General features: G+C 38.8%; 9 protein-coding genes, 4 long non-coding RNA genes and 1 other non-coding gene across 27 annotated transcripts; 5 read left to right on the top strand and 9 right to left on the bottom strand.

The window, feature by feature from the left end:
• Window positions 1–5,344: 5,344 nt before the first annotated feature.
• RAX2 (retina and anterior neural fold homeobox 2) lies at window positions 5,345–14,149 on the bottom strand. The gene is made up of 3 exons (XM_051971954.1): window positions 13,131–14,149; window positions 10,727–10,956; window positions 5,345–8,021 (listed from the first exon to the last, which is right to left on the bottom strand). The coding sequence occupies exons 2-3, from the start codon at window positions 10,946–10,948 to the stop codon at window positions 7,617–7,619; spliced, it is 627 nt and encodes a 208-aa protein (XP_051827914.1). The 5' UTR covers window positions 10,949–10,956; window positions 13,131–14,149; the 3' UTR covers window positions 5,345–7,616.
• A 1,710-nt stretch (window positions 14,150–15,859) lies between these two features.
• MATK (megakaryocyte-associated tyrosine kinase) lies at window positions 15,860–26,557 on the bottom strand. Of its 3 annotated transcripts, none has more exons than XM_051971953.1 (13): window positions 26,410–26,557; window positions 24,297–24,346; window positions 23,800–23,913; window positions 23,508–23,623; window positions 23,018–23,237; window positions 22,195–22,288; window positions 20,465–20,530; window positions 19,907–20,006; window positions 19,440–19,524; window positions 18,848–18,921; window positions 18,241–18,436; window positions 16,884–16,970; window positions 15,860–16,578 (listed from the first exon to the last, which is right to left on the bottom strand). In XM_051971953.1, the coding sequence occupies exons 2-13, from the start codon at window positions 24,303–24,305 to the stop codon at window positions 16,348–16,350; spliced, it is 1,392 nt and encodes a 463-aa protein (XP_051827913.1). In that variant the 5' UTR covers window positions 24,306–24,346; window positions 26,410–26,557; the 3' UTR covers window positions 15,860–16,347. The 3 variants fall into 3 exon arrangements, 2 of the variants coding, with proteins under 2 accessions (XP_051827913.1, XP_051827912.1); XR_007949571.1 differs by having other exon boundaries at window positions 16,480–16,578; window positions 16,884–17,040; window positions 26,410–26,452; XM_051971952.1 differs by lacking the exons at window positions 24,297–24,346; window positions 26,410–26,557 and having other exon boundaries at window positions 23,508–23,646; window positions 23,800–23,878.
• Window positions 26,558–88,941: 62,384 nt separating this feature from the next.
• On the bottom strand, window positions 88,942–204,601 carry ZFR2 (zinc finger RNA binding protein 2). 6 transcript variants are annotated; one of them, XM_051971947.1, is made up of 20 exons: window positions 203,882–204,599; window positions 165,233–165,467; window positions 160,573–160,687; window positions 157,443–157,658; window positions 156,993–157,342; window positions 154,069–154,251; window positions 152,578–152,809; window positions 150,887–151,047; window positions 148,163–148,282; window positions 144,361–144,480; window positions 138,765–138,910; window positions 136,750–136,888; window positions 135,671–135,858; window positions 134,325–134,496; window positions 113,497–113,638; window positions 98,221–98,309; window positions 96,933–97,028; window positions 94,980–95,091; window positions 92,668–92,765; window positions 88,942–90,731 (listed from the first exon to the last, which is right to left on the bottom strand). In XM_051971947.1, the coding sequence occupies exons 1-20, from the start codon at window positions 203,932–203,934 to the stop codon at window positions 90,552–90,554; spliced, it is 3,147 nt and encodes a 1,048-aa protein (XP_051827907.1). In that variant the 5' UTR covers window positions 203,935–204,599; the 3' UTR covers window positions 88,942–90,551. The 6 variants fall into 6 exon arrangements, with proteins under 6 accessions (XP_051827907.1, XP_051827906.1, XP_051827910.1 ...); XM_051971946.1 differs by having other exon boundaries at window positions 135,671–135,861; window positions 203,882–204,597; XM_051971950.1 differs by lacking the exon at window positions 157,443–157,658 and having other exon boundaries at window positions 135,671–135,861; window positions 203,882–204,601.
• Window positions 204,602–205,842: 1,241 nt separating this feature from the next.
• LOC127544960 (uncharacterized) lies at window positions 205,843–329,640 on the bottom strand. Of its 2 annotated transcripts, XR_007949569.1 has the most exons (5): window positions 329,531–329,640; window positions 310,003–310,116; window positions 288,123–288,340; window positions 271,033–271,151; window positions 205,843–205,976 (listed from the first exon to the last, which is right to left on the bottom strand). It is a non-coding gene; the product is annotated as an uncharacterized LOC127544960 (long non-coding RNA). The 2 variants fall into 2 exon arrangements; XR_007949568.1 differs by lacking the exons at window positions 205,843–205,976; window positions 271,033–271,151 and adding an exon at window positions 281,332–281,429 and having other exon boundaries at window positions 281,463–288,340.
• Window positions 229,168–274,481, top strand: ATCAY (ATCAY kinesin light chain interacting caytaxin). Of its 2 annotated transcripts, XM_051971942.1 has the most exons (13): window positions 229,168–229,266; window positions 233,676–233,794; window positions 243,894–243,952; window positions 248,540–248,761; window positions 252,892–253,077; window positions 256,509–256,611; window positions 258,920–259,051; window positions 260,463–260,549; window positions 261,616–261,714; window positions 263,706–263,741; window positions 268,696–268,728; window positions 271,117–271,149; window positions 273,462–274,481. In XM_051971942.1, exons 2-13 carry the CDS (start codon window positions 233,718–233,720, stop codon window positions 273,469–273,471), a joined length of 1,077 nt encoding a protein of 358 aa, XP_051827902.1. In that variant the 5' UTR covers window positions 229,168–229,266; window positions 233,676–233,717; the 3' UTR covers window positions 273,472–274,481. The 2 variants fall into 2 exon arrangements, with proteins under 2 accessions (XP_051827902.1, XP_051827903.1); XM_051971943.1 differs by lacking the exons at window positions 229,168–229,266; window positions 233,676–233,794 and adding an exon at window positions 240,180–240,341.
• On the top strand, window positions 275,653–283,400 carry LOC127544961 (uncharacterized). The gene is made up of 2 exons (XR_007949570.1): window positions 275,653–281,338; window positions 281,404–283,400. It is a non-coding gene; the product is annotated as an uncharacterized LOC127544961 (long non-coding RNA).
• NMRK2 (nicotinamide riboside kinase 2) lies at window positions 297,458–310,012 on the top strand. Its single transcript, XM_051971944.1, has 7 exons — window positions 297,458–297,812; window positions 300,731–300,821; window positions 302,398–302,446; window positions 302,608–302,779; window positions 306,673–306,744; window positions 308,215–308,321; window positions 309,586–310,012. Exons 1-7 carry the CDS (start codon window positions 297,787–297,789, stop codon window positions 309,669–309,671), a joined length of 603 nt encoding a protein of 200 aa, XP_051827904.1. The 5' UTR covers window positions 297,458–297,786; the 3' UTR covers window positions 309,672–310,012.
• Window positions 329,641–335,005: 5,365 nt separating the features above from the next.
• On the bottom strand, window positions 335,006–346,314 carry DAPK3 (death associated protein kinase 3). Of its 2 annotated transcripts, none has more exons than XM_051971941.1 (9): window positions 346,210–346,314; window positions 345,503–345,661; window positions 343,186–343,546; window positions 342,391–342,520; window positions 341,954–342,002; window positions 340,910–340,936; window positions 340,448–340,600; window positions 339,564–339,609; window positions 335,006–339,071 (listed from the first exon to the last, which is right to left on the bottom strand). In XM_051971941.1, exons 2-9 carry the CDS (start codon window positions 345,562–345,564, stop codon window positions 338,535–338,537), a joined length of 1,365 nt encoding a protein of 454 aa, XP_051827901.1. In that variant the 5' UTR covers window positions 345,565–345,661; window positions 346,210–346,314; the 3' UTR covers window positions 335,006–338,534. The 2 variants fall into 2 exon arrangements, with proteins under 2 accessions (XP_051827901.1, XP_051827900.1); XM_051971940.1 differs by having other exon boundaries at window positions 346,133–346,245.
• A 2,215-nt stretch (window positions 346,315–348,529) lies between these two features.
• EEF2 (eukaryotic translation elongation factor 2) lies at window positions 348,530–357,490 on the bottom strand. Its single transcript, XM_051971939.1, has 15 exons — window positions 357,360–357,490; window positions 356,270–356,484; window positions 355,272–355,453; window positions 354,934–355,145; window positions 353,746–353,924; window positions 353,459–353,564; window positions 352,956–353,069; window positions 352,722–352,860; window positions 352,163–352,358; window positions 351,184–351,442; window positions 350,892–350,999; window positions 350,295–350,648; window positions 349,941–350,123; window positions 349,695–349,827; window positions 348,530–349,317 (listed from the first exon to the last, which is right to left on the bottom strand). The coding sequence occupies exons 1-15, from the start codon at window positions 357,360–357,362 to the stop codon at window positions 349,124–349,126; spliced, it is 2,577 nt and encodes an 858-aa protein (XP_051827899.1). The 5' UTR covers window positions 357,363–357,490; the 3' UTR covers window positions 348,530–349,123.
• LOC127546112 (small nucleolar RNA SNORD37) lies at window positions 353,337–353,402 on the bottom strand. The gene has a single exon (XR_007949973.1). It is a non-coding gene; the product is annotated as a small nucleolar RNA SNORD37 (small nucleolar RNA).
• A 67,353-nt stretch (window positions 357,491–424,843) lies between the features above and the next one.
• PIAS4 (protein inhibitor of activated STAT 4) lies at window positions 424,844–473,394 on the top strand. The gene is made up of 11 exons (XM_051971938.1): window positions 424,844–424,948; window positions 429,624–430,047; window positions 444,934–445,018; window positions 448,270–448,311; window positions 448,672–448,762; window positions 449,000–449,128; window positions 449,211–449,316; window positions 457,207–457,280; window positions 458,028–458,188; window positions 471,426–471,556; window positions 472,663–473,394. Exons 1-11 carry the CDS (start codon window positions 424,922–424,924, stop codon window positions 472,875–472,877), a joined length of 1,485 nt encoding a protein of 494 aa, XP_051827898.1. The 5' UTR covers window positions 424,844–424,921; the 3' UTR covers window positions 472,878–473,394.
• A 230-nt stretch (window positions 473,395–473,624) lies between these two features.
• On the bottom strand, window positions 473,625–478,295 carry LOC127544954 (uncharacterized). Its single transcript, XR_007949567.1, has 2 exons — window positions 474,518–478,295; window positions 473,625–473,885 (listed from the first exon to the last, which is right to left on the bottom strand). It is a non-coding gene; the product is annotated as an uncharacterized LOC127544954 (long non-coding RNA).
• A 3,834-nt stretch (window positions 478,296–482,129) lies between these two features.
• Window positions 482,130–511,892, bottom strand: ZBTB7A (zinc finger and BTB domain containing 7A). 3 transcript variants are annotated; one of them, XM_051971937.1, is made up of 3 exons: window positions 511,796–511,892; window positions 491,823–493,066; window positions 482,130–487,774 (listed from the first exon to the last, which is right to left on the bottom strand). In XM_051971937.1, the coding sequence occupies exons 2-3, from the start codon at window positions 493,049–493,051 to the stop codon at window positions 487,333–487,335; spliced, it is 1,671 nt and encodes a 556-aa protein (XP_051827897.1). In that variant the 5' UTR covers window positions 493,052–493,066; window positions 511,796–511,892; the 3' UTR covers window positions 482,130–487,332. The 3 variants fall into 3 exon arrangements, with proteins under 3 accessions (XP_051827897.1, XP_051827895.1, XP_051827896.1); XM_051971935.1 differs by lacking the exon at window positions 511,796–511,892 and adding an exon at window positions 511,205–511,550; XM_051971936.1 differs by lacking the exon at window positions 511,796–511,892 and adding an exon at window positions 509,758–509,869.
• Window positions 507,921–510,953, top strand: LOC127544952 (uncharacterized). 2 transcript variants are annotated; one of them, XR_007949566.1, is made up of 2 exons: window positions 507,921–509,335; window positions 510,856–510,953. It is a non-coding gene; the product is annotated as an uncharacterized LOC127544952 (long non-coding RNA). The 2 variants fall into 2 exon arrangements; XR_007949565.1 differs by lacking the exon at window positions 507,921–509,335 and adding an exon at window positions 510,092–510,275.
• Window positions 511,893–525,313: the final 13,421 nt, after the last annotated feature.

The raw sequence follows: 525,313 nt of genomic DNA, 5'->3' as shown, positions 1-525,313 counted from the left end.
CAGGTTCATGGGCTTTGTCTCTAAGGAAAGTCCCTGAGATGGGTCATTTGGAAGAGAGAAACTAGCTCCTTTGAGCCTTGTTGTCCCTTCAAGGAAGTAAGTACAAGCTTGTCCCTTTTCCTGCCCAAATCTTACCAATACAACTTTTTCAGCTGGGACCAAGTTCTTGCCTTTGTGTCCCTAGCACTCAGTCAATCAATTAGCATTTATTTATCATGTGCTTACTGTCTAGTAGACACAGTGATAAGTGCTGAGGATTTTTTTTTTTTAAGTAAAAATATAGTTCCTGCTCTCAAAGAACTCACATTCAAATGGGGGAGACCACATGCTGCTAGCTATGTAATACAGAATATATAGGATATAAAATTGCATATACTCAGGTAATCTTGGAAGATACCATTGGAGGGGAGAAAAGACTTCTTATGGAGGGCAAGATTTGAGCGGAGTCTTGAAGATCATCAAAATGAAAAAACCTTAGCACAGTGCCTGGCTCATAATAAGCACTTATTAAATGCTTCTTGACAGACTGCGTATCATTAGAGAAGTTGAATTATCAACCCCTCCCAACCTTTGCCTATTTTCTAGACCCCTCACCCCACCCCATTAATCAAACAAGTACGAGGCCAGTCCTCATCTCATCTCTGATGACTATCATGATTTCTGAAAGGTATCGTTTTCAAACTTAGGAAAGATTCAAAACTATTAGGCAGATAGCTTTTCTTCCCTCCCTCCTTTGGATTTCTCTGTAAAAGGCGAGTAATATCTTAAGTTTCATTAAGTGAAGCATTGTGTCCAACTCACAGGAGATGATAATCATACTGTATGGATCAGACCCCATCTGGAGTAGTCATGTGTTCAAATCTGGACACCATATTTTAGGAAGGATAATGATAAAACAGTTTTGATCAGAATGGTAAGAGAACTCATGACCATACCAAATGAGAGCCGGTTGAAGATACTGGGGATTACTTAGTCTAATTGGAGGAAAATTTGGAGAGACATAATCACTGTCTTCAAGTATTTGAAGGACTTGAATTTAGAATTATTTCTGTTTTGCTTTGCTTCAAAGAGCAGAGACAGAAACCATTGGTGAAAATTGCAAAGAAGTAGATAAAGACTTTTTAAGGAAAAACTTCATGATAATTACAAGCATCAAAAAAAGTGAGCTGACCTGTGACATGTAGTAGCAAATTTTCCCCATTGATGGAACATTTCAAGCAGGCGCTTTATGCCTCGTTAAGTTTTGTGGAAGAAAATTGGACTGTACTCTGAAATTTAGGCACAGGCTTGCCAGAAACAATTTTATTAATTTATTCTTGTTATAATGTAAGTATTTTTTCTGCTTAGTTATTCAGTCCTATCCAACTTCCTGACCTCATAGACCATAGCTTATCTTGTAGCCCAAATACCACAGTTCTATATTGCTACTGGAAAATCCATAGCTTTGACTATATGGACTCTTATGGGCAAGCTGATTATGTCTCTGCTTTTTAGTATGCTGCCCAGATCTGCCATAGCTTTCCTTCCAAGGAGCAGGTGTCTTTTAATTTTATGGCTGTTATTTCTCTCTGAAGTGATCTTTGAGCTCAAAAATATAAAATCTGCCACTGTTTCCGTTTCTTCTCCCTTGCCAGGAACTAATAGGACCAGTTGCCAAGATCTTAGGATTTTTTTATATTAGCTTCAAGCCAGCTTTTTTCCTCTGCATATTTTAGATTGTTGATATTTCTTCTGGCAACCTTAATTCTGGTTTTTTGATTCATCCACCCTGACATTTTTTTTTTTCATAAAAGTTAAATAAATAAGGTGACAATATATATCCTTGTTGGATTCTTTTCCAATCTTAAACCAGTAGGGTGTTTCATGTTTGTTTCTAATTGTTGCCTCTTGGCCCAAATATAGGTTGCTTAGAGACATGATAATCTGGTATTCCCATCTCTTTGAGGACTTGCCACATTTTGTTAGGATCCTTACAGTCAAAGGATTTGGTGTAGTGACACAGAAGTAGGTGTTTTTGTGGAACTCTCTTGCTTTCTCCAGTCATTGAATACTGACAATTTGGTTTCTCATTCCTCTGCCTCTTTGAAAGCCAGCCTTCTCTTCTGGTAATCCTCACTTCACATGTTGCTGAAAACTTAAATGTAACTTTGCTGGTGAAATAAGTACAATTGTTTAATAATTTGAACAATCTTTAAATTTAGAACATAAGCTGATTTTTTCCTATCCAATGGCCACTGTTGAGTTTTCCAGATTTGTTGGCATATTGAGTGAAGTACTTGACAACATCATTTTTAGCTGGGATTCCATCGCCTTCACTAACCTTATTCTTAGCAGTCTTTCTTAAGGTTTACTTGATTTCATTCTCTAGGATGTCTGGATTCAGATCAGACTAGATGTTATCCTGAACATTAGTGATGTTAAGACCTTTCTTGTACAGTTCTTTTGTATGTTCTTGTCACTTCTTAACTTTTCCTGATTCTGTTAAATCTCTATCATATTTGTCTTTTATCATGCCTATTTTTACAAAAATGTCCCCTTGAAATCTCAGTTTGCTTGAAGAGATCTCTTACTTTTCCCATTCTATTGTTTTCTTCTGTTTCTTTGCATTGCATTTAAATCTTTCTCATCTCTTGCTTTTCTCCGGAATTCTGCATTCAATTGAGTACATCTTTCCCTTTCTCCTTTGCCTTTTGCTTCTTTCCTCAACTACTTGTAAAGCTTCATCAAACAGCCATTTTTCTTGTTCTTTTTCTTTCAGATGTTTCATGTTGCTGCTTCATGCACAGTACTGTGAACCCCTCTCCATAATTCTTTAGACACTCTACCAGATCTAATTCCTTATATCTTTTCATCACTCATATTCAGAAGAGATGATAATTAAGTCACATATTATATTTTACATTATATATATATAGTCTGATATTTCCCCTATTTTTTTCAATTTAAGTATGAATTTTGTAACAAGTTCATGATTTAAACCATAGCCAGTTCCAAGTTTTGTTTTAACTGGCCATACAGATTTTCTTCATGTTTGGCTGCTAAGTATATAATCAATCTGATCTCAATATTGACTATCTGGTGGTATTCATGTGTAGCATCACCTTTTAGGTTATTGAAAAAGAACATCTGCTATGATTAGTGATTTATCTTTTTTTGTTGTTTGTTTTTGCTGGGGCAATTGGTGTTAAGTGACTTGCCCAGAGTCACACTGCTAGAAAGTGTTAAGTGTCTGAGACCAGATTTGAATTCAGGGCAAGTGCACTATCCACTGCACCAACTAGCTGCCCCACCAGTGATTCATCTTGCAAAACTCTATTAGTCTCTGCCTTCCTTCATTTTGTACTCCAAGCTCAAACTTGCCTGTTATTCCAATTATCTTTTGATTTCCTACTTTAAAATTCTAATCCCCTATGATGAATGTGACATCTCCTTGTGGTGATGTTTCTAGAAGATGTAGGTCTTCATAAAACTGATCAATTTTGGCCTCTTTGGTATCAGTAAGTGAAGTATAAATTTGTAATCCTGTGATATTGAGTAGTTTCCTTTGGATTCAAGTAGATATTCTATCATTTTGGAGATTATTTTCAAAAACTGCTTTTTTTCACCCTTTTCTTGACCATGAGGACGAGTTCATTTCTTCTACGGGATTCCTGCCCACAGTGGAATATATAGTGATCACCTGAATGAAATTTACCCATTCCCATCTATTTAAGTTCATTGACATCCAAGATACTGATGTTTAATCTTTCCATCTTTTATCTGACCACATCCAGCTAGCTTTAGTTCACTTACTTTCTAAGTCCCTGAGTAGGATTGATCTTTACAGCATCAGACTTTCCTTTTATCACTACATGTATCCAAAGCTGAGCTTTCTTTTGGCTTTGGCTCAGCCACTTCATTCTTTCTGGAGCTATTTGTAGTTGTTCTCCACTCTTGCCCAGTAACAAATTGGACACTTTCCAAATTGAGGGGCTCATTTCCCAATGTCATCTGTTTTATCATTTTAATATTGCCTGTGGGATTTTCTTGGCAAAGATAGTGGAGTAGTTTGCCATTTCTTTTGCTTAGAAAAATGTCCAGATTGCCATGTATCTCCCATGTCCACTGATAACACAAATAATTTTAAAGTCCCAATTTATAAGACTTTTCATTTTTATTTTTTTAATTTTAAAATTTTTAACAAAAATCAGTTTCTTTCAAGTTTGCCCTTGAAAAAATGGAAAGTAAAACCCTTTTAATAAATATGCAGAATCAGGCAAAACATAATCCTGTATTGCCCATGTTTATAAAATAAATGTCTCAATCTTCACCTTAAACCAGACTCCTTGATCAGGAGGTAGGCAGCATGTTTCCTCATGGATCCTTTGGAATCCTGGTTGGTTATTGCATTAATCAGAGATCTTAAATCTTTTAAAGTTGTTTATCTTCATAATGTACAAATTTTTGTCCTGCTGTTCACTTCATACTATATCATTTCATACAAATCTTGAAGTTCTCTGAAACTATTCTTCTATTCATCATTTCTTATGACCCTAAAGTATTTCATTACATTCACATACAATAATTCATTCCCCAATTGATGGGTACCTCTAAGTTTACAATTCTTTGCCACCACAAAAAGAACTGATATATATATATATATATATTTTTCCCCCCCATACATATAGGTCCTTTTCCTCTTTCTTTGAGGCGTTTATGGTTGACTTTCCCAGGAGCCCTCTTTGGCTTTATTGCCTATCAATAGGGGCCAGACTGATTTATACTCCAGTGCCCATTTACCACTGGTTAGTTTTTGCAGAGAGACAGCATACTCTCTCCTACTAATCTCAATCTCAAAACTTAGCATACTTCCTGCATAGGATTGGTCCTACCAAATACATATCCAAATTTGGTGCTACAGCTGGATGAGCCTGCATGGCAGCTACCTCTGGGTTGTGATTTCAAAAGTTATCTCTTGTTACTCTAAGGATTTATGGTGCATTAGCTGAGAAAACCCAGTGTGGACTCTGACTCCCTAATTACTGTGACTTGATCTTCCAACCTTTTAAAAACTCCCAGGTAGGGATTCTCATTATACCCCATGAATCACCTAATTAAGAGTGAAGGGAGCTGAAGCTGAATGGTGATTTTGAATGCCTTGTGACCATTCAAAGAGATTCCTCTGCAACATTCAGCTGCCCATCCTTGGGCTCCAAACTGTCTCTCCAAAGGTGTAAGTTTGCCTTACACCTCATTAAAACGACTCCTTGACATCCATCCAAAGCCTTGCACGCGAATCAATCCACCCTTATACGAGAATCAGATCATCCTTACAGTTAACACGAGGGGATCTAGAACCACAGAGTTGCCTTAATGTATATTCCTTTAATTAGTAAATGTATGGATTTAAAGTGTATCAGTCATAATTGAGCAAGGTTACAAAATTTATGTAATTGTTTGCTTTTGATAATACTATTAGACTTCTTTAGCCAGTCGATTAGCAAGCATTTCTTAAGCACTTTTTGTGTGCCAGGCACTGTGCTGATAGCTGGGAATAGTAAGAAAGCTAAAAGGCAATTACTACTCTCGTGGAATTTATGGTTCTTAATTGTATCAGTCAAGAAAGCTCTTTTCCCTTGTCTTGTCACTGCCCTATTTACTTCAGGAAAGGCTCCTTTCTGAACTGTTGCACCAAGCATGACTGTAAATTGAGTGGTTGAGGATCAAAATATAAAAGGTTTTCATCACTGTTAACCTCTTCCTTGAACTCCAACTCTGTCCAGAGAGGGAAGGGTAGGATCCCTGCTGTTTCCAACAGTGGATGAATACAAAGACTGGAGGACACACTCACTTCTCAGGAAAGAATCTAGGATCCGCAACAGCCAAGGGTAGTGTCCTGATGACAAGCAATGTGGTAACATAAAGCAAGCCAATTTCTTTCCACCTCATTGACTTCATTGTCCCCAGCATCATCCCAGAAGAGGATGGCAAAAGCTTTTCTCCTAATTAGTCACTAAGTATGTAATTGGGGCCACCTCAGATCCTTCAGCTTGGACAGCTGGTATGGCAGCAGGAGTGATGAGGTCTGGACTGGAAGCCAGGAGACCTAGATTCTATTTATATTAATAATGTAGCATGCTAAAGTTTGGGTTACTTTGTTTGAACCTAACAGCATCACTTTTTGGTGGATCCTACAAGTGTTACTATCTTGCCCATTTTCTAGCGGAGGAGTAATAATCAGATTAAATGTATCGCCCATAATCCCATGGTTAGAATAGGAAGTGGGATTCCAATTCCAATCTCTGCTGACCAAATCCAGCACACATTCCTTTGTACCATGCTCTCTCTTGACTTTTGTTCCTAATTGATACACATTTAGGCAAATCACCAATTCCCTTTCAGCTCCCATTCTCCAAGTGGTGGCTATGTGGCACCAAGTACTTTATGCTGCCCCAACATTTTGCCAGTTACCCAACTTCTCCATTTCTTCTTTTTGTCACCAGTCTAGGAAGCCTGATCCTCCCATGCACCTTTAAGACTTTTGAAATGGGAAGTTCAAAATGGAAGGGGTCTATTTGGGGGGGGGGGTGATGGGGAGGGAATAAATCTGCCTCCTCCTCCTTTAATACCTGAACATGTTCCCAGAAGTGAAACAGTACCTAGCCAAGAGTCAGAAGACCTGAGCCTTGGCGCTGTCCCTAATTTAATGTGTCTGTTCCCTACTTGATTCTGTTTTCCCAACTGTAAATCAATGAAGACAGTCGGGGGATTGGACTTTGAAATCCTTCTAGCTTTGACTGTGTTGCAAAGTTGTGTGATGTAATGGGAACAGTACTAGAGTTTGAATAAGGACCCTACCCCACCCCCCAGTTCTCTGCTAGTTGAAGATCTGACCAGTTCTTGCATTCTAGGCCTTTTCCCCAAGGTTGCCCCAGAATCAGTCCCCTACAGAGAGCCATGGTGTTACTCTGACATACATACCCGACTTAATTGGGAAGGCAGCATGAACACAGAGCGCCCCCATTCTCTACACATTCAGATAGAAGAGATGGAGAGGAACCAACGAATGGTTATTTCCAGCACTCCCTCTAATGCATCCCCCATGAACCAGGGAGAATCTGCTGAAGGTGACTCTCAATCATCTCTGGCCAATTGCTAGATTTTCAGTGTGTATATATGTACTTCGTTAATGGACAAACCCTAAAAATAAGGGCTTGATTTATTATTTTGTTGACTATCTAGCCATAGGAAAATAATGGAGAAAATGTAAATGATTAAGGTCAAATTTAAAAGGATTCAATGCATATTTTTTTCTTTTTTCTTTAGAGAGCTTGGTTATTAAACATTTATCAGCACAGCCCATGGGATAAATCCTTCTTCTTAGATTCTGGCCTTACTACTTTTTAGCTGTGTCACTTTTACCAATTTGCATGAGTTTTTTGGTTTTCAGTTGATTCATCTTTGACATGACCAAAGCTCTTCTCAACAGTTGTACGCAGGGCCTGGCCCCTGTTGGACATCCCTGATGGTCTCCAAAGTAGGTTGGGGCAGGAGGGGAGAGCACAGCAGAAGGATCTTGCAAGAGCCCATCTGTCCTTGGTGAAATATAAGGCAAGGAAGGACAGCAGGGACTGTCCTTAGAGAGGCTGCCAGGTCCTATCAAGGGTCTGGACATGCTCCTTGGCCCGAAAACAAAGAGACACAATGCTGGAGCTTCGAGCGTGGGCATCCCCAGCTTCTGCCAGAGGGCCAAAGGCCTCCCCAAAAGGAGGGGGTCCCGAGGATGCATGGAGGAAGGCATGAGCCGCATAGGGGGGCTGTAGACCAGGCCTTGGCCCCAGGAAACCTGGGAGGGCATGCATGGCTGGAGGGCCTGAGGTCAGCCAAGGGTCCAGGGGGAGTGAGGCAGTTGGAGGAGGCCGAGCAAAGGCCAGCATGGGGGCCTCTGGAAGCTTGGTGGTTGCTGCTGCTACTGCTGCCGCGGAGCTGGCCTCCAGCTTCTCCTGACGTCGCCATTTGGCCCGACGATTCTGGAACCAGACCTAGCAGGATGGTAGGGACAGAAGAGAGGAGTCTTGACCCCAGAAGTCTTTATAGCTGTTTTTTAGCATCCCAATGGGGCTCTATGGCCCATCCCGTATTGTCTAGCCTCAGACCAGGAAAGGAAGCTCCCTTCTCCCTCGCTCACTTTTTCCAAGGTTTTCCCTGCCAAGATAATTCTGCTTAGCATCTAACTCCCTGAAGAAGGTAATCACAATAGTCTTTCTGGAGGAGCAGAACAGATCATGTTACTTTCATTTGGGGCTCTAAACTCTTGATTCTGAATCAAATCAGCTCAACTGAGAAACCCCACAGCTTCCTAGAACCTATGAGCTTCTCCTTTCCTCTTAGAGGGCTTGGAATGGAACATGGGACAAGGAATATCTACAAGAGCCCAAATTTCTTCTCTGTTGTTCCTAACATCAATTATCCCAACATCCAATAACAAGCTCCATCACTGACTCAAACTTGAAGAAATTCTTTGGCTTTTCTGGGCCTCAGTTTCTCCACTTCACCAGCTGTCTTCTCACCTTAAACAAACTCCCACTCTGAGGCCCACTCTCCTGGTTGGTAATTTCCCAATTCACTGTTTCTTGAGGGACCTCAGCTACCCGCATTTCAATTCTGGCTTGATGCATTCTCCATATTTCTCTGACTTATTATCAATTTGCCTTATCCATACTCCAATCGCTATTTCCCAGCACCCCTGTAGATGTTATCTTTCTTTCCTTAAAATAGAAACTCTGAAAGTAAAGCCTTTTGTTTGCTTATATTTATACCTCTAACATTTATCACAGTACCTGGCACTTAGTAAATGTTCAATAAATGTTCTATCTGTTCAGCTAGCTATCTATATCTCTATATAATGAGAGGATTTGTCTAGATTGGATGAATTCCCAAAGGGTCCAGGAGAGATTTCAGGGGTTCCATGAACTTGACTAGGAGAAAATTACATTTTTATTTTCACTAATATCTAAATGAAATTTAACATTTCCTTCAATTATTTAAAAAACATGATTCTGAAAAGGGAGTCCTTGAGGATAGGGACTACCAATTTTTCCTCTTTTTATCCACATACAAGGCCAAGAAACACTAAGATATTATCTAAGTCCTTCCCGAATCATTTTATGTTTGAAGATGCTTTTCCATTTATGACATTCTATGATTCTTCTTCACAATGTCCCTGACTTCTATCATTTTCTTTTTATCCTCACCACTGTCCAGTCCCCATCTGATCTTTCCTATATCAACCTCTTCCTCAGCAGCCTCCATTTTCTCTTCCTCTAGTCATTCCTGCACAGGTAAGCAATCATCTTCCAAAAACTCAACTCTGGTCACAACTTCCCTGAGTTCATTCATAATCTACAAGATAGCTCCATACTTTGGCCCCAGTTTAGTTTCCTCTCTCCCTGTTCCTCTCATCTTTCAGGTCTTCCAGACTCATTCCCATCCAAGAGTTTTTGCTCTGTCTTAGGATCTTCCCCTTGCCTTTTCCATCCCACTACCACTTGCTTCGCAGTTTCTTTTTATATGTTGCCTAATATCTATCAAGCACTGTGGGTACAAAGAAAGGCCAAAAAAAAAAAGTCTTTGCCTTTAAGAAGTTCAGTCTAATGGGAGAAACAAGATGAAAGCAATTATGTGCAGAAAAAAAAGATATGGAATATGGGATAAATTAGAGGGAATCCATAGCAGAAAGGCACCCACTTTAAGGAGGATCAGGAAAGGCTTCTTATAGAAGGTGAGATTTTAGTTGAGAATGCAGGGAAGTCAGGAGTGAGAGCTTTCTAGGCATGGGAGACAGTTTGTGAAAATGCCTAAAGTTTGGAGATGGAGTGTATTGTTTGACAAACAACAAGCTAGGAGGCCAGTGTCATCATATTGAAAAGGTGAAAGGGAGGAAGAATGGAGTGTAAGACTGGAAAAAGAAACTGGAGCCAGATTGTAAAGGATTTAAATGATGAAGAAACAATTTTATATTGGATCTTGTAAGTGATGGGGAACCACTACAGTTTATTAACTAAGGAGAGTGATGTGGTACTGTACTTTAGCAAGATTATTTTGACAGCTGAGTAGAGGATGAACTGGAGTGGGGAGAGACTTGAGACAAGGAGACCAATCAGAAAGCTATCGCAATAGTTTGATTGAAAAATAAAGAGAGCCTGCCCTAATGTGGTAGGCAGTGTCAGAACAAAAAAAAAGAGGAAGCATGTAAGGGCTATTATTAAGGGAAAATCAGCAAGACTTGGCAAAATATGATAAAATCGATAAAATAGAAGAGAAACAAGAAAGAGCGAGGAGCCCAAATTGAGTTATCTTCCTCCATTAGATTGCCAGTTTCTTGAGATCAAGGGTTATTTTTATTTTTGCTAGTATTTGTATACCCATGGCTTGGCACATAATAAGCACTTAATATATACTTGTTGCCTTGCCGACCCACCTATACAGGGACACTTTCCCTGACCCCAACTCCATTGACATCTCTATTTGAATTCCAAGTCCCAATTTGTCTTTGCTTTTATTCTCTCCCGACCTGAACTCTGCCTTTTCCACAAGTCTAAATCTTCTTTCACCTAGATTGGAAGCTCCCTGAAATCAAGGTTCAGGTTCTCTCTCTTCTATTCCCCCTCCCCCTTCCTGAAGACAATTAAGGCTAAGCTACTCAAATGAATAGAACAGATGGGAGGGCCATTGCTTTCAGTCTCACCTGCACCCGAACTTCAGGAAGGTTGACCTGTGTGGCCAGCTCCTCTCGGCTGTAGACATCAGGATAGTGGGAGCGCTCAAAGGCCCTCTCCAGCTGATGCAGCTGGAAGGTTGTAAAGGTTGTTCGGTTCCGCCTGTGCTTCTTCTTGGGGGCATCTTCTGCTTCCCCGGACCCCGGGGCCCTTCCCTCAGCTGGCTCACCCTCACACTTGCTCAGAAACATTGCCCCACCTGAACAAGCAGTGGGAGAATAGATTAGGTGAGGAAGAGGCGGAGGAGAGATGGGCACCTGCCACCTAACCCTGCACACCCCTAGCGGGTCGAGGGAAGCTTTTAGAGAAAATAGATGAGGAATCTGGAGGTCAGCATGATGAATCCGCAGTCTGTATGGGATTCAGATATTGAAACAAAGAAATTCTGCCTAGACTGAGAGCTTAGAAGACCATTAAGCTGTACAGCCCATCTGTCCCCCTGCCCAGAACATAGTCGCAGCTCATCTCTGAACCACCAAGTCATTATCTTCCAGACTCAGCACAAAGGCCACCCCCTCCATGAAGCTCCTCTAGATCATCGCACTTACTAGTAGCCTCTTTTTCCAACAAGTTATTTTATATTTGCTTATGTATATGTATGTCATATCCCCTGGAAGAATGTAAGCAAGCCAGGTGGTGCAGGAGACAGAGCTCTGGACCTGAAGTCAACCTCAGAGACATAATCCTGGGCAAATCACTTAACCTCAGTTTCTTTCATTGTTAAATGCGAATCATAATAGCACCTATCTGCCAGGGTTGTAGATTAATAATGTTTGTTTCTTTCCTTGAGGTCCTCCTAGGACATAGGAGGCTTTTAATAAATATGTATTGAATCCTGTGACTTTAGTTCTATGGTCTTCAGTTTACCCTTAGATTCCAGCAAGATACAGATAGAAACTACTACTCATTCACAGTATAACCCAGAACAAGTCACTTAATCTGAGGCTTTATTTCCCCATTTGTAAAATAAGATAGCTAGACTAGGTGGTCTCTAATGAGAAGCTATAGTTCAATGAATGTTTCCAAGGGACTGGTCTATCCCCTCCCCCACCTCCAGCTAATCATTGAAGCCCCTTAATAGCTCTTTTCTCTCTGAAGCCAGCTCTTGGCTAAGCTGTTGATCCCACAGACCAGAGATCTTCTGGGGATATTGAGACTGGATTAGGGGCAACGGCACCGCCTGGAAACCTTGCTCAGGCATTTAAATAAAGCATACACACTCCACTCTTAGGAAAGCTCGGTCAATTGCTGGGCAGCTGAAAATTGTAAGTTCTTTTTTTCCTCTGCAGATATTCCCCTATGAACTAAGTTCTGCATTCTGGGTCTGAGTTAATACCTTGGATGTCAGAATTAGGATTCAAAACAATACTAATAGTCTAGAATGATGGGTCTAACTAATCTAATAGGATTAAATTTAAGCATAATAATAAAAACCAGCTGAGTTAAAAAAAAAATTAAGGGCCCAATTACAAGGTATGGCCTGAGGTGGAAAAAGCCCTAGAGTTTATGGTATATTCCCAGCTTCAATATGGCAGCCCCCCAAAAGTGAATTTGATCCTAGGCTACATTAGTAAAGGTGCAGTGTTTATAAAGAAAGAGACAACACTGTATTCCGTATCCCACTGTATTAGCCCCAATGGACAACATCTGTATCATTGCTTGGATCTACAGCCACATCTGGAGGACACTGACAAACCAGAACATTTCTAAAGGAAGGCAGCTAGAAAGCATGAGAGACAAATGGACCAGGGAATGTCTAGAAGAGATAATTTAAGGGATATATGCTAATTTCTTTCAATTATGTGGGAAAGGAATTCAGTTTGTTCTTTATGGCCAGAGAGGGCAGAAATAGGGGCAAAGGAAAGAAGCCATGCGATGGGGGTGTAGGGGAAGCAGAATTTGGTTTACTAAAAGAAAATCGCTCCTATAAATCAGGGCTATTCAGAAGCAGAATGAGAAGCCATCCCGCCCAAGTCCCTAATATCCAGGCTTTTCAATTGTAGACTGGATGATAACTTTTGTAAGAGTGGAGTGTTGGATTAGATGCCTTCTAAAACCCTCTGTTCCTGTGATTCTAAAAACAGCCGGCCTGTTCCCACTTCCCAGCACCAGAACTCAGGTGTTCTGGATCCTAGACATTTTTTTTTTTGCACCAAATCTTTCTTTCCATCTCCATTTTGCTTTCTAATTTTTTGTTTCTCACTCTGCTTCAATCTATCCTCCTTGTCTGTCATGTCTGTCTTTCAGGGTTGGGAATCCTGACTCCATCAGGTTTGATTCAAAGAATCTCCTTGTCACTACTTCCTGCCAGCCAACTTGATTCTCCCCATCTCTATCCCATCTCAGCCACCCCCTTAGCCATATGGCACTCACCAGCAACAGGGGGCTTCTCCGGTCAAGTCTTCCTCCCTGGGACACCCACCTGCCTCTGCAGATCTTTACAGACCCCTGTCATAAGCCCTTACAGACTAGAAAGCAATGGGAGGAGAGTTGGAAGAGAGATTAGAGCCAGCGATTAATTGGGAGGACTTCCCCTTTAAGGATGACAGACAGGCTTGATGTCTCCTGGATCTAAGAGGTGGTAGGGGGTGAGGGGAGTGGTTAACAGGGTAGAATGGACAATGTCAAAGTCCTGGTAGATAGGCAGCTTACAGAGTGGTAAGACAGGTGGGAGACTAGACAAAAGGGGCTAGCTTCCTTTGCTGGACCTCCAGACCCTCCCTGAGGGACTAATGGATGGAAAATCATTAGGGAGCATATCAGAATCACAGTATCTCAAAGTTGGAAGGGGCTTGAATTAGTCTAATTAGTACGAGGCTGGGAATCCCTTCTATAAGATCAAAGCCAAATGTTCCTGTACCTCGGGACTCCAAGAACCCAACTCAGATCACAGCAGATAATGGTCTTCAAAACTTGCTAAGCTGACACATTTCATCCTTCTGAAGCCATCGTGCTGGCTCTCTCCGAATGTAGCCAAGATGGTCAAGTGTGATCCATCATTACCTTTCCTTCTTGAAATGACTCACCAGAGTTTGTGCTTGGCTTTTTTAGTCTCAGAGTAGCTTCCATAGGTTATCCATAGCATGAAGGGAAGTTAGGGAAGGCAAGATGCACCTTATTTGAAGCAGTCACATTTTTATAGAGAGGAAACAGACCAATGAGATGTGCTCACCTGGTGAGTTAATAGCAAAGCCAAGAGGCAGATTCAAAGATTCTAAGACCCCCACTTTAAGAGGTTTCCCTCATTTTCTCCCACTGAGACCATGGATCCCTCATCAATTTCCCCAAAATTTGAGGAGGGAAAAAGGAATGGAGATAGACTTTGAAAAGTCTTGGACTTGGAGTCTGGGATCCAGACATTTGGGAGTTAACCTCCTACAGTACAAGGCCAAAGAGAAACCTAGGTCTTCCTTTCTCCATTATATGTGGGCTCCCCAAAATCAAATCCAGATGCCTACAGGCCACTTTTATTTTTATTTCCCCAGTGTCCAACACATGCCTGACAGCCAGCTGATGCTTGGTAAAGCACTTGTTGATTAAAGAATAAAAATATTTTAACAGGATTTGAAAGTTTGTAAAAGATTTCCCTAACAACCCTGTGATGTGGATGGTGATGGGTGGCAGTGTTACCTCCCCACTGGACATATGAGGAAGCTGACGCCCAGAAAGAGCTGTAGGTCCCACAGCTAGTAGGTGTCAGGGTCCCAGTCTGACCATCAGGTTGTTTCCTAAAGAAGAAACATTGGAGCTATGTAGCAAGCACCGGACTGGGGGTCTAGGTCTAACCTCGTGAGAACTCATTCACTTCACAAGCTTAGGCAGTTCCACTTCCTCCCTTGACCTCAGTTTCCTTCTTTATAAAAGCAGAGCTAGATGATTTCGAAAGTCTCCCTTCCTCGCATTATCCTACGTCTGCAATAGCCCTTATCAGTATGTCCAGGCTGACATAGTTGTGGAGACTAGAGCAGGCTGGGAGAGGGAGGGGGGAGCCCCCCTTTATAATTACCTTCCTTGCAAGGCTCCTAATTGCTTCATCACTTTAAAACATTAACAAGCTTCATCTTTACAAGTCTCCCAATTACACTAATTGGCCACAAATTAGTTAAGAGGGCAGACGGGTAGTATCAGGGAGGGTTAGGGTATTCTGTAGCTTTAGCCTGGGCCTGAGCCTCTTATGCCCTAGAGGTTGATGCTCCCAGACAGCTGTGTCAGCTTAGAGGCCCTGAGGAGGGCAAGAAAAAGAGGAGCTCGCAGATTATTGGGCTCCTGAAGGACAGGGGACAGGTGACCCTTAGGCTGATGCTCTGAGCGGCAATGCTACCATCCAAGGTGGGATGTGGTGCTGTAGTGACCCCTCATCACCCCCAGTCTTGACCCCAACCCTCTGAGATTTCTTTAGAAGGGGCTGCAAGATTTTCAAGGGAAAAATAAGGGTCTGGTTTATGTCTTTCCAAGTGAAGAGGATGGAGAAGGGCCTCCTTTGAAAGATTTGGCAATGATATGAGACCTATCAAAGATATTCTACAGAAGAGGCAGCAGGTTTGTTCTACTGGGCCCCCAAGGCAGAACTAGGGTGGGGGGTGTTCATAGGGATAGATTTCAACTTTAAAGAAAAGATATTCTTAGAGTTGTTGCTACTCCAAAAAGAATGGGTGGTCTCAGGAGATATTATTTTTCCCCTCAGCCTTCAAGCTGTTGGAGATGTTTCTTGCTCAGATGGCCTCTGAGAGTTTGTTTTCTGGAGCTTCTCTGCATTTCACTTACATTCAAATTCTATTCCACCCACTGGCATCCAGGATCCTTCATCAAATTGGGCATGTGATCCCAGATCAGATCACCAGAAGGGGAATGGATCTCCATGATAGGATCCTGAGAGATCTTTCACTGAGAAGATCACCAGGGGTTCAGGACCATGGTAAGCTATGATTCAAGGTGGATTTTAAGGAAGATTTTAGGGAGGGGATGGACTTTGTACATTACCAAATAGGAGAGTTGGGCCCAAAGCAAAGGGATCCAGTATCAAACTGTCACAGGTGTAATGCAGTAAGGATTTCTGCTGGTGAAGCTAATAAGGGCAGGGCACAAAGAGACACAGAAGCCCATTCTCAGAATAATAAAGCCTCCATGTCCTTTTATCTCTGTCTCCCAAATTTGCCAGACTCCGTTAGACTTCTTGATATCTACAGGCCAACTGGGGGCATCTCCATATCAACATCCCCTGACTATTCCCCAAGAAGGTATTGAGAGCACACCAGTGACTGTAGCCCAAGGAAACCAAGGCCAGATTGCACCACAGATTTGGTGGGGAGTGGGGACAAGTGAGGAAAGTGCGGGGTGGGGTGGGGTGTGTATAGACTGTAGTGCAGCTCTACATTCCCCACCCCATGCACTCTCCCACCCAGATCCAGTCCCCGTTTTGGTGGCTCTCTCAGTCCAGGAATTACCCGGGTAGGAGAAGAGATAAGAGAAAACATTTTGACCTTCTCCAGTCTCTTTCCAATCCCCAAAGGGGTTGGGCTGGGCAAGGTTCCAGGGAGTCTTTTAGCCAGAGAGTCTGATTTGCAGCCCTGGGGACACAAGGATGAGAGGGTCAAGGTTCTTGGAGGCTTTGGGGTCCAGCTGAGCTTCCCTCAGGGACAGGCTCTGTTGCTGTGCTTCTCAGCTCCTTGGTCAGCTTCTCCAAGAGTTTCCGGAAGGTGGGACGGCGTGTAGGCTCTGCTTCCCAGCAGCTGCCCATGAGGGCATAGACACTGGCAGGACAGCCCTCTGGGGGCTGCATTCGGTAACCCTGTTCCACAGCTTCAGACACCTCCTTCAGAGACTGCATTGGGCACAACAAGGAGAAATCATGGAAGGCAACTTGGACTCATCCTTAGCACTTTGGCTCCTGCCCACCCTCATCATGGGCTTTCTAATTATAGTATCTCCCCCGTTCCCATCCCCACTAATCCCATCCCTGGGTGACACACTCACACTCACACACACACTCTCTCTCTTTCACTGAGGTGAGTTTAGGATTCCCCAATCTAAATCTGTCCCTACCCCACCATTGTGAACTTGAAGCTTTACTCTTTCCCCCTATCTTGGCCCAAACACATTTTAGGGCATACCTCACACCATGCTTACCATCTTGGGGTATGGAGCCCGGCCATAGGAGAACACTTCCCACAGAAGGATTCCAAAACTCCAGACGTCTGACTTACTGGAGAATTTCTGCAGGTCCGGATTGGAAGTGGAGGACCGGTGAGGTGAGGGGAACACTATGGGATCCCTTGACCCTAGACTATATACCATCAGGGATGGTCAAGGCCGAGGTGAGAGGCCTTGAAGGGGTAGGGTATGAAGGGGAAGGAATGTCTCCTGCATGCTGCCCTCCTTTCTATCTGTTGGGATTCTCCCTGATGTCTCAATTCAAGTCCCAAGTTCTCCAATACTGATCCTCTTCCATCTAAAAAATTTCCCTCCTCTTGTCTGCTGCCACCCTGACTACCAAAGTTCTATCCAGAATGAAAAAAATAAATAAATCCAGGATTACTTGGTGTTTCTCTGAGTGTCCTGTATCCCTGGTGGGGAGCTCCCTGAGTACAGAAACAGTGTGTTTCCTCCATAGCAAAGAACATATGAGGTCAGATAGAATCAGTGCTCACCAAATACTTAGAACACAGAATGTCAAAGCTGGGAGGGCCTTAGAACTTGGAATGTCAGAGCTGGAAGGGCCTTAGAACACAGAATGTCAGAGCTGGAAAGGTATTTTTTAGTCTTCTATTTCAGCAGATAAAATTTTCTCATTAAGAAAGTAAGGGTCTAAGAGTCACAAGTCTAAAGTCTAAGAGTCACACAGCACATCAGAGGAGCACTGATGGGATGCTAGATTGCTATTGAGGACCATGGCATTCAGGACTAAGGGGCTGATTTGCTATCCTCTGCCCTGGTCAGTCTAAATCTGGACTGCAGTGTTCAGTTCTGGGTACCATGGCTTAGGAAGGCTGTTGACAAGCTTGAGATGTCCAGGGGAGGGCAACCAAGAGAAGACATTTAAATCCATGCTCGATGGCCAGAGAAAACCAGGGTTGGAGGGGTAAAGAATGGAAGTTATCTTCAAGTATTTGAAGGGCTCTCACATGGAAGTAGAATTATTAGGCTGTTCTGTTTGGCTCCAAAGAACAGGATTAGGAGCAAGGAATGCAAGTTACAAAGAGGCAATTTAGGCTGAATGTCAGGAAAAAACAAAAACTAAAAAATCGTCTCCAAATATTGTTCCTAAAGTGGAATGGGCTGTCTCTGGAGGGAGTGTACTATATCAGAAAGGGGATGTAGGGAGCTTCAAGCAAAGGCCAGGTTACTACTTGTCAGTATGTGTGAGTTCTCTGGGGTATACTAGATAGCAGCAACATCCCTTCCAACTCTAAAATTCTAAGACTTTCAGACTGGGGGAGGTCACCTTATTTTCACCCCCAGCCCCATTACCCCCGCCCTTTCTCACCCCATGTTTCAAGGCCTCAGGTGCAGTCCACTTGACAGGAAGCCGGCTGGTATCCAGGCCCCGTCGTTCAGCCTTAGCCAGACCGAAGTCACTGACTTTGGCCACGTGATCCTCAGAGATAAGGATGTTGCGAGCAGCCAGATCTCGGTGTACAAGTTTCTTACCCTCCAAGTAGTCCATGCCCTCAGCTACGTGCCTAATACAAGAAGTTAAGGAGAGGGAAAAGGAGATTGGGACATTAAGAGCAGGTTTTATATCATGGTCTCCCATGCCCTGTCTCTTCTTGCCAAGCACAAGACACAAACACACACAGGATCGGACTATTAGAACTGGAAGGACCCAAGATTCTATTTAGTCTAACTGGCTCCTTTTACAAATAGGTAAATCACACAGCAAGGACTGGACCAGAACCCAATTAAATCAAGGCCCAGTGACAATAGTAATAAGAGAGCAGGGATTGGATCAGAATCCAGGTAAACCAAGGTCCAGGTGACAAAGCCCAGCACTCTGTATAACATGCCTCTCCTGGGGCCGACAGCCTTGCCCTGCAGCATCCTGGAGGATCAGAAGCAAATGTAAAGGTTCCCGCTCCCTTCCCTTCACTTACAAGGAGAATTGCAGCAACTGTGCTTTGTGGACCAGGGCACGGCCTCGGGTCCGAAGAAAATTCACCAGATTACCCTATTGAAGGAAGATCAAGCAAAGGGTGTTTCTGCAGGCTCTTCTGTTTCCTTCCCCGATCCTTTCCACTTCTTTCCCCAAACCCTGAGCCTCCCCATTCCCTTTCCTCTTCCCTCAGTCCTTCCCTGAACATCTTGGACTTTCTCTCCCTCAGTCTTCACCCCTTTCCTCAAGTCCTTCTTATTCCTCCCCATTTCCTTTTCTCAACCTCTTCTACTCCCTTTCCCTAAATTCTTTTCACCTCCCCCCTCATATCCCTCTCCCCTTTCTTCTCCCCCCCATCCATCATCCTCCTCCTCATTCCGCCTGCTTCCCCGCTCCAGATTCCACCATCCCCTTTTGGCCTGGTCCTGGGGATCTGAGCAGTGGGGGAAGACTGGCTCTAGAGTGGGCCAATGAGAGAGGAGCCCAATGGGGTAGCAATGGAGAAGCTGGAAGAGAGAAGAGGAGGTGGCACGTGCCCACTGGGGAGAGTGACACCCCAGCTGAGGGATGGGAAGGGCAGGGCTCCAGCTGACCTTGCTCATGTATTCCATGACAATGTAGAGCCCTTGATGAAGAATGACCCCCAGCAGCCGCACCAAGTTCTTGTGCTGTATCTTCCTGGGGGTGGATTAGAAGGGGGAAGGGAGTTGCATACATATTGAGGGGAGGGAGAGACAGCACAGCCATCCTGGGTCCAACTCTCTCCTTTTACAAATGAGGAAACTGAGTTGAACCAACTTGCCCAAGCTCACTCAGTGAATGATGGGGGGGAAGGGGGAGAGAAGGGGAAGGTGCTAGAACTCCCAGGTCTGGACTCCACAGGGTGCCTTCCACCCGGAGCATTCTAACACCTGAGTACCCACACCTGGGAACCTCCAGCCCTCTAAATGCTGGCTCCACACCTGGGAGCCCCCTCCTTCCCCAAGCCCTAGGGATGGTGTGGGGGAACGAAAAAGCGGGACTTCTTTCCATGCTTTCCTAGTCAGATGCCGAGCCTTACGTCATGACGGCAGTCTCATCCAGGAAGGACTGCGCTGTGACGTCACACTTGATGTTCTTCACCGCCACCTTCTGGCCCAGGTACTCCCCCTGCAACACAGCTGGGACAAGGTGTGGGCCTGAGAGGTAGCCCGACTTGACCCCAGATGGGGACTAAGCCTGGCGAAACCCACTGCCATTTCTCCCTCCCACATCCTGTGTCTTTCAGATTGCAGCCTTCACTTTCTCTCCTAGGCTCAGCCTTTCTGAATCTCCTTCTCGTGTCTCTGTCAGGAGGCACCGTCTCTGGAGGTAGGGTATTGTGGGGATGAGGGGCAGGGGTTACTCCTGGGAAAGAAGCTGAGTAAGTCTACTTTCCAATTCACCTCTCTCCAACACACACACACACACACACACACACACACACACACACACACAGATTCTCTTTCAGTCTTTGTCTATCTCTCACTCTCTCTCTCTTTGTCTCTCTGTGTGTGTCATTGTCTCTCTGTCTCTTTATTTCTTCTCTATGTGTGTGTGTGTTTCTAGCTCTCTCTGTCTCTCTCTCCTTCCCACTTACCTCCAAACTCCCCCTCCCCAATCTGGCTGCCGAGGGTCAGCTGCTGCAGGTTCAGTAACCAACCAGCTGTAGGGAAAGAGTCCAATGAGGAAGCTCGAGGAATCCAGGCGCCTGAAGCAGCCTGCCCAGTTCCAGATACCTCATCCACCCAACAAGGACCCGTCTCTTCTCCTGTCCCGTCCATACATCCAGCCAGGCTGAACACAGGAGATGGGAACAGAAAAAGGACTAGTCCCCTGAGGTCAATGCACTTGAACTCCACGGATAAATAACTCCCTCTAACAATGCCTATTAGCAACTGCTCTGCAGTTTAAAAAGCCACTTTTTAAAGAGTGGTCGTGACTTGCCCAAGGTCACCCAGCCTTTTAAGTCAGTACTGAGGGAGATGCAAACAGATGCAAAAGAAACCACTTAGCCTGTTTTAAAGAGCTATATTCACTCTAGCTACAAGTACAACAGGTTGTCTACCCATATGGATACATTATTACTATAAAAATAGTAATTACAAAATTACAAAGCCCACTTGTATCCACTCTCATTTGATTCTCACAAGAGCCCTCTGGGGGTGTAGTGGTTACTTCAGTTTGGAGTCTGGGCTTTTGGTTTTATTTGTTAAACCTAATCTGAGGAATCCATCAAGTTGGGGATTTCTTAGGGTGGAAACTCCCTCCACTAGTTCGGATAGTCAATTCATCTATGTTACACAGCCTTAAAGAATTGCCTGGTACTAGTTCCAATGGTCTTGTGAGAGAGAGCCATCTGCACCCAGAGAGAGGACTAGGGGAACTGAGTGTGGATCATGACACAGAATTTTCATTCTTTGTTGTTTGCTTGAATTTTGTTTTCTTTCTATTCCCGCCGCCCCCCCCCCCCTTTTGATCTGATTTTTCTTGTGCAGCATGATTATGGAAATATGTATAGAAGTATTGCAAATCTTTAACATATATTGGATTACTTGCTGTCTAAGGGAAAGGAGGGAGAAAAAATTAAAACACAAGGTTTTGCAAGGGTGAATGTTGAAAACTATGTATATATGTTGAAAATAAAAAACTTTAAAAAAAAAAAAAGAATTGTCTGGGAGCACTGAAAGGTTAAGCCAGTTGCTCACATTCATACTTATTGTGAATCAGAGGGACAACTAAATCTCTGGTCTGCTGAACATTCTAAGCACTGCATGATAATATTCTTGGTGCAGGCATTGTTTCACCCATTTTCCAGATGGGGAAATAAAGACCCAGAGAAGGGAAAGTATTTGCCTTAGCACAGTGTCTGCCACTTAGCAAGTAATAAATATTTGTTGACTTGACTTATTCAGGGTCACAGTAAGTCAGAGGCAGAGCCAAGACTGAAACCCAATCTTCTTAGAGACATGTAGGTACTACAGAGAATGAAGTGCTGGACCTGGAGTCAGGATGACCTAATTAGATCCAGCCTCAGATTCTTACTGTGATCTTGGACAAGTCACTTAGCTTATGTATGCCTATTTCCCCAACGGCAAAATGGAGATAATAGTATCTAACTCCCAGTGTTGTTGTGAGTATCAAATGAGATGTTTGTAACCTGCTTAGCACAGTGTCTGGTACATAGTATGCATTTAATAAATTCTTGTTCCTCCTCCCTTCCCTCCCTGCTCAATAAGAGCTTTTATATAAGGTTTCTATCCTGTAGAGAGTTGGGGAAAAAAGAGACTTCTAGATCCTTCTTTCCCTGGATTATCCCATAGCCCCCACCTTTGGCCAGCTCCTCCTCAGCTGACTTGGTTCCATGTTTCCTCTTGGGTTTCACTAGCTTTGTACAGATGGCCCCCTTGTCCTTCATGTAATGCTGAAGATGGATGGACAGATAGACAGATGGCAGCTTAAGCTGAAACATGCTCAAGGGGTAGAGGCTATTGAGCCTCCTAGGAAAAGAAGTTTGGAGTCCCTCTTCTGGGTCTATGGGAGTAGCTATCTGACTAATTGGGAGGACTCCTAGTTCTAGCTCCCTCCTAGGTGACCACTGGCCCTTAGGAAACTGAAGAGAGGTTGGGGGAGCCAGGGGGCCTTGGTTCCCATGGACACTAGTTGCTGACGGCTGGATTGGTTTCCCCGGTAACCAAAGCTGGGCTGAGATCCCAGTTAGAATCTTGAGAGATGGAGGGGAGAGAGAGAAAGAGAGAAATTGAGAGGGGGGATTGAAGGTGGAAAAGAAGGAAGAAGGGGGAGGAAAAAAGGAAGGGAGAGAGGGACAAAGATCAAAAATAGGGAAGTAAGAATATGCTGGAGGGTTGGAATTCTCTGAAAAATTCTCTCAGGATTGGTGAGGATACAAATCTAGTTTCTATAAAGGTTTTTAGGGAGTTGAGAGATTCCTAGGGAGGTTGAGGATTTAGAGTCTCATGTCTAGGGTCTTGGGGAAACTCACAGGAGTGTGTACCCATCAAAAGAGGTTCCTGGGGAGATCAATTTTTCCAAGAGACCAAATGGAGGAATGGGAGAGACCCCTAGAAGTAATAGAGGGGACTGAGGGACGGTGGGATCACTAAAGGTGATGAATAGGATGAGACTGTCAGACCTCAATCATGTCAATAAGGTTGTAGAAGGAGACACTCTCATCAATGGTCAGTCGTCCACCATGGTGCAGCACTCGGTAGTGGACCACCTCCTGGCCATGACTGACACACAGCACATAGTCGCCTGGATGCCGAACAGACTCCCGGACCAAGAAGAGCCCATCTTCTGCTGGCTGCAGCAAAGCTACTGCCTCCTGCCCCGAGATCTTACCATGGAACCACCTGTGGGTGAATTGGGGTAGGGCCTAGAACTGGAAGAGGAAGTCCTGGGGGAATGGGATAAAGGGAAGGGAGAATAGGGGACTTTGGTGCTGGGTACCTTGGGCAAAGAATGCCAAGGCATTCAAGAACTACGGGACATTGGGTAACATGAATCTTGTTACTGTGACAATTTGATGTCAAGGACATGGTGGATACTAGGAAAATAGAAACTGTGGACAATGAAACCTTGGGGCAGTGAGAGTTGTGAGCACGAAGGACTCTGAGACTCACGGCATGAGACTGAGCTTGGGGTCAGTGGGGATGGCCTCTCGCTCCCGAACGGCTCCAGCTGCCAACAGCCCCTCCTGGCCACTGTCATGGTGCTTAGCCCGGTACCAGCTCTTGCTCTGCCGAGGGGATGAGGCCAGAGCTGGTGATGGAGGGAGGGAATAGGAAGCTGTGCCCAGTCTTTTCCCTGAGATATACACTGGATCCTTGCTCATGGACCACAGACCTTCACCTCCCCAGAAGCATCCCCCAGAATCTGGGTCTCTTCCATCCCCATCTGAGGCCCCACCCCTACCTCACAGGCCTCCAGGATGGTGACAACCTCGCCTTTGCGGAAGGCCAGTTCCCCTGGCTTGGGCTTCATGTGTTCACACTTGGTGATGCACTGAGTGCCTGGTGTCCAGCGTCTCTATAGCCAGAGACAGAGCCAATGGGACTCAAAGACAAAGGCCCACAAGGGGCAGAAAGAGATAGAGAGAGAGAGGAAAATAAAGGCAGGGAAGGTAGATATGGAGAAAGAGAGGCAGGTGTCCTGGGCATAGGGGGAGGGCAGCCAGCTGGTGGCAGACACCCACAGTTGGACTGTATAGGAGAGGATATCTCTAAACCATCCCCAGCTTCACCATCCTCCCTCCTCCCCCAAAAGCACCAGGGGAAAGTCAGGTAAGTCAGTGGAAGCCAATGAGGGAACATAAGTCAACCTCAACCAAGGGGCACCCACAAGAGGGCCTGGGAGGCAGAGAAGAGCGCTAAAGTTGGAAGTTCCTGGCCACAGGCTGAAGCCAGGCTTACCGTTGGCATCTTGGCTGAGACGAGGAGGATCCAGGGATAACTGGGTTTACCTGGGACAAGAGGGATGTGTGGGCAACTGGTGAGCAAGGCTTACATTCCCCAGAGCAGTTCCCCAGGATATAGCAAGAAGAGAGCCTGGTAAAAGGTCCTAGAAGTCCAGTCACCCAATTCCTTCTTGCATAGATATTAGTGATTCATAGAGTTTGTGTACATACTTACACATACATGTGTTTATATACATACACACATACACACATATATAAAATGTGTGTGCTGTTTAATAGAAGAGGAAATTGCACCCCAATACCAACAAACCTCGGTTATATTCCCAAGTCTGCCATCTATTTACTGTGTGACCTTGAACAAGATATTTTGCTTCTCTGGAACTCAGTCTTTACAATCAGAGGGTTGGACTAGATGTTCCCAAAGGACCTTCCAGATCTGACATTCTATGTTCTAAGAGCTTTTCCCAGCTTTAACATTCCAGGATTCTATTTTTCCCTCCTCCTGGCCTAGTTCAGCCCCTAGGACATTCCCCCTAGGAAAAGGGAACTGGAATCAAGATGAGTGGGTGATTCCAGCACCATTTGACTGAGGCATGGGGAGAGGAAAGGGAGTCAGAGGTTTAGTTTCTACTCAGTTCTTCCCCTTTCTCTTACAAGGTATATGGTGGGATGGGGGAGGGGGGGAAGAGGGGGAAAAGGCACAGTGAGAGGGTGGAAGGAATGACTCAAAGTCATTTCTAAGTATTTGAAGCCACATAGAAGATATTGGCCAGCAGCTCAGGGCTCTCCCTTTGATCTCTATTGCTGGAGGGCCTGAGGTTTTTAGCCTTAGCTCCTGTGGTGCACCTGAAGGTCCATATCTGTTCTCTGAGCCTTCATTCCCCAGTCCACATCTCCTTTTCATCTTCAGGACTTTTTAGGATCTATGATTTTGATGGCAGCCCTGGCTAGAAGGCCAATTGCTCCCCTGAAGGGTGCTGGTTCACTTCTTGGCAGAGGACATTTGAGGGTACCTCAGCTTCAGTTGGGAGCACAGGCTCAAAGGATCTCAGAACAGATCTCAGAAGAGGAAACTGGCACCCTGGAAGGTTAAGGTATGGTTCAGAGGGACTAGACTCCTTTGGGGCTCTCCATGGTTCCCTAGCTTTAGCCAGAGGTGCCTAACCAACCCCATATTTTCCAACCCACTCTGTTCCCAGTGACGGCTAAAAGGAGCAGCATCAGGGAAGCTTTTGGGTAGGGGGAGCCCTCTGTGTCCTAAAATTCTAAGGTTTAGAAGGCTGGCATGGCTTTCAACTTATTTGTTGGGGGAAGATTATTCCCACTCCCACCCCCACCCCAGGCTATACACACAGAGAGATCTTCGGGTTCAAGCACCTTTCTGCCAAAATCAAATACACACGCTACTTAGCCAACAAGAAAGCTAGACACACAGCACATATGTTCGCAGAAGGCCCACACTCCACCCCATACACTTGAGAACACTGGTAAACAGCCCTCCTGTCCATGTATGCCCAACATACGCCCTGCATATGTCTATTACACACCCAATAGAACTCATCAATAACTACCCCTCCCCCTTCCGTTCACACACGGCTCCGATGGCCAGGGCTCACACCAAGCAACAGACCCACCAAGATGCCCCCACGGGTACAGCACAGGGGAACATAACCCCACACACCATTTATTGTACGGACTGGCCCACACACGAAATGTCATGCTCAGAGCCTGAGGCCAGTCTCACACATCAGCTCACACACGCACACCCTGGCAGTCACACACGGCGACTGTCACAGACTTGGAGCCACACACAGCGATTGTCGTACTCGAACAGCACAATCTGTGCCGTCCTCGCCACCCCCGCGCTCGAGCGCAGGCTCAGCTGCCTCCAGACCCCAACATGCAGCCCGGAGCTCACCTTCCCCCTTCGCCCAGACAGCGGTCGCCAGGGATTGGAATGGGGACGGGGGATGAGGATGGCTCTGGGAGCAGACCCCAGGCCCCCTGGCAGGCACGCTTTCCCATTGTGGGAGGACGAGGAGAGGATGAGGGTCAGTCCCGGACCCCGCGCGCACCCCCTCCCCAGCACAGCATCCCGCCCGACTCACCTGCCCAGCCTGGGCCGCCGGAGCTCCGGACCGCACGGGACGGCACCGGGTGGGATGGGAGGGGGGGACGACACGGACAGCGCCAGGCTGGGCAGCTGGGGCTCCGCTCCCGGCTCCTCTCCTGCCTAGCCCCTTGCCTTCCCCGGGACTAGTGGGGGGCCCCAGCCGTGGGCATCGCGCTCCGTGGTGGCCGCAGGCGCACAACTTGTGGCAAGTTCCTCTGTTTCCTCATTTTCTCCCCCCACCTCCCGCCACCCCTCCCAGGGTGGAAAGGGGCGGTGGCGCTGCAGCCTAGAGGAGGCCCTCTCCGGTCCTAGCGCCGGATGCCTACACTGCGGTTCCCGTCACCAGCGCGGTCCACTCAACTCTGCGGGGGGAGGAGCGACTAGATAAAAAGAGTCTCCTTATCCCAATGCTCTTCCTATTTGGCGTCCAAAGAGACTTTCTGAGAGAATTAGTCCAAGTCTCTTCCCCGCCACTAAAAAATATTGAAATGGGGTTTGAATGAGGTGACCTTCACGTAGTTCTAACCTTCCTCGTATTGGGGTTTTTTTTTTTTTTTTTGGTTGTATTGTTTTTTTACAAACAAGGAAACTGAGACCCAGAGATTATATTCAACTCCCGCTAGCAAGAGGCACGCAAGACTATTAGTGCTGGACGATCTATGTTCTAAACTCCCAGCTTTTGAATTCTATATCTAAGTGGATGAGCTGGCTAAATTAGTGTAATTTTACATGCCTTTCCCTCGGGCCTTAAAGCCCAGGAAGCAAAACAAATGCATCTATTCAGACTTGAGACTTAAAGATGTTAGTACCCTCGAACCCCAATCTCCCAGAAGTCGGTGGAGGAAGGCTATAAGTCAATCAGGATCCAGCTAGATTTATTCAAAAATAGCAACAGAAATGTGGAACAGACGCATGATTACAACAGATTTCTACAAGAAATTTTAAAACAACCAAATAAGAGTGAGTAAACAAAAAAAATTTTTTTTGTTTTTTAGACGAAACAAAAAAGTGCTATGCAAAAGAGTGAAAGTTGTACTAATCATCAAATGTTTATTAAGAAGTGGAAGGAAGGAAGAAAAAGAGGAAAGGGGGAATGAAGGAGGGAAATGAAAGGAAGGAGGAATAAAAGGAGGGGAAGGACCTGATTTCAAGGAGTTTACATTCTAATGGGAGAGACAACATATATATTTTTTCCTTGAAAGGGTTTGTTTGGTTGGTTTTTTTTTTTTTTTGTTGTTGTTGTTGTTGTTGTTGTTGTTGTTGTTTTTAAGAAGCAATTGGGGTTAAGTGATTTACCCAGGATCACACAGCTAGGAAATAGTAAGTGTCTGTCTCAGGTCCTCCTGATTTTAGGGCCAGCACTCTATTCACTGCATCACCTAGCTGCCCCAAGAGTTTTTGTTTTGTTTTGTTTTTTAATTAAAGCTTTTGATTTTCAAAACATATGTATGGATAATTTTTCAAGATCGACCCCTGCAAAACCTTGTGTTCCAATTTTCTCTTCCCTTACCCCACCCCTTCCCCTAGAAGGCAAGTAATCTAACATATGTTAAACATGGTAAAAGTATATGGACAACATATATTTAAGTAGGTATGTTAACTATGTACAAGATAAGATGCACAGAGCAGGTAGATAGTAATTTAAAAAGTAATGGTAGCTGAGCTCAAGGTATTGGGGAGCTAGAGATTCTAAGACACAGAGGTCAGGAGGAAGAGCATTCCAGACCTGGGAGTAGCCAGTACAAAAACAGAGATGGGAGGTAGAGAGCCATTATGGCTGAAGAAGGGAATGCACAAGTAATATAGAAGAATCAAAAGGAAATGGAGGAGGCAAGGTTGAAAAGAATATATCATGTCACAGAGGAATTGATATTGGATCTTAGAGGTAACAGGAGATCACTGGAGGTGAGTAGTGTAGTATGGTCAGACCTGCACCTTAGGAAAATCCCTTAGTCCAAAGCTGAGAGAATAGGGAGTAGAGGGGAGAGAGCTGAGGCAGGAAGACCAATCTGGAGGCTTTGGTTCTGGATGCACTTTAATTAAAGTGTTCCCTTTGTTAAAGCCGGCTGGAAATTTTTTTAGTCTGTCACCACCCCCTGCAAAGGAAAATCCCAAAGCAAGCCTCCAAGTTAAGATCTGACCTTTCCTAAGTCCAGGCAGATCTAAGTAGGTGTCTAGAGTTAGGTATGTACATAGGGAGCAAGATAAGTCTTTTTCACCCAACCAACCTTAGTTCCCATATTTATTATCCACTTTTATCCACAATTATCCTGATTGCTTTGGCCAACAAAAACTATTTCCAGACAAACATTCCTAAATTCCTTTGTACCATTATTGTGGATGATGCCTCTGGAGATGAGATCATTGGCTAATAATTCCTTCTGATACTGTCTCAGAGCATATTTCTGATCTTGTTCTCAGCAGTGTCAGGAAACTCTGAAGTGGATTGTATTTGTCACTCCTTGACCACAACCCACATAGCGTGTACAAATTTTAAAATTGGATTTCTTGCTCAGAAGTCTTTTCTATTCTCATGGTACGAGAAAATTGCCCTCCCCAATGTCTCTTTTAGAATTCAATCTTCAGCTAGGCCCACAAAGGCAAGTCTGAGAGACTTTCTTGCTTCTGGGCCTGCTTCTTTCAAACACTGTGTAAAGGAGTTTTCCTTCCTGGATTGAGTTAAACTGAAGCTGTTTGTTCTGAAATCCATATTAGGTCTGACTTCTCTCTAACACACAAAAAAACTAACATAGGCTACCTAATAATAAGAATAATGACTACCATTTGCATAGGATTTCAAGATTTATAAAGTGCTTTACAAATATTATCTCATTTTATTACCCTTGCAACCATCCTAAGGTAGAGACTATTATTATTCCCATTTTACAGTTGAGGAAACTGAGATTGTGACTTGCCTAAGATCACACAGGGAGTAAATGTCTGAAGTCAAATTTAAACTCATTTCTTCCTGATTTCAGATTTAACACTCTATCCACTGGACCACTTAGCTAGTTAGAGAGTTGAAAGTCCCACAGTTGAAATGGAGATAAGCCTGATCCTGTGGTCTTCTTGTCATTTCTATTTTTCTGATCAACCATAATGAGCCATCCTTGACAGACAGACATTGATAGTTGCATCCATTGCATTTCTTCATGTACTAATCTTCTGATTACTGGGAGCAGTCTAATATAGTCCCTGGGCTCTACAGACATTGTTTCTTGATGATTGGACTCTGGACCTACAATTTTAACAAGGCATTGAAGGTCTTTTTTCCCTTCTGTTGGAGGGTATCAAGAACTTCTTGTAGCTGCTTTATCATTTCTCATTGCTGCCAAACTCATGTTCTACCCTCTGTAACCTTTCCAGTCTTACAAAGGTGGGGTGTTGCATCTCTAAGAAATGCAGTAAATTAAAGACAATATGCCCTGGGGCTTTAGTTTCTTTGTTTTTTCTGAACTAGTTCCCTGCCACTCCTGTATCAAATCCATGCAAAATCTGATGATGAAAAATACCATAACTTTCTATATTGAGCACCTGGTACTATTTGTCTGATAGCTGGCTTCTTTAGAGTTGCCCTTGCCTTTGTTGAGATGGGATCATTGCTGTGGAGGGTATAGGTTCATTGCCATATGGAGAAGATTATCCCCTGTCTCAGTAAAGAAAATAAAAAGCAAGCAAACAATAACAAAAAAGGGAAATACTATGTTGTTATTCACGTTTAGTACTCACAATCATTTTTCTGGCTGCAGATGGCTCTTTCTATCATAGGTCTATTGGAACTGGCCTGAATGACCTTATTGTTGAAAACAGCGACAGCCATCAGAATTGATCATTGCTTAATGTTGTTGTTGCTGTGTACAATGCTCTACTCACTTCATTTAAGTCTCTCCAGGCCTTTCTGAAATCATCTTGTTGATTGTTTCTTATAGAACAATAACAATATTCCATATCATTCATATATTATAACTTATCTAGCCATTCTCCACTCAGTTTTCAGCTCCTTGCCACCTCAAAAAGGGCTGCTGCAAACATTTTTGCACATGGGGTTACTTTTTCCTTAAAAAAAAAAAATTATGGAAGCTTTTATTACCAAAATATATACAAGGATAATTTTTCACCAGTGATCCTTCCAAAATCTTGTGTACCAATTTCTCCCACTTCCTCTTATCCTCTCCCCTAAATGGCAAGTAATACAATATATGTTAACATGGTAAAAAATATATGTAAATCCAATATAGGCATACATATTTATACAATGATCTTGCTGCACAAGAAAAATCAGATCAAATATTTTCCCCTTTTAAATGATCTCTTTGGGATACAGGCTATCTTTGGGATAGAGACACTGCTGGATTAAAGGGTATCAAAGTTTGATAGCCCTTTGGGTATAGTTCCACATTGTTCTCCAGATCACTTCACAACTACACCAACAATGTATCAGTGTCCTAGTTTTCCCACATCCTCTCCAACATTTATTATTATATTTTCCTGTCATCTTAGCCAGTCTGAGAGGTGTATAGTAGTACCTCAGAGTTGTCTTCATTTGCATTTCTCTGATCAATTGTAATTTAGAGCATTTTTTCATATGACTAGAAATGGTTTTAATTTCGTTATCTGAAAATTGTCTGTTCATATCCTTTGACCATTTATCAATTGGAGAATGGCTTGTATTCTTATAAATTTGAGTCAATTCTCTAAATATTTTAGAAATGAGGTCTTTATCAAAAGCCTTGGATGTAAACCTCCCCCACATACACAGTTTCTTGCTTCCTTTCTAATTTTATTTATATTGGTTTTGTTGGTTTAAAAACTTTTAAATTTAATATAATCAAAATTATCCATTTTGTATTTCATAATGTACTTTAGTTCTTTCTTGGCCATTAGATTCCTTCTTTCTCCATAGATCTGAGAGACAGAGTATCCTTTGTTCTCTTAATTTGTTTATAGTACCACTCTTTATGTCTAAATCATGAACCAATTTCCACCATATCTTGGTATAGGGTGTTAGGTGTTAGTCAATGCCTAGTTTCTGCCATATTATTTTCCATTTTTCCCCATCAATTTTTATCAAACAGTACGTTCTTATCCCAGAAGTTGGGGTTTTTAGGTTTATCAAACACTTGATCATTATAGTCATTAGCTATTGTATCTTGTGTACCTAACCAATTCTACTGATCAACTACTCTATTTCTTAGCCAATACCAAATGGTCTTGATGACCACGCTTTACAATATACTTTTAGGTTTGATACAGTTAGGCTACCATCATTTGCATTTTTTTCATAAATTCCCTTGAAATTTTTGACCTTTTGTACTGTCATGAAGACTTTTTAAAATTAGTCCCTAAGTTTTGGTCACTACAGTCATGCTTACTAATGCCATTCATAGTTACTCTCCTCACCAGTTGTGTCTTAGAGATTGTCTTCATGGCAAGTCCTAAGGTAAGGACTGTCCCATGAAAATATCATAGTTTTTCATATTGAGATCTTTCTCACTGTACTAGTGACAAAGTAATTTAACTAGTCCGCAATGGTAAAGCTTATTATTAGCTTATTTCTTGGTATCCTTTTTATCTAGTATTCCCAAAGCCTCAAGACAGGCATCTTTAGCTTGTCTGAAATCCTATAAAAATTATCCTGAATGATTTCCCTCCCTTAAATGTGACCTAATTTTTACTCCACAAAAGAGTTCCTACAGATCACTGGGTCTGATGTGAATTTTTTAAATTAATTTTTATCTTTTCAGTGGACAAGCATTTTTCCTTCCTTCTTCCCTCATTGGGAAAAAAAGAAAAATAAATCCTTAATAAGAAATATGTTTGGCCAAACAAAATAAATTCCTATGTGACCCAATATGTTTTGAATATTAGTGAATCTCAATCTGCTGAAGCCCCTATCCCAAATGGAGCTAGGATTCTCCATAATCATTTTACCCCTATTCATGTGAATTTAGCAGACTATATTGAGAAGATCCTTTGAAATACTAATTGGATTAGTATTAACTAATACTATCAACCAATATCAATTCAATATCAAGCAAAGCATTAAAGTAAATACTCTGTCTACTCAAGTGATCTGGATCTCCTCCAGTCAGTAATGCCAAATGGGCATCCTAGAAATATATTCTTTGGGAAGAGTCATGTTTTAGCTATAGAAACTTTCTTTTGTTTATTTGCATGGGATGGGAAAGTTTTAGCTATATAGCATTTTTAACTTATTTTTAAACTGTGCATTCATCTCAATTTCAGAAAATTGCTCTTTTTGTTTCTTTCTGTGTGTCTCTTCCTCTCTGTGTCTCTCTATATCTCTGTGTCTCATCCCTATGTATCGCTCTCTGTCTATGCATCTCTCTCTCTCTCTCTCTCTCTCTCTCTCTCTCTCTCTCTCTCTCTCTGTGTGTGTGTGTGTGTGTGTGTGTGTGTATGTATCTGTTTCTTTGGATCTTTTTGTCTCTGTTTATGTGTCTCTGTCTCTCTCCCCCCGCCTCTGTCTCTGTCTCCTCTGACCTTCACCCCCCAGTTTATTCTTGAAAGTTGGCAAGTAGGTGACTGCCCTCATTTTGTCTCAATGATATACAAAAGAAACTGAGGAGTACAGAAAGTAAATGTCTTTGCCAAGGTCAAGTAGCTAATAAATGGCAGACTCAGTTTTAAACTAAAGTTCTCTGACTCCAAGTCACATCCCTTCCACTGAACTATGACCCTCTTACAAAGAAAGCAATAAAGGGAGATAAGAATTTGAGTCATTAATTCTTCTACCAAAACCTTCCTGTAATGACTGTATGGAAGTTGACCCTAGGCCCTTGAAGGCTATGTGCTGGCTTAGCTTATGGATCTGTAAAGGTTTGCTTATAGAGTCCAGGACTGACTATGTTGTGTTTTTTTTTATTTTGTTTTGTTTTTGTTTTTATTCCTAATTGATGAATAAACATTTCACCATAAGAATAACCACCAAGAAGATACTTTGGAGGTTATTTTGCTTTCACATCCACTGGTAGTGAAACAGAAAATAATATAAAAATGCCCTTAAACCTACAATATGCTTTTATGCTTCCTCAGAAGTAATGGTGGAAAGGCTAAGGGGAGCTACAAGTCACAAAACTCTTAGATGATCCCAAACCACTCATTTAAACAACCAGCAAATTGATGTATGAATCACTTCTGAACATGTAATACTTTCCCAAGAAAGAGAAACTCTCTAAGGGCGTTGTCCATCTTTTCTATTTTTGGATACACAGGGCCTAGAACAAGGTTTTGCACAAGTAGGCATTTAGAAAAATCTAATGAGGGAAACAACAACATATAACCATGTAGAAACAAGTTATATGGAGATGAATTGGAACTAATCAATAGAGGAAAGGCACTAAAATTATGAAGGATTCCCAGAGAAGGTGGGATGTTGAAGGAATCCAAAAAAGCCAGGCTTGAAATGAACCAAACCACATCTATATTGACATTCTGGCTATGAAATAAATAATAAAACACAAATGGAAAGATAGCTTTCAAGTTCTTCATAGGATTCTGGAATTAGCAGAATTGATATCATTGTATGCATCCATGACTATGATAATGGAGACAGTTTCAGAGGAGCCTGAGAAAATTTATGTGAACTGATGTGCAATAACATGAGCAAAACCAGGAGGCAAATTTTTAAAACAATAAGTCAAAAAGACTTAAGAATTCTGATTAATGATGAACCACAATTCCAGAGGACTCATGATGAAACATTCTGCTCATCACCTGACAGATGACAGGCTCAAGATTGAGACAGACTTATTTTGCTAGACATGGCTGATATGGGAATTTGTTGTGCTTGACTATGCATATTTGTTACAAAGGTTTTGGTTTTTTTTCCTTTTTTTTCTTTTTTTGCTGAGGTGATTGGGATTAAGTGACTTGCCCAGGCTCACACACTTGGGAAATATTAAGTGTCTAAGGCCAAATTTGAATTCAGGTCCTCCTGATTTCAAGGCTGATGCTCTATCCACTGCACCCCCAGCTGCCCCTTTTTTCTTTCTTTTTTAATGCCAGGGAAGGGAAAGAGAAAATACATATTTTATTCATTGAAAAATAAAAATACAATCAATACCATGTAACAAGTCTGCATTTATGTGAGTCATCTGCCTGGATTTCATTCCCTCTTCATTGCCATCTCTCTTGAATATTTATCTTCTTCCAAGTTTCAGCTAATGTGGGTGACCCCTTTTTCAGGATGTCTTTTTTCATTCCTCCAGTTATTGACACTTTCTCCTTCCTACTGGGACTCTTCTTCCTTTCTACCACTTCATTTAGTGACCTCATCATTTCTCTCTCTCTCTCTCTCTCTTTTTTTTTTTTTTTGAGGCAATTGGGGTTAAGTGACTTGCCCAGACTCACACAGCTAGGGATTGTTAAGTGTCTAGACCAGATTTGAACCCAGGTCCTCCTGACTTCAGGGCTGGTGCTCTATCCACTGCACCATCTAGCTGCCCTGTACCATGTAACTTCTCAAAATGAAATCTCTCCAACCTTGAATTTAAGGCCCCTGTATTCTTCCTCCAACCTACCTTTTGAGCTTTATTTCACATTCCTCCCTTTCACACACTCAACTTTTGGCCAGCTTAGACTACTAGCTGCTTGCTTAATTTCTTCTGTCTCACAAGTCTGCATTTATGTTTGTCATCTGCCTGGATTTAATTCCCTCCTCATTGCCATCCCTCTTGAAAATTTACCTTGTTCCAAGTTTCAGCTAATGTGAGTGACCCCTTTTCCAGGATGTCTCCTTTCATCTCTCCAGTTGTTGGCATTTTCTCCTTCTTCAAATTATCTCGTATTTACTTATCTCTGAATCTATTATCAGCTCTCATTAGAACATAGAAGCAACAAGTTGGACCACTGGATAGAGGATGAGATTTGGATCCAGGAAAACCTGAATTCAAATCTGGTTTCAGAAATTTATCAACTGTATGGATTCAGGATAATAACAGAAAAAAATCATCTACCTCCTAGATTGTGAAATAAAATTTGTAAAAATGTTTTACAAATTCTAAGCTATTATTAAGATGATGATGGTGGTGTTGATAATAAAAGTACCCTGAGTCTCTTTTATCCCCACTGTCTAAATTTATGTCTTGTGCAAAATAGCTGCTTAGTTGACTGGATCATTTTGTTTTGCAGGGCTCCTGAGCTGGGAACAAAACATTTTTAAGATTTCTTCAATTTATGTACCAAGAAATGAGCAGAATTCACCCCAAAAAGTGCAAGTGACTGAAAAACCAATTAAGACCCCTGAGAATAGATAGATTACTATTACTAGTGAGGAGAGGGGGAGTCTGCTACTATAAAACATCATCTATATTGTTGGATGCTGACACTATATCAGACAATTTTGCTCAATTTTTATTTTTTCACCATGAAAATATTGAAATGTGTTCCAAAATCTATAGCAGCAGAGGATTAAGAGAAATAGGAGAAAATTGACAAAATCTTCCCAAGTCAATTTATTTCTTTATACTTATGTCTTTATATATACAATTTATACATCAATGTAAAGGTGACCATAAATTTGGTTGAACCATGGTAGTAAATACAGAGCAGGTTCAGGAAATAAAAGCGAATAGAAGCTTCTAGGGTATTCAGAAACCACGTGACTATGAACATGGTTGATTGCCATTCTTCATTCTTGAAGAGGACGGAAATGACATCACTATGTTAGAATCAAAGTTACAATGTGTCCAGCTGGAGCCGATCAAACCAATATGAGTTGGGAATGCTCTGCCACAGGTCAGGCACAAATAGTCCATATAAACATCTGGGAGTGGATTCTCTAACTGCACATCATGTGTTTTTCCTGAACTATTTCAATCCCGGTTTGCTCATAGAGCACAGCATTGCCATGCATGCCAGTATCTCCCATGTCATGCCATCAATTTTCTAACGTTCTTAAGAGAGACCTTGACAATTGTTAAATTGGTTTTTCTGCCTGCCACATGAGCATTTGCCCTGTGTGAGTTCTCCATAAAATTGTCTTTTTGGCAAGCATACATTTGGCATTCAAAAAAGGTGGCCAGCCCAAGTTGTCCTCTCTGCAGTAGAATCTAAATGCTTGGTAGTTTAGTTCTAGAAAGGCAGTCACTCCTTCTGTTACAAAAAAGCAATCAAGCTTGTTTACCACAAATGCTATTTTCTTCAAGCATGTTTGAAGATCCTGGATGTTGAAAAAACCAAATGACTTAAAAAAAATGAAACTGATTAAATTTTAATAGACAAGAAGTTCTTTTATACGTAGTCTTCCCCTATTGGAATGTAAGCTTTTTGAAGACAAGGACTGTCTTTTTGTTTGTATTTGCATTTTAAGTACTGAATAAAGTGCCTGGCACAAAATAAGTACTTTAAAAATATTTGTTGCCTAACTCTGAGGAAGTGAATGATGCTATTTATAGCAGTCACTTCAGATTGAGTTGTGTGTGTTCAATCATTTTGTTGACAGAAGCAAAATAAATACTAAGTAAGAAGTGAGACATTGAATATAATTATAATACCTACAACCCATTGTATTTCAACAAGCTATAGGTGCTGAAAAAAAAAAGAAATAGAAGAAAATAGTTATTGATTTTATTATAATTTCTTAGAGAAGTTTAAGACAATACAACATGGTTGTCATGATGAAAAAAGTCCAGAAGCTTCCTAGCTAGCAAAGAAAAAAAAAAAAAAAACAGAGAAATCCAGTAGCCAAGAGCAACACAGTTTTTAAATACCAGTTCACTGACAAAACATTGTTAAAGAGGAAGAGTATAGAGAATGAATTTTTGAAGTGTTACTTCAGAAAAAAGTTAAAACCAGCTAAAAGGAACTGAACCTGTAGAAAACTGGAGGTGAAACTCAGATAAACCAGATTATTCCAAGAACACTTGCAGATGAAATTGAAACAGAAGTGGGGTGGGGGACAACAAACATAAAACAGAACAAATGTATGAGTATCTTTAAAGCAAATACTTTCCATTTAGAGAAAAAAGAAAGAGAAATTCTTTCAACCTTTCTAAATCAATATATGCCTTTCTGCTTAGTGACATCAATGCAAAGGTGAGTGTGAATTTGATTGAACTACAGTGGTAAATATAGTTCAAGTTCAAGAAATAAAAGAGGATATTCTAGGGTATTCAACAATTTATTTTAGTAAATTAAGATTAAGAAGAGTAAGGCTCAATTCATGGCCCTGTTAAGCACTTGCTATGTGCTAAAAACTGTGCTAGGGGCCAAGAATATAAATACAAGCAAAAAACAAAACCCCTTTCTGTTATGGGTCAGAACTCCGAACTTGAAACAAGGATTCTTACAAGGTGTTAACTAAATGAAATTGATAAGACAATGATTATCTGGTTTAGCATGGTGATTAATAGTTCTCTAAGTTCAGTATCATTGATTTAATCTTACAACAAATAATGGTTTCCTAGTGATAGAATGATTAGTTTATACTCAGTGTAGAGCATATAAACTGGGACAAACAGCCAGAGACAGACTCAGAAGGGGACTAGAACAGACTGGGGGAAGACAGTGACTGGAGGCTGGAGCACAAACTCTCGGACTGAGACATCCTTCAAGACAGAGACCGTCTTGGTGGTCCTCCTGCCTCTCCCACAGAAACTAAGACACATTCGGGAGGATCTCAAGAAAGCTAGCCAAGCCTTAGGCAAGGAGACAAGACTTTGAAGGAGATAATAAAGAATATCCCTGGCTATTCTTGTGGTGATTACTCTGCTGAAATGAAGGCTGGTCCAAAGACCTCCAGAAAACCAACCAGAACATTACACCTTTCCTCTAAGAATTTAAGGGGAAGTGGAAGAGACGGAGCTTAAGGCTGTGCTGAAGCCAACTCTATGAGCTTGTAAGAGTGGATGGTTAAATTTTCAATGAGAGTACTCAAAAATTGGCTATTTGCAAATGATGGCTTGATTTACTATTCTTTAGATTGTTTAGATTTAACATAGTGTTAATAGTGTTGATTAAAGCTTGAAATACATAGGAATCTATATAGACATAGATGTAGATAGTTGTTAAACATTTACCTCTTTGTTGTTGTATAAACATTATATGAGCGTAGCAACAGGGCAAGAAGGCTCAAGGAATGAAGTCATCACCAGACTGGAGGTTTAGTAATGGTAGGGTAACAACAACAATAACAACAATAATAACAACTGGATTTGTATAGAACTTTAGGATTAGTCAAGTGCTATACATCTATTATCTCATTTGAATTTCACATTATTTCTGGATAGCTTAAAAGGAGAAAGGTACCCACATGAGAGGACTGGGGCAAAGTTCAGAGAGTCAAAGCTCTGCATATGTTTTCCTGAAAATGAAACACTGCCAGCCAAGGTCCCTTTTCCCAAAAGGAGAATTTAGGAAGAACTCACCAGTGACAGGATTTTCAGAGGTGAAGGGACATTTCAGGATCAGAAGATTCCAGGTATTTGGGAAAATTCCTTCAAAATCTCATCTATCAAAGTTCCATGTGTCAGGGGCAGAATATAAGGTTATGATTGGGAGGAAGAGGTAGGGATACAGGAGGATAGCTGGAGTATGTCTGTGGTGATGTATAGCATTATAGTATGAACATGATGTCTAGGAAATGATGCTGTTCAGTAACATCCAAAATATGAAATCAAGTTGAAAAAATAGGTTGAAGTCAAATTTTATAGAACTTTCAACAACACATTTTAACTTATAGTTGAAAGGAAACCTCCCAAATATTTGGGGATAGGAAATGGCATAGATTTATGCATGAGAAAGATTATTTTGGCAGTTATGTGAAGGATGAATTCAGGGGGAAGGGTAGAAAGAGAGAGGAAGCTATTGCAAGTCTAGCTGAACTAGGAGAGTAAATATATGAAGATTAAAAGTGTAGGAAGGGATCTGGTTATGAAGGTTTATAAAAAACTGAAGAGAGGATTTTGTATTTGATCCTGGAGATGAGGGGGAGTAACTAGAGTCGATTGAATGAATGGGAAGAGTTTAGAAAGATGAGGATAGGTAACATTGTCAGATCAGACTCTTCTAGGAAGATCAATATTACAGTTGAATGGAGGATGGACTGGATTGGAGAGAATCCTATGGCAGAAAGCAACCAATAGACTATTATTATTATATTACCCCAGACATGAGATGATAAAGGACTTTTCCAGGGTAGTGATATGCCAAAAGAAAGGGAAATAAACCAGAGATGTTAGGAGGATAGAATCAATATAACTTGACCATTGATTGGGTATGGGGAGTCAAAAAGACATTTAGATAGTAAATCCAGGTGGGACAGTTTAGGAGGATGGTGGTACTCTCAACAATAATAGGAAATTGGTTAGAGGGCAGGGCATGGGGTGAGGGGGAGAACAAAGTTCAATTTTGCAGATGTTAAGTTTGATATTTTTATGGAAAATCTAGTTTAAGATGTCAAATAGGCATTTGAAGATGCAAGACTGTGTAAGGAGAGAGAGTAGAGATGGACAAATATAAGAATCATCTGCTGAATACTATTTTTCACTTTATTTTTTTCCATATTTTTTTTTCCCTTTTGGTCTGTTTCTTCTTTTACAACATGACTAAAATGGAAATATGTTTTACATGATTGCACATATGTAACCTATATAAAATTGCTTGCTGTCTAAGGAAGGGGGAGGTGATGGAAGGAAGAAGAATATTTGGAAAGTCAAAAAGAACTTTAAATGAATGTTAAAAATTGTCTTTATATGTAATTGGAAATAAATACGATTAGAAATAAAATAAATTCAATAAGAAAAAGGAATCATCTGCTGAGATGATAACTGAATCCATGGGAACTGATGGTATAACCAAGTGAAACAGTATAGACTATATTTTTAAGAGGAAGAAGGGAAACCAGTCTAATTCTAAGCCTTAAATCAGTCCGTTTTGTCTCTCATAATTTCTTTCAATTACTTTGCTAATTAAAAAAAAAGCTTCCTCACTGTAGTTGAATCAAATATATTATTCTTCTTTCTTCTAATTAAACAAATGATTTAAAAATATTTAGATCTGACCCAATTTGAGTTTTTTTGGTGATAGAATATTATAAGGTATGGGCCCAAACCCAGTTTTTACTATAGATCATCCAATCTTTCCTATTCATCAAAAACTGATTCTATTCCCCCATGTTTTTGATATTTAACTTACAAAAACTAACTTTTCATATAGTTTGGGCTCTATTTCTGGGTTCTCTATTCTGTTACATTGATATATTTTGGTTTGGGCTCTTCTTTGTTTGTTTGTTTCTTAGTGCCAAATCAGTTTTAAATTATTAATTACATTTGATTAAGTATAATTATTAATTACACATCAAAAATGGCAGAGCTAAGTTACCTTTTCTTAGTTTCCTCTTTTTTTCTAATTCTTGATATTCCTGCTTGTGTACTTTTTATATGGTATTTTGTTATGATATTATTTAATTCTATGAAAAAGAATATTAATATTTTAATTGACTTTATGTTAAATCTGTAAACTTATCTGAGAAAACATTTTAAATGTATTTACTCAACCTTTTCTGAGAAAGGGATATCATAAGGATCAAATGACATCAAATGGGAAGCACTTCACTAATCTTAAAGTATTTGTTTACAAATGTGAGTCATTATTATTGTTGCAGTTATTGCTGTTTAGCTCTTCCCTGACTTTTCACTATCATTTCAAAGTTGTCTTTGCATGGTATTTTGAGTGTCTTGATAAGTTCACATCCAGGTATTTGATGGAATTTGTCATTACTGTAAAGAGTATTTTTCTGTCTATTTTTATTTATTATCATTAGAGATCTACAGAAATGCAGGTGGTAGTGTGGGGGGAGGAATAGAGACATTGTATCTGTGTAATTTTCTGCTATTTGTATCTGCTTATATTTGGTAACTAAGTGGCACAGTCAATAAATCACCAGGCCTGAAATTAAGAAGTTCTGAATTAAAATCTAGCCTCAGACAACTATTAGCTATGACTCCAGGAGCAAATAACTTCATTTCTATATGCTCCAATTTTCTTATCTGTAAAATGGGAAGAATAATGGCACCTACTTCAAAGGGTTGTTGTAAAAATCAAATGAGATAATAATTATAAAGTACTTAGAACATTCCTTGACACATATAAGTGCTATATAAATCTTAGCTACTAGCTATTATTAGTTCCCAAAAGTCATTTATGGGCAACTAAGTGGTGTAATGAATAGAGCACTGGACCTGAAGTCAGGAGAGCTGAGTTCAAATTTGACCTCAGACACTAACTGTGTGACCCTAGACAAGTCATTTAGCCTCAGTTTCTTCATCTGTAAAATGGACTATAGCAGAAAATGGTAAATCACTCTAGTATCTCTGCCAAGAAAATCCCAAATGGAGTCACAGTCAGACACAACTGAAAAATGACTTAATAACAAAAGTCAATTTTAAATTGTCATTATTTATTGTTGTTGTGACAGTCTTGAATTTTCTAGGTACATAACCTATTTATCTATAAATACTTATTTTAATTCATTCACTGGCAAAGCTTATGTCTTTAAATTCTTTTGCTTGCATCATTGCTATTGCTCATATTTTGAAAAATACATTGAGTGGGAATAGTAAAAATGAGCAATTCTATTTTGCAGCTTTTTTCATGGGAATGCTTCTAGTGTTTATATGTGATTTTTTATAATTATATGTAATATTTTAAACTCATGGTTTTGAACATATATTTTTATATATTTGTGATAAAATATCTTTTTGGTCCTATGTTAATTTTTTAAAAATATAAATAAATGTGATATTTTATAAAATATTTTCTCTATATCTAAATATATGCTTAAGTTCTTATAATTTTTCTCATTAATATAATTACATTGAATTTTTTCTGATATTGTCTTTCAGTTAGAAATCCTCCTTGGTCATGCTAAATTATTTTTAAGCCTACTACTTTATTCTACTGCAAATATTTCATCAAAATATTTATATCAATACTAATTAATAGCATTGATGTACTATACTTTTCTTTCTCAGCTTTGTCTTTCTTTGATTCAGATATCAAAACCATATTTTTTATTTTTTTATTTTATTTATTTATTTTTTTTGATTGATTAATTGTTTTTTTTTAATTTTTTATTTAATAATTACATTAAATTGACACTCGTTTCTGTTCCGATTTTTTTTCCCCTCCCTCCCTCCACCCCCTCCCCTAGATGGCAAGCAGTCCTTTATATGTTGGATATGTTGCAGTATATCCTAGATACAATATATGTTTGCAGAACCGAACAGTTCTCTTGTTGCATAGGGAGAATTGGATTCAGAAGGTATAAATAATCCGGGAAGAAAAACAAAAATGCAGATAGTTTACAGTCGTTTCCCAGTGTTCTTTCTTTGGGTGTAGCTGCTTTTGTCGGTCATTTATCAATTGAAACTCAGGTCTCTTTGTCAAAGAAATCCACTTCCATCAAAATATGTCCTCATACAATATCGTTGTTGAAGTGTATAATGATCTCCTGGTTCTGCTCATTTCACTTAGCATCAGTTCATGTAAGTCTCGCCAGGCCTCTCTGTATTCATCCTGCTGGTCATTTCTTACAGAACAATAATATTCCATAACATTCATATACCACAATTTACCCAGCCATTCTCCAATTGATGGGCATCCATTCATTTTCCAGTTTCTAGCCACTACAAACAGGGCTGCTACAAACATTTTGGCACATACAGGTCCCTTTCCCTTCTTTAGTATTTCTTTGGGATATAAGCCCAATAGAAACACTGCTGGATCAAAGGGTATGCACAATTTGATAATTTTTTGGGCATAATTCCAGATTGCTCTCCAGAATGGTTGGATTCGTTCACAACTCCACCAACAATGCATTAGTGTCCCAGCAAAACCATATTTTTTAAAAAGGAATTTGATAGCCTACCCTCTTTCTCATGTTTTTCAACTGTCTATGTAGTGTAGGAGTTAATTATTATTTGAAATTTGGTAGAATTCACTTGCGAATTCATCTATGTCTGGTATTTTTTTTCATTAATTAAATTTTGTTTTATTTTCAGGTCTACCTTCTGTTTTTCACTCTTATCTGCCTTCCTCCAATTCAGAATGCAAAAAACCCAAAACTCATTACAAACATATAGAACCAAGCAATACAAAACAAATTTCAGAATTGGCCATCCCCCTTTCTCCCAGTCAACCTATATTTTGAATCCTGGGATTCCTTTGTAGAACACCAATTATGGGTTGGGCTGGCCTGACAGTGCCCTAGTAGTTTATATGCAATAATGGACCCTAATGAGACAATTATGTTCATTCAGCTATGGGTTTATGTGGTTTTTTAAAAGAGATTTACTTAATTACAACAGGGGAAGAATATTCAACAAAGTTATGCATTCAGGATTTTCCAACCTGACACAAATAAGCAAAATTCCTTTGTCCATTAGCACCTGGTATTCCTTATAACTTTTTGGTCCTCAAGTGACTAGGAGGGGATGTTCATGGTCTAAGCCTCTTGTACCTTGAGCCAATCAAGTCTTGAGGGCGATTTCAATATTTTTTCAAGGAAAAAATTAACCTAATTTTTATGGGGAAGAGTATTTGGATATATCATAATCCTTTGCATTAAGTTCCTTAAGGTTTTCCAGAGGACTTTCCACCAACAAACAATGTAACAACTCCTTGAAGGAGTGACTAAATATGAAAATATCCTGGAATGATTGATCCATGGGATGAACAATGCCAAATCTTTGCAGTTCACAGTGGACATCTCAATGTTTAAAGGTAAATATAAACAAGAATAGCATCAGGAATATTAGGACTATAGCAAAAATGATGATTTTCCTATAGAAATAAAAATCTTGTCTTGGGTCAGAAAGAATTACACTGTACTATCATTACTTACTCAGTGTTTTTGGCCCACCAACCTGGACTTTCTCCTTCCTAGGATCCCTATGGGGTATAGGGGTGTGTTGGAGATACCAAATCATTGCGCTCCATGAAAGTCCTTTGAAGGATTACTCCTTTTCTGTAGGGGCTTGGTAGATTCTCATTTTTTCCTTGTTTCCAGAAGGCAAGCCAGCTCCCAACCATGCTACTTCTTGGTCCTCCAAGCCTGCCTTAATGGGGGGGAGAGGGGAATTATATAATAATTATTGAGTGTTGAATTGTCAATAATGGGATATTCAGTGGGAATGGTAATCAATTCTAGATTACATTAAGTAACTAACTAAAATGGATCTGCCTCTATATAGCCTATTGTAATATTAACTCTGGACAAAGAGCTGCTATTGCTACTTGGGCCCACATGTCAGCTCACTGCTTGGTGTTAGTTCATGGTGAGCCCATGTCTCGGCTCACTGCCTCATCTTGAGATATTGGGTCCTGTTTCCTTGCACCACTCTCATTTCTCTTTCCAATTTTTCCTCTAGCATTCTTATCTCTTTAAATCTTCCAGGGATTTTTGTTGGGCTTGGGACAAATTAAAATTTTTCTTTGAGGTAGTTATTGGTATGTTATCTTCTTGTTTTTTTCCTGCCATTATAGTAGACCAATTAGGATACTGAAATTCTGGTCTGCAGCACTTTGCTCAGCAGTAGCACTGCCCCCAGCACTCCTGCTAACACAGACAATCTAGACCCCCAGCAATTCTCTGCATGATGGAGCAGAATGAGATCTATTATGGAGAGTAGAAGCAAGTTCCAGTAGTGGCAGTGCAATAGTGCTCAGACCTTTGACAATATTGTCACAGCATGAGGCAAAAAAGCCCAGACTCCAGTAGAATCATTGTCTTGCCTCAGCACAAAGAGTAGAAGTACCTTCTAACAGAATTAGCAGGAATCAGAGAAAAAGGAGTTTAATAAATGTTAACTGATTGATTAGAAGTGAAAGAAAGAAAGGGATAAAGACAGAGAAACAAAATTTCCAGCTGAGAGGATTGGGGTGGGGGAGAAGAACCATAAGAAATATGGGGGAGGGGAGTGCTGTGGTGAATGAGATAGTGATCATGGAGAAATGAAAAACTGATTTGCAGACATAAGAGTCCAACTGAGATTATGTAACATAAATTTGTAGTAGACCCAGAATGATTGTGTGATAGCAGCAGCGTGTGAAAAGGCTGAAGGTGGTAGGAATAATCCAAGGCTGAGGTTTGGCAGGGCAAAAATGGTGATAAAATGAGAAGAAAAGGGACTTGAGAGAAGACAGTGTAGAGCACAACTAGGTTGGGAAAGGAGGATTATAGCCTGTGTAGAGGTGATGGCTGAAGAGGGGGTGAGAGAACTGAGGGATCAGAAGTCATATTGGGGATGAAGAACAGGATTTTGGGTTATGAGGCAGAGGAAAGGAAAGGATGACAAAAGATTATGATAAAAGATAATAAAGTAATTTAGAATACTTGAGGATACCAAAAGAGGCAAAACTTAGTCCTTACTGAGCAGGCAATACAAAGAATACAATGAAAGAAAGATAGGTAGATTTTGTTTTGTTTTGTTTTTTATTAAAGCTTTTTACTTACAAAACATATGCACGGGTAATTTTTCAACACTGACTCTTGCAAAACCTTCTGTTCAAAAATTTCCCCTCCTTTCCCTCACCCCCCTCCCCTAGATGGCAGGTAGTCCAATACATGTTAAATATGTCAAAATATATATTAAATCCAATATATGTATACATATTTATACAGTTATCTTGCTGCACAAAAAAATCAGATCAAGAAATAAGGAAAAAAAAACTGAGAAAGAAAACAAAATGCAAGCAAACAACAACAGAGAGAGTAAGAATGTTATGTTATGGTCCACACTCAATTACCACAGGTCTCTTTCTAGGTGTAGATGGTTTTCTTCATCACTGAACAAGTGGAATTGTTTTGAATTATCTCATTGTTGAAGAGAGCCATGTCCATCAGAATTGATCATCATATCGTCTTGTTGTTGAAGTGTATAATGATCTCCTGGTTCTTCTCATTTCACTTAACATCAGTTCATGTAAGTTTCTCCACATGTCTCTGAAATCATCTTGCTGGTTGTTTATTACAGAACAATAATATTCCATAACATTCATATACCATAATTTGTTTAGCCATTCTCCAATTAATGAGCATTTCTCAGTTTCCAGTTTCTAGCCACTACAAAAAGGACTGCCACAAACATTTTTGCACATGTGGGTCCCTTTCCCTGCTTAAAGATTTCTTTGAGATATAAGCCCAGTAGAAACACTGCTGGATCGAAGGGTATGCACAGTTTGATAACTTTTTGAGCATAGTTCTAAATTGCTCTCCAGGATGGTTGGACCCATTCACAGTTCCACCAAGAATGTAACAGTGTCCCAGTTATTGGTAGATAGATTTTGACTGAGGTTTTAGGGAGATTTGGTAAAGATGATGGGAACAAGAATATATACAGTAGGTATTAGGGTATCAGATTTGTACAACAATAGGCAAGGGTATAGAATCATCAGAATAGGGAGGCTAAAATAGGGTAGATGTATGCTAATTATTGAGGAATAAATTTCAGACAGGTTATTATTGCCTTAGGGATCAGGCAGCTGGTAATGAAGTGGGGTAGGCTGGAGGATGGCCAATATTATCATGATATAAAGGCTTCAGGTTGGGACTGGAATCAATGAATCACCATCAGGATGGCATCGTTCTAGGGCTTAGACAGTGATTTGTAAGTAAAAAGTTGGAAAGAAGTAAGAAGGTACTACTTGCCCAGAAACCAATGAGAGTTTGTAGGAGGCTGAATCTGAAAGGTTATGAGATGGCTGGTTCATGTGAGGACCAACTTTTCAGGTTGAACCAGAGTGGAGTCCCCAATCAGGATAGGATGCAAAGCAAGGTGGATTCCTGGAATTTTAGGATTGTATAACATCTGTGATGAAGGAGTCATTTCAGTTTTGTTTGTTGATTTATTTGGGAATTGGTTGGATTTTTGTTTGGCATTTCAGTGGTCAATCATAATTTGGCTATGTGGACTTTGTCTTGATTCTTTGGTTCAAGCTATTAAGGAAGCACATGAAAAGACAACACTTAATTTCCCCTAGGAATCTAGAGATGTTTCTGGGTTTGAGGATATCAACAAATATGTTAGTTGCACCACATCTAATTTGCTGAAGACAGGCAAACAATTTTATCAGTTGAAATTTTCACTTTAAGCTTTCTCTTCTAACTTCCTCCTCATTTTGTGTAATTTAGGCGAATTACACTTATGTAATTTTTTTCTCCTTTACCCCGTTTGTCTCAAAACTGATCCTTCTCACAATAGGTAAAGATTACAAGACACATCAGTCAATGACTATAATAATCTGTTTTGATAAACCCAAAGACTCCAGCTTCTGGGATAAGAACTTATTATTTGACAAAAATTGCAAAATAGTATGACAGGAACTAGGCCTTGATCAACACTTAACACCTTATACCAAGTTAAGGTAGAAATGGGCTCATGATTTAGAAATAAAGAGTGATACTATAAGCAAATTAGGAAAACAAAGGATAGTCTATCTCTCAGATCAGTGGAAAAAGAAGGAAAAGAAGAACTTGAGTACATTATGAAATGCAAAATGGATAATTTTGATTATATTAAATTAAAAAGTTTTTGAAGACAAGATTAGAAGGGAAACAGAAAATTGGGAAAAAAATCTTACATCCAAGGGTCCTGATAAAGGCCTCATTTCTAAAATATATAGAGAAGAGGAAATAGAATATATAGACTCAAATTTATAAGAATACAAGCCATTCAGGGCAGCTAGGTGGCACAGTTGATGGAGTACCAACCCTGAAGTCAGGAGGACCTGAGTTCAAATCTGGCCTCAGACACTTAACACTTCCTAACTGTGTGACCTTGGGCAAGTCGTTTAATCCCAATTGCTTCAGACAAAAAAAAAAAAAAAATCCATTCTCCAATTGATAAATGTTCAAAGGACATAAACAGGCAATTTTCAGATGAAGAAATTAAAACCATTTCTAGTCATATAAAAAACACTCTAAATCACTATTGATCAAAGAAATGCAAATAAAGACAACTCTGAGGTACTACAACATACCTCTCAGATTGGCTAAGATGACAAGAAAATATAATGATAAATATTGGAGAAGATGTGGGAAAACTAGGACACTAATACATTGTTGGTAGAGTTGTGAACTGATCTGGAGAGCAATGTGGACCTATACCCAAAAGGAATAGCCCAAAGGGCTATCAAACTGTGCATACCCTTTGATCCAGCAGTGTCTTGACTGGACCTGTATCCCAAAGAGATCATAAAAAAGGGAAAAGGATCTACAAGTGCAAAAAATGTTTGTAGCAACCCTTTCTGTAATGGCAAGGAATTGGAAATTGAGTGGATGCCTATTAGTTGGGAAATGCTGCATAAGTTATGGTTTATGAATGCTATGGAATATTATTGCTCTATAAGAAACGATCAGCAGGATGATTTCAGAGAGTCCTGGAAAGACTTACATGAACTGATGCTGAGTGAAGTGAGTAGAACCAAGAAAACATTGTACACAGCAACAGCAAGATTATACTATGACCAGTTCTGGTGAAAACAGTCCAGAGCTTACATGCACAGCAGCAGCAACAGTGGTTATTTTAGCAGTAGCAACTTTGGGAGCTCTCAACTCAGAGATAATAAGGGAGTCAGACAACTGGCCAGAAAAAGATTACAGAGACTAGCACTGGGTAAAGCTTCTCTGATTGACATCTCTATCATCCATACATGGTTCTGGGTCACAGTTCCAGGACAGAGAAAAACAATGAATGTCAGTCACAAGGGAGCAGATTCCCTAGTCACAGTCCCAAGACAAAGAAAGTACTGCAAAGTACTAGGAGTTCTGCTTGGTTAAAAATCAGAGTGCAGACCAGAAGATCAGTAACCATACCCCTTCCAAAATTACACAACCTTGGAAGCACTATAAACATGCAAACCCATAAAATTAACTATGAAAAGACAATAGAGCTTAGGATAGTGCTTCCCTGCCCACAAGTGAGTAGGCCTAATTTTAACATAAAGTTAAAGGTCAATAAATAGTATGGAAAATGAAAAAACAACAAAGATTTTAACCATTAAAAGCTACTCTGCTAGCAGGGAAGTTCAAGATATTTATTCATAAGAAAACAACAATTTGGAAACAATTTACCAAAAAACCTCAAAGAAAAATGTTAATTGGACCTAACCCCAGCAAGAATTCCTAGAAGAGTCAAATAAAAAGATAAGAGTGCTAGAAGAAATATTAGGGAAAGAAATGAGAGTGATGTAAGAAAATTATGAAAAGAGAATTAGCAGCTTGGTAAAAGAGGCACACACACACACACACACACACACACACACAAATACTGAAGAAATTAACATTTTAAAAAACAGAATTGGACAAATGGAAGCTAATGATTCCATGAGTCATTAACAAACAACAAAACAAAGTAAAAGAATGAAAAAAAAAAAGAAGATATGAAATATTTCATTGTAAAAAACAAATAACCTGGAAAATGGGTTAAGGAGGGAAATTTTAAGAATTATTGGACTACCTGAAAGCCGCAATCAAGCCACATCATATTTCAAGAAATAATCCAGAAAAATTGACCCAATATCTTAAATTTAGATGGTACAATAGAAATTGAAAAACTGATCACTTTCTTTCCTTTTTTTTTTTATTAAAACTTTTTATTTACAAAACATATGCATGGTCAACATTGACCCAAAACCTACTGTTCCAAATTATACCCTTCTTCCCACCTCCCCTAGATGGCAGGTAGTCCAATATAGGTTAAATATGTTAAAATATATGTTAATTCCAAAATATGTGTGTGTGTGTATATATATATATATATATATATACACACACACAGTTATGTTACTGAACAAGAAAAATCAGGTCAAAAAAGAAAAAAAATGAGAAAGAAAACAAAATACAAGAAAATAACAATAGAAAGAGTGAGAAAGCTATGTTGTATTCACACTCAATGTCACACTCAGTTCCCCAAACTGAGATGTAGATAGCTCTCTTCATCACCGAACAAGTGGAATTGTTTTGAATCATCTCATCGTTGAAGAGAGCCACATCCATCAGGATTGATAGACATATAATATTGTTGTTGCCATGTATATTGATCAGGTTCTTCTCATTTCACTTAGCATCAGTTCATTTAAGTCTCTCCAGACTTCTTCGGTCATTTTTACAGAACAATAATATTCCATAACATTTCTATACCATAACTTATTCAGCCATTCTCCAATTGATGGGCATCCATTCAGTTTCTAGTTTCTTGCCACTACAAAAATGCCACAAACATTTTTGTACTTGTGGGTCCCTTTCCCTCCTTTAAGATATAAGCCCAGGAGAAACACTGCTGGGTCAAAGGGTATGCACAAACTAATCACTTTCTGAAAGACATCCCAAAATGAAAATTCCTGGGAATATTATAGTCAAATTCCAGAGCTCCCAGGTCAAAAAGAAAATACTTTAAGCATCCAGAAACAATTAAAATATCTGAGAGCCACACTGAGGCTTACACAAGATTTAGCAGCCTTCACATTAAAGGAGTGAAGACTTGGTATATGATGTTCCAGAAGGCAGAGAGGCTAGGATAATGACCCAGTAAAAATGAGTTAAATCTTTCAAAAGGAGAAATGGAAATTTGATCAAATATTTTTAAAGGTCCCTTATGAAAATATCAGAACCAAATTAAAAATTTGACATTCAAACAGAAAACTCAAGAAATATAAAAAGGTAAACTTGAAAGAGTAATTATAAAAATATCCATAAAATTAAATTATCTAAATTTCTATATGAAAAGATGATACCTGTAATTTTGTAAAAACATTATCATTACTAGGGCAATTAAAAGGAGTTTACATACACAGAGAACATGGATATGAATCAATTATGTTGAAAAGATCTTTTTAAAAAGAGGCAAGAAAAAAGGATGGATGCACTGAGGAAAGGAGGAAGGGAGAAATAGAATGGGGAAAATTTCTCACATAAAAAAGGTGTGCAAGGAAGAAATTTTATAGAGAAGGAGAAAATAGGGGAGTGGCAGGCAATGCTTGAACCTTGTTCTCATTGGAACTGGATCATAGAGGAAATATATACACACACTCAGGAATAGATAGAAATGTAACATACCCAATAAGGAAATGGGAGAGAAAGGAGATAAGAGAAAGAAGTGGGGATGATTAAAGGGACAATAGTTAGGTTAAGGAAGGCAGTGGTTAAAAGCAAAATAAACTTTTGAAGAGGGACAGGACAAAAAGAGAATGAGAAGAAGAAACAGAAGAAAATGAGATGGAGGGGAACACACAGTTACTAATCATAACTATGAATATGAATGGGTTGAACTCACCCATAGAATAAAAGAGAATAAGGGAATATGAACCAGAGTTCAACAATATGTTGTTTACAAGAGACAATTGAAACAGAAAGACATACACTATGGTAAAATAGAGAATCTAATCTGTTTCAGCTGAACTAAAAAAAAAAAAAAAAAAAAATTAGGGTAGCAAGCATCTCAGACAAAGCAAAAGTAAAAATAGACTTAATTAGAAGTAGGTTAATCAAGGAAACTACATTTTGCTAAAAGATGCCATAGACAATAAAGTAATATTGTGATTTTTACAGCAAGTTTCTCTGATAAAGATCTTGTTTTCAAATATATATTATTTAAAATGAATCAAACATAAAAAATAAGAGCCATTTCTCAACTGATTAATGATCAAAAGATATAAACAGGCAGTTTTCAGAAGAAGAAATCAAAGCTGTCTATAGTCATATGAAAAAAAAAACTGTTTTCAATCATTACTGATTAGAGAAAGGCACATTAAAATTACTCATATCTATCAAAGATAACAAATGCTAGATGGGATGAGGGAAAAATAGGCACACTAATGAACTCTTAGTGGATTAGTAAATTAGTCCAATCATTCTGGAGAACAATTGTAATTAGGCTCAAAGTATTATAAAAATTGGGAACTCTCTTTGACCTAGTATTACCTACTAGGTCTGTATCCCAAAGAGATCAAAGAAAAAGGAAGAAAACCTACATGTACAAAAATATTATAGCAGTTCTTTTTACGGTGACAGAATTAGAAATCAAGAGACTGATCTTCAGCTGGAAATAATTAAACAAGTTATGGCATATGATTGTCATGAAATACTAGGAAATGATGACAGGATGCTTTAATAAACAGCATAGTAATACCTAGGTGAAAAGATGTAAAATGAAGTGAGGACAAAAAGTTCATTTTATTTAGTAGTAACAATGATGTAATTATGGTCAACAGTGGAAGACTTGGTTACTCAGATCAAATGTAATAATCCAAAACAATTCCAAAGGCCTCATAATGAAAAAAAAAAAAAATGCTACCCACCTTTAGAGGGAGAACCCGTAAACTCAGTGCAAATTGAAATATAATTTTTTCACTTTATTTTTCTTACTTTTAAAACTATGTGGTATTTCAGATGTATAATTAATATATTGCTTGCCTTCTCAGGTGGTAGGGAAGGGAGAGAGGGAGAGAATTTGAATCTCAAATTTTTTTTTATTATAGCTTTTTATTTACAAGTTATATGCATGGGTAATTATACAGCATTGACAATTGCCAAACCTTTTATTCCAATTTTTCCCATCCTCCCCCCCCTCCCACCTCCCTCAGATGGCAGGTTGACCAATACATGTTAAATATGTTAAAGTATAAATTAAATACAATATAAGTATACATGTCCAAACAGTTATTTTGCTGTACAAAAAGAATCAGACTTTGAAATAGTGTACAATTAGCCTGTGAAGGAAATCAAAAATGCAGGCAGACAAAAATAGAGGGATTGGGAATTCTATGTAGTGGTTCATACTCATCTCCCAGAGTTTTTTTGCTAGGTGTAGCTGGTTCAGTTCATTACTGCTCTATTGGAACTGATTTGGTTCACCTCATTGCTGAAGATGGCCACGTCCATCAGAATTGATCATCATATAGTATTGTTGTTGAAGTATGTAATGATCTGATCCACGCAACATCATTTCACGCAACATCATTTCACGCAACATCAGTTCATGTAAGTCTCTCCAGGCCTTTCTGAAATCATCCTGTTGGTCATTTCTTACAGAACAATAATATTCCACAATATTCATATACCACAATTTATTCAGCCATTCTCCAATTGATGGATATCCATTCAGTTTCCAGTTTCTGGCCACTACAAAGAGGGCTGTCGCAAACATTCTTGCACATACAGGTCTCTTTCCCTTCTTTAAAATCTCTTTGGGACATAAGCCCAATAGTAACATTGCTGGATCAAAGGGTATGCATAGTTTGATAGCTTTTTGAGCATAGTTCCAAATTGCTCTCCACAATGGCTGGATGTATGCACACCAATAATGTATCAGTATCCCAGTTTTTCTACATCCCCACCAACATTGCACATTATTTTACCCTGTCATTCTAGCCAATCTGACAGGTGTGTCAACTTCAAGAAAAGAAAACAAGAATTATTGGGCTACCTGAAAGCTACCATTAGAAAAAAAAAAAAAAAGAAGAAAGAAAGAAAGAAAAAAGGGAAAGTAGAAATAGAAAAAAACTCACCAATTGCCCCTGAAAGAAATCTCAGAATGAAAACCTACAGGAATTTCATAGCCACATTTCAAAATCCCCAGGTTAAGGAAAAAATGAGAAGAAATATATAAGAATAAAAAAAAAATAAGGAAAAAAATTCAAATACTACAGAACCACAATTAGAATTGCACAAATCCTGGCAGCTGCTATACTAAAAGATCACAGGTCTTGAAATACTATATGTGGACGAGCGAAAGAACTGGATTATAGCCAAAAATAACTTACCCAGAAAAGTTGAGTGTAATCCTGAATGGGGAAAAAAAAAGGATATACAGTGAATTGACATACTTTTAGGACTTTATTGAAAAAAAAAAAGATCAAAATTTAATAGAAAATTTGACATACAAGATCCAGAAAAAATATAAAGTAAACATCAAAGACTAATTTCAAGGGATTCAATCAAGACAAATTTTAAACTTTTCATACCTAGAAATGTAAACCATATGCTTAAGATTGTCATTTGTAATTGGGTAGTTTGAAAGAAAGATTGGGGAAGAGTTGAATATGTTTTGTGTTTCTAAAAAGCAAAACTGTAGGAAAAGATAAAAAGAGAAATTATCTCACACAAATGAGGTACGAAAGGAAAAACTGATTCAGAGGAATGGTGGCAAAGTGCAGAGTGGGTAGTGCTGGAACCCTATTCTTATCAGATCTGGGTTAAAGAAGGAAATATATATGTATATGTATATGTGTGTGTGTGTGTGTGTGTGTGTGTGTGTGTGTGTGTAGTTATAGTTATAAAAAAGTCTTCTAAATTTGTAAAGAAATAAGACAGTGAGGGAACAGGATAAAGTGGGAGTATAGAAGAATGTGTAAATTAAGATTTAGGAGAGTGAGAGAAGAAGAAAAAAGAGGAATTCTTAGAGGAATGGGTAGAACAAAGGGAAAAAAGGTAATGGGAGAGGATAAGGAAGAAATTCTTCAAAAGGGTGTGGAATAGGGAAGTAGTGATTAGAAATAAACTAGATATGGAATAGGGTGAAAAGAAAGGCTGGTAAAGACAATAGTGAAGAAAGATAGGATGGAGCAAAACATAATCATAACTTTGAATATGAATGGGATGGATTAACCCATAAACCAAAAATCTATAGCAGAATGGATTAAAAATTAGAATCCTACAATATTCTGCTTTCGAGAAACACATTTTAAAATGAGCGATACACACGGAGTTAAAATAAAGGGCTAGAGTAGGATGTATTATGCCTCAGCCAATGTAGAAAAAAGTTGGGAGTAGCAATCATGATATCAGACAAAGTCAAAGCTAAAATAGATTCAATTAAAAGAGATAAACATGTAAACTACATTATGATAAAAGGTACCATAGAGAATGAAGCAATCTCAGTACTAAACTCATATGCACCAAGTAAAATAGCATCTAAATTTTAAAAAGAAATGTTAAATGGATTACAGGTAGAAATAGATAGAAGCACCATAAAAGTGGGGAATTTTGAGCTCTCCCTGAAAGATTTGTGTGAAGTGATACAGAATCAAGAGAACTATTTATACTGTAAAACCAACATTGTAAAAATGAACAATTTTGAAAGATTTAAGGACTTGGATCACAGCAATGATCACTTGTGATTATAGAAAACAAATTCTACCCACTTCCTGACAGAAAAAATGAAAAATGTGTCATACATCCTTAGACATGATAAATATAGTAATTAATTTTGCTTGACTATGTTTTCTTGTTACAAAAGTTTTGTCTTTCTTATTCTTTTTCCAGAGGGAGGGCAGAAGGATTGGAAAAAAGAAAAGAATCCTTGCTAACCAGAAAAAATTAATTTTATTTTATTTTAAATTTACACTTGCTGATTATTCATTATGTTGGGGTTTTTTTTTAAACTAGCATATATTTATCATTTTAATATTTTTTCTAATTTGTAATTATATTGATATCTGTCCTGATATTTATTTCTTATTACTTTCTATTGTCTACTCCTTTTTTACTTTGTTCCTTTTATTCCTCTTTCTTTTCCCCACTTGTCCCAAACAGGTTACTGTTAAGTATGGATATTTTTATGTTTATATATACACATATACAGTCACACACAATCAATACAAATATATATATATACATACATACATACATATATACTCACAATCTCTTGTTTCCTAGACCTATTAATTTTTCTTCTTTACTTCTACCTACTAGTTTGCCTTCCTATTACTTAATCTCCATCCACACAAGAATCATTTCTATATCCTTTCCCTCCTCACACCTTTTCCCTCCCTTTTTATTCATTTTCCATTAATCTATATATTTATATATCCCACTCCCATATATCCTTTTTATGCCCTACCTTATCCTATTCCTCTCATTTCTTTACAGATTTTGAAAGGTATTATGTCTTTCTAAGGACATAATATAATAATACATGTGTATTATTATTCCTTCTTGAATCTATTCTCAAACTGAGTAGGATTTCAGAACTATCAAATCTTCTTCCCCATCTAATTCCTCTGTGTTGATTCTTGCTCTCACACTTAATTTATATAAGTATAATTATCATTTTTATCTTTTTCTACATGGTTTTGTTTTTTACAATTACACCATATCACCTCCATTTTTCTTTTGGACTACCCAATTACTAATGACAATCTTAGATATATAGTTTACATTTCCACATATAAAACATAAATTGTTCGTCCTTATTGAGTCCCCTAAAATTAGTCCTTGATGTTGGCTCTTATAGGTCAAATTTTCTATTAAGCTTAGATTTGTTTACAACAAAATCCTGAAAATCTTACAATTCATTTTTTTTTCTATTCAGCATTATACTTAATTTGCTGGATATAATATTTCCAAATGCAATTCTAGTTCTTTTGATTGTTAATATATAGCATCCTAGGGCAAGATAAACCCTGGTCTTCTCTATTCCCATAGTAACTTTCTATGGTTGGATTTTTCTCTTTTGCCTGCTTTTTTTTTTGGTTTTCTTTTCTTTTTTTTTTTTAATAAGTACTTGTGAATATAATCACCTCTAGTTCTGAAGGGAGAGAGTACCTCTGGTTTCAAGTTTCCTTCAGTTCTCCCCTCTGTCATGGAACCCAAAACTGAGAATTCCCTCTTCCTGTAAATTCCCAAAACCAACATTCCTCCTGCACCCTATGTGTGCTGGTTTCTTTTTGACCAGGGCAATATCTTAATAGCATAGCTGGGTCTGGCATTCATTATGAGCAAGAGGAACCTCTGCTGATCAGTAGAGATTCCTTCCTGGACTCAGACCCACAACTCCTCACACTGTCCAAGAGGTGAAAGGTCCTGTGCTTCAGGCTGAGACTACCTCCAAACCCAGCTAGTTCCAGGGACCTCCTATTTGCTGCTTCAGTGGAGTTACCTTGAAGATGTTTGCACTTCACACTAGCCAAACCTCCATCCTGTGGTCTTTCTTCAGATCTTCTCTGGTTGTCCCAGGAGGACCTCTGTTCTGCCCCAACTCTTATTTGTTTTTCACCAGTTTTTGTTTACCCTGAGGATGCTCCATCTCTAAATTAGTGTATGAGGGGAAAAAATATAACTTGAACTCCTCACTTAAAAAATTCTTTTCTCTATATTTAACCAGATTTATGTTTAAGAAAAAATCTTGATATTGAATCATGATACTTAAGAGCTATCCCTGGAAGAAAAAGTCATTCCTAATCTCACTCCCCACCTTCCAACCGTTTTTGACCCAAAAGAAAACTTTGAGTCTCTTTTTGATTTGCTTCTATTCCCTAAATATTGGCATTTGCTGACATGGCACAATGTTGGTCCAACATTTCTGTGAATTTTCACTTGTAACATTCTAGTAATATACATGTTTCTGTCACTCAAGTACTATCTGCAACATACTAGACCAGAACTTAGGATATGCAGACAAAAATGACTTGCCTTGAGCTGAGGAAAATGAGCACTACTTCTAATTGAGTAAATGACACTGAGCAGTATTTGAGATATCATTTCTGCTCATCTAATGAAACCCCATTCCACTTTACCCACATCAACCCCAGGTAATTCATATAGAATCCCTCTGCATATACAAATGTCATGAGAAAGGCCAAAGATCTCTGCTAAATTAATTTCACTACTTTTGTCCTTTCCCTGTTTTATGTCAAAGTAGATTATTTAATGAGAGATTACTATTTTTAAGGATCTAGCTTTGTTTGGTTTGGCTGAGGGCATAATTATAGTTATGGAATAGACAGACATAAAGGGGCAAAATGGATTTTTTTTTCCTGAGGCAACTGGGGTTAAGTGATTTGCCCAGGGTTACACAACTAGGAAGTTTTTAAGTTATCTGAGACCAAATTTGAATTCAGGTACTCCTGACTTCAGGGCTGGTGCTCTATCCACTGTGCCACCTAGCTGTGTGAATGTGATTAATTTCTACAGAAGTTCCAGGCAAGTTAGGAAAAAAATGTGTATTTTTGTTTCCTCCATTAAGTTCTCTCTATGTCTTTATAATGCTCTCTACTCTAAAATTTCTTTATTTGACAATTTTGTTCTCATATTGTGATAGATGAGCTGTTAAAATTGTCTATTGTTTCTAAGTTTGAAATTATTTTTGTGGTAAGACTGATATTTCATTTATTAATTTTACTGATTGATTATTAAAGACATATATTTAAAATTGATATCCTTGATTTGCATAAACCTCTATGGATCCTTGTTTATCTTTTAGTTTTTTTGTTTGAAATCAATTTTGTTTCATTTTGTTAATGTTAAAGAATTCCTAATATTCTGGGGGTTTTCTGAAGCCTAGAACATCTGTGAAATCTCTGGGGATCATCAGGATTTTGGTTTTGGAGAAGGCATGACACTACCACTCCATATAGCTCCTCTTCCATTCCTTATTCTGATAATAGACTTCAGCTTTCCTCTTTATTTCTGCTTGCTCTTTCTGTCTCATATTCTAATCTATTTCCAAATTAACACAAGCTAAACTTAAATCCCTTTTTGCAGATTTTCCAGAGCTTCTGACATATTGGACCTACCTCACTGAACAGAATCAATCTTGTAACTTGTATTATATATATATATATATCTTGTATGTTAATACAAAGTACTAAATTATCTGCCTCCATAATACGAGCAAATAAATTGAGAGGAAAGAAAAGAATTTGAATGACTGATGAACTTCAAAAGAAAGTTATCTCTTAGATAAGGAAAAGGAAAGGAAATAATCAGGTGGAACCCAATTCCATCAATAAATTAACAAGTATTTAGTAAGTACTATGTGCTAGGTACTGTGCTATTCAATGGGGACACAAATGCAACAGATTAAATAATTTCTATTCATAAGAAACTTACATTCTAATAAGAAGACAGACAAATACACATAGGTAATGCATGTATACTCTGGTGGTTCTTATATTAACTCCCAGTCACTTTGATAAACTGAGACCGCAGATAGAAAATCAGAGAACATCAAATATCTGGCAGCAAAGGGGAGACTGAAGAGCCTCTAAAAAGGACTAACTTGATGTCAGGATGGGTGAAGAGAGAGAGAAGAAATCGACCTTTTCTTTTCTCCTTCTCCATCCCTTTGCTGGAGGAGGACCTTCCAAGTTTCAAAGAGAATTTTGGATCACTCATTTTCCTAACCTATCCGCATCATCTTTGGATAGTAGTAGTTATCACATACAAACAGGAGAGTATGACACCAACTTTTGGGACCATGTTTTGTACCAAATATTTTTACTGTGTGACCTTAGTAAATATATCTTTCAAGAAGCTAATTAAGACTGGCTTGTTAAGCAATAGACAATAGGCAATCATGTTAAAAAAAAAAAAACACATATTAGTGGGGACTCACAAATTATCATGATAAAAAAAAAAAAATTTCTCACAACCCTCCAAGACAAGTCCAGAACCCTGGGGTGACCCAGTAGAAGCCATACTCTGGGGACCCACAGTCATAAGTGAGAATAAATGGGAGTTGGGAGAGTAGCCTAAAAGCATGTGCTGCATACATAATATAAAACACCAATTTAAGAAAATTAGTTCAACAATATAAAAAGCACCAATATAAAAGAATTAGTTCAACAATATAAAGAGTAGTTCAACACAAGGTAGTTTGAGAGGAATGGCACTTGGAGTTGGGGAGAATCAGAAAAGGCTTTATGTAGAAGGTGGTGATAGAGCTACTTTTTAAAGGAAAGAGTCTAGTAGGCAAAGGTAAGGAGAGATGTTATTATATTAAAAGACATAGAAGAGAAATAAATCAGAAGGAAAAAATAAATTAACTTCAGAAACAAAATTAAATCTAAACAGAATATATCAAATTGGATTAAAAAGATGTCAAAGGAAATTAAGGAGGATTTGCTTTGGGTAAAAAAAAAAAATCTGATATTTGTCATGAGAGATTCATTCACCATCTACAGAAAAGAAATAATGCAGTTATTCAACAATATAGGGAAAGTAATGAAAAATTTGACTGAAAGCTTAGAATCAATAGGAAATAAAATTCTCATGCTGGTCTCTAAAATAGCAGGGGCTATACAACATGCATCAAGGAAGATTAAAGGTCATTTCAACTGGAAAAAAAGTTCAAAAATTTTTTGAGTAATGATAATAGAACTCCAGAGCTAAAGAGATAATTAAAATCATTAGATTGCATGAAAAAAATTAAAAGTGGTAGTCTAAACACCATTTTTCAGAAAATCACTCAAACAGGAAATAAGATTAAAAGACAAGATAATATTGCAATGACATTCACTATGGAACAATCATTCAGGTTAGCCTTGAACATGATTTTCTTTGATTGTATTGAAAGAGGGCCTAAATCACTAAAACCCTTAGAATTTGTATTTCTTCCTAGGGAGGGAAGAGTCAATTCTGGTTTTTTATGTGTATGGGGGAAATTTGGAACTGAAAGCTTTCTGACTTACTTTACCATCTTTTCAGAATCCTCTCCAGAATATATACATTTTGAATATGGCCAACATTGGGTTTGATTTTGCTTAACAGTACATATTTGTTACAGATTACCTAGGTTGGTACTCCTGGGCCAAATTAGAGACTCCACTCCCTAAATTTAGATTCAATATGAATGAACACAAAAGTTAACAACCTGGACACCTTTCTCATGGAAAAATGGTCTGCGTTGAGGGTGAGAGATTCATATGGTGTGAGTGAAGGACTCTTCTTCATTCTCAAATTCAACTCTTCCTTTCTATCCCTTCGTTTTATTTAACCTGCAGTCTCATAAACCCACTGATGGGTGTAATTCTAATGTAGCTGTGAAATTCCCTGACAAAATTTTTTATTTTAAAATCATCTCAATTTCTCTTTCCCTTTGTATCTTTCCATAAAATACGTCTGAATATCAAATACGTACAACAAGGAATTTTTAAAGAAAAAATAAAGAGGATAAAGAGGGAGAAATCAGCAAAACTAATCACTGTATTAAAAAAAAAAAGTCTGAAGTATATGCAATGTAGCACATCTGTGGACCTCCTACATCTATAAAGGAATGGAAATGGGGAGAAGTGTCTTTTCATATTTCTTCTTTGGGGCCATATTTCCTGTTTTAATTTCACAACAATTACTTTTAGTTTTTTTTTAATAGTGATTATTCATTCCATGTGATGACCACACATTTAAAATCAGCCGGAGTCAGGAATTCAGGTTAAGGGAAAAATCTTCAATCTTTATTGAAGTGAAGAGGTGAAGAAAGCAATATGGGCAGCTGCAACAGGAAGCCAGCTAGCAGAGGGGGATTGGAGGTGAAGGGCGGTCGCAATAGCAGTGCGAGCAGCTGTGTCAAGATGCCAGCCAGCAGTCTCTCCTTCTACTTCCCTCTCCACTCCCTTGCCTCCACCCACCAAAAACGTTATTTCCTATACAACACATCAGGACTTGCACAAAGAGTGGGCGGGGACCATTCTTTCTCCAAGCATATATATTAATAGAGTATAGTCCAATTACTAGTTAGCCTCACATGCTTGGGACCTCAGTGCATCAACTCAAGCCTCAGCCCATTACATCTCCCACTTTCTTTTGTTTTAGAACACAGGTGGTCATGCCATCCCTGACTCCTCAGGGAGATCAGAGCCCCCAAGGAGAGGTGATCACACCCTCCCTGACTTCTCAGGAAAGGAGGTGAAAGCACTGAAAAGGAGGTGATCACGACCCCCCCCCCCCGACTTCTCAGGAAGGGAGATGAAAAGCACCAAAGGGAAGTGGAGGTTGCTAGCGGGTTTCTGGGCTGAAGGGTCTTATTATGCACAAACCCATCAGCATGGGAGGTATTACACAAACACATAGCAATAATGCAGAGGCTATTAGTGATGACTCTCCCCACAGTCAGTGCAGGCTCGATGTGGTGTAACAAACATGAATTGTACACACAAGTAACGGTATAACAAACAATATAAATCAACATGGTGTTGTAAAAGATTGCCAGAAGTCCTAGAAGGAGAGTATGTAAACAGCAGTCACATTTATGCCTTCTTCAGCAGCCAAGAGATAGTACAAACCCAATCTATTGTTCATTGCTTCACATATCAGGGAATCCAATGATCCCTTCAAAAACTTGCAAAAATCTTTTTATGTGTTAGGGAATCCAATGATTCCAGCAAATTTTGAAGTCCTGTGAGAGTCTTATAATTTCTCAGAAAATGCAATGATTCCTAAGGGCTTTTAAGTCTTATGTCTCAAAAAATCCAATGATTCCTGAGAGTTTTCAAGTCCTACAACAATCTTATGTCACAGAGAATCCAATGATTCCTGAGGGTTTTCAAGTCCTACAACAATCTTATCATGTCTCAGAGAATCCAATGATTCCTGAGGGTTTTGAAGTCCAACAATTTTCTATGTCCATGAGTCAAACGCCATAACTGCCACGCTCTTTCAATGGTGAGCACAATCAGCAACAGAACCACCCAACATTTCTTGGGTCTTCTCCTTCGTTTCAAGGTCTGCTCTGTCTCTCTGTGATGGACAAGGCGAATACGGCTTGTTGGCAGCTATCTGATTCCTTCTCCACCTGTAGAGATACAAGCAAACCCTCTCCCCCAAGCAGTTAGCCTATCTGGTCCCTTCCATTCACCACTTTCTGGGTCTCTCCACATCACCTGGAGATTATCTAAAGATAGTGGAGCTGCTCGCACTGGACACTGCCCTTCCCATGGATTATAAAACCTGTCTGCCGGAGCCAGTGCATCTTTGTCAAAAATCAAGAAGTTAATAGTATAAAGGGTTAGATTTAGTAGTTCTCTAGGGTTACCTGTGGCTCCCCCATTCTTTTGTTTTTGGAGCAGCATCTTAATGTCTCTGTTTCTCCTCTCTACTATTGCCTGTCCTTGAGGATTAAAGGATATGCAGTGGTGTGTAAAATCTTATACTGTGCACAAAAGTGTGCAAAATGTTTGGAGGTATATGCAGGACCATTGTCTGTTTTTATTGCTTGTGGCACACCCATAATGGCAAATGCTGTCTCTTTTGCTGCTGGTATTGCAAAAGTGAATCCTGAAAAGGTATCTACCACAACGTGGATAAAAGACAGACGACCAAAAGATTTATAATGGGTCACATCCATTTGCCAGATTTCATTGGGTCTCAAACCATGAGGGTTCTTCCCTGGAAGCAGTGTAGGAGCATGGAAAGGAAGGCAAGCCATACAGGCTTTTACTGTGCTTCTAGCTTCCTCTTTTGTCATCCCAAATTGTAAGTGCAAAGCTCAAGCAGCCTGATGGTATTTAGAATGGGATTCCTGGGCCTCCTGAAATAAAGGCATACTGGCTAATATAGTTAAAAGGCTATTTGCCTTTGAATTCCCATCAAAAATAGGACCTGGAAGTCCACTATGTGAGTGGACATGCAAGATATAAATCTTACCTGGATGGTTTCTCACTTGCTCCTGAAGTTTCTTAAAGAGCTGATATATATTAGAAGCTGCAAATTTTATTTGGGCTGTGGCAATTCTTTGTACCACACCTACTGAATAGGCTGAATCAGATATTATATTTATGTCTCCTGGGTAATAAGTGAGAGCTAACATGATCGCATATAATTCGTTCTGCTGAGTGGACTGAAAAGGAGTTCTGACTACTCTCTTTATAGTTAAGTTATGAGAGTATACAGCACAAATATTGTGTTTGGATGCATCTGTAAAGATAGTTGGTCCTTGAAGAGGAACTTTAGAAACTTTTTCTTCAAGAATCCATTGCCCATTATGTAAAAGTCTGGTTATCTTTAATGGAGACACATGTGTAAAACTTGGAGCCATGGCTAATAAAATTTGCCACTCTAGGATGGTCTCACAGCACACATTAATTTGTGTATTGGTGTAAAAGATGTATATCTTATCAGATCTTGTCCCAGATAATTGTACTGCTCACTTAATGGCCTTTAATAAAATTCTAGCCACAAGCACTGGGTAAGGAGTAAGGCTTTGTTCTGGTTGTGCCGGGAGGTTCACCCACTCTATCACACTGTCTCCTTGATGAAGGACTGCTGTGGGTGCCTCTTGTGTGGCAAAAACTGATATTTCCAAGGGTTTTTGAGTGACTCTTTCAACCACATTGGATAAAGCCAGTTCAACTTTTCTCAAAGCCTCTTGAGCTTCTTTTGTAAGCTGGCGTGGTGAATTTAAAGCACTGTCTCCTCTTAAAATGTCATATAATGGTTGTAACTGATAGGTAGTCAAGCCTAACACTGGTGGCATCCATTGAATATCTCCTATCAATTTCTGAAAATCATTTAAGGTGTTTAGCTTCTCTGTTCTTAAGGACAGTTTTTGTACTGTAAGCACCTTAGGGTATACTTCGTATCCTAAATATTGAAAAGGAGCATGTCTTTGAATTTTCTCTTCAGCTATGTACAATTTGTAGTATCTTAGTGTTTCTATGGTCTTTTGTAGACATGCTTCCAGCATTTGTTCCTCAGGTGCACATCCCAATATATCATCCATATAATGTAATAGCATAACTTTTGGAAATGTTTTTCTTACTGGAACAAGAGCAGCAGCAACATACATTTGACATATAGTGGGGCTGTTTTTCATTCCCTGTGGCAAAACTGTCCATTCATATCTTTTATAAGGCTCAGCTAAGTTAACGCTGGGCACTGAAAAGGCAAATCTTTTCATATCCTCCTTGTGCAGAGGAATAGAATAGAAACAATCCTTAATATCTATGACCCAAAGAGGTATTCTTTAGGCAATTGAGTAGGAGATGGAAGTCTAGGCTGAAGAGTTCCCATAGTTTCCATCTGTTCATTCACTTTTCTTAAATCAGTGAGCATCCTCCATTTTCCAGATTTCATTTTTACAACGAACACTGGGAATTCCAAGGACTTAGAGAAGGTTGTTAGTGCCCTTGTTCAAGCTGCTCCTGTACTCTATCTAATAAGGCCTGAATTTTATTGCTACCTAAGGGCCACTGTTCTATCCACACTGGTGTATCAGTTTTCCATTGATAGGAACAGGTGAAAGTGTTGGCAGGACTTCAACAGCAGCCCTGCTTAAAAAAACTGAAGTACTCATTTTTAACCCTAATTGCTATAAAACGACTCTTCCCCACAGATTGATGGGGATTTTTTCAACTATAAAAGGAGTAAAAACTCCTGTTTTGCCTTCAAAAGTCCATCTCATAGGGGCAGCACTAACTTCAACTGCTATTGATCCTCCTACGCTAGACATGTAGGTGTCTGCTTTAATCTTTGGCCAGTGACTGGGCCAATTGGCACCTCTAATGACTGTACAATCTGCACCTGTGTCTACCAATCCTTCCAATGGTAGACCATTTATATAGATCATGAGCATAGGTCGATCAGCTGTTACAGCTGCTATCCAGTATATTCCTGGATTTTGTGGTCTGGAGTCAGAATCTGAGTGACTATCACCAGGTTGCTTATTAGGATTCTATATGAGTAAACCTGATGCTACTACTTCTCCTGGATGATAAGTCACACATTGTATACCTGTATTAGTGACTGGGATATTAATTACACATTCCCCAGTTTCCCACATCCCACAACAGTGGATAGACACTGTTTTGTATGTACAAAAAGGAGGCAAAATGGTCAAGCTTACTGTGCCTGGAGGCAAGGGATCCATAGGCTGGAGAGGAACAGATTTACCTCTCCAAGGGGTATCTCAGTTGTCCCAGCTGCATACAGCTCTATTCTCCCCAATTGTAATTCCTTTCTCCCATTGCTTCCTGGCTAGTTGATTGCATAATCCCCTTCTCCTGTCATATGGCTTTCTGGCTGATTGGTCATGTCTGGGTACTGGACTTCTAGGCACTCTCTGGGTACATCATTGGCTGCCATCATGCCCCAGATGTTTTTTTGTCTTGGGCCCCTCATCCAGTTTCCCTGAATCTGTCTACATTCTGAGGCCCAATGGAAGCCTCTGTTGCATTTTAGACATGGGGTATTGGGTCTTGTTCTCCCACCCTGTTTTCTCATTCTGTCTCTATACCAACACTGAGCTTTCAGATGCCCTACTTTACTACACTGAAAGCTTCTACTAGTCTCTCTGGAAGTCCCTTGCCAGGAGGAACTCTGTCTTCCCATGTTTGGATTTTGGGAAGTCTGCATCATAGCCTGTCTATAAAAGGCATTTGTGCCCACTGTGGCACAGCATCTTATGAGCTCCTCTAAAGGATCATCCTTGTGCAGTCCTAGTATAATTCTTCTGCAAACCTCATTAGCATTTTCCTTAGCAAGTTGCCTTATCAAAACGTCTGTTACTGCATTTCCCCCATTAGTTCTTGTGATAGCTGTCTGCAAACGTCCCACAAAGTCAGCAAAGAATTCATTTGTCCCTTGTGTAATTTTTGTGATGCCCCACCCTTGTCATTTTATTGTGGAGAGAAGCCCATGCTTTGATAGCATTAGCATCAATTTGCTCATATGCTGCTATAGAATAATTAATCTGTACTGCGACATCTGCATAGGAACCTACACCTGTTAGTAGGTCACAGGTGATTGCAGCATGAACTCCACTTTGACTATTTTGTTGGGCTTGTATCCTACAGAGCTCACTATATTCAGAAAGCCACAAGTAGTTTTGTCCAGCTTCTAGGCATATCCTTGCTATAGATTTCCAGTCATTAGGGTCAAGATTTCAAAAGCCAAATTCTGTAATAACATCTTAACATAAGCTGATGTAGCCCCATAAAGAGTGCAAGCCTTTTTCAGGTCTTTGAGAATTTCTATATCAAAAGGAGCGTATCTTCTACTTTCTTGACTGAAGAATTAAACTGTTGAATTACAGGAAAAATGTGGTGTCGAAATTCCAATACATTTCTCCCTTCCTCTCTGGCCTTAATTAGTCCCTTTTGCAATCTAGTCATAGGAGCAGCTGTATGCTGGTGGGGAGGTGCTGGTGCTGTCACTCCTCCCTCCCCCCACTACCCACCCCCCTCTATCCCCGAGGGTGGAGTTGATGGAGGAGAGTTAATTACCTACTCCTTATCGGGGCTGAAACTGCCTCAGATTCACCACTTGAGCCTCACTTAAGTCTCCATGCCCTGTGGGGATATGGTCATTAATCTGTTCTTTGTCTTCCTCCTTTATCTCAGGCTTCCCCATTTGGCTATTCCTAGAGTTTTTTCCTTTTCTTCTAGAACTTATATGGTTTCTTAAGGCCAACTGTATTATATTGTATAAATAGAATGCCTCCATGGAGATTGAATGAGGACCATTTTCACTGTAATATGCAGAGAGCTGTTGACCAATGAATGCCCAATTATCTGGAGAGATTTGCTCTTTCTCTAAGAACCAAGGGGAGATGCATTTTAATGTACCTAGAAGTCTAGCTGTCTGTTCCCAAGTTATAAGTAGCCCTTGATCTTCTATCAGCTTAAGCATGCTTTCTATAGCGCCACTCCTGGGTGGGGGTGGGGGTGGAGGGGTTGGGGTGGGGGATGGAGAATGTTTAGCTAGGATCTATCCCATTTCAGCCAAAAAAGGTTACTAGTTTAGTCTTTAAGAAATAGACCTGCTTATCTATTACAATACTCACCTAAGTTCCTGGTCACTGGAGACTTCTTCAGTGAAAGTAGGGTCCTTGGTTCCCACACTTGGGTGCCAAATGTGATGACTGCGTATTTAAAATCAGCCAGAGTCAGGAATTCAGGTTAAGGGAAAAATCTTCAATCTTATATTGAAGTGAAGAGGTGAAGAAAGCAATATGGGTAGCTGCAATAGGTAGCCAGCTAGCAGAGGCTGATTGGAGGTTAAGGGAGGTCGCAATAGCAATGCAAGCAGCTGTGTCAAGACACCAGCTAGCAGTCTCTCCTTCCACTTCCCTCTCCACTTCCTTGCCTCCACCCACCAAAAAACGTCATTTCCCATACAACACATCAGGACTTGCTCAAAGAGTGGGTGGGGGTCATTCTTTCTCCAAGCATATATATTAATAGAGTATGGTCCAATTACTATTTAGCCTCACGTGCTTGGAACCTCAGTGCATCAACTCAAGCCTCAGCCCATTACAATTCCATTTATGTTATTGTAGTCATTATGGGCAGTCTTCTTAACTCTGTTTTCTTCATTCTAAATTCCAACATAATAGTATTGTTGGTTGGTTGGTTGGTTGGTACTTGAAGAGGTCCAAAATGACATCACCATATTAGAGTCAGTATTATTATATATTAATTATCATATGTATTATTAATATTATATCACAGTATGTTCAATTATGACTGATAAGATCAGAACAAGTTTGGAATTCTCTGCCACAGGTTGGGCACAAATAGTCTATGTCAACATTTGAGATGGATGAGGGCATGCCATACTGGACAGTTCTGTGCCAGTGTCTCCCATGTCAAACAATCAATTGATTAAAGTTCTTAAGAGAGACCTTAAGATGGTCCTTGTATCACTTTTTCTGACCACCTTGTGAGTGCTGGCCTTGTGTGAGTTCTCCATAAATACTCTTTTTAGCAAGAATATATTTGGCATTCAAACAATGTGACCAGCTGAACAAGAGCTGTGCTTTCTGCAGTAGAATTTGAGCACATGGTAGTTTAGTTCAAGAAAGGATCTCAGGTTCTGGTATCTTATCCTTCCAGGTGATCTTCAGAATCTTCCTAAGACAGTTCAAATGCAAATGATTTCATTTCCTGGCATGGTACTGGTAGACTGTCCAGGTTTCACAGGCATACAACAATGAGGTCTGTACAACAATGAGCCGTCTGCACAATGGATATGTAGATTTTCAGTTTTGAAGTCAATCTAATTCCTCTTCCATCCCACCTTTTTTAACTTTTTAACTTATCACCAACTTTTTGGTTAAAAATTTTGCTAGATCAACTGTCTTATTTAACTATCAAGGTGGAAAGGAAAATCATGATCTCTTGGGACTCCATCATAAGGGTTGTCTTTTCCCCAAATTTTCTGGAAGTTCTGTTTTAATTCTTTTGCCAGTGGTAAAATTAGGTTTGATCCTGTGGGCCAGACTCAAAATGGGTTTTCTAAGTTGATCTATGTCCCACAGGAATCCATTCTAATTTAGGTTTGACTCCACTTAGTTATAGGGTTCCAAATTTCCACCTCCATCAATGAATCAGTTGGTAAGTATTTATTGAGTGCATATTATATAACAGGTTCTATACTAAGAATACAAGGGTGGAAAATGAAATGATGCCTGGTCTCTCAAGGCATTTACATTTAATCAAGGAAGTTGTGCAAATATAAGTATAGGTAGAGTAAAATAAATATAAAATAATTGAGGAAGAGGGATACTAGCAGCTGGGGGAAGAGATCAGGAAAGATTCCATGAAATTGATTTTCTCATCCTAAGTCTTGAAGAAAGTGAAGTATTCTGTTAAAGTGGGGACAAGGAGGGAGTATATTATTGGAATGAGGAATGACCAGCAGATGGAGTACCACATGTGAGGAAGTCAAATTGGTGGAACTTTGAAATGAAGGAAGAGGAATAACAAAGCTGGAAAAATAGATTATGGCCAAAACTTTCAAAGGAAGTGGTTTGTTTTTTTTATCCTCAGAAATAAGAAGGAGCCCTTGGAATTTATTGTGTTGTGGCAGCTGGAGGTCTAACTCAGATCTGAAGAATAGATCTCTTCATGTGAGAGGATGATGAGGAGGAGACTGAAGGCAGTTGCTGTTCTCTGATCTCTCTGGAAGTCCCTTGCCAGGAGGGACTCTATCTTCCCATGTTTGGATTTTGGGAAATCTGCATCATAGCCTGGCTATAAAAGGCATTTGTGTCCACTGTGGCACAGTGTCTTATGAGCTCCTCTAAAGAAGCCTCACAGGCTTGGGACATAAGTAAAGGTTGCTTTGCAACTCCTTCAAGTGTTGTGATTCACAGCTGTGGAGGCTCTTGGAGAATTGACCTGCCCCTTCACTTAGGTATGGTCTTTAACAATTCCCCATTTTTTGTTTTATGAGACTGTGATTATTTCCCCCCACACAGCATGGTCAGTAACTTTATGCATTGACTGTTATATAAGTCCACATGCTAAGGTATCTTGAGTCCACATATTAGGAATTTCAAACAGCACTATAGCAGGTGTTGAAGATTGTGAGGTGTCATGGAGGCAAACTTTCAAATGGAGAAAAGGGCTATAGTTAGAACAAGCTTTTTTCATAAGTCTCTCATCAGTCTCTTGGCTCAGCCCATTGATGTGTTGGCCCACTTAATTACCCCGACTAAAAAAATCTTCCTGAGTCTCTTCTCCCTTTCCTTCCCCATGGGTTACCAAAGGAACTCTGGGAGGATCCTACCCACTAACACCTCTCAAGCACTGCTGCTTCTTTATTTCTTGTGTTTCTTATGCCTCACTTTGGGCGCCATATATTGTATTACGGGAGCTACCTTCCAGTAGCTGCTGGAAGTCTACCTCAGACTTGTAGAATGGATCTCTTCATGTGAGAGGATGATGACGATGATACAAAAAGACTGAGACACCTCTCATCAGTCTCCTGGCTCAACCCATTGATGTGTTGGACCATTTAATTACGACTAAAAAAGTCTTAGTGGGTCTCTTCTCCCTTTCCTTCCCCATGGATTACTGAAGGAACTCTGGGAGTATCCTACTCATGAACAACTCTCAAATGCTGCTGCTTCTTTATTTATTATGTTTCTTTTGTTCCTCGTTAGGGCACCATATGTGGTGATATGGGAGCCACTTGCCAGTGGCTGCTGAAGATCTCACCCAGACCTGTAGAATAGATCTCTTTATATGAAGGGATGATGATGATACAAGGAGACTAAGAGGCAGTTGCATTCTCTGGCCTCTCTCCTCTTCCCTTTTGCCTCCAATTTATTTCATTCTCAATCCACAAGGAACATCTGCTTTAGTAAAGCTGCTTTGTAACTCCTTCAGGTGTTATGATTCACAGCTGTGGAGGAGAATTTACCTGCCCCTTCACTCAATAAGCTTATGAGCTTACATAGAGTGCTTGACTGATGCAAACTCCATATGGGTTTTGGAGCATGCATAGACATTTTGTAAGTGATTTTCTGTTCTTCTAATTACATGGCAAAGAGGAGCTTTTTTCATTGGCAATGAATCTAAAACTGGGGCACTAGCTTCCAAAGGCACTAATTGAAGATGATCCATTGTAGTTCCTCTTTCAATTTCTTAATCACCACTCAGTCTATCATTATTTTAAATCATTCTTGGAATAGTTACATTAGTTGTAATGCTACAAGCAGTTAGGTGGCACAATAGAGAGTTAGAAAGATCTGAGGCTCAGATACTTATCAGTTGGCTTAATCTGGGCAAGTCACTTAATCTGCTTCTGTTTTCTTTATCTGTAAAATGAGGATAATAATAACATCTTTCTCAGGGTGTTTGTGAGGACAAAATGAAATATTTGCAAATTACTTTATGAACCTTAAAGTACTAACACAAATACTAGTTATTATTATTGTAATATCATTAATATCATTAGTATTATTATTATGGGGGGGGAACTGAGATATACTATTTCCTCCTATTTCAGCATCTTGATTCTCCCTATAATCACTTTAATAAGTTGCTGTAGTTTATTTGCTAATATTTCAAATTATTGATCAATGTTCATTAAATGTATAGGTCCAAAGCAGAGTGTCATGAACTCCTCTGACATTCTACTAATGCTTATGGACTGTTTATCAAAATAATACCTAAAATATTTCTAATTAAAGGAATGCTAAGTTTTAGACAGATTTTAATAAAAAGAGATATAATGTATTTTCTTGTCCACATTCATGTACTTCTTGAAAGTTATGTACCTTTGGCATATAATTTTCTTTTTTTGCTCAGTCTCTTTATTATTTAGACATCAAAACCATATTTACAGCATAAAGAAAATTTGGAAGCATCTATTATTTTTCTATTTGCACAAATAATAAAATAATTTTGTAATTAATTTTCTTTGAATGTTTAATAGAATTCACTTGTAAATTCATTTGATCTTAATTATTGCCCTTTGGAAGTTAATTTATGGCTTTTTCAATTTGATTTTCTGACATTGAGTCATTTAAATAATCTATCTCTTTTGTTAAACTGAATGTTTTGTATTTTTATAAGTATTCATTCATGCCATCTAAGTTATTAGTTTTATTGACATACAAATAATTTTTTTTCCTTCCAATGTTGTGAATTATTTTTCAGTCTTATGTGAACAGTTTAATTTTCATCTTATTTTTTAAATCAGATTAGCTTTTTATCTAGTTTGTGCGCCCTAAAAAAAGCACCCTAGTTTTATTTACTAATTCAATTTTTTTGCTTTCAGTTTTGTAAATCTATTCATTGATTTTCAGAATTTCTATTTTGATATTTTGTTGAGTAGAAGAGGTTGATTTCTCATTTTTTCTAATTTTTATGCCCAATTTATTGATTTTTTTCTTTCTTGTCGATGAAGCCATTAAAGACATATATTTTCCCCTAAGCTCTGCTTTATCTTTATTCCCCAAATTTTGGCATGCTTTCATTGTTACCTTTATTGAAATATTATATTGTTTTTATGATCTTTTCTTTGACCCACCAATTCTTTAGAACTGTTAGTCTTCAAGTAATTTTTAATTCTTTCTTCAAAAACACTTTATGAATCATAATTTCTATAACATCATGATCAAGAAGATATTTTGTATTTATGCTTTTCTACATTAGGCAGAGTTATGCTCTAATATGTGATCAATTTTTGTAAAGGTTATGGCATCTGCGAAGCAAATGAACTTTTGTTTGTTTCCACTCAGAAATTGCTGGAGAGTGATCACATTTAATTTTTCTGAAGTTTGATTCAGATCTTTAGTTTCTTTTTTGTTTATATTTTTGTTAGGCTTAATCTAGATATGAAAGGATTAGTCTTACAATCTCTTTCTTCCACCAATTTGATTAACTTTTCCTTTCCTCTTAAATTCCCTCCCTCGACCTTCTCACATTTATTGTCCCCACCTAATTTTTCTTAAGTTCAATTAAATCCATCCATATGTGTGAATATGTCCAACTTTCCTTATTCAGATGAAAGTGAGATTCATAGGACACATAATACTCTTATCCCTTTCTACAAGTATGAATAGCTTTATCTCATGCACCTCTAATATGTGAGATAATGCACTCCTTTCCTTTCCTCACTAGCATAGTCCCATATCTCTACCATTTCCATCTTTTTAAACATCAAAACAGAGCAAAACAGAGCAAAAAAAAAGGGCCTATTCCTGGGCCCTTTGTCTTATTTAATTTTATGGCAAATTTTATTAATGAAGACATTGGAGTTCTGGGGAAACCCTCATTTCTTCTCTCCTTATTACGTTATAAGCAACTTATTCCCACAAAACCCCTTCCAACTAATCAAATATATGCATCTTTGTATTTCTCTTGAATCTTGTGTTTTCATTTCAAAGTGTCTACTTAGTTTTGGACTTGTGTGGGTCAGAAACCATTTAATAAAAAAGACTGGAGAGATCTCTAGAAGCAAAGCAAAGTTTATTATACCATCTAGCAAGAATTGGGCATAGCACCCATCGAGCAGACAATGGAAGGGAGGAAGCACCATAGGGGTCAGAGTCAGCGCTTTTAATCCCTAATGCAAATTCCCCCTCCCACCACTGACCCCCATCCTCATTGGCTGAGGATCTTACATTCTAAACACGGGAACTACCCAGGAAATTGAAGTTGACCAATAAGTACATAGTTGCCCATATTTGACTGAAATAGGAAGGATAACAAGAAGGGGACTTAAGTATGTCCTTAGGAGGATAGCAGGGAGGAGACTTTAAATATGCCCTTAGGGGGATAGCAGGGAGGAGACTTTAAGTTGCCCTTGACTTAATGCTTAAAGTCCTTCAGGCCTACTCAAATTCGATTTTCATCAAGAATGCTAGAAAAACTTCTATTTCATTAAATATCTTCTTGTTCCCTTGTAGGATTATGCTCACTTTTGCTGAATGGCTATTTTTGGTTGAAAACTTTTATCTTTTGCTTTAGGGGATAATGTATTACAAGTTTTCCTGTTCTTTAAAATGGCAGCTGCTAAATTATTTTGTGATACTGACCAGTTCCTTGGTATTTGAATGCTTTCTTTTTAGTTTTCAGCATTTTTTTCATTTATCAAAAGTTGTGTGAATAAGATGTGTCTAAGAGATTTCACTGCGAGGTTTATTTCAGGAGGTATTCCGTCTCCTGGTTTCTTTATGTTTTTATTTTAACTCTTATCTTAAGAGATCTGAGAAGTATTCATTTTTTATTTCTTTATGAAAGCCTTTTTGTCATGATTTTCAGATAGTATGACAATTCTTAAATTATCTCACATTTGAATTACTTCCTAGGTCTTTTTTTATATATTATGGGATGTTTGTTTGGGTTTTTTCAATTGTCTGATTGTAATATTTGTTGTCTAATTGAGTCAGTTTCCATTTGGCCCATTCTAATTTTCAAATCTTTAAATTCTCAAATATGAATTTCAGTGTTCCAATCCTCTTTGCCATTATTTTTTTTCTCTGACCATTCCATTTTCTATGACTTGTTTTGTTACTTTTCATAGTCTCTTGTAATCCTAATGGGCCAGATTTTTTTTCCCCCCCTCTGGAAATCCTCTTTAGACTTGTGGAATTATTTTCTGCTGGGTTTTTCCCTTGAGTGTCTCCCAGCTCAACTCATTTGTACATTATGTTCAGAATTCTCCTATATTTACTCATATTTCTAGCCTTAGTTTTTTATTTGGAAGCTTGTGCTTAGATTAAACTCTGCTCCAATAATCGTGATGATGTGACAATGGGAGTGGCCAAAACTAGATCCCACCCATTTCAGAAATTTTTCTGGCCTTTCTTGGGCTATGTTTCAATCCTAGGCTGTCTCAACATGCTTGGTTTTCACTGGCTGATACAGGAATAGAGTATGGCCTATCTAGATGCTTCTCTGGATCTTTCTCCTGCTGCAGTCAGGGTTCCTGGACTTCTCTATCCCAGGTGTTGCTTAAAGACCATCTTCTCTTAAATTTCCAGGGCTACTTTATGTGAAAATTGGCCTGTTTCATAACTGGCCTTCCACCTATCCTAGCCATCTCCATTCAGGGCTTCTTCAACATTCTAGCAGTCTTTTTGTACAGTGTTAGACTAGATAGAAGGGTTTATAAGTAATTCTCTATAGTTTTATCATTGTTCATTTTGGCACATTTTTAGAAGTTTTACTGAAGTGTTTGCAGGGAAATAAATAACCATCTTTCCATATCCTCCCTCTAGAAATGAATGAAGAGGAAATTCGAACCAAGGGAAAGCTTTGTGGAGGAAGTAGCACCTGAATTGGACATTAAATAAAGATTAAGATTTTGTTAGACATAGATGAAAAGTAGATGCATGGTCATGGAGGAGAACCTATGCAAATGCACAGAGGAAGGAGAGGGCACTTTTCAGAGAACAGCTAATCATATGTTTAATTTTTAAGTAAGTTTTTACTGCTATTTTGCTGTTTTTTACATTGCCATAATATCCCATGAATCACTTCCCTTTCCCCTACTCCAGAGACATTTCATTATGATGAGTAGTATTTTTTAAAGAGGGAAAAAAAGTGTCAGCACAATTGATTGGCCCATTGGAAAAAGACCAAAAACATGCGAGATCCATAACATCTGTGGACAGTCCACCTCCACAAAGATGTAAATTGGAGATGTCCTATCATTATTTCAAGTCTTACTTTATCTTTATAAATTTTTTACAGCTGCTTTTGATTTTTTGATGTGTCATCATATCCTTTCCATTAATATTGTTGTAGTTATTGGATATATTATTTTCTGAATGAATGAAGTAAGCAGTTATACATCAATTCATAGAGATCATTCCATGCTTGTGTGTATTTATCACACATTATTTCTCACAGCACAGTAATATTTCATTATATTCATGTATCACAAAATACATTCCCTAGCCATTCCCTAATCGATGGATACCTGCTTTGTTTCCAATTTTTAGCTATCACAAAAACTGTTGCTATAAATATTAGAGAACATATGAGGTCTTATCAATGATTTCCTTTAGGTATAAGTCCAGTCATGGAGCCTCTAGTTCAAAAGGTATGAATTTTTTAGTCATTTTATTTGCATAATTCCAAATTACTTTCCAAAATGGTTGTGCCTCTTCACAGCTTTATCACAATGTGTTAGTGTGCCTGCATTTCCATAATTCCTCCAATTGACTGTTGCCAATTTTTTTTTTGTCATTTTTGCTCAGTTTCAGCATATGCAGCGAAACCTCAGGATGGTTTTGATTTGTATTTTTCCATTTACTAGTGATATCAAGCATTTTTCCCACATGTGGCTGTGAATACTTGGCAGTTCTTTTAAAAAGTGTTTCCTCATATCCTTTGACCATTTATCTATTGGGGAGTGGTTTATTTGTTGTTGTTCAGTCATTTTCAATCATCTCCAACTCTTAATGAGATTATAACACTAAAGTGGCTTGCCATTTCTTTCTCTGGCTCATTTTACAGATGAGGAAAATGAGGTAAACAGGTTATATGACTAGCCCATTTAGTGTCTGAGAATAGGTTTGAAATCAGGAAAATGAATCTTGATGATTCTAGGTCTTGTCCTCTACATACTGTACCACCTAGCTGTCTTGTATGGCTATGATTCTTACATATATTGATTAGTTGTGTATATATATTGGATATCAAAATCTTTTTTATTTTTTATTATAGCTTCTTATATACAAAACATATGCATGGATAAATTTTCAACAATGACCCTTGCAAAAACTTCTGTTTCAACTTTTCCTCTCCTTCCCCCCACCCCCTCCCCTAAATGGCAGGTAATCCCATACATGTTAAATATGTTAAAGTATATGTTAAATACAATATATGTATACATATTTATACAGTTATCTTGTTGCACAGGAAAGATCAGATTTAGAAAGAAGGTAAAAATAATCTGAGAAGAAAATAACAAAAACAAAAATTAAAGCAAACAGTAACAGAAAGAGTGGAAATATTATGTTGTAGACCATACTAATTTCCCAATGTTCTTTCTCTGGGTGTAGCTGGTTCTGTTTCAAATTTTTTTTTTAATTCTAAAACATTTTTACTGAAAGTTTCCAAATCCTATCTCCTTTTCCCTCTGCCTCCCTTCCTCCCCGAGATGATAAGCAATCAGATATTGGTTATACATATGCAATTATGAAAAACATTTCCATATTTGTTAATTTGTACAAGAAGAGTCAAATAAAATTTAAAAATTAAAGTAAAAGTAAGAATGCTTCAGTCTGTATTCAAATAATATCAGTTCTTTTTTAGGAGACAGTATGCTTTATCATTAGTCCTTTGGAATTGTCTTAGATCATTGTATTGCTAAGAATAGCTAAGTTATTCACAATTCTTCAGTGAATAATATTGCTGTTACTGTATACAACATTCTCCTGGTTCTATTCATTTCATAGTTCCTATCCACTTCACTGCATAGTTCCTGGAAGTCTTTCCAGGTTTTGTTTTGTTTTGTTTTGTTTTGTTTTGTTTTTACATCATCCTACTTGTCATTTCTTGTAGCACAATAATATTACATTACAATCATACACCACAGATTGTTTAGCCATTCCCTAATTGATGGGCATTCTTTCAATTTCAGAGCTGTTATAAGTTTTTTTGTACAAATAAATCCTTTCCTTTCCCTCCCTTTTTTGGGCTGTCTTTGGAATATAGATCTACCAGTGTTACCAAACTTTTCATGGATAAATCTGATGCAAAGATTGTTTTCTCTATGCAACCACTTTTTTTCTTATCCTAGATGTATTAATGTTGTCTTTACAGAAGCTTTCCAGTTTCAAGTAATCAAAATCATCTATTTTATTTTTTGTAATTGCTTCCATCTCTTGTTTAAGAATATACATCCTATCACAACTGTGGAAGGTAATCTGTTTCTCTTCTAATTTTGTAAATAATAAGATCTTTAATTTTAAAGTTATGTATCCATTTAAGAGGAAATGAGATAACCTAATAAATAGCACGCAGGCTCTGAAGTCAGAAGGACTTGAATTCAAATCTGACCTCACTAGACACTTACTAGCTGTGTGACACTTTGCTTCTGTTTCTTATTTGAGCAAGAAGAAATGGCAAACTACTCCAGTATCTTTATTAAGAAAATCCCAAATAGGAGTCATGAAAAGGTATATACAAATGAAACAGCTCAACAAAAACAACAATCTATTTAGAATGCATCGTAAAATGTGGTATAAGGGACAGTTTAAGCCTAATTTCTACAAGACTGCTTTTCCAGCAGTTTTTATCAGATAGGGAGTTTTTCTCTAGGTAATAACAAACTTTATCAAATACTGGGTTACTGAGTTCTATTGTTTTTGACTCACTTGTCTAGTTTGTTCCATTTATATATCTCTCTATTTTTTAACCAATATCAAATGGTTTTGATAACTGTCACTTTAGCTCTAGAAGTGCAATTCCTTTTTTATCCTTATTTTTTTCATTACTTCCCTTAATATTCTAGAGCCTTTATTTCTTCAACTTAATTTCATTATTATTTTTGCAAGTTCTATTAAATATCACATTAGTAATATGATTGGTATTATTTTAAAAGTGTAAACTATTTTGGAAGAATTATCATTTATGTTATATTGGCATGACCTAGCTATGAACACTAAATATTCCTCCAACTATTTAGGTCACTTATTTCTTCAAGGAACACTTTGTAACTGAATCTTTACAAGTCCTTTTGTGTGCTTCAGGAGGTTTATTTCCTCAAGAAGTTGATGCATTTGTAGGCAAATAGATGACACAATGGATAGAGGGCTGAGCCTGGAGTCAGAAACACCTGAATTCAAAACCAGCCTCAGATATTTATTAGTTGTGTGATCCTATGCAAGTCACTTGACTTTTATTTACCTCAATGTCATCTGTAAAATGGGGATAACAATATTATCTACTTCCTATGGTGGTTGTGAAAATTAAATGAGAGAATAATTGTAAAGCATTTGACAGAATGCCTGGCATATGGCAAGTGCTATAGAAATTATTATTGCATAGTTATTTGTAATGGGACTTCTCTTTATATTATTGCTTCTTGTGTTTTAGTATTTTTACATAGAAATACTGGTGGGGTTTTTTAAAAAGAATTTATATTGTACTTACAACTTTGCTGAAGCTATTGTCTTAATTAGTATTTTTGCTAATTCTCTACAGTTTTGAAAGTAAACCATCATATCATGAGCAGATGGGGATAATTTTATAGTCTCTTTACCTATTTTTATTCATATAATTCATTTCCCTTGTCTTATTGCTGTTGCTAGCATTTTCAGAAGTATATCAAATAATAATAGGTAGAGTGGTCACCCTTGCTTCATTCCTCTATTGGAAAAGATTTTAATTTATTTCTATTGCATAAGATGTTTACTTTTTTGTTTCGGTTCAAGTTTTTTATGATTTTTTAAAAGGTCTGTCTCTGCCAATAATTTGTAGAATTTTAGCATAAAAAGTGTTGTACTTTATCAAAGTCGTTTTCTGCATCAATTAAGATAATAATGTGATTTTGGATATTTCAGTATTTAATATGATTAATTATATTGATTGGTTTTCATGTTGAATCATCCTTGCAAGCATCTATGGTATAAATCCCACTTGATCATGATGAATGACTTCTTGGATAAATTATCATCTATTTGATGGGATTTTGTTTGTAATTTTGAGTAAGCAAGGTTCACTAATGATATTGGCCAAAATTTTCTTTCTATGTTTTATCTTTTCCTGATTTGTGTATTAGGAATATATTTGTCTCAAAAAAAAAAAAAAAAGGAATATATTTGTCTCAGAAGAGGATTATGGTAGTATGCTTTCTCAATTTTTAAGAATAATTTGTGAAATATGGATACTATCTTCTAAATTTTGGCAAAATTCTCCTGTGAATCATTCAGCTTCAGGAGTTTTTTCTTTGATAATTCCTTTTCAGCTTAATCTATATCCTACTCTAAGATTGAATTATTTAAGATCTCTATCTGGTTTTCTGATGCTTTGGATATTCTATATTTTTGAAGGTAGTTCTCTATTTCAGTTTTGTTACCATGTAGTTGAACATAATATATTCTGATTATTCTATTTCTTCTAATTTTGCTGCGACTTCTTGCTCATCTGCTGTTTTATTGATTTGATTTTTCTCTTTTCTTCTCTTTTCTGTCAGATTGCCAATATTATTAGACTTTCCAAAGAACCAGCTTTTAATTTTAGCATTTCTAATTTTTGTTTCCAACTTATTTATTTCCCTCTAATTTTAATATCTCTTATTTTGTGCTTCTTTTATTTCCTAATTTATTTCCTAATTTTTAAAAACTCAATTCACCGATTTTTTTCCCCTATAATGTGTAGTTGTAAGGATAATTTCCTGTTATGGGCCAGAACTCTGAACTTGAAACAAAGGATTCTGACAAGATACTAAATGAGTAGAATTGATAGAGACAATAGTTATCTAATTTAGCATGGTTCAGTATGATTGGTTTATTCCTACAAGGAGATGTTATGGGCCAGAACTTGAAATGAGATACTAAGTAGAATTGAGGAGACAATGGTTAAATCTAGTTTACCATTGATTTAATCCTACAATAAATAATGGTTTCCTAGTGATACAATGATTGGTGTATACTCAGTTTTGGGGCATATAAGCTAGAAGCCTCAGCCAGAGAGATTCAGAGACAAGCAGACAGAAGGCTGGAGGCTGGAGGCTGGAGCACAAGCCCTTGGACTCAGACAGATTCATTCCATCTCACACCACCTTGGCAGCAGACTCTCCTCCTTCACTTCCCTACTAAAACCAAGACTCCAGAAGGCCTCCAGAAAACTAACCAGGCCCCAAGCAAAGCAGATAGGAGTTTGAAAGATAATAAAAGATTTGGACTTTAACACCTGGCTATACTTGTGGTAACTCTGAACTGAAACTAAGGCTGCTTCCAGGGACCCCAAGAAAACCTCAACAAAGAACATTATATTTTAGAGAGAATATTACAATTTCCCCTCTGAGGACTGCTTTAATTGCATCTCATCATTATTATTTTCTTGTAAATAGTTGTAATTTCTGTGATTATTTTAAATTTAATTGTTAAGATTCTATTCAGATCTGTATCTTTTGTTTGTGGTCCCTGGACCAATTTCCATTTTTTATTGCATTAAAAGGATGCATTAACTATTTTAACCTTTTTGCATTTGTTTGCAATATCTTTGTCCTATTTCATAGTCAATTTTTGTAAAAGGTTTTTGTGGTCTTAAAATATATATTCTTTTGTAATACCATTTAAAAGACGCTACAAATTTAACTAGTTTCTCCAGCAATTTCTTCATTTATTTATTCTCTTTCTTCTCTTTCTGTTAGACTTTTTTTTCCCTTTGTTGAGGCAATTGGGGCTAAATGACTTACCCAGGGTCACACAGCTAGGAAGTGTTAAGTGTCTGAGGTCAGATTTGAACTCAGGTCCTCCTGACTTCAGGGCTGGTACTCTATCTATTGTGCCACTTAGCTGCCCCTATTAGGTTTATAAAAAACTGAGAGAGGATTATTGAAATTTCTTGTCACTATGTTATCTTCTTAAAGTTCTGATATTTTGTTTAGTAATTTGGATACTAATGCATTTGGAGCATATAAATTTATTTTCTTTACAAAATTGAAGTGAGATTATTTTTAAAATTATTTTTCAACTAATTTATCTTATTAGATTTTGATTTTCATTTTTTTCTTCCTCTTTTTAGCTTATTTATTTTTAATACACATTGTTTTACGAATTATGTTGGGAGACAAAAATCAGAGCAAATGGGAAATACTTAAAAAAGCAGAAAAAAGAAGTGAACATAGCATGTGTTGATTTATACCCAGTCTCCTTAGTTCTTTCTTTAGTTGCAGATGGCATTTTGCATCCAAAGACTACTGGGATTCCTTTAGATCATTAAACTACTAAGAAGAACCAAGCCTTTCATAGTTGATCATCACACATTCTTGCTGTTAATATGTACAATGTATTCCTTGTTCTGCTTGTTTTACTTAGCATCAGTTCATGTAAATCTTTCCAGACCTTTCTATAATCAGCTTGTTCATCATTTTTTATAGAACAATAATATTTCATTACCTTCATGTTTCACAACTTGTTCAGCCATTCCCCAGTTGATGGGCATCCACTCCTTTTCCAATTCTTTGTTACCACAAAAAGAGCTGCTACAAACATTTTGCACACATGGGTCCTTTTCTCTCCTTTATGATTTCCATGAGGTACAGACCCAGTAGTAACACTGCTAGGCTAAAGGGTATGGACTTAGCTCCAGATTGTTCTCCAGAATGATTGAATCATTTGACAACTCCACCAACAATGCATTATTTGTCCCAATTTTCCCACATCCCCTCAAATATTTATCATTCTTTCCTCTCATCTTCGCCAATCTGAGAGATGTGAGATGATACCTTAGAGTTGTTTTCATTTGCATTTTTCTAATCAATAGTGATTTAGAGTATTGTTAGCTATAAATGGCTTTAATTTAATTATCTGAAAATTGTTCATATCCTTTGACTATCAGTTGAGGAATGAAGTGCATTCTTTTTTAGGAATGAGACTTTTATCAGAAATACTGGCTGTAAAGATTTTTTCCAGCTTTGTATTTCTCTTTTAATCTTGTTTCTGTTGGTTTTGTGCAAAAACTTTTTAATTTAATGTAATCATAGTTGTCCATTTTGCTTTTCATAATGTTCTTTAGTTCTTCTTTGGTCATAAATTCCTACCTTCTCCTAAGATCTGATAGGTAAATTATCCCTTGTTCTCTTAATTTGTTTATGGTATCATCCCTTATGCCCAAATTGTATATCCATTTTGACCTTATTTTGATATGGGGTATGAGATGTAGGTCTATGCTGATTTTCTGATATATTATTTTCCAGTTTTCCCAGCAATTTTTGTTAAATAGTGAGTTCTTATCCCAGAAGATGGAGTTTGGAGGTTTATTAAATACTAGATTACTATAGGCCTTGGTTTTTTTTGTCATGTGTATTTAATCTATTCCACTGATTTACCACTGTATTTCTACCAAATAGTTTTTGATTACTGCTACTTTGTAATATAGTTTTAGATTTGGTACTGCTAAGCCACCATCTTTTTTTTTTTTTTTTTCCCAATTAATTCCCTTGATATTTTTGACCTTTTGTTCTTCAGGTGAATTTTGGTATTATTTTTTCTAGTTTTATAAAGTAACGTTTTGGCAGTTTGATTGGCATAGCATTGACTAAGTAGACCAACTGAGACAGAATTGTCATTTTTATTCTATTAACTTAGCCTAGCCATGAACAATTTATATTTTCCCAATTGCTTAGATCTGATTTTATTTGTGTGAGAAATGCTTTGTAATTGTGTTCAAATAGTTCTTGGATTTATCTTGGCAGGTAGATCCAGAGTATTTTATTTTGTCTATGGTAATTTTAAATGGAATTTCTCTATCTCTTGCTGATGAGCTTTGTCAGTAATATATAGAAATGCTGATGATTTGTGTGGGTTTATTTTATATCCTACAACTTTGCTGAAGGTGTGAATTGTTTCCAATAAATTTTTGGATTCTCCAAGTATATCATCATATCATCTGCAAAAAATGATAGTTTTATTTCTTCATTGCCTATTCTAATTCCTTTCCTTTCTTTTTCTTTTCTTATTGCTAAAGCCAACATTTCTAGTACAATGTTGAATAATAGTGGTGATAATGGGCATCTTTGTTTCACCCCCAGTCTTTTTTTTTTTTTTAAGATTGATTTAGGTTTATTTTAGATTTAATATTAGATTACATTTAGAGTATCAACAACCAAGTTTGAGTTAATGGATTATCTAAAAACTATGATTCTTAGCTGCCTCTGCTCTCTTTTCTAACATGGTGCCATTGTCACTGCAGAAGTAGAAGGAGTGAAAATCATTTTGTATTATTCTTTATTTCATGGTCAAAGAACTTATCATCAAATTTACCCCCAGTCTTATTGGGAATGTGTCCAGCTTCTCTCAATTATAAATAATGCTTACTGTGGGTTTTTTAATAGATACTGCTTAATTTTTTAAGGAAAGCTCCCTTTACCCCTGTGCTCTCTAGTGTTTTTAATAGGAATGAATGCTGTATTTTTGTCAAAAATCGTTTTCTGCATCTATTGAGATTATCAAATAATTTCTTTTAGCTTTGCTATTTTATAAGATCTCATTTTAATTCCTTTCTCTTTAGAGTTTTTTCTATTAATTCTTCTCTCTTGCTTTAATACAATTATACATTTCTTTCCCCTGTTTTCCTCTCAGTCCTGTAGATTCACCCTTCTTCTTTCAACTAATCCTATTCATTAGTTTTTTACATTTCATTTTTTGTGCCCCTTCCCAAAAGATTTCTCAATCTCTTTATCTTTTACCTCTTATTCTCTGATTTATGACTTCTAAAATTATCTGTTCTCTATTTTTTCTTCTGTATTTTTCATGCAAAGTTCACAATGCAATTATTCTAGTGAAACCCCTGTAGGTGCATTTACTGACTTGTAAGACAATGCTTGTAAGAAATCCCCTATGGATTTCCCTTATTTGTTGTGCCTTATTTTCAAAACAATGCCAAATATTGTAGGTGTCACAGAGGACACCCTTTCTTGGAAGAGTTTCTCCTATGATCTTATATGGATCACATAACCTCTCTTACTGACTTTTCTATATTTATTTGGAAATTTCCAGATATCTATGCCTTCCCACTAGGTGCCTCCAAGGGTTTCAATCATCCCTTTACCCCTCACTCCATTTAAGATCCTCATTTCCCTTCAAAGACCATCTCTCTTCATCCAAAGAAGTATTTATCAGAATACTTCCAAAGTAACACCTCTTTCCTTTCCCTCTTTTCCATCTTTCTTCCCTCCACCTCACTCACTGCCCTGTCATCTCTTCTCGAGACCACAAAGATCACTTTCCCTTATTTTTAACTCTTGATTTAACCTTAGTACATGATATTCTCCTCTGTCCTTTGCTCTCATCCCCCTTTTCACCTACCTTCCCATGTTATAATGTAGTCCCACAAAAGCATCACTCATCTGTAGGCAGGATGTCACCAGATTATCTATAATGGCCCCTATTCCTTTCTGCGCTGTTACCTCTACCAAATTTCCACTTTTACCCTGTCTGCTTGTATACATTTAGAAAAATAGTGATTTTTTTTGTTGTCTGTTTGCTGCTATTACTGTCTACATTTATTCACTCCTCCTGCATTTCTGATATTTGGGATGTTCAAGAAACAAATAATCTCTTATATTCTGATTTTCTTTCTAAAATTATTTTAAATTCTTCTCTATTATTGAATGTCCACCTTCTGTCCCATGTAGTTCAGCTCAGATTTTCAGGATAGGTCACCCTAGGCTGTGTCCTGAGTTCTGTTGCTTTTTAGAACATATTATTTCATTCCTCCTTTTTCTAGTGGGTACTGAACAGTTGTATTATTCAAATGTTCTTTCCTTTATATTTGAAGTATGTTCTCCTGATAGCTTGCAGAACTTGTTTCTGAATTGAAATGTTAAGTTAAACCATTTCCCTTGTCTTGTTCTAATTTTTTTCACAATATGACAAATATGGAAATATGTTTAAAATGATTATTATTATGAATGATTTATTTGAATGATTATGAAATATTATAAAATGATTAAAATGTATAACCTATATTGGATTGTTTGCTCTCTTGGGGAGGAGAGAGAAAAGGAGAAAAAATTTGGAACCCAAAAATCTTTAAAAAATGAATGTTGAAAACTATCTTTACATGTATTTGGAAAAATAAAATAAAATTGAGAAAAATAATATATAATAATAAAAATAAATTTAATCACTATGTGTCTTGGAATTTGTGGTCTTGTGGTTTTGTTTTCTTTTTTTTTCTAGAAGCTGTGAATTTTTTCAATTGGAATTTAATTTTATATTTTCAGAAGTTCCTAACAATTCTTTTCTATCATTTCCTTCATTATGATGTTTTCTCTTCTTATGTCCTGGGACATCTATGATCCTTAGATTGACTCTATGTATCCTGCCTTTGAGAATAGTATCTTTTGTTTATGTAGTGAGCAAATTTTCTTTTAATTTAATTTAATTTAATTTTTTTTTTTTTTTGGTTTCTCCTCAGTTCTTCATCTCTATTATTTGCATTCTCAATCCATTACCTTTTGTTTCTTTGACAAGTCTTGCTATCGCAGAGTCAAGTTTTACTATTTTGTTCATTATTTCTGCTCTCATAATTCTAGTTTTTTCCTTTTAAAACACTCAGTAACAAGATGTTGTGGTTCCATGTTTTCAAATTTCACAGAATTCTCTGTCTCATGAAGTGTTGAATCATTTTCCTTTATTTTGCAATATATATTCAGATGCCTGAATTAATTTACTAGGTCTTGAGGCCATATTTCCTTCTGTTGTTACTGTTTTTCCTGTTTATCTATTCATTGTTATGAGCCAGGATTTGAAACAAGGTGTTTACTCACTGGAATTGATAGAAATAATGCTTAAGTTTACATCTTTGAGAGTTCACACATTAGCTCACACATTAGAGTTCACAAGTCTAGGAGATACACAAAGTTATACCTTCCATAATCCCACTCTCTCAGAGGAGTCAACCTTTGAGTTCACACCTTTAAGAGACCATATATAAGAAGCTCTTAGAGTCAGTGGAGTCAGTCAGTAAAGATTGACAGAGCCAGAATTCAGTTGAGAGATTTAAAACTAGAGATTCAGAGGGAGGTGGAGGCAACAAAAGACAAGCTGAAAGAGTTCTTGGAATGAAGGAGAGAGATAGGCCTCTAAGAAAATTAACCGGGCTATTTTGGAAGAGACAATAAAGGATTGTACTTTAATTCTTGACTGCATTTGAGGTGATTATTACTTTGAACTGAAACTAAGGCTGCCTCCAGAAGCCCCCTGAGAAACCTTCTCTCAGAGAACCATTATATTTTAGAAAAGAAAAAGAACACTACAGTTCATGTTCAAGATCTTTGGGTTTTCTTCTTCCTAAAATCTTAGGTACTTTCAAGTCTTCCCTCCCATCATTAACTTCCTGACTCCTTCCCCTATGATGGTAATTCCCTTAGGGACTGGATCTCAAAGTGTCTCAGACTCCTCTCACGTTGGACAATTTATGGTTCCCAAGCTCCATACTGACAAGTTCCAAGCCAAGTGACTTATGTGGTTGGAACTGACCCCAGCTAGGTATTGTACTCTTGTACTCTTTCTTCATGCTTAGTGGAATGTGGGCCAGCCCCATATATGCATAGTGTCCTATGTTGATGACTTGTCCCACGCTTTATGTTCCTTCTCTGGTCTGTTTTCCCTGATCTCAGCAATTTAACTCTTTATAGAACTGGTGCTTCTGAGTGGCAGTCCTCAGTTGGCTTTTCCTCTTGAAGGACTGTGGCCAAGTTGGTTGTTAAGGCCTGAAAAAACTTTCACAGCTTTCAGCCTGCGTCTTCACAACTTTAAAAAGAGAGATTAGGGACTGGGTTGCAGGAACAGGTTTTGAGGTAAGCCTCAATCATGTTTTTGTGCCTGCTAGGACAGCCTAGCTGCTGGTAGCATGGGAGGCAAGGAAGTATGTAGAGTAAGTTCACAACCACTGTTAGTTTCTGGGTTTGGGATAGTTGCCTTTTTAAAACGTCTTTTTTGAGATTCTGGATGTTCTAGACGATAGAAACAGCTGAAGTTGCTTATTATTGATACATAATTTCTGTTTTGGAGAGCTTGAGAAGTTATGAGAATAAGAGAAAATGTCTAGTCTGCCATCTTGTTGTTCATGTGACTCAGAATTAGAAATTTGTTTTAGCTGGAAACTAGTTATTATGGGCAAGTAATGTGAAATAAAGCAGAATAAGCTTGAACCTGATTGAGGAAGGCAAAAACATTAAATACCAAGTGGCAAAAGAGAAGCCATTTGAGGTTTTTTAGCAGACAAATATCATGGAAAACTATTTATGTTGGTAGTGTTATCACTGATGGAAAGGAGAAATAATAAAATCAGGGAGACCAATTAGGAAAAATGAGGGTCTGAACTTCAGTGGAGGCTTTGTGATTAGTAAAAGAGTCTAACTTGAAAAATTGATAGAATTTGACAATTAAATGTGGAGACAAGAGAAAGAAGAGTAAAAAATGACTCCAAGATTTTTTATTTGGATGTTTTGATTATAGTTCCCTTACTTGAAACAGGGAGATTTGAAGAAGGGATGAATTAGAGAAGAAAATGAGAAATTCAATTTTGCAAAAGAAGAATTTGAGAGATAATAGGTATCCAGGTGGTGATATACAGTAGGTAGTTGTTGATGTGATAAACAAAAGTTCAAAAAAGAGAATAAAGCTGGATATTGCAAATTAGAGAGTCAGTTTCATAGAGGTAATCATTTAACCTTTGGAAGTAGATAAGGTCAACAAGAAAGAGATGTAGAGAGAGAATATGTGATTCAGCACAAATGTTATAATGTATTAATGGTATTACTGAAAAATAATGTTGATCAGAGCAATATTATATAAATCATACTTATAATATGTAGGTATAGAACTTTTTCTTCTATGTAATATCTTCAATTAAAAGACTGGACAACTTATAGAAAAAATGGAAGCATAATTTTCATTTTATTTTTTCCATTTTTAAATTTTCAGGTAGCACTACAAAGACATTCAAATATTAAAGCCATTATTGGCTCTCCTTTTAAGACATTAAAAAATAAAACAATAAATTGTTTCAAGTGACCATAGAGCACATCTGTCAAAATAAAATTTGTTCTTTTTCTTGGTAAGTGCCATAAGGCAACCAATTGAGAAATTCTCTGCAAAGAAAGAGGTTAAACTGATTAGAGTGGGGCTACAGGCCTCCCCAGTTCACTGACCTTGCTACTTCAGTTCCATCTCAATACTAGCACCTGCAGTCTTCTTCCCACTTTCCACCAAGTCAGAAGGACACTTTGTCACATACAAGTATTTAAAGGCCTTCCTGGGTAGCTGCCTAATTAAGTACTGAATTCTCTAGCCTTTCCATTTCAGAGCGGTGTTACCAAGAAAAGCCTAAGCTTCAGAATTGGATGATCTTAAAAATGAGACTGAAGCTTGTACAAAATAAATAAAATGAACAAAATAGAAGAAAAACTCACCTTAAATCAAAATTAAAAATAAGTTGTTCATTATGTAAGTCTCGGCCACCTCTCTCTAGAAGGCACTCATTGGTATATGGAAAATTTCTATGGTTAATGGTTCTCAAGTAAATAACAGGTATTTTTAAAGTGAGTCCTGACTATATATTCTTTCACTCAATCATCAAACCTGTTCATAGAATAACACTGATCTCTTATCTTCACTGCTATTAATGAAACACACTCAGTGCTCTCAAAAGAGAAACCCATAAATTCTCACCTACAAAGTTCAATAACAGAGACCATTATAACTTGTGAAGATGTTAACAAGTTAAGAGGAACAGGTAAGTTGGTTTTTTTCAGTTGTTTTCCTTTTTATGTTGACTTTATTGAATAAAGATCAAGAAATGCCCATGAAGTAAATGTTAATACTTCACTGGCTTTGTTTGCCTTATATGACTCTTGGCTCAAAGCTCTATACCTGTCACAAGTTTGTTTTTGTTTTTTGTTTGTTTTGTTTTTGTCTTTTTCTTTTTTTTTTTTTTTTTGCTCTTTTGGGACAGCAAACTGATCTCCCTGATTCTTCTAAACTACTCTTCCTGCTGTCCAGACCCCAAGATGGGCAAATCTACATTCATTCTAGCTTGAGGATGGAACAGCCAAAGGAAATGATTTTAAGGTTCAAAACCAATATCCGGTATTTCCCTCTAAACATGCTGTAATACATCTTTAAAGCTTTCAAGAAATATAAGAATTAAAAAATATGCCTGTATCTTTCTATCTATTTTTCTGTGGGGAGGGTTTCCTCAGGAATGAGGGAAAAAGTGGAAAGGGACAATGTGAAATGAGGCTATTGACCAAAGGCAATCTTGGAATGATGCAATTTTTAAAATGATTTAAGCACAATTTGAGAAACAAATCTATAATACGTTATTCAAGGGGAAAATACTAAAATTATCAAATGTCATAGACTAAACAGCGATTTATATATACATACACACATTTGTAGAGGAATACATGTGCACACATGTGTATGTACATATAAAATTCAAGTTGTATATGAACATTATCTTAGTTGTAAGTGCTCAGTCATCATCTTTATCCTCCTTCCTCTCTTTCTTCCTTTCACTCTCTCCTTCCACTGTCTCACTGACGTCTCGTCGCCGTTTCTTGCTGCGTGAACCAACTCGGTTTTTGGGTGGTGGCAAAGGGTCCATTCCTAGTACTTTATGGATTTGTCTGAAAGCTAACATCCGTAAAGCATGCTGGGAGAAAAACAAGAAGAAACAAAAATAAATAAATAAATGACTACGAACATGCTTTACAACTGGTTTTCTGACTTTTCAGTTGGCCACTATAATTTTATTTATCTAGCAAAACCTGAAATGACTTGACTCAAGTTGTTACTTATAGATTCAGAGAAGGCTAGGAAGACTCCTAGATTCAAATCTAATCTAGTCCAACCTTCCCTCTCCCTCATGTTTTTATAAATGGGGCCACTGAATTAAAAAGGCTAAGTGTTTTGTCCAAGGTCACCCAGATAACTGCGTTGCGGAGAATGGAATCTGGATGTTCCGACTCCAAGGCCAAGGCACTTTGCTAACTACATCATCAAGTTAAGAAAACACATTTCCCAGTATGGAGGCAAAAAGATAGGAAAGCTGTATCTTCCTTTTTTTTTTTTTTTTTTTTTTTTTTTTTAAACAGGAATAACTCCATTTTAGAAATTGACCTCCATTTTAATTAAAAGTGAGGAATCACATTTTCTTTTGTTTTGTTCTCATGAACTCTCCTCACTTCTATCCTTGTTTCTAATCTGATAAAAACAGACACTCCTATTTCTGGCCAATAATGATAAGCTCTGCATCAATACTGAGATGCAAATTAATCTGTCTGCAAGTCTATTAGTAACAGAAGTACTATTAGAACTAACTGAATCATACTATTAGTTTAAACATTAATAGAATAATACTATCATCCTGAGGAGTACATAGGACTCTTTTAGGCCCTGTTGGAGAGGAGGAGGGTGGCAACTTTTTATAAGTGTCTTCCATGGCCACCTATCTATATTTTCTATGTTCCTTTTAAAAAGATCTACTAGCTTATTTATAAGTAAATTTTTTTCTTTTTGCCACGACACCAACCAGCCACAAGCACTACAAAAGCTGTTCCCCTAAAAACAGTTATGTAGTAGAGATAAAAAATTATGTGACCCATGTATCTGTAATCAAAGCTGTGAGTTCAGGAAGGCAAGGAGCATATCTGGAGTATCTTATTACACATGGCCCTGGGTCCAGCAATAGTACAATGATGTCTTGGCTAAAGCAAAGGCTTTTTTGGTGAGAAAGAACATTTAGGGTACTCTTTTTCATTAAATGGCAAGTGATGCTGATGACTTCCTAGGTAGCTTTTTGAGATCATTAATTCTCTTCCCCAAAACTACATAATAAGGATGAACTAAATCTTTAATTTAGTCTTTAAAACCACAAACGAGAGCCCATGAGAAATTCCTTATCAAGAGAGAAATAGGGACAGATGAAGACATTAAGAAAGGGATTCTTTTTTTTTTTTAAATTATTATCTTTGCCATTCTGAGTACAGGTCACCTGAAAAACACTAGATGGAATCTTTGTGGTTGTGATTGAAAGAAACAATGGCATACTTGTCTGCTGATGACAATAAAATCCCAATAAAAGCTCATACTTGGAGATTTGCAAAATGCTGTGCTAGTACCAACTTTTTAAGATATATAGTTTATTATTACCAACTATTACCACCTCACTATACAGATGAGAAAACAGGTTTAGAAAGGTCACACAACAAATTCAGGATCAGGATTTGAGCTTCTGACTTCTGACCCTAAAACTCCCTTCTATTATACCAAGCTGATTTTTTAAGTGGGAGGAGATAGGGGCAATAGATCTTAATATTTTATTTACTGACCATGTAGCTCTGTAGTAAATCATCCTTCAAACTACTCTCATCCTCCTATATACTAAGTTATCCCTAAGAATTTAACAACAGTCATTAGAAACAAATGACATATGTTTTAAATGATAATCCAATAAAGATTACACGTAAACTGTTTAATCTATTCGAGAAACCAAATTTCAGATACAATCATTTACACTACAAGGTCTGACCCATGGATACGCTGAAAGCCTCTCAAAGAAAACATATTGAAGCATTGCTTCTTCCTACCTGGGCACTAGCTGTAACATCCTCTCGTTCTTGATTTGTCATAACATCCAGCACATCTATCTGGTCTTTCTCACATGGATCTTGAAGTCCTGGTCCATCTGAAAAAGGAAATTGTTGGGAGACATAATGGGGCAAACATCAGTAACAAATTCCTCCAACCCCCATATAAATGGTGTCTGTAAAGGCTCTTTCTGCCAAAGGGTCAAGAAGTATTGACATTGATTTTCCCTAAAATCACTGAGAATTGTTTGATGTTAATCTTTGGGGGTACCTGCTATCATTGTTTACACTGTGAGATATTTTGTTGTTATTGTTTTAAACTGTAGGTATTGGCCTATTATATTAAAGTTTCTAACTCATTCACAGTTGCTTCTAAAAAAAAAAACAATGTTTTACTAGATTTTGAAAAGTTTAACTTATTGCTAAAAAGGAGGACAGACAAAAGTAATTCTTAGAACCTCTCAGAAATTGCATGGGCTTGCTTATTGACTGAATGACTGAGGTACAAAGAACTATTTATTTGTATGTTGAATGGTCCCAGCCTGTAAGACTTTTTGAGTTTTAATGATTGTAGGATTTATAGAATGGCATGGACAAAAATTACATAGAATAGATATGGAGGTACATTAGCTATCTGTGATTAAGGAAACAATACCCACAACAATGATATTATTAATTCACAAAATATTACAAAATTTCAAAGCCATCTTTCTAGCAAATTCAACTAACTGGTTAATAACTAAAGTAAACAAACAAACAAACAAAAAGGATCTGAGAAGCTGATTTGAGGAGCCAAAATATTTGCAGAATATGTAGAATCTATTCAACAAAGCTAACACACTGTACTTCAACAACATCCCTTCAAATCCCTATTCACAATATCAAATAAGAATAAATTCTCTTAATACAATTCTAACAAGATTGGTTGCATGGCTTCCTAGCCAATAGCCACTAAGAATAAGGAATTAGAAGGGTGTATGTGTGTGTGTTTGTGCGTGTTCCTACCTCTGTGTTTTATGCAGTGGGTGGGTGGGAAAGTACTTCTGCCAAAAAGACTCAATGACAGTAGCAACTTCCTTGACAACTGATAATGGCCTAAGAGTGAGTAAACAGAAAAGTTTTTTTTTTTTTTAAAGCAGCCATTAAAAACTCAAAAAGTCCCACAGGATAGAACCATTTAGTACAGAGGTAGTAAATGGCTCTATGTATCTTAATCAATAAATAAGTATCTGATATGTGCAGTACTAGGGACACAAAAATAAAGATGAAGAAAATAAGGTAAAGGAAAGAAACATTTACATAATGCTTACATGAGCCAAACACTGTACTAAGAAGTTTACCAATATTATCTCATTTGATGAAATAGTCTCTGTTGGCTTAAGTAAATCTAAGAATTCTAAGTTTAGGAATAAGAAGAGAGTACATTTCAGGGATGGGACAAATACAAGCAAATGGGAAATGAAATGTCACATTTCATCTGTTCTTCAATAAGATGGCCAACTTGGTCAGGGTTTGTGAAGGGAAGGAATATATGTAATAAGTCTGGAAAGAATAGTTTGGCTAGAAGGGCTTTAAATGCCAAACAGAGGAGTTTGAGTTTTATTCTAGAGGCAATAAGGAACTACTCTAGCTTACTGGGAAGGTAAACTGCGTTGTCAGACTTGGACTTCAGGAAAAAATCACTTTAGCAGCTATGTGGAGATAGAATATGTAGAAGGGAGATACTTAAGACTGGAGATTACTATAATAGTCTAGGGGAGATGTGATGATGGAGTCTTGAACTGGGATTAAGGGCTGATGTGTGGAGAGAAGATGATGCAAGGAAGAGATGTTGTAATGGTAGAATCAAGAAGACTTGGCAAGTAATCTCCAAGATGTAGCCCCTAATGTTGAATTCATAATGTGTAAAGGCATGTAGAGTTAAAACAAATCTAACCTCTTCATTTTACAGAAATTGAGGGTCACAGAGAAATTCCTTGCCCAAGTTCATATACATTAAAGGTAAGTAGCATAGCTGAGATTCAAACTCCGGTCCTCTGACTCCAAATCCAGGGGTCTTCCTAATACACCATTTGCCTCTCGGTTCAATATGGTTTATTTTAAAAGTGGAGGGAAATAAAACTGCATATCCTTAGAAACAATTTTTTTTAATGGAAAGTAACTTTATGCGGGAGGGTTTGCTCCCCCAAAACATCTGAAAAGTAAGACCTTGCTATATTTCTCTATAATCCCTCAATACCCAGCAGATGCTCCTCATCCATACTGGTGGGTCACTGATTGACTATAAGGCTTGAGCCCAACTACACACTGACCTGTTAGGAGTGTTCCTGTGGCTACACATTCCAGCACACGTCTCATGGCATCTCCTGGACGCAGAGGCCCTGATGCACTGCTCAAAGCCTTTTCTACCAGAAGCTCCATTGCCTATAGAGAGAAAGGAAGGGAGAGAAAACAGGAGAGAATATAAAAATGCCAACTATGGTTGATGAGAGGGAGCCTCCATAAACCCCTCCATTAATTGGGGTATTAGACCCTATACTTCTTTGCTTCAATTCACTTTGAATTCTTTCCACACAGAAAAAAATGAACCCAGGGATTTAACAACTCTGTTTACAATGAGATGAAAGTCTGAAAGGGCTTTTTTGTTGGTCCTATTGATAGTGTAAAATGGCCAAGGAATTTCAGCAGTAATACAGGTCTTGTTAGACAGCCACCAATAAAATTATTTCTCAGTGACCACTAATATTCTCCTTTAAGCAGTGGCCAGAAGCAGTCAGAGCTATGACTGTAAGTATCATATAGTCAAACAATCATGACTATGGCCATGAGATCATTCATAGACAATCCTAGTTTCTGAGGTAATCCTCATGAACAGGAAATGAAATTGTGATTTAGGGATAAAAGCACTGCATCCAAGGGGCAGCTAGTTAGTGTAATAAAGAGAGCACCAGCCCTGAAGTCAGAATTTGGCCTCAGTCACTTAACACTTCTTGCCCTGACTGCAAGTCTCCTAACCCCAAATGCCTTAGCAAAAAAAAAAAAAAAAAAAAGGAGGTTCTATCACCCCTGTAATTTCTGACAATTATTTCACCTCTCTGAGCCTCAGTTTCCTCATTTACAAAATGGGCATAATTGATATCTGTGCTATCTCACAGGGTTGTTGTGAAAAGTTACTAGTATTGTCCAACAAATGCAAAGAGCCTTGTAAATGGTAAAGACAGGAAGAAGAGGCAGTAGACCTCTGATTTCTCTAGAGGAAGGAAATGCTCTTTTCCTGGAGAAGAAATTGCTTTTACCAATGCAGGTCAAAACCTCTACCACTTAAAGCTTTAGAGAATTTCTCATTAAAAGATATTAAGAAGTTAAGTGACTTACATGGTCAGTTTGTATAAAAGGCTGGATTTAAATTTCAGGTTTTCCTGGCCTCATAGCCAGCAACTCTTTAAGTCTATTACACCATGCTGCCTCTTGTGTAAGACATTATATAAATCAGAGGTTCTTAATCTCCTATCTGTCCTGGGATCCTTGGATACTCTAGTGAAGCCAATGGACTCTTTTTTCAGAATAATATTTTTAAATACACAAAATATATATGATTACAAAGAAAACTAACTATATTAAAATATAGTTATCAAAAAATAAAAGTTCCAAGTTCAAAGAGCATTTTCCCTCCATCCTAAACTCCAGATAATATTTCCTAATGGAAATGAAAAGTATTATCTTTATTATGAACAGTTTAAACAAACTATTTTTAAGCAAACATGTTCCAAGCTTATTTCAGAACTACCAAGAATCAAAAGGGAATTACTTATTTTCCTATTGAATTCAAAATACCCTAACTCCAACAACAACAACAACAAAAAAAACAATGATTGTTTGGAGCCATCTTTTGCAACTACACTAGGAAACTAACAGAAAATTCCATGAAACATAAAAACAAAATATAAAAAGACATAAAACATAAAAACTAATCAAATTAACTACATCCTAGATTGCAAGAGAAATATACAGAAATACTGAGGCAGACATAAGCACATTTTTAAAAGCCCCCTAGAAGTAAAGAGAGAGCAAAATAACAAGAAAAACCATAAAGAAAATGACAAAGACAAAATAATATTTATTTGAAGTAAAAAGTAAGAAGAAAATTTCTGTTCCAATAGAAATCTAGACTCTTGTGCTGATATTGGAGAGTTCTTGTCAGTAGAATAAATTAACTGTAGAATGACAACAGAATTTAAAATTAATTTCAGTTTTTATTTCCTTACCCAGTTTGGTAGGGCCCCCCATGTTGGCACACGCTGACACAGATCTCGAAGAACCCTGATAACAATCACACATGACTGCAGACCATTAGCTCTGGCCTTTGAGGAAAGAAACAATATTGTTTGCTTATAGAAAACAAACTCACAAAAGAAAACATTTTCTAAATGATCTTAAAAGAAACTTCCCATTTGTTAAACTTTAATGTGAATGAAAAAAGAGCCTCTGAAAAGCAGCCCTAAACATCTGTTAGAACAGAACCTCTGGACCAGATCTGTGATTTCATTGTTATACTAAGCTCTCATCAAGAAAATTTCCTTTCCCATAATATATCAGCCTCTGCTTTGCAACTTATAGTCTTTGTTTCTTAGGACACAGAAAGTGACTATCAAGATGCACAATCCACCACCACCACCACCACCATCATCAGTATCACTCATACTTAGATAGTACTTTAAACTCTGCAAAAGCACTTTTTGGTATTATCTCATTTGATTCTCATGTTAACCCTGAAGGTTGCTATTAGTATTCTCATTTTAAAAATGAAAAGATTGAGGCTGAGAGGTTTAATGTCTTACCCAAAGTTACAGAGGTAGTAAGTGAGGAAGGATGCAAACTCAGGTCTCCCTGACTCCAAGCCAGCACTCCAAACATTACACTAAACTGTGTTACAAGTGGGACTGGAAGCTAAACATGCTCCACCCTCTAGGATCTTCCTGATTCCAAAACTAGCTCTAGGTTCACTTCTTACTATATAATATCTGGCACAAAGCTTAAGGAATACTTATTGATGGACTGATGACATATTATGGATGATCCTTCATTGTGCAAAGCACTCACACATGTATTTCACACAATTCTTACCATCTTCTCTGATAAGGAAACCAAGGCTAAGAGAGATGTACTTAGTAATAGCCCTTCCAAATATATTACCCAGACACTACTTGAAGAATGCGAGGGCCAGGGAATCCATTATTCCTAGTGGGAGTTCATTCTATTTTTAGAGAAAGTGTCCAGCTAATTTTGTTAGAATGACATTAATACAATGAGACAAAATATGCCTTCACATAATTTCATCTTAATAATCCTTGTTTTGAAGCCCAGACAGACAAGTCTAATCACTCTTCCAAATAATTTCAGCATTTGATGAAATATAATATTCTGGAGGGGAACTTATCGGTCCAACAATTCAGCAAGACCTCATCTTCCTCCCTTTTCTCTCTTCTTTCAAGCAGAAATAACAGTTGCAAATTAACCTATTCATTATTCACAACTACTTAGAAAACACTTTACCTGGAACCACTTGGCATGGCGAAGAGCAGCCAATGACTCTAGACATTTTTGTTGACTCAAGACACCTATAGGATCAGGCTGAGACTCTTCTGTTTTTCACAAGAGAAAAACAAAAACGAAAACAAAATCATGTATTAGCAGAGATTGTTTTGGAAGAACAGTGATATTTTCCATCTCTATCACAAACTTACGCTTGACTTCTTTGGCTTAGGCCTCAAGTTAATAATCCATAAAGCATTAAAGTCTTATGGGAATGACTCAAAATGATATGGAAGTAACCTTGTGTTCTTGAAGGCTCTACAGATTGGCACACAGACTTGCAGCATGTCAGAAAGGCTCTAAATAGAGTCAGAAAAAGACTGTATCTGTTTTGCTAGTAATATCTGTCTAGTAAAATTCAAAGAAGCTCGTCACTAATAAGCTAGCAATCAAAGATGAATTCTTTGGCCATGGCAACAAATGAAAACAAAAAAATAAAAACATGAGACTTCATTCTTGTACAGTTTATCTTCTATTTCTGACTCTGGTAAAAAACCAGAGTGACCAAAATTGACCCAAGACCTGTAAACATTTTCTTTGAGAAGAGAGCTGGGAGGATATAGATATGGTAAGCATTAAATATCACAATACATTAAACTGATTACATTTTAACATGTAAGAAATGACTGGTCATGGGTGTGGACATTATTATACAGACTGACCCAAAACTTAAGATTGATGGGGATGACCCCTGAAACTGTGTCCCCTTGCATCTGTAAAAGAAGGGAGATTGGAGTCTCAGGCTCTCCCCTGGGAAAAGCTTACCTTCTTAGACAAGCCTTTCCCAAGTTAAGCAGCTTCATGCAATTGGAGATCTTGGTCAAATCAACCTCCATTGAAACTGAGATCTTTGGGGGGTGGCCCGGATCCTCTTCAAGGGGTTCCCAGATTCTGGGAAAAGCCTTCGATTTTATTCAATTGGAGATTTCTGTCTGACGGTCCTTTATTGATTAGCCCAGACAGCTCCCAGCCCTAGGCCAACATTTTACCCATATAACCAAGAGTCTGTTAACATACCTTTGCCAAATTCCTCATTAGGAATTTTGCTCACTAAGAAAGCCTTCTTTTTAGTGAACAATTAACTTCCCTTTTCTGCCATTCAGACTTTTCATATTTGCAAATTCTTTCACTTTGGACCTGCACAGACGCAGAGGGGATTCCCCATCTCAATTTTCACATGTTTTCATTACCACTAGCACCATATCAAGATCATTGACCTAGAATTAGAAGGAGCCTCAGAGGCTCAATGCACTTATTTTACACATGATAACCTGGTGAAAAATGAAAAAGATCTGAAACAAACAAAATGATCCTGCCCTCTTATGTGGTACTGAGGAGAGGGTGGGAGATAAAAGATACAAAATACAAATAATGAAATGCAAAATATTTTGAGGAGAGAGGGAGACTTAACAGCCAAGGAGATCAAGAAAAATTTCTTATTAAGAATTGATACTCTTCTGAGGAAACTCGGAAGTCTAATAGAAAAGTGTAGGGAGAACATTCTAGGCAAGGGCACAACAACAGTAAAACCTCTCTAACCTAGAAAAGGTTAGTAGGGTTCAGTCTGTGCTAAAAACAAATTTGAGGAAATATAGTCTCACTACACTTAGCTATTTACAGTACAGAATCTTATTAGCATAATAGAATAGCAAAGAATCATTTGTAATATACACTTGCATTTGTAAATGAAGCTACCAGTGGTTTTCCTGTCCATTGGTCTTTACTGTTCTGTTCTTTTTAGTAAAAGTTTCTTGAACTACAAGGTTAATCATTCTAGATACCTCCTTTTTAGGGACAGAGGTGTTAGGAGCAGAAGGGATAGTACAAATGTAAACTTCATCCAAGTACATCCAAACTTAGTAATCCAAATATTCTATTTTTTCTAATATTCTAATTACACAGTGCTACTTTTCTCTTTTCTAATATTTTTTCCCAATCCAAATATCTATATTGTCTAACTAGCTCACAAGAGCTGTTTGCTAGATAAAATGCTGTTTTTTACACTTGGTTTCACAGGAAATAATACCCAATTGTATTAAAAATAATACCAAATCAACAATCCATCAATAGCAAATGACATTTTTGAAACTGTTTACAATTCATAAAGTACTTTACAATAATCATCTCACTTGAGCATAACAAGAACCCTGGAAGGTAAATAGTTCATTGTTGTTAGGGAAAGCTGGTAAAGGGCCAGACCTATGGCTTCACTGAAAGAGGGAACTCTGGGGGAGGAAACTTTCCCAAGGCAAGTGAGTACCATTTATGTAACTTTGCCTTAGAGAGTTGTCTAGCAATGGTGTCTAATTCAAATAGAAACAGATCCCTGCTGTAGCATATTGACTTAGAAAACTACAAATGAACATTATGTTCTATTATATTTGTAATTATTATATTAAACACTTCTTAATTGCATTTTAATATATTTTGGTAATACTTGGGAAGTTTTGGGGGGGCTCAAGTTTGATTCATCTGGAGAATAATGCCAGGGTCACAGAGCTAATATATAACAGAGGCAAGATTTGAATCTAAGTCTTCATATTTTCAAGGCCAGCTTTCTATCTATTACTCATGCAGCTTTTCCATTTTGGCACAGGTAATCATTATTTTTATTTTATAGGTGAGAGGTTCAGAAAATTAAATGACCTGTTTATGATCACAAAGCTATGAAGTTAAAGAGGAAGGATTCAAACCCAGATCTTCATGACTACTGATGGACATTTTCCCATATCATCATTAAGGCACTGAGTGGGTAATCTCTAACTTCTCCTGAGGACTTAAAAATGTATTGATATCTTTTGTCTTTAAATCACATTCATTTACAAATATATCCCTACTTTAGTTTATTCCTAGGAAGCCATCCTTTACAACGAAAAGTTTTTTTAAAGCGTGGGGGAAGCAATTCAGCAAAACTAATAGGCATAGCAAAACAAGTCTGGCAACAATATTCCAAATATGTAGGTCCACACTACTAAAAACAAGGAAAGAGCATTTTCTCATCTCTTTTTAGGGATCAGACTCAGTCATTATAATTACACAGTGCTACTTTTCTCTTTTCATTTACATAGATATAATCACTGTGTATATTTTTTCTTGGTTTTGATCACTTAATTATGCATCAGTTCACCTAAGTCTTCTCATGCTTCTTTATTCTTTATGTTCATCACTTTTTGTAGAGTGGTAAGATTCCACTAAGTTCATATCTAATCACTCCCCAAGGGATAAGCATCTATTTTACTTCCAGTTCTTCAAATATTTTGCTGAAAGAAATTCTAACATCTAAATAGCTGATTAGAATTAGGAAAAAAAGGAAAAGAATTTTGCTGCTAAAAATTTTACCTACTAAAACAAAGAAAAATTTGAAACCAGGCATCAGAGTGGTGTACCCTGTTTTGGATCCAGGATGAAAATAGTGAAGCAGAAAGTGGATAATTTAAGACTATAAATAAATATTAACTTAACTCTTAGTATTGTAAATATAAGACTTTTGTCCAATCAATATATTATTAGAACTAAACCATATAACTATTGATATCCTTACAAAAACGGAAACCAGAAACCAAAAGGAAGTTACAAATAAGTTGGAGAAACCCATAATAAAGTTGACAGAATTGGTCTCATTGTGAACTTAAAGGCAATAATAAAAATCATGTCATGAAATGCTTCTTGCTCAACTTGTTTGAAGTACTCATGATAGGCATAAGAAGATACCATTAGGGACCATTTCTCATCCCAAACAATCTTCAGTTCCCAATGGTTGCCAGAAAACATAGAAGTGCTAATGTTGTGGGGAGCTCTTCCCACAAATCTTTTGGGCAATGCTTCCTTTTTCTTTTTTTTTGTCCTGAGTGAGGGAAAGGGTTAAATTCTGATCCTTCAACCCCATTCCTATGGGAGGAAACCCACAAATGCTGCCATAAGGCAACCTTCAGGGCTACGCTTCTCCCTCTACTTTTTCCAATGGGCTTCCCAATCTCTACCCTTTCACATCTCACACTGAAGGATGAGCAATGCTGCTCATGCTACTTGGACAAGTTTGGAGTCACCAAGTACAATCCCCCGGTAAGATGAAAGACTACAAGACTTCACACTTGTCCTTCCATAATATCCTCCAACTCCTGGGCTTTACTATCTGCCCTAACACTATTCATTCCAGACCTCTTGACCTTGCTTCTAATCCTCTGAACTCTCTTACATGTACTGTCTCTTCCAATTAAAAAAAACTTACAAGCAGGAACCCAACTCACTTTTATATTTGCATCTTCACATTGTATCCCTGATATATAGTAAACACATTCTAAAAGATTTTTCATTTATTAATTTAAGATCACCATGAAGATAATAGTAATTTATCTACTAGCATCTGTCCTAAGAGGATGAAGAGGAAAACTACAAAGAATTGGACAAATCTCTCAAAACTAAATCAAAGTATACTTTGATACTTGATAACTCCATTATAACCTCTTCTGGATCACTGCCTTGTCATGACAGAGAGGCTTGTCTAACTCAATGAAACTACAAACTATGCTGTGCAAAGTTATCCAAGATAGATAAGTTGTAGTGGATAATTCTGACAAAAAGTTATACTAGAGAAGGAAATGACAAAGCACTTCAGTGTCTTTGCCAAGAAAACCTCATGGACAGTATTAAAATGATAAAAGATATAACATCAGAAGATGAGCCCCTTGGGTCAGAAGGTGTCCAACACACTACTAGGGAAGAGTGGGGGACAATTCCAAGTAGCAACTGGTGACAAAAAAAAGTCTGATGCTATAAAGATTAATATTGCATAGGAATCTAGAGTATGAGAACCTAAAATATGAACCAAAGCACCCGGATGTGGTCAAACAAGAGATGGAAAGATTAAACATCAACATGTTGGATGTCAGTAAACTTAAATGGATGAGAATGGGTAAATTTATTTTTTTCCATTTTGTAAGCATTTTATTTAAAGTTTTGAGTTCCAAATCTATCCCTCCTCACTTTTTCAGTTGCTCTCTCCTTGAGATATATTTCCATTGTAATCATTTTTTACAAGAAGACTCAAATTAAGAAGAAATTTTAAAAAGTAAAAAATAGTATGCTGATTCAGTCTGGTTCTCTGTCCAGAGGCTAATAGTATTCTTCATTAGTTCTTTGGTATTATCTTGGGTCATAGTATTGTTGAGAATAGCTAAGTCATTCACAATTCTATTGAATGATATTACTGTTACTGTGTACCGTGTTCTCCTGCTTCTGTTCACTTCATTCTGCATCAGGTCATGTAAGTCTTTCCAGATTTTTCTGAAATTGCCCTGATAGTTACTTATTATAGCATAATAATATTCCACTACAATCATGTTTGTTTAGTCACTCCCCAATTGATGGGCATCCCTTTGATTTCCAATGCTTAGTTACCACAAAAAGAGGCACTATAAATATTTTTGTACAAATAGGCCCTTTTGCCTTTTATTGGATATCTTGGATTATAGACCTAGCAGTGGTATTGCTGGATCAAAGGGTATGCACAGTTTTATAATCTTTTAGGCATAGTTTAAAATTGCTGTCCAGAATGGTTGGATCAGTTCACAACTCTACCAACAGTGGTATTCCAGTTTTCCCACATTCCCCTTCAACATCCTACATTTTCCCTTTTGTGCCATATTAATAATATCACAGAGGGGCTTAAACATGTGCAGTGCAAAGTAATAAGTTCAAGTTATCAATTCTGTAACTCATTGCCCATTTCTGAGCCATAGAGCCAGTGGAGACTGAAATGGGAACTTCTGCTTGGGGGTGGTATTTCATAATGAGGAGTAGTTGTTTTTTTGTTTTGTTTTGTTTTATATATTTTATTTTATTTTATAATAACTTTATATTGACAGAATCCATGCCAGGGTAATTTTTTTTACAACATTATCCCTTGCACTCGCTTCTGTTCTGATTTTTCCCCTCCCTCCCTCCACCCCCTCCCCTAGATGGCAAGCAGTCCTATATATGTTAAATATGTTGCAGTATATCCTAGATACAATATATGTTTGCAGAACTGAACAGTTCTCTTGTTGCACAGGGAGAATTGGATTCAGAAGGTAAAAATAACCCAGGAAGAAAAACAAAAATGCAAATAGTTCACATTCATTTCCCAGTGTTCTTTCTTGGATGTAGCTGCTTCTGTCCATCATTTATCAATTGAAACTGAGTTAGGTCTCTTTGTCAAAGAAATCCACTTCCATCAGAATACATCCTCATACAATATCGTTGTTGAAGTGTATAATGATCTCCTGGTTCTGCTCATTTCACTTAGCATCAGTTCATGTAAGTCTCTCCAAGCCTCTATGTATTCATTCTGCTGGTCATTTCTTACAGAACAATAATATTCCATAACATTCATATCCCACAATTTACCCAGTCATTCTCCAATTGATGGGCATCCATTCAATTTCCAGTTTCTAGCCACTACAAACAGGGCTGCCACAAACATTTTGGCACATACAGGTCCCTTTCCCTTCTTTAGTATTTCTTTGGGGTATAAGCCTAGAAGTAACACTGCTGGATCAAAGGGTATGCACAGTTTGATAATTTTTGGGGCATAATTCCAGATTGCTCTCCAGAATGGTTGGATTCGTTCACAACTCCACCAACAATGCATCAGTGTCCCAGTTTTCCTGCATCCCCTCCAACATTCATCATTATTTTTTCCTGTCATCTTAGCCAATCTGACAGGTGTGTAGTGGTATCTCAGAGTTGTCTTAATTTGCATTTCTCTGATCAATAGTGATTTGGAACACTCTTTCATATGAATGGTAATAGTTTCAATTTCATCATCTGCAAATTGTCTGTTCATATCCTTTGACCATTTATCAATTGGAGAATGGCTTGATTTCTTATAAATTTGAATCAGTTCTCTATATATTTTGGAAATGAGGCCTTTATCAGAACCTTTAACTGTGAAGATGTTTTCCCAGTTTGTTGCTTCCCTTCTAATCTTGTTTACATTAGTTTTGTTTGTAGAAAGGCTTTTTAATTTGATGTAATCAAAATTTTCTATTTTGTGATCAGTAATGGTCTCTAGTTCATCTTTGGTCACAAATTTCTTTCTCGATGAGGAGTAGTTGTGATCAGTAGGCTGTGTATAAGAAGCAAGCTCATAGATAGACTGCAACTATGTGGCTCTAACTCCAGAAACAGAATGGAGTTACAGTTCTAACTTATAACTTGGTCTGTAACAGACAATGGAATAACCAGGGAAAGAATCCAGTCCAAAGGGGAATGCCTCATTCTGTAATTGTAAAACAACAGACCTTGCCAGTGATAGTGTGGGAGGCCAGCAGCAGTTTAATGAAATTCCAAGCAAGGAAGGCCTATTACTCAAACCTAAATCCACAACAGGAACTTGAATACCTCAGAGAAGGGGAGTCTCAATTGGACTTTGCCCTAGATCATCGAACTTTGAGAGCAAGGTCCCCAGCCTAAGCTGTACACAACAATTGAAATAACATGATGTTCAATACCCACTAAAAGCAGTAGCAGAACCAGCCCAGACATTTCCTCCAGAAATGAACACAGACTGCTCTAACATAAAATCCAAAGTCAGAAAGGAGACTGAGAGTATGATCAAACAAAAAGAATCTCCCAATAAAAAACTTTTATGGTGACAAAACTGCTCAAGATACAAATCCAGTAGAAGAGAGTGACCCCAAAACACAAAGTAAAACATAGTTTGGGCACAAATTCAACTAGAATTCCTGAGAGAGATAATGTAAGAATTTTTTTAAGCTAAAAAAATTTTATAAATAAAATAAGAATAAAAAAGAAAGAATAGAAGGGGAAAAAAAGGAGAGCTTTGGAAGAAAGAATTGTTAAGAAGAATTAAGCTAATAAGCTTAGCAAAAAATACAAAATTTTGCCTAAGCAACAAACTTTCTAACAGTTAGAATAGACCAAACAAAAGCTAATGGTTCTTTGAGAACAGAAGAAATATTTTTAAATATTGTCAAAATACTAAAAGAAGAAGAAGAAAATATAAGGCATCTCAAAACAAAATAACTACCTTTGAAAATAAATCAAAGAGAGATAATGAAGTCTCAATGAACTGCCTTAGAACTAAAATGAGAAAAAAAATAACCTAGGTATTATATTTTAATTAATCACAAAAGAAAATTATCTACTTTGCTTAGAATGAAAAAGCAAAGTAGAAATAGAAAGAATCTATTGGTGACCTCCTAAAAGAAGCTCCCAAATAAAAATTCCCTGGAATATCATAGCCAACATCCAAACTTCCATGTCAAAGAGAAAGTACTACAAGCAGCCAAGAAAAAGAATCCAAGTACCAAAAAGCCAATCAAGATCACACATTTAGCAATCACTACTATAAATAAGCAGAGAGCTTAGAAGATGATATCTCAGAAGACAAAGGCTATAAACTTTATATATGTGAATAACTTACCCAGAAAAAAATGAGTATAATTCTATATTATAGGGAAGAAAATGAATCTTTAATTAAACAGAAGAATTCCTCATAAAAGACCAGAACTAAATAGAAACTTTGAAATACAAAAGATGAATTTGAATGATAAGTATAAGAGACTAAAGAAGGATAATATTACATTGTAGTATGAAGAGATGGTATATTTGTTTCTTTTCAATCTTATCATCATGGGGGAAGGTGTCATAGAGGATGTCTAAAGAGACAAATGGTGTTGGAGTGACTCTTGATCTTAAAAGAGAATGGAACAGAAAGAGAAGACAAATACACCAAGTAGGAGAAAAGGGGTGGGAAGTTTAAGGAAAATTTAATTTATATATAATGTATATATATGTATGTATGTATGTATACACACACATCAGGGTATGAAAGTAAAATCTATATAAACAAGGATGAAAGGGTGAGAGGAGTAGCTGATAAATGAACCTTACTTTCATCTAAAATGGTTAAAAGAAGAATATGAACATACACAGTTAGATATATAAATACATTTTATTCAAACAAGGAAAAGACAGAGAAATATTTAGAGGGAGGGTACATCAAGCAAGGTATAAGCAAAACAAACTCTAAATAAGGATATACAAAAATATTCACAGCTCTTTTTGCTATGGGAAAAAAATGGAAACTGCAGTGGTACTCATCAATTAGGGGAATGGCTAAGTAAGTTACAGTGTACAAATGTGACAGAATATTATTGTTCTGCAAGAAATGATGAAGGAGTTGGGCTAAGGGAAATTTGGAAAATTCGTATGAGGCAATGTAGAGCAGAACCAAAAGAAGAATTTATACAATGACAACAATACTGTAAAGATAAGCAGCTCTGAAAGATTTGGGAACTTTTAATAACATAATGATAAACCATGATTCCAGAGGAATAGTGATGAAACAAGCTACCATCTCCCCAAAGAGAGGTGAAGGACTCAGAAAGCAAAATGAGAATTTATTTTAGATAGGCCCAAGGCAAAAATTTGCTTTCCTTGACTATATATGTTAGGTATAATAGGGGATCTTCATTTTCTTTCTTTTTCACTGAGAAAGGGGTTGCAGAGAGAGAAGCATACTTTTGCTGAAATCATGGTTGTTCACTGTACCTAGCAGATTTCTTAGAATTTTCCAAAGTTGTTTGTATTTTTTTTTCACAGAGTTTTAGAGTCCTGATTCTGCTCAATCCACTCTGCTTCATTTCATACATGTTTTCTTAAGTTTCTCTGAAACCTGAATCCTTTTCATGTTTTCTTATAGTAGTATTCCATAAGGTCATATTTCATAAATTGTTCATTCATTCCCAGATTTGCAGGGACCACTCACATCAACCTATTCATAAGACACTTCAGAGATTTGCAGAAGTTTCTAAGTAATGTTGTCTAATAAGGCAACAAAAACAGTGGAGTAAAAAAAAAAGTCCAACAATCATCCAACAATGTGGCTTAAGACATAACTAAGGGAAGCTAATTGATGCAGTGGATAGTACACCAGCCCTGAAGTCAGGAGGACCTGAGTTCAAATCTGACCTCAGATACTTAACACATCCTAGCTGTGTGACCCTGGGCAAGTGACAACCCAATTGCCTCAGGAAAAAAAAAAAAAAAAGATGTAACTAAAGCATTTTACCCATAGCACATTCCTGGATGAAAATAGCATGACAAAAAAAAATGGAAAATAGAACAGATTTTTTTCGCATTTCTATGACAATTTTTTGAAAATAAATATCAGTAACTACCTCATTAATAATTTATTAATGTATCATATAAGGAATTAAAAAAAACACAAATTTAGGAAGGCTGGATGGGAAAAAAATAATGAATATCACTATCCAAACAAGGCAGTCTTTCATTTGCACAGACTCATACACTTCTTCATAAATGTTTGAAACATTCATCCACAAATATATCAAGCATATCATTGATAAAGACAGAACAAAGGAAATACATATTTTTACGAGTGATATTCTTTTTTCTTTTAAAAAAATTTTAATAATAGCTTTTAATTTTCAAAGTACATGCAAAGATAGTTTTCAATATTCACCCTTATAAAACTCTGTGTTCCAAGTTTTTCTCCTTCTTTTTCCCTCACCCTTCTAAATGGTAATTCAATATAAGTTAAAACTTGTGCAATTCTTCTATACATATTTCTACATTTATCAGAAGCACAAAAAAAATTAGATCAAAAAGGGGGAAAAATGAGAAAGAGAGAAAAAAAGTAAGCAAACAACAAAAAGATGAAAATACTCCACAGTCCATGCAGATGGCTTTCTCCATCACAAGTCCATTGAAATTAGTCTGAATCATCTCATTATTGAAAAGAGTCATGTCTATTACAATTGATTATCACATAATCTTGTTGCCACTATGTACAATGTTCTACTTGGTTTCACTTCACTTAGCATCAGTTCATGTAAGTCTCTCCAGGCCTCTCTGAAATCATTCTGCTGATCATTTCTTATAGAACAATAATATTCCATAGCATTCCTACTCCATAACTTATTCAGTCATTCCCCAACTGATGGGTATACTCATTTTCTAGTTCTTTGCACTACAAAAAGGCTGCTATAAACATTTTTGTACATGTAGATTTTTCCCCCTTTTTATGATCTTTTTTTGGGATGCAAACCCAGCAGTGAGATTGTTAAATCAAATGTATACAAAATTTTGTACTCCTTTGGACATAGTTCCAAATTGCTCTCCATAATGGTTGGATCTGTTCACAACTCCATCATAGGTGATTTTCTACAACAGATCACATTTTTGGCTCGTGGTCCAAGGGAATCACAGATGGACAGATGAGATCTTCCATATATTTCTCTTTGTGGGTGATGATTGCATTATTTCATAATATTAAAAGGATAGAATGATATTATATTTGTTGCAAACCTTAAAGCACCTTAAAGCACATGTTTAACCATTTATTCTCAATTTCTTTTGCTGGTTCATCATACATGTCACGTTCACTAACTATGGTGTATTCAGTGGCTCTGCCCTAGATCCTCTTCTCTTTCCATGTGCCTTTACACACACATTCTCTCTTTCTCTCGATGATCTTATCAACCATAGATTGAAATATCATTATGTAATTATTTCTAAATCTGTATGGTTATCCCTGGCTCTTCTAAGGTCCAGTCTTGCATGATCAATGGTATATTAGGTATTTTGAAATGGATGTTCCATAGATATTTCAAGGTTAAAAGGTACAAAAACGAACACATTCTTTCCTGTTGAACTTTCATCTCAAGTCTTTGAAATATCCTAGGCTTTTTTCATTATACCTATAGAAAGTCAGACATTGTGAAGATACAATTCAGAAGGCTTAGGTTCAAAATCTAATTCTGTTATTTACTAGCTGTGAGATTTTAGACAGGTTATCACTTCTCTGGGCCTCAGCTTCTCCACCTTAGGTAATTAGGTTAGATGATCACTAAAATCCCTATAAATGACCCCAAATCCTGTGATTATTGCATGTTAACATAACAAATTTGCCTCAGGGCAAAAAATATAAACTCCTAGATATCTAAGTTTCAAACCCCATCCTGGTTTTCAGTCCACTTATAGATATTCTTTTGCTTACATACATGCTCACATAAATAACATCCATACACCTAATCATCAGGTGCCACTATCACCACAATCTATTAGTACAAGCTATTAGAAATGGGTTATGTTTTCATCATGAACTAGAAACAATATAAACAATCCTTTCTGACAGAATGTAGCATCATGATTTTGAAGAAGAGTTATAGTATTAGAAGTGAAGAATCTTAGACACTATCAAATCCCATCCTCTAGTTTTACAGATGACAAAATTGAGACAAAGAAATTAAATAATTTGCCTAGAGTCACACAGGACTAAAAGTCCATGTATGAGGTGGGATTTAAATATGAGTGTTCCTGATTCCAAGTCCAGCGTTCTATTCACTATGCCACATAAATAGTGTTTTAAGCATGTATAAGATTAGAGTTTTATGAGATTTTAATATTATCAAAAGATAATAGCACATATTTTACATAGAGCCTTATGGTTGACTGAATAGGAAAAAAGCCAGAAAGAAGTTGTTAGCAACTACCAACTTAAAAGCCAATCTCATATTTCTATAAAATCTTTATGAGAACAGTCTAGCCTGTACCCAGAGTATCCTTGATGAAAATGTAGAAAGTACATATAATCACGTTTTGTTTTGTTTTTTAAACAATGATGGGCTATAGCAGACTACATTCTCAATTGCATAAGTGATTGAGGGGGCAAAGAATACTTTGCATAAAGATCCTAAGCTTACTGCTTATGACAAAATATTTGAGTTAGTAAAACAAAATTCAACTTTAAATATTCTTTTCCAAAATTGTATCTCCTCCATGTATATGCTTAAAACATACAGGATTTTCTCATAAATGTAATAATAGATAAAACTATTTTGTTTTTTTCTCTATAATATCAAGAAAGGCATAAAAGAAGGTAAAGTGCTCTCCAAATGCATCTGCTACTGTCAAGGGAAATATTCAGCCTAGAATAAAAAAAAAAGAGAGGGGAGATTCCTTATAACTAATGAGGTCTTCCAGAATCTCCTATTTTAGGATATCATGGTGATGATTGCATCAAGCCATCAAATATCAGCCACTCCTCAATGAAAACTCTAATACTGTAACAGAACTCTGCCTAATAATCCAGACAGGAAAAGTTCATAAATGAAGACAGTCCATTGACTAGACTGTTATATAATTACATGAACACCCAGTTGAGAGGGTGTCTCTGTAAAAGGCATTAATATATGCCTCTTGGATAGTTTAAAAATGAACAATAAGTTGGGTCTGAAAAATGAGAAAGCAGACAAGTCACAGGCTCATTTACACAGGAATTGCATAGCTTATCAAATCTATTTCCTGAAACCCAAAAGTCTGCCCTTTAATTTATTTTGGATTTTTTTTTTTTTGCTTTTTTAAAAATTTATTTTTAGGTCTGCATTCCCTCTTTCCTACTTCCTATTTCTCTCATTGAAAACACAAGAAAAACAAACCTAGCATAAACATTTACAATCAAACAAAATAAATTCCTTCATTGGCCACGTCCAAAAAGAAAAAAGCTCAACTTGCCCTCTGAGTCAATCAACTACCTTTCTGAAGACAGGAAGCATGTTTCATCATGAGTTCTCTAGAATTATGGTTACTCATTGTATTGATTAGAATTCCTAAATTTGTCAAAGTTTTTTATATTTACATTGTTATTGTTAGTTTATAAATTGTCCTCTTGGTTCTACTCACTTCACTCTACATCAGTTCATACAAATCTTCCCTAAGATTCTCTGAAAGCATCCCCTTCATCAATTTTTACAGTGCAACATCATTCTATTACATTCATTTACCATTATCCAACTGATGGAATACCATCTTAGTTTCCAATTTTGTTACCATAAAAATAGCTGCTCAAATATTTTAAACAAGAGTCCTTTCCTTTTTTCTTTGATCACTTTGGGATATCACTCTAGTAAGCAATATTGTTAGGTCAAAAGGCAAGAGTAATTTAATAGGTTTGGGGCATAGTTATAAATTGTTTTCCCGAACAGTTGGACTAGTTCACAGCTCTATAGTTCCTTTTTAACATCATTTCTGATGTTCCAGTATAGTTGTGAATTAATTGCATTCAAAGTGAACAAAAAGGCACTAAAATATACATAGTTATTATAACTATAAAAATAAGGGTAATTTTAATTGGAAATAAAACTGAGATTATAAAATATTGGACAACATTGGTACTAACTTATAAAGTATATACCAGTTCTTTATTTTAATAAATGGGTAACTATTTATGTATAAGGTTACACACACTATCAGTTGACATTATCCTTATGTTATTTTACTTCAGAGTTTTGGAGGACTGTATTCTGTGAGGTATATACAATTGAGAGAAGTTCAAGATCTATGTGATGTGTTGAAACAAAATTTATCAATAAAAATTTTAAACTTTTAGAAAGCATCAGAACAATAGGTAACTTAAAGAGTGATGGGAATATATACAGTACATAGCACACACACAGAGAGGGAGAGAGAACAAACAAGAGAGCACGCAAACAATAGCACTTGGGCAGCCTGTACATGCTATACTATATTGGTACCAATATATTCTCAAAAGTCCTCAAAAAGGCTTCCAGTACATTGTATATCCTACCCTTATGCCCCTTTGGAAGTATGTATACGATAAATATACTCATGTTTTTTTACAAAGCATAAAAAGTGTAAAGGCATTTCACAACCTGTACAACTAGGGGGAATAGCTTAGTGAGATTAGAACACAGATCCATTAATACACTTAAACACTATGTGATTTCTCACAGAGTATTATTCCCATTTTACAGATGAGGAAACTGAGATTAAGAGGTTAAATGACTTGTCCAAACTCAACCAGGCAATAAATAGTAGAGCTGGAATTCAAACTCAAGTCTTCTGACTCTAGGTTCTTTCCACTACATCATATTTCCTTCCTCTCACTGGGCACAATAAATATAATGATTCCTAAGACATAAAAGATGCTTTCCTCACAACAATCCTCTGAAATAGTACAAATATTAGTGTCCTCATTTTACAGATGATGCAAGTGAGACTCTAATTGAGTGACTTGTCCAGGGTCATATAGTTAATAAGTTTCAGAATGAAAATTCAAACTGAGTCATGATTTCACATCTCTTTCAATTAATACCATGATATATTTCAGTATACTGAAAAAGTTACATAATAAAGAATTTTAAGGGAAAGATGGTGTGATTTTCATGAATGAAATAGCATATGCCTCACCTTTGTCTGTGGAAGTATCCTCTCGCATCAGGGGCGATGTGACAGAAATCGTAACCTGCATTTTTGGTTCCTTGCATGAGGCAATAACTATATTTGCTTCTTCTGTGTCAGATGAAACCTCATACTTATCCTCGGTTACTGTCTATAAGTTTGAAATAAAATATAAGAAGACTGTCTTATCCCACCAGAAAGGCTCATATTCACAAAACCAATGCTATGATTACAACATAGATTACAACATATTAGAGCTGGAATACACAATGTCAGACCTGGCAAGGACCTGAAAACATATAGCATCAGAGCTGAAGTGACACTCAGAGATGATCTAAGAGAACCCATTTATTTTGAAGAAGAAGAAAATAAAGTCTATCTTCTTTCACTATTCTTTAAAGTCCCATAATCTCTTCCAATTCTCTCTCAGGAATTCTCTCTCAAAACTAGTCTGCTCATCTCCTATTATGTTTTCTTTTTGATCCACTCTTAATCCATCATCACCTTTTAAAGCATTACTTCATCCAGTTTTCTCTTTCACCAACAACAGCCCTGGACCCCGATAATTCCATGAAGAGTGTAGTCCTTACTCACAAGAGATTCTAAATGTAAAAGAGTTTGTCCCTTGACCCAGGATTTTGTCAAGTGAAGAATAGCAAATAAAGTAGCTAAAAGGTCAAAATATTCCATGACTTCAGTGATATAGACAACTGTCTCAAAAAAGGCTGAACATGACTTTTTCTACCCTCCAAAATTATTTTGATTTCTCATATAAACTCAGAACATGTAAATTACAAAAGAGATGATAATAACATATGAGGATGACAGAAAGTCAATTCTGGAAGGGGCTCAAGTTAAAATGACAGAATCACTAGAAAATCAGAAATATCTCTTTTAGTGACTTTGTGAATCTGCCATTAAATCTATCCACAATTTTTCACACTGTAAACTACTATCTAATTTTGCATAAAACTCCCCTTCTTTGGTTTTCATGACAATGACCTCTCCTGATTGTCTTTATAATTCTTTATCAATCTCTTGTTGGATCATCATCCTTCTATACTCTAAACCAAAAAGCTCTATCTTAGGTAAGCTTCCCTTTTCACATGTTCCTGGTGATTCCATTATCTCCAGTGAATTTGGTTATCATCTGTATACAAATAACTGCTAAATCTAATCCTACTGTTTCTCTCACCAACTGCCTATTAGACATTTCCATCTCAATGCATTATAGACATCTCCAATTACAACATTTCCAAAATAGAGTTTATCATATCATGTATTTTCCCTATACCTATTTATTCTCCCAATTTTCTATTTCTATTAAGGGAAAAACCATTCCTCCAGTTACCCAGGTTTGCAATCTCAATCTTCCTAAACTCTTCATGCTAACTCAATAAATAATATTTAATTAGCTATCAAGTCTGATCAATTCTACCTTTACAACATTTCTCGTATCATCCCTTCTCTCCATACACACAGCTACCATCTTAATTCAAATTCTCATCATTTCTCACCTGCATTATTGTATAGCTTCCTAACTAGTATCCCTATTTCCATTTTCTTCCTTCTATAATCCATCCTATATACAACAGACAAATTTAGAACACAGTATTACTATATCACTCTCCTACTCAAAATTTTTCAGTGGTGTTTTAATGCGTCTAAGATAAATAAAATTTTCAGTCTGATGCTTCAAACTTTCCAGAATCTAGCTCATATCTATTAGTCTTATTTCATATTAGTTCCCTTCATCTGCTTTTCTAAGTAAACTGTAACTAGCTATTTCCTGTAAGTGATATTCCATCACTTACCTCCATATCTTTCCATAAGCAGTCCCTCGATATAAAATATACTCCTCCTTCCTTAATCAAATCCGGAGCTCCCTTTTGTGTTCACTAAATCAATGCTATAATTATAACATAGATCATAATATATTAGAGCTGGAATACACAATGTCAGACCTGGCAAGAACCTGAAAACATATAGAATCAGAGCTGAAGTGACACTCAGAGATGATCTAAGCCAACCCACTTATTTTGCAGAAGAAAATAAAACATATCTTCTTTCACTATTCTTTAAAGTCCCTCAATTTCTTCCAATTCTCTCTCAGGAACAAACTTAGTCTGCTTATCAGATCCTTAATTAATCCTTAATTTCAAATTCTTAATTTCCTTCAAAGAACAATTCAGGTAACTTCTCCTATATGAGGTCTTTTCTAATCTTAGCGCCCTCTTTCCCTCTTGAAATTAATGGAACTTAGGTGGTGTACTAGAGTACACTTGGAGTCAAGAAGGCTTGAGTTCCACTTCTCTTTCTGACACGTAACTAGCTATGTGACCCTGGGCAAGTCATTTAATTTCTCTTAGCCTCAGTTTTTTCATCAACAAAAAGGAGTTAATAATGGCACTTACCTCATAACTTTGCTGTGAGGATCAATTAAGATTACATAAACCATTCTGCAAACCTTAAAGTGTTATATAAAGTTTAGTTGTTATTATTTACTTGTTACATGTTGTATCCCTGTCTCCTTACCACCAAACAGAAGGTAAGCTCTTTGAAGACAGGGCTTGTTTCATTTTCCTCACTCATTTACCCCATGAATCCAACCTATCAAATCTTAATAGTTTCTACCTTCACTTCTTTTTAACATGTCCCCTTCTATTTACTTACAGTATAAATATCTTATTGTATTACTGCAATTTCTTTTTTTTTCTGGTACATCCTTCATTTGACTACCTAGTGATCTTCCTAATGTATAGGTATAATCATGACACCACACACACACACACACACACACACACACACACAACACACACACACACACACACACATTAACTCCAGGCACTTATTACCTCTAGGATCAAATATATTATCTCCTGTTTGGCTTTTAAACCCCTTTACAAGCTGACTCTTTCCTACTTTTCCAGTCTTCCTAGACTTTTTCCCTTCTACATATTCTATAATCTAGCAACACTAGCCTCCTTACTCTTCTTCCAGATACAACATTGTTTTCTGATTGTGCTTTTTTACTGGCTAACTTCTATGCCTTGAATTGTTTCTCTTCACACCTCTATCTCTTGGATTTGCTGCCTGTTTTCAAGATTTAGTTCAAACCCCAACTTTCTGTAAGAGTTCTTTCTTACTGTCTCTCCCTCTACCCCACTGCTAGTATCTTCCTTCTGAGATTGCCTTCTTTTTGCATTGTATATGTTATATAAATACATAGTTTTTTCCATGTCACCATTAAATTGTGACTTCCTTAAAGACTAGATATATATTTTTAGTATTTATTTTTGTAATAAAGGCCATTGAGTCCAGTCCCCATAAGCATGAACAAAATGAAGCTGAAGCAATTCCCTACATAGAAGGTATAATGACATGTAATGGAAGTGCCACAGAGAGGTCTGATCATGTGCAGATGCTCTAGACGATTTTGGTCTTCTAATAACAAGGATTAGCAACTTATTTGATTGGCTATAGATATGATGATAGAACTTAGTAGTAGTTCAAAAGGCACTAGTAAGCCCCCTTTTCTCTTGGTTTTGTCTTGGTTACCAAAACCACAGACCATCAGCTTATTATCACTTAATCTAATTAATAAATTACCCAGAAACCCTGTCTCTTGGCCTTTTCATTCATCTCACATGTTTCTTTCTTTTAACTAAGTCTATTTTTTTGCTGTTCTCTGAGTTTATGATTGTTGCAACTGTCTTTTATTTGAGGTAAAAGATAACAGATTTTGTTCCAGCTCACTGTTTAACTCTGTATGCATCTTTATGTTTCAAGTGTATTTCTTGTAAATAAAGTATTGTTGGATTTTCTTTCTAATCTAGTCTGCTTTTCTCTTCCATTTTATGAGGATGTTCATCCCTTTCACATTCATAATTATGATAATTGGTTTTTTCCATCATAGTCTCTTAAACTTTTCCTTCTCTTGTTTTCTGCCCCCTCTTTAAGAAAAAGAAGAGGATGGTGAGAGAAGAATGAACTCAGTATTTAGACTGAGTTCTACAGTTTTGGAGTCATCTTCTGCTTCTATTTCCCTTACTTAGAGACCTATAACAAGTTATCCTTTCTTTTAAATTCCTCTTTGAAATTTATCTGCTTTAGAGTCTTCTTTGCTTAAGATAACATCTCCTTTAATCCATCCTCCCCGTAGGTCCCCCATTTCCTTTCTCTCCCATTTATCTGAGTACAATGTATTTCTATATTCATTTCTATGTGTTAACCAGTTCAGATGAGAGTAAGCTTCAAGTGTCATCCACTCTCCAATTAGCCCTTCCTCCTTGTTTGTATAGATCTCTACCTGTACACCTGGATTATGTAAGATAATTTTCTTTAGACTCAATTCTTACTTCTGCCCCCTCCCACATATTATTTTTCTTCTCCTTTTCCATTAATTTTTTTAAGATCCTCAAAACATACCAGAACCATTCCCGACACACTAACTAGATTCCTTCTATGCCCACTGATAATGAAAGAGTTCACATTATCATCTCCCCATACTAGAATATAATGTTCAACTTTGTTAATAATTCCTTATTCATTCTTTTAATTATTTCAATTCCTGTGTTTGTATTTCAAAATCTCTATTCAGCTCTGGTCATTTAATCAGGAATACTTAGGAATCTTCTACTTCATTAATGATCCATTTTTTATCCTATAGAAATAAACCCAATTTTTGCCAGATAAATTGTTTTTGGATATAAGACTATAACCTTTGCCTTTTGGGATATCATGTTTCAAGCTCTCCACTTGTTTTTAACAATGGCTGCTAAATCATGTGTAATCCTGACTGTGACTCATTGGTATTTGAATTCTTTCTTTCTGACTGAAGGATTTTTCCTTTGTCCTGTGACTTCTATGATGTTCCTAGGAGTTTTCATTTTGGGGTTTCTTTTAGTAGGTGACCAATAGATTCTATTTCTATTTCTTCATTCCAAGAGATGTGGATAATTTTATGATTTCTTAAAATGTGATACCTAGGTTATTTTTTCTGGCCATGGTTTTAAAATGGTCCAGTGAGTGAGTCTCAAATTATCTCTCTTCCTTAAACTAGTTTCCAAGTAAGTTTTTTTGTTTTTTGTTTTTTGCTATGAGATACATTTTCTTCTTCCCCCCCAGTCTTTTGGTTTTGTTTTAATATTTCTTGTTTCATGAAGCCATTATCTTTTATTTGGTATATTCTAACTTTTAGAGAGTTTGTTGCTTGTATAAAATTTTGAACTTCATGTGCAAGGTTTATTCATTTAATTCCCTTTCCCATTCTTTCTTCCATAATTCTCATTTCCCCCCTAATTTTCCCTTCTAATGTTTTCATTTCATTTATAAAAACATTTAAACGCTTAAAAAACATTTTTTCTTCATCTTTTCCAGGAATTATAAATGAATTTCTGCCCAAGTTTGTTGTTCTTTGATGTTTTGCTTATAGATGTTTTGGGATCATTCTTCTTTGTGTCTTAAGCATTCCTATCACCATAATAGTTCTTTATGAGAAAATTATTTGTTTGCTTGCTCCAGTCTACTTGTTGACATGAGACTTTATTTTAGGACTGGGCTTTATACATTTCTGAGGGGAATATTTGAATTAGTTTTTATTTTTTGGGTTCTGTTGCTTTCTTTCTTTCTTTTTTGCTGAAGCAATTGGGGTTAATTGATTTGCTCAGTGTCACTGTTGCTTTCTTAAAAGTATAGAGTGTTGTATTATTCCGGAATTTCAGGGAGAGCTCAAGTTGTAGAATGGTAGGTCTTCACTGCTCCCAGAGTTGTCTGATCCAAGACAAAGACTGATTGCTGCTTCCCCTGGTCTAAGCTCTGCAACTTACTGCCTTTAATTGGATCTGTGTAACACTTCTTTTGGCTTACCTCTGGCTGAAAGTCCCCAGTTAAGACTAGTGTTGGACTCAGCCACCATTAGTCACCTGGAAAGTTCTACAAGTTTACTGTGATAGACCTGCAGACTCTCATGTGTTCTAAAATTCCTGCCTTGGTTATTTCACTGGAGGTTTCAGACAGAAATGTAGTTTGGAACTAAGACTCCACGTGACTCATGTGGTCAAAGCCCCATAGCTGCTGTTTGCTTCTGATCTTCTACCTGGCTCAGTACACAGATTAGTGAACATCCAAAACTTTGACCCAGAGGTCAAAGAAAAAAAACACTGCTAGTATCTGAAGGAAAAAAAAAAAGTAATTTAAGTACCAAGGATCCACAAGAAGGGAAGGGAAAAGGAGGGGAAGGGAAAGATCACACAGAATTTATCAGCTACCACTAGATAGAGAAGTTACAAGTACAATATTTTATAAAGCAAAGAATATGGGCATTCAGTCAAGAATAATTTAAGAGAACTGAATACTCAGTATTTGCTGAGCCTAGAATGCTCAGCCTAGAATGCTCCCTTAGGCACAGGTCTTCTCCTCAGTCTGTTCCTGATCTGTGACCCAGAAATAGGCAGTAAACCACAGGAGATGGTACCTTTTCCTGCATTTTACTCATAGTTGGGGTCTTCCAGTATGGGTGTAGGACCTCTTCTTACCCTGGTACATTGTCTTGGTCCTCTTTTCTATTCCTTCATGCTAAAGTGCTTCCCACAAGATATTTTTGGCCCATCCCCAATATCTGAAAACCTTTCTGTCTTCTATGCCAGCCTGGACTTAAATATGATTCACTAATCTTTCTCACCCTGAATTACCTGATCAGTACTCCAGTTTGTTTTCTAGATCTTTCTGGCATATTATTGGAAGAGCCTGGCTATATTTTCTGTTATTCTGCCATCTTGACTCCACCAACTGATTAGCTTTTAAAGTCCTTCAAAACCAAAATCAGATCTCTCTCTCCAATATCTTTATATATTTTTCCATACCACTCTAGTTCCTTGCCACCTGCACACTCTGATCCATTAAAACTAACCTGGCATTGTTCTTCACAGTTCTGTTTATTTCTGTCTTTGTCTCTTTGAATTGGATCTATAATGCTTGGAATGCACTCCCTCTTCATCTCTGATTCACAGAATTTTTCATTTCCTTGAAGAGTTTAAGTTATTACCTCCTACATGAAATCTTTCCTAATTCCCCAATTGTTAAGGCTGTCCTTATCTAATTACTTTATATTTATTCTTTTTATATTTAATCTGCATTCCCAAACATAAAACTATAAAATATTATATATGTATATAAACATACAAGTATACGAATATAGGTTTTACACACACACACACACACACACACACACACACACACACACAACACAGAGAGAGTAAAAAAGTCTCCCTTGTTAGTATGCAAGCTTGGAAAAAAAGATTGTTTAATTTTTGTATTTCTACCCACAAGTATTAGCATACCATAGATACTTAATATCCATTGACTGACTTATAATAGAGAAAAAAATTAAGTAATATCAATTGACAAAATATCACATATGTTATTCATGCAACATTCCATACTTGCTATTTCCTTCTCTACCAAAAAAGAAATTTATTTCATTTTCTGTTCTCTGGGACCAAGAGCGATCATCATCATATGTAATCTGAGCTCAGCTATCTTTTGGTAATGTTTTCATTTATATAATTATAGCAATTATTGTTCTGCTTTCTGTACCACTTAATAGAAGAAGTTGTGTATTTCTTTAAATTCTTCACATTTATAGTTTCTTGTAGCACAATGTCATTATATCCACAGATCACAATTTATTCAACTATTTATCAATGGATATTGATATTGATATTTTAATTTCCCTTGGTATTTTAATTTCTTGTTACTCTCAAATGTGACATTGATATTTTGATATATATGGAACCTTTTTTTATTTATTTAATTTCTTTGGAGTATATTCCCAATAGGGTATGAATGTTCTGATAACTCTTCTTGCATGTCTGAATTATTTCCCAAAACAGACAGATGAACTAATATTTATCAACAATGTATTAGCATATATAACTTCCTAGAGTTCCTCCAACATTATTTATTTCCATCTTTTATCATCTCTATTAATTTGTTGAGTGTAAAGTGAAACTTCGCAATTGTTTTAATTTGCATTTCCCTCATTAGTGATTTAAGAACACTTTTTTAAATATAGCTGATGATTATTTGAATTTCTTCTTTTACAAGCTTTCTTCTTCTACTTTTTTTTTTTTTTTTTTTTTGCTGTCTTGCCCAGGGTTACACAACTAGAAAGTGTTAAGTGTCTGAGGTCAAATTTGAACTCCAGTCTTCTTGACTTCAGGGCTGCTGCTCTATCCACTGCACCACCTAGCTGCCCTCAAACTGTTTCTTCTTATCTTAAAAATAGATCATGGTATCTGTGTCAATTGTCTAAAAATATTTAATATAAAAACATTTTTAGAAAGATTTGAAATTTCTCCCACTCAATAATTTGCACAATTATCTCATTTGTGCAAAAGTTTTGTAATTTTACATAACCAAGATGAACAAGGCAGATTCAGTAAATTGAAAGAAAAATATTTTCTTTTAAGATCACCTCTATTTCTTGTTAAAAATTTGCCATATGAAAGACACCTTCTTCTACTCTCCTCTAATTTTTTTTAATTGCTATGACTCCCATATTTAGATAGCATATTCATTTGGAGTATTTTTCAAATATGGCATAAAATGCTGACTTAGACATTTTTTGGTTCCTTCCCAGTTTTTCCAATTGTTTTTACTAAAGAAATACCTGTCCCCCATAGTTTCATTTTATGGATTGGGCTACACTCAGTTGCTTTTGGATCTTATTTAGTCTGTTCCACTGATATACTTAAAAGTGTTTTTTTTATCATAATAAGTAGTTTTAATTATTAATACTTCAAAATATAATTTGAGATCTGATAATGCTATGCTTTATCCATTCTCATTATTTTTCATTATTTTCTCATGAGATTTAGTTCATTTCTTTCTCCAAATGAATGTTCTTCTTTTATATAATTTTATCTGTATGCCCAATTTGGGCTAAATCTATAAATTAATGTAGGAAGCATTTTTATTACATTGACATTACCTAATTAAATCTTGCTTTATTTCTGTAATGTTTTAATATCATGTCATATATAATTATATGATTATAAAATACTTCTTATAGAAATAAAGAAAATTAATATAGTATATGCAATATGACAATGCTACATCAAATTATATAAGTATATATTAACATTTTAAGTCTTGAGTGTATAGTAATAGCTTAATGTTCAGATATTTTATACATTTTCTTGTTATTTTGAATGGAATTTTTCTATCTTTTTTCCTACTTTTGTTAGTACTCTACAGAAATGTTAATTTATGTGTGTGGGTGTAGATGTGGGTGTGTGGTTTTATTTTGTATCCTGCTGCTTTACTGAAGCTATTAATAATCTCAATTCTTTTCACAGTCATGGTTAAGAAGAAAATTCTTAACCTTATACTTACTGAGAAAGTTTCTCATGTTTCTCTATTGCAATGTTAAAATCTTGATTTTAGATTAATACGTTTTATCAATGTAAAGAAAGATCCTTTCTTGCTAGTGATTTTTAGAGTTTTAACATAAATAGGATATAATTTCAAAAAATTTTTATCCATTAAATAATATCATTATGTATTTGTTGATATGATTCAAAATGCTGTTTTCTGAGTGTAATGGGAAACTGTTCAATGAATCTAATTCTTAACAACATATGCAGAGAATCACTGATATAATCCTCATATACTAGAAACTGGGGGGCTTAACAGGAGTCAGTCATTAGGGAATACAACTAACCCACTGATTGACAATAAATGATTGGGGTTAGTTGTCTTTAAAGTTCTTCTCATTCCCTCCAGCATTCACAACTATTTTGTAAACAGATAAACTGTCTGGTCTCTCCATAAAAACTATGGAATAAATTTCCATCAGTCAGCTGACTTGTATATGATGAACTCTAAGATTTCTCAACAAAACGCTGTCACCTTCTCAATGTCTTAACAGGGAACTTGGAAATCATGCTGTTATTTCCTTCAGTATTTTTCTGGGCTTAAGTCATAGTTAGGTGGTTAGTTTCCTTCAAGGCAACTAGGTGATACAGTGGATATAGTGCTGTCCAGAGTCAGGATGACTTATCTACCTGAGTTCAAATCTGGCCTCAAACTAACTGGTTGAACCTGAGCAAGTCACTTAACCCTATTTGCCTCAGTTTCTTCATCTGTAAAATGGGGTGGAGAAGGAGGAGGGATGGGGTTTAAGGGGAAGCAAAGAGTAAGGAAAGAAGACAAGGGAAGAATCCAGAGTTGGGGAAGGTTAAATAATAGCAAGGCAAATTAAGAAGCAGAATTAAAGCAAAGAGTTACCAGGAATAGGAAAGGTGGGGGGGGGGGGGGGAGGAAGGGTGTACATAAATACATAAATATATCCTAGCTTAACTATAGCCTGTTTGGGGGGGGTGCAATAGATAGGGGGATGAAAGGGGAAAAAAGAATAAAGTAAAAAAAAAAGTATGCATTACTGAATAAACCTACAAAGAAGCAAAGAAAAGATGGACACTCATGAATATAAATGTATCTTTTTTTGAACTGATAATTTATTGTTATATATTTTGAATCCTCCCTGATATTCTGCTGAGAACATAACAATGCCCTGTTTTGTTTCCCTTTACTATTTTTCTTTCTTTATTTTTTTTAAATAAAAAATATATTTTTTAATGAGTTGAAGAAGAAAATGTAAAAACCACTCAAGAATTTCTGCCAAGAAATAAGGTCAAGAAGAGTCACCCTAGACTGAAATGATTGAACAACAACAAGCTTCCTTCATATACTAGCTCTAAGTGCCTAAAGTCTCTTCACTTCACAGATACTAAAACACAACTTAATAGGTAAGCATAGATCATATCCAAACACCACATATTAGGGTATAAAGCTGGTGAAATTATTTATGGTGGAGTTGTATGCATAGGAAAGTTACTTTGTTGGCAATACTAAGATTTTTGTTTACTTTCATTGTCCCTGTTGATTAGTGAGCAACTAAAATATTTAGATTATGGAATCCCTTGAAGGTAGAACAGTATTGTTCTAAGATTTTTTATGCCATCAAGTTAGCATTTTTCAGAGCAGAATACTTTTGAAATCTCTGTTTTGGCCTGAATAGATCCTATCAGAAAGTCCATATCCTAAGAAATAGTCCTCACATAATATTTTAGCAACCATGGAAGCTTTCTGGTTCTTGGTTAAATATGCCTATACATGTACTATGTAGTTAGTTCTCACCCATATAGTTTATATCCTTATTGTCTCTTTCTAGAGAGAGGCAGTCAATCCAGATAAGATAAGAAGTTTGCTAATTCTTATCTTTTCCAAATCCACATCATCATTTAGGGCTTTGTATACAAGTACAAATCTCACATTTCATGGTAGAACCATGGCTATTTTAGGTCAATTAAATTGGTTTATTATCAGTTCTAAGTTCCTTTTCTGATTCATAAGTCCAAAGTCTTCAGGTGAAGTTTTTATAGCCACAGAATGATATGATTAAGGTGACTATATTTGAGATCAATAATATTTCAGTATCCTACCCCAATACTCAGGTCCAATTTCTGTCATTGTCTCTATAGGAAAGTGCCTTCAAATGACTGCCATTTGAGTTCTTCACCATGAATGTCTCCTTCTTCACTTACATCATTGCACATAATCCTTATCAGCCATTTTTTCTCTTTTTCAATAATCCAAAGGCAGAAAGGAAAAAAAGATTGTGTTTTAATGTAGCAACATTCACAAAAACTGCTAATTTTTTATAAAAAATTATAAACGTTTAGCTGTATTATCGTTTGCTTATAATTTAAGGCCATGAATGTCACCTATAGTTATTACTACTTCTTTAGATATGATCACAATTTCAGTATCATTTGATCTTTGGAATGGGGTATCCGCATCCAAATTAGTCCTTCTGGCTAGCAAAGTACATTAAAAGCATAGTTGGCTGGTGCTGTTACCCATCTCTGGAAGATAGGATCAAACTTGACATAGGTCAGAATATATCAGTATATTGTACAGTCCACACTTGCAACTTCACAGTTCTTGAATTTCTCAATTACTTTCCACTTCAAAGATAGGAACACAAACATATAGATATAATGTGGATCTTGCTGTTAGTCAAGACTATACTGGTAATATAACTAGTTTCATGTATTTAATACTTTCTTGGTAAAGGACTCCTTTCAAATTCTGCAAGCTGGCATCTATATGCACGGCAAGAGGCCTACAGGGGTCTGAATAGGTTAATATTAGTGTATGTGTGAGGCAGTTGATCAAATTCTTGAAAACTTGTTCATATATGTCTATCAGTCTATAAAAGATTGATTTTAAAATAATTTTGTATTTTCTATCCTTCTGCTTCTTCAAACAGATATGCTTAAATAATGTTATTCAATAACTTAACAATAGTAACATAATCTTAAAAATGCTCAATAATAATGTTCCAAATCCTATAAAAGACTTTAAATCATTAAAGTTCTTGCTTGTACTAACTTGGCTACATCCAACAAATTTTGGTATGTTGTCTCCTTGTTGTCATTATCTTTAACAAATTATTGTTTCTATGATTTGTGCTTTGACCCAAACATGAATTAGTTTCCAATTAATTTTTAACCTATGCTTCAAAATCCCTACATTAAATATATTGTTATTGCCTTATGGTACAAAAAGGAGTATTTAATATTTCTGCTTTTCAGTATTTGTTGATGAGGTTTTTAATTCCCTAATACATGTCAGTTTTTGCAAAGTTGCCACACATAGCTAAGAAATAAGTATATTCCTTTTTAGTTCCATTCAAACTAAATTTTTTCATACGTGTTAAGTCAAGACTGCTTTTCTTTTCTTTGAGTCGGTGCTTACACCTTATTGAAAGTCAGTATGATCTACAAACTTAACTAAATCTCTACAAAACTAGCACTTAATCCATTGAAAGTCTTGAGACCATTTTCCTCCAGTAAATCCAACTCTTTAATGAGTCTTTCCTCATTTTCTTCCAAGATCTTCCCAAAGTGATGAATCAAGATTGACACCAAGGTTGTGGCCCTGAGTGACTGAGAAGATAATGGTGCCCTCAATCATAATAAAGAGTCTGGGAAGAAGATAATGAGTTGTTTTGGACATGGTATCATAGATTTAAATTAGGAAAAGATTATAGAAACCATCAAGTTCAGGTCCTTCACTTTCTTTTTTATTAATTCTTTTCACTTAACAAAAATCTTTTTCTCCTCCTTCATCCTCATCACTAAAAAAAAGAAGAAAAGAAAATCCTTTTGAACAGGAAATTCAGTCAAGCAAAACAAATTCCCATAATGTCCATGTCAAAAACAATAATATTTTGTTCTGTACCCTTTTCTCTATGTCAAGAGGTAATATAATTCATTATTGGTTCTTTAGAATCATGGGATGATTAGAGTTTTTAAAGCTTTCAAAATTGTTTATCTTTTATAATGTTATTGTTCAATTGATTTTTGCTCATTTTACTCTGTAGCAGTTCATGTATGTTTTCACAAGTTTCATTGAAACCATTTTGTTAATGATTTCTTATGGCAAAGTAGAATTCACTTGCATTCATATATCACTTAGCAGTCACTTCCCAACTAATGAGCATCTCTTTAGTTATCAGTTCTTTGCTGCTACAAAAGAGGTATAAATATTTTTGTGCACAGGGTCCCTTTCTTTTTCATTTGATCTCTTTGAGGGATAGACCTAGTAGTGGTATAATTGGATATGCAAAGTTTGGTAACTTTTTCAGCAAACTTCTAAATTGCTTTCCAAAAAGATTGTACTCATTCACAGCTCTACAATTGTACATGAAGGTACATATTTTTCCAAAGTTCTTAAACAACTGCCATTTTATTTATTTTTTGTTATTTTTGTCAAAGAAAAACCAATCTCCTCATTTTTCAGCTGAGGAAATTGAAACACAAAGAGGCTTGCCCAACATCACTCTCTGAATCCCAGGACACAGCACTCTCCACTCACTACACCTCTCAAGTTGCTTCTTTCCAAGTCTGAGAAGCCTATGGAACCTTGAGTTCAAGATAATGTGTGACTACTGCTCAGGGAAAGCCAAAGGCTGGATCTCCAGATATAGAAGGTAATTTGCATGAAAATGATAAGTGAACCCATAGGAGCTGATGAGATCACTAAGTGAGACACTATAGAGAAAAAGGAGAAGAGGTCCCTGACTTGTTTTTAATTTCTTTTACTAAATTTTATGATTGTATCCACATACATCTAAAAGCATGCTTTGGTAAATTCACTTTAAGATATGTTAAACTTTTGATAGTTATTTGGACTCCTCTTTCCATTATTCCCTGTTGGATTTCATTAGTGCAATGTAGATGGGTTGCTGATTTTTGTTTGTTGGCTTATACTTTTTAGTAGTTTCTGACAATTTTTTATTTCTTATCTAGTCACTGTGAATTCATTCTACTTTTTTATCTTGATAATCTTTTTTTTTCTTTCTTGATCAAGTTAGCTCATCAATCAATAAGTATTTATTAAATGCTAAAAACTTATTAGACACTGGAGACATAAATACAAATCCCTGCCCTCAAAGAGCTTACATTCTACTAGGGGGACACATTCTCAAATTAACACTATATAATAGATATACAATACATACACACAAACATACTCAAAAACATACATACATATTTAGCTATATGGACAATACAAACACACATTTATAGTATGTGAAATGTCTTTCTGTGGAGTACCAAAAACTTAGGAGAATCAGAAAAAGATGATGGTACTTAGAACTGAAAGAAAAGTACAGTTTCTAATAAATGACAGTGAAGAAGGAGACTATTCTAGGCATAGAGAACGTTCAGAAGCATAGGAGTAGAAAAATGAATGCTGTAAAAGAAAATAAGCCAGTTTAATTACAATATAAAGTGATTTAAATAAATAAATAAATAAAGTTAGTCTGCAAAGATAAGCTAGAGCCAAATTGTTGAATAGTTTAAATGCCAAAAAGAGGCATGTCTATTCTATTCTAAAGAAAATAGGAAGCCACTGAGGATTCTTCAGCAGGGGAGTAACATGGACAAACCTGGTTTTTTAGTAGTATCATTTTGGCAACTGTGTGGAAAATAGAGTGGAAAGGAGGGAAGATATAAAGATTCACTCTCAACTGGCTAGACTTACATGAACTGATGCTGAGTGAAATGAGCAGAACCAGGAGATCATTATATACTCAACAACGATACTGTTTGAGGATGTATCCTGATGGAAGTGGATTTCTACGATAAAGAGAGCCTTAATTGATCAAAGATGGACAGAAGCAGCTACACCCAGAGAAAGAACACTGGGAAATGAATATAAACTGCTTGCATTTTTGTTTTTCTTCCCGGATTATTTATACCTTCTGAATTCAATTCTCCCTGTGCAACAAGAAAACTGTTCGGTTCTGCACACATATATTGTATCTAGAATATACTGCAACCCATTCAACATGTAAAGGACTGCTTGCCATCTGGGGGAAGGGGTTGAGGGAGGGAGGGGAAAAATCGGAACAGAAGTGAATGCAAGGGATAATGCTGTAAAAAATTTACCCTGGCATGCGTTCTATCAATAAAAAGTCATTTAAAAAAAAAGAAAAATTAAAAAAATAAAATAAAATAAAAATAAAAGATTCACTCTCAGATATGCTAAAAAAAAAAAAAAACAATTAAGGAGGTTACTATCCAGATAAGAAATGAGAACTTTAACTAGGCTGATCATGAAGTATATAGAAAGGATGCAATCAGATACTGAGGAGACAGAATAAACAAGATATGGGAAATAATTGGATATGATTGGGGGAAGAGGACTTTTAGATTACACATCCAGATGACTGAAAATATGGTAGTGTTAAAAGAAATAAGGAAATAAAGAAAAGGAGTAGATTTAAGGGAAGGGATAATGAGTTCAGTTATGGATGAAGTCTACTGATTTTGTTAATCTTGAAAAAAGTTAAGCTCTATCATGCCTATGGTCTTTTCATTTTTCATTTTTCTATTTCTGCCTTAGTTTTTTTAAAAAAATTTAAATACCTTTTATTTTTCCAACTACATGCAAAAATAATTTTCACCATTCATCTTTGTAAAACCTTGTGTTCCAAATTTTTCTTCCTCCTTCCCTCCACCCTCCCCACCTCTATAGACAACAAGCTATCCATATAGGTTAAACATGTTCTGCCTTAGTTTTAAGGTTTCTTCTTTTACTTCTGGATTTTTCAATTTATTTTCTAAGATTTCTTTTTAAATCGCATGATCCATCAATATCTTTCTATTTTGTCATATATGGTTTCAGAGATATAATTTTTTTCTCTGTAATGCTTAAGTTGCATTAAGTTTTTTTTGATAAGCTGTCTTGTCATCTTTCTTGTTAACAGTTATTTACAACTTCTATGATTTGTCCTTTAACTTATTATTCAAAATGTCTTTACTTCATCTTTATTTAGATCTGTATCATTTGTTTATTTTCTCAACATCAATGCTAACTTGATTACATTATAATCAATAAATGTTATGTTTATTATTTCTACATTATTCATTTATTTACAACTTTTATTTTTGCCCTGATTTATGATTTGCTTTTATAAAGTTATTATGGTATTGATAATATGAATATTCTTTAAGATGATCAGAGAGGACACGAGAAGCTGTTCAAATATAATTTTTCCAATAGTATTAAAGTTTATTTTTAATCTTTTAGACTTATGTAGTTCTAAAAGAGAAACATTAAAGTCCCTTACAAATAATGTGTCACTATTTGTCTTTCTACAATTCAATTATATTTTTCCTTTATACATTTAGCTGTTTAGCCAAATATGAGTTTCTTTGTCATGTGACAAAAACAAGGTAATTAATTGACAGCACTGATAGTAAGGTGCTAAATAAAACCTCATAATATCAAAAGCAGTCATAAAAGTCCCTAGAACAGGATAACTCTCTGTTGTGGTTTTATAAGCAGACAGGCACAGGATGGATTGTGATCTTCATCAATAAAGAGAATATATATTTGAATGTAATCACAGAGTTACCTTAATATTTAATATTTGAAACTTTCATTATTCATTGTAGTTTTCCTATTTGTCGCTCTCAAAACAATGAATTTATATCATTGATTTATATGAAATGATAACTGCAATTTCTGCTTTTTAAAGTTATGCAAATATACTGTTAAATACTTAAAGCTCTTTGTAATCTGGCCTTTACTTTCTTACCTATTAAACTTCACCAAGCACACTCTGGGGTTTTTTTTTGCTATTGCTCTCATCCAATACTCATCGCCTGGTCTCCTACACAGACTGTAACCAATATTTGGCCTGCTCTTCCTTCTCACCTCTACCTCTAAAAATCACTGGTTTACTTCAAGAAATCATCTTCATCTATAGAGGTACTTTTCTGGTACTCCTAAACTAAGGAAAGGGAGGAGAGAATACCTTCCCCTCAAGAGTTAACTTAAGGCTACTCTGTATTTATCTTGTATGTTCCTATTTATACACATATTGTTTTCCCCATATAAAATAATAGCAATATTGTAAGATGATCAACTGTGAATTACTTAGCTATCTCATCAATACAATGAACCAAAACAACTCTGAAGAAAATGCAATCCATCTCCAGAAAAGAACTCATGGTGTTGGCATACAGATTGAAGCATACTTTTTTATTTTATTTTTCTTGAGGGATTTTTTCTATGTTTTCTTTCACAATATGACTAATATGGAAATATATTTTACATGATTACACGTGTATAACCTATATTAAATTGCTTGCCTTCTCAATGAGGGGATTGAGAAGGAAAAAAAGTAGAAAATTTGGAACTCAAAGTTTTAAAAACAAATGTTTAAAATTGTTTTTACATGTAATTGGGGAAAAATAAAATAAAATTTAATAATATAAAAAATGAAGATAAGGAATAGGAAAAAAGAATAGCCACTAGAACTGCTTTTCCTAAACTCCTTTACTCAATGAGCTTCAATGGCTCCTTATTGACTCTAAGGCAAAATAAAGTTCCTTTGTATGGACTTTAAAATATTTCACAATCTGGTTTCAATCTTTTGGTCTAGGCAAACTTTTTTTTTTTTTTGGTAATTCACACATGATAGTCTATCTCCTATTTCCATGCCATTTCATTAGGTCTTCCCCATACCTGAAATTCATATGCTCTATTCCTCTACCAATCAAAAAATCTTTTATTTCTTTCAAAACTTTGCTTAAAAGTTTTTCCAAATTTTACAACTGTTAGTGCTCTTCCAAGCTAAAAATTTACCATGCATTTATTTTACATAGACATGTTTGTTTGTTTATATATAGAGAGAGATATGTCCCTCAAAAGAATATAAGTTCCTCAAAGGTAGAAACTATTATATTTTTGCCTCTATATCACTTGCTCCTAATACAGTACCTGCCCATTAATTAAGTACTTCATTAATTATGAAAGTAAGGGATGAGAAATTAAACATTTATTAAGGCGTCTACTATGGGTCCGACACTATAGTAAAAGTTTAACAAATATTATTTCATATGATCCTCACAACAACTCTGGAAATTAGGCACTATTATCTCCATTTTACAGCTGAAGAAACTGAAGTAGGCAAGGGTATACTGCCTTGCCCAGGACCATGGAGCTAGTGTATGAGGCCAGATTTTCATTCATATGCTCCACTTCTCTGCCAATCAAAAAATCTTTTATTTCTTTCAAAACTTTGCTTAAGAAATAAGTATATTAAAGCATTCCCAATTTTACAACTATTAGTGCTCTTCCAAGCTAAAAATTTACCATGCATTTATTTTATATAGACATGTTTGTTTGTTTATAAAAATATATAGAGAGATATATGTCCCTCAAAAGAATATAAGCTCCTCAAAGGTAGAAACTATTATATTTTTGCCTCTATATCACCTGCTCCTAACACAGTACTTGCCCATAAATTAAGTACTTAATTAAATATGAAAGTAAGGAATGAGAAATTAAACATTTATTAAGCATCTACTATGGGCCCGACACTATAGTAAAAGTTTAACAAATATTATTTCATATGATCCTGACTCTAGGACTTGTCTTCTATCCACTGAGCCACTTAGCTGCCTTAATTGGCAGGTAATCATTATTTTAAAACATGCTTCTTATACACAGTAGGTTGTTAGGATTTTTTTTAATCTATCCTTTGATTTTCTTTCATTTGAGAATTTAATCCATTCATAATAAAGCGTATAACTTAAGTTTATGCTTTACTCTTTCTTTTATCTTATTGTAAATAAGCTATTATTCTCTATTACTTTTGCTTGTACTAATTTGATCCTAGCCCACTTCTAGATTTACTTTCTCTCTCACTACCCTGTCCTATTCCAAGTTCTTTGAGATTACTTTAATGATTAATTTCTCTTCTTTTTATTATTTTCTAAATTTTTACTCTTCCATTTCCTATCCAGATAAAAGTATAGCTCAGATTCTTTCCTTTCCCACTCCTACCCATCCACTTTCTTAATGCAAGTAACACTAATTTATACAACTCTTTTCTAAGAAGTGTTAATTTGTATTGGTTTTTTTCCTTATGTCTTTCCTCTATAAGGTTATTTTGAACTATTAATATCCAATTTACAGATTAAAGCACTCAAATGATCTTGCTTTATTCTATGTCCCATTTACAAGGTGATGATCCAAAAATATAGATCCTATATCCAGATTATCTGTTACTAATATTGTAGCTCTCATCCATTCCTCTCCTACTCATGTTTTGGTTTTGGTTTTTGGCCCCTCAGAGGGGCCTTAATCCCATATGCATATATATATGCATATGAATATATATATATATATTCATGAAGGAAACAGTATGATTTGGAATAAAGAGGGACCTAAATCTATACTGTACCATTACATTTACTACTTGCTTTTATTAAGGCCATTCTTCTTCTTGACTTGTGTCCCCCAAAAATGTTTGCTTTCTGTGTTGGATTTTCAAGAGGCCCAATCTCATGGGATAGTATGCTGACCATGAAATTTTGAAGGTTCCTCCAGTAGGTCATTATTTCTGAAAAGCCCTGAAAGTTGTAAGGATTCAAGAAATTTAACCAAGATTGTATTTTTTCACTAATTATTGAAACTCTTTCTATTCTTCAAGGACAAACTGTTATCTTCTCTCAATGAAGTCTTCTTGATACCATTCAGTTGAAAATAGTCCTCAAATTTTCTTAATCTTTCCTTTGCCTCTATCACATTCTACTTTTTATCAGTGACATGTATAAAGACTGCAAGCTCCTTGAAGACAGGTATCATGTATATTTTTTCCTATTTTTATATCCCTAGTGACTAGCATAGTACTTGACTCATAGTATAAATTTAATAAATATTTGTGTATAAGAAAGTATTGATTAGGGAACGGTTAAACAAACTGTGGTACATAGATGCTGTGGAATATCACTGTACCATAGAAATGATGAATATAAAGAATATAAGCAGACATGAGAAGGTTTGCATGAACCAATGTAATGTAAAGTTAAAAGAATCAGAAAAACAAAATGCACAATGACTAAAACAATGTAAACAAATGCACAAGAAAATTGAAACTGAATGCTGCAAAATTATAATGACCAAGCTTGGCCCCAAAGAAGCAATATGTACTTCCCCCCTTCTTTGCAGAGGCAGAGGACTATGTACATAGAACACTGCATATACTTTGGGGCTTGATTTATGCATTAGTTAGTTTTGCTGAATTTTTTTTTGTCTTTCTTTTTTATCCTTTGTTATAAGGGATCATTCTCTGGGTAGGGGAGGAAAAGAGGAATATATTGGGAAATTATGGTGATGTAACAAAATATACCAACAAACATTTTAAAAATGTTTCTACAAGGGAAATAGATGAAAAATGACCTTACCAAAAGTTGCTTGGGTAGCTGCTCAGTGATTTTTTGGAGGAGAGACTGTGTGGGTTTCTCAGCTGACAGAAGGATGAGGTGCACATTCCTATCTCCTCGGAGCAGAAGGCCCTTTGCTAGGATTCCAACTCGCATCACACCTTTCAGTATTCTTGATGAAGAATCTATTTTGCTGTTAAGAAGACAATCACAGAAGGGGATGTAAAAAAAATACTGAGATTCTGAAAAGCAACAGCAAGAAAAATTCAAAATGTTCTTCCTGATGCTAAGGCACAATATTAGCATTCAGTTAACAAAAGTTAACAAAAGCTGTGTATTGTCCTCAGTTAATAAAAGTTGTGTATTGAGCATTGTTATTTCCTGCTAATTGCCTCCCCAACTATACTCATGTCTTCAAGAAGAATCGTGTTAGATGTGCTTTTACAGACTTGAAATTATTTTACAAAACTGAGTACATTATATATCTAGATGTAGTAAAAATGTAATAAGTACTTGTTAATTGAATGCTAATTGAAAAAAATTAAAATGGGAGCAGAAATAAGGAAAAGAAAATAGGTTTGGAAATACCAAAAATAGCATAAGACAATGAAGACTGATAGGAAAGAGTAGTACAAAGCAGTATAGGATGATGGAAAGAGCTCTAGACTTGAAGTCAGAAGACCTCTGTCCAAGTTCCATTTCTGCCATTTACGTTGTGTGACCATAAACATGTGTCACATAACTCACATGTATTTCAGTTCCTTAACCTACAGGAGTTAGGCTAAATTATATTTAAAGTTCATCAAGATGTTCTCTAAGGACTCTTTCAACTTATATGCTACACATCAAATTTCTGTCCATCTCTACATACAAAAATATACATCTCTTCCTAAAAAGCTTATAATTTAACTCTTAGTTAATGTAATACTCAAAAATAGTGGTTTAGTCTTGCTTCTGATTTGGCAGATTCTTTATAATAGAAAGTTTTATTATTTAGTCATTCTGGAGTTTTAATGTATAGCACCAATCTGTTTGGAGCATCTAATTATCAGTGGGATGGACATAGCAACTCATAAAATCCATGTACTATAGCTGTGTTTGGTGGAACAACCAACCACACACTGGAAAGTGTAAATTTTGAAACACAACAGTAAAGAAATTTCTTTTTATAATAATCACTATTAATCAAAAGTATGGGTATCAAGTATGTGTAGTAGTGGGAAAAATACTGGAGTGAGAAGCAGGAGATCTAAATCTTATTCTCTCATCTATAACATGAGAGGAAAGAGAGATGGACTAGATACTCTAATATTCTTCCTATATTCTAAATTCCCTTCCAGTTCTAACATACCATGATCTTAAATTACCATTTTTCACCACCCTCTTCATCTTGTTCTGATTTTTCTTCTGCCAGGATATCTGAGACCAGCTTGAGGGCTCGTTCTGAATGAGAAACCACTTTCTGGATGGCCTGTAGCTCTGCTTCAGTGGGATAAATAGTAGAGTGCTTGGACATGATATGCCGGTCATCAGATGTATTAGGACGCCTTGAACCCTGCTGGAGGGAAGGACATATGTTTAAACAAATAAAGATGATGAGAGGAAGCAAGGAGAAAAAAAGGACAAAATGACAGAGTTCTCACAACTACGTCAAAACTACTGGACCAACAAAGCCACTGCAAACAGTGCTACAATGTTTTTAATGCTACAAACAGCATTAAAACAAAGTCAAAGACAGCTTGGCCAAAACCAAATTGAAGTCATTTTAATAAGTTTGGTTTGGGATGCTTTAAAAAGTGAGAGGAAGACAGAAACTGCCTGAATTAAAATCAATTAGAATTAACACATAAGTTTCTAGGTTACATACAAAGTGGAAAAGAAGGAAAAAAATCCAAAATTTTGATGAACTAATTTTGTACCTTTGTCTTTCCAGACACTCCTAGTGGATTCCTGATGACTGCAGGAAGCACAGATCTGATTTCTAGTTGGTTCCCCATTGACAAAACTTTTACATTTCCCATCTAGAGATTTTAAAATCAAATGGACTGGCCTCTTTCCTTCAGCAAGGCTCACATGAGATGGCTCATATTTAAGATTCCCATTCAACATCAGGAGCCCAACCTGCACAGACAAATTAGTTCTAAGAAGATCTAGTAAGAATCATATTCCCAAGAATAAAGTTGGATGACTAAGATTTCCCAAGAAAGGTAATGATACTAAGAAGTCAATGGGATAATGTCGTTAAGTGAAAATATATAGCCATGTCAGAAACATAACATCCTCTAAGTCAGATAAGCCACATTCTACTTATTACAAAAAAGACAACATGGAAGCTACCTCAGAGAAAAATAAAAGAATTTTATTTCTTAAATCTATAATAAAAGTCAGGCATCTAAATATACATCAAGAAAAAGTCATGCAAACTGAAGATAATATAAAGACTTACCAAAAGTGAGGGAACGGGTACCCCTGGTCTGCCCATGAGGGGAGGTGGATTCCAATCAGTCGCTATTCGGCGTTGATGTTCTTCCCAATACAAATGTTCTTTTCCTATTCGCCTCCAATATATTTCTTCTTCATAGAGTCTATAAAGAAAAAGACACTATGAGATCAGAGACTATGTCAACTAAGTATATAAATCCCTAGGCTTCACGAATCAGAAACAGATGGTGTCAATATCATCTTAAGAACAAGGAAACAAACCAGAGGCATCTGTATATCTGTTTCTGGATTTGAGCATGGTGGCTATCTTGTTATAATTCACTATTACTAGAACTCTCTTAAATGAGATCTTCCCCATCATCCTTCAGGAATAAGCTCAAAATCAACACCTATACAAAAGCTTTGTCCAATCTTTTCAATCCCAGTCAGAAATTATCTACTTTGCTCATAGAATTTTAAGGGAAACTTTTAAAAATCTTAAAGTGATAAATAAATGTTATTATTATTACTATTATTATCTTTCCTTCCTTGAGTTTTCCTTAGTAACATGGATATAACCTGTGCTTCTATCATATTCTATTCTGCTTTATATTTATTATATAGTTACAACTTATTTTTGTTGGCTTTACAGCATTCCTCATGCAATATTGTAAGCTCTGCTTGGACATGCACATACAAACTGATTGGGAATGATTAAATGGGTGTGTGTGAATGTGGGGAATATTAATGCATCATAAGAAATGATGAAAAATGAAGTAAGCAGAACCAGAAAAACAAGATACATGACTATAATAATGTAAATTATTACAATGTAAATGTATTTTAACAATTACAACAAATGTATTGCAACAAATTAAAAGGATGACAACAACAAAATTGAAATCAAATGCTGCATAATAACCAAGTTTGGCCGCAAAGAAGTAATTTGTTTTCTGTTTGGACAGACTGTATTTTAATTAGATTTGTCCACGTCCCTAGTTTCTACTATGGTGCCTGTGATAGACAGCTAATAAACTGATGTTGAATCAAAGATTGAATGCATTCTATGATGAAGAAAAAGCAATGGTTTAGAAAACAGGAGACTTGGCTTTGAAACCAACTATGCCATTTACCATTTTGGGAACTTGGGCAAAAATTACTTTTTTGATCCTTAGTTTCCTCATCTACAAAATGGAAATAAATATACTACAAGGTTTCTCTGAGGCTCATTTAAGATAATTAATGGATGAAAAGTGCTTTGTAACTGTAAAGTGATATGGCAATGTAAATAGCAACCGTTGTTATTATTAGAGCATAGATCATAGATCATGGAACCAGAAGACACATTAAAGCTCTTTCAAATCTAGATTTCTCCTTTTACAGATGAAGAAATCATATAATTTATTAACTTGTCCATAGCCAAATAGCCAATAAGTAGAGACAAGATTCAAATCCATGGCTCCTGAAGCCATCTCAGTATTATTTCTATTATTCTATGTTACCTATCATTATTGTTATTTGATTGATTCAAAAGTTCACCAGGAATTAACAAAAGCATCAGGTAAGTGGAAAGAGTGCTGAACGTGGGACTCACAGGCCAGCTCTGTTACTACCTGTATAACCTTCAACAAGGAGACTTTTTCCTCATCTATAAAATGAAGAGGTTGGATTAGATGGATTCTGAATTTCCTTTTACCTCTAGATCTTTTGAAAGAAATGAGATCAATATTCCTAGAACTTAAATGAAATTCTTTTATAATTGAATCAACAGTGATTTCGCTATACTAACTACACAACATTATTTAAAATTTAGAAAATCTTCAACCATTCAAAATATTTGTCAAATAAGCAATCCAAACATAAAGAAGAAATTTTTCTTTTATAACTGCTCTCTAAATAAAGACACTGAGAATGATTAACATTCTTCTTTCAGAGGGAAAAAAACAGTTAAAAGGTCATTTAATTATAACATAAATAGGTAAGTTTGAAAAAACAAATCCCTAAAAACTCCATACTTTTGAAAATTTCTTCCCATTTTACCTCATTTCTTTATGACGACGCTGTTGTTCCTCTTGCCATCGCTTCAACATGTCTTTCTGTTTCTGTTTCTTTATTTTCTCTTCATGGTGTTTTCGAGCTCTGTTGCTGGGCTTAATCTCAACTGGGAGATCAGGATTCACTTTCTTCTGCAAAAGGATAAAAATAGTTTTAAAAATTCACATGGAAAAAATTCATAGCATAATCTACTTGTTTTCTTGATGAGGAAACTAAGATCTAATTCTGAAGAGAAAAAGAGAAAGGATTCAAACAGTATGAAAAAAAGATACTGTCTAAAGATACCAATATACATGCTTTGAGAATTCACCAACCAACTTGATTTTTAAAGAAATGAAAAGATGCAAGAAAGCCTAGCCAACAGAACAAATGAATTTAAAAGCATGACACAGTCCTCTAAAAACTGTATCAAGAATATTATAACTCAGAAAGAGGTTCAGAAGGAAAGCAAAGCAGAATAAAAAGGTTTTGTTTTTGTTTTTGTTTTTGTTTTGAAGGCATAATGGAGAAAAGAGGAGATGAAAGGAAGTAAGCAGACAGGGTGGATGAGATGATGAACCACATAAACAAAAATAAATTCTAATTTTGCTCCTGTTTTCTATATCAAGGAACATGATCTTTTGTCTAGAAAAAGTAGGTTAAAATGGCTAACAGTGTGTGAAAATAGGGAGGTGACAAAATTATTGTACTCTGCTCTTATTAGATGATAAGTGGATTATTTAAAAGCTAAACTTTGGCTTTCAGAGTTCACTATTTAGTCTTCTTGGATTCCAACCTACCAAGCTTACTACATATTACTCTCCACACACTCTACAATTCAGAAAAACTGTTCTGTTTCATATAACATTCTATATCCCCATACCTGGTATGCATATCTTCTTCACCTCTTGCTACCTTAAGTATCTCACCATTCCTGCTATCAAAGTACTTTCCCTTAAGCATAGAGCTGACTGCATGACTTTAACGGCTTCCTATTGCTTCTAGGATAAAATATAAACTACTCAGTTTTTAAACCTATATAACCTGACCCTATCTATCTTTTCAGCTTTACTAGATATTACTTCTCCCCCCACCCCCAAACTCCTCCGTTCATACTCAGCATAAAATCAAACTGTCTCTATTTCTTTACATGTGTTAGTCTATTTTCCATCTCCATGCCTTTATGCTGGCCATCCCTCATGTCTGAAAGTCACTCCCTCCTTATCTCTGCTTAAAAATTCCTCTCTTCCTTTAAGATATAGCTTCAAGCATCATCTTCAGCATGAAGTCTTTCCTGGTGCTCCAACTGTTAGTGATCTCCTTCCCAAACAACTTTCACTATATTTAACTAGTGTGTGTGTGTGTGTGTGTGTGTGTGTGTGTGTGTGTGTGTGTGTGTACATGCCTGAATGTGCATTTATTATATATTTTTATTTATGTTTGTTTATATTTATATTTATGTTATACATATATTTTATATGTACTTTTTCCTCTCATTAGAATGCTGAGATGTTGGTTTAACCTAATTTCTACCAGGTTGCCTTTCAGTTTTTCCAGTAGTTTTTAATTAAGTAATGAGTCATTATCTCAGTATTTGGAATCTTTGGGTTTACTGAACACTGTATTACTAGATTTATTTGCTTTTGAATCCTAGGTATATAATCTGTTCCATTGATCAACTTTTCTATTTTTTTTTCCTAAAACAGCGCCAAATAGTTTCAATGTCTTAAAATAGTATTTGAGAGTGGACGTTTCTAAGCACTCTTCCTTTTTTCATTGTTTCCCATGAGATTCTTGACATAGTGATGAGTCCTCTATGAGGAACACTATTCTTTTCCTAATGTGTAAAAATAACCTTTTGATAGTTTTATTGGAATGTCACTGATTCAGGGAAAATAGCTTAAATAATGTAATTTTTTTTATACATTGTCATGACCCAAACAAGAGCAATACATTTCTCTAATTTTTTAAGTTTTTCTTTATCTCTATAAAGAATGCTTAGTAACAGAATTCATATAAATTTTGTGTGTCGTATAAATTTTTAATGATATTTTCTGTTTTTTAAATCCTATAGTTATTTCAAGTATCCTTTCCTCTTTGCTTCTCTGAATGGCATTATATATGATAAATAGTATTTCTTTTTAGAAAAGAAAAAAAAAATTGGGGCAGCTAGGTGGTGCAGTAGATAGAGCACCAGTCCTGAAGTCAGGAAGACCTGAGTTCAAATCTCTCCTTAGACATTTAATACTTCTAGCTGTGTGACCTTGGGCAAGTCACTTAACGCCAATTGCCCAAGTATCTATTCAAAATAAAAAAGAAAAGAAAAGAAAAAAATCAGGGTAACTGATTAATACACTGGAAAATTCCAAAAATAAGTGCAATGTATATTATCTATGGTCTCCCACCTCCAAACAAGGCTTTTTGGGGGATGTATTCTCATCTCTCTTCACTGAATTCTGCATGATCTTTATAATTTTGTTACATTTACTTTTGATTTTTTTGAGGTATAGTTTTTTTCCATTTATATTATTGGGTTACTGGATATATTATTTTCTTAGCTCTACTTGGTTCATTCAATATAAGTTCATATAGATCTTTCTTTGCTTCTCTGTATTCATCATACACATCATTTTATAGTACAATAATATTTCATTAAATTTGTGTAACACAATTTGTTTAGCCAATCCCCAGTGATATGCATCTACTTTGTGTCTAATTCTCTATTCCAAAAAGTGTTGCTATGAATATTTTGATATATATTGGGACTTTCTTTTTATCAATGTCTTCTTTTGGGTATAAGTCCAGTAATGGAATTTCTGATTCAAATGGTATAGATTAGCATTTATTTACATAATTCTTAACTGCTTTCCAAAATTATTGTAACATTTCACAGCTCCACCAACAATGTGTAACTGTGCCTATTCTTCTACAACTCCTTCAATTAATCATACACACACACAAACACACACACACACACACACTCACAGAGTTTCATATGTTGGATACCAAACTCTTATCAGAAAAACATGATAAAAATATTTTTTCCATTCAACTATTTTCTTTCTTCTAGATACACTAATGTTGTCTTGCAGAAGTTTTTCAGTTTCAAGTGATCAAAGGCATCTGTTTTATCATTTATAACTTGCCTCTATCTCTTATTTGAATAGGAATACATCTCTTATCTATAGTTGTGACAGATATATGATCTATTTCTCTCCTAATTTTTTATATAGTATAATATTTCATTTTAAAGTCATTTATCTTTTTTGGATATACTGCAGAATATGATATAAAGTGCTAGGCTGAGTCTAATTTCTACCAGACTGTTTTCCAGTGTTACCAGCAATTTTTATCAAATAGGGGAGGTTTTCCTTAGGTAATATATATTTTCTACTTAATCAAACACTAGATTATTAAGTGTTATTGTTTTTGTCTAATCTGTTCCATTGACCAAATCAGATGACCTGATAAACTCAGATTTATAATGTAATTTGAGATATGAAACTATTTATTTCCCCAAGACTTATTTTTCATTATTTCCCTTGATATGTTAAATTGCCAAGAGGATATTTTATAGAACTTGTTAAATAACAACAAAACTCATTTGTAAAAACAAAATATCTAATTACTATAACATTAAAATTATAAATTAATTTTGATATATTGTTATTTTTATTATATTTGCATGGCCTCAACATGAGCAGTGAATATTCCTCCAGTTCTTTAAATTGTTCTTTATTTCTTTAAGGAATGTTTTGTAATTAAATCTATACAAGTCTTTTTTTGTGAAATTTGGGAAATTGATCTCCAGATATTTTGTATTTTATGTAGTTATTTGGATTGAAATTTATCTAATTATTACTTCTTGTACATTCTTAATTTGCAGAAATGCTAGCTGAAACTTTGTTGAATTTTTGTCAGTGTAGATGCTAATTATATTATCAGCAGAGATCATTTTATCACTTCTTTATGTATCTTTATTCCTTTAATTTATTTCTCTTGTTTTATAGATATTGCTAGTATTTCCAGAGCTATATCAAATAATTCTGGGGAAAGTGAGCATCCTTGTTTTGTGCTCAGGATTATTGAAAAAGATCCTACTATATCCCAGTTACAAATGATACTTGGTTTTTTGTCTTAAAGAGATGTTTTTTAATGTCAAAAAAGATCCCTCTATATTATACTTTGTGAATATCTTTGATTGGCATGTTTTATGATCTATTCATATTTATTAATAATATTTATATTATTACATAAATCATATATGAAATATAGCATATATTTACATATAAAAATTATACATAATATATAAATAAATATTAGTGTTATTTACTTATATTTATTCAGAAGATTTTAAGCAATTATTTTTGGGATTTATTATCATAAATTTTATTGTTTATTACCATTTATTTGATAATAAACAATAAAATTTGTGATAATAAATCTTAAAACAAGCACAAAAGATTTCCTGTGGAAGGAAAGTGTTAAGACTATATTTGCTTTATCAAAAGTCTGCTTATAACTAAAAATATTTTACTTTTAAAATTTGTTCATTAGGAATACTGTTCCTTATTTTTTTTTCTTTGTTTTCCTCTTTTCCTAATTCAGGTATCAAGATCAAGTTTGTATCATAGAAGAAATTTAGTAGGATTTCTTCTTCTCTGCAATGAATAGAATAAGACCCCTGGGGTTGGGAGGTCTTGAGTATAAATTCAGCATCAGACACTTATTGTGTGATCTTGGGCAAATCATTTAACATCTGTTTGTTTCAGTTTTCCTCATCTGTAAAATGGAGGTAAAAATATTAGGGTTGGTGGAGAGAGGGCAGTGACAAAGCAGTGAAGTCCAGAATTTCTTGAGGATAATTATTGGGTTAATAAATAAAACTAGAAACTAGAGTTTGGGGAGAGAAACCTATATCATTGCTAAACTGACTCTTAAATTGCTACATATTTGCTAAAATATAAGAGATGGATTGTACTTATCCCCATAGCTTGCTTTTAAACTCTTAGTCCTCATCTTTCATTTCCAGTCTCTCTTGAAGTCGGGAATACCTGGGTTCAAGACTTACCTCTGACATACAGACACTTAACCTCTCTTAGTGACCCAGGTAACCACCTAAGACTATATGTTGCAAAGCACATGCCAATGTACACTGCTGAAGGTTATTTCTTCCTGGGAAGTTTCCTATATAAATGAAATTACAGATCTGGTCACCCTTCTGTCCCCCACCTCTGAAAAAAAGATAAATCATGGTAACATTCAAGGATGCCTTTACTGCTCATTTTTATAAAGGTACAATCACAAGGAAGTCTCTCTCATAGTTATTGCTGGAAAAATTCTTGCCAGAGTCCTCCTCAATAGGCTGATCCTTCACCTGGAAGATAGTCATCTATCTGAGAGCCAGGGCTGAAGAATGGACGATATGGTGTTTGCTGCCCAACAATTCCAGGAGAAATGCCAGGAGCAAATCAAAGTAGAGGTTTGTAGACAATGTTTGTCAATCTGAACAAGGCCTTACAGTCATGAAGGCTTGTGGGAAATCATGGCAAAATCTGATTGTATGAAGTAATTCATCAGTATTGTACATCAGCATACTTACCTGGGCTCTAGATAATGGACAATGCTCTTGAGCTTTCCTAGTCACCAATGGAGTGAAACAAGGCTTTGTGCTTGCTCCCATACTTCTTAGCATGATGTTTTCAGCCATGTTGTCAGACGCCTTCAATGAGGATGAACACAGCATCAAGGTCAGCTACCATACTGATAGGAAATTCCACTTGAAAAGGCTACAAGCCAAGACTAAAAGTGGAGGGATATTGGTACATGTTTGTTTGCAGATGATTGTGCACTCAATGGAGTCTCTGAAGCTGAGATGTAACAAAGTATGGATTGATTTTCTGCTGCTTGTGCTAATTCTGTCCTAACAACCAACACCAAGATAACACAGGATGCTCTAGCAGTCAGCACCACACCATCCATATGTGAAATCACTGCTTAGAGCAAATGGAGAAATTTTGAATGCTGTGGATAAGTTCACTTACCTTGGCAGTATACTTTTCAGGGATGTACACACTGATAATGAGGTTGACACAGGCATTGCCAGAGCTGGATCAGGGTTTGGGAGGTTCCGAAGGAAAGTGTCAGAGAAGAAAGTATGGCTACCATACTGAAGGTTTTCAGAGCCATTGTGCTGACTCTATTGTTGTATGCCTATGAAACCTAAATAGTCTACCAGTGCCAGGCCAGGAAGCTGAATCACTTCCACTTGAATTATCTTACAAAAATTCTAATGATCACTCAACTCAGTAGGATAAGATACCAGATGCTGAGGCCCTTTCTTGAACTAAACTGCCAACCAGTCCCATTCTGCTGCAGAAAATGCAACTCTGTTGGGCTGGTCACATTGTTCAAATGCCAAACTTTATTCTTGCCAAAAAGAGTGTTTTATGGAGAACTCACACAGGACCAACATTCACAATGTAGTCAGAAAAAGTGATCCAAGGATACTCTTGAGATCTCTCTTAAGAACTTTAGAACTCATTATATGACATTGGAGACACTGGAACAGGACCCACTCAGCATGGTGTGTCCTCATCAGAAAAGGTGGTGTGCTCTATGAGCAAACCAGCGTTGAATTAGCTCAGAAGAAATGCTAGATGCACAAAGTTAGAGAAGCTGCCCCCATGTTCATAGGGATTATTTGTGTCTGATCTGTGGCAGCGCATTCCAAGCTCATATTAATCTGAGCAGCCACAGTCGGACATACTGTAACTTGACTCTAACATAGTGATGTCATTTTGGTTTTTATCAAGAACAAAGGACAACAACCAAACAATCATCACTTTTAATTTGACTTAAAAGCTCTTGATTTAGGCTATGACATTCCTGAGAATTTTCATTTTAAGGTTTCTTTCATGAAGTGATTAGTAGATTCTATTTCTATTTTTACTTTGTCCTCTTTTTTAAAATATGTCTGGTAATTTTTCTTTCATGATTTTTTGAACTATGATATCCAGGTTCTTTTTCTAGTCAGGGCTTTCAGGAAGTCCAATTATTTTTTTTTCTCTTTTCTTTTCTTTTTTGTCCAATGATTCTTAAGCTAACTCTCCTTAATTTATTTTCCAGGTTAGTTGTTTTTGAAATAAAGTACCTTACATTTCCTCCAATTTTTCATCTTCTGACTCTCTTTTAATATTTCTTGTTTTCTCATGGAATGTTTAGCTTCTGTTTTGTCCATTCTAATTTCCAGTGAGTTCATTACTTGAGAAACGAACCTTTTGTACTAACCCATTAATTCTATTTCAAAGTCTCTCCTAAATAGCTTTCTTTTTTCCCCACTTCGTTCCTTTATTGTTTTCATTTCATTTATATGAAATTTTAAATTATTTTTAAAGTTCTTGCGTAATTTCTTCTAGGAATTGTATTTGATTCTGTAGCCAAGCTGTGTTTTTTTTGTTTGTTTGTTTGTTTGTTTGTTTGTTTTTTTAAAGAGGCTCTTCATGGAAGAAAGAAACTATTCTTTTCTTCTGGATTTATAACTGACATAACAGTACATTTTTTTTGGTAATTTTGGTAGAAAGACTTCAACTATAATTCCAAATATACACATATACACAACAGGAGTAGTGTATATTTGGAATTATATTTGAAGTCCTTCTCCATGGTCAAACTTGGAAGAACTTAGTTTCCATTAGCATAGCTTTTAAGAACCCAGGATCACCTCCACACTATAGGAAGGCATCAAAGAACTTCTAACAGAGAAAAGGAGAGCACTGAACCTGTAATTTCCCTGGTATAAGGAACTCTCTAGGGAGGATACTCCTGGAAATGCACATCAGCATCTTCTTTATAGCTTATAGTCTCGAAGAATTACCTACAACCCTAAGAAGGTAAGTGGTTGATAAAGGTTCACATAGCCAGTATGTGAGTCAGAGACAGGATTTAAACACGGACCATTTTGGCTCTGAAGTACTTAGGCAGTTAGGTTGGAACAGTGGATGGAATACTGGGCCTGAAGACAGAAGAATCTGTGTTCAAATGTTACTGTGTTACCATGGGTAATCACTTAACTTCTCACAGCCTCAATTTCCTCATCTACAGGGACGATAATAACATCCACCTCCCAGGGTTGTTATGAATATCAAATGAGACAACACTTGTACATCACTTTGTAAACCTTAAAATGCCATATAAATGCTAGTTATTATTATAATTATCACCAATTACAAAAGTAATAATAATTATATACCCTCCACTAGTGTATTCATAAACATCCACACCATCTTGCCAATAATAATTACTTAGATTTACATAACATTTACATTGCATGATTTTCCTCATAACTCTGTAAAATAGATAGTCTAAGCCCTATTATCCTCATTTTATAGATGAACAGGTTTGTTTTTGTTTTTGTTTTTGTTTTTGCTTAGCTGATTTGCTAATCACATAGATAAGATTTATCTGAGGGGGAATGTTCTGTCTCCAGTTCTAATGGTTTTCCTACCATGTCACCCTCCCCTTCTTTACCTTGTGACATGAACAGAATGGGAAAAGGACTTTTTAAGGACAACATTTTTTAGTAAGCCATTCAAATTATAAAAAGCTTTAGCATTAAAATATTTATAGTAGCTCTTTTTGTAATGGCAAGGAACTGGAAATTGAGAGGATGCTCATCAGTTGGGGAATAGCTGAATAAAATAAGTTATGGTATATGAAGGTAATGGAATATTATTGTTCTATAAGAAATGATTATCAGAGAAGGTTAGAAAGATCTACATGAACTGATACTGAGTGAAATGAGTAGAACCAAGAGAACACTGTAATCACTAGAAGAACCAGTAACAACAACATTATGTGATGATCAACTCTAATGGATTTGACTTTTCTATAGTGATTCAAAGCAATTCCAATAGACTGGGGTTGGAAATACCAGTCTCATCCAGAAAGAGAACTATGGAGACTGAAAATATATTGAAGCATACTATTTTTCATTTATTTGTTTGTTTGTTTGTTTGTGTCTCATGTTTTTTTTTTTCCTTTTTGATGTGATTTTTCTTGTAAAACATAACAAATATAGAACTATATTTTAAAAGATTGCACATATTTAAGCTATATCAGATTGCTTGCTGTCTTGGGCAGGGAAAAGACAAAGAAGGAAAGGAGAAAAAATTAGAATCCAAAGTTTTACAAAAATGAATGTTGAAAACTATCTTTACATGTATTTGGAAAAATAAAATACTATTTTAAAAAGAATTAAAAAAAAAAAACAAAAAAAGCTTTAGCACTAATAGACTAAATAAACCCAGGCATTTTCACTCTCTCAATTTACTGAAATGGTCACCTCCATCTAACAACATTCATTCTGAGGGAGTACAACTGTTAAAGAATAGCTAATATCGCACCTTGTATTGTAGTCGGTGCCGACGTCCCTTCAGGTGCATATCCTTGGCATTAGGATCATTGAAACTGCATTCACACAGCTTACAGTGAAAGCGAATCATTTTTCCTTCATCATTGTGCACCTGAGACATCAAAGTTTAATAATCACATGCAGCTTGAAAAATAATAAGAATTCCTAAACTGCTTAAATTTCAGATACTGTGCCTTTTTTTAACCAAAAAAAAAAAAAAAAAAAAAAAAAGCTATTACATTTACTATATCATTTCTAGGCGCCTCATTCACTGTTTGTTTTTTAATGGCATCACAATACTCCTGGAAAGTCCAAAATGGTGGTTATTTCATGTGTGACCAAGATTAGTAGCAAAGAAACTTGGTACTTTGTTTTACAATTCTCAAGAGCATTTGTCTAGTGTTTTATGTTGTAATAATGATCTCTTTTGCATCTGATTCCTCTACCTGACCATAAACTTCATGACAAAAATGGCCACGTTTCTTCTAAACTTTCTCTCTTCCTACTGACTAGCATGATGTTTTACTACATGTAATCACATAAAGAAAAAATAGAAATCTAACTGCCAACCAAGTATTGACTTAACTCTGCTCCTATTTGTTAAACCAGCTTTTTGTTTTTGACAGCATTAGAGAGTACTCTGAAGAACTCCCTGTACTAATGCATAATGGCTTCTGCTTGGCAAAGTATTGTCTTGGAGAGTTGCGTTGGGGCAATGAGAAGTTAAATGACTAGTCCAAGGTCATAATGTCAGTATGTGACAGAGGAAACTTGACTCTTGCTCCTCTTGACTCTAAGGTCCTTTTGACTCTAAGGTCACCATAGAATGCTGTTCATCTACCTATTCAATAGACATTCTAAAAATAACTATAGATTAAATATTGAATAAAAGTTGGGGGTTTCCTTCTCATTTAGTATCTGATCTAGAACTTTTAACAGTTTTCAGCAGTATAACTATCACTAAAAGGACTTCTCACATTCTGTTCATATGGAATATAGACAAAGTAAAGAGAGGCAATGTGACATGATGGCAAAACCTCTTAATTTGGAATCTGAAGAGTCACAGTCTACTGATGGGCCTTACTCTGGACTCGTGCTGATCTCATTTTCATTCCCCACCAAAATTGAACATATCATCTCACTTTTTATTCTGGGTCTAACAATAATATGTAATATAAATTTTAGTCCTTCACTCTACTGTGTCATGATGTTCTTTCATTTTTCAAGTGTGGAAACGATATATTATTGTTAGGATTTCAGATTTCTCAAGGAAAGGGACTATCTTAGAGCTTCTTAATTTTGCAGAACATAGTAGGTACTAAGGTAACAAAACCACAGAGATATATATTATATATATATATATATGTGTATATATATATATATATATATATATATATATAGAGAGAGAGAGAGAGAGAGAGAGAGAGAGAGAGAGAGAGAGAGAGAGAGATGGGTTCAATAAAAAATACCAAAATTAAAACAAGTAGAATTTTTAAAATCCAAAGATCTTTACAATTATGGGAAACTTTTAAAACAATATTTCTCTAGTTCATAAATATACTTAGTACTTAGTATAGTGATATAATGGTTCTCTAGTTCACACATACATAGTATGCTGTAATGAGTAATTGTACTAAGGTATATAAGGGCTGAGAAGGACTGGAAATGAAACATTCCGTCTTTGACCAGCCTCGTGGTGGCTGTCCTGCCTTCTGCACTCCTGCACTAAAATCAAGGCTGTTCCCAAAGATCTCCAGAAAGCTAGCACAGACATTACATACTTTCCTTCCAGGGTTGTTATGAGGATTAAGTGAGATTATACTTGAAAAACACTTTTTAAACCTTAAATATATAAATGCTAATTAGCATATAAACACTAATTATTATTATTATAATTAGACAAGAAGATCTGTCCAATTTTATAATTATACATATTATCAATGGAAAACTTTACTTGGCATGTTCAAGGTCTTAATAGTTTCATACAGAGGTTCAGAAATTACATGTTTTACATAAAGATAATACTGAACTATAATGTAGTAAAGCAGAAATTAACCCTACACTAGGAATCAAGAGATCTGTGTTCCAGTATTGGCTCTGCCACTAACTAATCATGTAACACTAAGCCAAAAAAGTTAGAAGAAATCAGAAAACTTGATTGAAAATCTTAGCTTTCTATGTAATCATGAACTTCAGCTCTCTAGACATGAGTTATTTATGTATAAAATGAAGGGATTAGAGCAGATGGCCTCTAGGATCCCTTTTACCTCATGATGCTAAGATTTTAGAATCCCAGTTTAGCTATCTGTAAAAGGAGAGGGAAAGATTCGATTATCTAAGATATCCCTTCTAGCTCTAATATCCTATGAATGCTCTCTCCATCATTTTATCCTGCAAATAGAGGGGAAAGAAGTAAAGTTACCCAGCAGAAAAACACTCAGTGATCTTCCCTGCTCATCTCATGGTCTCCCTGCTGTCAATTTCCAATATTCCAGCTCCATTTTCTAAGATTTTAGAATTTTCTTCTAAGGGATATTCTGTTTTTTTAAATAAAGACGTGTTAGTAAAATTAATGACAGGTTAATTTTAAAACTTCTCATGAAAAGTCTTCCTAGTTTAAAAAATCTATTTTTATTTCTTGGTTATGATCATTCAAAGTCTCAAGGTATATGGTAGATATTGTATTGCTTCAAATAATAACACTGTTCAATATTACCTCTTCCACATAGTCATGTCCTACTGGCTGCACATCAAACAAGCCTACAGAAGCATCCCCAGAATTATCACGTGTGGATCGTTCACTAGGTAGCTCTGATTTTGACTGGACCACTATTCCCTCTTCAAGTCTGTTGCCAGCTGCTTGTGGCTTGTTAGTTCCTGAATGAGAAAAATTGAATTACTTATAATCTCCTCCAGGTCTAAAACTAAAGGTCATTTTTATCCCATCATCAGGGACTATGTTACAAATCCATCATAGCATTAATTCTCCTTATAACATCAAACAACAACTCCCAGATGGGCAATCCTACAACTTTTCTAGCTTTCTAAGCTAAGATTCTGAATATGCCCAAGGAAATGCCAAGCCCATAGTTATTTTAAGCAATCAATTCTCACAAAAGAGGTATAAGTTATCATGAATCAGTAACAATGCAAAATTAAAAGTTATCAATTACTGACCAGTGAAGTTCTTTAATAATTACTGTTATTACCCAATAACTGAAGAATATGGGATTTTGCTTTAGTAGATACACATATAAAGAGTATAATATTATTAAAATCACTTAAAACTTTTATAGTTATCCCTTCCATATCACAACTTTCCCCATCACAATTTCAATATATCACAAGTCAGCTTAAGAAATTAACTGGGATTTAGGGGGAGTTTTATGGAAACCACAAATGACACATCTGCCAGAAGATGACACAGAAAAAGTTTATGAAGTCAGAAATGCATAAAGTATATGTATAGTATTGTCTAATATCAATATATTTATTTTTAATACCATAATAATCCAACTTCTTCTGTGGTACAAAAGGAGGGCCAAAAATTTTTACAGAGATTTTCCAGATCTCAGACGTGTTACAACCCTAGCCCCTGCAATGTGGAAGCATGTACTACATTCTTGTTCAATAAATATCTGTTGATACATATAATAGAGGAAAAAGATTTTTTGGCAAATTTCTTTCTTCTGGATTATAATTACTCTTTCTATATGTTTCCTAGGCCTAAGAGAAAGGGCATATAGATGACATGGGCAAGAAATGTATAACTATAGAAATGCCTTAGCACACCACTTCCCCTACAATATCTCAGAAGCCAAAATGGGTCTTCTAAAACAGTATCAGAAGGAAGTTTTTCTCATTAATAGGGCTGCTAGACACACAGCTGGAATGGTAACCATTTTTCTAGGACCCACGAGATAGAGGCACTGCATCCTTCCTAAGATTAAAGGGGAGAAATGAATCCATTGTCTAATTCTTCCAAGAACTCCTTGAAGCAGACTACTAGAATCACTTAGTTCCCGATTGGGGAAATACCAATCTTCTTTAAGTTAAGTCAGCAGCAAAGGAGGAAAAATAACTCAGTTCCTCAGATTCTTATTTCTAACTCTTCTCAGGAAATTGTATTTTTTATTTCTTAGAATGTTTATAAACAAAAATATCAACTAAAATTAACTTCTCATTAAGTCAGTGAAATCATGAAAATAAAAGGTAGCTGAATTGAATTAAAAATTAAAGACTGTTTCTGAAATTTATATAATACTCCTGAGTCTAAAAGCATAGGAGACCTGTAAGCATCCCTTCAATAGGCATTTCAAAAAAAAGAAGTAGGCAATAATGAAGAAAAACGAAGCATTGCTTCAGTAACAATTAACTGACTTTAAAATGAAGTTTAAAGAGACATACCCACATATGTTATCTTTGAGGTAAATGGTTTCTTGGTCAGTACCGGCCTTCTTGGGTAGCTTGTGCTGTTGGTGATGGCTACATTTGCTGCTTTAGCTGGTGTGACAGAAGTTGTGGCAGTAGGAGTGACATGGGGAGCCAGCTTATTCACTATGTTGGTAGGAACAGAGTTCACTAATACTGGCTCTACTGAAGGGATGGGTTTTCCCAACTTTGTATGTAATTTAATAACCTGAAATACACCATATAACAACTGTCAAGGAGAACATGTTCAAGACCACTAGGCACAGCTACTCCTAGTAATTTCCTATGAAGGAAACTATTTCTAAAAGAATGCACTTAAGAAGCAATTCAAGCTATAGATTTAGTTATTTTCCTGCTAAACTGTAAGCCTCATGAGTGAAGGGTCCATGACCAATAATTTTAATTGATATTTACAGTGTCTTAATTTTGAAAAGTATTTTTTATATATTATCTTGTTTAATACCATAAAGTGCTTTTCACTTAATAGGCACTCACTTAACTGAAGTTGAATGAATGGCAGGATTAATGTTACCATAATTTACCTTTTTTTTGGGGGGGGGACAGATCTATAATTTCATTTATATAGGGAACTTCAGGGAGGCAATGCCCATTAGCAGTGCAGACTGGCACATACTCTGCAACATACAGTTTTAGAGAGTTGCCTGAGACACTGAGAGGTTAAATGATTTGCCCAGAGTCACACATCCAGTATATGTCAGAGGCAGGTCTTGAACCCAGATCTTCCTGACTTCAAGGGAGACTGGAAAATGAAAGATGAGGACCAACAGTTTAAAAGCAAACTATGGGGCTAAGAAAAGATACAACAGTATGTTATATATTAGCAAAGCCTGTGGCAATTTAAAAGACAGTCATGTTTCCAATTATCCTTTTGGAAGCATAGGGAAAATCTTCCCTGGCCTTGAAAATTAATGAGAATGCTATAATTCACCTCTGTCCCACAGATATAAATTGATAATGCAGAGGTTAAATTTAGTCACTGATATTGTGCTTGACACAGCTAGGATATATATGCAATATTTCCCTACCCACCCACACTTAGGCATATGTCTATATCTCTGTCAGTGTATATTTGGAGGGCATCAAAAATGTACACACACTCTTTTAATATCCTATTCAAAGATAATATATTACAATAAGTCTCAAATTCATGTGCCACATCAATTAATAGGGCATCAAAATGCATACCCAATCTTAACTTTCTATTATATACATAAAATCAGTCTCAAATCTAATGTGCCATTCCAATTAGTTTATTTAGTTTCATTTTCACATCTCCTAATCAGGGGACTAAAAAAAATAAGTAATGAAAGAATCAAAGTGATATGCCGCTTTATAGCTTAAGGCCATTCCTAGAATAGATATTTAAAGGGCAGAGATGTTGGGATAAAATAAACAAAGGGTCAATGGAAGATCAGTGTAAGCAGGAGAAATAGGGCACCATCATACCTTCTGATGTTTGGATCCCCGGATATGTGCTGCATATGCATCTGCTCCTGTACAAGACACATCACAGAGCTCACAATGCAGCTGTGTTTGAGCCCCACGCAGGCCAATGTTTGATTGGTTACCCAACTTCTGAACTGCCTCTTTCTTTTTGTGCTTCTGTCCTTCTAAATGTTCCCGGTAAGTCTGCAATCAAAGAACAAAGTAAAGCTTATCTCAAGGTTTGCACAGAAATGGGCCAAATACTGCCTTTTCAACACAATTCATTGATCATCCATTCATCATTAGCTTAATAACTAACACCTAAGCATTGAGAACTGCCTATTCCATTCATTATCTATGAGTTTCCATGTGTATATATAACCTGATTGACCACAACTGATAGACTCAGTATCACCAGACAAAATAATAAATGAATGGACAAATATATAGATGTAGATGTAGATATAGGTAGATAAAAACCAGTTTCCTTTCATTCTTAAAAATAAAGTCTTACTTTTTAAGAAGGCAACTACTTAAGAAAATTTACTTAGCATTTAAATCACTACTCAAAACTTGTTCACACACACAAAGACAGCCTATATCTCCTGAAATAATATGAAATATGTTTCCCTTTTTTAACAGCTGCTAATGAATGGAAGGACTATTCACTGCCAAGGAAAACTATAATGAATTATTAATTCTCTTGTCTCACTCTATTCCAATCCTTAACATAATCCCTTGTCCTCATCTTATGATTTTCAAACTCATCAACAAAGCCCTATCAGGTCATAATCAACTACTAGAATTTTTTTGTATAGTAGGGTATCACTTAAACTCCAAAAAGTTTTAAAGTCGATCTATTTGTCAATGTCAAACTGTAGCTACACTCTCCCCTCTCTTATATATTTTCTCTGTTTCTCTGGATTCACTAAGCAGGAAACTATCAGAGCCTCAGCTTTCAAACAAGTGATACAGAGAATTACTGACCAAAGATCAAGGAGTAGTCCTAAGCCAAGATTCTTAATGGCATATGTGTACCAAAGATGAATCACTAAAGTAAAACAAGTTACCTGACCAACTAATTGTTAGTTGCTGCAGTCAATCAATAAGCATTTATTACGCACATACTATATGCCAGGCACCTTGTTAATTACTGGGATACAAAAAAGGGCAAACGACAGTACTGTCTATTGGAGGAGATAATAGCAAACAGATATATACAAACAAGCTATATATAGGAAAAATGGGAAATAATTGATAAAAGGCAACACAATTAATAGGGAAAACTTCCCTGCTGAAGGTAGGATATTAATTAGGACTAAAAAGTAGTCAGGGAAAAAAGGAAATCAAAATGAGCTAGAACATTCTAGGCATAGGAAACCACCAGAGAAAATGTCTAGAGTGGACAGGTGTGTTGTCTTATTCAAGAAACAGCAAGAAGGTCAGTATTAGTGGATCAAAAAGTATGCAGCAGCTATAACATGTAAAAAGACTGGAAAGGTGAAGAGGGAAAGCAGTTATGAAAGGCAAGAATAACAAACAAGAGACATTTGATTCTGGAGGTAATAGAGAGCAGCTAGAGATTACTAAGTTGGGAAATGACATAAGTGAATTGCACCTTTAGGTAAATTACTTTACAACTGAATGAAGGATGGCCTAGAGTGGGCAGAGATTTGCAGTGAGCAGTATCATCAAGAGACTATTGAGATAGTCCAGCCATAAGGTGATGAGGGCTTATACTAGGGTTATTGCAATATTAGAGAAGAGAAGGGAGCATATTTAAAAAATGTTTCCAAAGTTAAATTGGCAAGCCTTGACAATAGATTATAGACAGGGGTGAGAAAAGGGAGGAATTGAAGATAACATTTAAATTATGAGCTCTATGTCCTTATCCAAATCCACCAAAAAATTGACCAGATTTAGTCCTTGAAAATAAGCTCTTCTTCAAACGCTTGTTGTCTGAGATGTGTATTATCTTGTATAGCTTTTAGTCTGTTATATGAAGTGAAGGATGTCAAAGGTGAAGATGCTGTTCCATTCCTGATCTATCTGACTATACACATCACTGGATAGAAAGTGATAGATAAGTAATAGATAAGTGCCTAACAATGTAAGAGGCATAAACATTCATTCATTAGCACACTCTGAGGAGCTGAGACCCTTCCTCAGAAGGTTGTAAGATTTCTCTATCACTGAATTTCTTCAAGCATGGTGTAGATGTCACTGCAGGGACTGCTGCTCAAATGTCATGACTATTCAAAGTTGGTAAGATCTGTCAGAGCTTGTATTCTACTGATTTAATCTTTGAGTTTTAATAGATTTGGTCATAATATAATTGCTTCATCATTTCTTTTAGTCTGGATCCACTATGATATAAGAATCAAAGGCTACTGAGCAAAACATTTTGATTCTGTTAAGGAGAATGCTTATATCTATCTTATTCTTTCCTGTATACCCCATAGTACCTCGCATATAATAGAAGTAATCAAGAAGTATTTGTTGAAAGTTTTGAGGGTCATAATATATAAAGATCAGTTTAAAGAATTGGGGATACTTAACTTGGGGACTGAAGTCTAGGAGAGAGTGGATTATAGTTGTCTTCAAATATCTGAAAGATCCTCATGTGGAAATGGAATTAGATTTTTTTTTTTTTTGCTTAGTTCCAAAGAGCAGGAATAGATATCTATTCCTACTACTAAAAGACAGATTTTGGCTTGAAAAAAACTTCCTAAAGCTTAAAAGTAGAATAGGTTGCCTTGATATATAGTCAATATCCTGTTACCCAGAAGTGCTAAAATAGAGAATAGATGACTACTTGTTGGGAATATTATAGTGGAGATTCCTGCTCAGGTAGGGTTTGGATGAGATGATCACTGAAAACCCTTTGAACTCTGGGATTTCACAAAAGAATAAATGAATGTGTAGCAAAGGAAACTTATGCTGACCTGGGGACCAGCACAGCTGATCTTACAGATGTCACAGTAGTACAGCTGAGGTTGTTTGAGAGGGCCTTTGGGTTTTAGCTGCTTGTTGTGAAAAGTTGGTTTCTTGGGGAAGCTACTGACAGAGCTGGTACTTGTGCCACATCCCATGTTGGCCCATGAAGATGATCCTGTGGGCTTTGGCAGGGGAGGAGGCTGCAGAGGCTGTGGTGGAGGTTGTGGATGCTGTTGCTGAGGTGTAATGGGCTGAGGCTGAGGCAGGGCCTGAAGTGGTGGCTGGAGCTGTTGTGGTGTTGGATAGTATGTGTCAGCTCCAGAATATACTGAAGCATCATAACTGGAATAACTGGATCCTAGAAAACAAGAGAAAAAAAGGACAATCTTTATGAAATTCACCTTTTATAAAAACTAAGTCACAGCTCATATCATCTCCATGCATACAATTTTCCTTACCAGTATATGATGCCAAATTGGAACTGTAAGAGGAAGAGGGGGTGTATGAAGGAATAGAGGAACCAGGTACATTTGGCTGAACAGTTGTCACAGCTGGATAGTTATAGCTTGAAGATGTGGTACTCACTGTCTGAACTGGCTTAATTGTGGTCACTTGTCTTTGGGGCTGAGTTTGACTGTAACCACTGCTAGACTGACTGTAGCCTCCTTTAGTACCTAGGAAACAAACACAAGCCTTTGCAATGTTGTCCCCAGTTACTATTAGGCATCTAGTACAATGGATCACTCATAGCCCAAAGGTTCAAGTTAAAAGTCCTTTTATTAAAAAACATTTCAATCTTCCTACTGAAAAGTGCCTTTAGGCAGTTTAAAAGTAGTCCAAAAGATAAAAATGAAAACCACCAAACTTCTAAAAGCTCCTTTTAGATTTCTCTTGGCCAAACGTCCCTGACCCAAATCAATTCACCTGGGGCAAAATCACTTACTCATTTTCCTCACCAATAAAATGAAGGGAATGAAGCAGAATACCTCTAAGGTTCCTTTCCAGTATCAAACCTTATAGTTCTTCCAGTTCTAATATTCTATAATTCTATTATTCTAAGTCACTCTTATGCTATAGAAAGGACCCTAGATTCACAAACACTAAAGCTGTAGACTATAAGTGATGAAAGGTCCTACCAGGCTAGAAAATTTTGAGTAAGGGGCAGGCTACTTGTTTTGAGGGCTGAGTTTGATTATAATTTCTACTTTGCTGATCAAAACTTCCTTTAGTAGCAAGATAAAAAACAAAAGCCTCTGAAATGAAGGATTTGGACTGAATGAAGCTTAATTATTCTTTCCAGCTCTAAGTGTAGTCCTTACCAAGATACATAATCAAAAAATATTCATTAGGCACCTACCATGTGATAGACACTGTGCTAAGAAAAGGGATACCAAAACAGGCTAAAGATAGTTCCTTTTCTCAAGGAACTTACAATCTAATGAGGAAGACAACATATATACAAATATTACAAAGTAAACTATCTACCAGATAAACAGGAAATAATTAAGATTGAGAATTAAGAGGGGTTAGTTGGAGAAGGCTTTCCGTAGAAGAGGAGATTTTAAATGGGATTTATAAGGAAACCAGGGAGGTTAGTAGTCAGAGTGAAAAGGGGAAAGTATTTTAGACATGGGGAATAGACAGAGAAAATGCCCTGAATCGAGAGATGGAGTATCTTGTTCATGGAATCCAGTATCAATAATTGAAGAGAAGTTGTTATGGAGTGAGTTATAAGAAGAGTAGAGTGGTAGCAGGGAATTAGTTTATGAAGGAATGCCAAACAGAGCATTCTAATTCTGGAGGCTACAGTGAGCTGCTGAAGTTTATTCAGAGCAAAGGGAGGAATGATCAGGTCTGAGTTTTTGGAAAATCTCTTTAGTGGATAACTGGGAGCTAAATTGAAATGGAATAATCCAGGCATAAGATGATGAGGACATATTCATGAGAACGAGGTAAAATCAAGAGGCCTTGGCAACAGCTTGGATATGAGGGATAAGAGAGTGATGAGTCCAGAGACTCCTAGGTTTTGAGTCTGAGGGAAGGGGAAGACATCTAGCCATCTACTATTAAAGGGCATGACCTTGATGAGGAAACAACAAAAGAGGCAGAAGAGGAGTGGTCAAATAGGTAGAAGAACCAGGAGAGAGTGATGTCATGAAAACCCAGAAAAGAGAGTGATCATCAGTGTCAGAGACTGCAGAGGGATCAAGAAAAATGAGGACTGAGAAGAGGTCATTGGATTTGACAACAAAGAGATTATTAGTAACTTGAGAGAAGTTTCAGGGAATAATGAGGTCAGAAAAGGCTGTCTACAATAAGCATCTCCAGTTTCTCTCTTTACATTCTCTTCTTAACCCCTGGTTAGACAGCCTTTTCAAGGAATTTATCTACAAATGGAAGAAGAAATATAAGACTACAGTTAGGTGGAATGGAAGGATCAAGTAAGGGTTTTTCAGAATGGGGGGAGAGGGACATGGCATGTTTGTAGGCAGTAGGAAAGGAACTAGTAGACAGGGAGAAATTGAAGATAGTAAGAGAATAGAGATAACAAAGGTGGAAATCTGTTCGAGAGACCAGATGAAATGGGATAACTTAACAAATAAAAGGGTTAGTCTGGGTAAAAAGTAAGGTCACTTCATTGTGTGAGACAAGGGTAAAAGAGAAGATAGCAGAAGGCACTTGAATGACAAGAGACAAGGAAGAGGAGAGGAGGAACTCATGGTGAATGGCCTTCATTTTTTCTATAAAATGAGGCAAGACATTCTGAGAGAGTAAGGGAACGGGGAATTATGGGAAGTTTGAGGAGAAATGAAAATGTTTGGAAGAGTTGCTATGAAGAGAGGAATAGTGAATTAACAAGGAAGGTATAATAGAATTGCCTAGCAGTAGTGACGGTCATTTCAGATTGTAAAACAAATTTCTAGTTGATAGAAGAGTTGCCTGATTTTATCTATCTTCTTTCAGTAGCATATGTGTAGGAGTAAAGGTAGCAAATGATGGGGGTAATCCAAGGCTGAGGCTTAGCTGGGCATTATCAGTGAAATAAGAAGGCTAAGGAATCAAGAGAAGAAGACAATAGAAAGTTAAATTGGTTCATCAAAGGTTCAAGATAGAAGAGAAAATAATGGCTAATACAGAGGAGATGATCTTAGAGAACATTGAGAAATCAAGGGATTGAAGGTTATGGTGTAAATGAGAAGTAGGGTTTGATTAGAGAAGGCAAAGAAAGAAGCAGAAAGCCAGTAGATTATGTGAAACAAAGGGATTTCAGAATTCTCGGGTATGGAGGCAGCACATTTGTGGGTGATGGCAAAATTAAGAGAATTGCATCATTTGATTCTATATTGAGGCAACTTTTTTAATAAGTCCAGTTGTCAGTCTTTTATTTTATCTAATATCCTATGTCTACAAACTTTATTTGAGCTATTAGGAGATAATATACAATACCTAAAATTCATATCATCTTCTGTTTTCATGTATAACTGGAATTTATTTTCAAATAGCAAAAATGAATGCATCCCTCTGTCATTACCCTTTGCACTCAATATGTTTTTATATATGTATTTGCTTGGTACTAGAACCACTCACCTGATTGGTAATAAGAATCTGTGGCAGTGTGCTGAGCCTGGGTAGAAGTAAGCTGATAATACGGTTTATTCTCATAACTGCTAATAGGTGTGGATCGTCCATAACAGTAACTATCCTGTACAAGATATTTAAGAGAACAGATGCAAATGTCAATTGAATATACAGTTCAATAATGATCAATTCAGACTAAAATGAATCCATTTACATATATAAATGTATGTTCATATATAATCAATTTTTTGTATGATAGATTGCCTTTATGTTGAATAATACTTCATATGGCACTTTACATATATGAGCTCATTTAAGCTTCACAACAATACTTTTTGATAGATATGTGTTATTACTGCCCACTTATAAATGAGGAAACTAATTAACTGATTTGCCCAAGATAATATGCCTAGTTAGTGGTGGATCTAAAATTTAGAACAAGGTCTTTTGATTCCGAGTCTAATGTTCTTTCCATTATGTCATACTGCCTCTTATACTAAGTACCATATACAAAGTAGCATAGAAAAGGCAAAAAGATATAAGCCAAACTAGAAGTAGTTGTAAGCAAATTAGGAAATTCAAATTGTAACTCAGATATTTGACAGGCTCTTCTATAAAATGGGCATAATAATAGCACCTATTTTGCAAGGTTGTCCTGAAGCTCAAATGATATAATATATGTAAAGTATTCTGCAAACCTTAAAATACTATATAAATATTAGTTATTATTATAACTTGGAGTATAATATACACAAGTATAGTACTTTAGGTATTTTTAATGTTACTTTTTATAAAATGCCAGAAAAAACACTGCTTAAGAGGCATGTAGCTAATTATTTTTAATTATTTATTATGAAAAAGCACCACATTACACACATTCTACTTACAACAAAGAATACTTAGTAAGCATCTATGTGCACAATAATGTGACAGATTTTGTGGTAAGTTAAATCATGTATTACAAAGAAGGCTTAATTCTTCTGCTAGACAACAACACAGGGAACATAATTTTCTAATCTTCTCTCAGGGGCATATATTTCTTATTTTAGTTCTGGGTATAAGACAGGGTTCCCATCTTAAGGAACTATCAAATATGACTGGAGAGACAAGTCATTTGCACATTACCACAAATGCTGGCAGTAAAAGGCACAGGATTTAAAACTAGAAGGAATTAGAGAGATCAATCACCCTGTCTAGCCCTTTTATTATAAAGATAAAGAAAGTGAGGTCATTTGAAGCAAAGGTAATATGGGTACCAAAGTTTTAGCTACAGTGCCAGAATCCGAACCACAAATTCAATGCTCCTTATATTAAGCAAATCTGACTATAAAAGTAAAAGCCAACACATCCTATTACAGGGTGGTAGTGTTATTGTTTGTCCTTCATTCTTAAAGAAGACCACAACATCAGGGAGGTGATGCCATGACATGCAAGGGAATTGAATTTCAGTGAGGAAAGGCTGAGCAAAGTCACCTGCCTCACCATCCCCTTGAGAGCCAGCTGGGTCCAGTGGATAGATCATAGATCAAGATGACTGGATATAACCCTGGATGCAGTGAGAGACCTGGGCCTTTTTAAGGTAAGGTCTTCAACAGGTCTCAGTTAAACTGAGGTCACAGCCATTCAGGGAGGCTGGGTAGCAACTGAGGCAAAGATTCTCTTCCTCTAAATCAAAAAAATCTAAATAAATACATGAATGAACTTGAGAGGGGAAGACCCTCAGGGTTTCTGGACAAAGCGGAAATGACTATTTATATTCAGAATCAATCAGGACCCAGAGGGTTGCAGTATGATAGAAGGATACTGGGTCTAGAATCCAGAGGACCAGAGTTCTACATACATGGTCACTGATTTTCTCTTTAATCTTCTGGACCTCAGCCAAATCAAATATCAAGCGAAGGGATGAAGGTTTTTTAACTCTAAAGGTCCAAATATATGATTGCATGAATCCACATTAGAATAGAATTCCCTTTCATGATATCTCCAGGAAGTGATCAGTGAATTTCTAAAGAAAATGAAACTTCACAGATATATGTGTTCAGCATCTTCTCAAATATCAAGTTAGAAAACAACATAATTCTGGAGGAGGTGCTCAATTAGGCTATACCAACTACATGAGGTGAATATAAATATCCTTTAAAGAGTACTGTGAAAAAAGCATCACTAATACTGATTGAAGCTTTCTTGTTGGTCAACCATGATTATTTATTCATGTGAAAAGTGTGATTAATGATAATTTAATAATAACATTTATAAAGTACCTATTGTGCTAATAATGTTTTAAAATATTATCTCGCTTGATTCTCACAACTATACTAGCTTAAGTGCATTTTTATTTCTACTTCACAGTTGAGGAAAATGAGGCAATAGAAGTTAAATGACTTACCTAAGATAATAAGTTAAGAAGTATCTAACTTAAACTGAACTCAGGATTTCCTGATTTCAGCCCCAGAATTTTATTCACTGTGCCCCTTAGCTTCTTGGTTGATAACAGAGTAACAGTTGCCATCATATTCTTTCCCTTGCTCAGGAACTGAATTCCCAGTATCTCTCCTTCAGTCTCCAATCTCTACCAACCTTTACTAGTGATCAGTACATTTTGGGAACTCCACTTCTCAAATAAGTTATAAACAGTTTATTTTGAGCAGGAGTCTACAAACTGTGTCTAAAACAACCCTAAGATTCTACAAAATGTCTTTATGATACTTTTATTAAAAGATGGCAACAAAAAGTAGGATTAATTTGTTATCTCTTTTATAATGTTTGTTTCCATACCATACTAGGAGGAAAAATCCAAGGATATCAAAATCGTTGCAGAAGGCTCTATAATTATAATATAGTTTGAGAACTAGCCCATTATGAGAGCCTAACATTAGATCTAGAATCTTAATGATCATATTGTCTAATCTTTTTATTTTACAGAGAAAGACCCAGTGGCGAATAAACTTAGCCATAGTCACAAAGGTGGTAAGCCGTACAACCAGGTTCTGGGCCCAGTCAAAATTCAATATTCATTCCACTATAACAAAATAACCAAGAGAGCTGGGATGGAACTTTTTGGATGATAGGATTTGGGGAATTGAGCTCATCCTATACTTTATATAATTTAGCACAGTGTCTTGCATATGGCTCAATAAACGTTTTTGATTGATAAATTCAATCATCATCTTGGTCAAAAACAAAGCAAAACAAAACAAAAATTACAAAAGCTTCCTAATCTTTTGAAGCAGAACATAGCAGTTACTTATGCTGATTACCGTATTGGTTCTAAGACATGCCACACTTGTTTTCCCTAAATCACTCTCCTCTAAATAAATTTAAATAGTGGTCAGAATGTTAGCGAGGCAGAAACCTTGAGTTTAATAGTAGCTAGAGACAAACTGTCCAATTCTTCCAATCAAACTTTAGCAAATGAAAGTGAACGGTTGGATCCCAGAAGAGAGAACCTTACTTCCTGAGATTGTTCCTTGGATGGATTCTGTTGAGGTTTTATTAGGGGAGAAAAGGGAGAGGACTGATAGGTAGTTGAAGACTGTCAACCCCTGGCATAAAATAAAAGTTCCACAACCACAAAGAACATGAGAGGAGTAGAAAGAACTCTGAATTTAGGAGTCAAGAGGTTTGAATCGACCATATACTATCTTCTCTGCTGTTACATGATTTTACTGATCTTTGCAAAAAAAGAAAAAAAAAACTAAAATTTCTTCAAAATACTATATTAGCCCAATGTAAATCACGAAAGATTCCCTCCAGATTGGGATAATTTTCTGTTCATTTTTATTATCTTAGTGACAAAAAGTGATGACAAAAATCAACGTAAAGTAAAGTAAGGGAAGACGCATAAGGCTGGAGAGCCTGAGTCCAGCATTCTAGTCTGTGCTTCATATTTAACTTGCTAGAGGAGCCTGAAGCTATAGAGTGCAAGAGGTAAGTATCTATTCCAGGTTAACTTGGCTCACCAAAACTCCTTTTCTGACTGAAATAGCAGAGAAATATTTGTTAATATGTGATTAGAAATCTAGTGACTGAAGGAAAAGTAAAACTACTATACAATGGATCAAAGGCTTAGCTTTGATCTTAGGACAGGAAAAGCAGCTAACAATGGAGATTAAAGGCATTTGGGAGAAAGGTATTCCAGGATATTGATGTGTTAAGTTTACTTTGATGTGTATCTCAACTATTTACAACTCTGTCCTAAGTAACCAAGTTTAGAGCTTAATCATTTATATCTCAGTAGATTGTGCTGGTTAGATTTTGCATTGGAAGTATATATATTTGTCTCTCTGATCAATAAACTTTGAAGATTTCATATTCAAAACTCTCTCTGCCTGGCCCTCTACATGAAGCAACTCATTTTACATTTATAAATTATATTTTTCTTAACCAGAAAATAAAGACAGCTGGACCAAGATCTCCTCCAGCTATAATATCTCATATATTTGCATTGGGGAAAAAAAAAGTAGTAAAAAAATCTCCTTAGTAATTGATAAAATTTTGAATACGATCATTTCATGTAATTATTTTACATAGTTTTCCAGGTATATCTACATGTCTTTTCCTTTCAAAAAGTTCTTATTGGTATGATCTATATTTGAAGGCAGCATTTATTCATATCAATATAATGTTAGTTGTCAAAGAAAGGTATCAGAAGCTCTTTTGAGAGTAATACCTGGTAATTCAATGCTGTGGAAGGCTGTGAGGTTGGTTCCTGCTGACGAGGACTGTAACTGTAATCCTGACCTGTATGGGCCTGGTATCCACCAAAACCCACTGAGGAGATTTGCCGGGGCACTGGGGTTGTAGGAACATATGATGGGGTCACAGCCTGGGATACTCCAGGACTTGGCTGGACTGAATAATTTGTTGCAGTGCTTGAGTGAGAATAAGCAGTAGCAGGTTGAGTACTGGAAACCAAAATAAACACAAAAGAATCCACCAGGTTAGCTTAAATATGAATTTCAGTTCAATAACACAAAATCCATTCACATTGCCTTTGGCTGTATCATTTAAGCTCAAATCTAGTTGGAAGTTAACATGGTTTTCTTGAAAACTGAGGCACTTTTTTTTGCACAGAAAGTTTAACTTTAATAATATAACCCCTCTGCTCACTCCAGTTAGGTAGTGCCCTCAGAGATCTGGGACCATACAAAGAGATGTTATAATAGGATATACTGGTTTACAGAAAGAGCAATTTGATCTAACCTATTATTTACATAACATTTTAAACTGAAATAGAGTAGTAAGAGCAAAAAATATCCGAACATATTTACTAAAGAAGTTATCATATGAGAACTAAAAATATAATTATAGCAATAAAAACAGTGCTTGCATGGATTAAAATTTTTAATCCATAGAAGAAAGCCTGCAAAAGATCAGTAGCAGACTATTATCCTTCAGTATTCAGTTCAACAACATCTATTAAGCACTTTCATACGAGACACTAGCTCTGAAGATGTGAAAATAGGTATGACAAAGGGCCTGCTCAGAAGCTTACAATCTAATGGTGATATGGACAAGTATAAACACACACACATACAAAATGATATATTAGAGAATGAAATAAATACAAAAGAGAACTCTAGACAAAATGCTATAAAAAAATTTGAAGAAGGAAAGAGCAATTTCACCTAGGAAAAAGGTAACATCTGTATTGAGCCTAGAAGGAGGGACTAGATGAAAACTGCGAGCAGAAAAGGATAAAGGAAGATTTGAATATTAGCATGAAGAGAGAAGATGGGATACAAATGAGCAACAAAGTTAAATTTGGCTAAAATATCAAATATGTGAAAGAGAATATGATATAAGAAAGAACAAGTAGAATGGAGTCAGGCAATGGAAGGCTTTGAGTCAGGCCTTAATATTTTATTTAAGAGCCAAAGAAGAGCTACTGAAGGATTCTTAGTAAAGAAGTAAGACAATACTTGTATTTCATTAGGAATATTATTTAGGAAATAAGCAGAACTAGAAGAACATTGTATACAATAACTGCAAGATTATGTGATGATCAACCATGATATACTTGGCTCTTCTCAGTAATGTGGTGATTCAAGATAATTCCAATAGACTTGGGGTAGAAAATGCCATCCACATCCCAAGAAAGAACTGTTAGGGGCCAGAATTCTGAACTTGAAGCATTCTTACAAGATACTAAGTCAGTGGAATTGACAAAGACAATAGTTATCTAATTTAATATGGTTCAGCATGATTGATTTAATATCACAAGGAGATGTTATGGACCAGAACTTGAAACAAGGTACTGTGGAATTGAGGAGACAATGGTTAAATCTAGTTTAGCATTGATTTAATTCTACAACTAATAGTGGTTTCCTGGTGATATAATGATTAGTTTGTACTCAGTGTGTAGCATATAAGCTAGAAGCCTCAGCCAGGCAAATTCAGAGATTCAGAGACAAGTGGACAGAAGGCTGGAGGCTAAAGGCTGGAGCACAAACCCTTGGACTCAGACAGATTCATCCCATCTCATACCACCTTGGTGGCAGGCTCTCCTCCTTCACTTCTCCACTGAAACCAAGACTCTGGAAGGTCTCTGGAGAACCAGCTGAGCTCCAAGTGAAGGAGACAAGACTTTGAAAGAGATAATAAAGGATTTGGACTTTAACACTTGGCTGCACTTGTGGTGATTGCTAAACTGAAACAAAGACTGCTCCCAGAGACCCCAAGAAAACCTCAACAGAAAATATTACATTTTGGAGAGAATATTACAAAGAACTATAGAGACTGAATGTGAATTGAAGCATAAGTGTTTTTACCTTTTTTTTTTTTTGCTAGCTTGCTTTTTCTTTCTCATGTTTTTTCCCACTTGATCTGATTTTTCTTTTAAATATGATAAATATGGAAATATGTTTTAAAATATTGTATATGTATAACCTGTATCATATTGCTATCTTGGAAAGAAAGGATATAAAGGAACAGAGGAGAAAAAAATTGGAACACAAAGTCTTATAAAAATGAATGTTGAAAACTATCTTTACATGTATTCAGAAAAAATAAAATACTATTGAGAAAAAAATGGAATATTAATTTAGTTTATCAGTCATTCAAAAGACAACCAAGGCCATGGAATATATGCCAGAATTGATCTATTTATTTATTTATTTCATTGTGCAAAAATTGTTACTGTGAAATACATACATCATTACTATTCTTACTTTAATTTTTTTAAATGGAATATTACTCAGGCAGTGTGTGGAAATAAGAAAACCAATTAGAGCAATTTCTAACGGTCAATACCTAAAAAATAATTAGTCCTATATTAGGGTTGGGGCAGCTAAGTATTACAGTATATAGAGTGCTGGGGGCTAGAGTCAGGAAGACCTGAGTTCAAATTTGACCTCATACATTTATTTGCTGTGTGAGCCTGTGCAAGTCACTTAACCCTATTTTACCTCAGTTTCTTCATCTGTAAAATGAGCTGGAAAAGGAAATGGCAAACTACCCCAATATTTTTTGCCAAGAAAACCCCAAATGAAGCCATGAAGAGTCAGATACAACTGAAATAACTGAACAACAAAAATATTAGGGCTGTCATATTAAGTTTATTTTGTTTATTTATTATTTTGTTGAGGCAATTGGGATTAAATGACTTGCCTAGGGTCACACAGCCAAGAAGTGTTAAGTGTCTGAGATCAGATTTGAACTCAGGTCTTCCTGACTTTAAGGCTAATGCTCTATCCACTTCACCAACTATCTGCCTCCATCTTAAATTTAGAAAGTCACTAGACTTGATAAATGTTACAAAGATAGTAAGGATAAGCCTTGACAACTAAATGGACACATGGAATAATAGAGAATTAAGAATCAAAGATGACTCTAACCAGTAAATTTTTATTCTATTTTGATTCATTTTTTAAAAATTAGTATTCTCAAATATATAACACATTTACTTATTAAGGTGCTATTTTCTATCCCTCACAAGTACACCCACTCTAACTCTTAAATAAAGTTATGGTACCAAGACAACACTAAATAGTCATTGTACAGTGAAACAGAACTATCTAATGAAGTAAAACAAGCTCTTATCTATGATAGTTTATGATGCTTTCGCCTCTATCAAAAAAGCAGCACTTCTACAAACTATTGGGAAGGAATGAGAGAATATTTGGGCCTCCAAAAATAGAATGATTCATAAAAATCCTACATTCTCCTGTTATGATCTTGTTCTGCTGGTTTCTTTATTGCATTTCATTTTTTAAAAATTACTTAAGAAGTTTGGATATAAAACTATCCCAAAAAGCAATAAATGTCGTGTGGCACACATTTGCTTACATTAAAATATAAACACACACACACACACACACACACACACACACACACACACACACACACAAACCCATCCACTGATCTAAAGTTTTATTAAATATTAGGTCAATATTATCTTTCATGCTAAAATGAGTTTCTAGAGAACAACTAGCATTAATCACTATAATGAATCCAGTAACACTGGCTGAAAACTTTCTAAATTCTATAGTATAGATAATTATAGCTTAATGACAAGTGAACATTCCAAAAGAAAATCAGTAAGACTAATGCTATAATCTAGGCTCCAAAGTGAAAAGATATCAAGGAATTAGTAAATTACAGTCAATAAGTATTTATTAAGAGCTTATTGTATTCCAGTTAATGTTCTAAGCACTGGGAATACCAATATAAGCATGAGAAGACAATGCATAAAATGTGGAGGATGATAGGATGAGTAAGGGAACAAAGGTGCTTGTGGAGGCAAGGTAGATAAAAGTCTGGAGTGCAGCTTGGAGAGGAATAAAGACATGGTTGACTTGGGCACCCTTCTTAAATGGAAATTCCAAGAGAAGCCATTTAATCAGAAAGAAAAGTCTCAGGGACTGAGAATCCTTCCAAAGTTGGGAGGGGAAAAAAATTATATCTTTATTTTCACAAACCTTTAGTTTCCTTTGTAATCTTATGTATTTTATTAAAAGCATTTAAAGACACTTTTCTTAAAAGAAGTTGATAGTTTTGATAAAACTGCCAAAGGGAGGGGTTCTGTATCACAAAATATATAGGAAGATGCCTATTCAAGTACTGCTAATATTCTTTAATGCAGAATCAGAAGAGATCTCAGGCTTAACTAGTCTAACCTGTCACTGAGGATGAATATCTTCTTTAACTCTGACAAGAAATCAGTTATTACAAGAAAATCTGAAATGATAAGGACCTTATTACTTTACAAGGCAGCCCATTCTATTTCCAGACTATACTACTTCTTAAGGTAATTTCCTTTTATTGAATGGAAAAACAATCCTCTTCAATTTCTTGTTCAACCAACAGGCCCTATTACTATCTTCTGGGGCCAAATAGTACAAGTCTAATCCTTCATCCATTTTCCATAAGGCCTGAAAGACGGCAGTAAAAAGTAGTATTGTAGCCCCACTTGTGATCCCAACAAAGTTTCTGGATATTTAATTCTTGTTTCCAACTGTGAAGAGGCATAGGCACGGGTATCTCAGTTTGAGAGAGATGGCAGTTATGGAGAGAGCAACTATGTGGTCAAGTAGTGAGAAAGAAAGAAAAAAGGAGAGAGATAGGGCATGTGGAATTAAAAAGGGAGTTGAAATATGAAGATTACCTTTGTAGCAAACCCAAATTTTAATGGGAAATTTTTAACCTTTAACCTAAATAATGGAAACCTAAATAAGTCCTTGGGGTAAAGGTAGAACTCACCAGAACTGGCTAGGGTAAGAGTCTAAGGGTATTGGGAAGAACCTAATTATATCATATTTATCTTGTTATCCAACGGGAATCCAATACACATAGCGGTATCATGAGCCTGAGTGCTAAATAGGTCCCTGAGGACAAGGTGTTATTAATCAGAGAGGGAGAATCCTATCTCTCTCCATCACATCTGTGTGTGTGTATGTATAGTTTCATTTATTATATGGTTTAGAGACTCTTAGGAGACCCTTTGCATTACCTGCATTTTCTATGAGGTAACATAAAGACTATTTATAGTTAATATATACTATTTCCCCTGAGTACTTGGACAGGGACTGGGTTTTTTATCCATATTTATAGCAATGTAGACAAAAACTATACTCTGAGATTCCCAAGAGAAACTCTGCTAGAAAGTGAATGAGCCAAAGAAATGTGATTTGGGCTTTAAACCTCAAGTCTAGGTAAGCCCAGATATTGGGATGCTAAATTACAGGGTATGTTATTTGATACATACTTTGTACTTAGTTGCATGCATGATGTTTCACCCCAGTACAACGCAAACTGCTTAAGAGCAGGGACTATTTTATTCTAGCATTGTACCTGAAAGTAGATTCTTAATAAATGTTTGTTGAACTAAATTGAATTTCGTATAATAGCCCTTCAAAAATGATCTTCCACTGCTTTTTGAAAAGAATTATCACAAACTGTACACAAAAATCTATAGTTTCATGTACAATACCCCTTTTCAGGTCTACTGTGTATATGGAAGTACTCATTTTGATTGGTGTAGGTTAAATTCAGATTTTTTTTTTTTTTGAGAGGCAATCAAGGTTAAGTGACATGCCTAGGGCCATACAGCTATTAAGAGTCAAGTATCTGAGACCATATTTGAACTCAGATTCTCCTGACTCCAGAATGTTCTATCTACTGTTCTATCCATCTAGCTGCCCCCTCAGATTTTTTGTTTTTTGTTTTGAAGGAAAAGTAAAAGTAGATTACTGCAACATTCAAAATAGTTTCATAGTTTTATTCATTTGGATGTTCTTTCAAATATACTTTGCAACCTGTCTATGCTTATGCAACCTGTGTAACTATTGCCCATGTCCTCCTATAAATTCATCAAAGGGAGTCCTTGTTGCAGAACTACTTCAACTTCCCATCTATCATCCCTCACCCTATAACTAATCTATTTTTTCTTCCTTACTCATTTCAATAATGACATCTTTTATTCCCATCATGCGCCTCTCCATTGTCTTCATATATTAGTTATCAACTGTTTGGAGATCAATGTTTTCCAAGTTGTGTAGCCATATAACAATACTAGTAGAATATAAATATTAAAAATGCAGGTCTTTGTTTTTAGAAGGATGGACTCTTTAAAGCAGTTTTATAATTTCCTGAAAGCATTCCAGCCTGACCTTCTCTGATTTAATTCTGGGTCCATCCCAAAGCAATGTTCTTTTGCACTAAACGTGTTAGACATACATACTTGTGGCTCTACAGGTTGTCCAGGAAATAACTCATCACTATTAATGCAACAGGCATTCTTCATTCATTTCGTCTTTCACAGGTGGATGATCTCTTGAAAGAGACTTCAACACCAGAACATTATACAATGTCATCCACAAAAATGATAACTCATCATCCACAGAGAATCCCTTTTAAGTTTGGACTCTGATGGATCACTTTCACATTATCAGATAAGACTGGCAAGTAAATATCACCCCCTTTTATGCCTCGTCTTTTAGGTTTACAATCAAAGAATCACTGAAAGGGCTATTCCTGCCCTCATTAATGATTTTGACATAAGGATAGGAGACACTTTGTCAGAGGAGAGTCTTCAAGTGTGTGTATATAATATGTGTATATGGCATTTTTAATATTTCTCACTGATCATACCCAACATGTTGGTTTTCATTGTCTTCTATGGGATATTAATACATGCATATTAAAAAAGAAATATTGCATATGTACATATGCACATATTATATATAATACATGCATATATTATCTAAAACTGTGAATTTCCATTATGTACATTTGGATTTTTAAAATATAATTCATAGAGCTTGTGAGGAAGTGAGGGTTAAATTCCAAGTTAACAAAGAAGTTCCAGTATTAACCTATTTGTCTATGTTCTCTTTTAATCTTTCTTCATTCTTTTATAATTTTTTAATGTAAACCAAAAGGTTTTTCATAATTAGCAAACAATAAGCAATGGGGTTTTATATTCTCTAAATCTTTTAGTCAGTTGCAAAATGGTAAGATGAAGTTCATTGTAGAATATTGTAAAGTTTTTCTCCTCTTATTAATGGGATTCCTCAATTTATATATCAAAAAGTCATGTATAAACAGAAAAAGACACACAGGTCAGTAGTAATTCTCAGTCACTTTTTTTCTAGTACTGTTAAGGTACAAAATCTTAGAACCTAATTTAATTGGGAGTAACTGGACAGAGAATTGAATTTAGAGTCAATAAGTTTTGGGTTCAAATCTTGCCTCAGACACTTATCAACCATATAACCTTGGACAAATCACTTAACTTCTTTGTAACTTACACATCCTTTTTAAACCTATGATTTATGATCCTCTAATCCTATGAGCTGCTATTCCTCATCCAGCTAAGTAGCTATTCTATTCTTATTAAATAAATGCACCAAATAAAGCTATCATGAATCAATTTTCCCAAGTCCTTGGATTTTAATTACATTTTACTATATTGTATTTATCATGAATATTTGTAAGCACCTTTTTCATGTGTTTATAAATTTCTTTTTGAAGGCCAGTCATCTAGAAGGGAATGCAAGGAATTACTCTGTAAAAAGAAAATAATTTGTCATAAAACAGTATCATCAAAGAAGAAGAAAATGAAGATACAAGTTCTGACTTTTAACCATCTTTTAATCCTAAAGTCAAACCTTTCAAATTGTTATAGTGGAAAGAACACTGGAGATGGGTTTCACTCTAGCTCTGCTACTTATAATTATGTGATCTTGTACAAAATCCCTTACTTCTCTGGGCTTGAATTTTCTCATCTGTTAAATGAGAAAGTTGAGTTAGATAATATCTAAGATCACTTCCAGACCATAGGATCTATAGTAGAAGTATCAAATAGAAACAGACTCCTGATATTATCAGGAGTCTGATATTACATACTGACTTAAATTAACAATAGCCATAGTATATTCTATGGATGGATGGATGGATGAATGTAAAATTTTGTAGATACCCTTGGGAGTTCTGCAGCTCAAATTTGACCTCTCTGCTCTACACTGTAAATCCTGATATTTCAAATCTTGTAAAGTGGGAAAGCTTGTGGAGAAAAGCAGCATACAGTACAATAAAAAAAGAATTTGAGTCAAAACACATAGGTTTAAATCTTAATTTTGCTACTTACTACCTGTGTGACTGTCAAATTACCTCACCTCTCTAGGCCTCATCAGTATATAAATGTATGGACTGTTAGTGTATCAATAAATTAGTGGCATTGAACTAGGTACTAAAATTTCTTCATCAATTTATAAGAAGCAAATTGCTTCTAGTCATTGTATTAAATGATTCTAAATAGGAAATATATTAGGGCTGATTAGGATGATTGATGAATTTTTCCCAAAAGAAGAATTTCTTCTAAAAGCCAATCAAGCCTGTCTGGCTAATTGATATCAACTAATAAATAAAGGTGGAAACACACTGATGGGGGGTGCTCATAAAAGCAAGAGCATTAGACATTCCCAATCCCTCAAGGTTAACCTAAGAACTCTGAGAAGTAGCTTTTGAGGATCCAACCTTGCAATGAGAATGGAGGATTGAGATGGTAGCCAGAGCCTATACTACATATAAAATAGGGGGCTTGCATTAGATAACCTCTGAAGTCCCTTTTAATTTTTATTTCTTTTTTTTATATAATAGCTTTTTATTTTTCAAAATACATGCAATTTTCATCATTCACTCATGCAAAACCTGGTTCCATATTTTTCTCCCTCCCTTCTCCCCCTTTCCCCCACCAGACAGCAAGTAATCCAATATAGGTTAAACACGTACAATTTGAATTCCCTTCTAATCTAAATCCTGCAATCTCCTGTACCTTTTGTTAGCCTTGTCTCTTACCAGATAAGTTTGTTAATAGGAACATTTTCACTTTTTGTCTTTATATACTCAGTATTGAACACAGTACCTGTGATGTTTTTGACTCTCTAGATTTCACCACCGGCAACCATTTCACTGTGTTACTTCCCTCACTTCCAGGGGTTCCCACTCATGCTGGCCATCTCTTCCCACTGGCTAAGTCCCTTCCACTGTCCTCCATTTTGGGAATGGTCCAAGTCAGCTACACTTCATTGCTCTGTCAGCTAAGCTTCTTCCATCTGGACTTAACTACTATGTGAACCTTCATCTGTGTACCTTCTCCCTGCCCAACTCCCACTCCTCGTGTGGTGTGTGTGTGTGTGTGTGTGTGTGTGTGTGTGTGAGAGAGAGAGAGAGAGAGAGAGAGAGAGAAGAAAATAGACAGAGAGAAAGAGAGAGGGAGGAAGAGGGGAGGAGACAGAGAAAGAGAGACAGAAAGGAGAGATAGAGACAGAGACAGAGAGAAGGAAAGAGACAAGAGAGGAGAGACAGAAACAGACAGAGACAGAGACAGAGAAGGAGAGAGGGAGGGAGAGATCTTCCCCCATTAAAATGTAGCTTCTCCATGCTTATTTTGCATTCCTAGCTCTTACCACAATGCCTGGTGCATAGTAAATGTTTAATAAACACTTGTCTACCTCCATACCTGCTACACAATAAGTGATAAATAAATGTTTATTGATTAATTAACATGACCTTACGGCTTCTTTCTAATCCACCACTTCTTCACCTACATTTTCTCTTTTTCCTAAGGAGAACACATTCTCTTTGCTTCTCAGAATCCCTTGTTTCCCTCAAAACTCAGCCCAACCAGAAGTTCTTATCTCTCCTTCCCCATCCTGTCCTTTTCCTCCCCCCAACCCCCTCAGAGAAGACTTCCCTCCCAAACTGCACCTCCCCTCCCCACCACTCCCATGAAATGACTTTGTATTTATTTTGTATATCTACTTCATTATGTAAGTGGGTTGTTTTTTTTTTTTCCTTTAAAAGAATATGCTTCTTGCAGAAGGAATTGCTCTATTTTTATCTTTGTATCCCCAGGGCATAGCACAGAATTTGGTACTTTATAAATGCCAAATACCTACCCAAAGTTAAATTAATAATTACCTTCATCCAGTCCTGAAAGAGAGAAGGAATGACATAAAAGTGAAGTATGAGTTTATTATCTTTTAAAAACAAATGTTTTGAGTGGTCTCACAAATACAAGAACCATAGAATTTAGAGTTGCAAAAGATCTCTTTGGCCATTTAGTCCTATCATAAATATTATGACATACCTAATAAGTAGCCATCCATTTGATGATCCACTCTGCTTGATGACTTCTAATGTAAGATAAAAGGAGGACCAAGCATCTTTTGAGAAAGCACACTCTACTTTTGGACAGATAAATGTCAGGAAATTTTTCTTGACATTAAGTCTAAATCTGGCTCTGTTAATTTAAAAAAAACTGCTCCTTGTTGTACCCCATAGGCACAATCTTTCTTTCACATATAGCCTTTCAAACACTTTAAGATAGCTATCCTGTCTTACTTTGGCTCAATTCATATTCTAAAGTAAACAATAAAAGCAGTTTATATCCAAAGCTTCCAGAAGTCACTCTTCTTTTTTAAAAATTTCTATTTATATTTTCTCATAGGATTTAATTCTCATAGGATTTCTCATAGGATATATTTACTAAATAAATATATACTGAATAATCAAATGAAATCTCTCATTTCATGAGATCATGATAGTAGATTGTCCATTCAATCTCTGTTCAATCCAATGTATTTAAAGGAATCTCAAAATGAAAATTCCAAGGAACATTGTATCTAGAAACCAGAGCTTCTAGATCAAAGAATAATACTGCAAGCAGCCAGTTCACTTGACTTATACATTCTTAGATCAAGCTCTCAATCTCAATCTCTGTCTCTTCGCTGTCTCTCTCTCTGTCTTTGTTTCTGTCTCTGTCTTTCTGTTTCTGTTTCTGTTTCTGTCTCTGTCTCTCTCTTCCACTGTCTCTGTCTCTCTCAGGCGACTGTCTGTCTCTTTCTCTCTTCCCCCCCCCTTTTTTTCCTTCCTCCTTTCCTCCTTTTTCTTTTAAGACTATCAGGGCATAACAGAATCATTCCCAGTCCTTCTGCCTAATTAATTAAACCTCTTCTATGCTCCTGATAAAGATGGATGATAGAGAAAGAATTCTAATATCAAGGATCCACAGTCAAGATCACACATAATTTTAACAGTCATTTTAGTTGGATAAAGGAATCCAGCATTCCAAAAGGCAAAGGAGATAAGATTATAACCAAAAATAGCTTACCCAGAAAAACTAAGAATATTGTTACAAGGGAAAGAAATAGAGGGCCTCTAAGCATTTCTGAATTAAAAAAAAAAAAAAAACAGGACACAGAAACTTTTAAATTGTAACACTAGAGTGAAGACAAATACAAATAAGGAAAAAATACAAAAAAAAAGAACAATCATAAAGAACTATAGAAGGATATACTACAATATGAGGAGGTATCCTCTCTATCATCCATCTTTATCAGGAGCATAGAAGAGGTTTAATTAATTAGGCAGAAGGACTGGGAATGATTCTGTTATGCCCTGATAGTCTTAAAAGAAAAAGGAGGAAAGGAGGAAGGAAAAAAAGGGGGGGGAGGAGAGAGAGAAAGAGACAGACAGTCGCCTGAGAGAGACAGAGACAGTGGAAGAGAGAGACAGAGACAAAAACAGAAACAGAAAGACAGAGACAGAAACAAAGACAGAGAGAGAGACAGCGAAGAGACAGAGATTGAGATTGAGAGCTTGATCTAAGAATGTATAAGTCAATGAACTGAAGCAGTAACAATAAAGTAAAGTCAAATGATTCTGAAAGAATTAGGTGGTAGAACCAACCACAAGCCCAGAAGATTAATGATCAAACATGCTACCTACTTCTCTTAGACAAGTGAAAGCCTCAGAGTATAAGCAAAAATATACATATACATATATTTGTGTGTGTATATGTGTGTGTATACATATTAATTTTGTCTGATACTTTATTTTTTAATTAGGTTTTTTCATTCAGCAAAAATATGCCTTCTCTTCCCCACCCTCCTAGTTGAGAATGAAAGAAAAACAAGTTACAAGTCAGTTAAGCAAAACAAATTTTTGCACTGATCACATTCAAAAGGATGTATCCCCAGATTTTAGTAAAGTGTCCTACACAAAGTAAATGCTTAATTGTTTGACTGATTGATGAAAGGAGAGGAAGTAGAAGGAACGGAGATAGCTTTCTCAAGCTGTGCTAGATTATGACAGACTGCCACGTGGAGGATATAACATTTCAGGCAAGGGACATAGCTTGCATAAGCACATAGAGGGTTGGTAAAGAAGAATCATGTGAAACGATATTGGAAAGGAAATTTGGTGCCAGATCATAAGAGAGTTTTAAATGGCAGATTGAGGAGGTTATCTAATCATAAAGGCTCCTTTATGGAAAGGAGAAATAGTAGTGTCTAGTAAGGGTATATTTTTCAAGATGGGAAGATCTGGACATACTTGCAAGAAAGAAGGAAGGAATAAATTAGCAAAGATTGAAAATAAAGAGTCATAAGAAATGACTGATAACAGATGTTCAATGAACAATACAAAGGCCATAAATACTAGCAATTACATTGTGAAGTGATGAAGCTGGAAACCAGATTACAAAGAGTCCAAAAGTGAGAAAAGATGGTAATGAATGTGGACAGTTTTTTTTTTTCAAATCCAGAATTCTTTTCATTACATATATATAATATATATATATGTGTGTGTGTGTGTGTGTGTGTGTGTGTGTATGCTTTCTTTCCCCTTATCCTTTACTTGTGCTATATTTTTTTAATCTAGTGATTTAATTTTCAACATCATTAAATTTCTTCTTATCAGATTTAACCCCACATAGCTAATGTGTTGAAATATATATATTTTATATCCTTCCTAGCTTTCTATCATCCAAAAATCTAGGGCATTTATGCTTTCATGCAACTTATTAATATGCTGAAGCCAAACCAAGTTCCCTGAGTTGTCTGACATCAATTTATTGAATCATTACAGAGTTCAATCATGCAACTATTGCATAACCTCCATATAGTTAAAGTTAATTTACTAGTCATTCATATAGGAAGCAAGTTTTCTTCTAAAAATTTGAGATTTAAAGAAAACACAAAATAATTTGAATATATTGTCATCATTTCTATTTTTCAAATGCTATCTTTTGAGAAATAAAATAAATAATCCAACTTCCCTCACCTAAAAACTAGTAGAAAATTTAATGCAAATAACAAATACTTTAAATAGTTCATTGGTCTCACCAGTCAGATTTCATACCAGGGCAATATAAGGGTAAATTGACACATCAACAAAAATCTCAAAGGCTGACTCATATATTGGCCAGTGTCCTACCCTAAATACCAGATCATTCTTAAGTGGTTGATTTGAGATGGATCCTAATGCTTTCTGGGCCCTCTTTGCCCATCCTAAATGACCACAAAGTTCTGAACTGTATGTCAGATATGCCAGGATTAGTTTAAAAATCTAACTTAGCTCCTGACTAGTTCCAGAGATGCCAATAAGTCTCCGAATTTAGACTGATGATCCCAGCAAGATGATTCATAACTACATGTTCTTGATTAGAAATTTTTTTTTAAGTTCCATATTTCTAGTCATCTGGAGGGCTACAAATACATTTACTGTCACTTGAAGACTTCCAAGGAGGGAGAATCCTCTACTTCCTGAGTTAATCCATTCCTCTCACAAACAGCTCTGTAATTTTATAAATTGTTTCTTCATGTTGATTCAAGATCTATTAACAATTTCCCCCTCATTTCTCATAGTTGTAAAATCTGGAACCAAGAACAAGTCAAAAAACTTGTCTTCTATATGATTATCCTTAAAGACTGCAATCATATCTCCTATCCATATCATACTCATATACTGCCTAGACCTTGCCAAGGTCTTTCTCTTTATTATCCTCCATGAAAATAAATAAGAAAAAGGCTCAGATCCCAAAGAGGAAAAAGGAGGAGGAGGAGGAAGGGAGATAGAAATGGATAATCATGAAGAGAGATCATTGCTCTCAGAAGTTAAGATGTAATCAAAGGTGAGAAGAATAAAACTCTCTCTCACTGTTGTAGATTAAGAACTATAATAATGTTTTCATTACCTTGAAAAGGATGAATTAAAAAGCAAACAAAAAAATCTCTGTCCTTAAGAGGCTTACCTTCTAATGAATGAATACAAATTGTTCATTTAAATTAAATACAAGATAATATATGAAAGAAAAGCAGAGTACAAAAAAAAAATGTGAGAAGGGGGTATTTGAGTAGAGCTTTGAAGATAAGGATTATGATAGGCATAGATGAGGAGGGAGCATATTTCAGACAAGGGAGATAGACCTACCAATACATGGAGGTCAGTGATAAACTCTCGAGAGCATGAATAATATGGCTGAAATACAGAGCAAGTAAAGGGAAATAAAGATAAATAACACTGGGAAAGGAGTCCTGGTGCCAGATCATAAAGAACCTTAAAATGCTGGGTTAAAGACCCTTGAGTATTTTTGAGGAGGGGAGTACCATGGTTAGAACTGTACTTAAGATTCTCTTAGCAACTGTACAGAGTATAAGGAATTAGAAGAAAAGGAATTAGAAGCTGAGATGACAATAAGCGTTTGTCACAATAAGGATCCAAACAAGAAGGGACTGAACTAGAGGTACAGTTGTGTAAGTGGATTGACAATTCAACAATTCAATTCAGTAAGCACACACTGAGTTACTACTATTTACAAGGTACTATTCTAGGGGATACAAAGAAAAAAAAATAACTAGAACCTGTTATAAAAAGGTTTTGATATTCACGATACTCCCCTTCTCAAAAATTTTATATGCTGCTGTTGTATTCTTCTGCTGAAGAAGACAACGTGTAAAAATATAAGTCAATAAAAGTTATTTGAGAAGAGAACACTGACTCTTGGGGACTTGGGAGGAGATTGCAAGAAAAAAGTTTCCTTGGGCAGTGGTACTTTATCCAAGACTCAAATATAACTTCATTGAGGGTTTGCTATTTGAAGAAACCAACGTATAACTTGCAGCTCCATCCTAAAGAAAGGGGAGGAGATTTTTATTCTGATATATATATGGATACAAACAGTTCATTGCACTTCAACACTTAGAAAGATTCTTACCAGATACAAGGCATTGTGCTAAACAATAAAGATACAAAAATAAAAATGAAAGTGTTCAGAGGATCAGAGGTCTGAAACTAGAAGGCCCCTTAGAAGAAATCCCTTTCTTACAGAAAAGGATATTGAGGCCCAGGGAACTTAAGTGGCCATGTCACACAGATAATATCAGAGGCAGGATTTGAACTAAGAGCTGCCTATAATTTGCAAAGCCAATATTTTTTCCATTATAACACACTGTCTTCCTTAAAGGGCTTAGGTACTCATACCACTAAAATCAAGGGGGAAATATGAACATATACCTTTGGATATGTGAGCATGAATTTAATCCACTAGCAGTATATATGCTGCACTAAGGTACAAGTCCTCAAGACTGGGATTATGTAAATTATATAAATAAGTTATATAAATAGTAGGAATCCATCACAATAATTTATTAAACTCTTATATGCAAGACACTGTATTCTTTGCCATGAATACAAAAAAAAAAAAAAAATTAGAACAGTCCCTGTGCTCAAGGAGGTCACTTTCTAACGAGATAACATTTAAATACCTAGATTTATAAAAAATTTGTACAGAGTATATATAAGATAATTTTGGAGGATAAGATGCTAGCAGCTGGAGACAATGGAAAAGATCTCCTGCAGAATGTAGAATTTGAGCTGAATCTTGAAAAAAAGCCAGGGAAACTAAGAGGTAGAGGTGAAAGGTCAGAGCATTCTAGGCACAAGAGACAGTCAATACAAAGACACAAAGAAGAGAAATGGAATCTTGCATTTTACTTCAAGAATAGCTCTGTGGCTGGCCTACTGTACACATGAAGAAGAACAAATGTAGGAAAATTAGAAAAGTATAAAAAGGACTAGGTTCTGAAGAGCTTTAAATGCCAAACAGGATTCTTAAATTTTATTCTGGAGGTAAAAGTGAATTACTGTAACTCACTGGAGGAAAGAGGAGGGAGGTTTACCTACAAGTTACAAAATCACCTTGGCAACTTGAATGGAAGATGGATTAGAATGGTGAGAAAGTTGAAGGAAGAAGACCTATTTTCAGGCCACTGCAAATCCATGTGAAAGATGATGAGAGCTGGAACTAAGGTGGTAAATAGGTGAGTAAAGAGAAACGGACACATAGGAGAGATGCTGCAAAAGGAGAAACAAGATCTGGCAGTGGGCTGCATATGTGGGGTGAGTGCAAGTGAGGAATTGAGGATGATTCTTAGGTTTCAGGCCTTGGTGACTCAAAATATAGTGGGGCCCCTGACAGTAATTCAGAAGTGAGAAGATGCAGATGATACATGTGAGATGCCTGTGGGGAAAGTCAATTCTTTAAGTCCAAAAGATAGCTGGTGATACATGAATGTGGCTAAGGAGAGACACTATAGTTGGATATCTTGACCCCTGAATCATCTGCATACAGATGTTGTTGTTTGTCCTTCATTCTGGAAGAGGACCACAACATCAGGAAGGGGGATGCCATGATATACAAGTAAATGGGATTTAATGAGGGAGGGCTGGGCAAGGTCACTGGCCTCACCTCCTCCTCCAGAGCCATCTGGGTCCAGTAGCCAGGTATAGATCAAGACAACTGTATAGGGTCCTGGATGAAATAGGAAACCTGGGCTTTTTTAAACTAAGGTCTTCAACAGATCTCAAGTTTGACTGAAGCAACAGCCATTCAGTGATTAAGGCTAGGTAGCAGTAGAAGCAAAGAATCTCCTCTTTCACCTAGTCCAAAAAAAAAAAAAAAAAACAATACACACACACACACGTGTGTGTGTGTGTGTGTGTGTGTGTGTGTGTGTGTGTGAATGAATCTGGGAGGGGAAGACCTCAGGATTTCTGCTCAAAGCAGAAATGACTGGTTTTTATATTCAATCTGAGTCACAGGACCCAAATAATGACCAAATGGGGCTTGACCTAGAACCCGTTGACGGCCAATGAGAATCAGATTGGTTTTAGCTTAAGGCATGATTCCTAAGAAAGAAATCTAGATAGTAAACCCCCTGAACCCATAGGAACTGATGAGAGCATGAAGTGAAATAATATAAAACAAAGAGAAGAGGGACCAAGCCTTGATTACTAACACATGATTTGTGAGCCTGATACAGATAAAGAACCAGAAGAGATGAAGGAGTATCTAATACCTTGAATTCTGTGTGTATATATGTATGTGCACACACATATATAGACACACATGTGTTCCTGTATATATTCATGCACACATATTTGTGTTTCAGAGTACATAGAGGAGAGAAAAGTAGGATTATAAGGGAGGCTATCTACTTAGGCGAAGAGAGATAGTGGAGGATGAGGTCACAAAGTGTCAAACAAAACTAACCGACTGAACAGAAACAATATTCTACTATCTCATCCTTCAGATTGATGAGATTAAGCCAGAACTATTTGTGCAATAATTAAAATTTAAAAGTGAACAGTTTTCAAAGTTTTAAGAACTCTGTCCTGATCAATACAATGACTAATCAGAAATCCAGACAGTTTAATGACAAAAGTTATTCTCACACTCTGACAAAGATTTGATGGACTCCAAGTATATAATGAGACATATTTTTTGGACCTGAACAAAGTGAGAATTTGCTTTCATTGACTATGCATATTTATTAACAAGGATTTGTTTTCTTTTTTTACCTAACAAGAGAGGGAGGAAGAGAAAATGGATATTTGTCTGAAATATTTGACTGAAAAAATAAATTTAAAGTTAAAAATAAAATGGAGTCAATAGTACATATCTGTATTGTGAGGATCAAATAGTCTGTATAGTGTCATGCAAAATTTATTTTAAAAGTGTGCTGAAGCACAATTATGAGCATGAGTAAATGTCCCATGTAATTGTGTTTCTTATGGCTTTTGGACATGAAGGTAAGGAAGAGGAAGAAAAAGAGGGAAAGAAAGAGGGAGGGAGGTAAAGGAGAGAAAAAAGGAGATAAGGAGAAAGAGAGGGAGGAAGTGGAAAGGAGGGAGGTACAGAGAAAAAAGGGAAAGAGGGAGAAGAAAAAAGGAGGAAGTGAAGGAGGAAAGAAAGAAAGGAGGGAGGAAAGAAAGAAGGAAGAGGGGAAAAGGATTTATCAAATGCCAACTATGTACCTGATACTGGGCTAACCATTTTACACATATCATATGATAAATTTTTCTCCTTTCCTAATCTTACAATATCTTTCTTCTTTTCAACAATCATTTAAATATCACTGTTAGTATTTCAGCAATCACATCTTCCAATTCTTTAATATTTGGGGCTTACAGTTCTGTATCAAGTGACTTGAATATCTTATAATAAGTATTATTCTTACCATCTTTTATGCATATTGGATATCAATTTCCTATCAAACTTATTTTTGTTCTATCCTTTCCAGGATAAAGATCAACGCAGTGAAAATAGAAGCAAGTTAAGCAGCTGGTCCCATCTCTGGTGTCAATTATCATTACCCCATCACATATCCTAGTTTTTTGAGGGTTCTCCTCTTTCTTCAGTGTAGTTTTTCTGTTGAACTTAGCTTCCTTTACTAGTCTGCACTAATTCTGAATGTTAGCATTCCTGACATTTTTGCAGGACTGTCTCGCCTTCATTCTCTATCACTGGCCTTGATTCCATCTTCTATACATTTCTTTTAAAATCTGGCTTGAGTGTAGCATTCCTTATGTAGCATTGTACTCTTCAGATAATTAAATCCCTATTTTTCCTCCTCCTTGGAAGTTTTGCTGTCTTCAGAATTACTTTTGCTCGTCATATCTATTTTCCAAATTTTTCACCTATTTCTTCTTCCTGTCTAGCTGGTCTTAGTTTACTTATTATGGTAACAAAATCGCTTCTTTCTCCTTCCACATATCTTCACACGAATACTTTCTACTATGTTTCCATTTTTGGCTCTTGGATTTCCTTACAAATATATATATATTCTTTAAAAAAAAATAAATTCTAGTATGTTTTGTTTTTACATAACCTACATTTATTTTCTCATGTCTTTCCAAACCCTTTCTCCCCTCCCTCTGCAAATCTCAGAGAACCTTGACTAAAGAATTTGAGTATATCTTAAGAGACAATACTACCTTACCCCACTCCCAACTTTTACCTATTTTTTCTTAGGGTTTTAAAAATAATTTTAGCATTATGAATTTAACAAATATAAATTTCCATCATTAAAGAGGATTATACATGATAGTGTTGAGATTCTATTACACACAGTATTTTTTTAAAATACAATTCAGATTTAACCTAACAATACCAACATTGCCTTGCTGAACTATGAACCTCCTTCAACTCTTCTGAATATATTTTTCATGTTTTGTTGATATGTTTTATTTTTTGCATCAATATCATTAATCCCTACTTCCACCCCTTCTCTAATGAAACTTCTCCTTGTTGACAAGTAAGTAGAGGCAAGCAAAATAATTTCACACATTGGTCATGTCTAAAAACCTATGCGTTCCTTATTCAGCATTTAATCTATCACCTAACAAGAGGTGGGAAGCATGCTTCGTCATTAGTGTTCTGGAGTTTATTGGTTCTTAGTTCTTAAGTCTTTCAAAGTTCATTTCCTTTACATTATTATAGTTATGTTCATTTTGTTTTGGTTCTGTTCATATAAGTCTTCCCAAGTTGCTCTGAATGCATCTTTTGTAATTTCTCATGACACAATAATATTCCAATACATCACATGCTATAATTCGTTTAACTACTGCTCAAATCCACTGTTACCACTGCATCCACTGTTTCTCATTCATTCCTATAACAAAAATTGCCTCTAGAAATATTTTGTATACATTAGGAACTTTCTCCTTTGATCTGTAACCTGTACTTCTAATTAAGATATGGCTCATTCAAAGCGATATTCCAGTCTTCATACCAAGTTTTATGAGGTCAAATTCGAGTTTTTGCATTAGGACTTCTAGTTCTTCCCGTTTATATTCTAGGCATCTGTGTAAAATATATTTGCGATCATAGGTTTTACTAAAACTAAAAGTCCAACTATCAGACTTATTTGCGATCATAGGTTTTACTAAAAGTCCAACTATCAGACTTTTTTCTTTTGAAACTATTCTCTATGGTACCTAACTTGCTGGATATATATGTCAAGTTTTCTCCCTCCATCCTTTTTGATTTAAGGTCTTTTTTAAATTAGACTTGCAAGACACTAGTACATTTTTATCAGTCATTGTTATGTGTACTCTGTCCTTGATCAAGATTCTGTTATTCAGATATTAGAAGCTACTGTTATACCTATGACAATTATCACCTTGAGCTAGCAATTCAACCTACCTTGGCCCTCAGTTTCATGGTCTGTGAAATGAAGTTGTACTAGCTTCCATCTGAAGTTCCTTTTAAATCTAGAGGTATGTATGATCTTATGATCTCATCCATCTGGTCACTTTTCAAATTAGTTTTTCATCTAATTGTTGTCAAAATGAAAAAATAATGAAAATACTACTTAAGTCCCTGTTGTCTTCAGTTTCCTGATCAAAATTTCTTAACTTCTGGTAATGCTTTCCAGGTTCCTTCTAGAAGTATCAGTTATCCTCCATATGAATCCAGTCATATATTTTGGCAAATCTTGGAAGGTTCTCTGTTTTGTCTTGAACATGTGACATAAAGAGAAAATGTTTCTTTGTAGTTATTAGATCAGTTTAAAAAAAAAAAAAACTACCTTAGTAGTCCCTTGAGCATGTAGTCACCAACCACTACTACTTTTCTTTCTTTGATTTTTTGGATGATCTCTTTCCTGAAAGCATCGATGGGTCTATTTTATTTCTTAAAATAAAGGCAGCTACTTCCTTTTCAAGTGCATCATTTTTTCCTAACCAAAAAAATATATAATTTTTGATTTTTAGCTTCAAATGTACAGTTCTTCTTTTCATTCACCAATATTCTTATATTCTCCTACTTTTTAACACAAGTCAAACTTTCCCTTTGACATATCAGTTTCATCCAGTCCTATTTCCATTTTTTAAAGGAATATATTTCATTCCAGTGGCATACTGGAATGTGTGTTGGGGTGGGAGGTGGGGAAGTACATATCATACACTCTTAAGTTTAAACTGCATTAACATTTTCTTCATTGTTTTTTAAAATTAGATAATCAATAAAACAACTTCAAGCCCTGATTTGTAGCATTTACTAATTTCAGAGGTGTAATTTGCTCACACTGAAAATTTAACAACTGACTTGAGCCAGTTTAAATTGGCTCTAATACATCCTTGATTGCTCCTCATAATTCTAGAATGTGAAGACATAGTTCCTTGAACTCTCCACCCTGTTTTTTAGGTAGACCAACCTTCATTTTTAACATAATGATGTTAACATAACGATGATAAGCAGGAACTCATACAGAAAAGGGATTTTAGAATGGTGAAGGAACTTGAAGTCCTTCCTACTTGAAGAAAAGGTGACACCACTGGGAATATTAATTTGAAAGAAGACTCAAGAGATACATGACAGTTGCCTTCAAAATATCTAATTGCTATCATTATTAAAGTAAGAGTAAAATTGCTTAGCTTGGTCTTAAAGGGCAGAATTATAAATAATAGAGGGAAAGTACAGAGGCAGATTACTCAATATAAACGAAAACTTCTTAATAATCAATCTAAAAACAGAGTGGGCTCCCTTGTAACATAATGTGTTCCCTGCTACTAGAAAACTGAAAAAGGAAGCTAGAAAATCATTTGTCAGGGGTATTCTAGAGGATTCCTACTTTGAGCACCTCTTTAGTCACTTTCAAACTCTAATCAGATTCCCAAGTTCCTATGCCCTAAATGTGCTTTGTCAACCACAAAGTTTTATGTAAATGTGAGTTATTATGGCCCAGGAAATAACATTATCATTAATGTCATCATAAAACATGGTTATTCTTTTAGCTGTTAAGATCATGAAATAAGTCAAACATATATATATTATATATATATACATATACATATATATATATGTATTCCTTATGCTCTAGGAATTTACAATCAATTAATATAGAGGTCTATATTGTAGACAATTGGACTTTAATACCTGCAAACCCAAAAAAGTAAACATTTACAATTTATATTAAGATTACAACAAGAACATAAGTTATGAGTGAAAAATATTTACACTTATAAGCAGAGTGCTTACAGTTTAATTAGTAGAAGCTTAACTTGACAAATAATGAAGAAAGCTAAAAAACAGTTACCTCGGTTTCATCTTGGTCCAACAAGGCTTCATGGATGGTATAGTCAAATCTTAATTTTTGACTAAAGGGAAAATATATAGCCAATATAGAGAGTAGCATAAGACAAGTATAAAAATTGTAGAAATACAGTAAATTTTTCAGAATTGTTTAGGAGCTAGCAAGAAGAGATAACATCAGTAGGACAGTGTACAGATGTTTGGTTAAAAGGTTTAAAGACTAAACTTAAATGCCTAGTCCTAGATACAAAAAGAGTATCTGAAGGATTTTAAGGATGCCATGCAATTGGCACAGTGGCACATATTAACTGTTTATTGAAGGCTTACTGATTAAAATCTAAAGAACTGATGATCTTACTAAAGTGATACCTAAGTAGTAAATGGAGAAGGCATGGTCAATGGTATTAAACAAGAAGTATCCATATTTTTAAGAACAAGTGAGTGAAAGGGAGAACAAGAGACTGAGACTGGCTTGGTTCTCACAGTGAAAAAGTACAAAAGGAATCACTGAGCAGAAGAACGGTTATGATTTTGTGACTCATATAATGATAGGCAGTAGACTTTAGAGTCAAACATAATTAACAAGCATTTATTAAGTGCCAGGCATTATGTGTATATGATGAATAAAGCAATTTCTAATCAGACAATACATATAAAAGTATATACTGAATATATATATATAACTCATATATAATAAATAAATGATAAATATAAGGTATTGGAAGAGAGCAGCTGGAGGGAGGGAGAAAGGAAGGAAGGAATGAAGGGAGAGAGGAAGGGAAGAAGGAAAGAAAGAAGGGAGGGAAGGAGGAAGGAAGGAAGGAAGGAAGGAAGGAAGGAAGGAAGGAAGGAAGGAAGGAAGGAAGGAAGGAAGGAAGGAAGAATGGAAGGAAGTAAGAAGGAAGGAAGGAAGGAAGGAAGGAGGAAGGAAGGAATGTAGAGAGGAAGACAGGGAGGGAGAGAAAAGGAGAGAGGGATGGAAGGAGGGAGGGAAGAAGGGAGAAAGAGGGAAGGAAGGAAAGAAGAAGGAAGAAGGAGGGAGGAAGAAGGAAAGGAGGAAGGAAGGATGGAAGAAAGGAAGGAGAGAGAGAGGGAGGGAAGAAGAGAGGGAAGAAGGGAAGAAGAGAAGAAGGGAAGGAGGGAGGAAAGGAGGGAGGAGAGAGGGAAGAAGGAAGGAATGAAGGAAGGAGGAGGAAGGAAGGAAGGAAGGAAGGAAGAATGGAAGGAAGGTAAGAAGGAAGGAAGGAAGGAAGGAGGAAGGGAGGAATGTAGAGAGGAAGACAGGGAGGGAGAGAGAAGGAGAGAGGCATGGAAGGAGGGATGGAAGGAGGGAGAAAGAAGAAAGGAGAGAAAGAAGGGAGGAAGGAAAGGAGAAGGAAGGATGGAAGGAAGGAAGGAAGGGAGGGTGGGAGGGAAGAAGAGAGGGAGGAAGGGAAGAAGGGAAGAAGAGAGGGAGGAAGGGAAGAAAGGAAGGAGAGAGGAAGAGAAGGAAGGGAGGAAAGGAGGGGGGAGGGAGGGAAGAAGGGAGGAATGAAGGGAGGGAGGGAGGGAGGGAAGAGAGGAGGAAAGAAGGAAGAGAGGGAGAGAGAGAGAAGGAAGGAAGGAAAGGGGAGGGGGGAGGGAGGGAGAGAGAAGGAAAGGAGAGAGGGAGGAAGGGAAGTAGAGAGAAGGAAGGGAGGAAAGGAAGGAGGAAGGAAGGAAGGGAGGAAGGAGGGAAGAAGAAAGGGAGAGAGAGAGGAGAGGAGGAAGGGAGGGAGGTAGAGGAGGGAGGGAGGGAGGGAGGAGAGAGGGAAAGAGGAAAAAAGGGAGAGAGGGAAGAAAGGAGGAAAGGAGGAAGAGAGAGAAGGAGGTAAGGAGGAAGGGAGGAAGGAAGAAGAAAGGGAGAGAGGGAAAGAGGAAGGGAGGGAGGGAGAGAAGGAGGGAGGAAGGAAAGAAGGAGGAAGGGAAGGAGGGAAGGAGGAAGGAAGGGGGAGGAAAGGAGGGAGGGAGGGAGAAACAGAAGGAGAGAGAAGAAAGGGAGGGAAGGAAGGGAGGGAAGAGAGGGAGGGAGGAAGGAAAGGAGGGAGGGAGGGAGGAGAGAGGGAAGAAAGGAGGAAAGGAGAGAAGGAAGGAAGAAGGAAAGGAGGAAGGCAAGAAAGGAGGGAAGGAGGGAAGGAGGAAAGGAGGGAGAGAAGAGATTTATCAAATGCCAGCTATGTACCTGATACTGGGCTAAGCATTCTACAAATATTATATCATATGATCTTACAAAAGTCCTGGGACATAGTATTTTTATTATCCCTATTTTACAGCTAAAAAAATTTAAGGCAATAAAAGTTAAGTGACTTGCACAGGGTCACACAGATAGTATTTGAGGACTTCTTGACTCCAGGCCCAATCTGGAATCTACTTTGCCCCCTTGTGGACAGTAAAACACAACTCAAGTTCTCTTAAAGAACATTGGTTCTTAAGAAAAATGGGTAGATAATGGAATCACTCCCAAATTCATTGTGGTTACAGAGTTTTACCTACCACTACTGGAAAACTGTCAAATTTTAAAAGTGATCAATTGGTATATTATATTATTAATGTGAAACTAATATAATAATTCTACTCAAGTTATAGATGTTTGGTAAACTAACACAGAACACTGAGAGTTTGGATTTTTGTTTTATTTTAGAAAATACTATAAAGGCTAGTTTCTTGCTAATGGACACCTTTACTACTGAAATTTTCTTTCTTTTTTTTCCCCTAAGGCAATTGGGATTAAGTGACTTGCCCAAGGTCACACAGCTAAGAAGTGTTAAGTGTCTGATCTCTGAACTCAGGTCCTCCTGACTTTAGGGCTAGTACTCTATCCACTGTGCTACCTAGCTGCCCCTCTACTGAAGTTTTCTAAGTTCATAAAGCCAAATCTACTTTTAAACTCACGATAAACGGGAATGCTAGATAATCCAAAGACTTCTAGAACACCTGATGATGTGTAGCTAGAACTAATTTGCTAATGTTCTGACTACAAGTCAAAGTCAATTATGACAGGGCTGTAAAGTAGAAGAGTATAAATAAAATTTACACCATTTCACAGATCAACAAACTAAGACTTAAGGGGAATTAAATGATTTGTCCAATATAGTTAGCAACTAACTAAAGGTAGAATCCATAAACAAACTACCTAAAGTGCCAACACATTTTTATGTATCTTCTTTAAAGAGACAAATTATAAAACAAATTTCAGTAAATAATCAGTCATGAAAATTATATTCTAAAACTTTTTAATATAGGAACAAAATTAATTTTCCAAAATAGTAAGAAAAATAGAAAAAATCTGCAAGGAACTTAAAAGTTATACTTTAAAGAAAATTCAAGAACTTTCCTGACAATCAACTTGATCAGAAGTGTAATAACATTACTTAAGAGTAACTTTTCAAACTTTTAACTTTGTATGCAAACTTTTTTTAGTTGAAGACATCTATTTCTAAGTGCAGAATTTTTCTTTAAAAAAGAATTAATTTCTTGAAGGATAATAAAAATTTATCTTCACACAATTTAAGAATTCTAGTTTTATGAAACATTGTACACATATAAAGAAAAGGAAATAACTATTGAGAGGCCACCACTAAATATATATTTATTATTTTGAAATGGATTTAGTGATAAAGAATGACCAAAAAATCAAAAATTAAGCCTTTGAATACAAACATTGCTATTGTTTAAAGGACAAAATGACAAAGAAAAAACATTCTAGTCATTTTAGATATCGTGGTTTCAAACAATTGTTTTGACATAAAATAACCCATCAAACCGTTCTGTTTGGTTCTGAATTTACTACCTTTCCATTATATATCTACTTCTCAATCTTTTCCTATCTTACTCCTTCTAAACCTATCTTTTATCCTCACCATCATCTCCAATTTCCCCATCTTTCTCTGATCTCACAATTCATCATCTTTGCTCTGACATCATTTCCTTTTTCAGTCATGCACCTATGGCTGACCAATTCAACCACACACTATCAGTTACTTTAGAAACCTTTGCCCCAAGCACACCAAAGCCTGTGTTCTCTCCATCACTTACCTACACTTCCTCCTACTCACATCTGATGAAAAGTCACTCCATTGTGCCAAATAGAATTATTACAGATTTGTGATAACTTCAAGTGGGTAGTCACTTTTGCACAGCAATCCCTTATTTCTTCCCTGATTGACTCTTAACACTTTCTAGAATGACTATTCCCAAACCCCCTCTCCTCAAGTCTACTTAGTTAAGATTATAGAGACCATCTACCCTAAAAAACCTTCTACCCCACTCCACAGCTCAAAAAGTTTCATCATCAGCTACCATTTTCTTCCTTGTTTCTATCTTTTTTGCAGAGGTGACCCTTCTTGCCACAGCCAACTCTTGATTTGTGTTCTTGATTCTATTCCTTTTTATTTCCTTCAGGAGTTTGTCCCCCTATTTTTTTAAACTCTGTTTCCTAGTCCTTCCCCAAGAACTACAATCACAGCCAGGTCTTCCTATCCTTAAAAAAAAAAAGAAAGAAAGAAAGAAAAAAGAAAACCCTTCACTTAATCATATCATTTCCTCAAACTACCACCCTAAAGTTTCTTTTTCCTTTACTCAAATTAAATATCTAGAATGAGTCATCTAGCATCACTATCTTCATTTCCCCCCTTGCCATTTTCTTTTCTAAATTTGGAGTCTGGCTTCCCATCTTAAGGCTTCTCTCTTAAAAGTTTGCAATGAATTTACTTGACCTATCTACAGATTTTGACATTGTTGATAATCTCCTCTTGAATACTTTTCTCCCTTGCCTTTTATTAACACTGCTCTCTTGGTACTCCCACCTAAGCATTCATTTTCAGTCATCCTCACTGATTATCAGCCATTACATGTGACCATTCACCATAATCTATCCTGGGACACCTTCTTGCTGTATTTACACATTCTTCTTGGAAATCTCACCACCATAACGTATATTGCAGATAACTCCCGAATTTATACATCCCATCCTCATCCCTTCTGAACTCCATGTCATTATAACCAACTATGTTTAGGACATCTCCAATCGTATGCTTCCTCAATATCTCAAACCCCATCCAAAACAATTCATTTCCCCACAAATCCATCCATCCTTTCTTACAAACTTTCTTATTCATATGAAAGGCCTATTTCCAAATGTACATCCTTGAAATCATCCTTAACTATTTCCCTCCCCTAATATCTTGTCTCCAGATCTAATCAGTTGCCAAATGCAGTCACATCTTCTTTCACAATTTGTTTGTCTCTTTCTCACCGTTTCCATAGCCACTACTGTAAATCCAACTCTCACCATCCCTAAGCTATTGCAATACCTTTTTAATTGGTCTCCACTCTTACATATTCTTCCTCCATCCAATCCATCCTTCAAATAGCTGCCAAATTAATATTCCTAAGAAATATAAGCATTTCACTTTTCCCACTCAAACCTTTTTTTTTTTCACATAGCTAATACTTTTTCTTTCCTTTTTTAAAAATATTGTACTTTTCCAAATACCTATTCAATAATCTTAGATGGTTCCTTATTGTCTCTGGAACAAAACTGATATTTATCCCATCACCTACATTTCCATACATGTTTCATATTATTACCTTTTACAATGTCTTATGGTCTTGTTAAATAGGCCTATCAGTACTCTCCACTCATACTTCACCTCTTTTTCACCATGACTTTGAATAGGTGGCCCCTCATGCTTGGAACACAAATATATCTCTCTTTGGGAGGGAAGAAGAGCAAATACCTATCATATGTCAGACACTGTGCTAAATGCTTAAAAATATAACCTCCTTTGATCCTCTCAATTATTATATTCATTCTATAATTAAGGAAATTAAGGTACAAAGATTAAATGATTTGTCCAAGTCAGATATTTCTGACTCTAGGCCCAATGATCTATCTACTGTATCACCTACCTGTTTCTTTGGCTTTACCTTTTAAATCCCTAGCTTGCTTCAAAGCACAATTCAGGTACTATATCCTAGAAGTAGCCTTTGCTGATTCTAGTTGCTGTTTTCCCTCTTGAATTCTGGTGTAACTTCTGTTTATTTCATACTCACATATATAATGTGGGTATATATGTGTGTGTGTGTGTGTGTGTGTGTGTGTGTATACACACACACACACATACACACATATAGATACACATGTAGTGCTTATTTGTGTACATGTTGTATCTCACCAGACTATAAGCTTCTTAATGGCAAGTACTTTATTGTCTTTGTAACCATTTAGTTTAGCTCAGCATATAGACTTAATAGCACTTAATAAACATTGGTTTAAAATCAGTGAAAATCATTTAATGGAGAAAAACTGAGAAAAAAGTAGCTTTGATAAAATCAAGACATAATTTGGAATCTGAGTATACAACTACTTGATAGGTTTATCCAGTTGAATATAATATGATTTTGAATCCTCTTCCCTCTGATATCTTCCAAAACTAATCTATAAGGGCATCATGTAATCAAAAAACTAGTGGTATTAATAAACACTTTCCATAATTAAGAGCCTAAAATTAATGGCTTTAAAATCATCTATCACTCAAAAGATTCTCCTCCTTCCAGGAGTGTGGCAAATGCTGACAGCTACTTAATCATCCATGCCATCAAAAGCTAACCCTTAGAGAAGGAAAATCCTCAAGTGAAGAAATTGGACCAAAACTTATTACCAATTAGGGTTAAAACCAGTCTTTAAAATACATGTGCACTGTACATGTTCCTTTAATAGTTTTATGTTATGGTAAATTTACTGTCTGGAGTCATTTTGTCAAGATATCAACTTATTTTAACAATGACATTACCTATATTTCGAGAGAATCATCATGGCATTTTAGAGATGAATAGGATCTAATACACTTATTTATTCTGATTCCCTAATTTTAAAGATTGAAAAACTGACATCAAGACTGTATTTCCCTTTGTCCACAGTCACAAAACAAATTAGTGACAGAAGCAGAACTAGAATTTGGTCAGATCTTCTAACTCCTAACTCTAATGTTCTTTCCACCGAAGCACAATACTCTTCAAAAAATCTTAAATGTTAAATATTATGGCACTATGTGAATACCTCATAAACTTAAAACGTAATGCTTATAGTCCAACTGAAAGCACATTTCAATGAAAAAAATTTCAGGTGATAAAATACTTAGAAATCATTCAAGAGGAAGGACATAATATCCCCTTTATATTTTCACATAATCATTATTAATATGTTGAATGGAATCTTCACAGAATCACTGAAAGAATATTAATGTAAAATTATAAAACATTTTATCAAGAAAAAGGGCAAATAATATTTATTTCTTAAATCATAATATTGAAATTTCTGATAGTACTTCTTTTCTAAAATAATAACAATAGCTCACCTTGATATATAGCATTTTAAAATTTGTCAAGCACTTCTCTCACAACAACCCTGTGAGATAGGCAGGGCAAAGTATTATCCCCTTTATAGACATAAAGAGACAGGCTCAGAGGGGTGATGAAGTCATTTGCCCAAAGTCTCAACAGCTACCAAGAGGCAGATCCAGAACTGGAAACCCAGGTCTTCTGACTTGAAATCCAAAACTTTTCCAACACACAAAACTAACTCTCAAAAAAATGAAGAACAATCCATCTCTATGAGGACTCTCCCCAAAGGAAAAATGGTTTAAAATGAAAACCCAAAAATTGTCAGTCCCACAATCCAATTCATTCACCATTGAAAATGAAATCGTGTTCATTTGTAGCAATATTAAAGGGCACAAGAAAAGAAAAAAGTTTTCCTAATGCTGTGGCAACAATGAAATAATCAAAATCTCCACAAGAAAATTTCATTAAAAAATAAAAATTTTTCTCTGAGATCACAAATACAGGTTAATATTCAGTTTGCATAATTATAGAATCACAAACTCTAAAAATGGGAAGGGACACAGTGATCATCCAATCCAAGCATTTATATCTAATTTAAAAGTAGAAAACTGAGACACATAGCTTAAAAGTATTTCATGAATTTCTCTTCAGATTTTAGACATGAAACATTTTTATTCACTGAAGGCATTCATTAGAAAGAATATTTTAAATCTTTATTAGCAGTTAAGATACATTACAATTACAATATACAGTATATATACATATTTCCATTCAAACAATACATGACTTCATCTTGATTAATTTTGACAGTTCTGGAAGACTCAAAGCAATAAGAATATTTCTTCTTTTTTAAAGGATAAGAGTCTTGAGAATGATCTCTATGAAATACTAATTTCAGATTAGGAATTCTAGTTAATCTATTTGTTACTTTAAGAAAACAGTCCAATGTCCTAGGAGGCAAAATTAACCTGATTAAATAGCTTGATCTCCCAGAAAGATAAAGCAACTTATTATAAGGCAGTCATCCATTTTAACTTAAATGCAGTCAATAATGTAACTCCAAATCACTTAATGGATCATACTAGCTCTAAGGAAAATGTGTTCAAAGCCAAACATCTACCCTATCAATGAGCAGAGTGGTTTAGGACAGTTTCCAGGACAGAGAAGTTTCATTCATTACTGAGAGAGCTGGATCTTTATAAGATTTGGTGGTAAGGATAATTGCAACTTCCTTTTCATAATGAAAAAGTATGTGCCATCTTGGGCCACTAGGAGGCTGTCAAGATCAACTGAATTAATGATAACTCCACTAAAATATTAAGCGCATATATAGAATATATTCTGCTGAATAAAAAACATTATATATCTTCTTTTAAGCAGTACAAATGGAGATATTCAAAAGACTGAAGCTGACAATAAAAATTCCTTTTATTATTATAAACCAAGATAATAAAAATGCACAATTGGTTCATTCAGACATTCAAGACTAATCATGATGACGAAAGGGACTGAAAACTTCCAAAGCCATGTCTACAATAAGCCAATAAATATATTGACCTCTAAAACTTGGCACAAAAACCAAGAACAACAATTGGAGTTTTTTATTAATTACAAAGAACATCAAACCAGCACAAGATGCTATCAACCTAAGATGAAATCATTATTATTTTGAAAAGATTAATTTCCAAATGATATAAAACACTAATGTCAATTCCTCTCCCAAGCTTTTCTCTTTAAAAAATTTAATCTGAATTAATTAATGTCTAATTCAGATTTTCTGAAATGAATTTCTCAGTTACAAATATGACAATTCACAATTTTTGGATTCCCAGTCAATGATAAAGAAAAATGCCTTTGAATTCAATTATAATAATGCAATTAAAAAATATCTGCTCCAAATACAACATAACTTAAAAAAATTAAAAAGAATGTATACATACATACCCACTGCTTACCTCTACAAAAAGTGAAAATTTTCCTGCTATATTCCCAAACACAGACTTACTTAACTTTGAATATTTTGGTAATTTTTTTTAAATTTGCACAGAATAGTTCAGGCAACCTTACAAACGACAATATTCAAATCCAAAATATTCTCAAGTAGTGAAGTTGCACTAATCTTCAAAATGGGCTATTTAAAGATATCTTATGGAGGGGAGTGAGAAAGGGTGGAAGAAAAGAAGGTGACCATGTGCCAAACAGCCAACCAACACTTTATTTTTACAAAAACTCTACAAACTATATAAAAAAAATTTTTCACACAGAATCTTAAAGTTGAGAGGGAATTTTTGATGTCATCAAGTCCAACACCATCTTTTCTATATAAGAGAAGAAAAGGCTTAGGAAGGGAAATAAAATGTCTTGCCCAGTTCACACAACTAGTTAATGGAACAGCAGAGACTGCAACCCAAGTTTACTGATTCCGCTTCATCTTTCTGCCTCTGCCTGAAAGATGTCTTAACTGTTTCCAGTCAAATGGAAACTTCTTGAAGTCAAGGACTATTTCTTTTTGTCTTCATATCTATAGTGTTTAACACAATACTTGGTACATGATGACCTCTTAAAGCTTACTAAATTGTATGAACTATGACTCTTGGTGGTAGATATGAGTAACTTAATAATGGATATTTCAAAAATAAGCTTTTAACATACACTTGTATGTTAACTCTTTATCTTATTTTTTAAAAGACATTTTTAGTTCAAATTAAGATAGAATTATCTCAAATAAGGGAGTAAACTCTAAGATCTAAGGTTTCCAATGCTAATATTTAATGATTCTATGAATAAAATACTTGACAGACCCTATAAAGCAGAACCATGATAAAAATATTTTTAATTTAACATTACTTCATCCTGGATATTTCTCATCTGTGTAAGAAATTCTTAAACAATTCATCTAAATCAAAAGTTTAAGTGAAATCTTAAAAGCCTATAACATGCATTATAATTATTATTATTATCATCATTATGGTTCTCTATTGGCTATGATGTATTTATTCCTCTAAAGGAGAGAACATCCAGTCCAAGGACAGTATAATAAGGCCCAAGAAATCATTTCTGGCCCTGCCAAGGTTACTGCAAATGACAATAACCTCCCACTGCTTGAGTTTTTTAAGCTGATAATTTTGTATGACCCATGAATGATATAAATATCCAAAAGGCCCTTGGCAGAAAAAAAGGTTCCCACAATACAATTTGCATTATACCTTAATGTAAAAAAAAAAAAAAAATCTGTGAATCTTTTGAAATTTTGAAGATTTTAAACATACTAGTTTAAACAGACTACAATGATAGTTTTAATTACCTTTTCTCTACATTTCTAGGACTCTCCCACCATTCCACCTCCCACACTATCTATCCCAATCTGGAATGTAACGCAAGTCTTAGATTAGTCTAAAATGAAAAATTTACCCATATAAAAAGAATTAAAACAGAATTTCAAAGCTTCTTTTCAATATGTTTGTTGTATTAATTTTAAGTTATACATACTTTCTGAACATAGCATGAGTAAAAAAAAAACTGGTAAAAAATTTTTTAAAAGATGAGAATTCAAAAACTGGCTTCTGAAATTCAAAGAAAAGACTTAGAATGAAAAGTACATCCTATGTTTTGAAAAAATCCACGTATCCCAAAATCCTGACAATTTTCTTCTTTGAGTAAAATGTCTTTACCTCATGAAAAATGGCTTCACATTTCCTGCCTTTTAGTTTTACTGTAACTAATAATATGAAAACTCAAAAAAGTACATTTCAAACTATCTAGCCTTATCATTCTGTTTGTCATCAAAATGCACAGAGATCTTTCATTTTAAAATTTATATTCAACAAAAACTTTAAGTTTTCATTTTTAGGGTGGTGCAATGTAGAGAATTAGTTTTGGAGAAATTATGACAAAAATTACACAAGCTGACCCAATCCTGAGATACTTTAAGACTACATTGGAAAGACTCTCCAAAAAAAATAGTAAATAGCAACAAACTATTGAACCAAGGAGAATTTCTTTTTCAATTATCTCTCAAAAGCTTTCTGATTATCCTCCTCTGGGATATATAAGTAGAGTTCAAACGCAAACTGATCCTGCTCTACAATATATGGCCAGGGGGAATCTAGTAAATTAATTCAGTAAACCTAATTAAAATTCAGCTTAATATTTTAACCAAATGTGCTTATCCCCAATATTTTTAAGAATAGCAGAAAAGAGTTCATGTGGGGAAATGCTTTTTCCCTGCAAACAACCTAATGACAAACTATCCTTAAAAGTAGTTATTCTATTGAGTAGCTCACTACAATGGAAAGAGTAGAAGTGTATGTAATATCTCACCAGGGGAGTCAAATAGTGTGGATCACCAGACCTTAATGCACCACCTGGAGGCCAGGCTGGGTATGACCAGGACCGTTTTTAAACAGGTTTCAGTCATACCTGACAGAGCGCTCCCACAATCGGTGATATTAGGTGATCTTCCATCTGCCAGTACTGGGATTGCATGTGATGCTCCCCACAGGTCGATTTGATTCCGTTGCTTTTCAGTATCTATATATCGCCTTTGGGAGAAATTTTTGAGAGATATGGCTGGGGTTATCATTACTATTCTAATGACATCCTACCATATATTCCTCAGCTTCCCAGCTCTGAGGAGGATTTTTAAGTTTTGGAAAACATATTAAACCACAATCTGGGTGAGCAGACTATAAAATCATAAGTAGACTATAATCAAACTAAAACAAAAGCAGATTCATTCAGCATGGCAGTAATCTTAAACAAAAGGAAGTTCCTTTATTAGAAAAGAATGAACAGCTATGACCCTTGACATCAGTTGTGATCAAGGCTGCAAATGCTACTAGCCTCTTCATTATGGGAGAGTAGAAGCCTATCTGAGAGAATGCTACACAAACCTACTTTAGACCACAGGCATTTATTATCTAATCACTACTAGTGAAAACTTCTACCACACAACTGCTTCTACTCCGCACTGATACTCAAGACTTCAATTACCTAGTATTACATAAAGTTAAGAAAAGGTTAAAGCATTAAACTACTCAGCTAAGCTACAAAGTAAACCATTAAGCTTTAATACTTTCAGTACAAAAGATATATAGTTTCTTAAACTAAGGACCTATAAACTAAATGTCATCTTTACTTAAATAAAATATTACATAAAAGTATAGCAAAGCCTATATACAGATTTAAATCTATGTCTAGAAAGCTAGCGAATGAGGCAATCTCCAGAATCACCAAAGCTTTTTAAAAAATTATTTTGTGAATACTTTATTGCTTTCTAATAGAACAGGCTTCCAAAATGACATGTTAGCATTACAACATTTTGATCACCAATCTAATTTAAGCATATGCAGAATTGCAATATGACTACCATGACAGCTTTCTCCAATTCACTAGTGCCCAAAATGTATTGTCATGTTTTGGTGTCAATTGATGTCAATTAAAAACAGTGTGGAATTAAACTCTGCAAAGTGGAATGATCTTTAATTATAAAAGCTGTTTAGTATTAATACTAAAGCTTATGAAACATTTTATTTAAAAATGCAGTTGAAACAAGGGGGGAAATCAAGATGGTAATCAAAACCATGTTAATATAAATTATTTTCAGATATTCTAACTAACCTCCAATATATCTTGCTGACCAGTGACTGAAATGTTTCAAATCAGTACCCTGTTTATTAATAGTGATACAATTATCTGTGAAATATTCTAACAAGTTAAGCAGACACAATTTTAAGGATATAAAAAATACTGTCTCTATTTACAGAATGTCCTTTGTGAATATTACTAGCTAAAATACTTCAATAAAGCAAAAACCTAAAAAAATTTGCCACCTAATTCTCTAGAAACATATTTTTTTTCTTAAACTAAGTATACAATATGAAAGATCCACAATTTAAAGACATTGAAGTCAAAAAACAACTTAAAAGAAAATACTCTACTTAACATCTTTCAAATCTAGAATTCTCTTAAGTCTATCAATTTTCCCTTCATATTTGGCTCTGAATAAAATTCATTCCTTTCTCAAATGACAAATTGCTGTACCTTACAGATGCTCTTAAAGACACCCAAAATCCTGCATACATAGCACCCCTTCATTCACAGTAATATCACATACACAGCTAGGGGTACATTTCATCAACTATATCAGAACATAAAAATGCAGGAAATCATATTTTACAAATACCTTAGTTCAAAGAGATTTAGTAAAGATCAGCACTCATTTTAAACAGCTTAAAACAATTTTTCTCCAAAAGGTAATTGTGAAAGAAAGTTCAACATTCAAGCATCTCCTCCCTTTCTCCCCACCATCTGACTGGAGTAGAGAGGTAAATTTCTCTGCTATTTAACAAGGTATATAAATGGGCAATTGGGCTTCCTTTTTTAAAAAAACCCACTAACTACGATCATACATCTGTGATGACAATAAGAGTGAGTAAAACATCAAAAATGAAGTAATCTGCTTCAAGGAAAACAGAAGGCCAGGATGGCTTTCCTCATAAAATCCATTATCAGCAGCTGCAACAAAATATAATTCCTGAAGTGCTGTACACATTAAATAAATACATTGATATTCCTCTGAATTATTGTCCCCAAATCCAAGTTTAGCCTTTGTTTCCTTAACAAACCAAAAAAAGCCCAAGGTTGGAAAAATGGAATAGTGTAAGAGTGTTATAAGCAAGAGTTGGGCTAATTGTTATCCCAATTACTGAAATACAGTGGGTGGAGACATGCAAATATTGGAATTGGAAAAAATGGAAAGAGTAAGAACCTAAAGTATTTGGTAACCAATAGCTAACCAGGCATTTCTATGATCTGAGAATTGACCCTTCATACTTATGTGATAGGCTAAAAAATGCAAAAAGAAAGCATCCAAACTAGAGGGGGGAAAACAGGTAAATGGTATGGTTTGTTGTAAAAAACAGTGGAAACCAAAAATAGGGAAGGGGAAAGAGGGGAGAGACAGAAAGACAGACAGACACACATACACACAGAGAGAGACAGAAAGACAGACAAACACAAAACCTTCCCTCTTCTTCCAGGCAAGTACTAAAAATGAAAGAATGACAACTATTCCTAAGGGAGGGCTGGGAAATTGAGTGTATAGAAATACTTCAGAAAATGTCTAATCCTTAGGAAGAGCCTTCCCTCCCTATTAGGTTTTCCAAATTTCCTTCTCCCTACCCAATTCTTTGCCCATTTTTGCCCAGGTTTTCAGTTTCCCTGCCTTCCCCATTTCAATTGTTTATAATCACTGTCCTGACAGACAATCTCTATCCTAACCCAGATAAGCTCTCTCTTTACCCTCTCCTGTCAAATCCCTGATTGTCTGATGCCCTATATATACCTAGTTCTCCCATTTCCTCACCTATCCTTCCTTATATCCTCCGTGTCCTTCCACAAACTCCCTCACCTCAGGGTTTTTGATCCTTTCTTTATCCCTCATTTCCCCATCCCCAAACTATCCTAACCCATAGATCCCTGTCCCCATCTCTTCCCGGATTTCTTTATTCCTTAAGATTTCAAACTATCATAACATGACTCCTTTAGTTTCTTCTACCACCGTCTTCTCTATTCCCCTCTTACCAACAATTACCCCAATGCTCTGTGGGCAGCACACTCCAGCCCCCTCCCATCCCTTTCCCATCCTTCAATTGTACCCCCTCCCAATCCTTAGATCTGCTTCCCACACAATCTCACCCACCTCTCCTTCAACTGCACTCCTATTCCCGGTTATGCACCCCCACACATACTTGGTCCCCATCCTTCCCTATAGCCCCTTCCCTCTGCCCCTCCCTCTCAGGAGTTACACCTCCCGCAGACCTCAGCAGCCATCCCCAAACCCCAGAGCCTCCCATACACCTCCTCTCCTTCCCCACCAGCACTGCTGCCCCACTTCAGAAGCTTCCCCCATCCCCAGTGCTGCAGCCAGCATCCTTCCCGCGCCGCTCTGGAAACCCTTCCTCCCAACATCCCCGAACTGCCGCCCACACACTCCCCTCCCCGTCACCCCCTAATACCTCTCTTCTCTCCTTCCCCCCACATCCCGTGCTGTCTCCCACGGCTCTTCTTTCTTCCCCTAGCCCAGAGTCGGCTTCTCCCAGCCGGTTTAAAGAGTCTTTCCCGGCTCCTGCACGATCCCTTGTCTTTCGCCTCCCCATCCCCTGCCTCCTGCACCTAGTCTATCCTTGGTTCGGCACCTGCCTTCTCTTTAAGATCCTTCCTCCAACCTACCCCTTTATCTCTCCCGGCCCCACAATCCATTCAATCTACCCTTTTCTATCGAGGACTCTGGCCACCCCATCTTCTCCCAACACCCCCCGCGCTCCCCGCGCCGGCCCCCGTCCTGTGTTTTGTCCACTCTCTACGTCCCCTCTATCCTGCATTCAGAACCTCTTGTCTACATCCCGCCCCCCCCCCCCTCCCATCGCAGGCTCTGCTCCGGTTTCCACACCCCCCTCCTCTCTCCCTCCTACCTCATCTCCCCCCCACCCCATCTATATTCCCCCGCCCACGCCGCCATCTTTGCTGCGATTGAAGCCGGCCCAGGACCCCCAAGGAGAGGAGGACCGAGCGGCTGGGACTGGGCCGAGCTAAGCCAAGCCAGGCCGGACAAGGCAGCGCCTCAGCCTCCCCGGGCCCGCAGCGCTGCCTCCAGCTCCCCCCCGCCACACGCCACAGTCCCGGTCCGGCTCCATTCTGAGAAGCCGGGACCCGAAGACGGAGGAGGCCGAATCTGGAAAAGGCCGGCGCTCCTGGAGAGGCGCGGGGAGAAGGGGCGGCGGGGCCGGGAGGTACCTGTACTGCGGGCCGGCACCCGGCGCGAAACCGTAATAGTTGCTCGTCGCCATCTTGGCGTCTTCACAGAGCCTCGCCGGCCCGGGAGGGGGAGGAAAGATAGAGAAAGGGGCGCTCGGCACGTGATCCCCCCCGCCCCGGAGCGCGCATGCGCCTCGCGTTCCCGGCACGCGCCGGTTGCTCGCTCGAAGACAATGTGATTGACCTCAAATATCCCCCAAATCCTCGTCCCTAGCAGCCCCAACATGAGACTAGTCCTGTCCTAACAAACATCCCCTTCCAATGTCACTACATCTCTGGAGACCCCTGACAAAATCAGGCCTTCCTTGAGTTCATATTAACCCATTTAATGACCCCTTTTCAAAGCCCCACCGTCCTGTCAATCCATATCCGCCCGGCTCAGCTTCCGCTCTCAAAGGCGCCCTTTTCGGAATGCTGGCCCTTTTTCAGTGCTCTTCCTCAAAGCCAAGATCCTTTCAATTCCCTGTGACGCCTCTTTCTCAGGACCAGGCTTTCCTTAGTGCTGCCTCAACCCTCAATACCCCACTCAGTGCCAGCCCCTTAACCCTCTGGCCAGCCCTTCCTCACCATCCGCTGAGCGTCCCTCTGGAAGCCAGACCTTCCTTGCTCAGAACTCCCTCGAGTGCCCTTTATTGGAGCAAGCCTGCCCACGAACCTCCTCTCAGGAGCTCTCAAGGTCAGTTCTTAGGTTGGCTTTGAGAAGAGATGCTAATTAAGCTCCAAAAAGAAAAAGCATTATAACCTGGAAGTGGTCAAACCTGAAGCAGAAAATGAAAGCGATCTTTAAAAATGTGTATATGTGCGTATGCAGGCACAATATATGTACATATGCACATGTATACATATGTATGTGTAGAGATCCGCAGGGGTCCTCAAACTACGGCCCGCGGGTCAGATGCAGCAGCTGAGGACGATTATCCCCCTCACCCAGGGCTAGGACGTTTCTTTATTTAAAGGCCCACAAAACAAAGTTTTTGTTTTTACTATAGTCCGGCCTCCAACAGTCTGAGGGACAGTGAACTGGCCCCCTATTTAAAAAGTTTGAGGACCCCTGGGTCCCTGTACTTGTAGCCTTCATACTATATTCCATATATGATATAAGAATCTGGGATAAATGCATGGAGAGAATAAGTATATACCAATGGTATGGCTCACTAGGTGTAGTAGCTCATATGTGAGGAAACATAAAAATCCAGCCAAGGGTTCTAAATTTTCTCAGAATGCAATATCTAAGTTTAATTGGACTCTATGCAAGCTGTTCTCTAGATCTTTCACATCTTTATATGGGCAAACTGAAGTATAAACAAATTCGGGTTGTTCCCCCCTTTTCCTCCACCATGGTATCTTGCTAAATTCATCATTTCTCTCTAAATCCCAGGATCCATTTTAATAGAGAAGATGAAATATTCAATGGTTAAAATAGAGAATTTACAATGTATATTTTCAGTTCTTTGCAATATTTTGTGCAATATTTTACTTTCTTGGGTCTCAATAGCTACAGATTCAGAGATTCAAACATGTTTTAATCATATAGTTTTAACAATACGGAATTAAAATGAAAATATATATATATATATGTATATATATATATATATAATCCTTCCATTGTGTCTACTCCTTCCTAAGTTTCAATACAGTTGAGAATATTCTCCGAGTGTAGAATCTCCTATCTCAAACTCAAACTGATGTAATAAAATTCTCCAGCTCATCAGCTACAAGATTTATAATATTTGCAGATCATGAATTTATTTTGGATAGTGCTTATAATGGCATAGAATTTTAACTACCTACATGAGGACTTGTCTGCTTCACCCTTCAGTCATGATTTCTGATCATGTTCCTTGAAGCCTGAACCTATATTTCAACCCTGGCATGGTCATTTCTTCTCAAGAGGTTCAAATAGGAAAATTAGTGGTATGGAAGAGAAACAATTCAAAGAGTAGATGGTGTACTTTTAATTTAATGTGCTATTCCAAAATCATTGTGACTTCCAAAGAGGGAAAAGTAGTCCTTTTCCAAGACCAGAATTTCAGGATTTCCTCCTCCAAATTATTTCCTTCAGCTCAGAAGATCTCTACAGAAAAAGAAAGATAAGACATTCTTTCAGGTTATACACTCCAGTAAATACAAATAATTCTTTATTCTGGGTTGGGTCTGACACAGACAAGGCTCCTAGTAATTTAGACTTTATTTTGAAACAAATGAGATCTTATAGGTAATTCAACCTTTAACAATAAAGCTTTATTTAATTACAGCAGAAGAAACTCAACTAGAATTGGCACTGAGAATCCCTGAAATTGATTCAACTGAGCAAAGCATATATCGTGATACAGGAGCCAAGCATCTAAGAGTGGCTGCTTTGTACCCAAGTGATAAAAAAGTGACAACAATCTGAGACCTTAGTTTCTTGAACCAAACAATCTTTTTATTATTTTATTTATTTATTTATTTTTTGCTGAGGCAACTAGGGATAAGTAACTTGCCCAGGGTCCTACGGCTAGAAAGTGTTAAGTGTCTGAGGTCAGATTTGAACTCAGGTCCTCCTAACTTCAGGGGTGACACTCTATCCACTGCACCATCCAGCTGCCCTAAGCCAATTAATCTTAAGGAAATTTCTCAATGGCTTTTGAGTCAAAATTAGCCTAACATGCATAGGGAGGAATTAGAATATTGTTCTTTTTAAAATAGTATTTTATGTTTCCAAATACATGCAGATAGTTTTTAACATTCAAAATTATGTTCCAAATTTTTCTCCCTCCCTCCTTTCTTATCCCCTCCCAAGAGAGCAAGCAATCCCATATCAATTAAACATATGCAATTCTTCTGAACATATTTTCATATTCCTCATGCAGCACAAGAAAAATCAAATCAAAAAGAAAAAACAAACAAACAAAAACAACAAAAAGGTGAAAATATTATGCTTTGATCCACATTCAGTCTCCACAATTCTCTCTCTAAATGCACATGGTATTTTCCACACCAAGTCTATTAGAATTGTCTTGTATCACCTCATTGTTGAAAAGAGCTAAGTCCATTACAGTTGATCATCACATAACATTGTTTCTGTATAGAATGTTTTCTTAGTGTGCTTTCTTTATTCAGCATCAGTTTATATAAGTCTTTCCAGGCTTTTCTGAAATCAGCCTCCTCGTCATTTCTTATAAAACAATAATATTCCATTACATTCATATTCCATAATTTATTCAGCCATTCCCCAACTGATAGGCATGTACTCAATTTCTAATTCCTTGCCACTACAAGGAGGGCTGCCACAAACATTTTTGCACATGTAGAACCTTTTCCTTTTTTTAAGATCTCTTTGGGATACAGACCCAGTAGAGACACTGCTGGATCAAAGGGTATGCCTACCTTTATAACCTTTTGGGCATAGTTAGGATATTGTTCTTATAATACACCACCTCTTGGTGCTAAGATCCTGTCTTCGGTAGGACCTTCCATCAGTGGAGCCTGTGAGGTTAGTAAATCTCTTTCTATGGTGAAACAATATGGTGAAATAAAATGGTGGTATGATATTGTTTGTGGGCTTACTTCCTAAAGTCAGCAGCATAAGGTAAAAAGTAAGTTCACCAAATTGAACCCCATACCACCACCATCCTCTCTTTCCAAGACCCCTGAAGACCTGCTCTCCAAGCTGTGGAACTTTTCTTGGACCTTGGTGGCATCAGTAACACTCTGTTCTACAAAAGATCGCTTCAGGAAAGAGAAGCAACAGAATGGACAAGATATGTGTCTGGTTTTAGAATTCAACCTCATATTTTACCTGATCTCAGAATCTCAGAGACCCAAATTCCAAATGACAAAAATAAACTTTGACAGCATTGTCACTAGGTGGTCATTCTCTATACCAACATGCCAGAGAACTAAGGAGCAAAGGAACAAGACAGGACACCATTGGAATAAGAGGGGAAGGGAGTTATTGTGCAGCATTTTACTAAGCTTGAGGAGAAAGCCCATCATCCAACTGTCCCAAAAGTCACTTGAGAAAGAGCCCTAGGCTGGTGAGTTGTGAATTGGTTTTGAGAAAAATTAGCCTTCAGAAAAATCATTGTTAAAGAGAGGGATTCAGACTAAAACAACTAAAGATCTTGGGAAGAAGAAAACTCAAACATCAATATTTGAAACATTAAAAGCTGAATGGAATATGGCCTCCACATATAATAAACAATAAATACTACAAAACAAAGGAAAATGATGCATCATTTGGTGAGACACAGAACTCCGGGAAATTTAAAGAAATCATGGAATCACAAGATGGCATTCCTGAGTGGTTTAAAATAGAAATAAGAGTTATGAGCCTATATAGTAAATGATTGGTAGAATAGAAAAACTAATGTGAGACCACAAGTCTCATCAAAAAAAAGAGGGGAGGATAACAGTGGATTAGGAATACAAATACACATAAGTAAAGGATAATCTAAAAGACAAAAAGCATACATATAAAGAAAATTTGCTCTCCAATCAAAATATATTGATCTCCAAGATAAACCATAGTGACAACTGAAGAAAAATACTAATTAAAACACCTGAGCACCATAATGTAAGAAATAATAGAAGAGAAGAAAATGGTAGAGTAAATCAGAAAATTCCAAGCTCTTCAAATTTACTTCACAAACAAGAACAAATAGTGCATCAGGGTGAACATAGTGGGTAGAAATAGATAGAAATTGGGGCAGAGCAGTGGTCTTCCTAGAACAAATGGAGAAGACCTGAGGAAAGATGGAGATTTAACAAGTGAAGTGCAAGCACCTTCAAGCTATCTCAGCTCATACAACACACAAGACCTAGAAGCAGCTACTGGGAAATAACCTCAACCTTTAACAAGGAAATTCTAACTTAGAGGGAGCAGGAAAAGATCAAAGAACCCTCTGCTGCTGAAAGACATCAAGTCTAGCTGTGTTACAGAGAAGTGATCCCAGGTTGGGGCTGGATGTGAGAAGAGCTAGCACATGCCCAGCCAAAAGGAAGAACACTCAGGGAGCAGGACCATTTTCAGTATAGTGTGGCTGGGAGCCCCAGCCATGTTTGAAGGGGAGAGGGCATGCTGAAATTAGGTCCTGGATAAAGCTTAGAAAATAACAATAAGAGGGGCAGCTAGTGGCGCAGTGGATAGAGCACCAGCCCTGAAGTCAGGAAGACCTGAGTTCAAATCTAGTCTCAGGCACTTAATACTTCCTTAGCTGTGACCCTGGGCAAGTCACTTAACCCCAATTGTCTCAGAAAAAAGAAAAAAGAAAAAAGAAGGACCTGCAGCCAGAAGTATCATGCTCCACACCTCTCAACCAGAGGTGATTATAATAACAAGTGCTAAAAATAAAAATGAGCAAGCAAAGGAGAAAGAACCCAACCATAGACAGCTACTATGGGGATAAAGCAGAACCTGAGTTTGTTTTTCAGATGAGGATACTGAAGGGGGAAAAAAGCAAAACTTCTCTTACCCCAAAGAGTAATATCAAATGTTCACATGCCCAAAAAGAGCTTAGAAGAACTTAAAAAGAACTTTAAAAATCAAATAAGAGAGACGGAGGAAAAATAGAGAAAAAACCAATCCAACAAAACCAAGCAAATTATGAAAAGAAAGTTAACCAACTAGAAAAAGAGATCCAAAATCTTAAGGAAGAAAACAACTCAAATATTAGAATTGGATAAGGGGAAACAAGTGAAATTTTTAAAAACTAAGAAATAATAAAACAAAATAAAAAGAATGAAAAGAATTGAAGAAAATGTGAAACAGCTCATTAAGAAAAATAACTGATCTGGAAAACAGATCAAAAAGAGAAATCACAAAAATTATCAGACTTCTTGAAAGCTGCAATCAAAAAGACAAAAGAATTTTGATATAATATTATTAGAAATAATTGAAGAAAATTGACCCAAAGTTTGAGAACAAGATAGAAAAAGAGATATAAAAAAACAAATTCCCCAATTATCACCTGAAAGAAATATCAGGATGAAAACTTACAATAATATTATAGCCAAATTTCAAAGACTCCAGGTCAAGGAAAAATATTATGAGCAACAAAGAAAAAACAATTCAAATATTGTAGAATGCCAGTTAAGATTACACAAGACTTAGTTGCTGCTACTCTAAAAGACTAAAGGTCTTAGAACGCTATATATCAAAGAACAAAAGAACTGGAGTTGTGGCCAAAAAATAAGAATAATCCTGAATGGGGAGGGTTAAAAAATGATATTCAATGAATTGACAGACTCTAAGGTTTTGTCCAAAGAAAAAAGACCAGAATTTAATAGAAAATTTGACATATAATATCCTGGAGAAATATAAGACAAACATCAAAGACCAATTACAAGGGATTCATTAAGAACAAACCGTTTACTTTTTGTTTGTGGAAATGTAAAGTATATTCTTAACATTGTAATTAGTATTTGGATAATATGAAAGAAATGATGATAAACTGAGTGTAATCTGGTGATTCTAAAAAGCAAAACCGTGTAGAAAAAGGTAAAAGGAGCAATTATCTCATACAAATGAGGTACAAGAGAAAGCACTAAATCAGAGGAATAAGATAGAAGTAGAGAACCGGTAATGCTGGAACTCTACTCCCATCAGATCTGGGTTAAATAGGGAACAACATATACATCTAGAAGGGTACACAATTCTAAATTTATAAAGATATATGAAGATGAGGGAATAAGATGGGAAGGATGTTTAGAAGGGTGTATAGATTAAGATTTAGGAGGGGGGAGAATAAGAAAAGGGAAGGGCCCTTAGAGGAATGAGTAAAACAAGGAAAAGGAGGATAAGGGGAAAGGATAAGGGAAAGATTCTTTAAAAGAATGTGTTATATAGGGAGGTAGCTGAGAAGAACAATAATGAGGAAAAAAGAAACAACTAGTAATTTCATTAAAGAAAATGGCAATAGTGAAGCAACATATTAAAATCTATGTGATAAAGCAAAAGCAATGATCAGAGAGAAATGTACATCTCTAAATGTTTATTTCAACCAAAAAAGGGAGCAAAACAATGAAATAGGTATGCAATTAAAAATAAGGAAAAGAACAAATTTAAAATCCCCAATTAAACACTGAATTTGAAATCCTAAAAATTAAAGGTAAAATGAATAGAATTCAGTGTAACAAAACCATTGAATTAATAAATAAAAGTAGGAGTTGATACTATGGGAAAAAAATCAAAAAAATAAATAAGCCATTCATTGATTAATATGATTTTTAAAAGAGAGAGAAGAAAACTAAAATACTAGAATCAAAAATGAAATGAGTAAAAGTACCACTAATGAAGATGAAATCAAAGCAATTAAAAGGAGATATTTTGCCCAATTATATGCTAACAAATTTAACAATTTAAATGAAATGGCAGAATATTTATAAAAATATGAAGTGCCTAGATTAACAGAATAGAAAATAGAATATCTAAATAGCCCTGTTTTAGAAAAGGAAATTGAAAAGATCATAAATGAGAAAAAAGCACCAGGATCAGCAAATCTACAAGTGAATTCTATAAAATATTTAAAGATGAACTAATTCCAAAATTAAATAAACTATTTGGAATAACAGGAAAAGAAAAGCAAAATCTTTTAGTGAAACAAATATGATACTGATACCTGATACCTAACCTAGAAAAAATAAAAACACAGAAATAAAATTATAGATCAATTTTATTAATGAATATAGGTGCAAAAGTCCTAAGTAAAATACTAACTTAAAAAATTATAATATATTACCAAGATTATATATATTGACCAAGTAGATTCATACCAGGAATGTGGGGGATGGTATAGCATAAGGAAAACTATTAACATAATTGAAGAAAAATAGGATGGAGGACAATATACGAATAGTAATTATAATTTTAAATGTGAATGGGATGAATTCACTCATAAAACAGAAATGGATAATAGAATGGATTAAAATACAGAATCCAACAATATGTTGCTTACAAGAAACATATTTAAAATGATAGATAAACACAGAATTGCAATAAAGGACTGAAGTAGAATGTATTATGCCTCAGCCAATGCAAAAAAAAAAAAAAAAAGCAAAGGTAGCAATCACAATATCAGAGAAAGCCAACACTAAAATAGATCTAATTAAGAGATAAAGAGGGAAAATATATTATAATAAAAGCTATCATAGATAATGAAGCAATATCACTGCTAAACTTTATGCTCCAAATGCTTTGGCATCTAAATTTTTAAAAGAAAAATTAAATGAATTATAGGCAGAAATAGTACTATAATAATGGGGACCTTTAATCTTCCCCTCTCAGAACTAGAAATCAGAACTCTAATCAAAAAATAAATAAAGAAGCCAAAGAAGTGGTTAGCTTTTTTCCTCTGGAAGAACAAAAAGTCAAGAATTTCAAGGGAATTAATGAAAAAAAAAATGCAAAGGAAAATGGTCTAGCTGTACTAGACCTAAAACTGTATTATAAAACAGCAAACAGCAAAACCATTTGGTACTGGCTAAGAAAAAGAGTAGTAAATCAATGTAATATGTTAGAATCACAAACTACAGTAGTCAATGACTATAGTAATTTAATGTTTGATAAACTCAAAGACTCCACTCTGGAATAAGAACTCAATATCTGACAAAAATTGATGGGGAAACTGAAAAATAGTATGGTAGAAACTAGGCATTAATTAACACCTCATATCTTATACCAAAATAAGATTCATGATTTAGGCACAAAGGATGATACTATAAGTATATTAGGAGAATAAGAGATAACTTACTTCTCAGATCTGTGGAAAAGGGAAGAATTTATGGCCAAAGAAGAACTAGAGAATATTATGAAATGCAAAGAGAATAATTTTGATTATATTAAGTTAAAAAGGTTTTGTACAAACAAAATCAATGAAGCCAAGATTAGAAGAGAAGAAAAAAACTGAGAAAATATTTTTATAAATCCAGTGTTTCTGATAAAGGTCTCATTTCTAAACTATATAGAGAAATGACTCAAACTTATAAGAATACAAGCCATTCCCCAATTGATAAATAGCCAAAGGATATAAACAATTTTCAGATAAAGAAATTAAAGCCATTTCTAGTCATATACAAAAATACTCTAAATCGCTATTGATTGGAGAAATACAAATTAAGACAACTCTGAAGTACCACTCCCCACCTGCCAGATTGGCTAAGATGACAGGAAAAGATAATGATAAATGTTAGAAGGGAGGTGGGAAAACTGAGACACTAATACATTGTTGGTGGAGTTGTGAACTGATCCCACCATTCTGGAGAGTAATTTGGAATTATGCCCAAAGGTCTATAAAACTTTGATCCAGCAGTGTCTCTACTGGGACTATATTCCAAAAAAATCACAAAAAGGGGGAAAGGTGTACATGTGCAAAAATGGTTTTGTTGTTGTTATTGTTGTTGTGGCAAGGAACTGAAAATTGAGTGGATGCCCATCAGTTGGGGAATGGCTAAATAAGTTATGGTATATGAATGTAATGGAATATCTTTGTTCTATAAGAAATGCCAAGCAGACTGATTGAAGAAAAGCCTGGAAAAAGTTACATGAACTGATGCTAAATGAAGTGAAGAGAATGAAGAGAACATTGTACACAGTAATAACAAGATTATGTGACGATCAACTGTGATGGACTTGTCTCTTTTTAACAATGAGGTGCTTCAAGGCAATTTCAATAGACTTGTGATAGAAAGAGCTATCTGTATCCAGAGAGAGAACTATGGAAACTGAATGTAAATAAAAACATAATCATTTCACCTTTATTGTTGTTTGCTTGTATGTTTTTTCTTTTTCACGTTTTCTTTTTTCCCTTTTTATCTGATTTTTCTTGCACATCATGACGAATACAGAAATATATTTAGAGGAATTGCATCTGTTTAATCTATATTGGTTTGCTTGCTGTCTAACTTGTCTTCTCTTGTCTAGATTGTCTTACCTACTTGAAGATAATGAAATTAAGTTGTGTGCCACCACTGAACCAAGAAGCATTTTTACACTTCAAAAATTATTTTATTTATTTTATTAAATATTTCCAATTTCATGTAAAAAAATTTAGCAATATTTTTTAAATTTTGAGTCCCAGATTTTTTTCCTCCTGCCCCTCTCTTTCTTGACAAGGCAAGTAATTTCATACCAATTATATTTGTAAAGTTATACAAAATATATATTCATATTAGCCATGTTGCAAAAGAAAACACAAACAAAAAAACAATAAATACAAAGAGTTAAAAATGTCTCAATTTACATTCAGAATTCGTCAGTTCTCTACTTTGGAAGTGGATACTATTTTTCATTGTGGGACCTCTGGAATTATCTTGGATCTCTTGATTAGAATAATTAAATCTTTTTTCTATTACTATATACATTATTCTCCAGTTTTCCCAGAATTTTTTTGTCAAAAAAAAAAACTTGATCTTTGAGTTTATTAAACACTAGATTACTATGGTCATTTACCACTGTATATTATGTATTTAATCTATTTCATTGATCCATTATTCTATTTCTTAGCTATGATGATTACCACATCCAGAGTTCTTTCCATTATGTTGAAAGCACTATCCCTCCTTCCCTGAGTGACTACCTATTTCATTCATCAGAATAACTGTTCCAGAAGTTGTATGTTGAGTGCCACAAACTATTTGGCTTTCTTCTCCCTTATCTTCAACCCTATATTAAGCAAGAGGAGTGCTTAATACTTGAACTATAAATTATGTGAAACCATAGGTGCTGAATGAAATCATGTTAGTGACTCAGAACATGGCATTCTTCCAATGCAATTGTTCTGACCACTTGTGGTTGTCATCTGGCAGGTCTGGCAATGTAGATATCCTGCTATGCTCTGGCTGAATTACAATTGGGTAATGGCATACTGCCTACCTAAAGCTGCGCTTGTACTTTTAATTAGATAATGGGTTCTGCCCTGTGGGCAGCTGCTACAATATTTGGCTATCATCTTCCAAATGGTGTGCCTTTGGTGATATGTCCTATTTTGTATAATATAAAATATTACACAAACACTACTGCCCAGATTACTGGCCTGAACTCCATTCATACTTAGCTCTTTCCTCTGTTGATTATCTCCAATTTATTCTGTCTATATCTTTAGTTTGCACATAGTGATTTATAAGTTGTTGCCTTCTTTAAACTCTAAACTCTAAAGAGCAATGAGCTTTCTTTGTATCTTCAGTGCTTAGCACAGTACCTGAAAAATAGTAAAGTTTAATCAAATATATTAACTAAGTAGGCTGTTAAATAAGTTTATGATCAGACCTCAACTGACTTCTCACAGCTTCACACCCATTCTCTTATGGATCTTGCTTAGGGGCTCTGTCACTAGTTTCATGACAAAGGGCAAGTCATTTAATCACTTTGAACCTCTTTTTTCTTATCTGAAATATAAGGGAATAGGATTATATGACCTTTTAGTTCCTTCCAATTCAAAAATTCTCTGAGCCAAGGATTCCTTGTCGTGCTACCCACAGACTGTGTGCCAAACCTCCTTTTTACCAAGTTAAATACAAATAAATTAAATGAACAGTTGTCAAGCACTTAATAGATGCAAGGCACAAACTCTGCTTAGTAAATATAAATATGAGTACACCACAGTATGCTACTTGCTCCATAGAAATTTAAAATTTTAATAATGCTCCAAGCTGCCACCCTAGGACTCTGGTTCAAAACTACTCACAATTTAATGATTTTCAGATTTTCAGGATTTTGTTACAAAAAGACTTGAAGTTAATAGAAAATTTGACATACAAGATCCAAGAAAAACATAAGGTAAATATCAAAGACTAATTACAAGGGACTCAATAATGACAGACTATCTACTTTTTATAGGTGGAAATATAAATTATGTGTAAAATTGTCATCAGTAATTGCATAGGTCTAAAGAAAGATTGGGAGGAATTGAATATGATCCTAAAAAGCAAAAAACATGTAGGAAAAGGTAAAAAATAATTGTACAAATAAAGTACAAGAAGAATTGATACAGAGGAATTAGATGAGAGATGAATTTTGAACACACACATATATATATGAATATAAAAGTTTCTAAATTCAGAAAGAAATAAGAGACTAAGGGGATAAGGAGAGGGAAGAGGATAAGGAAGGGATTTTTAGAGATTTATAATTATACAGATAAGATCTGTATTATATACATAATACAGATATAATATGTATATATATACACATATATATATATAATACAGATCAGATCTGTATTAAAGAGAGAATAGCAAACACTTAGAAGGGAATAAAATCTCTCTAAATTTATAAAGAAATAAGAGGATGAAGGAATGAGATGGTAGAGCAGAAAAGGATGTGTATATTAATGGAAATGGGATAAAATGTGTAAATTGGTAGGAGTGGGATAAAGAGGAAACAACATATACTTTTAGAAAACTATAAAAGTCCTCTGAATTCAAATAGAAACAAGAGGGTAAGGGGAAAAGATGGAGGGAGAGAATAAGGGAAGGATCCTTGGATTACATTTACTAATAGGAGGGCAGAATAGCAAGTAGAAGTAAAAGAGAGGAGTCAGAAGGGATTAAAAAAGAGAGAGATGGACAGAAACAGAAAATAAAGATCAGGAGTAGAATTTATTAGGTAAAAAAGCAGGGGTAGTAATCATGATCTCACATAAAGTTAAAGCTAAAATAGATTTAATCAAAAGAGCAAAATAGGGAAACTGCACTATATAATGCCTATATTGATCAATATTGTTTCAGACTATTTAAAATAACTAGATAATATAAGGTTGTAATATTGCTGTGGTGTAGGAAATGATGAGTTGGTGGATTTAGAAAAATGTGGAAAGATTTGGACTTATGAAGGAAGATGTTATCTACCTTCAGAGAAACAAAGGACAAATAAGCATAGTACAATCTTACATAGATGTATATGAATATATATGTATAAAAATATAGATATCTATGTCAAAGTATGTGTGTATATATGTATATTATGTATATATATTTATGTGTATGTGAGTGTATATCACCATACTTATTGTAGTTTTCTTGGGGGAAGGGAGAGGAAAGAGGGAAAAAGAATAAAGTAAAATATGTACAGCAGAAAACAAAAGAAAATCTACAAGGAAGCAAAAAAAAAAAAAAAAAAAGAACAGCTATGAGAACAATGTGTAGTATTTATTATATAGGCTTTCTTGAAATGGAAATGTATTGCTTTATATTTTGAATCCTCTCTTATGTTCTGCTATACATATAACAATGTTTTTTTTTTCTTTTCCTATTTTGTATTTAAGTTTTAAATAAGAAAAAACTTTACAATAATGATTCATTTGAAATAAGTTACTCAAGAATATTGTCTCTTTTTTTGTACTTGTATTTCCAGCACCTTTCCATAATGTCTGGCACAAAGCAAGTGCTTAATAAATGTTAGTCAATTGATTTGAATGATCAGAACTTAATTTTGTGATCCATACTTAAAGGAATTAAATTAATATTACTCGGGATCAGGGAAGGGAAAGTACAGAAAATAATTTAAGAAGTGAATTAATTAGATTCTCTTATCCATATTATTAACTAGATTTAATAGTAATTGGGCTCTAAATGAACAATTTTTGTGATAAATTGACTGCCATTCCTGGGGAGTAAAAAAGCACAAACCAAGCATAGAATTTATACATATTAATAAAGGTTAGAGAAAAATATTCTCTATAATTAATAGAAGTCTCTGGAGGGTCTGGAGATAAGATGCTACCACTGTGGTTGCACTGCTTCTTAAGTTGTGTCTTTACCAGCTGTTTATTCATCACAGAGGCCTATGATCTCAAATCAATTTATGTGGGGTAATAACTTCTAAGAATCATGAAGGTCACAGTATTGCAAATGAGTACTAACTATCTTAGATGGTTCACCAACATTTTTTAAATATGCAAAAAGTTCTATCCTTAATATAGGAGAATGATGTTTCAGTTTTCTAGTTCAAAGGGATTTTAAAGTAATAGCTGGAGTGGCACATGGTCAGACAAGAATGTTTATCTTTTATATCTTTCTTTGCTCAGAACACAGAAACTTGTTATTTATAGCAGTAGTCTTCAGACATTTTTGACATATATGTAATGCTGTATTGATATGTACTTTATAATTTAAACAGAATTTTTAAGACAAAAATGAAAAAACATTAATTTTATTTAATGGTACAAAACCTATTTGTACTTAATAAAAAAGATTATTATTAATGAAATCTTAACATTTTTACCTTGACAACATTTCTTGCAACTGTCCCTTTCTCTTTATTTATACAGCCACCACTTCAATTTTCACCTGTCAACTAGATTATTGTAACAGTCTTTTAATTGTTCTCTCTGCTTCAAATCTCTCATAATTCTAGCCCATTTTACACAGGACTACCAAAGTAATTTTCTTAAAAATAGATTTACCCAAGGGACCACTACACAATCAAACCCAATGGTTTCCCATTGTTTCTAGCATAGAATATAAATTCTTCTTTTTAGCTTTTAAAGTCCTATACAACCTCACCTCAATCTAAATTTCCAAACTCATTGGATATTATTCTTTGATTTAAACATTTTAATGCACTCAAATTGTTCTCTCTTCTTCTTACCAATAGTATTCAATGTACAATATATCCCCAGGTGAGGGAAGTATGTATATGTGTGTATACATATGTGTGTGTGCATGTATACATACATACCCATATGTGTAAAGTATAATTTCTTTCTGATTTTTAAAGATGAAAAATAAATAGAATCAAAGTGCTAACATTTTCTCCCAGCACTGCAGTAACTTTTTTTGTGTACCTCTTGTAGTATATGCATACCATTTTGGAGACCACTATCTATAGAAACTACAATAATACAAAAACAAAAATTTCATTGGGTATGTTGAGCATTATCCAAATTTTTTAAAATGGAGAGATTTCAGAAATTTAAGGGTTTATATAAAAATAATGATCAACAAAAAATTACACATGTAAACAGGAGATTAAACTCTCAGGAAAAATTGAATTCAACAAGATATTCTTTATAAAAAGTTTTATATCATTGAATTTAATCAACCTATAATTTACACCAGAGAAAAGGAATACAAATTTTGTTGAGGTCCCTTGGGGTGCTAGAGGAAAAAATGAAGGGAGGCTCACCAGTAAATTACATGATAATAAGTTAATTAGTTAAGAGTATGGGAGTTGTTTTTTTTTTCTTTTAAGATGGAGAAATATTTATCAACTTCATTATTTTTTAATTAAGAATATAGAGCATTACTCAAATCTAACAGAGTATTGTAATGAATCTTTTTTTATCTGCAGATAACTTTGAACCCTGCCAACAGGGAATGGTCTCATGGCAACATTAGTTTTCATAATGTTTTAAAGAAGTCTTTTATCTTTACATCAGTCATTTCATATACATCCCTATATTGAATATTCACTTGCAAAAAAGGAAAAACATTCAATAAAATGATTGTGTCTGACAATATATGCAATATTCTGCTTTCATATCCCCCACAGCTCTGACGTTTGGGAAGAGATGTACTTCATTATCTTTTCTCTGGGGTCTTCATTGATTTTTTACTTACTGAGTTTGACGTCTTTTTAGTAAACTTTTTATTTACATTGTTGTAATCATTATGTATATTGTTCTCTGCTTATTTCATTCAGTAGCAGTTCAAACAAAGGCTCCTAATTTTTTTAATTCCTCATATTCTTTCTATCTCACATACAGCCAAAAGTATGCTAGAGCCAGCTCTCTGGTTTTCCAAGAACTAAATAATTAATTTTCAGTGTAAGCACTGACAGCACAGAAACAGGCACTCACTATAAATTAGGGCTTAATTTATTGCTTTGTTGATTGTTTAGATTTAAAAAAATGTTAATAATGTAAATTAAACTTAAAAGTATGTAAAAGAGCCCAATTGTTAAATATTTACCATTATATTTTGCCCACAAGATTTTATCTGCTATCTCCATGACTTCTCATAGGCTTATCATCAAGCCTGGACAATATACTGCCTCCTCATTTCAACTTCTTAGAATCCTTACTTTCCTTCAAAATTCAGCTCAAACTCTTACATAAGGTCAGACTTTCATTTTTCTTATTGAAATTATTCCAATTAATAGACTCATACATAAGACTTCTGTCTAAGGACACTCCTTCTAACTGATCATAACGATGATAAAGTTCTTGAAAATTACATGTATCGTCTTCACATTTAGTGATATAAACAATCTAATATTATCAAAGTTCCTCACGATTTCTCTCTTATATTTATCACTTTATGGCTCTTTCAGATCTTGTTTTTAAACATTAGATTTTCTATTATGTTCTGGTCTTTTCATCAGGAATGCCTAAAAGTCCTCTATTTCATTAAGTGAATATTTTCTCCTATGTGATTATACCCAGTTTTACTTGATAGGGTTTTCTTAGTTGTAATTTTGCCTTCTAGAATATTATATTCTAAGTTTTTTTCTCTTTAACATGGTAGCTGCTAAAACTTATGTGCTCCTGATTGTGGCTCCATAGTATTTGAATTGTTTCTTTCTTGCTTTCTTCAGTATTTTCTGCTTGATTTAGGAACTCTGAAATTTAGCTAAATATCCCTAGGAGTTGTCATTTTGTGATCTCTTTCAGGAAGTAATTGGTGAATTCTTTTAAATTTTATATCACTCTTTGGTTCTAAGATATCTAAGCATTTTTTAAAATAACTTTTTATTGACAGAACCCATGCCAGGGTAATTTTTTACAACATTATCCCTTGCACTCACTTCTCTTCCTATTTTTCTCCTCCCTCCCTCCACACCCTCCCCCAGATGGCAAGCAGTCCTTTACATGTTAAATAGGTTACAGTATATCCTAGATACACTATATGTGTGCAGAACCGAACAGTTTTCTTGTTGCACAGGGAGAATTGGATTCAGAAGGTATAAATAACCCGGGAAGAAAAACAAACATGCAAGCAGTTTATATTCATTTCCCAGTGTTCTTTCTTTGGGTGTAGCTACTTCTGTCCATCCTTGATCAATTGAAACTGAATTAGCTCTCTTTATCGAAGAGATCCACTTTCATCAGAATACATCCTCATACAGTATCGTTGTTGAGGTATATAATGATCTCCTGGTTCTGCTCATTTCACTCAGCATCAGTTCATGTAAGTCTCGCCATTCCTCTCTGTATTCATCCTGCTGGTCATTCCTCACAGAACAATAATATTCCATAACGTTCATATACCACAATTTACTCAACCATTCTCCAATTGATGGGCATCCTTTCATTTTCCAGCTTCTAGCCACTACAAACAGGGCTGCCACAAACATTTTGGCATACAAGTCCCTTTCCTTTCTTTAGTATCTCTTTGGGGTGTAAGCCCAGTAGAAACACTACTGGATTAAAGGGTATGCACAGTTTGATAACTTTTTGAGCATAGTTCCAAATTGCTCTCCAGAATGGCTGGATGTGTTCACAATTCCATCAACAATGTATCAGTGACCCTGTTTTCCCATATCCCCTCCAACATTCCGCATTATCTTTCCCTGTCATTCATTTTCTCTAATAATTTATTAAAATGTGATGATTAGAGTTTTTTTAATAATGGTTTTCAGGTAGTCCAGTGATTCTTAAATTATATCTCTTTGCTCTATTTTTCAGATCGGTTATTTTTCCAAAGAGGTATTTCATATTTTTCTAGATTTCATTTTTTACTCTGTTTTATTGTTTCTTGATGTCTCATGAAGTCATTAACTTCCATATAATCATTACTAATTTTTAAGGAATTATTTTCTTCATTAAAGTTTTGTACCTCTTTTTTCACTTGGCCAATTCTTGCTTTTCAGTTTCTTTTCTTCAGTGAGATTTTGTACCTCTTTACAATTTGGCCAATTCTATTTTTAAGGAGTTTTTTTCTCTTGTGTTTTTGTGCCTCTTTTACCAAGCTTAATTCTCTTTTCATAATTTTCTTGCATTGCTCTCATTTCTTTCATTAATATTTCCTCTACTACTCTTGATTTTTTTAATTTTTTGCTCTTTTTTTTAATCTCTTTAGCTGTTATGGGAATTCTTGTTGTGCTTTTGTCTGACCTGCAATTTTCCTTGAGGCTTAAATTATAGCTGTTTTTTGATTCTTTCATTCTGAATTTGTATCTTGAGCTTCCTATCAGCATAGTCATTTTTTGTGGTCAGATTCTTTTTTGTTGTTTTCTCATTTTTCCATTCTGTTTCTTGACTTTTGACATTATGGTAGAGTTAGACGCTGCTTACCTCAGAAAGATGGGGGGAATCATTGTCCTGAGCTTAAGACTTTTTCATCGTGATATTTTTATAGTTAGTTCTGGGGGACCTGTCAGCTTTCAATGGATCCACATTAATGTGATCTGGAAAAAGGTGTGATCATTTCACTCTTGGTTTGTGCTCTGGCTCTTACCCAGGTAGGACCCTTACAATTCCCTTTCTCCCTGTACCCTGCTAGGCACATTGCTCCCTTTCAACTGAAATCACTCCTCCCCACCCTAGAACACCCTAGAACAGTGACCTAGAAATGGGTAATGGGAAATGGATTGCCAAATAGCATCTGGCCCTACAGGTTTTATTGTATCATTATCTATAAGAGGTAGAATGGCCAAATGGCCAGAGAGCTGAACCTGGTTCAAGTCCTAGATCTGCCACATACATGATGTTCTGGTCACATCTCTAAGACTATATGTTTCAAAGGAAGTGATGGCCTGCATAGGTAGAAGTAGCCTTCTCACCTGGGAGTTTGCCAAAAAAAAAAAAAAGAGTAAAATCAGAACTATTAAACAGAGCCATTTTAGGTTAGGTATTAAACCTATGATTTAGTTGATATGGTGATTATTCTGTCCCAAAATACATGGTATACTTTTTTCTAAGAATGATGTGCGGTATTGATAAATAAGTATATTTTCTTGTCCCATTCAGAAAGCAACATTAGCTTTTTTTACTTCTAAATTTCTCCAGGAGTTTGTTCAATTCTATACTTTCTCTTTCCTTTATCTTTCTACTGGATTTGCCCAGCTTTGAAAAAAGGAACATTAAAGCCTTCTACTCTTACTGAGTTACAATCTATGGGGTTTTTTTTGCAATTTAGTTCATTTTTCCTTTATGAATTTAGAACTATGTCATTTGATACATACACACATGTACACATATATGAATTTAGTATTCATATTGGTTCACTGTTGATGGTACTTTTGAGTATAATGCTACTTTCTTTATTTCTACTAATGCCATTAATTTTTTTAATTTTTGCTTTGTTTGAAAATATAATTGAAACTCCTGGTTTTTTGCATTCACTTAATACACAACTAATTTTGATTTGTTTTGCTCAGTTGGATTCCATGTATGTCTCTGCTTTTTTAAATGTATTTCTTGGAAGCAACAAATTATAGCACTTCTTTTTTCATAGGCATTCTACTACTCTCTTCTACTTAAACTGCTTTAATGTAGCCTTATTCCCATAAGCTCTCTTTTCCCAACCATCTTTATTAATCAATTTTTCCCCTAAACTTGGGGTATTACTTAAATTATTGATTTATTTAGTTTTTTATTTCTTTCCCTTTTTTCCCTTTCCTTTTGCCCAAATCATTCTCTTCTCCTTCCCTCCAGTTTTTTTAGTTCACTGGAGTTTTTCAGCCCCTTTTAATAAACATTTCTTTATTTTACTCCCTTCATTAATTCTCTTCCCTTCCTACATATCCTGAAATTACATTCTTTGATTTGTGTTCTATATGCTTATATATTCCTTTATAATCTCTATAATAATTCCTCAAAGAATTAAAGCTGGAGTATAATGTTTGAAATCCCTCCTCTAACCAATTATTAATTTATTGCCTTTTTGTATCAACTATACTCAAGATACCAATAGCTTTTGGTTCATTTTCCCTTGTTTCCTGATGCGTCTTTCCTATAGGCATGAAATTATGTTTAAATAATGTGGATAGAAAAGGTTCTACAGTTTAAAAAATATACTTCATGCTCCAAATTTGAGTTCCAATTCTACTCTTTGCTGAACTTTTGCTTGTCCCATCTCCCATTACTGGAGGCTTTTTACGTCTTTTTCTGGTGTGAAGAAGGAAGAGCTAGGAAACATCTGATTCTATCATCTTTCCAGGGTTCCAAAACATGTATTTTTTGTGAAAAGACAATAAATAGAACCCCCATTAAAGGAGTTACATCTTCTAAAAGAGATTACATATATAGATGCTAGCCTATATCCTAGGAGAGAAAAAAACTTCAGTATCCTAATTTTAGAAAGAAAAGGCCTCAGCTTATCAATAGAGATGCATATAAATTTGTGCATGGAAGTAAATATTCTCTAGCAAGTCATACCAATGCATTCACATTCACCACAGAAAGATGAAGATATTCCTTACAAAAATCCTGTTTATTAAACATCTTTATCTGTATTGTTAAAAGGCATATGATAATCACAAACTAAGTTTTACAGAATGTATAACAGCAGTCACAGTTTAGCTGACCCTAATATATTTACCTACTCACTGAATATACCTAATTTGATTCAGTCAAGATTCACATGGCCTCCTATCATCACAGTGAGAACAACAACTTACTTAAAATAGAAAGCACCATTTTATCACAAAAGTATCAACTGGCAAAATAACTAGAATACATTAAAAGCAATCACTGCCCCCTTGCCATCTCATCCTATGCTTTCTATTTTTAGTCCATAGGTAGCCATCTCCCCATCACCACCTGCTATCTGGGCACTATGAGCTAGGGAACAGATAGAGTTTACCAGTTACCAAAAAATGATAACCATAGCTAGTCAGGCTTCTAGTCTGGTGTAGGAGTGAAATACATGCCTGTTATCTGAGGATCAGACCAGCTAAGTTTGGAGAGATTCATCAACCCCAGCTTGACTTTCAAAGGGATATGTTTTCAGGAACTAGAATTCTCAAAGATCACTTAAAGTTGTAGATGCAATATGTATCATTGGAAGTACCACCCACATTAATAAAATCACAGATCCTTGGAAAAGATCCATGAAGACCTCAATGAAGAGTTAGAATTGTAGTTGAACATTGATGAATAGTACATCATTCAAGAGGCAAAGATAAGGGGTGTAGAAGAATCTACTATGAGCAAGAAATCACTGTGAGGAAGTACACAGTCAGTTTGAGTGAAACAAGGAGTATGTAAAGAAGAGTAATATGAGATACTCAACCCTCTCCACCACTAACTTCAAATTCAGGGGTTCTCAAACTTTTTAACCAGGGGGCCAATTCACTGTCCCTCAGACTGTTGGAGAGCCGGACTATAGTAAACACAAAAACTTTGTTTTGTGGGCCTTTAAATAAAGAAACTTCATAGCCCTGGGTGAGGAGGAAAATGTCCTCAGCTGCCGCATGTGGCCCGCTGGATCTAACTCAACCATCACCTCCTCCATAAGGGGTTTCCTGATTTCCTCAGAAAACAGCATTCACTCTCTGTGGAGGACCGCAGGTATTAGAGAATTCTGAGAAAAGTATACTTGAAGCAAAGATACTTACAGCAGGGTGTAGCTCCATTTTATAAAGTCTTTTTTGATCTTTTGCCCCGGGAATGTCCATTTTCAGAGTACTGGACAACCTAGAGGTCCTGAGCTCCAAACTCATGCCAACAAGCCATAGATAGACATATAAAGAGTGCAAGCCTTTTTCAGATCTTTGATAATTTCCAGATTAAAAGGAGTATATCTTCTTCTTTTTTTGACCTGAAGAGTCAAACTCTTCAATCACAGGAGTTAAAATTCCCTAAGTCAAATTCTCTAATATCATCTTAACTTAAGACGATCTAGACCCATAAAGAGACACCCTACTCTAAGTATTTTGCTTCAAGTATACTTTTCTCAAAGTTCCCCAATATCTGCGGTCCTCTACAACTCTCCATATCCTTCTCTGTTGACTTCTCTTTCTCTCAATATAACTATACAAATATACTTATCCCATCCCAAGAGGATAATAGGATCCAGACCAAAATGGGACCTTACGAATCATGTAGGTTTAAGGTGATTCTGAAATCACCTACATCACCAACTTGGTCCTAATGAATTTATCCATGAAATCCATTAGCTACTCTTCACTATTTGAGAAGGAAGTCTGAGAACTTGTTCAAATAGGCTGAGGCTTTTGGTCATACCTACTTAGCCCTTTATAAAATCAGAAAGTTGGAATTAGAATTAGATAAGAATCTGAAAGCTCTGAAGAATTCAGAGGATTTGGTATTCTCCATCTTCCTGTCATCATCTAAGCAGTATTTCAGGACACTGGGTTAATACATCTGGGGTCAATGTCACATTAGAAGCCAAGAACAGACTGGATAAAAATTCTAGGCTCTACAAATAGTCTTGCAGGAAAAAGAGATATACTGTGCTTAATAGGACACCTTAAGAACCCTAGCAAAAGGAATTCCAGGACCTGTGAGCTCCCTTTTGCCACATGGGACTCTAAGTTTGAGCTCTCCCTCTCCCTCTCCCTCTCCCCATCTCTTCCTCACCCCTCTCTGTCTCTCCTTTCTCCTCTCTTCTCTCTCTATCTCTCTGTCTCTGTCTCTCTCTTTGTGTCTCTCTGTCTCTGTCTCTCTGCTCTCCTCTCTCTCTATACATATATGTACATAGCGATATGGCAAATACTTTTGAAGGAAATTATTTATACCAACTGTTCTTAAGATGCCAATTTAGTAAACCCTTTTCTAAAAGCTAATCCAGACTAGCTAACTGATATAAATTGATTATCATGAGGAAAAGTATACCAGTAGGGGCTAATAGAATAGAGCACTTTTTTAAAAAAACAAATCCTAACACCAACACCATCACTCTCACCCCACCCCAAGGCAAATTTTAGATCCCTAAAGGGAAGTAGTAACCAGAATCCTTAGGACTAAACTTACCAGTGTGAGTGGAGATTGGTAGAGTATCTTTAAATGGCTGATCTCCTTGTTGTACTTTATAATAAACTCTTTTTAATTTGGAAAAAAAAAGAGTACTACTAAAGGATGTACATAAGCCAGTCCCTTCATTTTGCAAATGAAGAAATTGAAACCCAGAAAGGGGAAAGGATTTGCATCTCCCTCCTCATCTTCACCCTACTCCCATATACAGATAGAATAAAGGATTTAAACCCAAACCATTTTAGAACTAGAGATCAAGATTCAGAAAAGATCATCTAGTCCAAGTACCTCCCTCCTTTTACAGAAAAGGAAACAAACCAGAGCAAGTTTAATTTGCTAAAGATCACATGGTGAACTACAGTGAATTCAAAGTCCTCTGACTCAATTCAGAACTCAGTGTGGGGAGGAGAGAAATAAGCATGTATATAGTGTCAAGCACTTTACTCAAATATTCCTAACTTCCAATCTAGCACTCAACCCATTGTACCATCAGATATCTTCCCTATGACTAGGCCTTTGTGCTCTATCTTTTCCCCTTACCTGTTGAACATCTAATTATCCTCTTTCTAGTCCAGCCCAAATGCCACCTCCTCTAGGAAGTCTTTTCTGATCTCTCTCATTAGTGATGACCTTTTCATACTTGGAACTAACTGCTTATACATCTCTGATGTGCACATGTATCATTTCATACTATAACTGTATTGTGATGTCTTCTTTTTTAGACTTTGGATTCCATAGGGGCAGGAATTGGTCTTGTCTAAATTTTTCATCTTCCTCCTCATCCCCACCCCACCTCTAGCAAAAGGCTGTGCGCACAATCAATACTTAAATGTTTACTGAATTACTCAGCATCTTTCTCTCAGAGAAACTTGTAGCACCAATTCTTTAGGAAAGGTGGAAGAGAAGCTAGTCATTTCTATTAGAGAATATACCTGTGGGATCAGTTTCTCCTTCAACTAGGAGGCATGATGGTATAATGCAACCCCAGGAGCCCTGTGTTTTAGTTTAGCTTGTGTCACAAACTCTCTCGACTCATTTGAACGACTAGCTCTTTCTTGACCTCAACATTTTATTTCCCATATCTCGCTCCCACCTCCATATTTTTGTGTATAACACCCTTCATTCTTTCACACCTCTTACTTCTCTGCCTCTCAGCATTCTTAACTTCAAGTTTCAATTCAAATGTTGCCGTCTCTGAGAAACTTTTCTTGATTTCCTCTCTCATCTCCCCCAAGTAGTGTTGACTTCCTCATTTTATCTTGTATAATATTTATTTGTAAATATACAATATCCTTCTTCACTCCCCACCTCAAGTAGTATATGAGCTTCTTAAGGGTAAGGATTTTTTTGTTTGATTTAGGTTTTGGTTTGGATTTGGTCTGTTTCCCTAGTGTCTAGCATAAAGCTGTGACCATAATAGATCATTTATAAAAGTTTGAGGAATTGAATTTGTGTTACCTTTACAAATCACTACCTCTCTTTGGGTCCCAAATCCCTCCTTTGAAAACTGAGGAAGTTTTGAGCTCTGACATTCTGTTCTCTGTTGTAATGTTCCTTCCGAATCTGACATTCTATGTGCTGTGTTCTAAGATCCTTTTCTGCTCTGTCAGTGTGTTCTATATTCCAAGATGCATTCCAGCTCTGACATTCTATGTTCTCTGCTCAAAGTCTTCCTCCAGATCTAACATTCTCTATGCTACATTTTAAAGTACATTTCAGGTCTGACATTCTATTTTCTATTCTCTAAATTCCCTTCCAGCTCAGACATCCCATGTTCCATGGTCCCTTCCACCCCTAACAGTCTATATTCTATGCTCCAAATTGCCCGCCAGTTTGGATATTGCCAATGTGTTTCCAGATCTATTCCAACCCTAACACTGTGTTCTAAGTTTCTTTCTGCTCTGCCAGTCAATATTCTATCTCCTCAAGCCGTTTCCAGCCCAAATAGTCTCTAAGAATAAGGCCACTACTGTTCTAGCTCTCAATACCCCAACCAAGAATCATTTCTTCTGTCTCTGCCTATGAAGAGGCTTCAGCAATATTTACTCCTCTTCTAACCAATAGAAAGGAATGGATACTGGAAGGGGGATGTACTGTTGTATCAGACATCACACACACACACACACACACACACACACACACACACACACACACACACAAGCAGCATAATTAACTGTCTTAAGAGCCCTAAGCCTCAGCCAGCTGTGAGCTGAGAATAATCAAATACCTTGAAGGCAGGGCCCGCCAGCGATGGCTATGGAAGCAGCGGCTGCAGGAGCAGTGGCATTAGGAGAACATGATTGAGGGTCCCCAGTTTTGCAGACAAAAACAGCGGACCCTCAGTTGTCAGGTTTTCCTGGACGACACAGAGCCCAGCCACAGAAGAAGGAATGTCTCCCATCCATCCCCATTCCCACTGAGGGAACTGCCATCCCGAGGCAGAAAGGGAGGGATGCACAACTGAGGACTTGCCTTTGTCTGCTCCTAAGGAGGAGAGATCGCCTGGCGGTGAGTACACCTTCCAGCTTTTCGGGGCTGCGGAAGGAAAGCTGTCTGGAGATGTTTATTGGCTACCGCCCTTTTATTTTTCCACCACTGCCCCTTCCCGGGTGGCCGAGGAACCTTGGCAAAGATGGATCGCATCCTCTGGCAAAGATGGATCGCATCCTCTGCATCTCGGAGAGCAGGCATCAGTCAGCTATCAGAAGCAAAAGAAAAGCCATTAGCCTAAATCAATTCTCTGCTAAAAATCAGGGACGGGAAAAAGAGAGAGAGAGAGAAAGAGAGAGATTTGCCGCATTTGGGGGATGGATTTACGGGTTCGCTTAATACCTGAATCTTTCCCTAGGAAGGGAGGCCTGCATGATGCTTCTGTCTCCATCCATTTTCTATTTGGAACAAGTGAAGTCTTTTTTAAAAGCCATCATAAGCGGATTTTAAGGGGATAATTTTTTTTTTTTCCCGGAAGGGGGAGGGTTGAGGGGAAGAGAGGAGGCAGTTTAAAAAATGATCCCTCCGAAGAAACACAAAGAGATAATTATTTGCCTTTTAAATTAAATTAGTCAATTTAGTAAATTAAGTACCTACTGTTTACAAACCCTTTACTGGAAAGTGTATTCGTGGAGAGATGGGGGTGGGGATAGCGTGGGGATAGGGCGGGGGAGGTGCATTAAGCCAGAAAGAGAAAACAAAAAGAAAAGAAAGGACGTGTGTTCCCCAAAATAGATTACAGATTAATGTGGTTTCCCCTAATGCTATATTCTATTGAGAGGACAACAGCAGCTGAAATAATTGGAGATTCACAAAAGCACACAAACAGGTTTATTTCAGCTTTGTATAAGGTGTGTGGTTAAGTGGGGAAGGGACCCAGGTTAGCCTAACTAATGCATCACAGGCTTTCAGAGTTGAAAGGAACCTCAGAAAATAGAATACTAGCATTGGGAGGGATCTTAGAACATAAAACAGAATACAAGACCTGAAAGAAACCTGAGAACTGGGAGGGGACTTTAAAATAATAACTGATATTTCTCTAGCGTCTTAAAGTTCACAAAGCATGTTACATACAAAATTTTATTTGAGCCCCAGGACAATCTAGTAATAACAACTAGAGTATAGTATATAAAGATATATAATACTTTAAGATTGGCAAAGCACTTTACATATATAATGAGGATAAAGCTCAGTGATTTGCTCAGGGTCACACTGGTTAAATGTCTGAAATAGTATCTCAACTCAGGTGTTCCTGACTCCAAGTACAATCCTCTATTTACTACTCCATGTTGTCTTGCAATGTTAGAATGTTAGCTCAAATGAGATCTAGATAAAGAACTTTACAAATTTTCAAGCACCATGTAAATGTCAATTATCACTATTACTATTATTGGAGTTCAGAGAAACCTCAGAAAACATTTAGTTCATTTTACAAAGAAAACAGAGGGGGAGAGAGTTTGGAAACTGCCCCCAAATCATATGTGTGTGTGTGTGTGTGTGTGTGTGTGTGTGTGTGTGTGTGTGTGTAACTAACAGACTAGAGATTCAAACTCAGGTCCTTTCATTCCAAATTTGGTATGCCTTGCCTTACATCTGCCTCCGTCCATGGAGGAGGTTAAAATATATTAATTATTCAATGCCATATGTTCCTTTCTTAGATGACACCCACATTGGACTACTGCATCCTGAAGTCTGGGTCTGAATGCACCCATAGATACATGATGTATATTGTGGTAGGCTGTATTCTATGTTGACAGTGTGCTTTGGGGTGACACAGGGCCCTATGGAATGAAGACAACTTCAGATGTGGGGACTGAAAGGCTTTCTTTGTGGAAGGGTTTAGCACTTTTTTCCTGTGACACTATATCAAATAGAAACAGAGACAGAAACACAGTGTCTGTTACAGGGAAGCTGAAATGGAGGTTACTGCCCTATGGCTTGAAAGGAATTTTTCATTTATTTAAACCTTCCCCTAAAAACAGCTGCAGGAGAAGAGGGATAACATAATTGATTTCTATTTTGATGCTTTTCCCCCTCTATATTCTCCTTCTACCTTCCAGCAGTGGTCAGATTGCAAGTGGTATATGCAGATTATACTGCTTCACAGATTTTCTTCATAAATAGTGGTCAGATTCTCAAAAGGAAAAGTCAATCTTGGATCTCTTTTTACACCAGTCTATTTGAAGCTTTTCCTTGGAGGTTCTCACATTAAATATTATCATGGATTGTAAACAAGAAGGGACAAACTTCCAAGAGACCTTGGAACAGAACAGTAACAGAAAAAGAAACCAAGGAACAGAGAGGGGCTTCCTAAGATTCCAGTATTGATGTTGTTCATTCTTCATTTTTGAAAAAGACAAATGACATCACAGTGTTGGAGTCAGAGTATTGTGCATTTAGCTGTGGCTGATCAGTCCAATATGAATTCAGAAGACATTATCACAGATCGGGTACAGATATAATAATCAACTATTAGAGGTGATGGCAGCTAGATAGCACAGTAGGTAGAGTGAAAAACCTGGAGTCAGGAAGACTCATCTTTCTGTTCAAAACTGGCCTCAGATACTTAATAGCTATGTGACTCTGGACATGTCACTTAACTGTGTTTGCCTCAGTTTTCTTATCTGTAAAATGAGCTGGAGAAGGAAAAGAGAAGGAACTCTTTGTCTTAGCCAATTAAACCCCATATAGAATCAGTGAAGAGTGGGATACAACTGAAAAGTCACTCAACAACAAAATAAGAGGTGAGATGTAAGCCCAGGTTTTTTAGCTAAAAATTGGGGAGTTTGGGGGGGGGGAAATCTACTTGCCTTCCTGGAAGTCTGAGAATGAATGGGGCTGGATGAGTTCCTGAAGCACTGCTTTCAGTAATAGTAAGGTACTGAAATCTATATGGGGGAGGTTACATGATTCAAAAGAAAAGGATGTGAGATGGAGAGCTTAAGATAAACTGGTCCACTTCCCAGCTTTGTCCATGATTCTTCAACAAACAATACTACTGAGAATCATTCAAAATGTAGTCACAGATTGTCCATATCTAGTTTACTATAAGCGATTTCTTTAAAATGACTTTGTGGAAACGGCATAGTGGAAAGAATGCTAGTTTGGAAGTCAAAAGATCTGGACTCAAATCCTGACTCTGCTACTTTCTACCTTAGACAAGGTTTCTTCCTCTCAGTTTTGCTCATCTGTTAAAATATATGGGCTAATGGATGTAATCCAAACCCTTTCTTGTAAAATTCTCTAATGGCTTTATAAAAGAATTATCCAGTTTAAAAAAAAAAGAATGAGTTTAATCAGATCCCTCTCAAATAATAAGACTTTCAAATTTATGGAAAAATACCAGACATTTACCATACTCATTTGCTTTATTCCTTTGAGTAATAATTTCATCAGAGCCATTATTTTTCTTAGAATATGTTACATTTCTCAAAGCTTTTATTTAAAAAAAACTCACCAATGAATATTCTTATTTTGGGATAGCTGTCAATACATCATTAGTCTTATCTGAAGGAATAATACACTTTAATCAAAATAAATAATCTTATTTAAAAAAAATAAAATAAAATATATGGGCTAATGAGGTGTCTTATATATAGGAGGCATTTAATCAATACTTGTTCAATTTAATTGAAATGCCTCCTAACTCTAAACTCCAACTTTTATTCGGTCTTTTAACAAATATATATATATATGTGTATATATATATATATATATATATATATATATATATTAAGCATCTACTGTGGGCAGAGCTAGATGTGTGCTACTATGCTAGATGGTGAGGGAAATTTAAAGCTTAAATAAGACTCTCCCTGTGCTCAAGGTACTCACATTATAGTAGTGGGGTAACAAATAAAATAAAATATGGCGATAAATAAATATCAAAAAATAAAATAAATATACCAATAAATATGCCAACAAAAATAATAATGCAAAATATTACATGATATACACATTAAAAACTCACAAATAAAACATTACATGAGATTTGAAGGAAGATAATTACTAACTGGGAGAAATCCGAGAAAACTTCCTAAAGGAGGAAGCATTTTGATCTGGCTATTGAAGTTTGAGTAAACTACTGCAATACTTAGTATTGCAAGTAGTAGCAAGAGCTGATGTTGGGGTGATGGCAGTAGAACTAAAAAAAAGAAGATGAATGTAGAAGACATTATGACATGACTTATTGAAAATGAAAGGAAAGGGAGAGAGGGGAATGGCAAATATTATTTATTAGTTGTATTATCTTAAGCATAATATTTAATCACTCAGGATCTGTTTCATTTTCCAAGGATAAGAGATTCAACCATCCAATCTCTAAGGATCCTTTCAGCTCTAACATTCTCTGATGCTACAATACTGATGAGATGATGCCACAGAAGCTCATAATAATTATTTTCTCCCCATTTCCATCTCCATTTCAGAACCTCCTTGCCTCAAGCTTTCTTCATCCTTGATCTGTCATCATGGGGACCACAGAAGCCACCCTACGAATGGGAAATGTGGATGTAAAGGAGGAATGGCAGGATGAAGACTTCCCCAGGTATGTCTTCCAAGCTCTGCTCCAGAATTGAAGGTGTTGAGGGGCAGGGAATACAATATTTCTATCATGTGGACTACTTCGCCAGAGAATAACAATAGTTTGGAGGCTCATGAATCTCTAGCATTTTAAGGTTTATGAAATTCCCTGAGACTCAGAAAATGTGAGTTGGCCATGGTAATACAGTTAGTGGGGCCAGAATATAAATCCAAATCTCCTGACTTTGGGTCCACCATGCATTCTCTTAAATTACAATATCTCTCTTGCAAGTCAAGCTTTCCAAACCCTAGGCTCTGAGTTAGAATTTAGACCTATATTAGATCTAACAGCAATTGCTGGAACAGCTGCTATGTGAGCTCTCCTTGCTCCAATATCCTATATAACCCTGGTTGCCAATACTAGTTGTCTACATTTCTCCAATCCATTTGCCATTATTTTTGAGTGTGATCACACTCAAGCCATCTCTCCTCAAAGAAGTTTACTTTGACTTATATGAGCTGATACAAAGTGAAGTGAGCAGAATCAGGAAAACATTGTATACAATAATAGCAATATTATACAATGAAAAACTGAGTGACAGCTCTTCTCTGCAATATAATGATGCAAGACAATTCCAAAGGACTCATGATGAAAAATCGTATCTGTCTTCAGGGAAAGAACTGTTGTCATCCGAATATAGACCAAAACATACTATTTTTCACTTTAATTTTTATTTGAATTTTCTTGCAAAAAATGACTAATATGGAAATGTTTTGTATGATTACACATGTATAACCTATACCAGACTGCTTACTATTTTGGAGACAGGGGAGGGAGGGATAAAATTTGGAACTCAAAACTTTTTAAAATGCTACAAAATTGTTTTTATATATAATTTGGGTAAAATAAAATAATATATTTTTTTTAATTTTAAAAGAAGTTTGCTTTGGACCCTATTTTTTAAGTTGATCTTTTTCTCTTCTAAAATCTTTAGTTGTATCATTAATCCTTCTTTCCATGGTACAAGTAAAAGTCAGAAAACTCAATTCAACCCAACAAGCATTTTATAAAGTTCCACTCCGTATAAGGTACTATAACACAAAAATCAAAAGATCACAGATAAAGACCTAGAAGGGAACTTAGAGGTCAACTGGTCCCATTTCTTCTGTCCAGAGAGATTAAATGGTATGCCTATAATAAACACTATATAAATGTTAGTTGTTATTAATTATTATGCCCAAGATCAGATAGCTCGACGGTTAACAGAGGATTTAAATTCAGGTCCTCTGACTCCATGATAGATCCGGATTTCAAGAGATTTAACAATCTAATAGAGAAGAATAGATTCAAAATCATTGTGATGCAAGAAAGAGGTCCAAGCAAAGCACTATGGGAAATTTGGGGGAAGAAAGCTACTTTCACCTAGTAAGTTAAGAGTTCCTTAAGAGGAAAAGATCTATATCAGAAAACTGAGTCAGATCCCTGAGTAAAATCAGATGTTTTTGAAAAGCAATCCCCTTTAGCACAGTATACTCGTGGTATAAAAGAAAAATGTATAATAGTCAGGAGCCTGAGTTCTACCCCTTATCTTTTATTAGTTCATTTTACATTCATAGAAAAGTCACTTCTCTTCCCCAGAACTCAGGTATCTCCATCTTTAAAATAGGGAGAAAGTTGTTCAGACCGCTGACCTTGAAGGAAAAGAGCCTCATAGACATTAGCATGTCTTTGAAGTAGTCTTTGCCAACACTGGGAAGAATGCCTTTGGCCTGAGATGCTAAAGCTCAATGTTCTAGGGAAAACCTAAAATCAAAAGTCAATGGGAAATCACAGACCCTTCTTTGAGCTCCTTTTGGGTATTTCTGATTTCCTATTGTTTAGATTTTTCATCCTGGTCATTGACTTCTAGGGTTGTGTTTGAATGCCAAAAGTTCACATCATTCATTCATTTGGCTTTTTTATTTGTAACTTTTGCATCTAGTAAGTGGTTAGCACATAATCATCACTTAGATGCTCATTGATTAACGTGATCCCCTCCACCTATTGCTATTATTATCATCATCATCATCATTAAATTTCTATTTAACAAATATTATATGAAATATATTACAAATAAAAACACCATATGTGAGTTTCATTTGGACCCCACCTAATTGTATTATTTTAGGCTAGCCTCCTCCCTTCAAGTGAGTTTCTTCAACTATAAAATAAGGAAATTAAATCTGATGAGTTTTAAGCTGTTTTTCAGCTCTGAGCTGCTACAATTCTATGATTCTCTGCTTTTATTATTATTGATGAGTTCATTTATGGAGTGTTTTGAAAGTATTAATTTTTATTTTTTAACTAATTTGTTATTATTTTATTTAATCAACTAATTAATTAAATCAAAATTTTAAAAGTAAAATGCAGCATGATGTAGTGAAGAATCCTAGATTAGGAGTCAAGGGACCATGGTTCTTTCACTTATTTCCTGTATGATCACCAGTAGGCACAACCTCTCTGAGCCTCAGTTTCTCCAAATATTCCATGAGGAGAGTGGATCGGATGCTCTCTAAAGTCTAGATCTAAAGTTCTAGGCATTCTATACAATTGTCCTCAGAAGTAGAGTAGGGCAAGTATGATTAGTCCCATTTTTACAGACTAGGAAACAGAATTAATTTGCCCAGATTCAAATCCACCAAAAGCAGGTTTCCAGGCTTAGTTCTATGGTAACTGGATAGAACAAGATCATCTGTAAATGCACACTGAGAACCAGTTCAGAAAGTTTATATTGTGAAGGGACACTTGGGAGGTGGGAGGAAAAACAGTGCCCAAGTGAATTTGCCTGGTGGCAGCTGCAGCAATGGCCCCTCAGCTGTGAGTAACTCAGTGTTTGGAGGACAGTGGGCTTCTTGTAAAGTTGTGGTCTAAGTGGAATATTTTTTGCCAATTCAGTCTGAAATTAAGAAGAGCTTTTGTTTCCCTGTTCTCCAAAATGAGCTTAACTCCGAATCCAGCTGCAAGCTTGATGTTGGTATCACTGTCTGTCTATTTCGACAGAATCAGGAATTCTATTTGATTCAGTTCATTAGTCCTTCTTGGGAACACTCAAAGGGGATATTAAAGGTGAAAGATCATTTATTCCAACCCCCTCATTTTACAGTTATGAAAACTGAGGACTAAAGGGATAGAGTGACATTTCCAGGGTCATAAAAGGAGTGAGTAGCTGAATTAGAATTCATATTTGAATGGAAGTCTTCTGGGTGATTATCTCTTTGCATGTTTGTAAGAGTAGAAAAATGGCTTGAAGTCCATCACCAATTTTTCAAAACTTGGAATATTCCTAATGACAGCTGTATACTGGTTTGATATAGCAGTGGAAAACACAGCTTGCCAAGTGTTTAATAAAGCTCAAGCAGTTTAAACACATTATCTCTTTTGGTTCCCACAATTCTTCTTTAAACATAGTGAAATATTATCATTCTTTCCATTTTAAAGATGAGAAAACTAAGGTACAGAGCCATTAAGTCCGTTATTCAACCAGCACTTATTAAGTGCCTACTGTGTGCTAACCACTGTGCTGGATTGTAGGGATATAAAGACCAAAAAAAAAAGTTTCTGCTCTCAAGGAGCCTATAGTCTAATGGAGGAAACATTATATATAAACAATATATGCAGGATAAATTGGAGAAAATGTCAGGGGAAAGTACTAAGATTAAGGAAGTCTTGGAAAGGCTTTTTGCAGACTGGCTGAGATTTGAAGGAAATCAGAAAAGGAGAGAGGCCGAGATGAGGAAGGGTGGGCATTCCCAACACAGGAGATAGCCAGAGGAAATGACATCTTGCTCAAAAATCATGTAGCTAATAAATGGCAAAGGTGGCTTCTAGAACCAGGTCTTTTGAATTCAAGTCAACCAGCAAATATCTATTAAACACATATTGTGTCAAAACCTCATGCTCAGCACCCAGAATAGAAAGAGGGAAAAAAAGTCCTTGAGTCCCTGCCCTCAAAGAACTTCTAAACTAATAGGAAGTTGTGACATAAACACACACACACACACACACACACACACACACACACACACACGACAATTAGTAATATGTGGGAGAGGCAAAGGAGAAATTAAGGCAAAGTGTCCTACAGCAATCTGAGCAAGGAATGATTGACTGCAGTTAAGAGAATCAGAGAAAATTTTATGGAACAAAGCAATACTTGAGCTGAATCTTGAAGAAGAGAAGGATTTCAACAGACTGAAATGAATAGGCAATATAATCCTGAAAGAGCCTCCATAAATGCAGAGGCTTGAAAATACAGGACAAGTTTGGTGGATGATATATGCTAGATTGAGTCAGAAGGAGCTGCATTTAAATCCTGCCTCAGACATTTACTAGTTGAATAATCTTAGGCAAGTTACTTACTTTTTCCCACCCTCAGTTTCTTCATTTGTAAAATGGTAACCTCCAAGGTCGTTTCCAAATCTAAACCTAGGATCTTGTGGTTGGGAAGTATGAAGGTATATCCTTGATAAATAAGTACAATATTTTAAATATTAATTTTTATTACTTTTTACTTAATTAGTTAATATTTATATGTAAATATTAATGTTTGAATATTAAATTTTAAAATATGTAAAATATAACGAACAACTAGGGAGTATCAGGATACACAGACTGTGGAACCTGGAACAGGAGGACCTGAATTCTAATCTAGTCTCAGATACTTACTAGCTGTTTGACTAGCTAAACAAAAAATTTAACCTCTGTCTGCCTCAATTTCCTCATCTGTAAAATGGAGATAATATAATAGCACCTCTCTCTGAGTTGCTGTGAAGACCAAATGCAGTCATTTTTGTAAAAGACTTAGCACAGTGCCTGGCACATAGGAAGTTCCAAATAACTGCTGGTTGATAATGTTGTTATTATGGAGGGAAGTGATATGAACCAAGGTTAAAGAGATAGAGTGGCATTAGACTAGGGAGGGTCTTATATGCCAAGCCAAGGAATTTGTATTTTATTAAAGGAAATAGGAAATCAGCAAATACTTTGTGACAAAGGAATGATGAAATCAGACTTCACACAGAAACATGTCATTTCATTGTCAGAACAAAGAGTTCCCAGCAATGTAGCTCCGCTTCATGTGCCTCCAGACCACAGAGTGCCCAAGTTACCAATTTAGAAGAGACTGGAAAGCTGAGCACTGAGTCTGGGACTGGCAGACCAAGAAACACACTTCTAGTCCATTCCCCTGGCAGAACAGAAAAGAATGAGAGTCACCAATATAAATAATAGTTACAATAATAATTTGTATTTTTATAGCACTTTGAGGTAGACAAAGGGTCTCTCTCATAACAATCAATCCTATGAGGTAGGGAACACATTATCTCCATTTTACAGGTAAGGAAACTAGACATAGGAGCACTGATGTGCTGGTAAATATTTAACAACTGGCTTTCTAGAGGGACATGCATACAACAGATTTAAGACTAATATGCATGATTAGCATTCCCTCCATCACTTTTTAAGTCTAGACAAGCTACAAAACAATACATCAATCCCTGGTTTGTAACACTTGCCAGTGTCTGAGGCATAACAATGCTCACAATGAAAATCTAACAATTAACTCTTTAAGCCAATTTGACCTGGCTCTACCACACGCTACTAGGGATCGTAGAGTTTGGGTCTCCACAAACACGCAGAGGCTTGAAAAAACAGGACAAATCTGGTGAGTGACATAGTGAAGTGACTGCTAGACTTGAAAAGGCTGAAAAGGTCTTTAAAGATTCTGTAATCTCACTAGAGATGCAGCAGCCACATGACTTGTTAAAAGCATCATACAGGTAGCAAGTGTTAGAGCTGGGACTTGAATGCAAACCTTCTCACTCGATCTCCAGCCCCCTTTCTTTGCAACATGATGCTTATCCCTAGCTTTATGACTACTAAGAATTACAATTAAAACTTGAACCTGGATCTTCTGCCTTTGAATCCAATGCTATTGCCCCACTGAACCCCCTGCAGCACACTGTCCTTCATCCACTGGTCTGGTCAGTCCCAGGCCAGGGCTACCTACCGGGCAGGGCAGAGGGAGATCAAACTGAGCACATATATGGTTTGACCTCCAGATGTGAGCCCCAGGATAGTGAAGGCAGCTGGTTGCAAGGAGTCCAGCCCTGAAAGAGGGATGCATTAGACTGGTGTAAGCCAGGAAGGCAATGAGCTGATTGGAGAGGGAGAGATGAGCATCCTTCCTCCCTGGAGGTGTGTCCTTCTGCTAAAGGCTCATGTGCTGGTGCATCTCCCGTTCTGCATCGATGCTGTAGTGATGCCCGAGGGAGGAGTAAGATGCTGGAGCATGCTCACTGGGTTCCCAGCATCTTCCTAGTCAGAACTCATTCACTGCCAGAGAGCCAGTATCTTATAGGGTGAAGCTCAGCATCATCTGACCAGAACAGACCAAAATGGTGGGGTTGGGGCCTTAAACAAGCTCCCCTGATTCAGGAAATTCAGAAAGGGAGAGAGGCTCAGGATCCAGGTAAAATTTAAACAAGAGGAGCCAGATCCCAAAGGGAGGATTGCCTGAGCATCCTCTTAAAAGGTAAGGAAGATTTTTTTTCTTACTTCTTGATAGAGCTTGTGTTCAAAAAACCCTCTGACATACATTGTCAGCCTTCAGGTGCACTGTGCAAATCACTAGGGTATTTGGAGGAGCTCTGACTAGAGGGGAGAGGAGAAGCAGCATTCTCTCATAGCATCAGAAGAGCAGAGATCTAGAGCTGAAAGGATCCTTGGACATCATCTAATCTAGTCCCCTTTATTTTACAGATTAGGAAACTGAGGCCCAGAGAGATAAGATAATTTTCCCAAGGTCACACAGGAAATCAATAGCAGAATTCAAATCTAAACCTCTGTTTTCTGATTCCAAAACTCATAACTTTGGAGTAAGAAAATCTGTTCCATTTATACCAACAACAGCTCTAATTCTTTGGCTAATTCTAAAAAGTAATTTTGTTTGTTTCATCAGAATGTGAGCTCCTTCAACTCAGGAACTGTTCTTCCCTTTCTTTGTATCATCCCCAGCATCCTCATTTGTAGTAAGTGCTTTAATAAATGCTTGTGGACTGACCGACTGATTCATAGAAGATGCTAGTTTCTGAAGCATGGTGTTCTGGATTCTCTAAAACAAATCAGTTTTCTCACTTATAAAATGGGGATGATAATACTGGTACCATTGTTGCAGTGTCATTGAGTTGTGAGGAATAGACTTTATAAACTTTAAAACCCTATAGAAATACAAGTTATTATTACTTTTGCTGCGTGACTCTAGCCAAACCATTTGTTCTCTGAACTTCAGTTTTATCACTTGTAAAATGGGGACTAGTAATCACTAAGGTGTCCCAGAGGATAGATCATTGGACCTAAGTTCAAATCTGATCTCATTTTATTTTACTAGTTGGTTGACCCTCAGTAAACCACTTAATCTCTGTATGCCTCAGGTTCCTCTTAAGTAAAATAGAAATTCTAATAGCACCTTGCTCCTAGGGTTGTTGTGAGAATAAAATGAGATATTTGTGAGCCTGAAAGTATTATAGAAATGCTAGCTATTATTACAATCAGGGCAATTAGGTGATGCAGTGGATAGAGTACATGGCCTCAGACACTTACTTGGTGTGTAATCCTGGGCAAATCACTTTTTCCTTTTTGCCTCAGTTTCCTCATCTGTAAAATGAGCTTAACAAAGAAATGGCAAACCACTTCAATGTCTGTGCCAAGTGAATCCAAAATGAGATGACAAAAAGTCAGACAGTATTGAAAAATGACTGAACACTAAATTATTACAATTAAACCTATTTCCATGATAGGCTTGTTCCATGACTCTAGCTGCAAAAGATACCTCCAAGGAATCATAGATTTAAAGTCGAAAAGAACCATTGAGATCATCTGGGCCCATGGTGTCAAATTCAGATAGAAACAGGAGCACCAAACTTTATATAAGGACCATGGTGGGCCACATATTGATTGAGAGTTTTGTTTTGGTTTGGTTTTTACTTAAGTATTTTTTAATTGTGGATGTATATCCTGTATCAGATTACTTGCTGTCTTGGGAAGGGGAGAAATTAGGGAGGAAGGAGAAAAAAAAATTAGAACTCAAAATTTTACCAAAATGAATGTTGAAAATTATCTTTACATGCAATTGGAAGTTTCAGGCCTCTAAATTACTTCCAGTCAGTATGAGAGATGACTATATATCCTCCACAAGAGCATCACTCAGATGCGCGCACTCCTACACATATATACACACATACATAAACACACAGAGACACACACAAATACAACGGGTTGAGCACTGGACCTGAGCTCAGGAAAACCTGGCTTTAAGACCTCCCTCTGATCTATACTGACTGTTTGAACCTGGTTCAATCATTTAACCTCTCTCAGCCTGAGTCTACTCATCTGTAAAATGAGAATAATTTTTTTAGAAAACCTACCTCATGGGGTTATTGAGAAGATTCAATGAGATGATATATGTAAAATGCTTTGCAATCTACATCTCTTTCTGGGTATGTTTTGTGCTACATAGCACTGAGAATCATGGCCTCTTTTTAAATACATTTGGAGCTTGATAACCTAGTACTTAACCTGGGTATCCACTTCCACTTCTGAACTGAGGTGGGGAGGAAATGTAGCAGAATACTTTCTAAACATTTCCCTTTAACTAAGCCTTTATCTGTACAAGGGGATTGAGAATCCTTCACCTGTCTCCCTCATAAGATTGTTAGGAGGATCATTGATCAGTTCCAGAAGGGACCTCAGGAATCATGAAGATCCAACTTGTTTTATTTAGCAGTCCAAGAAACTGAGGTCCAGGGGCGGGGATTAGGGGGTGAGTAAACAGCTTGCTCATATTCCCCCAAGTACCATGACCCAAAAATTAGTTTTAAACCCAGATCCTGTCACTCTAGAGTCCATCTTGACAGACCTTTCCCAGAAGGGGACAGGAACGGACAGGTGAGTTAAGGGGTACCTTGTGGCCCAATTCTTTAGCATCTACTATTCTTGTAACTTTCCTCATGAATACTAGACGTGTGTGCTGCATCCATCTTGAAATTTTAAGAGCTTAGAAAAAGCTTCAAAACTCTGGAATATGATACCGAGATATCTGCCAGCAAATCTTTCCCAAATAAGAAGCTTCATGCCCAACCCTGTGCTAGGCTCAGTGGGGATTCAAGATAAGCAGGTGACACTGAGCCTCTGCCCTGGAGAAAGTGACAGTTCAGTTGGAAAGGCAAGATTCACACCTAAGAAGTAATTAAAGAACAGGGGGGATAGTATATGAAAACAAACACTTGTTTACATAATATAGACATATGGAAGAGAGAGCAAACACATTCCCTCTTCCATCTGGGAAGACATGTTAGTTGTATTCAAATATTTGGAAGGCCATCACATGAAAAAAGAATGAGACTTTGCTCAGCCCAAGAGAAAAGAACTAGGAGAAAGAGGTAGAAATTAGGAAGGCAGATTTGAAGTTGACATAGAAAAAACTTTCTGACAATCATAGCTATCGCTCTGGAAGAGAAAGTTAGACAGTTTCCTGTCTCTAGAGCTATTGAAGTAGAGGCTAGATGACTGCTTTCTGAGGATGCTATAGTGGGGATTTTTTGTTCATGTATGGGATAGACTAGCTGCCCTCTGAATTTTCTTCTAATGCTGAAAGTTTCAGGAAAGATGACTTCTATTCAATAGGAGGAAGGATTTCCCAGAACAGGTACCAAGTTCTCTCTGTCTAGAAGTCTCCAAGTAAAAGCTGGACAACCTTTGGTGTGTCATAAAGGGAATTCCTGCTTAGGTACTCAACCTTCCTGATAGCCTTTCAAACACTGAAATGCCCACTCTTTGAAAATAGCAGGGCTTGACTAATGAGCTAAAGTTAGAAGATTTTTCCCAGCTTGCCGTGCTATTTCCATGACATTTCAAGCCAGTTGAGAAATGAGCTAACTGGTTGAACACTGACTAATGATAGAAAATGTTGTTTCTTTCCTTCCCTGTATACACCTTTCTGAATCCACTTTGCTCAACACACCTTCCTGGCTCTGTCCTTGGTTTTTTCTATTGGCCCTGACTGATGCTGTCTGGATTGTTTTGACAGACCCCTTCCAGAAGAGACAGGAATGGACACTCTTGGCAGCCCTGTTGAAGACACATCCTGTAAGTAGCTACATGAGTTTGTCTATCTGGGTTTGTTCAGGGACACGGTTTATGAGTTTTATCAGTAATGGAAGTGAATTTTGGTTAATTTGTAATCCTAGGAGACTGACTATTAGAACATTTGTATCTGAATCTTGGTTCTGTCACCTAGGACCTTAGACAAGTATCTTCCCTTCCTGAGAGTGGAATCAGAAGAGGAATCCAAATTCATGCTCTTCCCACTATATCCCAGCAAGAGGTCCCCCTCTCAGAGGTGCTACCCCATGAATAACAGAACATTTCTACCAATTATTGAACCATGTGTGCTAATTAGCCTCATGAATTTTCTTAAGAAACTCAGTCCATTATCCTATAATAGATTTGTGAACAGCCATCTACACTAGGACCCCCTGGGGCTTTCTATATACCCTGCAACTGATTTTTCCTTTATGCATTGTCTCTCTTTAAGAAAAGAGACTGTCTTGCTTTTTCTATTTGTATCCCTAGCATTTGACTTGAATTGATAATTATAGTTGAATTCTAATATTAAAGCTGATATTAAAGAATAGCTCACATGTTGGATGACAGATTTGAGATACAAGCAAATCCTGACAGGCTTTGTGTTCATCTAACTCTAATAACATAAAATTTAATGGTTAACTATTCACTAATTATTCATTAATTAATTTAATGATTAATGAGTTGATATCACCCAATTTTTAACCAGTGCATGTCCTTTGGCCCAACTATACTATTTATAAATATATAATCAAAAATATCCCCAAAAAAGCTGAAAGGGATTCTATATGTACAAAAATATTCCTAGCTATTCTTTCTGGAACACAAAAACTTGAAAACGAAAAAGGTACCCATCAGTTGAAGAAAGGCTACATAAGTTATAGTTTATAAATATGCTGGAATTCTACTATGCTTTAAGAAATGTTAAAATAGGGGAAAGGATCCACATATGCAAAAGTGTTTGTAGCAACCTTTTTGTAGTGTCAAGGAACTGAAAATTGAGTGGATATCCATCATTTGAGGAATGGCTGAATATGGATGAATGGATGGAATGAATATATGAATATAATGGAATATTATTGTTCTTAAAGAAATTATGAACAGGCTGATTTCAGAAAAGCCTGAAATGACATACATGAACTGATGTTGAGTGAAGTGAGCAGAGCCAAGAGAACAATGTACACAGTAACAATAAGATTATGTGATGATGGACTTGGCTCTTCTCAACACTGCAGTGATTCAAGGCAATTCCATTACATCTGAGATGAAAAATGTCATCCCCATACAGAGAGAGAGCTATGGATACTGAATACAGATCAAAGCATAATTTTTTTGTCTTTCTTATAGCTTTTTCCCTTTTAATCTGATATTTCTTGCACAACATGATAAATATAGAAATGGGTTTTTTTTAAATTACACATTTTTAACATATATCAAATTGTTTGCTATCTTGGGGAGAGAGGCAGAGAGGGAAGAAGAATTTGAAACACAAGGTCCTACAGGGATGAATGTTGAAAACTATCTTTGCATGTATTTGGAGAAATAAAATACTATTGAAAATTCTTTTAAAAAATAAAATAAAATAAAATAAAGCTATCATTATAAAAGAAGAAATATTCAAATAGATGATTTCTAAAAGGCATGAAAAGGTTTCTATGAGCTGATGCAGAGTGAAGTGAACAGAGCCAGAAAAACAATAAGTTTACTAAAAACAGCATTATAATGGCAAACAGCTTTGAAAGCTATAAAACATTATAATCAATATGATGAATATCTATGATGTCAGATGACTAAGGATGAAATACACTTTCTTTTACAAAAAGGTGATGGATTTATGGTGCAGAATGAAATAAACATTTTTATATACAGTCAGAGAAGAAATTTGATTTGGCTTAACTATGCGTATTTGTTATAAGGAATATGTTTTATCTTTTCTCTTTTTTCTCTAAAGGGGTGGGAGGTAGAAGAGAAAGAAAGTAGATTTCTATTCATTAAAATATTAAAAATAGAAAGTCAGGTGTGTTACGGGTGAGGAATGCACTTTCAGATGAGGTCTTGGTTTTATTTGACTGTTTTACTTTGTTCTAAGAGATCTCCCTTGGAGTGAGGTGTAATTGAAACTGCAAATTTAAAGCAAAACACATTAATAAAAATTTTTTAAAGATGTTTAATAAGAAGAAATGTGAAGTCTTAGAGTTGGTTTCAAAAAGTCAACTTTAATGGACAGAAGCAGCTACACCCAAAGAAAGAACACTGGGAAATGAATATAAACTATTTGCATTTTTGTTTTTCTTCCCGGGTTATTTATACCTTCTGAATTCAATTCTCTCTGTGCAACAAGAGAACTGTTCAGTTCTGCACATATATATTGTATCTAGGATATACTGCAACATATTCAACATGTAAAGGACTGCTTGCCATCTGGGGGAGGGGGTGGAGGGAGGGAGGGGAAAAATCGGAACAGAAGTGAATGCAAGGGATAATGTTGTAAAAAATTACCCTGGCATGAATTCTATCAATAAAAAGTTATTTAAAAATAAATAAATGAATGAATGAATAAAATTTTTTTAAAAGTCAACTTTATCAACACAAAAGAGGAGAGGCATAATTATAACAGAAGTTCATTTGAGAAAGAACAGGAGGTTTAAAAGAACATTGTACACAGCAACAAGATTATGTGATGATAAACTGTGATAGACTTAGCTCTTTTCAACAATAAGTTGATTCAAGACAGTTCCAATAGACTGGTGATATAAAGAGCCATCCACAGCCAAAGAGAAGACTATGGAAACTGAATGTGGATCATAAGCATAGTATTTTCACCTTTTTGTTGCTGTTTGTTTGCATGTTTTCTTTCTCATTTTTTCCCTTTTGATCTTTCTTGCATAGCATGATAAAAGTGGAAATATATTTAGAAGAATTGCACATGTTTAACCTATATGGTTAAAATAATCCTATATTGGATTATTTGCTCTCCAGGGGAGGGAGGAATGGAGGAGGGAAGAAGAAAATTTTGGTACACAAGATTTTGCAAGAGTGAATGTTGAAAACTATCTTTGCATATATTTTAAAAATAGAAAGTTATTATTATTTTTTTTAAAAGAACAGAAAAGTGCACAGAAAAGTTGAGAATAAATGTTTTGAGTTTTTGTTTGCTGAACCTATAATTTCATCTATGTGTGGGAACTTCTAATGTGGAAATTCCCTTCTCTGATATATATCAGCAATTTGTCTGTAACATCATCTTAGAACTTAGTCAGAGTCACTAAGAGGTTACATAACTTACCCATGGTCATTCAGTTAGTATGTGTCAGAGACGGAACTTTTTAAGTCCAACGTAAGTTCTCTATGCATTACACTGCAACCTTGTGATATGGCAGTCAAAAAAAGTTAATGCAAGTTTAGGCTGCATGGAGAGGAGCATGGAGGCCATGACCACATCTGGAGTAGTGTTTTCCATGCCAGGAGCCAAATGCTAGGAAGGACATTGTTATGCTGAAGTGAATCTCGATATCAGTGACCCTGACAATGGAGAACCTTAGTATCATGTGAACATATGAACATCAGCTGAAGATATTAGAACTACTTAACTGGGGCTAGAGAGGAAAGACTTAAAAACATCTTGGCTAACTTCTATTTTGTTCTTCAAATACTTCAAGTCTATCACTCCAGCATAGAAGAGAGATTACATTGGTTCAAATTGTTCCCATAGGACTGAACAAAGAGTAATAGGTGAGAATTCTAAAAGGGCAGGTTTAGATTTGATATGATAATTTTTGATGTGTTTCTCTCTATTTACATCGTCTTAGTCAGCATGTATATTGCATTCTTGGTTCTGCTCACTTCACTTTGTATCAGTTCTCTTTCCATGTCTGCTTGGATGCATCCTATTAATCACTTCTTAGAGTGTTTCTTCCATCACAATAATGTACCCAATTGATAGGTATCTTTCTAATTCTTTGCTACTACAAAAAGTGCTGCTATAAATATTTTGGAACCTTTCTTTTTTTGTCAGAGACCTTCTCGGTATAGATCTAGCAGCAGATTAAAGGTCATGGACATTTTAGCCATTTTATTTCATAATTCCAAATTGCTTTCCAGAAAGGTTGAACTCATTCACAGCTTCATTCATAGTTCATTAGACACATGACATTCTAATCAAACTACTACTAACTTTTTTCAGATTTGGTCCTGCCTCTCCCTTCTGCTCTCTGTAAATTTGTGCAGGTTGCTCTCCTCCCAAACAGGGGATCCACTCCTTCCTCATCTCCACCTACGAAACATTTTTCTTTTCTTCAATGACATGCTCAAGTGCTACCTTTCTCCCAAGCCCCTCCCTGAACGCCCTTGCTGGATGGGATCTCTCTTCAAATTTCTCGTCCCTCTGGTACTTTGTACACCCTTTTCTTATTCTAACTTATATCATAGTTATTTGTATATCCATCTCAATCTAACCCCTCAGAAGAATGTAAGCTCCATGAAGGTAAGCACTATGTTCTTTCCATTTGTTTATTATCAGCACTAAATACAATATCTTGCACATTATAAGGCCTTAATAAATGTTTATTGTGTTTTTAAATTTACCTCCAGCTCCTCCAAACACTTTAAACTTCAATGGGGCTCATCGTAAACGAAAGACACTCGTTGCTCCTGAAATCAACATTTCACTGGACCAAAGTGAGGGCTCCGTCTTGTCTGATGATTTCTTGGACACCCCTGATGATCTGGACATCAACGTGGATGACATTGAAACTCCAGATGAGACAGATTCCCTGGAATTCCTTGGAAATGGCAATGAGCTAGAGTGGGAAGGTAATGGTCTTGTCCTAGCCAATAGCCCAGCTATTTGGGCTTTAATTCCAAAAATGTTGGTACTAAAATTAGAAAAATCTGTATTTATATGGGCTTCTAAAATATAGTAGCTGCTTGATCTTAGAAAAAATCAGTCTATCTAAATCACAGTTCCTTCATCTATGTACTGGGAATAATAATTCTAATGCTTATCTCATAATGTTCTTATGAGACTCAAAAGAGATCATGAGTATAAAGTACTTAGCAAACTTTAAAGTACCCCACATAAATGCCCTTTTTTTCATCAGTGATTATACACCAGGTTTCAGGGGGGAAAGATTTAAAAGAGCAATTCATTTCTTTATTGCTAGCTACATTGTAAAATGACAGCAGCAACAACAATAACAAAATAATGTCATGGAACCTGTTTCAATCCTTACGTGGCCTCTCAAGGTTTCTTTGATGGATTATCCTACCAAATTATCTTATTTGGGGGGCTGAGGGACATTTTGGACCTCCTCAATTCTCCATATATGTATTAAAGCAACATCAGGAGCTTAACTCTGTTAGCAAGAAACACAAAATGTCTGCGCTGAAAGGAAGGAACATAGAATGCAATTATCAGAGCTGAAAGAAACCTTAGAACATAGAATTTCAGAACTGAAAGGAATCTTAAATATCATCTAGTCCAATGCCCTCATTTTACAGATAAAGAAACTAAGATCCAAAGAAGTGAAAGGATATGAAAAGTTTACACAAGGAATAAGTAGTAGATTCAGATCTTCTGATTTCAGCTTCAATGACTAATAACCTGTATTGACTCATTGGGTCCCTAACTTGAGCCAGATAAAAGCAAAAATGTGACATTTCAAAGGGTAAAAACTCAATAAATATTGGGAGAGAGCATGGTACAATGGAGTTAAGAAACCTGGGTTTGAGTTTGGATCAGTTTCCTTATCCAAAATATTAAGGGATTGAACCAGATGATTTCTAAGATTCCATTCAGTTCAGTGTTCTATATTCATAGACGTTTTCTGGCATTTGAAAAAACTGAGTTTCAAAAATATCACTATTTGTTCAGAGTTAGCAAATAGAAGAGCCAGGATCTAGCTCTTCATTCTCCAAATCTAGGGTTTACACAAAGGTGTAAACACAAGCATTGTACTAATTAGTTCTACTTAGTACCTTGTTTCAGGTTCTGGCCAAAATCTTCTTGTAAGATTAGATCAACTCTAATTAGTTAGCAGTTAGTAAGGATTCCAACATCTCCCCCTTTCTTTTGTTAGATGAAAACACCAAAGGAAATAGGAAATCTAATCAGATTAGTGGGTTTCTGAAGGGGTACACATAAATCCATCAATATGGGCCAGAACTTTGTAACAGATATACATGGTATACATAAATCCATCAATATGGGAGGCATTATACATAATTTACATAAGCACATAGCAATATAACACAGGCTAGTAGTAATGTAACAACATGAATCAACCTGAAAATTTACACATGTCCATAAGTCCTAGAAATAGTCCATAAGGAATCCATTGTCCATAAGTTCATGTGCCAGGAATCCAATAGTTCCTGTAAGCCCTGAAGTACTGCAAAAGTCTCATCAACAATTTTTCATCTTAAGGAATCCAATGATTCTCGCTGGTTTTTCAAGAACTAAAACAGTTTCATCTTGTGTTAGGAAATTCCACTTTTCAAGGTCCTAATGTTCTATGTTCTAACAGTCATGTTCTAAACAAGACTCCTTCTAGTTCTGTTTTTTTTTTTTTGGGTCTCTAAGACTAATTCTAATGGCTTTAATAATTGTCATAATAATTACATTTGTCTAGGTTTATTTTTATAACCCTTTCTCATAGTTGCTTTATAAAGCAGAGAGAATTATCCCCATTTTACAGATGAGGAAAACAAGGTTAAATGAGCTATTAATGTGTTCATACACCTGGTAAGTGGCTGAGCTAAGACTAGGATGCAGAAATTTTCACAACATCCATTTTAAAAGTGGAATTCAGCCTCAGCCTATTCTCAGTTTTCCCCTCATTGCGTGATCTGTCTACTGTACTAAGCCCCAAAGACAAACATTTCCCAGGCCCCTCTTGACTTTGCTTCTCTGCCCCATCCCCAGAGTCCTTAGAGCTAAAAATACCAGTTTCAGTGTCTGAAGAAGTCAGTAACTAGGCTAATTTTAGTCTTTGACAAGTAGCTATTTACAAAGCTACCTTCAGGTAAAGAGCTGGTCACTCACCAACAAAGTACATTCATCCATTTATTTATTCATTGTAGCTGAATTTGTTGAGCAAACATTTATTAAGCACCTATGTATACAGAATCCTATGCTCAGTGCTGAGGGAAATACAAAATTTGGCTAAGACCTGAAGGAAATGGCATTTGAGTTGGACTTGATGAGTGGGGATTCAACAGGTGAAAAAAAATCGAGAACATCGCCAATGTAGGGAGGCAACATTATAAAGTAGAAAAAGCATGGGGTTTGGAGTCAGAAGTTGTTTTTCTGTCATTTTTCAGTCACATCCATCTCTTTGTAATGCCATTGTAGGATTTTCTTGGCAGAGATATTGGAGTGGTTTCTCTAAATTCCTTTGCAGATTTATTTAGGAACAATCAGTAGAGTTTCAGGAGACACACAAGAGTCTTATAGTTTGACTAGACCACAGAGTGGGGGAGGATGAAAGGTTCCATAAGCCTTGAATCCCAATCAAAATAATTTGAATTTTGCCTAGTAGGCAAAAGGAAGTCGCTGAAAGTTTTTGAGCAGAAAATAAACATGACTAAATTTATGCATAAGAAAGTGATTCTTTCTCTGATTACAGTAGATCCTTGGTTGGCCTAAGGAATAATCAGGCAGCAAGCATTTACTGAACATGCTTAGCCTTCTAGTAGATACAATTAGGGATAAAGAAATGATGTGAGACATTGTCCTTAGCCACACAAAGATCACAGTCTAGTTTGGGAGGTGACACTAATACCCACAGTATTGAACAGCTCAAGGCAGCACACAATTGAATTCTAAGCTATATGAGTCAGAGTCAAGGTGCAAGAATCTGGAAAAGGCTAGAAAAATAATCACTCCTATTTCTGAAGACCTTTCCTCACAAATCCACGAAGGAACAATGTCAAGAATTCTAGAGTCAGTGTTATAAGAGACTTTATAGACCATCTAGTCCTGTATCCCTATGACATCATCTCAGAAATCATTCAAGCCCATCTCCTCATTCTATAGAAAAGCAAATTAAGGCCCAAGGAGGGGAAAGAATTCACAAGTATTAAATAGTTGGGATTCAAACCCCAGGTCTCTTGACTCCAAAACAGCAACCTTTCTATCATACCATATTGCCTCTCTCCATTTCACAAAGAAGGAAACTGAGTTCAGAGAGATAAGTGATTTGCTCAGAAAATGCTCATCACCAAAGATACTAGAATTTTGATCACAGAATCTCATGAATTGTCTATTGAGGCAGGGAAAGACTATAGTTTTTGCTCTGGTGAAAGAATTCTTTCAATTCAGTGCACTCCCCTGGCTCATAAGAGAACAGAAGCGGCAAGGGCTCTGACACCATTATCCAAAGAAGAAGAAAGGCAGAAGATCAAAGACTTTCCAGTATACCCAGTCTGATCCCAGGAGGCAGAATGAAAAGACCTGCATTTGAGTCACTACTCTGTCATGTAATACTTGTGGGGTCTTGGGCAAACCACCTGACTGCTACAATCCTTAGCTTCTTCATCTGTATTATGGAGATTTTAAAAAATAAATCTGCACTTGTTACCTCATAGGATGGTTTTTAAAAATGAATTTTACAACAATTAAAACACTATAGAAATGGGAACTATCATTGCTGTTATTATCTTATCTTCCCCAAATGTTGTCAAGTTCTTCCAGGAGAGAAATCATCTTTATATCCCTCCCAGCCTCAGGCACACAATAGGCATCCAATAAATTTTAAGTTCTGTGAGGACAGAAATTATGTCTATCCAAACCTTTTATTCACAAACAATGCTCTGCACATAGAATTTAATAAATGAAATTAATGAATTTTCACTGAACAACGGACTTGAAGATAAATGAGAGCTCTTTAATGCTCTGCTGCCTAGGAAGACAAAAATAAGGATTTTCCATGTCTTGCTTTCAGATGACACGCCTGTGGCCACCGCTAAGAACATGCCTGGGGACAGTGCAGACCTCTTCGGGGATGGGGCAGCTGAAGAAGGAGGCGCTGCCAATGGGCGCCTGTGGAGAACGGTCATCATCGGGGAGCAGGAGCACCGAATTGATCTCCAGATGATCAAACCTTATATGAAAGTGGTGACCCATGGAGGTGAGTGCTGAGGAAGCTTTGGGCGCCTTTATTTTCATCCGTGACATTTTGGCTTAAACACCCATAGTTTACATCTAATTGAGCAGAAAGGATTGGGAATGATTTAAAATGTAACATCTAAAATAGTCACAAGGGGGTGCTCCGCTTGAACTGTTCTCTCTCTGATCTGCTGAAAGCACAAAACGATGGATGTCTAGTGCATTTTCTCCAGTGGACGCTAGAGGACACTCAGAAGCTGAACTGATCCTTTTAAAAGAAAGGAGCTAGTTTGCCTTTGGCTTTCAGTAGCCAAAAGCTGCTTCCCATGTCACTGGGCTACCTTCCAAGTTTATGTTAATCTTTGACTTTAATCTCACAGTCATTGATTCAGTTATCTTGGCTCAGCCCCCATCCCTAAGAATCATTCTTTCTCTGAATTCCTCTCTTTCCTCCTAATCCAACAAATTTGTGAAAAAATTAATGGACCAATTGGGAAATGCTCTCCTCAACATGTAGTTGTAAGCTACTTTAGCTGAGAGAGCTTCTCAACCCCTTTCATTCTTCCATTTTACTCCTGTGGCTCATATGAGTTGAGGGAATGGTGGATGATGGTAACATTTCTCAGGGGCAAAAGATAGCAAAAGAGCGGAAATTTTTACTAACTCACCCAGTCTGATCCCAGCAGATTATTTGGCTGAATTCATTGCAGCTGTTCCATAATTTTCAAAAACTCTGGACAAAGTTGCTCATGGTGGCATTTTTCTTCTTCATACTCTACAAACTCTGCCTATATTTCTCATATATCTGTATCTGTATCTTCAGCTTTGCCAGTGACCTCATTCCATCAATATTGTTCCCTGTTACAGGAGGTCCTCTATTTAGCACGGTCCTCCCCACCTCACTACTAGTAGCCTTTTAATGACCAGAGATGGGAAGGAATAGAACACCAGCCCTAAAGTCAGGAGAGCTTGAGTTCAAATCCAGCCTCAGAAACTTAACAAGCCCTAGCCGTGTGACCTTGGGCAGGTCACAACCCCAATTACATCACACATGCAAAAAAACCTGTTATTTTAAAGTACAGAGGTGTCTCATAATTTAATTTACCTCTCTGATTCACCTGGGTCCTTGGGAGACCCAAAGAGATAGAGATGGTGAGACAAAATCCCATACATTACACATCTTTATCTTCCTTTATTTCCGCTTTTTTTTCTTTTCTTTTTTACTATTCTTAGGATATTTCATATGAGAAATATGAGAGTAAGGAAATTTAGAACAAATCCCAATTCTGCCACCTACTAGGTATATGAGCCTAATCTATTTTATTTCTTCAGATTTCTCAGTAGTTAAATGGAGATAAAAATCCTTGCCTTTTAAAGACTATAATGAGGAGGAAGTGGATTAGTGGGTAAAAGTCACAGAGGCAGATTGAAGCTCAACATTAGCAAAAAATAAAAATAAAAGTAACTTCCTAATAATTTTGTTGTTGTTCGGTCATACTTGATTCTTCATGAGCTCATATGAGGTTTTATTGGCAAAAATGCTAGCATGGATTGCCATTTCCTTCTCCAGTGGATTAAGAAAAACAGAGGCTAAGTGGGTTTGCTTAGAGTCATATGTCTAGTGAGATTTGAATTTAGGGCTTCCTAACATCAAGCCCAAGACTCAGGTCAATGAGCCACCCCCTGTCTCCATCCTAATAATTAAAGCTCTCCAAAAGTAGAGTTGGTGGCCTTCATAACTAATGAGTTACTTGTCACTGGAAGGCTCTAAACAGATGCTGGATTAGCAAAGCATAGCCCAGTGGCACATTGGCTGAACATTATGTGCAGAGCACTTATCTAAAGAAACATACAGCTTCTACTTCATACTGCTCGTTTCCTGACTTGTTTCCATCTTAAATCTTTCTCTGCATTCATAAGCAGTCTAGCAGTTATGTATAATTCAGAAATCACCTACTTGGCAGAAATCATTTTAGATGGATGTATTTTTAATCAAAACTTTGAGTAAAACAGACACTTAAATGATCAATTGTAACTAATGAAACAACCCAAGAGATAGTTTCTGAGTAATTACTAATCAATTTATTAATTAGGCTAGCTAATAACCAATAAATTGCTGGTCAGTGGTTTCTCTTGGAAAAACAAAGACAAAAACATGGAGACCCTGAAAGCCTTAAATATTTTTTTAAAGAAAATGCTCCCTGACAAGTAAAAATCAACCTTGATTGGTGGACATTTAATGAGGAGGTAGGTCAGAAGTTTTCAGCTCCTCCTGTTAAAAATGTGGTTTGATTGTGAAACTCAGCCATCTCAAGCAATCTAGATTGGGAATCCATCTCCATTTAGAGCACTCTGGTTGGCTTTCTCCTTCATGATCTAAATCACTCCAAATTCTAATGAAGAGATACAAGGTACTGTTCTCTTTGGGGCAACAATTTGTTTGTTTCTATTTATACTCTAAACCAAAGTTAGGTTCCCTCATTGGATATGGTCTACCAAGATTAAGGAGCATGTTCTCTAAGAGTTAGCGCAATCTCATCATCAGCCTTCAAAGTCTTTTTTAAAAAATCCTTTTTTCCCCAAATCCTTTAAAGATTGATTTTTTTATAGGGACTGGGCTTAAAATGAGATTTTTCTCTCATTTCTTAATAATAATTTCCTCACACTTAAAGAAATAGGCTTCTATTTTCACACTATGATGGAAGCAGCCAAAGGGCCAAGGAAAGTGTCAATCTTTTTGTCTCTATCTCTCCTTTCACCAGTTTGAGGGAAACTGGGAAGTGACATAGTAAAGGAAGGCATCACTGCAGAAAAGCAGAAAGGACAAGTGCTGTGGACTGGATTCTAGTAATCTCAAAAACTTCAGTCTGCTCTATACGTCAAGCTGCTGGATTACTCCTCACCCCTCCTTCATGCAGCTTCAACTGCAATGCCAAATTTCAACTTTGCTTGCTTTCCATGCTTTTTGTCAAAGCAGCATCAGTTAGTCTCCCCATGCCCTTGTTTTTCCATCTCTCTACATGGCTTCTCAGAGAACAAAAGTTCTTTCCAAGATACAAAGCTTGCAAATCTTAGGAAACTCTGGGTAATATCTGTGTACCAGCGTTCCTGGGACGAACTTAGTCTGGTCATTAAATAACATTCATGTGCCCAAAATAAAAATAAAATGGAATAATAATCATTTCACTAACTGAAGGCAGAGAACTAGGCTACTTTGGATTTATTTCCGCTCAATGGGCCTTCAAAATGCTGGTAGTGAAAGAGATATTACAAACTCCTGAGGGAAGAAATATTTGGAGAATGCCACAAGATGGGGAGCAGGGAAAGAAGGCAGGAAGTACTGGTTTGCTTCAAATTCTTCAGCTAATAAAATCAAAGAGTTGGAAGGAGCACAAAGGGATTGAATCTGCCAGTAGTGTTCACTCTGTAATACACTGTCTATTTTTCTCCCAGGATACTACGGTGAAGGTCTGAATGCTATCATCGTCTTTGCAGCCTGCTATCTCCCAGACAGTAACTCTCCAGATTACCATTACATAATGGAAAACCTCTTCTTGTAAGTTGAATTATGAAGAAGAGGCTTTCAGCCTCACAGAAGCCTTCTGGCATGGGGGTGCAGAGTTGTCTAGGAAGGAAGTTACTTTGATGATGAACACTCAACTGGGTATAGAAGGAAATACAAAATTTGGTTGATCCCTATATTCATGGAGCTCACAGTCTGTTAGGGAAATAAGACAAATATAAATAACTGCATTTTATAATATTTTAAGTCTGTTATAGAGAGATGTCAAAGTGCTCTCAGGAAGCTAAGAAGAATGTCTAAATGACTTCTTTGGCAAGTAAAGGAGGAAGCAGGAGGTAGTAATAAGCTGGTTGAATTTAAAGGAGGGACCTGAGTCTACTTCTGATGTTCTCTGGGTGATCATAGGCAGATAGATTAATCTTTGAATCTGAATTTCCTCAATTGTTAAATGGGTTTAAAATTTCTGATAAATGTCATATCGCAGGGTAGTTGAGAGGATCAAATAGAATCTTATATGTAGAATACTATGTAATCATCCATTATTGTTATTAAAGTTGGGCTTTGAAGGATAATTAGGAGATCACCAGGCAAAGAAGGGAAAGGGGAGCATTCCAGACATGACAACAGCATGAACAAGGCATGAAGGTAGGAAAGTTCAGGGTGAGCTCAGGGAACAGAAAACTGTTTTGATGACTGAGTCATAGAGTATATGGAAAAAAGTCATAGGAGATAAGATTGGAAAGGTCCTTGAGTGTCAAACAAGGAATGTGAACTTTTTCCTTTGTGGACGAGAGAACAATAAAAAATTCTGAATTCTTGGGTCTCTGACTTTCATACAATCATAGCTTTAGAGCTGGAAAATGACCTTGGTCATCTGGTATAATAAGCCTTTCTTCTTAAAGATATGAAATTCAGCAAGATTATATGGGTATGACACAATCACTAAATTTTAGAAGCGGAAAGGACCAATTCTTTGTAAACCAAGATAAGGAGGAGATAGAAGGCAAAATGTATTTGGGGGATATGGCATAGATTCTAAGAACTTCCATCTCTTTACCGGGGCAGGGTCCTCAAACTACAGCCTGCCGGCCAGATGCAGCAGCTGAGAACAATTATCCCCCTCACCCAGGGCTATGAAGTTTCTTTATTTAAAGGCCCACAAAACAAAGTTTTTGTTTTTACTATAGTCCGGCCCTTCAACAATCTGAGGGAAAGTGAACTGGACCCCTATTTAAAAAATTTGAGGACCTTTGCATCCCACAGAGCCTTCCCTGATCTCTACTCAGGTGAAAGTGAGATCTTCCTCCTCAAATTCTTCATTGTATTTAGTTGATTCTCATTTGCTTCATGATAACAATAACAAGAATAAGAAAGATTTATATGTCACTTTTAGATTTATAAAGCACTTTACAAATTTTATTCATTCTAGATTTGAACTCAGGCCTTCCTATCTTAAGGCTCATCCCCTACCCACCTAGCTACTTTTTATCAATGAAAATGAGGGTCAGACTCTATGTTCTTAGGTCCCTCCCAGCTCCAACATTCTAAGAGTATTATCTCCATTTTTGCCACTTAATACTTGCCACTAGGAGGACCTGTTATCTTGCATAGCGTTCACTACCAAAGATAGTCTGGTATAAACCAGGCCCCAGGCCCTGCTGGCATTTTGGATGCTTTGGGTGGATGGGGTAGCTGTAGCCGTGCTCTTCGGTAAGTGATAGGTCTGCACATTGACCAAGCATGCAGCTGAATCTGGATCCTCAGGTGAAGGGACACTTTATTCTCACACATAAAACTAGAGAAATTTTTTAGAAAGAAAGATTCAATAAAATACAGCAAACATCTATTAAATATCTTCTACATACAAGGCCTTGGGCTTGATTCTAGGGCTAAAGAGATCAAAAAGCCCACTGCTATCCTGACTTCAGTGAGCCTATAATCTAATGGGAAGGTGGGAAGGAATGTGACATGCATGCAAATAAGATCGAGAGCTAGGGGATGCAGTGAATAGAGAACAGGATTTGGAATCAGGAAGGACCGAGTTCAAATCCTATTTCAGGCTTTTTTTCTATTGTTGACTCTGGGCAAGTCACTTAATATTGTTTGTCGCAGTTTTCCCATCTATAAAATGAAGGTGTGTACATGGAGGAAATGGCTAATCTCATGAGCCCTTTGTAGGGTAGGCAAAAGGCAGGTGACCATCCCCCTCAGCAAAACTGGGCACCAATGACTGCCCAAAGTGGAAAGTGGTCGTGAGAGTCTCCGGAAACAGCATCTGAGGAGGGTATTTGGTTACAGAAAACAGGGGCCCCCTACTCAGACTCTTGACTTTGGTTCCCAGGTATGTCATTAGCAGTTTGGAGCTCCTTGTAGCTGAAGATTATATGATTGTGTATCTGAATGGGGCCACCCCAAGACGGAGAATGCCGGGTATTGGCTGGCTGAAGAAATGTTATCAGATGATTGACAGAAGGTGAGTGTTATGGGGAAAGCATTGGATTTGAAATCAACAAGGAAGGTTTGCTCAATGGAGGCATTATGTGACCCTGAACAAATCATTTACTCACTATGTGACTCAGTTTCCCCATCTACAAAATGAGAGGATTTAGCTTGATCTAAATGAGAGAGCTCCTTAAACTTGGATACGGAAATATAATCTTTATCTTCACTGACTTTTAATTTTCTCTATGATCTTTTTTTGACAAAATTAGCTTTTTATTTTCAAAATACATGTAAAGATAGTTTTCAACATTCAACCTTGCAAAACCTTGTGTTCCAAATTTTTCTCCCACTCTTCCCCTTTTATGATCTTTCATGCATTCTTCTGAGAAGGTCCCATTGCCTTCACCAGTACTGCCCAAAAAAGTCCATAACATAGAAAAGGTTAATAATTGTGGTTAGACATTTGCCAAAGTCCATCCCAACTCCAAAATCCTCTTGCATAAGACCTAATTGTCTTTCCAGTTCTGCCATTTCTGTGTTCTAAGAACCCTTCTATATCTGCCATTTTTTGTCCATTAATATTAGATATTATTATGTCAATACATCTAGACTGTGTGATTCCATTAGTTCTGGAAACACTCTCTACCAACTCAGATCACTATCAGTCTATAACCTATAGATCTAAAAGAATTGCTTCAGAGACAGATAGGTTAGGTGATTTGCCCATATTCAAGGGCAGAATTTAAATGTTTCTTCACTTTTATATTCCCTAGAGCATTGTAATAATAGCATAACCTGGCATTTATATATCATTTTAAGATCTGCAAAGCACTTTGCAACTGTTATCTCATTTCATCCTCATAATAACCCGGGAGGTAGGGGCCATTATTACCCCCATTTTACAGATGAGAAACCTGAGTGTCCAAGGCTGAATTTGAACTCTTCCTAATTGCAAATCTAGCACTCTATCCACCGCACCAATTTCCTCAATGCATAGCAGCAATATGTCTTACACATGGTAGATACTAAAGAAATGAATGTCAATTGCTGCATTTTCTGGTAAACACCTGTGCTCCCTGCTACCTGGGAGGCTGGAAGTATAACTAGCTCGAGTTCTGAGCTGCAATGGGGCTATGCTGATTGGATGTCTGCACTAAATCTGACATCAATATATTGATCTACAAGGAGCAGGGGTCACCAGTCTGCCTAAGGAGGGGCAAACTGGCCTCCATGAGAACCAAAGTATTTCAAAGCTTCTTTATTGATCATCAGTAGGGTTGGAGCAGTGAGTGGATACTGCACTTGAAGCCTGGACAGAATTATAAAGAACGATGGAAAGAAGGGAGGGAAGGAAGGAAGGAGAGAGGAAGAGAGGGAAGGGAAGATAAAGAAATGTTTGTTGATTTAATTTTTCTTTTTTTCCTTTTTGCCTTTCCCAACAGGCTTCGGAAAAACCTAAAATCCTTAATCATTGTTCACCCATCTTGGTTTATTCGAACAGTGTTGGCCATTTCCAGGCCCTTCATCAGGTAAGCAAGAAACCTCCTGACCAATGTGGGTCTGAGGGGTGAAATAAAGAGAACTCTCTCCAGTAGAGCTCCCTGATCTCCACATGCAGGACCAAAAAATAGCTGAATTAGTGTAGTGTTAAAACACTGGCCCTAGAGACTGCTGCTTACTGCTTGTGTGATTTTAAGCAAGTTTCTTCGAATCATAGATTTAAAGATGTACAGGACTATAAAAACCATCAAGTCCAATATCTTTATTAAGGAAACTGAGACCCATAGAGACAAGGTTACACAGGTAAGAAATGGTTGATCCAAAATCTATGTTTCCTGACTCCAAAATATAAGGCTCTTTCCATCGTAATGTGCTTTTTCCATCTCCTGGCTAAGCTTCACTTTCCCCAAATGTAAAAGGAAAAAATTATGGGCTAGACAGTCTCTGAACTTCCTTCTAGATTTGATTCAATTAATTATCTCTCTTGGGTATTAAAGAGGGCCTGCCCCTAGTCTCTTTGTAAATAATGAATATACATCTTAGAGCAAGAGACAGAGAGAAAGAGAATTATCATCCTCCCTGGAGATGAGGGGGATGATTAGAAGGGACAGCAGGATGACCATCTATCAGCTGTAGAAGGAATGCCTTCAAGATATAGATGACCTCTAAGGTCCCTTCCAATCTGAGCTCCATTCATTCATTCTCTGCCCCTCGCTAGCTTCATGAGCATGGACAAGTTACTTCTAAATTTCCTCATTGATAAATTGAGGGAGATAGAGTAGACCAGGTATTTGTAAACTTTTAATGTGTCCTGGATACCCCTTTGGCAATCTGATGGAACTTACGGATATTTTCTTAGAATCATATTATAAATGTGTAATATAAAATACATAAAATTACAAGGGAAACCAATTATATTGAAATACAGTATCGAAACTTTAAAAAAAAGTTCAGGGACATCCAGGTTAAGAACTCCTGAACTATAAATAATCCCTACAGTGTCTCACAGACCCTAAAATCTTTGGTCACTTTTATCATCCACCTCCCACCCACTGTTACCAATTAACCTGCATCTCCATCATATTTTCTTCCTAGTGTGAAGTTCATCAGTAAGATCCAATATGTGCACAGCCTGGAAGAATTGGAGCAGCTCATCCCCATGGAACACGTGCAGATTCCTGACTGCATTCAACAGTGAGTGTCAGTTTTGCCCTCCAACCTGGAATGCTCACCTCCTCTGGAGCACTCTCTCCATGATCTACCTTGCTCCATTTCCCATATATTCAGAGCACATCAGAAGCAATGTGTCCCCTCCTGGGAATCACATTGCACTCAGGTCTGTCTCCCATTCCATCCTGAAGCTGGAGGGTAATTCTAGGTATTCAAAAACTGTTCCAATGGAGATGAAGCTGAAACTGGTCCCATCAACTGAGAAAGACTTCACGTAAAAGACTGTGTGATGGACTGATGTATCTCCCATCAGAAGGACTAGTAACAGTCATCACCAAATGCTGGCTGCCTTGTAATGAATTTGGGTTGAGGAGGGGCATAGAAACATATGAAACTATCTGATAAAAGAGGGAGAGGGCTATAATCTACTGGTGGTATTTCCCATACCAATGAAATATCAGATCCTTTGAAGTCTATGCAAGTAAATTCTTTGGAACACATAAGTGTTCAAAGGAAAGAACTAAGACGAAAAAGCATCTGGAAATCATGGCTTATGAGAATGATTGGGGGAATAAAAAGTACTTAAATTGGAGAAGAGAAGATTTATCTGAAGGGAGAGAGCAAAACACATGATTCCTGTTGATGTATTTAAAGGGCCACCATATAAAAGGAATGTGTGGGTTTTGTAACCCTAGAAAGCAGAATTGGAATCATGAATTACAGGGTTGAAAAAACCTCAGAAGATCCTGCTATTCAGCAATATCGTCATCTGGCCTCCACCTGAGTCACAAAGATGGGAAATTAACCCCCCTGAGGCAGCTCATTCCACTTTTAGATAGCACTCACTGCTACAATATTTATCCTTATATCAAAATTTGATTGTTACCCTTTGTCCCATTTCTGCTCCATGTATTCGATGGCTCCAATCCCTTTTAACAGCAAGACTTGATAATTCTGTCTTGTGTCTATCTCTCAAAATGCTGAAGCTATTCAATAAATTTAGACTGCAGTTAGTCAAAAAGCATTTACTAAATGCTTAAAGTTTCTGTACTAAGCACTAGGAATACAAAGAAAGAAAAAGGACAGAAAAAGTCCCTATGCTTAAAAGTTCACATGCTACTGAGAAGACAAAATCTAAATAACTATTTGCAAATGAAATACATCCTGTAAATAGGAGGTCAACTCGCAGGCAATGGGGAGACTAGGAAAGGCCTCCTGCAGAAAGTGCAATTTGAGTTAAATCTTGAAGGAAGCCAGGAATCTGCCATGAGAAGGAAGAGCATTCCAGGCATGGAGATCAGCCAGGGAAAAATGCACAGAATTGAAAATTAGAGTGTCGTGTGCAAGGAATACCAAAAAGACCAGTGTGGCTGGATTCCAGAGTATATGGAAGATAGTAAAGCTATTGGACCAAAAGCAATCCTTAAGCCTTTTGACTTAATTTAATTAGTTAATTAATTTCAATTCCAAGTGAATCTCAACATCTGACATCCAGGGTTCTGCACCTGAATGAATGAGGAAGCATTTAGAAAAGTCGTCAAAATCCCCATCATTGCTATCTTTCATGTCGTCCTCTGTGATATTCTTCATGCCTACAACTTCACACATTATGCAAGGAAAACAGGTTGCCCATGTAATCCCCAAGAGCTGCACATAAGCCCCATCTGGGTTTCTTTCTCTCCCTCTTGTCCAGGCAATCACCTCTATGGCCACTATACAAGGACCTATTTGGGGAACACTAACCCAGAAATTCTGTTAATCTCCTTATCTTTGTCTATTCTAGCCATGCATTAGTGCAACTGGTAGCTGCCCTGCCTCTCCAACTATACCAACATGAACAATACTGGATGCAAAAGATTTACAGTATATCTTAATCTTATTAGGATATAAAACAAAATTGTTTCTATATTCTCAACCTAGGGGTATTTAATGTGTTCCCGAACAGAAGGATATAGGACTTCCCGTGTTGTTGCCTATAGTTACAAGCTTTGTCTTTTGCTTTTGCTTTCTTTCAGATATGAAGAAGAAAGAATCAAAGCCAGGAGAGAAAGGTATATAACACTTTTCTGCATCAGAGCAGAAGGGATTTGGGGAGGAGTTGGTGGCCATATTGGAATCTAGTAACCAATATACTATAGCTCTACTCCCAATGGAATGAGCCCAAATTAGATTCACAAAATCCTGAAACCTACCATGTTGTCAGGAAAAATGAAGTGTTCCTTGGGAATGAATAGAAGAGCTCTTCAATGTAAAAATAAAGACAAAAAGGATATAAAGAGACAAGGTATTCTAACCCACATGAAGAGTTTGGTTGACCAGTGGATAAATATGACACAAAAAAGGATTGCTGAACACTTAGCTCTAAGTAATTGAGATGAGAAGTCCCCTGTAAATCAGAGGTTCTTAACTTGAAGTACATGAAATTGGGAGAGAAGGGGGGAGAAAAGAGAGAGGGAAGGGGAGACAGAGAGACAGACAGAGAGACAGAAAGAAAGAAAGAAAGAAAGAAAGAAAGAAAGAAAGAAAGAAAGAAAGAAAAGAAAGAAAGAAAGAAAGAAAGAAAAGAAAGAAAGAAAGAAAGAAAGAAAGAAAGAAGGAAGGAAGGAAGTAAAGAAAAGAAAGAAAGAAAGAAAGAAAGAAAGAAAGAAAGAAAGAAAGAAAGAAAAGAAAGAAAGAAAGAAAGAAAGAAAGAAAGAAAAATACAGAGAGAGAAGAGGGAGGGAAGGAGGGAGAGAGAGAAGGAGAGGGAGAAGCACAGGAAGAGGGAGAGGGCGGGAGAGAGACAGAAGAGAGAGAGATAGGAGAAGAAGAAAAAGAAGGGAGAGAGAGGGATGATAGATATACATATACATATACATATACATATACATATACATATACATATATATATACATATATATTGTTGTTGTTCAGTAGTTTTCAGTTGTGCCCTTCTCCTCATGACCCCATTTGGGATTTTCTTGGTAAAGATACTTCTTGGCCAAGATTTTCTTCTCCAGCTCTTTTTACAGATGAGGAAATGAGGTGAACAAGGTTAAGTAACTTCCCCAGGATCACACAACTAATAAATGTTTGAAATCAAATTTGAACCCATGTAGATGAGTCTTCCTGACTCCAAGCCACTTAAATAACCCATACATACATACATACGTACACAGAGAGATACACATTCATATACATAATAATCATATGTCAGTAGAATTGGTTTCCTTTGCATTTTATTTCATGCACTTAAAAATATTATTCTGAAAAGAAATCCATAGGTTTCACCAGATTGTTAAAGGATTTCATTTTATCCCTGCTGTAGGTGGAAAATCCAGAAGCTCTAAAAAGAAAGCATCTGCTTTGATGCTAAAGAATCCTGCTCTGAATCCATAGGTAGTATCAGGAAAGAGAGACAGAGGAAGAAAAGACAAGCAGTAACAGATGATAATGTTTTACCAATAGATACTGAGGTTCATGTTTAGTGATCTGATATGAACAATTAAAAAGGTCAGCATATATCTTACCTATGATAGAAGGGCCTCCAAGACTTGTCAAACCAGGTGACCAGTAATTGCTTCTAATGATTCATATGGAGACAAATAACAGAAGAAATCTTGAAAGCATTGCTAGACATTATGAAACGTCCTAGAGACAAAAGGGGGTGTTCGGTTTGGGAGGTGTAGTTACTGTTTTTAGTTTTGTTAGAATCAAGAAGATCAAAGAAAAGATAAAATCACATTTGGAGTAAAGGAATCAGTGAGAAAGAAAGGAGAACCATTCAATGCTTACATAGGGAATAAACTTTTATTAAAGCACTTCCAGTGTGCCAGACACATTGGATTATGTGCTACATGATTTACAAATGTAATTTGATTTTTTTAACTTCTGTTTTCTCTGCCAAAGAAAACAATTCAAGACAGGGAACAATGAAAGGAAAAATAAGATAAATGAAGAGAGAGTATCTAACTGCCCTCCAAAGGCATCCATATATTAGCTCTATGCATATATTATGCTCCATGCCTGCCTATGTTGCCTTCAATGAGTTCAAGTCACCAGAACTACACAAGCCATATCCAAGGAAACCACAAGTGGACTAAGTGATTGCTGAGATACAGCCAGTGATGGAACAGGATGGAGACAGGAAACTGTCTTACTTTTCTAGGAAAGAGACAAAAGCAAAGTCTTCCCCAGTGGACTCACCTTGGAGTCCTAGCAACATTAAAAGGATGGTGTGTGGGGATTTACAAATAGAAAGAGTGATGACTAAGAATCAGCACGGACTGACTAATGACAGACCTACCTCGCTGCCATTTTTGACGGCATTAGAAAATGCCAGAGGCTTAGCATGTATCAGTTTCAGCAGTTTGACAGAGTATGTTGGGGAAACTCTGAAAAAGATGGAGAGATCCAGGTAGCTCAGCACATACATACAAAAGGATTTAGAGCTACTTATTTGACCAGATGTTAAGAGTTATCAAGAAAAAAGTCAATGTCAGATTAGAGGGAGATCTGATTGAGGGTCCCAGGGATCTCTTCTTGGGCCTGTGCTAGCAACATTTTTTATCAATGACTTTATATATGTGTGCACATGCACATATAAACACATATGTATACTACATTATGTATATTTCTTCACATGTATATATTGTACATAACATATACACAGGGTGTCCTAAGTCTTAGTGTAGTTTTCTATTATTAAAAGGTTGAAATTTCATTAAGTCTCTGGGACACCAGATTAGATAGATAGGTAAACAGATGGACAGACAGATAGATGATGGATAGAATGAGAGAGAGAGAGACAGAGAGACAGACAGAGAGAGAGAGATGATAAAAATATAGAAAGACCTAGATAGAGAGATGATAGAGAAATATATAGATAATAGAGAGATGATGGAATGATAAATAGATGATAGAATGATAGATAAATAGATAGATAGATGGATAGATAGATAGATAGATAGATGGATGGATAGATAATGGATGGATGAGTGGATAGATAGATAGATAAGATGGATGGCTGGATGGATAGATAAGATAGATGGATGGATAGATAGATAGATAGATTAGATAGATGGCTAGATAGATAAATTGATAAATGGATAGATAGATAGATAGATAGATAGATAGATAGATAGATAGATAGATAGATTAGATAGATGGCTAGATAGATAGATAGATAGATAGATAGATGGATGGATAGATAAATATATGGATGGATGCATAGATTAGATAGATGCCTAGATAGATAGATAGATAGATAGATAGATAGATAGATAGATAGATAGATGGATGGATGGATAGGTGGATGGATGGATGGATGGATAGATAGGTAGATGTTAGGTAGACAGACCAATAGATAAATGTACACCCTTTTTCTCTTCTGAACACTATAGGATGTGTTCAGGGAGCTAGTCCCTCTGGAACAAGGACTGTCGACCCTTTTTCAAGGCTGCTTTCCATTTTTGATCAGACCTATACTTTAGGAAAATCATATTATTGGCTGAACGGAGGATAGGTTGGAGTAGGGAGAACTCACTCTCACAGTGTCTCTTAAGAACTTTAGAACTGATTGTATGACATGGGAGACACTGGCACAGGACCACCAGCATGGCGTGCTCTTATCAGAGAAGTTGCCATGCTCTATGAGCAAAGCAGAATTGGATTAGTCCAAAAGAAACATGAAATGAGCAAAGTTAGAGAAGCTCCCCCAGTGTTCATAAGGACTATGTGTGTCTGACCCGTGGCAGAACATTCAGAGCTTGTATTGGTCTGATCAGCCACAGTCAGACACACTAATTTGTCTCTAAATAAGAGTGATGTGATTTTGGTTTTTTTATGAACAAAGGACAACAACCAGCCAATAGGTCTGATCATGTCCCCCCTTACTCAATAAACTCAGATGGTTTCCTGTTGCCTCCAGGCTCAAATATAAAATGTTCTGTTTAACATTCAAAACTCTTCATAACTTTCCAATATTCTTACACTTTACTCTTCAAATCTTCCATCCAGTGGCAGTTGCCTCCTGATTGTTCCACAAACAAGACGCTCCATCTCTCAGTATTTTCTCTAGTTTCCCCCAGGCCTGGAATACTTTTCCTCCTCCATTCTGATTATTGATGTCCTTGGCTTCCTTTAAGCCCGACTAAAATCCCACCTTCTATAGGAAGCCTTTCCTAATCCCTTTCTACTTTTAAATTATTTCCTATTTATCCTGCATATTGCTTGCTTTGTATATAGTTGTTTGCATGTTGTCTTCCCCATTGGATTGGAAACTCCTTGAGAGCAGGGAATATCTTTGGCCTTTTTTTGTATCCCTATTACTTAGTACAGTGTTGATGTACATTAGATGATTAGTAAATGTTTGTTTATAAAAAAATAGATATAGATTAATTGCAAGGAACTATGAAACTATGAAAGCCTTAGCATGGCAAAAGTGTTATGAATGTGCATGTGGGTTTAGACTGTGAAAAAAATAGAGCAAGTAAATTTGTACTAGGAGCTTGGAATCCATGAATAATGTTTTTGAGAGTTGGAATGGGAGCATAGGATGTTACTAAAGAATATGTAGGAATGCTATTGAGAACTTGAGAAACCATGAAACTTGGGGGAATATACTAGGAGGAACAGAGGTCAGAGAGACTGTGCATGAAGTCAGCCTGTGACCTTGTCAGTTGTATCCCAAACACACACTGCATGCATGGAGTGAGCCATTATGAAAAGTTCTAAGATCCAGTTTGGGCCAGTATAGTGGTTGTGGGAATAGGAACTCTTTTTGGTTTGTATTTTCAGAGGAAAATACCCTTAGGAGGGGCTCAGGTGGGTCTGGGTATCCTATGGCACTGGGGGACATGACAAATGGAGACTTTCAGGAGAAGGCTAGATATCCAAATGTTGGAGATATATATCTATTAGGGGAGAGGGATTCCTAGTCAGTTTGCAGTGTAAATGCCTTCTAAAGTCATTTTAACCCCTGAATGTCCAAGTCCTGAGATGACAAGTGTGTTTGGTTCCTTACAGATCAGAAGAAAAGCCAGAAGTGATGGAGGAAAGGTAAATAATTGATTATGGTACAAAATCTGATAACAATAATTGGTTTGCATTTCTATGACACCTTGAAGTTTAAAAATCACTTTCTTTCTAACATGCTCTGTGAAGTAAGTCAGGTAAAAAATGATTCTCCTCATTTTGTAGATGAGGAAACTGAGGCTCTTGATAGTTCAATCATATGCCCAAAATCCCACAGTTCACAAATGGCAAAATTATTGTGCCTCAAATTCACAAGAAGCAGCATGGCATAGTAAATAGCCGATTTACTATTTAGAGACAGGAGACATTCATTCAAAGCCAGGTCTATAATTCACCTATTACATAATCTTAAACAAATTGCTTCTCTTTTCTAGGTCTCAGTTTCCCCAATTCAAACTGTAGAATGTCTAAGAATGTATGAGCCATTTCTAAATCTTTTCTTCCATCCTAATTTCTTTCCACCACACCTTGATGGTGAATGACTTTGCCAATCTAGAAGATCAGTATAGAGTAAGATTCCTCAAGGAAAGGGATAAAGAAAAACAGAAGGCATGGCAGAAACTCTCTAATCACACATAACAGATTATTAAAAATTGATCTTGTAACTCCCCCCAAAATAAAATTGAATCTTACATAATTATCATGACCAAGCTTGACCCTGGCAATGAGAAAATGTCCTCATTCCTTCCCTTGATTGCAGAAGTAGAGGACTATAAGTGTGAAATATTGCATTTACTTCAAATTCAGAGTATGTGTTGGTTAATTTTTCTGCTTTTTTTGTTTCTTTTCATTCTTTGTTATAAGGTTAAGAAGAAGGGCAAAAGAGAAGGGTGGGATATATTAAGAAATGGAGATGCTATAATTACCCCCCAAAATCAATAAAATCAACTTTTTAAAAAGGAAAGTTAATATTGTAGAGGGGACACTTGTCCAGGTATGGGCTCTGAAGTCCTTTGCCATTCTGAGATTGAAATTCTGTGCTTTTCCAAAACAAAATATAATGGACTTAGTTCATAAAAGTTGCACGTTCACTATATTTTTGCAAAATTTCCTCCTTCCTTAACAACTCTCAGGAAAATTCCTAGATGAATTTGGTTTGGTGGGGAATGCCTGTGATCCTGCTACAAGGGAGGCTGAGTTTAATGGATCACTTGTGCTCAGAAGTTCTGTGTTTCAGTGGGCTAAACCAATTGGGTATCTACATTAAGTTCCACATTAATATTGTGAACACCTCCCCACCAGAGTAGAGGATCACTAGGCTGCCGAAGGAGGGCAAATTGGTATCAGAGCAAGTCAAAATTCCTATGTTCATCAGTAGTGGAACCAGATGATGTGGCTGAAGAAAGATCCTCAGTCCCTCTCAGCTTAGCTGAACTTGTTGCTGAACCTATACCTAAAGCCTTCTTCTAGAATGATAGAATATACCTGACCTTGCATTCCCTTCAGTTCTTCCAAAAACCCTTTATTATTTCATCAATCATTAATTTCTCTTCCACCAGTCCCTCAATCCTCTCTCCATACATTTGTCAAAGGAGTTTTCCTAGGACATGGTTCTGAACATGTCACTTCTTTGCTCAAAAACCTTCAATGGCTCCCGATTGCCTCTGGAATAAAACACAAACTCCTCAGTCTAGTATTTAAGAACTTCTATACTCTGGCTCCCACCTATCTTATTTCCCATCGCTTCCCTTTATGCACATTCCATTCCATCCAAACTGGCCAGTCTAGTTCCCAACTCCAAACATTTGCAACATCAGTCTTTCCCAAGGGTGAAATGAAACGGATCGCCTCTCAAAATTCTTCTCTTCCTTCAGGGCTCAGCTCACACACTGCCTGTGGTAGGGAGACCTCCTTGTATTTGCCAACCTCTAACGATCTCTTTTCCTCAAATGATCTTATATTTACTTGTCTGTATCTATGGTGAATCTTCTTCCCCACCAGTAAAATATAAGTTCCTTTAGGACAGAAGATGCTTTATTTTCATTCTTTGTATCCATAGCTCCTTACGTACATAGTTGTCTTAATTGGAATTATATACATAGCAGGTGTTGAGTAACTCTTTGTGGATTTGAAACGCAGAATTTGTCAAGCATCTCCCACCCTGACTATCTTTCTCCTCATTTATCAGGGCATGGAGGGCACCCTGGGTTTTTTACTAACGGGGCGCAGGCTTTTGGTTAGTGCTACTTTGAGTGACAGGCTGTAAATATAAGACCACAGAGAAGGTCACTAGATGTGACTTTGTCAACCACAAGTAAAGGAGAATTGCCTACAAAGGCATAGAGGGATCACGTCTTGGTTGGTGGAGAGCCAGAAGGGAGGACTCACCTGGAGATCTCAGACCCTTGTATTGAAGAAATGGCAATACACAAAGTCATCACCTCTCTGTCATTTTCTTTGCCTCCTGAACAGGTCTTCAGTGGTCACAGAGGATCAGGAAACAAGGTCTGTGGAAAAAAAACTCGGGGCTGAGTTCTTTATTTTTGAGATTCCTTGGATGTCAGAGCAAGAAAGAACCTTAAGGATATCAGAGGAGCTATTAGATGTCAGAGCGAGAAGGAACCTTAAGGATATCAGAGGAGCTAAAAGGGACCTTTGAGCTAGGTGGCTCTGGATTTGAAGTCAGAAAGAGCTGATTCAAATCCAGCCTCAGATACTCATTAGCTCGGTGACTCTGGGCAAATTACTTAACCTCTGTTTGCCTCAGTTTCCTCAAAGGTAAAATGTTCATATAATAGCACCTATCTGCCAAAGTTGTTAGGAAGATCAAACAAGACATTTTCAAAGTGCTCTGCAAACCTTAAAAAATGATATAAATACTATTCTAGTCCAACTTCTCATTTTTATAGCTAAGGAAAATGTGGCTACTAAAGGTTAAGTGAATACACAGATAACAACAATAATAATAACAGTATTAACAACAATAATAATAATAACTAACATTTGTATAGCACATAAGCCTAAACTTAATATGGAACTGAAGACATTTAACCTGGAGAAGAGAAGACTAAGAGGATGTGGTCACTCTTCAAGTATCTGAAGGACAGTCACATTAAAGGACTAGCTCCAGACAACAGAAGCAGGAGAAATTGGGAAATATTTTAAAGTGAGAAATTTAAGCTGAAAATAATGAAAAACTTCCTAATAAGGAAAGTTGTCCCAAAGTGAATGGATTGCTGCAAAAAGTAGCAAATTTCTCATTATTGTGAGAATGGAGGTTCTCCTCAAAGAGTAGAGGCTAATTGAGCTCTTGTTGGAGATATTATAAATTCATCAATGAGCATTTATTAAGTACTTGTTGCATACCAGGCACCATGCTAAATGCTATACAATGCAAAAACAGTCTCTACTCTCACATGCTAAATGGGGAGATGTTATGTAAATAATTATGTACATATGAGATAAATATAGATTAGATGGAAAATAATTTCAAAAGACAATAAGTATATCTAAAGATGGGGAGGAACTGGGATAAGTCTCCTGTAGTAGGTAGTATTTGAACTCTGTTATTAAAGGAAGATAAGAAAAAAGGTTAAAGAAAGATAGTTTTCAGGTATGATGCAAAAAAAGGTTAAAGAAAGATAGTTTTCAGGCATGAAGAACAAATTCTGAAAAGGGAGCTGGGAAGTAGCATTTGTGCTGTGAAGAAGGAGTAGACCAATGGAGCTGGATTGTAGATTGATTGAAAAGGAAGAAAATGTCCTAGAAGAGTAGGATGGGACTATATAGTATGTCAGACAACGTTATACCTGATCATAGAGATAATAAGGAGCCCTTGAGGCTTATTGAGGAGTGGGGAGTGAAAGTGAAATTGGGAAGAAAGGAGAATATACCCAGTCTAGGGTGATGGCCTGGGAAAGCACTAAGGAAAGTGAAATTGGCAAACATGATGAAAATGAAGATCAGGTTCAGGGGTCATATGGCAAAGGAAAAGATAAAATGATAAAATATTGTGATCAGAGAAAGGAATTTTGAAGTTTCTAAATATGGAAATAGAATGATGATGTCAAGATCAAAGGTGTGATTATTTCTGTGTAGGCTGCAGGAGAATAGGGGAATAGATCATGAGAATTTAGGAGTTTAAAGTTCTGGAAAGTAAGATTGTATGAGGGAATACTAATATGTATGTTGAAGACCCCTAGTACAAAATCAGGAGTTTGGATAAAGAGAAAGATTGTAAAATAGGCAATAAACATATTATGGAAAGAAGAGAAGTATCCTAGGCAGGGGTATTCTGAAGCCAGCTTACATCATTCCTCAAGAGCCAATTGTTACATTTTCATAAATTTCACTTAAATTTTATAATTTAATTTTATACCTCGGAAATCAGCAACTACCACAAGTCAGACCTTAATTTTTTGTTTTGTTGATTTCTATATGTAAGAAAGGGATAAAGTAAATATCAGTAATGCAGATTAAACTTTAAAATGTATGGTGCAGACATTGTTTTTTTTTTAATTTCTGGAGAGCTGGTTGTTAAATGGTTACCAGTATACCAAGGTCCTGGAGAGTAATAGAGAATACCACCTGGATATGGTTGGTTGATAAATCTAAATAGCATGAATCTCAAAGGAGGAGTTGCTTGGGTAAAGAAAGAGTCTGGTAGTAGCAATGAAGAGTAAGAAGTATTATAACTCCCCCTTCTATGACCAGTGAGTAGTGGAGAGAGGAGATGAGTGAAGATGGCTCCTTTTACATCCATCACTGGCTTTCTTCTTTCTTTCTAAGACTAATCAAAATTATGTTTTTTCCTCTAGCATGTCATGAATCCAAGAGCCCAGATATGGAAGCAAAGAAGGAATCCAGTTACCAGTTGCTTCCTGTCCACACCCTTCCTGGTGCCCAGCAGAGCTCATCACCCCCTCATTCTGAAAACCATCCTACCAAGGGCACCACCTCCCATCTGTCTCCGACATCTCATATACTCTACAGCTGCTTGAAAATATTTTATTTTTTTAACAGTCCAGTATTGGCACTTTTTCAAACAGGGTCACTCTCCGCTCCTCCCTCCTTTCCCACTCACCATTCCTCAAAGGGATGTGAGCAGAGAAGAAAGAAGTGGAGAGAGAATGGATCCGTCCTTATCTCCAGTAGCCTTCGTCCTGCATTCCCCAAATTAAATGATGTATGAAAGGGCAGATCAGCACATCCCATCCTTTCGCAGTTTGGTCCATGACCATTTCTTTTTAAGCATCATGTAGCCAGTGCCCCAGGCACCAAGTGACCCCCTGGCTTTCCTCTCGGTACTTAGCCAAGTACCCCACCAGTTTCTAACATGGACACTCCCCCCCAAGATGTGGCTGGGCTCTGACAAGCTCCACACACAAACTCATCTTGAGTTTCATAGATCTCTCTCCCCAAATGGATATAACCAGACAGATTCAGCTCAGCGTAGTCTTGGAGTCAGGAAGACCTAGAGCGAATCCTGCCTCTGATACATACTAGCTGTGTAACCATGGTCAAGCCGCTTAATTTTTCAGTGCTCCCAGGCCATGAATCCAGGCTGAACCAGATCTACCCAGGCTGTATGTCACCTGACCTTGAAAACTTATTCTATAAGCCTCTCCCCAAGAACTGCTACCTGGGGGGAGCAGAGAGTACTGTTTGGCTCCTATGTAGAGCTCTGCTTGAATCATGATCCTGGATCTATTGCCTGGGTCACCTTGGACAAGACACTTTGATTCTCTGGACCCTGGTTTCCTCATTTATAAAATGAGAAAGTTGCACTAAATGACCCTTCCAGTCCCACACAATTTCATCCTATGAAAAAAAAGAAAGAAAGAAAGAAAGAAAGAAAGAAAGAAGAATAGAAATAAAAGAAGACTGGAAAGAAGCTAAAAATAAATCTCGGAAGGAAGGAAGAAGGAAGGAAGGAAGGAAGGAAGGAAGGAAGGAAGGAAGGAAGGAAGGAAGGAAGGAGGAAGGAAGGAAGGAAGGAAGGAAGAAGGGAGGGAGGGAGGGAGGAAGGGAGGAGGGAGGAAGGAAGGAAGAAGGAAGAAGGAAGAAGGAAGGAAGGAAGGAAGAAAGGAAAGAAGGAAGAAAGGAAAAGAAGAAGGAAGGAAGAGAGGAAGGAAGGAAGGAAGGAAGGAAGGAAGGAAGGAAGGAAGGAAGGAAGGAAGAGAGGAAGGAAGGAAGGAAAAGAAGAAGGGAGAAAGGAAGGAAGGGAGAAAGGAAGGAAGGAAGGAAGGAAAGAAGAAGGAAGGAAGGAAGGAAGGAAGGAAGGAAGAAGGAAGGGAGAAAGGAAGGAAGGAAGGAAGAGGAAGGAAGGAAGAGAGAAGGAAGGAAGGAGGAAGGAAGGAAGGAAGGGAGGAGGGAGGAAGAGGAAGGAAGGAAGAAGGAAGGAAGGAAGAAAGGAAAGAAGAGGAAGGAAGAGAGGAAGGAAGGAAGGAAGGAAGGAAGGAGGAAGGAAGAAGAAAGGAAAGAAGAGGAAGGAAGAGGAAGGAAGAAGGAGGAAGGAAGGAAGGAAGGAAGGAAGAGAGGAAGGAAGGAAGGAAAAGAAGAAGGGAGAAAGGAAGGAAGGGAGAAGGAAGGAAGAAGGAAGGAAGAAGGAAGGAAGGAAGAAGGAAGGAAGGAAGGAAGAGAAGGAAGGAAGGAAGGAAGGAAGGGAGAAAGGAAGGAAGGAAGGAAGGAGGGAGGAAGGAAGGAAGGAAGAGAGGAAGGAAGGAAGGAAGGAAGGAAGGAAGGAGGAAGGAAGGAAGGGAGGAGGAAGGAAGGAAGAAGGAAGGAGGAGGGAGGAAGGAAGGAGAAGGAAGGAAGGAAGGAAGGAGGGAGGAAGAAGGAAGGAAGGAAGGAAGGAAGGAAGGAAGAAGGAAGGAAGGAAGGAAGGAAGAGAGGAAGGAAGAAGGAAGGAAGGAAGGGAGGAGGGAGGAAGAGAGGAAGGAAGGAAGGAAGGAAGGAAGGAAGGAAGGAAGGAGGAAGGAAGGAAGGAAGGAGGAAGGAAGGAAGAAGGAAGGAAGAGGAAGGAAGGGAGGGAGGAAGGAAGGAGGGAAGAAAGGGGAAGTAAAGGAAAGAAAAGAAAGAAGGAAGGAAGCAAGGAAGGAAAGAAAAAAAAGAACTGGGGGAAAAAAAAGCCTTGAACTGGTCCCAAAGAAGAGATTTGAGATCAGACTACCACTTAGACCTCTCCTTTCTATGGATGCCACTCCGATGGACAATTGATCACAAAGGATACCTCTTTCAATAGGGATAAACTGCCTCTCTCTTAATGTTCCTCTCAGCGAGAAACTCAGCTCTCCCCTTGCACAAAGAACCTCCTCCAGGGGTCGGCTGCTCAGAAACCAGCCCCAACAGCTTGTGTCTAGAATAGCAGGATTTCCTAACGCTGTGGAACACTCAGAATCAGAAGCCCTGAGGTCAGACCTCACTCCTTCCACTCACTCCCTGTATGTCCTGCGACAAGTTCCTTCCCCTCTTTTTTGGCCTCCGTCCCCTTCTCTGTACAATGAGGGGATTGCATGAGATGACCTTCAAGGTTCCTTCCCAATCTTCTGTGATTCTGCAGGCCCTTGGCCACCGTCCCAGGAATGCAGGTGACAGCACAAGACCCCGTGCCATTGGATGTTCGTGCCTACCTGTCCTACAGTTCAGAAAAACTTCCATTTTTCCAGCCAAGGACAATTCCTCTGAAGGGCTGTCATGTGGAGGAAGGGGTCAACTTGTTTGACTCCAGGGGTCTGAACTAGGACAAAGAAGTGACAGATGCCCGTGGGAAAGTGAATCTCAACTCAACTGCAAAAGAGAACTTTCTAACAAGAGCTGTCCACTGGCAGAGTCTTCTTCCCCAGGTCACTGAAGGAAATTAGCAAAGGCTGCTGGGTAAGACTAGATGAATTCTGGAGATCTTTCCCCAAAACCTGTGGCTCTAAGAAGCTTAGAAAAACTTAAGGGGAGACAGACAAGACAGGCAATCAACAGGTAATAATACCCTTTAAGCAATGGATGTGTGGGATACTTTGGACTCTCTTGAGCATCTCCCTTGGTCTAAGCTCTTATTGTCATTACACTCTATTCCAGGCCATCTACCTTTGCTACAAAGGATGGCAATGTTAACTAAGGAAGTTTTTCTAAACTGACTATGGCTAAGGAGTTCTCTCCAGGAACAAGGAAGACTGAGACTTGCAGAGATTTCAAGTCTAGATAATAATGATGAGCTCCAAGCACATATGAATCTTTATCTTGTCTTTTTCTAGCATCCCACTTGCTCTATACTCATTGGAAAGGATGCGGGGTCCAGAAGAACCCAGATAGTTTGCTGACCACTTTTCTTCATCAGGAGAAAAGTAGGAGGCCTGGGAAGGCCTTGGAATTGTTGAAAGGATCATGGACTGATTGGGGCCCAAACTCAGAATTTTCTCTAACTACAGCTGTTCTTCAAGCTCTAGGAATCTTAGCTGAGGACTCTGGATCAATCTAGCACCCTCACACAAGGAGCCATATCCCTGGGCTGCTGTAGCTTCATCCAATAGCTCCTCACCTTCCCCACCCCCCAAGGACAGAATACCTTTTGGAAAAAAAAAAAGGTAGGGGATGTAGGGCTGTACTACAAATTCTCTGACTCCTATTGTTTGACAAAGCTAACCCTTGGAAAAATGAAAACAAAATTATTAAGACATGCCCTTCTACCCACATTCCTAGCCCTGCCAAACTCCCAAAATGGACAAATGGTCTTTCCCTTTGCATCCCGTTCAAACATGTTGCCCTGAATCCCAAACCCCCAGAGTTGTCATTCAATGTCAAGGTTGTCAGCAACTTTGGAAAACACCCATGGTCGGTCCCAGCAAACTAACGTTGTGCAGTGGAACTGAGAGGCACATGATCTGGGGAATAGTCCTGCCTCTGCTACTGACTTGTTGGATGGACTTGAATGAGTCACTTCATCCTTGTAAAATGTGGAGATCGGCGTTCACGTCCTTTAAGGATTCTTTGTGACTTCATGTGAGCTCTGGGATTTAGTAGGCTGGAAAGAGAAAGTACTGGGCTGAGTTAAATCTCACAGTTTTCAACATGTTTTTGATACTATGAATTGCAGCCGCATGGTATAGTTGGAAAACCTTGGACTGGAACCTAGTAGACCAAGGTTTAGACTGTTCTAGCACTAATAAGTTGTGTGACTTTGTTACTTTCCCCTCTGGGTCTCAGTCTCCTCATCTATAAAATAAAGAGACCAGAGCAGATAATTGCTAAGGGCCCTCATAGTTCTGACAATCTATATTCTGAGGTCCCTTTCAGGCTTGACATTCCATATTTTATATCCTAGTATTATTCCTTTCAGCTCTGACAATCTGTTCTAAGGGCCTTCCTCCTAGCTCTGACCTTCTGTGTTTTAAAGATCTCTCAACTCTGACATTTCATGTTCTAAGGGCCCCCCCAAGTCTGACCTGTGTTATAATAAGGGCCCCTAGCTCTGACATTGTATTCTAAGAGCCCCCAGTTCTGACACTTCACGTTCTAAGGGCCCCCCAGTTCTGACATTCTGTGTTCTAAAGGCAGTTCTGACATTCTGTATTTAAGGGTCCCCAGATTTCATGTTCTAAGGGCCCTCCCAGCTCTGACATTCTGTGTTCTAAGGACTCCCAGTTCTGACATTTTATGTTCTAAGACCCCCCAGTTCTGATATTCTGTGTTCTAAGGGCAGTTCTGACATTCTGTATTTACGGGCCCCCAGATTTCATGTTCTAAGGGCCCTCCCAGTTCTCACATTCTGTGTTCTAAGGGCCCCCAGTTCTGACATTTCATGTTCTAAGGGCCCCCCAGTTCTGACATTCTGTATTCTAAAGGCAGTTCTGACATTCTGTATTTAAGGGTCCCCAGATTTCATGTTCTAAGGGCCCTCCCAGCTCTGACATTCTATCTTTTAAGGGCCCCCAGTTCTGACATTTCATGTTCTAAGGGCCCCCAGTTCTTACCTGTGTTATGTAAGGGCCCCCAATTCTGACATTTCATGTTCTAAGGCCCCCCACTTCTGACATTCTGTATTTAAGGGCCCCCAGATTTCATGTTCTAAGGGCCCTCCCAGTTCTCACATTCTGTGTTCTAAGGGCCCCCTGTTCTGACATTTCATGTTCTAAGGCCCCCCACTTCTGACAGTCTGTATTTAAGGGCCCCCAGATTTCATGTTCTAAGGGTCCTCCCAGTTCTCACATTCTGTGTTCTAAGGGCCCCCTGTTCTGATATTTCATGTTCTAAGGGCCCCCGGTTCTGATATTCTGTATTCTAAAGGCAGTTCTGACATTCTGTATTTAAAGGCCCCCAGATTTCATGTTCTAAGGGTCCTCCCAGCTCTGACATTTTATCTTCTAAGGGCCCCCAGTTCTGACATTTCATGTTCTAAGGGCCCCCAGTTCTTACCTGTGTTATGTAAGGGCCCCCAGCTCTGACATTTCATGTTCTAAGGCCCCCCACTTCTGACATTCTGTATTTAAGGGCCCCCAGATTTCACATTCTAAGGGCCCTCCCAGTTCTCACATTCTGTGTTCTAAGGGCAGTTCTGATATTCTGTATCTAAGGGCCTCCAGATTTCATGTTCTAAGAGTAGTTCTGACATTCTGTATTTAACGGCCCCCAGATTTCATGTTCTAAGACCCCCAGTTCTGACATTCTGTGTTCTAAGGGCCCCTAGTTCTGACGTCCAGTAGATCTGATACTCATTCACCAGCCTTGTCTCTCACTTTCACTAAAATCCAGTCCTTAAGAAACCACAATTCTCTCTAAGGGAATAAATCCCCAAATAACTATCCAATTAAACAAAATGATAGATTTGGGCCTAACCAAGACACTTTTTTATGCCGGCGCGCTCCACTCAAAGTGGAATGCAACCTAAGTTAGCAATCATCATTTCCTAATCTTCTCTAAGCAAGTGAACCTTCATGGGTTCCAAAAACGAGATAGGCAACAATATTCATTAAGGTTCTCGCACTCACGTGCCTAAAAAAACGACAAGGCAGCGTCAGGTAACTGTCCAACTTGTGACCACAAGCCATCATACCCTAAGAAGAGATGAAATGATTACAGCTCGAGGGAGCGTGGTGTGTGGGAGATAGGGTACCAGACTTGCTGTCCAGGAAATAGAATTCAAATTCCTCCTCAGACCTTACTAGCTATGTATCCTAGAAATTACCCTATGCCTCAGTTTCCCCATCTGTAAAATGACTTGGTTCAATAGTTTTTAAGGTCCTCCCCATCTCTAACTCTATGATTCTATGTCCCATGGTCTGTTAACAAAATGGAATCAAAGTATAGCAGGGCTGGTGTAAATGAAAATATCTACATCTAACTACTTTAACCAACTTCCTGGAAATGTAAACTGATGGATTCTGAAGGATTTCAGAAACAAAAGCCGCCTTACCTTGCCATGGCTGCCAGGGTTCTTGGGCTCTCAGAGGCTGGGCCTCTGCCCCAAGCCTGGTGAGTGCCGTCACGCCAGAAAAAGCCTGGACGGCCCATTGCTCAGCCTCACAGAATTGTCGAGAAGAAAATGTTTGGGGAACTTTAAGGGGCTATGGAATCATGATCCCAGATGGAGAAGAAGGAATATTTTGCAGGCTCTTTCCTAAGGAAGCGAACTTGGGCTCAGAGATACCATCAAAACACTGTCTAAAACCAACGATTTGAGGTTTATGGCCACAGAAATCACTAGAGACTACCTGCTATGGTAAAGAGGAGTTGAATTTGCCTCCATATAGAAAGTACCCACCCTAATGAAATCACAAATCTCTGCAATATTCTGGCCTGAGGATAAAACTTGTCAGGTTCTAGGGGCCATCCACGCTTTAAAGGCTCTTATAGGGACTTAGAACTGGACCTATAGTTAGAACATGGCCACAGAACATCCAGACCAAAAGGACCTCCAAGGCTTCTAGTCTAACCCCCCTTTTACAGTTGGGGAAACTGATGCTCAGAGATGGGGAGTGAGCTGCCTAACATCACACAGGTACAGGTATACAGGCCAGCCCTCCACATCTGAAGCTCTTTTCACTGGACCACACTGCTGTTCAGTGGCTAAAGGAATAGGACTTAGAGCATCTGTATATTGTAATTAATGCTAATTTTGTGCAAATGATCTAGTACTGTTTGATAGGATCAACTAGACTAGTTCTATGACTTTAAACATTTTAGCTTCTTTCCCAGATTTGACATCATCCCACATTTGATATTTGACATTCTGTGTTCTAAGATCCCTTCTAGCCCTCACATTTTCTATTCTAAGGACTCTCTTACATTCTATACTTGTTCTATGGTCTTCCCCACCTCTAGCATTCCCCATTCTAAAATCTTTTACAGCTATGACAGCCTACATTCTAGGTTCTAAGATCTTTTCAAGCTCTGACATCCTGTTTTAACATTTTGTATTCTAAGATTCTTCCCAGCTCTGACATTCTGTGTTCTAAGAGCCCTCTCAGCCCTGACATTCTCTGTTCTGTCTTCCCAGCTCTGATATTCTTGTTCTAAGTCCTCCCAGCCCTGACATTCTCTGTTTTAAGTGTCCTCCCAGCTCTGACATCCCCTGTTCTAAGGGCTCTCTCAGCCCTGACATCCCCTGTTCTAGGGCCCTCCCAGCTCTGACATCCCCTGTTCTAGGGCCCTCCCAGCTCTGACATCCCCTGTTCTAAGGGCTCTCTCAGCCCTGACATCCCCAGTTCTAGGGCCCTCCCAGCTCTGACATCATGTGTTCTAAGGGCCCTCCCAGCTCTGACATCCCAGGTTCTAAGGGCCCTCCCAGCTCTGACCTCCCGGGTTCTAAGGGCCCTCCCAGCTCTGACCTCCCGGGTTCTAAGGGCTCTCCCAGCTCTGACATCCCCTGTTCTAAGGGCCCTCCCAGCCCTGACCTCCTGAGTTCTAAGGGCCCTCCCATCTCTCACATTCTCTGTTCTAAGGCTTTCTACAACTATGACTTTCTACATTCTAGGTCCTAAAATTCTTTCTAGCTTTCCCTGTTCCAACACCTTGTATTCTAAGGTAGCTTCCAATTCTGACACTCTGTGTTCTAACAGCCCTCCCAACTCTGACAAGCTGTTTTCCTGTTGCTGGCAGACAATGGTTTCCATAGTTGGGTAGATATTTCTCCTTCTTAAAGGGAAATACTTTTGAGGAAGGCTTTCACAGTACCATGGACATTCAGAATTATTCCCCATAAACACAAAGCCCACCCACCTCAGCTGGCTCTGGATTGGGAGATAACCAGTTACATCCACCACCCTACCCCAACGTGCTGTCCCCTCCTGTTGATAGGTCACTGCATGGAATTTAAATGTCAGTTGTATAATGTATATACTGTATATTGGAAAGTCTAATGTGTAAGGGAAGGCTGAAGCCTATAATTTTTTTTAAATGTGTCCTTACGTAACAGTATCCATTTTTTATATCACTTCGATGTTTACAAGCACTTTTTGCCTCCTCAGACCTATGAGGTAAGGGTTGCCAGGATCGTTAGTCCCCATGTAGTGAGGGTCAGAGTTACTGTGATTTTCCAGGCGCTCACAAATGGTAAGTGGTCTAGCTAAGTTTCCAATCCAAGTTTTGTGAAATCTGGCCCTCCACTAGATGTAGCAAGATCAGAATTAACCCCCCTCTGTGATCCTGGGCAATTCACTTCCTTTCTCTGATCTCAGTTTTTTCCTCTGTATAATGGGGAAGTTGGACTAATTGACCTCCAAGGTCCCTCCTTACATGAGCCTATGGTTCTCTCCACAATAGCTCACAATTAGAGCCCTTAAGGTTTACAAAGCATTTATTTTCTTCACACACACACACAAAAAAAAATGTGATTTTGGTCATATAAGTCCCATCCCATTTGATAAATAAGGATACAGAGTCCTAGAGAGGTAAATGACATTTTAAAGTGATCTGAGAGTTTTTATATAACCATGATTTATTTGAGATAGTCCAGAATTCCATAATTTGACTAGAGGTTGTGGGAGAGACCAGAGTTGCCTTTCATGATCTCAAGCAAGTGGTAAAACTTAAATATCCTTAAACTTCTCCTTAACAAACAAGAGATGAGCAAATAATATTAGCTGAGATTTCTTTAATACTCTCTGGTCTAAAAGCACTTTCCTCACCATTGTCTGTTTTACATATGAGGAAACTGAGGTCGCCATAGCTGCCCGGTTAGAAAGGGTACTTAAGAAATTCCACATTTGGTCAGATCAGTGACCCATTCATTGAGGTATTTAGGGGCTATTCTGTTTTTAGGTTAAAAAAAAGAAAGGCACAGAATGACCCAAAATGATTGGTTGGTTGGTTATTGTCCCTAGTTCTTGAAAAGGGCCAAAATAACAATCTATGTTAGAGTCAAGTTGCAGTGTGTCCAACTGTGGCCAGTCAAATTTGTGCAGAAATTTGGGTACAAATAACCCATGTGAACATTTATGGAGGATTCTCTAACATTTGCACATCTCACATCTTACCCAAGGTGATAGGCTTGGGATCACGGGGTCAAAAGAGTAGAAAGAAACTTAGAAGTCATTTAGTCCAACCTCCCTCATTTTACAGATGAGAAAACTTGTCCAGATAGAAGTTTGGCAAGTAGGAGTGAGAATGAGGAAAATTAAAAAGGAGTAAAATGTCTTTATTCCCTTTCCCCCAGCTTCCCTCTCCTTGACCCAGTTCTCCACTTCCTTGACCTCTTGTACATTCTTCTTATGCCTCCTTCTGTACAAATTAAGAAAATCTTAATAAATATTTGCTGAACATTCTAAGCCGTGCCCTTAAAGGCTATAGGGAAGAGGGTGGCTTGGCTCTTGCATTTACTCTGCTGAACGTTTCCTCCCCATACACAAAATGAAGAAACAGTTCATCAGTCCTGTGGGATGTCTAGCTGTTTTTCAAGTCACAACTTAGGCTCTCTGTCTGGTAAGAGCTGACTAATGCTTAGGAGAAAAGCTTTAGGAACCAACCTCCCAAACCCAAAGCTATCAGATCTCCTCTCCTCATATCTTCCCCAAGATCTATCCAAACATGAGTGACAAGCAGCCCATCACCACTCCCCTACCCCAGGAGGTAAATGGGATATGATTAAAAAAAAAAAAAAAAAGAAACTTCATTTTGGTACTTTGCAGTATTAGTCTCTTACCCCAAACACCATGGATATCCCAATCCTTTCTAGATAGAGAATTGTTCTTTCATTTAAGAATCAAACTCTTAAGTCCCATTGGCAGCTGGTGGTTAAATGGAGAGAGTGTTGGTCCTAATGCCAGGAAGACCTAAGTTCAAATCCAACCTCAGTTGCTTATTGGCAAGTCACATAATCGCTATTTAACTCAGTTTTCTCAACTGTATAGTGGGCATAATAATAGTTCCCAAAGTTACTGTAAGGATCAAATCAGATAATATTTGCAAAACATACTTATCATGACGCCTGTACATATATATATATATAAAGTCCATATTCTCTTCCCTTTACCCCAATCCCATCTCAGTTAGCCCAGTTTCCAGGTCTGAAATGAAGTTTGTTTGAGATGGAACATTGGATCTCTCAAGGAACTGGAATTCAAGTAGGATAGGATAGTAGCTAAGAAACCTCAGATGAGAATGGAAAAAATCTGCTAAAAATAGAAAATAGCACCAAGTCCAACATTGTACAGGAAAGACAGTATGGTATAATGGGGCAGAGAATGCTGGACTTGACATCAGAAGTGTCCAAATCTCTGCTCTGCTATCTACTCGATGGGTAAAGTTGAACAAGTCACTTTCCCCCAGTTTTCAATTTCCTTGTCTGTAAAATAAAGGGGTTAGTCTTAATGATCTCTGAAGTTCTTTTAAATGTTATGATCCTAATGTATAGCAGGACTATAACCAAAACATTTCACTAAATTGTCTTTAAAAAAAGTTGAAATAATTCAACAGAGAAATATGGATAGACAATGCAACTGAAATAGAAAATGAATGAATGAAAAAGCATTTATTGAGCACTTTTTACTAGAGGCCAAATGTTACATTAAGCATTGTAGATACAAATACAAAAAGCAAGGTGTTTACATTTTAATAGGGATAGACAACACAAATATAGGTGAGTAGTGGCCAGAGAGTGGTATTTTGGGAAATCACAGGAATGATGAGTGACGTCATAGGGCAATTGATTGACATGATGTTTTAGAAACGAAAGTGTTCATTTAAAAAGTTCCCAGAGGTAGAGGTGCTGGAAAGCCAGGAAGCTTATGGGGAGGTTCTGGAGCACATTGTGAAGAGGGAAGGAGATGATGAATCTGGCTTTAAGTAAATGTGATAAGTTCTCATCCATCAAGAAAACCCCCATCCATCAGGACTGTGGTGCTCAGAAGAAATTCAGAAAAATCACAAAAATGGGGAAAAAAATCAAAAATAGGGAGGGGAAAGTCATGTACCTGGATAACAGGATTAGAAGAAGAGGCATCAGTATTATTGGTGTCCCAGAACACCCCCCAAAAAAGATAAGAATTTTATCACTATTTTTGAGGAAATCAGATATTCTAATAGATCTAGAATTTTATTGGTGTGGGTATTTCCTTCACTACTACAGACTTCTCCAGGCCTTCTCATCTTATGTTATTCTCATTCTTTCATGTCTTTTCATAAATGATAACATTGGATTATAATTTAATAGGTCTGACCTGAACCACAGGGACCTGAGATGGCCCACGTTTCAGGTATATATTTAGACAGATATGAGCTGATCTGGAATCTGGCCTACCATGTCTCCAGGGAAACTGTGATTTCCTGCTTTGGGCAGAGCAGAAAAGCTGGGCACTCCTCAACTCTCCTATTTCCAAGAGAGATATTGGTCTCAAATTATACCTATCTACTCCATGTCAGGTGTTTACAGTTTAGAGACAGAATACTCTTTTCAGAGTTCAGGATAAAGTCAGTTCCTTTGATGATTCAACAGAGAAGGGTAATAGTTTACTTTTGCCAGCTTAACTCTCTCTTATCAAATGTTTATAAAATAAAAGACAATCACAGATAGCAAGCAAATATAGTTATCCAAGCAAGCAGTAAAGCAGAAGTAAGGAAGGGTATCTGTTAGGGTAGATTATAGCATATACATGAGAAAATGGGCTCTTCAATTTAAGAGCAAAATCAGACCTCTGTTCAACCAGGACAAGGATTCAGAGGCATCTAATCCAACTCTTTGGTTTTACAAATAAGGAACTGGGACCAAGCAAGGTTAAGGGGCTTTTCTAAGGTTTCACAGATAATAAGTAGCAGACCAGAATTCAAAGTCAGACTCTGAGATTCAAAATGCTAGAGCATCCACTTTGGTTCTTTTCATATTTGGGAGATATCAGTGAAGCACTCCGTCTGAACTGAATGCAATTCTCACATATACAAATATATATATATCAATTATATACCAAGTTATATACCAATTTGTGGGATTGGGTCAAGGAAAAACATAACATGTTCACATGCTGAAATTGATAGAAAAAGTAATTGAGATTTCAGCAGTCAACTATGAGAATATTATAACCAAGCAAAAAAGATAGATAAGAAATATTACTAACTTAAACAGATTGTTAACTCTAGCTATCTTTAAGAGAGAAAAAGAAGATAGAGAAAGAAGGAGAAAAAGATATAGGTAAAGAAGAAGGGATAAAGGAAGGGAGAGAGATGGGGGAGGGAGACAAACAGGGAGGGGGAGGGAGAAAGAAAAAGACACAGAAAATTTAATCGAAAAAGCAGGGAAATATACATTTCTCAAATACACACTGAAAGGCTCACAAAAATCATGTTCTTCAGCACATAAGAAGTGCTAGATAAATTTAGAAAGCAAGACACATAATATATTGCAGACTTCTGAAATCAAAGTGGAAATACTTTAATCATTCATTGGATCCATGATCCAATGGCTAGTGGCTAGTATCCCCACCAGAGAAGATCAAGTCCATTTGTTCTTACTCTTTTTGTGCAATTCTTGTCCATTATCCATCACCATGTCTTCCATCTGTTGCACCCCTTATTCCCAGCTGGAGCAGCTATCTTCTGGACCTGATCCAGATTCAGTATCTTCCCTCTCTCCTTCCTGTTGATCCATCCAGCTTTGGATCTTGGTCCTGTGATTTGACTTTCTGATTGATGAGTGAGCACAAACTCATCTAACTCGTTCTGCCTAATTGACCCCAGGCTCTGTGTTACATAATATTTAATCATCCACCCATCATCTGGCCACCCCTCTGCCACAGTGGATACCCTCTCACCTCTTACTCGGGCAGGACCTCCTTACACCCATTGCTCTGGGCACAGTATTAAATTAATATTACCATTGCTTCTGGAAAGGGCCTCCTTAACTACCCCTGTGATTCCCCACACCACAGAACTCTTCCCTGCCCACCACTCTTGTCTTTCCCATTAGAGAGTCCTGCTCCTTGAGGCAGGACTTTCTTTACTTTTTATTTGTATTCCCTATACCTTGTACAGTTGGCACATGGTAAAAACTTAGTAAATGTTTTTCCATTTATTCATCCCCCTAAATCCTCCATAGAGGATCTAACTAACATATTCAGGGCATTCTCTCTGTTTTTTTGTTTTTCAATATTTTGTGGACATCAGTACAGAGCTCAGGCTGTTCAACTGCTTCCTTTCCCTTTTCTACCTAATCAGCCAGCTCCTTTTCTCCTCATTCCTGTTATTGATTGTTGGAATCCTTACTAACTGCTAACTAATTAGAGTGGATCTAATCTTACAAGAAGATTTTGGCCAGAACCTGAAACAAGGTGTGAACTCCCTTGAAGTTAAAAAGTTTACTTTGTGAAGCTGGCATACTTGTGAACTCCAATGAGTAAAGGTGTGAACACAAGCCTTGTATTAATTAGTTCTACTTAGTACCTTGTTTCAGGTTCTGCCCAAAATCTTCTTGTAAGATTAGATCAACTCTAATTAGTTAGCAGTTAGTAAGGATTCCAACAATTGATGGAGTCCTCGATATCACTCTTCCCTCACAAGTCATGATCAGTAATAAGACCACAAACTGCTTGAATCCATCATTTGTCTTTTTAAAAAATATTTTATTGTTGTTCTTTTGCTACATAATTGTTACCTCATCTCTGACCCTAATAGAATCCTTCTTTGTTGAATCAATAAAAACAAATCAATATATTAGCCACCTCTGAAAATGTAAGCGTCATTCCACATGTAGAGCCCAGCGGACCTGTGTGCTGAGAGGCAGGAGCATGATCCCCAAAGCATCCATCCTCCCATCATCCCTGGACCTTCCATTGAGAAAAGTGTTGGAGTCTTCCAATGTTGCTTCTCTTTACGTTATTATGTTATCATGCAAATTGTTCTCCACATCAGTTTGTACAAATTGAGTTGTCTCTGAACGTCCTCAGATTTAATATCCCATTGCATTCACGTGCTACAGAGGTCAACTAGATGGTACAGTGGATAAAGCGCCAGGTCTAGAGTCAGAAAAATTCATCTTCATGAGTCTGGCCTCAGATACTTACCATTTGAGTGACTCTAAGCAAATCACTTCATCCTGCTTGCCTTAGTTTCCTCATCTGTAAAATGAGCTGGAGAAGGACATGGCCCATTCCGGTATCTTTGCCAAGAAAACCTCAAAAGGGGTCATGAAGAGTTGGACATGACTCAGAAATGACTGAAAAGTCTTTCTGTTGCTGTTGGATCATCTGTTGTAGTTCATCTGTGATTGTCTGTGATTCCACTAGAAAGAAATAATAATAATACGAACAAAAGGCATTGGCTTACATGGAAATCACCAATTTACCCAACAAGGAGAATATTAATGAATAATTTGTAAAAATAATAACAAATTACATAAATGGCAACATGACACATATGACCAAACCAATAATTAGTGGCAAAGTTATGCACTAAATGCATAGATCAAGAAATTTTTTTAAAAGGGAAATTAAATTAATTGAATCCACATTTAGAGAAACTAGAAAAGGCAGAAACTAATAAATGAAATGAAAGCAGAAGACAGGAAATTTTTATTATAAGGGGAGAAATTAATAAAAATAAACATATCCCTGTGTTGGAATCTTTACAAACTGCTAACTAATTAGAGTTGATCTAATCTTACAAGAAGATGTTTTGGGCAGAACCTGAAACAAGGTACTAAGTAGAACTAATTAGTACAAGGCTTGTGTTCACACCTTTACTCATTGGAGTTCAATGAGTTCACACCTCCCTTGAAGCTCTTTGGGCCAGAGAGCACTATGGGAGAAAACCCATAATCCCTCTCTCTCGTATCCCACAATTCATCCCTCTTGTATAAAAGAAACAGACAGAAGCTACAAGTCGAGATTTCAGCGGAATTATGCCAGAAGCCCTCTCTCCGAGATCAGAACCTTTGGATTTGAAGATATTTGGAGGGCTCTAAGCTAAACCGGCTGTGTTTTGAGAAGAACAAGAACTCCAACATTTGAACTCCAACATTTTGGCGCCCTGAACGTAGGGCTAACAGACCCCTCAGGGGATTTCAGTGGAAAAGCTACGATCCTGATTCCAGTGGAAAAGACCCTTCAACCCAGAAATTAGGGTGAGTACAACAAAGAAATTTTGTTAAAAGAGTTAAAGTAGAATTTCAGCTAAGATGAGACAGATATTTAGAAAACAGCCTGCTTCTGTTCAAGGAAAATGTTTAGAGAGCATTGTCAAAATTATGGAAAGCCAAGTTTACAACAAATCACTGAACTTTTACAAATTGTAAAGGACATATGTCCTTGTTTCTCTCTGGAAAAGGAATTAGGTTTAAATGAATGGAAATTGGTTGGAGAGGATCTTTGTCAATTCTATAATAAAAATGGGCCTAACTCAATAGTTAATACATATAATGTAATACAATTGGCTATAAGAAGTTATTTAAGTGATAGAATGATGAAAAGGAAAGTACAGGAGGAAGAAGTGCCAACTTTTTACTAGGTGAAAAGGAGGACGAATCAGATGAGAATGGAGTTAATTACAATTCTGAGTGTGATACTTCACAGCAGGAGGAATTAGGTGATTCCACATCTCATGACCCTCCCCCCGCAATTAACCCTTCCTGGGTGGAACAAGGGGAGGGAGAGAGACAGAAACACAGTCAACTTCTCCTGTAAAGCAGAATCTGACAAGATTAGAAAAAGCATTAATTAAAGCAAAAAATGAAGGAGAAGATATATCTGATTTTATAAATGCATATCCTGTGATTGAAGAGTTCAACTTTTCAGGACAAAAAGAGAGAAGATACACTCCTTTTAATTTGGGAAAAATTAAAGATTTGAAAAAGGGTTGCACTCTTTATGGGGCTACATCATCTTATGTGAAGATCTAAATTCTCTCTTTCCCACTTTTTCTCCTTCCTCATTATCACTGAAAAAAGAAGAAAAACAAAACCCGTTTTACAAACACATATGGTCAAGCAAAATATATTCCCACAATGACTAGGTCCAAAAATATATACGTATATACTATATGCTTTTAATATCTCAGAAATATTTTTACAATACTTGGGCTATCTTATCTATAGTTCAATAGAGAACTAATAAAAAACATACAGAATACTAAATGTTAAAAAAAAAAACAAGCAAAATATATTATTAGTTCCAAAATTATATATGTATACATATACTTACAGCTAAGTGGAACTTATCCTAGGAATTCAATAATGATTCAAAATTAAGAAAAATAAGAAAATAATCAATCATATCAATAAGAAAAACTATTGAGGGTATACCATTACACAAAATGTAAAATATAATGTAATACTCATTTATGATTTCTAAAAATGTTTTTTAAAAAGTATGAGAATATAAATTTTTTTCTTTAAAAAGATAATTATCTATGAAACCAAGAATTAACATTACATGGAAAAAATTTAGAAGTAGTCTCATGAAAAAAAAAAATTAACAGCATGATTGCCCACTTTCACTGCTTGAATTTAACTTCTACTCCAATACATTGATAGATCCATAACCTCATTGAGACAGGTCCTGCTTCATCTGTGTGCATTACAATCTAGCCACATCTTTTCATATGTTGCAATCCTTGTCCCTAGCTTTCCAAAGATGATTCATGGACCATCTACCAACATGGCTAAGGTCTTCCTCTGGTTCTTTTAACATTTTTATTATCAATATACTAATATTACAGTCATAGACAGACAGTCCCTAACTTAGACTATCTACTTGTCATTAGTGCTGTTCAACTCATCAGTTCATCCTTTTTTTCCAGTTATCTTTGAGGTTTTTTAAAATCAATTCCCCCAAGCAAGTCATCCTTGATAATATATAGAAGTCTGCTTATACCACCATTAATTTTTTCCATTGGCCTTTGGGCCCCTAATATATATATATATTAAGGTTCTATTATTTGCATCTTTTGAGCATCTTCAGAAAGATTTTCATGACAACAGGAATTTGGGGTCATTGAAAAGACAACACAAGCTTCCAAGTATGATCCAGGTATCCTTTTCCCATTGAACTCTGTACCTTTATTATTGACCATTGTCAGAACCAAACTAACATACATATATTAATAGAAAATTACTTGCTTTTCCAATTAATTTAAAATAATCTAGAAAATATGCATTTTTCATCCATTTGATTTTTCCTGTATAGATTTCTTGTATAGTCTCTTTTAAATGACAATGGGTCTCACTAAAAAGACTTTGGACTGTTCTGGAGTCCATTCAGTACAATATCATTCTCAAACAGAATTTCTCCTACATAGAATTCCTCCAACATTAAAATAGTTACCTTCTGTTTTAATTTTGCATAAGATATCTGCCATGACATTAATGAACATGTCTTCCTGTCTGATTCTTCACTTGATGTTTAAACACAGAAAGGTCATTAAACAAAATTATCTGGATAGTTGCATCTATCATGTAATGAGTTTAACATATATATAATAGACTCCTTGTGAAAAGAGAACCTTTAAAGTTTTCTACCAAATCTCATGGATTTTTAATTTTTCTTGTTTTTCTTTAGTATTCATTAAACAATAAACAGGAAATCCACGCAAGAATACTCAGATACAGGGAAGACTACAATTATGGTTGGTAAGACAGCCCAATGAGCTGATTCTCCAGTTTATATAGCTGAGACAGAGAATGGACAGTAAGATGGGCTCAGAAATGAACAGTAAGGGGAGAACAGACTGGATTGCCTTTGAACTTTCTCAAAGCAGGGTTTTTAATAATACTAAGTTTTCCTGTGAAACAAAGATCTATTTTTTAACTTCAATATTATTCCAACGATCTATCTGCAAAGCACAGAATACCTCCAAAGACTTAAAGTTATAGGTTTATAAAGTTAAAGGGCAATGGTTGGAGTAACAGTAGGTAGAATTCTAATCCTTCTTGAGTCTAGTAACTCCCTCTGTTAGTCATTTCTATTTATCCTATATATAGCTTTATATATTTATACACATATATATAATTTGTTTGTTGTCTTCTCCATTAAACTGTAAGCTCTTTCAAGACAGGGATCATCTTTTGCTTCTTTCTGTATCCCCAATGATTAGAGGAGAAAAACACTTTTATTGCTAATAATTAGGGAATAACTGAAAAATTCACGGTTTGTCAATATAATAAAATAATATTATACCATTCAAAGTTTCAAATATGAGAAACATAAAGACATCTAAAAGTCTCACTTTTAAGATTATCTTCTCTCTATCTTGCCTATAATGAGTCATTTACAAGTTGTCTCTTTTATTAGATTATAAAGTACTTGAGGTCAGGTATTTTTTTTTTTTTTTGCTTTTCATTGTATCTCTAGCATTTAACACATCTGTTAGTCAGTCAACAAATATTTATGAAGCTACTATACTGTAAATGCTTAATAAATGCTTGTTGACTGCCTGAAATAATGCAAATCAAATAAACAATTTTCAAACTGCAAGAATAGTATTGCCCTAGATTAGGACTGACTAAAAAGTAACAAAACTTTGAATGCATAGACAAAAAAGGAGTTGGAAAAATGAAAAGCCTAATAAATAAGTCATTGTTTGGGAAAACATATATCCTCCTAAATATGTCGTGCCTGATTGCATATGATAACGCTTATTATATTTCTTGCCTTCTCAATGAGTTGGGGAGGAGGTAAAGCGGAAGAGAGAAATTGAAATTGACAAAAAAAATTATTTTTTTTCATCTTGTACAATTCTTGTGCTCCTAAATAAGAGTTGTTTTGCCATGTCCTCCTGGAAATCCTCTGTAGGGTGCCTATTGAATATGCTTGTGATCTTTCTTTAGATGTTTTAATACTGAGTCCATTTTTTAATATCCTCTTTTAAGACAAAAAAAAGTCAATAATTCTGATTAGATTCTTAAGATGATAACAAATGCACTCAACTAGAGATCAATTGCTAGCAGATCACTGGTCCTCTCTGAGCCTCAGTTTTCTCATCTTTAAAATGGCCATAATGACATTTGCCTTGCGTATTTCCCAGGGTTGTTGAAAGGAAAGAAGTTTGTAAATCCTGAAGCCCTAGATAAATGAGAGGTAGTCGTATTATAAGTGATGCTATTGTTGAAGATTTTCTTGACTTGCTCCTTCCCCAAATTACTTTGTTTGAATTCATTGAATTTCTTATTATTTATAATTTTTTTAATTTTTAGAAAAAAACAAAAATACCTGCATTGTGGTTTAGATCCCACCACTAAATGATTCTAATTTAATTACGTCATTTCCCCTGGCTTATTTTCCTCCATTTTTACCTCAGTAAAACGGCGCAATTGGACAACATGACGGTCAAGGTCTCCCTTCCAGCTCTCACTGTGGGGTTTGCATCAGGGAGAAGGACAATCAGAATTGGGAGAGGGGAGCAGGAAGGTGTCGAGGATGCAGCTCTCAGAGGTATAGAGGAAAGACCCTGTCCCCATCCCCACTCCATACTAAGGAGATCTGGCTGCTAGAGACCAAATCCTTCCAGAGGGTCTGGGCCGAGGAGGAGCTGCCAGGGGAAAAGGTTTGCTCAGCCTTGACCTTTTGGCTCAACCTGGCAATCAACCTGATCCGGTAGAAGGGTTTGCCAAAGCATATTTTCCTTTTAAAAAGGAGTGTCCCCATGAGCCCAGAGAGTAAATTTCCTTATTGTTTTTCCTGCTTCTCTGATGCCCTTATATGTAAAACATTATTCTCTGGGGGTGGGGGTAAGGGATTCATCTATAATGCAGGCTGCTTATTTGCAGAGCTGGAAGGGAGCCCAGATGGCACCTGATCCAGCCATGTAAGCAGAGAAGAGAGGGAGTTTGGTTCCTCTCATGTTAATTTTAGTGGGGATAGAGAAAGGGACTGGATCTGTGGTTTTGTTGGTATTGGAAACATTCTGATGAGGAAATTCCTTCTATCCACATATGTGATACTTCTTACAGCCTTAGAGAGTTAGCTGGAACAATGGGAAATTAAGTGTCTTACCTGAGGACCAGTACCTGTCAGAAGCAGGTTTTGAATTCAGGTCTTCCTGGACTCCACTTTACCATACTGCCTTTCTTTTTTTCTTTTTATTAATTATTTTATTTTTCTGAGTATACATGTTATAACTTTTTAAATTTACATTTCTTTATGAATCATGTTAGGAGAGAAAAAATGGAACAAAAGGGGGAAATCACGACAGAGAGGGGAAAAAAAACAGAAAAAAGAAGAGAACATAGTATGTGCTGATTTCTATTCAATTTCCCTGGTTCTCTTTCTTGATGCTGATGGTATTTTCTATCCTAAGTTTATTGGGATTGCCTTGGAGCCACAATGTCTTTCATTTGAATTTAAGCCCAAAAATATATATTTTTTAAAACACACACACACTCTTTATACAAACTGATGCAAAGTAAAGTGAGCAGAAGCAGGAAAATGTTATGCACAGTAACAGCAGCTTCCTAAATTTTAGCAAGCTGGCCCCAGGAGGACCACAAAGAGGTACATTCCTACACATGATGTACCCATCATGGAACCCAACACTTCAAATGTGGTCTAAATAAGGCAGAGAGCTTCTTAACTTTCTGGGTATTCTGCTTTTACTAATAGAGCCAATAATACTAATCACTCTTTTGGCTATCAAGGTCACACAATAGATTCACATTGAGCTTATAATCTATTTATAAACCCCAGATCTTTTTTTTTTTTACACAAAAGTACTGAATAGCCATGCCTACTGTGTACAGATAATGTACATGTGTATGTCTGTATGTGCACAGCTAGTCTTTTATTCCCAAGAATAAAATTTGCATTTCTCTCAATTTAACTTTATATTTTTCCTAATTAAAACCTGCTAGACCTGAACAAGCAACTTTCCCCCATCTGTGCCTCAGTTTTCTCATCTATTAATAAGAACGATAACTCTTTGGTTCTCCCTAGTTTCCATTTAAACTGTGAGAAAGTATTCAGAGCAGGGAGGTCACCCTTTCCACCCAATCCAGCATAATTAAATATGTAAAATTATATATATTTCTTTTCCTTCACTACAATTCAACATTTTTGTATAACAGTGAATGAAATCTAATCTATAATTACAGCAACTCAGTAAAACATTACACATATATCCAATTAGTTCTTTAGGGTACCTGGTATTCCCACAAATATCTCACCCACATAGGACTTTCTGATTTTTTTACATGCTTTCATACAGGTTCATAAGTCACAAGACCATCCTATTTGCTGGGCAGCCAAGGCCTCAGGCCTCTGAATTTGGAAGCCTTTTCCACCGGTCTGACTAATCCTGGTGACTTCATTTGCCCGTGAATTTTAGCTGTCTCTCATGGCCCAAACCTCGTGCTCTTGAAAAGAGGCTCTCAGGGAAAACTCCTGTCCACATTCCATTCCCTTCTGCATAACTGTGTCAGAGGTCAGAGTCGGAAAATGGAATCTCCAGCCTGCTCCTTTAGTGTAATGGATTGGCTCAAGGACCAACCAGAACATCAGAGCTGGAATAGTTCTGAAAACACAGAACACGGACCATCCAAGCTGAAAGGGACATTCCAGGTCAGGAATGTCAGAGCTGGGAGGTTCCTTAGAATGTAAAATCCCAGACCTTAGAACATGGAACACTGAAGGTGAGCTTTGGGAGGAACTTAATTTCCAGATGAGGAAACTGAGGAACAGAGATATTTAGCTCCTTGATCTCTCTGAGGAGAATTGACTCAAATTTATAAGAATTCAAGCTATTTTCCAATTGATAAATGGTCAAAGGATATAAACAGATAATTTTCAGATAAGAAATTGAAACCCTTTCTAGATATATGAGGTGTTCCAAATCACTATTGATGAGAGAAATGCAAATTAAGACAACTCTGAGGTACCACTATACCCCTGTCAGATTGGCTAAGATGACAGGAAAAGATTATGAGGAATGTTGGAAGGGATGTGGGAAAAGTGGGACACTGATGCATTGTTGGTGGAGTTGTGAACGAATCCAACCATTCTGGAGAGCAATCTGGAATTATGCCCAAAAAGCTATCAAATTTGCATATCCTTTGACCCAGCAGTGTTTCTACTGGGATTATATCTCAAAGAGATCTTAAAAGAAGTGTGCAAAATGTGGCAGCCCTTTTGGTAGTGGCAAGAAACTGGAAACTGAATTAATGTCCATCAATTGGAGAATGCTCAAATAAATTACAGTATAAGAATAAATTATGGTATATGATCTCTCTGAGGAGTCCCTCTCCCAGGACCCCGTAGTTCATTATAACTGACAGAACTTTCCTGACTTTAAAATCCAAGTAATTTGGTGAAGGTAAGTATTTAAACTCTGAGATTAAAAGGGGTTAACTGAGGTTAAGGGATAGTGTTCTCCATAGTTCCTACCATGGGGAAGTGATTGTCAGGATCAAGTGAAATAATTAATATTTAACCACTTTCTAAGATTCCCCTCCCTCTGCACTCAGAGAAAGATTATGGGAACTAAGTGTGAACCACAACATAGCATTTTCACTCTTTTTCTTATTGTTTGCTTGCATTTTGTTTTCTTTCTCATTTTTTTCCTTTTTGATCAGATTTTTCTTGCAGCATGATATTTGTGGAAATATGTATAGAAGAATTGCACATGTTTAACATATGTTGGATTACTTACTGTCTAAAGAAGGGCATGGAGGAAGGAAGGGAAAAAATTTAAAACACAAGATTTTGTAAGGGTGAAAGCTGAAAATTATCCACATATATTTTGAAAATAAAAAGCTTTAAGTAAAAAAATAAATTAAATAAAAAATTAAAATTAAGATTTCTCTCCCCCACCCAGCTCTAGCATTCTTTATTTAAGGTCTAGCTCTAATATCCAATGTTTTGTGTTCTAAGATCCCCCTAGCTCTAGCACTCTTTAAGGTCTAGCTTTAATATCCAATGTTTTGTGTTCTAAGATCCCCCTAGCTCTAGCACTCTTTATTTAAGGTCCAGTTCTAATATCCAATATTCTATGTTCTAAGACCCCCTAGCTCTAACACTCTACTTAAAGTCCAGCTCTAATAGTCAATATTCTGTGTTCTAAGATCCCCTTAGTTTTAGCATTCTGTGTTTCATGGTCTGATAGTCTGTGTCGTAGATTCTAAGATTCCCCTCTAACTCAAGCATTCTATTTTCAGAGGTGTAAGAGTTGACACTTTAAAGCAGCAAACAGAACAGAAACTATGTTAATGTCACAGATGGGCTCTTGGGACAAGAAAGGCCAATATTATTTCTAGCCCAGAGACTCTCTAAGTGATGACTGAGTTGTGCCCTGCCCCCTGCTCCAATCCCCCCACCCGTTCCCCCTGAGGAGCCATCCAGGGTGACATTTCCCCCATGCCCTGTGACTAATTTAGGCAAAGGGAAGCTATTTCTAACCAGAGAAGGGGCTGAGGAACAGGTGCAGCTGCCACAAGACACTCCCCGGCCCCCAGAAATGGCCCGGCCTTCCCGATTGGTCAGGAGTAGAAAGGGAGCCCCCCTTATCTCCTCGTCCCAGGGGGCCAAGTTGAAATTCCTGGAGCTATAAAGTCAGGCTGGGTTTTCTCAATGAAGTAGTAAGGGGGGGCCACAGAGCAGCCAAGGAGAAGGAGAGAAGGCCAAGTGGGGAGCCTAAAACTGAACCAGACCATCTTTTCTTTGGTTCAGGTCGCCTCCCACTCCCCTTCCCCTGGCGCCGTCCCAGCCCGTCTCCACCACCACTCCCCACCCACAGAGGGAACAGAAGATGAAGTACATCATTGGCATTGGAGGGTGAGTTTGGCTAAAACCTGGGTTCTCCGCCTCAGGTGGGCCCTGCTTCGTGCTGTCCATGACTGTGGCTTAGTGAAACTCACGGGATGAGGACAGAGGGGGAAGGAGGAAAAAAGAGAGTCTTGGGAGGTGTTTGGGGGGGTTAGAAGCAGCACAGTCCATTTGGGGCAGGACGTCTGGATTTTGAGTGCTGGCTCTGCCTTTTGTTAATTGTGGACCTTAAACTTTAAACTTAAATTCCCTCTGGGTCTCATTTTTCTCATCCGTAAAATGAAATGGTTGGTTGCACTAAGATTATAGATTTAAAACTAGAGAGAAGCCGAGACAATCTTAGTCTAACCCCCTCAATGAGAAGGTTTCTTCTGAAGGAAAGGGAAATATAAGTGGCAAAGGCAAGAGTCAAATCCAGCTTCCTCCGATTTCAGATCTGGCATTCTTTCCACTGATCCCCCACCCCACTCGCTGCCTCTAACCAGAAGCTATCTAAGGTTCCAAAATTCAGCTCCAAAATTCGATGCTCTTAAAAGCTTTATGTCCCTGAACCAATCATTTTATTTCTCTAAGACTCAATTTCACCATCTACATTAAGGGGATAATGTCTCAACTATAAAAGAACACAGGAAAGAAGGAATGCAATTGGGGAAGCTGACAAGGCAGTAAAAAGGGAGCTGGAATTAAGGTTACCTGCCAAATTGATCCAGATCAGGATCCTACAGAGAGATTTCATTATAATTTATTACTCCCACCAGGGACGGTATGCCTTGTGTTGTTGTTTGGGGGTTTTCCCCCCACAAGGATGGCTACCATGGATCTGTGATAATCATTTCGGATGGGGTTAAAGGAGGTGTCCCTTAGTCCTTTGTGGGGAATAGGATTCAGCAGAGGGATCTGGAGACGGGGGATATTTTCCTAGCAAGAAGACAAGAAGATATTAGACAGAAGAGACCTAAAGGGATGAGACCCATCTGTCTGCCCAACCCCATCCCAAGACGGGGATCTTTCTCAGTCCTCCTCACTGAGGTTTGTTCCTTCTGGATTCAGGGAAATCAAGATAAAAGGTTCTGAAACCCTGAAGGAAAGAAAAAAAAGAGAGGGAAGGGTAGTGATTGGAGGGAGGGGTAAAAAAAGGGGGTAAAGGGAGTGAGAGTTTGTCTCAGCTGAATGCATGGATTATTAATATGCTAACCTATTCCTCCAGTCCTCTATGGAGCTCCCTAGGACAACCTGCAGGTTTTCTGTACAGGACATCACCATCCAGTCTATTATCACCCCAGTCAGTATAATCAAATCGGGAGGGAAAGGAGCTGATCTTAATTTGTACTGCAGAATGCTAGAATGTCAGAAGGGGACAGGGAAGGGGTGTTCAGAGGCAGCAAGATAGCTCAAGCTGAGTTCAAAACCTGCTTCAGATACTCTACTTTGTGACTTTGGGCAAGTCATTTAACCTCCCCAGCCTCAGTTTCCTCTTCTGTAAAACAAAGATAATGGTAGTAATCCTACCTCCCAGGATTATTGTGAGGATCAAACGATATAACATCGTAAAGCACTTTATGTATTGCCTGGCACATAGCAGATACTTTATAAATGCTTTTTTCCTTCTTGTCCAGACGTGGACAATTAGAGTAAGCTGGAAAAAGCCAGAAGGTCTGACCATGTCTGACACTTTTCATGTGACCTTGAGCAAATGATTTAACTTCCCTGGGTCTCATTTGAAAAAAAAAATTTTTGAGGACCTTTCCATGTTTAATACTGATCCTCCATATCTATGCATCTACAATATCCTTTTATTATTTTTTATTATTATTATTTAGAAGCAACTAGATAGCACGGGATAGAGCATTGGTACTAGAGTCAGGAAGATTCAAATCCAGCCTTGAAATTATGGGACCTGAGTTTAAATTCCATCTATTCCATGTGCTACTCAAGTAACCATAAGCATATCATTAAAATCCCTGACCTTCATTTTCCTCATCCATAAAATGAGGAATTTGGGATAGATGACTTCTTATTCTAGCTCTTTTATCCCATTCCATCCTTGGGGAGGAAAAGATGGAGGGAAGCTGATTTTGGGGGGGGAAATGAGAGAAGTAAAAACTCAGTGTTATTTATATCTAAATTGTTATCTTTTCCATCAAGTTTGTAAAAACAGAATTAGAAACTGATTTTTTTAAAAGTGGGAATGTTGTTCTGAAAAACAATTTTCTTAAAACACTTGGCTCTAAAAAAGATTCTGTTGTATTAGCTACTTATTCATTTTCCTTTTTGTTTTTTGCTTTTACTAAACCTATGATTTCATTGTCTAAGGAGGTTCCAGGAGACAAACAGCTTTTTGGGTTTTTTTACACCAATACAAATTGGCACCTGAACTGCAGTCTGTAGTTTTATATAATTACCTGGGGGAGAAGTTAAAAAAGTTATTTGCTCAGGATCCCATAGCCAGCATTTGACAGAGTTTGTATTTAAAGCATTGCACCAGAAGCCCTTTTTATTTATTTTCTTTTTAATTTCAACATATTCTTGCATCCACATGTCCTCTTCCCTTCCTGAGATCCCTGACTGATCCTGTTGAATACCATATGACTTAATTTTGAAAGAGAACACATCTTAAATTGAATGTACCAGATGTCCATAAAACTTAATAAAGGAAAACAGAGGAAAAGAAGCTCCTTGAGGGTGGGACCAGCCTATTTCTATCTGTTTCACCTCCAGCATATAGCTTAACAGACCTTGAATGAATGAATGAATGATTATTATCAGGACTATAGTGAATGGTCAGTTCCTGGAAAGAAACTGATACCTATGACTGTCATCCAAGGGTAAATTATACAAAGTGTCCTGAAAATTTTGGTACAATTTAAAACTATCGTTAAAATTTTGGAGTGCTTTATGATTACCTGATTTTGATCCTGTTTCCTTAGCATGACCAACGGAGGAAAAACTACACTGACCAATAGACTCATCAAAACCTTACCAAACTGCTGTGTGATCCACCAGGATGACTTTTACAAGGTAATCATCCCAAATCTAGACAGGGACACCATGTCACTGAAAGAACAGATATCCTTTAGCCTAGGAGAGTAGAAGAGTTTCTCTGGCCAGTCCAGAAGAAGCAAGAACAAGGGACCATAGCTATTCATAGTCATGTTAGAGCTTTCCAGCCTAGGAAATACTTCAGTATTCCAGTCTAGAACAGCATCAATGTTCCAGGCTAGAACATGGTCAGTGTTCTATCCTAGAACATCACCAGCATTAGTGGTGGTAGTAAAAAAATGAATATTATACAGCCCTTTAAGGTTTGTGGAGCCCTTTGCATAGATTATTTCATTTGCCATCTTGTTACTGTTCCAGATTAGAAAAATGCTAGTTTCTTGATTAGAATAAAGCTGACAATAATTCATTTTCCTAGAATAATGTCCATGTTCATGTGCTGATCTAAAACTAGTTCAGTGTTCCAGCTTAGAACCCAGATGCTCTAACTCCCATCATCCAAGATAACCCTATACCTGAACAGGAAACTCAACAACACCTCTAAGATCAGAACTAGATTATAGCCCATGTTGGAATTAAGCTGACAAGTCTATCTGATGAGAGCTTCCCATCTGTAGCCACTGCAAGCAGTCTAGGACTTTAATATGTTATGTCTTGAGAATTGTGTCTGGATTCCTCCTCAGTAACCTAGTCACATCCCACCTTATCCCCCAAAACCTCCCACACACAAACACACACAGAGACATTTCTCAGACCATCTCAGGACAAACTACAGACAAGAAGCAATAGAGAGGAAAGAAAGAGAAGGGTCATTGGAAAGGACCAAAGAATTTACAAGAGGGAGAGAAGGTTTCCTATGACCATATTTGCAGTGGTTATAACTCATTTCCAGATCTTGTCATTTCTGGCTTGGAGCACCTTTAGCATCTCACCTCCTCCTATACACACACACATACACACACACACACACACTCTTCCTATGTTTGGGGGATGGAAGTTGGCTAACATGACACAAGCATAAAATAGGCAAACACTCAAAGGTGTAATCCCAAAGAGCATCTATCTTCCTCCCTCCTCCCCGCAAATAGCCTCCTTTATATAAATGTGCCCCCAAAATTCCACTAGTCAGTGCTTTAGTTTTCTTGAAGTCCTATTGCCTTTAACAGCTTTGTCAAGGGATCATTTGAAATGGTCAGTCAGCTGTGTATTGATAGAAAGAGAAGAGACCTATAGTTGAAGGATTCGAATTCAAATTCCAGCTGTGTTACTTTCTAGCTATGTGACCATAAAGAAATCCCTTCCCCTCTCTGGTAACCCTTTCTTCGTTCCCTATAAAATGAGGGGGTTGTCCAATAACCTTGAGGGCAAGGTTATCTCATTTTTGAGTTTGTGTGGCCAGTGCATATCTAGCAAAATTCCTGGCATACAGCAGGTGCTTAATAAATGTTTATTATTTTTAAATACAAGGGGGTTGGACTAGGTGCTTTTTAAAATCCCTTCCAGCTCTAAATCTTATGATATGGTGGTCATCCTGAGATTTTTAGGAGACTGATAATTATGAGTTTGCAGCAATGTTTTATTGCTCACTATATTTCAGCCACAAGATCAAATAGAAGTCGGGGAAGACGGCTTTAAGCAATGGGACGGTAAGAACAGTGTCTGCTCTAGGAAGTATATTTTTTTTTTCTGTCTTTAATGTGTAGAAATGTTTCTAGCTAACGGTATATATTCTACATTTCTGTGTGTCCCATGCCTCCAAGAGCCTAAGCTTATCTCCTCTCCACTTGTCTTCCCTTTCTCCGCCCAGTGCTGGAATCTTTGGACATGGAGGCCATGTTGAACACAGTCCTTGCATGGCTAAACAACCCCATGAAGTTTGCCCGCACCCATGGGATCAACATCCAACAGAACTCCCAGGAATCCAACTCCGATGATACCCACATCCTCATCCTGGAAGGCTTCTTGCTCTATAGTTACAAGTAAGAGTCTCTTCCCAGAATGCATTCTCTTTCCATCCTTCTTGACCCCAGGCTGCCTCTGGTCCTTATTCAAGTGTGGTAGAATCCACCCGACCTCCTTCATTGTGCAGTTACCTGCACACAGAGGATACTGTTTCTCAACTACTGCTCTTTAAAAAAGTACACACAACATAGCTCTTAGTTTAATGTTCTCCTTTACTTTCTTTTTTTTTAATTTTATTTTATAATAACTTCTCCTTTACTTTCGTAAGTCTCAACAAAACCACAAATCAAGCCCTGATTTGTAGAGTTTGTTGGTCTCTGAGGTCCAAATGCTCATCCGAAAATCTCAGTTTTCCAAAAATCCGAAAATCATCAGAAAATCTCAGAAAAACCTCAGAAACCCAGTTCAAGCTGGCTCCAGCATTCCCTATCTACCATAAAGAGGACATGTACACCTCTAAAACAATGTAGTTGGAGGCTGTGTTTTAGGAAAAAGAGTTCTGGATTTAGAATAAGAGGACCCGGGTTCAAATTTCACACCCTACCTGTGTAGCTTTGGGCAAGTGATCTAACCTGTCTGGGCCTCAGGTTTAAAATGAAGAGGCTGGACTTAACTCCTCAAGAGTATCTATCTTTTTCTTCCCTCCTCCCCCCAAAAAGCCTCCTTTATATAATGTCTGGTGCCCCCAAAACTTATACTAGTCAGTGCTTTAGCTTTCTTGAAGTCCTATTGCCTCCAACAGTTTTGTCAAGGGATCATTTGATGATGATCAGAGTCAGCTATGTAGTAATAGAAAGTGAATAGACCCAAAATTGAAGGATTCAAATTCAAATTCCAGCTGTGTTACTAGATAAAGAAATCCCTTCTCCTCTCTGGTAACCCTTTCTTCTTCCCTGTAAAATGAGGGGGTTGCCCAATAGAGAGTAAGCTCCTTGAGGGCAAGGTTCTCTCATTTTTAAGTTTGTGTGGCCAGTTCCTGGCACACAGCAGGTGCTTAATAAATGTCTATTATTTTAAAATGCAAGGGATTTGGACTGCTTTTTAAAATCCCTTCCACTCCAAATCTTATGATAATGTAGTATTCTTGTTAGTGTCATTAAGAGTAGAATATGAATGATTCTCTGTTCAGTGAGATAACATAGTACAATGGAGTCAGAGAACCTGGGTTCAAATCTTGCCTCTAAGGCTTGCTACTTGTGTGATCTGATGCTTCTTCCTAATATGGAGGTAACCCTGAGTTCGGGGAAATCATGCCAGTGAAGACAGACACTGCAAGGCCCTTTGTTGTTGTTTAGTCATGACCCCCTTAGAGTTTTTTCTTGGCAAAGATGCTGAAGTGGTTTCCATTTCCTTCTCTGGATCATTTTATAGATGAGGAAACTGAGGCAGAGAGTTAAGTGACTTGCTCAGAGTCTCACAGCTAGGAAGTATTTGAGGCTGGATTTGAACTCGGGTCTTATTGTCTCCTAGCCTGTGCTCTCTACACTATGGCAACACCTGCTGCCTATTTCAGGGCCCACCAAGCTAGAAAGGTTAGAGACCCTGGTCTGGTGATGGCCTGCTATCTGAGACCCAGCCTTGCTAAGTGAGGAAAGACTCATCAACCTGTTGAGGAAGAAATCTTCTCTACAGAAGATGCCAGGAGGAATTAGCCCATAAAACCTTAATTAAATAACAGCACCTTCGTATCACCACAATGTCCACTTTAAAGGAACAAAAAACTACTCAGTTTATTTATTGAAAACTAAATCCCCCATCTCAACAACTTCCAGAAGATGCCTGACATAACCTGGATGTGATCCCAATCCTCTCTTCAGAGAGTGGCCTCCAACTCTGACTGAAGGGGAACCTGTGATCTTAAGCAAAGCCCCTTCCCTCTCTGGGCCTAATCCTCATCGGACTGGGCTGTGCCCAAGGTCTTTCTATCTTTGACATTGTGTGAATTTATTTCCCATTTCTCCAAGACATAAAAAGGAATGGCTCAAGGGGGGAAGTGATGCTGTCGGTAAAATCCCAGGGTCAGTTGGAAGGGGAACTACTAGAAGCTATACTCCCTCTCTATTGGGGGTCCCAACCAATCCAGGAAGAGGGGACTAGTAGCAGCCACCTGCTTGAAATTCTTTCATGGAATACTTCAAGATTACTGGCAGGGAAATATGTATTGCATCTAGGATATACTGCAACATATTTAACATATACAGGACTGCTTGCCATCTTGGGGGGGAGGGGGGGAAGGAGGGAGGGAGGGGAAAAAACGAAACATAAGTGATTGCAAGGGATAATGTTGTGTAAAAATTATCCTGGCATGGATTCTGTCAATACAAAGTTATTATTAAATAAAATTAAATTTAAAAAAAAAAAAAAGATTACTGGCAGGGGCAGGTAGGTGATTTGGTGGATAGAGTGACAGTCAGGAGGACCTGAATTCAAATTTAGCTTCAAATGCTAACTAGCGGCATGACATTGGGCAAACCACTTAACCCTGATTCCTTCCCAAAAGACTTTCTGATCATTTCCAATTATCTGTCAAGAGACTCCTGTCCTATGCCTATAATCTCACAATCACTATCGAGGTTCAGAACAAGACACCCTTCAACACCTTCAAAGACAGCTTAGACATGTCCGCTGTATCATCCTTTGCAAAGGAGAGAAGTAAATTAATGTTTCTGGACAATTATCTTTTTAAAATAAGGTCCCCAATTAACCTTCAGTCAATCAGAAATTTCAATTACCCAGAAGGCCTGATTCCTCAAACACTCTGATTCAAGTTTTGTGAAATTACACCTTGAGTTTGAATTTTTTTAAAGGGCTTTGGATATTGTCACTGAAAGTTCACAAACTGGGAAGCTGGCAGAACCAAAGTTAAAGATGGGAAATTGAGGCCCAAAGCAGTTAATTAATCTACCCAAAATCATTCAGGAAATATGTGACAGAACCCAATAGTTCCAGTGCTTGAATGGATTCCATAATCTCATCATTGTGTTTACTCTCCTCCATAAGGCAGATCCAGCCTGTTTCCAAATTTTCTCATCCTGTGCCATCCTTGTTTATATTATCCCACAAATTCTTTCTCTACAGAGAATTTACTTAATTTTCAAGAGACCTTTCTTTGGTGGGCTTGAGTTGGTTTTTTAAAATGTTTTCTTATATATAACCTAATAACTAAAAAATACTTAATTGCCTTAGATTAAAAATTGAATTTTTAAATATTTCCTTGCTGGTCCATTTGGCTTAAATAAAAATGAACTCTTTTGATAAGTGACTTCATAGCTCATATGTTTTCTCCTAAAAGGTGGGAAGTGTATTCTCTAAATGTAGGACTCATGTTCTAAGCTGTATTCCCATCACTGGAATGAGCAGAATTGAACCAATGAGCAGCATTCACACTCCTTCACCCAAATGCCATCACAATCACTGGCACCTAGTAGGGGTGATGGGGGAGGATCAGATAAGAGCAAGCTCTCCCACAGGAAGTTCTAACCAGTATCCCCAGTCTCATCAGCTCCAAGCTTTAGCCACTGAAAATACTGGCCTATACACCCCAAATCTTAAATGAGTAATAAAATTTCCAGCTAGTCAAGTCCAACCAAGGATTCAGAGGCAATACAATATAGCAAATAATGTATAACTCTGAGATGTGTAAGTATATACAAGTCATTTAACCTCGAAGAACCTCCTCTAGTCTGTCTGTAAAATAGAGAAAATCTGTTTCACTTATTCAGATTTGTTGTGAGAATTAATTGAAATAATGTGTACAAAGCACTTTATGAACTTAAAGGGCTTAGTTAACAACTTTCAGCCCAAATCTCAGTCCCCAGAAGGCCAATGAAAAGCAAAATATTTTTTCAGTGATAGGCAATCATCATTAGAAACACTAACTGTCCATCTCTCTGTCTCCCCTACTGTCCAGGCCCTTGCTGGATTTGTACAGTCGCCGTTACTTTTTGGCTGTTCCATATGAGGAATGCAAGAGAAGAAGAAGGTAAACTGAGACCCCAGGCATTGGGCCAGTGAATGAACTTTGCATGATTCTTCCCACAGTCACCTAGGGGATCTCAGCAGCTAAAGACAAAAAAGGGAGAAGAATAATGCAATCAATTCACAGCTATCTTCAAGTATCTGAAAGACTAGTAGGGAAAATTAGGCTTGTTTTGCCGGGTCCCAAAAGACAGAAGTAGGAGTAATTAAGAGAAGTTGCCAAGAAGCATATTTGGGGCTTAATATAAGAGAAAACTGATCCAGAATTAGAATTGTCCAAAAGTGAAATGGGCTTCCCGATAATGAGTCTCCCTTTTCTTGGAGTCTTCAAGTTGTGGTTGATGGGTACTTGTCAAGGATATTATAGGAGGATTTTGGCTCAAGAATTTGTTGATCTGTGATCATATTCAACCCAATCCAATAGAGAAAACGTTTAAAGATGCTGTGTACAAGGCCCTATAACCTATAAGTCTATTATCTGTTGTAAACAGAGCAGCCAAGATGCTTACAATGCAACAGATGAGACACAATCAACTCATCTAACCATCTTTCCATGATAGAGGGGCAAAGAACAAGAATTCAGAGCAAAAGATGTGTCTTAAACTGCCCTAAGACATTAGACAGACCTCCCCCATCTCCTGCTCTCTATGGTCAGAACCCCATGCAGTGGTCAAAGAGAAATTGAAAACCGAAAGTATGGTCAAGGCTTGTTAGGATGAAGTTTCTCTGTATCCAAGCCAAATCCTATGCCCAACTATGGACAAATTCTTGAGCCTCAACCCATGATTGGCCTGTGTTGCCTAGAGACTAAGAGAGGAAAGTACCAAGTAAATCAAATTCCCACCCACCTGGCACTTTAGGGAAATTGTGGAGAGGGAGAGAAGGAGGGTCCATGGCTCACAGTAACAGCTGTGCTTTGGAAAAGATAAGAGTCTTGGCCTGTGGTTCACAAGATCTCAGCACTGGAAGGGACCTTAGAAGTCATGAGATCTGATTTAAAGATAGAAAGAACCTTGAGGTATCTACTCCACTCTCCCCTCCCCCCCCCCATTTGACAGAGAGATTAGATGAATTGCCTAAAGTCACACTGATAATAAGTAGCAGAGTCAAGATCTGAATTCAGACCCTCTAACTCCAAATCCAGTAAGCTTTCAATCATCCAGTCCAACCTATACCTTCTCTAACATCACTCAGTCTCAAAAGCCTTCAGTTCCGAGCACAGCTCTCTATCACTTACTAGGTGTATCACATCCCTTAACATCTCTCGACTTTACTTTTCTCACCTTGATAATACTTACATATCCTACTCTCATTCATTGTTGTCAGGAAAACATTTGTAAACCAAATGGATCCTTAGTCCAAAGCTAGGGTCCATTCTGACATCCCCTCTAAGGCCCCTCTCGGTGTTCCATCAAGCCATACAAGAAGGATCTGGATGTCACAATCTCTCTCTCCATCTCATTCCTCTCTACAGTACCCGCAACTATAAAGTTCCTGACCCTCCAGGTCTCTTTGATGGCCATGTTTGGCCCATGTACCAGAAATACAAGCAGGAGATGGACAACAATGGTGTGGATGTAGGTGAGTTACACTCCTAAACCTCGGGCACTCTTTGTTCTGTCAAAGCTAGAAGAAAGCTTAGAGTTCATTTAACCCAAACCTTTAGATTGGAGGTGGGATTTGCCCAAGATCACATAATTAGAAAAGCTACTTTAGGCTTCTTGACTTGAAGGACCAACCAAATCATTGTTGAACTCACATAAAGCCAAGAGGAGTTTGGGGAACCTAAGTAATGAATATCTTTCTCATTCCCAGCTTGGACAGGATCTAGCCCCTAAGTAGTACTCTATAAAACCTGAGAGTTAAAAAGGCCTTGAGGTCATTAAGTTAAGCCTCCCCCAACCTCCAGGCAACCTGTCCCCACCACCCAAAAGGTGGTGTAAAGGCTTTCATGGACAGAGGCTCCACCACTATCACTGGGTAAAACTAATGAATCAGCATCCTATTTTAGAAGCATTTTTTTCCATGTCACATCAAAGCCCACCTGTTCCAGGAATAGCTACCAGCCTATTCTCTCATGCCATGAGGATGTTCCTCCCAATCCAACAACCTGCTTAATCATAAATAGAACTAGAAGAGACCTTATAAGTCCTCCAACCAAATGTCCTCATTTTTTGGATGAGGAAACTAGAGAGTTGTGAGCTGCCTAGTGTTATGTGGATTATCTGAGATAGAAGTTGAACCCAGAGCTTCCTGATTTCAAATCCAGAATCCAACCCACTAAATCCTGATACCTTAACATAGCTAGTAGATCTGGAGAGCCTTTCACTAGAAGGAACTAAGTTTAAAATCAGCACAATGATTAGCTATAATTCTAGGGCACCAATGTATGAAGGGATCTTAGGACCAATTGACAGAGAAGGGCTGGACCTTCAAGATGGAGAATGAGACACACTTTTGGTAATGATTAATATGCTAATTTGATTTGCTTGACTAAACTTAATTATTCCAAAAATTTTGCTTTTCTTTTTGTCTCCACAGTTGGAGAAAAAGTAGAAGGGAGAAAAGAAAATCAATGTTTGATCATTGGAATTTATTTTAATTAATTTAAAATTTAACTTTTTTTAAAAATTAAGGTTTAGAAATAGATGAGATCTTAAAAATCATGTAATCTAACATTCACATTTTATATTTGGATTTTATGAGATTTTCCCAAAGCCATACAGTTAATAAGTGGGAGAATCTGAATTCAAACTCAGAACTTCTGGTTTCAAATCCAATATCCTTTCTATTATTTTGTTCCCCTGAGGTCCCATGACCCTATATCTTTTCTTTCTGACTCTAGTGCATATCGATGGACTGAAATCCAGAGATGAGCTTTACCGTCAAGTCCTGGAAGACATCCAGAATACACTCTTAAATCGCTCCTAGCTTCTGGGAAGAGAGTGAAAAAGGGAGTGGGACCTGCCCCTCACGGATTTAGCAGATCTCCATCATGCCAAAGGAACAATACACTGAACCAAGTCCATAGACTCTATGGGGCCCAGAGACAGGTGTCCTCTGCTCCTGGGGAGCCAGACCTGCTCTGAGACTGCCTGGGAATCTCCCTCTGGCGAAGGATGGACAAAGCAAACAATCCATCATTTCTTTCGTTGGCTCAGCTGAAGAAAGAGCAAAACCTGCCCAGGGTCTCAGAGATGGAAACAGTTTAAAGATCTGTTTTGTGATGACCACAATCTACTTAAGCATTAAATACACATACCTGTTTTTTATCTTTGGGTTCCAGCCCTTTCAGTTCCATTTGATAGGCCTTGACCAAGCGCATCACTGTGTGACTACGTACACCCACTGTCTCCAAATTCAGAGTCACAAGATCCTAGAATGACAGAAGGCATCCAGTTCAACCCCTGCCAAAAGCATGAATCTACTCCCCTCCATAGGATTCAGGGAAGCACCTACTAATAAAGCTGAAAGGGGTCTCCTAAACAAAGGCACACCTGTCCAGGCAGGGCAGTCCATTGCTGGATAGCTCTAATTGTTAGGAAGCTTTTCCTTGTGTGGAGCTGAAATCTGCCTTCCCACAGGATTATTTTATTTATTTTTATCATAGCTTTTTTATTTTCAAAATTCATGCAAAGATAGTTTTCAATATTTACCTTTGCAAAACCTTGTATTTCAACTTTTTCTCCCTCCCTTCCCTCCATCCCCCTCTCCTAGACAGCAAATAATCCAATACAGGTTAAACATGTACGATTTTTCTATACATATTTCCACATAGGATTATTTTAAAGCTGGAAATGATCTTGTAACTCCCCCAAAGTAACTCCCCATTTTGGTCTTGGTTCTTACTTTTAAGACCAAGCAGGAAAATCAGTTTCCTCATTTATCTACAAGCCCTGAGGTGTTTGGACACTTACAAAGAAGCTCTCTTCCTTCCTCAAGTATGTGAAATAGGAAAAGCAAATATTTTTATCCCCATTTTACAGACAAGGCAATCAAGGTGGGCAAAGTACAGACAAGATAATAAGATTAAATGCCCGGCAAATGATCACATGACTAGGAAAAAAAATAAACTGACTTTTATATAGTTCTTAAAGTATTATAAAATCAAGTGAGAGGTGGCTAGGTAGCTGTTAGATCTGTCATCAGGAGGACATGAGTTCAAATCTAGCCATAGACATTTACTAGCTATTTGATCCTTGGCAAGTCACTTAATCTCCCTTTTCTTATCTATAAAATTAGATAATAATTTCAGTCACTTATGAATCTTTGTGACCCCTTTGGAGGATTTGGGGGGCAGAGATACAAGAATGGTTTGTTATCCCTTTCTCCAGATTATTTTATGGATGAGGAAACTAAGTTAAATGACTTTCCCAAACTAGCAAGGAATGGTGCTTGGAGTTGAATCTTGGTCTGAATCCAGAATTTAACCTAGAAATCCCAATAAGAATAAAAACTTCCCTAAAATGGAGAGGGGAAGAATCTGAGTAATCTTCTTAGTAACGTTCTCCACACCACCCTTCCTCCCCATCTAATAGCAGACTCTTAGGCCTATGCAGGCTGCTCAGGGGAATCTGGCAATCCTGGAAGCTACTTGGGAGGAGACTGGGTCTAAGAGCACGTAGGTACCAGATTTTGCCTAGGGTTAAATGAAAGCCTAGAAAAGAAAACCAGGCCTTGAAAGTCCAATTCAAAATTAACCTGTTTATAGGGGAAAAAAACAAAAACAAAAGAACATAATCCACTGGGTGCCCCTCTACAGTAGGTTCTGGTACTCGAACAGAACCTAGAACTTGTCTCTGATAATGCCTTGGGATCATAGCCAACCTGCTTATGAATTTAAAAAAAAAAAAAAAACAGTGGAGAACGTGGAGTCAGAAGAGCTGAGAGCCAGGACCAAAGAGTCTTGTGAGTGATAACAGTGCTCATGATATAGCAGAAAAAGTCATGGGATTGGAACCACAGGTCTGTCAGTGAATAAACATTAAGTGCCTGCTCTTCACCAAGCACTGTTTGAAACACTAAGGAAACAAAAAGAGGGAAAAGACAGTTCCTGCTCTAATCTGTGGCCAGGACTTACTGATTTCACCTTTGCAACATCTCTTGAATCTAAATCCTTCTCTCCTCTGACACTGCCATCATTTTGGTGCTTGTTTTTATCCCCTCACTCTGAGACTATTTCAGTAGTCTGCTGGTGGGTCTGCCTACCTCAAGTTTCCCCTAACTCCAATCCAACCTACATTCAGCTGCTAAAATTAATTTCCTGAAGTGTAGCTCTGACTAGCTCTGATTAGCTCTGATTAGCGCTCTCTCTCTCTCTCTCTTTCTCTGTCTCTGTCTCTGTCTCTCTCTCTCTGTCTCTCTGTCTGTTTCTGTCTTTGTCTCTCTCTCTCTCTCTCTCTGTCTTTCTCTCTCTCTCTCTCTCTCTCTCTGTCTCTCTCTGTCTCTCTCTCTGTCTCTCTCTGTCTCTATCTGTCTCTCTCTCTCTCTCTCTCTAAACTACAGTGACTTCCTATCACTTTCAAGATCAAATATAAAATCACCCGTTTAGTGTTCAAAGTTCTTCGTAATTTAACCCCACGTTCCCCTCCCCACTCCCTTTTGTCAGCGGAAACAGAGATCAAGACATTGGACTTCATGCTTTGGACAAAGACGAGGGCTTGGAAGGGAAAGCAGAGGAAGATTTGGAAAGGCAATAGATTATGGTCTCATAACTAGGAATTCTCAAACACGAAGAAGGGGTACTTGAGGGTGACTTAGGGTGTATCATTTGGTATACACCAATCTACCATTACACTAGTAAATATCCCCCTGCTTACCCATAAGGAGTTCTCTATGCCCTGCATCCTCACCCTGAAAATGGAAGACTCCAATCCCCAACCCCTGGACAGGACCACAGGATCACAAAACTACAGAGTTTGAAGATACCGCAGCAGCCATTTTGACCATTACAGGCACATAAAAGAATCCCCACTATACCATATCTAAGCAATCATCCAGGATTTGCTTTAAGACCCCCATGTGGGGAAAGTCTCAACCTCCTGAGGTAGCTCATTCCACTTGGGATAGTTCTTTTTTAATTTTTTTTTCCTGGGGTAATTGGGGTTAAGTGACCTGCCCAGGGTCACACAGCTAGGAAGTGTTAAGTATCTGAGGTCAGATTTGAACTCAGGTCCTCCTAACTTCAAGGCTGGGGCTCTATCCACTCAACCATCTAGCTGCCCCAGAGATAGTTCTAATTGTTGTCGTTGTTGTTTATACCAAACCTAATTTTTTTTCTCCCCAAGTGCTCAAAATCCTGGGGCCAAACAGAACAGGTCTAATCTCTCTTCCATCAGAAATCTTTCAACTGTACAAGTACCTGAAGTCTCTGGCCTATCTGAGGGCTGAGTGATCAGCCCTCGTCCCCACATTAAAGCTTTTCTTTCCTAGGTTAAATAGCCCAACGAACGCTGGTTCCTTCAATCATGTAGCATGACTTTGAGGTCTTCCACCAACCTGATTATCCTCCTCTCCATGTTTTCCATCTTATCAATTTTCTTCCAAACATAGTTGCCCAGAACTGAACACAATTCTCCAGATGTGCTGGGGTTCAGTGCAGTGGGATTCTGATCTCTGCATCCCAGGAAGTTGTGCCTCTCAATGGCCTTGCCTTTTTGGGAGCCCCATCCCGCATTTTGGTAACTCATTCATTGAACCTGCAATCCACTAAAACCCCATGCAGTTTTCAAATAACTATCTAACCATCCTTTCCCCAATACTCTCTAGCCCCAAAAGCCACTCAAGGAATATTCTGAACTAAAGACACTGTTCTCCTCTGGGAGATGACTAGGAACCACTACATAGAATTCCCAATCCCTGTATTTTTGTCCGCCTGCATTTTTGATTTCCTTCACAGGCTAATTGTACACTATTTCAAAGTCCGACTCTTCATGTACAGTAAAATAACTGTTTGGACATGTATATTTATATTATATTTAATTTATATTTTAACATATTTAACATGTATGGTCAATCTGCCATCTGGGGGAAGTGAGGGAGGGAGAAGGAAGGGAAAAATTGGAACAAAAGGATTTGCATTTGTCAATGCTGTAAAATTACCCATGCATATATCTTTTAAATAAAAAGCTATAATAAATAAATAAATAAATAAATAGACGCTGTTCTCCTTTTCTATTGTCTCATCAGAACATGGAGGAGATCATGGGCTTTTGAAGGCTAATCCAAGGGGACTGGGATCCAGTCCCAGTAGGCCCTAATAAGGCACAATTTGTTGTCTGAGAACCAGCCTACATAAGGATGAAGAGGATGATTGCCCAAAGACCAGCCACCTGGTGATGCAAGTTTACAGCAAAGCAATTCATGAATATAATTGATTAAAGCATGGGGGAGTGAATATCTCTGCTGAAGGAACCACCTCAAACCAGACAGAATGACTGCATAATTGCGGTCCTAGGATCTGATCACCTTGTAATACAATTGGTATTACACATGGTCACATGGTATTACAATATCAGTTTATTAACCATCTATTAAGCTTCCTTAGAGCAGCTAAGGGATGCAGTGGATAGAGCCTAGGACCTACAGTTGGAAATATCTCACTTCAAATCCAGCCTCAGACACTTGCCAGATGTGTGAACTTGGGCAAGTCACTGAACCCTGCTTACCTCAGTTTCCTCATTTGTTACATGAACTAGAGAAGGAAATGGCACATGGCACACCACTGCATTATCTTTGCCAAGAAAATCCTACGTGATCACAAAGAGCCAGATAAGACTGAACAAGAGCAACAGCCACACAACATCATGATGACAGACTAGGTCCCCTGATCTCGTATAGCTTACAGTCTAGTAGAAGGACAAGACACAAAACATTAGCTACCATCTTTCTCTGACACTTTAAGTGAGTGGTTCTCAAACTTTTGTTCTCAGTATCTTCATGTTGTTAAAAAACTATCAAGGATCTGTTCAAAGAATTTTTGTTCACATGGGTTATATTTATAGCTATTTGCTATATTAGAATTAAAAAATAATTTTGAATTTGTAGGCCCTCCGAAAGGGTTTCGGAGACCCCAACAATTCTTTGGACTACACTTTGAGGACCACTTAAGTGAACAAGCCAAAGAAATGGCTTGCTGGGTAGTCAACCTTCTGGCCAGAGAGAAGCTAATGCATTTGGTACCCTTTCCTTCTTTCATCATTCCCCATCTGTCAGCAGTGGGTCATGCAGCCTGTCCTCAACCTTTGTCAGTTTGGCAGAACACACTGGCACAGCCTTCGAGAGCCCAGGGTCACCTCCAACCTGAGGGACAGTATTGGAGAAAGGCCATTGAAGAGAACATAAATAACTATAGAACAAAATTATAAATACTTTCAAGTGTCCACAACAAAAAAATATCTCATGAGATTTATGATTCCACAACTCAGGAGAGAAATGTTGTTAGCAATTGAAGGGTTAAAGAGGATCACAGAATTTAAAGTTAGGTTCCTAGATGAAATACAGCCTCTTCATTGTCTAAATGAGGAAACTGAGGTCTGAGGAAATGAAGTGACTTATCCAGTCACAAAGTAAGCTCATTCAGGATTTGAATCCAAGTCTTGTGACCCACAATCCAAAGCAGCATGGTGCAAGCAAAACACATTAATATCTGATTCAGAAAATTTGGATTTGACTTGGAACCAAATCCTAACTCTGTCCCTCACTCTTTGTATGACCTTCATGTCTCTGGCGCTCATCTGTAAAATGAGGGTATTGGACCTTCACCTTTTCCAACACATAACAGCTGCTGACTCCAAGTAGGAACCCAGTGATTGACTCTCCAGTTGTCTAAGGTCAAATGTAGAGAGGATCATCAAATTCATTACCAGGTGATGACATTTTGGGCCCAGCAACAAAATGCAAAAGCCATCTACTAAAGCACAGTTGTTGAAACTCCTTCCACTTGCCACTCCTTTTTGCCCAAGAAATTTCTACATGACCCCAGGTATATAGGTATAAAAAATAAGTATACAAATATAATAAATAAATGAAACCAGGATATAGGCGTTTACTGATAATAAATTGTAATTTTGTGAGCCCCACATTCAGTTTTGCAACCCCATAAGAGATTGTGACCCATAGTTTCAGAAACTGTACTACAGCCTGGAGGAACTTCTAGCTATGTGAGGCAAGGAATAAAGTGCTGAATTTGAAATTAAAACAACTCCCAACTTTCACATTTCCTGGCTGCAACTTCTCTCATACTCTTCTTCATATATCAAATCAAGCAGTAATCCTTTATTAAGCATCTTCAATGTGCCAAGCATTGTGCTGGATGTTAGAGATACAGAAAGAAAGGTGAGATAGTTCTCAAAGAACTTATATATGGAGGGAGGAGAAGGGAAGGGCAAGGCAAGAACAATAAGACACATTAAGAATATAATATTTACATTGTTGGTGAAGTTGTGAACTCATCCAACCATTCTGGAGAGCAATTTGGAACTATGCCCAAAGGGTCATCCAACTGTGTAAACCCTTTGATCCAGCAGTGTCTCTACTGGGCCTGTATCCCAAAGAGATTTTATTTTATTTTTTTTTTTTTTTTGCTGAGTGAGCATTTATTTTTTTTTTAATTTTTTTATTTAATAATTACATTATATTTACACTCATTTCTGTTCCGATTTTTTTTTCCCCTCCCTCCCTCCACCCCCTCCCCTAGATGGCAAGCAGTCCTTTATATGTTGGATATGTTGCAGTATATCCTAGATACAATATATGTTTGCAGAACCGAACAGTTCTCTTGTTGCGTAGGGAGAATTGGATTCAGAAGGTATAAATAATCGGGAAGAAAAACAAAAATGCAGATAGTTCACATTCGTTTCCCAGTGTTCTTTCTTTGGGTGTAGCTGCTTTTGTCCGTCATTTATCAATTGAAACTCAGGTCTCTTTGTCAAAGAAATCCACTTCCATCAAAATATGTCCTCATACAATATCGTTGTCGAAGTGTATAATGATCTCCTGGTTCTGCTCATTTCACTTAGCATCAGTTCATGTAGGTCTCTCCAAGCCTCTCTGTATTCATCCTGCTGGTCATTTCTTACAGAACAATAATATTCCATAACATTCATATACCACAATTTACCCAGCCATTCTCCAATTGATGGGCATCCATTCATTTTCCAGTTTCTAGCCACTACAAACAGGGCTGCTACAAACATTTTGGCACATACAGGTCCCTTTCCCTTCTTTAGTATTTCTTTGGGATATAAGCCCAATAGAAACACTGCTGGATCAAAGGATATGCACATTTTGATAATTTTTTGGGCATAATTCCAGATTGCTCTCCAGAATGGTTGGATTCGTTCACAACTCCACCAACAATGCATTAGTGTCCCAGTTTCCAAAGAGATTTTAAAGAAGGGAAAGGGACCCACGTGTTTGTGGCAGTCCTGTTTGTAGTGGCCAGAAACTGGAAACTGAGTGGATGCCCATCAATTGAAGAATGGTTGAGTAAATTGTGGTATATGAATGTTATAGAATATTATTGTTCTGTAAGAAATGATCAACAGGATGATTTCAGAGAGGCCTGGAGACTCTTATTTATATGAACTGATGCTAAGAAAAGTGAGTAGAACTAGGAGAACATTGTACACAGCAAAAGCAAAATTATACAATGATCAGTTCTGATGGAACTTGGCTCTCTTCAGCTGTGAGGTGATTCAGGCCAGTTCCAATGGTCTTATGATGGAGAGAGAGCTATCTCCATGCAGAAAGCAGCCTATGGGGACTGAGTGTGGATCACAACATAGTATTTTCACCTTTTTATTGTTGTTTGCTTGCTTTTTGTTTTCTTTCTCATTTTTCCCTTTTTGATCTGATTTTTCTTGCGCAGCATGATAATTGTGGAAATATGTATAGAAGAATTGCATACATGTAACATATATTGAATTACTTGCCATCTAGGAAGGGGATGGGGAAAAAATTGGAACGCAAGGTTTTACAAGGGTGAGTGTTGAAAATTATCTATGCATTTGTTTTGAAAATAAAAAAGCTTTAATTTTAAAAAATGATATAGCATTTCACTAAGTTCTTTTCAGGAATAATGTTTCCCTCTACTGGCATCTTTCTCCTTACTCTAACAAACTAACTCTGCTTAGTCTATCTAGTTAAACTCCTCTATAGATCTAACCTGCCAGTAAATGACATACCCACGCCTTATGGAGTTATTTCCTTTCTCCCAGTTAATTGGGAGTTCCACTGAAGAACTTGTCTTTCATATGTCCTCCCATTCTGTTTCATATTCATCATTCCTGGTGTCTATTGTATTCCTTTGTTTTGTCTGTAACCTATTCCTCAAATAAATCTACCTTTTGACAAAAAGAATAATAATACTTACATAGCATGTTAAAATTTACAAAGTCCTTTGCAAATATTGTTTCATTTTGCCCTCATAATAGCCTTTATAAACATAATGTTATTCCCATTTTACAGATAAGGAAACTGAGACACATAAAAAAAAAAGTCAAACAGCTTTTATAGGATCACCCAAATAGCATCTGACACTAGATTTCAATTTGACATTTCTGGTTCAGCACTTTATCCACTTTTATCTCCTAATTACTTAGGAGTTCACAGATGAGTAAAAATAGGCTATATACAAAGTAAAGAATAATATATTATATAATATTAATTATTATATCATATATTATTATGTAATTCTAAAATAGTAATATGTAATCTCTACAAAAGTAAATGGGGGCATTAACAATTGGAAAATCAGGAAAAGTCTCTTGAAGAAATAGATGCTTGAATTAAATATTTCTGGGAATCAGGCATTCCAAGAAGGACTTAGCCAGTGCAAGGCACAGGAAATAAGAAAGGATGGGACCTATGATTGTTACTCAATGTTTTCAGCCAAGGCTGACTCTTTGTGACCCCATTTGGAGTTTTCTTGGCAAAGATACTGGAGTAGTTTGCCATTTCCTTCTCCGTGAATTAAAGTAAACAAATAGTAAATGATCTGATCCGGGTTACACTGTTAGTTTATGTCTGAGGTGGAATTTGAACTCAGGTTTTCCTGACTCCAGACCCAGAGATCTTTCCACTGCACAACCCAGTTGAAATAATTAATGTAAAGTACTTTACAAACTTTTCTGCTGCAGATAAAGCCAAGGAAGGTAGAAAGGGAAAGAAAAGGCCATGCTCTCGATGTAATCAAAGGACGACATTAGAATTTTGAAAGACTTCAGTTCTCCAATCAATATAATTACCAACCATATCTCGAGAGAATCTCTTATGAAGGATGAGGGGGTAAAGAGTTGCAGGTGCAAGATGATGTACATATTTTTGCACATGACAAAGTATTTGTTTGACTTGACTATGCATATTTGGTACAAAAGTTTCATCTTTTTTTCTAATTGGGTTAAAGAGAGGGGGGAATCAGTCATTAATTGAAAGAAAAGAGGGGAAAAGGTCATTGAAGCATTTTTTAAAATGCACAGTAGAGAACAAAAGGCAGTTCTGGAAGAATCAGAGACAAAGAGGATCGCTTGAATGTTAAGTTCATCATATACTTATGTAACCCACATTGATCTGGGCATGTCCTGTTCAGGCAACCTAGTGGTCTATAGCCCTTTATCATATGGGTGGGGAGCAGCCTTCTTTGCTTCTTGCAGCTTTAAAACAGGCAAGACAGAATTAATTGACCCTTTTTCAGCTGTTCTTTCTGCCACTCTCTTATTGGCTGCATGCCGAGGGTGAAGATCCCAATTAATGATCAGTGAAGATGCCATGAAAAGACATTTCTTCTCTTGCTCCCTTTTTTACTTATCCCAGGCTCCAAGAAATAGATTGGGAGGTGTTTGTGTTCTGCACTGTTTGTGCCCCTCCATTTCAGGTGCCTGGGGGATTCCCACAGGACCCAGGAGTTTGAGCTTCGGTGACTTTGGAGACAGCCACAGTGTGAAATTCCTGAGAAGCCCAGAGTACTTGAGCATGAGAGGGATTTTGGACTTGAAACTGGAACTGCGCTCTATAGGAACAGCTAAATTATGATCCTAATCCCCTTTCCCTCCCCAGGGACTGAGATCAGAGGCAAAGGGAGGATTGTGCTTCCAGTGTGTTGAGGGAATGTGACTCTACTTTTTGAAATAAATATTTCTGTGTAAAAACTAATCTATTAGTGGCTAAATGATCAATGTGCAGGTGACCGTCCCCCTAGGATTGGAAGGCCATCATCAGTGGGGGCTGGAGCCAATGGCAGAGAGATCAGCCCCCCCCAACTCCTTAAGGGTATCAGAGAACCAGGAGCACAAGGGAGAAAAAATAAATAAATCACTGAAGATCAGCAATGGCTTTTATAGTGGGCTCAAAGTATTATACTTAAAAAGAGAAGCAAACTATACATAAAAGATTCAGTTTCATGTTTCTTTGTTCTATTCTACTATGCATATTGAAATATTTATTTTATTTAGTATTTAAGGTTTTTTTTCCTTTTTAAAAAGAAGTCACTATGTATACTTATATCGTATTTAATTTATGCTTTAACATATTTAACATGTATTGGTCAACTTGACATGTGGGGGAGAGGGTGGGAGGAAGGAGGGGAAAAATTGGAACAAAAGGTTTGGCAATTAGTGCTGTAAAATTATCCATGCATATAACTTGTAAATAAAAAGCTATAATAAAATAAAAATAAATAAATAAAAAGAAGTCACTATAAAAGATTTACCTTGGGAGGAGAGTTGGTTTACATTATCGAACAGCCCTCAACAACTCACCATTTCCCACTGAATTAAGTCCAAGCTTCTTAAGCATCATTTAAGACTTTCCACAGTCTGGTACCACTCTATATTTCCATCTGTATCTTTTCTTATTCCCCCTCCATGAAGTTTATTCTCCATTAGAGCTAAACAACTGATCTGTCATTTTTTAACCTCATCCTGCCCTTTCCCATCTTCCAAACGGATCCTTTTCTCATACTATTCTCTCTTCCTGGAATTGCCCTGTATTCACTGTTCTGTCTTCCAAAAAAAGTGCTTTATAAATTTTACAATGCTATATATTTGCAGATTACTAATTCTTCTTTCCCCAAATATTTAAGAATTTACTGTATACATGGCCCTTGCTGCTAAGGAAAATAGAAAAATAAATGAGTCCCACAAGCTCAAAGAGTTTATAATATAGTAGGAAAAGCTAAAATACGGAAACAGAAAAATTTTGTACAATTTAGAATATAAGAGAATTGTAGGGTGCTGCGAAAAAATTCACACATAGCATTTTAATGTTTACCAAAAAAAAAAAGTCTAATGAGCAATCATTATGAATATGGAAGGTGAGGAGCAAGAGAAAAAGAGAGAGAGAAAACTTCCTGAAAGAGAGCATATTGGACCTAAGCCTTGAAAGCTGAGTAATGATCAGTTATCAATAGTCATAAGAAAACAGGCTCAAAATCACTAATGATTAATGAAATTAAAATAATTGAGATAACCACCTCATGCCTTTCAGATTGACTATGTTGAAAGGAAAATTCTTCCTTTGAGCTTTGGCTCTGATTAATGAGACAAAACTCAAGACAGAATTAAAGGAGCTATAATAAAATCACATCAAAGTAGCAAAGGACTGGCAGGCTAATCACTGAAGATTAGCAGTGGCTTTTATGGTGGGGCCAGCTTTTTGAGAGAACTTTCCTAATAAAATAAAGACAATTCAAATGTCAGCAAAAGAGGTTGGGCCCTTGAGCCTCAGTTTTTCCCTAGGATTTAAGAAGTTGGGTACAGGTTGAAGTAACAGCATAATCCCAGGAAGAGGTGTGTGACAAAAAGCTGCACGGTGTCACCTTTCCCAACAGAGCTTCACCCAACACTGATTGACACACAGAGCTGAGAAAAATGAGTCACAAAATCAACATAGCTTTCAATAGCTAACATGAAAGAAAAGTAAAATGATAACTGCTAGAGAGGACATAGAAAATCAGGGATGCTCATGCATTGTTTATAGAGTTCTGAACTGATCCAAACATTCAGGAGAACAATTTGAAACTCTGCTTAAAGGATTATAAAATTGTCTATACCCTTTGACCCAATAATACCTATATTCCAAACAACTTTTTAAAAACTATAGCTATACCCATATATACCAAAAATATTTATAATAGCTCTTTTTGTAGTGGCAAAAAAAAATGGAAATTGAGGAGATGCCCATGAATTGGGGAATGGCTCAACAAGCCATGGTACATGATTGTGATGGAATAATACTGTGTTATAATCAATGGAAAGAGTAGTGGTTTCAGAAAAACCTAGGAAATTTTATATGAACTGATGCAAAGTGAAGTAAGCAGAACCAGGGAGTAACAGTAACAGCAATATTGTACTATGATCAGCAGTGAATGGCTTTCTCTTCAGAGAGAAAACTGATAAACTCTGAGTGCAGAATGAAACATACTTTTTTTCCTACTTGCTTTATTTTTCTTGCTTTTTGTGCAATATGTATAATGTGGAAATGATTTGCATGACTTTACATGTATAATTGATGACCTAATTCTTGCCTTCTCAATAGTTGGGGGAAGAGGCTTGAGGGAGGAAGAGAGAGACCCTGGAACCTAAAAATTATCAAATGAATGTTAAAAAACAAATGAATGAGTGAGTAAAGAAAGAGAAAGATGATGTCAAGGGATGGGCAGAGGCAGAGGGGAAGGCATCCTAGGCTGAGTTTTTAAGGATATAGATGTGGGAAAGGGCCATTTGGACAGAAATTAGACTATATGATAGGAATTCGTATCATCTCAGACTAGAAATGATCCCAAGACTAAGGGACTCAGATTCAAATTTTTTAGAGCTAGTAGGGGAAAGGGGAAGAGTTAAATTCCACTTTCTCCTTGTCCCTAATTCCACTCTCCAGTAACATAAATTCTGGAAAGTTCCTGCCCCTAACAGCTGTGCCCACCACCCTAGCACCAGAGATTTCTCTGGCCAGCTGGGGAGAAGTCATCTGAGTAGTCAAATGTGGCCAAGAAGGCCCACCTCCCCTCTCCTGACGCTGCCTTTTCCAAGGCCTGTCCTTTTCCCCAGGGCACGAAGAAATGTAAAGGGCACTACACCCAGAAATAGAACAGAACAGAGACAGGGAGACCCGGGAAGAAAGATAGGGCCAAGGCCAATAATTCCCAAAAGCCAATAGGATAAAGTTAGGACCCCCTTCCCATCCCTCACCATACACACACACACACACACACACACACACACACACACACACTCACACACTCCCAAAAGGGATAAGCTCAAGTGAAGCCCCAAGTTTAAGGCATGTTAACTGATACAAGGACCTCATCACAAGATGTTCTGCACATAAAAGATACTTAATAAATGTTTCTTAAATGAATGAAATTTTAGGGTACTCAGTTGTGACCTGAGATCAACCATTGTGTCCAAATAACTCTGGAGAAATCATGTTCCCTGGGTTTATTATCAAATAAATGGGATTTGATCCTGTCCTTCCAGGGTTGATGGAATGTGATACTAATTGTTTTAATAATTTGCATTCCTCTAGCAATTAAAAATTTATAACATTTTTAATACAGACTCGGGAAGGTTTGGGGAGATAAAAAATAATTTCCAGTATAAAGCTAAGAAAAGAGAGGCTCAGAGAGGTTAAAAAAAATTTTGTCTGAAGTCAGATAACTAGTAAGTGGAATAGCCGGAATGACAAACTCATAAACCCATAACTCTCCTCACTCCAATTCACTTAATCCTCTAATGACCCTGTGAAGTAGTTAATTCAAGTATTATTGTCCCCACTTTACAGATGAACAAAATGAGACTTAGAGAGGATTCTGAGAGCTAGAGCGCATGAAGATAGGTCTTCTGACTGAATCCAGTGTCATTTCCACCAAGTCATAGTCCTTGATGATAAAGAGGGAATGTAATTGTAGCAAGATCATTTCCTGGAATAATCTGAGGGCCCTAAATGATCTCATCCCCTGCCCATTATCCCTCTTAAGCTCTACACAAGCTTCCTCCCTGCAAACTCTGCCCATCTGTCTCTGATCATCTTCCCTATGATTCAATTGATGACTGAAAAATGGCAATGCCCTAAAAGCTTTGCTATAGCCCACATTCCTATCAGTGAGCTAATTTTCTATTCTCAGGCAGACTGACCCCACCAGCTCTAAGCCCACACAAATTCATCATCCACCATATGTGCACCTCACTTATAGAATCCTGAAGCATAAATGGAATGAATCAATGAATGAAGTCTCTCTTCATGAGATTTATTACTGGCTGATTGGTTCAATACACTTAATGCTTCCCCAGTCTTTTCACCTTTAAGGGAAATAGAGATTGTAAATCTTGGACAAGAGGAAATCTGGTAAATTGTTAAGATCGCTGAATTTGGAATGAAAGGACCTGAGACACAATTGATATTTTGCCACTTACTATCTGTCTGAATTCGGGTCAGTTACCTCCCTTTGGGGGCCTGTATAAGGAGGAAGTGGGACCCACATGTTCCAAGGTGCCTTCCATCTCTAATCCTGAAGGAACCTCAGAGAAGCTCTGGTCCGGCCCGCACACATCTTTCCTACAGCACAACCAACAAGTGTTCATCCAGTCACCAGGGACAGGGGAATCACCCCTTCAGAAGCCATGGATGGCATTGTAGGGAGGTCCACTTGTTAAGAAGTTTCTCCTTACAGAGAGCAGAAATCTCTGCCCATTGCTCCTAATTCTTCCTCCCAAAGCCAAGTAGAACAAGGTCAATTCCTCTTTCTGCACGCCAACCCTTCAAATACTTGGAGAATGTAATCTTATCTTCCTCACCACCTTACCCCATACATCTTCCCTATCACCAAGGCTAATATCCCCAGTTGCTCCAAAAAGCCCTTAGAATGGTATGGTCTCAAGGCCCTCTACCAGCCTAGTCACTCCTCCGGACACCTGCTTCTCTCTGCCCAGACCAGACCTTCTACTCTAGACCTGAGCCCTGGGTCTCCTTCAGTCCCTGGGGAAGTTAATTCACTCAGTTGTTTGGTGACTGGGTGCAAATTCATTCTTCATTCCCTATTTTTTCAGATAGTTTATAAAGCATTGGTGCTAACTGTTCTTTAAATGTTTGATAGAATTCACATGTAAATCCATCTGGTCCTGGGGATTTTTTTTTTTTAGGGAGTTGATTAATAGCTTATCCTAAAATGAAAGGATGCCCATCAATTGGAGAATGGTTGAGTAAATTGTGGTATATGAACATTATGGAATATTATTGTTCTGTAAGGAATGACCAGCAGGATGAATACAGAGAGGCTTGGAGAGACTTACATGAACTGATGCTGAGTGAAATGAGCAGAACCAGGAGATCATTATATACCTCAACAACGATACTGTTTGAGGATGTATTCTGATGGAAGTAGATCTCTTCGATAAAGAGAGCTAATTCAGTTTCAATTGATCAAGGATGGACAGAAGCAGCTACACCCAAAGAAAGAACACTGGGAAATGAATATAAACTGCTTGCATGTTTGTTTTTCTTCCCGGGTTATTTATACCTTCTGAATCCAATTCTCCCTGTGCAACAAGAAAACTGTTTGGTTCTGCACACATATCTAGGATATCTAGGATATACTGTAACCTATTCAACATGTAAAGGACTGTTTGCCTTCTCAGGGAGGGGGTGGAGGGAGAGAGGGGAAAAATCTGAACAGAAGCAAGTGCAAGGAATAATGCTGTAAAAAAATTACCCTGGCATAGGTTCTATCAATAAAAAGTTATTTTAAAAAACAGCTTATCCTATTTCTTTTTCTGAAATGGGACTATTTAAGCAATTTACTTCCTCCTTTGTTAATCTGGGAAGCCTATATTTTTGGAGGTAGTCATCCATTTCACTTAAGTTATCAAATTTATGGGCATAAAGTTGGGCAAAGTAACCCCTTATTATTTCTTTAATTTCCTCTTCATTGGTGGAAAGGTCTCCCTTTTCATTTTTAAGACTATTAATTTTATTTTCCTCTCTCCTTTTTCTAATCAGATTTACCAAAGGTTTATCAATTTTATTGTTTTTTTCATAAAACCAACTTTTAGTTTTATTTATTAGTTCAATAGTTTTTTTACTTTCAATATTATTAATTTCTCTTTTTAATTTTAAAATTTCAAGTTTAGTAATTGATTGGGGTTTTTTAATTTGGTCTTTTTCTAGCTTTTTAAGTGTGCAAACTCATTCAATTAAGTTTCTAACCCCAGACCATGCTCCAGCCCGGGGATTCTACCCAATCATGTAACTTTCCATCCAAATCATCTCACTATGTGCCTGCTGCCCAGCTCCTAGCACCACCTTCCCTTTCACCTGCCCAGGTCAAAACTGCCCTCTCTGGTCACCCTTCCCTCTGCTAGAGGCCTTTCCAAGCGTCCCGCCTCCTTCTGGCCCCAGCCCTGTGCCTGCCCCCTAAAACTGTTTCCCATTGACACTGTGAATGAATGAGAAAAGCAGCATTGACTAAGCACCTACTGACCCTGGGCCAAGACTTTTTATCTTGTTTGATCCTGTGAAATAGATGCTATTGTTGAGCCCAGGGCCAGTGCTCTTCTCTACTGCACCATCTAGCTAGTGGGGGGTTTTAAAAGCCAAGTATAAGACTTTGTACTTAACCCTACTGGATTTCATCTTATTAGTGCCAGTCTATCATTTCTGCTTGTCAAAATCTTTTCCTATTTCAATTCATATCTTCATAGCTAAGCTCTTTCTCCCCATATTCTTTAAGCCCTGTGGCAATAGCATCCAAAAAACACCAGAATGGCTATTGGGAGAAGGGAGGAGGGAAAGACTGAGAGAAAATCAACTGTTTGTAAAAGCAAAAGATACTGATTTAAAAAATTTTAAAGCACCAGTTTGAAACCAGATTTAGTTCAAATCTCAGTTCTGCTAGTTACTACTTATGTGACTTTGGTCTCAGTTTCCCTCTTTGTAAAATAAAAGGATTGGAGGAAATAGGATAGAGTATCAATCCTGATCTGAGTTCAAATCTAGCTTCAGACACTTACTAGCTATGTGACCCTGGGCAAGTGGTTTAACTCTGAGTGCCTCAAAAAAAAGGGGTGGAGGGAGGCTTATACCAGACTTTCTCTAGGATCCTTTGTCATTCTTTTAACTGTAATCTAGATTTCACTTCTAAAAGCTTGTAATACAAAGTCCTACTTCTTTTTCCCCTGGCTCCTTTAGCCCACAATTATTTCTCCCTCTGAAATCTTCCATTTCTTAAAGAGTGGGTCATTTTCTCATTCATTCATTCATTCAGATAAAATTTGCTAAGTCCCTACTGTAGGCAGAACACCATGATAGGTAAAAGGTCAGAAGGAGAATGAAGAAGATGTAACTCCATCCTCCCTTTTTCATTTGAAAATTTAAATGAAATTTCATTTTATTATCACCCCACAGGTCCTCTTCATATTATCTGAGTGCCTGAAACACAGATAGGGTTAAGGACCTGTGAGCGGTTTATTGGCTGAGTAACTGATTGCAAAAAGGAAAAGATGGACAGGGCAGAGAATGGAAAGGTGAACTCAGAGGAGCTTTCTGGATGTCTCATGACCTCCTCCCTAAGAGGCACGTGGTTTGTCCCTCAAAATGTGACATCCTGTGACTGACACCTTCCCATGCCAAGTCAACACCAACTCCAGATACTTTGGCAAAGAAGCTGGATTCTGGGACTAAAGAACACTTAACTGTCTCCTTGCCAGGGCTCCCAATCTCAAGAGTGGCCCCTGGTTCACTCCCTAGTTCTGAACTGGGCCCAAAGTTCTGGTGTATTAAGGAGTTAGTGGGGTTCCCATACACACACAGTTTTGGGGAAGAGAGTCTCTGATTTTTTATCTGACCCCAATCATTCCCTTCTCCTTTTAAAGGGAATCAGTCCCAAGACATCTATCACCTTTGATTTCTAAACTGGTCTAAGTGGAACAAAGTCTGGGAAAAGATATAAGAGGTCCAAGACTCCATCCATAAAATAAGGGAGAAGAGTGCCAGTCTGGGAGTCTGAAGATCCAAGAGACCCAAGCCCTAATTCCGACTTTATCACTAACTCCATATCTGCCTGTGAGTAAAGTCACTTTCCCTCATTAGCCTAGTTTTGTCATTTCTGAAATGGGAATAATATTACCTCCCCTCAACACACACCCGACAATTGCACAGAAGTGGTTTGAACACTAAATGGAAGAGCAAATGGGAAGGTGCTTTGGGATACTATATAAATATAAAAAATTTAATAAATAAAAAGAGACCCTTCAGGCCTTTTTCCATGAATCCTACTCAAAATATTATCTTGTCTTCTTATTCTAGGCTTAATCCAACTCTTGGAAGAGTTACTTGGTGGGGAGAAAGAGGGAAAAGTTACTTACTAGGGAGAGGGAAAAGTTACTAAGTAGGGAGAGAGAGGAAAAGTTTTCCCATATAGACCCATATAAACATACATATGTTCATCTTACCCTCCCCTTTCCATCTTCTCATTTCCAAATACATCCTCTGCAGACCATCTGCTATACAAGTCAAACTCCACTCAATCCATTTCCCCATCATCAGCATCTCTGCTGAGGAAGGAGACATCCAAGCCCCTCAAGCCCCATCCAGGGGCCACAGTGATTCCTTCTCCCTTCCCCCCACCTAGAAAGGGAGTCCAATCCCCATGCTGCTCTTAACTGGAAAGAGGAGGGAGGCAGGGCTCCAGTATAGCTATTAAGCATGTGAAAATTAATGAACATGGTCACTCACACCAGGAGAAAAGCAAGATGTCCACTGAACTCACATCCTCCCTAAGAGATCGACCTTCCTGTTCATGGGATAAAGGTATTCTTGATTTCTCCCACCCATGCTCCAAAGAGTTCTCAAACAACTCTTATTGCTCCCACACTACCAAGATCTCTCAGGATTTGGAGGTGGAGGGGACCTTAATACTGAGCAATCTCCCATTTTAGAGATGAAAAAGTTGAGACCCAGAGAGAAGAAGGGTTGCAAAGTTTGGATGCAAATCCAGGTCCTATGATTCCAAATAGGAGACTTTGTTCACGGTACCATGACTCCCATGATACCAAGAAACTCAAAGTAGATAATCTTAAATCTAACTAAACAGACCTAGGCTCATGACAAGGAAGGATCCCATAAGTAGACAGAAGAAGATGGGGGGATTTCTCACGCTCCTAGGGCCAGCAAACTTGGAGTCACCCACCAGTAACTGCACCATCTAGTTCTGCCTTTATACCTACTACAGAATTTCACTTTAATTTCCACTTCCTCAAAATAACATAGCTGAACCCCGCCTCCCCCCAAAAAAGGGAGCAACTGACAATAGCTTCCATGATGGGACCAATTGGAAAGGGTGCCCTAAGGAGAAGGGCTGACAAGTTCTGGGATCAAGGAGCCTGGGACAGGACCATATTCCTGACCTCCTCAGCCCCCACCATTTACTACATGAAAACCAATGATCCTGATCTTCCCAGCTTCCCACCAGGGGAACAGCAAAAGGCTCCCCACATAAATCAGACATGCACAAGATCATCTGAGCAGCTCCAGACGGTCAAGACAGAGAAAGAAAGGCCTGCTCCCCCTCTTTCGATTCCCTCCCCTCTTTTTCCTTTCTCACCCCCTTATGTTAAAGTGGTGCTGGTGAGAGGTCACAGGGGCTCACTGCCTTGCACTGAACTGCCCCAGGACATTTTAATATCATTAAGGATCTGTGTGTCCAAGGGCCTTTTTAATAGTGTATCTTGTTTCTCCACTTTTCTTCTTCCAACTTTTTTTTACACCTTGAGGGAGGGGGGCAGGGGAAGGGTACTTACTTTTCTTTTTTGTCTCACAACATGGGATTTTAAAGTCTCAGGGGCTGGAGAAGACTTTCTGGGTCCTCGGCTCAGGCTTTATGGAAGCTGCCAGCCAGTCTGGGGACAGGCTTACCCAGAGTTATTAATAGTACCACCTGGTGACCCAAACCTTCCTGCCCAAATCTGGACAAAACTGAAGCAGCTGTCAGCTTACCACGGGCCTCTCGCAGCCTTCCATGTCTGGGGAGACAGTTTCCCTTCCCTTGCCCCTCAGGGAAGGAGACAAGGACTTCTAGGTAGCCCTCTCTATAAAGGTTTGGAGTCCCAGGATTTCACACTGAAAAGGAACCAGCCCCCACAATTTTACAGTGGAAGTAGAAGAAGTGGAAACCACTGAGGGAAAGTTATTTAAGTCACATAGTGAATCTCCCAGATCTGTTCTTTCTACTCCCTGATTGACTGACAGTCTGAGAAAAGAGCTAACACAAATTTTATGAAAAAAGATCGAAAAGTAACCAAACAGGAGCTCAATGAAAGGTCAGATCTTCCTCCCACTGCCCAAATAGACAACATTTTCTGCAATCCTGTCTCCTTGTATTTGCACAGAAATTGAGGAAAAGAAACATCAATATTTAGTGGGCCTACAGTACATGAATAATCCCCATCCAGCATTATCTCTCTTTTTAAAATGCTAGCCAACTCCTCCCTCTATCAGCTAAGCAGGGGTTCTCAAATTTTTTAAATAGGGGGCCAGTTCACTGTCCCTCAGACTGTTGGAGGGCCGGACTATAGTAAAAACAAAAACTTAGTTTTGTGGGCCTTTAAATAAACTTCATAGCCCTGGGTGAAGGGGATAATCGTCCACAGCTGCTGCATCTGGCCCGCGGGCCATAGTTTGAGGACCCCTGAACATGTGCTCAAAGAAAGCAAACTAGAAAGAGATGGAAAGGTATATTTGGCTCTGTAAAAAGGAGAAATCATATGATGTACCATAACACTAGAGCAGTGATTTGGGACTTGTCAAAGAGATAGTAGAGGGGTGGTCCTCCCCTCCTCCTAGCTGGGTAGACAAGGCTATATATTCAGTAAAGTAAGCCAAACACCTCACTCCTATTGCAGTAGCCTGGTCCATCACCAAGGAGGTGGAGATCTCAGTGGGGCTGCCCCTCCAGGTGAATGGTCTGGGTTAGATCAGGGATTACCTCCTCAATTCCCTGTTAGAACAGCCAGGGCTTTGGGCTTATCCCTCTCACCATGGGTAAGTTCCAGAGAGGCAATGTCATACAATGGGAAGATGGAATTAAAAGACCTAAGACTGAATCTCAAAACATTTTCTGAGTTTCAGTTCCTTATGGTAAAAAGAAAATGCCATCTGCATCCAGAGAGAAAACTATGGAGACTGAATATAAATCAACACAGGCTATGTTAATTTTTTTCTTTTCCTTATTTTTTTTTCTTTCAAGGTTTTTCCCTTTTGTTCTGATTCCCAAGAAATATGCATTTAAAAAATTAATGTACATATGTAACCAGAAAAAAAAAGGGGGGGAATTGAACTATATAGCTTCTCAGATCCAGCTCTGAATCTGTGATCCAACAATCCAAAAATGGAGATGTTCCTACCCTCTTCCATATTTCATTCTGGGACACTCCCTGGCTGGGTATAAAAGGAGAAGAAGGCTTATGGTTAAACCACCCTACATCCATCTTCCCCTAAAAATATAAAAAGCAATATTGTGTGTGTGTGTGTGTGTGTGTATTAGGTAAAAGTGGCCATTCTTTGTCTCATTTTACCTAGCCCTAATCATTGAATGCGCATTGCCTCAGTCAAACTGAGACCTAGGAAACAACTTTAAAGGGCCAAGATCTCCCACTGTCTGTGGTTATCACCAGAAATATTAATCCACATCTTGCTACCGGACCCAGATAGCTCTGAAGAAGAAAATGATGTTGGTGACTTTGCAAGTCCTCTCTTATCTATGAAGGACATTACCTTCATGATGTCATGGTCAATTCAAGGAAAATAACACACTCCATAGGACTTTGAAGTTGGAATATTTAATCACTCACATGTATAGAATGCTTTATACTTTCCAAAATGCTCTTCTGTCTGAGCCTCCAAACACTCTGGGTCTTCTTTCCTTCTCTATATAAAATGGAAGCATTAGACTTAGATGATCTTTAAAGAATCTCCCAGCTGGAATATACCCACATTCAAATCTATAAACTTTCTAAGTACCAAATATATGCAACTCAATCCTGCCACTTGGTGGTTGTGTTCTGTAATCAACCACAGATGGAACAGATTGAAAAGGGACCTGAGAGTTCCAATAGAAGGGAAGGAGGGAAGAAGGGAAGGAGGGAGGGAAGGAAGGAACGCAGGAAGGAAGGCAGGAAGGCAGGAAGGCAGGAAGGAAGGAAGGAAGGAAGGAAGGAAGGAAGGAAGGAAGGAAGGAAGGAAGGAAGGAAGGAAGGAAGGAAGGAAGGAAGGAAGGAAGGAAGAAGGAAGGAAGGAAAGAAGGAAGGAAGAAAGGAAGGAAGGAAGAAGGAAGGAAGGAAGGAAGGGAGGGAGGGAGGGAGGAAGGAATGGAGGGAGGAAGGAAGGGAGGGAGGGAGAGAAGGAAGGAAGGAGGAAAGAGGAAGGGAAGGGGAGGGAGGGAGGGAAGGAGGAAGGAGGGAGAGAGGGAAGGAGAAAAAAAGGGAGGGAGGGAGGAAGGCAGGAAGGGAGGGAGAGTTTCAATTTAGTAATGACGAGAACAGCCAGGTGTTAAGAGTCCAAAAGTCTTTATTGTCTCCTTGCCTGATGCTGGGCAGCTTTCTGGAGAGCCTTTCAGTTTGGCCTTGATCTTAGTAGGGGAAGTGCAGGTGATCAGGCCAGCCACCAGGAGCATGACTGAAGGTGAAATGAATTTCTGTCTCCTTGTCCTCTGTGGCTCTCAGTCCCTGCTTATATGTTCCACATTGAGTACAAACCAATCATTATATCACTAGGAAACCATTATTTGTTGTAAGATTAAATCAATCATACTGAACCATACTAAACTAGATATCCACTGTCTCCTCCATTCCACTTAGTACCTTGTAAGCATCTTGTTTCAAGTTCAGAGTTCTGGCCCATAACAGGGAGAGGAGGAGGAAAAGACCTGAAAGGGAGGGATGTCCCACCACAAATCCTATAGTTTCAAGACTTAAGTCAAGGTGAATCAAACTGAAAAGGTAGGGCTTCTGTGAGCTCACCCAAAGTGACCTCTCCAATATTATCATTAACAAATTCCCAGTTCAGCCATCCTGATTTCCTGTTTCCTTAACATCACTGTGTATAAAGCATTTAATATTTTTGTGACCTTGGATAAGCAACAATTTCACGGGATCTATTTCTTCATCCATAGAATAAGGACATTTGTCTCTTCCATATATATCTCTTTGATTCCCTCTAGGCCCGTGCCTTTGATCACGCACAGGGACCAAATCTAAAAGGCATCCAAGGTCAGCCAGCGTCCTACCCTCCTCCGTGAAACCTTCTTTGACCACCCCAGCCCAGTAGTCTTTCCTCTCTCTCGTGGGATTTCTCATAGAAAAATGAATCTCTACAGCTCTTTGGCCCTCTTCATAAACCACCCTATATGGTAAGTACTCTTCATTTATTTCTGTCATTTTCCCAAGAAGAATGTGAGCTCCAAAGGGCAGGCTCCATGTCCATGTTATTCATTGATATCTTTTACAAATAGATGTACATTGTAATCATCAGTAAATATTTGTTTAGAGACAAGTAAACAGTGGCTCACGGCTTTATAATTCCTTTACTCATTTCCCATCTGCACTGTGAAAGATCAAAACTTCCTTAAGTTCTAAAGAGGGCCTAGTTTGGTACTGAGCTAGATGGAGGTTTTCTATCCAATTCTCGAGTCAATGAATTGTACCAATTTGGTATTTAAATCTTCAAAATGTTATTACATTACAGTATCAATTCATATCCAATCCCATTCAAGTCACCTAAAGGAAAATCTAGCAATAGTACAATAAGGTGAAAATCTAAAAAGGTGGATGGGAAGAGGGTAAAGTAGGAAAGAATGTTTTGTTTTGTTTTGAGAAATGGTCTTAAACAAGAACATTGAATAAATTTTTCAAGAGACATAATGTAGACACAGTAGATAAAGTGATTCTAACAACAAATTATAATATAATTATATAATTTTGATGGCAAAAATGTGGCTATTTTGTATAGAAAATAAATCTTGGAAAGGGCACTTGACTAAAAGACCAGAAAACTGGATTTTACTTCAAATAAACTTTCCTTCTTTAGGCCTGGATCTTCCTCTGTTTTGAAAAAATAAAAGGCGGGGGGGGGGGGGGGGGGGGGAGGGGGGAGAGAGGGGAAAGAGTGGTCTAAATGACTTAAAAGTATCTTCCAGTTCTCTATCTTTCAGTCCCATATTCTAATTCTGTCTATTAGGACTAAGAGTAGCTGACATTCATACAATACTTTAAGGTTTAAAACTACATTGGAACCAAAAGACCTAGGATTCAAATCTCAGCTTTAGCACTAAGTATCTCTGTGACCCTCAGGAAGTCATTCAATTTCTCTTTGCAAGTTTGCTCATTTACAATGGTTACATTTTTCAAAATGAAAGCTATTTTGTATTTAGAAAAATTGTTGTAGAAAGGCTAATTAGTCCCTGACTAAGAATTTTTGTTTTAAATAAAGCCTTTCTAGAGGGGTGAAGGGAAAGAATTACACTAATACACTGCTGGTGGAACTGTGAACTGGTCCATCCTTTCTGTAGAACAATTTGGAATTATGTTCTAAAGGCCATAAAACTGCCTACCCTTTGATTCTGAAATACCACTACTAAGTCTGTATCCCAAAGATCAAAGGAAAAGGAACTATATTGATTTTAAAAAATATTTACAGCATCATTTTTTGTGTTGTCAAAGAATTGGAAATTGAAGAGATGTCCATCACCTAGGGAATGGCTTAATATTGGTTGTGGTATATGATTGGGTGGAATACTATTGTACTGTTCAAAAATACTACTAATAAAGGGGATGTTTCAGAAAAACTTGGGAAGACTTATATGAATAGACACAAAGTAAAGTTCTGCTGAACCAAAAGACCATTGTAAAGTAATATGTTAATAATAATCAACTGTGAAAGACTTTAAGTTATTTTGATAAATACACAATTCCAAAAGATTCCTGATGAAAAATGCTACCCCACCTCTAGAGAGTTGAATTGAGAATATAGAGTGAATCATATTTCTTCATTTTATTTTTTTACAACAGCTAATATTTTAATGATGTTTTTATATGACTTCACATGTATAATATGTATCATATTGCTTCCCTTCTCAATGGAAGAGGAAAGAGCTAGAATTTGGAACTAAAAAAAAAAATTTTAAATAAATATTTTAAAATACACATAATTTTTAAAAACCTGCCTAGGCCTTAAGGACTGGGCTTTCTCCCTACACCCGAGCGAATGAATCAGAATACAGCTCACAGTCCAAGAAATAGAAAAGTTTTATTTCCTTTCACTTTGTGGCATATTATTGCATATGCATGTGTATTACAGGCACTCCAAAACATGCATATACAATAGCTATAGGCCAGGGCACACTATACAGTCCCAGGTTTCATATATCTGTGGGCGTAACATAGCATAGAAAGAGGGAAGGAATCATTGTCTTAATCACACAAGGGCCATGCACCAAGGTAGGGGAGGATGATTGTGCAGCCCCCTTCCCCTACTCTCCTGCTCTCCAGGAAGCTTTAGACACCATGAACCCTCTTGTCTCCTCTAAGTAGAATATAAGCTCCTTGAGAGCAAAAATGAACTCATTTTTGACTTTATGTTCCCTAGCAGAATGGCACCTAGCAGAATGTCTTACATATACTAATCCCTTAGTAGTTTAAATGACTGATAGGAGGTATCATTCATTATTATGATTTTTGCCCCAATTCCTTTAAGCTCCATGACTATCCAAGGGACCCAGGGAGGGTAAAGGGAAGTGCTTATTCATCTTTCTCCACTGAACAGACCTTTCCTTACCTAAGAACTTCAAAAAGCTCTATATATGTAAATATGAAAAGAGAGGATAATTTCACTAGGAAAGGTCAAGAATAAGAAGAAACTCTCACAGAAATCATTTCTACACTTGGGAAAAGACTATTCCTAATCCCAGTATCCTAAAAGTGTGTCTAGTAATTCTCTAGGTTAAAAGAAGACTTTTACAGGTATCTTTTACTTCTGGTCAATTTGTTTTTACAGATTTCCAAACTTACAGAATTAAGTAAAGTTGAGCACTAATTCATTTTACAAAACTTACAACCTCAAACTCAGATTTTTTTCAGGCCAGTATATATAAACTGTTAGAAGACAGCATCGTGGCCAAGTATGGTATTATCTATTAATTACAAAACCTAAATTACTCAACCCAAAAGAACAGAACTAAATTACAAGAACTAAAACCAGGATTGGCTCCCCAGGCACTGAAGAAATCATCACTTGATAAAAAGGCTGGGAGGAAGAAAAGTGAAATAAGAGATGCTAGAACTAGAAACCATGATGTCATAAATCTGACCACTATTTCATTACTCATGAAAAAGTATTTCATTCATTCTATTATAGATATATATCTCCAGTTCTATACAAAAAAACCCATAGGAAAATTGAATTCTCTTCACAACCAGCTCTTAATGTTCCATCAAGAGAAACCTGCATTAGGTGGCCTGCTCCTGTTGATTCAACAAATATTTGATATGATCCATAAAGATTGCCTAGTGTTCTGACTTACCTGGGATGTCATAGGTTCAGCAAGTTAACCCTGAAGGACTCTCTACATTTGGACCTATTTCATGTGAAAAATTAAAAAGTTGGACTAAATGACCCCTTAGGTTCCTTCTAGTTCTACATTCAGGATCCCATTAACAAATTATGCTCTTTAAAAACATCCTTTCCCTTCCCCTATGGGCATGTAATTTTTCAGGATTTGTTTTTGAATCCATAAAATGAGAACAGATCAGAGGTGTCAAACACAAGGCATGGCCATAACACTCAGACCTGAACCACATTAAAATGCCATTGGGAAATATTTAACAAAATAAAAATACAGTAGAATGTAGATGTTAATATTTGTTTTCTAAGTCAATATACATCCCTAAGAGATCTTCATTTATGGTTTATTTACCCCATTTCTATTTAAATTTGATTCCAATAGATTAAATGACTCCTGATTATAATCTTTTTTTAATATGACCTACAGGATTGAAAGTTCCATAAGGGCAGGAACTATACAATTTGTTTCTTTCTCTCTCAGTACTTAGTAGCTACAGGGCTCTACCTCTAGTAGGTACTTAAATGGGAGTTGGGTTGAATTTGCTGAATCCTACAATTCCATCCAAGGAGCTGAAGAAAGTGGAAAGTCTCCAAACTAAAAAGGCTTGACTCGGCATTCAAAAAAGAAGTCAACAATCAAGTATAAGCTACTAAGTACAAGGTGCTGTAGAGAAAAGCAAGATAACAGCAACTCATACTGCTATGGAACCCTAAGGTTTACAAAGCACTTTTCCACCAACAATTCTGAGATAAGTAGAACAAGTATAATTACAGATGGAGAAAATCAATCCTGAAAAATAAAACACTGTTCTTGCCCTCAAGGTGCTTACCTGGATGCAACCAAAAATGGTTTAAAGGATTTCTAGAAATCTGATTTCAAAAAATACAGGGTTTCCCAGAAGCCTTAGCCCAAAGTGTTAAGCCTAGATTAAAACTGCACTAAGACTTTTGGGACACATTGTACAGTACAACTGCCAGCAGTGAGAGGGAAAAGCAGTAAGAGTGGGCAGACTGGGCCTGGAAAATGAAAATAAGGAATTAGACCAGCTCCATTCTAAACATTCTGGGTGATAGAGTCTGAAATACTGTCACAGATGGCACTGGGTTTTGCTGCAACCACGGCCATAAACAAAAAAAACTGGGTATATAGATGGACTACTGGCCTATCTTTTCACCCACAGAGAGGATAACAAATGGCCCTGATTAGTAGGGTAATGGCCATGAGGTACTGGGAGTAAGGAGGATGCCAGGACAGTCATTGGGCTTAAGCTACCATTCTATGCTGGGACAAAGGTTGAATGGTCTGTGTTTAATATGTGCCACTTTATACACGTTACACAGGAGAAAGATTTTCTCTCAGTGCATTTACACAGAAAAGACTAGAACAACATTTGTTAAATTTTCTAAAAATGCATATATATTCCAATTATGTCTAACTTCGGGAGAATATCCTATTTTATTCTCACGTAGTTTCATGTTTTTATTAGATCTACAGATACAAGTAGTCTGCTTCTGCAAGTCTCAGTTAACAGTGAGGTTTTTTCAAATAAGGGCAATTCATGATATGAGGGCCCTGTTCAGAATTTCTTTAAGTGCATGTAAGAGACACTGTTAATTCAGGGGCTAGAGACAGAGCCCACCAGAGCAAGACTCCTCCAGAAGACAATCAGCAATCTGTCCAGTGGTATAAATGACATTTGTACTTTTTCTGTTTTAGCAGGCGAAGGGGTAGTGGTGAAACAGCACTCTAAGTCTAGAGCGTCCCTCGATCATATGAATTATGGGAAACTTCAGTTCCAAGTCAGAATAAAGAAAGTTGGTATTTTCCAAATTCATCCAGCCCAAATTGTGATTAAGAAAGGGTAAGCAGCAACGTTGCAGAAATTGATATTGCTCAATACAGAAATTCTTATTTCGTTCTGACATTCCATTTTAGTCAATCCCAGCCTCCTGTCCCCGATTCAGAAATAAATCAGAACCTCTCAGGGAAAGCAAATAAAAGGAATGTCAGCACTGTGGCTCTTTGCTAGAAGATCCTTAGAGAGGTAGAGATTCTGGAGAGCCGCCAATCCCAGATCCTCTCTCTTCATCCAAGTTATCTACCACAGTCTCCCTCCGCTTCAAAGGGCTGTAGCACAAGAAGTCTGACTCCCCCCTTGTGGCACTCCTCTGCTCCAGCCCAGAGAAGCACTAACGCACACTGCAGTCCCCATCCTGCAGTTTCTCTTGCTCCATGTCAAGGACCAGGTCCTGAACAAACCTCATCTCTGACGCCACGAGCTTCGCCAGGGTCTCAAAGCGGTTCTCCAGGCGGCTAAAGCGGCGCTTCAAGCCATTTGCCCCCAGCAGGGCTCCCTTTGCCTCTTCCTGGGCTTGCCGCTTCAGGGCCTCGGTCTTGTGCAGCTCCTGCCGGAGCAGCCTCAGGTCCTGGCCGATGCTCTCGTTCTCCTCCTTGTACCAGGCCTCCTTCTCCTCATAGATGGAAGTCAGGACCTCGATGTCCTCGCGGAAGAGCTTCTTGCTCCGCTCCAGCTCCCGCAGGCCCTCCTCAGCCGCCGCCACCTCCTCCAGCACCTTGGAAAAGCGCTCGAAGTTGATGTAGGTGTTGTTGGGGGGCATGCTCGAGTGGGACTTGATGGTGTACTCCTTGAGGCGGGTCGTCTTCAGCCGCCGACGCTCAGGTTTCTTGCCGCTGTCCTCATTCCGCACGTTCCTCCTCTTAATCACCTGCGCAGGGTAAAAGGGGGGTGGAGGACGAGGACTTTAGAGCTAGGTGACCCACTAGGAAGTCTGGAGGAGGCGCTATACTAATGACAAGATCAACAGGGAGAGGAAATGCTGGGAAAATATGAGGGGGAAACTATCCAGGGGAAAAACTTCCAGCAAGTCTACCAGGGCTGTATAGAGAAGCAGCAGGACTGAAGGACTTCCCCAAGTCACTTTGCAAGAAGCTACAAGACAAAAAATACTATTCCTGGACACGGTCAGTCTGTTATCTACTGACCCTGCACAATGGCTATCCCTCAACACCTGCAGAGTGAAAAGTCCCCAAAACATTCTGAAATGGGAAAAGACCATTCAAATCCCATGAACAAAGCTCGAGTGGGACAACTCAAAAAGTCATGCTTAGTTCAAACTGAGACCATTGAATCAGTTAGGAATATGTTCTAGCCCAGTGCTCTATGAATCCAAGGACAGAGTGGCCTAAAATCTACTCACCTTAATCCATGAATGCTCCAGGCTCTGCTCAATGGTCATTCTTTTCCTGAAATTAAAATAATATCTTATATTTATACAGTACTGAATGCTTTCAAAACACTTTTCAAACACAATCTGATTTCAACCTCAAACCATGTTATGTAAGTATGATATGTATTATCCTCATGTGATAAGCCAAATAACTGAGTCACATAAAAATTAGCTGAAGCAACAGGTCGGGGATGTGGAATGGGAAGGAGTCATATTTCAAGTCAACATTAAAAGAAAAGAGAACTTTTTCAATATTAGATTTAAACATCAAAATGTAATACAGAAAGATGACTGAATGGCTATATCTGCTTTTTTGAGAGAAACATTTGACTTTGATGTCCATTATAAAGTTGTGGATTTTGATTGTTTTTTTTAATTGTACCTGGAATTCTTATTGGCTTGAAAATAATAAATAACATCCATTATTCCCTTAGGCCAATAAATGGTTACATAAAGAATAAAATGGTTCATGGGACAAAATAGCACCCAAAAATAACAAAAGTAAAGTTGGGGGGGAGAGAAATAACACCTTTGTGTATACATTTAAAATCGAATATTCCATCATCTCTCATATTGAGTTCTCAGATTTCTAAGTTTTTATATATCATTTCATTTAATAAATATTTAATTAAATAAAAAAGGGAAGGAGAATTTAGAATTATCATGACTCTGCACTTGTAGGACAGAGGTAGAATGGATATGCATTCAAAGTCCTACTTAACTAAATTAACATGAACAGCAATTCTGGGTTCCACCAACACTTCTTAGTACCCAAGCAAGGTATTCTCATTAGACCACAGGTACCACTTCCCCTCCCAATCCTTCCCCCTTCCCAAGGCCCCAGAACCTCATACTTGGGGTCTTTGACAAGCAGTCGACGGATAAAGTCCTTGGCCAGCTCACTGGTGTTACTAAAATATTCTTCATCAAAATCATAGTTCACAGCTGAAATGTTGGTGAGAGTCTCTTGCTTGGTTTCACCCAAAAACGGTGATGCTCCACTCAAACTGGAGAGAACATACACACATCTCATCAAAGAGAGCTCCCCAAACCCAAGGTCAAAGGTAAATCCAATGTTTATCATATAAACAAAGTCCAAAAGTCACAGGGACCAAAAATACAAGGAGGACAAAGTCCTTGTTCTTTCACCACAGGATAGATAACAGGCCTGGATTTTAATCTTTTCCCCAAATACCATCCTGTGCTGCCAACGCTAGGAAGCACAAGATATAGTCCAAGAATTATCTCTTCAATTTCCCAATATTTAACAACCACTTAGTTTCTCCCATTTTATAAGTGAGGGAAGTTATACTCACAGAATGTATGTGATCACTCCAATGCTCCTGAAAGAAGGAAAAGAGAAGAAAGAAATCTGGTCATTATGGAACATTATTCTATAATTCCAATGAGTTACTAGCAAGAGATAGAGGGGTCTACAGATGGAGCAAAACCCATGCTTTTTCTTCAGCACACTGTACCCAGGGACTCTCTGGATATAGAGAGTAGTAAGTCCGCTCTGGATTTGCCAATATCAAGGCAAAAGTTTAAAAGCAGAGCAGATGACAGAAAGGAGGCTTTTGGAAGACACAAAGATATAAGGTTTATAAGGCTCTCTAGAACTCCTGAGATTTCAGAAATGTAACTGGGTATCAGGAGACATAGGCAAGTATGCTCCTGTACTTGGCCAAAAACCTTCCCTTTCATGGACTTCAATTTTCCCTCTTAGTAAAACTAGGTAATTAGTCTATATAACTCTATGATGTCTCTTTATTGCTAATACTGTAGATTTATCCATATGCCAAGTTGCCTAAAAATCATCTTCACATACTGAGGACCAAAGCGGAGCTCAGGAGGCCAGGCAATGCCATGAAGCATCCACTAGTCACTAGCCAGAAAGGGAAGGTCAAAAGACAGCTTCCCTTATTGTGGAATGAATGCAAGTTCCTTCTCTGAAACATGATGCAGTGTGAGGCACCTTTTAATCAGAGAGACTAGCTAGGGAAAGGAAGGAGAAAGGAATAAGGGATAAAAGGCCACTGGCAAGCCCAAATCCCATCCTTGCCACCAGGTTTTAATGTCTCAAGTCATAGGAATGAGTCAGTCTCAGTTTGCCTGCCTTGGCCTTGAGACTGCTAAGGCTGTTAGAGGTAGGGATTGATCTGATCATCCCCATTCCTTTAAAAGATGTTCATCAAGAGGAATGAGAGACACTAAATAAAGAAAAGTTGCCCTCATCTCTCTATATAAAGGGAAAATATAATTCCAGAGATATTTCCATTGGGAAACTGAATCCTGAAGCTAAACTGCTGAAGAAATGAAGGCTATCAAGGAAACCCAATATGTCACTTCCTCTCCCTTACCACATATCTGCCTCCAGACCTAATGGTTCGTAGTTCACAATCTCAGGAGCTTTAGGAGAGATAGGAAGAGAAGTTGGATTAGTTCTACTTTGTAAAATATCAACTCTAGTATAAACTCCCTAACATACAACATCAGGTCAATTTGGGTGCTAGCCTAACAAGACTCAACTTTGGCACTTGAGTTTCTATATGCCCAAAGGAGGGGATAAAAACAGGGAAATAGGTGGCTGCAATTCAGAAGGTAATGAAACAAACTATTTGTAGTGAGGAAAGCCAAGCATCCCTGGGCTTTACAAAATGCTACAGCCAGCACTCTTAGTCTCTCCCTCTGCCAGAAAAAGTAACTTAATCATTTGGAAGTGCGTAAATGGTTCAACCTATTCCCTTTCTCAGAACTCTGGACCCTATCACCTCTACTACATAGGATGGCCACTTACCTACAAACTCGGGGGTTCCAAAAATATTCTTGAACTCATTCCCTGCCTCAATTTTGTGGGCAATGCCAAAATCAATGAGCTTGATTCGTGGGTTGGGCACATTCTTATCCAGAAGCATGATGTTCTCTGGCTGTAAGAAAGGAAGTCTTCCTCAAATCAGGCTTCATAGGGTTTGAGAAGAAATTTAGTGCAACAATTATTGTCAAATATGCTCTAAACTAGAAAGAAATACAAGCTTATGTTAGAATGCCATCTTATCCTCCCAGACTTAGACCAATTACTGACAGAGACTGACAGTTTCTAAAAAGGAGAAACTGAATCTGAATACTCCTACAAAAACTAACAAACAAAAGAGGCCCAAAATCCAAGATGAAAGAAAATTAGAAAAACGGAACAACAAATAGGGATTTAAATATCCAGGCCCAAAAAACAAATTAATTCCTTTCCATAAAGGTATATAAAGAAGGGCTTGAAGAAACAAAAGACTATCAAGCAAAGCATCCTTTCTATAACTGGCCAGAATTCTCAGGACCAGAAACAAGAGGATCACATGATTACAAAATTAAGAGTTTAGGCATTAAAAGCAATCAAGTTCAACCCATTCCTTTTACAAATGAGAAAACTAAGAATAAGAAAAGTTAAAGTGACTTGCCCAAGATCAATAACTGGAAAGTTCAGAGGCAGAATTCAAACCAGATCTTCCTTACACCAATTTTAAAAAAGAACAGACTAGCCAGAGGACATTGTTCTCTACCTCTTTAAAAGCCAAAGGTAAGGAGAGAAAACAGGGCTCACCTTTAAGTCAAAGTGAGCAATCCGTTTGGAGTGCAGATAATGGACACCATCTAGGATCTGCTTAAGGAACTGGGTTGCTTCCTCTTCAGTTAGGGACTCCTTTTCAGCCAAGAAATCAAAGAGCTCACCTCCAGAAACCAGCTCCAAGATGAGCACTACATCTGTCTTGTTCTCAAAGATGTCGTGGAGGGTAATGATGTTAGGGTGCTGGATCTCCCGGAGAATGTCCACCTCCCTTTCTATCTCTTCTCGGCTTACCCCCCGACGACTAGATGACAATCGACGCTTCTTGATAAACTTGGCTGCATACTCCATTCCATTGCTCTTCTGACGGCATTTCCGAACAATTGCAAACTGACCACTGTACAGAGTTCAGGAAAGACGCAAGATAAGGGGAAATATGGAAGGAAAAAGAGAAAAAAAAAAGGCTTTTAGAAAAGTAAAGGCCCTCTCTTCTTCATTCCTTCCATATGACCAGTGGGTCATCATCAGTGGCTTGTATTCAAATTCCATAAATGTTTCTCCTAGAATGTGGGATGAAGACACCTGCAGAGAGCTGGCATTTTTCCAGATATACACTCTCCAATAAGGTGTAGAAGGCTATTCAACTCTAGGAAAGAAGAGGGCAGCAGCTGTCAGAACTAAGAATATAGTCCTATGGTGATACAACTCAGCTATGGAAAAAGGACTTGAGTAATAGCTCTGAAAATAGTGATCCTCTAGGATTAGGTCTAGATGTCCTCATACTCAAAACTTATACACATATTCATACACTGTCACAAAATTTATTTTGGGTAATTTATATAAGAGATCAGGATGTTTTTCTTTTAACCTCTCAAAGGGTGATTGTGAGACAATATGTCCAGAAAGTAGAAAGAATAGCATCTTGATGGTTTTCAAGCCAAGAAGAGGTAATAAAACTCTACAAATCAAAAAACATAGATCAGAAGTCATTTAAGGATAGGAGAACAAACCTTGCCCTACCTATCCACTCACTTCATTTCCCTGAAAAACAACCTCTCCAGTTTTACTGCCCTACCATAGCAACTACATACTCAGTTATGTCCTCCTCATCACTACACTGAGAACGTTGCAATCATTCCAAACTCCAAGATTCTCCTCAATCCCAACATGGAATAGCCACCCATTCTTCTACCTCTCCAAAACCTACCCATTCTTTAAGGTCTCCATCAAATCCCATCTTCTCTAAGAAGTCTATCCTAATTATGCAATTATTTTCCTTCTCCAAACTTTTATTTTCCTGAGAGTTGGCACCACATAAATTCTCATTAATTTCTGTAACTTACTTCACTTAAATTTTATCTTCCCAGCTATACTGTAAAAACAAATCCCATTTAGTCAGCCAGCAAGCTATATCAAGTATCAAGCTCCAGAACCAGAACTACACCTTACAATTCTACTATATCCTCAAACAAAAAAGCATAAAGCTGAATTCACAGTAGGAACTCAATACACATTCTCAGTTAAGTGAGAAATGCAAAAGATCAGGTACCATGATGTTAAGTATTAAGAATATGGGACTCAGTCATGAAATTTGGGTTTAAATTCCACTTCTAAAAAAAAAAAAAGGTAACTATATGCAAGTCGCTTCATTTTTCTAAGCTTTAGTCTTATCTATAAAATACAAATTACACACTACCTACTTTCCAAGGCTATTGAAAGGAAGGGGTTTTGTAAACCTTGAAGTCCCACTTAAATCTGAGCAACTATTATAAGTATCTTATTATTTTTATCCTACATAATTTTTTTCTCTTAACCTACATGCCTCAACTTGAGAGAATTCCAAAAACAGGGTATGATTTAATGGAACAAAGAGGCCCCTGTGCTCAGAAGAAACTTTTCAGCAGAACCCATACACAATACTCAGTTATTTACATTTTTATCTGGTGACATCATCCCAGTGGCCTATAGGCGGCACTAAGAGAAATGCCTGAACAAAACTCACCATATAAGGTTTGCGGCTCCGTGGGAGAGTTGAGCCCTTGGGACTAACCAAGTACACAGACTTACAGGAAATCAACTACATTGTGGGACCATGGGATTTAAACTTTTCTGACCAAAAAAAAAAAAAAAAAAAAGTCAAAACAGCAGGCCTTGGTGAGAATGGATCACGAAACTCAAGTCCTTTTTTTAAACTTCTAGATGCTTCAGTGGCGCTCTTCCTGATCGCTTTCCTTCTAGTCTTTCAATGAAAAAGAATAAAAGGTAACATTAACCTGTTAAGCGGAGAGAGCACAAGTTCACTGGAATGTTTGCAGAGTACTGTACCACTGTCTGTTCCCCCTCAGACTCTCACCTGCCCAGTTCCTCTCCCATCTCATAGTGGTCCTCCACATCCTCCTGCCTGAAGGTGGACATGACTGCAGGCCGGCCCTGTCACTGGCTTCTCAACTCCAAAAGAAGCCCAGCTGCTGCTGGAGGACAGGAGATGCCAAGGAAGTCCTCCAAGGCAGGCCTGGAAAAGACAGGGCGGTCAAGAGAAAGCAGCGGGCCTGCAGCCCCCGCACGTCTCCAAGTAGGGAGGCTTTGAGGGACCACTTATCGCCCAGGAGCCAAAGGGGGTTAGGATACTGGGGACTGGGGGGGAGGGGACTTAAACCTCCCCTGACGCCCAAGGAGACGGCAAGCTCGAGCTTTTACACACTCACAAAATCACACACAGTCCTCCCCAAAATCAATCCCTCGCCCTTTTTGGCCCAAAGTGGGCTCCACAACACCCCGAGGCCAAGGATATCCTTCCTTCCCCGGCCTGGCCGACTCCTCGAGGGCTTCCCGCCCCCAGCTCAGCTTCGAGGCCCATGCCGCCGCTCTCCCTTGCGCCCCGCCAAGGCCCCTCACCCCCATCTTCCTCCGAGTGATCCCCGCAGGAAGCTCCCCCAAGCTATACAACCGGTGCCCGGCCCACAGGCTTCCTGCAATTTCCCACCTCAGGATCCGCACCGCCGGCGCCCCAACAAGGGTGGAAGAAGGGGAAGAGAGTAGGCAGCCAGCCCCGGCGCTTACCTCAGCACCCAGTCAGCGCCGCTGCAACATTCCGACATACTCTGTCGTCACCGCGCCTGGCCCCGTAGTCACCCCTCATTGGCCTAACATTAACCCTCTCTCGGCAACGTCATCGCGCTCGGGCGCTTCCCCGCCCACACCTTGCTGTCATTCTCTACCCCTCCCTCTCCCTGCCAACCAAGTCTGAGAAACTTCTCCGGGAAAGCCCGGCCCCCGAGCCTTGAGTTGGGGTTAGGGGGGGGCTCCCTGCGGCCCGAGTTCCAGACGCTAGAGGGCGCAGGGAGAGGGCGGGGCAAGACCAGACAGGAAAAGCAGCAGACTGGCTGCCCTAGATGTATGTTAGCGTGGCGCGGAGGACTAGTTTCCGGTTCCTTACTCTCCCGTAGGGTCGCGGGGATTTGGCTCGGAGCGCTGGGCTTCTTCCTCCCACCACCCCCCTCATTCATTCAGCGTTTGCGCATCTGCTCTGTGCAGGCCCGCGTGGTGGTTCCTAAGTGTTTTGAGCCCTGAAAAGATTTTATAAGGAATTAGAAATCTCAGATCGTGGGACTCAGGACTTCTGGCTTCGGGGGAAGAGGGGATCTCCTGGGGCCAGTCCTCTTAACCACGAGGATGCGGAAAGTCGGTAGCTGTAGGGATTACGGACTCGGATGAGACTACCAAGTGTACAAGCCCAGACCTAGAACTGGAAAGGACTCGAGGCCATATAATCCAAGCTCCTTCTATAGGGAGATCCTCGAGGCAGGATTTGAAAGAGTCCTGGCACCATCAGAGCTATGGGCAGTAAATACGACATAATGGAAAGGGCGCTTGGCCTGGAGTCAGGAGGGTCCGAGTTCAATTTGAACTGTGACATCTAGTTTGCCTCCATTTCCTCATCTGAAAAATGAAGTAATCCCATACGACTGCACACCGACTCCAACGCTATCACTGCCAAGGAGCTAGCTCACTTCAATTAAATGGAAGAATAAACTTTATGCAATTGTAATAAAGGCTTCTAATGAGTCAAAGCATCAGCACCCACAGCTAGTACCAGAGAAAGCAGTTAGTCTTTCATTCATTGTAAGTTAACGATCAACTCCAGGGAAGGCAACGTGAAAGGCGCTAAAGTGCTCAAGGTATAAAATAGTCCCATTCCCTCGAATTTAGGCCCCAAGGGATAAACGGATTAGGCGAGGCTGCTAGCAGCTTCAAGGGGTTCCTTATGGCTTTGTGCACTTGGTCTAAAGGTGGTGTGCCAGGTACAATAGCCAATTAGAACAGACCACAAGCCGTGGGCAATGTTTGGAGTTGGGTTGGTTGGGTATAGGGTTGTCAACTTTTAAAACATGTCATAGTAGTGACAGGAACTTAAGGTAAAACCTAACTAGTGCAATTCAGAAAGGATAGTGAACACAAGTGTCATGTAAGTAAATGGTATTTAGTTATCACAGAGATACCATAGGGCATCAGTTACTCCCTTAATCTAATGCTGGCATTTCACATTGTCAACTACAGGTAACTCTTCAAATTCTAAATGCTATACCCACTTCCACACATTCTCTCCAACCCCTCAGTAGATTGAAAGCACATATAACAAAGACTCTCATAGCTAAACAATCGCCAGGATTGGATGAGATTAAGATACAAAAATTCAGTACGTGAAAGATTATGTCATAGTAGATGCTAACAATTAAATCTGATGTATTTGAAATTTAACATTTAGGGCTTTTTGTTATGAAGTTAAAACAGACCTGAAGCAACTCGTAAGTGCAATGGGCACTTTAGCAAACATTGCTGCCTATGAAAATTTATATTACAAAGTCATTCAGAAAAACAATGCCCAAAGTCTTCAATAACTGAGGCTATAATCCCAGCTTTTCCTCCTGAAACTTCCCAATAAGTAGCTATCTCTTCTTTTGCAACCCCGTCAATTTTTTGGCTATATACACTGCTTTTTAAAGTGCTATTCCATATCCAAGTCATCCACACAACTTCAGGAATGGAATGATTTACTTTTAAACGCACCCCCCCCCAAAAAAAAAAGAAAAAACCGCAAAAACAAAAAAAAAGGAATCCATCACAAGCAGCATTGTTATTTCTGCAATTTAGTAGGTCCTCAAAGGTTCACTAACCAAATGAGCTTATATAGATGGACCAAGATCATTGCCCAATGAGTATTGAAATCCAAAAGCTACAAGAAAACAATTAACTTGGTCCCAAGTTAATGTGCTTAAGTAACTACATGAATACCCAAAAAAATACAAATTAAAAAAAAAAAAATGTTTAATGACACCCAGTTTTTTTTTTAAAGACCACCTGCAATAAATCACTTCAACACTTTTTGATATTCATCACCATATCAAATTTATTATTCCAATGGCACTAATACATCTGTAGATGTTCATGATGACAATTACACTGCACAAAATTTTCTTGCCTTCTAGTTTCTGGCCAACTAGAAAATATCTCCTTAACTTTCCCCTCACCATTCCTGAAGATCCACTACAGGCCATTTACCCGAGCAAAACCTCTTAATGCACTCATTTCCAATTTTGGGGGGCACTATGTTTCCCTTTGAAAAATGAAGAAAAAAAAATGTTTTAGGTACCCATCCCAGCCCACCCCCCTGGCCAAATATACCCTACAAAGAGGATACTTTTTCTACCTCTTTGAAGACTTGAATAAATATGGAAACAAGCAACTCAAGTTGCATCAAGTGGAAATGTTTCAAGTTATGGCACCGAGTGGGCCCCAAATGTGTCATGTGCAACACAGAAACCTATAAGGCTGAATATCAATGTGTTTTGAAAGTCTCAAGTTGCTATGAACTGATTAAGTATATGCAAAGAGATGTCACTGCAGTTTTAACAATTTGCTGCATTGGTGTTATGCTAGGAGTCCAACAGGAGATTGAACTGATGTTGGAGAGCTTTTACAACTTGTCCAGGAAGTTATCCAGGGCCGGGATACCCTCCTTCAGCCCTTTGCGTTTGCGGGTCTCTGCCACAACCTGGCAAGGGCGGCTAGTGTTGTCAAAGGGGTCTCCAGGCAGGATCTGCCAATGGTCAAATACACACTGAGGAAATGCTTGGCCACCTGTATTAGACCTCAAGTCAGCTGTGAAGCCTAAAAGAGAAGGGGAAGGATGAGAAAGGCAAAGTTTATTAAAGCAAAACTTGAATATTAACTCAAACAGAAAAATGACCAATCTACAACATATAAATCTGTGTCCCCCACAAAAAAAGTTCTCAAAGTGAATTTTCATTACAATGATTATATAATTTGTAAACTAATACATATTTTCTATAATCATTAAAACCCATCTGATCTTTGCAATCACCAAGTAGGGGAAGGGCTTATCTTTCATTTTCAGAAGTGAGAAAAATGTAATCCAGGCTAAGTCAGTAAATTAGTGACAGAACTAAGGCTCCTAACACAAATTTCCCAAATTAAGTTGTCATGAATACTAGTATGCCCAATTTACAACAGAACTTGGTACTTACCAAAAGATTCATTGACAGGCAGATAGGCTTTCACAACAAACATGGGGGTGCCAGCAACCTGGGACTCCTCAAACACATGCCCTCGCTTCCTGTTCAGGACACCATAAATGCCCCCAACCACTTGTTCTGGACACTAAATAAAATTTTGAAAAAGTTAACTTAGAGACAGTGTGGTAAAGATGGAAGTCAGACTTAAGATAGCTTTTTTGCTTCCCAAGGTCTCACATACATTAGTACATATTTTACCTGAATCTCCACAAGATAGATGGGTTCCATAAGACGGGGCTGAGCAGTCAACACACAGGCATACAGGCAGCGCCTGGCTGTGGGGATGATTTGGCCACCACCACGGTGAATGGCATCAGCATGCAAGGTCACATCGTGCACATCAAAACGGACTGCCCGCATGTTCTCTTCACATAGCGCTCCCTACAAGGGAAAAAAAATAAACCATGGATCTTCCATATTTCTTCCAAATTTATCTGCTTTAGAAACTCAGCCACTTCAAAGTGCCATTGAAACTTGAAACTATAAAACTATAAAAACTATTAAAAAACTATAAAGATAAATAACCAATTTTTATTTTTTAAGTCTACCTACCTCCTTGGTAGCCCACTGGAATCCAGCTACCACACTATCCTTGATCTCATTAAGGTACTGTACTCCCTTGGTGATATCTGTGAGAACATTGGGCCCAGTTCCATCAGGGCCAAAGCACCAGATCTTCCGGGCCTCAGTTACATCCCACTCATATTTCTCAGCCAGGTAACGAGCCCTTTGCTTGAGCTCCTGACGGGCAGAAACTTCGCCCTTGTCAATATCTTCAGCCAGGCCATCAGGGAAGGGTCTAGCCTTCATGTACAGCCTGTTGTGCTTATTGGGGGATTTGGAAAGGCAGAGAACATTTGATTCCTCACTGACTGTCTCACGGTAAGAGACAACAGGGTCCGATTTCTGCACAGGAAAAAAATTATGGATTAAGTTAAAAAGAGGCAAATTTATCTAACATTTAAAAAAAAGTACAGGGCACCCAAAAATGTAACAAATATTTTCCATACACAAGAGTTTAAAGAGACCATTTAAAGTAACCATTGGTTCCCATTTCTGTCAAATTCTTTTGGGCCACTACAAACAGAAGTTGCACTTTACACACCTTGCTCTCCTACTTTATGACTAAATAAAACTTGGGGGGTTTACCTTGATGGGAATGCATGCATGATCTTCTTCAAGATCTTTCAGGCAAATCTCCAGATGCAACTCGCCTGCACCAGCAATAATGTGCTCTCCAGATTCTTCAATGATACACTGAAAAAAGAAAGATCCAATATAACAAGGAATGTATTTTAGCACAAATGTCTTATTATCTTAAAATAAGAAAGATGTAGCATATTCCTCTTGAACTTGTCTTCAAGTAATTCAGATAAGCTACAAGATCTCAATCAAGCAGAGAAAACCAGTGAAATTTCCCTTTGATTTCAAAACAACTTACCTGGACCATAGGATCAGACTTGGCCAGACGCTTCAGTCCTTCCACTAGTTTGGGCAGGTCGGCTGGGTTCTTGGCTTCAACAGCTACTCTCACCACAGGGCTTACACTAAACTTCATTACTCTCATGTTGTGGGCATGCTCAAAGGTAGTAATGGTGCCTGTCTTCACAAGGAACTGATCCACACCAACTAGACCAACAATGTTACCACAAGGCACATCTTCAATTGGTTCAACATAACGGCCCATCATCAGAATTGTCCTGAGAAAAAATTATCAAGAATTAGTAACATAACAAGATCTACCAAGGTCATTTCTAGTAGTAAATCTTAATCTACTCTAAAAAGGGGCTGGCTTGGCTGGTTTAAGAATAGATTTTCACATTTTAAATTTTATTGTATTTTAAAAAAAATAAAAGCAAAAGGCAAGATTTTGCCAGCCCCTATCTAGAATTTTCAACTACTATGGCAAATGAAATTGTGGAGATTCTCATCTAAGGAACAGGGCAAAGATAAAGGGAAACACCTACAGCTCATAGGTCCAGCTTGCTTGACTGGATATCTGAGTAGTTCATGAAAGCCAAGGTGAGTTATTCTATTTTATGCTGGTCTCTGGCAGCCAATATTTGGCTACAAATCTAAAGTGAATTTAGAATAAAGTCACAAGGATGTTTTTGCATCTCTTAACAGTTTAAGATCCAAGTCAAAGCAGAATTTAACAAATGTATTCTTCATGGGGGGAAAACATGCTCTTGGTGTATAAAGCAATACAACTCTAAGGAGCCAGGGCAAACTAGCTCCAATCCTAGCTTTTGTTTCACCACTAACCAGCTAAAACTTCATTAACTGTATTAAGATAAATATTTGGGACCAGCCTAACTAATGTATGACACATCAAAAAAATCTCGATTCAGGTTACTAGAACAATTTCAAACACTTCTATTTCTTACTCCTCAAGAGTAAAGCAGGGATAAATTTCTAACCTCTGAATTGGCTTCAGGTAGAGATCTTCCTTCTTTCCAGGGGTATAATTGGGTCCCATGATTCTGACCTTTAGGCCAGTGGAAACCAGACCAGAAAATACACGGCCAAAAGCATAGAATCTGCCTTTGTCTGAGGTTGGCACCATTTTAGAGATGTACATCATCAAAGGACCTTTGGGGTCACAGCTTTTAATACCTGAGAAGAAAAGTAATGAAAATAATAAACTTAACTGACTTCACACAAAGTTGTCAAACTTACAAACTTCCTAGTGATGAATTTGGGAAAATTTAATCAGTAATTTTGGCTGTTATTCAGCAGTTGATCTTGCTTAGTTAGCATTTTTTAAAAGTTACATGCCAAGTCATTTAAAGTAATAGTACAGGTTGATATTTAGTTGGTCCAGCAAAATGAAACAAGTCACTCAGGAAGTTAATAGAATGATCAATCTAGCTGGGTTGACCTTTGTTGGAACAAGAACTGTTGTCTTAGAGTACCTAAGAACTAACCTAAGAAAGAGTTCTATACCTGTGCCTAGGTTAAAAAAAAAAAAAACCATACCCATAGCAGCCTCATCATCAGGGGGACCCTCATATAACAGTTCACAGCGGTATTTCTGAGCAGTTACAGGGGAAGGCAGGTGGATGGTTATCATCTGGAGAAGTGCATCTCCAGCAGGCAGCCAACGTCTCATCACAGCCTTAGCAAGACCACAAAAAAAAAAAAAGTTGCAATTTAAACCACAGAAATTTCTAAATTCTGGGTTCAAAGTTGTAATAAATTCATCCCCTTCACCTTCAAAAGTGGTTTTCCCTCTTTGTCTTTGTCCTCGCTGTCCAATTTGATGTCAAGTTTTTCAATCAGTTTTGCAGTCTCCTCCTTCTTAAAGGTCATAATTGCATCAAATACCTAAGGCAAAAGAAACAGCTCACTTTAAGTAAAAGAAAATTTACTAGTTCAAAATTTAGTTCAAGATCCAGAGACATTCTAGAAGATATATCAGTAATACATTTGGACAAAAATATTGATTATAAAGCAGCAAAATCAAAATGTTTTACTACTTCCAGATATGCAAAGAATTATTTCCTTAAATTTCTCAGGATAATTTATTTTCCAAAGGAAAAAATTCAAGGAGTGACTGTACTACAGAAATCATTGACAAATTATGATTATGTGTCTCAGAGGTTAGATTTCTTCATTAGACATCAGGTCAAAGTGAAGAAATATTCGATCATCATGAACACCTAAGAGTCAAGTCAAATATTTGAGAATAAATCAGCATTCATTATGTCTTTTACCTTGAAGATTGGATCTAAGATGAGTTGGCAGAAGGTTCTAGGCAACTTCTTTCCATCAGGGCTGGTAGCAGACTTGCTGAATTTCCCATTGGCAGGATCAAAATACCTAGATGGAAAGAATAAAACAAATCCTCCTGACAAAGGGACACTAAATAGGAAAATAAAATTACTAAATATAAAAAGTTTTCCTGTGCTTAAAAATATTACTTATGTGATTGCAAAACTGATCAATTGCAGGCTATTTCTAAATTACTGACATAAACTTTAATATTTCTAAGCCCACTCACCGGTCACCCCATAATTTTTTCATCATGTCTTCTACTTTCTTGGCCCGTTCAGCGGGTCCCAGCTGACCTTCACCCTTGGCAGCAAATTTTGCTACATACATCTCTGCAAACTGCTTTAGAGTAAAGGCCCAACCATGAAGCCCAGAGCCAAATCCAACAGTACCAAGGACTGGATCAATCTGAAATGTTAAAGTAGATCAGAATGTTATCTCAGGGTTTGTGGTCCAAAGAACTCAAAATACATACAATTTATCAATCTAAACTCAAATCCCAGTATGTGCACACTCCCTTAAAAGTACTGTTCAAAAATGTCTCAAATGACAATTCTTAAGGCAAGATTTATTCACAAATTTAGATGCCTAGCCTTGGTTAACTTTAATATTAACAGTTTATTTCTAAACAACGTGATATATGCATTACAAACAACACTCTAATATAATCAATGCAGCAAACTTACAAAATTACTTTTTGAGCTTCATAATCCCCAAATTACTAGAATACGACAATCAAAATTGTTTCTAAAGGAATTCATGGTCAAAAAAAAAAAAAAAAAAAAAAAAAAGACTCCCATTTGACTGTAGTATTGTAAACATATATATGCCCAAGGAACTTATCTTGTAAATCATTCATGTTACCATTCTAGAAAGGAATATATATACCCAAACTATTAAAGGCAAATCATACTGGAGGCAAGGGGCACAGTCCATATTTCCAAAGCTACAAAGATAGTGTTGTTAATTTGAAAAAGAATTTTTGTAATACCTAGCACTTCTCTACAAAGAGCATGCTACTCACTTCCCTTATGTTCCTCCACTCCCCATATGCTGCCACAGGTGAAATGGTATCACAGAAACCCCAATTTATCTTGTAGTGCCTTAAATGTTTATACCACATCCCACAAATAACGAATTCATGATTATTAACCCTCCACTAAATAAATTGGACAAACTACTCCCATGCAATACAGTTGAAAACATAGGCTTAAAAATTAATTTAGCAACTAAATTTTCAGGTATAATAGTTTGGGATTTATGAGACGACAATAGTGATCGATTTTAAAATCTTTTTAACAAATCCTAGAGTACTAGGGTCACCTAGAAATGAGTCAATCCTGAGAATTTATCTTTCAAGTTAATCACCCTCAAATGACTGGCCTGACCATCTGGGAAATCTGTTCCTCAGACTCACCATGATGTTTCCCATTGGGCCACTCTCACCCTCTCCATAGGTGGAAATGATAACGTTCACGTTCTCTACAATTCGTTGAAATGTCTGATACAGTTCCTCTGGCTCCAGCTGCAGCTCAAGTAGGGCTCGGTCCATCTTGTTCATCATCAGGACAGGCTTGATTCTCTCAGCAATAGCCTGGCGAAGTACAGTCTCAGTCTGAACACACACACCTGAAGAAAGGAAGTGCTTTTAAGTCAACCAGCCCGACAGATGGCTTCCCAGGCCCAAGCAATCTTCAATGGAAAAGTACCCTTTTTCTACTCAGCTGCTCCTATTGAGTTGAAAAGCAAGCTTACCAGATACACAGTCAACTACAACCAAGGCACCATCAGTAACACGGAGTGCAGCTGTTACTTCTGAAGAGAAGTCAACGTGCCCAGGTGAGTCAATGAGGTTGATGAGGAAACCAGAACCATCTTTGCTCTGCTTGATGAAGTTCAAATCATTTTCTGACAGCTCGTAGAAGAGAGAGATGGCACTGGAGAAGAAAACACAAATTGAGAAATTCAATTGTATGCAATCATGTGTTAAGAGACCATCACAAACTTAATTTCAGAAATATTTTACAGTTTAGCCAAACACATTTATCCCTTTAAGTGGAATATAAGTTTCAAATGTTATCATTTATCTTTAAGGTTCTTCACATTCACAAGTCAAAATTCTGACATGGAATGATATTAAACTGCCAGGTCACTGGCCAAAAGAATACTTTAATACTTAAATTTTTTGTTTCTACTATCATAAATAAATATTTAATACTTTTAACATAAGAAAAATACTGCCACTAAGCCAAAAAGGTGCCACTAAGCCCTAGTTTTTTTCAGAAACTTGAATGATGCCTTTCCCTTTTCTCCTCCCCCTTCTGATGACAAACGAGTTAGTCACCTATATGTTTTACTCTCCATTAGGTTAAGTATTATCCTTTTGTGGAGAAAGTTTTCCAACTTCTTGGTCTCAGAATTGTTTCATACTTTTAAAAAAAATTGACAATCTCTAAAGCCCTTTTGTTTGAGGATTGCATTTAGTGTATCCTCAGAGCCCCTTAACAAGTCTTCCCCCCTTTAGAGAATCATCCTTTAATGGATAAGGTCCCAACCAAAACAAAGTTTTGAACAATCTTGTCTAATAAACTCAAAACCCCAATATCAAAGTCATACTTGACTTAGAGGCTGAGTTGATAGTAAAGGGGGAATAGTGATGATAGAAGACGTCACATCAAAAGGTGGAGCAAAGGCAGGCCCATGAATCCCCAGGTCTGACTTCCCGGCCCCTCTGTGGACCACAGGAGCCTTACGTTGACTTAATAGTGATGCACCGTTCCTGTTCATCTTTTCTCGTGTCGGTGAACCGGGTCTCACCAGCACGGGCTGAAGCGATGATGCCCGCTTTGCAAACCAGGGAATCCGTCAGGGTTGACTTGCCGTGATCCACGTGCGCTATTACGGACATGTTTCGGATGTTGGCCTTTTTGTCCATGATGGCCCGGATCTGGTCTACTGTGAAGTTCACCTAGAAGCCGAGCAAAGGCGGGTCAAGGGAGGGAGGGCTCGGCTCACTGAAGTCCACGCCGCGAGCACGGGACACGTCATCGGCTGCGGGGCCCCAGCAGACGCGGGCCTGACGCTTTCCTCCCGGCCGCGCCAGGCGCCGCCAGCGCTCGTTCTCCCTCGCCCCCTAGCTCCGGCGCAGGGCTCACCCACACACCAAGGCTGCCCCCGCTTTCTCGCAAATGGACACATCTTTCTCTTTACCGACATCCAAGGTCATCCGAAGGCCCGGGCGGAGGCAGCTGCCCCGCGTCCCGCACCCCGCAAAAAGCCCCGGGGGTTAGTGTGTCCTCCCGTCCTCCCTTCTAGGGCTCTGCGCCCCGCGGGGCGCGGCCCCAATGCAGTACCACCCGCGACCAGTGCGGACCGGGGGACCCGGGACCGAGGCCTCCTTTCTTACTCCCCCCTCCCGTGACTCCTTCCTTCTCTCTTCCTACCCCCCCCATTCCCTCCCCCCGCTCTCGCTGCCACATCACCCGGCTCCAATCCAACCGCACTCCCCCTGGAAGCGCCCGCCCAAGCCAAGGGGACCGAGCCCTAGGTATGGGTTAAGAAGGGGTGGGGAGGGGACCGCGGGGTAGGGGCTCCGCGCGCCCCCGCGCAAGGCCCAGGAGAGGAGGCTGGGCGGGGGCGCGCGCCCGGAACCGCCGGCTGCCGCATCTCCCCGAAATGGCGGCAGAGGAGGTAGCAGCCGCGGCCTCCCCCTTTTCTCCCCCATCTCCCTTCCTCTGGCTCCCCCAGCCCGCTTCGCCATTTCTTTCGGCCCAGGAGCGGGTCCCCTCGCCCCGCACGGATCCCAGCGCAGCCTCGATCCCAGAAGCGGGCGGCGGCCCTCACCATGGTGGCGGATGGCGGTGGATTCTCCGGCTCGCGATCCGACTGGGGTGAGTCGCGCCGAGAATGGCGGCGGCGACGACGGAAGAGGACGCTGACGTCAACGCTCCGTACTTTTATAGCCCGACGCCGGTTGCAAGGTCAGCTGACTCTTGCGAGGGAGGCGGGAAGAAACGACGTAATGCACATGCGCCAGAGGTCCCTTTAACCCTTAAGGTGCTATCGCTGTTGCAATAGTATCTATTTAAATAAGCAGTCTAGTTAATAAGCTTGGAGGATCAAATACCCGGTTCCTTATCACACAGTAATATAGAAGATTAAAGTTTACACAGGTTTTTTCCCCTTTCAGCTTCATTGTGGGGAAAGTATTATGCCTACCTTACAGATGAGATAACTGAACATCACCTAGCACTCCCATTTTCGAGGCCTGTTGGATATAATTGCAAGCTGTCAGTATCAAAGAATTTTAATACATAAAGCAAAACTTTGCACCAAAGTCTTCAGTGTGCTATGGGGTGAGCCTAGAGCTCACCAAAGGGGAGGGGAGGGAGGGAGTAAGGAAAATGAGTATTTATAAAATGCCAAGCACTGTTATGTACTTTACCAAATATTATCCATTATGTAACAAAACCAAACTAAGTCGAGAGGGCAGGAATATGTTCTTTTGCATTTCAGAGGTTCTCAAAGTAATTGGGAACTCATCCGGGAAAGGCCTTGGGGGAGGTAGAAAGAAGGGGAAGCAAGGGTTGGTTCTCCAGGCATCTTCAAGGGGAGTCTTGACTATAAGGACCATAAATCATTATAAGGGTGGGAGAGGGAAGGGATGACTAGACTAGCAAAGGATCGGAAATCAGGAATGACTGTCTGGTGCCTGATCAGGGCACAAGAATCAGAAAGAGAACAGACCTTTCTCCCCCCAAGTACCTATTTCCCTCCTTGTCAATGACAGGAGAATCCCTTGGGTGGAAAGGTAAAAAAAGAATAATTTGTTATTCAAAAGGGTCCTAGAAGGTCCTTTCATAATTTAATATTGTTTCCCCTCTATGGAAATGGAAATCACCTCCAGTGATTAGTTTTTTTCAGCCACATCAGTCCTAGAAGACCTATACAAAGACACGGAAGGTTTGTGAATGTTAGCTAAGAGGACAAAATAAAAAAAGAATTATCTAATCTATGATTGACAAATTAGCTAATTTACCCTCCCATTTTATAGAATGGGGAAACAGAGGGAAGTGAATTTGTGAAGGTCACAAGCACAGTAGAAGAATCAAGTCTATAGCCAGATGTCTTGACAACCAGAAAACCAATTTTTATCCGTCTTCTTCTCTACACAGGCAGCACAGCACAGTGGATAGACAGCTGACCTCAGAGCCAGTAAGGAGGATTCAAATACCACCTGCAAGTCACTTAATCTGTCTAGATAGAGCAGCACCTATAGACTGGACTAAAAGTTGCTTCAAAGGTACTAACTTAGTAGGGAAAGCCCCTTCCCTAGGAGTTTCCTATTCCAATGAAATCACAGGTATAATCCTTATTTTTATCTATATAAGGCTTAATCTATTCTGTTGCCAGAGTAGTGAAAAATACAATAATGAACATCCAGTAAAACATTTTGCTCAAAAGAAGCTCAGTACTCATCACTGTCGACATCTCCTCAAGAGGCAGACTAAATCATTCATGCCTTCCATCTTATGTGATTCTCCTCCACAAACATTTTCATATGCCTAAAATAGCAGAGGTAGTTTCACATGATTTTTACTTGTATAACCTATATATTAGATTGCTTGCTGTTTTGGGAAGGGAAAGGGAATTCAAAATCTTATAAAAATGATTATTGAAAATTATTTTTACATGGAAGAGGAAAAAATAAAATACTATTAAGGAAAAAAAGAATTCGTGGTAATTGTAGAAGTTATTTCTAAGAATTGATTGAATCATGAATGATGAGCTTTATATACCACATATCTCTATATCTAGATGTATGTGGGAGTGCTGACCTCTGAAACTATCTTAATAAGCCTGCTCAGCTCAGCTGCTATGACCATATAAACATTATAAGATTTCAAAGCTGGAAAGGACCAGAGAAGGCCAGGCACTATATATATATATATATGATAAGGAATCTCCTCTATAAATTCCCTAACAAGTGGTCATTATAAGAAAGTCCTTCCTCATAGCTAGCCTACATCTGTTCTACAGCTTTTAATCTGAGTATCACAGAAAAAAAACTCTCCACTAAAATTCCCCCTTAAAGAAACTTCCAAGTTTCCCAAAATGAGCTGGTGCCTCTCAGGCAATGGAAGGTGGATTCCCCAACCCAGAAGGCATCAGGAATACATGGATCTGTATGCAAAATTCAATGTACTAATATTGTTTAGTGTGGCACACCAGACTATACTAGGCACCAAGAAAAATGCAAGGCTTAGATACGATATAGTGTCCCCATTGGGCTTGTCTCTCCATTCAATAGTTAATAAATATTTATTAAGCACCTACTTTGTTCCAGGCACTGTACTAAGCTAAGTGCTAGAGATACAAATTTTTTAAAAAGATAATAGCTGTATACAAACACTAGTGACTATAAAATATTATATGATGTATTCCTTAGAGCCAAGTTTTATGGAAGGTCCAAGGTGAGTACTTACTCTCTTGCCCTCTAATTCTTCTTTGTTGTTGTGTTCGTTCAGTAGTGTCCAACTTTTTAAGACCCTTACAGAAATAAATAATGATATAAGCTTGAAGCAAACCATACACCATACCCTTCACCCTGTCTTTGGGAGATGCTATTTCCATTATCTCAGAGAAAAACCAGACTTCCTGCCTAAGATTTAAAGAAACATCAAAATACAGAGACTGAGAATGTTTAGGAAGAAAAAAGAATAAATAAGGGAAACTAACTGTATTTCAGGACCCTATCAATCCCTAAGCATTCATTAAGAGACTGCTATGCCCCTACCACTGTTAGGCATCTGGATATAAGAATACAAAAATGAGAACATTCTGATCCTAAAGGAGCTGACATTCTACTAGAAAGAAGAAGATGACTGTCTCTGTCCCCAAAGGGTAGAACCAAGTAGAATTGGGAAGCAGATTTTAGCTCTATATTAAAAAACAATAACAAAATCCTTCCTAAAAATTAGAACCAAACAAAGAAACGCTTCAGGGAAAGCCAACAGTATTAAGTTCATATTATGAGCCAAACACTGGGACCACAAAAAGAGGCAAAAGATAAGTTCCTTGAGGAGCTTAGAATCTAATCAAAGAGATAACAAGTAGATATATAAAAAACAAGGTACATAAAGAATAGGAAACAAAAGAAGGCACTGGAATTAAGGACTGGAAAGGCTACTTATTGTGGCTAGGAATGGAAGGAAGTAGAGAAACATAAGATGGACATGAAGAGTAAGAAAATTATGAAAATGGGAGACAGCCAAGAACATGCCCGTAGTGCAATGTCTTGTTTGAGGAACAATTTATATGTTGAAGGGAGTAAGAAAAGATAGGAAGGGCTAGGTTAGGAAGGGCTTTGAATGCCTCTGACATTCATATAATTGGGTCTAGAAATGATTTAGAGCCACTGGAGTTTAGGGGGGAAGAGGAAGTTAAAAAGAAAAAAGGAAGTAGTGTGGATTGAACTTTAGGAAAAGCATTTTTTATGTATGAATGAAAGATAGAAAGAAACTTGAGGCAAGCAGACCTACCAGAGGGGCTACTTTGAAAGTTGGGCCAAGAGGGATTGAAGGCCTTCAGGAAAGGTATGAGAGTGTCAGAGGAGAGATGCATGGGAGATGTTGCAGAGGTGAAATCAAGAAGCTTTGGCAAAAAGACACAGGTCCTTATGTGTCTAGCATCCTAGGGGAAGGAAAGCTGGTCTTGGAGTCAGAGATGTGGATTCAGAGTTCCCCCCACATAGTGTGTCCATGTTAATTGAGTAAGCCTACAAGTTAATTGAATACTGAAAAGGTTAGATTAAGGCACAGTTCCTGCCAAGGGTTGAAGTGGTTAGAGCACGGGGCTTGGATCTTCCGGAGCTAAAATCTGTCCTCAGACGCTACCTCTGAGACCCTGGGCAAGTCACTTCACCCTGTAGGCCTCAGTTTCATCATCTGAAAAGTGAGCTGGAGAAGGCAAACCACCTCTGCCTTCCGAGAAACCCCCAAATGGGGTCGCCTAGAGCAGCACACTACTGAACCACAGCAAAGCTGCTGTCAGCCAGCTCACAGCGCAGAGCCTCTAATGGAGTAGTTTCCTCTCTGAAATGTAGGGTGCAAAGGCCAGGGCGGGCGGGGATGGGGCGAGGTCAGCTTCTCCCCGGCGTTCTTAGAACCAGGGGTCTGGGTTCCAGCTGCAAGCCCAGATGTCTATCAATCCTGAAATAATCGGGGATCCAGATCACCTCACCACCACTCCACCCCACCCCCCGGCACCTGGCTCTCAGGCCTACGGCTTTTCCGCGTCTATTCGGAGAAGGGGCCATAGGTCGGTCGGGAAATTAGCCGCCCTTGACCTGGAAAGGGGGAGGGGAGGAGGGGGCGGCCGGCGAGGAGAGAAGCGCAAAGCCTCTGCAGGGAGCCTCAGGTGCGCGTGCGCCCAATGCTGCGGAGCCGGAGGGCGCCCGGGACGACCCCTATCGACGAGCCTGGTGCACTTCACTCGCCCGCCTTGGCACTCGCACGCCACCTTTGCCTGCGCGCTCCTAGGTCCCGCACCGAGGTCGGGGGTGGGGGGAGCCCCGTGCTGCAGAGGGGAGCCCTGGCAGTAAAAACAGCCGACACTTCTCTAGGGCATCCGGGTTTGCAAAGCAAGTCTTTTCTCTTGAGACCCCGCCTTCCCCTTCCCCCACCCCGGCAGGGAGGATCAGAGAAGACCCAGAGTCTGGTCCAACCTGCTCAGTAAACTGAGGTCCAGTTGTCCTCAAGACCTTTGACTTCAGAGTCAGCGCGCCTTGAATTGTGAAAGCCTGGCTACCAGAAGCTCATTTCACAGTTGGGGAAACTACGGTACAGTGGACTTGTCCACAGACCCGCAGAGGAAAGGTCAGATGGCTGCTCCAAGGCCAGCTACTTGACCGTCCTGACCTCATTTAAAATAAATAAATATATAAAAGCAATCAGAATGCAGAGAAGGTGGAGTGTGGCCTAGGAATGATTCGGAAGGGATCTTTGAGGGGGCCTAGTACAACCGGTATCTGATCCAGCTCCCCAAGCAAAATCCTCAGCAAGGGCCTTATACTCCGGTGTATTACGGAACTTTAGAAATATATTTTTTAAAAGATCATCCTGTAGTTTTACTTTTTGAAAACTCTTAAGTTGGAGTATGGTGGACCTCTGTCCTGGAATTTAAGCTTCCGAAAGGCAAGCACTGTTTCTTTTTCTTTTTCTTCTTTTGATCTTTGTAGTGAACAAATCATAGCCTAATACTTTACACGTAGCAGATGCTTAATTTGTTTCTTGAATAGAATAAATGGTTATTTTTCAAAAATATTAATATTAAAATATAATTAACATTTTTATCAACTTCAAATTATACACACACACACACACACACACACACACACATATATATATATATATATATATACACTTTACACAAAGCCACCTATACCACAAAATAAAAAGAGGGAGGAGCAGTTTTTTAAAACTAACCCACACAACAGTCAATATGTAATATTCATGCCCATCTCTTCAAAGAAAGGAAAGAAATGTTTTCTCTCTTTTCTTTGGAGATCAAGTTTCATTATTAAAATTATACATTTCAGTTTTGTTGTTATAGTCATTGTGAATACTGTATTCTTCATTCCGTTTATTTAACATCAGTTCCTATAAGTCCTCCTGTGTTTCTCAGTATGCATTTGATAAGCTCTGATCAAGAGACTGAATAGCCTGTGTATATTCCAATTTAATATTACTAGCTAAATAAATCATGTTTGTCAGTAAATAAGCGTCTTATTTTACGCCAGGCATTGTGCTAAGGGGATACTCAGAAAATCTCAAAATAGTCCCTGCCCAAAAGAAGCTTACATTGTGGTGACAGAGGCAGTCTATGCATATAGAGGTATATGTCCCCACAATAAATATCAAACTAGACAGGAGGGGGAAACACTGGGAAGCGAGAAAGCCCTCCTCCAGAAGATGGCGCTGGAGCTGAGTCCTGAAGAAAGCCAAGAATTCTTCATGGCCAGGGTGAGAAGAGAGAGTGCTCTAGGCCCAGGGAACAGCCTGTGGAAAGGGCTGGAGAAGGAGATGGAGCAACCAGCAAGCAAACCAATGTAGTTGGACCATCCCACGTGTGGAGGGAAACGATGAGCAAGGTGACTGGTAAAAAGGGAAAGTCCAGACTGTGAAGAGCTTGACATGTCCAAGGGAGGGGTTCATGTTTAATTCCGGGCATAATAGGAGCCACTGGAGGGTATTGAGTAGCAAAGTGATGGTTCGATCTACAATTTAGGAAAACCATTTATTCATCTGAGGAAGGATGAAGAAATAAGGAGAGACGGGAGATAGGGAGACCTAGCAAGAATCTAGGCGAGAGGTGATAAAATCCTCTACTAAGGTTGCACCTGGATGTGTGAGCAAGAACAAGAGATCAAGGCAATCCCAATAAACTGAGTAGAAAATGCCATCTGCATCTCGAAAATAAACTATGGAGATGGATGAATGGATGAATGTAAATCACCACATGCTATATTTACTTTTTTTCTGGTTTCTTTTTTTTTTTTTTTTTTCCATTCCTGTGGTTTTTCCCTTTTGTTCTGATTTTTCTCTCTCAACATGATTCATAAAGAAATATGTATTTAAAATGTTTTTTTAAAAGAGAAATATATTCAAAGGGTTTTATAAGAATAGAAATAAACTTTCCAGATATGAAAAAAATTTTAAAAGAAAGAACAAGAGAAATTATGGACACAGAGGTGACAAGACTTAGTGATTGGTTGTATATATGGGGAGAGAGTGAGGAATCAAAAGATTGCACCAAAGTAGTGAACTTAAGTGAATGCATAATGATGCTCTCTGCAGTAATGGGGAAGTTTGGAAGAAGGGAGAGTTTGGAATAAAATATAATGAGTTCTATTTTGGGGTATGATAAGTTTGAGGTGCCTGGAAAGCACATGATTCAAAATGTCTAATAAGCAGTTTGTGATTTGGGACTGAAGCTGAGGAGAGAGACTATGGATGGATTTATGAAGCTGTGAGTCATCAGATTAGAGATAATAATTGAACTAGTGGGAGCTGATGAAATCTTTGAGCAAGATAATATAATGAGAAAAGAAAAGAGGGCCCAGGAGAGAGCTTTAGGGAATAATCTCAGCTAATAGGGTTGACATGGATGAAGATCCAGCAAAGTAGACTAAAGAGGCAACTTGAGACTTGGGTCCAAGTTACTCCACTAAACAACCTTTCAGGATTTTATTATTGTAGTTATTAAATTAACAAATAACAAATATAACCATTTCAATAGATAAAAAGTAAGATGATTGTATATAAAACTAAACTAATATAAACTATATTAGATTTAATATAGTAACAAAACTGCCATGCTTGTCTATATCCATTTCTGAACTTCCTTCTGGTTTGTGTGTGTGTGTGTGTGTGTGTGTGTGTGTGTGCATTTTTCATTATTTTATTGGTACTCTTTTTCTTTTGGTATCTCTGTCACTACTCAGCAACTCTTCCCCAGCACAGTCCTCACTCTTAAGTGGAACTGCTTCCTTATAACAAATAAGTCCATCCAGTCAAATGAAACATATCCACTCATTGGCCATGTCTGAAAACGTCCTTCTAACTCTGTGCCTCTGACATTCCTTATCTCTTTGATGTGAGATTAGTCAAGGCATTAATCCTTAATTTTTTCATAATTATTTTCCTTTACATCATTTTTTTCTTGGAGTAGCCATTTCTTCTGGCTTTGATAAAGGCCTCTCTGGCCCTATGATGAAGACTTGCTTCTAGCACTGCTGTTGTCTTCTGACTTTTATCTTGGGTGCTTGTAATTTCATTTATACCATATTTACAATTAATAATTGATTGTTGTTTACTGTTTCACAACCAATCTGACACCTGAATATAGAATATTTTTATACTTTCAGGTAATTAATATGGTTCATTACACTGACAGCTTTCCTAATATTGAACCAATCCTGCATTTCAGGAATAAATCCCACCTGTTCATAGTATATTTGTCCTAGTGACTATGGGGACTGAATGTAGACCATAACATAGTATTTTCACTTTTTTGTTTTCTTTCTTTCTCATTTTTTTCCTTTTTGATAAGATTTTTCTTGTGCAGCATGATAAATTCCACATTTATCATGTGGAATATGTGTAGAATAATTATACTTGTTTAACAGATATTTGATGACTTGCTGTCTAGAGGATAAGGAAAGGGAGGGAAAAAATTGGGAACACAAGGTTTTACAAGGGTGAATGTTGAAAACTATCTTTGTATGTATTTTGAAAATGAAAAGCTATTAAAATTATGATTATATTATTATATATATTATGTATATATATAATAGATATTAAAGTAAATAAAATCATTTTAAAATTAAATAATAAATAGTAGATTGTATTATATGTATTAATTTTATTATTATATTATTATTACAATATTTTGCATAAATATTCATAGTAGAGATTGGTCTATAATCGTCTTTTTCTGGTTTGGCCCTTCCTATTACCATATTTGTGTCAAAAAAGAATTTGGTAGGACTTCTTTGCCTATTTTTTCAAAACTCAGCATTGGAATTAATTGTTCTTCAAATGTATGGTAGAATTCACTTGTCAATCTATCTGGCCTTGGAGATTTTTCTTAGGAAGTTCATTGATGATTTGTTCAATTTATTTTTCCAAAATGGGGTTATTTAAGTATTTTATTTTCTCTTCTGTTAATCTGAGCAATTTATATTTTTATAAATATGTATTCATTTCACATACATTGTCAGACTTATTGGCACACAGTTGGGCAAAATGGGTTCTAATTATTGTTTTAATTTCCTCTTCATTTACTTTTTTGTTTTGATACTGAGAATTTGGGGAGGGTTTCATCAAATTAACCAAAGATTTGTCTATTTTATTGTTTCTTTTTATAAAGCCAGCTCTTAAGTTTTATTTATTAGACCAACAGATTTCTTACTTTCAATTACTGTCTCCTTTGATTTTCAGAATTTCTATTGTATTTAATTGGGAATTTTTATTTGTTCTTTTCCTCACTTTTTTAGTTACATACCCAATTCATTGATCTCTTCTTTTTCTATTTTTAGCAAGTAAGCATTTAGAAATAAAATTTCCCCTAAGAATTACTTTGACTGTATCCAGTAAGTAATATTGTCTCCTTATTGCCATTTTCTTGGATGAAATTACTGGTTTTCCTATGGTTTGTTGCTTTTGGGTTAGATTAAATTGGATCCATTCTTTTGGATTAGATTAAAAACTAATTTGAAATTTAACAATCTATCATTCTTCACCCTTTAATTGCATGTAATTTTTCTTAGCTTTTCTCAGCCGTTCATGATGAAAAATGTTATGCACATCTAGAGAAAACTATGGAGTCTAAATGCAGATTGAAGCATACTATTTTCACTTTTTTTGTAGTTTTTTCTTCCTTCAGGTTTTTCTTTTTTGTTCTGATTCTACTTTCACAATGACTAATGTGGAAATGTCTAATATAATTGTATATATATAACCTATATCAGATTGCTTGCTATCTGGGGAGAGAGGCCAGGATGAAGGAAGGAAAAAAAATCTAAATAAAGTAAAATGAAGTAAATGTTTAAAGCTATATTAGTATGTAATTAGAATAAAATATATTAAATGGAAGGGAAATAAATAAAAGGCAGGTAAGAGGGTGAGGGTGCAATTCAATTAATTTAATTCACTACAATAAATATTTCTTAAGTACTACACTGAAACAGAAGTATGTAGCGACTCCTAGACTTGTAATTATAAAGAGCTGGACTTCAATCTAACACTGATTGGCTATGTGATCCTGGACAGATCACTTCACTTCTGCACTTCAAGCATATTTTTAGAATGTTTCAAAGGCATGTCAAAGCGGGGTATTCTTAAGTGTGAGTGACAAACTTTATTGCACATCCACAGACTTCATGATATAAGTGCATGTTCCTACATAAATCCAAAATACTTTGAGGAAAGAGAGAATTAGAAAAGGTTTCCTATAGAAGGCAGCACTTGGAGCTAAGTCTAGAAGGAAGTTAAAAGATTCTCAAAAGTAGATGAAGATGGACATTTAAGGCATGGAAGAGGGATCAGGAACAATACTAAGTAATCTAGTTTAGCTACTAGAGTAGGCAATGTAGAGTGCATGAAGGAAAGCAGTATAAAATACTCATGGAGTCAGATTGTGGAGGTCTTGACATTTTTATATTCTATCCTAATGACAATGAGAGCTAGTGGAGCATGTGAGAGAAGAAAGGAGGTAATTGGAAAGGCCAGAGCCAAGGACGCTCTCAGGTAGAGATGATATCTTAGGGCCTTGGTACAAAAGGAATAATACTTTCCAAAAAATCTGGATTCAAATCCTGGCTCCACCACTTCCTGCTTGGGGGAACTTGGCAAGATATTTGGCTTCTCTAGGACTCAAAAAATGTTTCCAAGATCCTTTCAGTCAATAAGTCCTTATTAAGTGCCTACTATGTAACAGGAACTGTACTAAGCATTAAGGATACAGAAATACAAAAACCAGTTTCTTCCTTAAAGAACTCACGGCCTAAAATGCAAACAAATGTGTATAAAATTATATAAGCCCAATAAACTGTAGATAATGTCAGAGGAAAGGCAGTAGAGTCGAGGAGTTGGAAAGGCTGATTGTAGAAGCTGATGCCTGAAGGAATCCAGAAAAGTCAGGAGATGGAGGTTAGAAGGGAGAGCAGGAGGAACAGGAAGAGAAAATGCCCAAAGTAGAAACATGGGATGTATTGTTTGAGAAACAACCTGGAATTACTGGATCAAAGAATATAAGAGTGAGACTGGGAAGATGGAGAGAGAAGGTTATAAAGAGTTTTGAATATTTTATAGTTGATCTTAAAGGCAATAAGGAGCTATAACCCCATGATTAGGTTGATGCTGACCTATTAATTATGACTCTTTGGATCCAATTTATTCAATTCAGCATATCTGCCATGGGAATTTGGAGCATTTAGAAAGATAATGAAATTGGGCTACCTGATTGGTTACCCCCTTACGGAATTCTTTAGTAACTTTTGCCAGTTACATTAGAAAGTATGTTTTTTTCAGATATGGGTTAGATTAAAATGAAATCTAAAGTGCCTGACAACTTTGAGATTATTTGACTTCTGCTTTAAATATGTTAAATTTGAGATGTCTACTGAGTATTCTAGGAAAAGCATCCCAACAAGTAATTGACAATAAAATTCAGGAAAACACTTAGTGCTACATATATTAATTTGAAAGTAATATGCATAGAAGTGATCATTGACCCCATGGGAGTATAGGAAATTCAATTCAACCCACATTTAAAGCACTCATTTTCTGTAAGGCATTTGGGATTTGAAAGATATACACAAAAGAGTGCCTGCCTTGAAAGAGCTTATATTTTCCTGAGGGTATATGGCTTTATGAACTCTTAAGATTTCTATTGACCCTATGAACATTTATACAAATAATGTAACACAAGGAAAATTTAGGAGAGACTGAGCTTTCATAACAGTAGGGGAAAAAGAAGGGCTTCCTATAGGAAACAGCATCTGAGCTGAATTGAATCTTGAAGAAAAATAAGTTTTTGAAAGTCAAAGTAAGGAGGCAGTTTATTCTAAGATGAACACTGAGAGATGAAATAGTATGTTGAGTTCAGGAAACATCTAATAGGTTAATTGTCTGGCTATGTGACCCTGGACACAATAAGAATACTATATACATGCTAGCTTTTGTTTTTTAATTAAATTATATTTTATTTTTAGATTCACATTCTCTCCCTCCAGTCCCTATTCACCACCCCCCACTGAATAAAAAAGGAAACAAACCCATGTTACAAATATATATAGTTAAGCAAAACAAATTCCTATATTGGCCATGTCCTTAAGGAAAAAAAAAAAAACCTTCAATCTGTATTCTGAGTCTATTACCTCTCTATCAAGAGGTTGGGAACATTTTCTTTTGAGTTTCAGGGATTGTGATTGGTCACTGAGTTAATCAGAGTTCAAAAACCTGTCTTTACAATAATGAATTTAGTATATAAATTGTTCTGCTCACTTTACTCTGCATCAATTCATACAAGTTTATCTATGTTGCTTTGAAATTATGTTGAGATGCCTACCGTTTATAATAATAATAGCTATCGTTTAGGCAATCTTTTAAGGTTTTCAAAACGTATTACAAAAAAAAAAAATTAATCCTCACAACAATTCTGTGAGAGTAAATGCTATTATTATCCCCATTTTATAGATAAAGAAACTGAAGCTGAGAGGTTAAGTGAGCTGCCCAGGGACATATGGCTAATAAGTGACTAAGGTCCTATTTGAACTTAAGGTCTCCTTAACTCCAAGTCCAGGGCACTCTCCATTGTGCCAGGCTGAAGAAAATATCCTACTGTGACCCTTCTATCTTTCAGCAACCCAAACGCTAGAAAATAACATCTATACTCCTCGCATCCAAGTCTCTCCTCCTACTCACTTCTCCACCTCACCCCTACCTTGCAATCTTGTTTCTGACCCTTTGGTTGAACTGAAACTGCTTTCTCCAAGTTTTAATTATTATTCTGTCTGGCCATCTCTGCAGAACTCAACACCAACATTCACCAATACTGACTTTTTCCTAAATTTTCATGACACTGCTCTCCCTTCATTCTCCGCCTGGCTCTCTTTTTCACCATCCTTTCTCAGTTTCTTTCTCTACCTAATCATCCACATCTCACTCCCTAACTGTGAGTATCCATCCACAAGGCTCTATCCTGGGCCTTCCTTGTGCTCTATACTCATTCATGATCACATGAATGGCTCCCGTGGTGGGTCAGTGTTTAAGGATCACATCTTCACATTCTCCTGAGGAATAGATATAGACATGGATATATATAGAGAGATAAAGATAAAAATAGATTTATTTCCTTGAGGAAGGAGAGACCATTGCTACTAGGTGGAGAGCTCAGAAAAGGTCTCATAGAAAATGGCACACAAGCTGAACACTGAAGGCAGCTAGAAATTATAAAAGGGAGAGGTAAGGGGAGCATGCACTCCAAGGGTGAGAAATAGACTAGGTAAAGGCAAGAAAGCAGGAAAATGGGACAGCAAGTGGACCAGCTTGGATGGAACACAGAGTACATGAAAGAGAGTTATATAAGTCTGGAAAGGTAGGTTGGAGCCACACTGTGAGGGGCCACCCTAAGGATTTGGTGTTTTATCTGAGAGATAAAAGAGGGCTTGTTCTTGAACATAGGACATGGTCCAACTTGTGCTTTAGAAATATTATTTTGGCATCTATGTGGTCAATAGATAGAAGAGAGGAAACAATTAGGAGGCTTTTGAATGGTAGCAATGTGAGTGGAAAGAACAGGACAACGTAGAAGTAGAATCAACAGGATTTGACAACTAAACAAGTACAAGAGATAAGGGGCAGGACAAAGCTGAGAACTGAGAACTGGGGCAACTAGAAGGATGATAATGCCTTTAATAGAAATAAAGAAGTTCTGGGGCAGCTAGGTGGTGCAGTGGTTAGAGCACCTGTCCTGAAGTCAGAAGGACTTGAGTTCAAATATGACCTCAGACAACTTAACACTTCCTACTTGTGTGACCCTGGGCAAGTCACTTAATCCCAAATGCCTCAGCAAATAAATAAAAATAAAGAAATTTGAAGGAAAGGTGGATTTATTGGGGAAAATAAGTTCTCATTTTGGCCAAGGTGAATTTAAGATGCCTATGAGAAATCTAGTTGCACATGTCTAGAAGACAGAGGGGGAAGCAGGATTGAGCTCAGAAGAGAGTTTAGAGCCATAGACATCAGTCAGTCATTCAACAAACATTTATAAAGTGCTTACCATGTGCCAGAATGGGTGACTAGGTGACAGTGAATAGAGTGCGGGACCTAGAATCAAGAAGAAATCATCCCGAGTTCAAATCTGGTGGCCTTGAGTGAGTCACTTAATCCTATTTGCCTCTGTTAACTCATCAATAAAATGAGCTGGAGAAGGAAACTGCTGCCAAGAAAATCCCAAATGGGGTCACAACGGGTCACTTGTGGCTAAAACAACTGAACAGCCCGTAGCAGGGAGCACACAACCCAAGGCAAAAACAGTCTCTGCTCGTCAGAAACCCCCATTCTAATGGAGAAGGCAACATGTAAATAGCTAAATACGTACAATATAGTATGTATTATACAAACATACAATACAGAATATAGACAAAGACAGAAGGGCAGGTACCGGTCCACTGTCAGAAGCGAGTGTTGCAGAAAGGCCGGGAAAGCAAGAGATGCAGGTGAAGGGGACATAGCATTCCTGCAGACATGCGTGGGGGCAGCCAGTGCAGAAAATGTAAATGTATAAGGAGAACACAAGAGAGCATGGGGCAAAAGTGAGTGACCTGGTCACAGCTGTGCTTTAGAAAAATCACCTTGGTATGCAGCGAGGATGCACTGGGAGGGAGAGGGTTGAAAGAGCAAAACCAGTTAGATGGCCATTGTGATAATCTATGTGAAATGTGATAAAGGCCCGAACTTGGGTTTTAGTTGCGGGGGTGGAGAGAAAGGGACACATGCCAGATATATTGTGAAGCTACAAGCAACAAGGCCATCTCCATAGAAATGATCATGGAGAAAAAACTAGGGGAAGCTTTGAGGTGAAGGGGACAGAAGGAAGGAAAGGAACAAGCATTTGCCAGGTGCCTCTGATATGCCATGTATTATGCCAAGGATGTTATAAGTGTTGTGTTCTTCTACCTGCCAGCTAGGGGAGGGGATGGGAGGAAGGAGGGGAAAATTTGGAACAAAAGGTTTTGCAAGGGTCAGTATTGGAAAAATTACCCATACATATGCTTTGTAAATAAAAAGCTTTAATGAAAAAAAAAAAAAAAAAGGCATTGTGTTCTTCATTCCTCATAAGGCTGGGAGGGATCATTATCCCCCTTTTATAGTTGAGAAAACCAAGGTTAAGTGATTAATACAACTGGTAAATGTCAAAATTTTTTTTTTTTAAATGTCAAACACAGCTTGTAAATTTTAGATTTAGATTTAGACTCAGTTGTATCAACTCCAGGCCCAGCTCTTTATCCACTGTAACATTCACTTTTCCATTTCCTAGCTGCCTCTTTTTTGAAGACAATCAGCTTTTGCAGTGGAAGGAAATAGGAGGAGTAGGAGAGGGTGAGTGAGTGAACCTAATTCATAACAGAATTGGTTCAAATAGTGCTGCTGACCACTCCCTCCCCCAATATGCCCTCTCTTTTTTCATCTTCCCTCTCTTTCCTATATCCCATTCCCCTCCTATTTTCCTGCTGGATAAGGTAGTAGATTTCTCCTTTTGTCACCTTTGCCAATCTGAATTGCCAAAGAAAATATCTTACTAAGAACTCCACTGATGAATGTAGGAAAGATTTATTTTACATTCTTTCAAGAATGGGTGCCTAGGTGAGTAGACATACTTTTGAAAACTCAAAAAAAGCATTTTATTTCCTATACTAAAGCACAAATTCCTTCCCTGGTTCTTGGATTTTACAGAAATTACCCTGAGTTTCCATTCTAGAAGGAGGAAGATAACACTGGAGGTTAAGGACAAAGAACAAAAGATTCTTTTCAAATCTCAGGCCAGCACCTGATTACAAGTCAGTCTCTGCCCCCAAGAAGCGTAAATTCTTTTGGGGGAAAACAATCTCCACCCTTGATTTGTTATGCCACAGTTCTCTTTAATTGTCCCGACTCAGTTTCCGTGTCCCAGTTTCCTTTACTGTTCTGTCTCTTTGCTCTCGGGTTATAAATTAGCAAGATAAAAGAGTAGATCTCCTGATTCTTTTATGGATTTACAATATTCCTTTAGAATATTCCAAGATCAACCCATGATATCTTTACTTCTTTGTCTCTGGAATTTTTAGGTTTTATGGCTTCCCCTCCCTGATAAAAACTTTTCCCTCCCTTTCTCTTCTTTGTCTCCAAAAAGGTATTTAAGAAGTTGGGGTTCCTCCATTCATTGCTGGAGAATGGCGTCTGGCAGCTGTATGCTGGACGCTGGATTCTTTGGGTCCTCCAGCCCTGGGACCAATATGGATTCCTTGGTCCCAGTATACTTATCTCTGTCTGACTGGATAATCTGAGACGAGAGTCCTGTCCAGTCAATCTTACTCTCCCATTAATAAAAATATTAAAAACTCTCTAATCTCTCTCCTGCCTCAGTTTCTCTGGCATTACAGATTATGCCTTAATGTTCTTGTGGGTTTCAGTTTTCTAATTTAAGATTAATTTCTTCAATTTAATTTTCATAACTGTGGAAAACAAATGCCTATTCATTTCTCAATCCCCTCCCCCCCCTTTTTTTTTTAATAATTTGGTTTCCATGTCATTTTCTAGTCCCTTGAATTTGGCTAATACTTTTTACATTCCACTTAATAAAAGATCTCCTGACACAGGATGGATAATTAATTCCTGAATTCTCTAATTCTTCCGATTTTCCTCCTCTTCCTGCTGATGTGAGAACCCTGAAACTGAAGGGGGGACCCCAAAACTCTCTCTCTCTCTGAAACGCCTTCAAGGACATAAAGTCCTTGAGTTCTTGCCTCAGTAAAAGACTCGCCTGAGGGAAACTGGATAAGTAGCTTCATTCTCTTATTCTGAGACCTGTACCACCCCCATTGATAACACTCATTACTGATTTTGCTCTCTATTGAGTTGGAAATTAGGCTAAGACTTCTCATTCAATTCCAAAAGTCTCTATTTTGATTTCAAGAACTGCCCATATAACAAGCTTCCTCCAGCCCAACTCCTTGTAGAGGATCTCAAAGCAGGAATCATGGCCAGGGCTTCAAGGGGCCTCCCTTGGCATAGCTACCTGCGAAGGACTCTGCCCGCTGAAAGACATTCTCCTTTAGCCTTACTCCCTCTCTCTCCTATTTCCCTTACAAGACCTTATTTACTTTCTCTGCTAGAAACTCTCTCTCTGCCAGGACTCCTCTGCTAAATCTTTACTTTTCTGTCAGGACCTGCCACTAAGGAAGTCAGCCTGCTGACCTCTCAGTTCTAATAATAAACTTCTTTTGGCAGTTTAACTTTTCGGGTTCATAAACTCATTTACGAAGGACCAGCGCCACCAAAAGGGGTTCCCACAATGCCCTGTGCCGAACCCCATCACTGCCAGTAACCTTTCTAGAGTCATTCTGTTTTCCCATGCCATTTTGCTATTCCCTTCACTACTTCTCTGGTGTAACTTATCCAATAATATTTACTTACCAGAGTAGGAATGAATAGATTTCTGGCCTTGAATTCATCAGTTACTATCCTTGACTTAATTTTTCCTAATTCAGTCTTTCTTACTTTTATCAAATGCCAGGGTGAAAGTAATAGCCAATTGGGTGGGTGCACAGTTCCCAGAGAAAGCAGGTTTGAGAGCACTGCTTCCACATACCACCCAAGGTTTGTGTGGGGTATGCTTGATATAATATAGCTTCTAAGTGAACGAGATAAAATGAGATCTTTCAAGACAGTTGTGAAAATCGAGTAAGGCTTCATCTATTTCAAGTTTGAGTAGGCCTGAAGGACTTTAAGTCAAGGGCATACTTAAAGTGTCTCCTCCCTGCTATTCTCCTAAGGGCATACTTAAAATCTCCTCCCTGCTATCCCCTCCCTGTTATCCCCCTAAGGGCATACTTAAGTCCCCTTCTTGTTATCCTCCCTATTTCAACCAAATATGGGCAACTATGTATTTATTGGTCAAGTTCAATTTCTTGGATAGTTCCCACATTTAGAATGTAAGGTCCTCAGCCAATAAAGATGAGGGTCAGTGGTGGGAGGGGGAATTTGCGTTAGGGATAAAAGCACCGACCCTACCCACTATGGTGCCTCCTCCCTTCCATTGTCTGCTCCATGGGTGGACGCCCTTTATTAATGGTTTCTGACCCACACATAAGGGATACAGCAATACTTTTAAGGTCCCCTGACCTTAGGGGGCTTTTATTCTAACAATGTCAGTGATTCTAAAGTCCTCTGGCTTTGGAATCTGTGACTCTGAGATCCCTGACCCCCAAGCTAAGAATACTGTCTGTGAACAAATATTACTGTCTGTTGGTTCTCACAGGAATCTCCTACCTCCAATTATTCTGTGAATCACTTTGGTCTGGGAGACAATCACCACCCTTATTGATTTAAAAATCAGCCCCAAACCATAGAAGGCTAATTAAAAAAGACTATGTACCCCAAACCTTTGCTAATTCCTATCTGGAACTGGCCCTCTGGGAAGTTGTTTCTCAGTGTAATAAGCCAATTTTTTTTCCCCAAAAAACCTCATCTGCGGATTGGAACTTCGACACAAGCCTGGGGACCCCATAGCTATTACGGTATCTATCACCCCTCAACATTTCTCACACCTCAACAGTCTTTGAGCTATGGGACAATGATTTCATCTTCCTACAGGCTCCTATTTGAAGGGGCTTGAGCTGATTGAAGATCTACTGGGTTACTCCTGAAGCTGATCAATATAACTGTCTAGAATTGGTTATTTGAAGGTAAATTGCTTGGTGAAAAACAAACCAAAGAGAACTAGAGAAAAAGCAAAAACGAAGAGCAGAATCCTCATTCTTGGGAGGTATGCTTATATCTTCCCTGAAGATTCTGTAAACAGCTCATTAAGCATCATCTCTTTAACAGAGCCTACATTTACCCCAAAAACAATTTTCAGAAAGGGGGAATTCTATCAGAATAATAGAGGTATTCACAAAATCCTTCATTAACAGATCTCATTTATCTGTCAAAAGCAGGATGGTGATAGAGATTAACCCAGACTTCTGCATGAGGCATATGTGTAAGCCCTCTGCAAGTATTATTTTAGATATCCTCTCTCTTTTGCCTGTTGTAGGATGGATTGGGAAAAGCCAACAGATTGACCAGCAGCCTTTTAATATACATTATTCAAAAGAAAACAGTATATAAACACTATATAAACAAATGTTATTCCCACATTAGTAAATAACAAAATATTCCCTAACTTACATCCATCTAAGAAAAATCCTCTTCTTACAAAAGATATTTCAGCCTTAATTTCAGTAATCAATAGGTCCCACAGACAGTTGCATCAATTTTTTTTTTACATTTACATACAATCCTTTAAGGACCTTATTTCATACAGATTTATATATACAGAGTATATATATCATATATATCAATATATCATACAGATAGGTGACTAAGCTAAGTTATTTATTTACCTAATTATAAGATATTTTCAGATCAGATGTTATATACTTGAACTATGTTTATGGCTTCTATTAACCACTTAATCTGATTATAGAAATTTCTTGTAAGAAAAATCAGGGGCCTAATAACTATAACAGGTAACAATCCCATCTTGTAGCGAATTCAGAAATCCATTTGAGTAATGGCATTTCTCTGAAATATGAGTTACTAACAGATAATTCAGATAATCATTCCCAAATTCAAAACTCAAAAACAGTATCAGTTATAACCCCAAGAGATTTCATCTCCATAGCAAGTTTTACCAATCAGGTTTTACATGTGCCTGGAGAGCAGGACAGCCAAAACTTGGACTGTTAGGTTGAAATCTTGCTCTAGATACTTCCTTCAAGAAAGCACATTTATTCAAGCCATTCTCCAATTGATAAATGGTCAAAGGATACGAACAATTTTCAGATGATGAAATTGAAACTATTTCCACTCATATGAAAGAGTGTTCCAAATCACTATTGATCAGAGAAATGCAAATTAAGACAACTCTGAGATAACACGACACACCCGAATTGGCTAAGATGACAGGAAAAAATAATGATGAATGTTGGAGGGGATACGGGAAAACTGGGACACTGATGCATTGTTGGTGGAGTTGTGAACAAATCCAACGATTCTGGAGAGGAATCTGGAATTATGCCCAAAAAGTTATCAAACTGTGCATACCCTTTGATCCAGCAGTGTTTCTACTGGGCTTATACCCCAAAGAGATACTAAAGAAGGGAAAGGGACCTGTATGTGCCAAAATGTTTGTGGCAGCCCTATTTGTAGTGGCTAGAAACTGGAAAATGAATGGATGCCCATCAATTGGAGAATGGCTGGGTAAATTGTGGTATATGAATGTTATGGAATATTATTGTTCTGTAAGAAATGACCAGCAGGATGAATACAGAGAGACTTGGAGAGACTTACATGAACTGATGCTAAGTGAAATGAGCAGAACCAGGAGATCATTATATACTTCAACAACAATACTGTGTGAGGATGTATTCTGATGGACTTGAATATCTTCAACAAAGAGAAGATCAAATTCAGTTCCTATTGATCAATGATGGACAGAATCAGCTACACCCAGAGAAGGAACACTGGGAAATGAGTGTGAACTGTTTGCATTTTTGTTTTTCTTCTCAAGTTATTTTTTACCTTCTGAATCCAATTCTTCTTGTACAACAAGAGAACTGTACAGTTCTGCACACATATATTGTATCTAGGATATACTATAACATATTTAACATGTAGAAGACTTCTTGCCATCTAGGGGAGGGGATGGAGGAAGGGAAGGGAAAAGTCGGAACAGAAGTAAGTGCAAGGGATAATGTTGTAAAAAATTGCCCATGTATATGTACTGTCAATAAAAAGTTATTTAAAAAAAAAAGCACACTTACTATTATATTCATTAAACAATGAGACCATGATGCACTTAATAAATTAGATAATTTGATGAATGGATTTTGAAACCATTTTCAGAGAATTTGCAGTTAACCAGAAATCTAATAAACTTGTCTTAGAAGTTCCTTGCATTGCTAAGCTGTAGAAACTTTGATACAGCATCACAAATGACTGCTTTAAAACAAGCACAGACTTGAAAAAAAAAAAAAAACATTCAGTTATCAACACCATGTAAATGTAAGCTATTCCATTAAACAATAGAAGCAATTAATATTAAAGTAATTCCATTTAACTGAGGAGGGGAATCTCCAGTAAATGGATTTTTTTTTTTTACTTCTTGTTTTTTACAACAGGTATTCTGTGAGGGAAGAATGGACTAAGCTTTCACCTTTCCAAGCCAACAGATCATGCAAATAACTGGTATATACTTTTCAATCGTAAATTTCAGATTAACTACCAAAAAAATCCCAATCAAAAACCTTCAGAAACTTAATGGTGAAGAGACTGGAACTCTATACCTAGAACCAAGCTTTTCCAAACCCCTGACTATCCAACACCATCTTAGCAGTTTCTGATTCAGGCAGAGAGAAGGGACTAATAGAGATTATCTCAGCTCCATGGTCCCATCTGTGGGGATGTGATCCATTCCCAAATCCAAGTCATGTCATATTGCTGAGACCCACCTTCTGCAGAGGTCCCGGGAAGTCCCACTCTGGCAGGAATCCTAGCCAACTCCTGGAGCTTAAAATCTACCCTCTGGCCTTCCTTAAGTCAGTCCATCCAGGATCTCTGCCTTGTGATCTCTCCCTTTCCCCTTCCCCCATGCCACATGGTGTCTCCCCTAATTCCACTAAGCTTCCCAACCCCACTTCTACTCCTTATAGCTAATTTTCATAGTCTAATATAGTCTAATAAATATAATAATAGTCTATATGTATATAGTCTAATAGTCTAATAGATATAACGTAGTATCACAAAAATGGATAGGAATCTCATGTGACTTACAGTCAAGTTTCCAGTTTTAACATACATACCAATTGGAAAAAAAAAGTTATTTTAAAAATAATATTTAAAAACTTTTAAATCAATACTTTAGCTTGTGAAATTCTAACTGGACGTTGCATTCAAACTATCAATTGCTTTTGCAAATCAATCTTTCCTGTCCTTTGTTTTTAAAACCACTTTTTTTATATTTTAAGATTCACAATACAAGTAATATCTAAATAACTTCGGGACCAAATTTCAAAACTTATACATAGATCCAGCAGAGCTGACAAAATTTTAAAGCAGAGCTCATCATTTTTTTTTCCCTAGCTTTTTATTACAAGATATATGCATGGATAATTTTTTTCAACATTGACAATTGCAAAACCTTTTGTTCCAATTTTTCCCCTCCTTGCTCCACACCCTCCCCCAGATGGCAGGTAGACCAATACATGTTAAATATGTTAAAGTATATGTTAAATACAATATATGTATATATATCCATACAGCTATTTTGCTGCACAAGAAGAATTCGACTTTAAAATAGTGTACAATTAACTTGTGAAGGAAATCAAAAATGCAGGGGACAAAAATAGAGGGACTGGAAATGCTATGTAGTGGTTCACACTCATTTCCCAGAGTTCTTTAGCTGGGTATAGCTAATTCTATTCATTATTGAACAAATGGAACTGATTTAGTTCATCTCATTGTTGAAGAGGGCCACATCTATCAGAATTGATCATCATATAGTATTATTGTTGCTGTGTATAATGATCTCCTGGTTCTGCTCATTTCACTCAGCATCAGTTCATGTAAGTCTCTCCAGGCCTTTCTGAAATCATCCTGCTGATCATTTCTTACCGAACAATAATATTCTTTAACATTCACATACCAATTTATTCAGCCATTCTCCAATTGATGGGCATCCACTCAGTTTCCAGTTTCTAGCCACTACAAAGATTTTTGCACATACAGGTCCCTTCCCTTCTTTAAGATCTCTTTGGGATATAAGCCCAGTAGTAACACTGTTGGATCAAAGGGTAGGCACAGTTTGATAACTTATTGAGCATAGTTCCAAATCAGAATTCATAATTTTTTATTTTTTTTATTATTTTTATTATTTTAATTTAATATGAATTTTATTATGAATTATTGTGACTTCTTTCAGGTAAGTTACCAAATTACTTTGTTTTAATAACTTTTTTTTTGAAACAAATCAAAAACAGATTTAAACTTCTGCTAGCAATACTACAACATTAAAATGCACACATATTTCTAAATTCTTATTCACAAAGGCATCTTTGTAATTCCATATAGGAACTAATTCTATCATATAACATTTAAATTTAAACACAGTAATTTAGATTACATTTTGGGAAGAAAATTTCTCTTCCCTTCTCAAAAACTTCACTTTTCTAAACTGCCTGAAATCTTTGAAATGGCAGTAAACTACTTGAGACTTGAGATGGAAACATAGGCCCTTGAGAAAAAAATGGCTATGGCTCCTATCTCTCCTCCTAAATTTTGTAATCTTCCCTATGTATACTGTTATAATTGGGAAGGGGGAAAGATTTTAAAGCATAAAGTGGATTTCCCTAGATTTCCCCAAATCCTAGACATAGACCACCACAGAATCCCCAGAGAAGTGTTTTGTGACTCTGGGGGGTTAGGGAACATAGTGGCCCATCTAGAGAAAGACTGAGGGTGATTCTAAAGCATGGGATTTTGAGGGAACCTACCTTTTTTTTTGGAGAGGCTGGACTGGACATAAGTCCACCCGCTGGGACCCTGGTCATTCTCAGTGCCTCTAGGGAGAGAAGCTTAACAGCTTAAGAAAAATTCAGGTTAATTTGCATCAAGATGCCTTAAAAAGTGCTTTTAAATCCCAAAATGGCCACATTTTTTACTTTGTAACTCAGCTGACTGAACATAAAAGACAAAATACATACACACACAATCTGCTTTTAAATTCCTTTTCTTTTTGTCAAGTACAGTTGTTCCTTTCCTTACTTCCTAGAGAACCTCTTCTGGAATCCCACTTCTTTTTTAACTAGAGTTCTTTCTTTTCCAGCATCTTGTTTTTTTTTTTTTTTTTTGCTGAGGCAATTGGGGTTAAATGACTTGTCCAGGGTCACACAGCCAGGAAGTGCTAAGTGTCTAAGGCCAGATTTGAACTCAGATCCTCCTGACTTCAGGGCTAATGCTCTATCCACTGTACCACCTACCTGCCCCTTTACTAGAGTTTCATATAAATTTCTCTTGTGCAGATCCTTCTTGCACCCCAGTATGGAGATCTCCACACTCCAGTGATCCCTAATTTTTACTCAACTATAGATTTCCTGACTGTTGGAATCCTTACAAAGTGTTAACTCATTAGAGTTGATAGAGACAATATTGTCTAATTTAGCATGGAACTTAGCAAATTCTCTAACACACTAATGTATTTAAGTACTTATTGGAGTACACGCAAGTATGGGAGATTCACAAAGTTAACTTTGTAACTTTGTGAATTCACATCTCCCTTAATCCCTCCCTTAGAAGAGGAGTCAACCTTTAAGAGATCATATATAAGAAGCTTACAGAGGCTCAGTCAGAGTTCGGAACATTGCCAGGAGTCGGAGAGGAGCACTCTGGGACAAACACAGAGGCACTCTGGCAGGAAGCCCACAAGCTCACCTTCGGAGGTGGAGTCAGATTCATTCACTTCATCTCACAATACCATGGATAAAATTTATTAAATTTTACCCCACGTTGGGCGCCAAAATGTGGTGTTCTCTTCTTTTTTATATAATATAAGATGGTTCTCTCTGGGAGCAGGTTTCTTGGGGAGGTTTTCTGGAGGCAGCCTTAGTTTCAGCTCTGAGTAATAATCACTCCAAATACAGGCAGGTATTAAAAGTTCAAATCCTTTATTATCTCTGGTTTCTGAATCTTCTTCCTGGGGCTTGGTTAGCTTTCTTAGAGGCCTATCTCTTCTTGGTTCCAAGAGCTCTTGCCGCTAATCTTTTGCCTCTACCAGCTTCTGCTTCTCTTCTTCCAAATGTCTCCAGCCAGCACCAAAGTGAAAGTTGGAATGAATCTGTCTTGTCTCCAAGAGAGGGCTTCTGGCTCTCAATTCGGTGGTGTGAAATGAAGTGAATGAATCTGACTCCACCTCCGAGAGTGGGCTTGTGGGCTTCCTCCTGGGTCTGTCCGAGAGTGCCTCTGTGTCTATATACAGAGAATTTGCTAAGTACCGTACTAAATTAGATAATTACTGTCTCTATCAACTCTAATGAGTTAACACTTTTGTAAGGATTCCAAAATCTCCCCCTTTCTTTTGATTTAGAACATAGGTGGTCATGACTTCTGATTTCTCAAGGAAGTGAGAACCCTAAAAAAGAAGAGGATCATGCCTTCCCTGACTGCTCAAAAAAGAAGTGAAAACACCATAAAAAGAAGGTGGTCACACTCTCCCTGACATCTCAGGAAAGGAGATGAAAGCACCAAAAGAAATAGGAAATCAAATCAGATTAGTGGGTTTCTAAAGGGGCTCACTTGAAACAGGTATACATAAATCCATCAATATGGGAGGCATTACACATGATTACATAAAACACATAACAATATAACATAGGCTAAAAGTGATATAACAAATAACATGAATCAACATGAGAATTTATACATGTCCATAAGTCCTAGAAATAGTCCAAAAGGAATCTATTGTCCATTAGTTCATGTGCCAGGAATCCAAGCTTTGAAGTACTGCAATAGTCTCATCAACAATTTTTCATCTCAAAGAATCCAATGATTCCTGCTGGTTTTCAAGAACTGAAAACTGAAGATTTTAAAGTTCTTTTAACAGTCTCATTGTCAGCCATGTTCTTTCAGTGTCAGATGTTTCTTAAATCTTCTCCTTTGTTTTGAGGTTTTTCTCTTTTCTGTCTCTCTCCAGTTGCTCATTGCCACACATCTGTTTCCTTCTCTTTCTGTAAAAATACAAGCAAACCCTTTCTCCCAAGCAGTTAACTTATCTAATTCCCACTTTGGGGATTTCTCCTCATCATCTGGCAATTACATTGGAGCTACTTGCACTGGACACTGCCACGTTGGGTTAAAAAACCTGTATTCTCCCTAACTGTAATCTCTTCCTGCCATGTGATTATTTTTAGGCTGATTGATCACATTAGAGTCCTGACCTTCTAAAGACTCTCTGGGTGTAACCTCAGCTGCTATCATGCCCCACCTATCTTTTGATTGATATCTTGGGGCTGGCTGGGCCTGCCTCTCATTTCCCTGGGTCAATCTACATGCTGAGACCCAGTAGAAACTCTTGTGGCATTTTGGACATGGGACTTTGGATTTTCTCTCACCCTGTCTTCTCACTCTATCACTGTATCTACTTTGGGCTCTCAAATGTCCAACTTTTCCACACTGAAAACATCGACGAGTTTCTCTAGAAGTCCCTTGCCAAGAGGGACCCTGTCTTCCCATGTTCATCATAGTCTGGGCATAATAAGCATTTGTGCCCACTGTGGCACAGAGCCTTATGATCTCCTCCAAAGGAGCAACTTTGTCTAGTCCCCATATAATTCTTTTGCAAACCTCATTGGCATTTTCCTTAGCCAGATGTCTGGTCATTATTTCTGTGGCAGCATTATCTCCAATGGTTCTTATTACAGCTGTTTGCAAACGTCCCACAAAATCAGCAAAAGATTCATTGGGACCTTGCTCTATTTTTGTGAAGGCTTTACATCAATCTTTCTGTCCAGGGAGAGAACTCCAAGCGTTTATTGCAGCCTTAGAAATTTGCTCATACACTGGTATGAGATAATAAATCTGTTTTGAATTCTCTGCATACTGACCTTCACCAGCTAGTTGGTCAAAAGCGATTTGTACAATAAATAGCTCCTGTTTGCCCATTGCGTTGGGCTTGAATCCTACATTATTCATAATACTCCAAAAGCCACAATAAATTTTGTCCTGGTTCTAAACATGTTATAGATATGGATTTCCAATCATTCGGGTTAAGATTTCATATCTAATAACAGCTTAATATAAGAGGATGTAGTCCCATAAAGAGTGCATCCCTTTTTCAAATCTTTAATTTTTTTCCAAATCAAAAGGAGTGTATTTTCTCTCTTTTTGACCTGAAGAGTCAAGCTTTTCAATCACAGGATATGCATTTATAAAATCAGATACTTGGCTCTTAACAATGAGGTGATTCAAAGCAATTCCAATAGACTTGTGATGGAAAGAGCCATCTGCATCCAGAGAGAGGACTATGGAGACTAAATGTGGATCAAAGCATAATGTTTTCACCTTTTTTCTTATTGTTGTTTGTTTCCTTGCATTTTTTTTCCTTTCTCATGTTGTTTGGATTTTTTTTTTTTTGCCCCTTTGATCTGATTTTTCTCATGCAGCATAACAAATATGGAAATATGTTAAGGAGAACTGAACATGTTAAATTTATATTATACTTTCTGTCTTGGGTGGAGGACAGATAAATTTGGAACACAAGATTTTGCCAAGGTGGATACTGAAAACTTCTTTGCATGTATTTTGAAAAATAAAAAGCTATTATTATTTTAAGGAAAAAAAAATCAGATATATCTTTTCCTTCATTTTTGATGCTGATTGTGTTTTTGCCTCTCTCCCTTCCCCTTCTTCCTCCACCTATGAAGAGTTAATTGAGAGGGGAGGGTCATGAGATGTGGAATGATCTAATTTCTCCTGCTGTGAAGTATCACATTCAGAATTGTACTTAACCCCATTCTTATCTGATTCTTCCTGCTTTTCACCTAGTTTAATTGGCACTTCCCCCTCCCCCCCCTTGTTCTTTCTTCTTTTTCCTTATTTTAACACTTATAACATTTCCTAATGACAGTTGTATTAAATTATATGTATTAAGTATGTCTTTGGAAATTGAATCAGGTCCATTTTTATTATAGAATTGACAAAGATCCTCTTCTATTAATTTCCACTCCTCTAGATCCAATTTTTTTTCCATAGAGAAACAAGGACACATGTGCTTTACAGTTTCTAAAAGTTCAGTGATTTGCTGCAAAATTATAATCAAACCTTGGCTTTTCATAACTTTGACAATGCTCTCTAAACATTTTCCTTGAACAGAAACAGAAGGCTGTTTTCTAAACATCTGTCCCATCTTAGATGAAATTCTACTTTAACTCTTTTAACAAAATTTCTTTGTTGTACTCACCCTAATTTTTGGATCAAGAAGACTTTTCCACTGGATTCAGGATCTGAGGCTTTTCCACTGAAATCAGGATCGGAGGTTTTTCCAATGAAATCCACTGAGGGGGCTGTCCGCCCCACGTTCAGGGCGCCAAAATGTGGTGTTCTCTTCTTTTTTATAATATAATGGTTCTCTCTGTAAGCAGGTTTCTTGGGGACGTTTTCTGGAGGCAGCCTTAGTATCAGTTCAGATCAATAATCACCCCAAATGCAGCCAGGTGTTAAAAGTTCAGATCTTTTATTGCTTCCTCCGAAATAGCCCAGTTAGTTTTCTTGGTGTCCTATCTCTCTGCTTGGTTCCAAGAGTTCCCTCCGAATGTCTCCAAATCCAAAGGTTTGTCCTTCAACCTCCAGTCAGCCCAAAGGTGGAAAATGGAACGAATCTCTTGTCTCCTTGTCTGGGGCTGGGCAGCTTTCTGGAGAGCCTTTCAGACCAGCCTTGGTCTCAGTGGGGGATGTACAGGAGGCCAGCCACCACGGTGGTGTGAGATGAAGTGAATGAATTGGACTCCACCTCCAAGAGTGGGCTTGTGGGCTTCCTCCCAGAGTCCTCCTGTGTCTGTCCCAGAGTGCTCCTGTCCGACTCCTGGCAATGTTCCGAACCAACTCTGACTGAGCCTCTGTCAGCTTCTTATATATGATCTCTTAAAGGTTGACTTCTCCTCTGAGGGAGGGATTAAGGGAGGTGGGAACTCCAATGAGTACTTAAATACATTAGTGAGTTAGAGAATTTGCTAAGTACCATGCTAAATTAGACAACTGTCATCACTTTGTAAGGATTCCAACAGCTGACATCCCCTCTCTTCCAGTCCCCAGGTATGTCCCAGGAGTTCCCACTTCTTGGAGCCATTAAATTTCCTGTTTTACTAATCTGCCTGACACCTCAGACCCTTTAAAGTAGCCCCAGCCACCAAAGACAGATGGTCCATGGTCTTACCTTTGCTCTGTGCACAGAGTTGCCTGGCTGCTGCAGAACTTGCTCCAGTTCTCTTCCCGATTCCTGGATTTGTTGAGATTGGGAAGGGAGACCCCCAAAACTTGGGGTCACAGATTGATGTTGCGAGGTGTCTCAAAAGAATTTGCAGGCTTGAACTCATTTCCTAGTCAAGGGGCAAAGTTTTATTGTAATTAAAACACCAATTGCAGTGGGCTAAATTCCAAAAGACAAGCTCCTTTCAACTAGACAAAGAAAGGGAGCTAAGAGCAAGGGATAGATTTATAGGGCAAAATTGGTCAGAGCTTCATGTAACTTATTTGCTAATTTGAGGGCTTTCGGGTAGGTCTGAGGGGTGGTTGTCTCAGGAGCTTGGTTATTACTGACAGTTAATAATGTTTGTAGGACTATTCTAAGGCCAGAAGACTTTGAAATCATTGACATATTGTTACAACAAGAGCACTCTTGTCAGGTCAGAAGGTTTCAGGATCACTAATATATCTTCCCTAAAATCTAAGGGAAGAAATATCATTATATTCTTAGATCAGAGGACTTTTCCATTCATTGACAGATTGTCAGAACAATAACACTCTTAAGTCAAAGGACCTTAGGATTTCTAATATATCTTTCCTTAAAATCCAAGGGAAGAAATATCATATTCCTTTACAATTATTGACAGATTATTAGGACAAGAGCATTCCTAGGTCAGAGAGCCTCAAAATCACTGCGGTCTCCCCTGGAAGCCACACCACATCAGATTTATCAGTGACCTTACTTGAAATCAAGGGGATGTGTCCCCTTGTGTTTCAACAGGGCCACCTGAACTCATAATGTCTGGATATCAGATGAGCCCCCATGTGTAGTGAACAAAATATCTTACCAAGAACTCCATTGGCTCATTGATGAATGCAAGATTTATTTTATATTCTTGTCAGAATGAGTGCCCAGATGAGTTAGTGACACCTTTGATACTCCAAAGGCAGCTTTTTATTCCTTATCCTGAAGTACAAGCCCCTCCCCTGATTCCATATTAATTGGATATTACAGAGATTACAGGACATGAATCTCCACCCCTCATTACATAGCCAGTCCCTGTCCACAAGGAGCTTACATTCTAGGTGGGGCGGAGGGGGAAGATAACAGAGGAAGGTTAGGGACAAAGAACAAAAGATTCTTTTCAAATCTCAGGCCTTTATGCCAGAATACAAAAGCCAGTCCCTGCCCTAAAGGTGTTTACATTCTAGTGGGAAGAGATAAACTCCATCCTTGATAATTCTTTGATGTCCTTCTAAGTCTCAGGTTTCTAATTTAACTTCAGTTTCTCCAATTTAATTTTCATAACTGTGGAAACCCAAAATGCCCATCCACTTTTCACTATGTGTATATTTGTGTTTGACATAATCTTTCCAATTCTGACTCACAAATTGTTCTTCTAAGAGATGATTATCCCAGGTTCAAGATATTCTGTGAATTCACACTATATAACCATATTGTTGAGATTGGGAAGGGGGGACCCCAAAAGTTTGGGACTTGAATTCTAAGAGAAGTCAACAGAGAAACAGAGACAAGGAGATGCATTTATCCGGCTTCCACCATAGACATGTTATTCTATGGCTCTAGAGTAGGGCCTAGAATTGAGGGGTGATCTCCAAAATTTGATTATCACACTGACCAGATCATCAGTCAACAATGAACTGAGGAATGGCTTCTGAGCTTGGTTCCCACTGACAAGGTTATCAGTCATTAATGAATGGAGGAATGGTCTTATTCACTATTGTCTCCAGAGTTTGATCTGTGGGAGTTTCCTGAGGCAGATTCCAAAGCTAGACCACTGACTTATTGTTAGAATAAAAGCCCCCACAAGGTCAGGGGACCCCAAAACCACCACTATATTTCCTAGAAGCTCTACCATATAGTTATGCTATAACTCATGATTTCCCATCAATATATTTATCTTTACTCTAGTCAGAAGTATCACAGTACTTCAGTGAGTCCATCAAATGGTCCATCTAGGCATTCCCTCCATCAGAGTAGAGAGAAATCCTTTCTTGCTTTTTCTTCCTTTGAGATTCTTACCCATGTTTTCTCATAGATAAGAGATCTATCCAGAAGTCTAGAGGCCTTTCTTTCCCTAGATTTTAGTATTTCAGAAATGCTAATTCTCATGAGCAAATAATCTTTGTTAATAAAATGCATGCAACTTATAATCACTATCGTTCTGTTATCCTTTGGAGTTGCCCATGATTTTATTTCTTCAGAGCTTGTGGTGTTCCATCATTCAGAACCATACTGCATCATTTGGATATGTTGAAAAGATGAGCTTTCCTATTAAGGAATAGCATGGAATTTTGGGAAAGTACTATGATGTTTCCCAAATACACTCTAATTCAACATTTTTCTTCCTATTTTCTTCCTTTATTATCATTATCTCCTCCGGTTCCCCCCTCCCCTCATAAAAGTAAACAACTGGTCACTAACTATAAAAATATCCTGAGAATGACCTTTCCTATGTATCTAGGCCCCAATCTCTCTTCCGAGCAATTCAATTTTACTGTTTTCTGTAGCCATATCAAATCCAACATATCCAAAATAGAAATCATTGTTATGTTCTCTTCAAAATGTCTCCATTTCTTTTGATTCATCTCTGGTCATACAGATTTGCCACCTTGAAGTTACCTTTGACTCTTCCCTTTACCTTCACCCTTAAATCAAATCAGTTGCCACAGTATATTTATCAAGTCTCTCATATCTGTATCCTTTTCTCTATATTCTGGTTCAGAAGTACAAGGAGAAAAGGGATAATTAAAAGTCATGATGAGGATAAAGAATAGATTTAGAAACTGAAGAGTAAGAGGTTGTCATCAGAGAAAGGAATATTAGAGTTCTGAATAGTGGAGTTAGATCAATTGTGAATAATATTATGGTTATGACCATCTGTATATGTCTGAAGTAGAGTAAAAATGGAGGTCAAAATGATGAGGTTTGAGTCCCCTCAATTCCTGGTGGTGATGAGGTTAATAGCAATGAAAGAGTTGTTTAAAATCCCCTTTTAATCGGCCGCAGGTTTAAAGTGAAAGAATTCACTTATTCCCGAATTATTAATTGGCAAAATGAAAGTTTATTGTTGGATAGAAAGCCAGTTTGCTAAGAGACTGACTAATATAGGGGCAGAGTACTACTAGGGAAATGGAGTTTTGGCACTGAGAAAATGCTCAGCAGGCAGGGTCCTAGCAAATTGCTTGGGTTCTCTGCAAGGAACTGAATTTAAGGGAACCTATTATATGGGTATCTTGGGGGCTGGGACAGCCCAAGCCGATCAGACCAGAATTTCTCAATGGAATGAGAACTCAGACCTTCAACAAGATTAATGGGAGTTGAATTGCCCCTGAATAGTGTTACTTCCCTCATCCTGGGAGGATAGGCCCTGTCTCTAGATTCCTTGGAGCCTGGGAGACCCTGACCTCTCAGATCAAAAATGGGGACACAATAAAGGGAATCTTAAAGGGAACACAGCTTCAGTAAAGGGCACAGTTTCCCTCCCACTTCAACAAGAGTTTATGAAGTTGAGAAATGAATATCTTTTTTAATATATTTGTGGGTGACTCCTTCTGAAACTCAGTTTCCTCATCTATAAAGTGTAAATAATAACTTCTACCTGACAGGATTGCTGTGAGGATCAAATGAGATAATTTATATCTTCTGTCTAGCACTACTAATAGCCATGTGTATATGTATATATTTATACACACATATATCTTAAAGCACATGTGTGTATATACCTTAGAAAAGTATGTGTCAGCAACAATAAGATTATATGATGATCAACTGCGATGGACTTGGTTCTTTTCAACAATAAGGTGATTCAGGCCAATTCCAATGGACTTGTGATGGAGAGAGCCATCTGCACCCAGAGAGAGGACTATGGGGACTGAATGTGGATCACAACATAGTATTTTCACCTTTTGTGGTTGCTCATTTTTTTCTTTCTCATTTTTTCCCTCTTGGATCTGATTTTTCTTGTGTAGCATAATAAATGCAAAAATATATTTAGAAGAATTGAATGTTTAACCTATATTGGATTGCTTACTTCTAGTAGAATGAGGAGGGAGGAGGGAAGAAGAAAAAATTTTAATACAGGGTTTTGCAGGAGTGAATGCTAAAAATTATCTTTGCATGTGTTTTCAAAAACAAAAAGCTATTATTATAAAAAAAGAAAAAATGTGTGTGTATCTATTCATTCATTTACCTAATAGGTAGATAAAAAGATAGATTTCCCATTTCAGTAATGTATCTAATTCAAGTCATTTAACCCCAATTTGCCTCAGTAAAAAAAAAAAAAAACCTTAGAAATAGATGAATGGATAGGTCCCCTTTCAACCCTGTGACTCATCCCAAAGATTGTCAAACATACCAATGAGGTCATGATGAGATTAGATTCAGGGAACCAAAATGATGAGATTAGGGTTCCTGGTGGTCAGGGAGTTAAATGATGAGGTTAGTGGCAGGTATGGGGTTCAGGGAACCAAATGAAGGGGTTTGGCTCCCCTAATTCCCCCTAGGATTCGACGCAGGGTAGGGACTTGTGGGAACCCCCTTCTGGAGAGCCTTCGTAAAGGAATTTACGAAGCTGAAAAGCTAGACTGATAAATAGAAGTTTATTATAGGAATTTGGAAGTCAGCCTTTGCTGACTGAATTCCTTAGTGGCAAGGTCCGGACAGGGGAGTAAAGTAGTGGAGGAGTCCTGGCAGAGAAGTAAAGTTTCTAGTAGAGAGATCCCAACAGAGAGGTATAAAGTCTCGTTAGGGAAATAAGTGAGGATAAAGAGAAAGTAACGCTGAAAGAGAATATCATTTCAGCAGCCAGAGTTTGCTGCTATGCCAGGGATGGCATATTAGGTCCTCTGCAAGGGCTGAGCCCCAAGTTGCTGTTTTTATAAGGAAATCTAAGGCAGAAGTTTCAACTGAATGAGATTCTCTAAATGCTGTCATTGCTCCCAAGCCTAGATGAGCCCACTTACTGGGAGTGTTCTTGAGACAACAGTAGGGGTCAATAGAAATCTAAATGTCCAGCTAACTGAGATTACTTCAACTAGTCCCACCAAGATAAACCACTTTATCTTGGTTCCTTGGAGTGGGTCTCACAGAGGCAGGATTCAAGGAGACTTTCTCCTTGAAGGAGTTTTAGAGAGTTTTGAGGCTCCCTCGTCATTCAGACTTTTGTTAAGTTTTTCTCATTTTCCACAAGAGGAACATTACACAGGTAATGTTCTCTGTAATGTTCAGAGCATTACAAGTATAGGGAATAGCTTGAGCAAAAGCACAGGGGTAGGAAAGTGCATCTACCAAGGATGTCAAGCTTTGAAACCTAGGACTCTCCTCCCAGAAAGTCCTTATCCAACAACTGAAAGAGCATAAAAACTTTTCAAAATTATAAAGGACTTGTTCACAACTCACTTACATTATGCCTTAGTTGGTTAATTCAACAGCATTTTCTGGCTTTCAGTTTTACAATCCTTCCACTAAGAATACCTCCTCCCTACCCTATCAGTGACACTTGCAGGCATCCAAAAGTACTACTTTACTAGATGGAACAGCTAGGTGGTGCAATGGATAGAATACCAGCCCTGCACTCAGGAGGAACCTGAGTTCAAATCCAGACTTAGACACTTAATATACTTTCTGGTTGTGTAACCCTGGGCAAGTCATTTAACCCCAATTTGCCTCAGTAAAAAAAAACAAAACAAAAAACTTACTAGATGAATGACTAAAGCATTTATTCAGAATTTACTATTTGCAAAGCACTGCCTTTTCTTTAATGTCCACAAATTCCCCAAACGAAATTCCAACAGTTTCTGATGCTGAACCATTTGACTATGCCAAGGATTTTGGTGGCAAGAATTTTCTGGGTCTCCTGCAGCTAAAGGTGTAGCACCTGGAGGAACAGATGCCAGGCTACATCCCCATAGTGTTTGGCTCCCAGGACTCTGGACAGGAAGCAATGGTTTTCCCAAGACTCTTATGCTCAGGATGTTGGGCTTATTTCAGCAGCATTTGAGGGGAGATGCTGGTCAAATTGGATGCCTCGTTACCTCACGTGAGATAACATTTATAAAGGGCTTAACACAAGGCAGGCACACAGTAGGTATTTACTAAGTTTCTGTTCCTTTCCCTTTTCATTCAGAGTGCCCTATTCTTCAGCTTCCTTTAGTACAGTGGGTGGTGAGGATAGCTGGCCCCTCTGCCCCAGTATGGATGGCTCTGAAGGTTGAGCTGGAAGCAGGAATGACGGTCTGGGGAAAGCCACCATCCCTAGAGCCCTCGTGTTATCTGCTTGTTGGTGGCATTTGGTGGGCAATTTTCCTTCAGTGATGGCTGGTTTGGGAGTAGTAGGTCTAGTGAGATGGGGACACTGTTATTCCCAAATCTCTTAGGCTCAAGGTCCTGACCTATCTCCATCAAGGTCTGAAGGGAAATGGTTAAAGTGATAGTAGTTTGACTTCCCTGTGCGTTACTCCTTGAGAGTGTCTTGTTGCTTATTGTTTTGATTTGACTTAAAAATCATGTTAACTTTTGTAATTTTTTAAGATATAGTAAAAACAACCATACAAACATTTCTTCCCACATCTGAAGGGAATACCTACCCTTACCCCCTTCATCTCTGAAGATGGAGAGATGGGATAGAGAATTAGGCTCAACTAAGTTCAGTTCCGACATGGCATTGGAGGCTATGATACTGCTCCCACTAATTTCACAGCTAGATCAGTACTTGTCTCATTACTGTCTAACTGGGGATCCAATGACTGCAAATGAAGTGTCAAGTAAGTCTCTGAGCCTTTCAAATGAATTAGATTGATAAAAAATAATATTTATAGGTAATTAGTATGTGCCAGGCATTGTGCTAAGTCCTTTACAATTATCTCATTTGACCCTCAGTAACAACTTTAAGAAGTAGGTGCTATTATTATCCCCATTTTATGGATGAGGAAACCTGGGCAAACAGAGGCTAAGTGGTTTGCCCATGATCACACAGTTAATAAATGTCTGAAGCTAAATTTGAACTCTTGTCTTTCTAATTCCAGACCAAGTTCTATCCATTCTGCCAATTAGCTGCTTCTAAATTCACAAGGTTATATATAGGCTCCATTACCTTCACCAAGTGTACGTGGGCAAAGACACAGGAACCTGATTGCACAGGCCTTTTTGATTGCCTCTGTGGGCAGTCAAAAGTTGATTGTTTAAACACACTCCACCATTTGTCTCTCCAATGCTCTTCCTTTACATGACATTAATTATTCTCATTACATATGTAAAGTGCTCTGAAAATCTTTTTTTTTTTTTTTTTTTTTTTTTTTTTTTTGCTGAGGCAATTTGGATTAAGTGACTTACCCAGGGAAAAACAGCTAGGATGTGTTAAGTGTCTGAGATCAGATTTGAACTCAGGTCCTCCTGACTTCAGTGCCACCTAGTTGCTCCCTTGCTTTGCAAATCTTTAGAGCAGCTTATGTGGACTCATGAGGACTTATTGTTAAATTTTCATTTGAGCAGTTACTTCTCAGTAGTAGTAAAAGTTACAAATCAAAGCTTGATGTATTGTTTTGTTGATTGTCTAGATTTAAGAAATTAATGGGGGCAGCTGGGTGGCCCAGTGCATGGAGCAACAGCCCTGAAGTCAGGCGGATCTGAGTTCAAATTTTGTCTCAGACACTTAATACGTCCTAGCTGTGTGACCTTGGGCAAGTCACTTAAACCCAATTGCCTCAGCAAAAAATAATGATACTACTACTACTAATACTAATAATGAAGAAAATGTTAATGATGCAGATTAAATTTTAAAGTTTATTCTGAATTTTTTTGGGGGGCTGATTGTTAAACATTTAGTAACACACTACTGCTTAAAGCCCCATGTTAATATGAACTAGCTATACACACAAGGTGGAGACCATGAAAAAAGGAAAGCCAGAGTAGGGGTACTGAGAGAATAAAGAATGATAGAAGGCAGAGGTCATAGAGAGAACAAGAATTTAGGAGATATATAAGGCAACTTGGGAATTTGATGGAAAGGAGGCTGTGATCAGAGGGAAATTTCAGAGTTCTAGATGACAGAATTTGAACAATTATGATTGAGGTCAGATCAAGGGTATGATTATTTTTATGTGGGTGAGATGGGGTAGAGATGGAGATCATGGGAGTGTGGGAGATTGCTGAATGGGAGGTCAGAGGCTCATCAAGAGGAGTATAGAAATATGCTACCCCAGATGACTTAGAGGTTCAGACCTTGCATGATTTTAGAGTCTTCTTTGGAGCATGTGAAAAAAAAAAGTGATCAAAGAAGAGAGAGGTCCACTGTGTAGGGGGGAAAGAGGAGAAGAGAATGTAGGGAAAATATTTATAAAGGGCAAGAAAAACGAGAAAGATAGGCCCTGCTCTCAAGGAGTTTACAATCTAATGGGAAAATACAACATACGCAAGGAACTGGAAAGGGAAGGAGACACCACCAGCTACTACCCAGCATAGAAGCATTACATTCTATGGAGTTCAAAACAAACAAAGTTACTGGTTCTAAGTCACCTACCTTCGGTGGAAGAGCTGATATTGAAGTTTAACATCTTTTTTTGCAAAGTACTTATATATAATTTATGCACATACATTTAAAATTATACATTTGTACATATATACATGTACATTATTTCAATTTATCAATTCTCTTTTTTTAAAGTAAGTTTATTTTTAATACACATTGCTTTATGAATCATGTTGGGAGAGAAAAATTAGAACAAAAGGGAAAAACCATAGGAAAGATAATAAAAAAAAAAAAAAACAGAAAAAAGAAGTGAATATAGCATGTGTTGATTTCTACTCAGTCTCCTTAGTTCTTTTTCTGGATGCAGATGGCATTTTCTATCCAAAGTCTGTTGGGATTGCTCTGGATCCCTGAAACACTGAGAAGAACCAAGCCCTTCATAGTTGATCATTACACATTTTTGCTGTTATTGTATACAATATATTCCTGGTTCTGCTTGTTCTGCTCAGCATCAGTTCATGTAAATCCTCCAGGCCTTTCTATAAGCAGCTTGTTCATCATTTTTTATAGAGCTATAATTACCACTACCTTCATATACCTAATTTGTTCACCATTCCCCAATTGATAGGCATCTACTCCTGTTCCAATTCTTTGTTCCCACAAAAATGCTACAAACATTTTTGCACATGTGGGTTTTTTCCCCTCCTTTATGACTTCCTTGGGATGCAGATAATGGCACTGCTGGGTCAAAGGGTATGCACAGATTTATAGCCTTTTGGGCAGAGTTCCAAATTGCTCTCCAGAATGGTTGGATCATTTCACAGTTTTACCAACAATGCACTAGGGTCCCAGTTTTCCTATATCCCCTCTGTGTGGAATACAGAGATAAGGTGAAGAACTTACAGGAATGTGTGGATTCTTTTTCTATATTTTATTTTCATTATTTCTGTGTTTCCCCTATGACCTGCATAAATATTATATGTGCAGGTCCATATTTAATTGAGCCTTGACTAGCTATAAACATATTTACTTAACCTGAGCTGATGACATTTATCAGTATTTGACATTTGTCGATATTTAGTCTATTAGCTTGACCATTGTCTGCTTGATTATCTAAAGCCTGAATGCCTAATTTTCTGTTTCCTAGAAATCAGGCAATTTTGGGGAAACAGAAACCTTCTATTCCAATCTCTCTGGATAGCAACAATCAATTAGATGCCCTCCCCCCTTCTCAATGCTCTCTTACTTGTGATGTAATCTCTTGTATAAAAGCTGTGTATCTTTACTACTTCTTTAGCCCTCCTACCACAAGCTTTCTTTTTCCCTTATCTCATGGTAGAACTGCTCATCCTCATGAGGATTAATAAACAACCTTTCTGCTTTCTACTTTGAGTGATCTGAGTAGTCTTTTTTGGGTAAGGGTTTTCTACATCCCATACACTTCCAACATTGTCCTTATCTTTTCCTCTTCTCTTAGCCAATCTGAAAGGTGTAAAGTGATACCTCAGAGTTGTGTTAATTTGTATTTTTCTAATCAAAAGTGATTTGGGGCATTTTTTCACATGAATTAAAATGACTTTAATTTTTTCATCTGAAAATTGTTTGTTCATATCTTTGACCATTTATCAATTGGAGAATGGCTTGTATTCTTAAAAATTTGACACAGTTCTTTATGTATTTTAGAAATTAGATCTTTATCAGAAGTACTGGGAATAAAGATTTTTTCCCAGCTTTGTACTTCCCTTTTAATCTTGTTTCTGTTGGCTTTGTTTGTGCAAAAACTTTTTAATTTAATGTAATCAAAGTTGTCCATTTTGTCTTTTACAATGTTCTCTAATTCTTTGGTCATAAATTCTTCCCTTCTCCAAAGATCTGATAGGTAAATTATCCCTTGTTCTAATTTGTTTCATCTTTATGCTCAAATCATGTATCCATTTTGACCTTATTTTGGTATGGAATGTGAGATGAAGGTCAATGCAAGTTTCTCATATTCTTCTTCTTCTTATTTTTTGCTGAGGCAACTGGAGTTAAGTAACTTGCCCAGGGTCACACAGCTAGAAAGTATTAAATGTCTGAGACCAGATTTGAATTCAGGTCCTCCTGAATTCAGAGCTGGTGCTCTATCATTTAGCTACACCCTGACATATTATTTTCCAGTTTTCCCAGCAATTTTTATCAAATAATGAATTCTTATTCCAGAAGCTGAAGTTTGGGAATTTATTAAATACTATATTGCCATAGACCTTGATTATTGTGTCGTATGTATCTAAACTATTCCACTGATCCACCACTCTATTTTTTTTATTAAAACTTTTTATTTTCAAAAATGTATTCATAGATAATTTTCAGCATTCACCTTTTGCAAAACTCTGTATTCCAAATTTTTTTTCCCTCTCTTCCTCCCATCTCTCTTCCAGATGGCAATTAATCAAATATATGTTAAATCCACAATTTATCATGCTGCACAAGAAAAATTAGGAAGAAAACAAAATGCAAACAGCAACAAAAAGAGTGAAAATGCTATGTTGTGATCCACCTTCAATTCCCACAGTCCTCTCTCTGGGAGCAGATGGCTTTCTTCATCTCAAGAACATTGAAACTGGCCTGAATCATCTCATTGTTGAGAAGAGCCATGTCCATAACTATTGATCACCACATAATATATTGTGGCCCTATACAATGATCTGGTTCTACTCACATCACTTCATGTAAGTTTCTCCAGGCCCCTCTGAAATCATCCTGCTGATTGTTTCTTATAGAACAATAATATTCCATAGCATTAGTATGCCATAAGTTATTCAGCCATTCTCCATTCAGTTTCCAGTTTCTTGTCACAAACACTTTTATACATATGGGTCCCTTTTCCTCCTTTAAGATCTCTTTGAGATATAAGTCCAGTGATAACACTACTGGGTCAAAAGGTATGCACAGTTTGATAATTCTTTGGGCATAGTTCCAAATGGCTCTCCAGAATGATTGGATCCATTCACAGTTCCACCAACATTGTGTCAATGTCCCAATTTTCCCACATCCTTTCCAACATTTATCATTATCTTTTCCTGTCATCTTAGCCAATCTGAAGGGTGTGTAGTGGTATCTCAGAGTTGTCTTAATTTGCATTTCTCTGATCAATAGTGATTTGGAACATCTTTTCATGTGATTAGAAATAATATCAATTTTTTCATCTGAAAATTGTCTGTTCATAGCCTTTGACCATTTGTCAATTGGAGAATGGCTTGAATTCTTATAAATTTGAGTTAATTCTCTATATATTTTAGAAATAAGGGCTTTAACAGAACCTTTGAATATAAATTTTTTTCTCCCAAGTTACTACTTTCCCTCTAATCTTATCTGCATTGGTTTTGTTTGAAAAAAAAACAAAACTTTTTAACTTAATATAATCAAAATTATTCATTTTGCAATCCATAAGGTACTCTACTTCTTCTTTGGCCACAAATTCCTTCCTTCTCCACAGATCTGAGAGGTAGACTATCCTTTATTCTTCTAATTTGCTTATAATATCACTTTGTGTCCAAACCACAAACCCATTTCAACTTTTATCTTAGTATAGGATATTAGGTGTGGGTCAATGCCTGGCTTCTGCCATGCTAATTTCTAATTTTCCCAGCAATTTTTGTCAAATAGTGAGTTCTTATCCCAGAAGATGAGGTTTTGAGGTTTATCAAACACTAAATTACTATAGTCATTGACTGTTGTGTCTTATGAACCTAACCTATTACACTGATCCACCACTGTATTTCTTAGCCAGTACCAAATGATTTTGATTACTGCTAAGTTATAATATAGTTTTAGGCTTGGTACTGCTAAATCACCATCCTTTGTTTTTGTTTTTGTTTTTAATTTAATTTTTTTAAATTCCTTATTATTCTTGATCTTTTGTTCTTTCAGATGAGTTGTTATTATTTTTTCTAGTGCTATAAAATAATGTTTTGGCAATTTGATTAGTATGGCACAGAACAAGTAGACCAATTTAGGCAGAATTATCATTTTTAATATATTAGCTCAGACTAGCCATGAATATGATATTTTTCCAATTATTTTAGATCTGATTTTATTTGTGTGAGAAGTGTTTTGTAATTGTGTTCATATAGTTCTTAAGTTTGTGTTGGCAGTTAAAGCCCCAAGTATTTTTTTTTTTTTTTGTCTCCAGTAATTTAAAAAAGAATTTCTCTTTCTATTTCTTGCTGATAGGCTTTTTAGAAATGCTGATTATTTCTGTGGGTTTTTTTTATAAGCTGCAACTTTGCAAAAACTGTGAATTGTTTCCAGTAGGTTTTTGGATGATTTTCTAAGATTCTCTAAGTATATCATAATATCATTTGCAAAAAGCAGATGAAAATGAATGAAAAAAATGAAAAATTTCATTTCCTGTTCTAATTCTTTAATTTCTTTTTCTTTTCTTATTGCTAAAGCCAACATTTCTAGTACAATATTGAATAATAATGGTGATAATGGGCATCCTTGTTTCACCCTTGATCTTATTGGGAATGAATTCAATTTCTCTCCATTATAAATAATGCTTGTTATAGATTTTAGATAGATGTTGCTTATTATTTTAAGGAAAGCTCCCTCTATCCCTATGCTCTCTAGTGTTTTTAATAAAAATGGGTGCTATATTTTGTCAAAAGCTTTTTCTTCATCTATTGAGATTATCATATGATTTCTGTTCGTTTTGTTATTTCTATAGTCAATTATAATAATAGTTTTTATGATACTGAACCAGCCCTGCATTCCTGGCATAAATCTCACTTGGTCATAGTATATTATTCTGATGATACGTTGCTGCAATCTCTTTGTTATTATTTTATTTAAAATTTTTGCATCTTATTCATTAAGGAGATGGATCTATAATTTTCTTTTTATGTTTTGACCCTCCCTGGCTTAGGTATTAGTGCCATTTTTGTGTCATAAAAGAAATTTGGCAGTACTCCTTCTTTACCTATTTTTCCAAATAGTTTACATAGTATTGGAATTGTTCTTGAAATATTTGGTAGAATTCACTTGTGAATCCATCTGGACTTGGAAAATTTTTCTTAGGGAATTAATTAATAATTAACAAATCATATTTGTTCAATTTCTTGTTCTAAAATAGGACTATTTAAGTATTTTATTTCCTCTGCTGTTGACCTCAGCAATTTATATATATGTATATATATATTTAATAATTATAACTTTTTATTGACAGAACCCATGCCTGGGTAATTTTTTTTACAACATTATCCCTTGCACTCACTTCTGTTTCGACTTTTCCCCTCCCTCCCTCGACCCCCTCCCCCAGATGGCAAGCAGTCCTATACATGTTAAATATGTCACAGTATATCCTAGATACAATATATGTGCAGAACCAAACAGTTCTCTTGTTGCACAGGAAGAATTGGATTCGGAAGGTAAAAATAACTTGGGAAGAAAAACAAAAATGCAAACAGTTACATTAAATTCTCAGCGTTCTTTCTTTGGGTGTAACTGCTTCTGTCCATCATTGATCAATTGGAACTGAATTAGATCTTCTCTTTGTTGAAGATATCCACTTTCCTCAGAATACATCCTCACACAATATTGTTGTTGAAGTATATAATGATCTCCTGGTTCTGCTCATTTCACTTAACTTTCTGTATTCATCTTACTGGTCATTTTTTACAAAAATTTATATTTTTGTAAATATTCATCCATTTCAGTCAGATTGTCAGACCCGCTGCCATAAAGTTGGGAAAATAGCTCCTAATTATTGCTTTAATTTCTTTTTCACTGGTGGCAATTTCACCCCTTTCATTTTTGATGCTGGTATTTTGGTGTGTTTTTTTTTTTCTTTTTTTCTGATTAAATTAACCAAAGCTTTGTGCATTTTGTTAGTTTTTTTCATAAAACCAAATCCAGAAGTCTATCATGTCTAGGTTTTCTAGGATCCTACTAACCTTCATAGTTTCTTTCTTGTTTATTTTGTGGTTAGATTTGTCTGATTCTCAAAGGGGAAGATTGAGGCCCCCACTAGAATAGTCTTGCTGTCTATTTCTTTCTATAACTGGCTTAAAATCTTCTCCAGGAACTATGCTCAAAAAGCTATCAAACTGTGCATACCTTCTGATCCAGCAGTGTTACTACTGGGCTTATATCCCAAAGAGATTTTACAGAAGGGGAAAAGACCTGTATGTGCAAGAATGTTTGTGGCAGCCCTCTTTATAGTGGCCAGAAAGTAGAAACTGAATGGATGTCCATCAATTGGAGAATGGCTGAATAAACTGTGATATATGAATATTATGGAATATTATTGTTCAGTAAGAAATGATCAACAGGATGATTTCAGAAAGGCCTGAAGAGATTTACACGAATTGATGTTGAGTGAAACGAGCAGGACCAGGAGATCCTTATATACTTAAAACAACAATACTATATGATGATAAATTCTGATGGACCTGGCCATCTTCAGCAATGAGATGAACCAAATCTGTTCCAATGGAGTAGTAATGAACTGAACCAGCTACACCCAAGTGACAGAACTCTGGGAGATGACTCAGAACCATTACATAGAATTCCCAATCTCTATATTTTTGCCTGCCTGCATTTTTGATTTCCTTCACAGGCTAATTGTACAATATTTCAGAGTCCAATTCTTTTTGTACATAAAAATAACTATTTGGACATGTACACTTATTTTGTATTTAATTTATACTTTGACATATTTAACATGTATTGATCAACCAGCCATCTGGGGGAGGGGATGGAGGGAAAGAGGGGGAAAATTGGAACAAAAGGTTTGGCAATTGTCAATGCTGTAAAACTACCCATGCATATAATTTGTAAATAAAAAGCTATAATTAAAAAAAAAAATCTTCTCCAGGAATTTGCCTGCTCTACCACTTGGTATATACACATTTAGTATTGTTACTATTTCATTATTTACAATACCCTTTATCAAGATGTACTTTCCCTTCTCATATCTTTTAATAAAATCTATTTTTACTTTTGCTTTATCTGAGATCAGAATTGCTATCCCTGCTTTTTTTTTTTTTTTACTTCAGTTGAAGCATAATAAATTCTGTTCCAGCCTTTTACCTTTACTCTGTATGTGTCTCTCTGTGTCAAATGTGTTCCTTGTAAACAAAGTATTGTAAGATTTTGTTTTTTAATCCACTCTATTTTCTTCCATTTTATGGGAAGAGTTCATCCCATTCACCTTCACAGTTATGATTACCAGCTCTGTATTTCCCTCCATTCTATTTTCTCCCCTGTATATACTTTTGTTCTTTCTTTCCACCCCATCTTCAATCCTGTTGTTTTTTTGGGTTTTGTTTTTTTTTTTTTTTTTACCCATACTAGCCACTATCTTATCTCCTATCACTCCTTCCTTTTCTCTTAGTTGTGGAGTTTTTAACCTACTCTACTTACTACCTTATCTTCTAAAAGCCCTTTCCCTCTTTCACCTTTTTTCCCTCCTGTTTCTGCCCTCCCTTCTCTCCCATCTCTCCCTTTTCTTTTACTCTTTCTCCTCCTACTTTATAGGGTTAGATAAACTTACATACCCAATTGAATGATTAAATTATTCTCTCTTAAAGCCAAAACTGATGCGATCAAATCTCAGACAATGCTCATTCCCCTCCATTGTAATAGATCTTTCATACCTCTTCATGTGAACTAATTTTCCCATTATATCTCCCCTTTTCCTCTTTCCAGTACAGATCTTTTCCCACTCTTTACCGTATTTTTCTTTGATATCATCATATCAGAGTCCATTCACAAGCATACCCTCAGTCCATGTGATATCCCTCTCTTTCTGCCCCAGTGGTAGATACAGTTCTCCAGAGTTATAGATGTCGTTTTCCTATCTGGGAATGTAAACAGTTTAACTTCTAAATATATTTTTTTCCTTGTTTACCTTTTTTGTAGTTCTCTTGAATCAGTGTGTTTGTAGATTAAATGTTCTGTTTAGCTCTGTTTTTTTGGGTTTTTTTCCCAATAGAAATGATTGAATGTTTCTGACTTCATTGAAGCTCCATATCCTCTCCTGAAAGATGATACTGAGTCTTACTGGGGAGTTAATTCTTGGTTGTAACCCCAGGTCCTTAGCCTTCCAGAAAATGGTATTCCAGGCCCTTCAGTCCTTCATTGTAGAAGCTGCCAGATCGTGGGTAACCCTAACTGTTGCTTCTTGGTATTTGAATTGTTTTTTTTCTGGCAGCTTGCAGTATTTTTTTTCCTTGAGATGATAATTTTAGAATTTCGCAACAATGTTCCTTGGGGTTTTCCTTATGGGATCTTTTTCCAGAGGTGATCGATGGATTCTTTCAATGAGTATTTCCACCTCTGTTTTTAGAATATTGGGCAATTTTCCTTAATGACCCCTTGTAAAATGTTATCCAGGCTCTTTTTTTTTTTTTTTTTTGGTCATGGTTTTCAGGTAGGCCAATATTTTTAAATGGTATGTTCTGGATCTATTTTCCATGGTGACTAGTTTGTCAATGAAGTATTTCATATTTTCTTCCATTTTTTCCTTTCTTTTTTGTTAGAATCCTTACAAGCTGTTAACTCATTAGAGTTGATAGAGACAATAATTATCCAATTTAGCATAGTTCAGTATGATTGATCTGATCTTGCCATTATATTTTAAAGAAGAAAACACCACATTTTGGCGCCCAAACAGGGACAATGTGATGCTCTTGTTCTTTTCTATAATATAATGGTTCTCTCTGGGAGCAGGTTTCTTGGGGAGGTTTTCTGGAGGCAGCCTGAGTTTCCATTCCAAGTAACAATCACTTCAAATGCAGGCAGCTGATAAAATCCAAACGTTTATTTTCTCTTGCAGTTGTCCTTTGCCTCTGCTTTGTTTAGCCTCCAGCCAGCACAAAGGTGGAAGATGGAATGAATCTGTCTTTCCTCTGAGAGAGGGCGTCTGGCTCTCAATCTCCCAGAGTGCTCTCTGGCCCTGGGAGCTTCTTGCTTATATGAGCTCTCTAAAGGTGTGAACACAAGCATTGTTTCTATCAGTTCCACTTACCTTGTTTCAGGTTCTGGCCCATAACATCTCCTTGTAAGATCAGATCAATCATACTGAACCATGCTAAATTAGATAATTATTGTCTCTATCAGCGCTAATGACTTAACAGCTTGTAAGGATTCTAACCCTTTTTAGTTTGATTCTTGTCTCACAGTCATTAGCTTCCCTTTGCCCTGTTCTAGTTTTTAATGTGTGATTTTCTTCAGTTATCTTTTTGCATCATTTTCCATTTGTTTTTTCCACTGTTTAAGGTATTATTTTCTTCAGGCAGTTTTTCCCTTCCTTTTCCAAATGTTGATTCTCTCACGCATACCTCCCGTTTCTTTTCTCGTTTTTTCTTCTACTTCTCTTATTTGCCTTTTGGAGTCTTTTGTAAGCATTGGACTTGAGAACAATTCATATCATTCTTTGAGATTTTTTCCTGTGGACATTCTGTCCTCATCTGAGTTTGTGTCTGCTCTTTCACTATTATACCTTCTTATGGGTCAAGCTTCTTTTCTATTTCTTACTAATTTTCCTTCCTTTTCTTTTCGTATTTCTTCTTTTTTTATTTTTAAGGTGGAGTTATGCTCCCGGCCTATAGGGGGCGCTATCCCAAACGACCTGTGCAGCTCTGAGCTACTTTGAGCACAGCGCCCCCTTGTGTTTGCAGGAACAGCCTGGTGTCCCAGTTTGCCCTCTGAGGTGGGACTGGAGGCCGCCCTGTTGCTGTGCTCCTCCCCTGAGCCAGGACTGAGAGTCTTAGTTGCTGATTTGCTTTGATCGAGATCTTCTCACTGGCTTTCCCAGAGTCTGCTGACCTGGGCTGACCCTCCTTTTCACACCTTTCTTGAAGTTTTTCATTCCTCAGACCCTGTTGAGACCCTTGGATTCATGGGGTTTTCAAAGGAAACTGGGAAAGTTCCAGCAGCTTCCTGACTTTATTCCACCATCTTGGCTCCGCCCCTTGGCTCCGCCCCCAGAACCTGGAGTTTTACTATAAAAGAGAAGTATTCAACAGGGAGGCCATTCCAGGTTGGGAAGGATGGGACATGTACACAGGTAAATAAATACAAAGTATTTGGGGGTACGGGTGAGGAGGACTAACAATTGGGGGGATCAGGAGAGGCCTCACGCAGGGGGTGATATTTGAGCTAAATCTTGAAGGAAGCTAAAAAGTCTGAAAAATTCCAAGCCTGAGGAATCCTCCTGTGCAAATGTATGAAGACCAGAGAAAGAATGGCATCGAATGGAAATAACAATAGCCCTCATGGCTGGCAGGGAACTACTGAGAAATGTGTGGGCCTGGAGCCAGAGTCCAAAAAGTTTGAGATGCCAGGCCAAAGCCACACAAATCATCAGCATTTCTACGTATTACTGACAAAGCTCAGCAGCAAGAGGTAGAAAGAGAAATTCCGTTTAAAATAACTGTAGACAAAATGAAATATTTGAGTGTCTACCTGCCAAGATAAACTCAGGAGCTCTCTGAACACAATTAGAAAACACAGATAAAGTCATATCTAAACAACTGAAAGAATATCAACTGGTCATGAGTAGGTCAAGCTCCTATAATAAACATACAATAAAATAAATACAAAAATTATATATGATAAATATATAACAATCATATAATGAAAATATTATATGCAAATATGATATATATGTAATATATAATAATGTAACAAAAATGACAATTCTACTCAAATTGGCCTACTTGTTCAGTGCTATATCAAACTGCCAAAAAAAATTTTTATAGAGCTAGGAAAAATAATAATAAAATTAATCTGGAAGAACAAAAGGGCAAGAGTATTAAGGGAATTAATGGGGGAAAAAAAGTAAGTATGGTGGCCTAGCAGTACCAGATCTAAAACTCTGTTATAAAGCAGCAGTCACAAAAACCATTTGGTACTGGCTAAGAAACAGAGTGGTAGGGATGCGGGTGTGGTCCCTTTAAGATTCTTTTCTTTCTGATTCCCACTCCCTCCTAGTTGATGTAATTATCAATCAAAGACCTTGTGATTTACAAATCCTGGTCGCTTTGAATTCCAATAGAAGATCCAGGCCTGTCCCAGCCCCACCAGGATCTGAGCCAATTTGGGACTCCACCCACAGGCCCCTCTAGCTAAATCTCCCATTATAAAAGAGCTAAGCTGGGACCCCCTCTTTGCAGAGATTCCAAACATGCCAGCCTTACTCCTGGCATGCCAGGACCCTCTGTCCATTGGAATGCTGTTTCTGGTGCCCTTCTTATCTCTACCTTCCCCTATTTCCTTAACTATACTTTAACCTTACTTCCAAACCCCATAATAAACTTCTTTTATCAATCTTGCTTTTTGGGCCAAAAAATGCTTTTATTGGGAATCCTTGAGCCACCACTAGACTTCATTTAACTCCGGATCCTTGTGCCGAATCCAGTGGGGTTACAGGGGAGCTCCATTTGACTCCCTGTACCCTGAACCTGCCACTAGACCGCAATTAAATCCTAATTTCATTTAGATACCCCATATCTAGACCTCATCAGTAGATCAGTGGAATAGGTTAGATACATGACAATCAATGACTAGTGACTTAGTATTTGATAAACTCTCACACTCTAGCTTCTGGGATAAGAACTCACTATTCAGTTTGTGGCAGGTCTCTTTGTTGTGGTCAGAAACTGGAAACTGAGTGGGATGCCCATCAGTGGGAGAATGGCTGAATAAATTATATGATATATGAATGAATGAATATATGTATATTATGGAATATTATTGTTCTATAAGAAATGACCAGCAGGATAATTTCAGAAAGGCCTGGAGAGACTTACATGAACTGATGCTGAGTGAAATGAGCAGGATCATTATATACTTCAACAATACTATATGATGATCAATTCTGACGGACATGGCCCGCTTCAGCAATGAGATGAACCAAATTAGTTCCAATAGAGCAGTAATGAACTGAACCAGCTACACCCAGCGAAAGAACTCTGGGAGATGACTATGAACCACCTCGTAGAATTCCCAATCCCTCTATTTTTGTCGGCCTGCATTTTTGATTTCCTTCACAAGCTAACTATACACTATTTCAAAGTCCGATTCTTTTTGTATAGCAAAATAACTGTTTGGATATGTACACATATTTTTTTTTAACTTACACTTCAACATATTTAATATGTATTGGTCAACCTGCCATCTGGGGGAAGGGGTAGGGGAAAGGAGGGGAAAAGTTGGAACAAAAGGTTTTGCAATTATCAATGCTGAAAAAATTACCATGCATGTATCTTGTAAATAAAAGGCTATTATATATATAAGAACTTGCTATTCACAAAAATTGCTGGGAAAACTGAAAAATAATATGTTGGAAACTGGGATAGACTTATATCCCACACCCCATACCAAAATACAAACATGATTTGGGCAAAAAGGGTGATAATGCAAATTAGGAGAGTAAGGGACAATTTACCACCTGAGATCTTTGGAGACGGGAGAAATTTAGAGCTAGAGAACATTATGAAATGCAAAATGGACAACTTTTATTACTTTAAATTAATTTTTGTGAACAAACAAAACCAACACAAGATTAAAAGGAAAGTACGAAACTGGGGAAAAAATTTTACAGCTAGTGTTTCTGATAAGGGCTTCATTTCTAAAATATATAAAGAACTGTGTCAAATTTATAAGAATACAAGCCATTCCCCAGCTGATAAATGGTTAAAGGATATGAAGAAAAATTTCAGATGATGAAATTAAAGTCATCTATAGTCATATGAAAAAATGCTCTAAATGTCAGGCCAAATAATTTTTATTTTATCCTGAAACTTTTCCAGCTCTGGGATAACATGGTCATATCTGGTCTTCAGAAAGATTATTTTTTCATCTGTCTTGAGCATATAGTACACCCATTTTCCTGGAGAAGGAAATGGCAAATCACTCCAATTTCTCTACCAGTAAAACTTCAAATAGTGTTACAAACAGTCAGGCAAAACTGAACAACAATAATATCAAATTGAGGATGCATTGGAAAGTGTAATATTCTCTCTAAAATGTAATATTCTCTTGGCGTTTTCTTGGGGTCTCTGCAGGCAACCTGTTTCAGTTCAGTAATCATCCCCAAATGCTGCTAAGTGTTAAAGTTCAAATCCTTTATTATGTCTTTGAAAGTCTTGTTTCTTTTCCTGGGGCTTCAGCTAGCTTTCTTGGAGGCCTTCTGTAGTCATGGTTCCAAGAGTTTGAACTCCTGCCTCCTTCTCTGCCCTCTGAATCTCTCCGAATTCCAAGGGTTTGTGCTTCAGCCCCCAGCCACAACAAAGGTGGAAGATGGAATGAATCTGTCTCAGCCTCCGAGAGCTTCTAGTGTCCTTCCTGGTCCTGAGAGCTCCTAGCTTGTATGCTGTGCACTGAGTACAAATCAATCATTTTATCACTAAGAAATCATTATTTGTTGTAGGATTAAATCAATGCTAAACTGGATTTAACCATTGTCTCCTCACTTCCACTTAGTACCTTGTTTCAAGTTCTGGCCCATAACATCTCCTTGTAAGATTGAATCAATCATACTGAACTATGTTAGATGACTATTGTCTCTATCAATTCCACTGACTTAATACCTTGTAAGAAACCTTTGTTTCAAGTTCAGAGTTCTGGCCCATAACACAAAAGTAAAGAGATTGAAAGCTGAGAGGCCAATGATAAAGTTATTAAAACAGTCAAGAAGTAATAAGAGACTAAATTAGGATAGTGGCCATGTGAGCTAAGAGAAAGAATGTGTAAAATGCTGCAGAAGTAAAATTAATATGATTTGGCAATTGATTGGATGTTAAGCAGCTGGAGTGAAAGAGAGGGAAGAATCAAGGATGGTTCTGAAACTATGAATGTGAATGACTTAAAGAACTAGGCATAGACTTACATGAACTGATGCTAAGTGAAATGAGCAGAACCAGGAGATCATTATATACCTCAACAATGATACTGTATGAGGATGTATTCTGATGGAAGTGGATCTCTTCGATAAAGGGAACTAATTCAGTTTCAATTGATCAAGGTTGGACAGAAGCAGCTACACCCAAAGAAAGAACACTGGGAAATGAATATAAACTGCTTGCATTTTTGTTTTTCTTCCCGGGTTATTTATGCCTTCTGAATCCAATTCTCCCTGTGCAACAAGAGAACTGTTTGGTTCTGCACACATATATTGTATCTAGGATATACTGTAACCTATTCAACCTGTAAAGGACTACTTGCCATCTGGGGGAGGGGTGGAGGGAGGGAGGGGAAAAATCAGAACAGAAGTGAGTGCAAGGGATAATACTGTAAAAAATTACCCTAGCATGGGTTCTGTCACTAAAAAGTTATTTAAAGGAAAAAAAAAAAAAAAAAAAAAGAACTAGGCATAGACCAACATCTCAAACCCTATACCAAGAGAGGGTCAAAATGGGTTCATGATTTGTACAAAAAAGGTAATAATGATGAGATTCAGGGAACCAAAATGATGAGATTAGGGTTCCTGGTGGTCAGAGAGTTAAATGATGAGGTTAGTGGCAGGTTTGGGTTCAGGGAACCAAATGTAGAGGTTTGGCTCCCCTAAATCCCTTTTGGTCTCGATGCAGGGTAGGGAGTTGTAGGAACCTCCTCTTGGCAGTGTAGAGGTCTTTCATAAAGGAATTTACGAACCTGAAAAGCTAGACTGGTAAAAAGAAGCTTATTATTGGCATTAGGAAGTCAACCTTTGCTATGTATGAATAGAAAGACTGAATTCCTTAGTGGCAAGGTCCTGACAGGGGAGTAAAGTTTCTAGTAGAGAAATCCCAACAGAGAGGTATAATGTCTTATTAGGGAAATAGGTGAGAAAGAGATAAAAGAGGGTAAAGCTGAAAAAGAATATCATTTCAGTAGGCAGAGGGTTCCTTGGCATAGCATGGCATGATATGTTAGGTCCTCTTCAAGGACTGAGCTCCAAGTTGGCTCATTTTATAAGCCTTGGCTACAAGCTGAGGGTTGCTCTTGACAGGGACTGGTCAGTGCAACTTGAGCTGCAATTCTCGGAATTTAATGATTCTTTGGGCTAATCTTTTTAAATCCATAGGGTTGGAATTCTCTAGCTCCCGGCTCAACTAGCCTCACCTAGGTAACAAAATTAAGCTGCTTATCTTGTTTCCCTCCATCAGGGTCTTTTACAAGGCAGGATTCAAGGAGACTTTCTCCTTGAAGGAGTTTTAGAGAGTTTCAGGGTCCTTCTTAGTTATTACTTTAGGCAAATTGGGAGAGCAATTCCCTCTAGGCTGAAGGGTCTTATACCTTACCCAGAATTTCCCCACTGACTGTGACCCTCTATATCTTGCCCTTTTTTTTTGTTTGTTTTAATTGAAGCAGGTATATACCAGTGGTTAAATCCATTACCATGGGAAGAATCATACAGGCAAGTTGTAATATCATACTATAACAAATAATATGAATAAGCAAAATACTATAAAGACTTCCATAAGTCGCAGAAGGAAGGTATAAAAAATAACCATCAATTCACAATCACACATACACCTTCAGCAGCCAAGAAATAGTCCAAAACCAATCAATTGCCCATCACTTCATGTGTCAGGGAATCCAATGATTCCTGCAGGTTTTAAAGTCCTGCATCAATCTTATTGAGAATTATTTCTGATGTTCATGAGTATACAAAGGGTTAACTGCCCAGCTCATTCAGTGGTGGGCACAGTCAGCGATGGAGCCACCTGATGCCTCCAGGGTCCTCTCCTTCACCTCCAGGGTCCTGTCTCTTTCCATCTCTCTGATGGACAAGGTGAATACAGCTCGGCACCCATCTGATTCCTTGTCCATATGTAGAAATAAAAGCAAACCCTCTCCCCCAAGCAGTTAAACTATCTGGTCCCTTCCATTTACTACTTTTTGGATCTCTCCACATCATTTGATGATTATCTAAAGATAGTGGAACTGCTTGCACTGGACCCTGCCCTTCTGATGGGTTATAAAACCTGTCTGCCAGAGCCAGTGCATATCCATCAAAAATAAAAAAAAAAATTTAATATATAAAGTTAAGTTCTCTAGGGTTATGTGTGGCTCCCCCCCCCCCCCCCTCATTTTTGGAGGACTGTCTTGATCCTGGATTCTGTTGTTGGGAGTCAAAATCTGGATACTTATCACCAAATTACAATTAAGGAGTTTATCAGTAGGCCTGAATTTTTTCACTGATTAAACAACTCTGCTCCATCCATACCAGTGTATTAATTTTCCACTGAATGGGAACAGGTGAGAGTGCTGGCAGCCTTCTACAGCAGCCCTCCCTAAAAAGCCCAAGTACACAATTGTTTCCTAACTTTTTTTTTTACAATGTCTCTTCCCCATTGATCCTTTTTTTTTTTAAGACTAAAAAAGGAGCAAAACCCCCTGCTCCATCCCCAAATCTCCACCCCAAAGGGGCACAATTGAAAATGAGCTTTGAAGGTGAACAGCAAGCTCCTCAGCAAGGTACTTAATTCCCTTTCTGCCCAACAAGCAATAGTACTTAAGATACTTAACTCTCTTTTCGACCAAAAGGTTGTGCTTTGCAAATCTTCTAGAACAGTAACAAGCAATATGAATCAGTGAAATACTAAAAAAGCTTCCTTAGCTCTGTCCCATGTGCTGTACCTCCACAGCTACAGGCATCAACCCTCTGCTTGTTTTTCTCCTCATACTTCCTGCTTTGACCACCCAAGTTAAAATCTTTCCGTGTTTTAAAATTTGTAGCATTCCTTAAAACCAATTTTACTCCATTGTATTCAGTTAGTTGTTCTCCCACCAACTCTTTTGTCGCTGGCTCCAAACTCTCCCTCTTACAAAGCCACAGAGACTGCACTCCAGAGCATCTGAGAACCCAGTGATCTGCTTCTGAGTTACCACCAAACCTCGATTCTCTGTTAAACTAGCTAAGCCTGCTTCTTACTTCTCTCAGGAGGGAGTCTCATTTCTTAGTATTTGCCGCATTTCGGTTGAAAAACGAAAGTGACTAAATTAGCCCTTACAGATTCTTCCCTCTTGGCTATTTCTATACTTACCCTTCCAGGTCATGGACTTCTCCACTGAACTCCGCCGATCTCGTCAGTGGAGCTGATTTGTATAGGACCCCATCTAGAGTCCTACATTTGGGCACCAAATGTTGTGTCCTGCTTTCTAGAGCCCCCAAGCTGGTATGACAAAACGTACCATTGCTTTCTAGAGCCCTCACACCCGGGTGATTAAAATATACCTTCTTAGTGGAGAAGTGATGAGGTGGGACTCCCAAGAATGGTGGAAAAATGGAGTCAGTTTATTTTAAGGGCTTTCCCTTTTATATAATGTAACAAAAACCACACTGTGCACATGAGATCACATAAACAATTTGCTATTGTATGTAGTTTGCCACCTGGTATTCCTCTTCCACCTGCTATCACTTTCAACACAGGTAGTCACTGCCCCCTGACTTCTCAGGAAGGCTGAGAGTCCTTAGGGGAGACGGGGAGCTGAACCAGACACTGTCAGCGGGTTTCCTCTGGACTGAAGGGTCTTATACCTCACCCAGAGTTTCTCACTGACTGTGACCCTCTACACCAAATCATGTTAGATATGATTTATCTTTCTTACATTAAACTCTATAGTTTACTTTTTTTAAAAATCCCTTATGTTTTCTGTGGGTCTGTATAGAAATCTGAGGCTATAGATGTGGTGTTCTCTTCTTTAAAATATAATGATTCTCACTGGGAGCAGGTTTCTTGGGGAGGTTTTTCTGGAGGCCCCCTTAGTTTCAGTTTCAAGTAAATAATAACCCCAAATGCAGCCAGCTGATAAAATGCAAATGTTTATTTTCTCCTTCCAAAATAGCCCAGTTAGTTTTTCTTAGAGGCCTATCTTTCTGCTTGGTTCCAAGAGCTTCTGCCGCTAGTCCTTTGCCTCTGCTCCCTTCAGCCTCCAGCCAGCACAAAGGTGGAAGATGGAATGAATCTGTCTTGCCTCCGAGAGAGGACTTCTCTCTGAACTGACTGGCTCACTGAAGCTCTATTTATGCTGGGTGTAAAAGGTTGACTCCTCCGAGAGTGGGATTGTGGGTTTCTGTGTCTCCCAGAGTGCTCTGTGACCCTAAGAGCTTCTTGCTTATATGAGCTCTCTAAAGGTGTGAACACAAGCATTGTTTCTATCAGTTCCACTTAGTACCTTGTTTCAAGTTCTGGCCCATAACATCTCCTTGTAAGATTAGATCAATCATACTGAACCATGCTAAATTAGATAATTATTGTCTCTATCAACTCTAATGACTTTACACTTTGTAAGGATTCCAACATGTAGGTATCATTATTTCTTCCTGAATATTCAATTCAGTTCTCCTTGAGGGCAGGAATTATTTTTGTTTTTAAGGTTAGTGCAGAAAACACTTCTCTGGTTTTTGGCTCCTACGTTTTTTTCATTGTATGTTCTCTGCCCTAGACATAGTCTCTGCTCTGGTCCAGTAATTTCCCCTAAACCTTTAACTGGAATCTCCCATTCTAGAACTTTCTTAGCTAACCTTGCTACTTAGTGCAGCACAGTCTGATTGTTGAGATAGAAAAATCAGTCAGATACATCTGAGGAAGACCCTAGCCAGAAGCCAGATTTTATAGGAAAAGAGCTAGCATTATTTGGAGGCCAGAGCAAGAGGTCAACTCTTGTTAGAGCTCCTTATTCCTCTTATTGCATCCTGAAGATTATGATTCCGGTAGTTTAGATTCCCACACTTCCCTCTCCAGATCACCCTTCTACTTTACAATATCCTTCCCCTTCTAAAGACAGGTTGTTTCTCTGTCTCCTTCGGACTATGAACCAGATATATGCTTTGCCTCTACTCCGTGCTCCTGGGCTTAATCACAATCCTTTCTTTATAAATTAAAATGCCACAAATAAAGTTCTTTTATTTCTAAGCTAGTTTACATCTTCTGTGAGAGACCTCTTGGTTGAAGAGGCAGCTGCAAAACATTGGCACATACCCTATTTCCTAATGTCTAGCACGGTGCTTCACATTATAGTGTTATATTTAGTAAAAATCAGTACTAATATGTTCAGACGTCTGTGATGAGACCTGGAAGAGATACAAAGTCTAGATAAAATAAGGTCTTTGTCCTCTTATCAGGGGAAATGACCCACCCACCAATAACTAGAAATAAATATAAAATAATTAATGCTAGTTACATTTGTTAAATTATTACAGAGGGGCAAAAGAGCTCTTTTCCAATGCCACTGTTTCTGTTTACTTCTTGAACTCCCCATTGTTTTATTTTTTAAAAATATTTTAATATTGATTTTTGTATTACTACCATTTCCCAATTATCATTCCATTCCCAACACTCCCTTGTTACAAAGTACAGTTGAGCAAAACAAATCAATATGTATAACCATGTCTGAAAGCGTATAATTCAAGTTTGTAATGTCCAATCCTTTATAACTTTTTTTTTTTCAGATATTAGTGTTTTGTTATTTCCTTCTCCAGCTCATTTGACAGGTGAGAAAACTGAGGCAAACAGGATTAAAGACTTACCTACGGTCACCCAGCTAGGAAATGTCTGAGGCCAGCTTTGAACTCAGTAAGTCTTCCTAATGCCAGCTGCCAGATCTGGTGCTCTGTCCACTGCACCCCTTAGTGATCCTATCTATATAACATCTCTTTATTGAGAGAAGAGAGATTTTCTTTCAATCACTCCTTTGCTAGCAAGATTGATCATTGCATTTGCCTATGTTTGGATATTTTGAGTGGCTTTTATTTTTTCCTTTACATTACTGAAGTCACTGTCTCCATTTTTTTCCCTTGGCTCTGATGGTTTCTCATTTTATTGGCTCATAAAAATCTCAAATTTCTGTGAGTTTTTTATCTTCATTTTTTCTTATAAATAATATTCCAGTACATCATGTACAATGTTAAGCCATTCCCTAATCAATAGTTACCATTTCTGTTTTCATTTTTTTGCTATCATAAAAAATCCACCCATAAACATTTTGTCATATTTTGAATTTTTCCTCTGTCTTTGATCTCATAGGCAAATTGGCCCAATATCACTATTGCTGGGTCAAAAAGTATGAAGTGTTTAGTCACTGCTCCAAATTACTTGGAACATTTTTTTCATATTGTTTTCTGGAACAGTTGGATAAGTTCACAGCTCCACTACCCGAATATTAAATGATTCTCGTCCCACAGCTGTTCGAATCTTTACAAACTGTTAAGTCATTAGAGTTGATAGAGACAATAATTATCTAATTTAGCATGGTTCAGTATTATTGATCTGATCCTACAAGGAGATGTTATGGGCCAGAAGAAACAATATACTAAGTGTAAGTGAGAAACAACGCTTATGTTCACACCATTACTCACTGGAGTTCACACGTTTGGGAGATTTCAGGGTTTAGTATGAGATCTAAATTCACACCTCTCTTGAAGCTCTCAGGGCCAGAGAGCAGCACTCTGGGAGAAACCCATAATCCCACTCTCTCTTAGAGGAGATCATATATAAGAAACAGACAGAGGTTCTCTCGCAGAGTTCAGTTGAATTTAGATTGAGAGGGGAGTGTCAAGTGAGTTCAGCCAGAAGCCCTCTCTCAGAGGCAAGAAAGATTCATTACAACTTCCACCTGGCTGGCTGGAGGCTTTGGATTTGGAGACTCGGAGGGAGCTCTTGGAACCAAGCAGAAAGATAGGCCTCTAAGAAAAAGTAACAGGACTATTTTGGAAGGAGAAAATAAACATTTGCATTTTATCACCTGGCTGCATTTTGAGGTGATTATTACTTTCAACTGCAACAAAGGCTGCCTCCAGAAAACCTACCCAAGAAACCTGCTTTCTCCCAGAGAGAACCATTATTTTAAAGAAGAAACACACCACACAGCCTCTCTAGCATTGTAGCTAGCACATAATTAACACTAAATAAATGTTTGCTTCCTTCCTTTCACCATATTTCATGTCTCTCCCACCCTGAATTTTGTCATCCTTTTAAACCTAAATTGTTTGATCTTATTAATAAGTTGTTTTTTACAGCACCTTAATTTCCAAATATATTCTTTCCACTTTTTCTACCTAGTGAGTCACCCCTTGTAACAAAGATTTAAGTAGAAAGGAAAGGGGGAAAGCAATCCATCAAAAGCCAACAAACAACACATAGGCAGGAGCATTATACTACACAAACAATTGTCTATATCCCTAGTCTCTCACATCTTCCAAAGGGAAAGGAAGATTCATGTTTTGTTTTGTTTTTTAAGCTTTCTCAAGAGCTAAAATTCTTAGTCATTATAAGTATGTAATGTTCAATTTCTTTTTTTTTTGTTTCTTCTTTCCATTTATATTGTAGTAGTGTATATTTTTTCACTTTTATCAATTTATGTAAGTCTTCTCATACTTCTCTGAATTCTTCATTATTTGTTGCTTCTTTTGGTGAAATAATATTCAGTCACATTTATGTACTACAATTTGCTTAACCATTTCTCAATTAATAAGCATCTACTTTGTTTTCAATTCTTTATTACTATAAAAGTGTTGTTATGAATATTTGGGATTATATATAGGATCTGTCTTCCTGTCTTTAGTCACTTTGGGGTCTATATGACTATTAATGGGACTTCTGGATCAAAGAGTATGGTTACTTTTTTTTTTTTTGGCTGAGGCAATTGGGGTTAAGTGACTTGCCCAGGATCACACAGCTAGGAAGTATTAAGTGTCTGAGGCCAAATTTTCACTCTGGTCCTTTTGACTTCAGGGCCAGTGCTCTATCCACTGCCACACCTAGCTGCCCTGTCACTTCTTTTTAGTATTATTCCAAATTGGTCAAAACAATTTTTTCATAGTATATTAGAATGCTTTTTTCCCCCTGACAGCCCTTCCAACATACATGTTTTCCATCTTTTGTCATTTTTATTAATTTGGGGAGTGTGTCATTTTCATTCTCAATAGTCTTATTAGTGATTTGAAATAATATTTCACATTGTTGTTAATAATTTATTATTATTCTCAGAATTGCTTTTATTCATTAATTGCTATGCTATTAAATTTTTAAACATTTCTATTACATACCTACTGACCACTGATAGAAAAATAAGGAATCAAATCTATATAAAACTTCTAGAATTTAACAAAGTAGAACTAAACAAATTAACATACAGCCATTCATTATGTGTTCTCCAAATGTATTGGAAGTTCTCTCTTCTTTATTGTATTTTTAGAACTTAGTTGTAGTTAATGTATATATATTCAGAATGATAACTAGCCATTTTTGCACCCAGGGCAAATAGCATTAAAGAAAAAGTCCCCTCAAACAACAAAAATAACTGACATGTATACAGCAGTTTAAATTTTATAATGCACTTCATTACTTTTGAATTTCATAACAACCTTTTGAACATTATAGGTATTAACTTTATTTTACAAATGAGAAAACAGGCTAAGAAAAGTTAAGTAATTTATTCATAGCATGCAGGTAGTTGGTGCAGTAATTAAGAGCACTGAACTTAGAGTTAGCAAGACCAGAGCTCAAATATGAATTCAGACACTATTAACAGTGTAAATCTGGGCAAGTTACTAAATGTTATATGTCTCAGTTTCCCCATCTGTAAAGTGGGGGTAATAAGAGCATCTACCTCTCTCAAAGGATTGTTGTGACGATCAAATTTGTAAAGTAAAAGTCAGGATAAAAATACAGGGCATCCTAACTCCCCTAAAGTATGTTAACATGTTAAAATAAATTCATTTGGAAGGAAGAAGAGTGAGACAACTAAAGGCTGCTTGTGGTATGGCTATTGCCTACAGGAGGACCAGCAGATTCTAAACGTCCACCTGGAATGTGGCTGTAGTGAGGGAGCAAAGGAAGCTGGTCACCATTAACCCTACTTTGTCTAATTATTCTTGCTAAGCTTAAATCATTTAGTACAAATGAATGAGAATGAAAGAAGCTTGAAAAAATCCTTGCTCTCAGAGTTCATGCTCTAATGAGGAAGAGGAGGGAGAAAATACAGATTTCTGTTTTGGTCAGAAACCTTGAGGATCTTGCCTCCCAGATTTAATTTTTTGTTTTGACTAGGTGAAAGAGATTTTTGCCTCAATTGCTACCTAGCCTAAATCATTCAGTAAAACTGAGACCTCTTGAAAACCTTAGCATAAAAAGGCCCTGCATCCAGGGCCATTTCCAGTGATCCTCATCTATATCTGGTCACTGAACCCAGATGGCTCTGGAGGGGAAATGAGGCAGGTGACCTTGTACAGTCCCACTACCCCCCACTTAAATCCAGTTCACTTCCTTGATGTCATAGTCCTCTTTGAGAATGAAGGACAAACATCATAGATTTTAGCTATGTCAGATGATTAAATCCTGTGGTCTTTAGGGTGCAAAGCAAATTGTAATGCTTTTTTTTTTTTTTAATTATAGCTTTTTATTGACAGAACATATGTATGGATAATTTTTACAAGATTGTCCCTTGTACTCACTTCTGTTCCAGCTTTTCCCTTCCCTCCCTCCACCCCCCTCCCCTAGATGGCAGACAGTCTCATACATGTTAAACATGTTAAAGTATATCTTAGATACAATATATGTGTGTAGATCTATACAATTCTCTTGTTGCACAAGAAAAATTAGATTCAGAAGGTTAAAATAACCTGAGAAGAAAAACAAAAATGCAAGTAGTCCACATTCATTTCCTAGTGTTCCTTCTCTGGGTGTAGCTGATTCTATCATTGATCAGCTGGAACTGAATTGGATCTTCTTTGTTGAAGATATCCACTTCCATCAGAATACATCCTCAAATAGTATCATTGTTGAAGTGTATAATGATCTCCTGGTTCTGCTCATTTCATTTAGTATCCATCCCTATAAGTCTTTCCAAGACTCTCTGTATTCATCCTGCTGGTCATTTCTTACAGAACAATATTCCATAACATTCATATACCACAATGTATTCAGTCATTCTCCAGTTGATGGGAATCCATTCAATTTCCAGTTTCTAGCCACTACAAAAATGGCTGCCACCAATATTTTTGTATACATGGGTCCCTTTCCCTTCTTTAATATCTCTTTGGGATGTAAGCCCAGTAATAACATTGCTGGATCAAAGGGTATGCACAGTTTGATAACTTTTTGAGCATAGTTCAAATTGCTCTCCAGAATGGCTGGATCTGTTCACAACTCCACCAACAATGGTAATGTTTCTTCTTTAATATCTTTTCCATTGATGAACATCACCTGTGTTCCCGATGCTGAACCACAATACAGTCTCAAGGACTTTGATGAAAACTTTCTTTTCCCAGTCTTCATTAACTGAAGCTGTAGCTAATATCTACAAGAGTAGTTGCCAGGCTGCATCCCCGTAGGAATTGATTCCAAGGATGGTGGCTGAGGGTACTGAGTTGAAAGCATTGCTATTCCCTAGGGTTGTAATTTTTTTTGCTTTTGTTTTTTAAGACAAAAGGAATTTATTGTTACCCCAAGCATCAAACAGTTGGAGTAGAGCTGGCCCTATTCCCTAGGTGCTTAGCAGGGCCCTGGGTCTTCTCCACAGGATCCAAGAGGATAATGGTTAAGGTATCTGGAACACGTGACTGCTTCCTCTTCCTACCTCAGATGGCCTTGTCACAGTTAGGTTAACTTGCCTGCCTTTCATGTTGTCTTATTACATCTCCTTTCATAGTCCCTGTTTCTATTGTCAATTGCTTTGCATTATTTCAAAGAGATGGTTTCTTTTTGTATTTTTTAATGTCATTAAAGTGTTGAACTTATTTATCTCTTTCATCTTGTTTGATTTAATCTATTCTTTTACTCAATGCTTTCTTCATTCCAATTGTTATCCAATGTCTTATATAATGTATGACATAATACATTATAACAAATTTGTTCAATACAGCATAACATTACTATATGTATTATTTAATATAGTGAAAATTTTAACTCTTGTAGACCTACATACTTGAAAAGCATGCCTATTTTGTTGCTGGTCAACATTCAATCAATAGATAGAATAATATTTGTCAGCCCCATATGGTACCACTCTGATGACCCATTGGCATTTCAAGGACAGCAGCCTTTGCATAATGATGGAATGGGAAAATCCTTGGCCTGGGATTCAGGAGACCTAAGTTTTAATTCAAAATCTGCTATAATCAAAAAAAAAAATCTGCTATAATCGTGTGACCTGCAATGCATTATTTTCCCTCTTTCTGCTTCAGTTTCTTCAGCCATAAAATAAGGGAGTTACATTTGATTTCATATGTTCCTCTGGCTGCTATAACTATATGGTATCTTTTCCAGCATTGTTTATACCTGTGCTAGATGTTGTGGCAGTTTATATATTGAAAGGAACAGTCCCTATTCTCAAAAAACTTATGTAGTTGGGGAAATAAATTTAAAAAACAAAACAAAACAAACAACAAAAACCAGATAGTGTGGCAACACTGGATAAAGCAATGGACCTGAAGACAGGAATAGCTGAATTCAAATTCTACTTTCAGATAGTTGTTGCATACTCTGGCGTCAGGAGGACCCGAATTCAAATTTGGCCTCTGACAAAAAATTTCTTAGCTGAGTGGGAGTCACTTAACCCCAAATCCTCAACAAAAACAAAACAAAACAAAAACAGATACTAGCAGCATGACCCTGGGAAAATCGTCTAACTTACTTCCCTCAGTTTCCTCATCTGTAAAATGAGAGTAATAAAAACACCTTCCAGGATTATAATGAGGATCAAATGAGGCAATAAAGCAAAACTTCAAGATGACATCTAAATTCTAGCTGTTATTATTGGACATATATGAGTGTTAAATGATAGCATTATAAGGGGATCATCCGAATTCTGATAGTGTGACTTTGGGCTTGCACCTTTCCCTCTCTTGCCTATAATGGGCCAGAACTCTGAAACAAAGATTCTTACAAGGTATTAACTCAGTGGAATTGATAAAACAATGGTTATCTAGTTTAGCATGATAATTAATAGTTCTCTAGTTCAGTATGACTGACTGAATTAATCTTACAACAAATAATGATTCTCTAGTGACATAATGATTGGCTTATAGTCAGTAAGATGAATGAATTTAATTGTAATAAGAGTATTTAAGAGGCCAGAGTCACACCTGGAAGGGGACTGGAATAGACTCTGGGAAGACAGAGGATGGGAGGCTGGAATACAAGCTCCTGGACTAAGGAGACTTCAAGACAGAGACCATCATGGTGATCCTCCTGCCTTCCCCACAGAAACCAAGACACATTCTGGGAGACCTCCAGAAAGCTAGCCCAGGCCCCAGAGGAAGGAAACAGATGGTGAAGGAGATAATAAAGAATTTGGACTTTATCCCTGACTATTCTTATAGTGATTATTCTGTTGAAATGAAGGCTGGTCCAAAGACCTCCAGAAAACCAACCAGAATACTACATTTTGGCACTCAATGTGGGACTAAAGATTCACATTCAGAAGTCCAAACTGACACAATCCTGAGTCCAATGAAAAAGTCTCTATGACCCAGAAATTAGGGTGAATATAAAAATAGACAAGAAAGAAACTTTGTAAAGGGCTAAACTAGTGTTTCAGCTGAAATGTGACAAATGTTTAGAAAACAGCCTTCTCCACTGCAAGGAAAATGTGTACAAAGCATAGTTAGAGTAATAAAAAAAAAAAAGGTTTGATGGTAATTTGGAATTTTAGAAAGAAACAGGTAGTGTGGCGACACTGGATAAAGCAATGGACCTGAAGACAGGAATAGCTGAATTCAAATTCTACTTTCAGATAGTTGTTGCATACTCTGGCGTCAGGAGGACCCGAATTCAAATTTGGCCTCTGACACAAAATTTCTTAGCTGAGTGGCAGTCACTCAACCCCAAATCCTCAACAAAAACAAAACAAAACAAAAACAGGTACTAGCAGCATGACCCTGGGAAAATCATCTAACTTGGTTCTCCAAGAAAGAAGAATTAGAGCTAGACAAGTAGAAACTCATAGGAGAACAATTAATTGAATATTACAATGATAATGGTCCTGATTTAATTCCTAAAGAAACATTCAATACATATAACTTAATACAATTGGCTTTAGGGAATTACATAAGTTATAGAATAAGGAAAAACAAGAAAGTACAGGAAGGACTTTAGAGCTTCAATACTCTAATATAATCAATCAGCCAAAAAGTAATCTGATGGGAGAAAGGGATTATAATTAGGGAGAATACAAGTTTTATAACCCAATAGAAGGGCAGTGTCCATTGCAAGCAACTCCAATATAATCACCAGGTGATGTGGAGAGAGCCAGAAAGTGGTGAATGGAAGTAACCAGATAGGTTACCTGCTTAGGGGAGAGGGTTTGCTTGTATCTCTACAGTTAGAGAAGGAATCAGATGGGTGTCAATGAAACGTATTCATTCGCCTTGTCCATTGGAGAGAGACAGAAAAAGAGAAAAACCTCAAAACAAAGAAGACCTAAGAAACAACTGACACTGAAAGAGCATGGCTGATAATGAGACTGTTACAGAATTTCAAAATCTGCAGAAATCATTGGATTTCCTGAGACATGATGAAACTATTGCAGGACTTTAAAACTTGCAGGAATCACTGGATTCCCTGACACATGAAGTAATGGACAATAGATTGATTTTGGACTATTTCTAAGACTTATGGACATGTATAAAATTCCTCATGTTGATTCATGTTGTTACAGCACTACTAGCCTGTGTTACTATGTGCTTGTGTAATACCTCTCATGTTGATGGATTTATGTATATCTGACAAGTGAAACCCTTCAGAAACCCGCTAATTTGGCTTGATTCCCCATTTCCCTTTCGTGCTTTCATCTCTCTGAGACACAGGAAGGGTGTAATCACCTCCTTTTTTGGTGTTTTCATCCCCTTTTCTGAGAAGTCAGGGAGGGCATGATCATCTCCTTTTTAGGGTTCTCACCTCCCTGAGAAGTCAGAAAACAGATTTGAAACAAGGATTCTTATAAGGTGTTAGCTCAGTGAAATTGATAAGACAATGGTTATCTAGTTTAGCATGGTGATTAAATAGTTCTCTAGTTCAATATGACTGAATTAATTTTACAACAAACAATGGTTCCCTAGTGACATAATGATTGGCTTATACTCAGTATGATGAATGGATGTAATTGTAATAAGAGTATTTAAGAGGCCAGAATCAGACCTAGAGGGGGACTGGAATAGACACTGGGAAGACAGAGGACTGGAGGCCAGAATACAAGCTCCTGGACTCAGGGAGACTTCAAGACATCGTGGTGGTCCTCCTGCCTCCCCCACAGAAACCAAGACACATTCCGGGGGACTTCCAGAAAGCTAACCCGGGCCCCAGATAAGGAAACTAGACTGTGAAGGAGATAATAAAGAATCTGGACTTTATGCCTGGCTATTCTTGCTGTGATTATTCTGCTCAAAGGCTGGTCCAAAGACCTCCAGAAAACCAATCAGAACACTACACTTGCCCATTGCTAGTCCTCTCATAACACTTAAATTGCCTTCTATTTTGTCCATATATAGCTTGTTTGTATGTTGTTTCTCATACAGGCAGTGAGGACTTTTCTATTTGCATCTCAAATAGTAGGCTGAGTGTAGGGCTTAGGTTTGCAGTTTTACTAGCTTTCCTTCATCCCTAAAAGTCTCCCCATCTTGGTTTCTCTAGTTTCCTTCAACTAAAACCTTACTTTTGATAGGAAGCCTTTCCGGATGCTCCTTAATGTTAATGCCTTCTGAAATTTCCCTCAATTTATACTGTCTATACTTATTTGTATAGAGGTGATTGTAAATTGTCTGCTCCGATAGAGAGTAAACTCTTTTTTAATAAAAAACAATTTTTTTGTGTGGACCGTTGTTTTGCCTTTCTTTGTATCCCCACCACTTTGCCCATTCGGGTCACTCAGTAGTTGCTTAATAAATGCTTATCGCCTTACGTTAGTTTCCCCGTTTGTAAGAGCAGGATAGTTGAGCCGGAAGGGAAGGTCTCATCCAAAGCCAACCCCTTATTAGATCTACTTTTACAACGTCTTTTCTTTCCAACAGCCCTTAGGAGGTAGAACATGGAAAGAAGACTGCCGCCCCCTCAGCTAACGAGGAGAGCGTCCGGACCGGATGCACTCGTCTCTCAGCAGGCTCCGGGCGGGCTGGAAGGGGCCCGGGAAGGTGGGACTGCATGAGAGCGTGATGGAAGGAGAACAGGCTCACCCGCCCCATACTCAGCATCCCCAGTGAGGCCGGCGGAACAAAAGGCTCCCCCGGCTCGTGGCCCCGCCCCTTCGCAGCCGGGTTTCCTCCTCCTCCAGCTCCTCCTCCAGCTTCCTAGGACTGAGTTAAAGGGTGAGTCTCCAAGGAAGCGCTCCCTCCTCCGCGCTGCGCGCTCCCTCCCCTCGGCCTTCTCCCCGGTCTTCCCCCGCCCCTTCCTCTGCTCCCTCCCTCCCTCCTCCCCCATTCCCTCGTGGGTTTACGCCGAGCCAAACAACCTCCGGGCACTCAGCAGCATCTCCCACTAAGTGACAACAAAGGCCACAAACGACCCAGACGGCTCGGGCTGCAGTCTCCGGGACTTCTTTCCCGCGTTTCCCGGCTTCTTGCCTAGCAGTATTAGCCACGAACAGGGTTTGGAAGTTGGGGCGGCAGCGGCGGGCGCTGCTCGGCGTTAGGATACCGCGGCGCCCCGCCTCGGGAGTCGCTCTCCTCGCCGAGCAACACTCCCCCGCCCATCCCGAAAGTGATCGCCCAGGGTTCGGCTGCAGTTCGATAGTGCGTGCACTGAGCTAAGTCCTGGTACCTTCTCGGCCTCGCTGGCCCAGGACAGCCCGAACTACATTGTTTCTTTGCCGTGCCCCAGTCACCCGCCCCCTCCCTCAGCAGGCTCAAGCTCGATTCCCCACATCGCAGGATCTGATGCTCCTTTAAGAAACGCCTCCGAGGATCGGAGGAGGGCGAGTGGGAGGAGCCCAGAGATAGCTCTGGCTGAGGTGATTGGCTGGGGGGAGGGGCGGAGTTCCGGACGCCAGCGCGGCCCAAGGAAGAAAGGGCTAAGGCTGGCGTAGGGGGGCCGGGGCGGCGGGTACTGATTGGTTACCGCGACCGCGAGCGGCGGGCAGTCACGTGACGCGACGGCTGGGGCTCCCGGCGCGGGGGACGCTGGTGGCCAAGATGGCGGCGGAGCTGGTGGAGGCCAAAGTAAGTGAGCGAGCGGCTCGGGGGGGGCGGGGGCGGGACGCGGGGCTGCCCAGAGACAGGCTCGAAAGAGAGGCTGGTCGGGGGGGAAGTGGGGGCGGACGGACCTCGTCCCTATACTCTTCCTGAGCCTCCTCCGCTCCCCGGCTCTGGGCGCCGGGGCGGTGGCCTGCCTAGGCCGTCCTGCCGTCCTGGGGCCCGGGACGCCGCGACCGCTGTCGCCCCCTCCCTCGCTGCGGCCAGTTCCTTGCTTTGCCGAGCTAGCTTTTTCTCCTCCTGGGGGTTGGGGCCACCTTCTATCCCCGCAGTCGCTGGCCCCTACCCCCGCCCTGACCCCAGCTCGCCCCTCCCCCGTTTTCAACAGGAACCCCTCCCCCTCCAGGACTGGTAGCTCCGCCCCTCCCCCACTCACCACCACCTCCCCCCACTCAACTGTTGCCCCCCACCCCCATGCCAGGCTGTCCAGGCCGGTTCAACCTCGGACTCGACACCTGCTCCTTTTCCCCCAATCACTCTGACACCCCTAACAGCCCTCTTGGGACAGGTGTTTCCCATTTTCTTGGATTTGATGCCCCTTACTGTTTTTCGACACCTTGCCTCCCTTTTTCTGGGAGGATTGCCTTCCATTTGTGGGTGGGGGGGGTCATACAACTCTTATTCTCTGCCCCCCACTCTCCTGGGACTGGTAGCATCCCATCTTCTAGTCTTCCTTCAATTCTAGTCCTTTCCTGGAACAGGTTGCATCTCATTTAGAGGGCTTGCTTTTCTCCCCTGAACAGGTTCCCCTGTTTCATGGGCTGACATACTTTTTATTCCTTTTTTCTTGGACGGAATGCTTACCATATCTTAGATTATTTTTTGGGAGCAGTTCCTAAGGTGGGAATCGAGGGGAGAGGTTAATTCCTTCTGTCTCTGGGACTTCATTACTCCTGATGTCCTTCTTGACTGCCATTAGCTTTTTTGGGCAAGAGTTGGATGGGGAAGATCTGAACTCTGAATGCTGAGAAGCTATTTGATTTTTAACGTTCATTGTGAAGTTTGGGAAGCTTTATTATGCTTCTAACTTCCTTCCACTCCCTCCCCCACCCCATTTCTTTTCATTCTATTGAGATGATGTATACAAGACTTCCCTCACTTTCTACTAGATTATAAACTCTTTTGGAGGGTGGGATGGGGCAGGAACTTTCTTACGTTTATAATTCCCTTAGTTTTGAGTGATGGTCTACTACCCAGCTATCAGTATAGTTCTTTTTTTTGTCTCCTGGGGACCTTACATATAAATTTGTGAAAATCAAGCAAACTGCTGTGTCCGTAATTTAGCAAGTGTCAAACAAGTGCAAAACTAAAAAGTGAATTCCTTACCAGATTAAAATGTAATTGTAAAATTAATAACAAATATTATAAAACATAGATAATTCCTCCTGGGATACATTCTATTTGAATTTAATTCTGCTGATTTAAATCCTTAGAAATGCCTGAGGCACTTAGTTGGATCCAGTTTTCCCTATTTAAAAGTTAGTTGCCCATCCACTAAATTGCTACTCTTCTAGCTCATAGTTATTTAATATTTATTGAATTGAATATTTTTTACAGATCAAGATAAGACTACTAAATATTTTCTATATGAAGCACAAAGAAATGATCATCATCTCAAAAGACAATTTAGGGGTACATTAAACTCCAGCCCTCCTTAAAAAAGAATTAGGTGGGAATGATTTTTAAATTCTGTTGGCTAGTGAGATGTGACTTGCTATCATACCAGTCAAAGCTGAAATTCAGACTGGGGGGGAGTACAGTGTAATACGAAAGATAAACTTCTGACAACATAAGGATTGAATTTTAAGATTAGGCTACTTACCTATAGTGCAGTGACACTGTACAGTTTTCTGATACTTTTGATGTGGACTAGCCTGACCCAGTAGTGATTTATAATGGGGGTGAGCACGAGTCCTGCCTTTTAAGGTGTTTTTTTGATCATTTTTCTTTTCCTTACTTTCTTTCTCCATTTCCCTTTAGTTGGGAGAAGACTGAGTTGCAGTATTAGCTGTTGAGCAAAAAGCATGCAATAAGTCGACAATTTATTCCAAGAAATATTCATTTAGCACTTTCTATGATTTTCCTGGACCTGTCTCCATGTCTGAAATGTACTCCTTCCTCAGCTGCTTTAAGACAGCTCAAACATTAGAATATTTTCTTTCTCTTCCCAGATACCTTGTAGGCACTTCTATGTGTCCATCTTGTTTTCCCAGTAGAATTTAAGCTCCCTGAGAGCAGGAACTCTTTTGTATCCCCGGTGTCTAGTTCATTGCCTGGCACATTGTTCGGCAATGGGGATTCAAAAATTTACAGTTTGTGCTTGTAAGGAACTTCTATTCTACTGAGGAAAAATAAGCACAGGAATAAGTAAATAGATACCAAATTATTTGGAGAAATCAGAAAATTCCTTCCATGGGCTTTTTAGCAGAACTAGAAATTTAAGGAGAAAAGATGAGGAAGAAAATATTCTAGGCATGGAGGATGGGCACTAATGGGAGAGACAATGCTGTTAAGGAAACAGCAAAAAGGCCAGTTTGTCTGGAGTGTGTAGTGCATAAAGGGGAGTAATTTGAAATGTCTGAAAAGGTAAATTGGAGTTAGGTGGTGCAGGCCTTTAAATGTCAAACAGTTGATATTTTATCCTGGAGGTAATGGAGAGCCACTGAAGCTTCTTGAGAAAAGAAGATTTAAGGTGTTCAGGTTCTTTATTGGGAGCTCTTTTATCTTGGTCTAGATTGATAAACAAGCCTTTTTGAGAGTACCTGGATGATATCTCTAATAAGGCTTGCAGTTCATATAATTTCATTTGGAATCCTTTTTCATACTCAAAAAAGCAAAGGGCCACTCCACATTTGTTACTACTCTGTCTTCAACATGACATAGCCCTTTTCCTTTAAAATCTTGGGTCTGTTCCAGGAGGCCTGTTCTTGTCTGCAAGAGTTTGGGGAGGGCAAAACCTTCTGTTACTTTATCCCTCTGCCTAATATTATCAGTGTAGGGTTCTTCATACTCAGATATAAGTTAGCCACATACTGGAGTGGATTTTTTCTTTGTAGCAGCCTCCACAGATAACCACAGAGTGGTCAGTTCTACTTTGTAAGTGATTACCTATTTAAGGGTTACAGGATTTCAAGTAACTGAACCAGAGTTGAAGCTTTAGAGTAAAGGCGCTTAATTTTTTTTTTGTATGTCATGTATCCACAAAATTTTTGTGTTAGATCACTGGTTAAATCCCCCCTTAATAGAGAACAAGAATACAAAACATTTTAAATTACTCCTTTTTAATTTCACACACCAAGAAACTTCATTTACCTAATGCTTTTAAGATTTATAAAGTATTTTTCTCTATAACTCTTGGAAACTGAAGAACTCTAGGCAATATCTTGAGCAAATCTTTTTGCATTGATATTGATAGTATAGCACCATGTAGGCCTTGGGTGTCCATCCATATATAGGAACAATGTAGGGACTTCCAACCTAACCCTGCATTTCATAAATGAAGAAGCTAAAGTTCATGGACTGATTTGCCTGGAGTCTCAATAACTAGTTGTGACAGAGCCTAGACTATGATGCTAGTCTCTGACTACTGGTACAGTTTTCTATTACTCTACCATACTATTTTTTAAAACTAGAAATGTATTAATGCAGGCTTGTACTTGTTTATTTAAGTAATCAGACATTGGAAATCAATATTCTGGTAAAGTTGATTTTATATAAGCATCATTGCCTCATTCCCAGCAAACCAAAATTGAGTCAGAATGGCAAAATATCAGTAAAATGACATTTCTCTTGAGTTTTTGTGCTCATCTAGCTGAATCCCCACTTCTTTGATCTTCTGCCATTTGTTTGTTTTTAATTCTCCAAATTACTCTTAACATTTCATTTCCCTTAGCTAACTCTGGACATTATAATTTGATTGTCAGTATTTTAACACATCTACTTAACCATTTTACCAAAAACTGGAAGATACTTCTATGACAACATAAATTGTTAAAAATCTATTGATCTAATTTTGTATCCTTTTTTTCTTTGATGATGCCACATAAGTACATTGTGCATGCATTGTTCATAGCTGCAGTTTTCTTCACAAGGAAACTACTGTGATCTAATGAACAATATTCATTTAGTATCTGCTATATTTTTTGTATGATGGAGACTACAAAAATGTAAGATGTAGCTGGGATACAAGACAGTTAAGCATAAAAACAACTAATATTCATAAACATAGAGAATAAGTGCTTTATGTTCAGAGTTGGGGGGAAGATCACTGGGTGAGGAGAGAGTCAGGGACAATTTAGTGGAAGATAAGGTTCTTGAGCTAGAACATGAAAGATAGAAGTGGGGAATATACTCAGGATAGAGAGGATGTCCTGGGCAAAGATATGGATGTGTATTAGTGACTGGGAATAATAGGACAAAAATTGAAAAGATGCTTGTCTGCTAAGTAACCTGTCACGAGTGGAAGGTGAAGATAGGGCTAGATGAGGGTGTCTGATAAATTCAGAAGAGTAGGTGTTGCACCGAGAATGTTTTTCACTTCAACACTTTGAATCCTAGCCTACCTAGATTACAGGAGTGCTTTTAGATTTCACTGGTTGTTCCTAATTTTAAGACTTTTTTCCCCCCATGATTGCTCCTTTAGAACATGGTGATGAGTTTTAGAGTCTCTGATCTCCAGATGCTTCTTGGTTTTGTTGGCCGAAGTAAGAGTGGACTTAAACATGAACTTGTCACCAGGGCGCTACAGCTTGTCCAGTTTGACTGCAGCCCTGAAGTCTTCAAGAAAATTAAGGAACTCTATGAGACTCGATATGCCAAGAAGAGCTCTGACCCTGTACAACCCCACCGGCCTTTGGACCCACTCTCCATACATTCTTCCTATGACCGGGGAAGTACTGTCCCCAGGACTTCTATTTCTACTCCTAACATTGACTATCCTGTGCTATATGGGAAATATCTAAATGGACTTGGACGATTACCCTCTAAAGTTGTCAAGCCAGAAGTCCGTCTGGTGAAACTGCCCTTCTTTAACATCTTGGATGAATTGCTGAAGCCAACAGAGTTAGGTGAGTCTTTTGAGTGATACAGGCTTTGAACCTGTGATATACATGGAATATGTGTCTGTGTGTATTTCAAAACAAACATTTTAAGAACTAAACTTCAAAGTCCTTTGTGTTCAAATTACATATGGGTTTACCTTGACTGTGTCCTTTCTGCACACAGTAAGGGTCTTTGCCCTACATTGAGGTGAGATAAGGATAATAGCCTTTATTTATATGTAGGCCTCAGACCTTCCTTTTCCAACTTTGGTCCAGGGGTTGACAACTTTTGGCCTCACAAGATCATTTTCAGTAGTATGTGAGTTGGTACAGTTGAACTGCCATCTTCTTCCAGAGTGGGCACAGTAACAGTAGTGTCTCAACAGCCCTTGAGGAAAAAAAGGGGTGGAGGTGCGGGGAGTAAGTGTCAGAATTTTGCCACATTACTTTTTAAAGAATTTGTCAAAACTGATCACCTAATATAGTCTCTTCAAAGTTAACTTTTCTTTTTGTTCATTTCTTCAGTCTTGTCTGACTTTTCGATATTATTTATTTTTCTTGTTATTTTTACCATATATATTATATCCTATTAAGCAACCAGAAATCTAAAGGTAAAGAAATAGCTTCTAACAATTTTCTTTGCATGTAAACTTCCAACTCTTAGTTCTCCAGCTACCAACAGCTAGTTGTTCTTTAGAGGCTAGTTAGTATGTTAGAAATAAAAGGATAAATCATGAACACTTTTTCTCACAAACTTTTAAGTGAAGAATGAACTTTTTTTGTGTGTGGCTTTTCCCTTTAAACAGTTTAAGATATGAGATCATTGGGCATTGAGGGAGGGGTTGTACGTGTATCTTGTCTGTCTTTCCATCTGTATCCCTTAATTCTCTAAACTGAGTATTATGCCATTATGATAATTTTTAAGATGTGATATTGGTATGGAGTGATCATAGAAGAAGCAAATAATTGAATTGACAGTGGGAGAAAAGTAGAATCAGTATTTGAACATAGTGTTTGCTCTCATATATTTTTTGTTTTGGTATGGTATGACCCAGCTGGCATAAAGCAGATTGGTTCAAAATGCTGGTTTGTTACTATAATTTAAACTTGAAAGAATTTTCTGAACCTTTTTTAAGTCTTTCACTCTGCTTTCCATAATTTCTCCCATACTTACCTAATTTTCAAACACTCTTGTTATATGGTAGAAACCTTTTTTTTTTTTTTTTTAGAGATCTTCCCAGTCTCCACATTTTATGCAAGGGACAACATTTTGTTTAGGTCACTACTTTAAGGATGATTTGATTCAGAATTTGAGCATTTTCAAATTGTAGGGGAAGAGGGATTTGGTGAAAGAGCAAGATAATGTTGAAGGTGGTCTTACATTAAAGAGAAACTTGTAGATTGAATTAAACATATTGGTTATAAATTTGAACATAGTACAGGCAAGACTATATAGTACTTGGAAAAATGTTTGTTCAGCTCCCTAGTACCACAATTTACAAACTTGTGGCATTATCTTAACCACAATGCATCTCTTCTTCCCTCTCCCCCACTTTATAATATTTTATAATTTTTTTTTCCAATTAACATATATAGTTTTCAGCATTCATTTTTTTCTTTTTCTTTTTTTGTTGAGGCAATTGGGGTTAAGTGACTTGCCCAGCGTCACACAGCTAGGAAGTGTTAAGTGTCTGAGGTCGGATTTGAACTTGGGTCCTCCTGACTTCAGGGCTGGTGCTGTATCCACTGCGCCACCTAGCAGCCCCCAGCATTCATTTTTGTAAGATTTTGAGTTCCAGATTTTTTTTTTCGCTCCCCAGCACAGCAAACAATCTGATATAGGTTATGTTTGTATAATCATTTTGAACATATTTTCATATTAGTCATGTTATGGGGAAAAAGTAAGAACAAAAGGGAAAAGCCACACACAAAAAAAGTGAATGCTTTAATCTGCATTCAGCACCATAGATCTTTCTCTGGATGAGAACAGTATTTTCCATCACAAGTCTATTGAAATTGCCTCAGATCACTGTATTGCTGAGAATAGCTGGGTTTAGGTCTATCATAATTAATCATCACTATCATAATTGATCATCTTGTTGTTACTCTATAGTATTCTTCTGGTTCTACTCACTTTAGCATTAGTTCATGTAATTCTTTCCAGGTTTTTCTAAAATCTGCCTGCTCGTCCATTTTTTTTTCACTTAATAATATTTTGTTTTTTTCAATTACACATAAAATATTTACTTTTTGTAAGATTTAGAATTTCAAATTTCTTTTTCTCCTCTCTTCCTTTCCTCTCCCCTCCTCAAGACAGCAAGCATTCTGATAAGGGTTTTTTATTTATACACACACACACACACACACACACAGTCATTTTAAACCTATTTCCATATTAGTCATGTTATAAAAGAAAATAAACCAAAAAAAATGGAAAAAAAAAACAAATGAAAATGGTATGCTTCACTCTGCATTCAGTCTTTATAGTTCCTTTTTTATTTGGATATGGATGGCATTTTCCATCTCAAGTCTATTGGAATTGGTGGTTCTCTTTCTCTCATCATCAGTTCATTAAGTCTACAGGCTTTTCTGAAATCAGCCTGCTCATTGTAGAAATTACTCAGCCATTCCCCATTTGAAGGGCATCCCCTGAATTTTCAAATTCTTGCCACCACAAAAAAAGCTGTTACAGATGTTTTTGCACATGTATGTTCTTTTCCCTTCTTTAAGATTTTTAAATCTTACATCTTTTTAAGATTTCCTTGGGATACAGACCCAGTGTTGGATCAAAGGGTATGCACAGTCTGCTAGCCTATAGAGCATAGTTCCAAATTAGTATCTCCTTTTTGCTACCTCTGAGGGGATCCCTATCCCATTCCTAGGCATTTTCTTTTCATTTCTGGGAAGATACAGTCTCAAGTCTACTAAGAACTATATTCTTGTTACCAAAAAAAAAAAATTTACTCTCTTCCTAAAACTCACACAATCTTGTAACAGCAGTCAACAGCAAGCATTAAGTGCCTCATATGTGCCAGGCATCCTGCTATGCGCTGAGGATACAAGTACAAAAAAAATGAAACTTAAATTGTAATGGAGGGGGTAAACATTTCATTTATTTATTTATCTTTTAATTATAGCTATTTATTGACAGAACATATACATGGATAATTTTTCAGCATTGACCCTTGCAAACACTTCTGTTCCAACTGGGGGAAAACATTTTAAATGGAGGAGACAAGTATATAAAGAAGTATATGGAGCACATATGAAAAATAAATGAAAACAGATAAATAAAAGAATTAATTACAAGGTAGTTGGAGTGAGCAGTTGGGAGGATCAGGGAAGGCTTCATGCATAAAACAGTAGTTGAGCTGTGTGTTAAGGGAAGAGGACTTTGAGTCACAGGTAAGGAAGGAGTGAATTCCAGACATAGTCATGGATCATCAGTGCAGTGGAGATAGTGTCAGGTCATGAGAGCACACCAAGAAGATCAGATGACAGCATGCAGGAGGGAGAGTCATAGTGCAATGAGACATAGATTATTATAGGCTATTAAGGTAGTTTGGGACTAGGTTAAAAGGGCTTTGAATGCCAAACAGTATTTTGTGTTTGATATTGAAGTCAATAAGGAACCAATGGAATTTATTGAGTAGTGGAGTAACATAATCAGACCTGAACTTTAGAGGATGGATTGCAGTGGGAACAGGAGTTGAGACAGGAAGACCCACCTCGGACTGTTTATTGCAGTAATCCATGCATGAGGTGATGAAGGCATTCAGCGTCAGGAGAGAAGGGGATTTGTTTGAAAGCTGTTTCAAAGGTGAAATGGAAGCCATGGTAATAGATTGGATATAGGAGAGGGTGGGTCAGTTTAAGATATTTAAAAGGCAGTTGAGAGATTCAGGATTAGAATTTGGGGCAGAATAGGTAAAGATTTTGAGAATCATTATCATAAGAGATGGGAGCTGATATGATCACTAAATAGGTGAAGTAGGATAGAGAAGAGATATAGGATAGGACCCTGTGGTATATCCCAGGGTGTACTTGCTAGCAAGAGAGACAAAGGAGCAGTCAGCTAGGGAGGAGAAAAACCAAGAAAAGTGGTGTCCTGAAAACTCTGAGAGGGGAGTGTGATCAAAAGTATCAAAGGCTGTCAGATAAGTCCAAGAGAATAAGAAAAGGCCACTGAGTTTAGCAATTCAGAGATCCTCAGTAACTTTGGAGAGAGCAGCTTTGGTAGAATAAGGTTGAAAGCCAGATTGTAAGAAGTTAAGCCAGAGGAAAGACTTGAGTGGAGGCATCTACCAAAAAGATAGAGTTAGCAGAGTGGAAGGATCAAGTAAGGGTTGAAGATTGAATAGGGGATAATTATGGAGGGTGGATTCTGCCTGAGAAGATATGAGAAGTGATGACATCAAATATAGATGGGATTAGTGACTGAAGGACAGGAAAGAAGGACAGCTATTAGGTGTTCTCTTCAAAGATTAAATGAAATGAACCTGCCCTTCCAGTTGAGGCAGAGAAGGAAATGAGCTGAGGATTTTACTTCATAGAATTGGGCTTGAGGTGGGTCTTGAGTAGATAAAACCAATGGAAATCTCCTAGGGAAATTAAAATGAGTGAGGAATTCAGCATGGTATAATTGGGGGGGGGGGGGGGAAGAAAGAGCTCCATTTGGAGTCAGTGTTTGAATCATGTTTCTTCCATGTTGCTCTCCATGTAGTTTTTATTTGTAGAATAAGGAGGTTAGACTAAAATGAAATTGAATTCTGTGCATTGTTGTGTTCTTAAATGTTACTACTATCTTTTATTTTTATTATCTCAATGTCATATATATCCTTCATTTCATTCTCCACAGAAATGTATCAAAAAATAAAGGGGGTGTGTGCCATAATTTAAATAAAACTAACAGCACACCAACTAAATGACTTTATGCATAGTTCTTTACCTTCAGTTCTATTCTCCACCTCCCCCCCCCAAAAAAAAAAAAAAAAAAAAAAGAGGTGCATCTATCTCATTTCTCCTATGAGGCTAAGCTTGGTCATTATACCTGCTCAAAAAAGCTAAATGTTATGATTACCAGTAGAGAAGAGAAGAAATGTTCCTTCCCTCTTTTCCTGATGAGGACTATCACTGTGGAATGTCACATGTGCTCTCAGCAATAGTTGCTAAGGTTGATTTTGCTTAATAATTTTTCTTTGTTACAAGGAAAGGCTCACTAAGTGGTACCTGGGGGATTATATATGAAAAGGACTGAGATTTTTATAGAGACATCAAAACTTTTCAAAAGGTAGGAGGAAATTCAACTTGCTCTCTAAGGCCTCTTCCAGCTTTAAATCGTAGGGTCCTGTTGACACTTGGGATACCTGTTTTTCCAAAACTAAAAAGTCATTTTTATCAGAGATCTGAATAAGAAGTAGTGTTCCTGAGTGTCTTCAACATCATCCTTGCCATCAGGGGTTGGAACCACCATCCTGCATTGTTGGCACTTTATATTAGTTCTTTTGGAATAAAGGAAGAGAGAAGAGGCTTTGCCTTCCATTTGTCTCCTCTGCACTCGCCTGCTGCTAGCAATCTGGTGAAACATCCAGTATTCCTGAGTGGTCGTGTTCTTCTGAAGGGCAGGCCGCCATAGATGGATCCCCGATAGAGAATGTCCTGGCAGAGAGGAAACATAAATCAAATAGCATGTAGTGCTTGCTGCTGGGGGATGGGGAGACCACAAGAGAGAATGGTTTCACTAAACATCAGAGCTGAAAGGGAACTTGGCTCCTCTAGTTCAATATCCTCCTGTAAATCATTAGAATACTAAGCCTTAAAGATATAAAGGGACTTAACCAAGGTGATCCAACCTGTCAGTAACAAGAGCTTTGACTAGAACCTGAGTTACACAGTTCAGGGTGTTTTCAGCAATATCATACTGCCTGTCGTACTCATCCTTTGCTGTTCTTCTTCCTTCTGTTCTCTCCCACGCTCTTCCCCCCTCTCCCAATTGCTAATCAGGCTGGACATTTTACTGATAAGTATCACATATTGAAGAGAATAAATTTGATTCATGGATTAATTACTACCACCCTATAGTATTTGACCTGCTAGTTGATCCCTTTAAATTAGTGCTCCTGTCTTCAACTCTCATCAGATACCCTGGAAAAGCTTGTGCATTTCTCTCATTCCCACCCAAAATAGGTTCAGCCAGCTGGGTGGGGCTACCGAGCAAAGGGTATTTTCTTCTTGAGCTCAGCATGTACTTAGGAAGCCTGGAACATGATACGGTATCATCATTCTCACTTTATAGCTCCATCTTCTGGAGGCTTCAATCTCTTGCTTTAAAATTTAAATATATCCAATCAGTCTCTCTTTTTCTTAGTGCTCCAGTCCCACATCAGAGTTTATGTTCGAGTATTCAGTACCCCTAGGGCCCTGACATGAAAAAGAGATGCTAAGGGAATGGAAAATCTGGGAGTGAGATTAAGCCTTTCCTAAAAGACCTTTAGTTTTGATCAGAGTGGGAACTTCCTCTCCCAACACATATTATGTAATTTAACAGTCTTTGAGTAGCCTAAGCAGTACTCACCTAGCGCTTTCACCCCGTATTTTCCTAACTCCTAGTCTGCTGTGCCCCATTAGCTCTTAGAATAATAGGAAGTATATTAACAGACATTTAGTAAAAATCAGTTAAAAGTTTATATTAGGTGGGATCTTAAGTCTGTGAAGATAAAGAAATCTAAGTTGCCTGTTCTCAGGAAGCACCCTAGTTTAAAGAGAGGATATTTAAGGTATGTATGTGTTCATTTGCTTTTCAGTCATATATGACCCCTTTGTGACCCCCTTTGGGGGTCATATAGCCATTTGCCATTTTCTTCACCAATTCATTTTACAGATGAGGAAACCGAATCAAATAGGCTTAAGTGACTTGCCCAGGGTCATACAACTAGTACATTTCTGTACTTTGAATTTGAATTCAGGAAGACTCATCTTTCTAACTTCAGTCTCAGTACTCTTATCCACTGTGCCTCTTAGCTTCCCATATGTTAAAATAGCAATTTAAAGCTAAAATGTACCATAAGGACTTTCTCATTTTATAAATGAAACGAGCTCAATGAGACTGTGTAAACTTAGCCAGGGTCACTGAATTGATTAGGAACAGAACTAGAATTTGAGCCCTCTACTCCTCTCTCTAAATGAAGTGTCCATTCCACTTTACCATACATGCTGCCTTCATATGCTGTCCTCAAAGAGCAATGGCAGCAGCTGGACAGGAGTGTGTTCAGAGAAGACTAATGCAAGTCAATGAAACTTGATGGGCTTCATGAGGTTTAGAGAAGTGAAGAAGATTGGGAAGACCTTTTAGCAGTAAAGAGGATTGAAACTCTTTAAGGCCCACTTTGCAGTTTCATGAAGGCTTCCCCATTGTGTTCTGTCACCACTTTAATACCTTTTTCCTTCAGGTTGCCAGTATTTTCTCACCTTTTTGACATCCAAAAGCTCTTTATTTTTGTCTTTCTAACACATTTTAAAATTCTACTTTTACAATATAGTTATTATATTTTTTCTAAGTTCTTGAGCTCAAGAACCATATATTATCATAAAATCTTCCAAACAGTTGGTTTCATTTAGAAATGTGAATTTGTACATTCTTTCCAAAATAGTGTAGTTTGTATAAAAAAAAATTCCTGGATTTTTAAACCAACATTTTGTTAAAGGATCAGAATCTGAATATGAGTTCCAAGAGGGGAAATTAGACTTTGATGTTTGCAGACAAGTAAAAGTTTTATTTCATCTCATTAGTGAGTTTGGGTTTGGGGGAAAAAAAGAGGAGGAGGTTAAATAAAACCACCTCAGAACTTGATTTCAAGAGTCAAGGGAACTTGTCCAACAGTAGGGAAATCATAAGTAGTTTGAGAAGGCAATTGAAAAGACTGAAAGAAGTATCCCAGCAGAAACCTGCTTAAATCATATCAAAATAATTTAGGGAGAGAAGCTGATGGAGAAATTGGGAAGAAAATTACCACATAAGCAAGAGGTGAGCAGGGCTTAGCCAAGGATCTTGGCAGTGGCAAAGCAGACAGAATTTAAGAGACCGTATCAAAAGAAAAAAAAATCATAAGCAGCAATCTAGCATAGTAGAAAGGGAAATTATTAGGGTTCAGGTCAAATGTGCTAGTGGTTGGAAAATTGAGTTGGCAAAGATTCTAGAGGGCATCTAGACTGACTTGTACCTGAGCAGGAATCCCTCTACAATATGCTCAACAAAGAATCAGCTAGTTTCCATAAAAGACTTTCAAGTTTGGATAATTTAATACTTCTGAAGCATCCTGTTCCATTTTTAGATAGTTTTGGTTGTCAAGAATTTTTATTTAATTGTTACTCCCCCTAAGAACAGAGACTGTTTGCTGTTTTCATTTTTCTTGTCCTGATACCTAATTCTGTGTTTTGCCCATAGATAAATGCTTTAATAAATGTGTTTTTTAAGAAGGTAATGCCCCAATCTTTTTCTCTATGACTTCAACTTAATTGCTCCTACTTCTAAGTAGCTTATCCTAGAATGTAAATGGAAGGAAACTGAATAATTCTGGCTTTTTTATGTTGAATTTTAAGGTGATAATGAGGTCCAGTTAAAAACATTACTCAATGTTGTCAGTGTCGGAGGGATTATAGAAAGATAGGCACACTAAATATTTTGTTGGTGAAGCTATGAATTATCATTTTGGAAAAATTTGGGATTATGCAAAGCGAATGATTAAAGTGTCTGTGCTCTTTAACTCAGAGTTTTCACTACATTATTTCCCAGAAAAATTAATGACAAAAAGAATCACTACATATACCAAAATATTGATAATGCTCTTTTTGTAGCAACAAAAAAGCAAAAATAACCTTCCCAAAACCTGGAAAAATAGGGAGTAGCTTTTTTTTTTTTTTTTCCAATTATGGTATCTGACTAATATTATATTAGTGTGCTATCAACAATCATATGAAAAAATACTTCAGATCATTGAGAAATGCAATCTAAAATAACTGAGGTTCTAGCTCATGTTCAGAATCTGATTGGCAAATATAGAGGAGCTCTGGAATGATGGGCGTGTTAATAACTTGTTAAAGAAGCTGAAAATTGATTGTTTGGTAAAGTCCATTGGAACTATTTCCCAAAAGTCATTTAAGTGTGCATATCCTTTGACCCAGAAGTACTACTATAAAGCCCATGGTTCCCCTCCTCTCCAAGAGATAAAAAAGAAAAAATGCTTGTATCAAAAATCTTTAAATCCTTTTTTATTATAGCAAAAAATGGGAAGTTGGGGAATAGCTGAACAAATTATGGTATGTTGAGGTACTGCAATATTATTATTGTAGTGCAAGAAATGATCAGAAAATTTAAAAATACCTAGCAGGACTTAAATTTATGCAATGACTGCAAGAATGTAAATCAAAGAACAACAATCGAGTAAGAGAAATTTAATGCTTTGAAATATTAACAACCAAGATTGGCATCAAAGCCATCTCTCTCATGCAGTATGGAATACAGTATATAATGCCAAAAACTTTCAATACATTAGTTAAATTTGTTGGACTTTTTTTCTCCTGGAAAGAATTAGGGGAAGGAGAGAGTAACGTTTGTATGTGATGCAAAAACTTGGATGAATTGAAATAGTTCCACTTTACATTTCTTCCCACTTGATTCTTGTACTGATTTCTGACTCTTATGACTCTCAGTCCTACCTACCATTTCTCCTGACCTGGTATGTGCTACCTCCTTTCCTTTTTTCCTTCACGAGATGCCTTCCTGAAACAAATACTTTTCCTTTTAGCACTATGGACTGAGGCATCAAAGCTTGCTAAACAGTGTACTCTAGCTCTTCAGGATTTGGCTCTCATAGTTTGGCTATCAGTTACTTCTCAATTGGAGATAACAGAAGTTTGATACATTCATCTTTTAAAATAATTTATTCTGTTAAGATCTAAAACAAATTGCTTTTATAACAGCTGACTTGAGAGGTATGAGCAGTCACTCAGCAAATCTGTCTAAGAAAGAGCTAGAAGTTGGGTCTTGTACTAACCATTCTACAATATGATATTGGTGAGAAATTCCAGAAAACCAAGTTATTTGTTTTTATCTGTTGTCAGCCTCTCTTCCCCCAACCTCACATAGATATTCTTCTAGATTAGAGTCCCAAACATCTTTGAGGAAAGAAAATACTTGTATGTCCCTGAAGCCTTGAAATCTTCAAGGAGTATTGGTAAATCAAGTGTAGGGCTTGTACATAGCTGTAGTTGCCTTTAATTGCTCCTGTTCAAGATCATGTATTCAACAAATATTGAGCACCTGCTGTAATCAGATGAGGTATTGTATAGAAAATGGCTTGATGGCCCTTGGCCTCAATAATTTATAATAGAAGAGATGCCAGGTAATACAAGATATGATGTATAAAAGTATAGTCGGAGAAGTACAAAACTCTAATGGTTCAAGCCTAAACTCTTCAACCTGATTTTAAGGCCTTCTCTAGTCTTCACCCTACTTTTCCAGGCTTATTTCACACTATTCTGTCGCACAATTTTTTTCCCTTCTGTGTCTTTGTTCACCCTATTCTCCCTGCTAGAAATGCTTTCAGGGTTAGGCTAGATTTTGGGGGATGGGGGAGGATAGGGAAGGGCAAAGTACTTTCCAATCCCAGATCAGTCTGAGCCTGAATCATCTTTTTAGGTCTGATGTCCCATCATTTAGCTTTCCCTGACTATTCCATTCTGGAGTAATGTCTTCTTACTGCCTGTGCCACATCTTTTGACAATTATATGATAAGTCAAGGTATTCCTTTGTGTCTTTGCTTTCATCTTCAATTGCAATAGGTTCCGAAAAGCATATATGTTTTTTAAATAATAGCTTTTTATTTTCAAAATATATGCAAAGATAATTTTCAACATTCACCAGACTTTTCTCCCTTCCTTCCATCCCATCCTTAGTCAGTAAGTAGTTCAATATGTTAAACATGTGTAATTCTACTATGTATATACAAAAATCACATCGAAAAGAAAAAAATTAGGGAAAAAAAGCCAGCCAACAACAACAAAGATGAAAATACCATGTTGTGTTCCACACTCAGTCCCCATAGTTGTCTGTCTCTGGATGTGTATAACTCTCACCATCACAGGTTTATGGAATTGGCCTGAATCACCTCATTGTTGAAAAGAGCCACATCCATCAGAATTGATTCTCACATAATCTTGTTGCCTTGTACAAAGTTCTCTTGGTTCTACTCACTTTAGTTAGCATCGGTTCATGTAAATCTCTCCAGGCCTTTCTGAAATCATCCTGCTGATCATTTCCTATAGAACAGTAATATTCCATAACATTCATATACCATAACTTATTCAGCCATTCTTCATCTGATGGGTATCCACTCAAAGTTTTCCAGGCCCTTGCCACTACAAGAAAGGCTGCTACAAACATTTTGCACATGTGGAGCCTTTTCCTTTTTTATGGTTTTCTTGGGATATAGACCACATAGAAACACTGCTTGATTAAAGGGCATGCACAGTTTGATAGCCCTTTGGGACATAGCTCCAAATGAAGCCAAACTTTTTTTAAAAAATTACGGATATCCTTTGTTTTTACCTCATCCATATTCTCTTCTTGCTATCCTATATAACAAATAAAATGGAGGGGCGAAGTACATTTTGGGAAACAGACATTTTTAAAAGTTAATGTATTTGCAACATTGAGAATTCATTCTAGACTTCTTGTCTTCTGCATACCTTTTGTGTGTGTGTGTGTGTGTGTATACACACACACACACACACACACACACACACGGCACTCTGGTAATGAATTTTATCAGAATATAAGTTTCCATTGATTTGATCACTAAATGGCAGCAGCATGACCTGTACACTTAAGGGATATTGGTAAAGGACATTATAACTAACTGTAAGCCCCGTATTTGATTTCTTTATCAATATCCCTTGAATGATTAAAAGGGAAAGCAGAAAGCTTGGGGGGGGAGGGGGGATTTGCAGCCAATGTTTCTGATAAAGACTTCTTTTCTAAAATATATAGAGAACCAAATCAAATTTATAAGAATACAAGTCATTTCCCAATTAATATATGGTCAAAGGATATGAACAGATAATTTTCAGATGAAAAAATTAGAGCCATTTATAGTCATATACAAAGATGCTCCAAATCTCTTTTGATTAGAGAAATATAAATTAATACAACTCTGAGAAAATCACTTCACATCTCTCAGATTGGCTAAGAATAAAAGGAAAAGGTGATGATAAAAGTTGGAGGGGATGTGGGAAAACTGGAACACTAATGCATTGTTGGTGGAGTTGTGAAATGATCCAGCCATTCTGGAAAGCAAGTTTAAACTGCCCAAAACTGTTATAACACCTTTTCTTTTTTTTTTTTTCTTTCTTATGATTATTTCCCATTTGGTCTGATTTTTATTACACAGCATGACAAATATAGAAATATGTTTAAAAGATTTGCACATATTTAACCTATATCAATTACTTGCTCTCTTGGAGAGGGGAAAGATAAGGGACAGAGAGAAAATTTTGGAACACAAAGTCTTATAAAAATGAATGCTGAAAACTACATGTATTTGGAAAAATGCAATATTATTGAAAATTAAAACAAAAAAAGACCTTAATGCTTTAGAGACATACAGATAACTTTCCTCAAAGATGTTTGGGACTCCAATGTGGAACAGTATTTATATGAAATTGAGGGAGAAAAGGAGCTATTGGGAAAAAAAGACAAACTACCCTGGCTTCTGAAACTTCTCACCAACATTATGTTGTAGAAGTGTTACTAGTTTAGGTACAAGACCTAACTTATAACTCTTTTTTAGATTCAGAGATCGGCCCCAGACTTGCTATGTGACTGTTCATAATATCTTCTCTTCTATTGATCATAATGTCACTGCCATAATAATGTCAATAATATCAATAATAAAATCAAATTGCTTTAGATCTTATCCTGGGATCCATGAATCAAAATAAAAAAAAAATTGATAACCATTTTTATATATATAGTTTCCTTTGTAATTCTTTGTTTTGTTTTATGCATTTGAAAATACCGTTTTAAAAATATATTGGTAGACTTCGCTAAACTACCAGAAAGTCCATAATAAAAAGGTTAAGAATCTCTTCTTCTGCATACTGTCTGAAAAGTCTTCTGGCTCTCATATTTCTTTGCTCCTAAGATATCTTGTAAATAGATTTTATGTCATCATATTTTACAGGAAATTCAAGCCAGTAAATTATAAGTTGGTAAGTTGATGCCTTATTTTAAGGAAGAGTTACAGACTTTAGGACCACGCTTAGACTCTTTAGATAAGCTCCAAAGGGGTAAACTTTCAGGGATTCTTAGTAATTCTGATTTTTGAGTGGGAATAGCCAGCCATCTTGTTGCTTCCTCGCATTCATAGCCTTGTAGAAATTAAAAATGTGAAATTCATAAATAATTGCTAACTGATGGGTGAATGTCAAACATCTCCCCTTCTATTCTCAGCTGTTAGCAAGAAACAAGAAACTTTCAGAGGAGGAAATGAAGGTCCTTACCCATCACAATTTTCAGTGCCTGGTTCTGGCTTCTACTTTACTATTTGTCCTAATCCCATGTGTGCCACCTTCTTTCTTTCTTCCTCCATGTCTTCCTGACACCAACATCTGCAAGGAGAAACTGAACTAGTTTTGGCACAGAAGAATTGCTTCTATATTACAATGTTGAAAGAAGACTGAAAGAATCAAAACCCTCATTGTCATTATATAGATGACTGCCTAATATCCTATTGAATACAGATTGCCTGTGAGGATCCCTCTTGCTTCTTTCCAACTCCAGACCACTGTTTTTTATTGCCTGGAGCATGGAATAATTAAAAAAAAAAAGTTTAAAGTCAGAGGTCCTGAGTTCCCCATCTCCTTACTGGTTGTATGACTGTGAACAAGTCATATCTCTTGACTTCAGTTTCCTCATCTGTAAAATGAAGGGATTGGACTAAATGGTCCTTAAAATACCTTCAAGCTTTAAATCCTGGGTATTTGAGGAGAACATTTGAGTTGCTACAGAACAAGACTTTTTTTTCCCCCTTCTCCCTCCTGGCTCAACAGTTCAGAAATTTGCAGTTGACTGAAGGCCAAACCTCAGTTTGGAGGGCGTAAAACCCCTTACTCACATGTGTGGGTCCATTGGCAAAATGAGGAGGTTGAGACAATGTCAGTAGTCACACTGTCTGACCTCTGAAGCAAGCAGCCCCTGTATCACAGTCTGTAGAGTTTCGTCATCTAGCCTCTGCTTGACCTCTGCCTCCAGAGGCAGCCCATTTTGTTGTTGGCGCTCGTTGTCAGGAAGGTTCTTCCTTTAAGTTGATCTGAAATCTGAGTCTTCCATTTTGGGGTTCTGCTTTGGTAGGCAGGCAGAGCAGCGGCCAGCTGAGGTGCACCATGCAGGGGTAGGCAGGGGTTCCTCCTCTGAGGGCAGCATCTGTCTTCTTTCACTGATCCTTATAGAGAACGTCCCAAGGCTGCCTCCTGATCTCCTTTCTCTGCGTGCACTGCAATTTGTCAGGGTCCTTAAAATGGGACTTGCGGATCTGAAGATGGCATTGAAGCTTCAGTCTGACCAGGGTGGAAATCAGTTGGCAAGCAGTTCCTTTTTGCTCACACCAGATTTCTGCTTTGGAATGAGTGCCCATTGGTTAATAACTGTATTCATCACGTATCTGGTTTGCCATAAGATAAATTGGGGTTTCTCCTCCCCTTGATTTCTTTACTAATAGTCCTGAGATTCTTCATCTAATTCTCTAGGGCACCTCCTAGTCTGTTTCCTCTTTCAGGATCTCCAAAGTTTTAGTACACAGAAACTTGCTTATCAACCTGCTTGGTGTTGAAAAATAAAACCTCTTCCTCTGTCTTCAGTCCCACAGAATAGTGAGAAGCTGCAGGAGAGCCCATGCATTTTTGCGTTGACGCCGAGACAAGTGGAACTGATCAGAAACTCCAGGTACCTTTACCTTAGTCATCGCTTTCCTGGTAACCCCTTTAGGGTTCTCTTCCTGATTTCTTTTAACTCCATTTAACTCCATAGCACCAAGAGAAATAAGCTAGAGAAAAACAGACTGTTCTATGTTGTCTTCTGTCCTGCATATAAGATAGTGATCTTCAGATGTTATTAAATATGACCCCAGAGTACCTTTGTCCCATTCCATAACTGTAAAGCTCTGAAGTTAATTTTGGAAAAGGGAAAAGTCACAGATTTATGAAAGTGGAAGGGATCTCAGAATTAACATAGACTAATCTATCCCCCTACTCCATACAGCATGATAGTGAAGGAAACTGAGGCCCAGAAAAGGTGAGCAATTTCTGACAAGATGGTAAGTAGCAGAGCCAAGAATTCAAATGAAGCCTAATGCTCTTTACTCTGTGTACTGCTGACCTGCAGGTCACTTTTTAAAAAGCACTGTTAAGAATAACAACCGACATTTTTGTGACCTTAACCTTATAAAGCATCTTACACCTATAAGGTCAGTTATACAAATACTACATCCTCATTGGGGAAGAAATAAAAACTCACAGTAGTAAAATTACTTGCCCAGTCACAAAGTTAGTAAGCATTAGAGCCACAATCCAGCATCCCTTCCTTTAGACTACAAATGCTTATTTCAGGATGGTCTTCATATGAGAACTAATTGTTATTAGTAGAATCATAGAGTTTAAGCTGAAAGCTATCTTAGGCATACCTAGTTCAATCCCTTTATCCTATAAAAGAGTAAACTCAGGTCCACAGAGGAGGAATGGACGTTGTTAAAATCCTATTGGTGCCATAGCAGAGCTGGGATTTTTATCTAGGTTTTCTGATTAAAAATCCCACAGTCTTTCCACTACAACTTGATTCCTCTTGTGATCTAATGACTAAAGGGCTTGAGTCTATCTGAGGGCCAAGAGAGCTTTATGTTTTCATGACTGTAAAGCCCAGAACGATCTTAAGGCCCCTTCCCAGGAAAATTTGGTATCAGAAAGCCTCAATACTTTTGAACTGAATTTTAAGCCTAAACCTCAGTGCTGCTTCTTTTTTTTTTTTTTTAAAGCAAAGGTATATTTACTGAGAAAATATACCAAAAATAGAAGTACAAACCATTTTCCCCAACACCCAGAGGAACACTCTCCTCACAGTACATTCTAATAACTATCACCCTTTTGCATGCTTTGTCTTCACTAAAACATGGCCTGGACTCTAGACTCTGATTTTTAGAGCAGTGATACTTTAGAAGAAAAGCTAAAATAGCTGCTTTTGTATACTTTTTTTTTCCTTGGGTACCAGCACCTACATTGTTGTTATGTAAGTTTTTCTCCTAGACTTCCACAAATGCTCTGGCTGCCTTCCCTGAGAGACATGGTATTATCTGTATCAGAGCAGTGCTCTGGCCACTATGTCCTATGTGATAGGAACTGGAGCCAGATTTAGATCATCCTGCTTGCAGTGTTTGCCTTATGTTGGCCAGGATATCTTTTGGGGACTGATTTAGCTGGTTTCTTTACTGAATCCAAATTTTTTCCTCATCAAGCCATTCTAAAAGCTACTTATTTTACAATGAGCCTGGCTTAATTTTTTTCTCTGTTCCTACCTCTGGTACTACATTAAAAAAAAGACCAAAAAACAGCAAAGATTGAAATGGCCAAAAAGTGACTGCAGGAAGACCCAGATTAGAATATTAGAACTAGAAAAGATTTTAAAAGCACTCTAATCAAATACCATTTTAAAGAAGGAGGAGAGGACATTATGTAACCGATAAAAGTATTTGTCTTAGTTGTCTAGTTGTTTGCCTTACCATGTAGTTTTCCCCTGGTCATATGCTTAACTGTTTAGGGGAGGCTTACAGCATTTTAGAGTTGGAAGGCCCCTCAAGACTGAGCTGTACCTGACCAGATAACCCATGTCTTCTCAGAATGCTGTACCTTGAGTGTTTTTGAGAATTTTTCTCATAAAGTTGGAAATACTGCCAAGAAGAAAGCAGAAAAACAAATTGGCCAGATACATAGTGCGTTTTAAATTAAGGCACACCCAGTGATCAGGGGCTACAAAATCAAGGAAAGGAAAATATGGAATTTGGATTTCTCTAGACCTAGGTTCCCCAGCTTCTAATCTTTGAGGCTGACTGGTCTCACCTTTTTATTTCTTTCCAGGGATTGATAATCAAATCCAAGTTTCTATTGTTGTTATGTAAGGACATGACAATCTATTGCTCTTTGGCCATACTCAGAATCCCTGTGATTCAAAGCCATGGGCATTCTAAGCCGAAGCTTGCTTTTGTGACTACTAGTGTCTCTTCTCTCACACCCATCCATGTCAGATCTATCTCTTCGGTGTCCCTGCCTTACTCTTCTATATCCTTTCACTGGGCTCCCTTAGAACTCTTGTGTAAATAAACTATCCTTGTTAGACCTGTTCTTCCCCACCTCACTCTCAAAAAATACTTTGTACAGGTTTTCCCTTTTTGTGTGTTTGTTTCTCCCCATTAGATTGTAAACTCCTTGAAGGCAGAGGCTGTTTTATTTTGTATTTGTAGCCCAAGAACTGGCATTCAGCAGATGTTACTTAAATACTTGGGGATTGGGTAGGATAGATCTGGTTATAATACATAGGAAGGTCTGTGTGAAAGCCACTCACTAAAAGAGTTCTGCACATTTGACCATTGAATGAAGGATGGGCTGCCGATCCTGAGTTTCCTCCTTATAGGCAGTTCCCTGTCATATTTTGGGAATGGAAAAGTAGATGCTGTTACTCTTTGGAGCCCTTGCCCTAGAGGAGCAATTAGGCAGAAGAGAGCTTCGAGTATAAAACTACCATTGTGCCATTGTCTGCTGGCACATTGCTTTACCAGTTTGTGCTTCAGTTTCTTTATTTTTAAAATGGCCATGACAGGTTAGTTGGAAAAGGCACCATGCTGTTCTTCTGTGGTTCTACTGGTGTTTTCAGACCCAGCGAGGCCAGAGAAGAATGCTCCTCCCTAGCAACTCCATATGTGGGTTTATTTATAACTGTTTACATCTGCTTCATGGATGGGTTCTGGCATTATGATATTATAAGAGTTTTTTAGTTTGGCTAAAAATTTTGCATCCCTGTGGAAGAAGGCTACTACCTAGATTACAAAATAAAAGAAAAAGAATTTTGTTATTGTTGGATATAGTATTGACATCCTAGAATATTCTTTATCTTATTAGTTTCTTTGTTTTTCATTGAATTTACTTTGGCAGGGAGTTGCAGCCTGGAGTAAAATCAGTTCAAGTGGTACTAAGGTAAGTGAGTTAAGTGGATCTGTTGAAGTCCAAAAGACATACAAAAAGAGACTCTTGGGGAAATCCAAAAAGAACTTTGCAATGACCCTAGCTTTTGTGCTAAAACAGTGTAGAAGAAAAATCTGTCTGCTATCTGCAGTATGTCTGCATTTCGCCTCCTAACAATACAGTACTGACTCAGCTCAGAATAGCTGGGTTTGCCTAAGCCTGGATTTCAGAGGTAGATGAAGGCCTTGGGAAGTGGGGAGGGGGAGTAGTATGTTTTGGATTCTGATCTCAAAACGGAACTGGAGTGTCAGTAAGAGTGGGAGGGTATCTGTGGGGGAGTGAAGCATCACACAGTCCTTCCTTCTGTTGCAGAATCTGTTACACAGACACTAGCTGTCCCCAGGAGGATCAGTACCCTCCTAACATTGCCGTGAAAGTCAACCACAGCTATTGCTCAGTCCCGGTAAGTCATACTAGCCTCTTAGTATCACTCTGTTAGTTGGGCATTTGTAAGGAGTGAGGCTTCCTGCTGGAAAAGATCATTAATAGAGATGGGCTTGAAGAGAGAGGGAGGATTGCAGTAGATCTAATATTTAAAATTCATAAAATATTCCCAACTGGGTGATAGTTTGAATTTTTAAAAAAAATTGACATTCCCTTCCTTCTCCTGGGGAAAATAAAGAAAAAATTGTTATTTCAGGGCTACTATCCATCAAATAAACCTGGAGTGGAGCCAAAACGGCCTTGTCGTCCCATTAATCTCACACACCTCATGTACCTATCTTCAGCAACAAACCGAATCACTGTCACCTGGGGGAATTATGGAAAGGTGAGTAATAGGACCCAGGGACAAGGTTGGCTTGCCTAAGACTCTCTTATTCTATTTGTCAACTTCTTGTCTCTCTTTCCAGAGCTACTCAGTGGGTTTATACTTAGTACGGCAACTGACCTCATCAGAACTGCTGCAGAGGTTGAAAACTATTGGAATTAAACATCCAGAGCTCTGCAAAGCACTTGGTGAGTAGTTGGACTTATTCCTGACAGGAAACTGGGAAATGAATGAGAAGTCTGATGGTACATGCATCATTACATGGCTCCCTGCACTGGCATTTGGTCTCCTGCCTTGGGAGCTTTGGGATACCTTCGGAGTCAGTGATGTTGTTGGTAAAATTGTGCCTGTGACACAGAGCAGAAGCAGCTGCACTTGAAGTCAGGAAACCTCAATTCTAAGCCTGATTCTGGAGGTGTTGGGTGGATCTTTCACCGATTTGGGTGTCAGTTTTCTGATTTGTAGAAGAAGGGGGTTGGACTATTTAATCTCTAAAGTCCTTACCTCCTTTTTTACAATCCCTTTTTCCATTATTCAGAAACAAACATTTCTTCTTGTGAATCTTTTATTGATGGAATGGACCAAGTAGTAACATGGATCACTTGCTAACCTCTGATTGGAATTCCTTTTTGAGTATATGAACAAAATGAAGGACCCTGCATTTGGTGATTTTAAAATTAAAGGAATAATTCTCACCTTCAGTTCTCATAGGGATTTCTTTGGAAATCCCTTTAATTGTCCAAGTAGAAGAACTATTATAAGGAGACTGAAAATTTGTTACTGGAATTCTGAATTCTGGGAGCCTTAGATGACTTCTGAGCTTTTTTTTTTTTTTTAATCATATTGAGACTATGAGGTGGTGATCATTTGTACAGGATGAAATTGAAGTTTTATTTTGTGCAATAAGGGAGATAAGACACAAATTTTTTTGAGGACATTGTAAATAAAATTTCATAAGGACTATCTTTCCTAAGGCACAGCTAGGAGGGGACAATGGGTGGAGTGCTAGGCTTGGCGTCTAGAAGACACATCTTTTTGAATTCACATCTGACCTTAGATACTAATTGAATGACCCTGAGCAAATCACTTCATCCTGTTTGCCTCAGTTTCCTCTTCTATGAAATGAGCTAGAGAAGGAAATGGCAGATCCCCCAAGTATCTTTGCCAGGACAATCCCAAATATGGTCATGAAGGGTCAGTCATGTCTGACTGAAAAACGACTAAACAACAAATCTTTTCTAAAGAGGAAAATAAAGTTTTTTCATTTTTCACTAAAGCAAACCCTAAGGGCCTCTCCTGGCATCCGTATCATTTAATATATGTACCACAAAGTAATAAAACTTCTATCTCTTTGCTAACATTTTATATAACTCTCCTTTCCTTCCATGTTATTTCCCAATTATGGAAGATTGACTCAATTTGTGAAAAAGTCCAAGCTCCTTAGAAAGAAGGTACCCCACAGGTAGAAATCTTAGTCACTGTGATACTAACCAGCTGGGGGACTTTGGACAAGTTCTTCTGCTACATCTCAATTTCTTCATTGAAATAGAGTTTGTACTAAATTAGCCATAACATTTAAAATTTTGCAATAATGTTCCTAAAATTATGTCTACAAAGTAATATGGCCCATGGTAAACAAACATGTCAGACTGTGTATATCCAAATGAGAGTTGCTTCCAAGAAAGCTGCCATTTTTCAGAACTTGCTGGAAACTTACCACAAAAGTAAAATTAGAACTTGAAATAGAAACTTAGAACTGGCCTCAGCAATTTAGTTCACCCAATTGAAACAAAATCATGCATCAAAAGATTTTAAAGCTTGAAGGGAAGTTAGAAGTTATTTAATCAACTCCATTCTTCTATAACTGAAGAAATTGAGGTGAAGTAAATTGCCAGAGGTCATACAAGTAGCAAGTGTGTGAGCCAGATTTAAAGTAAAGGCCTCCTGATGGCAAGGCCAGCACTTCTCCTCTAGGACCCCTTGTGGCTTTTTGTTTTTTTACATATACAGAAACTAAGAGACCTCCCTGAGTGCAGGGTCTGTATCTCTTATCTTTGTATACCAAGTACCTGGCCCAGGACCTTACATATTGGTAGTTAATGTTTTGTTTTTTTTCTTTAATAAAGAAAAAGGTATTAAATCATCTAGGCACACAAAAGTTGTGATGGACCAAGACTAGGAGAACTAGGTCTCTTTACTCCTGGTAGAAAATCCTTTCCATTTCTAAATAAATCTGAGCTGCTGCAGCACAAATTCAAGTTAGCACGCCTTTGTCCATGGGATCATATTGGAAGGTAGGCCAATGCCAAAGCTATCAAAACTCAATACTATCCTTGTATATTCCTAGAATGGAAATTTCATAATCTCCACTAAAAAGTTTCCTCCTGACCTAAACTACATTCATTTAGAACACCATATCTAAAAGTAAGTTGTCAGCCCAGCCTCCTAATGATTCAGATTTCAGGTGCTCACATTTCTCTCTTTTCCTTTCCCCTTCCTTGAGTATTGACCATTTCTTTCTCCTGCTACAATCTCAAGACCTGTTCCCACAAGCCCTTGTTGTGGTGACTCAAGCATTGTGGGTTTTTTATCCTGAGGGAGATTAATCTGTATATTAGCCACAGGTTTGGTGGGGCTTTTACAATTAATGTCACATTAAAAAAAGGTCTGGGAGTGGGGGGAAGACATATCTTCATTTTCCTGGCCCCAAGCAACAGGCAGATGGCCTGAGCAGATGTAGAGCTTGGGAAAAGGTGAAAGCCATGGCTCCTTTAACAACAGGAGGCCGCATGATATGTAGGGGGAGGATTGCTGACTTAAGAGCTGCTTAATAATAATAGCCTTGGAGTTTCTCGCTCGATCACTAACTAACTGAGGGACCTTGCACAAGTCCCTCCAGCTATCTCTCTGAGCTTCTCTGCCTTCATCCTCAGCATGAAGAGTTGGGACAAGATAATCTTCAAAATCCTCCCCAGCATTAACATATTCTCTCCATAAGCTCTTGCATGGGACAAATCCCACCTCTCTTCATTCCACTTTGTTAGCATCAAAGAAAGGAAACTGGCTACCACCCAAATCAGGCTGGTTCTGGACTATAAGCTTTGGCCAAGAGATTCAGGAGATAACTCTTAGGCTGTTCTAGGGATAGAAGGTGGGATGGGCAGTGTCCGTCAACTGGAGCGACAAGTGAACTGAGGGCTTTAGTTTTATATTTTGGAATAAGGGCTCTGAACCATCTCTCCTGTTACTACCTCTGTGACTTGGTTGATTTTATCTTAACTCTTAGGGCCTCCATTTCCTTAACCATGTAAAGTGAGAGAAAGTTCCAGCTCTAGATCTTGGGAGTGTCTGAATTAGGAAGGTCCTCCTTGGGAATCCGGGACTACATGTTAAGTTGTAGTATGCTGTTATCTAGTAGGTTGACTTACAAAGTTGTAATAGTTCACAGCACCTGCTATGTTCCTTAATAGACTGAAGAAGTTTAGGGTTCTGGACCAGTATAGTTTTCCCTAAACCTGTAGCCTGACAGTCTAACTTCCTTCCACAGACCTAATTAGATTCCTATGCCTAAATTCCAGTGTTGTTCCATATTAGCAATCAGGGTTTTGGGGCTTTTTTCCTTTGATATAACAGGAATTCTCTGGACAGTTATAGTGGCCACATTTTTCTTATCTCTACAAATGAGATTGGACTAGATGGTCCCTAGAGTTATTTCTAACTGTAAAGCCTCTTTGTATATTATCTTCATTCACAATCTTATATTGGGTGGGTTTAGGGTTACTTAGAAAAGGGTATTCCTTCCAAAATATGCATCTATATCCTCATTATTTACCATTCTTTTATTTCCAGAGAACCTTTCATCCCACAGAAATATCCTGAAAATGCAAATATTTGAGGGTACATAACAAGACTTGACTTAAATCTCAGTATAAGTTTATATCAAAGTCCTTCCTAAGAACAGGTTTTGCCAGGGGAGTAGAGACACTGTTAAAATAGATAAGGACACAAGTATCCAAGGAACGCGGAGGGAAGAATAGTTTTCTCAGAGATCCAGCCTGGGTCTAGCTATAATAAAGTGGGCTCCTGGCTGAAGTCTATAAAGTATTTAGAGAAAAATCTGAACTAGGAAGAACTTTATAGCGCTCACTTTACCCAGTATAGGAATCCCTTCTATCCTTAACAGGTAAACAGTTACAAAGACAGGTAGCTCATTATCCATCAAACACAGTCTTTATTGGACAGCTTTGATTATTAAAAAAATTCTTTGTACAGAGACATTTTTTTTAAGTGAAAAAAATTTTTTTTCATAAAGATTTATTTTCTCTCCCTTTCCCTTATTTCCTCCTCTCCCCCCCTTGGTTCCATATATAGCTTAGAAATTAGACCTTTATCAGAGAAACTTGATACAAAAGATTTCCCCACCCCCATTCACCTCTTTCTTTTCTAATTTTAGCTACATTGGTTTTGCTTTTGCAAAAACTTACAGGTTTTATGTAAATAATCATTTTACCTTCTGTAATCCTTTCTGTCTCTTATTTTGTTAACTCTTCCTCTAAGTAGAGATCTGACAGATAAATTTTTCTTTATTTTCTTTTCTAATTGAAATTAATGATAATTTCTATGCCTAAGTTATATATCCATTTTGATCATGTCTTGGTAAATATCATAAGATGTTGAGTCTATACCTACTTCCTACCAGACTGTTTTCCAGTTTTTCTAAAAGTTTTTGTCACATAGTCAACTCTTGCGTTGGTAGCTAACAACTCTGGATTTAAACAAAGCTACAATGCTTGTTTGCTTCTCTGTGTGATATGCCTAATGTGTTCCACTCATAATTAGAGAGGCACATGTAGATTCATTTTTTTCCTACTGATCCTCATTCCACCCTCTCAGATGTTCCTCCTTTCATGTTGTAACTCTTTAAACAGCATTCATTTCTTAACTAAGTCCTCTCTACTTTAGATTCATCTTTTTTTGTCGGCCTATTTTATAAAGAATATTCTCTCAGGAGTCTTAGAACTTAGCTTTCCCTTTATAATTATGTTTATATAATTAATTTCCTAGTCATGGGGACAGCATAAAATGGTATGGCATTCCCCTTCTCTACCAGGATGGTATGATGCAAAGAACATTGACCTTGGAGTCAGAAGACCTTGATTCTGTGAAACAACAATAAGAAGAAAGATAACTTGCAAGCACTTATATAACACCCTTACAGATGTTCCCTATGAGGTAGGGGCTTTTATTATCTCCATTTTACACATGATCCTAAGAAGATCAGTGATTTGCTTCAGGTCATACAACTGGCAAATGCTTCAGGATTTGCACTCAGGTATTTCTGCCTTAGGCTCAGCACTCATCCATATATCTCTAAATTGGGAATAATAATATTTGTACCTCCCACCTCACTCTGGTGGTTGTAAAGATCCAGTAAGATGATGTAGGGAGAAGCCTACATAATGGAGGCTCTGAGGTACATTCCAGCCCAGTAACTTACAAAGGTCTCTTTGACCTTGCTATCATTTCTGCAAATTATGCAAAAAGAGGCCGCCATTGAGCACTGAAATATTGGAATTGGAAAGGGTCATGATCCCAAGCTGTCCTCCAATGGATAGACTCTCAGGGGACCTTTTAAGGTTATGTTTGTGAGAAAACCAGGTTTGAACTCGGGATTCTAACTCTTGTGCATGGTACTGAAGTGCCAGGCTGTAGAAATTGTGATGTATTTATTATTAAAATATACTTAGCATGTAAGTCTGTGAATTATAAAATAAAGGTAATTGGTTCTTAGTGTCTGTATCTTATGCAAATAATACTCATGATAATTTTTTTTTATTTAATGCTTTTGTCTGGTTGTCCTTTGACAGTCACAAGGATTTAATTAGTATTGTGCTCTGACAGAAACTTTGGCTCTCTTTTATCATTTACCATTGACTCCTATAGTTAGACACTTTGAGACTAAAGTCTTTTCTCCTTAATCAAACCTTTTACAGAATTTCTCCCAAATTATCTATCACCCTTTTCCTTAAGAGATGTCAGAAAACAGTGACAAAGCTAGTAGTCATTCAGTTCTTAGAGAATGCTGAGTAATTAGTTCCCAAAGCTCAGTGAATAGACTTTTCTGAGATAAAAGTATAAGAAGCATAATTGGATCCCTTCCTTATTGTTTCTGCCCTTAAGAAATTTAGTGTCTTGCTTATGTATCTCCTTAACATGAAAACATGAAATAATATGAAATTGCACATAGTAGAAGCTTAATAATGAATGAAATGTAATCCAGTTTTTAAATTGTCTTCAGAAATATACAGAATTTATTTAAATTGGTGAGTTCATAAGTAGGAATTGATTTATTCCCCCAACAAACATAGTTTTTGATAGAGAAAACAAAAACTATAAGCAATCAATTGAAAAGTTATACAGAGAAATACAAAATAAAATAATTTTGAAGTATTGCATACCAATTTGGAATTACCCAGTGAGTTACAAAATTAATCATAACCTCCCACCCAACAATCTTGCTATTATATCCTAAAGAGGTTGTTGAAAGGGAGGTGGGGAGAACTATCCACAAAAATATTCATAACTACTCTCCTATGTAATGGCAAAATATTATAAACCTTCTATCTGTCCAATATTTGAATAGCTGAACAAATTATTATCAGTGTAACGGCATATTACTGCATTGTTAAAAGTAACAGATAAGAGAAATGAAATGTGGAAAGACTTGCAGTGTGTTATAAAGTGAAGAGATCAGAATTAGAAGAAATAAACATAATCGCTATTATTAAAAGCAACATTAGGAGAGAATACAGAGTAAAGACTATTGAGTTTATTTCCTATTGAAGTCTTATTCAGGAAAATTTTTAATGTATGTGGTTTCTGTTTAGGTATATAATTCAGACCATTTACCTGAAGTATTTGGATACTTCATAATTTTAAATCTTTTTTGTTGCTTAACTTCAGTAACTGCTTTAATTTTCTTCACATATATGTTGAAGGTCGTGTTGCCACACAGATAAGAAAAGTATTTTAAGAGTGCTTCTAATAATAAGATGGAAAGAAATACAGAATTAGTCATTTTAACTGTGGATGTGAATGGAATGAACTCTCTTATAAAACAGAAGCAGATAGCAGACTGGATTAAAAAGCCCAAACCCTACAATGTGTTGTTTACAAGAGTGCTTCTGAAAAATGATTTTCTTTTCATCCTAAGTTTCCAGGTGGTAGAGTATTAGATTTTGACAATTCCATAGTTTCTAAATGACTGAGGTGTTTTTCTTTCCATATATCCTACCTTCTCTTCCTACCTTCCATAAAAGTAGGATATCAAAGCTATGGGAAACGCACATTTGCTTTCTCTCCTAGGTGATGTCATTTACTCTGGGTTTGGTTTCTCATGTGTTCTTTTGGTAATAAGAGTTTTAAAAATTCTCATTTATGCTTAATTCTGCCTGGAGATCACCTCTTGTGCAGATCTAAGCTGTCTGCTGGGCAAGCTCTTTCCTGGGTGTCTTGTAAAAGTTGAGTACAACTAGAGAGATTGATAGAAGCTATCCTGAGACTTGCATGAGTCTCACCTGACCTACCAGGTGGTTTGTGCCCAGGCTGCTTAGCATTTAATGGCAGCACAGATTCTGTGCCTTTCTGTTTATTAACAGCCCTTCTCTCCCTCCTTCCTTTCTCTTTCCCTCCCCACCCCCCTCATTTACAGTTTATGGTCAGGCTCATATATACAGCTGGCTAGTAGCCTCGTCCTGAATTTTGAGATAGAATCGTGTCAAAGGTGTTTACATTTCTTTCTTGGGACTTATGTTATATCTGTAGATGGTAGGCAGGAGTTAGGGCTCTCTGTTGGAATGCAAACAAGTGGGAAAAGATTAAGAAATTCTCCTTTCTCCTTTGCCCACATTTCCCCAGACTAGAGAAACTGACTGCCCACAGTTCTCCTTAACTTGCATTTTCCATATACACATGAAGGTAGCAGGACATGGCATTCTGCTCCGCTGGTTTCAGAAGTGGGGTAAAGGGTGTCAGTTCCTACCCTTTCAACCTTTGTGGGTCTTCTTTTGTCTCTTCAGTCAAAGAGAAGTTGCGTCTTGATCCTGACAGTGAAATTGCTACTACAGGTGTCCGAGTATCTCTCATCTGTCCGGTAAGTCAGAGCAAACCCTTGTGTTGCTCTTGTCTGGGGGTGGGGAGGGGGGTGTCCAAGTTTTCTACCCCGGATGGAACGAGGAAAGGACAGTCCCTTAGCCCTTGGCCTTTCCTTAACTTATAGCTTGTCTTCTTTTGGGAAAAGCGGGTCAATCCCTAGCACCATTTCTGGACTTGTCTCATAGGCTCAGTGCCTACTCTCCTCATCCTCAATCATTGGACTTAACCTATTTGAATGGATCAAGTGTGAGACATTCTAGGCGCAGGGGTCCTCAAACTTTTTAACTAGGGGGCCAGTTCATTGTCCCTCAGACTGTTGGAGGGCCAGACTATAGTGAAAACAAAAACTTTGTTTTGTGGGTCTTTAAATAAAGAAACTTCATAGCCCTGGGTGAGGGGGATAATCGTCCTCAGCTGCTGCATCTGGTCTGCGGGCTGTAGTTTGAGGACCCCTGTTCTAGGGATTACAGAGGAAGACCTGGACCCTGTTTTCAGAGAGCTAATAATGTTAGCTGTGTATGTAATGTGTTAGAGAGACAGCAAAGATTAAATTCAGACAGCTGAGTGTAAGACTGGTTCAGAGGATTGGAATAATTGGGGAAGAGGGAGGGCTCTCCTCTCAAATGGTGTGCTGGAATTCTGCAGGCTCTCTACCTTCTCTGTGCTGGAACAGGGGAACTGCTGACCCAGTTAGCTCTACCCTAACAGCTCCCTCCTTTGGGGCATCTCCTGGTCTTCTCTCTAGCTAGTAAAAATGCGACTCTCCATGCCTTGCCGGGCTGAGACCTGTGCCCACCTGCAGTGCTTCGATGCAGTATTCTACCTCCAGATGAATGAGAAGAAACCTACTTGGATGTGTCCTGTGTGCGACAAGCCAGCCCCCTACGACCAGCTGATCATAGATGGGTGAGTCTACAGCTTACACCCTTACTTCGTAACAACCCTTGTTAGTCGTAAATGTAAAAGGATGTGCCAGCACCACGCTGCTATTCTTCCTGCCACACCCCTAATACCTCCCCTCAGAATTAAGGGAGGAAGGGCCAGAGAAGTATATGATTGAAGAATAACTACACAGGTTGGACATGACCAACATTGCTGGCCTTCATAAGCTTAGGCCTCAGATTCCTCCTCCATTATATAAAAGTTAAATTTATGATTGATCCCTAAGGTCTTTTCTAGCTCTAAAATTCTCTATCGAGCCATCTCTGTGATATTACAAGGGAAGACATGATCTATGGTCTAGAAACATAAACTATAGTTCCATTCAGTTTTAGGAACATTCATTAAGCACCTAATATGTACGAGATACAAAACCAAAAATGACCGGGTCCCCATCCTCAAAGAACTGAAGCTGTATTTGTGGGAGATGACATGTACACAGACAAATGAACCCTGAACCCAGAAAGGGAGAGAGAATGTGTGAGAGAGAGGAAGAGAGAATTTCGAGAGGGAATCAACAAGGGATGGGGTAGAAGGTAGTATTCGAGCCAGACTTTTACAGAAACAAGAGGCTGCTTAAACTGTGATGAGCAAAGAACACAGTGCACTCCAGACATAGATGATCATGCATGTTCAAAAGCCAAGTGATGGAAGATAGAAAATCGTATATGGGAAATCTTCGACTAAACCATCTTCACTTGAAGTTATATGTAAAGGAGACCACTAAGAAATAAATAACTTTGAATATCACACTGAAGATTTTGTATTTTACCCTTTTAAAGCAACAAATAGGAAGCTCCTGTAGCTTCTTGAGCAGGGAATAACAGAGTCAGATGTGTACTTTTTAGGAAGATTCTTTTGATAGCTCTGTGAAGGATTAATAAGAGGAGAGAGTGCAGATAAGTGGGGAGGGAGAGTATTATATTAATTTAGGCAAAAAGGAAAGTTCCGAACTTCAGAGCCATATGGGAGTTGAAAGAAGAGTATAGATGCAGACAATGTGGAGATAGAATCATAAAGATTTAGCAGCTGATTAAGTGTCTGTGGTGGGGGTAGGGGAGAGAGAGAAATGGGTGGTGGTACTTTCAATAAAAATAGGGAAATTAGGAAAAGGAAGAAGCTTGACAAGGAAATGACTTTTTTTTTTTTTTTTTTAACTTGTTTAATTTGAAACTGCCTGGAGGGCATCTATTCACGTAGAGTTTTCCACTGATCACTTTTTAACTTGGGAATAGAATTTGGGAAAGTAATGAGGAATTGATAAAAGATTTGGGGGTCCCCTGTACTAACAAAGATGACTAAGTCCATGAGTTCTGATGACATTATCAGTAGATAGAGTGGAAAGGAAGGAACAAATCTCAGAGGAATGCTTTTATTCGGATAGATAAATACTGACCTATCACAGGAGAGAGAGGAGGAAGAGGTCAGGCAAATGGGAGGAAAAGCAAAGGAGAGCGTGTTATTCAAGAAGAGAAAGATTGGGTGGCAGGGCACCAATGGGGTTAGAGTGAAGAGGGAGTGAAGGCAAGAAAACATCCAGAAAGACACGTTGATCTGATGATGTCAGGAACAACCACAAGATTAGATCGAAATGAAGCCTAAAGGAAAGGCCATCAGATTTAACAGTGTAAAACCTTGAGAATAGAAAAGGATAATTATTGACACAAACTGTCACCAGAAATCAGATTGCATGGGTTTGAGAAATGAATGGGGGGAAAGGAACAGAAGACATCAATGTAGTTCATTCTTTGTAGGACTTTCAGTGAAAAGAGGGAGAAGAGCTAGAGACTGATAAGAGTGGGTGATAGGGTTGGGAAAAGATATTTTCTTTTAGTTTATTTTTTGTATTAAATTTTATTTTCAGATCTGCATTCTCTTCCTCCCACCACATCTACCCTTCCCACCCCTTTTGAAAAAAACAAGTAAAATGAACATGTTATAAGACATTTATAGTTGAGCAAAACATATTCCTACATTGGCCATGTTCTGACCCTAGATAGGTCTCAATCTGCATTCTGAATCCATCTCTTCTAACAAGGAGTGGATAGCACATTTCATCACAAGTCCTCTGGAATTGGGTTTAGTTATGTTCAGAGTTCCTAAGTCTTTCCAAGTCATTTGTCTTTACAATATTGTTGCTGTTGTGTACATTGCTGTCCTGGTTCTACTCAACTCACCTTGTATCAGTTCATACAAATAGGCAAAGATATTTTTAAGGCTGAGATAAACTCAGTCATTCTTTTAGGCAGTAGGGCAAGAGCTAATGGTAAAGGAGAAATTGAAAATGGAAAAGAGGGGATGGACCTAAGAGCACAAATAAGAGGGTTGATCTTAGGAGACATATTTTGGAGAAACATGATAAGTGTTACACAGCATTATGAATATAAAACTAACCAAGGGCCAGATTCTGTGCAGTCATAACTAGGGATAAACAAGACTGGCAGCTGCTTGAAGTTTACCATCTTTTTAATGATAGGGAAGCATAGTGAAGGGCATCTTTCGTATGACTTAAAAAAAAAAAAAAAAAAAAAAAACCAAACATTTCTTTATTGCCTGAAAATGTTGTTCTTCATAGCTTGATGTGTTGATGTTTCATTGGTGAATTGTGTGACAGTAAACACAAAGCCTCTGGATAGAAATAACAATCTGCAAATCTGTTTTACTTTCAGGTCTTTAAAGTACCTTATAACAAGTCTGTGAATTACATGTCAGAGATATCCTTTTTGCAGATTAGGAAACTGAGGTTGAAGGAGATGAAGTGACATTGCTGTGGTTACATAATTACTGAGATAATAAACAAGGTGCATGATTTTCATTCCTTGTCCTAGGGTACATATCTGCTTTTTTTCTGCATATAAAATGGAATATGCAATAAGTTTGAATATAAGCTTCAAGGAAAGAGGGAGACTTCTTAGTTTGGTTTTCTGGAGGTCTTTGGAGCAGCCTTCTTTTCAGTTCAGTAATCACCACAATATTAGCCAGGGGTTAAAGTCCAAATCCTTTATTATCTCTTTCAAAGTCTTGTCTCCTTTCCTGGGGCCCGGTTAGTTTTCTTAAAGGCCTTCCAGAGTCTTGCTTTCAGTGGAGAAAATGCAGGAGGAGAGCCTGCCATCAAGATGCTGTGAGATGGGATGAATGAATCTGAGTCTAAGGGCTTGTGTTTCAGCCTCCAATCCACTTGTCTTCCCTAGCGCTCTCTCCGGGCCTCTCAGTCCCCCCAGGAGAGCCACCAGGAGTCTGACTGAAGGTGGAAAAAAATCTGGTCCAGTCCTTGCTGGCTGTTATATACTCCATTATCATAGGTGTGAATCTTGTGGAACTATATTAAGTACTAAGTACATGTACTGAACCAGAGAACTATTAAGCACCATGCTAAACTAGATAACCATTGTCTCATCAATTCCACTGAATTAGCAGCTTGTAAGAATCCTTGTTTCAAGTTCAAAGTTCTGGCCCATAACAGGAGACTTCTTAGATTGAGAAGTGGAGGGCATTCAGGGCCAGAACCCAGTAGTAGCAAAAACAGAAAAATAGGAGAACTAAGTATAATGTAGTAAATGATGGCATTTTTGTCTTTGACCCTAGGGGAAGAAGGTAGGATATGGGCCTGGCTTGTGCCAGTGTTGAAGCGTAGTTCATTTCTGAGTGCCGTATTCTTTTCTTTTTTTTTTTTTTCATTCTTTTTCTTTTTTCTGAGGCAATTGGGGTTAAGTAACAAAAGGCATCAGTTGAAGAAATTATTCCTCAGGATTAAATAGTGCAAGAGGCTAAAGATCTGTAGATAATTCAAGTCTTTTGACTACATGTCATGATTATAGACTATAAAATATATAGAATTCAAGAATAATTACAAGATACTGGACATCTTAAATACCCAGCCTAAATACCAAAAGTGAAATTGACTATATTTTAACAAGGAAAAATTAGATACTGATGTAGAAATTCCTTCCAAATTAGGTATCTGTGCAGTCAGACTATTGTTAGAACAGAGATTAAAATCGACACCAAATTAGAAGGAATAAAGATAAGAAAATATTGCATGAAATTAAAAGCTTCACCCTACTCTACTTAAATAAACTCTTGATGCCCCCAAATGTTTAAATGTTTAAAAGATTAGGTGTTATTGTGGAGTTATGATCATTTTCTTTTGTTAGTATAACTGATATAATGCACCTGTCACAACAAAGAAGCCATAAAAGCCCAGAAACTACCTTGGCCAAGCTGAAAAAACATGAGGGTCACAGTCTATGCTCATTTAGAACATAAACTCATTTTCAAAGTCTTTACAGAGGAATATGTTAGAATTTTTTTTTTTACTATAATGTCATAAAACAGGAAGAAGTTTATAGAAAGCTATCTGTAGAGCCCTTAAAGTTGAAATTAGGAAAATAAATGAAAATCATTTGTCAATGTTTCTAACCATTTTCTTTATCAACAACATTGGAGACAACATTTGGACTCTTAAAAACCCCAGCTCAATATGCCACTTGAGAAAATAAAAATTGCCTCAAAGAGAACTAAGTTGAGAAAGCTAGGTCAAGACAAAGCTATACTTAATAGGTCTATTCTAAAGAGGCATTGAAGGACTGATTTTTGCAAATGTTTAAAAGAAAGATATTGAAAGGTGGGTTTTTTTTTTGTTTGTTTGTTTTTTAGTCTTAGGATATTAATGGCAAAAGTAGTTATTGAGAGAACATGAGTACCAGTGAATATGCCTACATTTTATTTTGTGGGGAGGAAGAAAGGGTTACAGATTTATATTCTGTTAGTATAGAGAGTTCCTTTCTCTGTCAGTACCTCAACATCTACTCTGCAGATTATATTTTTAGAGAATTGCCTGTAGTGAGTTGCAGTGACTTGCCTAGTTACATACCAATATTTGTCAGAGAGGAAATTCAAACATAGGTCTGCTTGATTCTAAGACTGGCTCAGACCTTATTATTTTTCATTTGCTTTCTTACCTTCACAAAAACCTTTTGATAATAGTCAGTACACATACCAAAGGAACAAGTAGGCTTGCACAAATGATATTGTATAGTAGATGTCTTTAATCATCAAACAGGATTTAAAAGTGCAGAGAGTACAGATGACATTGTTTATTTTTTTAATCATCTGTTTATCAATATCAAGGGAGGCAAAGAAGAGGAAGACATATTTACCATCATGATATGGAGGCTTTCTTCTAGTACTGAGCCACACTCATATTCATAAATTACATTCTGTTAGTTGTGCCATTGTCCTAGAATGCTCCAGATCCTCCTAAGTAAAATTGATAACCACTCAAGTTCATCCTGATAAGCCATATAAGGAAAAATCAACGAGGTGAAGAATGTCTTTTGTTCAGATTGAGATGTCCATTAGTACATATATGTTGTACAGAATCTATGTATGGACAAAAATTGAGTGTACTGAATCATATTTCAGTAATTCTGGAGTGCATCCCATGACCCCAGATTTTTCCTGAATCAATCCATCATTTAACAGTTACACTTCCCATAATGCAGTATGCCTTTAAATCATGTAGTGCCACAGTTTGCAGATTCACAATTGTGTATGTTTATAGGGTAGTGGAGAGATATAATAGAGGGAATAAAATAGTCTGTGATATATTGCAGAATCACAGAGATTCAGTGGGGAAGGGGAAACCTACACGTCTGTCTAATCGGTCCCCTTTATAACATAACCAGAAAGGGTCATCTATCCTTTTCTTGAAAGACTCTACTAAGAGGAAACCCACAACTTTGGAAACCAGACCACTTCACTTAGATAATCGAGTGTTGGGAAATGTTTTTCCTTTATTATGTTATGTCCAGCTCTTTATAACCCAGTAGACTATTTAGCATTCCAAAAGATAAAGGAATTGTCGTTTCCTTCTTCAGTGAATTAAGGTAAACTAAGATTAAGTGACTTAATCTTAGGATCACACAGCCAATAAATGTCTGAGGCCAAATTTGATCTCGGGAGTTCCTGATTCCAGACCTCTAAGTCTAATGTATTTCTTGCCCGTTTTTACACATTGCTCCTCACGCCTTTACAATCAAGCAAAACAAGTCTATTATTCTCTCTTCACGTGACAACCCTTTAAATATTTGAAGGTAGTTGTCTCAAACTCCCATCTTCCTTCCCAACAAATTTCTAACTAAATATCAGTAGTTCTTGTTGTTGTTGTGTTTTTTTTTTTTTTTTAAATAATATATTTATTTTTGCGGAGGCAATTGGGATTAAGTGACTTGCCCAGGTTCACCCAGCCAGGAAGAATTAAGTGTCTGAGGTCAGATTTGAACTCGGGGCCTCCTGACTTCAGGGCTGGTGCTCTTTCCACTGTGCCACCTAGCTACCCCATCAGTAATTCTTGTAGAGGATCATCATAAAACAAGAACTTGAGGTGCTTCACCATTCTATTCCCCTGGATGACTTCCAGATTTAAGTCTTTTCTAAAATGTGCCCCGAAGACAACACATTATTCTCGTATGTATTATTGTTAGAATGCAATGGAATTATTACTTCCTTATTCCTAGACACTCTTCTTAATGAAGCCAAAGTGACACAAGAACTCTCAGAGATAGAGGACTAGAAAAGGATTCTGTTTCACCTTATTGTAAGATCAATAATGCAGCCTTCATATTGAATGTCTCCTCTCCTTGAGACCCAAAGAGAGCCTTTTGGGTAGAGCTCTTAGAATGAATGTAGTGACAGGACACAGGTGAGAGTTGTTCAGAATGAAGAATGGATGAATTGCAGTCCACGTCATGAGACAAGAGGACTAAGGTCACAAATCTGTTGTGATATATTGACAATATGCTTCAGCTACTGCAGTAGCTCAGGGTTAGCCTGAGCTTCCTCAACTAGCAAATGTTTGCCAAAAATAAAGGAACTTGACAGTCAAAATACACTTGAGTTTGTCTAGATCAGAAACTTTAGTCAATTGGTAGACTGTTAATTAAGCACTAGAGTTAGAGATTGAAAATAAAATAGTCCCTCCCCTGAAAGCTCACCTTTCTATTAAGGAGATGTGTATTTGGCTTTGGGAAGGTTACTAGGAAATGCCCCAGAGAACACCTTGGCAATTCGAGGGAAAGAGAGAATCTTTCTCGTCTTTACACTAAATATATTAGGTTAGACCAAACAGATCTCCTATGAGGTCCTTGGCCATTTTGAAATTCTTATTTATTAAATCACTTCCCCTATATGGGCCTCAATTTTCTATGTGAAATGATATGGTTCACAAAAAGTGATTTTTTTTTTTTAATGGTCCCTTTCAGTTCTAGAACAATATAAGTCTGTGGCTCATTTAATCACCTAGCACTAAGTTCAGTGATATGTGCACATCATCTCACCCAATACCATTTGTAAAAGGCCAATTAAGAAAGTATCATTTTCAAAGTCACCCAAAAAGAAAAGGGAGGACCTTGTTTAGAATAAAGATCTCCTGATTCCCAGAAGTGTGGTCTAGGCAGAGGACTTGATTGCTTCATCCTGAAGCAGACACTCTCAAGTAATAACATTTTCTAACAACCAGAGTTTTCTAATAATAAATATCTTTATGAGGTAGTCAGCTCCCTGTCATTGAAATTGTTCAGGCAGAAACTGGTTGGTAACTTGGCAGGTTTGCCATAAAAAATTACTGCACAAATCAGAAGTTGGACTGAGATATTTCTAATTGTAAGAGGACCAAGACCCAAGTCACTTAATGTTTGTTTGGGGAATTAAAAGTATTTAACCTGGAGAGGTTAGAAGACCTTGGGAAATGTGACTATAATTCTGAAGTAGTACCATGTTGAAAAGAAATTAGACTGATTCTGCTGGGCCCCAGAAGCAGAAGGAGGTAAGAATGAATAGAAATGCTAAGAAGGCAGATGATGTCTCAGCATAAGGAAAACAAGGGGGATGAAGATATTCAGGAGGCAGTGAGATCCTTTGTTGGGGAGCAGTGGGAGCTTGGATGGCTGTGTTGGGGAGCAATGACCATGCACAGGAGTTAGGGTTTGTCCCTTTGAAAAAGGACTCCCTTCTTTTAGGCTCAGAGGCTGTGCTGAACCTTGTAGGCAAAAATCATTGAATAAATAGAGCCATGGGTCAGTAGCTAGCTACTTGTTTGTTTTGTCTAACTGAAATGACAAAATCCCAGACCCAAATAGGACTCTTAGGCTGGGCCTTCGGTATCCCAATAAAAACTCTCATTTCTTTAGCACTTAACAGTGATCTTCTAAGAGAGGAGATGCCAGGGTTATTTTCTCTGTTCCACAAATAAGGAGGTATGGGCAAACTGAGGTCAAGTGGTACTTGCCCAGAGCCATTCAGCCAGCGGGCCTCTCTCCACTCCGCCAAGCCTCTCAGCCCAGAAACTGTTGCTCTAGGAGCACTCTGCTGAAACGCCCAGTCAAGCTTCTGGGATCTTGCCCCTGTCACTACTTCATACAGTACTGTGGGCCTGCCCCATTAGAGCTGGAACCAGTCTCTGTGAAGGAGACCTCTGAGCTCTGGGGGCTAGCACTGCCGGGCACATGACATGTCCTGAATACCAGCACTGTGAGGGATGCCTGAGCTGCAGCCCTGGGATGAGGAGTCTGGGAAGCCCAGCCAGGGAGTCAGTACCTGGCCAGAAAGCACTGGGTTCAGTCTAGAGGAAATGATAGATTTTGTTCCCATTATTTTTTAACTTTTATAAAGTGTTTTTTGTCTCAATAGCCTGGGGAGATGGGGGGTGAGAGAAGCCAAAAAGGATGTAATTGAAATTCAGAAAGTAACCTTTTTTTTTTTTAATCTAAATTTTTGTTTTTTATACTATATATATACATATATAAATTACAGCTTTTTATTTACAAGACATATGCATGGGTAATTTTTCAATATTGGCTCTTGCAAAATCTTCTGTTACTTTTCCTCTCCTTCCCCCCATCTCTCCCCTAGATGGTAGGTAGTCCAATACATGTTAAATATGTTAAAGAATTTGTTAAATACAATATATGTATACATATTTATATAGTTATCTTGCTGCACAAGAAAAATCAGATCTAGAAAGTAAAAAAACCTGAGAAGGAAAACAAAAATTCAAGCAAACAATAACAGAAAGAGTGGAAATCCTATGTTGTGGTCCACACTCATTTCCCATAGTTCTTTCTCTGGGTGTAGCTGATTCTCTTCATTATTGAAAAATCAGAACTGGTTTGAATCATCTCATTGTTGAACATGGCCAAGTCCATCAGAATTGATCACCATATAGTATTGTTATTGAAGTGTATAATGGTCTCCTGGTTCTGCTCATTCCACTTAGTATCAGTTCTGTACGTCTCTCCAGGCCTTTCTTAAATCATCCTCCTGGTCATTTCTTTCTTTCTTTTTTTTTAATTATAGTTTCTTATTTACAAGATATATGCATGGGTAATTTTTCAGCATTGATGATTGCAAATACCTTTTGTTCCAATTTTTCCCCTCCTTCCCCCCACACCCTTCCCCAGATGGCAGGTAGACCAATACATGTTAAATATGTTAAAGTATATGTTGAATACAATATATGTGTACATATCCAAACAGTTATTTTGCTGCACAAGAAGAATCGGACTTTGAAATAATGTACACTTGACTTGTGAAGGAAATCAAAAATGCAGGTGGACAAAAATAAAGGGATCGGAAATGCTATGTAGTGGTTCCACTCATCTCCCAGAGTTCTTTTGCTGGGTGTAGCTGGTTCTATTCATTATTGAACAAATGGAACAGATTTGGTTCATCTCATTGTTGGAAAGAGCCACGTCCATCAGGATTGATCATCATATATTATTATTTTTGAAGTGCATAATGATTTCCTAGTACTGCTCATTTCATTCCTGCTGGTCTTACAGAACAATAATATTCCATAACCATATGGAATATGCCATAATTTATTCATTTATTCTCCAATTGATGGACATCCATTCAATTTCCAGTTTTTAGCCACTACAAAAAGGGCTGCCACAAACATTTTTGCACATGTGGGTCCCTTTCCCCAGAAAGTAATTTGTTAACAAAGATTTGTTCAGCAATACCAAGACAGAGAGAGAGAAGGAAATCCTTTTGAAACTTTTGCAATGAAAGTTTTACTACTAGCTTGTTTTTCTGTTGCTTTAAGATTTACTAAATACTCTTCCCCCACTCCCCAAAGGCATCATGCACAAAAGTGTTGGAGAAACATTTGTTTGACTTGTTTATTCTCAGAACTTTATTGCTGTAAGGATGCAAAGAGGAGAGGGGAAATTTCTTCTGCTCTAAAGGAGCTTGCTTTTTTAATAATAATATAAGACAAGTTAAGAAATAAGCATAATACAAAATAGACTTGCTAAAGAAAGTTGGAAAGTGCAGAATCTGATCAAAGTACTGTGTAAAAAAAAAAAAAAATGAAGAGGGAGAGTTGGCTTTGAGCTGGGCACCAGAGAAAGCTTCCTGATTTGAGCCAGATGATGGAAGGCTTTGTATCTTGACTAAGGAATTTGTATTTTATCCTCTAGAAAGTTCAGGAGCCACAAAAGTTTTTTGAGCTAGGAAATGATGTGGACTGTATACTCTGAAGAATATTTTGGCAGATTGAGGAGAATAGGTTGAAAAAGGGAGATACTGGAGATGGGGAAACCAGAATCTCAAAGGCCTGTGAGCCCAGACAAAAGTTGCTAAGAGCCTGAACCCAAATGGTGGTAAAAAGGGCTGATATGTAAGAGATGCTGTCAAGGTAGAATCAACAGAGCTGTACCTTGTTTATTCCCTTCTTGGCATGGCCAGTATATGTGGTAAGTTTGCATAGCTGTTTTCTGTAGGAACCTGATCTTTAAGGGGTAGAACTGTCCTCTGCAGAAGTAGAATCTCGAGCTGGTTTCAATTGGTAATTATTAAAGGCTTTCTGATGAAGAAGGGATTTTTTTGTAGTTGTTCTGGAAGAGGACCTTGGCATCAGGGAGGTGATGCCATGACATGCAAATAAATCGGATTTAAGTGAGGCTTGAAAACAGAATTCATGGCCATAGAAGAGCAATAGAGCTATTGGTTAATAATGAGGCACTTGTGATCTAGGGAAAGAATGCAGAGAACCTAAAATCCAGTCAAGCTCATATAACTTTGCACAAATTATTTATCATCTCTAGGCCTCAATTTATCCATGTGTAAACCAGGAATAATATTATCTGGGTGACAGGTTACTGCTTTTGGCCAAAAGTCATTGCTACACTTAAGAAGAATGCAGAAGGCACATAATAAATAACCTAACATGAGGAGCAGAGGATACAGATAGAAAGTCATAATTGAAAATACTTCCTACCCTAGAGATACACAAATTCTACTAATGGGTTACAAGATGAATTGAGAGAGCATTAACTTAGAAAGGACAGGAGGGGCTCCTCAACCCCTTTCTTTCACCTGTGGTCTTTGGAAGACATAATGGTTTTAAGAGTTTCTGAACATTATAATGTGATACTTTCAAGGTAATTTCCTAAAAGTAATCTCTCTGTTGATTTAATTATAATGTCTAAAATAACTTGATGCACAGACAGTGCCAAAAATGAGAACTAAACAGATTCTCAAAAATGATATTCCCTATCTGTGTTTCAATAACTAACTTCTCCAGAATTTATTTTGAAAGAATTTTCTTTGATGCTTTGCTATGAGATAGATAATAAATTTATTCTCATCTTATGGGTTAAGGAAGCTAGAGTGTTCAAAATAACAATGATTAAATGTAAGACTGAAATTGACAATACGACATTACTGATTTTAAGGGTAATTCTCTTCTGTGCTAAGCTTTTTTAAGTTAAAATTATCCTCCAAGGAACTTCTGGTAAAACAACTCGGGGTGATATGGCCCATTGTTTTAGTCTTTAATAACAGTTATAGGACTTAAAGGGGATTTCACAAAATAATCATGCCAATTATGTGTAAAGAAATAGGACTCTATTCAGGGAAGTCTGCAGGTGAAGCAGAATTTCAGAGGGCAGGGTGATGAAGGGGACAATGAGGGTAGAGAGATTTTGTGCAAGATCTGTGCACATAAGCTTCCATTGAGCTTAAGAACCTTAAATATAATGGTAGTTAGGCAACAACAAGAGAAGAAAGGGATTGTTTTGTGATGGCCATTTGGAAAGGCTGCCCTTGGACTTGCCATAGTCATCATTCTCCGTCACTCCTGATCTGTGAATGCAACATCTGACTCCAGACAGCTCAGAAATCATGGAGACCTGATGTAATGGTTAATTTTCCATCCCAGTCACAGGCAGGGAGATGTTAGGAATTGACTTAGGAAGCCTGTCTCAATCAGGGAAAGACAATGGAAGCTTCCAAGGAGGAGCTGAAAGAAAAGGGGGGTGGGGGAGAGGGAGGCAGGTGGCTGCCTGTAGGTAGGCCCCAAAGCTCTATCCTGCCCTACCTTCCTAGGTAGCTATATGGCATAGTGGAAAGAGCACTAGATCTGGAGGGCAGAAAAACCTGAATTCAAATCCAGCCTTAGACATTTAATAGCTGTGTCATCCTGGGCAAGCCACTTAACATCTGTTTCGCCTTATTTTGCTCATCTAAAAGAACTCGCTTCCAAGTTTGTTGTGAGAGTAAAATGAAGTTAATAATTGTAAAGCACTACATAAATGCCGACTTTTATTATTACCTCCCAAATTAAAAATAAATTTTTAGGTGATGTTGAAGAATCCAAATCTGTGGCTTGATACAGGGGAACTCCTAATGAGAAAAATACAGATCAGCTCATGCTTTGCAAATGAGTGAACTAAATTGCTGCCTGGGGCACTGGGACTCTGGTTAACTTAGCAGTGCCTTCTAGTTTACCAAATACTTTACACTTTCTCATCTAAGTCTCCTTTTATCTTATTGGATCCTCATAATCACCCTGGGAGATCGATAGTATAGATGAGATCACCATTTGACCAGATGAGGAAGTTGAGGACACGAGAGAGGGGAAGTGACTTTGTTACAGCTTTCTAAGCGCCAGAGCTAGAGTTGGAGCACAAACTGCCTGTGTCCAAACACATCTTTTTTTCTGTTACATGACAGAATTTGAAATATGGATGTAAAACACTTTTCAAAAGGATCAGTAGCTAGACAAGTATTCTTTATAAAGTATTCTTTATCCAGAAAGTCCAGGGCTTAAGATACCATGTTTAGGCATCAGTGCAGATAGGCTTGTGCCTTAAGCCTTTATGTGAGTCTCACTCCCCTTCCCTCCTTTTCTGATCTGCAGCCTCCTATCCAAGATCCTAAGTGAGTGTGAGGATGCAGACGAGATCGAATATCTGGTGGATGGTTCCTGGTGTCCTATCCGAGCTGAGAAGGAGAGGAGCTGCAGCCCCCAGTGCCCAATCCTTGTCCTTGGTGGGTGAAGCGGGCAACAGAGTCTGGGAGAAGTTAGTGGGAGGGAAAGAGTGCTGGGAGTCACTGGACAAAAAAGAACCAGATCAATCACCTGTCCCTTTCATTCCCAGATGTGGAAGATTTTGGCTTCCTACCCCAGCAAAGGCTCTCTAGCCTCATGTTATTGAGGGAAAACAGTTTGTCCATTCACACAGTATTTTTCTAGGGCACCTGTTGTAATACAAGCTCTCTCTCCCCAGAGAGCAATGACCAAGGTCCTTGTATCTCCAGAGGAGCCTCTCCTTTCACAGAAACTGCCTACTCAGTGATTAGAGGCAGAGTTGGGGAGGGGCCACCTATATGATCTTGTTTTCCAGAACTAGATTGAATGAGTTGAGGAGGCCTTAGAGTTTACCTTGAAGTAGTTGAGAGTTTGGGAAGAAGATTAAGAAGTAAGATGGGAGAGAAGAGACAAGCCAGGAGCTAGGCTAGTTACGGCTGGGAAAGGAGGTTGGAGAGAGCTTTATAACCTAACTCGTCAGATCTTTGCAGCATATTTCGGGAGTTATTTTTCTTGCTATCCAAATAGCATATTTATTTATGCTATTTGGCATATTTATGGATTCCTTAGTAACTAAAATGTTTTCTACAGAAAGGGCAGGTCTTAGTTAACTGAGAAATAATTAGAAAACTTTTGTTTCATCACTTCGTAGGGTTATGTTTCCAGACAATGCCTTGACTGTTTCCTTTAAGGGATTGTCATTCTGAACATCTGCAATCCCTTTCCATCCCTGGATTAGATTAAATCTGAAGACCCTTCCAACTCTGAATCTCTCAACTCGGGTTTGGAGGATACATCAGGATTTTTAAAAATATTAATAAATCCTTCCTATTGGCACACTTTCTTTTTTTTCTTCCAAAACTTTTATTACAGAAAAAAAATTTTTTTCATGTAGTTAAAGATTCTGTTTGAGATTTTACAGTAATCATAAGCTCTTAATGAGTGTTTGAAGATATTTGAAGGTTAGCTGGAAGGTGAAGCAAAGGAAAAAATCAAGAAACTCGACTCTTGTGCAGCCCTGTGGTGCATCTTTGACATTTAAAACACCCTGACCCTTTCCTTTCAGGGTCTTCTGATGTGAACGGGCTATTACCCACCCCCAATGGGAACAGTGAAAATGGAAAGCCAACCGCTGATGTGGTGGACCTCACACTGGACAGCTCATCCTCAGAAGAGGAAGAAGAAGAAGAGGAGGAAGAAGAAGAAGATGACGATGAAGAAGATGGCCCCCAACCCAAACGCCGCTGCACGTATGAAAAAGGTCTAGTCTCCGCCTGCTGACTGGGGCCTGGAGCGAGCATTGTCCTCTGGGGACAGACTTGAATACTCTGGTGCTTACAAAACTGGGAGGGAGGCAGGTTGGTTGGGGTGAGGGGTGTGGAGGGAGGAGGGATTTTTCCCCACCCCCTTACCACATTCTTCCTCTTCAGTTTCTTTGGACTTTACTATACAAAGCTAACGATTTAAAAGCAAGCAAACAAAACACACACACACACACACACACACACCACACAAAGCAACAAAATTGAGCTGCTTCCCAGTTGGAAAAAAAAAAAAAAGACAAATTTGAGCCTGGAGGAAGGAGTGGGGCACCCAGGCTGGTTTAGCGGGTCCCATTGAGTCCACCTTGCAGTCAGCATGGGAGGCAGTTGCCCAGGAAGAGACTCCCAGCCCTGGTCAGCCATCCCTCTGCCTCTGTTCCCCCCTCCCCCCCATCCCAACTGACCATGTCTCCATTCCAGGCCATCTCCAAAGTTCCATGCATTTCTCTCTTGTTGAATAACCATTCCTGACTGTCTACATGCCTTGCTGGGTCTTTGGATGATTGGGGAGGGATGGGGGCGGGGACGGGACTATGGCGGCTGATGGAACCTAGCAAGGTTTGGGGAGGGGCACTTTGTTGGGGAGTTTGGGGAGGGGTTGGGGGGGAATGGAACGGGATGGGGGCAGGGAAGATAATAGAATTCCTGAGACAAGCTGTTCCTACTGGGAACACCCACGGCTCTGCACCTCATGGAAACCAACACCCATTTTTGAAACCTTTTAATCAAATCTGAAGATGATGTAGAATTTCTTCGTAGTGAATCATTTTAGTTGAGAAGAAGCCATGGTGAGGGGTCGGGGAGGGAGGTTGTGAAGGGTGGGGGAGGGGGAAGGGTTTAAGCCACAGAGCTGTTGTATTTCTGAAAGTGCAATAACTTGGCATTTTGAAGACAGAAGCACGTAGACGAGTTTCCCTTTGGAAGGAAGCTTCCATGGTCAGTGGGAGGCTCCTCGATGACCAGCCCACTGGGATGGAGGAGAGCAGAGGGGGAGGGGTCAGGTGGGGGGCAAGGTGGGAAATGAGGCCCTTCAAGAATGCCAGGTGTGGAAATTCTCAGTTTCTAGCCAGCTACCTCGGTAACTCCAATTCAGGTTTATTTCAGTACGAAACAGTGCAGACACCCACCACCGGCTCTGTCCCCGTGTTGGTGACAAGATGAAGGGTGGGGATGTCGGGGAGGGAAGCAGCCACAAGTTCCTGGACTTCTCTGTGCATCTCTCTCTTTCTCTCTCTCTCTCTTTCTCTCTCTCTTTCTCTCTCCTGCTCAGTACTCTGCCCCAAAACAGGAGCCCACGGTTTGCTGTGGAGGGGGGGAGGGAGGAGAAAGGGAGGCAGAAGAGGGTTGTTTTTTTGTGTTCGTTTTGTTTTGTTTCGTTTTGTTTTAGGCTTTTGGTGTTTGGGGGGGTGGGGAGGGAGGGGTTTTGAGTCTACAAGCAGTTACAGGTTTCCCTCACAGTAGGAATATTGTTGGAAACTCTTCTTGCTGAAATCTGGCTGACTTTGCTTTCCAGAGCCTGTCCCAGAGGTGGGACTTTGAGGGTGGGGGGGTCAGAGAGGAGGGAGACGTGGGGCTGCCCCATTTTTCCCTGCTTCTTACCACTCAGGTTGCCTGGAAACCAAATGCAATCAGGTGTGGAAGGTTCTTGTCCCAGGCTGGCTTTCTCTGGGCGCCCAGCAGCAGCTGAACTCTTCTGTTCCAAGGCAGACGTTCTGCTCTCCAACCCCTGGCATGTTTCCTGAGCTGGAGTAACCAAGTCAGACACTGGTCTAGGGTCTTCCTCTTATATGTTTTCCTCCTCTCCCCTCTTTCCCACTGGGAGGTGAGGAGCAGGCCTCCCCGTGCCACTTTCTACTCCTCTCAAAGCCCACCGCGAAAGGAGCACCTCCAGATGCCCGTTAGAAAGTCTGGGGGACGGGCAGGAGTGGAGGAGAGGAAGTGATGCATCTAAAATAATTCCAGCAACCTAAAGCCATCCGTCTACCTCCCCTTTCCCCTTTTCCCCTACCGGAATCCTCATAGAATGGATGGAATGGGGCTGGGGAGGAGACACGCTGGTCCAGGAGACGGAGACAGAGGTTCTGGTGGAGACCCAGGGCTACCAGGGCGATCCCTTGGTTCTGATCTCACCCTGTGTGATTGGCGGTGAGGGGAGTAGGACTGAGTGTGATCCACCCCCACCCCCAGGCTGGGTGCTGCCAGGAGGAGGAGGGGCCTTTCCTCCCAATCCTCTGATGACTCACCCCGGAAACACAGATGGGGAGGGGAGAGGGGATGTGCTGGTTCCTGTTGGGATTTCACTCCCCCACCCCCACCCCCAAAGCTGGGCAGAGATCCCCACCCAGCTGTTGAACTGTCACAAAGGGCACTCTGGGGATCTCGGGAGCGGCACTGAAATGGCCAGGGTTTCTCCAAGGTGGGAAAGGAGAGCCTTGGACTTGATTTCCACCTGTTTTTCACGGTTTTCTTCGTTTCCTTTTCCCTCCAGTCCTCCCTGCCTTTTTCCAAACTCAGAATAATTTTCCTTTATATAAACAACTCTCCTAGCAAGGAAGCAATATCATTTCAGGTAACAATGGGAAATGTGGTAGAGCTCCAATTAAGTTTTACTGTATAAAATCAGTTGCTCAGCTTGACTCCTCGGGAGCACTGGCAGCTCACGTCCAATTTTTTCTAATATTTGTATCCTAATTTAATTGTTTTTTAAAAATGAAAATAAAAAAGGTCTAGGCCAAGCCACTTAGAAACATCATGATTCAGTTCCTGGTTTGGGTTGATTTTTTTGGCCAGCTGTTCTGTACATATGTTTTCTTATATCCTCGTTTTGTTTTTGTAAAGAGAAAAAAAAAAGGAAAAAAACCCCCAAAATATTTTTCTTTCCCTTCCGTACACATTCTTCAGAATTCAAAAGTATAGTGTTTTGTTAAATAAAAGATTTACATTTCGAGGCCTGTGCCCGCTGTTTCCGGCTGGGAGGTGTGGGGTGTGTCTTCCATAGCAGGGCAGGGAGGGGACTGCTGGACCTTGCCCAGAAGGGGCTGGGCCACTCTGGCGGCAGGCCGGGTCCAGGGGCTGCCACGAACTGGAAGCTGGGAGGTCAGGAGGCTGTTGGAGCACACTAGGCTTTGTCACACACACACACACACACTTATTTTTCTTTCTCTCTCTCTCACTTATGGGCCATCTTTGCCATCAGAGACCTGCTCCCGGTGCTCCTGGTTCTGCTCCCTGGCCCATTTTCTCAGGTAGGACAGTGGAGTAGCTGAAAGGTAACCAGGCCTGTCTAACTAATGGCCTCCAGGGCCTTTGCATCATCTCCCAACCTGGGCTGGAGGGATTCTGCATCGCCCGCATTTTGGAGGCCTGGTTTCCGACCCTAACTAGCTCTGTGTTGCCGAGCAAGTCTCATTACTAGTTTCCCCGAAAACTTGGTTGAGCTAGATGTACTTTTAGTTCTGTTTAAAGCCCTTCCGATAGGTCAGCTCTGTTGGGCTAGACTAGAGGAAACAGTACCAATCTCAGGGGAGATTGGGAAGAGCCAGATCCTTCAGAGAGCAGGTCGCAGGTAGCTTCTTTGCCCCCAGTTTCTTGTCCTTTCCATTTTCTCTCTCAATGCAGCATATCTCCTTGATTGAAATCCTGAACCTTGAGCTGATTTTATCATTTTAAGGGTCAGAGCTCCAGCCTAAACCCTGATACACTATTTGGCAAAGATAGCTGGTTTGTGAGAACACAGCAAGCCCTGTAATTGTGCTCATCACTGTGGGATTTCCCCCCGAACTTGCCTCCAGAAGAGCCAATCTTTGCCTTCCTCTGACCTGGTAGAGCTAGCTCTGGGCATCTCCTGGTATTGCCACCCAGCCCATGGACATGGAGCTCAATGGGATTGGGAGGCAACCGGGCCTTTCTGTCATGGACAGCCTGCTCTGTGACCCGGAGAAGCCATCACAGCCTGGTGACAGAAGGCCTTTCAGTCAGTACTGGGGCACCGCTGTACAAGTTTAACAGATCAAGGCCTTTCCTCAGAAAAGCAGACAAGGTGTGCATGTCACCAACCCCGCTCAGCTCGGGGAAAAAGACTGCGTTAGAGCCGGGAGGAAAGTCTCTCTCCTGAGCTTTCACACTAGGGGAAGCCATCCGAGGGGGCAGAACCATAAAGGGCCGCTTAGACGGACCCTGTAGCCCAGCCTTCCTCCACTATCCTGACTGGGTTATCTTTAGATGAAAAGGAGTGTCTCGAAGCAGCTTGGACTCGTCTCCATCCAAGTCCAGTGTGGTGGAGTGGAAATAATGGGGTTCTGAGAGGTGATCTGTGTTCAAACTCTGGTTTTAAGTTTACTGGCTGTGACTCCTGACACTTCTCATCTCTGGGCCTCAGTTTCCCCATTCGCAAAATGGAGATGATTACTTGTTTTCTGGGTAAACTATCTTGCGGGTAGGACCTTTTTTCTTTGTACCACCAAGTATCTAGTGAAGTGCTGGGCACATTAGTAAATGCATTGCACTATCTCACAGGGGTGGTGAGGAAGACATTTTGTAAATATAAAGAGGGCTTTTTCTGGCTCCCATTCACTTCCCTTCACACTGCCAGAAGAGCAACTGACACGAGGCGTGCCTGAGGGAGGGTTTTGTGGAGGCTGGAGGAAGTCACAGGTCACTTTTGTACCATCCATCCCGCCACCCTGCAGGAGCCAAAAGCATCTTGCCAGGTGGAGCTGGTGCATTCGGGCGCTGCGGCTGCCACAGTAGTGGGGTGCTCTTGCCGACTCACAATGTCAGTAGGAACCTCGGGTCGGGGAACAGAAGAGACTGGGAAAGATCAGACTCAAGTCCTTCGTAATAGGAGTCCTAGGTCTACGAACTTCCCTTCTCTTGTTTGTGACTTGGCTGTATCCCTCCTAAGGCTGTTTGTCAGCTTGGAATAACCCTTTGTTAAACTGCTTCTGGTCTGATTCTTCACGACCCCACTTGGGGTTTTCTTGGCAGTTACTGGAATTTTCAAGGAAAAAGGCAACTAAGTTAAGGGACTCACTGAGGGTCCCCCACCAGTAAGTGTCTGAGGCCAGTGTTGAATCCAGGAAGATGGGTGTTCTGATCCTAGGCCCGGCCCTGCATCCACTGCACCACCCACTGCCCCATAACAATCCTGATGGCCCTCAACACGTGATGTAAGTGGGTGAAAGCTGGACTGGACACAGAGCTGAGACACCAGACTCCTTCCTCAGAGGTTCCTGGCTTATTTCAAACATGGGCTCCCCCAGCCGCCCTGTGGCCAGAGAAAAGGTCGAGAGTTTTCTAGCACTTACTGGTTTAAAAAACTCCTTACAATAGCCCGGTGGCTATTGTCTCCATTTTACCGATGGGAGACAGGATCTGCGTCCCAGGCCTGACCCCAAATGCAAGTGTCCAAAACAGTCTTAGTTGGGTTTTAAGTTAACTTGCACCAAGGACAGTGTTCTTTCCACCCCACGAGACTGCTCCTATCGAGTCTGTGTGCAGTTGGCTCCACGCTGGCTCTGGCTGGCCCGCCGGAAGGGCCGTCTCTGGTGTGCGCCGCAAGAGCCTCAGGAGTCTGCAGTATCAGAGTCGCGTGACAGCTGGATGGCCTTGGATGTGTGGGCTCCGACAAGCTGAACCCCTAGCCGGGGATCCCGCAGGTGTCCTTTGGTGCATCCCCCTGCACACTGCCATATGCGGAGCGGGGCCCTGGGAGTGCAGATAGTGGTCGGGGGCACGGCTGCAGGCTGTCCCTCGCATGGGGCTAAAGCTGGAGGAAGGCTCCCACGAGAACTAGCACCAGCCGGCGGAAGAAGGGCGCTCTTGACGGGTCCTCACCGCAAATGCTCCCGGAGCTTGGGTCGTCTGTTAGTGATGCTCCGGAAGGGCCCAGTTCTGCCCGGATCAGCCACGATGGCTCCCGAGGCCCCTGTAACACGACCAACCCAAGCAGAGTTATCCTCACTTTCCATATGGGCACTGAGGCCCTGGGCAGATGGAAGTAGGGTCTCATGATGCCCAAGTCCAACCTCTTCCCCTTCCACTGAATGGGCCAGGAAGTCAAATCCTGGTTAAAACGGCAGAGTCAGCCCCTGAGTGGAGATCCCTGCCTCCCGGCTCCTGCCTCAGGGAGTTGCCCTAACTCTGGACTGCCGGGCCTTTCTTACTCCCCTCAGGGTTGACTGCATCCCCTCTGACCTTTGCCTTCTGACCCCACCTCTGACCACAGGTGGTCCCAGAACGAGAGACCCAACGGAGCACGCTGATGTCACTTGTCTCCTTTTTTTAGGCCGTGGGGTGGAGACCAGTGTCAGAACTCCCACAATCGAGGTACATTCTGTCACTGACTGTCGGCCCTCAGTGTCCAACATCAGAGTGGATTGTGCTGGGCCTGGAGTCGGGAAGATGAATCCAGCCCCAAACCCCACTTACACCGCTCCAGTTAAAAGGACAGTGCCCCCCCCGCCCCATCTCGTCCTCCCTCCTCACCTGGCCCGCGGGGCTAACTGGCGGCCCCGGGGGTCCGGGCGGGATGTCCCAGCACCACACAGCCTCCTCCCAAGGCAGCCACAGGTTAGCTACACAAAAGCAGACGCTCTTAAGAGGTGGCTCCCCTGATGGGCCAAGCTGCCGCCCTTGTGGAGGGAAAAGCTGCGTTCTTGTGGTCAGACTTGGGGGTCTGCGCGGCCCCCCGGTCTCCATGTCTATAAGACAGGGTGCACTAGATGCTTCCCAAAAGAACCTTGCAGCCGTGAGCCTCGGAGCTCGCCTTAGCCAAGGAGCGACGGGCGGGCCCCGACGGGAGAATTGGCCCCCTTGTTTCCCTGGGTAAGGGGAGGCTGCAGAAAGTGAGTCTGGGGGTGCTGGGGCCCGACCCTCAGAAGGCGCGTTCAGCCCCCGCTTTTAGATGGTGCTTCGGGCTGTCTCCCCGGGTTGGGGGCCTCCAGGGTCCCACTGTTTCCGATTACAGCCGCACTCACTTGCACCCCCACCCCAACCCGCGGCGGCGGGGCCCCCGGCTCCCTTCACAGACCTTGGCTCCGAGAGGAGCCACACAGCAATGAGGTCAGGAGATAATTGGGAAGGAAGAGGCGAGATGAAGTCCTCTGACCCCCGAAAGGGCCTATCAGTGCCTGCCAGGTCCGGCCAGTTCTCCCCTGGGAGTTTCCCCCAAACCACGGCCTAGTTTCCTCCTCCGCTCATGGTGAAAGAGGCGCTCAGGTCTCAGGAGGCTGCATTAGGGTCCCTCTCCCCACCCCCACCCAGAAACAACTGGATGGCCTAAGCTGCTGAGATGAGCCCCCAAATCTCCCTTCGGCCTTAAAAACTAGGAGGCTTATGGCCCGGGCTAATCCCCAGCGTGGTCCCTGGGCTCGGGGGTCAGGGCAGGTCAGCGGTGAGGTCCTGGCACTGGCTTAGAGGGCCTGGCGGGGGTGTTCCAGCCCAGCGGCTCCTGGCCAAGGACCTGACCTTGCCCCCTGCCTCTGCAGAGCAGCCCGGGTGAGTCGGGGAGACAGCGGGGTTCCACCTGGGCCAGCCCCCTCCCCCGTCCTCAGCGGGCCGCGGAGAGTCCCTCACTGCTGCAGCTGCTCTAGCTTTCACCTCCACAGGCACAAGCATGAAACGCAGCCTTGGGACTTCCAGCGGTCCCCTCGGCCTCCGTGCTGTCTTCGTTCGGGGATTCTGCAGAGGGAGTTCTCTGATCCTGTCCCCTAACCTGCCCCAGCCCCAGCGCTGGAGCGGGGATTCAAATCCAGCCGAGACTCTGGGCAAGTCCCCTTGTCTGGGCCAGTTTCCTCAGCTGTAAAATGGGGATAACATTCCTCCCGGGGGAGGATCAAAGGGGGATTTACAAAGCTCCTGGAGAGAGCTGCTCATCCGGGCCGGTCCCCTCCCCTTCCCAAAGCTCCACAGCTTCTGCCTTCTTGGAAAGCCAACATGGGGAGCCGGTCAAGTCCTCTGCGATGTGGGCATCCCTGCCCGAGTCCTGTTATCTGGGAGGGAGGAGGGGGAGAGAAGCCCCCACTGAGAAGACTCGGCTTCTCTCCTTTCCACCATCCTTCCGGGCCCAGGAGACGGCGGGCAGTCAGGCGAGGGAGGGCCCCCTCAGCGGCCCAGCGGCCCCACTCCTATCATTCACCTCTCAGACTAAGGCAGACCCTCAGGGGGCCAGTCGGGGCCATCCCACACTAGGGGTACCTTCCCCCCCAGGGTCTGGTGAAGGGGCAGGAGGGAAAACTGAGCCCAAGGGACCCCCGAGAGGCCCCCTCATGCAGCCCACCGTCACATCCTAAGGTCCGGGATGGGCCAAGGAACGAAGATGAACAAGTCTGCTTCCTGGCTCCATCCCAGAAGTGTGTCAGTGCCCCCCACGTGCCAGGGAGCAAGTAGGCCCTGGAGATAAAGATTCAGCCCTCACTGCATGAAATCCCGTTGCCCCTTAGCCTATTTGCATGGGCACGATATGTATGCTCAGGCTCGTTGCTAGGACACCATTTTATAAACTGTAAGGTGCTTGGATAAGCGGGCAGGGGGAGTCTGAGCCAGAGGCCATCTTATCCTTCTGATTGGGTGGCTCCAACTCCCATCCTCTGACCCAGGGGTATTTAAGGTCGGACAAACCCGGTGGAGCAACTGGACCAAAGATGTGGAGCCGTTAAGGGAGATGCCCAGCTCAGCCCGGGGAGTCCAAGAGGGCAGGTGGGCTCTGGAAGGAACTCCTCACAGCAGAATGAGCATGGTGTGGGGCTCCCCCCACCCCCCTAGTCTCCCTGGCTCCGCCCCCCATTACCCCAGTCTTGTCTCACCAGAGATGGGGGACGACCCTCCATGTTCTATCGTTGCCCTGTGACCCCCCCACCCATGGCCCCTTCCCTGAGGCCGGAACAATTCTTAGCCAGTCTGGAGGAGGTGGGCCACCAGAGTGGCACTGATTCAGAGACACAAAAAGTCCCAGAGAAATTACTTTCCCATCCAGAAATGAAACTATTCCAGCAGATCTAATCCTGATCCCCCAAATGTGGAGTGTTCTCCCATCCTGGAATGTGAAATAAAGGGACACCTGGGGCCTTGGGACTTCATCTCCTTCCTGGAAGTTTGGTCCATTCCCCCCTGCCCCCCAATATGTCATGAAGCAGCAGTGCCCAACATCCCAAAACCACTCCCTCCCTCCCCCAGGACAAAGCAGAATGAGACAAAGGAGGCAACCAACAGGGGTGTTTACAGCTGTTTTTAGTGGTCTTTATATACAAGAAAAATGAATGTTTTGCGTTTCATTTTTGTCCTTTTTTTGGGTTTTTAAAATTATTTTTAAAGCCCCCCCTCCCCCAAAAGTGCATTTTAATCCATTTCTTTTTTCTCCCACACGTTATAAACACTCAGATACAGTCCATGGAATGTCTTCTCTGTGCTTGAATCTGCTGGCTGGGAACCCCCCCAGACCCCAGGGCTCTGAACCCCATCGACCACCTTGCCAGCCCCCCCTTCCTCCACCATCGAGAGGAAGGGATCGGCCGGAAACTCTTGTGTGCCTCTCCCCCCCTCCACACAGCCACTCCCCCACACGCCCCAATAAAGTTTAAATCTGTATATATAGATATATAGAGAGAGCTAGACTTGGCTCTGGGGACCCGGTCGTCCTGCAGACACTATGCTCCCCCAGGCTCAAGCCGGACTCAGCCGCACTCTTCCTCTGCTTAAATAACTCTTTAAAATAAACTGCAAATATAAATATCTTTCTTTCTTAAAAAATAGGTTTCTATTCTCCAATCCGGCTGCCTGAACAATCTTTAACTCCGGAGCTGGGGTGCTCACGGCTGGGCAAGGAAGTGTCTGGCATGGGGGGTGGGGGGAGAGGAATGGCTTCCCCAGAGTACAGAGATTCCTCCCCCTGTTCCCCACCTCCCGACTCCCTGTCATCTCTGAGTGCTTCGTTCCTCCTCTCTCTTGCCCTCAAATCCCTGGGTTGAACCCTTTCCTCCATGCTGACCTCCAGCCTTGGCCATGTGCAACAGAACCACTCCCTTTGTGGTCAGTGGGTCTAATTAGTGCAAAGAACAACAGCCCAATCCTCAACCCCCCGACCCCTTCTAAGGTACCTTTGTCCTGGGAAGCAGGGCTTTTGCCCAGTTCTCATCCCACTCTGACCTTGGGGGGTAGAAGGGAGACACCCCCACAAAGGAGGGGAGTTAGAGGGACAGATAGAAGCTTAGTTACAAAGGTAATCGAGGAGGTTGGGGGGGGGATTGGGTTTGTGGAATGGCTGTGGGGACCCTAAACATGGAGGCAGGGACAGATATCCCTGACGGGACCAGGCGTCGGGAAGCCCGGAAGCCTCCTGGCGCTGGCCCTTGGCTGTCCCCCATCCCTGCCTATCGGAGGAAGGGACAGCACACTTTGGTACGACTGCCTGACAGCCCACGGACTGCCAGCTGAGCCAGTGCAGACCCCCCCCCCCCAATCCTGCTCCTGCCCCTCGTCCATCACATTACATTCACTGGTTCCTGTTTTAAATAGTATTTTTGCATGGTCTTGGTGAGTTTTTGTTATAGTTTTAATCTCAGAGGGAGAGAGGAGGGGAGAAGCAGCATCAGGGACATGGCCACATACCCCCGAAGCCCCTAGCCTGGCCGTGAGCTCCCCTCTGGCTGACGCTGTCTAGAGACACCGGCGGCAGGGGAACGGGGAGAGTTCCTCCGGCCGGGGCCTCCTCCGTATCCCCCTGGGGTTGGTCCCCTGAGACCCCTGGCTCCTGGGGAGAGCGTCCAATCCCCCGGGGCCCTTGCCTACGGCGAGCCCTGGCCCAGTAGCGGACGCACAAACACGGCTTCACCACGATGCAAGGAAGGAACAATTTTGTCTTGTTGCTGTCATTTAAAAACAAAACCATGGAACAAATCAATTCTGCTGTTTCTGTTGACGCGTCACATGTTCCCCACCACCACCACCACCACCACCACCACACACACACACACACACTTTGCTTTTCTGTTTTTTTCCTGAAATGCAATAATTCTTTGGCAACACTTTATCACAACCTTAATTTAAAAATAAAAATAAAATCAATCCAGGTTTATATACACTATGTGAATGAGCAGGGAGAGCCGGGCAGCCTGTCTGAGGTCCCATGCACAGGGAAGGAGGTTAAGGCAGAACGGGCCTGGGGACAGGAGGGGCACAGGGGGAGGCGGGAGGCGGGCGCGCAGGCAGGCAGCGGGAGAAGAGGAGCTGGGGTTTAGTGCAAACCTTCTCGAGGTTCGTGTTAAAGTGTTGCCTACAAGTCCTGTCCCCCTCCCCCCCTTCTAACTTAATGTCGTCAGCAGATGAAGGGGTGGTATCTGTGTTCCCCAAATGCAGCTGCCCACCAGGCCCTGCCAGGACCAGTCAGGCCCTGGGCCTGCCGAGAGGCTTCAGCCGGGGAGTCGCTTTGACTGGTTTTATTGCTGAGGGGCCCCAGGAAGGGAGGAGGGGGAGGTCCTGAGGTCGCACCTGGGGAAATGTTCCCCGAAATGCCCCCCTCTGCTCCCCTCCCCCTTGCTGGGGAGCCTGTCACTCCTCCCTCCCTGGAGCAGATGGTGATTCCAAAATAGCTCACCCTGTGATTTTTCAGGTGTGAAATAGGCCAGGCTGAGGCTGGGAGGGGCGAGAGTAGTCAGCCAAGGCCGGGCTCCAGCTCCCGCCTAGGGGGGGAGACGAAGCGGGGGTCCCTGTCCCGGTGGGCCTGAGACATCTGGGGAGGGAGAGAGCGGGACTTTTTTAAAGCCACCTTCTACGAAAACTTCCCTTTTTTAAATTTTTTAAACTTCTCGAAGGTGTGCGGAGAAAGGGAAGGGGGAGCTCAGGAGCTGGGATGCTGGCGGCTGAAGCTAAGGAAACAGATACCACCGCTTGGGGCTTTACCAGAAGGAACTCCAAAGTTGCGTCTATTTACAAGTCCGCACCGGGTTTTTGCATATGTGTGAGGGGGGCCAGTGCTAAGCAGAGGTACCCTCTAGGAGTATAGGAGTTAGAGCGGCCGGGGCCCGGGGCCCGGGATTGGGGTACCCCAAAGCCGCCTCCTCCCAAGAGACTGCAGAAAGCCCCCGGGAGGGGGAGAATGGGCTGGGCACCGGGGCTGTGCCGACAGGTGAGAACTCAGAGGGACCTGTCCGCAGGGCCCGGCGAGGTCTGGTCTCTGGAAGAGGTTTCCCCCAACACCATTTCCCCAGTCATGGCCTAAATGGGATGGGCATCCCAGGGAGAGACCCTCATTTGACAGTCAGTGCCTTAGAATAAAAACAAGGGTGTCGGGCAAAAGAGGCCCTGAAATCGGGTACCTCCCCGTCCTGGGGCCCCATTGAATGGTAACAGGCCTTTCAAGATGGCCGCTCCAGGCAGACTCTTCGAGCCATGTTTTTAGTCCACCATGTTGGAAGGAAGCCAAAAGGCAGGTCCTGAGGGAATATGGGCATAGAGTAGGAAATGGGGTTGTGGGGTCATGAGGGGCCCAGGGCAACGGGAGGCAGGCATTTCAGAAAGACCTTTCGGACTGGTCTAGCTGGTTGTAATGCAAGTGATCTAGACAGAGCCCTTTCTCAGCACTCCCTCGTCTCAGGAGACCCACTAGGGCCAAGGGCCACATCTCTGGCCAACAATGGCAAGTAAGATATGGAGAAAAACCATGAGAGAACCAAAAAAGAGAGAACAAAATGGAGGGAAGGAGAAAAAAAATCATCCCAACACAAAACCCCATATTCCTGCCTGAGATTCAAGCTTTGTTGCAATGGGCAAATGTTCTAGAAGGTTCTAGTCCTATCACAGAACCCCCTAAGCCCAGTTCCTGGTTCTACTGCGGGAAACAGAAGTGGATTCTGCATCAGTGGGTTTTTCTTTTTATTGTTTTTTACAAAAATAAATTGATTTTTAAAGGAATTTCTTTTTTCTTTTTTTTTTTTGTAATAATCACTTTTTTTGTCTTTTTAATTTTCCATAGAAGTTGGTTGCAACTTGTAAACATGTTTTTAAATTAAGAATTCAGATAAAGTGTAGTACCCGTTCCATCACAAAGTGCTAAGACTTCAAACGTGGTTGGTTTTTTTGTCTTTTTCTACTTTTTTTCTTCCATTTTATAAATTTTTTTTTTTTTACTTATTGCTTTCACTGCATCAAACATCTCCACTCTCTCTCCTCTCCCTCCCCCACCTGCCTGGCTCTGGTCCTGGCACCAGCTGCCCTGACCACCCCGCCTCCCCCTCCATCCTCTCTCTGCCGACATTCACCCTGTGCTGCCTCTCTGGAAAGGTGTTTTTAAAAATAATCTAAAAAGTGCTTTTTGAGGGAAAGGGCTTTTAATCTCTGAACATCTCTTTCCCCAAGGGGGGCTGGCAAGGCCACGCAGGCTGTTAAGTGGCCCCCCCACCTCCCCTGGCAGGGTGAGATGACGGGGTCCCTGATACGGCTCACCCTGGCCGGGCGGGGGGGGGGGGGGTTTGCAGAGATGGAGAGGAAGCCCACAGAGCAGGGACTCACACTAAGTAGTTAAGTGCAGAGGCAGGAGGGAGGGAGGATCCCCTCAGTGTACCCCACTCCATTTCCCCAGTTCCCCCCATCCCTGGGCCTCCTCTCCTCCTTGATTAGCCCAAGAAAATAAATATATTTGGGTTTCAAAGGCCAGGAGGGAGGGGGCCCAAGTAGGCATCTAGGAGCCATGACCCCCATTCTCAGCCTCCCCCACACCCCAGGAGAGTAAAAGCAGGAGTTGGAGGGGGAGGGAGGAAAGGTGGTTTTGGGGAATAGGAAAGTTGTGCGAGGGAGGGGGTGGGGACAACCCCCAATAAGTGCCCTGAGGAAAGGGAAGGGGTCAGCGGTGTGCAGAGCAAGATCAAGGAGCAGGGTGGGGAAGGGGCTATTTTAACGTCCACTAGCAGCGGACGGACATCTTTTAAGGTCTTGTCTGAAAGACTCAGGAAGAAGGACTCCTACCATTCCCCACTACCCCTCATGACATTACTTGGGGGGAGGGAGAGTGGGAAGGAACCAACCAACCAGTGAAAAATAAAAACCCAACTGTCAATCACCCCTACCCCACCTTGAACCCTCCAGAGCCCAACCAGGCCCAAAATCAAGTCCTGGAGTTGGGGCCTGGAGCCTGCCACCAATGCCACCTCGAAAATGGCCTCGGATGGGCCAAAATCCAGATCCCTGGGTCCCCTCCTGGTGGAGAGGGGGATGGCAGGCCTAGAAAGAGTCTTCTCAAAAATCATGGGGTCCTGGAAGGGAAGGGGATTGGAAGAGGGAGGGAGAAAACATCATTAAAGAGAAAATCGGAGGATAGAACTAACTAGATTTTGTGACGCTTCATATATATATATGTCTATATATATATATATGTATATAGAGAGATCTGTATATAGATAGAATTTTTCTCTGTGTTTTTGGTTTTAGGAGAGTCCGGTCGTTAAGTTACCGTCAGCTGACCCTCCCGCTACATTCAACCTGCCCGGGGCTTCAGGCTGGGGCTGCTCTTCTTCCTCATCCTCTTCCTCTTCCTCCTTAAAGTGCTTCTCGGGCCGGTGGCGCCGGCCGTCCTGGGCCACTGGTGCAGGGGCCGGAGCAGCCCCCGCCCCCGAGTCGCGCACCCGTGGCTTGCGGCCTCGGCGGGAGGGGATTCCGTTGCAGCCGTCCTTCTTGAGGTGCCTGTGCAAGTGGTCGGAGCGGACGAAAGTCTTGAAGCAGCTCTCACACTGGTAGGGCCGCAGGCCTGTGTGCACCCGCATGTGGTTCTTCAAGTCGTAGTTGTGGGCAAAGGCAGCCCCGCACTGCTGGCACAGATAGGGCTTCTCCCCCGTGTGCTTCCGCATGTGGACCTTCAGCTTGTCCTGCCTGTGGGGGGCAAAGAGCGGGGCTCAGTGGGGGCAGGCCAGGCCCCTTCCCTGCCCAGGTGCCACCCGACCCCCACCAGAACCCAGGACAACCAGAGCCGGCACGAGAGAGGGCTTTCCCCACGCCGGCCACCCCTGCTCTGAGCAGGGAACGGGTCTGGGAGCACAGATTGACAGCCGAGGGGACCACCTAGTGGGACCTCTGAAACAAAGTCATTTTAGGAATAAGGAATAAGTCTGAACCGGACAGAGCCTTGGACGAGGCCACAGACGGGACAGAGCAAGTAACTGAGGAGGCAAGACTCCACAGCCAGGGCCCTCAGAACTAAGCGTGGTGAGTGACTCACTCCAACGGAACCCTCTTCCTGCCCCTGGCCAGGGCCTCCGAGCAAAGGCATGGGACGGGGTCAGCCACCCCAGCGTGGGCCGGAGGGCCAGAATTCAGCGGGGGCCCCCTCCCGTCAGGACACAAACATCTCCCCTTTCCTCACACTGCACAAGGAAGGGGTAGGTGGCTTTTCAGAGGTTCGCACCATGCCTGGAGCTACCTAGGACCTGGCTGCCTTCTGGAGACAAGGGAACCTCAAAGCGGAAAAGAGATTAAAGAAGAGGATCTCCAATGGGGCTCTGATCACCCTCAAAAGGAAAACGGGGGCTCTGCAGGTGCTCCTTCCCTTCCTAGAGCTGCTTAGAAACTGCCTGCCCATCTTTCCCCAAACTTTACAGAGGTAGGAGGCGAGGCATTTCAGAGAATCTCACACTTAGAACTCCAAGTGGCCACACAGGCCCCCTAGTTCAGGAGGAAACAAAAAGTGTCCCTTTCCACCCCAAACCATCCTTGGAGCTGCTGCTTTGCTGTGCAGAGCTCCCAGAGGCCTCTAGGCAGAGATACCAGGCCCTATTCCACAGGGAGACCGAGGCATGAACACCCCTTCATCCACCCCAGAATGCTGTCTGCTGAGTGGAAGGGGGTTCCTGTCCCCAGGCGGGACGCCCCACAAGCCACAACTTCTTCCTTTATTTCAGCAGCAGCTGAGGGACCCCCGGATCTTCCCTCCACTGCCCCAGCCAGGTCCCTCCTTGCCAGACGGGCAGTGACTCTGAGTACTCGAGGCCTGTGGGCTGGCTGAGTGACCGAGCCTCCCCAGTGCCAGCAACACTTCTGCACACCGAGTGGGGCCATCACAACAGCCAAGAGGAAGGCCGAGAAAGGCTAATGATGGGAAAAGTGAGGCGCTGAGAGAGAAAGGAGCTTGCCCAAGATCCCCGCCCTAGAAGGAGGCTCTCCAGGTTGCCTCCACGCTCTGTGAGGAAGCTCCTGCCTTTCCTCAGCCACTGGCAGGCAGGGTCCTAGGCCCTGGCCACGGCTACCTCAGCCCGGCCTGGAAGGGGCAGGGTCCCTTCCTGGCCCTTTCCCAGCTGTCCCTGCTGAGCTGGGACTGGAGGTGGGAGGCAGTGGGTTTCCTAAGCCCTTGGTGATGCTGTATAATTACGGCCCAGTCTCTGCCACAGGCCCCTGTCTTACTCAATGTGCCTGGTGACTCACTGGAGGCCCTGTTGACTCCTGGTCCTAAGAGAGGGTGGGAAGGAGGAGATGAGCTCAAGGGGTTAGCAGGCCTAGGATCAAGGGGGGTACCTCAAACCCCTAGCCAGAGTGGTTGGGGAGGTAGAAGCCTGGGGTAGTCCCAGCCCCAAATGTTAAAAAAGGTCTCAGAGCAAGAGAGGATCAAGGGGGGTACCTCAAACCCCTAGCCAGAGTGGTTGGGGAGGTAGAAGCCTGGGGTAGTCCCAGCCCCAAATGTTAAAAAAGGTCTCAGAGCAAGAGAGATGGCCTGGGCCCCAAAGCCTGAGGGGCCAACGTGGGGACCAGCAAAGGGGCTGCCTGCAGACAAGGCTCCGTGTTCGCCCCTGAGCACGGAGAAGAACAGAAATCTGGGCAGAGAAGCAAGTGCTGAGAGGTCCCAGAGTCAGAGGGCTTTTGAATTCACTCCACTGCTCCCCTATGTGACCGGGGACATAATACTTCCCCTCATAAGCTTCGATTTCCCCATAACTGACATGGGGCTAATAATAATTCATGTTTTTCTTGTGCTTTCTTTTTATGTCTTTCAAAGCTCTTTCTTCACAGCAAGCAATACACACACTGTCCCCATTCTACTGTTGAGGAAACGAGGCCAAAAGGGGACATGAGCTGCTCCCAGTGACAGGCCTGCGTCCCTCATCCCCCTTCATCCCATCATCCAGATTCATCCCTCCTTCCCCCGTCACGGGCTAAGAAAGTCCCCTGGAAAGATCCCCAGATGCAGGCGAGTGAGGGCACCAGAGACCTGGGGCTTCTGCCCTCGGGGGAAATTCTGCCCAGGAGAGCCAGCCCTCACCCACGCCCCCTGCAGCACAGCCACCTTTGATTCAGAGTGAAACCAAGCTCTGGGCTCGGGGAAGTCCCCAGCGGGCCCCAGGGATCCAGGGGCAGCACAGAGTGGAGCAGGGGAGACTCGGGACCCCCAGCTCAGGAGAGAAGGGGACATGGCTACTCTGCCGGTGTCCCAAGGAGTGGGAGTAGAATGCTGGCTCGAAGTGGCATCACCTGTAAAGTCACCCTTGGAGTTTGCTTGGTTGGGTGTCCAATCTGACTAATTAGCCAGACAGCCCTAAAGAGGTCACTTCCCCTGCCTGGGCCTAAGTTTCTCCATGTGTAAGATGGGAGAATAAACCACATGTTCGCCACACTCGGGTACACAGGCTCACAATGGATCATGGTAAAGAAAGCACTCCTAGATCTTAACAAAAGTCTGCATGGATTCTTATTCCGGTCTCTCAGACTCTTAGGTGGTCCCCCCCCCCAATCCCCCACCTTTCTCTAAGCATTGCCAGCCTGGCAGCTGTGTCCCCCGGTACCGATTCCTTCAGTATCTGGAAACCTCCTGTACCCATTCCTTCCAAACACCCACCCCAAGGGGGCTCAGTCTGGCCAGACTTGGGCAGGGAATGTGGGCTTCTGCTTCCCTTGGATCAAGGGTCTAATGGCTGCCACTGGGCTCGGTAGGCCTTGACAAGAGCAGCCTCTACCAGACCACTTTGCTCTCTAATTTTAGGGGCAAAAGGATCTTGAATATAATCTAGCTTGACCCTCTTACGGGACCAAAGAGGAAACTGAGGGCCAAGAAAAGGAAGTGATCTGCTTGAGGTCAGCCCAGAACCCGGGCTTCCTGCCTCGGGCCAGGTTTTCTCCACCACACGAACTGGCTCTTGGGGCAGAAGTGACATTCCAGGCCTCTCGACTGGGACACACCCCTACTTGTCTCCTAGCATGGGGAGGGGGGGGGGTGTCTCTGCATTCTCCCTTTCCCCCCGGGCTCTGGCTCTCCTCTTCTCCCCAACTGGGGAGGGGGCCAGCCAGGGGTGCAGGGAGGGCCCACAGAGAACCTGGGACAACGGCATTTTTCTTCCATTTTCACATGGGTGGGGCTGGGGGAACCCCAGGCTGGGCCCAGGGGAGAGCTGAGTCACTGCCTTGCAGTGGGGGGGTGGGGGTGGAGGAGGAGCTCTCAGGGAAAGAGAAGGCCACTAAGGGGTGGCGGTAGCAGAAGCCGGCTGGGCCCTGCCTGTGAGGGAGGCGGGAGGGGGCACGCTTCCCTTCGCCCCAGGCCCAGGCGCTCTCCTGGCCTGGCTGATCTCTTCCTCCCTTTCTGGCTCCTCCTGATCAGAGCAGAGTGCTCTGGACTCCAGACCTTCAGGATCCCCTGGCCCTTTTCCCCAGGGCACTCCTTCCACAGCCACCCAGAGGCCTCAGAGGAACCCAAAGAACTACATGTAGACCTGGAAGAGAGCCCCTCCCAAAGGAGACACCCGAGCCGAGAAGTATCAGAGGCAGGGCTTGGCCCCAGTCTAGGGGCCTCTGCTCAGCCTCCCTCCCTGTCCTAGAGCATCCCTGAGGGCCCCAGCCAGTCAGTCCCACTCCTCGACCAACACCCTCAGCCCCATAGATCCTCTTCTTCCTCCCTGAAGCCCAGCCCCCTGCCCCGGGCAGCCGGCCCCCGGCACCTCACCTGGTGAATCGGACTTTGCAGATGTTGCACTCATAGGGCTTTTCACCAGTGTGGGTACGAATGTGACGGGGCAGCTTGCCCGCCCCCTGGATCACCTTCTCACAGATGGGGCACTTCTGGAATGCTTTGGCCCTGATCTTCTTCTCCACCTTCTGGGACCATGACGGGTAGACATCGCCCTCATGGGAGCCACTGAAATACTTCAAGTAATAATCCATGACACCCTCGTCCTCCTTGCGCTGATCCTCCTCACTGCCCCCACCACCAGCCTGCCGCCCCACCGAGGTGATCATCTGCTGCAGCAGGGCACTGGCGGCCAGCCCGTCCACCTCTGCCCCGTCGCCGTCCTCCCCATCGGCCGTCCCCGACACAAGGCCGGGGGAGTCCCCGGGCTCGGGAGCCTCTGAAAGGGAGGCAGCCTCCTCCTCGCCCCCAGCACCACCGCCGCGGCCTCCATAGTGCCCATTCTGTGAGGGGGGGAAGAGGCTGGCCCCTGGGGCTGCCTCCTCATCACGATCGGGCCACAGGCCCTGACTGCTGTCTGGGTCACCATCATTGGCCTTTGGTCGCTCACCCTGGGCATAGAAGTCCAGGCCATTGCATTCACCACCAGCGGCCGCCGTGGCTGCCGCGGCCGCGGCCGCCGCCACAGCTGCCGCCGCCGCCTCCTCATCCTCCTCATCCTCTGGGCCGGCAAAGTTGGGGTTGGTCCACGGGAAGTTGTTAGGGAGGCTGTTGATGGGGTTGCTCTGGAAGAATTCAAGGTACTCCTTGGCTCTGAGGTGGTTCCGCTGATCAATTTGATCTACTAAATCCATCTGGTCATTCTTGGCCAGAATTTGGCGGTCCAGGAGGTCGGCGCACACGTCACTGACGGCCGGGATCTCCAGCAGGCGAGCAGCGTTGAGGATGTCACTGACATTGGATGTGCTGACGGTGAGGGTTGCTGTGTAGGCAAAGTCCACCAGGGCGGTGAGGGCTTCCGCGCTCACAAAGTCGATCTCATAGACATTCTGCTGGTCCACCACAGCCCCCGACGTGAAAAGCTTCTTGAAGTATTGGCTGCAGGCGGCCAGCACGGAGCGGTGCGTGGGGAACTCTCGGCCCTCCACCAGGATGACCACGTCACATAGTAGGCCGTGGGTCCTCTGTTCATTCAGGCTGCTCAGAATGTCGCTGCTGTGGTCAGGGAAGGGGATCCCAATGGGGCCATCCACACCACCGGCCATCTTTCACGCCAAGATCTGGACAGGTGAGGGAGAGGGGAGAGTGAAGCTGTGCCCACGGAATCCCCAACCACCACCTTCAGGAAGAGTAGAACAAGGCGGCCCATTTCATTTGGGCCAAGCCTACTTCTTCAATGACCCCTACATCCACCAGGCCCATTGCCACTCCCTCTGCCTCCCCCCAGCCAATGAGCTCCTTAGGGGTACATCTTCTGGTCCTCAGACATCCCCCCCCACCAGGTCCCTACTCAGAACCCTCATGGCCCCTGACAAGCTTCTCTCTAGTCTGTTGCCCCCTCTAGACCAATAAAAAACACTCTTAATTACTCCTATCCCCCAAGTCCCCAGCATCAGGTGGAAGACATGAGAGGCCTTTAGAAAGACTTGCTGCTAAACTAAAAGACTTATTCAGTGAGAACAGAGCAGAGCTGCATGGGCCCCTTCTATTTAAGACTCCCTCATTGAACAGAGGATCCTCTGGCCTGGGGAAAATGGAAAGAACCCCAAGGTTAAGCCCCTTTAGAGACAGGTAGATCCATTGAGATCCCATCCCAAACCTCCAGCCATGTTGAGGCCCAGCCAAGTGCAGGCTAACCAAGGAGTACTGGAAGAGACATAAAAGACCACATAAGACTAAGAAGAGGAACTCACTTAGCCAAGGTCACAAAGCAAATTGAACACAGAACTGAGACTAATGAATAATGAAGCTAGTAAGCTTTTAGGTACATGAAGTGCTTTCTTCACAAAAACAAACTTATTTCCCTCATTTTACAGCAAATTCTGAGCAAAGTGAATGTCAATGAGATTCACTGACTCACTGTACTCATAAAGCTAGAAAATGACAGTCAAAACTTGAACCCAGGACTTCTGATTTCACCACTCTCTCTCCACTGCTTCCAAAAGACAAGTCAAGCAATGAAGCACCAATGAAGAAGCTCTTCCTCTATTTTTCTCGTCCCTGTTGGGAGGCCCAACTACCAATAGAAGAAATGAAAGAAAAAGACAAACCAAGTGGGGGCACAGGGTTACTGGGTCCCAGAAACCAAGAGTTAGAAAGGATTGAGGCAGCTCATCTGGGAGCCAGTCACCAGCTGGGCCCTGAGGCCCAGGGTCCATTTTGGAAAACCCTGGCTACTCCCGATATCTAGGGACCGAGCAGCTGCAGAATACAATGGACAGTGACTCTAGCAGGGTCTGGGCTGAGGAGGCAAGATAGGAAGGAAGTGGTGGGTCTAAAGTGGTCATGATACTGGAGGAATGGTTCCTTCTCTGCCACTCAGGGGGTGGCCTATTGCCTGCATCCCAATGTCTACTCTCTGATTTTCCCTTAATACCGGGGCTTCCTAAGACCTGTCAACACACATGCGCACATGCACACACACACACCACAGATGACATTGCCTCAGTAATCATACAGGATAAACTTGCTGCTTTCTGGATACAAAGAGCCCCCGAGGACACGGTGCTGGGCCCTCCCTGTGAGTAATCATGGGGAAATCAGGCTGTTTGCCATCTGGAACTCCCCGATAGGGCCCTTCCCACCATGAAAAGCTCCCCCCTAGAGAAGCAGGTTCTGCCCCAGCCCCCCCATCTCCTCAAGCTCTGCACAGGGCCTTAGGAAAGGTCAATTCTTGATGGGCCAGAAGTGCCTGGGCGGCAGGGCAGTAGGGTGGAAAGCACCCTGACTAGTAAGTCAGATGTGGTGCCAGCAGCCTGGCTCTGGCACGGACTTGCTGTGTAACTTCAGGTGAGGTCCTGGTCCTCTCTGGGCCTGTTTCTGCTCCCTAAGGTTTGTCCCAGCTCTAAGGCTCTAAATTTTAGTCTTTCCCATTTGGTCCCCCCTGGGCTCTCTAGAATTGGGTCTTTTTCTCTGCCCCTCCCTCTCTTTCTTCCCTCCCTGCTTTTTTCTTGCATGGTCATGACTCATCCACCCACCCACCCAGCTCCCTTCCCTATGGAATCTCACCCAGAGCTGGGGGAGAGTGAGAAGGCCCTGTCCCCTCCTGCCTCCCCAGGGCCCTGCCAACTCTCCTCACTTAGCCAACAGGAAAGGCGGACACAGGCTTCATGAAAGCAAAGCCATTCCTGCTTCAGGGCAAGGACCCCCAATCTTCCTTTTAGTTGGAGCCAGGACTAAAGAGCAGACCATAAAACCTTCCCTGAGAGAAGTCCAGGAAGTTCTATGTCCTGCATCAGGCCCCAAGGCCTGGGGTTGTTGATATGAGTTATTCTCTGCCCTAACACTGCAGAGAGCGGATGGGCTCTCTGTGCCCTAGACCTAGCAATAACTGTGGCACCAGGAAGCTCATCCCAGGGGCTAACCTGGATCCCTCAAACAATGGTTTTCAAATGTCTCAGCGAGAAGAAGTCTGGTAGAAGGAGCTCCTGAAAGAAAACAAGACCAGAGGGAGAGGCTGGGCAAGTGAGTCTCCTCTCCACAAAAGTATTTTGTAGCTCACAAGTTAATGCACTATCAAGGGATCTGCAAACTCTAAAGCAGTATAGAAATGTTGGCAATTATTACTTGCAGTAGCCACAGCTTAGCTACGAGAAGGGGAAGGGGTAGGGGGGAGGGCCAGCTAGCCAGCAGGTCACGAGGGCTGTGCCCTGCCCTACCCTGCCCAGCAGCCCAGGCGGGATGCACAGAGTGCCTTTTGTGCTGGCTGGCCTCTGGGAGCCCCAGAATAGGCAAGATGGGAGACTACACTTCCCAGGAGTCCATTCCTCTACTGCCTCCCCCCTCCATCCCTGCTGTCTCATCCTGGCTGTTTATCAAGGCTGTCTGGTTCTTTCTACTCCCCTCCCTTTCAGTTCCAACTTCCCCCTCTCCTCCAGTTTAAAATGGGGAGAGGGGAAGAAGGGAGTTGGCAATTTGCTGCAACACTACTTGGGGGCAGAAGGTGAGAGAATTTGAGAAGGTAGAGGATGGGGGGGGGGGGGGGGGAAGGCAGGGTGTGTGTGCTGGCTCAACCCAAGATTCCAGACCAGAGAGACTCATAGGATCTAGTTGCTGGAAAAGACCTTAGAAGCCAGTCAACTCCTACATTTTATAAATGGGGAAACTGAGACAGAGAGAATGGAAGCGCTTTGCAAGGTCATACAGCAAGTTGGCAGAGGAGGGAACTGGCACCTGGCACCACTTCTAGTGCCCAATAAGGCTGAGTTGGCACCCCACCACCACCCTCCCTAGACCAAACCCAAGTCATAGTTGGGGGAGATAGGCCCAGCAGTTTGGTAGACCCGCCCAAAAGACAGCAAAGGAAGGCCAGGAGCTTCATAAACACTCTTTCCCAAGCTAAGCCCCATACTAATCTCAACTGTGGGGTTGAGGGACAAATGCTTGGAGTCAAGAGACCTCAGCTGGGATAATAAACTTCATTTTGTGGGTCTGTAAAACAGGGTAAAACCCTGTAAAATCCAAATTTCTCACCTTACCCCAACAAGATTAGGAGCAAAGGACATTGCAGGTCTAAATGTCCCCCCAAAATGTGGCTCCATTCTTGTATTAGCCTTATTTGCTGGCCTTGCCCCAGGGTCTCGGACCCTCCAAATTCTTCTTTCTTCCCCTTCCCTCCCTCCCCTTATTCAGTGCACTAGCCTAGAGTAGGGACCAATCAGCAGAAGAGCATGGTTGTCTGGAGCGAGGCCTTGAGATCCCTTCTGATGTTTTATTCTGGGGAAGCTTTTTCCCTTCCATTATCCTACTAGGTCTTCCTCCCATCAGTCCTTTGGATGAGAAGGAGGTAACAGTCATTCCCACTATTATTCCTAGGGATCTTTGCCCAAGGGAACACAGTAATCGGTTTGGGACTCTTTCCCTTGCTTAGGCTTTGTCTCAATTCTATCACCCTCATGGGTACCTAGCATTAGACTGGACACCCAGCAGGGCATAGTAAGACTTTCTGAATGATGAGAAATTGAGGAATCAACTGGTATTCAGAAAGAGAGAAGGCAGATGCACACACTCTTCCCCTCCCGAGTTTACTGTCCCATCAAATATGGCAGGACCAGGGTACACGAGTCCTCATTTAATGGGAACTCATCAGGAGAGGTGACCTCCATAGACATCTAGAGTCAACTGTTGATCAGCGAGTGGCCACTCAGCAGCTAATCCTATGGGGCAAATGGCTTGGGCTTCTCCAGTAAAGCACAACTGCTGCTTGTCAAATGCTTTCTACCCCAACCCCTGAGTCCTAACCCCACTGCCCAGAGTCTAGGAGAGCTGGAAGAGACTGCTGGCTTTGCCTCTTACAAGCCACAGCTGCAACCCCACCCGAGCATCTCCCCAGCTGGAAAAGAGTCGTTGTGATGAGATACCAGACAAGATGGACACAAAATGAGAGAGAGAGAGAGAGAGAGAGAGAGAGAGAGAGAGAGAGAGAGAGAGAGAGAGAGAGAGAGAGAGAGAGAGAGAGAGAGAGAAAGAAGAGAAGAGAAGAGAAGAGAAGAGAAGAGAAGAGAAGAGAAGAGAAGAGAGAGAAGAGAAGAAAAGAGAAGAGGAGACAAGAGGAGAGAGAGGAGGGAGGGAGGGAGGGAGAGAGAGAGAGAGGAGAGAGAGAGAGAGAGAGAGAGAGAGAGAGAGAGAGAGAGAGAGAGAGAGGAGGGAGAGAGGAGAGAGAGAAAGAGAGAGAGAGGGGAGAGAGAGAGAGAGAGAGAGAGAGAGTGTGTGTGTGTGTGTGTGTGTGTCTTGGTCTCTGGCTCTAAAGGGAATTATGATGAGAGAGGATCACAGAATGATAGTCCAACTCTTTTTACACATGGAAAACAGACGCAGAGAAGGGAAGATTTTTGCCCACAGTCATACAGGTATTAAGCAGCAGAACTGCAATTTGAAGATGGGTGCTCCGGCCCTCCAACCAGGACTTTCTCTTTCCCATCCCTGTCCCTTCTGTACCTATGAGGCCACTTCCTCCTCTGGGCAGCTTCCTCCACTTTCAGGCCACCCACCCATTGCCTTGTCCCCCTGTCCTTCTGTTCACAAAGATGAGGGAGTATTGTGTGAAGCAAGCAGGCCCTGGAAGCTCCAGGTTCACCTTGTTCTCTTGAAAAACATGCCTTACACAACAGCCCTGCTGTTTTCACTGCAGTATGATTCTCTTTTTCTGTTCTACTGTGTATGTGCAAACATTCATCATATCTTGTGTTTGGTAAATTCAGAAAGTTAAGTAAAAAATTTAAATTTTTTTGGTGACCTTGACTCAATGTCTGCAGAGTGCTGTTCCCCATCCTCATCCTTCCTGAATCCTCCCCAGGTTTCCAAGGCCTAGTTTAAATCTCCTCCAGTAAACTGGTCCTGGCAGTTCAGTCTCAAGCCATAGGACCCACCCGCTCTTCTTCATTCTGACTCCTAACCCCACTGCCCAGAGTCCAGGAGAACCAGACAGGACTTCTGGCTCTGCTTCTTACAAGCCACAGCAGCAATGGCCCAAACTTTTATTAGCTGTAATCTACAGCAAGATGTAAGACCATATAATGTAGTGGAAAGAGCACTGAATTAGGGACCAGAAGCCCTGATCTCTGCTACTTTAGCAGCTGTAGGCCTGGGTAAGTATTTTTACCTTTCAGCCTCAGTTCCTCATCTGTAAGATGGGAATAATCTAAGCACTTTGAGGCAAGTGCTTTGCATTTTTGAAAGCAACTTCCAGCCTAGTTTTTTTTTTTTTTTTTTTAAATCAGATTAGTGTTTAATTCACCCTGACTCTCTTCCCAAGTCAGCACCAGACCTCCTCCTCCACCTGGCTTCCCCTGAAGCATGGGGTCAGGCCCAAATTTGATGTGGGAAGTCAAAGTCATTCTCTGATTATGCCCACCTAAGAAGCTAAGGTCAGGGGCAGAGTGGTTGAAGCTGTGGGTGTTCCTATATAAAGGCACTATGTTGCCTGCCTATGTAAAGTTCCACTTCCCATTAAGGGATCAGCCTGAAGAGAGGGCCACAGTGCTGATACAGCTCTGAATACCCCCTCCCCAGACCAAAAACCTAAAATTTCCCTCAACTAACCTGAGATATGGGAATGACCACTGGCCTTTAACCTCCAGGGGCAGGAAGAGTCCAGAAGACGTGGACTCATTCCATTCCCCTTAGCAGGGCTATGCTCATCTCACCCAATGGACATAAATGCATCTACGAGAGTACAAATGGAGAGTACAAAGGGACTCCCTGATCCACCGAACAATGCTGTTGGCAAATCATCCATGGCAGTGCAGATCCTGTGTCTTCCTCACCTTCTCCTGATGTGTCCCCAAGTGCTAGGGCTGGCTGCCACCTGTCATGCCATAACCACTGCCGCTGAACCAGCCTGTCTACTTTGCCTTTTACGCTTTTCCCTGCGACTTCTTTGTAACCCTGTTTTTCCAAGTTCCTTACCAGTTCCCTCCCCCCTCCCAAATACTTTTCAGGGCCCTTCAGATGGCACAGAAGAAAAAAGTGCTGAATTTGGAGGCAGAAAAACTTGGGGTTCAAATCACACCTCAGACAGTGGCTGTGACCTCTGTTGGCCTCTGCTTCCCCAAATGTAAATTGAGGCTAATAACAGCACCTGCTTTACAGGGTTCTTGTGAGAATCAAATGAGATAATATTTGTAAAACATTTTGCAAACCTTAAAGCACTGTGTGAGAGCTATCTACTATTATTATATTCCCTAGGGCCACAATCCTAAATTATCTGAAACAGCCCTTGAAACACAGCACATACAGTGTCAGAAGGGGACTTTGGAAAGGATAAAGCCTAATCTAGTCATTTGTCAGATGGGGAAAAGGAGGTCCTCAAAGTGGGAAAGCCTTATTCAAGCAATTGCTTGACAATGTTCACAAAGCAAATCACTGGCAGGCGTGGAACAGGACAGCCTCAAGACCCCCAGAGTGAGTCATTACCTTCCAAGTTCTCTCCTCATCCCAGTCAAAATGCCCTACCCCCAGGAAGCTTCAAGGGCCTAGACCATGGGGCCTATAGCTCAAACTCATCTCATTTTCCTGGTGGCAGAGTGGTCTACTCTGTTCATGGAGGAAAGACAGCTGGAAAGTAGGGGTGGGGGAGGGGAAGGGGGATTGGGTCCTGGCACAAGGGAACGAGTGGTTCTAGGAGGGGCTTTCAGAAGTCTAGAAAAACAGGGCTAATTAAAGCCAGCAGCAGCCCCTGGCTTTTACCCACTCAGCTTTCCTACCCTCCTCTTCCCAGAGATGACAGCTGATAATTGCATTCCCTTGCCTCCCCAAACCTCCCTGATGAAAGCTGGTCTTTCAGGCACTCTGCCTAGGCTTAATGAAAGGTTAAGGGGACTCAAAGCTGTCTTCCAGCTACATCCCCTCCAGAACTGAGAAGAAATAAAATACCAGGTTCTATCTCCTGACCCCTAGATCTGAAGAACAAGTACAGAAAGGGTTGGGGACAACTTCCCCTAAAACAGAGGGAAGAGAACAGAGTTAGAGGTGAATAAAGCAATCCTGCCTTGGTAGAAAGTACCTGAAAGTTAAGAGTCCTGATTCCAACATAGATACATGTTTGACCTTGGCCCAGTCCTTTCCCTTTCCCTTCTGGAGGGACTCAGTTTTCCCATTTGTCAAATGAGAGTAGTAACTCCTGTTCTACTGCTCTTCTAGGGAGGCTGTGAAGGTTAAATGAGAAACTGGGATGGGCAAATGCTTTTACAACTGTGTGAGTTGAGTAGTGCCGATCTCATAGATGAGGAAAGCAACGCTCAAAAATGAGGAATTTGTTTAAGGTCACAACTGGGAGACTGAAAGCAAGAAGCCTTACTTTAAGCTCATTAATCTTTCCATTGAACCATGACACTGGGCTTCCATGGCTCTTCGAAGACCATCCCCCAGGGGTAAGATTAATAGCTTCAGCAGATTGGGTAAATGGGCTTCAAGAAGCTGAGAAAGGCCCACTCTATTCCACCCCCTCCCCTTTCCAGTTATCCTCCAATAGGTGGATCCAGAGATATGTCTGGATCTAGATCCAAGGGCAGCTGGGGACAGAAATCTTCAAGATAACTACCTAGAACAGGAACGGTTAGAATTTATTCTGTCCATTTGCTCCCCTTGCTCCTTCCTACCCACTTTGGCTCTATGTGGCTCTAACCCTAGAGCTCAGTGCGCACATGCACACACACACACACACACACACACACACACACACACACACACTCTCTCTCTCTCTCTCTCTCTCTCTCTTCCTCCCTCCCTCCCTCCCTCTCTTCCCTCTCCTCCACAACATCTCCCCCCCATCCTTCCCTCCCTCTCTCTTTCCCTCCCCAAAATTAGAGACAAGGATTCCTCCCACAAACAACTTAGAAGCAAGATAAATCGAGACCCAGAAGTTAGGGATTGGTCACCTAGTTACAGTCCACCCAGCAAATGAGAATCAGAGTACTGTGTAAGGGGAAAAGCATTAGATTTGGACTTGGGGGATATAGAACAGAGTTGTGGCTCAGCCACTTACTGATTATTCAATAGGCAAATGGATTTAATCAGTCAATAAGAATTTTTAAAATAAATACTGTTAGTCAATAAATACCTATGAAGCACCTACTATGTGCCAGGCACTATGTTCTATAAAACGGAGATTGCCTATACTTTTCATGGGGTGCTGGAAGGAAAACCCTTCATAAATATACACATTAGTTATAGTACTCTCCATGTTATGTGGGGCTTCTTGGTCCAGATCTCTAATCAGCAGGCTGCATCATGACACCGATCCTGGGATATAAAGAGTTTGGTGGGGAAGGAAAGAAGTCTGAAGGATCCACCCCACCCCCACAGTCCCAGGTTCAGTCTTTCCATCCTGTTCCCCTCTCCACCCCCTTCATAATTAAACTCTCCTATGTTGCAAGGTTCCTCCTAACTAGTTACTCCACCCTGACCTCCGAGCCAATTCCCAACTGTGTCATCAGGACTACATTTAATCACGAAGGAATGCCTCTTGATGAGTGGGGGTTGGGGTTGGGGGGTCGTAGAGGGTGGGGGACTGAGGGTAGCAATCCCTTCCCCTTGTCCCTGCCAGTCTGGCCTGGCCTATTAAGGAAGCCTCCAGCAGGGCCCAGAACAAACAGACCAGGGAGACATTTTATCTGTAGATTTATTGCAACCAAATGGGGAGGGGCTTCCTGCCCCAGGCCTTAAAGGGGCAGATCCTGTACTGATGAGGGGAGGGAAGAGAAGGGGTGAGAGAAAAGGGAAGGAGTATCTGGGAACTTGTAGAACCCACCAGGAGTAGAAGGCAGGAGATGGGTGGGGATAGAGGGGTGGGGTGAGGCCCTTGGGTTTAATTCCACCTGTTCAGTTCACCTAAGTTGGTTTCAACCTCAGGGATGGGAGGGAGTCTCTCTGCAAGAAGCCAGGAAGAGCTAGCAAAGGGCCTTTATTAGCCCTGCTCACGATGACCCCCAGAACGGCCCCACAGCAAGAATGCCCAAGTCCTCACAGAGCTTCCAATTTAATAAGGACACAATTTGATGAGTCAAGAGTCTCCAAAGCAAAGAGCAGGTTCCCACTGATCCTCCTTAAAGTTGGCCAAATGGTGGTGGGTTCCTTCAGTCTCAAACTGTGAACACTGGATCAGAAAGGGTCTGGAGGCTGAATCATTTGAAGGGTCTAAATACGACTGGCTGAGCAAAGTCTTAGGAAGAGCAGAGCAAAGGGCTGGCCTATAGAAGAGGGAGCACACTTGTTCTCTGGAACCCCAGAAGTTTAAAACAAGGGCTAAGAGGGAACTGGAAAGAAGGCAGAACTCAGCTCATTAAAAAGAACTTCATGAGTTATCCAACAATAAACCTAGGCATCAACAGAAGTCATGATCTCCCCATCTTAGAGTTAATCACAAAATCAAGAATTTCGAAGAGTCCTGGAGATCACCCACAAATGATCTCCAGACCCTGCAATGATTATCCAGCTCTGCTGAAGGCCTCCAGGGACTGGGAGCTCACTATTTCGGCAGCTCATTCCAATGTTGGACAGCTCTAATTGTTAGGAAGTTTTTCCTTCCATCCACATGAAACCTGCCTCCCTGTGATTTCTTTGCCTAGTTCCCAGTTTTGCCCTCTGGGCCATGCAGAACCAAGCTAATTCTTCTTCTTCATGACAGGCCTTCAGAAACTTGCCAACAGCTCATGGTACCCCCCCCCCAAGTCTTCTTAAGGTGCAGCTCATTGTCCAGCTGCCTGATCAGAGGGGCATCTCGCCCTAGACAGGAGGTTGAATCAAATGCCCATAAAGGTCTCTTCCACCTCTAAGGTGCTGGGACTCTAATCCTTCTGTAAGTGGGCAATGGCAAATATTGCCACTCTGCTAGTCTCTGTGAGGGCACCAAATTTAAGAGACTGGAGCCCAGCCTCGACTTACCTCAAAGGTCTACCTTTTAACCCTCCCCTTTCAATTCTTTTACTCCTTTAGGGTCTAGGTACACCTTGCTATCCTATCCCTATCCCTTATCTCTGGGGGAAATGCTGATCCTGGGCAAAATATCACCACAACCACCCCCCCCCCCCCAACACACACACTTGAACACAGATGCACAAATGGACCACAGCAGGCTAGAACAGACCTCTTTTCCTCAGAGATAACCATTAGACCTCATGGGCCGACCCAAAGTAATGGCCAATTTGGGCCTTTTCTTCCTCTACTCACAGTCCTCCCCCTCCCCAACTCCCTTCTCTTTCATCCTGGCAGTGAAAATGACAATATTTCAGGTTAGATTTTACTCTATTTTCTGTGAACAGCACCTTCCAGGGCAGAGATCTTTCCCACTTTGGGAAAGTGTGGGGGAGGTAAAGGGGAAGACAAAAAGATTAGGGTTTCTGGATAAAGCCCTGAATGCCTAGCACCTGGATGAACTGAGAACCTCACTCAAGGACAGGGAGATAACAAAAAATTACTTCTTACTTTACTTTCTTTAAATGTTAGCAAGTCTGAAGAGAAGCAAGCTGGAGAGAAACAGGTTCACAAGCCTGCACCTGCCTCTCCCCCTGCCCCCCAGGAGTCTCCAAGCTCAGAAGCCCAGATGAAGAGGGGAGGGCAGATCAGCTCCCCAATTCTCTTGGCCTGTTGGGGCAAGAGGCTTTAGAAGGGAGGCAGATGGTACCTGTAGCTACAAGTTTGCATTATAGCCCATTTCAAAGCTCCAAAGTCAGAGAAAATCGGAGGTAGAAATGATCAACGGGTTTCCAAATTGAACCAGGAGAGCAGAATTAGATACATGGCTTCAGGGTGGAGGAGAAAAGATAGAAGGGAAAAGGAGGGGAGAGAGGAAAACTAAGAGGAAGGAGAGGATTTCAATTTGCCCCTATCAACACAAGAGAATTCCAACTACCCATGGGAGGGTCTTGGCCAAAATACTCTCAGAGTATATCCTCCACCAAGGATTCTGCTTCGACTCAAGGACCCCAGCCACTCCCTTTTCTGGCGGCAAGTGATTCTGGCTTACTACACCTCCCACCCCCAGCCCCAACTCTAACAAAACTCCCTTCTCTCCCCCCTCCAATCCTCCTTCCAAGAAAGGCCCACTTTTACTAAGCCCCTAGTGGACCTGGTCCCATGCTAAGGACTGTTCAGAAGAGAAACTGAAAGACTATACAATTTTTGCCTTTTGTCCAGAGATGACCCCTCTCCTAGTCGACTATGCTGTTCCCAGGAGTTCAGTGAGTCTGGAGTTAGAGAGACTGGGTTTGAGACTAAACCTTATACTTAAAAGCTGATGTGACTGTAAGCAAATCACTTTTCTCTCCAGCCTCGCGGGCCTCAAATGAAAAAGGAGACCACTGAAACTAGATGGTCTCTACGACTGTTTGGAATTCAAAATCTAAATCCTGAATTTTACTACACCTTCCTAGGTCAACCCCCAGAGGCCTCTCCCTTTTCCAGCATTAGACACTGAGACCACTTGCTGGAGGAGGATGTGACTGCACTGAAGGCAGGGGCTTTTTTTTAAGCCTTCCATTATCTCTTCCCTCCAACCAAAAGAGATCAAGAGGTCATTTGACCTTTTCTGAAAGCTCAAAGCTGGTCCTTATCATAACCTACCTTTTATAATACTTAATTGTAAACTTGTTTTACTACCACTATACGATCCGCTCTAAGAGCAATGCAACTGGCCTTACACATTGTAAGGATTAGATAAATGTTCTGTCCAATTCTACTTCTTTGTAATTCCTGAAGTACCAAACAAGGGCACCTGAGATAGTTTATCATCACTAGTTGACATCAATAACTTCTAAATGAGCTCCAAGATCCATCCTAGTTCTCTACACTGAGTACACTAATATCCTGTCTCCAGGTTCCTCCTAACTTTAATATTCTACATTGTAAGTATCTGACATGTATATTCTCTGATTAAAAAGTATGACCCATCACTGGGTTCAGATCATTATCATTCTAAATTGCATACTATTGTCTATGAAGCCCCAACCAAGCCACCCCACTTGGCAAAAACACGACTGACTTCACTGACTGGTATTTTTCAGAGACTTCAGATGGTAAGGCTAGAGAATTAAACAGACTATCAGGGGACAAGGAGAAGACAACACACAACCAGCATAACCGGTATATGGTTGTTGTCTCAGAGATGTCAAGGGAGTGACAATAGCCAATCAAAAAGAGAGACAAGAAGGCAGAAAGGTGCAGACTGCCACTGGTGATATTTGAGTTTGGGGAATGTTCGGCCTTTGGTGCTGTTTATTATTTAACACATGCTTGAGAAGTATTAAATCAGACACCAGCTCAGGCTCTCTAACTATTAAATTCGCCATCCTGTCTCTCTGGCTGTGACCTGCACCTGACACTCAAATAAAATACCCTTGATCACGCCTGGAACCAACCTGGCTACACAGCCAAGGAAGGCAATGGTGCTAGTGCAGTGAGTGAGGGAAGGCAGGAGGTAAGAATGGCGATTTTAACCTGTCTATAGTTGAGCCTTGAACTCAATCAAAGCCTTCTTGTTAGTTCAACTTGCAAGGCTGGGAGGAAGCAACACAGAAGTTCTAATTAAAAAAAAACAAAATCCTAGTAGAAAAGAGCACTAGTGTCATCATTCCAGCTTTGTGAGGCTCTATTTCCTTATCCGTAAGATGGGATCAGCAATTCCCTTGCTGCCAAACTCCTAGAATTGTGAAGATCAAACACAGAAGCAATTTCTTTTATGATAAATTCATAAAGGTCCCATCATCTGTACTTCATCTACCATGCTTGACTTTGGTATCTTTAGCACAAATGCTGGGCCAAGAAAATCACCTTTCTTGTTTTTCATTGGGGAACAAGCTGATTTAACTAAGGGTTAATGCTAGGTCATCCAGACTCCCATCAATATCCTCATGGTGGAAGCAGCTTGAAAGGGGATAAAGAACATTATATGGGCTTCGCTCTTTTTTGCTGTTTGACTTTCTCTCTCTAAGCCTCAGTTTCCTCAGCTGAGAAACGAGGGGAAAGTTTCTTCTGTCTTTCTCAGAAGTATTGTGAGGATTAGATAAGAGAATGGAGTAAAAACACTTTGAAACACATGCAGCACCCTCTAACTACATGGCACTATTACCACCAACAGACTTTCTGTCTAAGGCCGGAGGCCCAGTGGGAGATAGGTACTGATCCTACCCATAGGATCTACTCTTGGGGCTGCCAACTCCTAGTAGAAAGAGAGCAACCTGAACTTAATAGACAAGCACTAACATGCTTATTGAAGTTAATGGACAAGAGACTTGGGTTCAAGTCTCACTAGCTTTGTGACTTTGAGCAAGTTACTCCCATTCTCTAGATCACTAGGAGCCTCCATTACCTCATCTGAAAAATGGGTACAATAATTTCCCTGCCCTGACTACTTCATAGGCCAGCCTGAGGATTAACAGAGAAAAACAGTACCTAAAGTATTTTGAAACAATTAAACATTACAGAAATATGAGCTTTTATTATTCAACTTCTTAATACTCCAAGGGAAGTCAATGACTTTTCCCAAGGTCTCAGTTTCCTCATCTGAAGTTCTGCCACAAAAAAAGCTTGCTGCAAACAACCAGCATCTTTCTGCTTCCACAGAAGCATAGCTATTGGACTCTATCCAACCTTAACTCAATGCTTCAGGCACAGGCAAAGAACAGTCTAACTCGATGCTAGGTCGCCAACATGCTGGCCAATCAGAACTGAATAATGAATACCCCCCAAAACACCCCACGAATTAAATTTCCACTGTCCCTGTTGGCTCTTCTTCCTTTCATTAAGCATTCAGAGCTGCAGGCCTCATTTATCCATCATCTAATACACAGGTATTTCTTCCCCTAGGCTCCTGTCACCACAGAGATAGCTTTTAGTAAACACAAAACCAAGCCCCCACTTCCAATTAAGCAATACCCAAGTTGGCTTCAGAAGAGTCAGATCTTCCTTTTCAACTACTCCACTATACTCACAGAATCACAGAATTTCAAAGGTAGAAGGACTGTCAGGGGTTACACTGTCCAATAACAACCCCGAATAGGAATCCAAACACCTCCAAAATGACAATATCCCAAAGAAATGATCTAGTCCCCATGTTGAAGATTTCTGTTATGAAGGACTCATTACCATTTATATTAGTCCCCTCCAGTTTTAATGATGTCATTCCAAAAATTCACAACTTTGGAAGAAGTCTTTCCCAATATCAAAGTGAAATTTACTTCTCCAAAACTTCTAACCATTGGTTCCAATTCTGGCCTTATAGGTGGTAAATTCTATTATTTCCTCCAGGGATTGAGGTCCCTTGAGGCCTCTCTCCTCTGAAGAATTCTTAACAATGACAAGAACAGAGAATAGGCCTACCCTTTAGGCCCTGGTCTAGGCTCAGAGTGGCATCTGGAGGTAAGGTGTTCCAAGCCAACCTTTTCCAATCAACCTGCTTGCCAAGAGGAAGTAAATGGATGGGTCCCATAGGGAGGGCCCCCTGGAGTGGGTGCGGTTCTTTAGGTGGGCTCCACCCAGGAGCTACTGGAGGGAGGGGGCACAGGGAGGGGAGAGTGAACAGAGAGGAGGCCTGACATACTCTTGAAGACTTTCCTGTTTTCTACTGCTATGTCGATACCATGCACCCTGGAAGTTGCCAACAGAGGAACAGTTTTTTAAAAAGGCAAATAAACAAAACAACTCCCTGTTTAGTAAAGGGGGAGGTCAAACTCCATGATGGATACCATCAAGGGGCAACTTCTCTACCACTCCCCAGTCATCTAGATCCTGCCACTCCTCTCTTTAGTTCATGGAGCCTCAGCTCCATGCTCAGGCCTAAGAGATTGCAAACCTCCAGTTTAATATCAAAATTTCACAACCACAAAGACATTGTGGCGAAGTGAAATGAATGTGAAGGAGTGGCTCTAAGGGGTTCTGCCACTTACGATCTATGTAACTGACACCAAGTATGTCACTTCTCTGGGTCTCAGTTTCTTCATCTGAAAAATGGGGGGCAGGGGAGCCAAAACGTTACAACTTCAAGTCTTATTACCTAGATCTTCATGGAATGGATCATGAAAAAAGCACAACATTCACATTTCATCAGCCTACCTGGTGAATTCCAGTAACCTGGTTGGGGGAATACAATGTTTGGGCACTAATGAAGCAGAGTAGATCGATCTAAAATTCTTAACTGAGTATCTCAACCCCACTTTGACTCAGGAACATGATATTCTCAAGTCTCTGGAATGGAGCTGAACTGTTCCTGTCCTTTCTCTCCTGACTTATCATCCTGCTAGCACTGGGTCGAAGGGAGGGAAGGAGGAATGAATGCTGGCTCTACGAGAAGAAGGCTCTTCAGTCAAGGGTCTGTCTGACAACCTTCAAAAACATCTAATGGGTTCTGCAGGAGCTGCCTATGACTGAGGGAGAGGAAAACTGCCAGGCTCCAGCCCCCTCACTCTTGAGTCACTTGGGGCTCAAGGTTCTCACACTGTAATGTCAGCATAGAGCCAACCGGGCAGAATCAGGGCCATAGCTTGGGAGGCTAAGAGAAACTAGGGAGGCTGAGTACCCCCACCAGGGCTGGAACTTCAGAGGTCAAGAATGTAAACGGAAGAGGTCACTCCCACCGGAGTCAGAGGGGCTTTTAGCCCCCAAGGCGTAATGACTTGGGGGAGGGGGGACAGGAAAGGAAAAGAGAAAGGAAGCCTGGGGGCAGCAAGTACCTCCACTAGGGTCAGAGTATAGAATGCCAGATGTCAGAGCTAGGAGGACCCACAGAACACAGAACACCGAAGCCAGGAGCAAGGAGGGCCTCGGAACACAGAACAAGCTATAAACACTGACTGCCGGAGCTGGAAGAGACCTTGGAGTTCACCTAATCCAAGCCCCTTGTATGACGGGAGTGGGGAGAAGGGGGGAAACTGAGGTCCAGTTGAGGTGGCCGTGGAGGTGAAGGTTAAGTGAGCCGCCCGCAAGCCGGAGCCTGGCGATCCCAGTGGGGCCTACGTGCCCCGACAAGGCGGGGGCAAGGCCGGGGCATCCCGGCGGAGAGCAGTCTGGCCCCAGGCCCCGGCCCCTGCCCCGGCCCCACCCCCACGCAGCAGGCCTGGGCCCAAGCCTCCGGGGCTGCGCCGATGGTCCCCCTTCCAAAGGGTGCCCGGGCCCAGGGGCTGCCTGGCAGGGAGTGGCCTTGCCGTCCGTCGGCCAGGGAGGCCGGGGCCTCCGCCCTGGGGACCCCACCCCTAGCGTCCCCTCCCGCCCCTTCCCCGCAGAGGGGGGGCGCCCGAGGAGGGGAGGCGCGGGGGGCTCCTACCTCCTTCCCTGGCGGTGGTGATGGCGGTGGCGGCGGCAGCAGCTCTGCTCGGGCCCGCTCGGGGAGGCAGCGGCTGAGGACGGGGCCGGGGCCGGGGCCGGGGCCGGGCTGGGGCTGGCCCCGACCCCCCGCCCCCCGCTGCCGCCGCCGCCGGCGGCCAATCCCCGCCCAAGCTGAGGGGAGGGCGATGCAAATGAGCCCGGATCTGGGTCCGCCCCCCCCCCCCGCCCCGCGCCCCGCGCCCCGCGCCCCGCGCCAGGCCGCGAAGCCCCGGCCTCGCGTGAGAGGCGTGACCCGGGGGGCCCGAGGCTCTCCCCGGGGAGCGCCGGGGGACTAGCCCCCTCCCCCCGGGGCTGAGGAGGAGCGGGGGGGGGCGGCTGAGGACGGTTACACAACCAGGCAGGAGGGGGGGTTGGGAGGGGCCCCGGGGGAGGGGGCAAAGGGGAGGGGGCCGGCCCGCGGCCGCACAGCCGGAAGTCAGGGACCGCCACCGGCCTCTGGCGAGAGGAACTCGGCCTGTGAGCTCCGCCCCCTCCCTTTCCCTTCCCCTTCCCCTTCCCCTCCTTCCTCTCTCCCTGGGACTTGTGACCCGTCGCTTTCCCCGCCCCCTTCAGCTTGTCATTGGTCGGCCGGCGAGCCCGGCCCTCTACGCCAATTGGACCACTCGTCCGCCGCTCACCGCCCCTCCTCCGCACCGCCCCTTCCCCCGAGCCTCGGTTGGCCTGGGCTTCGGCCGCCCCTGCGGGGTACCCTGGGACTGGTAGTCTGAACAACCCCTTCCACCTGCTGGCGGGAGGCGGCGGAAGAACTACAACACCCAGAGACCCCCCCGACTCCAATCACCCACCCCCAACACTCCACCTCCTCCTCCCTTCTTTGCAAAGCCCCCCTCCCTGTTTTTCTGCCCCCCTTCCCCCTTCGGCCCCCATGAAGCTTCAGTCCAGCCAACTACAACGTATGCACGCAGCACAGAATAAGCATTTGAGGGGCTCCCGCAGGCCACCTCCACTTCCCCCTAAAAAAAATACCAGTTGCAAACTTAACCCGAGCCCCCTACTAACACTACCACCTCGATGCAAACACTCCTTTCCTTCGCAGGCAGCAGCCTCCGAAATGCAGCGAGCGCCCCTCTTCCGAAGACGGGGCAGAGGAAGGAGCCGGGGTCTTAGCGACACCCCTCCCCCTCAAGCCTTCAACTCTCCTTGCGCCTAGACTTTTGAGCAGAACCCCCCCCCCCCTCCAGCCGCGCAGCTGCTTATCTTCCCCCCCTCTTCCTTCCCTCCAATAAAACCTTGGGATCAAACTTACGGGTAACCCCCCATCTCCGGGCAAAGACTTTGCTGTTCCCCTACCCCCAGGGCACGGAGGGAGGGGGAAGAGCGAGGGCATGGAGAAGGGGGGGCGATGCACCCCCCCTCCCCGGCCGCCGCGCGCCCCCCGCTCTTACCTCGCCGGTCCCGGGAAGAGGAAGACAGGAGGACAGGAGAAGCAGGAGGAGAGCGGGGGTCCGGCGGGGGAGGGGGCCGGAGAAGGGGAGGGGGCGGCCCTGGCTGCCTCCCCCGGTCAGTGGATGCCGGGCCGGGCCGTGCCGTCCCTCACTGCGCCCGCGCCCTCCCGCTCTCCCTCTCGCGCTCCGGCGGCGCCGCGGCCCCTACTGTAACTGTACGGGGTGTGCGGAGCCCCGTATGATGCTCTCCGCTCCCTTCCTGGTTTCTCCGAGGGCAGAGGGGTCCTCCCTTCTCTTAAAGGTGCCGCAGCTCCGCTCCCGGCCCCCGCGCCTCCCCCCCCTTTCTATGCCCCCCCCCCCCGGCGGGGAGGCTGGAACTGGCTCTGCAGGTCCCTCGCCAAGGGCAGGACACCCCCCTCCTGCCACGTCTTAGCCCTCCCGCTTGGCGCCCGGTGGGGCTCCTGGTGCAGCGAGAGCCGGGAAGGGAAGGGGGGAAAAAGCCGGGGTGGTGGGGAGTCTGGGCTCTACCCCCTCCCCACTCCCTCTTGCACCCCTCCTCCTCCCCTCCCTTGCCGCCTCCTCCTCCCTGACCTCCGGCTTCCCTCCATGGCTCCGTTCCATGTTGCCATCTTATCTGCCCCCTGAGCGCGCGGGGGGGAGGGGGGGCAGATCTGGCTTCAGGGGAGGGGAGGGGGGGGGCGCTCCGGGGCCTGCCGATAAACAGGCTGTGCAGAAAAGACACGAAGTTAGCGCGTCTCGGCTCGGGGCCCCTTCCACCCCCATCTCAACCTTGACATCTACGGAGGGGGGGGGGGTGCAGGCAAGGACTTTTACCATCCCCCCACCCAGCCCCAAACTGGTCTCCAGCGATTATATAAAAAATTTCCCACCTTTTCTTGGACTGGAATGGGGAGGACAGGGGAGGGGGATGCGGCGGGCGGGCCTCGTGGCTTTCTCTTTTAAAAGTTTCCCCCACCCAACTGAACCACTGGTGGGTGGGGTGGGGGAGAAGGGGAGGGCCTTTCGAGGCCCCTGGTGCCCTGGGACAGAAACCAAGAACCTCAATGTTTCTGCTCACCCAAAGACTCAGCAGTTTATCGACTCCACAATATGTCAGCACTGGAAGAGCCCTTCGTTAGGGACTGACTATCCTATTCAACCACTAATTTTACAGATAGGGAAACTGAGGGCCAAGGGGAGGACGTTAACTTATTGAAGGTCACAGTGAGTCAGTGGCAGAGCCAGGACTCGAGCCCGACTTCATATGTGATGTGGTGGAAAGGTACTGGATTTGTAGGAAGAAATCCCTAGAATAGAAAGATGATCTGCAAACTTTCTTAAAGATCTTAACAACTGAATTCCAGCTTTGCTGCCCGCTACCTGTATGACCTTGGACAGGTCATTTGCTCGCTGGGGTCCCAAATTTCATTAAATGTGAAAGGAAGAGGCTGGAGGGGCGAATCTTTCAGGCGAACTCCGGCTCCAAGTGCTATGACCCAGACTGCCGGAGTCATCTAGTACCTTTATTACAGGTGATTTCACCGGCTTCTTTCAAGTGATCAGGGAGGCTGAAGTAGAGGCACTCACCTCCCGGTTGAGCTTTTCTTTCCCCTCGGTTATCCTCGTCTTTTAAAAAAGCCTCACCCTACAATGCCTTCTGCCGGAAAACACAGAGAACCTTAGGATTATAGAATTTCTCAGGTGTGAAAGACCTTAGGAAAAGCAATAGGTATTTTAAGATTCTTAGAAATAGGGGTTTGAGGAATGAGCGCCCTGGAAGAAGACGGAAGGTAATAGGGTGAGAATGAGAAGCTCAGAACTGGGAGAACCTTTGTTAATAATACCAAGCCCCTTCTCCTCGAAGTTCCTCAGTTTCCTAATATGTAAAATGAAGTGGAAAGCACCACCAACCTTCAATTTGAGTCTAATAGAAGAGCAACATGAAGTGGCAAAAAGGCAGCTATCCTTGATGCCAGAAAGACTTGGATCAACTCTGACACAGGATTGCTGAGTGATTCTGGACATCTCAGTTCTTAGGGATCTATATAACCTATTGTTTCTTCTACAGTAGACAGAGAAGTTGCAAGGTTTCTTTGGGAGTGAGAGTACTTTTGAGCAGGAGTTCCTATAGGAAAATGCACAAGTCCAGTCCCTAACTCTGTCTATAATAAGAATAATAATAATACACTTGTATAGCACTTTAAAGTTTACGAAATTCTTTCCTCTGTGATATAGGCTGCACAAATAAGTACAACAACTAATAAATGGGCTTGAACCTGGATCTCTGGACTCGGGCGAATGGAACAATAGCTAGCATTTATAGAGATATTTAAGGTCCTTAAAAGATCTTTCCTATAACATCGCGCTTAATCCTTGTAACAATCCTGAAAGAAAGTGTTATTATCCTCAAGAAACTGAGGCTGAGAGTGGTGGACCAATCATGTCCAGTCACATATTAAATATTTGATGCATCTTTCCAGCTAAACAAAGTGCTGTGGTCTCTTGACTGACTTATTTATCCCAACAATCTGGGAGGGAAAAGAAACCATTATCTCCTTTTATTGGATGGGAAAAAAACCAGATCCAGAGAAGAAGGTAACTCGCTCCTAAGTGATACCCCCTGAGATGGCCTGGGGGGGAGGGGGAGGAGGAAGGGAGGGGGAAGAGAAATCAGCATCCCTGAAGCTATAATCTCTAGGCTCAGGCTCTTATTCTGAGCTATACTTAGAAAGCTGAAGAGCAGAGTCCAGCAAAGACTCTCTCCACTGTGCCAGGTGGCACCCCCAGGGGCCACTACCATTTCAGGCTTTCTTGCCTTCTACAAGACAAGAGTTTATTCCAAACTTGTCCAGCCCCACATCTGCTGTGAGGAGCCACTCCAAAGTATTGACTAAACTCAACGCTCTGCTGTGAATACCCAAATTTTGTGGAAATGAAAACATTTTCCTCTAGGAACTGTGCTGATCAGGACAGAAGGTCTAATTTTTTTTTTTTTTTTAATCAGCCTCAGAAATAGGCTAAAGAGAAGCTTAGGTGAATTGTTCCTCCAGTCAATCAACATTAAGCACCTAGTGCTATATACTGTTCTAAGTGTTGGGGATAGGAAAAAAGCAAACATTTTTCTTGCCTTCAAGGAGTTGATAATCTAATCAAGAGTTTACAATGCCCTTATTCAAACAATAACCAAAACTATCATTGGCAGATGGTCTATATTTCTACCCCAGGAAGTGCCAGTTTTGGCTGTCACTTATAGGCAAGCACTCTCTAGTTCCTCAATTTATCCTTCTGTAATACTCTCACTTAGCTTCAAGGTGTAAGGGAAAGGATGGGCCAAAAAAAACTATGAGAGGATGGAGATAGGAAGGAAATAATTTTTTAAGACAGGAGAAAGATAAAAGTATTAATATCAGCATCACCATGGGGGAATGAGGAATTTTTAAACAGCCAGATAACCATTGTCTTTGGGCAAAATAATGAATTTGAAGAACTTGACCCTGCCCTTGTAAGCAATTACCCCTCCTCTTTCCATATTTCTTTCCAGCTCAGGGAATGTAAACTCATTTTGAATAGGAAACAGACAAATACAATTAGGAAGTTCAATCTATGTCCAAGCAAAATAATCATTAATTGCTTTCAAAAACTACATTATAATGGAATTTTTGATCATCTAATATTTTGGAATACATCATGCCCTGCCTTCTTTTCTACTAACGTGAAAGCAGGTACATCTATAACATACTCTAGTACAAGGGAGCTAATGGACTGAAAGTAAATTGTCATAATGAAGCCTTTCTTAAGCCATGGCGAATCCTCTATATATCTATCATATGACCAGGAAATTTCCATGTCAGCAAAAGATTATAATGAAATTGGCTAATGTTGATCTTGTTAACCTGTGTGTCAACCAACTTTATTTTAGATGTGCCAAAAAAACTGTGGACAGACACATTTTCCAACCCTTCATAATTCTCAGAAGAAAAAGGTGGATTCAGGAAACAACAGACTGGCAGACTAAATGTTGTTACCTGCCAAATTCCACAATATGTTAGTCACTAGATGATTGGTGATCATTGAAGGATCACTAGGAACTAACATGGGTTCATTAAGAAGAAGAATAACAATAACATGTACACAATCCCTACTATGTGTCAGGCACTGTGCTAAATACAGTGATTCTCTAAACATTTGTTCCTCATAGCAACCCTGGGGGAGAGGTGCTATTATTAGCCCTATTTTACAGTTAAGGAAACTGAGGATTAGATTAAGAAATTTGACCTGTTAGCAAGTATCTGATATTGGATTTGAATTTAGGTCTTCTTGACTCCTGCCCTAGCAGTCTATCCATTGTGGCACTCTGCTATCTTTAAGTGTAGATGGATGTCTAGGTGGTGAATAAGTATACCTCAAAGGTATTGGTTAATGAACAAATCGGTATCAATCTGAAGGGAAATCTGTTTTTGACCCTGCTGTATTTAATATTTTTATAAGGAATGAAAACTTCCATTAAAGCTCTTTTTGCAATCCTCCATCAAATCATGGATATGACCTTGAATTTTCAGAGACTGTGCTAATGAAGCACAAAGCTCTGGCAGGTTCCACCAAGCCAGAAAGACTTCAAGTGTGGGCCCAGTGATGATCTGTGATTGCAGGCTGGGGGCCAGCCCAGCCAAATGCAGTCAGCCCATCACCAGCAGATGAATCGCCAAGTCAGCCACAGTGAATCTCAAAAACTATCTGCAAAGGTTGAGAACTGTGTCAGTAGAGGAAAAGCTTTATGTTTTCCCCACCCCCACCCCACATACACATAAGAAAACACAGATCCTTCAAAAATTCTGATGCAAGACATAAATGATATGCTTATCCAATTATCAGATAGCAAGAAATAGGAGGGATCTCTAAATGTGTTGGGTAAGGGAGTTCAGATACAAGCAGACTAAGACAAGAGACTGACACCAAATGCACTGAAATTTAACAAAGATCAGTGTAAAGATTTCTTTTTCGCTTACAAAAAATCAATTACACAAGTAAATGATGGATTCAATCTGACTTGATTGTAGGTTCCTGTGAAGAATACCTGAAGGTTTTAATAGGACTGAACCTTTGATATGCTGGGGCAACCAAAAAAGACCTCTTGTCCACTTTTGGGTCAATCATGGAAGGAATTGACCCTCTAAAGCATATTCAGAGGAGGGTGAGCAAGACTGATTGGATGGGAAACCATATTGTAGAAGAATCTAGAGATGTTGAGCTTGGAGAAGAAAAGGAAAAGATTCTTGTCTTCAAATAGGTTTAAAGGTTTATTACCCAGAAAAGGGATGAAACTTGTCCCTTCAGAAGATGAGAAGGGCCAAGACCTTCTAGTTGTCCAACAAGGAGATGGGCTGCTTTGAGTTCCCTATTATCAGAAATGGTCAAGTTAAAGTTGTGATGACTGTCACCCTTCAGAAATATACTGGGGATGGGAGAAAGGGATTAGAGGATGTCTAAGTTACTATCCCCAAGAATATTTGATTCTGTGTCTAAGACAAGTGAGACCTTGTCCTAAAGGTCTCACAGTCTAGTTGAAGAGATAAGAAGATACCTAAAGAAAGGTCACATTAAGAAAACAAGTCTGGATAAGCTAAGTGACAACGAATGAAGAGAACAGACCATGGGACCTATCTTATAGGACAAGGATTCTTGGTGTCCACAAACTTTTTTTTTTTTAATATCAGGATAAGTACATTTCAATATAATTGGTTTCTTTTTAAAATCTTATTTTATTTAAATTTATTTAAATCCCATCTCGTTTGAATATTTAAAAAATATTCTTTAGGTCCATGGCCTTCATCAACTAGACCTAAAGGCCCCAAGGCATAAAAAAGTTAAGAATCCCTGCTCAAAAGATTTCCAAGCTAAGACAGACAATATTTCATTATTAATTAAATAACACGACCGTAGGTTTTTCCTTAAGTATAAAGAATATGATGACCACTTCTCCCCATCTAAGATGAAGGTTATGAATTGTTTCTTCAGCATGAACCATCTCCATTCAATTCAATTCAGTAAACATATCTCAAGCATCTTCTGCTCATGACAGTGTACTGGGTACCCAGGAAAGAAAAAAAAATTATGAAAAACTATTCCTGCCCTCAAGGAGCTAACATTCGGTTAGTCTTGTTTAAGAGCACCAGCTGTTTGCTGCCTAATAAGGGCAGTGTTTACAATGAGTGCAAAGTAAATTCAGAGTTGTGTGATAAGCATTGGGAATTCCCACCCACTCTTACAATGAACCAAAGAAGTTTGCAGGGAGGAAGTGGGATCTGAAATGATGTGGGACAGTGGTTAAAGTGAGAATCAAATCCTTCCTTTGCCTGCCTATATGACACATGGGTAAGTCATTTAACCCCCTCTGTGGAACAGAGATAATAATATTTTAAATGCTCATAGAATTTTAAATTATTTTTGTTATGATCAATTTTGAATCCCTGCCCCCCCCACTTGCCCTCAGTACTTCAAATTGAAATCCCAAAATGTGCAATCTTTCAAAATTGTTAAATGAAACATCTTGAAATTGAGTCTAGGGCCAATAACACAGGCAAATTATACTCCAGTAGTTATCCCTTTGCTAAAAAGCAATGACAAATCCATGCTATTTAACTTTGCACCAACATTGTCTGATATTTTCAGCCTGAGTTTTGTTGCCCTTTAAAGTTGTCTTCATGTACATAGTTGTAGTAATTGTGCATATTGTTCTCTTAGCTCTGCTTTGTTCGTCATTGCATTCCAGGCATGGGGGAGGGCTTGTCTGAAAGCACAGAGGCAGGAAGGAGATGGAGAACAGCTAGTAGTCTAGTTAGTGTATCTGGAATGTAGAATGCATGAAAGAAAATGATACGAAATAAGGTTGGGAAAGTAGGTTGGAACCAGATCCTGGTGGGAGGCAAATTCCAGGTTAAGGAGTTTGTAGTGTATCCCAAGGGCAGTGGGGAGCCACCAATGCTTTTTGATCAGAGGACGAACTGACAGATATTCAAGAGGAGAAAGAGAAGAGAAGGAGACAGTGGGGAAAAGCAAGGGCAGAGTAATGGCCTATTCACTGGAGACATCTTTGGACTATGGTCTAGTGGAAAGAATGCTAAACTTGGTTGAAATCCCATCTCTGCCACTTACCTATGTGACGTTTGACCTTTCCAAGTCTTGTCTTACTTGTCTGGGAGAAGAGGTTGGTGAACCAGATAAGCACTAAAGTCTCTTCCACTTCAATATCTATAATCCTATACAGATGTTCTCCATATTTGTTCAAAAATTTTTATAGTAATCATATTTGATGACTATAAACTTGTTTATAGTCATTACATGGTCCATTTTACAAAGTCATTTATAGGGTTCATTATGTTATGGGGTAATATGATTTTGTGGTCTCCTGATTTTAGGGGGACTTCTGTTCTAACAATAAGTCAGTAAAGCCTACATCTTCTGATTTTGGAGTCTGCCTCAGGGACTTCCCACAACTCCCAATCTAAAAACAACAATCTAGTTCTGAATAGACCACCCTTCAGTTCAGTGATAATAAAATCAGGAGACCACCCCTTAATTCAATCTGTTCAGTGATAATCAAATTCTAGAGACCACCCCTCAGTTCATTGCTGACTCATAATCTGGTCAGTGAGAAACAAATTCCGAAGACCACTCCTCCATTCTATCTTTTGGCCATAGAATTAACATGCCAATGATAAAAAGCTGGATAAAGGGGCAGCTAAGTGGAGCAGTGGATAGAGCACCAGCCTTGAAGTCAGGAGGATCTGAATTCAAATCTGACCTCAGACTCTTAATACTTCTTAACTGTGTGGGCAAGTCACTTAACCCCAATTGCCTCAGCAAAAAAAAAAAAAAAAAAAAAAGCTGGATAAAGTTGTCCTCTCCCCCTTAGCATTCTGCTACTCCCTTCTGGAACCTAGCTCAATGTTAATTAATAAACCCTTTCCCACCTAACTTGGAGACTGGGTCTGTGAATTCTTTCACTATACCTGTGATACCGCCCTGGGGATCCCCAAACATTGTTGGGCTGCTTTATCCCTCAACACTTAGATTAATATGATAGTGCTCCATTAAATTGCCATGGTTCATTCAGTCATTTCCCCCAATCAATGGTTTGGCAGCTTTGGAAGATTTACAAAGCATTCTTCATACTAAGCACTCCCCAGAGTTATTGTGAGAACCAAACAAAGTTGAGGAAAATAATGGTCATATAGTGGTAAGAAAGCTCATCACCAGGTCATTCCACAAGTTGGCCACTGGTGGCTGAATCCTGAAGACCATCTATCAAAAGATGGAGAAGGGTTGACATCTGCACCTCCACTAATGAGACTGCAGTCGCCTTGGAGAAGTATGGTTACAAAGCTTCTTAAATATATTATCATCTTATCCTGTGCAAGCCCCCTCCACTTCCTCTAGCTCTGTCCTTAGAGGAGAAAGCCTGCAATACAAATATTACCAGTCCTGGATTACAATCGACCTACGGAGACTGAACAACTTTCTCAAGTCATGCAATTAGTAAGTGAGAGGGCCAAAGCTAATTTTTTCAGGTTTTTTGACTTTCCTCCCTGAGTTTTTCTGAAGGTCCCCTAGCCCTTGTCCTGAGGAATAGTTAGGAAAGTACTTTATAAGGTTTAATTCTAAATTACAGTGGAATTTTATAGTATCACCTAATTCATATTTTTGCCTAAAGTCAGCTCCAAAGGGGAAAAGAAACTATGAGGACAGGAGAATTCATTGCCCTATGACTCCAATCACTATGGCCTCTGACTTCCCAGTCCAAAACACTACTCTTAGGTCACCACTCCACTCTGTGTATTGCTTTCCCTGATTAGAATGTAAGCTCCTTGGAGTCAGGGATGTTTTATTTTTTTAATTTTTATTTTGTTTTGTTTTGCTTAATGTTTGTATAAACAGTGTTTAAAACCATGTCCCACACATTGTAAGCACTTAATGTATGCCCTTTACTTTATTTCCTTCCTCCTCCCATATCTCAAGATGTCAGAATCTGTCTAGTGTGTCAAGTTACCAAAGCCTGATAGAAACAGTATAAAAAGTTTTCGAATGAAGAACATTGTCTCAGTTTTTATTTACAGTTCTCATCTCTTTTTTTCCTCCTTTCCTTCCTCCCCCTTGTCTCCTTCATTTTCTTCCCTCCCTTCTTTCTTTTCTTCTTTTCTTTCTTCCTTCCTTTTCTCTCTCACTTTCTCTTCCCTCCTTCCTTCTTTCCTTCTTTTCTTCTTTCTTCCTTCCTCCTGTCTTTCTCTTTTTTTATTTCTTCCCTCTATCTTTCTTTCTGGGGTTGGAGAGGAAAGAAAGAAGGAGAATCATGATCCTCAAATCTCAAGACAATGAGTTGTACTTGAGAATGTGCAAATGTGGAGGTTGGGAAAGGGGACCCCAAAAGTTTGGGGTCATAGACAGGTATCACAAGGTGTCTCAAAAGAATTTGCAGGCTTGAACCCATTCTAAGTCAAGGGGAAAAGTTTTATTGTAATTGTAACACCATTATAAGCAGCCTAAGTTCTAAAAGAAATTAGCAAAGTCCTAAAAAAGAGGAGACCCCTTTATCCAGCTTTGTATCATTGACATTGACATTGATATGGCCCAGAGGTATGGTCTCCAGAACTTGTTTATCACTGACCAGATCATCAATCAGCAATGAATTGAGGAGTGGTCTCCAAAACTTGATTATCCTTAACAAGATTATCAGTCAGCAATGAATTGAGGAATGGTCTATTCAGAATCAGACAGAGGGTTATTCTTAGACTGGGAGTGTAGGAAGTCCCTGAGGCAGACTTCAAAACCAGAAGAATTAGGATTTACTGGCTTATTGTTAGAACAGAAGCCCCCTTAAAATCAGGGGACCACAAAATCATATTATATCACAAAGTTTGCTTCCCTCCTGATTTAATTCGTGTCATGAAGGAAGCCCTGGTCCAGGAGGTAGACTACTGAGACTTGCCTCTCCCACTGACTCACTGTGAGAGCTTGAGCAAATCCCTTTCTCTTTCCCAACCTCAGTTTCTTCATCTATAAAATGAAAGGTTGGATTTAATCACCTCTAAGGTCCCTCCCAGCTCTAAATTTATGATCTGATGATCTCAAAGTTCTCTCCCAGTTCTAAACTTCTATCTTCTCTGTTCTGTTGTAAGTTTAGAAGGAACATCAAGCCTCGCCTCCCCCGTGTAGGAAGGACTACACGGTTATTATAACATGGTTATTAACTTCATGTTTCTTGTAAAGGGAATAGGTCCTTTCTATTCCCTTTGTTAATCTTTCCCTGCAAATTACCAAAACTTAACAGGAACAGTGTAAAAGACTTCCCACTGATGAACTATGTCTCAGTGTCCACTTACTTCCCGGACTTTAGCATGACTTTGGATGGCCCTAGCTCATGAATGCATTCACACTTAGTTTCTTCATCTGTAAAATGGAGATAATACCTCACAGGTTAGATGTGAGGATCAAATGAAACAACTTCATAAACCTAAAGGTTCTACATAGAAACTAGTTATCCACAAATTATTATCACTATTATTGAATCTCCTCTTCTTTTGTCCTCAATGGAAAGGGAAGAGGGAAAGGATCAGAATACTGATACCACACCACATTCTTACATCCTTTAAAGCTTCTCACTTCCTTAGGTGACCCTGACCCATCCATCTCCTCAGCTACTTTCCAATTAAATTTGACAAATCTTTGTTATAATCCATTGTTGGGTACTAAATATGCAAAGTTTACAGTCAAATCAAGCACCTACTATGTACAAAGCGGCCACTATACCAGGCACATGGGATAAAAGAGAAAAATAAAATAATCTCTTCCTCAAGGAGCCTACATTCTACTCATCATAAGGAGTGGGGATTCACTTGTTCTGTCCTGCCCAAAAGGCAAAACCAGGAACAAAAAGCCAATTTAGGCTTGGAATTAGGAAAACCTTTGTAAGGATGGGAGCTGTCCAAAAGTAGGATGGCTTGCCTGGAAAGACTACAGTTTTCCCCCTTGAAAATCTTCAAATGGGATCTGGATGACCACGTTCCAGAATATTATCAAGGGAATTCCTTCATTAATGGATAGGATAACACGACGACTGAGATTTCTTCTAACTCTTAGATTCTGTGAATTAGGTACAGTATCTTTTCTCATAAAATTTAGTAGGAGAAAGATATAAAGGTCAATATCATGTAATTTTATTGTTATTTTGTTTTATCTTGTTTTGTTTTATTTTACCAGACCCACGAGTCTATCAGTGCAGGGAGCTCTGGGCAGGGAAGTTACTCTCCCAATAAATATCTGAACTTTCCAATTTTTAGAAATTTGCTTTGGATCAGTAAGAGGCCACAGAGCCAAGGTAGGGAAGAGTCCACAGATCTTCGTGACCCAAGCCCAGCTCCCCATTCACTATTCTAGGCTGCCTATAATTTGCCTCTATTATAGTTAAATGTATAAGAGAAGAGTAAAACAAAGTGTTATGTGAGGTCTGATTTATTGATAATAGAGGGAAATCAAGTGAGAATTCATGTGGGAGGCAAAATTATCAGCTTTTCTAGATCTTACAGTCTTCTTCCATAAGATGGTGTCATACGAATATTCATAACCTTCAAATCATTTGAAATGAAAAACTCCCCATAACATAGAAACTCAGCAGAAGAAATCAAAATCACATGGGACCAGAATGAAATGCCTAGAACACAGAACATTTGTGTTGTTCTTTCTGTCGTTAGTAAATTATCCCAAAGATGCTTTAAGTAAGCCTGCACAAGCTCCAATCCCAGTGCTCTTATTCAGCTACAAAGAGCTATCATTTCATCCCCCTGCCACACAGGCCACTGAACCTTGGATATAAAAGAACAATAGTAGGCTAGTGACCTGTCCCTGGAACATTCCTATCTGAACTCCATTGAATATAAGATGAGACTGAGAATAATAAAGAAGATAAAAATAACAGCTGGTATTTACCTAATACTTCAAGGTTTGCAAAACATCTTCTCTTCTCTTCTCCTATAAATCTTATTTATCTTATAAATACATCTTTTCATTGGCGCAGCACCAGCACCACCACAGCCCTTAGACATAGGTGATATGGATATTCTTATCTCCATTTTACAGATGAAGAGACTGAGGGTCAGAGAGATTAAATGGCTTGCTCCCTCCCAGTTCAATAGCTTATGTGTCAGGCTGGAGACTTTTTTTTTTTTTTTTTTTTTTTTTGTGGAGGCTGATTGCAGAGTGGATCAAAAGGCTTGAGACTTGAATTCAGATCTCCTGACTTCATGCCTACTAGCTCAGTCCATGACCCACACCCCTTCCGAAAGTTAGGGGCGGAACCTTCAAAATAGTTCTCTGTGAGCACATGTCCCAATTTCTCTTGGAACTATCCCAGAATCAAGACTCAGTTTCAAGGAGAATTCTGGGGGAGGAAAGACCTGGGGTCCAGAAGGAAAATTCGTGTGTCAGGATTCAGACTGAGCCAGTTATATAGCATGTATCATCAGTATAAATGGCCATGAAAAAAAAGGCAACTTCTGTCTTCCTTCCTTCTTGCCTGCTTCCAGCAGCCAGCGCCACGTGGGCCGGTCGTATTCAGCCTGGGCTTGGCCAGGAGGCCATCCTCGGCTTTAGTTTCATTTTGGTATCATGCTAGTTTCGCTTTCAGGAAGGAAGGAGTGTGTGTGTGTGTGTGTGTCTGTGCATCTGTCTCTGTCGGGACAGCAGCAGCAACAGCTTAATCCATAATGCCTTCCCTAAGAAAAGCTCCATCCTCCTCCTAATATCTTCTTCCTTTTTCCTTCCTCATCTCCCCAACCACTGTTCATCTTCCTCTGCTCTCCCTGTCCTTCCCCAATCTCGTCATCTTTCATCTATGAACCAAACAAGATATCAGCTGCTTTGGTCACCAAAAAACCCCAATACTAAACCCATCTTTGTCCCAAAAAAAAAAAAATGTCTCTCAACTTCAATTTTCCTGAGAATGAGTGACAAAATGAAGTTTTAAGGGCTCTTCTAGCTCTAATATTTTATATTCTAGGTACTTTCTAGCACTGATATTCTAATTCTAAAGTCTCTCCCAGCTCTGACATTCTATATACTAAAGGCCCTCCCAGCTCTTACACCCTGGTTCTAAGGCCCTCCCAGCTCTGACATCCTGGTTCTAAGGCCCTCCCAGCTCTGACATCCTGGGTTCTAAGGGTTCTCCCAGTTCTGACATCCTAGGTTCTAAGGCCCTCCCAGCTCTGACATCCTGGGTTCTAAGGGCCCTCCCAGCTCTGACCTCCTGGGTTCTAAGGGCCTCATCCAGCTCCGACCTCCTGGGTTCTAAGGGCCCTCCCAGCTCCAACCTCCTGGGTTCTAAGGGCCTCATCCAGCTCTGACCTCCTGAGTTCTAAGCCCCTCCAAGCTCTGACCTCCTGTGTTCTAAGGGCCCTCCCAGCTCCGACCTCCTGGGTTCTAAGGGCCTCATCCAGCTCTGTCACACAGGATTCTGCATTACAAGGTTCTCTCTAGTTCTAATATTCTGTGCTCTATGTTCTAGGCTGCATGGTTATACATGAGTGAGAGAATGACATCTCATAACTTGGAAATATTTTCAGTTCAATTCAATAAATATATGGAATAGTCTTGGAAGAAGGTTTTTCATAATTTTAGAACTGGACTCAGGATATAATGGAGAGAGCTCCAGACTTGCAGTTAAAAGGCCTGGGTTTGAATCCAGCTCACTTCTTGTGTGATCATGGATGAACACTTCGCCTCTCAGAAACTGATTGAGATGCTGCAAAACAGGGGTGGAGGCAGTAGGTGCACAGCTCACCCTATGTGGCCATGAGGAAAGGCCTCTGAAGTCATACGGAAATGTGAGTTGCCATTTTCATGAGGTTGCCTTCCAAGGAGCTGTGAAAATTCTGTTAAGAACATTTTAACCCTCACTGTCAATCATTCCACGGAATGGAACTGTCCAGTGACTTGCCTTAATGCTGATTGCAAATGGGGGTGGTTACGGTGGGAGGGGAGGAAGAAGCATCTTTGAAGGTCAGAACTGGAAAGGACATTAGACCCTTCAATCCTCTTTAGGTCAAACCTAATGATTTACAT

This window comes from Antechinus flavipes, chromosome 1, assembly GCF_016432865.1.
Source record: "Antechinus flavipes isolate AdamAnt ecotype Samford, QLD, Australia chromosome 1, AdamAnt_v2, whole genome shotgun sequence".
Classification (NCBI taxonomy): domain Eukaryota; kingdom Metazoa; phylum Chordata; class Mammalia; order Dasyuromorphia; family Dasyuridae; genus Antechinus; species Antechinus flavipes.
Note: the sequence above shows the minus strand (reverse complement) of the source record. Positions and strands in the feature narration are given on the sequence as shown.

Excerpts from the sequence above, each read along its gene's own strand:
- ATCAY (XM_051971942.1), top strand. The coding sequence starts at position 233,718 with ATGGGGACCACAGAAGCCACCCTACGAATGGGAAATGTGGATGTAAAG. Across the intron at positions 256,612-258,919 it reads ATAATGGAAAACCTCTTCTT|GTATGTCATTAGCAGTTTGG; the intron begins GTAAGTTGAATT and ends TTTGGTTCCCAG. Across the intron at positions 259,052-260,462 it reads TATCAGATGATTGACAGAAG|GCTTCGGAAAAACCTAAAAT; the intron begins GTGAGTGTTATG and ends CTTTCCCAACAG.
- NMRK2 (XM_051971944.1), top strand. The coding sequence starts at position 297,787 with ATGAAGTACATCATTGGCATTGGAGG. Across the intron at positions 297,813-300,730 it reads TACATCATTGGCATTGGAGG|CATGACCAACGGAGGAAAAA; the intron begins GTGAGTTTGGCT and ends CTGTTTCCTTAG. Across the intron at positions 302,780-306,672 it reads TTCTTGCTCTATAGTTACAA|GCCCTTGCTGGATTTGTACA; the intron begins GTAAGAGTCTCT and ends CCTACTGTCCAG.
- MATK (XM_051971953.1), bottom strand. Across the intron at positions 23,624-23,799 it reads CCATCCTGGAGGCCTGTGAG|AGCAAGAGCTGGTACCGGGC; the intron begins GTAGGGGTGGGG and ends TCCCCTCGGCAG. Across the intron at positions 23,238-23,507 it reads CCCAAGCTCAGTCTCATGCC|GTGGTTCCATGGTAAGATCT; the intron begins GTGAGTCTCAGA and ends ATTCACCCACAG.
- EEF2 (XM_051971939.1), bottom strand. Across the intron at positions 353,070-353,458 it reads TCTTAGATCCAATCTTCAAG|GTATTTGATGCAATTATGAC; the intron begins GTAAAAGACATA and ends CTTTTGCCTTAG. Across the intron at positions 349,828-349,940 it reads TCTATCTTGTGGAGATTCAG|TGTCCAGAACAAGTGGTTGG; the intron begins GTAAAATATGTA and ends AATTTTATTTAG.
- RAX2 (XM_051971954.1), bottom strand. The coding sequence starts at position 10,948 with ATGTTTCTGAGCAAGTGTGAGGGTGAGCCAGCTGAGGGAAGGGCCCCG. Across the intron at positions 8,022-10,726 it reads TTCCTGAAGTTCGGGTGCAG|GTCTGGTTCCAGAATCGTCG; the intron begins GTGAGACTGAAA and ends CCATCCTGCTAG.
- DAPK3 (XM_051971941.1), bottom strand. The coding sequence starts at position 345,564 with ATGTCCACCTTCAGGCAGGAGGATGTGGAGGACCACTATGAGATGGGA. Across the intron at positions 342,521-343,185 it reads TTGCTCACTTTGACTTAAAG|CCAGAGAACATCATGCTTCT; the intron begins GTGAGCCCTGTT and ends CCTTTCTTACAG. Across the intron at positions 340,601-340,909 it reads GGAGTGATCACATACATTCT|TTTGAGTGGAGCATCACCGT; the intron begins GTGAGTATAACT and ends TGTTCTCTCCAG.
- ZFR2 (XM_051971946.1), bottom strand. The coding sequence starts at position 203,934 with ATGGCGACGAGCAACTATTACGGTTTCGCGCCGGGTGCCGGCCCGCAG. Across the intron at positions 154,252-156,992 it reads TCAGCTGTGCTGGTCCCCAG|ACTTACCGGGAACATTTAGA; the intron begins GTCAGCATAAGT and ends CTTTGATTGCAG. Across the intron at positions 95,092-96,932 it reads GGGGGGCCCTACCAAACTGG|GCAATGGAGCTTCTGGTAGA; the intron begins GTAAGGAAATAA and ends TTCTCTCTATAG.
- PIAS4 (XM_051971938.1), top strand. The coding sequence starts at position 424,922 with ATGGCGGCGGAGCTGGTGGAGGCCAAA. Across the intron at positions 448,763-448,999 it reads ACAGCTATTGCTCAGTCCCG|GGCTACTATCCATCAAATAA; the intron begins GTAAGTCATACT and ends TTGTTATTTCAG. Across the intron at positions 458,189-471,425 it reads GACCAGCTGATCATAGATGG|CCTCCTATCCAAGATCCTAA; the intron begins GTGAGTCTACAG and ends TCTGATCTGCAG.
- ZBTB7A (XM_051971937.1), bottom strand. The coding sequence starts at position 493,051 with ATGGCCGGTGGTGTGGATGGCCCCATTGGGATCCCCTTCCCTGACCAC. Across the intron at positions 487,775-491,822 it reads TGCAAAGTCCGATTCACCAG|GCAGGACAAGCTGAAGGTCC; the intron begins GTGAGGTGCCGG and ends TGCCCCCCACAG.